The sequence below is a fragment of the Camelus ferus genome, chromosome 15, assembly GCF_009834535.1.
Source record: "Camelus ferus isolate YT-003-E chromosome 15, BCGSAC_Cfer_1.0, whole genome shotgun sequence".
Classification (NCBI taxonomy): Eukaryota; Metazoa; Chordata; class Mammalia; order Artiodactyla; family Camelidae; genus Camelus; species Camelus ferus.
In genome coordinates this window covers 49,855,386-50,342,248 of record NC_045710.1, presented here as the reverse complement: position 1 = coordinate 50,342,248, position 486,863 = coordinate 49,855,386, and the positions used below count along the sequence as shown (strand labels likewise).

The 486,863-nt window shown below is 43.1% G+C and overlaps 7 protein-coding genes, 1 long non-coding RNA gene and 2 pseudogenes across 12 annotated transcripts; 3 read left to right on the top strand and 7 right to left on the bottom strand.

Annotated features, from left to right (window-relative positions):
• Positions 1 to 39,085: 39,085 nt before the first annotated feature.
• LOC116669091 lies at positions 39,086 to 39,181 on the bottom strand (annotated as a pseudogene).
• A 3,340-nt stretch (positions 39,182 to 42,521) lies between these two features.
• ANTXR1 (ANTXR cell adhesion molecule 1) lies at positions 42,522 to 260,948 on the bottom strand. The gene is made up of 18 exons (XM_032497718.1): positions 260,448 to 260,948; positions 236,845 to 236,916; positions 232,247 to 232,318; positions 208,898 to 208,979; positions 208,285 to 208,318; positions 206,884 to 206,963; positions 204,311 to 204,379; positions 202,721 to 202,801; positions 188,754 to 188,814; positions 178,276 to 178,374; positions 157,490 to 157,559; positions 155,697 to 155,775; positions 128,362 to 128,457; positions 111,898 to 111,939; positions 104,640 to 104,735; positions 103,777 to 103,944; positions 95,199 to 95,279; positions 42,522 to 46,500 (listed from the first exon to the last, which is right to left on the bottom strand). The coding sequence occupies exons 1-18, from the start codon at positions 260,597 to 260,599 to the stop codon at positions 46,240 to 46,242; spliced, it is 1,695 nt and encodes a 564-aa protein (XP_032353609.1). The 5' UTR covers positions 260,600 to 260,948; the 3' UTR covers positions 42,522 to 46,239.
• LOC116669023 lies at positions 93,822 to 95,191 on the bottom strand. The gene is made up of 2 exons (XR_004326393.1): positions 95,004 to 95,191; positions 93,822 to 94,578 (listed from the first exon to the last, which is right to left on the bottom strand). It is a non-coding gene; the product is annotated as an uncharacterized LOC116669023 (long non-coding RNA).
• A 20,938-nt stretch (positions 260,949 to 281,886) lies between the features above and the next one.
• On the bottom strand, positions 281,887 to 286,271 carry GKN1 (gastrokine 1). The gene is made up of 6 exons (XM_032496917.1): positions 286,180 to 286,271; positions 285,699 to 285,752; positions 285,473 to 285,610; positions 284,401 to 284,511; positions 283,341 to 283,482; positions 281,887 to 282,653 (listed from the first exon to the last, which is right to left on the bottom strand). Exons 1-6 carry the CDS (start codon positions 286,189 to 286,191, stop codon positions 282,559 to 282,561), a joined length of 552 nt encoding a protein of 183 aa, XP_032352808.1. The 5' UTR covers positions 286,192 to 286,271; the 3' UTR covers positions 281,887 to 282,558.
• Positions 286,272 to 301,574: 15,303 nt separating this feature from the next.
• On the top strand, positions 301,575 to 308,367 carry GKN2 (gastrokine 2). Its single transcript, XM_006192781.3, has 6 exons — positions 301,575 to 301,676; positions 303,613 to 303,660; positions 304,117 to 304,254; positions 306,094 to 306,204; positions 306,867 to 307,023; positions 308,149 to 308,367. The coding sequence occupies exons 1-6, from the start codon at positions 301,665 to 301,667 to the stop codon at positions 308,229 to 308,231; spliced, it is 549 nt and encodes a 182-aa protein (XP_006192843.1). The 5' UTR covers positions 301,575 to 301,664; the 3' UTR covers positions 308,232 to 308,367.
• A 1,947-nt stretch (positions 308,368 to 310,314) lies between these two features.
• Positions 310,315 to 316,317, bottom strand: LOC102519689 (gastrokine-3). The gene is made up of 6 exons (XM_032497717.1): positions 316,216 to 316,317; positions 314,864 to 314,917; positions 314,542 to 314,676; positions 312,544 to 312,651; positions 311,426 to 311,567; positions 310,315 to 310,641 (listed from the first exon to the last, which is right to left on the bottom strand). Exons 1-6 carry the CDS (start codon positions 316,225 to 316,227, stop codon positions 310,547 to 310,549), a joined length of 546 nt encoding a protein of 181 aa, XP_032353608.1. The 5' UTR covers positions 316,228 to 316,317; the 3' UTR covers positions 310,315 to 310,546.
• A 37,922-nt stretch (positions 316,318 to 354,239) lies between these two features.
• On the top strand, positions 354,240 to 362,456 carry BMP10 (bone morphogenetic protein 10). The gene is made up of 2 exons (XM_006192782.2): positions 354,240 to 354,624; positions 359,208 to 362,456. Exons 1-2 carry the CDS (start codon positions 354,291 to 354,293, stop codon positions 360,146 to 360,148), a joined length of 1,275 nt encoding a protein of 424 aa, XP_006192844.1. The 5' UTR covers positions 354,240 to 354,290; the 3' UTR covers positions 360,149 to 362,456.
• Positions 362,457 to 381,949: 19,493 nt separating this feature from the next.
• On the bottom strand, positions 381,950 to 382,356 carry LOC102519922 (annotated as a pseudogene).
• Positions 382,357 to 395,428: 13,072 nt separating this feature from the next.
• Positions 395,429 to 482,233, bottom strand: ARHGAP25 (Rho GTPase activating protein 25). 5 transcript variants are annotated; one of them, XM_014566068.2, is made up of 11 exons: positions 481,479 to 481,652; positions 440,298 to 440,497; positions 432,990 to 433,077; positions 428,716 to 428,832; positions 415,582 to 415,789; positions 410,559 to 410,691; positions 407,598 to 407,671; positions 405,963 to 406,084; positions 404,958 to 405,154; positions 400,988 to 401,520; positions 395,429 to 397,390 (listed from the first exon to the last, which is right to left on the bottom strand). In XM_014566068.2, exons 1-11 carry the CDS (start codon positions 481,609 to 481,611, stop codon positions 397,183 to 397,185), a joined length of 2,013 nt encoding a protein of 670 aa, XP_014421554.2. In that variant the 5' UTR covers positions 481,612 to 481,652; the 3' UTR covers positions 395,429 to 397,182. The 5 variants fall into 5 exon arrangements, with proteins under 5 accessions (XP_014421554.2, XP_014421556.1, XP_032353607.1 ...); XM_014566066.2 differs by lacking the exon at positions 481,479 to 481,652 and adding an exon at positions 481,746 to 482,233 and having other exon boundaries at positions 396,543 to 397,390; XM_014566069.2 differs by lacking the exon at positions 481,479 to 481,652 and adding an exon at positions 441,045 to 441,062 and having other exon boundaries at positions 396,543 to 397,390.
• LOC106730697 (ATPase ASNA1) lies at positions 462,425 to 464,193 on the top strand. Its single transcript, XM_032497937.1, is given in 2 exon segments — positions 462,425 to 462,533; positions 463,283 to 464,193. Coding segments are annotated over 2 exon segments (1,020 nt in total).
• Positions 482,234 to 486,863: the final 4,630 nt, after the last annotated feature.

The window sequence follows — 486,863 nt, the reverse complement described above, 5'->3', positions numbered from 1 at the left end:
AATATAAAAAAACTTAGGAAGGATGTAGTCTCAAGTAAAAGTCAACCTTTAAACTGAATACGTTTAAATGTAAAAACCAACCTTTAGTTTATTTACACATGGCCTTATTAACTTGTAGCCTGATGGCTTTTCAGCATTGCTGTTCAAGCTCCCATCCGTATTAGATCAGCTGGGCTGCTATAACAAAGAGTCCTGAATACAGTGGGTTTTTTTTTTTTTTTTACATTTTTTTGTTGAGTGATAGTCATTTTACAATGTTGTGTCAAATTCTAGTGTAGAGCACAATTTTTCAGTTATACATGAACATACATATATTCATTGTCACATTTTTTTCGCTGTAAGCTGCCACAAGATCTTGTATACATTTCCCTGTACTATACAGTATAATCTTGTTTATCTATTCTGCATTTTAAAATCCCAGCCTGTCCCTTCCCATCCCCTGCCCCCTTGGCAACCACAAGATTGTATTCTATGTCTATGAGTCTGTTTCTGTTTTGTATTTATGTTTTGTTTTGTTTTGTTTTTTTTTTAGATTCCTCATATGAGTGATCTCATATGGTATTTTTCTTTGTCTTTCTGGCTTACTTCACTTAGAAGGACATTCTCCAGGAGCATCCATGTTGCTGCAGACAGCGTTATGTTGTCGGTTTTCATGGCTGAATAGTATTCCACTGAATACAGTGGTTTAAATAGGAGTTTTTACTCCCTCACATCCTGTTCCAAAGGTAGGTAGGCAGTCGGGACAGGAAGAGGGCTCCCCTTTACAGGGTCATCCAGGAACCCAGACTAGTGAGCCGATTCCGCCAGCCTCTGAAAGTGATGTCCTTCTCTGGGTCCAAAGTAGCTGCTGCAGTTTCCCAGCAAATAGGAAGAGCGTGTGTCCACAGTAAACATCTTCAAGGAAATAACCCAGAAGTTTCACACCTAACTTTTGCTAATATAGCATCAGCTCAAATTCATCAAATGACCAAACCTGTGGGATATGGGAGGCAGGGAAACACAGACTGTGCTGGGTAACCAAATGCCCAGTTAAGAGCGCGAGGATTCTCTTACTAACCAAAAGAAGGAGCCAGCGTTATGCCCTGTTTTTAAATTGTCAAGCTCTGCCTCTCTTCTGGTTCCAACTGTCAGCATTTCCAGGGTTTCTCATCTTTAAAAATGGACCCCGTATGCCGCTGTCTCCTTGTTGGCGCCCTGTCTCCTCGCCTGTCCTCACACTCTCTTTCTCCGTCCTGACTCCTATTCTCTCCTCAGCCAGGGCACTGTGGCTCTCCCGCAACTCGTGTCTAAGACCCTGGTCTTGTTTTTGTTGAATTCGTGCTTCCTAGTGCTTTCTTATTGGATGCTTCTTCAGCCCCTAACATGTTGACATCTTCTCTTGACCGCTCTCTTTCCTTCATTCATTTACTACCATAACCTTGTGTTTCCTACATTCATGTAGTCACTCTTAGTTAGTCCTGCTCTGAATGACTCCCTCGCTGCCTTCTGTGCCCTCTCAGCATTTCCAAGGACATGGCTCTCTTTTACCTTTTTCTCTGCACACTCACCTGAGCAGATCCGCTCCTGCCGTAAGTCAGTAAGGATTGTGTTTGGCTGCAGGTAACAGAAACCCAACAAATGGTGGCTGATACAAGCAAGAGGATCATCTTTCTCATTTAAGAGGGAGTTTTGGGGCAGGCTGTCTGTCCAGGGCTGTCTGTGCACCTTGTGTAGCCCTGCTTTGCCAGCCTCAGCATGGGGTTGTTCCCCCCTGGTGCAAGATGTGGCCACACCGCCAGGCATCACAGCTACATTCTGGGCAGGAGGAAGGAGGAGGCAAAAGGCAAAAGGCAAAAGGAGGATGCTGACCAAGCCCACATTTCGTGAAGGCTATCTCAGGAGTGCCCCCAGCACTCCTGTTTCAGAACCAGGTCCCATGGCCTCTTGTAGCGATAGGAGTGCCACGGGAAGTGAGGGATCTAGCTGGGTACAATGCGGACATGAACAAAGCTGGGAGTATTAAGAAAGAAGGAGAAGATGAATACTGGATGGGAAAGCAGTGGGGGGCACCCATGGCTTTAGCATCTATCTGCTGACAATTTCAAAAATCTGTATCTTTGGGGGTGAGGGTATAGCTCAATGGTAGAGCATGTGCTTAGCATGCACAAAGTCCTGGCTTCAATCCCCAGTGCTTTCATTAAAATAATAATAAATGAGCCTAACTACCTACCCCCCCCCCCAAATAAACCCCCAGTAAACAAACAAAAAATTTTTCAAAAACTAAAAAAAAAATCTATATTTTCTGTACAAATGGCCAATCTGCACATGGAACGATTCTAAACATCAGTAATGATTAGGGAAATGCAAATCTAAATGACATTGAGATACTGCCTTGCACACATCAGAATGGCTACCATGAAAAACAAACAAACAAACAAACAACAGAAAACAAGTGTTGGTGAGGACGTGAAGAAGTTGGAAGCCTTGTGCATTGCGGCTGGGAAGGCAAAATGGTACAGCTGTTGTGGAAAACAGAATGTCAGTTCCTTAAAAAATTAAATATAGTATTACCATATGATCCAGCAACTCCATGCCGAGGTATACACCCAAAGGAATTGAAAATAGGGGTGCAGATAGACATTTGTACACCCATGTCCACCGCAGGATTATTCACAATAGCCAAAAGGTGGAAGTAACCCAAATGTCCATTGACAGGTGACAGATGGATGGATAAACACAACATGGTATTCCTGTGCAACAGAAGAGGAGCACATATCAGAAAGGGATGAAGTTCTTATCATGCTGCAACATGACTAAACCGCGAAGACGCGATGCTAAGTGAAATAAGCCAGACACAAAAGGACAAATGTTGTATGATCCCACTTCACATGAGGCTCCTAGAATAGGCGAATTCACACAGGCAGAAAGTCGAACAGAGGTTACCAAGGGCTGGAGGGGAGGGAAGAGTGGGAAGTTATTGCTTAATGGGTACAGAATTTCAGTTTTGCAAGATGAAAAGAATTCTGGAGATGGGTGATGATGGTGGTTGCACAACAGTGTGAATGTGATTAATGCTACTGACCACTGAAAAGTGGTTGAAGTGGTCAATTTTATGTTTTATATATATATATATATATATATATATATATATATATATATATATATATATATATATATCTTACCACAATTAAAAAAACCCATATCTTCAGTTTTGAACTCCTATGAAAAGACTTGTTTGTTTAGATGCTAGACATTTTAATTTGGATATCTCATCTCCAACACTCTATGCTCGGAACCGAATTCATGAAGTCCCACCCGGGGCTCTAAGTTTTAGCTCACAAGTGGCTGGGCTCTCCTTTGGCACACAGCGCTGCCTTTTTCCAGAATGCTGCCCATCAGGGGAAGTCAGAGAGGGGAATGCCTTCTCAAGCCTCCCAGAGATCTGGACCACCCTTTCCTCAAGACCAGGGGCTTACATGGGACATGGCGGTTTAGCCAGCATCCATCCTGGTCAGCTCTTGTGCCCAGATCTGTTGTTAAATAAGTTGACCCTTGCTCCAGCCTAAGGCTGTGGGGGCCTACCCTCTACAAACGGGCTGTGCACTGACTTCTCTGAGAAGAAAGATTTTCTCCAAGGGGACTTGCAGTGTCTGCTGCCACATGAGAGAGTCTAGCATAATGTAAGGATTTCTGCTTCACCCAGCATTTCTACACACACAAATTAAAGTAATTCTCAACTTGAACGATCTGAAAACCGTGTACTAAACTTACTGGGAGACATGCTAATTAACAGTGAGGATGGGGGAAGATCAGACACAGGTGTCAGCTCAGGCACACATATGATCTCATTTTTTACCCCCGGAAGCCTGACTGGAGAGTGTATTTGTTACCTGTTGCTGAGTAGCAAATAGCCCCAAACTTAGTGGCTCAAAGCAACAGTGTTTATGGTCTCACGGTTCCTGTGGGTCAGGTTGTGGCTTGGCTGGGTCCTTAGGCTCAGGATCTCACAAGTCCAAGTTCTCAGCTGGGGCCATGGTCATTCCAGGCTCCCCTGGGCAGGATCCTCTCCCAAGTGCACTCATGTTACAGAAACCTGAACCCCTTCAAGAGAACAAGCAACACTCAGAGGGTTGGAGAACTCAGGTTTATTATGCTGGCGGGCCCAGAGGAGTTAACACTCCAAGCTCTGGACCCCATCTGTAGGTTTACACAGACTTTTATAGGGTTTTAGGTTTTGATTAAGTTCGTGCCATATACAAATGAGGTGTTAGAAATGGACCAATCAGGAGTGAGCTTTGGGGAACCAATGGAATTTTAGGGGTAGGTTTCGTTTTCCTAGAAGCAAGCCATTTTACAGAAGCACAAAAGTGGGAAGGCAATGGCCCTGCCTGGGAGGTCTTGCTGGTCCCTTTGTGGGTTTTGCCCCTTCGCTCAGCGTTGTTGGCAGGAGCCAGCTGCTCGAAGGCTGTTGGCCAGAGGCCACCCTCAGTTCCTGGCCATGTGGGCCTCTCTGAAGGGCAGCTCCCAACACGGCAGCTGGTCCTTCAGGGTGCGCAAACTGGAGGAGCCAGGATGGAGAGGGTGAGCAAGACGGAAGCCGCTGTCCTGGAATCTAATCTCAGAAGTGACATCCCATTCCTTTTGACTATATTCTCCTAATCAGAAGTCTGTCACGAGGTCCAGCCCACATCCAAAGGGAGGGGGCTACACCAGGGGGATGGGGGTGGTCACCAGGAGCCATCTTGGAAGCTGCTCACCACAGAGTTCTTTCCCCTCAGTATAATTCATCTTGCAGGCAACTTCGATCAACCAGTGGGATCAACCAAAATCTAGGAGGTGGATTAATCAGCTGACAGATCTCTGAGCAGTTCTGGCCACTGCTGCAGCGATCTTTGCTACTGGTGTCAATTTCAGTGTTTTTCAGCCCAGACGGTGAAGTTGCAGACAGGGCGGAAGGACCAGGTTTCCTCTCTGGGCTTTGAAGGAGGAGAGAGCACTAGTTCCCAAGGCTGCTACTTCTCTCCTTGTCTGACTAGCTCCCCGTGGTTTGGCTTTGCTCTGTGGTTTGTTTACATGACTGGGCCAGGAAGATGACTTAACCCATCCAGGCTGAACTCAGGGCTGATTTCAAAGTGAACCATCAGTCAAAATAAGCCAGAACCAACATGACGAGCAGAAATCCATGTCTTTGCTACAGATGCACCATGACAAATCATACTCTGGGCCTTTGCACATGCTGTTGCCCATCTGAAATGCCCTCCTTACCTGGCCTGTCCATCCTTCCGAACCTTCCTGACGATTCCTGTCCACACAGCTCTTTCCCTGTCTTCTCTGAAGAGCAGCTAACCTACGTGCCACCCAGTTTAGCTCCTGGGTACATCCTGCCTCACGGGTTCTTTATTTCCTGTGTGTGGGGTTTATGCTCTGGCTCCAACAAAATGGAAGCTTCTCCAGGGCAAGGACTGTGGTCCAAGCCCTGCACACCCACCGTGGTACCCAGACCACTATCAGCAGAATTCACTGATACTTGAGGGCAGAGACTGCTCAGGTCTTATACTTTGAGCTCTGTGCACAGTGCCCGTTCGTGGCAGGATTTCCCTAAATGAATCTAAGTTTGACGCTGATGTCTATAGCATTTGCAAAGATGGACCTGTTATGGAGGAAGGGGAGAGAGAGGACTGCAGCCTCTTCCTACAGGGAGTGGTGAAGGGGCGAGGAACCCGCTTTCACTCAGTTCCCTCTCTGCTCACGTCACACGTCCTTGTCCATTTCACTCTCAGCATCTCAGTCAGACCTGCTTTCCCAGGGCGGCGGGGTGTGCTGCCTGTGCAGTGATGTCCAGTCTCGAGAAATCCTTCTGACTCGGGAAAGAGAATCTGGATCTTTATTTCTGGGCAAGAAACCCTCTCCTTCCCAGCACTCCTGTCTTTTGGAAAAAGCAGTTGTTTTTCTGCTTTGAACGAAGCATTAGGAAAATATGTGTGAAAACCGCGGGGAGGGGCTTGGCGGTTGTTCAGCAGCCTCCCTGCGCAGGCGTAGTCCAGGAGCCGGACCAGGCGTCTGGGTCGGGCAGCTGCAGACACGGTGGTTGGCCTCTTGCAAGGGTCACCTTGTGGATTCTGTCGTCAGCTCTGCTGTTCCAACTCAAGGGACATCGCCTAAAGTATCCTGGTGCCTTGGTTTGCCCCTGGGAACAGGAGGCAGTGTGGTCCCTCTTGTGGAACTCGTGTCTCTTGTGACTGCAAATGACTCTGGGAGTGCGCGGGGGCAGGCAGCCCTCCTCACCGTCTCCTGCAACCAGCATTTGTAACCAGCGTCTCCTGGGCACCCACTGTGCTCCAGGCTTTGCGGGTGGTGAACTGTAAACACATTGTTACGTGTGGTGCGTGCTGGCATGTAGAGGTGCGTGTTTGTGCAGGTGTGTGGGGACTAGGAGAGGGAGTGATGGATGGGAACCCACTTTTGGTGAACTTGCTACTATAGCCTTCATTTTACATTTGAGTAAACTGAGGCTCTGAGATGTTAATAGCTTCCTTTCTTCATTCAATGAGTATCGAACTCTCCATTTGGAGGGCATATTTCACATACTTTGCCACTTTTAATCCTTAAGGAAACATTATAAAGGAGTTACTGTTATCTCCCCATTTTATAGATGAAGAAACTGAGGCTCAGAGGGATAAAAATCCTGACAAAAATGGAACTGGGTGTCATTCTATGTGGTATGTGTGGCACATGTCAGCTGGGACTTTTCCACATAGGTGGGATTCTCATTTTGAATACCCAAATATTCTCTTTCTCCCCCCCCTGCCCACCTCCCCCCCCCATTATTGAAGGAAGGCAAATTCATGTGCCGGGTATACCATGAGGCCAAACAAATTGAAACGTCAGAGTTTGAAGCACAGAAAGGTTTATTGCACGGCCGAGCAAGGAGGAAGGGGTGGCTCATGCCTAAGTAAACCCCGAACTCCCCTAAAGGGTTTCAGCAAAGCCTATTTAAAGGCCAAGTAAGGGAGGGGGTCTCGGGGTATGTGATCAGCTTGTGCCAGATTCTCTGATTGGTTGTTGTAGAGGTAACTGGGCGGTCAACACTATCAACCCCCGGGCGCCATGTCTGGGGGCCACATGCTCTCCATCAAGTAGTTAATTTCTTCCCTTTGGCGGTGATTTTCAGCACCTGAAAAACTCAGGAAATATACGTGAGATACTGTTATCTGCGTATTCAGAGAGGAGCTACAGCGGAGGTTACAGGGAGAGGTCTGACCTTGGAAGACCCCACATGGTCATATGCTCTGTTACGCTCTCTCTCTCTTTCCTCGCCCCTCCTTTTTTTTTTTTTTTTTTTTTGACAGAAAGGGTGATCTGAGTGCCTTTCACATTCCTCCAAGGATACAGGCAAGAAGGACTGAGGGAACAGGTAAGAATTTCTTAAAAAAATAAGAAATCTATACTTGCACCATCCTCCTTAGGGCAACTTCCTCTAAGACAAAGTCCAAAGCAGTGAATGGGAGATGGGGTGGGGGTGGAGGTTCTACCTGGTTGCCGTTTGCTGCAGAGTTTCCTTTCTTCTATTTTATTGTCAAGTCACCAAGCCTGGTATATGTTGACACCATGTTTACTGGAAAGAGGAATGGTTGTGATACATGCTGCAAACCAGCACTTCCAAATTTTACTCGGTATACAGGCCACCTGGGGACCTGGTTGAAACAGATTCTGACTCAGTGTGGGTCTGGGTGGGGCCTGAGGTTCTGCGTTTGCAATGCGCTCCCAGGGATGTCCATCCATCCCCACGGCAGGGCTTGGATCACCCTTTGAGGAACAAGAGTGTAAAGGAAACAAGAAAGTCAGGGGTACCCGTGGTTAACGAAGAGGGGAACATGGACAGGAGCCTGAGGGAGGAGAGAATGAGTTTTGCTTTGTGTGGGTTGTGTCTGAGGCACTCAGGATTTGCCTGGGGGAAACGGTGTGGGGATGACCTGTGGGGTTAGCATTCAGTTCGCGTCAGCAGAGGTCAGAGTTGAAGACGCAGGTCATCGCCATCTTGGCGGTTGGAGTGGACTCCTTGGGGGATTTGAAGTTGTTAAAGGAGAGAGAGAGAAAGTTTGTGAAGAGAAAAAAAATAGGGCGGAGGGTCTAGGACAAGACATTGGAGGTGTTGGTGGAAGAAGAGAGGTCGGTGAAGAGACTAAGTGTGGCTGAAGAGTTAGAAGAACGAGCAGAAGGGTCGGGTGATAGAAACCAGGAGAGAATACAACCAGGAGGATGAGGAGCAGGTCTGAATCTTTCTGTCCCCCCAGGCCCCCCGACCCCCGCTCTTCTCCCTGTACCCTGAGTCCTGGGAGGAGCACCTGTTACCCCGTAGCCACGCGCTCTCTCGACTTCTGACTCTGGTTGGATTTGACGGGTGGGGAGCAAGGGCAGGGGGTGGAGGGAAGGAGGCAGGCAAGTTGGGTGTGTATCCCCCCCAGCTTTCACCCCCCACCACAGGCCCCGCTCCTGCAGCTCTTCTTTCTGTTACCGGCCCCGGTATTCTGCGCCGCTCCTTGTAAATAAACGGCGCCGTGTGGGATGCTTTGGGATAACACTCAAGCTTGTGTGTGCCATTATTGGGCCACGACCAATAGAGAGGGGACGGGTGGCAGTGCTAGGCATTGTAAGAGGAAAATGAGAACCAGGACAGAGCATTTGGCAGTTGAGAGCTCTCCTCGCTTCCCCAGAGCCACGTCCCGAAGATGAAGGGCATAGTGAGTGGAGGATGGGAAGAGACTGGAGGAAGTGGTACAGGAAAAATGGGAGCGAGAGGATGGTCGTGTTCCAGGTCCAGGACGAGTCCCCGGGATACGCCCTGCCAAGTGAGGGTCCTTGGCTTCTCCCAGGAAAGAATTCAAGAGCCAAGCTATAGCTGAGTGAAGGTAGCTTTATTCAGAGAGATCCACACTCCACAGAGAGTTGAGGGCTGTCTTACTCAGAAGGGAGGGCGGACTCAAGGTGCTGCGGGGTTGTTAGTTTTTATGGGCTTGGTAACTTCATACGCTAACAAGTGGCAGGATTAGTCCAACTACTTTGGGGAAGGGGCTGGGGTTCCCAGGAATTGCCACTTTTTGACCTTTTATGGTCAGCCTCGAAACTGTCACGGTTCCTGTGGGAGTGCCAGTTAGCGCATCATTGTCGTTCAATGAAAGTACGGTGAAGCTCAAGGTCTCCTGGGAGTTGAATCTTCCACCTTCCTGGTGCTAACTACCGTGCTGTTGTTTCAGTGGTTGTGCCCTGCCCCTCCCCTCCTGTCTCAGAAGCACAGACTGCTCCTTCCCAGAGCTTGGCTGTGAAGGGAGTGAAGGAAGCAGGGCAGTAGCCGGAGGGAGGACTGAGGTTGAGGAAGGGGCTCGTAGGGTTGGAGATCCTGGAGCAGGTTCACAGGCAGACCGGGAGGAGCTGTCAGAGAGGGGAGGCTGAAGATACAGAGGAGAGAGTGGATGGTGGATGGAGGGACCGCAGGGGCCTGAGGCCTCGGGATCAGCCCAGCACGTGGGAGACTCAGCTTTGGAAAGGAGGAGGCGTGCTTCCTTTGTAACAGATAAGGAAGAACGGATGGGTGGGTGATGAAACGGGGAGTTTGTGGAGGAGTGAGGGGCGTGGACAGAACTCCCCTTGGATGCTTCTATGGGCTCCCTGACAGAGGAGGCAGAGCTCCGCCTGAAAGAGGAAAGGCGAGGGGTGGGGAGAGAAGTTTAGGTAAGGAAGGAAACCAGAACCATCCGGAGAAAAATGAATGGAGAGGGTATCAGCCAGGCACCCCTCTGTTCCTTCTCCACCTTCTGCGCGCCCCGATTTCTCTCACCACGTGGGCCACCCTTTATGCCTTTGTCCGCTCTCTGCCCTCACAATGGCTTCTGCCACAGCATCCGCCACTAAATGCACTGTACTTGTGAGGTCTCTTGCGTTTGTGGGGTGATTACTTGTCTTTCGGGCTTCTCCCCCTTTCCCCGTCTGTTCCAGCGTGGCGTCTGAGTGCGGGAGGAAGCAACGTGAGTCCTCTTCGGGTTTGCTTGCTGGCTCTGCTGATCTTAGGTTGAGGGTGCAGCCCCCCTTCTCAGGTCTGTGGGCACCTTGCCCTGGGCTCTGCTCACCATGGCAAAGGTCCTGCCTGGTGTGGAATGACAGATCCAATGCCGGCCTGCCTCCTACCCGCCGGGCCTCTCTTTTTAAAGGGAGAATCTGATTGGCTCAGCCCGACCCATGGGTTGATTTCTCCTGGGTTAGGTCTCCAGCCGCGTTTCAGTCCAGCTCTGTCCAGGGTGTGAGGCCATGTGGTACAAACCCTGGACAAAAATTGTGATTGGTGTCCAAGCAACTTTCTATAAGGAGCTCTTAATGATGTTAACAACCTTGAAAGAGTTTAGCGTGTTGGGCTTTGGATCGAAGTGAATGAAACTGTTTCAGGAATGTTCCTTTGGTTATTTTTTCTGGGATGATGAAATCTCCCTAAAGGATAACAAGGAATTAGCTAATGGCTCCCCAAAGATACTTCACCATGAGGTGGAACTCCCGGAGAGAAAAAGAGTGAGATTTCTCATCATCATTATTATTTTTAGGACCCCAGCAGGCAGAGCTGACTGGTGGGGTTGTCTGTTCAGAGGCTGAGATGGTAGAAATTGAATCTCTTCTTCCTCAGGCACAGGGGTGAAGTTTGGAAAGAGCTTGGGATTCCGAGATGAAGTGTCTTGTTTGAGTCCTCACTCTGAATCGTACAATTTCAGACAGATCTTGATCTCACTGAGACTGTAATTTTCAAGAAACACACATCCCTGGATGGATAAGACACTGAGTTAAACTCACACTGAGGTGTGGCTGACAGATGGCTCAAACTTTTCCTTGGAGCCAGTTCTGACTCTAAGAAGGACAGGAGTGAGGGAAATACTGCAGAAGGAAGACGTTAGTAAGTCTAAAGTCCAGAAATTCTATTAAGGAGCTTTCTACACACTTAACCTTGGGCTGATTATTCCCAAGCCTGGCTGCATAGGCGTGGTGCCCACTGGGCTTGCAACATGCAGAAGAAAGCCACCACGAGGGACGTTTGCAACGGGCTGGTCTCTGTCGTGGACTTGAAAATTTGGGCGCTCTTTTCCCTGACTCTCCTTTCCTGAGACACTTGCTGCCTTTCCTCTTGATTTCCCACATCCAGCCTGTCTGAAAGAGGCAATTTTGAACACTGTCAGAGCGCTCCGCTGTGACCCTTCAGCCTGCTGACCCGTGAAGGCATGTGTTCTCTCCATAAAGGGCCAGGCACCCTGGCTCATTGCTGTTTTTCTTTAAAAAATAAAACCCCAAACCTGGGAAGCCTCCTTCCCCGAGCGACAATAACCACCACCACAACACAGAGACCCTACTAGGTCTGTTTCTCAAGGAGACGAGCCTTCATCAAGTCCCACTGCCATTTCTTTTGTAAAAGATTCCTGACTTCACGTCTCCCCGAGGACTTTGTCGGGATGATCTCACCCTCTGAAACTGGCAGAGAGGCAGCATTCTGACTTCGTTCCAGCCCAAGAACAGAGAGGTGGCTGTTAAGCAGAAACTGTCTAGTCAGAAATCAGACAAGCCCTTCTTCCCAGAGAGATCCTGGCCAAATCCGGAGATGCTTTCTGCAGGTAGGGTTGACCTTGAGCCCACAGGCATCTGCTTCTGGCTCCTATAAGCCCTGGTGGCTTTTGAGGGCCTCTGGGAAGGAAAAGGGGATTCGGGAAGAGTGGACCAATGTGGAATCCTTCCTACTACAGCACAAAGAAATGTGGGATAAAATGAAAACCGAGTCAGTGTAGTTGCTGGAGCTGAATAGGTAATGGAAAAACATAGCCGGAAGTGGTGAGTGGCGCCACAGCGAGCCAGGGGTGTGGGTGTGTCTGTCTGTGCTCTTATTAGCCTGGGGTCGGGCCCAGGCAGAGATGAGAGTTACGGCCCTGGGCCAGTGCCAGGCAGAGGCCTAAACAAGAAAGCAAAAAGGTGGGGCAATTGCAGGGCTGAACTCTCCATAAAAAAAAAAAAGAAAAGAAAAAAGAAAAAGAAAAAAAATCCAGTGCTTGTATCTGGAAGATGCCAAGAAAGTTTGCCTCTGCCTGGAATCTGGGTGGGGGGGGGGGTGGGGAAGCCTTTTGTGAAAAAATGAAATCCAAGCTTATGCTTTGAGAGGTTCTGGAGACAGCGTATGCTGTCCATGAATTGGGGACATCCTAAATTAAGAAACACACACAAGAGCGGTCCTGGTTATGTGGCTGTTAGGACACATGCAGAAGCAGGAGAAAAATCAGTCTGGTCCTAGGAGTTTTCCATTGAAAAAACTCAAGCTCAGTTGAAGATGAGCTTTCAGTAAAAGATTACAAAACCCCTGATGGGAAGAGCCACCGTGAACAAAGGATTTGCAGATGCAGCAAGCAGGAGTGTCAGCGTCCCCCACCTTGAGATCATAGAAAAACAGTCTGAAAGAGACAATACATACAGGGGAGTTTAAACGATTGAGATAAAAAGAAAAAATAGAAGTCACAATGAAAGAATAACCATTACGGAAAAGAATGGGGGGAACACTGAAAAAGAAACATATTTGTGTTCATGTTCAGATTTTGAAATAAGGAAATTTAAACTGAGGAAAATGGATTGCCACCAACCAGCCAGCCAGCCAACAAGCAAACAAAATAACAAAACCCAACATCTCCCCTCCCCTCCACCCCTCAAAAAAAACCCAAAGTACAAAACACACAAACACACACACACACACACACACACACACACACACACACTCTCCAAAAGCTAGACCTTGGAAAGAGAAAATGGGAGGCCTTGCATATTTCAGCCCACTGAAGCTTAGCATGGTTTATACGGTCTTGTAAACTGCATCAGTGAAACATTAGGTTTGTCATGAGGCTAAGAATGCAGACACTAAACTTGGTTGCCAAGGACACCAAAATAATCTTTCTGTTTTAATGGCGTGATAATGGAAAGAACTGGAAATACTGGGGCAGTAGAGTTTCTGTGAGCAGCCCCACAAGATCATTCAGAGGGAGAGAATGAATGGGAATCTAAGTGGAGTCAAGAGATGGAAAAAGGAAATTAACAAATTGTATAATTGTATTATTCAAGTGTACATGGTAGGGAACTTGGGCACTGGACATACCTGATGATCTCACACCATCAGTGTAGTCAATCAGCCTTAGCTTTGCCTCCTGCACCTGCTCATGCTCCATCCCAGTATTGCTACAGATACAGTAGAGTCTACTCTCTTGTTGGTACCTGGATCTGGGTTGCAATTGCTCTGGTTGTAGGAAAAAGAAGGGGAAGTTTAGAAAGGGAAAAAGAAAACTCCCATTGTTTGAGATTATATGATGGCCAACGTGGAACGTCTGTGAAAATCTACAGGCGAAATATTTGACATAATGAGAGTTTAGAAAGGTTACTGGAAATGATCAATGTGTAAAATCATCAGTAACAAAATTAAGAAAATTTAGTTAAAATGTACTATTTACAATACTATTTACAATAACAACAGCAACAAAAAAGTCTAAAAGCTTACAAATAGATATAATAAAAGAGTACAAGACCATTATGGAAAAAAAATCAAAATTTATTGAAAATATAAAATAAGACCTAAGTAGTTGGAGACAAAATACTTTATTCATGGATAGAAAAACTTGATATCTTCAAAGATGTTAATTTTTGTCCAAATTAAAGTTAATTCAATTTCAATAAAAATTCTTAAGAGAATTTTTCACAGATCTTGACAAAACAGGTCCAAATATTAAAAAAAGAGGGAAGTCCAAAAATATTTTAAACAATCTTAATTCATTGTTATAATGATGATGTTGAAAGATTAGCCCTACTAAATTTCAAAAATTTATACAAACTTTTGGCATAGGATATTGGCATAGGCTAATGAAATATTGAAATGAAATCTACCACTGAAACAGAATAGAGAGTGTAGAAACAGGCTTACATATATTAGGAAGTTGGCTCATGACAAAGGCAACATCACAGGCAGCAGGGGTAGAGCAGGCTGTTTAACAAATTGGTCTTGGACAATAAACCATGGGGGAAAAAATAGAATTCCTGCCTCACCACAGACATACACTTCTAGCCGGATAAGCTATAAATGTAGAATGTAAAACTTGAAGATTTTTTTTTAATTAAAAAATTATTTATTTATTTATTTATATTCATGTATGGTCAGTTACAATGTGTCAATTTCTGGTGTACAGCACAATGTTTCAGTCCTACATATACATCCGTATGTTCATTTTCATATTCTTTTTCATTAAAGGTTACTACAAGATATTGACTATAGTTCCCTGTGCTATACAGAAGAAATTTGTTTTATTAATCTGTTTTTATATATAGTAGTGAATATTTGCAAACCTCGAACTCCTAATTTATCCCTTACCACCCTCTTTCCCCCTGGTAACTATAAGCTTGTTTACTATGTCTGTGAGTCTGCTTCTGTTTTGTAGATGAGTTCATTAGTGTCTTAAAACTTTAAGGTTTTAAGAAGAAAATATAGAACAATATCTTCGTAACTTCAGAGTATGAAAAATAGTTTTAAACAGAGTTAAAGAGGAAAGTTTGATAAATTTAAGTATGTGAAAGTGAGAATCTATTTGCAACATACATAGCTGATAGAGAATTGTGTGCAGAATATACAGAAAGTCCTGAAAATTAATAAGGATATAGGCAATGTAATTGGTGATTTATAGAACAGATAACTGAGCAGGTGAGGATGACATGAGGAGAAGCTTGCTTTGTTAGTAACGAGGGGAATGCAAAATAAAATAAGAAATCATTTCACACCACCAGACTGACAAAAATGCAGTCTGGTAACACTAAGTGGTGGTTAGGATGTGGGGAAATAGAAATTTTAATAGTGCTGATGGCAATGTGAATTCATACATCAATTTCTAGGCAAATCTAACAGGATTTATCAAAATTAAAGAGATGTAGGCTTTGACTCAAGCAGTTTCACCTCTACTTATGAATCCCAGAGAAACTTGTATTTATGTGTAAGAAACTTCACTGCAGGACACTTTGCAATAGTGAAAACAGAGACTCAACTGTAAATAGAATAGATACAATTTTGAATAACATGCCTAGGTAAAAATGAATAAACCAGATCTCCTTGTGTCAAAATGGTGAACTCTCAAAAAATGTTAGAAGTGAAAATGTAAGCTATAGGATGATATTACAGTGCAATGCTAATTTTTTTTCAAACTATTGGTCATGACTCATCTGTAAGTTGTAAAATCAGTTTAGTGGATCACCGCCAGCATGACAAAATGAAATCAGAATAGAAAGAACATATCAGAAGCTACTGAAAGTAATGAAACAGTGTTTTCTTGAAAGTGTTGTTTCAGTTATGTGCACACACACACAGGTATATATGCACACATTCCCATGTATGTGCGTGTGCATATTTACAGAGTCAAAATGTTGAAATGCATATTTTGCACTGAATGTGAGAGAAGAGTCTAAAGCCTCTGTTTTATATGCAGTAAAAATGCAAAACAATATTATATATTTACAGATCCCATAGGACGCATGGGGGTAATAAATACAGTGTGAGGGGAGTGGTCATCACTGGAGGAGGAGGGAGGAAGAAGATGTGGGGTCAGGGTGTGAAGACGTCACTCCATCTATGTTGATATATTACAAAATACATCTGAACCAAAAATAAAAATAATGTTAATATCTATTAAGTCTAGAATAACCATAGATGTCCATGACAGTATTATCTGTACTTTTCCATATGTTTGAAATGTCTCACAATTAAAAAAAAAACTTAAGCAACAATAAAATTGTTTAAATTTAAAAATTTCAGCAACAATAAAAGGTAGGATGTGGGTGAGGAGGGAAGAAGGACTCAGACGTTTGCAAGAGGCTTGCGGCAAAGGGCAAGTTGTGTTCATTTCTCTGGGGCCAAAAGTCCTAGGAGGCTCCGGGCCCCTGGGCCAGTTGTCTGGGGCACCAGCTGCCGTGTGTGATGTGACCTCACTGCTGTCATTTCACTCCAGCCTGGGTTGGCCACTGATTTTATTCTTCTCCATTAGATCACAAGCCATTTCCATCACCCTCTTCAGCGCCCCGCACTGGGCAGGGCAGCCCTGATATAGGAAACTTAATGCTCTGCTGTTTACTTAACATTCTTCTCTCCAGCCTTACTGAGATATTTGACATACAACATTGTGTAAGTTTAAGGTATAAAACATGCTGAGTGATGACCACAGTAGGGCTAGTTAACATCTCCATTACTTCATACAATTACCATTTCTTTTTTTGTGGTGAGAACATTAAGATCTACTCTCTTAGCAACTTTCAAGTATATAATACAGTATCGTTAAAACTGTAGTCACCATGCTGTACATTAGACCCCAGAATTTACTCATAACTGGAAGTGTGTACCTTTCCACGGACATCTTCCCATTCCCCAGCCCCTGTACTCTGTGTTCCTATGAGTTCAGTTTTTTAAGATTCCACGTAAACTTCAATAGAAAGATATGTTTTAAAACCACTTGGAAAGCCATCTCTATGAAGTGATTTTCCCAGGACCTTACACCAGATGACACCGTCTTAACTGGCAGAGGTTCCAGAAGCTGGAGCTGTGTGTCCTTCCCCCACAGCAAGTTTTCCCTAAGGGTTGTTATAATTCAAACTCCATAAGGAAAAGAACTTCAGTATTATTCCCTCTGCATAGAGAAGAATTCAACCCAGTTATGAGACCAAACACACACGAAAAAGCTGCACCAACAGTACTAGTAACAGATGGTGCTGTTGTGAATAACTTGTTATAAGTAAAACTCCGTTAGCCTTTGCATTATCAGCTGGAGTGTTAGTTACCGTGGTAGAATGAGGACTTACGCAAGGTACAATGCACAAAGCAGTTCACTACCATGAAAAGAAGTGTAGTCTGGTTAGGAGAAAACCAACTGGATTTTATACAGGCTTTGTCTTTCTCTGTCTGACTTATTTTATTTAGCATAATGCCCTCAAGTTCCAGCTATATTTTTGCAAATGGTGGGATTTCCTTCTTTCTTATTCTCCCTTGAATAACATTCCATGTATGTATGTAGCACGTGTTCTTTATCCATTTGTTTGTAGGTGGACACTTAGATTGTTTCCACATCTCTGCTGTTGTGAAAAATGCTGCAGTGAACATGGGGGTGCAGATACCTCTCTGAGAGTCTGATTTCACTTCCTTTAGGTATATACCTGGAAGTGGGATTGCTGGATCATATGGTAGTTCTATTTTTAATTTTTTGAGGAACCTCCATACGCCTCCATTTCCATAGTGGCTGCACCAATTTACATCCCCACCAGCAGTGCAGAAGGGTTCCCTTTACTCCACATCCTCACCAACACATGTTGTCTCTTGTCTTTATGATAATAGCCACCCTAGCAGGTGTGTGGTGATACCTTGTTGTGGTTTTGACTTGCATTTCCCTGGTGACTAGTGATGTGGCATATCTTTTCATGTATGTACTTGTTGGCTCTCTGTACGTCTTCTTTGGAAAAAAAAATCTATTCGGTTCCTTGGAGCATTTTTAATCAGATTGTTGGTTGGTTTGTTTGCTATGAGTTGTATGGGTTCCTTATATATTTTGGTATTACTCTTCATCAGATAGATGATTTACAGATACTTTCTTTTATTCTGTAGGTTGTTTTTTCATTTTGTGATTGTTTCTTTTGCTGTGCAGAAGCTTTTTAGTTTGATAGAGTTCTACTTCTTTTTACTTTTATTGCTTGTGCTTTTGATGTCATATCCAAAAAATTGTTTCTTAGTCCAATGTCAAGGTTTTCCTCAATGTTTTAAGAGTTTAATGGTTTCGGGTCTTATATTTAACTTTAATTCATTTAGAGTTAATTTTTGTGAGTGGTATAAGATAGGGGTCCAATTTCATTTTTCTGCATGTGATTATTCCGTGTTCCCAGCACCATTCATTGAAGAAACTAGCCTTTCCCCTTTGACTTTTCTTGACTCCCTTGCCAAATATTTGTTGACCTTGTAGGCAAGGATTTATTTCTGGGGTTCAGTTCTATTCTGTTTTCTGTGCCTATTTTTTTTTAATTAAAATTTTTTTTCCTTTTTCTTTTTTTTTAACATTTATTGAGTTATAGTCATTTTACAATGTTGTGCCAAATTCTAGTGTAGAGCACAATTTTTCAGTTATACATGAACATACATATATTCGTTGTCACATTTTTTTTCGCTGTGAGCTACCACAAAATCTTGTATATATTTCCCTGTGCTATACAGTATAATCTTGTTTATCTATTCTACATTTTGAGATCCCAGTCTGTCCCTTCCCACCCCCTGCACCCTTGGCAACCATAAGTTTGTATTTTATGTCTATGAGTCTGTTTCTGTTTAGTATTTTTTTTTTTAGATTCCACATATAAGCGATCTCATATGGTATTTTTCTTTCTCTTTCTGGCTTACTTCACTTAGAAGGACATTCTCCAGGAACATCCATGTTGCTGCAAATGGCGTTATGTTGTCAGTTTTTATGGCTGAATAGTATTCCATTGTATAAATATACCACTTCTTTATCCAGTCATCTGTCGATGGACATTTAGGCTGTTTCCATGTCTTGGCTATTGTAAATAGTGCCACTATGAACATTGGGGTGCAGGTGTCTTTTTGAAGTAGGGTTCCTTCTGGATATATGCCCAGGAGCGGGATTCCTGGGTCATGTGGTAAGTCTATACCTAGTCTTTTGAGGAATCTCCATACTGTTTTCCACAGTGGCTGCACCAAACTGCATTCCCACCAGCAGTGTAGGAGGGTTCCCTTTTCTCCACAGCCTTTCCAGCATTTGTCATTTGTGGACTTTTGAATGATGGCCATTCTGACTGGTGTGAGGTGATACCTCATTGTAGTTTTGATTTTCATTTCTCTGATAATTAGTGATACTGAGCATTTTTTCATGTGCCTATTGATCATTTGTATTTCTTCCTTGGAGAATTGCTTGTTTAGGTCTTCTGCCCATTTTTGGATTGGGTTGTTTGTTTTTTTCTTATTAAGTCATATGGGCTGCTTATCTATTCTGGAGATCAAGCCTTTGTCGGTTTCATCATTTGGAAAAATTTTCTCCCAATCTGTAGGTTGCCATTTTGTTTTACTTATGGTTTCCTTTGCTGTGCAGAAGCTTGTAAGTTTCATTAGGTCCCATTTGTTTATTCTTGCTTTTATTTCTATTGCTTGAGTAGACTGTTCTAGGAGAACATTTTTGAGATGTATGTCAGATAATGTTTTGCCTATATTTTCTTCTAGGAGGTTTACTGTATCTTGTCTTATGCTTAAGTCTTTGATCCATTTTGAGTTTATTTTTGTGTATGGTATAAGGGAGTGTTCTAGCTTCATTGCTTTACATGCTGCTGTCCAGTTTTCCCAACACCATTTGCTGAAGAAACTGTCTTTATTCCAGTGTATATTCTTGCCTCCTTAGTTGACCAAAAGTTTGTGGGTTCATTTCTGGGCTCTCTATTCTGTTCCATTGGTCCATATGTCTGTTTTTGTACCAGTACCATGCTGTCTTGATGACTGTAGCTCTATAGAATTGTCTGAAGTCTGGGAGAGTTATTCCTCCAGCCTCTTTCTTTTTCTTCAGTAATGTTTTGGCAATTCTAGGTCTTTTGTGGTTCCATGTAAATTTTATTATGATTTGCTCTTGTTCTGTGAAATCTGTCCTGGGTAATTTGATAGGGATTGCATTAAATCTGTAGATTGCCTTGGGCAGTGTAACCATTTGAACAATATTGATTCTTCCAATCCAGGAGCATGGGATATCTTTCCATTTTTTAAAGTCTTCTTTAATTTCCTTAATCAGTGTTTTATAGTTTTTCGTGTGTAAGTCTTTCACCTCCTTGGTTAGATTTATTCCTAAATATTTTATTACTTTGGGTGCTCTTTTAAAGGGGATTGTTTCTTTACTTTCTTTTTCTGTTGATTCATCATTAGTGTAAAGAAACGCAACTGATTTTTGAACATTAATCTTGTAACCTGCTACCTTGCTGAATTCTTCAATTATTTCTAGCAGTTTTTGTGTGGACCTTTTAGGGTTTTCTATATATAATATCATGTCATCTGCATATAATGACACTTTTACCTCTTCTTTTCCAACTTGGATCCCTTTTATTTCTCTCTCTTGCCTGATTGCTGTGGCTAGGACTTCCAAGACTATGTTGAATAGGAGTGGTGATAGTGGGCAGCCTTGTCTTGTCCCAGATTTTAGTGGGAAGCTTTTGAGTTTCTCACCGTTGAGTACTATGCTGGCTGTAGGTTTGTTATATATAGCTTTTATTATGTTGAGATATGTTCCCTCAATACCCACTTTGGTGAGAGTTTTTAATCATAAATGGGTGTTGAATTTTATCAAATGCTTTTTCTGCATCTATTGAGATGATCATATGGGTTTTGTCCTTTCTATTGTTGATGTGATGTATTACATTGATTGATTTGCATATGTTGAAACACCCTTGTGTCTTTGGGATGAATCCCACTTGATCATGACGTATAATCTTTTTTACAGGTTGTTGCATTCTGTTTGCTAATATTTTGGTAAGGACTTTTGCATCTATGTTCATCAGTGATATTGGTCTATAATTCTCTTCTTTTGGTGGTGTCTTTGCCTGGTTTTGGTATGGTCTGTGTCTATTTTTAATGTCAGTACCATACTTCTTTGATTACTATAGCTTTGTAATATGGTTTGAAATCAGGAAGTGTGATGGACCCAGCTTTGTTCTTCTTTCTCAAGACTGCTTTGGCTGTTCAGGGTCGTTTGTGGCTTCTTATAAATTTCAGGATTTGTTTCTATTTCTGTGAAAAATGCCATTGGAATTTTGATAAGGATTGTACTGAATCTATATATGGCTTTGGGTACTATGGCCATTTAATCAATATTAATTCATCTAATCCATGAACATAGAATATCTTTCTAGGTATTTTGTGTCTTCTCCAATTTCTCTCATCCCAGTCTTATAGTTTTCATTCTATAGATCTTTCACCTCCTTGGGTAAATTTATTCCTTGGTGTTTTATTGTTCTTGATGCTATTGTGAATGGTATTATTTTCTTAATTTCTTTTTCAGGTATTTCATTGTTAGCGTATAGAAATGCAAAATTGACTTCATATGCTGATTTTGTATCCTGCAACTTTACTGAATGTGTTGATTAGTTCTAACACATTTTTGGTGGTGTCTTTGTGATTTTCTATGTATAATATTATGTCATCTGCAGAAACAATTTTACTTCTTCCTTTTTCATTTGAATGGCTTTAATTTTTCTCTTCACTAATTGCCCTGGCTAGTATTTTCCAGTTCTGTGATGAATACAAGTGGTGAAAGGAGGCACCCTTATCTTCTTCCTGATCTTAAAGGAAAGCTTTCAACTTTTCACTGTTAAGTATGATGTCGGCTGTGGGCTTGTCATATATGGCCTTTATGGTGTTGAGATACGTTCCTTTTATACCCAATTCATTGGGAGTTTTTATTGTGAAAATATATTTTGACAAACTTTTTTCTGCATGTATTAAGACGATCATGTGCTTTTTATCCTTCATTCTTTTAATGTGATGTATCACATTTATTGATCTGCATATGTTGAACCATCCTTGCATCACAGGGATAAATCCAACCTAATTATAGTGTTTAATCCTTTTAATGTGTTGTTGAATTCAGTTTCCTAGTATTTTGTTAAGAATTTTTGTATCTATATTCATCAGAGCTAATAGCCTGTGGTTTTCTTTTCTTGTAGTGTCCTTGCCTGACTTTGGTTTCAGGGTAATGCTGACTTTGTAAAATGAGTTTGGGAGTGTTTTCTCCCCTTCAGTTTTTGGGAAGAGTTTGAGAAGAACTGGCATTAATTTTTCTTTAAATGTTTAGTAGAATTCACTGGGAAACCATCTGGTCCTGGGCTTTTCTTTGTTGGGAGGTTGTTGATTACTGATTCAATCTCCTTAGTCACTATTGGTCTGTTCAGATTTTCTATTTCTTCATAATTCATTTTTGGACACTGTATGTTTCTAGGAATGTATCCATTTCTTCTAGGTTGTTCAATTTGTTGGTGTATAATAATTTATGGTAGTTTCTTATGATCCTTTGTATTTCTGTGGTATCAGTTGTAATGTCTCTTCTTTCATTTCTGATTTTATTTATTTGAGTCTTCTCTTTTTTTCTTAGTTAGGCAAGCTACAGGTTTGTCAGTTTTTTAATCATCTGAAAAAAACTAGCTTTTATTTCTGCTGATCTTTTCTATTATTTTTCTGGTCTCTATTTCATTTATTTTTGCTTTGATCTTTGTTGTTTCCTTCCTTCTGTTAACTTTGAGCTTAGTCTGTTTTTTCTAGTTCCTTGAAGTGTACAGTTAGAGTATTTATTTGATATCTTTCTTTTCTTACTAATGTAGGTGTCAAATACTATAAACTCCCTCTAGAGCTACTTTTGCTATATCCCCTAGGTTTTTCTATGTGACTGTTTCATTTGTGTCTAGATTTTTTCCTGGATTTTATTAAAATGTGTTTTATTAATACAATTGAACCATTTGTGAAAAAAGCATCAATGGATTTTTTTTTGGTAAATATATCATAATTGCACTAGATTCATTCTCTCTTCATAGGAGCCCTGTGTTAAACCTATAAATTCATTATCCCTTAATGTATTTTGATATACAGTATCTGTTCATAATAATGCTGCTTAGGGAATACAGATCACAGTATAGAGCAACTGGGTATGGCCAGGATCTATTTATTAAATCAAGGGATCACTGCTCAGATTTTGTTTGCTTGTTGGAGACAGTGTTACCCAAAAACTGGGTTCTTGGTGGAGGTCCAGCCAACATTCACAACTAAGCCAAAGAGTTGGAGAAGGAAGGATTCATTACTTACAGCAAGTAAGGAGAACACCCAGGAACTTTCCCAAACTAGTGTCTCTTGTTTCAAGGTACTTTTTGATTTTTATTTTGATTCTTTCTTTGATCCATTGGTTGTTCAGGAGTGTGTTGTTTAATTTCCACATGTGTTGAATTTTCCAATTTTTCTCTTGTTTATTAATTTCCAGTTTCATAATATTTTGGCCAGGCTTTTTGACTACATACCATGCTTGGAATGATCTCAACCGTCTTAAATTTGCTAAGACTAATTTTGTGATCTATCATGTGATCTATTCTGGAGAATGTTTCTTGGTTGGCAGTTTTTTTTTTTTTTTCAAGCACTTTGAATATATCATCCTATTCCCTCCTGACCCGTCTCCCCCTGACAGCCTGGGAACGGGGGCAGTGGGGTTTACACTTAGGGACAAGTGAGAGGTGGTCATGACTGGGACAGGCTTGGTGACCTTTAGGACATTTATCACCTCTTGCCTCAAGATCAAGAATTCAAATTCCCCATAGTTTCCAGGATGGCTAGTTTCATCTCTCCATCGAGGTCCGGCATCAGGGGTCCTCACCCATGATATTCGGGGCCATCAGGCACTGAGGAATTAGGATTTCATTTTCCTTTTTCCCAAGTGTGGTTCATGGTGCAGCTAATTCTCCCTGATTATGCTGAGGCGAAGATTCTTTGGGATTTTGGAAGGAAGTTCCCTCACATTTTCCATTCCTTTCTTCCCAGAGACAGCTTGCTGGCAGAATAATGGCCACTTCTCTTGGCAGTTGGAGGAGAAATAGAGCTTAAGGCAGAGGCGAGAACAACTCTTATGTGGCCAGTTCTATCCCTTGGCATTTAAAAAAAATCCAACTCGGTGTCTTTTTTTTTTTTTTTTTTTTTTTTTGAAAAGTGAAGGAAACAAAGGAAAACGCAAAACTTAAAAAAGAGAGAAGATGGTGGCTGGAATGACAGATGCCACATTTCCCTTTGCTCCCTGGTCAGCCACACTCACCCTTCTGTCACCAGCCCTGGCTTGGGTCTCTGATGGTGGAGGCACACGTAGGCTCGGAGACCTGGTCCTCCGCCTCCTCCTCATCAAAGGCTGACTCTCCAGGCCCCGTGCCCAGGCCAGCCCTCCCACAGGTGTTAGGCTGCCATGCAAGGCCCTCAGTCCCTCACTGGATGCCATCCCTTGAGCCATGTTTTTCAAGAGGTTGTGATGCCAGAAGACCATTCTCACTTTCAAGGCTTCCAAAGGGCTTTTATAAACCTTGCCTCATATTCAGCCTCTCACTTTCCATTCAGTTTGTGCTTCAGGAATTGCTCTCACTTATAAAGAAAGTGATACAATAGAAACCACAGTGTGCGTGGTTCAAATAACAAAAGCAGACAACTTACAGAAGGGCCAACAGGAAAATTTTGCCACCTCTCCCACCATCGCTGCCCACCCCCAGTCTTGCTTCCTAGAGGAAACCACTCTTAATTGTTGCTTCCTTTGTTTTTTAAAATTGAGTCTTTATTTCATTTATCATGGTTTAACAAGTGAAATAATTCTACACGGCTTGTTATTAAAACAGCAGTACAAGTTTCTTCGGGGGATGAGGACAATAATCTAAAATTAGATTGTGGTGAAGGTTGCACAACCCTGTAAATATATTAAAGCCATTGAATTGCACACTTTAAATGGAAGAATATAATATAGATTATATCTCAATAAAGCTGTTGTAGAAAGGGGAGGATAATAAACATTTCTAAGAAAAATCTTCTGAACCCTTGTGCCCCCTTCCCAGGGGCAGCAGCTTTCAGTCAGTGTGATGTTTTCCTCCACATGTCTAACTAGTTTGCTTACACTGCTATTTTTGATTATTCAGTTTTAGGCATTCACTATTGATTCCTATTTTAAAAAGATGAGGCTTTAATTTTCTTTCATATCGCTTACCCTGGCCCCCCGCATACCTAATGCACACTTCCCACCCCCCCACCCCCCTGCTTCTGGTAAACTGTTATTAATATTCTGGGTTGGCTCAGTGTACTGGGTTGTCATTATGACAAAAATCCTTGTTGGCAGCTGTCCAGTCATGTGGCATGGAGGAGGGCATCCAAGTGTTTAAGTGATTTTTTGAAAAATCTATTTTTATTTTACTTTTTCTAATGGAGGTACTGGGGATTGAACCCAGGACCTCAGGCGGGATAAGCAGGCACTCTATCACTGAGCTATACCCCTACCCAGTTTAACTGATTCTTACTTGTCAACCTCTTATTTTTCCCCCTCCTTCTCTCCCACTTCCAGAGGTACCTGCTGTGGTTGATTCCCAAATATTTTGAGGCAGCAATAGTTTAAATCATTTTCTCCAGCCTTCCTCACTGTGGTCTTGGAATACAATTTGTTTTTGAAGGGGTCCCTAGGTTATTTATTGCTCATCCATCTTCTGTCTGATTTCTGAAATTTTGTCACTATTTTCTCATCTCCCATTCTCTTCTTTTAAAATCAAGTTTATTGAGATATAAGTTGTATACCATACAGTTCACTCATTTATAGTGTACAGTTCAATGGCTTTAGTATATTCACAGACTTGTGCATCCATCACCACAATCAATTTTAGAACACTTAAATTCTTTTTTGTTTTTTGAGGATCCTTGGTGACATTTAATTCAAAATTTTAAATTAAAGTATAGTTGATTTACAATGTTGTGTTAGTTTCTGGTGTATAGCATAGTTATTCAGTTATACATATATATATTCTTTTTCATTATAGGTTATTACAAGCTATGAATATAGTTCCCTGTGCTATACAATAGAACCTTGTTGTTTATCTATTTTATATATAGTAGTTTGTGTCTACTAATCCCAAACTCCTAATTTATTCCTCCCCCTATCTTTCCCCTTTAGTAGCCATAAGTTTGTTTTCTGTCTGTGTTTCTAGTTTGTAAACAAGTTCATTTGTACCATTATTTAGATTCCACATATAAATGATATATGATATTTGTTTTTCTCTGTCTGACTTTCTGCACTTAGTATGATAATCCCTAGGTCTATCCATGTTGTGCAAATGGTATTATCTGATTCTTTTTTTATGGCTGAGTAATATTCCATTGTGTACATATACCACATCTTCTTCATTCAGTCATCTGTCTATGGACATTTAGGTTGCTTCCATGTCTTGGCTATTGTATATAGTGCTGCTTATGAACATTGGGGTGCAGGTGTCTTTTCAAATTAGAGTTTCCACTGGATATGTGCCCAGGAGAACATTTAAATTTGTCTCTGTGAGTTTATGCCTTAAAACTTCCTTTTCTGCCTCTGTAGTGGGATTTCAGGAAGAAGTGGAGGCTTATACATGTACTAAATCTGTCATGTTTTACCAGAGCTTCTATTTAATATCTTTTTAGAACTTCTTGATTTATTAAATCTAGACATTGTTTAATGGCTTCTTGGTAAAACAGATGAAGGCTGAACTCAGTTAACTCTCCCACTATAGTTATAGCACAATTTTTAGTTCTTTCATTAACTATCTTTATAACTTCAAATACTCTCATCACCTCTTTATTTTTTGTTCTATCAATGATAGATAGAATTTTTAACACTATTTACACATATATTTACTTCCCTTCTTTTTCATTTTCATCTTTTGTTTACCTATACCTCTCAGCTTGCCATCTGTAATTTTTCCTTTGCATTTTTAAGACCAATACAGTAATAACTATAACCAAAACTAATGTTCATGCTTTGTCTATATGTTGATGCATAAGTTAAAAATTAATGATAAAAATTTTAAAGATTATGAATATGTAAATATTTGCATTGCATAGCCACCTAGAGCATTCTGATTATATATTATTTTTTATTCAGTTTTAATTTTTCCTGGAATTTTAAATTGCTTTTCTTTTCCACTTGGATTGTTTGCCTGAATTACAAGCGTAATTTCTTCTAACTAAGAATAGAATATATATAGAATCGACTCTTTTTTTGAATTTTATTCTCTGAGGGTCTCTTGCTGCAGTCCGGACTGATTCCTCTCTCACTGTGCTGGACAGCCTTTATCCTGGACCCCTGACCTCCTGGTTTGAATCTGTTGTTTCCAGGATCCTCTGTCTTCCTCTTTCTTGTTTTCCTCTCTTATTTTGCTGGAGAACATCCTCAAGTATAGTCATAAAAAAGGTAGTAAGTTTGTCTTTTCTTGAAGGGCTGAAAATGTCTTCGTCTTAATTTTGTACTTGATTGATAGTTCGGCAGGGTGTATAATTCAATGTTGGAACTACAGTTTTCTCAGGAATTTGAAAGCTCTATCTTTGTCGTAATCCCTTTCTGTCAGGTATTTGGGAATGGAGGTTGAATAGAAACAAAAGAATAAGATTTTATGGTGAGTGCTGTGATAGGGATATGTAACAGGTGATTGTATCAGAATAGAGGAAGTTAAAATCATGGAAGGTTCCACAGAGGAAGTAATATTTAAGTTTAAATAAGAGTTCTCCAGATTGACGTGGAGAGGCAGGCATTCCAGGCAGAGAGGTGAGCATGCATTTCAGCATGGCGTCGTGACAGAGCTTGGTGTTTTCAGGGAACATTCCTGAATAATAATAACTCCAGTATTAATTTCAAATAACTGGATAGAACATAGGTACTTTTGGAAGAATGATGAAAAGTGAGACTAGAAAGTTAACAATGGCACCAAACACATCTTATATGTGCAATTACTTTGCACATTTACAGATGAGGAAACTGAGGCACAGACTCACATGACCTTAAGGTCCCTGGTTAGTACGTGGAGGAGCTGGGATTTGATCCCTGGCAGTCTGGCTCTAGAGCTCATTCTTTTTGTTCAGGGGTTAGACAACCAAGGGTTTTATTAAGGAGTTTGGGCTTGTTCCTTCAGATAGACTTTAAGGTAAGGGAGTGATGTGATCAGTGTGTTTTAGAGACATAATTCTGGAGCCATTGTTTGGAAGGCTGTTAGGCCAGAGTCAGGGAGCCTAGAAAGCAAGTTAGGGAATGAAGTACCCCTGGGTTAGGCCATGGATGAGGGCTCCTGAATTTAGAAGGGAAATGGGGCTGCAATGGGGCTGTCCAATTATCCAGGTGGTCAAATCCAGAAGTGGTTGGAAAGTTGAATCTGGATTGCTTGGGGGGACATCTGTGTTGGACTTACAGATCTGGGAGTCACAGGCTTGGAAGGAAACTGAAGTCATGGGAGTGGATACGAAGACAGAGCCAAGGTCAGAGTCCTGGGAAGCAGCAGAATTCATGCAGACCATGCCTGGTGTGTTGGTTGAGGACATCCTTGAGAAGAAGTGGTGGGCAGTGGGAGATGTTAAGGATATTCTAGTACTGCTGCTGAGCCATGTGGGGCCAAGGGCTGTAAGGGAGGTGGCCTCAGGGGAGATCCAACTCTCTGAGAGGATGCTTGACCGTGAGCTGAGTGCCCAAGGGCACCATAGAGGCTGGGTGAGGGAGGGACAGGAGCCATGCCAAACTGGCTTCTCTTCTCTCTGCTATTTCCAGTCTCTGGTCTGCCCCGGGGGGCTGCCTGCCCAGGCAGGTGGTGTTCAGCCCTTATAGATCTGCAGGGTTGAATCTGGGTTCCTGAAATGCTGACATGCAGGAACCACTGTGTGCCTTTGCCACCACATATTTGGCTTCCCCTGACCTGAGGACAGATAGGGAAATGGTAAGCGTGGCCAGCTGAAGTCAGCAGCGAGGCTTACAGACCCAAACCTTCCTTCTGTTTTAATTGGAACGTCAGGACCCAGCTTCATTCCTCCAATCTGCTCCGGTCCAGAGGAAAATGGGTCATCTCTGGGCTCACATTTCAGAGCAGAGCATGATGACTGCCTGCCACCTGTCCCATGGGCTGGTCTGGACCACCGCACCTCCTTGTCCCCTGCCACTCCTGAGGCCTCCTTCCAGACTCCTTGCAGGTGTCTTGATTGGTTTCTGACTGTCTCCTGAACTTGGCACAACAGCCCATCCAGTAGGTATAATATTGGTCTTGTTTGCAACTAGAACAAAGGGAGGCTGGAGATCACACAAATATAAGTGGGAGAGGTAGCATTTATTTTATTAAACTTTTCTTTTTTATGAAATACTTCAAACAAACAGAAACATTCCAAAAATAACATATTTTTAATGTTATAATAATAACAACTGTACCCACTGATAGCTCTATAAGACTCTAGTGTTAAGCCATCCTTGCACCAAAATTTTCAAAAAAAATATTAATATATCCGGTTGAAGCTCTCTGTCTCCCTTCCTGATGTCTTCTCCTCCCTGTCTCTTTAGGGATAACCACAATTTGAAGTGGGCATTTATCATTATCATGCAAGTGTTTATATTTTTGTTGCAGATACTGTATTAAAAACAATCTTTGGTATAATTTTGCATGCTTTCAAGTGTTGCATAAATGGTATCAAACTCTGCATTTCTTTGTTGTTTTTTGGATTCCATTTGAGTGTACTGCAGACATCCATTGGCGATTGTAGATGATGTTAACTTCAGCTTGCAGTGAGCAATCAAGTTTGTCAGCTCTGACCTGAAGTGATCATAGACGCGAAGTTTAGTGTCTCACAGTTCCCTTCCAGTCCTAGGAATTCAGAGCTCTAACTCCTTAGCTCTTAATTTGTATGTTTAGGTCTATTTCCTTACTTCCTTGGATAAAATTTCATGCGTTATTATTGGAAGTTTGTCTTGGTCAAGCCTTTCTTGCCAAACCATTCTGTATAATGAACGAAACATGAACAGTATTTTCCATGGTGCAGAGGTGGGGTGGAAAATGGAGGTGGGGAGGGGGGAATGTGGGTCAACCAAGAAGTCAGAGGACACAGGAATATCAGAATCTTCTCGAAGTTTGCAACAGTCTCAGGTTCTTTATACTCCTATTTCTTCTTCTTCTTCTTCTTTTTTTGGACAGTCTTTTTTTTTTATTGAATTACAGTGGGTTTACAATGTTGTGTCCTTATTTCTTCTTGATGAGTCTCTCCCCTTTTGGCAAAAAGAACTCTCCTGGTACTGAATTCAACAGGAAGTGGAATGTTTGGGCTTTATTGAAGGTATTTCTCATGTTTTTCTTATTTTCCATGAGTCAGAGACAATGAAATAAAAACCCACAGCTATCTTCATCAGTGAGGAGCTTTTCAGCTTCTAGAACAGTAAGTTACAGTGTTTTCTGCAGAATTACTGAACGTCCAGAATTTTCTGTAATGATGGAAATGTTCTATAGATATATTATGCAGTATAGTAACTATTAGCCAGTAGCCACATGTGGCTATTAAGTACTTGAAATGTGGCTAATGTAATTAAAGAATACAATTTTAATTTTATTAGTTTAAAAAATAATTTAAATTGAAATAGCCTCACAGACCATGTGACTACTGCTGCATTAGCACAGATCTAGAGAATTTAGAACAATATGTGTTGAGAGAGTTTCAACAAGTCTTAATAAATCAAATGTGTTCACATTAAATTGCAGTGGATTTTTTTTTTGTTCTTTCTTTTCCCAAATCTGAAGTTAACATAAGAAACTGGTTAGCTTGGAAACTATTGTAGAGTCTTGTTTCTCCAAGAGCTTCTGCTAATCTGTTGTGTGTGGTCCGCAAATTCTTGTAACTGTGTTGGTGTTGATGAGTGTTAGGTATGGGTGGCACATCACTGGCACCCCATCATCATCCCTTGCCTCATAGCTCACTCAGTCCACAGCATCACTCCCGAGCTCCGTTGAGTCTCATTCCTTTCAATTTCAGGTTGTCCTCAGCCTCCCTCTGCTCCAGCCTCCCTCTGGGTGATGGGCAAGAGCGGAGATCCGGACCTATTCAGGTTCTGATTACAGTCCAGGTTCTGGACTCTATCTGAATCAGCTTTCATTTCTTTAAAATTTTTTATTTTGAAATAATTTTAAACTTACAGAAATGTTCCAAACAGTACAGTGGTATAAAAAGTCTTAGGGTTTATTCTTCACTCAGATCTCCCATATATTCATGTGGTTAGTATCTTACCACCTTTGCTTTATTCTTCCCACCCCTCCCCCGTATCTATGTCAATATCTGTATCAGTATGTGTGTATCTCTATTTTCTCTCTTCTCCCCTCCTCCTCCTCTCTCCATGTATATATATATATTTGCTCTATAAACAGAGACATTCTCTTAGATAACTACAACACAATCATCAAAATCTTAAGATTAACATGAATACAATATCATTATCTAATCTATAGATCTCATTTGAATTTTTCCAGTTGTCCCAATAATGTCCTTTATTAACAATAACAACAGAATCTTCTGCATCCAACCCATGATCACAGGCTGCATTGGTTTTTGTTTTGTCTTGTTTCATTAGTCTTCTTTAATCTAGAACAGTTCTACAGTTTTTATCTTTCCACGGTCTTGACATTTCTGAAGAACATAGGTCAGCTATTTTGTAACATTTCCCTCTATCTGTGTTTGTCTGATGTTTCCCCATGATTGGCTTTAGCTTATACATTTTTTGGCAAGAATGTTACAGAAGTGATGTTATGTTCTTGGTGCATTATATACAGAAGCACAGGATATCAATTTTTTTTTTCATTTGTGATTACTTGCCTGAGGTGGTATCTGCCAAGTTTCTCCATTATAAAGTTGCTGTTTTTCCTTTTTTAATTAGTAAATATCTCTGGTGAAATATTTTGAGACTTTCTAAATATCTTGTTTCTCGTTATGTTTTTGCCCATTAGTTTTAATATCTATTTGTTATTCTTGATTGAAACAATTGTACTACTTTTGTTGCCAAATGGTGATGTAATTATGTCATTCTTTCTGTAGCTGGCATTTATTTGTCGACATTCTATTGTAAGGAAGGTTTTTAATTTTTTATCTCTATCTATTATCTATCTATCTATCTATCTATCTATCTATCTATCTATCTATCTATCTATCTATCTATCTATCATCTATCACCTATCTATCTATCTATCTACCTACCTACCTACCTATCTATCTAATCATATAACTGTCATATATAGTTCACTATGAACTCATGGATTCTTATTTATTTCCATGAATTTTATTTTATTCCTATCATTATTTACTATGTAGCTAAAATTTCCCCAGTGGGAGCAGTAAGAACACCCTCATTCTGATTCCTTTTTTATTTTATTTTGATATCTCTCCATCTTTTTTGGAGCAATTTCTTACTTTCTAATATAACAAAATGTTCCAGTCTCATCTTATAATGTTTTTGTGTACTAACCCAAGAATCAGTCATTTCTTTAAGGACCTGTTTTCAGTTTGATGAACATATGTTGTAGAGCAAAAGCCAAAGGAAGGAGCTGGGACACTAAGAGGCAACATAGTGTATGAATGAGCTAGACAAGTACTCTGCCTTGCAGCTAGAAGTAACAAGGAAGCTTGCCTGTCAGTGCTGGGTTAAGGGAGAAAATTTTCTCTTGAGACTTCTTAACCATAAACTGGCACTCATTCGAGTTTGTAGACCAAATTTACACTACCTGCATGATTTTAAATACTTTTAGGTCAGAATTTATTTTAAAATAGTTTTGGATTGGTAATGATTCCAGAAATTTGGAAGAAGCAAAAATAAATCTTTGGAGAAATGCAATCACAACAGAAACCTCAAAGTTTTCCATGAATAAAGTTCAGAGGAATGTGGGCTCAGAGTCAAAATCAGAATGCATTTAAGGAGACAAAGCACTCTGAGCAAAAGCCAGCAGGAACAACAAACCACAGAATAAGGCCAGCAAAGTTTTTAGTTATGGGAATTGTCAAATACAAAATACAAATGGAGCATGTTTAAAATACTTAGGCAAAGAAAAGGAGTGATTAAAAAAAGGTACAAGTTATTATGAAACATAAGCAGGCATATTTGAAAAACAACCAGATGGAATTTTTATGAAAGAAAAATATGAAAGTTGAAATAAGGAAACTCAAATGATGGTTTAAATTTAAAAAGAAAATTAGATATAGGTGATAAAAACATGAACAGGAAAATAGATCTGAAGAAATTGTCCAGAATGTGTAACAGAGAGACAAGGTGGTAGAAATGATGAAAGACAGGTTAAGAGGCAGGAAGAACAGAGTAAGGAGGTCTAATTTATGTCTAATTGGAGTTCTGGGAGGAAGGAGAGAATGAAAGAGAAGAAATTTTTGAAGAGCTGATGACTGAAAATTTTCAGAATTGATGAAACATACATTCGTACTTCAGATTTATGAAACTCCATGAATTTATAGCAATATAAGAAAAATTTTCCTTAGACAAATAGTGAAACTGAAGAATATCAAAGACTATGGAGAGGTCTGAAAATTAGCCAGAAAGTAAGGACAGATGAACATAAAGGAACTGCAGCATGCACAACTGATGTCTCCGAAGCACAGTGGTATCCGGAAGATAATGCAACAGTATCTTCTATATTCTGAGAGACAATAGCTGTCAACCTAGAACTGTGTCCACAGTGAAACGATTCAAGAGGGAAAGGGGGAAGAACAAAAATATTGCTTGGTCAAGTGAAAAAATGAGATCCTTTGTAATGAACAGATTTTACACTGAAGGGAATTCTAAAGATGAACTTAAGGCACACAAAAGTATTTGGTGGAAAGTCCACTGCAAGAATATCTTACAGTAACCTATGATGAAAAAGAATATGAGAGAGAGAGAGTGCTAAATCCTAACCACTAGACCACCAGGGAGCGTCAAAATATGAAAAGGGTTTTATGTATGTATATGCATGACTGAAATGTGCTGTACACCAGAAATTGACACATTGTAAATTGACTATACTACAATTGAAAAAAAAGAATAATGAATAAGTAAATCATTGAATACATGGATAGCTGAACAGTGATTGGGTTAAACAATAGTTAGTCTAACTTGTATAAAATCACTTGTATTAAACAAGTAAACTAATATATTGAACAAAAATAAAGTGTAAGTTTGGTGAACGAACGCTAATGTAAACCGTGGACATTACTATTGATTTATCAATTGTTACAAATGTACTAAGATATTAGTAACAGGAAAAACTGTGTGCGGGTAAGAAGTGTATATGGAAACTCCGCACTATCTGCTCATTTAAAAAAAAAAAGAAAGAAAAAGAAGAAAATAAACATTAGTTTTTGTAATTTACTAGAGACAACAACATTAGAAGTAGTTGAGACTGAATTTAACAGAGGACATGTTAGCAAGAAGGGGTGAGGAGATCTACAATCGTGGACTGAACAAAGCTCAGGGAGATATCAGATACATAAATTGTGAGATATCCAATATCTTGTGAGATATCAGAACATAAATCTACAAATAAACAGCTGCTTTGTTTACGAATGCCTTAATGGGTATCACGACAGCTTGACTCCTCGTTCTGGATTCTTGCTGTTTCCTCCATGAACCATGACACCACTGTTGAGTCTTGTTGCTCTGTGCATTCATAGAATAGCTGGGAGTCTGATCCTGTGGATCAAATTGGAGCTGATTCTTCTGGTGACTGCCAGAGCTGGCACCTTTTTCCCCTTCTGGCACATACCCTAATACCCTGGCATCTGCTCTTATTTTTCCTCCCAGGCCAATTGCAAAAGGGACTTGACCTCAACTCACATGGAATGTGCAAGAATGTGTAGACATTGAAAAGTAATTCAGGCAGCCGATGAACTTAATGAATTTTCATAGGCATTTATTCAATACCACCCAGTGAGAGTCTGCACTCTGAATATTTGCTCAAAGGCAACGGGGAAGTAAGAACTTGCTTATCACTTCTGGTTCTTGAAAGTAGACATTGTCTCAGATATAACTTCCATTTCTATTGTTGACTTGCTTAAAACTTGGACACGTTGACAGTCTGTATTTATATATGTATTCACTCAACTAGCATTAACTACTGTGTGACAGGCACCATATGCATGAATTGTTACTGGAGGGGCTACACCAGTACATTTTCTACTCTGGGATCAGCAGGTAGGGGGTGGGAGGACCCTTTTACTCTTCTCGGCTTCTTCTCGCCTTGACTGTAGAGAGACAACTCTCTCCTGCCCTTCCATTCTTCTCACCTTTTTCTTGCTTTACCCTAAGAGTTGAGACCTGTCTGGTTAAGATTATAAGAACCTTCCATTCATGGGCAGCACTACCAATGGACACAGGTCCTATTAAGCAGAAGCAAGAAAACGTCTCTTGCCTTCTCTTTTCTTTAATCCCCCTGGAATCTCTTTTCTATGTAGTGGAGATCTGACACCTTTTCAGTATTAAGTTTTCCCATTCAGAAATTTAGTACATCTCTCAGTTTATTAAAAATAGTCCATAAAGTTTCATAGCTGTCTTCCTATATGTTTTGCACATTTTTGGGTTAGGTTTCTTTCTAGTTACTTTAGATGTATATTTATATATAATTGAAAAATATAAATATTTATAACTTATATTCTTTTCTATTATGAATGGGCAGTTTTCTAATTGGATATCATCATTGATTGTGTTGGTCATGTCTCTGGCTAGTTCAACTGGCTTCTTTTATTAGCCCTAGTAAATTTTTAAGTTGATTCTTGCAGAATTTTCAGGCAGTCAATTATGTTGTCTGCAAGTAAGGATACTTTGTTCCTTCCTGATTTTTATAATTATTTAAAATTTTTTGTTTGTGGCATGGTACTGGCTAGGACAAAATGGTGATGGTTAGAACACTTGCTTGTTTATTATTTTTTTAATTAAGTTTTTTAAAATGGAGGCACTGGGGATTGAACCCAGGACCTCATGCACGCTAAGCACACACTCTACCACTAAGCTATACCCTCCTCTTTGTTTTTCATTTTAGAGGAAATTCCCCTAATACTTCAACATTAAGTACAATGTTTGTGTAGTTTATTGGTGGATGCCTTTTATCAGGTTAAGAAGCTTTTCTTTCTTCTTTTCTATTCCTAACATGTTAAGGAAATTAAAAAAAAATTAAAAATCAATTACCAGTTACTATTAATTAGAAGCAAGAAAATGGTCTAGGACATAATGCTGAATGGGATCTCTTTGCTTTTACTAATGGTTCAAGATTAAAGAATATCCTAAAAGCAAATATTGAAAAAAACCTATACAAAGGCTAATCTAAACATCATAGTGCAATGAGAACCAATAGGCTTGGTGAATAGTGTGCGTAGTGGCCAGAGCTTGTTGGGAGTGAGTGTTTGCTTTGACAGCTTCGATGGGGCAAATGGAAATGTCTGACAAAGGTAGGATGGGGAATCGAATTCTTCTGGAGCGCTGCAGGTCTGTTCCTCAGAGCCGTGATTACATCATCAGAACGAATACAAATGTGAATGAGTCTGAGAGTCTGATCAGCACCAGGGAAACAAACGGCGCTAAACCACGGAAACCGTACACGTGTTGCACAGACACTGACAATGTGTCTGTGTTAGCACCAAGAGGTGCTCATTACATCCAATTCTGCGCAGAGTGGAGAAGACAGCCAGATGTGGCAGTAGAAAGGAGTTATTTGTAGCAAATACTTACATGCCTGTTTGAAGCAGGAAAAAAAATGTCTTTTCCTGGAGAGATGGCTGGGAGCCACACTATTCCTCTTAAGGCTGAGTTTACTCATGCGACGTTTGAGGTCCACCATTTTTGCCACCATTTAGAATGAGAGGAATTGAACAGGATCTGTCTGGACTTTCCCTCAGCTCAACCGCATCATCTGTCTACTGTGCTCAGTGAAGTCGTGCCCAACTGTACAGTTAGTGCCATCAGAAGTTAAGTAATCCCGTGGTTATTTGCTACATCCTAGTGACTATATTATCATGCCTGAGCCAAGTTCATTGGCATTGTCCTTAATTCCAGATGTTGGATTATCAGAAAGTATGTAGCCTGGTTTGACACCTCTTCCTTTCTTGCCCTTCTTGCCTGGAATCCCTCCTCTTACGGTCTTGTCTGAGGATCTCTCATTGTCTTCTTTCCCAACTTTTGGAGCCTGCTTTTTGAAACCCCAGGCCACCTCTGCAGAGACGGAGGCTGCTTCCCATTCACTTGGAATCCACCCCATCTGGGGAGGCGCCTGATCCTTCGATTTCAGATAAATGTGAATACTTCTGCATCACCTTTATCTATGAATTACTCTGCATCACATGGAATATTATCTATTTCCACAAGAGCTTGGATGGAAATGCATATTACTATTAATGTCAAGCTAGTCTTTTACAAAAGGAGTCCTGTAAGTAATTTTAAGAGTAAAACTAAGCAAAAAGAAATGCACTCTGTGTGCTGTAAAGTTTGGGGTGGAGCTCACAGGGAGAGAAATGTCAAAGTCCTTGTATTTCATTTATTTATTTGCTTTCTCACAACTAACATTTATCATTATTATTTTAATTGAAGTGTAATTGACCTACAACACTGTTAATTCCGGTTGCACAAAATAGTGAGTGATTTGATATTTTTATACATTACAAAATGATCGCCACAAATTGAGTGGTGGTCTGTTACCATGCAAAGTTTATTACAATATTACCGACTATATTCCCCCTGCTGTATATTCCATCCCTGTGATTCATTTATTTTGTAACTGGAAGTTTGCACCTCTTAATTCCCTCATCTACTTCATCTGTCCCACCACACCGCCCACCTCTGGCAACTACCTGTTTGTTCTCTGTTATCTATAAGTCTTTTTCTGTTTTGTTATATTAGTTCAATTGTATTTTTTTTTCAGATTCCACGTATAAGTGAAATCATACAGTGTTTGTCTTTCTCTGACATTTCACTAAGTTTAATATTCTCCAAGTCCAACCATGTTGTTGCCAATAACAGAATTTCGTTTTTTATGACTAATATTCCATTGTATGTGTACACACACACACATGCGCGTGCACACACACACACACTGTATATATACACCACATGTCTTTATCCATCTGTCTGTTGTTGGACACTTAGGTTGCTTCCGTATCTTGGCTATTGTAAATAGTGCTGCTAGAAACATTGGGGTGAATGTATCTTTTTGAATTAGTGTGTTCATTTTTTTTTTCTGGATATATACACAGGAGAGGAATTTCTGGATCATATGGTAGTCCTATTTTTAGTTTTTTGAGGAAACTCCACACTGTTTTCCATAGTGGCTGCACCAGTTTGCATTCCCACCAACAGTGTACAGGGGTCCCCTTTTCTCCATAGCTTCTCCAACGTTTGTAATTTATAGACTTTTTGATGATGGTCATTCTGATAGGTGTGATAGGTCATTCTCATTGTTGTTTTGATTTGCATTTCTCCAAAATTTTGTGATGTTGAGAATCTTTTCATGTGCCTGTTAGCCATCTGTATGTCTTCTTTAAAGAAATGTGTTTAAATCTTCTGCCCATTTTTTGATTGGGTTGTTTGTTTCTTTGATATTAATTGTATGAGCTGTTATATGTTTATGATATTAACCCCTTATCAGTTATATTATTTGCAAATATTTTCTCCCATTCAGTAGATTGTCTTTTCATTTTGTCAATGGTTTCCTTTGCTGTACAAAACTTTTTAAGTTTGATTAGGTCCCATTTGTTTAATTTTGCTTTTAGTTTTTTGCTTTAGAAGATAGATCGAAAAAACTATTACTATGATTTATGTCAAGTAATGTTCTGCCTATGTTCTCTTCTAGGAGTTTAATGGTTTCTTTTCCCTTTATGTCTGTTAATATTTGCTTTATATATTTAGGTGCTCCTGTATTAGGTGCAAATACGTTAACTAGTCTAGCAACTTCTTCTTGTATTGATCCCTTTATTATTATATAATACCCTTCTTTCTTCTTTGTTGTAGACTTTGTTTCAACGTCTCTTTGGTCTAATAGAAGTATTGCTACCCTTGCTTTCTTGTCATTCCCATGTGCATGAAATACCTTTCCTACCCCCTTGCTTTCAGTCTGTGTGTGTCTTTAGCTCCGAAGTGAGCCTCTCTTAAGCAGCACGTGTCTTTTGATTGGGGCACTTAGTCCATTGACGTTTAAAGTGATCATTGGTAGGTCTGTACTTATTGCCATTTTGTTACTTGTTTTCTGATTGTTCTGTAGTTCTTCTCTGTCCTTTTCTTCTTTTAGTTTCTTCCCTTGTGGTCTGATGATTTTCTTTGACGATATGCTTATGTTCCTTTCTCTCTAGTTTTTGTGTGTCTATTGCATTTGTGGTTACTATGGAGTTTATGTTGACCTATAACTGTTTCTACTTTTAGCTGGTAGTCAGTTAAGATCAAACACATTCTAAAAGGTCTACTTTTTTTTTTTTACTACCCTCCCTCACATTTTGTGTTTTTGATCTCATGTGAAAATGGAACCCTTGATGAATTTGCGTGTCATCCTTGCGCAGGGGCCATGCTAATCTTCTTTTCAACTGTCATTACTTCAAATACGTTATCTGCCCCTTTCTTTTTCTTTTCCACTGGGAGTCCCTGTAATGTGACTGTTACAATGCTTCATGTTGTCTCAGAGGTTTCTTAAACTATACTCATGTCTTAAACTTCTTTCTTCTTTTCAGCTTTGGTGATTTCCTCTACTCTGTCTTCGGGTTTGCTGATCTGTTCCTCTGTGTCATCTGTTCTGCTATGGATTCCTTCTAGTGTATTTTTATTTCCGTTATTGTATTCTTCAGCTCTGTTTAGTTCTTCTTTGTATTTTCTAACTCTCTGTTAAACTTCTCACCATGTTCATTCATTTTCTCCTGAGTTCACTAAGCATCTTTATGATCATTACCTTGAACTCCTTATCAAGTAGATTGCTTATCTCTACTTTGCTAAGTTCTTCTTCTGGAATTTTATCTTGTTGCTCCATTTGAAACATATTACTCTGTTGACTCATCTTGCCTAGTTCTCTGTTTATTTCTTTGTATTAGCTACATCAGTTATGCTTCCTTATCTTGGAGATGTGGCCTTACGTAGGAGATGTCCCATAGCACCCAGTAGTGTACTCTTCTCTGGTTACCAGAGCTACATGCTGTGGGGGTGACCCTATATGAGCTGCTGGGCTCTTCTGTTGGGATGGGGCTGACTATCGTAGGCAGTTGGTAGGTGATGCTGGCCCTCAGCTTGGTTTGCTGCCAGGCACTGCCTTTGCAAGGGCTTCCAACCTACTGGTGGGTGGGGATAGGTCTCAATATGGCTGGCTTCATGGCCAAGGGTGTCTGGGGCTGGTGCCTGGCCTGCTAAGTCCCTGTGCTGCTGGCCTTTCAGCCTGGGGGATCCTGAGACTGGTGCTGATCTGCCCTGGATAAGCCTTTGGCACTAGTAGGCTAGAGGAAGTCTCCAAAATGGTGCTCGCCAGCCCCAGTGTCATCATGTACAACGTGCCCTCAAAAATGAGTGCTGCCAGCATCTGTGTCCCCAGGAGATGTCCCATTTGCCTCTTGCCTCTCTGGGAGCCTTTCCAAGATCAGCAAGTGGGTCTGACCCATGCTCCTTCTATGTTACCGACTCTGCTCTGGGTCTTGGAGCGTGTGAGATTTTGCTTGCGCCCTTTAAGTGCAGATTCTTTGTTTCATACAAATCTCTGGCTCTCCCTTAAGCAAGTCCTACTGGACTTCAAAGCCAGACATACTAGGTGCTCACCTTCCTGGTGCAGGACCTCCAGGCTTCAGAGCCTGCTGTTGGGCTTGGAGCCCTCCCTCCTTGGGGGGAACCCCTGCCATCGTGATTAAGCTCCCATTTGTGGTCACCTCCCCAGGGGTATGGGTCTTGATTATCGTGCATCCTTGCGCCTCCCACCAATACCACTGTGGTTCCTTCTTTGTATCTTTAGTTGTGGAAAATATTTTCTGCTAGTGTTCTGGTTATTCTCATTAACAGCTGCTCTGTAAATAGTTGTAATTTTGGTGTGCCCCTGGGAGGAGGTGAGCTCAGGGTCTTCCTACTCCACTATTTTGGCCATCCATCTAAGTGCTTATATTTTAAAACAATGTGAAGATGGGAGGCTGTAAATCTTCCATGGCTAACTTCGGAGGGGTGCACATTTTTGAAAAATGTCAGCGAAGGGTGGCTGACAAGTCTCCTGACTTACGACTTCTCCTTCAGAAGAAAATGAAATGTTTTCTGCACTTTGAGCACCAACATTTCTTGTACTTTTAAAATCCTTTGCAAGAATTCAAGCCACTTTACCACACAAAGAAAAATGTCTTTTATGAGTTGCATCCACTTCTAATGTTTACAAGAACCTCTCAATTAAAGATGCCAGCAGAAAAGTACTGAATGTGCACAGTTAATTGAACATCTTTTAACAGAGCTTTGCTCTGAGCTCTCAAGTGACTTAGGCATTTTGTTAACTGCTGCTGTTGCTTTATAAGTACATTGTGAAATGACAGTTAAAGCTAAATAAAGGAGATGTTGCACAGTTTTGACTCCAAATATTAAAACTGTTCCAACTTAGGCAGAGAAGGAAAAATTTATATAACTAAGTGGTCATTTGAAAGTGGAGTGAAAAGGAGAGGAATTAAAAATTACACCCAGTGGAATCATAAGTCTTCTTTAGGTTTGATAACTTCAGGATGGTGGTGCGATGGTTCAAGTCAATACAGTAGAGTTGTGATCAGAATAACAACATTTGTTTTGCCTATGCCAGCTCTATGGCTTGGTACCAAGTGTTTGATAATTTTAAGTAACATTGACCTTGCTTACAATGTAGTTAGATGGACAAAGTGTTATACTGTTGGTTCTGTACCTAAGTGAGACTCCAGAGAAACATGTATTTATCTGAAGACAGAAAATTGGATTTAGTGATGACTAGTTGTGGCTCTCCCACTCAAGTCTGCCGTCAGCACTTGATCAATGATTTTACTCCTGTTGGTTTCTTTGTTTATTTGACTTAACGCATTGGAGCACCACTCAGGGTAGTTGAAGTAACTTCATAAGAAAGGTGGGTGGCAATACAAGCAATGTATGAGATTGAAGAATTCTTCATACCATACAGTAAACATTTTTTCTACTTCTAGTACTTTCCTGGTTTTACTTGTTACACTTAAATTAAATACAGCTGGAATTTATTTTGGTATAAGGAGTGAGGTAGGACTCCAACTTCTCTTTTTCCTTCCAAATTGCTGGTCAGTTATCGCAAAATGATTTAGTGAGGAATATAATTTTAAAATGTGCATGTGCTCAAAAGGCTATTCATCTGGGAAAGAGATTGTGGCATGGTTTTCTGTTTGCGGATGATTTTATTCCAACTTTATTCCAATTAAGGTAAATTCAAGGCTTAATGACAACTTGTAAAGAAACAGATTCAGGAACTAGTAAGAGACACTCTTTTACCTTCCAAAAATATTAGTGGAGGAGCTGAATCGAAGCTGCTAAGAAGAACAAAGTGCAGAAGTAAGCACCATATTTTGAGGTGTCTGTAGATAGAATTTATTGCAGCACTGTTTATGACACTTTCTGGTTTCTTAAACAGATGTAAACCTCTGCGGTCCTTGCTCTGTGAGCCAAGTCAATCACAGCCACGTTTCCGTGACAGACAGTCAAACACAATCCTAATCGATACAGTACATTTTTTTTTTCTGTGCGCTTCTCTATCTCTCCTTTTTATTTCATTTTTTTTCCATGGGTCACTTTTTAAAATCTAAAACTGTTACTAGCAATAAAGAATATGTTGGATGTTGGACAGACAAAGCAGAAATGCAAATAATCAGGACAGTAAAGCGTTTAGCAGAAAGCACCAAACCATTTGAGAACTGTAATTTAATCTGCAGAATGATAACCATTTTATGACCAGAATGGTAAGCACTTGAACAATCTATACTTTATTTTTTATAACAAGGAGACAATGAGGAAAAGAGTTGATCTGAAACATTTATTATTTTTTAAAAAAAAAAGCAACTTCCAGGGTTTGTCATTGTCCACATTTAGCCGAGCAGGTACAGCATAACTGATTTTTATAACAATGACTCAGAGGCGCTGATGATCCATCCTGTCTTCTGAATTATCACAGATAGAAGAAAGAATTAGAAGAGTTTAATGTTAAGTGCATTTAAAAAAATCATATTCTAATTCTTTTAAATTGGTTATCCACGTATGATAATATAATAGAGCTCAGATAACTAGAAAAGGCGATTGACTAGAATACCCCGTTCCCATCTGGTGTGCATTAATAGGCTTTTTATTACTGCGTGTATCTTTATATAGTTTGCAAACTAATTCAACCCACTTTACACAGCATTAATTGTTCTGTATTGAGTTGGCTCTGGGCTGAACCTGTTGTTCATTATCTCATTGTTATTTATTTTTTTTTCTAGTTCTTGGATGGAGTTCCCTCATCTGAGACAGTATTCGGACCTTCGTGTACATGAGACTTAGAGATCATCTCTGCCCACTCTGCTGATATTTACAATGAGGTTACCCACGGCCAGATTAATATGTCCACCAGCTCTGGTCTTGACCTTCGTAAAAGAAAGATCTTGTGCCTTCCCGGAGTACGTGCCAAGCTCCAGGCCAGAAACTGTTTGTGAGCTGGTCGTCAACAGAGGTAACCGCTCCAGGTTCTTATTAATGCTGTGCAAACAAGGGTCTCGTCATTTCAGTAACTATTTGTACATTTATAAAAGCAATACAGTCATGGGAAAAACCAACAAGCACAGCTTGGTAGAATAACCTGCCATGAAATATCATTGGCCTTATAATAATTTACTACAACTGTTCTTTTTATTCACACTGGGTAGGAAATGCTTCCATCTAACACATGGAATAGGAATATATACAACAAAAAGTTGACTTTTATTAAAAAAAAAAAAACAACTTCGCGAGGACCGTAACCTGGGGGTTGAAGAAATAATTTTGTGCAGTTTCCGGATCACAATCATATGTCTGCTACCTTTTACAGGGAATGACACAAGTACTGATAGATTTTATAAACCAGTTAAAGAGTTTTCCTGCCTGTAATAACCTACTATTGAAACATTGCCTTGTTCATACAGCGTAGAAGTTTCTCCTTCTCCACTGTAATTCTGTAAGTGACTAGGGATGACGTGATGAACCCCTTTTAAGGACAAACCCTGCTAATCCTCTTCCAAGTCATCATATATATGCAGTTTCCCATTTTATCAAAAAGTTCATCAAAACAACATCTTGGAAACTGCACAGGGCTTCTGACTGACGTGCGGTTGAGATCCTGAACATGGCATTCTCACCTGATGCCTGCCATCTTGTTACACAACAATGTCAACACCTTGTCTCAAACGTTCTTATGGCCTCAGCGAGCCATGTGGCAGTGGTGTGGGGTGAACTGTTTTGTACCGCCAGCAGTCAAAACAGTGGCCAGGGGCTCAACGTCTCTACGCCGTGAGCCTGGGGAACCCATCCTCCTATGGAATGGTTTTCTGGAGTCCAGCAATGTCCCTGCAGGTGGCTGAGACATTCTGACCCCTGCTTCAAAGACCCCTGCTTCCTGGGGGGACTTTGCTAGAGAAGAAGCCTAATGTCCTAAAAATAGACAATATGGGCCAGGTTGGGGGGGGCAAGGGAGGGAGGTTGCTTTCGTAAGTCATGAAAACCATCTCTGATTTTAGCTCTGTGAGAAAGCCTGGAAGTTCTCTGAAAGTGGCAGGCTGGGAGAAGGGCTGGGTCTGAAGTACACTTGGAGAAATGTCAGTTTGCCTTTGGCACTGTAGATTTAGTGCCTGGGCACCTCCCCCCCGCCCATCCACTAAGGCACTCTGCCTAGATCTGTTTTCCCCTGACTGTACCTTTTATGCCCAAAGGTTTCCCCACTCCCTCACACAATCCCTGCTTGCTTTTGCTTTCTAAAGTTGGGATGGCAATTAGGGTTCTTTTATTTCTCAATTGTGACTGATGAGTGGTGAGTCTGTGGAACTGTGACTTGAAGATTGTAAAGGAATCATTGGGCTCCATGGAAAATAGTGCTGTGATTGATTAGCAATGTCTGCCATGGCTACCAGCATTGGTGTGCATGGAATGCCTGCCAGGTCCTATGTATCTGTTCTAAGTAAGGCGAAAGAATGAGGCTGGCTTGATGGGTTTTGGAAGGATCTTTGGCAACCACAGCCCAAAGCACTAAGTTTGTGTTTATTTTATATTCTGCTTTGTTCCTGAAAAGATTTAAGGGTTTTGGCAGTGGAATTTTAAGAGCTGTGGAAAGGTGGAGGGGGAGGTAATTTTGAACAGGCTGGTGCAGGAGGCCCTAAATGATGGCTTCTGATTTTATCCTCGGGTGTTGAAGCCCAATGTTTAGAAAGTGATTATAAGGCTTACTGATGACAACAGATTCAGAAAGACTTGAAGGAGTGGAATGGTTCCCAGACATAGTGGGAATTTTAGGCAGCTAATAATATTTGTGAGTATGTTGAAAAGCCAAGGAGAAATATATTTGCATCCACACACATGCTTTTTGGGGGATAGATTCCTTATGATATCTCTCAGCTCTGCCTAGAAGTCTCTGGTGCACAACTTCACGAAGAAAGAAAAACAGAATCAGTGAAATTGTGTGGTAGGTGCTAATGATGACGTTTTGGGATGATCAACTCATGTCTGTTTCTGGAAAGTAGGATCAATCAACTTCATTTTGCAAATGATTTAAATCCAAGCCAAATCTTGATTTTTTAACATGAATTATTAACAAGTTGCTCTTCGACAATGCTGTTGTCTGCTGATTTAGGGGCCATGTTGGGCCAGAGCCAGCCATCTCTAGCTGCTCACAGCCTGTGGGTTTTAGAAACTGTCAGATGCTCCCATCAATACTTTCCCATCAATGCACACACTTGATTCACTTACACAGCAACATAACAACATACCTTTTCCATCGGTAAACAACTGCCCTCTTCCTCGCTTGGAAATTGGAAGAATTTGGAAAGGTAAATAAGGTGGGTGTTTTTACTCCTCTGCAAATTCCAGAGCATGCTTTTGGATACCTGTCTGATGTCGAGATTCTTGCCACAACGGGGACCCCCAACCTCCCCCCAAAGTTGTAGGCAAAGGGTTTCTACCTTCCTGGATGGCACGCAGGGGTGAGGATTCTTTGGTTCCTAGGCCAAGGGTCCAGGATCAGGGGATGGAGGTGACGTGGAGGAGGGCAGGCAGCGTTTAGAAACCCAGCAGTGTTATTTCTTATCTGACTCCGCATTTCACCCTCAGAGAAAGGAATTTCTTCTGGGTGTCCATGAGACACAGTCCCATTTAGAGCATCTCCGCAGTTTCACCGTCTCTGGAACCTTCTAGAGGTGATGGCTGGCTGGCTGTAACTGACTGTCGTGGCCTCAGCATTTGTTTTCAAGCAATTCAAAATTTCGATTTCTTTCCGCTGATCACAAATGTCGGTGCAGTGGTGTCACAAACCAATTTTTAAAGTGTGTGAACGTCCGTGGGCTTTGTCACCACTCATTTCCAAAGTGGAGGCCTCCTGTAACTGGAAAGACATTGTTCTAACACCACAGAGGAGCCTCCTCCCCAGAGTTTCTGAGAGAACCCAGAGCACAAACTGTGGGTTCTAGACAGAAGGCCTAGGGGGAGGCCGGGAGGGGGGCGGGGCCCTGTTGGGAGGGGGAGCCTGAGGAGGAGGGGGGAGGATGGAAGGGGGGGATGGGATAGGAGGGGTGGGAGCGCTGGGGGGCGGGGGAGGGCAGTGGGGAGCAGGGGGTGGCGGGGTGTAGATGGGGGCAGGGGGCGGCGAGGTGGTGTGGTAGGCGTTGTTGAGGGGGTACTTGGCAGGCTGGTTGTTCTTGACTCTGGTGAAGTTGATACAGCGTCCCTGGAAGAGAGTCAGAGAGAAGAAAATGTCAGCGGATGCTTGCTGCGGGCTCGCAACCCGGCAGGCGCGAAGTGCAGGGGCTGGGGGAGCCTGAAAGAATCAGGTAGAAGGCAGACATGATGTTTACGTCAGCGCTCTGCTGGCATGCAGTAGAACTTGACAATGGATAAGCCCCCCATTTCCTTTCTCGGGGCTTACTGTGTTGCAAGATTATTTGTCTGATTTCATTTTTCCTGGAGTCTCCCTCTCCAGGACGCAGAAGGGAAGAGGACTGACCTTAACCAGATGCACAGGGTCAAGGCGAATACGGAGGTCATTGAACTTAATCTCAGCAAGCCTTGCCAGACATGTATTATTACCAGTTGTTCCATTTTATAGATGAGGAAACCGAGGCTTAAAAAAGTTAAGTCACTATCTCAGGCCACACAGCTAGGAAGAGGTGGGGTTGGTGTCACCAGCAGATATAACCTCCCCCTCCGAGCCCCTGCCCTCCCCAGGGCTGTCAGGAACAGTTTCTCCTGCCTTTGCTTTGTTTGGGGAGTTCCCTCTTCTTCCAGATGCCGCTGCACCTGCCCAGGTACCCTTAGGTTCTTAAGAAATACAACCTGGGGACGTTTTATTGCAAAGCAGGCATCGACCCTGAATTCTGCTTTTTCCCCACCCTTCCTGGGCACCCAGCTGGTCAAGGAAGAATAAACGCCTGGCATCCTCTTGAAAGTCCAGAATCCAAAGCCAGCTCTGGGTAGTCTTCTTGCCCCTGTGGCATCTCCTTTCTGTGCTCCAGAGTCACAGGCCCAACATCCGTGTCCCCCAACAGATACTTCTAGTCTCAACAGGCACCTGGGAACCTTCCACCCAATGCTCGGCTCTGCAGGGGACAGGCGCACAGGGGCTCTCCCACTCACGACTATCTCCTTCTGGTGTCTGGACCCTCCCCTGCTTGCCTGGGCAGGGTAATGACCACTCTTGTGGGACCCTGGCCTTTTCTGAAACTTCCCACACCTCTGGGGGCGTCTTCTTCTTTTAAAAAAATTACTTACCGAACTATGGTCAATTTACAATGTTGTGTCAATTTCTGGTGTACAGGATAATGTTTCAGTCATACACAAACATACATATGTTCATTTTCCTATTCTTTTCTATTATAGGTCACTATATGATACTGAATATAGTTTCCCTGTGCTATACAGAAGAAGCTTGTTATTTTATATGTAGTAGTTAGTATCTGTAAATTTTGAACTCCCAATTTTCCCCCTCCCACCCCCTTCCCCCCTGGTAACCATAAGTTTGTTTTCTGTGTTTGTGAGTCTGTTTCTGTTTTGTAAATAAGTTCACTTGTGTCTTTTTTTTTTTAGATTCCACATATAAGTGATATCATATAATATTTTTCTTCCTCTTTCTGGCTTACTTCACTTAGAATGACGATCTCCAGGTCCATCCATGTTGCTGCAAATGGCATGATTTTATTCTTTTTCATGGCTGAGTAGTATTCCATTGTATAAATAGACCACAACTTCTTTATCCAGTCATCTGTCGATGGACATTTAGGTTGCTTCCATGTCTTGCCTATTGTATATAGTGCTGCTGTGAACACTGGGGTGCATGTGTCTTTTAGAATTAGAGTTTGGGGGCATCTTTTTCTCTCTACTGTGCATCCTAGAGGTTGGCAGAATCCCTCCCCAAGGAGGCTGAGGTGGGACGACCCCCCCGACACTGCCCTGTCCCTTTCTCCTCTCTTGCTCATTTTAACCTGATTTTACCCCAATATGGGCATTCCCCTGGTGCTGGGGAGGGAGTGCTGGATTTTTCCTGGCTTCATTCTTCAGGATGGATGCCCATCCTGTGGTGTCCAAGCTGAATGGGATACATCTGGACAAGTCATGGTTTCCCTTTCTAGGCTTTTTGAGGATGGTGAGGGTGAGGCTGTGGAATTTAAGGATCAATTACCCGAAGGACAAGAGGGAAATACAAGTGTGTGATCTGAGGTTTGGCTTAGGGAAGGGGGCAGCAGGGGCACGAGGCATCTTGGTGGGAGCCAGTGGCAGTGGGGCAAAACTTTCCTCCCTCACATGTGTGCACCTCACTCATCCTTCTGGTCCCGAGTCAAGTCCCTTTCCCTTCACACATCTTTCCTGGACAGATCCAGTTTATACTCCTGCCATACATCCCTCCCTCAGTTCTTGAGTTACGGTCCACACCACACACCAAAGCCTGCATACAACAACAGTTCTATCTATAAATGCCTTGGCTCCCCGCTAGATGAGAAACTTCTGGAAGGCTGTGGCCTGGTTTTTACTTTGCTGTTCCACTGCTGATTTAGGGGTGACAACGCCATAGTTAGGTGCCAGAACCCCATTGTCTCTGGGCTTGCATTTCATGAGATTAACTGGGACCTAACCTTCTTAGGTTCTGACTGGGGTCCTCCAACTGAGGGAAGCGGCCACCATTTTCTTGCTACATTGCCCAGAACTCCCAGATCACGGACCAGCTTTCCCCAGTTGCCTCAGTTCTGTGTCCCCCTTGTCCAGGCAGCCCTCTTTTACAGCTTTATGAATCTAAGCCTTGGTTACAGGTTATTTACGATTCTGGAAAAAGCTCTTTCCTTTAAGATGTGAAAATCCTAACGATTACCATCTGCGATAAACCCCCGCAGTGGAACGTCAGAGTTGAGATTTACTGCAGATTCTGCCCTTCGTTCCTACATAAGCCCAGTCAGACCAAGAGACTCAAGAGATGCATTTCCTTTAAAGATGAAGAATTCCAATCCCGGGGAAGGAGCTACTGGTGCCTGGGGTCGAGTCCCCACGTGGCTTCAGATTTGCTTTAGGGCTGGCCATCCCACTGCTCTCTTCCTTGCTTCAGGGATCAGTGATGATGAGATGGGGCAAGAGAGGAGGTGAATTCACCCAGAGACCCATTTAATTATTTCACACAATGGTAACTAAATATTTTTACCAGAGACAAAATCAGGAGCTTCCAGGATGCTTCTGCCAATACTTCTGTTCCTGCCCTAGATTCGGATTCCTAAATGTCTTCAAAAAGATTGGAAAGGATCCAGTGAACAGAAAAGGATCTCTCACACGTCTTAGCTAAAGATGGAGTAAAAGGGGGCAGAGGAGGGTGGGAGTGGGAGTGATGTGGGAGCAAGACCTTCCTAGGTCGGCTCCAGCCATCACAGCCTCTCGGCCATGGCAGCTAAAGGACAGGGGTGGGGCGGGGTCGGGGAGAGGGACAGCACCCCTTCCTATAGTCAGTAACACCCCAGGGGTGCCCCACAGTCACTGCTCGGAGCACAGATCCCAGCACATTAGAGTTGAACACAGCAGCTCAGAGCCAGACCGGGGGTGGGGAGGGGGAAGCTCACCGCCTCGGCCACCCCGACTAGTGACACCCCACCGCAAGACGAGGAGGGCAGGGATAACACACCACCTGCCACTTACAGCCATGAAGAGGATTAACTTAATCAGTGCCGGTGCAGGGCTTGGGACAGTGCCTGGCATGTTGTGTCTGGCTAATGAAGTTGAATCTAGATGGGGAAACATGCTCAGACGCAATAATGACCTTGTCTGGTTGGAAGCAGCAGCAGATTTTCTGACTCCTAGTTTAGTGCCTTCTAGGTGAGCTGCAGGCTAGAACCTCTACACGCCTCACTTGGCTTCTAGTATAAAACTGGTGTATGGGGGAAAATATGCAGCACTGGACATGTGACCAGAGCCGGTCCCAAGGCCCGCTGTTTTATGCACCCTCCTCTCCCTTCCCGTTGCTGCGTCACTCCTGTAACTTATTCTTACAGGACCTCCCTCAGTGCTTTGCACACACAGTTGACAGATGATGCTTTTACAAGTACCTGTCCCGAAAAGAAGATGCAGACATTGCATAAACAAATCCCTGGGGTCAGTTACAGTAAGACGCAATCAGGACTTCAGGGAGGGGTGTGGCTACCAATTAAGTTCTTAAAACCTGGAACCAAAGGAGCCAAACAAACACTGTAGCACTTAGACCGTATAATTGGCCTATAGATCAGTTTACACGATTTCATTTTTTGCTTGCGAGAGGATAATAGACAGGCCAGATGTTCCCAGTGTCATATATCCCAGCAAATCTGCACCAGTGTTTGCTTAAAAGGTTGCTAGGACAATCGGAGAGCTTAGTTCGTATGCTGATCTTTGTAACCAGTTTAATTCTTTGCGAGATTGTTTTTGGGTGGTTTGATTCAGATCCAGTATTCGGCTTTGACCTCAGTTTCCCTCTGCTGGCTCATTTACAAAATATAAATGCTGATTATTTTCACACATTAGCAACAAAATGTTCTGATTAAATTTTAAGAAGAAAATGCAACAATATTTCCAGCAAAGTGGTGGCTAAGCAGGATGTTAAGTGGTACTCCTCCTGGGCTGAAAAATGCCGTTGGGTTTTGGTTGGCTCTAATAGCGTTGGGAAGATTATTAGAAACATCCAGATGTATCATTCATTTTATTTATTATCAAAACTCCATTAGCTAAGTATTATTATCATCATTGTACAGGAGACTGAAGGCTCAGACCTATGTAAAAATTTTTTTTTAATATTTTTTTATTGAAGTATAGTATAGTGGTTTACAATGTTGCTACAGCAAAGTGATTCAATTACACATATACATGTGTGTAATATTTTTTCATGTGTACATATTCTTTTTCAGATTCTTTTCCATTATAGGTATTACAAGCTATTGAATATAGTTCCCTGTGCCGTAGAGTAGGTCCTTGTTGTTTATCTACTTTATATACAGTAGTGTGTATATATGTTAATCTCAAACTCCTAATTTATCCCCTGCCCCACTCCTTTTCTGTTGGTAACCATAGTTTGTTTACTATGTCTGTGAGTCTGTTTCTGTTTGGTGAACAAGTTCATTTGTCTCATTTTTTTTTTAGAGCCCTCATATAAGTGATATCATATGTTATTAGTCTTTCTCTTCAGACCTTTTTAAGTAATGTGCCCAGGACTATACAGCTGGTAAATCACAGAAGTGTGATTAAAACTTAACTCTACTGCCCTAGTCTCTTATTCCCCTTTCACTGTATTATCCTGAATATAGACTAAAACTGCAAATATTGCCTTGAAGAACTTGCAGATGGTATCACACAGTGTAGCACCTGGCCACGCTCCATCAGCGCCTGACACAGCTGTCGAGAGATCTTTCCAGAACAGCAGTCTGGTCAATTCACTCCCCAGGTCAGGGTCTTTCAAGACTCCAAATCATCTTTAAAATAAAATCCAAATGCCTTCCTCTGATGGCATGTGCAGCCCTTTGCCATCTGGTCTTTGCTTACATCTTTCAATTAAATTTTTGCTCTTTTATTGCACAATGGTCAGCCTAGCCCATCCCAAGCTCTCCACAAATATTTGTTTGCTGAGGACTTTACTGTGCCACTCAGTGCTCTTGTCAGTACCATGCTCCCCAGCTGGTGGATGAGTGTCTTTGAGGCACCATGTAGGTCTACTCCTTTTGAGATCTTCATAGCAGCCCCAGGTTCAATTTTAAGTTGTCACTCAACAAATACCGCTCGCACCTCCGACGGTCTCTGAGGTGGAGCAGGCCTTCCTAGAAAGCTCCAAGTTTTCCCTGTACGTTTAAATTCTCAGAGGATCTAAGGTCGTGAACTCATGGCTGTGGGTTTACATCTCCTCATTCTCCCCCTGATGGTCCCTTTGGACATGTTCTAGACTCCTAGGGTAGGGGTGGTAAGAATCCTGTGTGTTCCCCCCCTTAACTTCCATACTTGAAATGTTGACATGTTACCTCTCAAATTACTTTTGGTTATTATTATTATTATTTTTATTGATTTATCCAGAGAAGTTGTTCCTCGACAAAAGTCTACCTAAATTGGAGGTAACACACTCTGAAAAAAATCATGGCAGAGTCAGGATGAAAGATCTTGTTGACCAGGTTCTGGCTTCTTCCTGCCTTTGAACTGCAGACACTGATGGTCCAAGAAGAACAGACAGGAAACCGGGGGTGTGGGGCTGTGGTCTGTCTGCCCCGCGGGTCTGGGCTGGGAGCAGAGTTCTACTTCCGGTTCTGCCACCAGCACATTCATGGTGAAACCCCGAGTGCCTTTCTCTCCAGGGGCCTTAGCCTCTTTGTCTGTGACATGGAATTGTGTAGCTGGATGACGTCCAAGGACCCTTCAGCCCTAATATTTTAAAATGCCATCAAAAGTCAAATTGCTTTGGATCCCTTCAACTTGGTTACTTTAACCTGAATTCTTTTGGGGGCAGACAGTTTGCCCATCTTTTTATACTACTTAGTTTGGCTAACTCTTCATATTGCATGTTTCCAATTGGTCATCTGATTGACAAAACATTAATACACTGAAAATTCCAAACTGGATCCTCCATGTTCCTCTCCTTTGTTACCGTGGTAAGGATTCCAGCTTGCCTGTGAGTTCTGAATTTGGGTTTGTGGGATGACAGCGGAGATGCGGGAAGAGCTGTGGGCTGATGGTGTGGGAAAGACTTGCCAGTGGTGAGCTCATGTGTGCTGAGTGTTATAAAACATCTGTTTGGGCATCAGGCTCACTCAATGGAGAGGGAGCTGGCCTTCAGAGATGGTTAAAAATACGCCGTGGCTTCCACAGATTAAACCAAATAGTTTCCTATGAACAGAGGTCACTTAAGGAAATTGAATTTCACAGAAAGAATATTAAAATAATCGGATGGAAAAAGTATAACATGCCTGCCAAGTTTCTTCTGACAAATACCTTTATCCCCTGGCCTCGTTCTCCCATTGATTGTCTTGTTTGGAGGTATTTCTCAAGTTACAAGTGGATTTGGTTTCCAAACTGTGTTTTATGTCAGTTGTTTAGAATTAGGAGAATAATTTCTAACTTAAATCACTCTTGTAAGTGGGGGTTGGTTCCTAAGCAAGACCACAAAATCTCACTGGCGTGTTGAAGCAATTGACGTAATCCTGCTGAAGTCGGGGCTCCAGTGATAGATGAGACCCAAGCACAGTGACTGGATGCAGGGCTGGACTGGATGACTTAATCATGCCTTTTTCTTGGTCTGATTCTCTTCGTTTGTTATTTGTGTATCCATCCTTCTGACAAATGGTCTTTGAGTGCCAACTATTTCCTGGACACGTTATAAGGGGCTGCAGACGGTGCTGAGGCAACCAGACACAGTCCCTGCCCTCGTGAAGAATACAGTCCAGAGGAGGAGGCAGACAGCAGTCAAATGATAAATTGGGATAAATTGGGAGTATGGGATTAGCAGATACAAACTACTGTATCTAAAATAGATAAACAACAAGGTCTTACTGTTTAACACAGGGAACTATAGTCAATAAGTTGTAATAATCTATAATAAAAATATGAAAAAGAATATATATAAATGTGTAACTGAATCACTATGCTGTATGCTGGAAACTAACACAACATTGTACGTTAACTATACTGCAATAAAAAAAAAATAGAAAAGAAGCCCATAATACATACTTTTTACTACATAAAACATTTGAGTAGTACCACAAATTAACTTCCCATTAACAATTAAAAAGGGATTCAATGGACCCCAGCAACCATATTTGGGCTCAGTGATAGTGGCCTTGGCCATAGTTGGCTGGACCGGGAGTGGACACCTAATCTGCGATAAACCAGTCAATTTCTCTCTTCTGTGCATTCGGAATTATGACTAAGTTTACAGGCAGTTGCCCAGGTGGGGTTGATCTCCTGAAGAGGGGGTGTAAGTGGGAACTGGGGGTGGCCATCTTCTGCGTCTGTCAGGGAGAAGCAAGTTCTGATTCTTCCTCTTAAAGATCTTTGATATCCATTCATGCCTCCATGCCCTCACTGCTGCTCATCTTCTGTAGAACTTGGGCCACTAAATAAGCCAGTTGTCCTGCCTTCAGGCTTTCTCTTCCAGTGATATTTTGGCTTCCATATAAAATTTAGATACATATAAATAAAAATGTGTGCATATAAACATACACATGCACATGGTACCCAGAGGTATATATATAAGGTGTATACGTGCCTGCATATATAAAAAAAATTTGTCTATTTCTATACGTACATATACACACACACGTAGACACATATTCAATATTGTCTTCCTGCTTAAACTCTTCAATGTCTCTCCACCTTCTATAGGAAAATATCCAAGTTCCTCAGCATGAATTGGCCCTGCTCCCTTGGTATTTCTTTCCACTATTCCACATCCTTTCCTTTTTTTGAGCTCTGGATCTTTGGTCCATCATTGGAAATGAGGACACCGTACTCTGGCTTTTTGTTTAACAGCGTTCATTTACGGGCTCAAGTCTAGGACAGGGACAGAGTGGCTGCAGAGACAGCTGTCTTGCTTTCCTCTTCTTTCCCAAAGAGAAGGGTGTGTCAGTGAGTGGTGATAGCACTCACTTGACTCCCTTTTCTCCACCTGCACGCTTGCCCGGTCAATAAATCTCACATAATAGCCTGCCTTTTATGTGCTGTTCACGGAAAAGGATCCAAGGTCAATTTCTTTAGTTATTTGATTCATTTTGCTGACACACACGCTGGCATGCTCTCCATAATAACTTCTTTGGATGCCAAAACTGAGTGTGAGATGAAAGCACGGAGGAAATATTTGGTAACAAGAGGGAACTAGAAAAATGAAAGGGTAGAAATAAAAATGGCGAATCTTTAGTGGGACGTGTGTAAACATGGGGTTTGTTAAGAAATACTACTGAGATATGACTTACTGAAGAACAAAAGCCCTTCTTCTAAACTGATTACAAAGTTCTACACCTCCTTTGTGGAAAATTTGGGGGCAAAATAGCACAAAGGAAGGAGGAAGAAGGCAAGGAGGGAAGAATTTCAGTGATAACAATCAGACAGTTAATATTTTGTGCTTATCCGTTCAGATCACATACACACACACACAGAGTGGTGCACATATTTACAAAAATGGAATCATCCTGTATCAAAGTTTTTCAATAAAATGCTGTGACCATTTCTCCCCTGCCATTTTCAATAACATTTTCAGTGCTTGCATAATCTTCTGTCACATGGAAGTAACAAATGCAGTTATTGAATTCTTTCCTGGGCAAAATTAAGAGTCTATTTAATTTCTAACTATTCTCATCTTTCTAAAATAAGCTTCTGAAAAATTCTAGAATCAGTTAATCTTTGATTTACGGATTTTTGCATCCAATTTCATATGTGAGATTGGCTATTTTTCTTTGGTTTTGTGCTATTTTTATCATCAAGTTTGTGTTAATTTTCCTAAAAGAAATTGGGAAAATTTTCATTTTTTTATGTGTTCTATATTTGTGAAATAGGCTAAGAATGATCAGTTTCTTAAAAGTATGAGAAAATCCTCTCAAAATCTTCCTGGATGTGCTCTTTTTCTTGAGCGCAGCTCTTTGATGACTTTAAAAGATTTAGCCACAGATATTGACCTATCCAGGTTTTGTACTTTTTCTTGAGTCTACAGTCCAGTTCCATAATTTATCCTTTTTTCAGAAAATTGTTCATTTCCTCAAGATTTTAAAATCATTTGCATATCTGTACTTTGTACACAGGGAATTCTTGCAATTAAACAAGTCTCTGTATTGATGATGATTTCCTTTTTGTCATTATTGGTATTATACAAATTTACATGTCCTGGTTTTTTTCCACTTTCAAAAATTTGTCAAAGATACTGGTGTTTCCAAAGAAATTTTTAAAGACTTATTTCTCCCTTTTACTCTTTTTGCTTGGTTTTCATTAATTTGTTCTTATATTCATAGAGTCCATGCTTCTCTTGTAGATTTGTTTCATTTTTTTTCCTAAGTTTTAACTGAAAGCTTAGTTTCTCTTTTTTCATTTTTTTTCTTTTTAATAATGAAAAAAATTAAGGCTATTCTTTTTTTCCAATTCATTAAGTTTTTAATTGTGGTGTTACGTGATTGTAAGCCACTGTTTTAGAGTGGTTTGTCACAGCACAGTACTGAAATAAGTGGCAGCTCATCTCTTTGCCTAATAGAATGGAGCTGAGTATAGCAATTGTTGTGGGTTTCACTTTTTTTTGTTTGACTCTGAACTTGGCACCCTTCCCAAAGGTGTTGGTAAGGACTCCAGTCTGTGCTCTACTCATTGCCTGACTGGCTAGGACCTCACATGGCTAGAATCCAGGAGAAAGATAAGCTCACTGGATGAGAGAAAGCTATAATCTCAAAGGAAACCATCACACATCTCCTTTTTTGTTCTCTTGATATTCCCTTGACTATTCATTATGAAATGTAGGCTATCATGGTGATGAGAAAAGGTTGAACTGGGAGAGGACTGGGAAAGATGTTGCAATATGGAAAGGATTTTGCCTTTATGCAAAAGTTTGTACACATGTGCGAGCTTCCTTATGTGAGCCGGGCCTGAGACATCCTAGCCCCTATTCTCATGTGGCCAGCGAGCAGCTCAAGGTTGAAAGGTCTCCCCTGCGTCGGCAGTCAAGTGAAACACATAAGCCCCAATCGCCATTTTAAAAATATTTTAATAAATACCCTGACAGAGAGGAAACACAGTAAGTTAAAGCAATCTTGCCACCCCAATGCAGATGAATAAACTCTGTCCTAAGGTTACCTGAAAGGCTGCCAAGTGCCCATGTCTAACCTATGCCTAAAGTGACAGTTACTTGTCATACAAATAAATGAGTGAGTTACGTCCAGGTAGAGAAGGACTCACTCTGATGGCTCCTGAAGAGACAACATACACAGTGACACAAGGAATTGCTTTACAAACAAAACTTCCCCATTTGATGCTTAAATCTCTTCCTTAAAGTCTCATCATTATATAAAACATCATTATATATATATATATATTATTTCTGCACCTGTCTAGTTCTAACTGACAAATCTTAAAAAAAAAAAAAAAGGGGGGGGATTGGAGAAAGGCGATCCAGGAAAAGTGATCAGGTGGTCAGAGTGCTGTCAGTAGGGACCGGCTCTAAAAAGTTAGAACTCTCGGGGTAGTAGGACAAAGACATATGCAGGGATTGCATGGGTCATATATTTTAGAGGTGGAATTAAGTGCAAACATTTATTAGGGGGAGGGTAGAGCTCAGTGGTGGAGCTCGTGCTTAGCAGGCATGAAGTCCTGGGTTCAAACCCCAGTACCTTCATTAAAAACAAAGCATGCAAACCAACAAACACCATAAAAATTTCTTTGTTGGCTCAAGAGGAAGCAAATGGTGCTGAGCTGGTGGAGCATGCCCTAAATATTGTTCCTTTGCTTTTTTAAAAACTAGCCATTTGGTACTAACCATCCTCTCTTCATTGGTGGCAACAAGTTTAATATACTCTCCATGGGTCCTGTTGAGCAGAGCAGCAATTATTTCTCCATAAAGCCTGGTATTAATTGACATTTTGGATGGGTTTCAGTAATAATGTTGCTTTATGCACTTTTCTAAGATTTAAAAAAACACCGTGGCGTGGTCATGCCAAGTGAGTGGAAGTCTGACTCAGGATGAACTAATTTTTCTGGAGCCTTCCTTCTCTCCCTTTCTGTCTCTTCCAGTTAACAATCTTAAGAATTTCTTCCCTGTCCTTCTCTGTGATCCCAGTTAAATGACTCTGACTACTTAGAACTGTCATTAATATAGCCTTTCTATTTATTATTTTATTTATGTTGAGATATCTGCCTTAAAAAATTGGTGCCAGAACATAAACTGAGATTGCTTAGCCAAGAGCATTATTTAGCTTGGATGTGAAGTGCAAAATTATGAGATGACTTATTCTTCTGGTGCATAGCTCTGACCTCACCCTGCCCCACGTATACAAGCTCATGGATGAAGGTTTGTTTTCTTCTTCTGCACAGTGGGAGGAATCCCATCTTATGGATGGGTTCTTTTCCCAGGCCTGTAGCTATCACAGTGTTTTCCCCAAGTGGAGAGAATATTAATTAAAAAATAAAGAACATTGTCCATTGTGTTGTTTGCAAATATTTTCTCAAGGGCTTAATTTCCAAAATATACAAACAGCTCAATAACAAAAATAACATAAAACTCAATAACAACAACAAAAAAACCCCCCAAACAACCCAATCAAAAAATGGGCAGAAAACCTAAACAGACATTTCTCCAAAGAAGACATACAGATGGCCAATAGGCACATGGGAAGAAGCTCAATGTCACTAATTATCAGACAAATGTAAATCAAAACTAAAGTGAGGTGTCACCTCACACTGGTCAAAATGGTCATCATTAAAAAGTCCACAAATGATAAATGCTGGAGAGAAGTGTGGAGAAAAGGGAACCCTCCTACACTGTTGGTGGGAAAGGAAATTGGGGCAGCCACTATGGAGGACAGTATACAGATTCCTTAAGAAATTAAAAGTAGTGTTACCATATGATCTAGCAATCCCACTCCTGGGCACATATCCTCCAGAAAACTCTAATTCAAAAAGATACTTGCACCCCAATGTTCATAGCAGCATCATTTACAATACCCAAGACATAGATGGAAGCAATCTAAATGTCTATTGACAGATGAATGGATAAAGAAGATGTGATGTATATATACAATGGAATACTACTCAGGCAGAAAAAAGAATGAAATAATGCCATTTGCAGTAACATGGATGGACTTAGAGATTATCATACTAAGTGCAGTAAGTCAGACAGAGAAAGACAAATATCATATAATATCATTTATATGTGGAACCTAAAAAAAAATGATACAAATGAACTTACTTTACAAAACAAACAGATTCACAGACATAGAAAACAAATCTATGGTTAACAAAGAAGAAAGTGGGTAGGGGAGGGATAAATTACCAGTTTGAAATTAATGGATACAAACTACTATATATAAAATAGACAACAGGGTCCTACTCTATAGCCCAGGGAGCTATATTCAATATCCTGTAATAGCATTATGGAAAATAATATGAAAAAGAATATATACATATGTATAGCTGAATCACTTACTGTATGCCAGAAACTAACACAACATTGTAAATCGACTATACTTCAATAAAAAAGAGCATTTTGCTCTTGTGGTTACTATTGTATGGCCAGTGAGTGGCACCTATGAGGGAATGTTTTCTTTAGGTTCTAAGAGCCTGTTGTAATGGCTAAACTTCCTATCTGAGGGACCAGTCACTTGTTACAAAGTTAAAAGTTGCATACTAATCACCCCTACCATTCCCGGAGCCAGGCTTGGTGCTACATCTACATCACCTACATCATCTCGTTTTGTGCTCCTAATAGCACTGTTGGTTAATATTATTACCATCATTCAAAAGTGCAGAAATGGGCTCAGAAAAACTATGTAATTTGTCCAGGGTCTCTCTGCAAGTAAATGATGGAGCGGAGATTTAAAACCAGGTTTGTTTAATGCTGAACTCTTTCTTTTGAACAACATGTGCTTTTAGATTGGAATGCATCTAGCACAGAAAGAATCAAGAAGTATGTCTACTTAAAAGAGTTGGCCAGCAGTAACATTATACACTTGAGCGTTTACTTTGGGTCCCAATACCTCCCCGTTCCACCATTCTCTTCCAGCTTTCCATGGCTCTGTGTTTAACTTCCTCAGAATTTTGGTGCCCTCCAGCCGCCCTTCCTGGAGAAGTGCTCCATTTCTCTCTTCTTTCTAATCAAAATTTGCTAGTCCTGTGTGTCTTTCCCTTTCAGTCTTTCTCTGGGCTTTGTATGTGACAAAGCTCTAATCTGAACCATGATTTGGGTCCACCGTGAAGGTTTATTCCTTAATGGGCACTTTCTTTCCATGCCCACAAATAAATATTGTAACAGAGATGGCTAATTGCCTCCCATATCCGTTTTGACTTTCTTCCTTTAGCAGTAGAAACCCGGAGTTTCAATGGGCACAAGATCATATGGTAATGATTACATTTCCCAGCGTCCCTTGTGTAACTTGGTTCAAGAGGCGATGAGTGATGCTGAAAGGGTTGACCTGGTATGATGCATGAATTTGCAGGTGGGATTGGCTTCCTTTGCAAGGAGGTGTGGCCATATAACCTGTCTTCTCACCAGTTGGATGTAAGCAGAAGTGATATGTACAAATTCTAGGCTGTGCCTTAAAAGGAAGGGGCATACCCTTCCCTCTTCCTGTCTTGGACTATGCAGCAGAGAGCACACTCTTGGGATAGAGGAGAAACAAGACAGAAGGAACCTGGTCCCCTGACAGCATGGAGCCACCATATCGACCCTGGATGGCTTATCCTCAGCAGGTTACATGTGAGGAAAAAAGTTCTATCCTGTATAAGCCTATATTATTTTGGGATTTTGCTAGATCAGCTGAAACTGTAACCTTAATAATAGAACTCCTAAAGGGAACCTCCTGAGACAGTGTTTTACACTAAAGAGTAGCCCCTAATTCTGAGCATTTGGGGTGCTGTGGCAGGCAGTTGTGGCAGACTAGGCTTTGGGATGCCTCTTAAATTTTGACCATGCAGTTGGCTGCCCACCCCAAATTTACACAGGCTGATCCCTGCCCAGCTGGCTCTGAGGAGCCTCTGACATTTTCCTGGACTCGTCTGCTTTTCAGGTAAGGGCTACTATAATCCTGCCAGAGGGCCTCTCAAATTGAAACCAAAGGAAGACAGTAGTCAAAGCCCTGAAAGGTCATGGCTGATACTTGTGATTGGCCAGACATAGAAATGGAAAATTTATAGCACTCAAAATCTGGGATTCATTTAGGAGTAAAAAGCATTATTTAAGTCATCCAACCTCAAAATTGGTTTCAGGCCTCCACTGGGCCCCAGTGCTCTTCCTAATTACAGGACCATGTAGAGTTGGATCTGAACTGAGACCATGACCCACTATCAACAGGCCTCCTCTCCATGGGGCAGGAAACACCTCACTAATTCGGGCTCGCTAATTAAATATTTGTGATAATTCTTCCCAGGCTGGGCTGAGCTTATGTTCTGTGGGTTTGTTAGGCTGATATTTAGAGAGAATATAAAGCAGGAATTTTTCAGAGGAAAAAAATGCATCTTAAATCCTTTGGAAAGAGGCAGGATATAAAATACAGAACGCTTTTGTGGATTTCAGCAACTTCACTGTAAACAGAGGATGTTGCTAATGACCAACGAATTTTATTTGTTCAGTGAAAGTGGACTCAGTAGGGACCTTCATTTGGAGAGACTGTGAGTGGCATCGCCTGATTCTTTTCTGTCCGTTTACACGGTCCCTCCTGTTGCATGAACTCTGACCAGGACAGCAACAATTCATCCAGGTGCCTGCATCCTTCTTGGCTTGAAATCCTTCTTGGCTTCCTCGTGCTGGTTATGTTGCTGCTCCTGGCTTTCTGCATTTACTTCCTGAACTCTCTTCTGGTCCCAGGCTCTCCCATTCCTATGGGTTGATGCGACCTTTGGAACTACCTTGACCTTTGTCTCCTTTGGCTGCATGGCCTGCTCTGTGTCTTCCCCAAATGGCCAGTCTGTTACCAGGCCTCCCTCGACACGGGGCAGGGAGTGGACTGGAGCAGGTGATTACGTTTACCTGACAGGGATGAGGCTTCCACTGAGGAACTGACAAGTTAGGCTTTTTGTTAATTTGCTTTGTGCTCCCTCTTCCCCTGCCTCAATTTAGCTCCAACTCAGTAAGTCTATCCTGTGTAAGTAACTCTATTTGCTGGTTTGGCTAGGGCAGCCGGGGAATGTTAGCTGCCTTCTTCCTGCTTGCTTGCTTTGGAAGGACTGAGAGCTTAGGGCCAGGAGGGTCCCTGGACCACAGGGAAGAGCACATTCTGGGAGAGCCTTCATCTCTTGGCTCAGTAGGAGGCGAGGATGTGAAGACCTCCAAGATACTGCCCTTACACACGACCCCAAATTCTTTACTTCCAAGGACTGCAAAGAAGGCAAATTTTCCAAGGAACTCTGATCCACACTGGACATGAGCAAAAGGCAAAGATCCTCTTCCTCCAGGTAGTCCATCCCACCGTCTTCTGCCTCCCAACTAGTTTCTCTGAGACCCCGCTTGCCCCTTTTCCCAATCCACCTCGTTGCTAAGATCCAAAATGCTGACGTGGCCAACAAGGTAGGTCCTGAATGGCCAGCCTCCTCTCCTGCTCCCCTGCTCTCCCCACCCTCTAGTCCTGCAGCATCCTTTCAACTCCATGATCATCTCTACTTCATGGCCTTTGCACGTGTTCTGCCTGGAACATGCTTCCCCCCCTGAACTTTGCTTGGCTAAATTCTGCTCATGCCTCATGTCCCAGCTCAGTGCCTTCCTCGGAGGGGTTTTCCTGCCCACGTCCCATCTCAATGAGGCCCACCTGGGACTCTCTTTCACGGTCTCCTGCCCTCTTCCTCTTCCACCTTTGTCATTATTTATTTGTGCTTTTGTCTCTCTCTTTGCTACTATACTGAGAGCCCTCTGCTGACCACTGTATTTCCTTCACCACCCGGGGCCTGGCCCACAGAAGGGCTGCCAGAGTGTTTGTAAAATAAAGCAGCAAAGAAGCAGACCCTGCTTCCCAGGAACATGGTGGAACACCTGTCAGGTACCACATGAAGCCCCATGAACATTATAATCCTACTGGTATCCTGTGAGTGAGCTTAAAAGTCCATCTAATGGGCACAGGGTGGTCATTGTTCTAATAGCCATGGCTTATCCAGGTCTTCATATGTTATCCTAAAACCTCACCACAACCTTGTAAGGTAGGTGTCATTACCCCCATTTCAAAGATAAAGAGTTGGATGCTCTTGAAGGCTAAGTCCCTTCTCCAAGGCTGTCCACACAGGGTCAGGATTCAAACCTAGACTGATCGGACTCTGAAGCTGGTGTGCTCTCCCCTCAAGGCTGCTGCCCTTGGTATTTCTCTGGCCTCCAAGCATTGTAGACTATGGGAGGTGGAGATACACAGAGGGGCTTCTCCCCGTGTGGTCCCAGAACTAGAGCAAATTCAGGCAGAGAACCTAAATAAGCCCTGGGCGTCCAGACAGTCTGAAGACAAGAAAGGTAATTTATGCTTAGTAAGAGCGATCTTTGCTCAATCTCTGAAGACCCTGCTGTGGGTGGGGGGCTAGAAGTTTGGCCCATTCCCCCTCAGCCTCCATAGTCACCAGCACCCTCCCAGTTCACCAAGGAAGAGAAGTCTTGAGGCTGAGAGAGGTGGCTGGGAGCCAGGCAGAGGAATGCCACTGTGCGGCAGTGCAGGGCATGTGGAAAATCGGAGCAGCTCACTCTGCTCTTCTGGGCCTTTAGCTGTAAGCTGGTACAGGAACAGATAAGCAAAAAGCTCAACAGTAATAGCAATGATCCTTGTCCTCTTTTTGGCCATCACAATTTCCACCTGGTCTTTCCATGTTTCCCAGCCTTCTTTCTTTGAGGGCAGAGACATTATCATATTATTTGGTCTAAAAGAAGCTTCTGGGATAGCATCAGACCCTTGCCAGGTGTTCAAGAGATAAGCTGTCCGAAGGGGTTGAAGAACCACATTGTGAAGTTATTCTTTCTCAGCTCAACTCTCTCCTCCTTTGTTTCTCCCCCACCCATGAGGTTAATGCCTCCGGGAGTGTGCTGAGCTGAACTCCAGAACTTCTTTGCACTGAGACATCCTCTTCCTGTGCCTCCGCTTGGGGCATGTTCGGCCCACCACTGGGTCTGGTATTCTCCACTTTTGGAGTCCTCCGTAAACATCTTGTGCAAATCCCACTTCAGATGGATCCAGGAGAATCCAGGAGAGAAATTCCCTAGATATTGGCACCCAGCAACTCAGCATTCTTATCTATCCTTTTGAGGTCAGGGAAAAGAGCTCTTAGGATTGTTAAATTTGGGGAAGGGGACACAGGAAGGTCAAATTTTGATGGGAATCCAGGAGGCAAAAGGATAAAAGTGCCTACTGCACTAAAGAGAAGGGATGGGAGGGGCCCTGACCTCGGCTGGGAGAATCCCAGAAAAATGAGGAAAAGTGGTACCAAAGATATGTCCACGCATCTTTTGACCTAGGGCTTCCCTTTCCAAATTTGTGCAAATTGCCCAGGAAAAACTGGTTTGATCTCCAAGAAGCTCTCTGTTCATACGTTAGTCACCCAGTATAGTGTGGATTCATCACAAAGTGTTGAATACTTTAGGAATACTTTCATAGAAGGGAGTGGAATTGAACTCCTCTCTCCCATGTGTCATTTTCAGAGGAAAAGGACATTTTCAAAGCTGTCTGATTTACATGCTTTGGGAAGGAAGAGCAGGATCTGAATCAAGAGATGCACGGGTCTGAGGATTGCTGTGCAGGATGGGGTGATAATCCTTAATGTTCTCATGAAGAACATTAGCCTGAGCTCATGGTGGGGCATTGAGGAACTCTGTAGAGGAAGGGGACACAAGGCTATTTTCTGAAGCTTTGAAGTAGGACATTTTCTGGCTGAGGTAGGATTTGGGGGCAAGGGAGAGATCCAGGGAGGGAAAAAGGTGGTAGAACTAAAATGAAGAACAGCAAGAGGGCATGGTTCCTTGCAAGAACAAAATGGTTCTATGAGGAGCTGTAGCCTAAATCAGAGGCCAGTTACCATCTCGATTACCATCAGCCCATTTTCAAAGCATGTCGACACAATCCAGTCAATAAAAGCAAACAAACGAAGAAACAGCAGGGTGGAATCAACCTAAATGTCCATCGACAGATGACTGGATAAAGAAGATGTGGTATATTTATACAATGGAATACTACTCAGCCATGAAAATAATAAAATAATGTCATTTGCAGCAACACAGATGGACCTGGAGATCATCATTCTAAGTGAAGTAAGCCAGAAGAAGAAAAGAAAAACACCATATGATATCACTTCTATGTGGAATCTAAAAAAAGACACAAATGAGCCTATTTATAAAACAAAAACAGACTCACAGACATAAAAAACAAACTTATGGTTACCAGGGGGGAGAGGGGGTGTGGGAAGGGCTAAATTGGGAGTTTGAGATTTGCAGATACTGGGGAGAGGGTATAGCTCAAGTGGTAGAGCACATGTTTAGCATGCACGAGGTCCTGGGTTCAATCCCCAGTCCCTCTTCTATGAATGAATGAATGAATGAATGAATAAATAAATAAATAAATAAATAAATAAATAAGCCTAATTACCTCCCACCCCCCCAGAAAGATTTGCAGATACTAACTACTATATATAAAATAGATAAACAAGAAGCTTATACTGTGTAGCATGGGGTACTATATTCAAAATCTTGTAGTAACCTATAATGAAAAGGAATATATTATGTATATATGTATGACTGAAAGATTATGTTATACATCAGAAATTGGTACCGCATTGTAAACTGACTATACTTCAAGTAAAAAAAAGAACACACACACACAACAGTGATTTCAACCTACTGCTTTCAAGAAGGTTGTCAGTCATGTAAACCTGACTTCTTTGAGATTCAGGTATAATATTCATACACAACCTGACCAAAAGGGCAATATCTTTTATTTTAATTCTTATTTTTTTATTGAAGTGTAGTCGATTTACAATGTTAGTTTCAGGTATACAGCAAAGTGATTCAGTTATACATACATACATATATATGTAATATATGTATTTTTTCAGATTATTTTCCATTACAGCTCATTACAAGAAATTGAATATAGTTCCCTGTGCTTTTCAGTAGGTTCCTGTTGTTTATCTGTTTTACATACAGTAATGTGTATCTGTTAATCAAAAGGGCAATGTCTTTTATCAGAATGAAAGGAAAATTTCCAAAGTTCATATGCCTTGGAAAAGGAAATCCTATTTGCTTCTTAGACTTGCTCATGCCAGAGAGAACCTGGAAGCAGTATTGATACAGGTCATCTTTCAAAGGCTATTGACACAGCTTGTTTTTAAAGTTACCTTAGGTGCTATCCAGAAGCAGGGGCCCTGGCCATATTGTTACCATGGACAGCATCCAACCTGCCTGTTGGCAGGACAACGTGGAGATAGGAGCATAGTTTATGCAACAGAGTTTAAAACTCAAAGGGGAAGAGTGGAGGTATGGCTTCTGCTCACCTGCAGTAACCCAAAGGCTAACTGAAATTTGGCATGTATTTGGTATACATCTACATTTGAGATTAAACAAATAATCTGTAATGCTGTAGTTTTTAGCCATTTTCTCCTGTAGGTAATTCATCTCTCTTTTCCTAGTTTTCCGATACTCTTTGACATCTGTTTGATTTATGCTGACTAAATGGACCCAACACACAATGAAAATAAGGAAAATTATTTCATTTTAGCAAACCTCCTAAAAAATTAAAACATTACTTTTGGTCATGATGATGATGATTCTTGAAGCGTTGGCCCTTGTTCGAACTAAGTTACAATGAGGCCCTCCCAGTTTGGATCAGCCTTACTGGCACTTAAAGGAGACAGCTCTGAGTTACTTTGCTCATGCAGAGGGCTGTCCTTCCGAGGAGAACACTTCTTTATAGTTCCACTGTGTAATGAAGTAAGAAAACTCAGAACCGCCATCTCTCCAGGTTGGTAAATTAGTAGGAGGGAAAACTCCCCAATCCAAAAAGAGTAAACAGTGAGAAGGGAAGGGAAACTGTAGGGAGCTTAGAAAGGGAGATGCTTCCTGAAGAGTCACAGGTAGCATCTGGGTGACGTTGACAGAAAAGGTTGCTTCTAGTGTTATTTACAAAGAGGGGCTGGCTGAGTAAGACATGGCCCTTCCTCTGGTCTGTCAATGTCCAAGTTGATGGCCATTGAGTCAGTCTTGTCTTTACAACTTTCCTTCCTATCCATGCATCCTTGACGTGATCTCAAGGTATAGATCACTGTCCCACCAGCACAGCCCCCCCAGGGGCCTTCTGAATAGAGGTGACCCGATGCCAGCTCAGAGCTGCTCTGGGCTGGAAGAGACCCCTTTCCTTGCTTCTTTAGGACCCACAGGGACCCCCAAAATATGGAACATGAGGGACAAACGTATGCATTCTTTAAATAAATGAAAAGATGCCACTTCCCCTTATATCTGAAAGCGCATTTAAGAGTGAAAAAGGAGCAGTTTTAGAAAGTGATTATAAAATTGTAATTTATGCAAGACAAAACCTCAGAGAAGGTTCTGGGCTGTGCGAAAGTGGTTTACAGACCACAGATGTCGGGGTCCCCACCACTTCAGAACACATCCCTCTTTGTGAAGGAGAAGAATCCTTTAAAAAGATGATATGCCGGGGCCGGGATGATGGGGCTGCCCTGCCCTAGTCTGAGGAAACCTACAAAGGACGCCACCTCCTCCACCTCGGAAACTAGACAAGGTGCGTCCAACACCATTTCGCTCCTCGGCCCCCTTCTCACCATCCAGCACGTCTGAGGTCATTCCCCACCCCATCTCTGGCCTGCTGTCCTTCTGACTGATTCTAGAGTAGCCTCTGAAATAGTCTCTGGGGGAAAAGACAGTTTCCTTGGGTTGTTTTTATTCCTAGAGTTCATTACTGTTATAGAGAATAACTAATATATTTATAGTTTTGCAGTAGGGACAGATGGGTACAATGAAAAGCTCTGTCAGTCTGGAAACTGACACTAGGAACCCATCACTGTCTACGCAAGTCCACTGAAAGAATATTGCATATTGGCTTTTTAAGCTCTCAATGTTTTTCACTTTTAAGGGTTCAAATCTCAGGTCAGCCTGCCAGAAAACATTACCTCAGCATCCTCTGTCACTGGGTAAAGAAAAAAATTCTGAACTAAATGAAGATTGAATTTCATACCAAAGCTCTCATAGTCTAAAAGCTTTCATACCAAAGCCAGAGTCTAAAACCCTTGGGGGAATCACTAGACAAAAAGAATGACAAGACCAGAAAATGATATTTAGTGATGTGACCTTGCAAATGAGTGTCTTGGGAGACGTGGGCCACAGAAGTGAAGGTTGTGCTGGATGTAACGTAAGCAGAGGTGGCCACGGCGGAGAGCCGTCATGTTCCCGTGTGACCAGCCACTCACACCTCCTCCTTTGGGCTTTGATGTAATGCGCTGGAACATTTCCCTACCCACCAGGAAGTCTAGCTGGGACATCACCACCCCAGTTTTACAATCACCCCTTAAAGCATACATCTGCTTCTCTCTCTTTTCTTAAATCACCCCTTTTTCGTTAAGTAAAAGCAATTAAGGGCATTACAAACTTTATGGAAAAAAGATAAAAGAAAGCCTTAGGTACCCCATCCCAACATGGCCACCGTTAATATTTATTTTATTATAAATATAAGCTATATGTTTATTTCCACATTTCACCATTTTCACATTTCAATGGATCCCTTTTTTGAGTGGTGCAATAAGAACCAGTGATCTTTTTCTCCTTTTTTTTTTTTTTTCCTAGAGGGGAAAACTGAATCCAGGCCAACTTTAATCAACTTACTGACAGTCTCTCCTTGATGAGCTGTCCCATGATTCGAACTAAGACCCCACTAAATGCCTTTTACTTTATTTCTTGGTGCCCCTTTTTGCTCTTACTTACATTAAAAGTTGAATTGTGATACAGGGACAAGATGGGGCTTTATCTGGAGAATATAAAAGAAATAATCTTTCATTTTGGAAGAAGGGCTAATAAAACCCTCAAACTCTGAAATCTTATAAGATTTTACTGTATTTTAGGTGCATAAAATTTGTATAGATACTTTTGGAAAGGTACCTTTAAGTCAGTTTCAATGGGACACGACTATTTTGGGGAATAGGGGCCACCGAGTTCTGGTCCTCTGTAATTGGAGGGTCTCTTTACAGCCCCTGAGCAACAGGCAGCTGTTACATATATATATGTATAGTGTCATTTAAAAGCTCCATGCCATTGGAAAAAAAGCCCCAAGAAAACAAAGAATGCCTTCCCATATGTTTCCACTTAGCGTATAACTGAATATTGCTGAAGTCTTTTCTGTAGAATTCCATCCACCTCCTCTGTTCGGCACATGATGTTTTATTTAATACATCTTCAATTTATTAAGATGGTTCATATGAGCTGTATTCCCAGGACATGCCACATAAAATCACCCTTTGTATCTGAGGTAACGATGATCTCTTTAAGAGTCTCAGAACAAATTTGATACAGACGTAAGGAATCATGGGAGCGCAGGGACCTCCAGGGGTCAAATGCTCCATCTTTTAATTTCATGCTGAATTAGGCCTGGCACCCAGCACTCTCCGCTCAGGGAGAAGGTGATGGATCCTGTCTTTATAATCCACTGGAAGACAGCCAACAACTTGCTACACAAATCCATTCCAAGAAGTACATGGAACTGAAGCTAAGACATGGAATACATGTTTTGAAAAATTGTTTTAAAGAAATAAACAACAATACACACACCTGCTTTCAGAGCAATTATTATAACTTATGATGATTATATGGTACAAAGAAGGCTTTTATATTCTAGATACAAGCTGTGATTTTCCTTGTGTCTCAGACTCAGAGATTTCAAAGCAATGACTTGTGGTTCCTCAACACTATGTGGGAAAAAGCCTTAGTGATCTATTTACCTACATTTAAGCATTTCTCATCATTTCAGGCACCACTGGGAACGTTTGGTGGATGAGGAAACCTAGTTTCAGAGAATGATACTTCAACTGTAACTGTTTAATTTTGCTCCAGAAACTCAAAGTCCGGCACAGCCTTGTCCGGTGGACTCTCTCAGTAGTTCTGTGGGAAGAGAAGGTGGCAGGAAACATCGCCCCCTTATATGTTTGGAAAAACTAAGCCACAAAGAGGAAAGTTTGGGCCCTGCTCCAAAGTTTCTTGGCCTCCCTATGTGAGACTGTCCTGGCTTCCTATGTGGATATGTCTGTTGAATATTTTTGCCTCTTCAATAAGTGTAACCATCAACAACATGAATGTTAACCAAAAGAAACTTCGAGTTAGCTGGCCTCTTATGTCTTTAAATCATGGCTCTAACTCTGAGACTTTAATAAATGCAAAAAAGTTACTGTCCTCAGGACAGAGAGACGGTTTCTCTCCAATAACAATTTCCTGACAGGGTACTGCGTTGGTTTTCAATAGCTAAAAATCTTGTTCAAAAAATACACAGGAAGGATGGAGATGATTCTGGAAGAGCTCAGCATAACAGGAGAGGGGAACTCCCTGGTGGTGGAGGAGGCTGTGGCCAAGCTCAGAGTCGCTCAGCTGCTGCCTCGGATGGACAACAGGGTACACGGGCATTTCCCACCACAGGTAGTAAGGATGCCTGATGGATGAGACAGTGGAGTCAGGATGCTAAAGAGAACTGGACAAGCTGGAACAATAAGCTAAATTAAATCATTTAGGTATTTAGGATTAAAAGCCAGGTCTAGCACCTAAGCAAGAAAATTGATTCTGGTGTGGGGGGCCCCTAGCCCAGTCACAGCTGGGGTGAAAAGGATCTGGGGGTTTCAGACTATCTGGTCCAATCAAGGCAGTGGTGTGACTGCCCATAGAAAGCTAATGGGCTCTCAGGCCACCTTGGGAAGCCAGCGCCCCTCCCTCGGGTGACCAGTCTGTTCCATTCTGCTCTGTGGTGATGAGATCCCAGCTGCTGGGCAATTGGGGGCACCTCAGTCAGGAGACTGTGGACCGACTGGGAAGCCTCCTAGGAAAGTTATTTGATCATAAGCATCGACTGAGCTCCTTGTTAAAAACACAGAGGCCAAACCCTTGGACCTACTGAATCACAATTACCAAGGGGATCATTTCAATTACACTGAAAGTTCTGTGATACATGAAGATGATGAATTTGTTCAGAATATAGCACAGTGCCTGGCTCATGGTAAAGCACCCAATTATTAGCCATACAAAAAGTGGTGAATAAATAAAGATCTACTCTTTGCCAGTTGACTAAGGAAAACTGATACCATTTTCATCAGTGACGTGTGTGTATGTTTCTCACGCTGGTGGCCATTGGGATATTATCTAGCTTCAAGGTCCTTAAAGCAGAGAGATTACTCTTTCTTCTTTTGGAGAACTTCTGGTAGGAAGGTTGGGGAGGTAGATTTGCACAGGGAAGTTTTCTAATCACAGCAGGGGTTTATGGCCCATTTTGCTTATGAACTGGCTTGGACTAAGCCCCCAGTATCATGGTAGGACTAACAGAACTCTGAGAAGGAATCTGGCTCTAGGAAAAGCTGTCCATCAGTGGTGGATGGGGCAGTTGTGATCTTTGGTTTCACTGGTTTAAATCTTTTAAGCATCGATTAAGTCAATAAAATAAAAACAGTAACAGTCTGAGCATTGCAGCTCTTAGCAGAACTAGGAATGGGTTTCCTGATGTCAACACAGGGCTTCCGCCTTGTCTTCATCGGATCCGGGCTTTTCAGACCAAGGTCTCTCCATCCTTTGGGACCATTTATGTTCTTTCTCCCTTGAGGGACCCTCCGCCCCAGTTAAGCGGTGATCTAGGTGGGGCAGGGATATTTAACAGGCCTTTGGTTTTCTGTTAGCCTTTTATTAATGCTGTAAGTTACAGAGGCCAGATGTTCTCGGCTGGGTTCCACCTTCTATGCTGGGTTCCTGGCTGTCGTGGTTTTGTTCCCTCTATGATTTCTGACTCCTGCTGAAAGCTGGTCGAAGTCGAGGCCGGAAGTACTCCCCCGAGTCCCCACCAGGCTGCCGCAGACAGACTGGAGTAGGTGCTCAGTGAAGAAGTGACCAGGCAGGCCCCGGCCCCCTTGCAGGGGATTTTCCCAGCAGCTTTCTGCTCTTAACCTGTTCCTTGTCACTTTCCGAGGAGGCCTTTTTCTAAGCAGTCTGAATCCGTGACTATGACACGTTGAATTGATTACTTTTAGATTGTCAAGCACAATGGAACTCCCTATTGACTTATCCTTAGTGTGAAAAGATAAAAGGATACCCAACTCCCTAATTTGACAGCTGCAAAAAAACCTTAAAATTCCCAGCTGTCAATTATTACTATTGCCTTTAGCTCAAGTATTTTGAAAATAAATTCACTTTAGAAATTGACCCAGGACTTTTAAACTCTACTGTGGCTGAATCCTGCCAGCTTAATTTTAATCAACAAAGGCGTGGGGGTGGTTTGGAGCAATATTCCCACGAGGGCTGGGAGCACGGGCTGTGCTAGCCTTTGCCTCCTGGGTGGACACTGTTCTATCGAGGGATCTCTCCCCCAGTTCCTCTGCGTCTTCTTAAGGGCGCGCAAGGAGATGGAATCTTCTGTACTGGATTCGCAGGGGATTAGGAGTCACCCTGAAAAAACCTGCCCATGAGATAACCCGGGGACCCTTCCAAAAATTAGCTCCAGGAACCAGCCGGGGGTCAGTTCTCTAGGCGCTCAGCCTGGCCTGAGGACAGCAGATTCACAAGTCATGTGACTGAAAGGGGACAGACATTTTTAATGATTTTTTTCTCTATGAGAATGCAAGCTTTATAGGGAAGATTGTCGTTTCTGCATATCCCCTAATGCCTAGAAAAGTAAGCGAATTGTCTAAGAATATGCCCGCCACACGCAGACCCTCCCCCAGGTCTGTTCCTTGTCCTGGCCAACCGTTGACCTGTTGATCAATAAGGTCATTTCTCACAATGACAGTCATGAAAGGCGTCACCACCGTGCTAAGCACTTCATGTACAATATGGTGTTTAACCCTCAGAACTTCCCACCATTTGGCGGGTTCAGAGAGGGTAGTGAACCAACCCCACACAGTGAGTCGGAGAGCTGGGCTGCAAACCTAGCTGTCCAACTCTGTGAAGTCTTTGCTCCTCTGCACTCAGCTAAGCGATTCAGCTGAGCCCCAAATTGGTGTTGTCCATACAGAAATAATCACGTGAACTTGAACTCTCCGCGCCTCACACTGTACCCCTGTAACAGACAAGAGGATGCTGGATGCATCTCTGTGACCTGGACTTCGGCCAGTGGCAGGGATGGGAGGCCCTGAGGCCCTAAGCATTTCTGGTGGGAACTGCTGACTGGCGAGATGGACGTCAATCCTTGGCAGGAAGTTAGAACAGGTCATTACACAGATGGTTTGTGAGTTCCAAGGACAGGAAACAGTGGTCGTCCCTTCGAGCCAAGGTTTGCAGAAAGCGGATCGGAGCCAAGCCTCATTTTTTTTTTGCAAGTCTTACTAGATTCATAGATGGGGGCTGACAGATGTAGTTTATCTGCATTTCAGCAAATCATTTCACACAGTGTTTCACAGCGCATTTAGAGAAAAGATCGACAGATGTGGGCTGGATGTTTAGCTGCAGTTGAGACGGTTTAGAGGAGGTTGAACAAACAGCATCTGAAGGGTGCTAACGAATGCGGCCATGACAGTGCCCATTTGTTCTGTGCCATACACAGGGTCAAAGGTGTAGCTAGCACTAAGTAAATATTTGTTGGTCATATTAAACTCAGGGGGGTTTTAGTGGCCCCGTGAAAGGGATCTTTCTTTGACTTAGTAAACATTTACAGAACAGATGGGGAGTCCAGGGAGTGGACGGAGCAAGGTCGGTGGATGGAGGGAGGGAGAAGTCAGGTCCAGTGCTGCCCATTTTCTTAGACCTCGGGAGCTCAGCCTCACACACGGTGATGACAGAGGACAGCTATGGGGCTTTTGCTGTGTCTGGACGCACTGTTTCACAAGCATCTAGGAATTCTGAGGTGGAGACTACTGTGGGAAAATTGTGTGTGTGTGTGAGCTTGGTTTTCTGGCTCACTGGCCACCTAGAACCAGATCATCTCCACTTATCTGTTTTCCATATTGGGCTTCTGGTAAGCATTTCATTTAAAGAAGGAGTTCTGCTTTTGGCTGAAGAATGCTTGAAAACCACAGACTCTGATGGTATCTAAGATTCCTTCTAGCTCTAAAAATTAAGTGGTTCTTAAAAACTCCATGGGAGGAGGGAGTGCTAAAGGCAAACTCTAAAACACATCAGCCTTGTTTCCCATTTCCCAGGTTCCAGGTGAACCTCCCGGTCTGCGCTCAGTCTCCTTGGCAGATCTCTAGGAGTGTCCCCACCGCGAAGCCTGCCATCTTGTTTTTCGTCAGTGCTCCTCCTGGTACCCTCTCAGCCCCCGAACAGCTAGTCTTCCTGTAAGTTTCCCGGATCAAATTGCCTTCTTAAGCATCAGTGGACTGACAGTTCCATTTACCCAGTGCAGATATGTGCATTGTTAAAGACCCAGACTGAGCGAGAAGACCTCTAATTGGTAGTTTTAAGCAGCGTGGCCCAGTGAAGACTTGGACGGAGGGAGGGAGGGAGGGAGGGAGAGATGTTTTGGGTTAGTGGAGCCTCATGGATCTATCTAGAGAGGTGTGGCCTTTTGCCCAGGCTCATTAGTTCATTCAAAACTATTAAAAACAAAAAAGTCTACACTCCCAGCCAATAATGACTGGGCTCCTTGCTCCCCTCAATCTCCCGATGTGGTTTGTTGTCAACTTTGGCTTCTCTGTTATTTTAGTAGGTGAAGGTGATACTGCAGTGCAATCCAATTTTCATTTCTCCTATTACAACAGAATATATGTCACATTTATACAAATAAAATAGTTTTTGTTTAAGATAAACTATTTTTAAAGCAAGGGCTAGAATTCCACTAGGCACTAGAGGTAAATATTGAGTAAAAGCAATCTCAATTTCTATGCTCTCTATAAAGCTTACAGTCTGGGGAGAGGCCGTGACTTTACTTAAAAATTAATTCATTAACTCAACAATTATTCACTGAGTGCCTATTATATGCTGGGATATAGCAGTGAATAACCAGATGAAGTTCATGCCACCTGGGGCTTATATTTCAATGTCCATGATTAAAATCTAAGGCAAGTATGTGATGAATGTTAAAATGGAAGGTTTTTTTTTTGATTGAAGTATAGTTGATTTACAATGTTGTGTTAGTTTCTGGTGTACAGCATAGTGATTCAGTCATATATATATATTCTTTTTCATATTCTTTCTCATTATGGGCTATTACAAAGTAATGAATAGAGTTCCCTGTGCTGTACAGTAGGACCTTGTTGCTTATCTATATTATATATAGTAGTCAGTATCTGCAAATCCTGAACTCCCAATTTATCCCTCCAAACCCCCTTGCATACTCTTTTTTGTTCTAGGCTATTACAAGATAAAGTGTGTTTTGGATTACAGATCTGCCTATAACCCAAGAGTGAGCCGAGGAATTATGGGGCCTGCCAAGTTCACATCTGGTGGCAGGAGAAAATTATCCCAACAGTAAAGTTTACAAGGGGTGGAGGGAAATACAAACCAACGTTTTATTTTGATCATGCGCAAGTCATCTTGTGCCACGTGCCAGGTGCCACTGCTCAGAAAGAGTGGGACCCAGTTGTGCAGGGGCCGGTAACAAGGAGCTAACTCAGCCTGAAGGGCAGGGAATGGTTTGATCTCCCTGACCCTGGGGACTCCTGCATCATTTTCTCTTCTCCCTCCTCTCAGGACCCAGAAATGCTCTCCGGGATGGGGCTCTTCCATGCACTCAGTTCTGTACACACGTCCAGCTCTTTTTCTCCTACAGGCGGGCTGTGACCTGGTAGGGACTGCTCTCGCTCTGGCCTCGGTCCTGCCTGGCTCAGCCCTGCTGACTGTGGGTCCTCGGGGGCTGGTGGAGGGACCGCATCGGCCCATCCAGCTCGGGGTCTGTGCCCCTGCCCACGTCCCGAGGCTGCTGGCACCTCGCGCCGGGTCATCTGCTTGCAACTTGTAAAAGTCAGAGGAAACGCTGAGTGGAACCCGGGCCTCTTGGCATTCAGGTTCTTTCCACAACCGCTTTCAGGAGACGGATTGAGGTGTTGCCCTGACACTGAAATGGAATTTATGCACCGGCATGAAAGAAATACATCTGGGCATTTAACAGAGTGTTAGGGACGGGGTCTGGCAAACCGGCCAAGATGTGTATTTCGATAGGATGAGCTTTTCCAGGGTGGAACCTGGCAAGGCCCCTGGTCTTTGCAGAAGGTAACTGAGGCAATGGAATGGACCGACATTCTTACCAAGGATGGGCTCTTCTGCAAGGTGTCTGTTTAACCTATTTACAGCACACACCATTTGGTTTGGGATTTTTAAAATGTATAGGGGGGTAAAAAAGGAAGGTCTGGTCCCATCAGGGAAGCAGGATTGTTAAACGAAGTGGCCATTTTTCGTGTGAGTTAGAAGCATGAAGCAGATGTAGGAATGTTTCTTGTGCCTCTCAGGCAGTTGGCCATTTGGCCGAGACAGAGATCACAGACCACCTTGTCAGGGAAGCAGGGCTTCTGCGGTCCAGGAAGTGAGTGCCCAAGGCTACAAGTTCAAGGTTGAAGCCCAAGTTCAAGTCTAGGGGTTTCAGGCCCCTCCTGTGTAAGAGGAAGGCACTGGCTGTAGCGAAAGGGCTCTTAGGGGAGTGGTTTTGGGGTTAGTTTGTACTTCGTAGGTTATTTATTGTGTTTAATATTTAGTACTTGTTGTATGTTGTATTATGTTGTTTATTAAAAACAACAAAGGAATGGATACTGTTTTCTTAACAGTGTAATGATATACCTAATTTTTATATTAAATATTATATAATTTAATTATAGTTAATATAATTAAATATTATTATAATAAGTCACAAGTAGGTTAAGGGGTCACATTTGGGGCCGTTCTCAGATATGTCAGCTCCAGTTAGAGCTGATGCCCTATAGTTGGGGACTGGCTTTCACCAAAGTGGTTCTGGGGCCAGGTCCCCCCTCCCTGGGGGTTGCTGGTCATATAAGGAGAATCTAATGGATCTTCTTTTCTGCAGAGTAGTCGAGGTGGCTTCCCTGGTTTTGCTGCCCTCCCCTCCCCCCATAAAAGCACCATGTCTAAGATCTTGGGGGATTCTCTCTTCCTCTGTCGCCGCTCCCTCAGCCTCTGTCTCCCTGGCCTCCCTTCTGCTTGCTTCCTTCTTTCCTGCCTTCCTGCTTCTCTTCTCGAGTGCCTACCACCGGCGAGGTATTCGAGGCAGAAAGGGGGTGACACCAGCAACGAAATGCTAAATGAGTGGGACACAGCAACACAATGACAGTCCAGAGGCAGAAGGCATCGTCGTGTCTTGGAAGGGACCGGCCAAGCTTTCTAGAGGACAGAGGATTGGGTCGAGTTACAATGAGAGGAGAGGAAAGTCCGGGATAACCTGGGCCAGGGCATGGTGTGAGCAGAGGGCCACATGCGGGAATGCATAAGACCCGTGGGCTGAAACAACGCCTCAAAGGGCAGGCTGCTTTGTGCAGGACTCGTGGAGAGGCAGGCAGAGTCTGACCGACTGTGGAGGGCGATGAGGGGCGTGCCGTTTGGCCCAGCATTTCCCAAAGTGCCTTCCACAGGGTGCTGGCCCCCAGGGATGCTCTACAAAAACAGAGCTGTCATTTACAAGTGTGGGAAAGGCTGCATGATACATCCCTCCCCTTTGGAGATTCCCACTGCAACTGATTCATACAAGCGTCTTTGAAGTCTTGCAGAGAAAAAGAACCTTTTAAACACTGTTAAGTGTGGCATTTTCCAAATGCATTGGACGCCTAGGAGCAGCTGGGGAGTAAGGGTCCACAGGACACGCCTCGTGTGGGCAGGCAGCAGGAGCTGGTGAAGGTTTCGGAGGGGGCGTAGTTTGTTGCTGTCAGGGAGTCAGAACTCCCTCACATCAGAGAGCGGGGTGTGGAGCGTACGCAGACGTGCCAAACACCTGCTGCTGCGGTTCATCCCCCTCTGTTTTCCTGGGAAGAGACTGGCTGGCTGGTAGGTGAAGAAGGGCGAGGTCTCATTCCTTAGCACTGAGAGCATTAGTGAAGGCTCAATGCCCATGCCAAGAAAATGTTTTCCCTGGCGGGAGAGGAGCTGCATATCCATACGCATGCGCATGTAAACTTGCTGACTGGCGACCCTGTTGGTCTCCGTGCTTTTCTTTGTCTAGCCAAAGCCTGAGCATCCTTGGAGGAAGAGGTGAAATCACACCTTCTCTCTGCCATCCTTTCAGACCAAGCCTGGCCTCCAGCTTGCCCCCGCCACCCATGATCGCTCTCTTGCTGTCAGCAGCACACAATTGCTTTACGACCCACAACCTGGTTTCTTCTCCATCCTCTTTGTCCCCTACTCAGGAGTGCCTACCCCACCCTGTGCCCCAGCGTGCATGATGTATTGGCAGATGATTGGCATATAGGACATCGCCTTCTGCTTTTTCAGCCTCCAACTGGTAGCAGGGCAAATGAAGGTGCAAACAACTCATCTTCCTGCTAGCCCCAAAATGAGATCGGAAGAATAGAATCACTTCCCTTTCATTTTCATTGAAGCGATTCCAGAATATAGCGAGGCCTCATTGTTTATCATGGATGTGTTTCTAAAGGTCACCACGAACAATTAAGAGGCTAACAGGTGGGACAGTGAGCACAGAGCAAAACAATGGGGTGAAACTGGCATTCTGCTGGAGGTTCATTCTGCTTCCTGGGCAATACTGAGAGGCCACTGCTGGGTGAACAGGATTCGATTTCCCAGAGCAGAATGTTGGGAAGGAGGCTGTGGGATGTGGAGGGGCAGTCAGGTCAAAAGAGGGCTAAGGTGTCCATCAGCAAGTCTCATCAGCTGTATCTCCACAACACTTCCAGAATCCATCCACTCTCCATTTCCACTGCATCCTCCCCGGGCCACCACCACTGCCTCTCACCCAGGGCTGTTGCTACAAGGTCCTCACTGATCTCCCAGCTTCCTCTCCGGCCCTCTGCAATCCATTCTCCCACCACATCAAGGGTGGTCCCGGTAGGATGTGAGTTACATCACATCCCTCCTCTGTGAACCCTCCACTCTGTGCGGCCTTCCATTACACACAGAGTCAAATCCAATCTCTACTTTACACGCCCTGCCTGCCTTGGCCCCTGCCTTCCTCCCTGGCCGCGCCACCCTCCCATCTCCCACTGCTTTTGCCTCTGACTTCCTCCAACATGCTGCACCCTCTCCAGCCGCCCAAGCTTTGCACTGTTGTTCCTCTCCTGACCTTGACATGGTCAGATCCTTCTTGTCATTCTGATCTCACCTTCAGTGTCACCTTTTCAATGTCAGCCTCTCCAAAGAGAGGGCTTTTTGGACCATGCAGGCTAGATACCTGTTCTCTTTCCATCCCACCACCTACTTTAATTCTTGGTGGAGCACTTAGCACTTGAGTGCTGGGGATCCTGGGGTGCAGACCCCTTGGAGGGGGACCATGGCCTCCTGGTCCACCAGGGCTTAGCCCAACAAATAACATATATTGAATGAATAAATGCTAGTCTTCTCATTCATCAGCCACAGAGCCTCTGCTATTGAGTCTTCTGTAAAGTGAATTTCCTCATCTATAAAATGGGGATGAGAACACCCACATCAGAGGGTTATCAGAGGAAATATATTCAAAAGAATTACAAACTGCGAGGCTCTTGGCAAATACTAGCTACTATTGCTCAAGTCAAGTCAGTTTCCTTTTTGGTAAAATGGGGATAACAGTTGCTTTCCAGGAATTTTTCAGAGATGAAGTAGAACAGACAATGCGATAAATGTACAAATATTTAGAACAAAAATTTGAATATCAGCAAGCCCTGTCTTCCCTGTGATGACAGCAGAGGGAAGCTTAAAAACAGAACCTGACATGCTGGTTTGGAGCAATGCAGGAGTTCTGGCTGCGAACGAGAAATCTGGCACAAGAACTGGCCCAGAAAGACGAAGTCACAGGTGACCTTAACAGAAGACCAGGAAGGGCAGACAGTGACCTATTACCCTGAAATTCTCCTTGTGTCCACAAAATAGAGACAGTTGGAGGACTCAGGACCTATATGAAATCATGGTGTCTCCCTTTTTCCGCAAGTGTCTTCTAGGCTAGTCCTCTAGACCAGCTCATTCCTTTAGAAATATCACACAAACCACATGTGATGTTCAGTTTTCTAGTAGCCACATTTGTAAAAAGTAAAGAGAAACAGTGGAGATTAATTTTAATAATCTATCTTATTGAACCCGATAGATCCAGAATGTTATCATTTCAACATGTAATCAATATAAAAATGACTAAAGAACTATTTCATGTTCTTCTTTTTTATACTCCATCTTTGAAAACCCAGAGTGTATTTCACACGCACAGCACGTGTCATTACTGAACTGTCACATTTCAAGTGTTCAATCGTCACAGATGGCTAGGGGCTGTCTTATGGGACAGCGTGGCTCTAGACTTTACTTTTGAGGTGTTCAGGACCTAAAAACATCTTTTGCTACTTTGAGGGAGTGAAAGGGGAGGTCACAAATAATTTTGTCAAACATGACTCCATTTGTAATCCCGCTAAGTTACCTACTATTATTCCACACCTGGAGGAAAGCTCTACTGGACTCTTCCACTGGCTGGTGAAGAGCCTAAAAGAAAACCACTTCCAGACTTCAGTAGGAGACGGTGTGGAGACACTGCTGTGGGAATGTACTTTGGTGCAGCTACTATGGAAAACAGTATGGGGATTCCTTAAAAAACTAAAAATAGGGTTTTTTTTACCATATGACTCAGCAATTCCACTCCTGGGCATACATCTGGAGGGAACTCTAATTCAAAAAGATACATGCACCCTAATGTTCACAGCAGCACTATTTACAATAGCCAAGACATGGAAGCAACCTAAGTGTCCATCAACAGATGACTGGATAAAGAAATTGCAGTACACACACACACACACACACACACACACTACTCAGCCATAAAAAAAAAGGTCATTTGCGGCAACATGGATGGACCTGGAGAGTGTCATACTAAGTGAAATAAGCCAGAAAGAGAAAGAAAAATACCATATGATACCACTTATACGTAGAATCTAAAAGGTTGAGGCAAATGAATTTATTTACAGAACAGAAACACACTCACAGACACAGAAAAGAAACTTGTGGTTACCAGGGGCAAAGGGGGAGATGTAGAGATAAACTGGGAGTTTGGGATTTGCAGATACTAGCTACTACATATAAAATAGATAAACAGCAAGGTCCTACTATATGGCACAGGGAACTATATTCAATACCTTGTAATAGCCTATAATGAAAAAGAATGTGAAAAGGAATATATCTATCTATCTATCTATCTATCTATCTATCTATCTATCTATCTATCTATATAACTGAATCACTAAGTTGTACACCAGAAACTAACACAACATTGCGAATTGACTATACTTCAATTAAAACAAACAAACAAAACAAAACAAAACAAAAGACCTTAATTTAAATTCCTGTCATGGAAATACTTTTATCTTTTGATCTCTACAGATGCTTTAAGACATGTAAAACTATTTGAGACTATGTTTATCTGTCTTTCCTTCTGTCTGTCTGTCTATATGTATGTACGTATCTGCCTACCCATCTTCTGGAAGTGATAGGAAGATTACTCATTTAAAATCAAATCACTTCCCTCTCCTCTAACCCTGGTGTTTCTGGGAAAGCGTTATGAGAAGCTGTGTCTCTTCAGGGTGGGACAGTTCATTCCATGGTTTACAAAGCTAGAGAATTTCAATAATCAAATTGTTGCCATTTGAAAAAAAAATCAAACTTGGAAATGGATTAGAACTAAACACATTGTCAATGGAATGAGCTTAAGAGAACACGAAAATTATTATGGAGTAAAGTTATCCCCAAATTATTGTTCTCCTTGGACTCATAAACCTATTATATAGTCTTGGACAGTTTGGGCACAGATCGGTGAGTTTTACAAAGGACAGGCATCAGAGTCTGGCTGTGGATGACACTCTGAGGACCAGAACAGTCGTTCCTGGCATTGGCATCTACAGCAGTTTGAAAGAACAGTCACATTGCTGGATGAAACTGGAATTTTCACATGGGCAGGGTAAATCTTTTCGATGTTTCCATCCATGTTGCTTATCAGTGACCTGGTGTGGGATGTAGTCATGGGGCTTGTTGGCATGACGCTAATTACTTGGAAGGTCTACATTTTGCTGGGAAATTCTGTTTTGATCTGTCAGCAAACACATTTTCAACTTCAGGCCTCCAGCAGAGGATCTGGTGCAGAACAAGCTTGTGTAGTTGATGGGGTCTAGTGGGAACCACGGGCTCTGGGCAGTTCTCATGTACTGATTCCTGGTTTGGAGGGATGCTGACTGTTTATAAGCATGGAAGTTGGCCTCAGTTCTGCAGCTGCCTTGGCCATCTCTGAAGGACCACATGGCATCCGCTGGTAGATGTGGTGGGGCATTGAGCCCATGGCTTTATAAACTCTGGTAAATCACCAATGGGAAAACACTCTCTGTCCATTTCTCTCTACCTCCATGCCTAAGAAACCCAGCCTTGCTTGGTCACAACTACTTCCCTTGCTAGAAAGAGAAAGAGTGAGCACCCCCGAAGTGAATCCTGCCATCACTGTGGATTCTGAACATAACTCTGCTCTCGGTGGTATTAGCCAAGAGAAAAAATGGAAAAACACTAAAACATGAAACGAACATCACAAGAATGAATTTATGATGTGAGACTAGTAAAGTCAGAGAATTGTTCTTCTATGAAACTTTCTATTTTCAAACAATTTAAAGGAAAAGTTAGTTACTAATAAATGCAATGACATACACAAGAAACTGACACAACACTGTCAACTGACTGCACTTCAATAAAAGAGAATGCAAATGAAAAAAAGGCAATGACAAACAGTATGAATAGCAATTCTAAGGAAAATTTAATGTTTTAATAACCCTTAATCAGCTTCATTTTACCTGAAGATGCCCCTAGGAGACACCGGAAGAGAGAGGGTTCCTCTGTCTTTACTAAAGGCAGGGATTTTTTTTTTTTTTTTTTGAGACACCTTTGCCCACTACTGAAATGCAGCTGCCTATGAAGGGAACATTACAAAAGTTTAGAAACAGCTGCGACCACCTGGGGGTAGTAAAAAAAAAAGTCATAATCCCCAGGTCAAGAAAATTGAACCATGTCCTCAGTGCTGTGAGGGAAAGCAAAAAGAAGGAAAAAAAAAAGAGCTATGGTCCCTTTCCTCAGATCACTTAGCGCTTACCGCAGGAGTGAGAAGTCAGTCCTGGCTTAAAATTAAAATGGTGCTACAGACAGAAAACAAACTTGTGGTTACCAGAGGTGGAAAGGGGTGGGAAGGGATAAATTGGGAGTTCGAGATTTGCAGATACTAATTACCATCTATAAAACAGGTAACGAAGCTTATATTGTACAGCACAGGGAACTGTATTCAATATCTCATGGTAACCTATAATGAAAAAGAATATGAAAAAGAATATATGCATGTTTATGTATGACTGAAACTTTATGCTGTCTACCAGAAATGGACACAACATTGTAAACTGACTCTACTTCAATGTAAAAAATGGGAAAACAAACAAACAAACAAACAAAAACTAAAATGGTGCTAAATTTTGTGGCGGTAGTTATGAGCCCAGGAGGAAGGAGGGGTCAAAAAATGAGCAGGAATTGGGAGAGAGCCTTGAGGGGCAGAGGGCTGGGTACCTGGAGGGTGGGGAGGGCGAAGCCAGGAGGTGGGGGTGTGACTGTTCTCCCCTTCCCTGCTCCAGTGTCAGCCTCCTCTTCCATCTGGGCCTTCACACATGCGGTTCCTTCCAACCAGAAGGCCTTTCCCTCACTTCATCAGGAGAGTGATCCTTCTGGGTCTCAGCCCAACAGTCTTCTTCTTGGATGTCTTCTCTGATCCCCTAGTCTGGGCTAAATGTCCTTGCTCTATGCTTCCATGGGACCCCAAATTCTCCCCACACTTCCATAACACTTACCACTTCAAGTTCTAACTTAGTGCTTTTCTGACCACGCTGTTGTACACCCGACAGGGGCAGGGGTCTTGCCTTCTTCATGCTAAATCCCCACTACCTAGCTTGGCGTGTGCTATAGGGTAGGATGTCAAATGGGTGGGTGTCCTCTGTCTTAGACACGATGTCGGGGATAAATGGGGAGGCAGGCAGAGGTGGAATGAGGGGGAGAAAATCTGAGGTTCCTCGGGAATGCAGCACACTGCGGGGGAGGGCAGGTCACCGTGAGAGGATAAGCAGTGGTTATGTCAGGGTATAAAATGGTAAGGTGTTGGGAGGTGGGAGAAGGTAGGCGGACAGAAAAGGAGGTGACTGAGGGCAAGGGATCAACTCTACCTTCCAAATAGGCCTGGTTTATCTTTTCTTCAAGAGGTTAAGCCCAGTGGTGACTCCCACCCTCTTCTCCTGGTCTGGGGTGAGGACTCAGGAGAGGCAGGCAGTGGCGGGCTGGTGGGTGCTTGCCTTGCCACTTCCACTAATTCCCTTGGTGACCTTGAATGGAGCAAGGGTCTTATTATGTGAACATTATCTTCCTAACAGGTGAAAAGGAAGGAAGTAAGGTGGTGACAGGGGAGTGTTTGGAGGTCTCTCCACCACCTCTCAGGACCTCAGTTCCCTTACCTGGAAAATGAAGGGACTGGGATCATGAGGAATCCCCAATCCGTTCCTGAGACTGAGGGTCAGACTGAGGTGCGGTGGTCACGGGAATGCTGGGAGAAGACGGGTGTCCCTGTGGATGCTCTGCGGCAGGCTGACTCCTCCCTGCCCTGTGGATTCTGGAAGTCTACCTCCTAGGTCAGAGTCTGCTATCTATGATCCAGCCCAACACTGTGGGGCCAGAACAGAACTCCCCCCCCAGCCTGGATCAGGATGGTTCTTGACCGAGACCTGCTGCTGGGTTGTAGACTCTCCCTAGTGATGACCCTTGAACCGAGCCCGCCCTCCCTCTATCCTGATTCTGTTTGGAAGGAAAAAAAATGAGGTCAGAGAATCTGAAGAGGGATGTCAGGGGTACAGCCCTGCCTTGTTCAGCCTCCAGGATTTAATTCTGCTTTGTTTGCTATTTGCAACTTGATATCAGGGCTTGACCTTCTGTGGCCACAGCTGTTTGGGAGATGAGGCAATTCAAAGGTAAAAGTCATCAGCTAAGCTATAAAATGGTGATGATGATGAGTGTGTAACGGGATATGGGTGTGGAGAAAGAGGGGTGAGATGACTGGGGGATTCAACCACATCAGTTACCTTCAGGTCTGTTTACTTAGAGACCTCCTACTGGGGGCAGGAAGTTGGTGCAAAAAAAAAAAAAAAAAAAGAAACAACCCTCAAGATGGTATATTTCGCAGCATCAACTTTGGGTTTGACGTCTCTGAAAAAAGTTGACTTTGCAGGTTTTGGGTACAGTTTGGTTTCTGCTGTGGACAGAGGATCTCTTGAACTTTTTCTTTTGTAAATTCAGGAAAGGAAGCCAAGAATTCTGAGTACTCATGTTCCTCTCCAATGAGACAGTGAAGGAAAGATTTCCAAGGGTGAGAACTGAATAAATCCTACTGAGAATTCAAACATCCAAGGAAGGGCCTCTGCCAAAATAAATCACACCCTCTAGGAACATTTCCTATAATTTGCTTTTTTTTTTTTTTTTTTCTTAAATGATCTACTCTCACAAAAGTTCGTAAAAGGTCAGAAGTCAATGGCTAGCAAATCGGACTTTCTTTCCAGATCTGTTGGGAACTTACAGCCTGGGGTCAGACACTGATACAAATTCCGAAGATCCCTGTTTACTCAAAGTAAAAAACCAATCTATTCCATGCAAACCTTTCCCCCCTACTCTTCCTAGATAGAAATGTGTACTTTTTTGGCAGTTTCCTGAATTGAATTATAGAGCAGAGTGACTTAAAAAAAAAAGCCAATATAAAGTTTATGGCAAGAAAAATTGACCTTCATACAAAGACTTTAATACAATAACTTGTTTCTTTTAGTCATTGCTGACTTAAATATGAGACTAGTTTTGAGAAGCTGTTTTTCAGACGTGCTGAGAGCTAACTGAACGTCTCTGAAATCAATGGTAGTTTTAAGGGGGAAGGAAGGGAAGAAATGAATTCCCATCTATTTGAATTCTTTATACTTGTCATTTTATTTAATTAAAAGTAGGGATTATTGGATCATTTTTACGCATTAGAAAACTGAAGCTCAGTGAGGCTGATTAACATGACCACGAGGCAGCGCTGGGATTTAACTTGGGTCTCTCAGAGATGAAGTGATGGCCTCTTTCTCTATGCCACTGCTGCAGTGAATTTCAGCTACTGCCATCTTGATTTATGTCTTTTCACACTGTGTTGCTATTAAATTCAAGCCTGACAACCCATGCCTGGACCGTTACAATGGCTTATTAATGATTTACCAGCACATTAGATCCATTGAGTTCTTTGAGAGAATGATTTTAATCTGGCTGTTCTGCAAGACAAGACATCTATGGCCAAGTTTGACGTATCAATGAAAAACAATTAAGAACTCTATGAATATCTAGTCAAACCAGAGCTTTGCAAAACTTTTTGAGAAACTTTGTGTTAGATTAAATTTCTTAAAATATAATATAATTTGACCCGTTGAATATTTACCCCAGATGAAGATCAGCTCAAAATGGCTTTGGAACTAAGTCCAGATTTTTGAGTCTGATCATCAGGGTGGTGAGATTGCATCCTTGTGCCCTGTCCAGCCCTGTGAGGTACCAGGTGTCCCCGGCACTCCATCCTGAGAGGTTTCTCCTCATTCTGCAGGTTGGCCATGGGCACTTACGGGCTGCAAGCTGGTTCTGGAAACCTGCTACTTGGCCCTTCTACAAACTGACTGCTTGTTGAAGTCCCGACTTCCCTCCAAAGCTCAATTCAAGCCCTACCAGCCCTGGAGGAGGCCTCCCATCCCCTCAGGCTGCCTGCGACTGCCTCCCTCTGCGGCTGGCATTCCCTTCAGCTCTCTGGGTCTGCCTGGGAGCTACCCTGACCGCCATCCTTTCCGTCTCCTCAACCAGTTGTCCCTTCTTTGATGTCTCCTGCTTGTCTGCCTCTTGCACGGAGCCCTTCTGGGCACCTCAGCGGTCATTCACTGATAACGGTCACACTTAGCAAGTTGAGCAAACATTTCCTGCTCTTGGGTTTGCTCTGTTCCTTTGATTTTCCACAATCAGTGTTGTCAGAACAGAGGAGTTTGCTAGAGAGGCAGTGAAGCAAGTTCAGAGGAAAGCTCAAGTTAGGAGTTTCCAATGAAAAGGTTTTCCTGTGAGAGGAAAATGACCAATGAGAGCTGCAGGGTCAGGCGAACTTCCCACAGAAGGTCACCCAACCAACCGTGTGTGTTCTGGACACTGGGACTTGCCCAAGTCATCCATTTTCACCACGTCGTTCGGGTGTGTCAGAAACCTGATGTGCTGGTGTTTACACAGTTGGATCTGTTGTTTCACCGACAAGCAGTTCAAATGGGAATGTTCACGTCTTTACACAGACACACGTGTGCTTTAAAATCACCAATATTCGGGAAGGGATGTCTTATCAGCACACGTAAAAACAGTGGTCTTAATGATTTTAATGGCCTAGTAAACAAAATGACTTTAAACTCAAAGGGATAAAGTTAAATGAAAGAACTAGACACTAAATTATATAAATCTAGGATCACAACTGAAGAAACAAGAGAATATAGGGTAAAAACTATGTTACTAAGTAAATGCTTTCTTGGGGAGTACAAAGAATGGTAAAAAGGATGTTACAGGGAATAAAAAACATGGAAGAACCCACTGGACTGAGCAATATTTTCAAAGGTATCTAAAGCAGTCCTTGAGGGAGTTAACTGCTTTCTATTTTCAAATGATGGGGACCATCGCTAGCCCACCTGGTGTCTATGTGTGAATCAGGAGAGGGCACCCCTTTCTGAGGTGAGATGCATGCCTATCTCAGGGAGCTTGAGCCATCCAGTGATGTTCGGGGTGGACCTGTGGACCTATACGTCTAGGTGTCTGCACGCCCTGCAAACAATTCCTTGGAAAAGGGAGGTGATATTGAAGAGTAAAGTAACAAGGTCCTACTGTATTACTGTTTGGCACAAGGAACTATATTCAATATCTTGTAATAACCTATAATGAAAAAAAAAATCTGTAAAAGAATATATATGTATAACTGAATCACTGTGCTGTACACCAGAAACTAACACAACATTGTAAATCAACTATACACTTCAATGAAAAAAACAAAAAGTAAAGTGAGCCGAAAAGGTCACCTGGCTAGTAGATGACAGAGCACGGGATTTACTCCAGAATTGTCGCTTTAACCTAATCCTGATCAAGAACATTTATTGATGACCTCGTCTGTGAAACCCAGGGCTGCTCCACAATACTTACTATATGACAAGGAGCCACCTCTTAAGTAGCCAGTTACAACTGGGTATAAAACTAGTTGATTTGTGGTGGTTAGATATTATGGCATTAACTTCTTGGAGAAGTGAGAGACTTCCATTAACCAAACCAAACGAAACAAAACAAGCAAAACAAAAAGCCCCAAAGCAGCTGGCGCTGCTCTTTAGGTGTCATGGGTAGAGAAGAGCATGATTTCCATTCTGTCACGGAGAAATGAAACATAAAGCAATATATTTAAGGGACTCAATGGCGGGTTCTCTCGGGGGTGGAATTTGGAAGTGAATTGCTTGTTAACACTGCAGCCCAGAATACCATGTCTCTCGCGTGAAGTGAAGACATCCACCTGGAACTGAAGAAAAGTGCTGACACATGGGAGGGATGGGGTTCCAAAGGTGGGGCTGGCTACCTCCTCATCCTCTCCTCAGAAACTCCACCTCCACCTGCCCTGCTCTGCTAGCCTCATCGCAGGGTCACTAAGCAGGACTGGCATTTCCTGGTGTCTAGGTCTCCTAAGTCCTTCTAGGGACCCTTGTAATCCATCAATGAGGTCTTCAGCCTCTTCCTCTCCTGGGCCTCTGTCATGAGCAGTTAATCACACTCAAGTCCTCCATCTTTATCAAACAAAGAGCCCTTTTCAGCTCCAGCTCTCCTCCAGCTACTGCCTTGGCTCTCTCCTCCCATTCTCCACTAAGCCTCACTCCCGCCTCCATCACTGCACTGAATCTAGGTTACCAAGGCCACCATGACCTTCTTAAGTTAACCTAATTGAAGGGCTGTGGTCAGCTTGCATGTAAATTTCCCATTGGTGCTGTTGACCCCACCCTCTTCTGTGATGTATCATCTTCCTTTGGCTTCCTGTTTTTCAAAAGCAGGCACGCCATTGCACAGCATTACTAGTAATGTATGAGGGTTCCAATTTCTCCATATCCTCACCAGCACTGGCTATTTGTCGGCACCCTAGTAGACATGAAGTGGCATGTCCCTGTTGGTGTGATTTGCATACCCCTAATGGCTAATGATGTTGAGCATCTCTTCATTTGCTTTCAGCCACATGTATATTTTCTTGGTGGGAGGAGAAAAGTCTATTCAAATCTTTGCCCAATTTAAAACTGAGTTACTTGTCTGATGGAAGAATGTTTGAGGGGAGGCAGCCAAGGTAAAGAAGAAAGGAAGGAAGAAGAAGGTCATGCAGGGAACATGAAGGAGGGAGAAAAGAGAGAGAAACAGAGTGTAGACACTTGCCCTGAGGCTCATTTGCTTTCGAAGGACTGGGCTGAGGATGCTCTCTCCCCTCGGAGATAATCTGCCCAGATCACTCTCGCCTCTGTCACAGTAGGGAGGCACGGTGACCCATGCGACCGACCAGCCCAGCTCCCTTATTGGAAACAGCTGTGCAGATAGCAGCCCCGGGGCTGAAGCTTGGGGAGAGGATTTCACAACCTCTAGGGCTGTGTTTCAGTTGAGTTTCAAACACTGTCTGTGTATGTTTATGTGTGTGTGTTTCCTGGGTCTTGTCGGATTGCAAGGAGACCCAGCCTTGCAAAACAAGCTCAGAGTGTGCCTTGTATTTTGCTTTTGCTGATAGTAATGGAATGTACCAGTCTCCCAACGCCAGATCTGGGAGAAACCAAGGAGCAGGAAACAGAGAAGACATCTAACCCTAACGGGTTCCTCCCAGAGCACGTGAAGTGGGTGGGAGGTTGAAGCTGGGATAAAAAAAGACTGGGGAGGGTTTAGACGGGTTAATATTTTGATTGAATCCCATCCAGAAAAGACATATGAAACAGAGTTATATTTTCTCTTTTCCATCCTCTTTACCAAGAAGCAGGCAGAATCTACGTTAACCATCTTCCAGACAGGGAAGGGACAGCTGAGAGCACAGAAGGGTTGTAATCATCTGTTTTCCTTCTGCCTATGAGACACTTCTAAAGGAGTGGGGAGAATTGCCTTTATTTATTTTTTAAAACTAAAATTTAATTTTTTTTTGATGGGGGAGACATCTATGTATTTTATTTATTTATTTATTTATTTATTTATTTATTTATTTATTTATTTATTTATTTAGCGGAAGTCCTGGGGATTGAAACCAGGACCTCGTGCGTGCTAAGCAGGCACTTTACCACTGAGCTCTACCCTCCCCCTGAGAATTGCCTTCAGATCATTCCAAGAAGGAAAGAGAAGATGCTGTCCTGGATGAGAAGTAGGGACTTGGACCAGATCACTGATTCTCATCCATTAGAATGACCTGGGGAGCTTTTAAAATCTCAACATCTGGACTTCATCCCGGACTGATTAAATAGGACCTTTGGGGGTTGGACCCTGATGTCAGGGCTTTAAAGGTCCCCAGGTGATCACCATGTGTAACCAGAGTGAAATCACTTAATTCTATGAATCCTGATTTCTGAAGCTCCCTTACATTTCTGTATTTGAAATTAGTGATCTAGGAACAAAACTGTCTGTGGCTGGGAAGATTTCTCTACACTTAGTCAGGACAGTATTTAGATTTTAGCTAGCAGTAGTTATCCCCCAATTAATGTTAATAAGTGTTCAGTGGAGAAATGTGGTAAAGTAGTGGCTTGGTGGTCAAATAAGGATGGAAATGTTGACTCAGCATCACAGGCTGTCGGGGTTAAAGGGATCCTGGAAGGACACCTAGGAATCTCACTGGTTCCAAAGTGTGGCCCTCAGACCAGAAGCAGCAGCGTCACCTGGGAGCTTGTTAGAAGTCACAGTTCCCAGGCCCCACCCCTGACCTGCTGAGTCAGGAACTCGGAGTGGGGTTCGGCAATCTGTGTTTGAATGAAACTTCCAGGGGAATCTGTGCTCAAGCTGGAGAACCACTGATCTGCTACAGGAATCCGAGTGAAAAAGCTCTCAGGGTCCCTTTCAGTCTTCTTTCTCAGGCTGCACATTCTCAATTCCTTCTGCCATTTGTCCTTGAAAGGTAAGCAAATTTTCTGAAATCAGAGAGGCTCCGGTATGTCGGAAGCCTTTAGGACCATCTTGGAAAATGTACAAGGGACACAGGTTCTAATTTCCATACTTTCTTGTTAAGTCTCTGTGCATGAGCTCTGCTTTGGCAACGCCCCGTTAAAAGCCCGGGTCGCGACAGCTACCACGGGGACAATGGGCAATCTTCCCAAGGTGATAGTTCACTCGGTAGAGATGATGGGAGAGATATGCCAAGCAGAGAAACCAGACTAGGCAAAGGCACAGTGACACAAAAGATTCTGGCATGTTCAGGGAATGGTGAGCAATTCCAGGTGGCTGGAGCCTATTGGGAGTGATGAAGGAAACTGGGGCGGGGGTGGGTAGCAGACGTAATGAAAAGGGAAGCCTTTCTACATCAAGCTAAGAATTTGGGGCTTTGTCCTAGTCTTTGCAAGTCTGGAAGCCTTGGAATGGCAGGCAGAGACCCGTGTTTTAGGAAGAGCGCAGTGGCGGGGACACACTGGAAGCAGAGGGATGGCTTAAGCAAAGGATGCCATATGCTTAGCGAACTCCTTACATTTTAGGATCAGATGTGTTTCTGGTTTGCTATTTAAGTGGCTTCTTCTGGCATTTTCTCTTTTACGTTGGCTCAGGATTTCTTGGTGGGCTCCAAAAAACAAGAGGACTGTGAGCCCACCCCAGGCAGAAAGAGGCAGATGAGTGGTGGCCGACAGAAGACATTCATGTCTCCTGCTGTTGTCCCATTCATGTCTTCCCTGACCTGGGGCTTGGACAGCGCCCAGCAGGTGGGCACCAATCCCACGGAAGGATGTGGCTCTGGGCTCAGGCTTCCCCCAGCCCTTTGCTCTGCCCAGCTTTCCCAGTAGCCTCAAAGGCTCTGCTGGTGAGTCCGTGTCTGTCTCTGGAGTGCTGAGTGGGGTTCACTAGGGGAAGGATGGATCAGACAGGAACTGAGAAGGAAGAATCACCAGGTTTCTGTGAGGTCAACACAGAACAACTATTTCAACAGTGTTTGAAACAATTCAGAATGTCACTGAGAATGTAATTCGGTGATTTTTGTTTTTGTTTTTGTTTTAAAGGAAAAATTCAGAACCTGTGACTCTTGTTCACGAGCACATGCCTGGACGTAGTCATTTTGAGTTTATGGAAAATGTGGTCATCCCATAAATCAGTGCTGAGGAATTCTTACACAGAGTCATCACCATGCAAGGAAGGCAGGTCTGTAGTGAGTCTCCAAAGGTTTTGCAAAACAAAACACTAGGCACGTAGACAAAGCTACAGGATAGTCCTCCCTTCCCCTGGAATTTGTTCCTGAGTTGCCATAAGGCAGCTCTGAATTCCCTTTCCTACCTAAACTGTGACCTTTCTTGTGTCTCTCCATGTGTACGTCTAGGTGTCTGCGGCTGTCACCATGACTACAAGGATACAGTTCTCTGCATTGATTTCTTTCATGTGTCTTAAAATTCTGGCAGGATTTCTATACAGAAAGCCCATTTTAAAGTAGGCTCTACATTGTCATTTGTGACACTGCTGAGAATGTGGTCAAGTTATCCTAATTCTCAGACCTCCTGTCCTTCAACTATTATTTGGCTGGAGAATGAAAATTCAAGGTGGCACTGTACTCCTCAGAAGCACAGGGAACATCTTCAAATGTTAAATACAAACTCTCATTCAGAATCAGTAAAGAAGAGATTCAATTTAGCTGTGATTCATCAGAAGAAATTCCATCCATTTTCATTCCATTGTTGTTGGATTCATCCAATCAGCCTTTTGCCCTCAAACAATTTTGGTTCTTCTGTCTGATCTATGATAATATTTCTCTCTAACCTTCCTCTTTCCTACACTCCCTTCTCTGTCTGCTCCAGTTTATAAATCTATTTCTGCCAAACTGGTCAGTGAAGAATGGAATTTTTTTTCCCCCGGAAACAAAAAATGTTTATTATTTTTATTTTAATTATCAATACCACACATAAAGATATATTTTTCCTCAAGGAGACTGAAGAATAGGTTGTTTCTATTTCTTATAAATATATACAAAGAATGGAATGTTGACAAATTTTAATGGAGCTATTTTTCAGTGGCTCTGAAAAAAAATGGGCTTGTAACACTGGGCTGGGATGTTCTGTCACAAAAAATTGTACTGCTCAACCTGAGTTTGGGTATCTTATTGTTTTTTCCCCTAATTTGTTAGATGAGTCTCAATCATGCTAAAAAAATTCTTAATTTTCCAAAGAAACCAGATGTATGACTTTCAAGGCCAAACAGAAGGCCTGAGTACAAACCTCCTGGCGTAGGCTCACTTCTGTTACCTGAAGAGTTTGTAACTTTAAAATCTGCTCTAGCGATGGGCTCTTGTTGACTTTCACAGACAAAGTACAAATTCCTTATGTCACGAGGGCCAAGTTGGTCCAGCATTTATATGCTGTTTTTTTTTTTTTTTTTTTTTTTTAACATCATACTTGCCTGCTGTCCCTGCAGGGACAGCTAAGGGGGCAGCAGCCTGCGAAGCTCTGAAACTTTAGACCCCAAATCCCCTCAGCCACAAGCCACCCATTCATTGTCATGAGGCACCAGGGAGGGGGCCCTGCCTAACTGAGCCGTCTCTCGTGTTGTGCCATGTCGCAGAGTGGGCGGGGGAAAGATGTGGGTATGGCTGGTACACATCACTTGCAAGACGGTTGGGATTTTTTGCGTCAACCTTTCCAGACAGGAAAAGAGCATAAAGTGAATACTCCTAATAATATCTGCCATTGACCGAGCATTACTAAGTGTTCAACAGTGGGCCAAATGCGTTGCCAACGTTACCTTCTCCAACCAGCCACACTATGAAATAGATATTTATCAACAGCTTTTCAAAGAGGAAGGTCAGAGAGGTTACGTGACTTGCCTAGTTAGGAAGTGAGATTCAAACCCAACTCTTCCTGATTAGAAAAGAGCTCTAAATGAGACACCTTTATTTTGCTTTTGGGCTCACACGCCTGATTCCCAGAGAAGTGGAAGGAAGATGCAGGTCGCCGGGACTTGAGGGAGAAATTGGTTCCAAGCTTTGCCCTGGAGAATTTATGAGAGAGAGCCTAGCTCTTGTAGGAAGACACAGCAGGGGTCTGGTTTCAGCAGAACTGAGGTTTGTTTCCAGTGTTGTTACTATCGGAACGGAACAAATGATTCAGTTTCTCTTGTCTTCTGTTTCCTTGTTTACAAAATGAGGGTTTGGGGTAGATGGTTTCTACCATCTCTGCTGCCCCGTCCTTTTCTGTCTCCTCCTAGTTGGGGACACTCTGAGCTTGGCCCTGACAATTTCAGGGCAGATCCTCACCAGGGTGGAAGGCCCCCCTGTGGTCCTGGACCAGTTGGACCCAACACCTGCTGGAAGATGGGGGAGATATCTGTGGCCCCTATTCCCTTGCTCCGTCTTGTGGCCCTGGCGTCCTGCTCGTCACCACCGGCCAGTGTGGCCAAGGAGTGGCAGGCTTCTCCCTGGGAGCTGCCGAGGTAAGAACCAGCCTCACTTTATTCACTTCCTGTACCTATAAATTCAGAAGCTCAAGTCCCAGGAAGTTAAACCTCACCTGTTGCTGTCAAATCCTCTTCAGAAAAGCCAGTCGAAACTCAAGGTCTTGTAAAAACCAGAATTTTGAAACTTAGTATCTGATTTGTCACAACAAGAAATAATAGCAGGGTTCGTATATCTGGAGTTACTCCAGCTCAACAACCAGAGAGAGAAAAAGAATGCACAGGTGCGCGACACCGATAATGAATCCTACCGTGTCTCCTGGCTGTGGACGCATCACGGACACACGGTCATATCCTTTCCTCAGCAGGACCCACAAGGCATCAAGTTTTCCCTGAAAGAAAACAAAGGCACCAAGATTACACCCGAAACCTGACCGGGGTCACCACAGGCATGCAGAACTTTCCATGGCTTCTTCCATCACGTGAACCATTCATCACTAGCGATGCAGTTGTGACAGGCTGACTCTCCAGTCCCTTAGTTCAAAATGTGGGCCCCAGGAACACAGGAGGAGCAGACACACATCCCAGAGAAACCTGATGATCACGCGGGAGCCACCGAAGATCTTAGCGCAGCCCCAGATTTGCAAACAGGGAGAATTCATTCAGGCTCTCGGCTTTTTCCTTTATCACATTTCTGGATGTAGCCTCACACCACAAGTCAGTCTTTTCAACGTGCACTCAAGTTTTTTCTTCCCAAGACCAGTGAGAGATCCCTGGGGTGCAGATCCCTGACTGCCCCTAAAACTTACTCTGGAACCCCAGGCTCGAGGGACAAATTACCAAAGATCACAGGTTACCACAAACCACAACTCCTTTGGATTCATAGGAAACTGGTTGACTCTGGGTAGAGTGAGTCCGCAAGTGCTAACGTGTTCACAGTATGTGACTTACGGGAGTCTGACATCCTAGTGCCCCAGAAATGCTGAGTGGAGGCTGGTTTCTGCCACTACAAACACTGACAGAAAAAAGTGATGTTTATTTATTAGCTTTGCCCTTCATATTAACCTGGGTTGGTGACTCCATCCACAGGCAGAACTTGCCTTTCCTTTGTCTGTTTTTCCCTTCATCGCTCTTACAGGGAGCAGGACAAGTTTCTACTGTACAGCACAGGGAACTATATTCAATATCTTGTAGTAACTTATAATGAAAAAGAATATGAAAATGAATATATGTATGTATATGTATGACTGCAACATTATGCTGTACACCAGAAACTGACACAACACTGTAAACTGACTATATTTCAATAAAAAACAAAAACAAGGTATCTAAACTGTGGGTTGCAACTCATCAAGCCTTCATGAAACACTTTTGTGTATTAGGACCAGAATTTTTAAGAAATAAAATAGAATAGGAAAGAAAATATTTGAGTTATCTGCATACGGTGGGGACAAGTATTATCTTGTGAAATATGTGTATCAGCTAAATGTGTATGGGTGTGTGTATGTGTGTGTGAAGTGTGTTCACACATAAGCTTATCCTGGGCCAAAATGTATTTCCTACTGGGTCTCAGTCAGGCATGTTTGAAACCACTGATCCGGAAGAGATCTTCGAAGGATGGGGTTGAAAGGCTGGGGGAGTCTAGAGATGTCAAGTTCATTGCCACAAAGCTGTTGTAGTGGCAGGGTCAATTTAAGAATGCCACCTCGAGACTGGGTGTTCTGAAATCATTTTCTGGTGGGTTTTATTTAGATACCAAAAATATGCTCTTGAACTTTTAGCAACTCTTGCTTGAGTTCTTGTGGGTTAAACTTTGTCTGGCTAAGTGTAATGTTTCTCATCTCTCTTGGCCAAGTATTTACAAAAGCCTCTGAAAATATTTTGAAATGACTTTAGAATGCTGGAAAGGACTGCTGCTGTGTGCAGCATGGTTTTCTGCATTAAACCGTTTCAATCATCAGTCAAATGCTTTCCTTTAAGGTTCTGTAGGGTAAGCATTTATATTTCAGGATATAACCAGGTGGATTTCCTGGAAGATTGCCTCTTTGATTTTCCTGCCCTTTTTTGGAAGGGACTCTAGGAATCTGGCTTTGTGAATCCTGCCCCCTGCAACTGTTCTGTGCATTAATCACTCAACTCCTTGACGAATGAGGAGCCATGAGATGGGGCTGAAAGAAAATGTGGCTGTTGAAGTGTATTAACTCAGCAGAAATCTAAAGCTTCAGGCAGAGCAAAGCGGCAGAAACCACCAAGATGTGTAACACCAGGAGGATGGGTTGTGTTTCTTTGTGGCAACAGATCATAGGGTGATGTTTAAGCAAAAAAACTAACTGGATTCAGACAGTTTATATTCTGGGGTTACCCCTCACCAGCTCTGCTGCAGCCTCGGACAAGCTGTTTCATGTCCTTAAGCCTTACTTTTCTCATCTTTAAAACGGAGATAATAATATTGTCTACGCTATAGATTTGTTATAAGGCTTACAATGAGATATTTTAAAAATTGATGTACATAGTCAGTTTACGATGTGTCAATTATTTCTGGTGTACAGCACAGTGATTCAGTCATACACATACATAAATACATTCCTTCTCATATTCTTTTTCAGCCTTTTTCATAGGTTACCACAAGATATTGAATATAATTCCCTGTGCTATACAGAAGAAACTTGTTGTTTAATCTATTTTATAGATAGTAGTTAGTATCTGGAAATCTTGAACAACCAATTTATTCTTTCCCACCATCCCCCCACCACCAGTAACCATGAGATTGTTTACTATGTCTATGAGTCTGCTTCTGTTTTGTAGATGAGTTCATTAGTGTCTTTTTTCTTTTTTTAGATTCCACATATAAATGATATCATATGGTGTTTTTCTTTCTCTTTCTGGCTTACTTCGCTACAATTAGATATTGAAGATACTTGTCTCATAGAAAGCATTCATTAAATCTTATCAATGATCATGATAAAGTCATTAAAGTGATACTAAAGTGAGGCTCTGTAGAAAGGTGGAGATGAATGTAAGGCAGAGGAAGAATCCAATCATCTGAACTTGACAAGCATGGATCTACCATCTTCCATTCTGTGCTCCTCCAGCCTCACTTCCCCCTTTCCCTCTGGCTTCTGTGTTTGATGGTCCAACACTCCACCGAAGCTGCTTCGCTAAGGCCGCCCACAGCACCCCGAGTGCCAGACGCCTTGGTCCCCTGTGGGCCTCAATGCACCTGATGCTTCTGAGTGGCAGATGGGCTGGTCCTCTCCCTTCGGCACGACCTTTGGCTCCCCCCGCTCCTTCCTACCTCTCTGATGAGTCCTTTCCAGCCTCTTCTGCTCCCCTCTCTGCCTCCACTTGACACAGCAGATTCCCCCCTCTTCCAGTCTCACCCCTCAGGCTGAGGGCTCACCCTGACTACTCTCACCTGGTCCCACGGGTCAGGTTTCCCACCAACCTGGGAACCCGCCGCCAGACTTCATCAGCTGATACTTACAGACAGCTTTTTTTTCACATGAAATTGACACATTTTGACCATAACATGAGACATGTACCAACTCCAGGCTCCCAAACTGTACCACAGCCTCAGACAATCAATATCTTCCAATCCACAAAGGCTGGCGAACTGGGAGCTCTATGTAAATGCCCACTTTTGATTCTTCCTAAACAAGAAGACTGTGCCAGGAGGGTTTTTGAGGTCATCATTCTAAGCACCTTGGAGCATGGGCTTTGTGGCTGTTTTTTTGCAGGGGTTGGGGGCAGAGAGCAGCTGTGTCTTCTCTTCTGGTTTGTCTGCCTCAGCCACTTGGCAGTTAGTCAGAGGTTGAGAATTTTGAGGGTAGTTCCACTTATAGGGCTGTTAGAGACTAACACTAATGTTTTATACAGTAAAATACATGGTAAATATTGTGACCCACGCTTCCCCTCAAATGAAATAAACTAATGCATAACTTGGAAATTTTCCCTACACAGACACACAGTGAATTTTTTTTCCTCCTTTTTCTTTTGGTCTTTGTTTAAAAAATGTGTGGAACCATTCTAAAAAGTAGCCAAACAGGGACAAAAAAAGTCTGTTCAACATCAAGGGTACATTTGACAATACTTAAGCCTTCGGTATCTTAACGAGGCTACAGCCAGCTCTATCCAGCACAGTTTCACGACTGAATGCTGTTTGATTACAAGGTCAAGGTGCTTAAGGCCAAGGATGACAGGTTGGCCCAACAGAAAATGAACAGGAGACCATCCCCCACCCCAGCCCGACCGGAGCGCTGTAAACAATGCAGGCCGGGCTGGCTCTCTTGCAGAGAACAGCGGTCTGCCGGGCCAGCTGGGGTCTGGCTTTTGTCCTTTGGCTGTCATTTCTGTCATTGCCAGTCACATGGAGGAGCTACTGGAAAAGGAGAAAAATCATTTCTCTGAAGGCTGCAAACCTTCCAGCAAGCCTGAAAACAGCCCTGGTTTTAATCTTTCTGGTGGCCATCCATCGGGGCATTACTTAACTTGCCTAAAATGGTCGGCCCCAATTTAATGAGAAGCACGGGATGGCTGTAAACCCAGGGGGGTGAAAACCAAGCAAAGAAAAATTCAGGCCAAATATCGGAAAATGTCCTGATCATGAGACTGGAATGAGGAAAGGGTGAAGTGTGGTCAGTGTGGCCAGTGCTTTAAATTAGCCTGGGCGATGGCTGGGAGCAGCCCGCTGCGGACTCCTTCCCCCGATGGGCTCCCGCGGGGTGTGCTTAGGCAACGCGCTCTCCCGCTTCCCTGCTTCTCAAATCTATTTCCTGGGATGCATGAAAAAGTGAGTCCAATGCAACACATTTAAAGGTGTGTGTGATTCTGATCACCTTCACTGGGGGACCAGAACTCCTCCCAGTACCTCCTGAAAGTTTTTCACTGAGCAGAGGTGTCTTCCCTGTTGATAGCAGGAATCAAGGTGGGCAGAGAGTGGGAGGGTTACTTTCCATGAGCTGCCTGCCCCGATCCACTCTCTGTGTTTCTCTGCTTTCCTGGCTCTCTGCCTTGGAAGCCTGACCTCTGCACATGGCATCATCTCACTTCCTTTTGGTTTGGCCAACAGGTGGTCCCAGAAGGCGATGAGAAGGGGAGATGGGGGAGAGGCTGGTCCCTCCCTGACCCCCATCTCCAACAGCAGCTGCGTTCTTGTAGGGTAGGCAGAGTGTATATATTTTAGGCTTTGTAAGTCAAGAGACAAACTCAAGGATATTATGTAAGTGCTTATATAACGATTTAAAAATATAAAATCCATCCTTAGCTTGTGGGTCATATCAAAACAGGGGGCAGGGAAGATTTAGATTGCTGAATCCCTCTCTATGGCCACAGCTCCCACTGGGTGGCCTCTGCTTAGGGTGCAGCTCTCACTGGTTCCAGTAATGCCCTCTCCCCTCCTCGCCCTACAGGTCTAGGAATGGAGCAGCTCGCACTGTGACGAGTCCCCGGATGCCTCACCATTGCTGAGGGTTCTCTGAACCCTGCCCACACCGGTGTTAGTTCAACCCTTTTGAGTGTGCCTTCTGCTTCCCACCAGGACCATGACAAATCCAGTGAGAGGGTTCAGGAAAGGGAAGCAGAGTTTATGGTACAGTGTGAGGCTGAAGGCTTTGCCCAAGGTCTAGCGGATGTGTGTAGACACTGCGGCCAGAATGAGGTTTATCATGGACCATGCATTGGGTTCAACAGTACAGAAACTGTTCATTATTAGACATAGTACATTTGTGGACCAAGGTATACATCATGACTTTTCAATTCCTTTCTGTGATTCCAGTCTGAAACTGTCTTTGTTCCTGCCCTTCCCTCACCCTCCTGGCCTTTTTCTCTCCTCTTCTCAAAGAGATGGCAAGAAGAATGTCACCTTCCTTGGCCCGAGAGTACCAAAGTGACCTGTGTAGGTCACAGGAGAAAGTCTCCCCAGCCTGACGCTCCAGGAGTGGTTTCATAATTACACCCCACGCCTCAGCTCTTTAACAAGAGATGGCGGAATCACTCCTCCGCGCCAGGTGCAATGCTGTTTACTGGTGAGTCAAAGATGACTTAAACATAGCTGGTGCCTCCAGGGGGTCAAATCTGGTGGAGGGAAGACTCATAAACAGGAGTCACCACACCAAGAGCCCTGGTACATCTCCTCCCTGGGGGAGCGCACGGAGACTTGGCGCGAGCTGCTCCACCAGCAAACCACCGAGAGAGGCATTCACGTTTTCTCATGTCCTAATGGGGCGTCCTGCTGAGGCGCCGAGCGAGCCCACTGGCACCACAGGTGCTTTTTTTCCCACCTGGCTTTTTTTGGTGATTCCTTGACACTCGGGTGTCCGACCACTTAGCACTATTCCAGCAGCCGTGTTTGGGGGGACGATGGACTCATGCGAAGCCTAACCACGTGGTCTCCTTGCTGAGACTCCTCTGGAAGCCTGGCTGGAACTTTTGGTGACAACTTCTTAAACGGGTTGGCTAAAACCCAGGTCGCTGCGCCTCACCCCCAAAGTTGCTAGACCTGGGTTGAAGCCTGAGAATGTGCGTGTCTAAGAAGTTTCTGGGGGATACAGATGCTGCCGGTCCAGGGACCACAGTTGGAGAACCGGGGCACGCACACACACACACGCAACACGCACACACACACGCAGAACGAGGCTGAGGAGCAGGGGCTGCAAAGGGAGCAGTAACTGGGGCAACCGAGGGGTATCACTTAGGAAGTCTGGATGTGAAATTTGAAAAGGGAGGCATTTGGGAAAATAGGAGTTTCACTTGGTGAGAAAAAGAGGGCAGGTTCTGAGGGCCAGGGAGTCTTTGAAAGCCTTTGTATGACTGAATCATAAGGTTTTGGGAATTCGCATTTTTAATTTTTTTATGTTTTGGAAAGGTGACTTGTTATCTACCACATCTTTTTTTTTTTTTTTTTTTGGAGGGTGGAGGGTGGGGCTAGGTTTTTATTTATTTATGTTTTAACAGAGGTACTGGGGATTGAACCCAGGACCTCGTGCATGCTAAGCATGCGCTCCACTGCTGAGCTCTACCCTCCCCCTGGGAATTTGTAGTTTTAAAGCCCTCCCAGGTGATTCTGATTCTCAGTCAAGTCTGAGAACCTCCACAGATTCAAGATCTGGCAGTACCCGGTGCACAGTAGGTGCACAGCCAACACTCATCACACTGATACTAATTCCAAGTGGGTGTTGAGAGTGTTTTCCGATTTCTTAATCTAGTTGTTTCATATCCTCACTTATTTCATAAAAGTCGGTCCCAAACCGCCAGTTAATGGACAAATAACACGCTCTCCAGCAGAAACTGGCTTCTTCCAATAGCATGAGTGCTTTCTCAATGTCCATGATGACAGAAACGAAAACCTGGCTTGAACCAAATATGTTGTTTGTATTAGTCACAAGGTACAGATTCCTGAATGTGACACAATAGAAAATTCCCTTCTTCAGCCTGGAGATTCAGTTCGGCTCCTTCCTGTCTGCGCATGCATGCACGCCACTGCATGGTCCACATTAGAAAAGAATTAGGAGCAGACAGCTGTTCTGCTACATTTTGCCCACATCTTCCCAGAGTTCAACCCGTTGCCCTGGGGAGGGAGGGCTTATCTTAAAAAAGAATCTCACCGCTGTAAACAAGACAAACCCAAATGAAAACGCACTGAAATTAGTATGAACATGAGCTGGCTCTGCTAAGCAGAGAACAACCAACAAAGTTTGCGTTCTGCTGTTTCAAAGGGTTACTTCTTTTGATTTCATAGGAGAAGGGCTGCTCTAAAATTAGCAAATGACTCAGAGAGTGATGAGCATTATTTTTGTTGTCATTGGAAGAAGAGGAAGGCCATATGTGTGTGTAATGTGGGGTGGTGACGAGAGCTGGCTTTTATTTATTTATTGGAGGCACTGGGGATTGAACCCAGGACCTTGGTGCATGCTTAGTGCATGCTAAGCATGCACTCTATCACTGAGCTATACTCTCTCCTCTAAGAGAGTCAGCTCTTATACTGAGCCTTTCACCTGAGGCCTTGGAGACGCCACAATTCTGTTCACAGCACCAAAAGAGAGGCTGGAGACCCGAGCTGGAGCCTTGGGTTCCAGACCTGGGCAGAGCAAGGACTCTCCCTTGCTCCGTTTTTCCTGGTAGTAAGTGAGGAAGTGGGGACAGATTCTGTCAAGTCTTTTCAGCTATGATTTCCTCATGCTCTCTGACAATTGGCACAGTACAGGTGCTTATGGGCAAGACCAAAGAGCAAGGGTGTTGAATGAATCACGTGGATTCAAAGACATCTGCATCCAAGAGAAAGAGAAAAGAGGCCTTCAAGATGCATGAACTGCCTCTTATGCCTTAAATTTCCCAATAAGCCAAAGAGGGCTTTCATCAAGCTCTGAGTCTGTGTTGGGAAGAGAGGTGCTAGAGAAATAAGGGGTTTTGCTCACAGCCAGGAAGAGTAAGTCCTAGATCCATGGCCATCGCAATCCAGTGGCATGTCCTGATTCATCAGCGTACGGCTTGAACAGAGGCGAAGGGGCTTATGACCAGGAAGAGAGATCAGGCACTGAGGAGGATCCTGCCACTGCTGTTAGACTGTGGAACTGCCCACCATTGAAGTTATCAGATGTTTTTGAAATTTGTACCCATCCTCTGGGGTTACTGCCCGAGCTGCTTTCTCCTGGTCCACCCTCATTCCGCCACTTTGCCACGGTGACTTCAAAAAGCCCAGCTCTCACTCTCATGCTGTGGAAACTGACAAAGCACACACATGCTTCCAAGTCCATGATTTTAGACATTCATGTCTTTGCGATAAGCTGGAGTTTGGTTTGATACTTTATCATCTCAAAAGATTGTGATTCTTAGCACGTGACGTGAGTGTTTTATCGGGAGCGAGGATGGATTTTTGAGTAGGAAGAGGCTCACCTTGATAGGAGAGTACCACTTCCGGGGGGAGGACGGCCGGCGCATGTTGTTGTTGAGATTTCGGGGTTCAGGGAATTCGTACTCCTGCTCCGGCATCTTGACTCTTGCATTCTTTGCCTTCTCCAACTTAGCACCCTCTTCAGTGGAGCCCTTTTCTCCCCAGCGAACCTAAAATACATAACATACAAAACCCCCAATGACAAAATTAAATAGGATGCCCCTGGAGCATGGGGTCACAGAGACCTGTACGATGCACAAGGTGAGGGCCACCCAGTCCTCAGTTCATTTGTTTTTGGGGTTTTTTAAAGTTTATCTACTTATTTAATTTAATTTTTTTGAGGGGTGGTAATTAGGTTTATTTATTAATTTTTAGAGGAGGTACTGGGGATTGAACCCAGGACCTCATGCATGCTAAGCATGCGCTCTACCACTTGAGCTAAACCCTCCCCCCTCCCTTGGGTTTTGAGGGACAGGGAAGAGGGGGAGGTGCAGAAAAAGGGGAAGGGGCGGGCTGAAGGAGCAGAGACAGCAAGCCAGGGGCATGGGTATTTGGGGAAGAATTGTCCAAGCTGTGGGGACAGCAAATGTGAAGGCTTTGGAGGCCCCGGCAAGAATTTTGGGTTTTATTCTCGTGAGAGAAGAAACCACTGGGGGGTTTGAGCCGATGAGCAAACTGCTCTGACTCACGGTGGGCAGGACATGGGGGTGCACAGGTAAATGGCCGGACCTGCCATCTCCCCATCTGATGCTTCACAATTCACATCCCCGTTAGACCTCACGTGCCAATGTTCACCAATCTGCCTTGCTTTTCGGTGACTGAGTAGTCAGCACGCAGTGATGAGTGCACAAAGCTGTCCTCTTACCTCCATTCTTTTAATGCCTCCGACACCTCGCCCGCCATAATAAGAGGCATCCACTGTCGGCCACTTTTTCTTAGGCAGACCGTCATCATCTTCTTCCTGCAGAGAGATTGTGACACATGAAGGAAGCAAAGCAGCATTGCTGGTTGGATGTGTCCACCACGGCAAAGTGGACGGGAGTAGACCGCCTGGGTTAACTCCCCGCGCTCCTGCTTCCTGAACCCATCAAAGCTGATTTTCCTTCCCTGTGAAGTGGGAGTAAAAGCAGTACTACCTGGCTAGTTGTGGCGCGATCCTGGGGCCCGTTTTCTTCTGCAGCTCTGCTCCTTTACAGGGGATCTCGTCTAATCCCATCTACGTGCTGATGATTTGCGAATTTATATCTTCATCCCTGACCCCTCTGCACTCTGCTCACTAGACACCAACATCTCCTCCTGGGGAACCGATCAGCATCTCCACGATACCTTGTCAAAAGGAAGTCCCGATTTCCCCACCTCAGACCTGCTCCCCCTCAAATAATGTGTCTCGGGACCTGTGCACAAGCCGTCCCCTTGTTCAGGAGTGACTTTTCCCCCGGTCTTCTCATGGCTGGACCCTTCTTATCGCTCCTCAGAGAGGCCTTCCCTAGACGTCCTTCTCAGGCAGCCCCAGTCTCTTCATCCCATCAATCTGTTGTAGTTTCAGTTACAGCTCTTTTAACATGGCTGGATATTTATTTATTGCCTCTCTCTCTCCACACTGGGGTGAAAGTCCCAAGGAAGCTTCTGTTCACTTGTCACTTGTATTCTCAGCTTTTGGACTAGCACCTAATACATGGTAGATGCCCAAGAATTCTCCGCTGAATTTACAAATGAATGAGATGATTCAAATAAAGCATTTAACTCAGTGTCTGCAACTTAGCTCAGTGATAGGAAGTTAGCACTTTTTCTATTTTTTAAGATGGAGGGAGGAAACAAGAGGATGGAAAAGGGAAGGATAATTAGCAATTCTGCTCTTCTTCTTGGCATTATAATTAGTTCTTATTGGGGGTAGAAAAAAACTCAGCTATCTACAGTCATGGACAGGCTACAGAGGGGTGGCATAATTCCCCTCCTGGGGAGAGGAAGGAAGCTGAAAAAGGGGTCTGCAAAGCAGAAGGCTGCATCCTACAGCATTGTATTGGAGGCATTTGGGGAAGCAGCGTGGAGTCCCATGTGGGGCAAACTGGACAGAAAGGGATATCCTGTGCCTGGAGCAGGGTACAAAGCAAGGGCCGGCAAAGGAGAGATCAGAGCCAGAGGTGACGAAACAAAATAGTAACACATAACACATTAAGATGCCCAGGATGACCTGGTGTGCTTGCAATAAGCAGGCTTCTATATGAAAATTAAAAAAATTAATGTATCTTAAAGGACAGTGATCACAGCTGACCAGAGGACTCGTAACACCCTGGCAGCTGGCCAGAATGGGTCAGTCTCTCTTTGTGTGTGTGTCTCTCTCTTCTTGAATGTGTGGCTGTGAGCCCCGAAGCAGTGGATTCTGTTGTCCTTTGTATTCTGTCTTGCACAGAGCCCGGTGCACAGTAGGTGCTCAATAATTGTAAATGTTGAATTGGTGAGAACCACAGCTGGATTTATGTAGCCTTTACCATGTATGTGCTGGTCACTCTGCTGAGCTCTTGACATGCATCAACCCAGTCACCTCACAAACAGCCAGTGAGGTAGGTGGTGCTGTTCTGCCCATTTCAGAGAGGAGGACTAGAGAGGTTAAGTGACTTAGTCACCCAGCTTGTGTGTAGCTGGATTTGAGCCCAGGCCACTGCACTCTTGTTTGTTTTTCAGTGTCGACAAAGTTCTGGGTTTTGTCCTTTCGTGCTTTGCTCTTCCAATCATTTGATGCTTTCAAATAAATGCTACTTTTCTATTTCTCATCCCTTGTAGCTGCTAATTTTGAAGACTTATGACTACAAAACATGTCAAAAGAATAAAAAACAAGCAAAAAAAAAAAAGCAAGGAAATACTACAATTCACAGTATTTCACCTTCTGATATAAATTCAGAAACTTAGGATGTCAACAAGGAAGCTTAGATATCTTCCATCTGTGGTTAAACTTTACCACCACAGTGTGTCATATATGAAAAAAGCCCGAGCTCCCCATCTAGTGCAGATTTCAAAGGACTTAACGGAAAGTGAGTCACCCTAAACTCCAACACAGCAGCACCGAGAATGTAAGGAACTCCAAGAACAAAGCTGCTCTATTCAACAGGGGGCTGAAATAGTCCCGTAAGTCTTCTGGTTTTTTAAATGACAGGAGCAACAAACGTTAGAGACCCTGAGCCTTTTCCTTGCACAGAAGAGGACACTGGGACCCGGAGGAACGAGGAGATGAGCGCAGCGAGGTTCTGATCTGGCTTGCTGACGCCTTGTCCGGGGTTCTCTCCAGACTCGCGTCGCGGAGGTGCCCTGCCTCCCATCTCTTCCCCGACGCCGTCCCCGCTCCCCGCCTGTGTCTCCGCGGTACCCCGGGTCCCGCCCGGCCAGCCTCCTGCACATGTGCGGGGCCTGCATCCCACACGGGAAATGCCGAGGCCGGAACCCGCTCCACGCGCTCCTGAGCCTCCAAGCCTGCCTTTAATCCCCTGACCCGAGCTCGCCTGCCAAACTCAAACAACAGCAGCACAAGGCAACACAAAGGCCCAGGGTTTGACCAAAGGGAGAGTCAGAATTTCCCTGCAGTTACCATGGCTCTGTTTACACATTCTAGAGGGTTTTGCAATCTTCAGAAGAGAAGGGAATCTTTGATGTGTGTGTGTGTGTTTCATCTGGTCAAAAACTGATGGGGTAAAAATCACAGTCCCCAGCAACTCCACTCACAGTATTGGTAGCACGTGAATCTCGACCTCTAACTAAGCAGACGGGCTTTGGGGGAAGTCCCCCTCAGACGCCCCTCTAAGGATGTACCAGGGAGCCGAAGACCCCAGGACAGAAATCCTCTGTGATAAATGCAGGACAGACTGGATGAGCTGAGCTGCTTTGTGTGGGACTCAGGGGCTGGTGGCCAGTCGGTAGAAGCTGAGCAGAAGAGTGTAACTGAGCTCCAGGAAACTGCCAGGGCCCACCTGCGGAGACGGCCAGGAGAACCTTCCAGAAGGTGGAATGACAAGGATGGTAAAGAGGGCGCTGTTTAATATTCTGTAGGAAGTAATTAATTGGCTGCCCTGTGCTGTGACCCACTGGTACTTTGAAGCCTTCAGTAAAGCTCCCTGCACGGATGGCTTTGTGCCACTGGTGCCTTTGGGGGAGTGGAGGAATCTGGTTTGTTCGATGGTATCTACAAAGCAGAGAAGATAATGCAGAAGAAGCCAGAAGTAGGAGTCAGTGATGCCTGGAGAAACCGCAGAGATTACGGAGGGAGGCTGGTTTCCCATCAGGGGAAGTTATGTTTAAATCTTAGAGGATGTGGTGGCCCCAGCTATCCAGTTGGCCGATGTCTGGGTCACACAAGTGGCAGCACATTACTCAGACAGTAGAGGTCCATACAGACCCGTGATGTGAATAGCGCCCCTGGGAGTTGTGCAAATGGCGACCTTCTGAGATTCAGTCTACAAGTTCTTTAACATTCCTGCTTCTCTGATACCCATTTGGCCAGTTTGACCTAAATAGGCTCTTAACCCCCAGTTCACTGCGGGTACCAGTGGGACCTCTCAAGGGAAAGGAGAATGTAATTGAAAAAGAATCGAGCCCGAGGAAATAGTTTTAAATCAGCCTTTGAATGCATTGAGAATTTCATTGAATTGTAACACATCATAAACCCTATGAGAAACCCTCCATAGTCCCAGACAAGGGCCATTTAAATTTACAGGGGAGTAAGTTTTGTGAGGGCGGTGACACGAACTGAAGGACTAAGGCCACAGAAACTTCCAGGCCTGAGAGGCTCTGGAAGGCAGACCTCAAGCAGAACTGGCTGTACCATCTCATCTGAAGTCTTTGGGGACAAGCCAGAGAGGTCACCTTCAGTGTCAGTCTTGGAGAGGAATTCCTAGGAGTGAATTGGCAAGTCAGAAAAACCCAGCCACAAAATACAAAAAATTCCCACTGACTTAACTGACATGTCAGGGCACCATTATATTTGTTCACAAACACACAGTGATTAAAGACAAGGCAATGATTGCCTTGTGTTCTTCAATAAAGAATTGTGTGTGTGTGTGTGTGTGTGTGTGTGTGTGTTTAAGCAATGTTCTTTTTTAAACTACTGAATATAGGAGACTGAATTCTGGACTTGTTCTAGGACTTGCGTTTGGAGCATACGTGTGTGTGTGCAAAAGTGTGCAGTATGTGTGAGTGTGTCTGCAGTGTGTCAGATGTCCATCGGGAAAAAGATGCCTGGCAGTAGCTTGGCCCTTCTTCCCTGCGGAGTGGGAGGCTGGTCTGGCTGGCTGTGTAGACACAGCTGTGAGAGGTACCAGGCCTGGGGGTCTTAGGGAATTCCATCCTCACTCTGTTGCCAGTTAGAGAAGAACCTTAACCCCGGAAATGCCCGTCTGACTTGTTAAAACTGAGCTTCCTTGCTTCTGTTGGGAGCTTGAAATTTCTTTCTTCTCTCTCTCTCTCTCTTTTTTTCTTTAAATAGTTGATTTACAATGTTGTGTTAGTTTCTGGTGTACAGCACAGTGATTCAGTTATATATATATATATATATATATATATATACTTTTATTTATTTATTCTTTTCCATTATAGGTTATTACAAGATATTGACTATAGTTCCCTGTGCTAGACAGTAGATCCTTGTTGTTCATCTGTTTTATACATAGTAGTGTGTATCTGAGAATCCCAACTCCTAATTTCGCCCTCCTCTCCTCTTCCCCTTTGGTAAGTTTGTTTTCTATGTCTGTGAGTCTGTTTCTGTTTTCTACGTAAGTTCATTTATGTCACTGTTTTGGATTCCACATATAAGTGATATCATATGATATTTGTCTTTTTGTCTTTTCTTTATACAGAGATATCGCTGTTGGTTACATGGACTCTCAAAAAGTCATGCTATTTTGTATTATGCATTTTGATATTCCCTGTAAATGAGGATCACTGAGAGCTCATTAGAAAATTGTGTTCATTCTGCAATTTAGTTATTTAAATAGCAGATTTACCTCCCTTGGATGTGATGCTGAGAGAAATGATGAAAGTTGGGGTAACTGATACTTGTTCATCTACGTGGCAGCGTGTTTGACCGCATACTGTTATTAACTGAATTAACAGAGACCGTATTAAGCTCTCTGGGGTAAGTCAAAGATTAACTAGATGTAGATCTTGACCTTCGGGAATAGCTAATGGTCTTCAACATTGATGCAGAAGGAAAAGTGAATAAATACCCTGGGTATGCAGAGAAGGGAGAGATTACTCTGATGGAAGGAGTTACAGAGGAGCTGTGGTTCAGGGGCTGGCAGGATTTGAACACAGGGAGCTGGAGTGGAAAAGGTTACCTAGGTTCAGGCTTTGATTTTCAGGGCATTGTGTATGGGCTGAGTTATGCTATCTGTTTCTGTGGGATTCCTTTTTAAAATTTAAAAAATTTATTGCCAAAACACATTAGGAAGGAAATTAAGCTGCTTGATTTACAGGGCCAAGGAGCGCTCAGGGTCAACACACACGCCCAGGTCCTTGGCACAGGCTGCAGCTCCTTTAGGTCTAAGACTGCCCCTTAGATCTCCCGTCCCCAGATTGCCATTCTGTCTCAGAAACCATGTCTGCCTTCTTCAGGTGCCAGTACAACTTCCATAAAAATATTAGATGAGACTGGAAAAACTCAGCGACTTCTTTTCTCTTGGTTTTAGCTACTCTTTCTCGGTGCTTCCTGAGCTTGCTGTGTGTGTGGAGTCCTTTGCGAGACGCTGGGGTCTGGGCTAAACCACACCCCACAGTCTTGGACCTAAGTCCCCTGGCGTATTTGGGGCCGTGGTGGCTGCCACGTCATCTTCCAAAGGCAAATGCCGAACCGGCACCAGAAGCAAGGCCAATAACTCCACTAATTGAACTTGATGAGTGAAGGGAACATTCTTCACCTCAGGGCAAACAGAGCAGCCTCATCGAGAGCTTCTTGTTCTATTTTTCTTTAGGAGGATGAGAGACAGCTGCACAGAACAGAACCAGAGCCAAACTGGAACCCGTGGAGCGGTGCTTTCTCTTGCAGGATTAAGCAAAGGCTTTTGTGGATGTCAAGAGGGTTTTTTTTTCCCTCCCTCCTCTGTGCACAGCGATGCAATTTCCTCCCCTGATTTCTGGGCAGAAAGCTAGCATTCCAACAAGATGTGCTTTAATTGATTGCAGCTATTAAATCCCTTAGCTTACATGCTTATAGTTCAGGATATAAGAGCCACATGGAGTTTTAAATTTAATCATTATTTTATTTTTTTTTTTTTTTCTGTATGTAGGAAACTTGACAAAGGCATTAAGAAGAGGAATGGTGAGGGGCTGGTGCTCACTTTGAATGCAACAGACCTTAGGATTAAGGACAGTGAACTTGGAACCTCATCAATCTCCTGATCTCACTAAGTTTTTAGACCTGTACTCTGGCTTTTAAATTGCTGAGTGTCGCATTGAGGGAGGTCAGCTATCCCAGGAGTAATCTGAGGATCAGGAAAAGCACTGGGCAGGCACTCCTGGCCAGGGAGCCTCCTTCTCGTCACTGGCCTTTAGTGCCTCCACTGACTTCCACCCCAGGCCACATGTGCACCAGGACAATTTATGGTGGAGTCTAGTATTTTTTTTCCTTCAGACAATGAGGATCTAATACCCTGTGCAAAGCCAAGATATTAGGCATATCCCCCTCTGGTAGATTTTCATTACTGCCTGGCAAATCTTTAGGCAACATTGTTTTAAACGAAAGAAAAATGTAATACTCCAGCAGCATCTGTCTGTTCCTAAAACCATTAATTGTTTGGAGAATGTGGCCAATTTACCCTGATCTACACACATAAAGCAGAAATCTCTGCAGGGAGAGGAGAGATCCATGAAGTGTCTGTTGTAGAGGAAAAATCAGTACCTTAGGAATCCAAATAATTGTCTTGATAATACCACTTAGTTTTTGCATCTCAAATTTTATCCTTGTAAGGAGAAAACCTTCTAAAAGCCATTCTATCTATGGCTACCTGTTCATCCTTGGTTAAGAAAGAGCCAAAGGCAGGCTTTACTGCTTCATAGAGTGTGGGAGCCTGGGGTCAGCCCAGTCAGCTCCCTGTTCCACTCGCCACCCTGTCACCTGGCCAGACCCTGCCTTGGTCACTCACCTCGCTTTCCTCAGCAGGGGGCGGAGGGACCTCCTTGATAATCTGAAAAGAAAAAAAAAAACAAAAAACCAAGAACAAGTTAGTGGAAATCTCCAGTCACCTGCTTTCTAAGAGGCCTATTCTCAAGAGATGCCTCAGGAGTGAGGCCATAGTTACCATGGTAATGGGCCCAGGCGAGGCAGGTGTCTGGGCAGAAGAGCTCAGTTAGTTAGAGCATGATCCAGGCTGAGGGTTCCACACTGTGTCTGTTGTCATTTTGTATACAGAAAAAAATGTTCCACAGATGACAGTTTCATCTCTTCCCCCAGGAAGCTATCTTGCAAATGTATTCACTCATTTATTCCTCCAGTCATTCCTGCATCAGATCATTCACCCATCCACCCAAACATCTGCACATTTAACAAAGAATTGTGCACACCAGAAGTTAACAGAGTGCTGCAGAGAAAGTCAGGTATGGACTGCACTCAAACTGTTGGCAATCCCATTAAATGTCACTGGCCTCAAACGATACCCATTGGAGGTAGGGCGTGACAGTAGGGCAGGCTGAGTGCCAAGAGAGGGCAAAGAAGGTGTAACCAGGGGTTCCTTTCAGGGCCCTGAAATTTTAGAGGAACAAAGATTTACATAACAATAGTATAAGACAGGGCTCTGCAAATGCCCCATCATGAGGGTTAAAGAGAGACAGGTGGACACTCTCGGCAGGCAAGCAGTTGGGAGCCCCTTCTAACCAATGAGAGGATGGGTGACACAGAGGGGGAGGACAGGGAAGGAGGACAGAAGGGATGGCAGTCAGCAGCCCGTCCTCACTTTTGCCTCCAACTTGCACACGCCCATTCATAAAAGGAAAGCCACTGTGGTTAATTCACTTGGAGTCATTTACAAGGCAGTTCGGCCATGATCCACTCTGACTCCATCATGTCCCTGAAAGGCTCCCTCCTCTCACGCCTCAAGCTTATTAGAATGTGGGGTCCTCTCCATGCAGTCCTTTTCCTTGGAGAATTCTGGTAAACACAAAAACCATCACAAAAGTGATGTCTTAGCATTGGGGCTGACCTGGACCACTTTGTGGATCGGTGCCTCAGGCACTGCCCAGGGGACCAATTCCTTAATCTGGTTGGAGAGCTGCAGGGCAGGCAGCGCTTCCTCACCTCTTCCTCCTACTAAGCACATGTCCCCTCTGATTTGATGATGATTCTGGGATCTCATTTGGGCTCTGGTCCCCACTGCTGTCACCCACACTCCCACTATCTGTAGTGTCATCTCTGTATGTTGAGACAGGTTCCTGACCTGAGGCCCTGCCAATACCAGCCAGGGGACTGAATCTCTGGTCCTCTAGAAGTATGGCAAGTAAGAGGCAGAGGCCAAAGCCTCCTCAAACTATCATTTCATCTGCCTCCACTTCCTGGCCTGTCGTGGGAAGCCTGCTGATGGTCTTTGTAAAGCTTGAAGCCATGATTTTGCTCATCCACTCAACACTGGCTTCAAGTTCATTAAAAAAAAAAAAATCTCTGGGGAGGGCCATGAATGCCCAATGCCTACTTCCCATCGTCCCAGAGGCAGTGATGATTTTAAAACAGGAAATGTCTAGGAACTGGAGGGAGTGGTGAGGGGCTGGGGATAGCAATGGGGAATGCATCTCTTCTCTCAGGGCTGGGTCAGGGAGGGGAGTGAGAGGAGAGCAGGACATGTGGGAACACAGACAGATGCTGACAAGGGCTGTGGGCAGGGTGTGTGCTAAGTACCCTGGGGAGACAGAGGTTCGGTGTAGAGTGACTGGGCTTTTGTCTTCAGGGTGCTGCCAGCATCCTCCCTCGCTGTGCGGAGGCACAGCGTAGTTGTCAAATGTGAACCCTAGATCTGCCTGTTTCTGATTGTGAGGATTTTTTCTTACTTGAAGAATAGTTAGTTTACACTGTTGTGTTAATTTCTAGTGTACAGTACAGTGTTTCAGATAAATGTATATACATTCCCCTTTGTATTCTTTTTCACGACAGGCTATTACTAGGTATTGAATAGAGTTCCCTGTACTATATAGTAGGACCTTGCTGTTTATGTATTTTATGTATATAGTAGTGTGTATCTGCAAATCCCAAACTCCCACTTTATCCCGCCACCCCTCCACCCTTTTCCCCCTTGGTAACCATAAGATGGTTTTCTATGTCTATGAGTCCGTTTCTGCTTTGTAAGTAAGTTCCTTTGACTGTGAGAATTGGATAATCCCCTGAACCTCCCCAAGCCCCACTGTCCTCATCTGTTAAATGGGAGCAATAGCATGAGCCTTGCAGGAATTGGGTCATGATGAGCCATAATGTCGTAAAACATCCAGAACTGAGTGGGAACTCAGTCGATGGGGCGTACCATTCTTATTCCCCTTGCCCTTTCTCGTAGTCCCTGTTTCTTGCTTTTCTTTTGTCTTTCACAAAGGTTTCACTTAGCCCCCCACCCCACCTCCCCACATACACTAAGTGACTATGGATGGTGGTTTCCAGATGGGGTAGCGTCGAAGCCAGAGCTTCATACAATGAGTGACCCAGGAGGCTGGTGTTCAGACAGTGGCCAGGGGCTTCCAAGGGGGTAGCAGCAGTTAAGTTTCACCATCACTGAGGATCACATTCTAGCAATGGGGCTGACGTTTATAGTTTTGGTTGCCCTCCACATCTAAAAGATTTATTTTTTTTATATACTTACAAGAAATGAGGAGCCTTGCCTTTGGGGTAATTTCCTTCTTGACCTGCACCTTAGCTGTTTTACTTATTCCTTAAGATAAACCCTTTTATTTCTCTATAATTCCGAATACTTAACATCTTCATATCGGTCATTAAGCTCAACGAGTGACTTCTTGTATGTGATATTATGACAGGTCTCTTAAATTTTTTTCTTAATTCTGTGTATGAGTCTGGGAATTTGTTACTGAGTAGCTTCTCTTGGGTCTTTGGTTGCCCCAAAGTGCTTAGATTTGTTGACAGATTATAAACTATGTTTATTTACATTGATGAGTGGCTGTCAGGTAATAATGATTGCAACGCACCATGAAAGGCTGACATCAGCCAAGTGGCATGCCCCAGACCAACCCAAATGTGGGTTGCTGTTCAATGTAACTTACTGGATATTTATTGAATTCTACATCCAGCAATGTCCCAAGGGGAACCCCAAAGACAATGCCAAAGCACATGATTTATTAAATAGTGATCAAAGGCGGACTAATGTGTACTCCAGATTCCACACTGACATGCTTGTAAACTGGGCACCTGGGCTTCTGGAAAAATGTCATCGTGTTCAGGTGAGCAGGATTTAGGCACCTCCAACCTGGCCTCACTGGTTGGGTGTCTGGCTATATTCAGCAGGAATGCGGAAGGAGCCTTTCTACTGCTTTAAGCATCCCCCTCGCCCCCTCCCCTTGTGTTCCCCTGCGGGCAGGGAGCAGCTCTCCCAGGGGATGACGGGAGAGCGCCTCAAACTGCAATCCAGGCAGGCGAAATTGAAGTCATGAGATGATTGTTTCAAACTTGAAACTCGATAAAGGGCTGTCTGCAAGTAAGCCAACCTCTTGTGCCAAGAACAGCACCTGAGCCACCCTTCGGCGTGCTCTGAGCACAGGGACATGTCGGCCCTCTCCACCTCACCCCCTTCACCCACCCCTTCACTTTCTGCACTGCAGCCTCCTGTCACTTCCCTATCCCTTCCATGCACCCTGCTGCTCCTCACTTTTGCCTAAAGGCTTGCTAGCCCTCCCTGCTTCGTCTGCACACTCATGCCTACCCTGGTTAACACCTATGCATCAGATCGATCACCAGGAAATACACTTCCCTGGGGAAGTTGCCCAGGACCTCACAGAATAAGCAAGGTCTCCTTCATGGGGTCTTACATAACCCAGTGTTTTCTGTGGCCCTTTTCATTGCAATTAAATGTTGCTTGCACAATTCTTTGCATCCAACTAGTATGACTGGAAGGCCTTTATTTCCAACAAGAATGCAAGCTAGAATCAGCAGAGCCCTACCACGCTAAGGCTTGCTCTGGCCCCCTTCCCTTCTTAGGAGGTTCTGGGAGCTTCCCCTTGGTTGTGGGTGGGCTTGTCCGTTTCTTCCTCATTAGGAGGGACAAACAGCAGATGGGTAAGTTTGGAGAGATCCTTAATAAAATGTTTAAAAGGAAAACCCCTCAACAAACATTTATAAGCATAACATTGCAGAAGTAAATGGCAGTACTGGGGATAATCTGGGGACATTTTTCATATTTCTTCTCCAGAGGCCAACACCACTTCTCCACTGACTACCATCTTCAAGTTGCGTATGTGGGATGAGTAGAGTGTGACCATTTGCCTCGTTGGGATAGCTGCCCTGGGAGTCCCTTCTGCATTCATGTTTGGACGGGCGAGGTAAAATGGGGATCAGAAACATGAGATGCACTACGGAAATTCTGAATTCTATTAGAGTTTCTTTGCTCCCTGAGTATTTCTTGAAACTCCCTGGTGTGAACTGAGAACTGTGCCTCCTCTCCCCTCTTTATCAGTGACTTTAACTATGATTTAGTCCATGTCTGTTGAGGTAGATGTGAGACAGGGCCAGATTTGAACAAGACTGTTGTATGGGTAGAGGAAAGAAAGCCAGAAAAGACCAGGTGGAATCTTATTAAATTGAAATCTTACTGGCAACTTCTCGTTGAGTCAAAACAAATTCAAGTTTGTATGCACACCTCTTCGTTTGGCTGTTGGAAATGAAACGATGGAAGACGCAGAGATGGAGTTAGCATAGTAAAAGTATTATGATTATATATGCCCAGGTCCTGTTTGACACCTGGGAGCTTTACTCTGTTTTATGAGTCAGGGTCAACTGTTTAGGTCTCTGTAAAGCTCTCTCTTAAAATTTATTTTATAAAATGTTATGGTGAAATAAAGCACCTGGTGAGTTTATTTGGCTTGTTTTCTTTTTCCTCCAGAAGTATTCAAGATTTGTTCCTAATTTATGTTTGATCCTTGCACTCTGTTGCCCTTGCTTACTCTATTGCTGTGGTCCTGGGTGATGGAAGGCAGAAGGCAATCTACCCGATCTTTGACACCAGCACCTCTTCCTTCTCCCGGGTGACAGCCACACTGGCTCACTGGACGTTCTGTTTAATGTTGTGAGTCTGGTCAGTGTGCTGCAGGAGGAGCGGGAGCATGCTAGACCTGGCTGTTCCCCCACGGTGCCCTGCTGTGTCTCCATCACAGCTTCCCATGTCTCCTCCTTACGGTTCTTGTCTCTTCACCTTGCTCAGCTAACATGAGCTCATGTTACTTGCTCATCTTATGGCATGAGAAATCAGATAAAACAGGGGACTTCTTTTGGCACCCCCTTTCTTTTTAAATTGTCTTCAGTGTCTCAGTGCCCTTTTTGTATGAGCTGCATAAGGAGCATCCCTTGAAACATCCTTTACACCAGCAGCATGGTTTTCTTAGGGCCAAGGAGACACTTCTGTGACACATAACCAATTCTGTTGTCCAGACAAAGTCCAAGAGAATGGCTTAAGATAACTACTCTATTAACAAAATTAAGCACCTGCCCTCTAGTTTGAATTAGTTCGGTAGTTTTAAACTTTCTCGAGTACCAGAGTTGCCTGGAGGGCTTCTTAAAACAAAGACTTCTGGGCTGCATCCCTGAGTTTATTATTAGTAGGTCTGGAGTGGGGTCTTTGCATTTCTAACAAGTTCCCAAATGGTGTTTATGCTGCTGCTGGTCCAAGAACTACACTTTGTGAACAATGAATTAGCTTATTTCTAACAAGTAGATATGTGGGGGTATGTTTTGCTTCAAGTCAGACATTCCTGTGAGTGTGTTGAGAGCTGCTCATGGCTGATTTGAAGTATCAGCTTTGAAAATCTTTCAGTCTAAAAGTTATGGTATCCCTGCTCTAATGTAAGGAAATATGAGGTCTCCATGGCTCATGTGTCCCCATCTGGGGGAAGATAAAAACCGTCTTTGGAGAGAACGCTCTTGCTTCCCCTGGTGAGCATTTGTGCTCCTCTGTGTGCAGAGCTGGCATGGCCTGAATTCCTGGACCCAGCCCTGAAGCAGTTCCAGCCAGATGGCTGCCTGGGAGTTAGGGATACAGATCACTGCATCATTGAACTCACTGTACTGCATCTGTATCTCTTTCTTCTGCACTGGACTCTAAGCCTCTAGAAGACATGGGTGTACTTGGTCAGATTTTATCTCTTGACACATAGTCAGTGTTTGTTACTCAGTCACTATTTCTGGAATGAATGAGTACATTAGAAAGAGAAAGATAAAGAAAGCATTTCTGATTGTTCTAAACTTCTTTGCCTCTCAAATGAGCACCTCGGTGATACAAGATGCAAATCTGGCCTCTCAACCATCCACATAAATGTTTCTTTAGTACTTAATACAGTAACAGTCCCAACTGCCAAGAGTGGATTGTGACACACGGATGCATCATGAGGTTCTCATTAGAGTTACGGGTTTGACTCATGGTTAATTTATGATACTTTACTGACACCATCTCTACCCGATTCTATCTCCTAACCCCAGCCTCCAAGTAAACTCACTTGCTCCGTGGTTTAAGAATTCACTTTCCACATTTGTGTCTCACATTAAATTTCTAAGAAGGCTTCCTGAAAATTTGAAAGTGACATGGACAGTCTCTTTTGTTACAATACAGGTATGTAACGTGAATTTATTCATCGGTGGTAAGAAAACTGGACAAAAAAAAAATCACTAAACTGTGAAATCATATGAGCTCAAAATAGGATTTTTCACGATGTAAAGGAGAAGGTCATATCCAGGCAGACCTTGCTTTATTGTGCTTTGCAAATAATGCATTTTATTTTACAAATTGATGGTTTGTGGCAGCCTTAAGTTGAGCAAGTCTTTTGGCACCATTTTTTTCCAACAATATTTACTCACGTCATGTCTCTGTGTCACATTTTGGTAATTCTCTCAATATTTCAAACGTTTTCTTCTTAGTATGTTTGTTATGGTGATCAGTGAGCTTTGATGTTACTGTTGCAAAATGATTATGACTCACTGAAGGCTCAGATGATTAGCATATTTTAGCAATAAAGTATTTTAAAAATTAAGATATGTACACTGTTTTTTTAAGGCATAATGCTATTGCACACTCACTAGGTACATAGTGTGAACATAACTTTTATATACATTGGGAAACCAAAAAATTCACGTGACTCAGTTTATTGCCATGTCTGCCTTATTGTGATGGTCTGGAACACACCTACACTATGTCAGAAGTATGCCTGTAAATATTTCAGTTTTTTTGATTGTGGTAAAATTCACATTAGCATAACATTCACCATTTTCAAGTGTGAGCTGATTATACTGGGTGCCACCAAGTACTATCAGGTAGAATGTGAAGATGCTGTCCCGCCGTCAGGAGTGACCTGGGAGAAACACACAAAACTCACACACACTCTATCTGCTTTCTCACTTCCGTTTACCCTCGTGCAATTCAAATATATATCACACTCTTGAGCTTGTATATTTTTCCTTATGAAAGCATTAAATGTAGCATCCTCAACATGAGTGTATCTCCTGGTTCTGAGAATCCAAGATTCAGGGAAGGAGGAAAGCCTTAAGCTTGTGAAGGAGAAGCTTGTGAAGACGAGAGACAGGGAATGCCGTGAGAGCAAAGCGAGTAGAGGAACCCACGTTGAGATGCATCCAAGACCACATTGAAGAACCGAAAGAAAGGGGAATGGAACGCATGAGACCCATCATTCACTTTCAAAGGGGTTAAAAGCCTGTGCCATGATTGAGGAAAAGGCTGTAATGCTGAAAACAGTAGAAGACCACTTTTGTGGCATTTGATCTTATTTGGAACCACACAAATAGCTGTTTTTTTTTTTTTTTCTGTTATGAAAAGAGGGCCCTGGCAAAAACAACAAAAGCTGGATTTCTATTTTAAGCTGGTGCAGAAGGAATAACAAGACAATGAGTCATGGCCATCCACCTCTGTTGTTGTGATACTTCATCCTAAGAATGTCCTTCCTTCCGTCCCGTAACTCAAAGGCACAGTGCGACATCACACTCCCACCCACCATGAAACCTCATGTATTATTTTTAAAAAATCAGTGTATAGTGCTATATATGCTGGAGCATTATTTTAGTTAAGAATTTTAGATGCTTAAAATGGAGGAATTTTTTTAGTTTATTAGTAATTTTTAAAAGCATATTATTTTATAAGATTGCACAGTTTTGAATGTTCTGTTCTGAACCTATTTCCCCAGGGCTCTGTTATTTTCATAGAGCTAAAATACCACATGCAGTGATGTTTTTAGGAACACCTTTCATGTTATAGGAGAAATGATGGTATATAGAGAATTTTTGATGTATCTGCTATTTAAACATTCTCTGACATAAATCTTAGCAATGTTTTCCTAGGACAGTCTACCCAGGCAATAGAAATAAGAGCAAAAATAAACAAATGGGACCTAAGTAAACTTATAAGCTTTTGCACAGTGATGGCAACCATAAGCAAAACAAAATGACAACCTATGGAATGGGAGTTAATATTTGCAAGTGATGTATCTGCTTCTTAACTATGGTTAACTTTGGAGAGAGCAAAGGAAAGACCACTGACAGGGCCTGGCTTCCTCATCTGACCTTGTCTTTTGTGCTTTCCATATGTAGTAAATCCCCAAGGAGTCTAAATAATAATGTTCCTTGGATTTTGATAATTTTGGATTGTGAACTCATGCATAGCTCACATTTATGTATGGGAATCTTAGGAGGACTGAGCTGAGGGATCAACCTGCCAGAGAGGATTCAAGTTTCCTTCTACAGATTCCTAAGCACTTTCAAATTGTGACCCCTTTTTCTCAGTTTGTAATGTATAGAAGAACCCCAAGTAGTATATGTTTGAATTCTAAAACTGAGAGGTTATGGTTATTAATTCTTAGGGGGACACACACACACACACACATTAAACTCATAGTCCATCCTTTTACTCAAGGTCCAGCTTTAGGCAGCAGACTCAGTTTCAACTCCCAAACTTTTATGGACCTATGTAAGGTTATTAAGCCAAATGTCTAGGCTATTAAGATCAGAAAATCTCCCCTAGGACTGCTTTAGGGTCAGCTAACAAGCTGATTTCCAGACCCTTTTTCATTTTGGTCCTGGAAATGTCTGTCTTCTTGTAAGTCTCACTATGTGTTTAAAACAACTTAAAAAAATTGAAGAATAGTTGATTTACAATGTTGTGTTAGTTTCTGGTGCACAGCATATTGATTCAGTTACAATATATATTCTTTTTCATATTCTTTTCCTTTACAGCTTATTCCAGGATATTGAATATAGCTCCCTGTGCTATACAGTAGGACCCTGCTGTTTATCTATTTTGTATATAGTAGCTAGTATCTGCAAATCCTAAACTCTTAATTTATCCCTCCCCCATCCTTTCTCTGTCTGACTTACTTCATTTAGTATGATAATCTCTAGGTGCATCCATGTTGCTGCAAATGGCATTATTTCATTCTTTTTTTTAATGATTGAGTATAAAACATCTTTTATTAATATTTTTTTCCAGGAGTTTTGTTTGTTTGTTTGTTTGTTTTGTTTTGCTATGAAGTCCAATGTATCACCAGTCAAGATAATTGATTTTTTTGCAAATGATTACCTCTTGCATGCACAGAGAGATTAGCTCAAATCAATGTCGTATTTAGAAGCTTAAAGTTATTTGGAGCCTTTGATTTAAAACATCATATATCCTGGGACTTCTTGGCTGATCTCTTAACTCCTCTGCCACCTTCCTGGCCTCATAGGTTCTATATGAGAAGAAGCCATCCTAAGAGAGCTGTGTATGAAAGAAATGCCAGTCAAGATCTGGAAAGCCATCTAACAAAGCCCAACAAAGGCTTTAATCTCAGAGGCGGAGGGGTGCTGGCTCTCACGCTTTTATAGACTTCCATTCTGATTCCCCAACCTTAGAATAAATATCTTTCTAATTAAAGTCTAGAAACCAAGGAAAACTAGGCAACACAATGTGGAAAATGTCCAGGAAGTATGAGATGTGAGCTGATGACAGATAAACGAAGCTTACCGTACAAACAGTATAAATTTGATAGAAACCTCACAGCTGATTAGATGAGGTTCCTATGGCCAGGTACTGCCTGAATCCAGGAATTTTACACTATAAAAGTTTAGAAAAGGTTAGTGCCAAGGGTATTGATCTAGAACGTAGTACAAGAAATTTCCAAAGAAATGGGCTCTATTTTTTTTTTTTTCGCTTTTTGCATTTGGAACTCAAATTTCAAATACTTTTTGGCCTCGCAGCTTATCTCCCTTAAGGGGATTATTTAAAAAGCCAAATTCATCCATAATTCAAGTGGGAGTAGAGGCAGGAATTTTAACATTAGCTGATAAGGCCTAAATGATTTATATGGTAATTTAAAAGATTATGTGTAGTCTGCATTAGATGATGTGTCGGTCAGTGCAAAACTCAAGTGAGACAGTTAAAAAAAAATCCATGCATTCAGAGGCTTGGAGGAGGAGCACCTGGTCTGCCTGGGTTATGGGCAAGGCGGTTCCAGCCACTGGCCATGTCCGTGGGATCTGAGCAGGACACATGGGGAACAGGGATGTGAGATCATGTTCACAGCGTGTTCAAGCTGGTTGGCGCTGACACAGCCTTTGAGGAGGGCAGGAAAGAGGCCACATGTAGGGACCCAGAAATGTACTATTTCAGCCAGTTCAGCATTCTCTTGGATTTTGTTTCCCAGTCTTTGGCAGAATATTAGTGTCCTTCCAGCTGTCGGTGTGTCAGCAGGTGTTTGGAAAGGACTGGTGACCTTCTAGAAGTTAGTGTGTTAATGGGTGGGGGTAGGAAAGGCCAAGGAAGGGTTTCAGGGTCAAAGTAAGTTTAGACGGACATCGTTTGGAAATGCTATTCCGATTGCTTGCATCAGCCAGGTTTGAGGACCACAGGCCAGGAAATGTTAAGGGGAGGGGTAGATTCGCTTAGAGATGGTAAGAACATAAGGAAGCAACCTTAGAGACAATACGGTGCCAGTTCTCTAATTTTTCACAGGGGGAAATGAAGGTTAAAAGATCTGCCTTTAACTGATGGAGGAGCCCAGTTTTCTTTAATGACAGCTCGCCCCTTTCCGGCCCACCCAGAGGCAGGGGGATGGTGGTGGGCAGGTTCTGAGGCAAGTGGCAAGGGCAGCCCAGCAGGGATGAGGGAAGCTATGAGGACAAGGTGGAGATGAGAAGAGACTGGGGTCCGGGGCATGCGGTGCAGAGCTCAGGTGAGGGCATAGCTCTGCGGGCTAGTGGGAAGTAATCTTGTAAGCTGCAGGGTGAGGCGTGTCCACATGGGAATGGGCGGAGGCTGGAAAGGGATCCAGAAAGCACGATGGGTCTAGGCCCGAGAAGCTTGGCTAAGGAGCTGCGTGTATTTTTCAGATTTCTACTAAATTAACTGTAAATCCCTTTGGTTCTGTTAGGTTTGGTTGTCTGGCCTCCCAAATTACATGCTATGCTTAAAGGCATGGAGGGCACCATATAAGACTTTATTTTTATTTCAATTTCAGGTATATCAATTTTCTGATTAATTTTTGTCCATTGCAGTTTGTAACTGGAGATGTACAAGGGGCTTATTTGTCGAACTACCCTGGAAATTCAACAGAAATTCAATAAAGTGGATTAAACACAATCCTTTAAATAATTCTTTAAAAACTATTCATAAGACACCTACAAGGCCATTTAAAACAAAAGGGAACAGAATTTTGTTTCTCCTGGGAGAAATTCTCAGTGCATGCACATGATCCTCTCCCAACAAACTGAATAAAAAATTTGCCATTAATGTGAACAGAAATATAACAATTTGATTTCGCCCAAATAGCATGGTTTCGTCTGCTGGCTTGCAGAAGAATTGCACCTCTATAGCGGGATCTCATTTTTTCTTTCTAGTTGTGGTGAAAAACACACAACCTAACCTTAACCATTTTTAAGTGTACAGTTCAGTAGTGTTAAGGATATTGCTATGCAATCAACCTCCAGAAATTTGTCATCTGGCAAAATATGACAAGATTTTTTTTTTAATGTTCCAAATGTGATAGGTTTATTTTAGCATAGCGTGATCTTTTGACTTGGGGTTCCTGATTTACCATTAACCTCCCAGTAAAATGGGCACATTTCTAGGATTTCTGTTAAGAAACTGATATAAATGTCTTTTGTTATGTAATATTTGATACATATAAAACATTTGCATGTAACATACATGCAATTTATGAAACATAATAATAATAACCCAAACACCCGTGTAACTAACAGGCCACACAGTTCCATCAGTTTTGGGTTCCTTTTGTATCCATTCCCCTTCCTGCAAGACGGTTCAGCTCTTTAGTTTAGTTTGGAAAACATACAAATTACATACTAGGCACTGTATTCCTTTTGGAGGTTATATTCTGTGACCAGTTTCTCCCTGCTCTGGAGGAGTTCAATAGTGAGAGAAACATATATGTGAATAAATCCTGGTGAAAAATTCCCCCATAGATGCATGAAAAAAAGTGCTATGAAAACTAAGGGAGGTTGGAGCTAATTCTCTGCAGGTGGGGAAAAGGTCTGTAGAAAACCACTGAGATGGAGTGATCAGTGAGCCGGGCTTTGAGGAAAGAGGAATAGTTGACAGAGTAGATGAAGAAGATGAAACTATTTCTGTAAGTGGAAACAATTTAAGCAAAGAGAACATACATGGTATGTTCAAGGAGCCCCAAAGAACAGAGCGTGCCTGGAGATGGCGCTCCTTCCATTTAGCTACTGAACGAACTTTGAGATTTACTAACGGTTTTGAGCCAGGCACTGTGTTATGCTCTGGAGACCTAGAGCTCTGGCTTCCAACAGGGGGAGATTGACAAGCAAACAGTCCATTATAACAGCATGATCAGTGCTGTGAAGGAAGCCGGCATGGGGTGTCGAGGGAGTCCACGCACAGGGAGGAGGAGGTGAGAGGTGGGGCTGGAGGGGCGGGTTGTAACCAGGTTGAGAAAGGTCTGCACATGCCATGTCCAGGAATTTAAAGTCTATCCTGGAGACACTGAACAGTCAAGAGGATCTGGGACAGGGAAGTGAGTGGGACAGTAACTGGATAACGTTTTCTAAGGAAAAAAACCTAGCGAAGCGTTCAGGATCGTCTTTTACAAGGATGCCCTCTGCTTGTCCCGGACAGTGGTGAGGAATGCTGTCACACGGGGGAGAGAAACCTCCTGCCTTCTCTGAACAGGATCCTGGGGTGGCGGGGGGTGTGGGGGTGTGGCATGTGCCCTCTTTCCTGCGTACTCCCTTCAGAAAACACGTAAATTTATCCTGTCTCCTTCCAAACATCATCACTCATGAAGGGAGCCAGTGATCAGCAAGTAATCTGGGAGGCACACCAAGAATCAAAGCCCCAGCTGGCTTTCCAGAAATAGGTGTGAGGGCAGTTTTTACAGACTTCAGAAACAAGACAATCAATCTCCAAGATCTTCTCTTATAAAGAAATCCCCTGGGACTTACAAAATCAGACCCCATTAAGACATTCTGTCTGCTTTCCAAAGCAACATAGACTTAACCAGATAAAATCATTGAAAAATATTTTGAATGTTGCAAAACAATCTGGCTTGTGTGATCTTGCTTTCAATAATGAAAGATACTAAGACACATTTTCCTGGAAATTAAAACCACAATGAGGTATCACTTCATGCCTGTTAGAATGGCTATCATCAAAAAGACAAGGACTAACAAGTGTTGATGAGAATCCTTGTGCACCATTGATGGGACTGTAAACTGGTGCAGCCACTGTGGAAAACAGTAAGGAGGTTCCTCAAAAAATTAAAACTAGAACTACCATATCATCCAGCACTTCCACTCCTGGGTATATATTCAAAGGAAACAAAATCACTATCCTGAAGAGACATCAGTACCTTCATGTTCATTGCAACATTATTTACAAGAGCCAAGACATGGAAACAACCTAAGGGTCCAGAGACAGATGAATGGATAAAGAAGATGGATACATGTACGATGGAGTACTATTCAGCCATAAAAAAGAAGGAAGTTCTGCCCTTTGCAACAACATGGATATAGACCTTGAGGGCATATGCTAAGTGAAATAAGTTAGGCAGAAAAAGACAAATACTGTATGACCTCACTTACATGTGGAATCTAAAAGAACCAAATTCATAGAAACAGAGATCAGATTTGTGGTTGCCAGAAAGAATGGGGGATGGGGTACAGGGTTGGGGGGTAGGGGAATTGGGTGAAGGTGGTCAAAATGTACAAACTTCCAGTCATAAATGAGTTTGGGGGTGTAATGTACAGCAGGATAACTATAGTTAAGAATACTCTATTGTACATTTGATAGTTGCAAAGAAAGTAAATCTTAAAAGTTCTCATCATAAGGAAAAAATTTTGTAACTATGTGGGGTGATGGATGTTAACTAAATTTATTATGATAAACTTTTTGCAATATATACGTGCATCAAATATTTAAGTTGTATACCTTAAATTTATAAAATGTTATATATAAATCATATCTCTGTAAAACTGGAAAAAAAGACATTTCCCACCAATATAAATTGAATGCCACACAATACAGTTATTTATATATTCCCATGATAGTAAATATTGAAAAATATTAATAATACAAGGAAAACTGTTCTAAGTTCCAAATATAAATATATATTTTCCTTTAATTTTCGCCATCTACTCATGAGGTCAGAGCTCTTATTGTTCGGGGCACAGAGAGGTTAAGTAACTTGCCCAAGATCACACAGGTAGGGAGTGGTAGAGTACTTCTTGGCTGTTCTAGTGTTCCTAGCTGTCCCCACTCGGAGGTAACTATTTTTTAATAATCAAAGGGACTAAGTGAACAAAGGGTAGAAGCCTTGGTGTTCATTTCAGGCTGCCACCATCACCACTCCCAGCCACCCCCTTCTTTAAGAGCTCACTGCAAGATTTTCTCCCCCCAGAACTCCAGACTTGAAAATATGCTTGCTGTTAAAATCACCATAGAAAGCACTCTGGCTGACTCATAGTTTTCTAGTTTTTTTGTTTTTGTTTTTTACCTTCAAAATAAAATGGTTGTGCAGGCCTATTTAACATTTAACTCTTGGGGCTGCCATGGTTAAGACACTGCTTAATATTTTGGTGAAATTATTCCAGCCTGGATTGCAGTAATTAACCCGAGACTTGCACCTGCCCAGGCTCCCTCCTGCACACAAATCCTTACGTACTACAGGTCATCTCTTTCTCGTGATATCAGAGGCTTCTGTTGGTGCAAAAACCTCTTTCTTTCTGGAAACCCTTACCCCATGAATCTACATCCTGGCTGAGTTTCTCATTTCATTCATTTACAATCTCTTTGAAATGTCATTTGAAGCCACTTCCCCCAAGTCTAGTGCCCTAGGGGTCTCTGGTTTCCGTTCAGCTCAGTTTCAGGCACAGATGTGAGTCCAATTGCACTGTGTCCTAAATGCTGGAGTCCCAGAGATAGAGTGAAGACAAGCTCTGGCCTGAAGAGGGTCACCATCTATTCTGCCCTGCTGGGCCTGCCGTGGAAGAACTGAGATGCAGGGAGTGGAAGATGCCGTGGCCAGGGAGCAGCGCTCAGCTCAAATGCGCCTGGCTTTACAGTGCATGCTCTGATTGTGCGTGAAGGCAGGACATGTGCTAGAATGAGACGTGTGAGAGCTAATGCTTTTTCTTCGTTTGGATATTACTTTGGGCTTTACCTGGCCCAGGGGCTAGGGAATAGAAACTGAGAGACGGCCACATATCCTTTGGATGAGACAGGTGATGGCGGGTTATTCCAGGCCCTGCTCTATTTGGGAAAACACTGGCCAGAGCTATGTGCTGGCTCCAGGTGACAGTGATGGGGAGGAGGTTCTTACTGATCTTGTGCTGGGCACTCATAGGTGCATCCTTTGGATGTTAACTAAAAAGTAATAGCATAAAGGTAGGTGCCACTCTTTATTGTTAAAAAGAGGCTCAAGGCACCTTCTCTGACAGGCTAACTAGTGGCTAAGACCAAGGTGGCTTGCGAAGAGTATCGGCTGGTGCAACTCAACAAGTGTGTGTGTGTGTGTGTGCGCGTGCGTGTGTGCGTGCGTGAGCATGTGCCAAACACACATACATGCGTATTTATTACATGTCAAGTCATACTCATCATTTACAGAACTCTGCTGATTGCTCCTAAGCACTGAGCCCAGAGCTGTCTCTCCGTGGCTCTGCCCAAAGGGTGTGCCACTGGCAATGTCTCTCCCTCACCCATACTGACTCTTAATGACTCATGGTTTTCTTGATCATGTTAGTTTGGGCCAATTTTGCATAAATCGTAAAAAAAAATGCTAGATTTATTCTTAATTATTTACCCAGTTCCTTGTCGCCCTCTCCCTACACGGTCCTGTTAACCTTGTGACGCTCTTGGCTTTGAGCAGCCAGAGGCCAGAGGTGAGGAGGAGGAGCTTGGGGCACTTACCACGGTGCAGCAGAGGGGCCAGAACCACCAGAGGAGAGCCAGGGCCAGGAGCAGGAACAGGATCAGCAGGGCGATTGCCAGGATGGAGCCATCGGACTGCGGGGCCAAGAGAGAGGGTGGTCAGCAGTGGGGCCGGCCACGTGTGCAACCGGCAGGCGAGCTTGGGTGGGGCAAGGCAACACCCGTGGTCTCCCCATCCCGCCACTCCCATCTCCAACATGCAGACTGAAGGCCTGGAGGAGAGCACGGTTGGCCAAGCAATGGCTGAAACTCTGCCCAGCCTTCTGGGCAACAGGCTGTATGCTGCCAATTTTCATAAGAAATGGATTCGTCTTTTCAGTGAGGCCCTGCTCCTCTCTTTGAATGACACTCTGAAGGACAGAGCAGGCGGCTGCCCATGCATCTGGGCATTGGGATGGCCTACCACTGCCCATCTGCCTCCGGGCCATCACCCTCTGCCTGGGAACAGCCTCCTGCTCCTTGGATCTGCTGTTCCTGCCACCACCTGGGTGGACTCAGGACAATTCTCAAACTTCAGCCTGCTCCTCCGAAACCTGTTCACACAGGCGTAGGTCACAGATTCGAGAGGCAAAGTCTAAAGTCCACTGATAGGATGTGAAAAGGCAGAGGGATTCCAGGCAGGGGAGGGCGGAGCAGCTGCTGCTGAACCCGGGAGGGGAGGGTGCGGTGGCTGAGTCAGCCCCACTGTCAGGTCAAGGGAGGCGAGTGACCAGGACCAGGGATGCCCACTTCCAAACGTGCCTCGGCCAGTCCCGAAAACAGACAATGTTGCCTGCAGCCTGAGATGCTTGTTAACTGTTAGCATCAGAGATCCCACTCGGTGTCGGTATTCTGGGGCTGCTGGTCCAAGGGAGCAGATTTAAGGCTCCATCAGCACCCCTCCTTCCCAGCTACTGAGGGTGCAGATGGGTTCAACCTTTGGAGATGGGGCAAGGGGCAAGTTGTCACAGACATTAATTGAAATAGGTACCCCTTCTGAATAAAGCTGGCAATTCCACTTTTATCCACCCCCCCAAAATCAGGTATGTTTGAACGGATGGTGATGATGATGACAATAATAATTAATAATGGAAAACAACCTAAATGTTTAGCAATTAGAGAATGTCTAATAATATAGAGCTACCACGCAGTCAATTATTCTGGAGACATGTTTTCAAATACTATTTAAATGATCTGAGAAAACATCCCTGATATGAGTGGACTTACGTATGTATGTCAAGAGTGAAAGACTGAGGGATATTTACTAAAATATTAGTGGTGGTTTTGTTGGTAGTGGGTTGATGGTCATTTTAAATTTCTCCTTGTCTTTTCTTTTTCTTTGCCTGACATTGCATAATGAGAAAATAAACTACTGAAGTTGTATTTTAAAAATCTGCACACAGACATAGAATACAAACTTGTGGTCGCCAAGGGGGCGCAGGAAGGGAAGGGATAGACTGGGATTTCAAAATTGTAGAACAGATAAACAAGATTATACTGTATAGCACAGGGAAATATACACAAGATCTCATGGTAGCTCACAGAGAAAAAAATGTGACAATGAATATATATATGTTCACATATAACTGAAAAATTGTGCTCTACACTGGAATTTGACACAACATTGTAAAATGATTATAAATCAATAAAAAATGTTAAAAAAAAACCCCTGCAGATACTAACTACTATATGTAAAGCAGATAAACAACATGGTCCTCCTGTATAGCACAGGGAACTCTATTTGATGGCTTGTAATGAAAAAACATGAAAAGGAATATATATACGTAAAAATGAATCACTGTGCTCTGCAACACTGTAAATTGACTATACTTCAATAAAAAATAAATCTGCACTTGGGGCTCCTCCCTGTGGTGTCAGAGCTCACATGGTCCTGGGGTTCTTGCCCAGGGGATCAGTGGACCTTTGGGATACACACATGGGCTCAAGTGGATGGAAGGTGTGAACCTGTTGAAATGACACTCACCATCTTCAGGGGAGACTGTTCACAGCATGATCAGATGCTCAAAGCTGCTCCCTCCCCTCCCTTTACAGAGCGGGGAGTTTGGATGGCCTGTCCAGGCTTACAGAGCAGGCTAATGGCAGGGCTGGGATGTGACTCACTCCCACTCTGAGTGCTCAGCGGGAGCTACTGGAAGCTGTTGAAAGGCAACTCTTACTCCCTGGAATGTCTTTGACCCAAAAGCCAGGGAGCTAAATACCCAGCCCCCACCCAGCCAAGGCTTGGGAATGCTGGATTGCCCCCCCAGGGAGCTGTAGCCTCACAAGTGCAGGTGCAGGGCTGGGCAGTGGGTGGGGAGAGGGCACAGGGGCCAGAGGATGGACGTGGCCGTGGCAGAGAGGATGCTTTCAGACCCATGACACTTACGCATGAGCTATGTCAGAGAGTGATGCTCTCAGTGAAAACACAAAGAAAGCACGTGTGTTTTCCAAACCTCCTGTTAGTGAGGGACAACCCTCTTGATCTTTCAGTCTCTACGTTTCATGCCCATAAAATGGAGATACTAAACCTCAGGCGCCTCATTGCATGGATATGAGGAGAAAATGATCTGTAAGTCGTAAGCAGACATGGCTGGGCCACTGGGATGGAAGCTACCACGTCAGATGCCAAGCTGCAACTCACCCTCCTTCTGTTTCCACACGACAGAAGTCACAGTGGCTGTTTCAGATCATAAATCTGTTTGCACTTGGAATAATAGGTGGTTTGCAAGGCTTATAAAACAGTGGTCTCTCAGTATTAAGTGATAATTTAGTAAAGACTACAGACTACCTTTCTCCACGTTACACACCATCTCCCCTTTCACTTTAGAGAGAGAGGAACTGAAGCAGAATAGCTGATAAATTGTGGGGAAATTTTTAAATTTCCTTCTGGAAAAAAGAAAAGGTTTCCTGTGAAGCAGAGGAAGAAGGACCTGACCCACAAGGGGAGAGCGGAGGCCCTGGGAGAAGATTTCCTGGATTCAGACAAAGCTACGTCTGGCCTTTCTGTGGCCAGGCGTGGTCTGCCCTCCCAGTCCTCCCCGTCACGGTGGAGGGCAGCGTGGGACTCAGGCAGGTGCAGGGGGGTGGGGAGGGCGTTGCAGGGGTGGAAACGCGGCAGGGCAGGAGGTCTTAGAGGAGCTAACTCCTATTCTGGAGACAGCCCCCAATAAAGCCCCCAAATCCACGGGCTGGTTTTCAAGATCTTCCAGCAACTATTACATACCATGACCCAGGGCAGAGGAGTCACTGTCAAAGAGCATGACTTCTGATGAACTTAGACCTGAAACTAATGTTTTACTAGGAGGTAACACGTGCTGCCACCTTGGAGGTTCCTTCATGGATTCATTCAGCAGAAGCTTACCGAGGGTCTGTCCTGTGCCCGCCGAGCCGACCTCAGGGATGAGGACGGATCAGGCAGAACCCAGGTGCTCACGGTCGGCTGAGGGAGATGTTTCAACCATTACCCACACACGGGGGGCTGTGCATTATTCAACAGCTGTATACACAGCACCTTTTAATTCATTACTTTATTTTTTGGATGGCTTTACTTTTATTTTATTTAAAATTTAAAATAATTTTTATAGTTTTTTAAAGGTTACTTTCCATTTACAGTTATTACAAAATATTGGCTATATTCCCCGTGTTGTATAAGACATCCTTGAGCCTGTCTTGCACCCCACATTTGGTACCCCACACTCCGCCATCCTTATATCCCCCCATCCCTCCTCTGTAACCACTAGTTTGTTCTCTGTACCTGTGAGTCTCATGCAGCACCTTTCATGTGCCAGACAGTAAACAAAATAGTTTCGATTCTTAAAGAGCTTAGTTTCTGGTGCGATGATGATAATGGTAATGATGATAATAATATTTGTTATTACTAGCTGATGCTGACTGAGTGCTTACTATGTTAACGTGCTTTCCCTCTGTTAGTTCACTTAATTCTCGTTAACATCTGTATGAATTTAACACTATTTCCACCCCCATCTTACAGAGAAAACTACCGAGGGAGGCAAGGACAGGGGAAGAAACTTGCCCAAGGTCACAGGGAGAAACCAGAATTGAAACCTGGCCCGTTTGGTTCCAGAGGTCACAGGTTCAACCAGCAGGACACTGCTTTCAGCTAAGAACCCAGTGCCTGGAGCTAGCACGTCAGAGAGGAGGGGACAGCGGGACGGACACCTCATGTGAGGACGGCGCTGTGGCACCTGCTGAAGCTGTATCAGTGTGGAGCAGAGAAGTGCATCACACCCACTCGGTTTAGCAAACAGTATTCGCGTCATTCACGAAATGAGTTCAGTTACTCTAAACGAATCCTCTTGCATCTTCATCAAGCCGCAAGATGCAGAGCCCCCTTGAGTGCCAAGCCTCTGCCACTGGCTGGGAGGCATGTGGAATGTTCCAGAGCCCACACTGTGTAGCCTGGCGGCCCAGAACCCGGCTCCATCCTCCTGCTCTGGCGCAAATTGCCTTGGCCCCCACCCGTCCTCCTGTGCACCATCTCGCAGGCTGCCGGCCCACCCTGTGCTGCCCGCTGCCTGTTTCCAGAAGCTTCTTCCTGGAATGAAGCCCAGAAAGGCCATGGGCTGACCACTGCTCTCAGCCTGACCCAAGACAAGTGTGTGGGCTTGGCCTCTGCTCCCCCCTTGGCTAGGGCAAAGGGTGGCCAGGACAGGAAGGGCTCCTGGGCCCACATGGCCACCACCATGGCGCCGAATGGGGCCACTGAAGTCAGTGACTAAATGTGCCTGGCCAGCCCCTGTCTTGGGTGGCCAGCTGGCAGGGGGCAAGGTGGCTTCTGAGAACTCACAAGTTCAGCTGGAGCCAGCTTCCAGGCCTCTTACGGTCCTCACAGGGGAGGGGGAGCCTGAAGTGGGGACCTGCTGGGACCTGATTTTATGACACATAGTGAGAGCAAATGCAGACTGGCCCAGCAAACTCTGCCTCTGACACCTGCCCTTGCTGGGCAGCCCCTGCAGGTAATTCTCCAGAACTTCGAAAGAGACTTCAGAGACGTGGGGGGAAAAACAAAGCAAAAAAAAAAAAGCAGATCCACAGTCAAAGATTGAGTCCAAAGATAGTTATTTTCCTGACAGCCCAAATACCAAGGCAAGTTAAATTCTCATTTTATTTAAAAAGTAAAAACAAAGTTTAAAAAATCAACATGGCCCTTTCATTTAAAATATTTTTGGCAGGAGGTGGGGAGCTCTGGGGTGTATCTGAAAGGAATCAACCCAAGGTGGGTGCATCTTCCTGCTGGGGGGTGGGGACCAACCATTTTCTTCAATGAGTAGTTTTATGCCTTTTCTCCTGTGAACGCTGAGGTGTAATCTGCTCACAGACCCCCCACCCCCAGCCCGGGGAGCACGCAGACAGGGAGCATTAATTACGAGGGCAGTAGGCTCGGCCTGCTCCTTTCTCCGGGAATTCCTTGTTAGGATAAACGTCCCTGAAGGCTGCCTGGCTTGAAAGGCAAATCCCTGCATCACGGGTTTTTAAAAATTCCTTTGTTCCCAGCTCATCCAATGAGGGCAACTCTTTTAAGACAAGGAGACATTGTTTTGAAGGGTATAGACTTGGAAACTTGCATAATGAAAGCATCTCTTCCATGGTAGGTTTCTAGGTAATTTTGGATTTCGGACACCCGGCAGTGGGGTGAGGGATCTTGTGTGACTGGAGGGAGGCAGGCCTCCCTCTGGGAAAACAGAGCATCAGGGATCATTGCTCCTTTCTCTCTTGTTTTGAGGGTTGTCAGGGACAAAGGAGGAGGGGAACGTTGAAAGGAATTAGTGGGAGACTGAGGGAAGCTTAACTTACAGCAACTTGGTGTGTGGGGGGTGGTAGGGATTGCTCAGAGGTAGAGCGCACGCTTAGCATACACGAGGTCTTGGGTTCAAGCCCCAGTATTGCCATTAAAGAAAACAAAACAAACAACCAAAACAAAAAACACCAATTCAGTGGAATCCCCCATATCCAAGCTGGGTTTGGACTGGGATTCTGCCTGACCCCCAGGCATGGGGTTATTATGTAGCCGATGAAGTGTCTTGAGTTTGCCTGGAAAACTGTCTCAGCTAAAGAGGGCGCGTTCTTCCCCACTCCTGCGCATCTTTCCATGTTGAGGGCACCCTGCGTACAGCTCTGGGCCTTATTCCCCCTTTACCCATGCAGTAAACAGGACCAGGGCACAGCAAACGCGGGCCTCTGCCCTCCCCTTCCTCTCCGAGAGCCTGCTGCCCTCCGGGAGCACAGCCTATCCTCTACTGCTCCATGCAGGCTGGCTTCGTGGGGGGGGAGGGGGTCTGATGCTTGTACAATCTGGGGAGGCTTCTTTAAGAAAAAAAAAATGAACTGATGTACAAAAAAGAAGCAGACTCACAGACACAGAAAACAGACTTACGCTTCCCAAAGGAGAAAGGGGGTGGGGAGGGATAAATTAGGAGTTTGGGATTAGCAGATACAAACTACTGTATTTAAAATAGATACACAACGAGGTCCCACTGTACAGCACAGGGAACCAGAGTCAATACCTTGTAATAATCTACGATGAAAAAAGAATATGAAAAAAAAATATGTCTAATGGCATCATTATGCTGTGTGCCAGAAACTAGCAACACTCTGTAAATCAACTAGACTTCAACTAAAAAAATACAAATGCAAAATTATAAGCGCCCCTCCCAGAGCCTTAGAAACGCTAGAAAGGACCCATTCGAATGCGGGTCCCTGAAACTTAAAGTCCATCAGCTTCGCAGTAATTCTACCCCCGGCCGTGCGTCCTCCCTGGACAGGCTCCATGCCCAGGACGAGGCTGGCAAATCTACTTAAATCTGGGCTTCAGTTTCCAGCCCATTTACTGCCACACTCAGCCTCGGTCTCCAGTCCACAGCAACAAAGGCAACCCTGAGGTTTTCATATATTGTTCTGAAGTGGGGGGCGGTCCTCATTTCTGTTTGTTTACATGCTTAATCGCCTCCAGGACAGTGACCCCTCCAATGTCTCTTATTTTAACTTAGCCCCAGAGGGGCCCTGGCAATTGGAACAAACATGTTTTGACAAGTGTCCACGAATTATTAACCCAGGAGTAATGAGAGCCCTCACTGACGGGTGGTGGGTTTGCTGCAGTTCTGTGACCTGGTAGGTGTCACAGACTGAGTATTACTTCTGAAGTTGAAGATACTGAGATCCTTTCACGTGGCTAGACGAGGCTGTCTTTTCAACGTTTAACATGCAAGAATGAATTAGCAGGTTTATTCTGCCACATTGAAGGGCTATGAGCCAAACTCTGTCAAAAATAGGACAGGAAAATAGCTGCTGATGATTAGATCTTCTTAAAAGCTGGCAAAGCCATTTCCCTGGAATCGGCTGGTAAATAGTGATGCCACAGGGCACTCCGGGATATGGCAAGGCCGACTTGCTAGGGTGTGAGGCTACCCAGGGGTCCCTCCGCCTCCTCTCCCTCCATCTGAGGCCCCATCCTTCTCTCTCTGGTTGTCTTTGAAGCATGTCAGAAAGAGCTCAAGGGAAAGGGGCCCTTCCACGAGGGGCAGCTCTGGTCTGTGATCTCACGGTAACTTGCTTCTTCTAAATACCAACGCGGCCATCCGGGTGAGAGGGAGATGAGTGGGGATAAAGGGGCCAGAGACATGCTGACCTGTCCTGCTCAGGTGCGGGAGGCCCTGTGAGCAGTCAGAGGAGTGTCAGCCCCTGAGAGGGAGGCTGGAGGGCTCTGCGCCCCCCGCTGCGCCCCCTGCCCTCCAGGTTCCTCTGCTCCCTCCCAGGACGAGAGGCTGGCGCTTGGGAGGTGTCACATTCCAGTGCTCTGAAGTGGAATTTCAGAAGCATCCTCAGCAGCTGGTCTGAGCTCTGTTTCCTGCCCAGACAAAACTGGCAGAGTCCGGGCAAGTTTTATTTTGCAAGATGAAATTTAAGTCATTTTATTGCTGCTGAGAAGTTCTGGATGGGCAAGCCCAGAGACCAAAATCTCTCTCTTTCTCTCACAGATCTTATATATTCGAACTGTTATTTCTGGACGTAACTTTAGCCATTATCTAACTTCCCTGCCTATCCTGCCCTGCATTTTATTGGAATACTATTACCTGGCATCTGCAGCGGGGCTCTCCTCAGCCTCCGTCCTCCCATCTCTGATTATTCCTTGCCCATCTCCTCTTGGGTTCTTGTGCATGCATTTCCTTAAACGTCAGCATGCCCCATGGATCCATTGTTTTTGTTTTTGCATTTTTTTAGAAATGTATATACTTTTGATTGTGTCTAAAGTGAGAGTCTACTTTTTTTTTTACCTTAAAAAATTAGGGTAAAGATATATATATATGTATAACACATAAAATTTACCATTGCAACCATTTGTAAGTGTCCAATTCAGTGGCATTCGGTACGCTTACAATGTTGTGCAACCCACAGACACACTCTTGGTCCCTTGATGTTTTTCTAAAACTCTCCATGGACCGTCTCATTGCCTTTCGTAGTTTACACTCTCATCTAGATGCTGATGACTTAAATCTTTATCTCTAACCTAGATCTCTCCTCATGCTTCAGGGTCATAGTCGGGGTCACTCCACTGTCTGGTGGGCCCTACTGACACTTCAAAGTCAACAGGTCAAACTGAGCTCTGTGTTTTCCACCTGGAACCTGCTGGTTCCCCTCCCCTCATTCAGTGGTACCACCTCTCAATCCAGGCTGGAACTCTGGAAGTCAATCTCACTTTTCTATTTCTCCCTCTCTCCCCTCCTGATGTCACACCCTCTTATCAGTACATCTGCTCCTTTGACCACTTGAGTGCATCTTGAATCCGCCCTTGTCTGTCTACACCTTCTCCAGGACAATTAATTAGGTTCAGAGTCTTATGAGTTCTTCCCTGGCCAGTTGCAAGCTGCCTCTTCGTTAGTCTCTCCACCACCATTCGGGCCGCCCCCCAGTTCCATCTTCTACAACCGCATCGACAGTCATCGACCTCAAATGTTACTTGGACAGCTCTGCCCACCCGTGAACTCTCGTGAACTCTCGAGCAGCTCTTCATTGGCTGCAAGACTTCCTAACATCGGAAAATCTGATGAAAGTGTTACACCTCTTTACTCAGAAAAGTACGCGTTCACATTTATACTCATTAATTTTGATTACAATTTCAAGGGGTCCATCAAGTCCCCAGCATCCATTTACAGGTCCCTCCGTACAAGACTTTTTAGTTCAAGGCCCTTCACAACTACGCCTCTCTTTTTTTCCCCGACCTCCTCTCTCATCACCTCCCTCCTTAGACTTTGTGCTTTGACAAAACTCAACCACAGGCAGCCCCCTGAATACATCTCACCGTTCTCTTTGGTTCTTCTTCTTCCTGAAACACCGTTTCTTTCTTTAATTGCTTAGGTAGCTGTTTTTCATCTTTCAAGTCTTAGCACACTCATGCCCCGATTCACTCATACCGTACACGTTTATTGAACACCTACTATGTGCGACGCCCTCTACAAGTGCTGGGCATAAATGATGGACACGGTCTCTAGTCACAGACCTTGCAGTTGAGTGGGGAACACAGACAAGTAAACACTCCCACTGAACTCCACGTTTGGGCTCTCGGTTTATATTGTATCTCAGCACCTACTGTATATTACAGATATTACATCATTATGTGCTTGTTTCATTCACTGAACTATCAAGTCCTTAGGGGAGCTTTGTCTGACTCCACTCATCTTTGTGCCTTTGAGACGAAATACAGTGTTTCAAACATAAAAGGACTTGTCACTCAAGTACTTATTAGACCGAAGGAAATGAGAATTTCGCAGACTAACACCTTCTACAGCTAGTGGGTGGCAGAAAGGGCGCAGAAGCCAATATTGCCCCAAGCTGCTCACCTCTCCCTCCGTGGCCGCATCCCTAGAAACAGCTCTCCAACCTCACTTGCAAAGAGCTCAAGGCTAGGAATCAGCAAAATTTAAATTTAAACCCTCATTCTTCCACTTATTAATATGTGGACTTTAGGTGAGTTACCTAACCTCTCTTAAACTTAATTTTCTCGGTGTGTATGGAATTGAGACAATTCCTGCTTCGCAGGATTGATCTGCTATTATGTGGGATAAGGTACGTAAATTCGGCCATCCTGCAAGAAATGTGACTTCCCTTTCCATTCTCCCCTTGGCAGAGGCTCCGCTCAGGCAACAGAGTTTCATTCTTGTGAATGGCCTCCTGCGACTGTGACTGAGCTGTGATGCTGGTGGGTGGTCCTAGGTTACATATTTGGGAAACCACAGGCCCTCACCTTGCCACCCTAGTGTCAAGAAAGGGGAAATCCACGTGGGTTTTTCCAGTGGTAAATTTAATAGCTCTCATTCAAGTTGATTAAACATTAATGAGGGAAAAACATAATTAAATATTATGATTTATTCTTGCCACCCGAGAGGTAATCTGGGCGAGAAATGGCAATAAAATTGATAGGCACTGAAGATATTGGATTCCTCAGCCTATGAAGTGGCTGTATAGAAAAAATATTAGGTGAGAATTACCTAAGCCCTTGTGGAACTCTTTTTAAAAAGCATGGTTGTAAAGTAATGAGGCTGTTCATGTAGTGAACACAGTAGAACTCCCACACCCAGATGCATCTAATTGCCTCCAAACTAGTGGCTTTGGATGCTGGGGACTCTCCAATGATCCAGCCAGTGCTCGAAGCAATTCTGGAACACCATCTGTGGAACGGTTTCTGAAATCAATTTATAGGCCCCCAAATGAAAATCTTACACCTTCTAAGTCATGCTCTGTTTTTTATCAAGGAGGTCCCCAGCCGGGTAGCCCACCATGCACCAGACCCGGTTCCCACAACTTCTGGGGCTGTTTTGATATCAAATGATGATATCAACCCCTAATTCCTAATTCCTCTATTGAGGATATTCAACTATTGCACCTTCAAGGTTATGGCAATTTCAGAGCAGGAGGGCAGATGATAACTGAAATTGTGACAGCATTGTTGGAAAAAATATACGGCTTCCCAAGGTAAATGTTTTTAATTTAATTTTTGGGAGGGGGAGGTAATTAGGTTTTTAATTAATTTATTTATTTTAATGGAGGTACTGGGGCTTGAACCCAGGACCTAGTGCTTGCTAAGCATGTGCTCTTCCACTTGAGCTATTCCTGCACAAGGTAAATATTTTGAAGGAGTAGTATAATCTGAATGTGTAAATTCTGGTTTGCTATACATCTTATTACTTTTTGCCTTATATAAATAATACCAGAAAAACTTAGATAAGCCATCATTAGTATGCAATGAAGGGGAAGATTGATGCCACTGTCCTACAAACCCAAGCTTTGCGGTCCTTATCATGGAAGGACTCTCTGTACCAAGATTTTCCAGCATCATCTTGGTTCTCTTGTCACCCTGACCCAGCAGAGGCATTTCAAGTCACTCACAATGGTGAGGGTGATGCTAAGCAGATCTTGGAGTGATTCAGCACTCTCCTTCCATAAAATGGATACAGCTTGTTAATCAAAACCAAATTTTTAGAGAATAATGCAGACAAGATGTAGCTCATTAGTACTCAGAATGCCTTAGTTCCTGTGAGTGGGCTGCTGAAATAGGATTACAAAGAAAGCTACTCAGCAATGTCCAAATGCTGTGACATTGGATGAGAAAGACTAATTTCTCATTTCCCTTTTTTGTTCCATTAGATACAGGAACTTCCCTTTCCTTTAAGGTAACTATTTATTTAATGTATGTGCTCCACTAGTCTTATCGATCATACTTCATATATTAGCAGCATTATGTATTATCAATAAGCAAGCAGACCTTCTGTATACTGTTAGCTGTTGCTTTAGATTATGAACTTGGGAAGGTGGAAACCGCGTTTATGATTTGAGTGACAGACGCTTACGAGAGGTGACCACGGTGATCTAGTCCATAAAACAATGCCTCTAAACTGCATCAAAGGGTATCAGGAAACCAACAACTCATTTTCTACACATGTGCAGCAGCAGGAGACACAGAAAGATGATCAAAGGCAGCCTACCATCCTGGAAGGTGTTATTTCTGTTCATTTAGAAAGCCAGGACTGTTCTACAGAGCTCGCTCAAAGAGCAGCATGGGTTATGTGCAGTTAATCTCTAAATGATGCTACAAACAACAGTGCTTGAGCTCAGAGGGAGTGTGGGAGGCCTGCCAAGGTCAGCGAGGCATCCTGGGGCAGGTCCAGGCAGTACATGGCAGGACTTGCAGGGTTGGTGAAATCTGGGTAGATGGAGAGAAGGAGAGGGCATTCCAGAAGAAAAGGGAAATGTGATCAAAGGCCCAGAGTAGGGACAGACATAACTCTATAGAGTGAGGAAGTATGAAATACAAATATTTGACCATCATCAAACATCATTATGTTAGGGATCACAAAGTTTAAGGCCAGCAGCTAAAGGTCAATGAAGGTTGCCAGATTGGACTCGATCATGAACAGCCTTTGTTAGATACTTATTTTGGTGAGTTTGTCCCTTGTAGATACAATCTCAAAAACCTTGAGCTTTTTAGATACCTTTTCTGAGTCCTTGAATTAAGGCAAGGCAGATAGAATAAAATTGCCTTAGCTGCACCTTTCATCCCTGCAAATGAAACATTCTCCCTGATGCTGGATGGTATATGAAAGAAACCTGGGAATATTTCAGTTGTCATTTATTCAATTTAGTTGTCAATTTATTCAAAAATTTTTTTTGGGGGGAAGGGAGGTAATTAGGTTTATTTATTCACTTATTTTTAGAGGAGGTACTGGGGATTGAACCTAGGACCTCGTGCATGCTAAGCATGTGCTTTACCACTTGAGCTACACCCTCCCCCTGATTTTTTTAAATTAAAAAAATTTTTTTTAAATTGAAGTATAGTTGGTTTACAATGTTGTGTTAATTTCTGGTGTACAGCATAGTGATTCAGTTATACATATATATTCTTTTTCATATTCTTTTTCATTATAGGTTATTACAAGGTATTGAATATAGTTGCCTGTGCTAGACAGTAGGACCTTGTTATTTATCTCAACTGCTTTTTAATTTTTTTTTTTAAATGAAACAAAGCATGAAAGCCACTGCTTTGGGTGCTGGCGAAACTAACATCTGTTGTAGCAACCACAGTGTGAGCACAGGGATGCTGGTTCTGTATGGCTTATGTCACAGACTCTTCTTTTTGGGAGCTATACAATGAATCACTGACCTTTGAATTTCCTTGGTGGCCTAATGAACAGGTGAGAAGTTGGTTGCTTTGCAAAAGGAAAGGTGCCTATATATCCTTGTGGGACGTTGTCATTCTGTAGGGAGCAGAGGGAAGAGTCGGCTCGCTCTTTGGGGGCATGCAAACAACACAAATCATGTCAGTCTCAAGTAACACCCTGACTAGAAGATGCATGTAAGGACCTGGGGCAGCTTGTGATTTGGTGCATTGTATCTGTGAACTCCCGACTGGGACAGTATGGCCTGGGGTGGCTGCTGTCTCCTCTAGTTCTGTGACAGTCTAGTCCACTGATTTGTGCCAATTTTGGACCATTTAAAGAGTTGGCATTATTTTAGTGTTGGCAGACAGGAGATTCTCTCAGGCTTTCTGTGCATTTTAATCGTATTTCCAAAACTATTTATCTGTCCTCCCTCCCTCTCTCCCTTCCTCACCCCATCCCCTTCTTTTCTCTCTCTCTCCACACGCATATACTTTTTGGACCCTCTTTAAATTGTGCACATCTTCCTACAACTGTGCCTCTCATGACTGGATTTGCTAATCCAGAATGCTTGACCCCAAAGCCTCAACGCTTTGGAATAGCCCCAGTGACCCAGGAGGACGCATAAACGCACACACTGGTCATTCACTAAAGCTGGCGTACTTCGGGCACAGACTTTCAGGCTTTTATTCAGAGACTGGGAATTCTTATTTTATATACAGATGATAGAGGCTTGGTTGTCTGATCTCTGAGCACCCAGGAGATCAAAAAAAGGGTAGGGTATCTAGAACAGAAGACATATACATCATACAAAGAACTGAGCAGCCAGGAAAAGCAGAACTATAAACTTCAAAAAACACAGTGATCGGAAGACCTCTCTAGGGGGCAAACAGCCTTGGAAATCAATGGTTTCATGGTAGTGATATAGGCAGATTTTAGTTCATAATAAGAACAGTGGAGAGTAAAATGTAAACACTCCATAATATTTTATAACATCCATTTTTGTGCACAAAGGCTTCCGTAGGAAGGAAGACCTAGGAGGAGGTGAAGGATGAACTCAGTGGGCTCACCCCTCACCTAAACGGGGTGTTGGCTCCCTTGGCTGACGATCTCACTCCAGCCCTGCCTGACCTTGTGACGGCAGTGAGAGTGGCCCATCCCCCATCCAGAACTGACCAGCGAAAACACAGTTCTTTGGAGACACGTCTATTTTTCCTTTTCACCTCCCCTCCCCGAAACGAATAGCTTTCTTTGTTATCTCTCTATCTTGTTTTCTATTCTGCCCTTACTTGACTATTTTTGCCCTCCTATTTTTTTTGGAGAGGCTTACTCCATTGCTCTTCCCTAACATCTCAAGTTCAACACTGGGCTAATTGACTTACGGCTTTCTGCATTTCTAATGTAAACATTTAAGGCTAGAAATTGCCCTCTCAGACTCACTTGAGCTGTATTCCACAAGTTCTGTTCTGTGGCATCTTCACAACGATCTCGTTTTAAGTATTTCCTAATCTCCATTATGATTTTATTTTGGCTTATAAAAAACTGACGTGGTCTGTTTGAAATTTACAAGCACGTGAGACTGTCCTACATACAGTAAGCCCTGCAGCCACATGAAGTTGGCTGTAAGGTGGTTGGTGATCGGCTCTTTCTCTCTGCCTAGACCCCACGCTCCAGAGGGGAAAGTCTATAGTTCTTATCTCCACTGAGGATGGGGGCGAGAGGTGGAGAGGAAGCGACAAGTCAGTTCCGTGCAGTGTATATTTCATTATCTTTACTTTTGGCATTGCACCAACAGATGGGAAACATTTCACTGAATTTAAGCTGCATATGCCTTAGGATGACTCCCACTATTTTATGAGCCATTAGGGAAAAACACTGGAAATTGAATTATGGTACATTATTATCAGAAAATTTCCAATTTCAGAGATGGTAAAACGTGAAAAAAGTGTATCAGAATTTATGGAATAACGGTAGTTTTTCATTCTTCTTATAACTGTATAACCCCCATTTTATGCAACCAAAAATTTTTTGGGACCCTACTTAGAATGTTTTGCTGCAGTCTTGTTGTGTGTCCACTAGATCATGTTTAATTGCATGATTCAAATCACTTGTATTTTATTAATTCTTTTGCTGCTTGATCTAATCAGTACTGAGAGAACGGTATTAAAATCTTCTTTTGCGACGGTGGATCTGTCAATTTCTCTTTGTAATTTTGTCAGTTTTTGCTCTATATATGCTGAGGTTATGTCATTAAGTACAGAATAGAATTATTCCTTCTAGGTTAAGTGTTCCTTTTAACATTATGTAATGGTCCTCTTAATACCAATAATGTTTTTTAGCCATACAGTTTAGTTTATTTAATATTATAGCTACATCTGCTTTCTTTTGGTATTCTCCCTATATAACTTTTCTCATATTCTCGTATTTTTATTTTCAATCTTTCGGTGTCCTTATATTTTATTGAATGCTGTTTTATTGTAAATAGCATACAGCAGGATATTTTTTAAACACAATCCCTCAGTCTGTGTTTTTTAACTGCTGAGTTTGGTCCTTTTTATTTATCTTGGTTATGGATTAGTATTTGGATTTAACTTTTATTTCTAAGAAGAAATATTACCATCTTACGATGTGCTTATCTCAGAGTTTCCTGAAGCACAGATTCAGAAAAATCCTTTTTTTCCCTCCTCATTTACTCTCAAAACAAGGACATTTCAAACTTAGGGCAAACATTCCTTAAAATGCTTTGAGATTAAAAATATTGAAAGTCAATTACTCAAACATCCAAGAAAAACAAATCAGCTCAATCCTCCAAAACATATTGGAAAAGATTTTTACGCATACAAGGGTTATCAAAATAGAGATGCTGGCAAACTAGTTTTAGTTCAGTTCATAAGCAACATTTGACACCTGAGTTTTGCATCCTGGTATTTGTGTGGTCTTCTGCCCTTTCTAATGACAGTACTAGAAACTATAGGTCATCTTGTTAAAATAATAATAATAATAAATACTAGGATATTGTTTTAAAAAAAAGACCTTGAATTTTGTATGGCAATACCTGCACTAGTTAATAAATAGGTGAGAATAACTTGTGACTAGTGTGTCAATTGTTTGTAAATGAAAGGGTGTGTTTTGAGGTTCTTTGAAAACAAATTGTTCTTAGGAGGAGTTTTAAGCACACTTTGGTCTGAAATATAATCTCATGTGTTATTAGGTGGAGGTTGGCCAATTTGAGTTGCACTAAGGGAGACCGTCTCCAGTGTCACCAACAAAAGGTTCTCATATTTATTTTCCAAGTATAAAAGCCAAGCTCATTTGTTATACTGTAAAGGACTGATACTGTTTGCCTTACTCTCGCACTAGCTTACTGTTAGTTCTGGAATTACAGAGTCTCAGTGTTGGAAAGAATCTGAAAGCTTTTCTCGTCCAGTTGCCTCAGATCTGACGCATGAATGGCCTTAACACAGTTCTGCCAACCCGTCTGCTTGCCTGCACTTGAATACAACCAAGACGGGGAGCTCACTCCCACCTATATGTAGCAGCCAGTTAGAAAGACCTTTTTTAAAAACTGAGCCACAGACTGTAGACCAGCCTATTTATTCTATTCCTTAAATCTACACAATAAGGGCAGATGCACCTTCGGACAGCCCTTCCAATACTGAAAACGGCCATCAAGTCTTTCTTTGTGTCTTCAGGCTAATGAGTCTCAATTTCATAGCTTATTCTACATAATCTACCACATTTGGTAATTTTCCCCCACATATCCAGTTTTTCTAGGCTTTCCCTTGAAATGTCTTTACCATTTAACACAATACTTGAAAGGAGATTTTTACCTTCACCAAGCTGAGATGTTCCATCACTTCTTCTGTCTCAGATACCACACTTCCGTTAACTCACCAGAAAGTCAGAGTCTCTTTGGAAACCTATCCCTGCGCTGATTCTTATAAAGCCTAAAACATCAGTGCAGGAAACTAACACGGGGTATCTACTGTGTACCTGGACTTCTGCCAGCTATTTAAGGACCAGGATTTTAGCCACATTGATCTGATCCCAAAGCCCATGTCTGCTCGCACTTTCCTTTTCCAGCTAAGTCTCTCTCCTGTGTTTTGCTAAGCCACATCTTCCCAAGGGCATATCGCCTACAATTACAACATTATTATTGTTGTGCAACTATTCTTTGTCAAAGGCTGATTATGAGACGCTAATGTATCACTTGTAGTGCCAGGGCCGTGGTTGGTGACTCCTGGAACAAAGTTCCCTTCAACCCAAATAATGGAAAAGCAAACTGGAGTCTGTTCCCTTTCCAAAGGACCAAATTATAAATTAGGGGCATTCAAATTAATGCCATTTTGTTAATACACTTGGAACATAAAAAGGCTGGATTCATTTTCCAAAGATATTGCTTTGTGCTTCCTTTGAATGGCCTCCCACTGCCCAGACTCCATCTTCTGCCACTCAAATCCCCTGCAAGGTCAGTCTCCTGTTTTCCCTCCAATCCAGTCTCCCCTTGTTCTTCCAGGATAATTCTTTACTGTCTGTGAAGAGATGGTGGCTAAATGGCTAAGGAGAGAGATGGGTGTGGGAGTGAGCTGGACAGGGAGCGGAGTGATGGTAGGATGAAGAAATCTACAAGGAAAGTCAGTGTGTGAGCCTGGCCCCACCCACCTTGATGGGTGGTTTGGAAGGGACTTGGTGTCCTCCAGGGGTTGTTTCCTAGAACTGAGAAACAGTTTAGGGAAGGTCTTGTTGGGGAAAGGACACTCAAGGGACAGAGTATTGGGGCTGAGGTAATCATGAGCTGCCTACGTGTTATCTTTGAGTTTCCAGAATGATTTGTCCAGCTCCCTTTTGCAGGAAGGTCTGAACGCCTTGTTGGGTAACCGGGAAGTAATCCACCAGCCTGTTGAATGGACACGCCTACAAGTGTGCAGTGCTTGTATCAATTTACTCATCCAAAGGCCGGTGAGCAGGCTCATGAGTCTTTGGAACAGATGAAGAATTTCTGGGGACCTGTATGATACTTACCTTTTGCATCCCAAAATGTAACATTTATATCTTGGAGTATATATCCTGCCACGGCAACTACGCGTGGGCTTCTGGAGGGCAAGGATGGGCTATTCTGCTCTGAGTCCCTAACACTCTGCTTACAATAGAATTTCACTGCATTTTGGTCCTGATCTTTGGCCCCATTCACCACCGGTAACCGCTTCGCTACATTTCTTTCCTAAATGAAGAAGAGGTCCACATGCTTATAGCTGCTGGTATGAATTATCTACCCCCAAGAGAGCTACCTATTTTGATTGATGGACTGTTTTGCTTACTTTGGAAAAGAAATAGAAGAAAAAAGTCCTCTCCGATTTCTACTTTTTCTGAAGAGTGAGCAGTAATTTTTTTACTATGTTGGAAGGTGAGATTGCCACTCAGCACAGGCTACTGGTTTCATTCCCCACCAGGCTGATGAAATTCAAGATGTTTTGGCAAGGGCAGTCATGCCAATTGCCTGTTTACCTAGATAGCCACCTGACTACAAAGCTGGGCTGGATTTGTATTTTCCCAAGTCACTTCAAAGCCACCCGGAACAGAACTGAACTGACTTACAAAATGGACCCAGGAAGTTGCCTAGAATAGAATTCTGCAGACGGTGCTGGAAGGTGGGCCCTGTCCTCCATCTGCGGCCTCTCTTAGCCACAGCCTCTGCAGCATCCATCTGGGCTCCAGCACATTCCATCCTGAGCGAGCCCCAACCAAGGCCATCTGTGCAGCCTCAACCTTGGCTGGCAGCATCCAGATTATCTGAGCTGCCGTAGCCTCGGTTTCTGGTATTCCGGGGTGAACCCAGGCCACGCCAGTGTTCCCCAAGTCACAGCTTTTCTCTACTTCCCTAAATTCTTGTTCTTTGAAGATGAAAGATGTTTATTTCCTGACTGAGGAGATACTGGGATTCAACATCGAAACTGAACCCTGGATTATGTATAAATTAAAGAAACTCCAAATGTGGGCAACTGGGGTTCACTTCTGAACACAACAACTTGCTTGATAACAACCCCTTTATTGGACCATTTCTTCATCCCTTTTCTCACTTCTGTCATCCCTTATCCCCGCTTCCTGGGATCTCCTCCTCCTAAATAAACTACTTACATTAAAAAAAAAAAAGTTTTTTAAGGGTTCAGTTCCAGCTGATTCACAGTTCCATGCTGTGAAAAAGACTGAATCATTTGGTTCTCCTAAGGGTGTGATGGCCGAAGAATTATTATCACAAAATGTGGACACATAAAAATCATTGTTTTTCATAGTAAATTTTACCCGTATATACACCAGAAATTGACACAATGTAATTGACTGTGCTTCGGTAAAAACAAAACAAAACAAAACAAAAACCCCACAGTTGAATTGAAGCTTAGCTGTTATGACAATACAACCATTGTGTTTGGCTTTTGAAAATGGACGTTTTCAATGTATAAATGTAAAGTTGCAGCTTGTAGCTGTTGTCACTTCTTAATGTGTTATAACTGACCTTGCATGGTATGAGATAGAAGTTTAAACACTGGTGTTAAAAAAAAAAGTTTCCAGCTGAAACTCCAAAATATGGAAGGCTTTTCCAACTGGTCCCAATTGTCTTGTCTCTGCCTTCTCTCCTAAAAACCCACCACAACCAATCACAGCCACACTGCCCCAAAACATGCCTTTACCCAGGGCTCTTACCCTGAGAAGGTGTCAATTCTTCCTTCCTGGCCCAGTTCACTTATATCTCTCCTGCGAATCCTTCTTTGATTCCTCAGACACTCCTCTACATGTTATCACTGGGTGTTGTTCTTGGTTAAAGCACTTATCACGGTAAATTGCAAACCCTTGGAGTACTTGTCTGATTCCCTTGCATTATATTTTTGTGTTCCTTAGACTTTGTAAATGTAGTTACTTAGATTCATATCAGTGTCTATGGTTCCGCCTGCCTTCCAGCCTTGTGCTGTAGACCCTCATGGGCCAGGGGCCTGCCCTGAATCTTGATCCAGTTGAGTGGATTATTTCTAGATCCTTTTTCAGATCCGCACCTCCGGCAAGAATCTGCTCCTGGTGAAGCTAGTGCTGCTCTAGGGAGATCTTGGACTATTGCTCGGCCTGGGATCACTGGTTGTGGTCCTTCTGCTGGAGAATCTGTCCCTCTTAAATCATGTTCAAACTCCCCATGTTCCTTGAAGGTGCATATTGGATGGTTGGCCATCCTCTTTGGAGGCCTACCCTCCAACCAGCTCAGTGCCCCCTAGTCTAACCCTACCTCATTCTGGCCCCCTTCTTCTCCTTCCAGCAGGTGCCATCATGGGCTCAGCATGACCCTGGTTTGGGTTCATTCATTCATTCAATCACTCATTCAATCACCAGCTATCTACTGGGTAACAGCAACGTGCAGGCATCGTCCCAGGGGCTGGTGGCAGCAGTGAAAGAGACACAGTCCTTTTTTTCCCACAGGAGCATCTGGGCTACCCCGTGCCTGAGAGACAGTGGCTTTTTCCAATATCTGTGCTTTCTTTTTGCCAAGTTTCCATTAGTTTCCAGACTTTTAACCTATCTCTGTATAGCAGCCGGAGGCCCACTTTCTTGTGAGACACTGGGAGGCATGAAGTGTTACAAAAATACTTCTGTGAACCCTCTTCCTGAAATAAAGAGTGGCCAAGGGGAGGGTACAGCTCAAGTCGTAGAGCGCATGCTTAGCATGCATGACGTCCTAGGTTCAATCCTCAGTACCACCACTTAAAGGAAAAAAAAATTAAATAAATAAACCGAATTACTAGCGCCCCACCAAAAAAAACCACTTAAAAAAAAAAACAAAAAAAAAGAGTGGCCAGTCTTTGGCTCAGCAGGCCTTAGTGTGAGAGGGAGAAACCCAGAGACAACTTGGAATGTGGAAAAAGGGCATTTGGAGAGAGTTTTGCAGTCTTTAACTAGCAACACAAAAGGGAGAAAGTCCTCAGAATGGTTCTATTGGACTAAAATAATTATTTCAGGCAAATTCCTGAATTTGAATCAGGCAAAGTCTTTCAGGCAAATTCTGGTAAAATTTTATACTAGAAGATAAGGTCCAGAAAGAAGAAATGGAAAAGAGAGGGGTCTGATTTTAAAATCTTGGGATTCTGAAATGAATGGGATTGGGAGTGAATCAAGAGAATAAATCATTTGCCCTAAATCAATTTTAATGACTTTAGTTTTTAAACTTCGGAGGAAAATTAATGTCAGGTGAGTGTAACAATAAGACTCCTGTGGGTCTAACATTTACCTGCCAAGCTTATTAAAGTGCAGAATGGTGGGCTCCTCCCTAAGAATTTCTGATTCTTTAGGGCTCCTCCCCGCCTTGGCACTGCTGAGGGGAGAATTCCTTGCAGTTGGGGGGGACGGTTTCCTGTGCATTGTAGTGACAGCACTCAGCTTTCCCTCTCCAAACAAATACCTTTGGAAAAATACCACTACTTTGGGAAAAGAAAAGTCTCAATTCATGAAAATCTGAAGGATAAAGTAATGAAAAATCCTTGGGAAACAAACTGGCACCATGTTCATCCCCATAGAGATCAAACCACACTCCCAAACCCCAGTGAGTCGTGGCTTGGACACCAGAGGGTCCAAGCCTATCAGAAAAATCTTTCTGAGGCTGCAGATCTCATCTGCATGAGATGGTACCTGCCTCCAAACATGTTGGGTGTGATAGAAGATTTTACATAATAATAGGAGTTTTCTATGTGGTAAAAATACATCAACTTTAGTAAATACTTGTTTCAATTTACTCTTCTAAATAGTCTAAACATTTCCCTTATGTTACTCCTTACTTGATTTGTTTACTGAGAAAATATATTTTCCCCCCCCCGAAACAGTAGAGAAACTGCAGTCTAACCCAGTCTGACTTATCACCAGATCTAATTTCCTGGTGTTGGTTTCCTAGTTATCATGCGGGCAACATCTTCAAAGCTTTTCCCAGCCTGGTCCTAAAATACAGGCTTATCACGGACTCAAAAAGATGCATATTTCTTCATCAGGGGAAAAAAGCCTGTTTATAATGAACAGCACATCTTTTAACGAGACATTCCTTTAGACTTTCGGCATGGAAAGAGAAATGTCAGTAAACTAATAATATCCAGCCGTCACTCTTTGACAGACTACCCCGTACCCCAAGGACCTCCACACTTTACAACAACCTTTAATCTTTACAACAACCGTGCAAGACAGGTGTTAAGACAGGCTCAGGTTATCTTGCCCAGGATCATCCTAGAAAGCAGAAGGGCTAGGTTTTGAAATTAGGATTTTTGACTCCGTATCCTATATTCTTAATTCTTCCATTACACTGCAGTCATAGAGCAGTCACTCCTGTTTTGATGTCACAGCGCTGAGTTTGCTGCATTTTATATTCATTCAAAAAGAATTTCTCTGACTTGATGTGGGTCGTCTCAAATTTACTCAACCTCGGTACTGTTTGTAGCCGGGCTGGTCTTTGTGTAAACTAGGGGGAAAGAGAGGCTCTCCGCTGAGTTAGCGTGGACTTTAGACCCTTCTTCCTAACTTTAGATCCCTTTCTTTCCTTCAAAGATTGTGACTCTCCAACCTGGAAACCACTACAAATCGAATCCTGACCAGAGTCAATACAGAAGAGCATCACCTGGGCATCCCTGTTACACAGCTGATTGATGATCAAGGATGTGGAACGTACATCCTAGGAGAGTAGCTGCCAACCTGAGAAGCAGCCCCAATCAGGAGGCACCAGAAATTGATACAAAAAGAAAGGGGGAAAAAAAAAGAATCATGGTTCCTGGGAGGGACCATGAATAAATGATGCTCATGGCCATATCCAGTCCTTGCTCAGGGTGGCTTCTCTTTAGGGGAGGACCGCTTTCCACGTCTCACCTGTAATTATCATTTTTCAAATCACCACTTGGGTTTTATATCCTCCACAAAGCGCTCATGACTCTTTCTGGATTCACTCCTTCTTTCTGTCCCTGAAATCCTACAGCATTGACAAACCTGGCTCCCACAGTCTTATACTCGGTTACAGATTCTTTTAAGTGCTTGCTGGACTCATTTTTCCAATTGGATTTTAAGCTTTTTAAGGACAGAGACTTGTAAAATGTAAATGGAGCACCAGAGACACAGTAAGAGTTTGAGAAATACTTGTAGAAAGACTCTCTGATTTTTGTACACTCTGGGTAAAAAATTATAGAATTTTAAGATACTTATCTAAAAGAAGATAACGTTCCATGAAAAGTCCCTTAAGGCCCTAAATTTGGTCGCTTTATTTTCAAAAGGGCAAACTTCTTTTTAATATTTCTCTCAAAGCAGCATCATATTAGTGATTTTTCTCAAACTGTTGCTGGAGTTGGAGAAGGAAAGAGAGGCCAGTTAAGACTCTAGAGATGGGATGTATTTAAACATGCTGAGAAGAGAGGGCTTTGGATGTTTGACCATTTTCTATAGTCATGGAGCTCAACAAAGTTTACCATTTGTATAGGAATCTTTTAGCTCTTGGAAGGAAAAAAATCCCTTTCCTGTAAAACTTCACGGAATTTCTGCTTCCTGGCAAGGGCAACAGTTATTCGTGGCGGATCTTGAAAATCTGTGACATGGTTGTCCAAATGGGCACCAAATAAAGCGAGAAAAGAAAAGGCTGAGAACTACATATTTTGAAATTAGATTTGGTTCCAGGTGATGGGCTGGGCAGGCTGTGACTGGCACTGACGAGACCAACCCTTTACTCAGACCCAGGAGACCATTTTTGATCTAAAAACCTTATTATCCTCCAAACCAGCTGCCCAAGAAACAAAGGCACATCCAAGACCTTACTTCACATCCTGGATGACCACACACTCCACCTGCATCTCTATTTTGCCCAGCAATGGCTTTAGTCTTTTTCATCTGAGCTTCTGTGTAGGGCCTTATTGGGGATGGGGATTGTATGTTTGAATCGAGGTCCTTTTTCTCTGGATGATTTTGGCCATCTTGTCTGCTCCCTTTTAATCACCTGGACTTGGTCTAGTGACCAACATGTGCTCCTAGGAATGCATCTTGTATTGGAAGGGTCCTTTTGTTACAACAGGACTCCGAAGTGAGGCACCAACTCTGTGGGAAGAGTCTCCAATTATTTTGACTCAATAACTTAACTAAGCTTCCATGATCGTAACAACTAACATTTATTGAGCACTTACTACCCGCCAGGCCTTCTTCAAGCACATAACAGAATCGTTTCATTTGATACTCACAATGCTGCTAAGAGATATAAATTATTATTATTCTACTTTTGCAGATGAGGAAATTGGGCACCGCGGGGTTCGATAAATTGGTCAAGGCCACACAACCAGCCCACAGCGAAACCGATCTGGTTTCCCTCTGCCCCAGATCTCCCCTTCTTCAGTCTTCTCCTGTCAACTGAGAGCACCTTCATTCCCTTCTGTTACTTAGGCTAAAGCCCTTGGGGCCATTCTTGATGACTCTCTTCTCAAACCCTACTACAGAAGTTTTGGAAAAATCCATTAACTTTGCCTTCAGGATATATCTGACTCTGACCCTGACCTCTTCTCTCATCTCCATTGCTTCCTCCTGAGTCAAGCCACCATCATCACTTTAGCCTGAAATAGTGCCATGCGCCTCCTAACTAGTCACAGTCCTTCCATCCTTGTCTCCCCATGGGCTGTTCTTGCAGCCAGAGGAGTGATCTTTCAAAGGGAAGTCACACTGGGTTGCACCACTGCAAAAGCCAAAGTTCTCACAAGACCCCGCACTCTCCATTACGTACTGCCAACTGCTCGCGACCGACCACCAGCCCTCTGGCTTCTCCTTAAACACACCAGGTGTCCCTGGCCATGAGCTCTAAGAACCAGGCCTCCCTGTTTGGCATGTGCTTCCCCGAGTCGCCCCACAGTGGATTTCAGATCCTCTATTCAAATGCCGCCCTCTCAGTGTGTCTCTATTTACAGTTCAAACCCACTCACTCACGCAGTACCAAATCCTCTTCCTCTGCTCTATTTTTTTCTATAGCACATATTACTTCTTAACATAGTGTCTAATTCATTAATGTTAATTGTTCCCTGTCTCCCTTCTCTCCCCGCATCCCCACGAGATAGAGATTTTCGTCTGTTGTGTCCTCTGATGTCTCCCGAGCACCCGGGACAGGGCCGATCTAGCACATTGTGTGTGATCAGTGAATACTTGTTGAATAAATGAATGAATGGGCTTGGATCTCAAGTCTTAGGGTGCTTGTAATTTTGTGGGAGACATGCAGCATTCTCCAGCGAGAGGGGAATAATGCAGAAGACGTTATGAGGTGGTGCTGAAGGGTCTGCTGAACAGAAAACTTAGTGACGTGCCCTCAGATGAAGGAGATGTGAGATGTAAGTGCAGGCTGGAGTGAGCCGGGAAGATACAGAGAAACTTTACCGGGAGTTCTTCTCCCTGTGCGGTATATTAGTAAGGGCATCGTTTCTTCTCGACTTAGAGGCCCAGGACTTGAGTGTGTGGTCCTGCCTCTGCCACACCACACGCTTGGTCCCTAGATGGTTCCCCTTCCCACCTCCCTGCCCTTGCGGCCTCAGGGCATGGCTGTTTCTCTGGTACCGTCAGGTCAGACATAATGAGAAATACAGCCCCACATTGTTGGATCATTCAAAAGCAGGGAGGAATCTGGAAGGGAGTTGTTAGATCTGGGGTATTTTAAACATTTCCTGCAGGTTGGCAGGTTCCAAAAAGGGTAAGTTTCTAAAAGAATCAGGCAGGGTACGCTTGGAGAAATGTCCCTGCTCTCGCATACAGTATTCATATCTGTCCCCACTGGGGGATGCCTGAGACGTGAACATTTCTCAGCGGTGACACTCCTCTGTGACAACCTTAGTCTCTTGGTTTGGTCAAGTAGAACTTTCCCATTGTCTGTACCCACGTCACTGGCTTACCCAGCTTTTATAAGAAAACCGGCTTGCTCCTTACATAGGATGGAAAGTGTGTGTGTGTGTGTGGGGGGTAAGACAGGGGAGCTGGGGGGGCGGGGGTCTGTTGTCCACCTTGAGGCCTGGCCTCCTGCTCTTTTGAGGGACAACTCATTTTTATCTTGTCTGGCCTCCGTGCATGCCTGCCTTCTCCATTCACCGGGATGCTGTTAAGGACACAAACCTCAATTCCTGGGGGGTTTTTAACAACATACACTCCAAATGCCAGTCAGGAAGTGGCCATGGTATTGGTCTAAGCTGACCATCAGGCCAAAAAAAAAAAAAAACCCCATTAGTCTCGAGAGTGATGTCATGGGTAAAAGTGCATTTGGTTATAGAAAGTGAGTATTCAGTCAAAGGTTATTCTGGAAATGCTCATAGTAGGGGTGGAGGTCTGTACATGAGCTACCCAAGCCCTGAGGCCCTGTGACGGGCTGGGATCCGAGACACTGACAGGGGATGGGAGCAATTACATGGGCGGAAGGCTTCCCGGCCACGCTGCACATGAGAACCTTCCAGGGGAGCCTGGGAGCCTCCAAAGCTAGGGCCACTCGAGAGACTTCATTTAATGGTCTGGCATGAGGTCAGAGCATCCATATTCTTTAAAAGCTCTCCAGGTGATCTTATTACACAGAAATGAATACGGCCTGACACGAAGGCTCCAGGGACAAGGAGTGGCTGGTAGAGAGGACCAGTCGGCGCCCTGCCTCACAACCCCGATGGCATAGGGCCCCTTCCCCCTCCTCTCCTGCTTCCATTTTCTCCTGGATTATTTCCACAATCATATAAACAAGCTGCAACTTCTCCCATTTAGAATAAAAAGAGGTTTAGACTTCACATCTTCCTTCAGTTACTATTCCATTTCCCTGCTTCCTTTTGGAGGAAAAACTACCCAAGATGTGCTTTCTGGACAGGCTGTACAATTTCTTTCAGTGTATTTTCTCCTAAATGCATTCTACCCAGGCATTGCCCCTCAATACAGCACGGACTCTGGCCCCATCTTACCATCTGGGCATGCCAGCGTGTCCAGGTCTCACCCCCAGTAACGAAAATGGGGAACCCGCAGAAGCACAGGCATCCCTGATACACTCCGGGGGACAGCTCCCCGGACCCAGCCCGCGGCTGGCCTAGCAGAGCCAAGGTCAAAGCTCAGTGAACTGGAAAACCTCCCAGGGAGACGACAATGCCAATGAAGTTCTCAGTCAAGGGAAAGGCGATGACTTACGCAGTGTGTGGTGGTGATGATGACAGAACTGGAGATGAAGGAGAGGCCGTCGTTCATGCTGACCTGAAGCGCCGCTTTCCTGCAATGACACGGGAACCAGGAGTGCTGAGCTTGGTGTGCGAGGAGCAAGGGGCCGATGGCCCGACACACAGGTCCCCCAATGGCTCTGCCCTTAACTACCCTTGGGACTGTAGTCTCTCCCTCTGGGACCTGAGCTGTCTCCTTTGTAAAATGTGCAGCATGGTGTCTTGGGCCCATCCACTTCTAATAACATTCCAGAGAGATGTTAGCATATGCCTGGCTGGTGTATCAAGGCCCTGGATCCAGCCCTCCTTACTCTGTGGTGAGTTGCACTGAATGGGCAGAGCCTGCTCCCATTGACCTGTCACATTGTAGTAGGAAGAAGATACCTTTTTTTATTTTTAACTGAACTATAGTTGACTTATAATGTACAGGTGCACAGCAAAGTGATTCAGTTATACAAACATACAGTATATATTCTTTTTCAGATTCTTTTCCATTATAGGTTATTGTAAGATATTAAATGTAGTTCCCTATTCTATACAGTAGGCTATTGTTTATCTGTTTTATATATAGTAGTGAGTATCTGTCAATCCCAAACTCCTAATTTATCTTCAAAAATGGTCCAAATCAGTGGGGATAAACTGATCAAGCTGTAAACTCTATTGTGGTTGACAGGACTCTCTGCAATTGGATTCCGATGGGGGTAGCTTTGTCACTACCCAGCTAGCTCACAGAGGGACAGCAGCAGATGACCTCATTTGCTGTCTACCTCCTCCTTCTATAAGACAAACACTGAAACACAAGCTTGCATTCTGCAGCCCAGACACAGGGCTAGTTTGTGGCATCCGTGGTATCACAGGATGATGTTAGGTGACCAGAGTTGGAGGCTTTATGATTTGAACAAATGATTGAAAGCAGAATTCAGATGAACAAGTTTAGCATTTTTTCTTAAAGCCACCATGCTCTCTTCAGCCTGTCATAGACATATTTACAGAGAGGCTAGGGTGCGTTCTGTCACAAACATGGCTTCTCTGCTTCCCCGCATCTTTCTTTTCCTGCTCAGGGTGCTAATTCTCTTCCTTCTCTTGAATATTTTGATCACTTCTCATTAGCACTTATTGTAACTGCACCACCATGAGGTCTTCACCAGAAATTAGTTCTGGGCGCCTCGAGCAGTCTGGGTGGACTTGATGCTCTGCAGAGACAATAAGGAGGGAACACTGAGCTTGGCCTCAGAGCGTCTGAATCTGGGGTCGTGAACCAGCTGTTGACCCACTTAGCCTTTCTGAGCTTCCTTTCTGAGTTTCCCTATCTCTAAGAAAGGAGATCACCCTCTAGAAGGGCAATTATGATGCCAGGGTGAAGTAACATGTGTGAGAGCACTTTGGGAAGCTTGAGCGCTTTCTAGGCACGTAGCTGTGATGAAGCCAGACAGACCTTGGTTTAAACCCATACTCTTCCACTTGCTGCTGTGTGACCTTGGGCAAGCTACTTAAATTCTCTCAGCCACAGATTTCCCAGCTGTAAAATTGGGATGGTGTGTAATCTGCTTCACTGGGATCTTGGGAGGTTAAAGTCAGGTACCCTCTGTGAAACATTTATCCTCATGCCTGGCTCACTGTAAGCATCGGCGCCTTCCTCATTATCTGGAGGAGTCTAGAGAAAGGCTCTGTAATGACAATGAAGAGAGACTCTTTCTTCTCCTTTTGTCCCCCTCTACCTCCTCTCTCCTCCCTGGCTGTGAGGTTTCACTGCAGGTAGAAACTTACATGCCAACTTCCTTTAAAATAGGCGCTGGACACAGCAAATAGGTATCTTCCACAGCGAAGGGCTTCTCATCTGTAAAAAGGAAGTCACTGGATTAAGACGAGTGAGGCAAATTTATAATTTCATATTCAGGGACTCCTAGAGACCATCAACCAAGTCCTGGGAGGCACTAGAAAAGTAGGAACTTTTTGAAATAGAAACCAGTCTTGAGCTGTAAAATCCATTAGCGTGCACTCAAGGTCTCCTGCCTGAATATCAGTCCTTGACCCTATATTCCAGTTGAGTCAATCAGTGAGCAAATAGAGTGAGCTCTTACCACAGACCAGGCATTACTGAGAGGAAATGCAAAGATGTTAGACTGGTCCTCAGGGAGCTCCGGGTCTAAGTCTAATTTGAGAGAGAAGCCATAGTCATGGAAAAAGTTTGCTGATGCAGCATTATTTACAATACAAGACACGAAGCAACCTAAATGTCCATCTACAGATAAATGTGGTATACATAGGTACAATGGAATACCTTTCCACCATAAAAAGTGGAAATCTTGCCATTTGCAGTAACATGGATGGATCTTGAGGGCGTTATGCTAAGTGAAATAAGTCAGACAAAGACAAATATTATGACAAATATTATACAATCTTACCTATATGTGGACTCGAAAAAAGAAAAACAGCTCACAGATACAGAGAACAGATTGTTAGTTGTCAGAGGCAGGTGGAAGACAGGGGAAATGGGCATTGCGGCCAAAAGGTACAAACTTCCAGGTATAAAGTAAGTCCCAGAGATGTAGTGCACAGCATGGTGATTATAGTTAATAATATTGTATTGCATATTTGAAAATTGTTAAAAGAGTAAATCTTAAAAGTTCTTACTACAAGAAAAAAACATAACCATGTGTGGTTATGGATATTAACTAGATTTATGATGGTGCTCATATATACAAATATCGAACCATTATGTTATACATCTGAAACTAATATAACGTTGTATGTCATTATATCTCAATTAAAAAAAGAAAAAAGTTTGTTGGCAGATATGAGAAGTGGCTAAGTCAAAACATCATTTGGCTTCAGAAGACAGAGAGCTCCTTTTAGGTGGGTGATGTGATGAGGTCACAGGGAATAGAAAACTTCAGCTGTGCTGTGTCAGAGAGGCAGGGAAGAAGCTTTCCTGGTGGGAGGAATGGCATCAGCAAAGACAAAGCAGACACGAGGTACATTCCAGGGTAGGATGTAAGTAGGATTTGACAAGATCAGTATAGGAAAAAGTTTGGTCCAAGTTCTTTCAGCAAGACTGAGGGATTTGGACATAGGTCTATTATAAACTATGATAAGAACTTTGGAGGCTTTTGGAGAATAACTTGAAGTGATGATTTTGGAAGTTTTAGCAAATGTAGCTGTGAAAGATGGATTAGATTAAGGGGAATCTGAAGGTGGAGGAGTTCTTTCTCTTATCCCAATGCATGAGCAGGAGAAACTTAAGCAGCTTTAATCTTGAACTCCTTAAAACCTTCATTGTTTCCAGATTCTGAAAGTCGGAAGCAAGGCTGAGAATTTATTATATTCAGCATATTGTAGTCATTCCTTCACGACTCAAAATTGATTGGGTGCATGCTCTGTACAAAAGATTGTGGTAGGACTTGTAGGTGATATCAAGATGAATAATATTTAATAACAAGCTGTGATTACAGATAGTTGTACTGGAAGACAGGAATCCCACGTAATAGAAGGATGCTGTGCTGCTGTTGGCACTTGTTGCGAAACCGATGTCTCTAATGACATTTGAATGACACTAAACATTTGCCTGAGTGGAGATTAGGAAGCCTTATGCACTCCATGCCTGGATATAAGATGGCAGAGCCACATGGGATGGGAGCTGGGGGACACATCTGAGTTCTAAGCGCTGAGTCTCCATGGAAGGAGGAGGAAGAGGACAGTCAACTACAGTCTCCCCCGATGTCTAGAGAGATCATCAAGTGGGGAAAGGTTACGGAAGTTATTCCGAGTCATTCATTCATTCGCTCAACAAATATTTATTGAAGGCTTACTATGAGCTAGAGACACAGGCTTTGAGAAGAGAAACAGTCTGTGCTTTCGTGAATTTTAAAGGAGTTTCAGGAGAGATAGTTATTAAACACATTCATTTTTCTTGAAGCAGTAAAAATATTACACTTATTTAATCTTAGCCCTTTAGCACAAGTCTTTTTAAATTGAAATAAAGTGAATTTACAATATTATCTTAGTTTCAGGTGTACAACAGTGATTCAATATGTTCATAGATTATACTCCATTTAAAGTTATTACAAAATGATGGCTGTATTTCCCTGTGCTGTACAATAAATCCTTGTTGCTTATTTAAATACATTCATTTTTTATTAATATATTCTCTTGAATGCTTACCACACGCCAGGCATGGTACTAGGGCTGGTGGTCAACACAACAGGTGAAGCCCCTCACTTTTTTTTTTTTTTTAATGGCTACTATTTTATTTATCTATTGGATTTAGGGCTGTGGGCAAGACTTATGCCCTGGGGACATCAGACACTGACCGAGCTAATAAGAAGCGGCCTTTCCCCCACTGTTATTCCTTGGATTTTTAGTTTAAGGATAAGGGTGCATAGTTTAATTAGCAGAACAAAATGCAGGCACTTCTAGGCCCTCTAGTCAAATGCCACTTAATGAACACTTCATTTAGAATTCTAATAAGAATGACTAACCCTTCCTAGGTGAGGTGAACAGAGAGAATGAGGGAGCGCTTCACATAGGAAATGACACCAACACTGGGTTTTGATGGGTGAATAGGATTTCTTAAGGGAGAGGAATAATGAGGAAAGCACAAAAAAGCAGAAAAAAGATGCTGCTAATTACACAAGTTACTATTTAATTAGACTGTGGTGAGCACAAAGAAGAATACGCAGGGGGCTGACTCATCTGGAAGGTCAGGAAAAAATCTCTGTGAGCTGAGATCTGAAAGCCAGGTGGAAGGAACGGAATGGGAAAGAATCAGTGCCACACAGATCCTAAGGCAGGAAGGAGCCCGGATCTCTGGAGAGCTAACAGAAGGGTGACAAAGCTTTGAATTTCAGTGAGACAGTGGCTCAAAATGAGGCTAGAAAAGGCATCAGGACCAGATGACCAAGGCCTTTTAGGAATTTTTTCTAAATGTAACAGGAAGCTAGTGGAGGCTCCCTTTCATATTTAGAACAAGCACTGGCAGATTATGGAATGTTGCCGGAATAGTGAGGGTGTGTTGAGTACAATTATGAAGCTTATGAGGACAGCGGCGGAGCACACACCGCCTGAACTGGGCATTGTTATCTTCAGGGTGCTTTCCCATCCATGGTGGCAGTAATGACAGTGCCCCCTGCAGGGGCATGCTGCAGCGTAGGTGCCCTCTGAGCGCTCTGTACACATCACAGTGGAATTTAATCTTCTAGCAGTGCTATCATGGAACGATGTTAGTCCCTTCATTTTAAAGCAAGGAACAGACATAGACAGATGAAGGCACTTGCCCAGCGTCACGCAGGGGACCTCCGATCTGCACCCGGGCAGTCTGGCTGCCACCTCTTGAAAAGAGCCACGCTTGGTCTCCTCTCACTATTACCCTGTGAACCAAGGCAAGGCAGGAATCATTGGGCTCATTTTTCAAATGCAAAATGGAGTCTCAGAGGGGCCGCAGCAACCCGTGGTTGCATAGCAAGTCAGAAGCAAAGACGAGACTAGAACTGAATTCTCCAGCATCCTCGCCAGGAGCCTCTCCATTTCCGGAAAGGCTCGTATTAGAGAATAAACCGAACTTGGGACAGACATGGCTGAATACAACCTATATTTATTTTCTCTTGGCCATGATTTATCCTGCCGCACAGGCACTGGTAATACCTGGGAGCGCAGATCCCTTCCCACAGAGCCAGCCCGCAGAGCCACCAGGCCAGCCACAGAGCGACCACAGGAGGCCTCGTGACTCCGGGCTGCATCCTGCCTGGAGGAGCTGGGCGGGGCGCCTGGCGGCCACGCCCCCGGGCACAGGCTCCTGCCCCGGCTTCCCACGAACAGCTCCTCTCCTTCCCTCCATCCCAACCCGAAAGGACCGAGTGCATGAGGTGTCCTCCTCTCCCGCCTGGGAGACCACTGATTTCTGGAGCAAAGCAGAGGGGAACCTCTCTAGGAGGAGCGGGGAGACGTGGCCTCCCATCACTTCATCAGCCTCCGAGGCTGTGGGCCTGCGCTGGGGAGCTGGCATTTTCTGCTCTGAGAGAGACTGTTTGGTTTGGAGCCTGGTTTCACTTCACCACAAAAATGAGTGACTCCCCCCCCCCTCCCCTTTCTCTCTAAACAAAGGAGGCTCATTTGGTTTCCATAACTCAGATCATCTGACTCCTTCCTGGAACGCCCACGGGGAAGCAGGGCACAAAGCCGTCCTCCTCAGCTGGGCCACCTTTGGCTCAGGGGCCATGCCAACCTCGACGTCCCCTCTGCCAAGGCCGGTGGCGGTATGATGTTTATGGGGCCATCATCCACCCCGGGGACGCCTGAGGGCCCAGCTCCTCGGTCCACCCGCGGCCATTTCACCCCTTAACATCCGGCAGGCAGGGAGATGGAGGCCTGGAGCTGGGAGGAAATTAGGGAGGGGCGGGGGCTGGAAACCAGACCTTAAGGGAATTTTTAGGTGATCTATAAATAGAAATTTCCTTGCCTTTTACCAGGCTATTTCAGAATTCAGTGCATACCCATGACATAGACTGATCTAGAGCATTTGTTTTACAAGAGTCTGATAATCGAACAGAGGCTTGATTTAAATCAGGATCTGGAGATCAATGAATGTCATTACGAGAAACTGACAAACGCCCCAGTCCTGGGAGCCGAGCATCCCTGAGAATGAGTACAGAGGCACAGAGCAGGGCCAGTTGACTTCAGTCAAACTGATCCAGGTTCAAATCCCAGGACCTCTTACTAGTGTGGGATGGGGCAAGTTCCTCATCTGTGAACAGTGATGGTGACATCATTGCATGAGGTTGTGTGGGGAACGAATGACAATGCGCAAAAGTACATTACTCAGCACTTAATGAACATTATTCCACATTATCCTACGAGTATCCAAGCCTTTAAAATAGACATTGAATGTGTGGTTTAAAATCAGAATAGAAAATTAAAATTTTCAGAATGTCTAATTGTTTAACTAGATTGTTCTATCCAACATCTTTTTAGGCATTAGGAATTCTGAGGAAAATGAAAAGTTTTAGTGAATCTCTGTATGTATACATATGCATATATATCTACAGACACACACACACACATACATCTTTACACATACATCTATATGTATCTCTATATCCATACTGATTTTGTGTAACACTATATACCCATGGTTTCATTTGACATTATTATTATTTTTTTTATAGTTTTCTCTGGATATATGCCCAGGAGTGGGATTGCTGGATCATATAGCATTATTATTATTATTTATTTACAATTTGGGAAACCAAGGCTCAGAGAAGTTGGTTAATTGAGTTAGTGTTGTACTACAAATGAAAGTCAGAGCTGGAATTCAAACCCAGGTTTTGTTGAAATGACTTGCCCATGGTCAACCCAGCTAGTTTTTTGTTTTTTTTTTACAAGTGTAACTTAAACTAGTTAGCCATTTATTTTTATTTTTTATTTTATTTTTACCACTTTAACTATTTAAAATTTTTTTATTTTTTTAATTAAAAATTTTAATTTACCTATTTGGGTAATATTTATTTATTTTCATTACTTTTTAATTTAAAATAAATAAATAATTATTTTTTTCATTGATACCTTTTATTTAACAGAGGTACTGGGGATTGAACCCATGACCTTGTGCATGCTGAGCATGCACTCTACCACTGAGCCATACCCTCCCCTCATAGTTAGATTGGTTGTAACAAACCCATGTTCTAGAACCAGACATTCAGAAGTGCACATTCCCAGGTTTTGATTTTGAATCAATGTAATTCTTTAAGAAGTTTCCAGAATTCTCCCCTGCAGTTGGTGACTGTCTAATGGATCTGGGATAAAACCAGGATTAAAATTTATTAGTCAATACAAACACCAATCACAGTGAATCCTTTTATAGGGCTGATTAAATACTTGAAATATTTTTCCAAGTCTTGGCAATCCTTTCTTGATATAAATATTTACTTCTGGCCAAAAGGACAAGAAAAATAACCCTTAGTCTTATCTGAGGGAGCTTGCTGAAACCCTCCAAAAGCTGATGTAAGCTCCAAAGTAGAGTTTACATTCCTGTTGTGACAAAATAGCAGAGGTTAGGGACTGAATGAGCTCACCCTGCTTTCTCCTAATCTCGCCTGGGTCTAGGGAGCATTTCTGTGGCATCTCTGAGCCAAGTGTAACTGCTTAGCACCAAATTATCAACTAGTTTGGAAATGTGTCTCTGAAAGAAGAGAGAAGAGACAACCTAGAGTTAGACTGGATGTTTCTACCTTTTTTACTGACTTGAAAAGTAACCAGCTTTTTAACAAGTGAGACTTTTAAAATACTGTGCAAAAACCTGACATAAAATGATACTTAGCAGGACTCCAAGTTGATGAAATTCAAAGCATCTGGCTTGAGCTTTCTGGGGTCCTGGCCAGAAAGGAGGTGGCTGATGGCCCTGCTGGGACTCCTGCAATGCAATTCACAAACATGGGGGTCTTATTGCAATGCTAAATGGAAACCACGGCTTAGGGTAGAAAGAAACTAACAATTTGTTAGGCTTGTACTATGTGTCCAGTCCCCGGGCTGAAAGGTTTTCATAGACGGCTTAGGTCACAAGCCTATGGATTCCTTTAAAAAGAAGACATTAAACTCTACATAAAGGGACCACACAGAGATTCTGCAAGTGGAGAGGATGGCTTCTACCTGCAAAGGCTGAACAATGGCTCTGAGGTCAGAGCAATGAGAAGTAAGAGTCATGACAGAGCGGGAGGAGATGGTAGTGCCGCAGAGGGGGGTGGGGCCAAGTGGGGCATAATTCCCAGAACATACAAGTCCGCTGAAGTGTTGTCTCATGCCCAACTGAAGCCAGAGGGGAGACTTTCACTTGGCAGAACCAAGCTGGCCACCATCCTGTCCCCGAGACATGACCCACACCTCTCCACCCCTTTCCTGGCCTGGAGTTGTTGCAAGGTTTCTTTGGAAGCCCACCCTGGCTGGTTACTACAAGATCAGGCAATGAGCTTGGCCAGTAGGTTCCCGGGAGTTGCCTGGGCCTACACACGACTACTTCACCAGTTCCTGTGTCCAGGATATGCCTTTTGCTTTCCCTCCCTGTTCTCGGGGGCAGGTGAGAGCAGAATAGAGAACAGTGAGCACACTCAGAGCCAGGTCTCTGAGTCCCATGGCAGCTTGCCCCCACAGGCTGTGTCACCCCACCCATAACCCAGAGTGTTCACCTGTAAGATGGAATAATATTCATTTCATATTCATTTAATAAGATGATATGATTAAATGTTCAACTCATAATAAGCACTTGACCTATGTCAACTGGTAATACTAAAGTGGGGTGCTGCTGGGCTCATTGACTGAGGCACCTGCAAAAAACAAGATGTGAACGTGTGTACAAACTGAGGGGGTCTTGAAACTCATCCACTGGATTGCCGTCAGCAGGTGTGTAGGTGTGACAAGAAGAGGCTCATTAATTCAAACAAGATCTCTGGACATGGATGTGGTGCAGTGGCCCTCAAATGGGGGCGATTTTTGTCCGCCAGGAGATAATGTCAATGTTTGAGACAATTTTGATTGTTAAACTGGGGGAAGAGAGCTATGGGATCTAGTGAGCAGAGATCAGGGGTGATGCCAAGTACCCTACAGTGCACAGGGCATCTCTCTGCACCTCAACAGGAAATTATCTGGTCCAAATTGTCAAAAGGGCTAAGGTGAGAAATCCTGGCATCATGTCTACCATGGCTTCATACCTTCCTTGGGCCCATTGTAGAGAGTCCTACAGATATTACTAGGTGGTTTGCAGCCCCCCCCCCCACCGCCCACCCAGGGTACTGGTAAAATGTCCAGAAAAGTTCAGAGGTTTTATAAGATTATAGGTAGAGGAGGCAGAGGGCCATTGGAAGACACCAGTGGAGCTGGTCAGTTGGGGTAAAGAAGAGAGTGCTTCCTGGCAAATTCTCCCATGCAGGCTTTGATGGGTCCAGGTTTTCCTAGCGGTAGGTGGCCTATCACCTGAGCCACTTTGCTGGGCAGAGCTTTATAGCTGAAATGGGGACCCTCCAGGGGCGGGGCTTAGATGGCTCCCGAGGCTCTGAGCGGACGTGGGTAGGAAGGCTGTGGAGGTACAACATCTTTCCTGTAAATAGCAGTGGAGGACGCTGGGCTGAGAGCAGTCTTGGAGAAAAATGAAGCGGGCTATCTGAAACACTGTACACGAGGTCAAGATTACATCATAGCCCCAGAAGGAGAGGGAGGAAAAGGTGAGGGACCATGCGTGCATTCTCAGAGGAGCACAGGGCTGGGATCCAGGAGCCCTGCTGGTCTCTGGATTGTTGTTTTTGGGCTTACATACTCTCCAGTCCCACACAAGGCTGGGACCCCTGTGGTTCTGGACTTGCCAGCTTTTAGAGCTGGTCCTCAGCACAGCTAGCCTGGCTTCTCAAGATGTAAATTATTTTCTGCTTATATTTATACTGTTATTTTTATTAATTATAAAAGTGGAAGGGGAAGGTAATAGCTCAGTGGTAGAGCACATGCTTAGCATGCATAAGGTTCTGGGTTCCCCAGTACCTCCATTAAATATCAATCAATCAATCAATCAAATTACCCTCCCCTGCCAATACACTACGTAGTGGGGAGGGTATAGCTCAGTGCTAGAATGGATGCTTAGCATGCACAAGGTCCTGGGTACCTCCATTAAAAAAATAATAAAGTAAATAGATAAACCTAATTACCCACCCCCCTAAACCAAACAAAAACACTCTATATAAAGGGGTGGGTATAGCTTAGTGGTAGAAAACATGCTTAGCATGCACGAGGCCCTGGGTTCAATCCCCAGTACTGCCATTAAAAAAAAAAAAAGACATAAAAATAATACAATGTTGGTGTGAGAAGTCTGAGAAATACAGAGGAATATATTTAGAAAAATGAAAATCCTTGATAATCCTAACTTCCAGGGATAAACATTGTTAATGCTTTGAGGAACACTATTTCAGAATTTTTTCTATGCATATTAGCTTTTACATGATTGGAAACATACTACACGTAACGTTGCGGTGTTTGGCACTCATCTCTATCCGAAGTTAATAGGGACAGATGTAGGTACTGCAAGAAAACTAAATGAAGGTAATGGGGCTCAGAGCTCTTGCAAAATATTTTCTCCTCTCAATAAATCTAGACCAAAAAATTCTTGTCTGTTGACATAAAACTTCGAAATTATCTTCTAAGCAAAGCATCAACCTTTTAAAAATTCATAAGCTTGAGGTCAGCAAAGTGGTGCTCTTGAGACAGCTGTAATTTGCTAAGAATAAATATATTTTTTACGGATTTGTTTTCACTTAGTTGAAGACAATTCAGGATTCACGCACAAGGTATGTGTCTCCAGACACACAGACTCTTTTAGCTGTACACAATTAAGTTTGGAAGGTTTTACCTTTGGAATTGTGATCGAGGGGAAAGTCTACTAAAGTAGCTAAAGAATTCCACATGATCACGGCCATGAACTGTGGCAAATGCTGACTGCGCTTAAAGAACACAAACCTATATGGAAACTCAGGACAGAGGTGGGGAGGAGACCTCGGGTACATACTTGAGTAACTGTGGATGCAGATTAGGGGCCAGAGCTTAACTGCAAGAAGGAGAGATATCTCAGTAGCTCACTTTCTTCCTTTTCCTCAGTAGCAGCTAACTTTTCCTCTAAATGAATGTTGAGCAAATATTTAAAGAATGTCAGTTTGAAGGGGGCATAGATTATTGGCCTGCCTGGGGGTCCAGTGGGCCTGGTCCATCTCTGTGTTAACCACTTTTTCTCCCATCATCCCACTGAAGTGACAAAGGAGCAGTATTACATGGGGAAAAGCACCGTCTACTGAAGTCCAGCCGTCTGTACAGAAGAGAAGAGGTGCCAGCTTCTCCTATCAGGACAACAGGGCTGGGGTAACAGCAGTTTCAGGGAAGTTCATAATCAAATCTCTCCTCCAACCATGCCTCAAAGAAGCCCACTGTATGCCAGAGTCCACAGGCAGCTTATCAGTTTTATTTGGAGGCAACTGCGTACTTGGTAGAACAGGGTCAATGTCAAGGTTGACTGTCTACCAGGAGCTGCTGCAGATAACTTTGGACCAACTTTGGAAGAACCTCATTTGCCCTCAAATGAAAATCTTCACCACTTAGTTACGTCTGGTGGCAGCTTCGCTTCGATCCCCACCCCGTTCCACATTACTGGGGCTTCTGTCTGACCAAACAAAACTGCAGTGAATTTCCACTTATCTCTATTTCTGTCTGGATCTGAAAGATAGAAACCTGGACTAACACAGCCTTGGCAGGAGCCCCTTCAGAAACAGGTGGGAGAAATCCAACCCCCCTCTGAAAGCCGGGGCAAAGGGGAAACAGATACACAAAAAGCCCCTGAAGTTCAAGAAAGAGGGGCCACCTGGGGAACCAGAAGAGGTGCCTTATGTGTGATCACACAGTCAGCTGCACACTCTGACATTCTAAAGCCTGCATTCTTCCTTCCCTGGTCCTGGGCATTTTTTTCTTGAACCAGCGTTCAAGGCTTGGCTCTCTAACGTGCTCTGTGACATTGGGCAAGTAGCTAAATCTCTCCGAGCTGAGGTTTCCTGTCTATAAAGTGAAGGGGAGCAGCAGGAATCAGTGCCACCAAGTCAGACACATACTAGAGTGATGTAGGCATTCGGGGTCAGGGGACCCGGAGATCTGAGGGGATCCCTATTTTGGAAGCAATGTAGAGACGTGGGCAAAAGCCTCTGGTGTAGACCACTTGGGGTCCAAACTGCCTTCATCTCTGGCCATCTGGGTGACCCTGAGCACTTTATCTCTGAGTTTCTGTCCCCCTGTCAGCAGCATGGGGCTACAAATAACTCCTTGCTCTCTGGGCTGCTGTGAGGATGAAATGAGCTAGGAAGGGCACAGGGCAGGTGTCTGGCCATCAGTAGCTGCCATCACTTGGATGAAGCTCCCGGGTGATCCTGACGTGGAGCCTGATGAAGAACCACCAGATGAGATGCTCCTTTCTATCTCTTCATTCTGAGTTGCAGAAAGTGACATTCTGTCATCTTCATGTGACATCAAACCGCCAAGGATGCAACCAAATTGCACTCAGTACCTCTGACCAACAGATGCAACACTCTAACCAGTGAGAAAGGGAACAGCAGGCTTTTGTTCTGGAAGTTTCTGCTCCCCTCTCTCTGCCCTCCTCCTCATCTGAACACCGTAGGTGCAATTCAATGATATCCTTAAGGGGCCCAGAGCAGCCCTGAGGGCCAGGTGTTTTCTAAGATAAAGTACAGCTTTTGGGTAATTGGACAGATTTTTAAAAACAAACACACCAGAACGTCTACATTCGAGTGAGTGTTGTCTCTGATCCTCTTGGGAAGTAGAGCCCCTCTCTGGGACTCTTAGAACTGCTTTCGTGACTAATGTTTGGTTTGAAAAAAAAATAATCTTCAAAGGAGGCAAAGTTTTATCCTTTGAGAGTGAACAAAAAGTAAACCAGAGCCATGCCCAGGGAATCAGATTGAAGATCAAGCAGGGAAATAAAATTTTGCTTCAAAAAAGAAATGTGCCTATAAAACCAGGAAACAGATTTCTCACGTGGCTTTTCAACTGAATTTTAGTAAGTTTGTTAAGAATCACTTGCTTTTGTTTATAGTCCTTCCTCATGTTTCCACCCACCACCACGATGGTCTAGCATATTTTTCATTACTGTATTAGTAAAAATGTTTATTTTTTATTTACTGTTCGTTAAAATGGATCATTTCTCAGCTCACACCCCAGTATCTCCTTTTTAGTCTAATCTCTCTGCAAATGGATTTCCAATTGAAAGCGGATCTTTTCTTGGCAAGATACACTGAATACTGGAGTAGGAAAAAGTGTGGCCAGCATAAATAGAATTTGTGTGAAGATTTCTAAGATATTTTCTTGGCCAGGAGTGAGCTCAGCCTGGTGATTGGAGGACCAACAAAATGCTAAACTTAAGATGCACGCTAGGCCTAAATAACTCACAAGAACTTTAAAATTAAAATGGAAATAACTGTTGTGGGTTTTTTTCCTTATTACATAAAGGACATATGATTGTAGAAAACCTTGGTAACAGAAAGAAGAAAGTGAAAATTAACAGTGGTCTCCTTCAGAGGTAACTACTGTTAACATTTTGACGTGTGTTTTTCAAGTCTTCCTCTTCTTACAAATGTATGTGCTTAAAACAGAAATATCATCAAGGCACTGTTTTGTAACTTATTTTTAACACAGGAAGCTGTATCGTTAACATTTTCCTAAATCAGTCATTATTCTTCTTTCTCACAATATTAATTATTTGAGGGTGAAATATACTTTATATAACAAGTTCTCCATTGTTAAGCATTTAGGTTGTTACAATTCAGATGTTTTGATTTGTTTCCTTTCTTTCCCCTCCCTCCTTCCAGCCCAAATTCCTTCCTTCTTGTTTAAGACATCTCTGGGAGAACATGAAGAGCCCTAATATTTGCATTATAGGGGTCCCAGAAAGAGAGAGAGAGAGAGAGAGAGAGAAAGGACCTGAGAAAATATCAGAAGATATAATAGCTGAAAATTTTTCTAACTTGGTAAAGGAAACAGTCACCCAAGTCCAGGAGGCACAGAGTCCCACACAGGATCAACCCAAAGGGGAACAGGCCAAGCACATAGTAACCAAATTCCTCCCTCCCTCCCTTCCTGCTCTGTCTCTCTGTCTCCTTTTCTTTTCGCTATTATAAGCAATATTACGATGAACGTCTTATAGCTGAGTCTTTGTTAACATTCTCAAAAATCTCCTTTTGATGAAGTTGAAATGTAAAATTCTGGGTCAAAAATGTGTAAAAGCAGTTGATTCATTTTTAAGCACTGCCCTCCAAAAGCTTCAATGGTGTTTCACCAAATAATGAATGGAAACATTCGTCCCTTTATATCTTTGCTGATACTGGGCCTTGTATTTTTGTTAATCTTTGCTGTTTTGACAGAGTATTTCAATTTGCGCTTCCTTGATTACAGCGAGCCTTTTCCATGTGTTTATTTACCATTATTACAAGACAGTAAATTTCCTTTTCGTATCTTTCACCTATTGATGTGTTCACCTTTTCTACCGCTATTAAGAGTTGTCTATATATTAAGGTTATTGACCCTTTGATATCTGTCTTATAAATAATTTTGCCTGTTCTCTGTTTCCCCTGAAATTTTTTGGAGGGGGAGGAAGTTTATAGAAGAATTAAAAAATATGTACTCAAATGCTCCAAATTTTCCTTCACAGTATCTCCTTGCAGAATTATGCTTAAAAAAGTCCTTCCTTACTGGAAAATTATGTAAATCTTTCTTTTTATTTCCTTCCAGAGCTTCTATAGTTTCATGTTCACATTTAAATTTTTTCATCTGGAATTTGTTTAGCTGTAAGGTGTGAGATAAAAATCGAACTTAATTGTTTTTCCAAGTGGTTAGCCAATTGTCTCAGCACCATTTGGGAATAATCTACTCTTTCCCCACCAATGAGAAAGGTCACTTTATTTTATACTAAATTCACATAACTGTTGGCTCTGTTTATACACTTTGTTTTTCCTGTTCCAACACTCAGTTTGCCTTTTGGGGCACCAGTCATCCTTGTTTCAATTACTGCAGCTTTTTTATACATCTCAGAATTGGCGAGGGCAAGTTTCCACATTTTTCTTGGCTATTCTTAAGTGTTTATTCTTCCATATAAACTTTAGAATTATTTTGTTAGCTTCAAAAGTCCCATGGGAATTTTTGTGGGGATTGTAATAAAAGTAAATATTAATTTGCAAGCAGTTGATGTCTTTATAATTCTCAATTGCTGCTCCGCTGAATAGCAGTGATAATGGTAATAATAAATTAACACTAGCAGCCAACATTCATCGACTACTTATTGTGTGCCTGGCTCTGTTCTGAGTCCTATTTCTCACATTTAAACATCATAACGAGCCACCACAGAGGTGCTGTTCTTGCCAGACTCATTTCACAGATAGAGAAACTGAGGCTTGGAGATGTTAAGTAACTTGCCGCGGTCACACAGCTTTAAGACAGAGAAAGGGTAATTTTCCTTTGGAGGCTTGGTTCCAGCGCACATGCTATGCCATGAGTCAATACTCCTTCCCCATTTATTTACAGTTCCTTCATTTCCCTCACAAAATTGTGTAACTTTCTTCCTCTATGTCTTTACAATTTTGGTTACATTAGCTCTTACTAGATTTTATATGTTGCTGCTCTATTTTTCTTGTGATGTTTTCTAATTGGTCAGTGCTGGACTCTGGCTAAGCTATTTATTATTGTAAGGGAGGCATTTATTTTGAAATCATCCCATTTAATAACCTTCTTGTTAGTACAGTGTCTGTTGATTCTCTTTGGTTTTCCAGGATGACACGACTATCATTTTAAAGTAATGATGTCTGGCCCCCTTTCCTGTACTTGAATCTCTCATTACTTTTCTTGCATTATTGTAATACCTATGGCATTATCCAACACAGTAGTCCTTATCCATATGTGGCTATTGACATTCAGGTCAATTAAAATTTAATGAATTAAAAAATTCAGTTCCTCAGTTGCTCTAGTTACACATCAAGTCCTCAATAAGTCACATGTGGCTTGTGGCTACCACACTGGTTACCATTTTAGAATACTTTCATCATCACAGAAAGTTCTATTGAACAGTGATGCTAGAACTTTCAGATTAATGCTAAATAATAATGGTGAAATGGGCTGCCCTGCCTTTTTCTTCCTAACTGTAACGTGAGTACGTCTATTTACCATGAAATGATGTTGAGTTTTGAATTCAAATATCCATATGTATTTTTAAATTATGTTACAGAAGTCTTAACCCATCCTTAGTTTTCTAAAAGTACTTATTTTAAAAATTTGGAATGGATAATGAATTTTTAAACCTCTTGGCATCAAAAAATTTTGCTATGTGAGAGGCAAATTCCCCCTCATTCTTTAAAATTGTCCTACCCATCCTGGTCCTTTTTAAATACATTGCTGGATTTTGTTTACCAATATTTTATTTATATGTTTGTCATGAAAGAAATTGATTTCAAATCAATTTTCAAATTCTCTCTACTTCTAGTGTCTTGTCCAGGTTCTAAAAAAAATCAAGATTATATAATTTCCATAAAATAAATTAAAACGCTTTTTCTCTATTTCTTTTCTGAGGAAAAGTATGTATCAGATATGAGTCATCTGTCCCTCAAAGTCTGGTAAAACTTAGGTGAAAAAAAGTCTGGTTCTGATGTTTCGGTTGAAGGGTAGGATTTCTTCCCATCTCTCTTCTAGCTCATGCATTACATCTTCATCTGTATCTAATCACACTGCTTAGTCTATCCATTAAGTTGAATTTCACTGAATAAACTTTTTCCATTCTAAAATTTGCACTAGGTTTTTCTGCAGATATGCCTTTGTGGAATGTTCTTCCCCTCTGGTCTACTTGATTTCTTAACACATTTTGTTTCGTTTTTTAAATCTAAATGTAGTTGATGTCGAATATTATGTTAGTTTCAGGTGTGCTACATCGTGATTTGATATTTGCATACATCGTGAAACACTTACCAAGGTAAGTCTAGAAACCACCTGTCTCCATACAAAGTCATTACAACTCATTGATCACATTCCTTATGCTGTGTATTACATCCCTGTAGCTTATTTATTTTATAACTGGAGGTTTCCCCTTCACTGATTTCACCAGCAACACCCCTCCTCTCTGGCAACCATCCATTTGTTCTCTGTATCTAGGAATCTGTTTTGGTTGCTTGTTTTAATTTTTAGATTCCACATTTAAGTATGATATGGTATTTGTCTTTTTCTATCAGACTTATATTTCACTTGGCATAATACCATTAGATCATCCATGTTGTCAGAGATGGCACGATTTCATTTTTTTTACGGCTGAGAATTATTCATATATATGTATTTATATGTCACACGTTCTTTATTCCATTGTCTATGGATGGTCACTTAAGTTGCTTCCACAGCTTGGCTATCGTAAATAATGCTGCAGTGAACATTGGTGTACATATCTTTTCAAATTAGTGTTTTGTTTTCTTGAGATAAATACACAGAAGTGAAATTGCTAGATCATATAGCAGTTCTATTTTTAATTTTTTGAGGAACATCCATACTGTTTTCCATAGCGGCTGCACCAATTTACATTCCCACCAACAGTGCACAAAGGATCGCTTTTCTCCACATTCTTGCCAACGCTTTGTAATCCCTTGATGATACCATTCTGACAGGTGTGAGGTGCTATCGGATTGTGGTTTTGATTTGCATTTCTCTGATGATTAGTGATGTTTGGCATCTTTTCATATGCCTGTTGGCCACCTGTATGTCTTCTCTGATTATGATGTTGGCTGTGGGTGTGTCATACATGGCCTTTATTATGTTGACATATGTTCCCTCTATGCTCACTTTCTGGAGAGTTTTTTTATTGTAAATGGATGTTGAATTTTATCGAAAGCTTTTTCTACAACTATTGAGATGATCATATGGTTTTTATTCTTCAGTTTGTTAATGTGGTGTATTATGGCAACTGATTTGTGTATACTAAACTATCCTCGTGTTCCTGGCATAAATCCTACTTGACTATGGTGTATGATCCTTTTAATGTAGTGTTGAATTCAGCTTGCTAATATTTTGTTGAGGATTTTTGCATTTATGTTCCTTTAGTTTTTAATTTCACAAAAGCCTTCATATAATTGAAAATATTTTCTTGAAGAAATCCATCAGTGATATTGACTTGTAATTTTCTTTTTTTGTTGTATCTTTGGTTTTGGTACTAGGGTGATGTTGGCCTTGTAGAATGACTTCAGAAGTATTTCTTCCTCTTCAATTTTTTTGGAATAGTTTGAGAAGAATAGATGTTAACTCTTCTTTGGTAGAATTCCTCTGTGGAACTGTCTGGTTCGGGACTTTTTTGTTGGAAGTGTTTTAAAGTAATGATTCAGTTTCATTACTGGTAATCAGTCTGTTCATATTTTTTATTTTTTCTTGACTCACTCTTGGGAGATTGTACACTTCTAGGAATTTGTCCACTTCTTCTAGGTTGTCCATTTTATTGGTGTATAATTGTTTGTAGTAATCTCTTACGATCCTTAGCATTTCTATGGTGTCAGTTATAACTTCTCCTCTTTCATTTCTGATGTTATTTATTTGGGTCCTCTCTCTTCTTTTCTTGATAAGTCTGGCTAAAGGTTTATCAATTTTGTCTATCTTTTCAAAGAATCAGCTCTTAGTTTCTTCGATCTTTTTTTTTTTAATTCTTTATTTCACTTATTTCCACTCTGATCTTTGTTTCTTTCCTTCTAATAACTTTGGGCTTTGCTTGTTCCTATATTTCTAGTTCCTTTAGGTATATGGTTAGATTATTTATTTGAGATCTCTTCTTGTTTTTACACAATTTAAATGTTTCTTTTACTTTCTCTTTCAAATTGTTTTCTAGTCTTCTTGCTTGTTCTCCTGTTTCTTTCACCTGTCACCATGTGACATCATTTGGTGCTGTGAGCCCATGTTCAGAGGGGGTTATTGGCTTCAGCAGTGCTGTAGGTTTCACCGGAGGCATACTGCCTCAGCCAGGGGCACAGGGAACAGGATGGCCAGGGACACATGAGGGGGTTACTTTCCTGACTTGGTGCTTCTGTATTACGTAGTTAGTAAAAAATCTAATCCTTTATTCTCCTGCCCACTTCCTTGAATCACTGAGCAGCTTTTCCAGTCTCCATTTAATGTGTGGAACAGCCCTCTGGAGCCTGACTTCTACGGGGGACTCAGCTTTTGCCTGCTTGCCTTGTTGGTGTCCTGTATCTACATCACTGTTAGGATCGCAGCCTGCAGACCCCCGGGCCTGGAGCCCCCACAGCTTTGCTTACTGCTTAGATTTTGCATTCCCTTTTTGTTTCCTGTACCTGGGGCTTTCCTTCTCATTCCTTTGAGCCAGGCCACATATTACAATTTTTAAAATCATATTTTATGCAGAATTTTGGATCCATTATATTGACCATAAGTCCAAGAATTATTTTAGGTTTCTAAGTGATTGATTTGTTTATTTTATTTTTAAGCAATGGCAAGGAAAGCAGGAGAGAACTACATGTTGGCATCTGCTTTTTGTTTTCTGCTTATATTTATCATCTAAGAATATATTTAAACAATTTCTACATTTTTGGTATTAATATGTTGGTGTTTTCTTTGTGTCTTAGTGCAATAAATGTTTAAGGGTATTCATAGTCACTTAAAAAAGGTATATGTATCTGCTCTATAGCTTTAATTTTTTTATTATTCATCCAAAGACTTGGAAAGTCATGTTACTGTATCCCATTATAAATGCAAATTTTCAATATGTTCTTTTTTGTTTAGCAGTTTTTCTTTATATAATCTGCTACAAATAATACATTATTTATTGAAGACTCCAAGGCCTGAATCATGTTTCAAGTGGCTGGAGCCACAACAGCCTCAGCCTCATCACTGAGCCTTCAGTTAGTCTTTTTCTGATTAATAATGGCACTTCTCTTTTTTGTCATAAAATGTAATGCTGCATTTGGGGAAAAAAATCTTGAAAGAGGAAATATATACTATAAAAATGAAAATAGATAACGCTTTAAAACTTGGATATAGTGGTGAAAAAGGAGAATAGGAAAAGTAAAAGAGTCCACATTTATTTTATTTAACAGGGACAACTCAGTGGAGACACATTCATAAGATTGATAGAGAAATGCAGATTTTAAAATGTTGCATTTTAAAATTGGTCTCTTCTGTCCTCCATAGTTTCTTGTTTGTATCATTTACTTAATGAAAATGAACAGATGAACTAATAAATGAAGGACAAGTGTTTTTTTTCCCCCCAAATTCTAATATTTCCCCTTTAGTTAGGATATTTTAAATAACCATTTGTCTGAGTTCAGGAGTGTTGCCTGCAGCCTATAATAAGGCTTAGTCACTGCCTTCCTCTTCTCCGATCTGTCAGCCCTTGTGCCGGCAGCACAGTTAGGTCCGTGGTTTAAGCTGAATCCCTACTCCTTTGTTTATTTATTTATTTTGAATATGAATCAGGTGGAGCGCCTGTGCAGGTGTCTGCAAGTTTATATCAGGAAAGGAAGAGAAGCTAGTTTCCCAAGAAATAAAATTTCATGGAGAAGTTGGAAAACATGGCTTCAAAATGTCACTCTATGAATCCAGGGCACATTTGCATTTCTTGTTATCTTACTATAGGATGTCTGCATAACCTTTCAAGAAACTGGCAACACTCCACCCCAAGTCCACTGATAATTCAGAGAGGGGCTGGGTCTGAAGGCTTGCTTGTCTGGGAGACCTTCTTCAGAAGGTGTCGATGTCTTTGGGTTTAACCCTCAGGAGTTTCTGCTTTTAGACTTGAGATTTTGGTTAAGGAGAGAGAAAGGGAAGGCAGACTTAGGCGACATCACACATGAAAAGGGGGAAAAAAAGGAGAACTCTGTAGAGGGCGCACGTCCAACTTTCGCACTGTGAATGCTTGGGGATATTTCAAAATGTTTTCAAATGGCATGTACTTTTTGGATACGTGAGGGCATTTCCAAGTATCAAGAAAAAAATAACTGAATATTTCAAATGTTTGGAATTACTCCCAATTCAAGAAATCCAGATGTTTGTAATGAAGCCATTGCGTATCTCTGTTTAAATATTCAAGTGGGTTTTAAGATGATACAGAGGGAAAAAGGCATACTCCTCAATTCTTCCTTTCGAAAAATAGGGTAGTATGTACTCCACAAGGCTATCAGGAGGACAAAACTTGTGGAAATGGTCAGTCGATAGACCTGAGTACCCTCTCCATCCTCCTTGCCCTTTCTGCCTCTCAGGGCTGTTGTGGGAAAAAGATGGGAGGTATTTAAAGTGACATGGCACTATAGAAAATGCAATATATTATTATTGTTTATTGCTGCACATACTGAACCAATAATTATGTGTGTGATGGATACCAGATGTAAATAATAACCAGGGCTCCTGGCCATCTGTCTTCCCATAATCCGTCTTCCCCATCTTTCCTGGACAGCTAGCTGAATCACACGTCTTTAAATTAGGAACTTGCCTGCTACAAATGTCTTGTGAAAGTGCCAATGTTATGAGAATTCATTTTTCCCATGAGATGCACCAAGTTTTACTTCCATTTTCTTGTATTTCAGGTCAAGACGACAGTATTCCCCATGACGAGGGGTTTTTTGGCTGCTCCAAGCTAGAATCATCCAGATTCAAACAAATTCCAGACTCTACACCCGCAAACCTAACAAGCTTTTGGTTTATCCAGAATTAATCCATTTAAACCACCTCTTTCTCCCTCTTGTGTTTGATAGTCCCTAATATTTTGTTAAGGAACCTCACGCTGCCTAAGCCATAACCAGCCAGTCTGAAAGGTACACACGTCGCTGAACTGGGAGACAAGTGCCTTCCCTGATGGGAGCAAGGGCACCGCAGGGACCAGTTATGCCTCTGCTGGACCGCTTTCCAGCAGAGAAGACACTTCTCTGCCCTTTCCTGGGTGTGATAGGAAGACTGGGCTGGGGATCCCCTTCCCGGAGGCAGGCATAAGAACCCCGCAAATGATGAGAACTTACTGAGCGTGAGAGACTCGTTGATCTTGAAGCTGCAGAGGACCCTGTCCACGTTGCGGGCGTGGCGGAAGCCGTTCCCTCTCACCACTACTTGAAATGATTCTGAAATGACAATGACAAGACACCGTGTTTGACTGCAGACCAGTCAGCCTTGAGTTTTCCATCTGCCCTGATATAGGGCATTTGTTAACTGCCTCACCAGGCTTAAAAGATTTGAGTTTCAAATAATTCCAAAAAACTGGGAAATAAGGGCATCTGTGTGGGAGCCTTTTACCACTGATTCACCACCCCCTTAATCGGCGTCCATGAAGATGGCACAGCACTTCCTACTCTGAAGCCCCACCTTCCTGCTTTAGCTGGTGATGCTCCTCCCACCTGGAAGGCATGCCTCCCCCATCTCTGTCCTGCAGACCGTACCCATCTCTCAAGTCCTGCCAGTTTTAAAAACTGTGATCTCTGACACCAGAGGGCCACAGGGAGGGGCTTCTCCTCCTCTTGAATCAACTCAACCCCTCTTAGGTCTCTTAACACACTGGATGCCTGGGACAGGATTTCTTTAGAACTCGAGGTGCCTAACGTTTTTGAAAATCACTGCCTTGTGGCATTCACAGTCTGTCCTGAACAGTGTAGCATGTGGTTAGTTACCATCTGGTGTTATTCTTCTGTCTCTTCTTGCACAACTAGAAAAGCATTTCTTTAGGTTAGAAACTGATGAAGCTTCAGCTCTCCTGTGTCTGCAGGGCACACAGCAGGAGCACCTAGTGTTATGTGGCCGTAGCTGTACTCAGTAGGGAAGCAAAGTCTTGCTTATTGGTGGCCAGTTGTCAAGCATTGCCCATTTGAACTGACACTGGCCCCTGGTGCAGTCAGAATTAAATTCTTTCTGAATAGAAAAGAGAATCCATCTTGCGGGTCGCTAGCCCTGCATGTTAATTTCACATTGACATAATGCATGTCGAATTAACACATATTAATAAAATCTTTATAAAATAAAAATTATGAGCCTTTATAATAGCCTTATGAAGGGGAAAAAAAAACCCCCAGCTAAGCTAAGTCATTAAATGTTTAGGAATATTTGCTTAAGTTTGATGGTAACTAATGGCCAATATTCCACTTTCTTTGATTTTTGTCATCCTTTTGCGTATAAAAACTGGAGCTTGAGATAATGCTTTGTGGCACATAAAAAAAAAAAGACTAAAAGTCAGAGGAAAAAAATGCAGTATTTGTAAAAGTTGATCTTGAAGTGTACAAGGCTATCAAAATGGAGATCTTCATTGGAGGAAGAATGGAATTAAAGGACTAGCATATGGGACTCTTCCAAACTCTAATAAATGTCATGGATGTATGTCACCACCATTCCCAGGAAATTGAGAGATCATGTTTGCCAAGAGAATAATAACTGACATCAATTTCTCCCTTTTTGTGTGCCCTGTGCTAAACATTGTCTACGTTTGATGGCATTTAAGCCTCACCACCGCCGACAGCGGTACAGATGAGAAAACCAGGTTGGTGAGGTTAAGTAATTCATTCAAGATCACACGGCTGCTGGTAGCTGACAGAGTCAGAACTGGAATCCAGGTTTGCCAGGTAACAAATGCCATGCCCTGAGAACTCAGCCAGCGTGCTCTTTACCGTGATGCTAAAATGGATCCTTGAGGTCGTGTGACTTTATGATTCACTTAGAGGTTGACATTGTGATTTTTCAAGAAGCCTATTTAATTTTTATTTTAGACAGGTTTGTCTGTTTTGCAGACAAGTGGTGCTGGCCTGGATGGGAGGCAAGAAACTAAAACCGAACTAAAAGAGCCCGGAGGCACTGAATGTGCTGCAAAGAGAACAAGTCAGAACAGAGCGGTGTTTCCAACGGCGAAGGACCTTCCCAGTAAGGAAACTGAGATTCTGACATTTTCAGTGACTCGCCGGAGGTCATGTGATTTGTAACTAGTAAGTAGCAAAATTGAGACCTGTATCCAAGTGTTCACTGCCTTAGTTTTGAACTATATTAAGGTCAGTGGCAAATGCTGTTTCAGGACCATAAGTCTTATGAGTATTAAGGATTTAGATATGCACACTGAAGCATACATACGATTGCTAAGTTTAGAAGGATTTGAGGCAGGAGGGAAGGGGGCAGGGTGTAATCATTAAAAGAATGACGCAGCCATTAGCACCAAGAGGGAGGAAGATTCAATTCCTGCAGACCTTGAGCTCATTATAATACAATAGCATGCTGAATAGCAGTCCCCCAGGCTCCTCGACAGCTTCCAGGCTGACCATAAAAGTTTAAAAAGTGGATGCTAGCTCATTTCCTGGGAATTCCAGCCCTTCCCCCAAAGTAGTTGGAATAATTCTCCCACTTGTTAGCATGTGAAGTTACCGAGCCCATAAAGACTAACAGCCCCGCTCCTAGTGGCCTTTCTCTTGCCCTTTGAGATGACCCACACTCTGTCTATGGAGTGACTATCTACTTTTACTTTAAACTAAACACCCGCCCCCATGCCTCGTGGCCTCTCCGGCCTTCTGAGATGGGCTGCGTTCGAGCTACGGAGTGTGCATCTCTCTGAATAAATCTGCTTTTACTCAACTATGGTCTGCTCTTGAATTATTTCCTGTGTGAAGCCAAGGACCCTCACTTGGCGGGGCGCGCCCCTGGACACGCCCATCCTCTTGCGGTCCATTTCCCTGTATCAGATGGGCTGAGGTTTTCTTTAGAGGTCTGCCTGCCGCGTGACTGATGATGCAGCTGCTCCAACAAGCATTCTATTAAGTGTCGAGCATGGTGGGAGAATCTTATTGTATCTTAAATTAAGCCTTTAGAAACCTATTCCTGTCTTTAGTCTAATTGCTAGACACCCAGAAATCTGCCCTTGGATGCTTTTGCCGATTAAAAATGTTCTCTGCCTCATTGCTGTGCCTCCTTCTCTTGTTTCCGCAAAGATCAGTGGAGGGAGGGAAGACTCTGGAAACGCAGACTGTGTGCCAAGCTCTCTTCTCTAACCTCATGTTCTAGCATTACCCGCCCTGCCGCTGAGTCCTCTGTAGCAGAGGATGCCTGCATGGCTGCTTGGCCCGCCCTCGGGGTGTTAGGAAGAGAGACAGCAGGAATCCATGAGCAGCCCTGGTGGAAACCAAACAACTTAACCCCCTAGGCCTGGGGAGCAGTTGGAGGAAACGATGCTGGCTCCGGGAAGCGCACCAGAGCAGAGGCGAGCTTCCACCCTGCCTGGTAGATTTCTGTGTTAGGACACACATTTGGCTTCTAGAAGAGCCCAGATAGCTGACCGCGCAGCCTGACTGGAACATCAACGCGTCACACACAGAAGTTATGTAACAAACCCCTGTCAAATGAATTAGCAAGCGAGAACCAGGACACACCAGAATCAGGACATATTGCTCTAATTCCATTTATCCACAAAGCTACCTTTCACAATATGTACAGCAAGTGTTTTTAGGCCACATGCACGTTCTTTTTAGATGATGAAAACATTCTGGAGTTTGACAGTGGTTATGGCTGTATAACTTTTTGAGTATATTAAACATTACTGAATGGTACTCTTTGAAAGGGTGAATTTTAGGGTATGTGACTATAGCTCAATTTTAACAAAGAAGATTAAGGTCAGTGAATAGTTTGCTAAACTTATTCCATTATGTTCCCTCCTTTTCTTTTTCGCTTTTCTTTTCTCTCTCTCTCTCTTTTTTGAAATGTGGAGCACTCAGTTTTGAGATGACTTCAGTAAAGATCGCCTATCAATCATTGTGGCTGAAAATGAGACATCTCTATAGTCACCATTTGCTCCGGTTGCCCAAAACTTTTCATGCAAAATTATTGTTAGTATATTTCCATCTCGTGGGTTAGTTTGAATTTGCTCTCCTGTTAGATGCTTATTGTGACACGTAACATCTAAAATAGAACACAGACACTGGTGTGTATTAAGTGCTTTCTGATGCCTAAATTCCTCTAGAAGTTTTCTTACTTATAGCTATTTACTAATACGAGCTTTAGTGAGGTATAACTAACGTACAACAACTTGGATGTAAAGTGTATAATTTGACAGGTTTTGACACATGTATACAGTCATGGGGCAATGCCACAATCAAGATAGCGAACACCTCCGTCACCCTCAGAAGTTCCCGTGTGCTCCTTTGTGATCTCTTCCTCCTGCCTCCTCCCACACCATGCAACCACTCAGCTGCTCTTTGTAGTCACAGATTAGTTTGCATTCTCCAGAATTTTATGTAAATGGAATCACATAGTAAGTATGCTTTTTTTTTTTTTTTTGGTCTAGCTTCTTTTACTCAGCCTCACTACTGAAAGACGCACCCATAATTATTCTGAGGTTTATGTATGGCCTATTCCTTTTTATTGCTGAGTATTATTCCTTGTATGAAAATCGCAATTTGTTTATCCATTCACCTCTTGAGGAATATTTGAGTTGTTCAGTTTTTGGCTATTAAAAATAGAGCTGTGATAAACATTTGTGTGCAGGTCTCTGTCAGGACACAGAGTTCCTTTTTTCTTGGGTAAATATAAACACCTAGGTACTAGTAGAATGGCTAGGTCATGTGGTAGGTGTATGTTTACCTTTTTGAGAAACAGTCAGAAATGTTTTCCAAAGTGTTTGTGCCATTTTACATTTCCACCAACAGGGTACCAGGGTCCTTCTTCCCAATAGAAATATCTTTAAATAAAAAGGAAGCCCAATCGGAGCATTAAGCAGTCAATTCAGAAGAGATGCCTATGGGCCAGGCGTCTTTGAAAAACAATGAAAAATGAGAGAAATGAAACCCCTGTTTGATGTTGCTTAAACGTGTCATGTTACCAAATGGTAAACACACAGCCTAAAACGACCTTCCTTTGCACTCATTCATCCAGTTTTGTGACAAACGATGGGAAACAACAGAGTAGGAATGAGACAGTTGCTTCTGAAATGACAATGTGGGGAACTAGTGACAGATAACCTCCGTCCATTTCTGGAGTACAAAAACTTCAAATGTCGAGCCGTTGGCAGGCTGCACACTTAATTCCAATTAGTTCCTTCCTGGAGCACTTGCTTATGTAGAACACTGGGAGCTATTCAAGTCTGAGGCCGACTGAGTGGGACCAGAGGAAAATTGTACTCAGGCAGAGGGTGCATTTCCTCGAGAGGAGCAGAACCATGAGGGGCCGATCTAACAATGGGTCAATTCTCCTAATTACACAGCAATAATATTTAATTAGGAACTTTAAAAAAGAGTCTGTATTGGGCAGGGAAGCAGAATTAATTAAATACAGGTAATGTCAAAGGTGCAGGTGACTTCCTACATGTTTTAGAACAGAAACTATGAATACAGTGACATAAGCACCATCTTAAATGGCAACCATATGCTTGGCCTGGGTATTGGGGTTACAATGGGGAGTGGTGGGGAGTATGGTGAACTGGAAAGAGTACACACTTCTTTTAAAGCGAAGTTATTCAGTCTCCAATAATCATTATCTTGCAATAAATGAAGGCCTAAATGTGATTTTTCAACACAAGATGAAACTCTGCATTTTTAGGTAAAATCAGACTTTTAAATGTTAGCAATAAATTTAAGTTGTTTTTTTAAACATTGCAGTGTGAATCAAAAAGAACATATACGCATACCAGATGGGGCTTGTTAGCTGCCAGTTTATAACCTTTGGCAGTGGAGGAGTTTTGGGAAGGCTCTTTCGCCGAAGAGGTTCACCCATGACATTGAACGAAATTCTTTTTGATCAGAGCAGATAAGATACTTTCCCCACCTCCTCTTCCCGTTAAGACATCCCGTTAAAATGCAAAATAGTTCCAAGTATACTGGTTTCTTCAGCCATTAAAGAACAATCAGCCATTAATACCTTGGCTGAAACTGGATTAAGTCCTTAGAAACTTAAAGTTAGAAAGGAGACCCAAAGGAGGACTTTTCTGGAAAGCGTACGGTTACAGATGGCCATTCTGTCATCACTCACATAATTCTAAGGGTGGAAAGTTCAGACCATCCACTCCACTGTTGGAAAGCTTTAGCTGTAAAAGTTGCAGGCATCAAGCCAAAATGTGCCCCTCTGAATTCCTCCCCAACCTCTTCATGGTGGTCTTCTGAAGCTTTGTATAATAAGTCGAGTAATTCCTTTCTGCAGAGGAATTTTCCAAATATCTGAAGATGCCCTTGTGAGTGTCTCAGTTCTTTGTCTGCATCTCTGTGGGGTACTTCAGTCCTTCCTCATTCCACAAGCATCTCATTAGTGCCCCCACTGCTCTTTGAGTAGATCTCTGCTATAGCGCTTCATGCATGGTTTTACAATTTATCTGAACGTATGACTATCTCCCAGAGCGGACTGTGAGTTTCATGGGAGGTTGGGAGCAAGCATGCATTTTGGTACTCAAATCTTTTCACATTGCTTGGTACACAGAAGACACTAAGAACTGATGGAGAGAAGGAAGGAAGGAAGGGAAGGAAAAGATTCAGTGACTAGAGTCTTGGAAGCTTGACTATCCTATGTTCTCTTGTAAATGGACCTTGAGAGCTTGTTTGGAGGTTGCAGCAGGGAAGAACAGATACTTGTACACCCCTGACCAAAGAATGGACCCTATTAAGGAATATCTTCCTCTTCCACTGAGCATGCAGCTTCAGGAGGGATACACATGGGAGGGAGGAAGGGGACACCTGCCTAGCCGGCCAGATCAGCTGAACGATCCCGGGCTATCAGTGGGGTGATAGATGTCGCAGCCAGGCTGCCCCCACATCCTGAATGAATTACTAATATGGTTCCCAATTCCATCACCTCTTCTATTATGCCCTTTGTCAATACCACTTTTAAAATACAGGACTCGGAACCATGGTCTGAACCTGGAATAGTAGAACATGGAATTAGCCCTCTTGACCCAGACACTGGATGGCTATTGATGAACCCTAAGACTGCATCAGCCTCATTTTTGTCAGAGGCATTCTCGGTGGTTCTCAAGACAGCTATGCTTCTCCTTGCTTTAGTCTTTTCCCCTTTGTGAACTCTTACTAAGTCCCGGTTTCTCTAAACCTGTTGCATGTGAAACTGACCATTTGTGAGCTCAGCATTTTGTATTTGTCCCATTAAATTCCACCCTGTTGTTTGCAGTCCAACACAGAAAGATCGGTGTTGGAGCTCGGTTTTGTGGTCCGCCCAGTGCATTATCTCGCTGCCTCTCTCAGAGCTCAGTTTGCTGTCAGAACCATGGCTCTTGCTAAGCTGCTGGTGAGAGCCAGCTGAGATCATTGTCTTGGGGGAATGCAACTGTCAGCCTCGAGTGTCTTGAGTAGACAGGCCTAGGTGGGGATCCACAGCTGGGGCTGCTCTCGGGGCCAAGGAAGGGAGGTAATTCAGAGAGTGAGGGGAGGGGCTGAGAGGAAGGTTTTTGATGAGAGCAAATTCTACCTTCTTCATAGGCCTGTCTAGGGTTTAGTCTCACTATCGGCGATTTCCTTGTTTACTTTCTCCTCCAGGACATATTGAGTTAATCGCTTTGCAGGTCCTCTGAACTCAATCAAGGTTTCCCCAATTTTCTTTCAGTAGAGAAACATACAGGAATGTTTTCCTCATCTAGGTATGATGTTATCAACACCATGATTCTCCCATGGACTTTCAATCCTTATTAAAATGATACTGATAATAATGTCACCTTGTTTTGCATAACAATTTATGCTTTTTAAAGTACGTTCACATACACCCCTGGGTCCTCACAGTAGCCTAATGGAAATCACAGCCGGGGTATGCCTGGCAGGACTTCATAGCCATGGACAATTAAATGGTCTCCAATGCTTCCTGACAGCCACACTTACTCCAGAGAATGACCAGCACCAGAGCTTTAAGGAATCTGTGGAGGAACTTTTGGTGTAATGATATATTTTGAAAGCTTCATTTTCTTCTTAGTAACTTTATTCTCTAATCAACATGTTTTAACCCTCATGATTCTAATTCGAGAGAGGTAGGAGCTTGCCTTTTCAAAATCTGGGGCTAGCTTCCATCACTGTGTCTTGTATTAATTTTTTCTTTATAAGAAACAAAAGAAACAGAATTGGATCATTTATGCTGATGCAGGAGACTATTGTTTGTCTATAAAATATGCAATATTGCATTCAAGCCAGAGACTTAAAAAATATTTAAAGGAAGATTCCTTGGGATGGATCCACCAGAGGTTTGTCCATTTTATTTGTTCTACCAGAGAAACAGCTTTTGGGATAATTTATCCACTGAATTGTTTTAATTTGTTTAAATTTATTAACGCATTTTAATTTTTTTCTTTGTATTTTCCTTAGCTTAAGAAGATTTTACTTAATTTTTTATTTTTCTTTTCCATTTAATAAGAAACATATTAAAAGCTACGCACTTGCTACAATCAGATTTTGTGGAATCTGGTATTTCTGTGTCATATTCATTAAGTTTATATGTGTGATCTTTTTATTGTCTTGAGTACCTCAATGGTGAGTAAAGGAGAGTCTGGTTTACTGATCTTTGATTCAAGAATTATTTAGGAGGATATTTTTCTGTTGTCCAAGTGGTTGAGATTCTGTGGGGTTTTTTTTGGCCTTGTTCTATCTTTGGCTAGTTCTAATTTTGTTTCATTTTAATTAGACAGTTCAAAAGTCTGATAACCTCTTGAGATCAGGTGAAAGTAGTTAATAAGGGTTAAGTAAGCAAAAATTGGGACATTGTTGAGGGACTATATGAAGCAAGACATTCAGTCAATATTTATTGACAGCTTATTAAGTACCACGTCCTCTGTTAGGCAGTGGGAAGTGGAGAGACATAAGGTTCCTTCTCTGTCCCAGGAGCCCTACAGGAGGGGAATTGATTACGATAGTGAATTCACAGAAGTTGTATTCATTGTCTTTAGACGTTGTGATTCACTACAAGGTTGCACCACACTCAGTAGGATTGCAAATCTGGGTTTTTTTTTTTTTTTCATGAATGAGATAATTGCACAAATAAGGAACTCCCCTATTTTCTAATTGCTTTAAAATAAAGGGATTATAAAAATTGTGGAGGCAGATTTACCTTGACGCTACTGAACCCTAGTTAAGGCTCCTCACGGCACAGACCCCTTACAAGGCCTTGGCCCTGGGTTCATGTGGTCATATGACTTTGTCAATTTGCAAAGGTAAGATTTTTCATTTCTTTTTCTTAAGAAGGTTCTCCTGGACCTGTCGTTGTGGCAATGACATTTGTCCCCACCATGTGGCAATGACACTTGTCCCCACCATGTGTGTTACCAGGTAGCAGTGTTAAAGGTCAGTAGATGGTCTTTGTTGATTGCTTTTCTTTGGGAAATTTACACTTATCTCTGAATAGTCAGTCACCGAGTATTGTTAATAACTTTACACGTTTACAAGTACACTTAGTGTTTTGTTGTTGGTATGGGCTATTCAGTGCATCTAACTCCTTGAAAGTTTTTCAGCTATTCTAAAATAATAGCTGAGAAACTAAAATGAAATCCTTAAGAAATTATCTCATTTATACCAATAAAATGTGCAATATCGAGAACAAAACTGTAGCGCGTTTGAAAAAGCCCTGAAAGTTCTTTCCTCACTTCTTACAGGGTTGCATGATATATTTTCTATGACACATTGATAATTGGCACTTGGTATTTTAGTTGAATGGAAAGGCAACATTAACAGTGAACTCTCAACAGGGAAAGACTCCAGGTCCTGGAGCACACAAACTCATGGAGAGAGAGTTTATCCTTTTTGTATCTCCAGCACCAACCACAGTGCCTGGCATTCAGAAGGTGCCTAAAATACTTTTTAAATAAAGAAAAGAAGAGTACTGGGAAATCCGTCAAGAATTGTACAGAAAGCTAGCACGGTGGAAGTTACAGGCAGTTCATTACAGTACAAAACAACAGCAAGACCCCAGTTGTGATCAGTTACAGAAAATATTGTGGCTCAGAGAAGGCTGACTCTGAATAAGAGGAGGCTTCCTGTATTAAATACAATATTATAATGGCCCTTTACTGGGACAATTGAAATTGCCTATCAACATTTTGTGATGACTACTAGATCAAGCAATTAATTAAGGTCACTATAATAATTATGGAGAGAGGGCCAGCACCAATTAAATAGTTAACTATGTCAACATTTCAGAGATGGCCTATGATCACTGTGATGGCTCTGTAGGACTGTCATGAGGGTGAAGAGTTAGACTCCACTTGTATCCAGAGAGGGGTACGAGTGGTGATGTACGGGAACCCAGTATTTCTGTAAGGCTCCCATAGTTCCCATGGAAGGAGAGAATGTGGATAGACTTTTCCAAACTTTCAAACAACTGACATGTTGCTTCTTTATTCTCTTTTTTTTCCTCTGGAAGCAAATTTATTGAGCATTTAATTTCTACTCCTTTTTCTCCCCTCCCCTTTCCTGCCCTGCCTCCCTTCTTCTCTCCCGATGAAGTAAACATCTGACTTGAACTCAAAATCTCAGCATTTGTGTGATAGCAATTGGCACTAAGTTCAATTTACCTCCTGCACATATGGTGGATGGTTCAGCTGCCAGGATTTCAATGCAGGACTTCTTCAAAATCTGGAAGGAGAAGAAAGCAAAAAGTCAAAACACAGCTTATTTTCTTAAAACAGAAAAGTGGCATTTGTTTTTAGCTCCCAAGACAGGCAAGTTCAAGGACATTACGTGGCTGTGGTTGGGTGAGTCGAGGGTGACATCTTTACTGGTATCATTGATGTCAAACATTTAATGATCCAGCACTGTGCTAGATGCTTCTGAGTGTCCCCACAACCAAAGGAATTATTCATTCATTTGGCTTTTTTTTTTTTTTTCGGCAGATATTTACTGAGTCAATATGCCAGCCCTCATTACGGAGAGGTTTACTATCTGGTTGGGGAAATGGCACCCCACACTTGAAAAGTTAAGTAACAATCACTATGTGGTAGGTGCCAGGGTTGAAGGGCAAACAGTAGGAGCTACAGAGTTCATGGGGGAGGTCACTGAGGGCTAGTAGATTGGGAAGGGCTTCCTGGAGGAGGTGGATACTGAGGGTAGGACTCGGTCAAGCGGGGAGGAGTAAGTTAGGGGAAGGTTAGGGTCCAGGAAGGGAGTGGCATTTGTAAAGGTGAGAAACTAGAAATACACAGACCACTTTAGCTGGAACAACAGGAGCTTGAAAAGTAGACAAAAAAGTGATGAGAGATAAAGCTGGAGAGGTGGGATGGAGATGGCCAACGCTCCAGAGGAGACTGCACATTCAGATTACCCCGAGCTCCCTCTTTGTTAGAGAAGTGAAAACAGGTCGCGGGAGAGGAAGGGCTTTGCAGGCTGTTTGCTGTGCCTCACCCTTCAGGAGGACCCCCTAAGCCTTATTTAAATGGAAATGTAGTCTTCCCCCCCAAATGAGTCTTGCAGGGTTGAGTGGAGAGTCTAGTGGACCCCATAACTGCACAGAGAATTAATAATGAAGGCTTCTTCTGGGAAAAGCAGAGTAGCTGACTGATGGAGTTTCAGCTTTTCTCCACCCTTGATGAATACCGCCTCTGACTGCATCATGATTCTAAAATTTCGACCAAGCATTTTAAACCAGTATAGGACACTGAGTTAATTTACCAAGCCAAATGCAGTATCTTTATTTGGGCCTGACTTAATTTGGAAGTTGAGAAGGTTCAAAGGGCTGAAGGGAGCCATTTCTCTATTTATGAAAGGGACATTTGTTAGCGGAATTAATAGTGAAGTAAAATGTAAAGTCCATAAAAGAAAAAGGCATCTTTGAGCATGGGGAAGCACCCATTTGTCTGCATGGATGTATTTATTGGTATTTGCCTCTTTGTTCCAGCTTAAGTGATACACACACTACAAGATGCAATCAACTAAAAGAGACAATCAGTTACAAAAAGGGGAGGAACTGGATCAAAGGGAAAACAAGGGGAAGATGAAGTAAAGAGGGAAACTAGCATAGAAAAAAATACACCAAGGAGCTTATTCCCCTGTTAGGCGAGGCCCCTGTATTTAGTTCTGAGCTTTCTGGTAGCAAATGAAGAGGACAGACAATATTTATGAGATTCTTAATCTGAAGAATGAAAACAAACCAGTTTCTCAGAAGAGATAATATTTACCCATTCCAGAGAGAAATCTGGGCGTCCTCGTGGAGAAGCATTGTGAAAGGAAATGAACAATGTGCTTCAGAAAATTGTTCTCTGATGTACAGATGACCGAATATTCAAATGTATTCCTTGAAGCAGGCTCCCCCCCAACCACGTGTTTTAGGTAACTCTGTACACCTAAGAGTCATAAGAAGCAGCACGGTCCCCTCTCAGTATGGCGGAAGGATTGGTTCCAGGACCCCTGAGGGTACCGAAATCCAAGGATGCTCAAATCCCTTGTGCAAAATGACACAGTATTTGCATATAATCTCTGCACATTCTTCTGTATACTTTAAATCATCCCTTGATTATTTATAATACATAATACTGTGTAAATGCTAAGTAAATAGTTGCTAGCACACGGTAAATTCAAGTTTTCCTTTTTGGAACTTTCTGGAATTTTTTTCCAAATTTTTTTGATCCCCAGTTGGTTGAATCTGCAGATGTGGAACCCCCAGATCCAGAGGGGCAACTTTCTTTCTTTTCCTTGACAATTCTAAAATTCAGATTTCCAGCTTCTTTTTCTGCCGTTCTTTCTGACTCTTGTACAATTGAAAGGCATTTTTGTACTTTGATTCCTTGATCTGTGTTCAGCTTCCACCTGACTGCACAGTCGGAAGCCATTTGCTCCTTTTCTTCAGTTTTGCCCTTACTTCCTCTCCCTCTGGCTTATCCAGCGCCTCCACCCGCCTCAAACGCAGGTGCAGCCTCAGATTCCGGCTAGTCCCAAGCCTGTTTTGTCTACAGCAGGGTAAGCAGGCACCAAACTCCCCACATCCGTGTCCATCTCTGTTAGAGGCAGTGGTCCTCACCCACCTGGCTCTGGGGACCTGACATCGCCTCTGAGCCCTTCACTGACATTCCGACTTGGGATCAGGGACCTCAGGGATACATCCTAGGCATCCATGTTTCCCTTTCAGCTCTACTATCCTCCCCTTTCCAATGGTCAATCTGGTCTTTTAGATGCAGCAGCATCCTAGGACTGGGGTTTGGCAGGATCCTCATTCAGATCCTTGCCAGTGACTCATATCCCAGATAACAACTGTCCCCCCTGAACTGTGATGACAGTCCACCCCCTCCCCACCCCACCAATTTGCTGCCTGAAGGGCCACCTCAGCTAGTCGGCAGCCACCCCCTTCAACATGTCTTCATGCACAAGTCTCCAAACAGGTGACACTGGAAGGGACAGAATTAACCCATATGGAGAAATTTATTAAACAGTGGCATTAGAAGAGCACAAAGCTATTTTTTATGTTATAAATAAAATTCCTCTGTCTCCTTTTACAAGTCATTTTATCATCCACAACTAACGGTTTCAACAGTCCAAGCATAAAAATTGAGCTACTGGATCTATCCTGTCCCCATCCCCCAAACTCCATCAAAGCACAAGTGAAATTTTCCCCCACGTATGCTCCTGACTTTGAACTGATGTTTTTGAACCAACTCTAATACCTAACCAGGGGTCAGTAAAGGAAACACATCTTTGCCCACAAAGACACACTAGCAGGTTTTGTCATAATAAACTCATGCTGTATTATTCTCTCAAAGTGTCTGCAATTAGTTGATAAATCTAAGGAGCGTATAAAGGGCCGAAAAATATCAGCCAAGTGCTGTGATTCAATCCAGTAAAAACACCGCTTTCCCAATCTTAACTTAAAACATCTGGAAGGGATGCACTACAGCCAAAAGAGTAAAATTTATCGGTGAGGGGGGATGGGTGAGCTTTGTCTGGGACTGGTGGATTCTTTTAGTTAGAAATGTCTGGTTTCAAAAGGTAGGAAGTCACAATGGCACTGGGTGGATTTGGGGGGTTCCCTTGGTGATTAGCAGCCCAGACTTAACAGTAATCAGTCTGTCTGAACTTCAGCAGACAGCAGATCAGCTTAGGGACTGGAGACTGGATGGGGGTGGGGAGGCAGCAAGTCCCTCTCCGACCTGGGCAGTGGTAGCGATGCAGGAGGTGTAGACACAACATTGGGAAATGGTTGAAGGGAAATCACTAGATGGAATGGAAAGAACTCACACAGGGTCGGGGTGGATGTCAGAGGTGAGAGTGCGACTGAGGTCTAACGGAGACTGGGTTAAGACGACCACGTGCTTTAAGCATAATCCATTGCGAGAAGCTGGGTCCTGCTCTTGGCCTGGTCCTGTACTTCGCTGACCTATGGTCCCTGGTAAATCCTTTAACTTGTCTGAACCCCAATTTGGGGAAACAGTTTAACATAATCACTAGTAGTTTAGAATCTGGAACCAAATTGCTTGGGTCAACTTGCTCATGAGCAATGTGACCTTGCGCAAGTTCCCCAACCTCTCTGAGTCTCTGTTTCCCCATCTGTAATAGTGGGGTAAGAACAATACCCACTGCATAAGGTTACTGAGTTGGGAAGATTAAGTGAGATAATACAGGCAAAGTCCATAGCACAGTGCCTGAAATTCCTCACCTAAATGGTAGCTCTTATTCTTAAGAACTTGGGCTCTGGAGACAGAAAAAATAGATTTGGGCTCTAAATAGATTTATGTGCATCTCCAAGCCCCACCACTTTCTGGCCATGAGGATTTGGACAAGTTATGAAACTTCTGAATCTCAGCTTCCTTTTCTGGAAAATGAGAATAAGAAAAACACTGACCTCAAAGTGTTGTCTGATGGTAAGATGAATAATAAATATGAATGCAGAGATATTTAGTTTGTCAAACCAACTGGACATAGGAGGTAAAATTCATATTGGATTAGAGAGCGAGGAAGAGAGAGGGATCAAGGAAGACTGACCAGGTGTTTTGTTTTATAGACAGAACCAGACAGATGTGATTGGCCAATAGACAGTTAACAATCCAGGGGCCACCAGCCAACAAGTGCCCTCCATGAAAATACGGTACCAAGAAATGAACTCAGAACAACCCTCGCAGTAAAGCACTTAGCAGAGTGACTGACACGTATTTGGTTCTCAGACAATGGTGGCTGTTACTGTTACTTTTATTATCACTGCTACGACTGCTGCAGTGCTTGGGCAAAGCTCATGCATGCTGTTCGTATACGATGCTGCTCCCATCACCCACCGCTGGTCTCTTGCTTAATCCCATTTGTTAAAAACTGAAAGACTGGCAAATAATATGTTGCTGCTACTTTTTGGATAGATTTCAAAAAGAAGATAAATGTTTGAAATCCATAAAGAACTTATAGAAATGCATGTTGTTACTGGTGGCGATCCTCTCGCACAGCTCATTACGTGGGCGGGGGGAGTAAGAGGGGCAGCAGACGTAGAGCTAAGCCAAGTAATAAGAGCTATTTAATATGTTTCAAGTGAAATCCATTGTGGGTCAGTCCAGGTTGTATATATGACTTTTCCTTTCTTTTCTTTTCTTTTTTTGTTGGATTCTAAAAATCTAAAGGACTTTTTCATAGTTTCTAAAACTAAATGAAATGAAAAAGTTTATGCTGAGTTTATGCTGAGATTTCTCAAGAATTCTTAAAGAATTGTGAATATTAGCATAGTTATTCAGAATTCCTCCCTTGCCATAGGCATACCTAATTTTTTTTTAATTTATTTTTTGGCGGGGGGGGGGCAGGTAATTAGGGTTTTATTTATGATGGAGGTGCTGGGGATTGAACCCAGGACCTTGTGAATGCTAGGCATGCACTCTACCACTGAGCTATACCCTCCCACCTGGAATTCTTTTTTCTAATTGCTCTGCCTCCTTCCTCAATAAACAACCAATCTTTATTTACTTGGCCACTTCCTGTTGCAGGATTTTGTGTGTGTGTGTTAATAAAAGACTAGTCTCCTTTATCCACTGATGGTATAGGCGACCCTTTGCTTTCACATATCCAGAGAGCATGTTCCTTGGTGTCTCATTTGTTGTGATGGACACAATCTGCTTTTAAGATGTTTGGGGCTTGAAGTAGGCTGGCCCACGGGTGGTTAAGTATCTATTAAACTTAGACTATAAACTCTACAAAGGCAAGGGCTAGATTTGTTTTTGCCTACCACTATATCCACAATGCCTAACCTTGCACATAGTAGGCACTAAATAAATATTTATTGAATAAATAAATGGCACACTTTCTGGATGGCTTATTAACTGGCATTATAGCGTATTATGAATTGGTCTTTCTTTTTCCTTATAAATACAATTTTTGTTACATGACTCTTTAAGGTCTTTTACATTAAATTCAATTTTCAATCTTTTAAATTAATCCTGTACGATCTTTTGAATACAAGGCTGTGTTCAGCATCGTGTAACACCCTCCTCTTCTTACTAAGCACGACTATCTTTGGGAACTGCCTTCCCAGGAGGCCTATTTCAACACCTCTGTCTCTTTTTTTTTTTTTTAATTTTTATTGAAGTGTAGTTGATTTACAATATTAGTTTCAAGTGTACAGCAAAGTGATTCAGTTATACATATGCATACATATATTTTTTTTTCAGGTTCTTTTCCATTATATGTTATTATAAGAACTAGAACAGAGTTCCCTGTGCTATACAAGAGGTCCTTGTTTATCTGTTTTATACATAGTAATAACATGTCCATCTTTTTAAATGGCTTATCTTTTTAAACAAAAACATAGGTGTATCATGTCCCCACATCTATGATCCAGACGGGCCTGCTTTATAAAAGGCCTTGACCCCTTACCTGGGAAAGATGTAAAAGTCTGTGTTTGGGGGTGGGGCTCAGGTGCCCACAGAAGGGCCATTATATTATAGCTGATGGCAGAACACACATTGGGTAAACCTGAAGATCACTGCTTTTAGAAATGGCCAGGCACTTTGGGACACACAACCAGCTCATCTGTGCCTTCAGGACTGCCCATGAATTTTGAAACTATTCGATCTCTAAGAAAATTTTGAAAAAAGAAAAGCTAGTCACCTTTCCTAACTAAATTGCAGTCCACACTTAAAACCAGGAGACGGTACCTACTGTTAACTACGGACGCCATCCTGGGTCCACGTGTATTCTACAGAATCTGAATTTGAAATAAAAATTCACTATTACAGATCTCTCCGGGATTCACATATGATTTTATGTATACTCATATATTATACCAAAGAAATACTCTACCAGGCAAGAAGCACATTTTTAAGGGAGTTTAGTGAACTTTAGCCAATAAAGCTTACCCTCAAAACATGCAAGTTTTTGTCTGGGTTGGGGGCACGCAGATCACTTAAACAAAGGCTTTTCTTGTCTCGGTTAGTGTCACACTCAGTGAGAGTCTGGTGTGAAGGAGAACAGGGCAAACAAGGCTCCGAAGCAGAGGAAATTCCTTTTTTTCGATGACACCGCTTTCCTCCCCTGTTTTCTGAAGGAAAGCTCAGATAACTGTGAACTCCAAGACGTGGTTTATTTAGTAAGATGAACTTGCTGATCTCCTGAATATTGGCGAAGTCAGCAGCCCTCCTTGGGAGCTGAACCCTGCAGTGTTTCATCGGATTTTGTTCTAACTTCTGCGATTGCTTTTACAATGAACCTTAACAAATTCCTGGATACAGAAGGAGGAGCTGGAGGGGTGTGGGAGGTAATGGGAGGATTAACTGAACATGCCCCCCTGCAATCTTCATAGCCTCTTCGAGCAATGGGAATTTTTATTACATTTGGAGTCTTTAATAAGCCAAACAGAAATAATAGCTTGGTTGAACTGCCTAGCCTGGGTGTCTGCAAAGTCTGAGTCTAATTAATGACTGCTGAGGCAAATGATTTTTTTAAAAAGCTTTTCTGCTTGCTACAGACACTACAATTGATTCTATTTCTGTTTCCAGGCCTGCTGATGTGAATGGTGCTCAGAATGCCATCTTTTATAGATTCAGTCCTAGAAAAGAGGGTGGGGGAAAAACTAAGGGGGTTTTACAAGAAACAGAGCCACAAAACTGCCCACTTGTCATGCAATGTAGGTCACAAGGCTCTGCATTCCCGGGCGCTGTTTTACAACGAATGCATCTGCACAGCATGGCACGGGACACCATGGGAAACGTGACAAAGGGGGCGGTCTCTGTGACTGCACAATTCAGCATAGAGCCTTTTGAAAAAGACCCCCAGGTCAACAAGTCATTCCAACAATTAGTGCCACTGGAGTTCCCAGCAGGGAGAGTTGAAGGTGCAGGAGAGAACAGGGCAGGCTCCACAGAGAAGAGAGGACTGGAGCAGAGCCTTGAGGTTGAGAGAGAACCTGAGACAGAATTCAGATGGGACAAAGGAGGAGAGGGCGGTTTCCTTCGGATCAGAGACAACCTGATTTAAGAGAAGGGCTACTGTTGAAATACTCTCCCCCCCACCCCTCCACCCCCTCTAGCCCTGGAAAGAGAGTTAGTTCAGTAAAGTCAGGTACTTCCCAGAACTATGGGAAGGTGGTGCAGGCTTTGATTGGATGAAAACCTCGTGGGGTTTTGGAAAAGCAGGTGGGAGGGAAACCAGGAAGACGGGCTCTGGTCAAAGCTTCACTAAGGCCTGGGCCAGATCAGGGGCTCAATTTCTTTCACCTTCGCATGCATAGGAGGGAGAAATCAGCACAGGATTTGGTTTTCATAAATAAAATAAATATGTATACATCATAGAAAAGATTAATTCCTCAATTTCAGGGATCTTACAGCTTCCTTGATAACAAGGATGTTCGTGCCAAAACTTGTAAGAAATCCTTGCAAATATAGTTGTGTTTGCTCAAAACTTGTTTATTGTGAATCAAACATGCAGAAAGTCCTAGGCACTGACTCACCCTCGCATTTTAATAGGAAGCCCAACGCAGGCTTAAATATTTATCCCAGGGAAATTGTCCTAGATGGGGATGGTTGGTGCCGGTGACAGGGTTCTCCTTCTCAGAGGCAGGGTGCTTGGTTCCAAGCACCGCCCTCGATGGCACATGAAGTGAGGATGGGGGGGGGGCGCAGGGGGCATCACGGTAACCAGGCCAAGTGCTGGGATTCAAAGCTGCAGACCCATTTCATTGTTAATCTGAACACAGCTTTCATGCAGGTTCCCATTTCACCGCCTGCAGCACTTTTGAAAAAGCAAACAAAGACCCAGGAGCCTCGCTGGCCCTCGGCTTCATATTTTCACTTGAGGGCTGGCACGACACTCACCAGTTGTGGTCAGTGGAAATTCCCCGAGGAAGCCACATTAAGAAAAGGCAAAGCAATAGTTTCTTCCTTTACAGTTTTACTGGCTTAAAGGGCTACAATCTTCCAACCACCCAAATTTTGCCTTAGAATTTTATCAACTGTATTCTGCAAAAACAAGTAGGAATTCTGTCCTGAGCAAGTGTGGAAGGGAAGATGTTCCTTTCAGCCTGGGTCACGAGGCCAGCTCCTCCTCATGGAATTTCACCCACTGAGCAGAAACTGAGATTTTCAGAGGCGCTCTCTATCTAACAGGCAACAGCAAAGAGCTCTCCTGCCCACCCATGGTGCACACAGATCAGAGCACCCACCTGGGTTCGGGTCCTGCCTTTGTTATAACTGTGTGACTATATCAAGTTATTTCACAATTTTTGGTGCTCAGGGTCCCCTTCTCTGAAATACAGAGGGCTGCTTTCTGGCCTACCCATATTATTCAGTAGAGCACTGTAGTCATCTCATCAGGGGTGTTAGAGACAGAACGGAGTCAATACTGGATCACCACCCACTGCTGAGTGGCCTTGGACAAGGTAACTAATTTCTCTGACTTTGTAGTATCTGCGTCTCTGGAAGGAATACCGACATCTACCTTAAATGGTAGTCGTGAGAATTTGATGAGATGCCTACATGAAATAATTTGCAGAGTCTAGCACCCAAGAACTCACTAAATGAAGAATTTTCTTACTTGTACCTTCCTAAGGAAATAGAAGTGGGAGAAATCCTGGGCTCATGGAACTTGATCCCAAGCCTGCTCTCCCTCTTAGAGCTGTGTGCTCTTGGGCAGTTATCTGAGTCCTCAATTTGTTCATCTGTAAAATGAGGATATATCCTTCACAGGGTTGTTAGGACTTCTACATGGGATAATATTAATGGAGATAAAGGAACAATGCTTGGCCCCCGAATAAATTGCCTACAGCTTTTGGTTTCATTCTTCCTTCTCCCTGTGTCCAACTGGTGGGAAATTAAAACAGAAAACACATGAGGACACTTTGAAAAATAACACGTTATGAAATCTGACACTTAAGTACTTCTTCCTTAAAGTAGAGAGGACTGAGGAGCAATGAAAAGACCAAAACACAGGAGTCAGATTAAGGAAGCAGAGAATCCAGGGACTTGGTGAACCCATGCCTTGGATAATCAGCTCCTGCTAATCCAGTGGTGATTTTCCATTTCCTCACATTCATGGCCTAGAATTGTGGAAAGAGCAGGCTCTCTGGACCTGGACATGGGTTCAAATTCCCTGCTCCATCATTATGAGTGGGCAGACTTGGGGCAGTTTATCTAACTTCCTGCACCTCAGTTTCTTCACTTGTAAAATGGGGATAAGCCAGATTAGATGTGGAAGCGCTTAGCAGAGGATCTGGTAGAGAGACATGCTCAGTAAATCATAGAAATTCTTCTTCATCTTCACAGGCCTCTTTATTAATGGTCCTGAGTGTTCATTTATTCGTCATCCAAAGGGGATATGGATAAAGCACCATGTTCTCTGGATTCCGAGAGTCTTGATTTCAGGCATGATTGTTCCAGTCCTGGGCTCTGTATCTGGCTATGGTTTCCCATTTCCCTGACAGTAAAATACCATGGCTTTCAAGGCTCCGTGTGATTTAGCCATCGCTTGCTTCTTCACTTCATTGTCTGCAATTCTCCACCTTAAGCACTTAAGCACTGCTCTTCTTTCATTCTGTTGTACAGCGTCGTAGGATTCTGCTCCACCAAGAATGTTCTAGCCATGCTCTTTCGATGAACAGCTCCATCTCATCTTTCAGGTTATCTCTTCAAAGGAGCCTGAGTTCTTTGTCAACCCCTTTACCCTTAATCTTCGTAGTACGTTAACTTCCTATATACCATGTATCACAACTTTAATTGTGCATATTTATTTGTTGACTTGTTTTCATGTGTCCTCCCTCACTAAATAGTAAAGTCCACCAGGACAGGGTCTCTACCTGCTTACTTGTAACTGAATGGCCAGAGTCTACCACAAAAGGTTTGCAATTAGTATTAGAGGAATGCATTAATATTAGCCCCTGAATCTTGATTTGGGATTTAAAAATAAGGTCACAATTAAGAGGTACAAATGACTATGTATAAAGCAAATAAACTACAAGGATATAGTGTACAGCACAGGGAATATAGCCAATATTTTATAATAACTTTGAATGGAATGTAATCTATAAAACTATTGAATCATTATGCTGTACACCTGAAACTAATATTGCACATCAATTAGACTTCAATAAAAAAATAAGGTCGTTATGGGTTGAGAACTTCATGAACCCTCTGGACTTACTGAAAGCTGCTCTGCACTCTTATTTTGGATAATTAGGCCCAGTCTATTTTATTATGAGAAAAATAAGCAGCCACAAAGCAACATTCATGGGAACACACAGGAATAGATGCTTCAGATGGAGGGGAGGGGGAATAAGAGCTTTCTTTTCGGTATCCAGAAGGAGAAATGAACCTACTTCTTAAAAACAGCCAACATTCAGGCCATAATTATTTCTGTCTGACTTAAGAAAGATGAGCCGTGCTGTGCTTGTCCCGTTTTTTCTGTCCAAGCAAACGAATTAACAACTGCAATAAACATGGGTTTCAAGTATGGGAAGGATGGAAACCACCAGCATGACTCCCAGATAAAAGCTCACAAGAATGTTATCATTCAGCTAAAAGTTTGGAGTCTCAAATTTTTTTTCCCCCATTTTGGAAGACCTTTTCACTAAAATTTCTTAAACAGCTTTGGAGTTATTTCCATCTGGGGGTAGTAGGGAGAACTTCACAAACACCGGGGCTCCGATTGAGCTGGGGTGAGTTGCTGAGGTTGAACTATTCAAGGACAACAGCAATTTATGCAGATAAAAATGCTCAGATGATTTGGGTAGGAGCCAGCTCTTGAAAGATGTGGCACATGGCTCATAAGAACAGGTAAGAGTTGTCCCTGTTCAGAACCCAGCCATCTGAAGACAGGGCTCCCGCAGTGACCTCATGATTTGGCTCCTGCCTCTGGGCCTCCCCAGTCCCCCTTCTATACACACGAACACTGCCATCAGATTTTCTTCTTAACTATCTTTTGTTAGATGTTCAGAATGTTGCCGTGATGACAGAACATTGTAGTAAAAACTCCTTCAAGGCTCTTGTCAATCTGCTTCCAATCCAATGTCAGCCTGTTTCCCATTACTCCTGACTCCTTTACCCAAACTCTCCCATCAGACAGATAGATATTATTATTATTGTCTTTGAAATATGCTTCGCTGTTTTCCAGACTTTGGGTTGAGATCATGTCATTACTTCTCTGGTGCTACCCATCACGCATCCTTGGTCTCTCAGGAATTCAGGTCTGCCCTAGCTTCTCTCTCCAGACTAGCCCCACTCTGAGCTTCCACAGGACTCATGACCAGGCCCAAATCCTGCCATTAATCATCTATTTAAATCACTATTTGGCTGTTTTATATGGTTATACTTCTATAGTTCTTATTGCTTATGTTGTCAAGTATGCCACCCTGACTCCAGAAATTATTTACAGCAGGGGTCCCTCACCTGGGGAATCCATAATTGGGGCTGATATTCCTCTATCCTTTCAATAATTTTCACTTTCTGGTGAAGGTAGTTTGAGTGGGTTTTTGTTCCTTGCAAACACGTCTTAAAGAAGAAGATTGTCATATGTACACATTTAAGATAGAAATTCCCAACCTGGGGTGGAATTACTTTTCACAGTTCTCCAAGCTTAAGGTCACATATATCAATGTTCTGAAATTACACCTGGGGCACTAATTAAAAAGTGCAGATTTAAAAGATGCAAATTCCTAGGTCCCGCCCAAACTGACTGTGACAGAAGTTCTTGGGGATAGGGCCTGGGAAAGGGTCTTGTAAACAAGATTCCATGGGTGATCTTTATGCATATCCAAGAACATCTAGAGGATCAGGAAGAAGCTGCCATTGATGTTTCTCATATGATGGTGAAGGGACTTGGAAGAGGAAAAAATTCATATGCTTTGAGGACCAATTATATGCCTGGAAAAATATTATGTATTTTCACTAGCATTATCTCTTGTAATCCTCAAACAAGCCAGTGATATGTGTCTTATTATTAATTCCTTATACAGATAAGGAAATAAGTGAAATAACTCATCCAAGGATCTATAAATGATAAGTTGTTGGGCCAGCCTTTAAACTCTGCGCTAGCCAGCTCTTAAGTTCTTGCTTCTCACACCGCTGGGGTTACTCTCCACTCTGCTGCGGTTCTGAGCTAAAACTGGAGGGAAGGAGAGCGAGCACATCCATGTAGAAGGTTTCCTAGGTCATTGCAGGGGAGCTGGGCAGATCCTGAGTCCCTGGTTGGTAGCCCCTAGATCAAGACGCCGTTGACATTTTAAGGGGACAGCGATCCTCTGAGCTCTGAATTTGCATCCTGGACCCCAAGTCTAGAGCCTGGTGAGCTCCAACCAGAGAAACCACTGGCTGTCTATCTGGTCCCCCAGCCTAAAGGTCGAGGCTGTGGCCCTTGCAGACTTTATAACAGGAGCAGCACACATACAGGCCTTCTGGCCGAGGCTTCAAAGACTAGCATCCTCCAATGTTCCAGCTGGACCAAGGGCCGAGCCTGGGTATGGAAGGTGGGAAACAGAGGTCCTGGAAGCCAGTGTCCTGTTCACTGATCGGGATGGGGAGATAAAAAAACAAGGCTGGGTTGGAAAAAAGGGCTGTGGACTGTGCAAACCCTGGGGAACATTGAAACACTCATATCTGGGGATTATAGGTTGAAAATCATCTGGGAAGATTTAAAAACTCCTGTTGCAGATAATTATCAGTGGGCAGCCAAGGCAGAAAACCGCTGGTGCAAAGTGCCCCTGATGGCCGAGCGATACAGGCTGAGCCGAGTGATGCAGGCTGCCTGCAGATATGCTCTGAAGGCAGCGTGCATCGGATGGCTGGGATGCTGAGGTCTGTCAAGGGCACAGTCCTTCCGGTATGAGAAGAGCCTGGAGTCTGGCTTGCTGCCAGAACAGGGTTCCCTTGCATTTTAAAATTTCCATTGCAGGGTAAAGAACTGGCACAGTAGAATGAAAAATGGAACACGTGTGAAAGGCCAGAGGGCCAAGTGGAACAGGACAGATACAAAGATCCACAAAAGAGTGTTGTCTCAAGCAGAAGAACACCAGCCTTAGAGAGATGGAATGGGGGGTATTTACAGCAGGTCAGGGGGCAGAAGGGGCCCGAGTATCCCGTCTCAGAGGAAGTGCTCTACTCACTGAGTGGATGATGCCTTGCAGGGCCTGAAAGCCATCATTTACAGGAAACACATGATCCTTACTGTCTGCGATCCGCGCCAGCTGAGAACACAGCAAACACACACGGAGACGGGTCAGGCTTGGATGCGGAGAACTGAGGAAAGCCACTGGGTCCGGGGGGTCTCTATCTACTTTTAGATCCCAGAGGAACTTGAGGGCTTGACTGAGCTCAGGGGCTTCAGTGAAATACCTTCAGTGATGATGAGCTTACCAGTGGCCTCTCTGGAACAGGTCCGCAGGGTCGGTTCCAGCTTTTACATTTGTTTTAATACTTGTCTCCTTGGGAGCAGAGGTAAGAATGCCCAGCTAGATGAACATTTGGCTTGGGTTGATATATTTATGGATTTGGGGGCGGGCCATTGGCTCATTTTTCTCTCATTCAACCACATTTCTATTGGCAACTGTGTTTGAATCAAACAGAGTCAAGTTTCCTTTCAGAGCAACTTTAAAAATAAATTCAAGCTTTGGTGTTGGGTGAGGCCAATGAGTAACTTTAAAGATAAATTCGAGCTTCGGTGTTGGGTGAGGCCAGCAAATGGCGACCCTCATCTTTCACTCGAACGCTCTTTGAGGAAAAGGACCCTTGCGATATGTTTGGCTGTTCCTGCTTTATGGAGCAGAGGACTGGAGAGAGGAGATGCTGATATGTGAGCTTTTCCACTCCCAAGTCTTTGTCTAGTTCTGTGATTGCCACAGTTATGGTCACAGTTGTGGTCAGTGCCAGGATTTTTACTGATTACAAAAGTAACACATAGTCATTGGGAAATTTAAAAAAACCAACAGTGTTGGAAAAAAGAAAAAAAGTTATTCCTAATTCATCTATCTATCTATTTATCTATCTATCTATTATCTATCTATCTATCCATCCATCCGTCAACCTTCTATTATTGTTAATTTGATATATATATAGTCTTTCATACTTCTTCTATACAAATATACACACTTTATTTAAAAAGTGGACGTCTACTATTCCCACAGTTCTGTAACCCTATTTTACTCATTTAACAACATATCATGAGGATTGTCCATGTTAGTAAAACAAAAAGAAATTATGAAGAACATCTAGTTAGGTTGGTAACAAATTTTCAGTTTGTTTATATATACTTGTACATACATTTTTGCCAACTTGCCAATTGTTTCCATTTTTTTTTTTTTTGGTGTTGAAAATGCGCTGCATTTTTAATGGGGGGAAAGGAATGTTTGCCATTTAAGTAAGGACATCAGATTGGCCAAATTAAGTTTAAAACAAACAAGTTTTACAAGTTAGTTTAGTCTGTTGTGACATCTTGGCAATTTAACGTCTACTAAGAAAGATCAACCAAAAAAGATGCTGCCGGGATGGTCTGTGTTAAAGACCCTCAAGTGCGTTAGCAAATGGGTTCACGTCACTCACACATTCAATAATTCCTTTCCCGCTTAGTATTTCTGGAAAAATAATCTATCTAAAGGGTATTCATGCTGCTGACGCAGCCTCTGCACTGAGAAAGCACGCACTTTCTATCATTTACAAGCTTAGTCTGCTCCCAAACCTGAGGAAGTCCATAATCGTACCTGTGTCTCATTGAAATCCTTCACGCCGACACAGTAAACGATTGCACCGAGATCTCGAGATCTGTTGGCCTGGGCCAATGAAAGAAAGGACGTTACAGAGCAGCAGCGGCGAACATACTCCTTTTGGGTCAGGTATTTACTGAGCACCTACTGTGTGCCAAGGGACCACGAGGGAGAGAGTAATCCTCGTCCCCAGAGAGCCAGTACTCCAGCGAACGTCACCTTTAGTGTAATATGGTGGACGTGAGGAGAGGGATCAGTCTAACGGGACGCGTTGAGAAGGAGCCACAGAAGTGGAGTCTCAATGAAGGGTCTGAACAACGAGGGGAAGAGAAGGGAGCTGCAGGCCAAGAAAAGTCATATTGATTATTCCGAGGAAACGATGGCTTTTTCTATTCCTCTGATGGGTTTTTATTGGCACACTTTCTCCCTTTGTAATGGCAGCGTGCTCTAATGGAAAGGATGTGACATTTGGAACCCGAGATACCTGGGTTTGATGCTTGGCTCTGCTCTGTAACTTGTGTTGGGGATTCAGTGAGATAATATACGCAGAGCTCCTCACAGGAGGCCTAGAACAATGCAGATGCTCACGGATGTCAGCATCCTCTGTGAATAAATAAAAGCCTTTTTTACTTCCATAGAAGACACTGGGTTAACGGTATGGAAGTATGGCCCTTATTTGAGTAGATGAACCCATGACCTTCTCTACTATTAAGTATTGAGAGGGCAACATAAGGAATAACATCCAACTTTGGGCTCGATTTTAACACTTTAATGGCTCTGGTATCTGATTTCCAGCTTCTTTGTTTCAGAAGAGAAAACAAAAATGGAAATCCTTGGTATATACAGTAGGTACTTAATAAATAATTAACAGTAAACATATAGTAGGTGCTCAATATATGCATATTAATTTGAATTGTGTCCTCCCCCCCACCTTAGTACTCAAACCCATTTGTGTCTAACATTGAATTTTAGAAGAAACAGAAACATACATCTTTTTTCTTTCGTGTTAGAAATATTTCTTGCTGCTTTCAGGATAAAATCAACTTTTAGATGGAGTCTAGCCCCAGCCTTATCTGCAACAACTTCTATGTCTCTTCTCCTCTAGTTGGACTTTATATAGAATGATCAAAACTGGCACAGTTTATTTTCTTTATATGTCTTGAGCTTTTCTTTTCTTTTTCAGATCTCCTCTTGCTATTAGCATTGGCATTCTCAATATTTTTCCAAGTTTGTATGTGTCATACCTAAAATTCTTTTCCACTAACCTCTATTTTAAGCCTCTGACACCTATCATTTATTTTGTATTCTGTTATTTCCTTATTAGGGTCTTTTCTTTATTTGACTGTTTTTGGGCACCCGAATAAGCTGTCGTGCATTCCCATTATATAGTTAGTTTCGACTTAAGAACATAGAAATGTATTATTTTCCAAATGCTCAGGGGGTCCCTGTCACATTCCCATGTGTGTTTCTCCATTGTGAATTTTGTATGGTTAGGGGTAGAGGGGCAGTAAGGCGTTAATTAATTAATTAACTTAATTTCCTCATGCCCTTTGCCAACAGAGGCTTCAGAAAGCTGAACATCATCACATGGGAAAGCCCATGAGGGCAGCAGCTATGTCTGACTCACCAGTGTGTCTCTAGTGTCCAGCCAAGTGCCCACACAGACCGAGCTCTTAGTTAACACTGAATGAATGAATGCGTGTACACTTGTGGCTTGTCGAGGAAGAGCTTGAGGGCTGAGTGATGATCGGATTGACTCCTCCCCCAGAGACCATTATCTCCTTCCCTCCCAGCCTGTCTTTTTCCTTATTATGTTTCTTCCTGACTTGGCCTGAATGGCCTCTGTGATTCATGAAGCTTCAAAACATTCCCTTGGTCAACAATTTTCTTGGGCCACTTATATAGAGAGCTTAGATCTGAAACTTGAAAGAATTTCCTAAATATAAACCTCACTTTTCAATTCTTGGATAAACTTCTTTTTCGGAATCTCTTTATACAAACTGACAGCTTTATTTAGAAAGAATTCCTTTACTTGCTTTGAAGAGTGCTTTTTAAGAGCATAAAGAAAGGAAAGAAATATTGATGGAGAGATGACAACTTACTTTGCCACTAATTAATGTTCATGTTGGTTTTTAGTGTAAGAATCTCAATGATTAGTAACATTTTGACAGAACTGGTTCTTCCCTATTTCAAGTAATTCTTTCCCCTCCAATGTTTAGTAGAAATTGAGAGAAAAATCATACCAGTGGATTTGCTGAAAAGTGACATACAGTGCTTCAAAACTGCTTTCCATGAAGGCATGGCAGATATATTTTATTACTCAAAACACAGAGTGATATGCAGATATTTTGAAAAGGGAAAAATACCCACCATGTATGAGACATGAAAATTCACCTTAAAAAATGAGTCATTATTATTATTTTTCGCATATGAGACAGTATTTTATCCAAGGATTTTACAAGGAACACCTGTCCTTTTGCCCGAGGGGAAAGACAGCAGCCCATTTCCGAAGGAAGGAGCCCTGTTTCCACGTCTCCGTTTGGACAGACACAGGCCAGGCTGCCACTCACCTCCCTCTCTGAGTAGAAGAAGAGGTCCTCGTGAAGCTCTCCGTCGGTCAGAGCGATGATGACGCTGGCTGTCCTGTATCCTGCTCAGGCAACAAAGACCCGCTCAGTCCCTCCCGCCCCGCTGGACGGAACCCCCTCTCTGCCCGGGGAGTCCGTCTCTCACAAGCTCAGTCATCCGTGGTCAGCACTGTGAGAACCAGCAACTTTTCTCTGGGGACTGGAGGTAACGCCGGCATGAATAAGAAGAGCGTGGGTGAGACGCTAAAGGAATAAGTTTTATTCCGGGGGTTTCCAAATCTTATCCCCCCAACAAAAGGTCAATCCTGGTGAAATGGTCACCAGACAGAGTAGCCCCAGTGACTCCAACTGGACTATCTGCGTGACAGTCTACGTGACTCTTGCCAAGGTCCGAGGGCAAACTCTACCACCTCGGCCATTCATGTTGTTCTTAATTATGTGCAAGGCTCCTTGAAGAGTTTGGCAAAGAGTGACAGTCATCATGATTTACAAGCTGACTAGAAGTGTTACAGCAGTTGGCAAAACCTACTAGAATTCTTGCAGTGCTTTTTAACCTTCTACTAACACTGCTGATGGCTGACTTACAGTAACAAGGGTTGGTGTTCAGACAGGGTCTGTCCTATTTGTTGAAGTTTGGAGTGAAATAGGAGATTTTTTTTTTTTTCTTTCTTAAAGCCTTTACTTTTGAGAGATGACAGAAAAATCTTGCAGGTACACAGGGAAAACTAATACACCTCTACAGACCTAGAAGAAAAATCCTCACTGTAACACTGACTCTCTTTTAAGAGATTTGTCTCAGATAAAGAAATGCTATCATGAAAGATAGGGTACTAATGGTAATAATAGCTTAAATGGTAATAATAATAAGCATTATTTCTATGTGCTAAGGACTCTATTAAGTACATTTTATGCTTTTTTTTCATTTAAATGAAAGAAAGTTTAAGTCAAACTGATATCTTAATCTAAAATCATATCCACTCATAGTAATGAAGAGGCTTGGAGCTCAGAGGACAAAAAAATTAAATTTGACATAAAAATCTAAGACTTTAAGAAAAAATCCAAGAATTTCTTAACCCATCCAAGTATTTATTAACCTAATGAATTCAACATGCAAAACTGTTCATGGACATTACAGACTGTGGTCCATAATGAGATCTTAATTACTTTTATATAACATTTTTTGGGAATCATCAGAGCAGTAGAATTTGACCTGGTACCTGCCGTTTTTCTATGCATTCCTTCTCTGGAATAAAGAGTGTGCCCAAGGGTTACAGGCAATATCATATGTGTCATTTGGAACATTAAATTACTAAGGCATTTTCAGAAGCAAACACTGGAAAAAAACTAAATAATTCATAACGGTGATTCAAAACATAGTCTTACCTTGACTGTTTTCATAATAAATCTGCTCACTGGCCTGAAAAACACATGGAAGACCCATTAGACACATAGTCACTGTTCACTACTACAAATGCCATATTGGGCAGTGGGCTGTTGGATACACAGCCTGGGGTCTTGATTTTTCTATGTAATTCACCCAAGTTTCACTCAGATAGCAATGGGTGACATTCATCTAACGTTACCCTGACCTTTAACTCATATACTTAGAACAGGGATCAATATCTTACTTCTCATAGACTGGGCCTTGTATTCCTTAAGATTGAAGTCATTGGAATTGTCCCATATCCTGAAGAAACATACAGTAAAGGGTACCTTGGGAACAGAGAAGGCCTGTGTGTGGCATGATTCATGAGTGTCAGCCAAGCATTAGCTAAGAGACCCTTCATCAGTGTCAGGGAAGGAGGAAAGAATTTCATTTCTTCAGCTTTCCTGGATGGAGTTATCGTGTACACGCTTATGGGAAAATTTTTTCACTCTTGCCGTTGGGTGTTTCTCAGCACCCTTAATATGTGTGCCTTATCTCATCAGGCATTCCTGTGTTGATGTTTCCATTATCACATGCTATATTTGGAATTTAAAACTTTTTTAAAATTACCCTTTCAAATCCTTCATGCATGTAAGTGTCTCCTCCTGGCAGAACCTTCTGGAGTTCTTCTAGGCCTTGACGGATCTGTTCTCTGAAATCCAAAGATACCCTGTTAGTCTTGTTAGAGCATTATTTACTTTGCTGTTGGTAGTCACATGCGTTAATCTTTTCTTATCTCTATAATGCCCCAATCGTCCCCCAAAAGCTTATCAGCGGGAAAGTCTTTGTGGTAAGTTACCCATTTAGAGTCAGCCACAGGGTAGAATGAGTGTGATTTCAAAGACTGAGGGAAAGGACCTTTCTTTAGGAATCTGCATCTGCTCGAGGAAGTTTTCCATTTCCCGAACAGGACAAAGTTTTCATTCTACACTGGAAATGAGTCTTAAGACAGAACTGCTCCTGAGAGGACACAGAGCAACTTAGGCAATTTTACATCAAGACACGAAGGGCTCATGTGAATGAGAAAGACTCAAGGACCAAGAACACAGGGCAAGGCCACCACGGGGACCGCAGGCGGGAGGGGCAGGCGTCCGCAGAGCCACCTCTGCCACCAGCATGGTTGTGCCAAAGGAAACATGTAGTCAGCTTGAAAATAAAGACCCAAGCAATCTGCGCTTTCCAGGACAACCAAGAGTGTGGGCTGGTGCCCATGTTTTCTTACTTTGGTTGCTCAAGGTGGTGGTGGGGCAGGAAGAGGAAGTGGCTTATGGTATTGGGACACGGTCCGACGGCAGTGGAAAATGGGAATGGTTTGGGGACCAATAGGAATCTTTGTGGACCATTCCCTCTGGGATGGATGATGTCCACATTCATGTTCCTGTCTTTTAAATTGCTCCATACTGTGCTGGAAAGGGCAAGAAAGTTTAGTTTCCGAAAAAAATATTAACATTATTGATGAGCAACAAGCCCACAAAGGATTTGAAATTGCCTTTCTCCCACCGGGGTTTCTTTAAGGGCAGAGGGTGGAGATGCACAATTTAAATTAGGTGGAGAAATTCCTTCAGAGGAGGGAGAAGGCCTCATTGAACATCCACTATGCACAAGGCTCTGCTCAAAAATTTCCGACTTCATCCTCACATTAAAGGTGAGAAAACTTGGGTGCAGAGAGGTTAAGTAGAAGAGCAGGGACTTGAGGTCAAATCAGCCTGACTCAAGAAAAAAAGCAAACAAAAAACCCTCCTGGCTTTTTACTTTTCCAAGCAGCCTCCCAGCATAGAATGGTGCTGGAGAAGTGGGAAGTTTTCAATAACAGCTGAATTAGTGAACAGCACTGGCAATTTCTAACGCCGTCTGAGTACTTACACTGTGCCAAGCTTTGTTCAAATAATATATGTAATTAATTCACTTATGCCTTACAATAGCTCTTTGAGGTGGATACTAGTGTAATATCCTTTTTACAGATAAGGAAACTGAGTCACAGAGAGGCTAAGGAAGTTTTCCAAAGCCCCTCAAATACTAGGTGGCAGAAATGGGATTTGAACTCAGGAGGCCTTGCTCTCAGTCACTATGATAAATTGTTTCTCCCTTGAATAAATGAAGGACAGAAAAGGAAAGGAAGGAGGGAGGGAGGAAGGAAGGAAGGAGATTTATTACTGGTCTATTCTGACAATTGCTTAAAGAGGAAGTCCAGTGTAAAATTAACCTTTCATAAAACACGATATAACGGGGTGGCCATCGGTACAGCTGAATCACCAGGTTGTCAGAGGTTTTACAAGACAAACTGAAAAGGGTTCAGCCCGAGCTTGTCCCGGGCCCGGGCTGCTGACGCGTCTTAGGTGGCGTATTTAAGGCCAAGGAACTCAGACGTTGGGAAATATTCTGAGTGTTGTCTGCCTGTCTTGTCAGTGCCCAGATATCAGATCCCCTGCCCTGCTGCCCAGATCAGAAACTGGAAGCCTTCTTTGACCCCCTCTATTTTGACTCCCCTCTCTCCTCCTGCTCCCCTCCATAATCCAGTGGCTGTACTCCAAACATATCTTGAAACTGACACCTCTTTATCTCTTCGGCCAACCTCATGGTCTGGGCCACCATCGTTTCTCACTTAGACCACTGGCTCTCTTTGAACTGCTTTCTTGCGTCTCTTCCATTCCATCTCCACATGGCTGCTGGAGTGTTCTTAAAATATGGATCAAAACACTGCTCCCCTGCTCAAACCCTTCATAGCAGTTGATTAGACTTGGGATAAAATCTCATATCCTTGCCATGACCTTCAAGTGCCTGCGTGGGATGGTTCCTCTGCTTCCCGACAGCCTCATCTTGCACCGCTCTGCCCCCATTCCCTTCACTCGAGTCCCATTGGTCTTCCCAAGCTCCTTTCTCCAACAGGTGCTTCCCGCCAGCAATCCCTGCTGCCTAGGGGCTGGGGATGCTTACTGCCCAGCTCTTCACCGGGCTAATTCTTACCCAGCCTTCAATCCCAACCTAGATACCAATTGTTCAAAGTAGCCTTCCTTGACTTCTCCAATTCAAATTAGCTCCCTCAGTCAGGTTTTCACGTGGTACCCCACAATTTTTGCTTTATAGCACTTAGGATATTTTATAACAACTAACCTTGGTTATGTAATTATTTGCTCAGTTTAGTTTAGTTAGTCTATTTCAACTCTAGACTTTAAGCTCCACGAGGGCTGGGCCGTGTCTGTTTTGGTCTCCACTCTATCTTCTGTGTCTATCATAGTCCCCGAAACGTTATAGACATTCAACAAATATTTGCTAAAGAGGTGAGAGGAGGGAATAAGCTTCACTTGGCCACGTGGACGGAGGCCAGGCAGGAGCTGACCTAGTAGTAATCGACGGTAGGCACGTCTGGGTCCTTGTGGTTACAAGTCATTCTCTGTCTTGTTCCTCTTTACATAACCCCCAATATTTTAATAAATCCCATTAAAAGGCATAGCTTGCAGGGAGGGTATGGCTCAAATGGTAGAGCACACGCTTAGCATGCATGAGGTCCTGGGTTCAATCCCCGGTACCGCCTCTAAAAATAAATAAATAAATAGACCTAATTACCTCCCCCCACAAAAAATAAATTGAAAAATAACTTTAAAAAGGCATAGCTTAATTTCAACTCAATCATTTGGTAACAAGAAAGAGCATATATCTGTGCATCAGAAGGAGGGTTAAAGATGAGTGCAGAGTCCCCCACGGAGGCCATGATTGGGAGGGGGTCGCTTTGCCCTGCAGGTCGGAAGTTCCATGAGAGGGACAGCAATGACAAGGTGGCATGAGGGTGAGGCTGGGATAGGAAAACTGGGGTTTGCTCCTGAACACACAGAGGTGGCACCCTGTAACCATTCAGTATAGCTAGGGGGGCACTATCGGGGAGGGGACTAATTTCTGACCATCAGGTGGGTGGAGATTGGGCATTAAAAGTAAATGTGAACAACGACAAAAAAGGAAATGTGGCCTTATCCTTGGTCATTGACTAGGGAGGTTTGGGACATTTTGGTAACACTAAAATTGGAATACTGTGCTAAGCCTACAACTTAAAAAAGATGACTTGAAAAAAGGCATACCGGGGGTGTGGAAAAGGCTCCTTGGCTTGTCTGTGTTTCTCTCCTGCCAAAAAAGTCTGGGAACTGGGGTGTTTTCTCTAAGCCGACTTCCTTTCCTTTACAAGTATTTTCTTGAGCTTTCTATTTTTTGGTACCAGAACAAGCAAAGGCTGTTTTGGAAACTGCCCTTATCCTTGGTGCTTTGTGTCTGACAAGATACGAGCTCACTAGTCCCACGCGGTGGCCACCCGCTCCCCGTATAGCACCCCGGCTTGGTGAAAGACCAGATGACTTGTGGCCCCACCTCCCTATTCCATGCGCCTTCTCTCAGCACCCACCACGTCGACGCAAACCAAATAGACGTTTTCATGGAAACTGTGGGTCCGTTTTAATTCCGGAACAATAGAACTATTAATGAGGGTCTATTTTTTTTATGCTCTCTTAGAAATGAAAGAAAACTGGGATAAAGATCTTTTAAAGAGGTGATAAGAACTTCTCCTCTCTGAGGACTTGGTTATTACCCAATGAAATGTTATCTTCCTGGGAAACGAGAGAGTCTGGGGATCCTATGAAAAGAGGCTGCTATTAAGTCTCTCTTCCTTGGTGATTTCACATGTCTGCCCGTGTTTCTACTCAGAAGTTAAGGGTTTCCAGGCCACATGTCTTGTTTTCCTTTTGCAACCTCTGCAACACTTAATGATGGACACAGAGTGGGTGATTTGTTCTTGAATGAATGACTCCAGTTTGGATGCATGCATGCATGCATCCATCCATTCATTTTCAAAACTATTTATTAAGCGTGTGCTGTGCACCAAGCACTACAGGGTAGTGCTGGGGGTAGGGGTAGGGGTAGGGGGTGGGGGGAGTCGGTTACAGTGCCTGTTGGGCTTTCTGTTGCCCTGGAAATTTTTCTACACTTCTTGAAGATTACTTTCTGGGATTCCAGTTGTACTGTGACATTTTAATATTTGCTGATGAAGACATTAAAGATGAATGCACATAAACACGTCAAGAGGCACTTCCACAAGGTTTTTCCCCAAGTATCCAAGCGATGTTCCTACTGCAAAATCCTCCTCGAGGTTATGCAATGTCTACCACATTTTCGGTCTATAAAAACAGACTCCACCACCACCCCCCCAAAACTGAACATCGGCTCTTCATTGTCGACATCTTGCCTCCTAGTAAAAGAGTTTCTGTGGAACTGACTTTTCTCAAATGTCCTCCAGTTGTTGGCTTCAGAGTCCTCAACTTGTATAGTAAACACACAGCACTCTTAACCACTAATGCTACACTCACAACATTTCCAGATGTCTTAGGGCTCCCGTGTTGGCTACAAACACATGGCGTGAACAGAAGAGCAAAGGTTAATTAAAGACATTTTGCTGCCACTTTTGGAGTCGTGAAGTCCCACTACCAACTCCAATCATTTACTTATAATGTGTAAAAATCATGTCCTTTTTGGGACTTTACCCTAAGGATAGGCCACTACGATTAATGACATTGAGATGCATGTGGAACCAAAGCTTCTTTGCTATATTTTTTTAACTGAGGAATAATTTAGATACAGTAACATGTGTAATTAATTTCCTTTATAATTGTCAAATTTACTTCTATAAAGTTGTTCATAACATTCCTTCATTATCTTTTAATATCTGTAAGATCTATAATAATATTTCCCTTTTGTTCACATTTTAGCAGTTGCTGCATGGGTTATGATATTCATCTTTATTTTATAACAGCTGATAATATTAACCATATGTTAATATTAACGTATTCGGCCACTTCTCAAATAATGGCAGAACCCTTTAATGTTACACTTCCATGTAATTCCCTCTCATCCTTTGTGCTATTGTGGTCGTGTCTTCTACTTCTGTATATGTCATACACTCCACAATAGGGTGTTAATTGTTTCTGTCTTAAACAATCATCTTTGTATGAAATTAAGAAAATATTTATCATTTTAGTACTCTCCCTTCCTTTTTATGTAGCTTTAGTTTACACCTGGTGTCATTTTCCCTCTGAAGAATTCCTTTAGTACGTACGTACGTATGTATGTACGTATTCATGTATGTATGTATGTATTCATGTATGTATATATTCATGTATGTATGTATTTATTTATTGGTAGTGCAAATTTGCTGATCATGATTCTCTTAGTTCTTTCTAGAAATGTTTTAATTGTGCCTTCAATTGGATATTTTCACTGGATACAGAATTCTAAATTGACTGTGTTTCCTTTCATCTCTTTAAAGAGCTCGATCCTTTGTCTTCTAGATTGCATGTGGTTTTTCCTGATGAAAAGTAAGTGATTTTCATTGCCATTTCACTGTAACATGTCTTTCCCCTTCCCTCTTAGATTGCTTTCAAGGGTATCCCTTTATCCTGTTTTTCAAGAATTTGGCTACAGTGTGCTTAGGTGACTTAAAGAAAATTTTTTTTTTTTTTTTGGTATTTGTCCTGCTTGGGGTTTTTTCAAGCTTCTTGAGTCTGTGTGTGGAATAGCATGCTTGGTACTCCAATTACACATACATTAGACCATGTGACATTATCCCACAAATCATAGGATCTGGTTCATAGCCCACCCCCCATCTTTTCCCATTTTCTCCTTCAGTTTAGATAATTTCTCTTAACTTGTTTGTAAGTTCATTAATCCCTTTTCTGCAGATATCATATGTTTCAGTCCACAGTTTTCACTTGGTTTTTCCTTTGAGTTTTCTTTTTTCTCTTTTTCCTGATATCCCATGTCTTCCTCCATTATATTCACCTTTCCCTATAGATTCTTATATGTTTGTAATAGTTGTTTGAAAGTCCATGTCTACTAATTCTAATAATTGAGTCACCTGTGGTTGCTTCCATTATTGTGTTTTTCCCTTGATTAAGGGTTACATTTTCCTGCCTCTTTCCATGTCTCATAATCTTTTAACTTGTATTTCACACATTGTGTATAAAAAAAGCAGTGGAAACTTAGGTATAATATTGATTTGTTTTGTCTACTCACTACAGAGGATAAGCCTTTCATCTTTGTGAGCTCAGGTTGGGGGCCGAATACTTAGATTCCCCCTTGAGTTAGGCTGACCTTGGGCTGGGCTACAGCTTTAGTTAAAGTGTGTTCCCTGTTATTAGCCCAACTCCCAGCCTTATACCTTGCCCTGCCTTTGTGATCTTTTCTGTATTCGAGGTGGGAAGGAGTTAGGTACAGCTTCAGGTATTTTGGCTTGACCTTGGACTCAGCCCTGGTAGGACTCCAGACTCCAAGCATCGTAAGTATCCATCAAATGATGTGATTTCTCTCTACTTCTCAACAGCTCCTCTACTGCTACTTTCTTGGGAAAAATGCAGAGGGGTGGGTGAGGAGGAAGAGCTGAGAAATTTCTTTTTTTAATAGAGGATCTTTCAGATAATGCATCCCTCTGGCATATATCATTGTCTAAGGTTCAGCAGACTTTTCCTCATCCCTGCAAAGTCTCTGTCCATGGCTGATCTACATTTCCAGTTTCCCATACCCAGACCAGACATCCAACTCCCAGTATAGAAGCTTTTGCAGATCTCTGCTCAGCTATCCAGGGCTTATTTCTCTCTAATTCAGTTCATCAGTGCTTCCTGTGTGCCTTCTAGCCCCATAGAAACATATGAATTTTATTTTGTCTGGACTTTTCTGGTTGACCATGGAAATGAAGATTTTTCACATCCCTCTACATCCTAACTAGAAGCAGACATACTGTAAAGGGTTTTTCTAAACATTTGTGACTACACATTTGTTTCAAGTCAGGAAGAAAAATACTGGAGATGATTACCAGCATATAAATATACTTTAGTATCCTTTTTAATATTCTAAAAAAAAATCCTCTGTGACCCTTCATCTCCCTCAAGCTATTGACCAATTCATTTGCCTTTCTCTTCAAAATACAGCATCTTTAAAGAGTACTCACTTCCTTACTTCCCTAGTTTTCCTGGTGAAGACTTCAAATGTGAAGTGATCTTTGACTATCTATCTGTTTATAATGAATGAGTGAGGACTAAGATTTGCTGGATGCTCTGTGTGCATGGTGGGGCATGCCAATTGGTGAATGACCCCCCTTTAGTCGACAGGATTTTTTGGTTGAGGACCCTCAAATATCATTGTATGTCCATTTTCCTGCTCTGAGATATTTATTTCTATAGAGAAGTACTTTTTAAACTCTTTCCTTAAGTGTTAGTTCTGGAATTGACAAGGGGCAGGGTTGGAAGTAGCAACATTTGTTATGCACATATTACCGTAATCTCCCATGTCTGGTGTCTGTCCATGAAACCATTCTTGTTTAATTTTGCCAAAGAATGTGCTTCTCTTTTCTGGTGGAGCTGGAAAAAGGGTAATTTTCAAAGTGTAGTGGAAGTAAGTGGTTCTAAAGGTTGATAAGCTCCTTGGATAAACTTTTAAACAATATTCCAGTCTTCACCCTGTAGCCTTTCCTTGACTCCGGCAGTATCTGACAGTTCCAGGTTCTGAGCTCCAGGATTCTGCAAGGCTAGAAGGCTTATTACCCTTCAGCATCATTTCTGCAGGATTATATTTGACTTTTTTCCACAGTGCTTATGTCATTTGCCACTCCCCATCTTCTTTCTGTCTTCATCTATAGCGTGCTTATGGTTTAAATATTTCTTAATTTCCTCAAAGATGGGCTTTGTGGTTTTGTTTCACCTTCTCCTGATTTTGGGTGGTTTTTTTTTTTTTTTTCTTTGCAAGAAAAGGGGCCAAGAATGTCTTTATCCCTCACTTTAAAATTGGAAGCCCTCACCTTTTAGCCCATTGTGCTGTGACTTTGGTCTCCACGATTCTGCTAAAACTGCCTTTGTCAAGGTCCTCAGTGATCTCCACATGGCCAATCCATTGGTCACTTCTCTGGTTTCTCCTGACTCAACTTCTTACAGCATCAGACACAGTTAACCTCTCCTTCAATTCATTTTTAAAAATATTTATTTATTTATTTATTTATTTTTTGAGGTGGGTAAGCACTTAGGTTTGTTTGTTTGTTTTAATGGAAGTACTGGGAATTGAACCCAGGACCTCATGCATGCTAAGTATGCACTTTACCACTGAGCTGTCCCCCCCCCCCCAAACTCTCCTTCAATTTAAAGTGCTTTCTTCCCTTGACTTCCATTGTAGCATCCTCTCTGATCTCCCTCATCAGATGTTCTTTCTCATATTTTTGTATAGGCTTTTCATTCTCTTCTGAAACTTTAAAGATTGGAGCGTCCCAGAACCCAGATCCCTTATTCTTACACTTTTACTGTCTTACAAAGGCAGTCTCATTCTTCCCGTGGCTTCAGTGCCATTCACAGGAGCATGGAATTTGGAGGAAGACAGACGGGGCACTGAATCTTAGTTCTGCTGCTTCTGACACATGTCAGCTGTAGATTTCTCAAAAGTAGGATGAAGGTGTGGAATTATAAGATCTACCAGCTTCCTTCCAGCTCAGTCTTGCATCTGATTTTCTGTGGGGACCAAAGGTTGAGCAGAAACGGAACCCGGGAACCTCCTGGGAACTGGCCACACTGGGCAGGTAGGAGTAGTCCACAATGTGACACAGGGGCAAGTGCAGACCAGTGGCGGGAGCCCATCAAAGAATTCCCAGATTCCTACACTGCTCTAAGCTGGCGCAAAGGACAGGACTGATGGTTAAATCACAGGGGAACCTGACTTTACACAAACCCCTCTTTACACAACTCTATTTTGGTTGGTTGCTCATTTGTGCAGTGGTTTTCACCATGCAATTTCCTACGGCACTGCTTGGCTTTTGAAACAAATCCTGTTAAGACCTTCTCCATCACCTTCCCCTCCATTGAATCATATTTTTTTTTGCAGGAGATGGAAGTGGTGGAGAGTAGGCTCTATATTCAGGGTTGCCCGAGTAGGTAGCTTCATCTAAGAGAACCTTCAGTTCTATGTTCCTCTTAGTTCAATAGGAACTGGGTCCCACCTGGTGCTGGTGGCATCTAAAATGGTCAGGGTGATAAACTCGAGCTTAGCACTACTGACCACAGCGAGTGTTCGGAGGGGCATAGGCAGAGCGGCAGCCTGCCAAGTTCTGTGCGACTGACACTGCGGAGTCCAGAGCCACCTTCTTGAATGGAAGCTGAGAGTGGATAGCCCTAGGGTAGATGACAGACAAGAGTCTGCTGCTTTGGTCAAACCATATCTCTTTAGTATAGGCTGGAGAAGGCTACAGTTTTCTCCAAAGACAGGACTTCCTTGCCACACTTTGGAGTCATATTGGGCGGGAGGTGGGAGTAGGTAGGAACATACTAGGTCCACAGCAGATAATCCAACCCACAAGTCATACGTGGGTACGACTGTTTGAGAAGAGTTGGGGGAACATGCAAGATGTTGGTAGGACATGGGGCAATGAAACCTCTTACAAATCACTATTGGGAGGGTAAACTGGAGCAGCCCCTTGGGAGAACAATGAAATCAGGCCAAGTGAAGTTACATATTCACATACCACAAGACCTAGCAATTCAATCCCTCGTTACATATCACGATATAAGAGAAATCTTGCTTCCCACCTTCCGAGAGACTGGTACAAAGATGTTCTTTGCAACTTTGTTTATAACAGCAAAAAGTTAGAAATGAGCAAATTGTCCATTAATAAGAGAATAGATCAGTACATGATGGTACATTATTACAATAGAATGCAATGCAATAGAAAGGAGACATTAGTTAAAACGAACCAAGCATAGCTATATATATCTACATGGAAAAAGTCTCAAAAACATTATGCTAAGTGTAAAAAACAAGCTCGAGAAAAACACATACAATAACTTTCTATAAAGTTTAATATAAAAAATGTAATATATTGTTCATGTGTACGTAAAAATATACAGCAGCCATTAGAATGATAACCTCCAAGTTTAGGATAGTAGTATCTCTGGTAAGGAAAGAGGAATAGGGTGTCAATACCTGTAACATTTTACTTTGTAAGCTTGGTGGTGGAAAATGAAAGTTTATTATCCCTTTTTGGTGTACTTTTGTTATACTCAAAATATTTAATAATTAGAAAAACTTGTTGAGGGTGAGTAGTAAATGCTGAACCACACAGTTCATGAGGAGGGATTCTGAACCTATTAAGGGCAACACTAACTCTAAGGCTCAAGTCCCCACCTGGAGGCCAGCAGGCTAAGAGATGATGGACAGGTCTGATGTTGATCAACGGTGGGGTGTTTTTTTGGTAGGACCACAGAAGATCTGTTGGTGTTGGTTCTCTAGCTTCGGATGAGAACTCTATCATTGATTCTGAAGTTTGCCTTGCTGGCTCCATCCAGACAAGAACATTTCTGTGTTGTCTCTACTACAACAGTGGTACCCAGACTTGGTATAAGACAGTGTACGGTACACAAAGACACAGAGGATATAGTTTTTTTCTAAAATTTTTGAAAGAACTCAGCATGCTTTATATATAAAATCAAACACCTGTATATTATGAAATAAGGTACAAATGCACATGCATTTTTAAAATGAAAGGATGTTGGAAAATTTCTTGCTTTCAGTGAGCCTCTGCAAACTCTGTCCTAGGATCTTTGGATATGCCTTTATTTTTTATTACTAACAGGGGATCCTCCAGAGGGAGAGTGTGGGAGGCAATGGACCACACTACTCTCACAAATTAGCCTGTTCCCAGGTCTACTGAATTAACCATCCTTGAGACTCGGTACAAGAAGCCCTTAGATCAGCTTTCTCTACAGACACTGCCTGTGTGAGCCTGTCTGCAGGCAGTCTCGCTAGAACAACAGACAAAGAAAAGAGTAACTTTTACCTGGCTTCATGCTGAAGCAGTATTTTCTACCCATATCCCTCTACACAGGGATGGACCAGTCAAAGGTTAAAAACTTCAGAGGAGGATGCGAGTCAGGGAGAGCTGGGGACTCACTTTTTGAATTATTCTTGGATATGCTGTGATGATCTGAGTGGGCTGTCTCCAAGGGGATTTGGGGTGATTCCTTAGCTGTTTGTTAAAACCCCAACAACAACCACAATAGCAGCTACACTATTTACTTTGTGCCTGGAATTGCTAGTCCTGCCAACAGTTCTATGACGTAGGGACTGTCATTATATTCACATGACAGCTGAAGAAACAGGCACAGAGCGGTACGGACCTTTCCAATGGACTCAGACCCCATGATATTATCTTTCAGTCAACAGGACAAGAGAATAAATCAACACTCCCCTCTTTTTCTCTTAATCTTTGCCATCAATTCTTCTTGTACTTAAATGAAAAGCACTTTAAGAGGGAACGAATCCAGGCGCTTTCAAGCACAAAGTATCTAAGACTCTGTCTCTCTCTTGTTATTTTTAAATTTAGAAAAAGAAAAAGCATTTAGAACTATGTCTCTTGGTAATGATAGCCTGTAATCATTATGCTCCAGGAATCAAGCGATGTGTTCAGAATATGTCATTTTCCCCTGTGATACTAATAGCAAAACCACACTCCCGACCAAAGCAGAGGATGACCGAGAGGGATAGAGCAGTGTGGTCTCTTGGTTTCTGCTCAGCAGTCTGAGCCAAGCATTCTTGGCTTTCACTCCAACTCCTTAAGCAATAAGCAAGACGCTCAACCCCTTCACCGCATCTGAAAATGCTGATCCTACCTCTGTGCCCCTTCATGAGGAGTATTTCCAAGCTGATGCTGTTAAGAGGCCATGAAGATAAAGTGTGTAAAGGGCACATGCTTTCAGGGAACTGCTTTCTGGAAGAAGTCAGAGGGTTTGGGGTGGTGAATTGCGTATGCTTAAGTCTGTTTTCATCTAAAACTGTATATAATAGTAAAATTGTGGGAAACCCTACAGTATAGTGATTAAGAGTATGGACATTGGGGCCATGATGCTGGGGCTTAAATCCAGGTCCCTACACTTTCATGACAAAGTGGCTTGAGCCTTCTCTGACTCAGTATGCCCATCTGTAGAAAACATATAATAAATATAATTCCCATAGCAACCTTACAAGGTAGGTATTATCATTTTCTCTTATTATAGCAGAAAAAAAGTATTCTAGGTCATTGGAACATGATCAACCATTAATAAAAGAGTATATATAAACACATACAAACACATATGTATTTATGCATTTGCACATAAACATAGTGGTTGCTACCGTTTAAGTAATCCACAGATGAGAAACAAGACAGTGGCATGCATACAGATGCAGTGAATTAGGTGGGCTATGTAATGCACTAGGAAAAAAAAACTGGATTTAAAAATTCTAATTTTGTGAGTTTAAAAAAGTTCCACTGACTTCTTACATGAATTTAGGCAAATAATTCAATCTCTCTGAGGATGATTTTCCTAGCAATGAAGTGATGCCAGTGGGTTGGATAAGGCATGGCAATTCTTTGACACACAGATGTTTTGTTCTGCTTTGTTTTTCAATCTTGCAAAGTTTAGAAGAAAGGTGAAATTTAAAGTTAAAAATAGTGATCTGGGTCTACACACTTTAACTCCTCTTTTTCTTTCCAAAATGCTGTAGAAACAGCTAAACTGGTATAACAGGGGAAAATGTTTATCACTGCTGGGAAATTGGTAAGGGTGCCACACACACCCCAGACACTTGGAAGAATTCCTGTATGAAATAGAGCCACCGAGATCAGGATGATGGAAGGACCTAAAAGCCTGGAATTCCAGGAAAGGAGAAAAGTCTGGTTGTTGGTGGGATAAGTTCTGAACACAGTGATTCATCATCTACACCTGACACCAGATGTGCCAATAAGCACATGAAAAGATGCCCAACATCACTAATCATTAAAGAAATATGTCAAAACCACAATGAGATGCCATTTCAGATCCATTACGATGGCTGAGAAGAAAGAAGAACAGATTAAATGGATTAATGACTTGAATATAAACTACTATAGAAACTACTAGAAGAAAACACAGGCAGTATGCTCTCGTAAGACTGTACACATCAGTCTTAGCAATATCTTTCTGGATATGTCCCCTCAGGAGAGGGAAACAAAAGCAAAAATAAACAAATGGGACTACATCAAACTAAAAGGCCTCTGCACAGCAAAGGAAAACAACAAACAAAACAACAACAACAACAACAAAAACCTACCGAATGGAGAACATATTTGCAAATCATATATATGATAAGGATTCAATACCCAAAATATATAAAGAACTCATACAACTCAACAACAACAAAAAACAACAACTCAATTAAAAAATGGATGGAGACCTAAACAGACATTTTCCCAAAGAAGACATATAGATGGTCAACACGTGCATGAAGAGATGTTCAACATCACTAATTATTAGGGAAATTAAAATCAAAACCACAGTGAGATATTACTTCACACTTGTTAGAATGGCTACTAACAAAAAGGCAAGAAATACTAAGTGTTGGAAAGGATGTGAAGGAAAGGGAACAGTTTGGTGGTTCCTCAAAAAATTAAGACTAGACCTGCCATATGATCCAGCTATTCTACTTCTGAATATTTATCCAAAGAATATGAAAATGCTAATTAGAAAAGGTGTATTTCACCACAGCATTATTTACAACAGCCAAGATATGGAAACAACCTAAGTGCCAAACAACAGATGAGTGGATAAAGAAGATGTGTTGTGTATATACAATGGAACACCACTCAGCTATAAAAAAAATGAAACCTTGCCATTTGTGACAACATGGATGAACCCTGAGGGTATCATGCTAAGTGAAATAGGTCAGATGGAGAAGACAAATACCATATGATACATAAAATCGTATCAAATGTGGAATATAAAAAACAAACAAAGAAACAAAAACCAAAATAAATGAGCAAATCAAACCAAACAAAAACGAACAGATACAGAGAACAGAGTAGTGGTTACCAAAAAAGGTGTGTATGAGGGGAGGGTGAAATGAGTAAAGGGGGTCAACTGCATGGTGATGAATGGAAACAATTTTTGGTGAGCATGCTGTTGTGTACAGAAGGAGCAATGTACACTGTACACATGACACTTATACAATATTATAAACCAATGTTACCACAATAAAAAAAAAAACAGCAGAAAATAAAAAGTGTCAGCAAGGATGTGGTGAAATTGGAATCCTTGTGTGCTGTTGGCAGGAAAACAAAATGGTGCAGCCACTGTGGAAAATAGTATGGCAGTTCCTCAAAAAATTAAACAGAATTACTACATGATCCAGCAATTCCACTTCTAGGTATATGCCCCAAAGAACTGAAAGCAGAGACTTGAATAGATATTTATGTGCTAATGTTCATAGCAGCATTATTTACAACAGCCAAAAGATGGAAACAATCCAAATGCCCACAGAGTGATGAATGGATAAACAAAATGTGATATATATATATATCATAAATCACATATATAAAATGGAATATTATTCTTTCTTAAAAATGAATAAAATTCTGACACATGCTGCAACATGGATGGACCTTGAAAACATGTTCAGTGAAATAAGCCAGATACAAAAGACAAAAATTATGATCCCATTTACATGAGGTTCCTAGAATTGGCAAATCCATAGAGACGGAACATAGGATAGAGATTACCAGGGGCTGGTGAGAGTTTCAGTTTGGGATGATGAAAGATTCTGGAAATGGATAGTGGTGATGGCTGCACAACTTAATGCCACCAAATTGTATGCTTAAAAATGGTTAAAATGGTAAGTTTTATGGTATATATATTTTACCACAATAAAAAATAATGCAATGGAAGCAGTTAAGAGTAAGTTCAATTCTTACTGCGAAGACAAAATCAAAACAACTTAAATTGGTGAATTCCAGGACAGGACTGAATCCATTCCCCAAGAACACAAAAATGGTAGAGATTTGAAAATTGTACTTAGAATATAAAAGTGATGTTGGATAGATTCAAGAATCCAAAGGACAGACAGGAGAAAATTAATAATATAAGAAATAATAGAAAAAATTCTCAAGGCAAAGATGTTTATTAGGTTGTTAGATGGGGAGGCTCAAGTCCTTTACAAAGATTCAAAATTAATTGAGTGGACCCTCAGCAAGATATACTTTCTTGACTTTTTTTTCCATTCCAAAAGCAAAGAAAAACATTTTTACAAGCATCCAGAAGGAGAAATGTGCTAAATTGGCATCTCCCCTTTTTCTATATGCAATATAGGATAGAATATATGCAAATTGATGTTGGGTAACTGTCTCTAGCAAATTTAGGGGAAAAGATATTCAGAATATAAGAACTTTATATTCAATTAAAATATTTATCTGGAGGTGAATAACGACTTTCAAATAGATTGAGACCTAAAAAGTTTAATATTCATATACCCTTCAGGAAAAATTCACCTGAAAAAAATATTAGCTAACTGAGAAATTGAAAAAATAAATAAAATAAAAACTTCAAATACTGGAAAGGAAATATATATATGTGTACGTGTATTTAAGAGACATAATGCAAATATTTCTTAAGAATTGAATGAGAAGAACAAATAGATATTACTTAATTCTTACCATTATAAAGACAAGCATTCATTGGGAATTGTTACTAGAATAAAAATTAAATTATACCCTTTCAAATTATACTTTTCAAGTCAGTGGTGGAATGTTAAGATATAAAAGAGGGGTAAAAGATAAACGGGCAGGCAAAAGTATAGTAGGAAAATACAAAAAATTATAATATTTTGGGACAAAGGACTTGAAAAGCATTAAAGGTGCTAAAAAGTTTGTTTTATGTTGATTAGAAATATATTCCACAATAAAAACATGTGTAAGCTAAATAATAAGGTATAAATTATAAGGCAATGTGTTGGGAGTTCAAATAGTCATGGTGGAAAGTTTTAAAATAATCTATGTCTTCACAAATCAAGTAAATAAAAATACAAAATACTTAATAAATTTAATCAGTATATTTCTTATATAAAAGTTTATTCATCAAAGTAAGATTTTCTTTAGTATCCATGAATGATTAATAAAATTAATTAATATACTAGTCCACAAACAAAAATTAATAAATTTAAAAAGGAGAAATTATATAATCACATTTTCTGAAAAATGCAATGACTCTAGAAATTGAGAAAAATGTAAAAAACAAAAATCATGTGGAAATTGTGAAATACTTTATAAATAATTAAAAATCAAATCTAAAATTATTATAACTATAAACTATTTAGAAATTGACAATTATGAGAACAGTACATATCAGAATATGTGAGATTCAATAAGGAAGAGATTTAGAGAATAATTTATATTCATAATAGCTTTTATTATTAAACAAGAAATAATAAAATATAATGGATAAACTTTTAATTCAGGAAAAAAGATGAAATAAAAGATAAGCCAAAGGAATGGATTAATAATAGTGAAAGAATAAAATAATAAATCATAAAACAAAACAAATATACAAAAGAGAATTAATGAATACATTTAAGAGAGAACCCATTGAGTAATTTGAATGGGGAAAAGTGAAACAAAAATACCTTTACATGAATGTTGGAAAAGGGATATAATCACAGATACAGAAGAGATTTTGAAAATTGAAAAGGTATGTTATAAAATAAAAATATCAATACACTGGTAATTTCTACCACGTCTCAAGGTGGAAAATATGATAATAATGGTAAGTCATATAAGAATTTGAGATAACTGTCAAAGAACTTCTTCAGTAATGATTTAGCCTTAGATGGTTTTCCTCTGAGTTCTAGCAAACTTTGAACAGACATATACTTTCTATGTTAGTTAATATATTTCACAGCGTATGGAAACACTGCCAGTTCATTTTTCTCAACTTATATAATCCTTTTATTCCAAGCCTGACAAAGGTAGTATAAAATGCAAAACTCCTAAATACGCTTAATATCAAATATTAATAAGCAATATCTTGAGGTTTATATTAAATCAAATCCAGAAATATAATAAAAGAGCAAACCATGATGAATAAAAGTTATTTCAGGAATGCAAGGTTAGTTTCTTATCAAGGCAATCTTTTGATTTAGAATTTTCACATAGACAGGGCAAAGAAAAAAATAAAAGAAGAAAAATATAGTTTTTTGTCATGACAAAAGGGCATTTAATAAAGCAACATTTATTTCAGATAAAAATGTTTTAGTACACTTGCAATTGAAGAATCATTCCTTAGTATAGTAGATAAAAAAACTCTATGAAGTCAACGTCTAATAAAGTACATAACTGTGAAACACAAGTCCATTAAGTTTTGAAAATTTTAGTCAATATAATAAGATACACAAGAAAATGTAATAGCTATAAATATGAGAAAAGAGAACAGAAGTTACCATTAATTATAAATAATACAACCATCTTACTAGAAACCACTCTAAAATTAACTGGCAAAGTATGAGAACTAACAAAATGTTTCAGATGGGATAAGAAATAAACCTATAAAACAGATTTCCCCCAAACCAATGTTCCTTAACTCTTCTGGGGCCATAGGCCTTCTTCTGTTGCAAACTACAATCTCTCTGACTTGCAATTTTTAAAAAATCATTTTGTGGAGTTCATTAAAAGCCCATGGACCCCAAATTATAGGTTACCTGCTCTGCAGTGAAGAATAATTTCAAAAATAAAACAGAAAAAAAAATTCACTCACAATGAAAGCAAAACTTCATAATGTCTAAGAATAACCTTAACAAACCCAGCATGAGATTGATCTAAAGAAAATATCAAAACCTCGCTGGGGGAAATAAAAAAGTAAAACAGTCTTAAATAAGAAAATCAGTACAGTAAAAAGGCCATGCCATTTTTGTCAAGATTATTCTGTACTCTTCATGTAATTCAAGTGAAAAACTCAGGAATATTTTAGAACATAAAAAAATTATTTACAATGCATGTGGTAGCAAAAAACCCACTAAAGACCAGGAAGATTTTCACTCAGGATTAGAAGTAAGGAAGGATTTTGTCTTACAGGTGTTAAAACTAATTAAAATAATGTGGCCCTAGCATAAGAACAGACAGAAATGCAGTGCATCAGAATAGAAAATTCAGCAGTGGCCCCAAGTCTATGAAAGAGTTTAACTTTTCCAATTGGTAGTAGAAGATTATTCAGTAAATGGTGTTGGAAAAACCGGCTAAACACTTGAAGAAAAAAGATGATCTTGACCTCATACCTTACATTAGAATACATTCTAGAACAAATAATGATCCAAATGTAAAAAAATACATGTGTAAAATACTATAAATAAAGGTAGTCATAAAAAGGACAGCAGCAGCCCAGTCACAAGTATGAATATTGATACTAAATTTCTGAATGAAATACAGAAAATAGAATTCAACTCTACATTAAAATAATAATACATCACAACGAAGTGTAACCAGAAATGAAAGAATGACCCAATATTAAAAGAATCTATTTAATGCATTTTGCTGTATTCATAGGTCAAAGAAAATATATGAGCTCAATAGATGCCCAAAATGCATCTGATTAAATTGAGTATCTGTTCCTGGTTTCTTTTAAAGGAAGAGTTGGACTTCCTTGGCATGATGTCATTTCCAAATGATGAAACATTTCAAGTATTTCAATTAAGATCAGGAAAAAGACTACCCAGGGAGTTTTTAGGGAATCATGTGCAGTCGTTAACACTAAAATAATTTATTTTAATGGTACTTAAATTAACACTGATCCTTCATTATGCTAAGGAAGAAATCTAAAAAATGTGTTACAGTTTGTCAATTGTTTTGCAAACTGATGAAGCTAAGAAATCTTGAAAGAGCAACATGATATAATACAAAGCACATGAGTTGGACTGAATCCAAAATCAGAATACCAGACCTGACATTTTAATTATTTGATTTTAGCAAGTTATGTAAGCTCTCTGAATCTCGGTGTCCTTATCTGTAAAACTGAATCCACAGAAGCAAAATGGAGTAAACTTGCTCTAGGCTCTTTGTTCTGTTGATTATAACAACTCAGGACAAAATTTAAAAACCAAGCATAATGAAACTCTGAAAAGCAAAAACAGCAGGTGGATTGGAGAGTTAAAACCTGGAGAGGTAACCCACACAAAGATAAATTCCTAATTTTCTTTCCTCATAGCTTTAATCTGAAGGTGGACCTCAATCACAGGGCAGTAGGTTGAGATGTTACCTAAAAGGCCAAGAAAGCCCTCGTATTTCTGGCCCCTGGAAAAAGGGGCTCCTGTGGTTCAAAGAATGTGGAGGGAATCCCATCTCTAATTTTCTTCTGTTACTCCTAGCTTTGCCCCAAGGGGGGCCTCAGTACAGAACTGCATATAGCAATGTGGTGACCAAAACTCCAAGAGAAACTCCATTTTTCTTGCTAGAGAACTTGAAAAGGGGGGGGGGCATCAGTGGGAAAAGCAGTCTGTGGGGAGTGCTGGAGAGGAGAGAGCTGGAGAAGGGGATCCCTCTATTCTATGTAGGAAGCTGTATAGGTCCCAGGCTCATCTCTGAGCTACACATGTGCAGGACAGACCGAAAGCAGCTTAACAAAGTCTTTGAAAACCTGAAACAAAATGAAAACTACCACCCACAGAAGAAGAGATAGAACTTGTGGTCTGAACCTAGCTAGGGTGATTACCTACTAAAGCAAAGAAAAAAAAAAAATCAACATTCTTTAAAGGATCTGAACATGACTCAGAGTCCCAACAACATAATATTAAAAATTTTTAGAAGACAATCTAAAATTGCTTAACACACAAAATCATCTAGAAATTGTGACCCATTCTTAAGGGAGAAGATAATTAAGATGCCTGTCCTGAGCTATTAGAATTTTCAGTTATAATAACTGCAATTATTATATAACAGGAGTTATAATAACTATGCTCCATGAGGTAAAGGTAAATATACTTGAAATGAATGGAAAGACAGAAGGTCTCAGCAGAGAAAAATTTTAAAAAGACCAAGTAGATATTTTAGGCCTGAAAAACACAATATATGTAATAAGAAATTCAGTAGATGAACTCAACAGCAGAAAAGAGATGACAGAGGAAAGAGTCGATCAACATGAAGACAGAACAACAGAAATAATTTTGTCTAAAGAACAGAGAGATGGAAGATGGCAAAAAAATTGAAGAAAGCTTCAGGAACATGTGGAGTAATATCAAAAGGTCTAACGTGTGTCACTGGGATCATAGAAGGAGAGGAGAAAATGACTGGTACAGAAAAATTATTTGAAAAATAAAAGCTACAAATTTGCCAAATTTGGTGAAAGACATAAATTTATAGATTCAAGAAATTCAGCAAAGTCAAAATAGGATAAACTCAAAATGAACAAACAAAAAAACCCTGCAGCCATGCCAGACATATCATAATCAAATTGCTGAGAACTAAAGATAAAGAAAAAAATCTTGAAAGCTGTTAGTGAAAAATGACACCTTAATACTAAACAATAAATCCAATGACCACAGAGACCACATCAGAAATGAAAGTAATAATGGTTTACGGGGATAAATAAAGGATATGTAAAGTCCTTAGCAGATAAAAAACACAAATGATAGGTATTGTTAGTCTAATTGTAATTTCTTTACTACGTCTCAGCGCAACATATTTATTTTCCATTCTATTTCTTCAACCTTCTCATGGTCTCCTCTGTGTGGAGTTGATCCCAATAACTGAATGCAAGTGTATCCTTTAATATTATTTCTTTTAATTTACCCAAAATCTTTTGTTGCTCTTGTTGAAATGAGAGTCTCTGCTAATTCTGTCTTGTTTTTGAACAAGTTTTTTAAAAATTCTGTACATTTCCTCAATTATTACATAACTGGTATAATAATGCATTTCTTAGTATCTTATAATAAGACATAATATCCCATATTATGAAGATCAAGTGAGAAATAGAAAAAGTATACAAATTCCTGTGACCAACTGAAACACTGAGAGTCATTGTATTGCAGAAATAGTACCAGCTTGGGAGTTCGGAAAGCCTATCTCTTATAGTCAATCTCAGAAGAAAGTATTTTAGAGACAGATGGCTTGCCCACGTCCTTCCATAGGCTGACGAAGTTGGGGACGTGTCAGTGAGCCACATCCTGCTTTGCCAGCTGGCCAGTAGGTTAAGCCAAGCTGTCGCCACATGAAACCCAGAAAGCCTTAGCAAGGTATTTCTGGCTGTTGTTTGATGCATAAGCAGCCCTTAAATATTAAATGCTGCTTCCAGCCAAGTGGAGATGTTAACCTCAGTCTTCTCCTTGGCTCGGGTTATAAAGAGTAGTGAAGTTAAGGCACAAACAGATTCAAAGTAACGTTCAGATGACTACTTCGAACTAGCATAACCAAATGGGTCTGAGAGCCTAGACGTTCTAATAGTGTTTATCAATCTGTGCCCTCCCTCCACCTCTCCACCTTCCCAGAGGCTGTGAGTGGCAGCACACAAAATAGCCACAAGGGAGGTGTCCGCTTGGTCTCTTGGCCAAACTCTCAGGCATGGAGCGAGTGGGGCCAGCGTAAGCGGCACTAGGCAGCCTCAGGTTGTAGGAGGATGTGAAGGATGGGGGAGAGGGGCGTTTTCTCCAAAGAAAAGACATGTTTGCAGAATTAAGACTGAGATATTACTGCATAAAGATGGCGAGATCACATGGTCCATAGGCGAGAGACAATGCCTCAGCTTCTTAAAATCTCTGGCCAATATTGAAGGAAAGTCACACAGGCTTCTTTGTTTGTTTGTTTGTTTGAGTTTTTTGGTGGGGGGAGGTGGCAGTAATTAGGTTTATTTATTTATTTATTTAATGGCGGTACTGGGGATTGAACCCAGGACCTCATGCCTGCTAGGTATACACTCTACCACTGAGCTATATACCCTCCCCCCTTCACATAGGCTTATGAGTCTCTGTTTAACAGAAGGCAGCAGGTGGAGGTGAAGGACCGTGCAGCCAGCATCTAGTGTGGGTTCTCCTCTGTACCCTTAGGAACATGATGAAGCCTCGATTTCTCCTTCCATTAATACGGAATAAGAAAACCATTATTAAAATGGAGTTTCTGTGCGTATCAGATGGCAGGCGTGCTTCTAACAGACACCGCTGAAGGGGTAACAGGATTTGAAAACTTCCCCATGGTACAGAGAGCTCTTTTTGTTACAGATGGAAACAAAGACACGGAGAAGGATGAGGACTAGCTTGGATGTGCTCTGCAAAATCCAGAAAAGCTTACTGCATCCTGTTAATCCTATTCTCATTTCTAGAAGAATGTCACAGAATAAAGTCTCCCTGCCCCGCCCCCCGTGTTTACCATTCCTCCCTTCCTTTCTCCAACGTGTCCACACATCAGTCTCCCAATAGTCCCACCCTGGGGCTTCTCTCATGTGGACCATTCCACTTTTTAAAAAATGGACAAAGTGTCATTAACTCCAGAAAAGTGTCATCTCCAACACATCTTCCTAGCTAGGAATAAATGACATGTCTCTGTTTTTGCTAGTTTTCACCTGCAAATGGGAAAACCCCAAATAATGTTTTTGTTAAGCTAGGTCTAATTGATCCTTTTATGTCAACAATATTTTGCCACATTTGACTCAAATTTTCTTTTATTTTGTGGGATCGTAACCCTCCCCTTTTATTCCCTGTCTGAGTAATTACGTATGATAATATTTCAAGTTCTTACTTCTCTCACAGCATGCTTATTATATCTCTGAACTCTTTATCCACAAAATAAATCTAATTTAAATAAAAGAAAATATAGACACCCTTACCAAGAATTTGGTTTGCTCCAAGTTCGCAGACTGAGTCACCAATCAAAAGTGTGATTTAGTCATTTGTAAAATTTCACCCACATCAGGAAATTCCATCAAAGTCACCACAGAGTAAACCAGCAGATGGGTCAACGTGCAAAGTTCAAGGCATAAGTGAAAAGAGAGAACTATTCGATTAAAGTGACTGACAGATGAAGGCTGGCACTGGGCACAAAAATCAGAAGGACCCAAGAAAGATGGGTTTTGTGGTGACAGGGATGGGGCCCATCCTTACCTGTCTTCTGTGAGCTTCATTAGGGTTGTTCCTCGAGTAGAGAAGACAATAAAGGACATTCTTAGCTGTGGGCTGGAAAGGAAAAGAAATTATTTTAAGGCAGAAAGAAAGACTGCGGAATGCCGTTCCCTTCTTGGCTCCCTCACATTCTTCCCTCTCCATCACAGTGGCTGCCTAGCTACAACCCAGAGGGCATCTCCACAGCTGGTGTTGCATTTAGCCTGCAGCAGATTCAAAGCTGGGGACCAAAGAGAGGACCGGCTTTGTCTTCCTGGAGGCTGCTTCTGATTTGACACCGCCCCTTGACAAGTAAGAAAGCGAAAACTCATCACTGTCCTCTGCTCTGTCTGAAGTGTGTCCCTAGAAGACTGGTTTGCCTGCTGCCTTTACAAAGGGAGAGACCAAGAAATATTTGAGAGTGTCTCTACCACAGCTGGGTGTATCCTATAGTGAACAGAATGTCTCAGGCTGTTACAGCTTGATGCCATCAGACACCAAGATCATACAATTCCTTTTGCTCTGAAACTAGTATCATCATCAATTTTAATTTCTACTGGGCTTCCCAAGGAGGGTGCCGTAGAAGGTTGGCCTGTGCTGATGGGCCACAAGAATACCTAGTCCACTTGGTAGTTAAACTTATTATTAATGAATACATGGGCATGGTTTTTCTGTGGCACTGCTTGGGAACTTCGTCAATGCAAAATCCACACTTGGGGAGATAGAAGAACTCTCAGCTGAGGACAGACATGTTTTTCTGTCCACAAGATGCGCTGGCAGACTGCAGTGGGTTCACCACTGGAGTGCCATCCTGTGGGGCTCTCTCTGGGCAGCCAACTGGCTCATCCTTCATGGTACCAACCTATTTCTTCCCAATGCAATAATCTCTCTTACCTGATCAGGCCCCAAATCTGATAGTTCCCCCTTCCTAAAATGTTTCTCAGACCTGCCCCCCTTTTCATAACAATTGAATTGTGTCCTTGCTGGTGACCTTGCCCATCATTCCTTCCTCCAATTCACTTTTCACACTGCTTCCAGTGTTTTCTCCTAAGATGTAAGTCAGATCTTGGCACTCATCTGCTATAAAACCGCCAATGGCTCATACTGCCTCCAAGATAAAGTCTACATCCATTACCATATGTCCTGTATGGTACCACTCGTCTTTGGAAACCCTTAGCATGGTGCTGAGTATTTGGTAGGGACCCCAGCAACACCTGGTAAATTGGATGTTGGCCTCTTGAACCAGACCTGGGTTCTCTGTCCACGGCGTCATGGCGGCATTTACCACCTCCCTAGTGCTGGGCCAGTAGGACACCATGTCCTAAATGATAATAATAACAATCATAATTATCATGATAATATAATAAAATAATGGCCCACCCTATGCTTGCTATGTGCCAGGCACTATCATAAGTGATTTGCATGTATTATCTCATTAAACTTATAACAGCTTTATGAAATCAGTACTCTTATTATTCCTATTTGCCACAAAAGGAAATTGAGACCCTGAAAGAATAATTTTCCCAAGGTCACACATGGGAGAGTGGTCACACAACCTAGGGCTGAAGACCAAGCATTCTGATTCTAGAATGTGTGCTTTTAGCTCCTGTGTTATATTACTTCCCTTCTGTTGAGTTAAGTTCTGGAAAGAATGAATCTGAAATGCGGGGAATGTAGGTCTCCAAGTGGCATTGGGATATGAGTTTGGGCTGGAGACGTAGTTTGGGAGTCCTCAGCATACTTATGTGAATCAAATTGCTCAAAGAGTATCATCCGGGAGAGGAGAAGGGAGCCCGACCTAGAACCAACACCAAGATTTAAAGGCCTGGCTCCAGTCAGTGAGATGAAAAGAGAGCCCATGCTGGGGAGAATTTCAAGGAGAGATAATTGGAATCCAATGAAGCTCCTCTGTCCAGCAGGGCAAGCACTGCATGGCACTCAATGGATTTGTCCTCTAGGGCATCACTTCCGGACTTTGCCAAGAGCAAGCAGGTGGAGGGTGGGGGTGAAGTCCAGATAGTGGTGGGTTAAGGAATGAATGAGATGCAAATATATGGAGGCCACAAAGTCTTTAAAGATATTTGAGTGAGAAACCAGTAAAGAATTAGGTTAGCATGTATAGGAAGACGTGATGAGGAGATTCATTGTCTTTTGTTTTTGTCTTTTCAGACATGGAGCAGGAGAGATTAGTTTATGTCTATGGACAGTGGAAATGAAGCCAGAAGAAAGGTAGAGACAAATACAACAGAGAAACAAAGGCCTGGATGAGACTGCAGACAATGGGCTAAAATGGAGGGACTGGCTTTAAATAAGGAGGACACTTGAATCCCAGAGATGATGGGACAGGCACACATGCATCTTTTAAGAGGAAGACTGGGACTTGAGGTAATCACTTGTCTGCTCTTCTCTGGGCTCTTGGTGAGAGTGGTGAGTGTGAGTTGTAATTTGAAGGTTTAAAGAAAATGGTGACAAGTTATGCGACTGATTGAGCATGCTGTGTGTCAGGCACTGTTCCAAGGCATTGGGGGCTACAGCAATCAACAAAAGACAATCCCTGCCTCTTGGAGTTTGCGTGGCAGTGGTGTCTTGGTGCCATGCTTTGAGGGGGTCCAGAGCCAAAGAGGGCCCAAGGAGACAGCCAGAGGAACGTGCCTCATGGTCTGGATTAAGCCATGCCAATTACTCTGATCCTCAGTTTCTTCCTCTATAAAATGACAGGATTGGATTAAGTGGTCTCTTAGTTCCTCCCACCCCTACCTCTAACTCCTTTGAAACTAAAATAGCCAAGTGTCTGGAGTTGCTGAAGGAACTGGGAGAGAGAAGCGTTGAGTGCCTACTCTAAGCCAGATGTGGGGCCAGTTGGTTTGCATGTGTTTTCTCTTATAATTTTCACAGGCAAACTAGGGTTCAACCAAGGTAAACAAATTGCTATGGTTGCCCAGGGGAGCTTGGATTCAAATCCGCATCTGCTTAACTTGAAAGCCTTTTCCAAAAGACTTCTCTGCTTTAGAGGGAACAGAGAACCATGAGAGCAAATAGAGACATAGCCGATACTGTAAGTGGCTGCAGGCAGATTTGTTTTATATCTCTCCAGATGGATGAGACATTGTGGGTCGATGACAGAAAGATCTGCATGGAAACTGGAATTGTCCAACAATTGGCTTGTTTGCCTCAAAAGGAAGCAGTTTCTCACCAGAGCTATTCAAGTTGGGGGTTAGTGACAGCCCCTTAGGATAGCTTGAAAAATGCTCCTTTCAACCCTAAGCTTCTAAGAGTCTCTTAAATATTTTGTTTATAATACCACCTATGCATTTACTTTTCTCCTTTCCATCTACTTCCTGCTCCCCCACTCCTCCTCACATCTCTTTCCTCCATTCATCTGGATTTAGGGACTTCCTGCTGCAGGTCCCAACTTTTGGCATCACCGAGAAGACACCTCCTAATGCTTTCCCTCCAATCAGGCAGGCGGGCACATGCTGAGACCAGTAACTGACTTGGCAAGGAACACATTTGTCATTACCCTGGTCTCAGAGGAAAACCTGTCTTGAGACAAAGAAACTGATTGAAAGAAGAAGTGTATGATTACTCACATTGGCTGGAAGACTCTACAGAGGCCACCAAGGAGAAGTGGAGCTGCTTTAGAATTTACAATGATCAGAAGAACAATTTTGCCAAAGGCTTTGACAACTGGTTTCAAGCATTTCCAGGAACGCTATCACAGTTGTGTTATCTCTTGGAGGCTGCACCCGAGGAGGGTGAAATGGCCTCCTTTCTTACACAAGTGGGTGTCTACACACTGAAAAATAGGACCTCCGAGGCCCCTGTGATGTGTATAGTGATCATGTTCAAAACTGCATCATTCTCCCTTGGAAAGCAGTGTTGACAATGCTCAGAGAATTCTACCTGGTAGGGTACATAGCGAGGCTGATGGACCATCGTGGTTTGCCCAGGACTGAGAACTCCCAGGAAGTGCAACTTTCAGTTGCTAAAACCAGGGAAGTTTTGGGCAAATTGGGACGAGTTGGTCACTTTACACACCATGGCCTCTACACGGGGGTCCAGCAAGAACGAGCCGATTGCCCCAGCATGATGTGTGGTGAAAGAAAATGTTAATGATCCTTCTAGGAGGATATTATTCACTAAGACAGGGAGAAAGTGAAAATTTTGGTCTTATAACCAAATTGCGGTCCTCTTGAAAACATGAAGCCAAAAGTTATTCTAACATGTGGCAAAGATTAAAACAAAGTCAACTACTGTACAGCACAGGGAACTATATTCAATATCTTGTGATAACTTATAATGGAAAAGAATCTGAAAAAGAACATATATAAACTGAACCACTTGGCTGTACACTGGAAACTAGCATTATAAATCAACTATACTTCAGCTTTTTTTTTTTTAAAAAAGAGAAGAATGGAAATAAAAGCAAAGAGGAAAAATAGCAACAAAGTCAAGTCTCTGTTCCAAGATCTCAGCATCAAATTCCAAGATCTCATCACCTTTGGCATCAAAAAGCATCCCCAAGGTTGTTAGTAATTAGTAAAATAGCAAACACAGGCTGGTTTTACTCACGGATGAGAACTATACATTATGTTTCTCACCTGATGAATTTATGAGCCAATTGTTCCACGAAGTAATAGATTTCATTCCAGTGGTGCAGCACACTTCCCGATCTAGGAAAATAAAGCAGGTGTGACTTAATCAGGTGTTCATTTGTTTTTACCTTGTGTCATTTCTCTTCCTATTCTATTATTTGACATTTGATCTATCCTCTATGGGGCTCATTATCTGAAAGTTCCATAACTATGGAAATTATTTGAAAGGGCACTTAGGCTTAATGTTGGAGTTCTGAGAATCTTATTAAAGAACTCCCTTCACTCCACCTTCACTGCTTTCCACCCCGACTCCACACACTCGGATGCTGGAAAAAAACCTCTGGGCCCAACCAGATTCACAGGTTAGTTTCAAAGCTTTAAGAAATAGTTATTTTTGTGCTATTTAAATTATTCCTCCGATTAGGGAAGAAAAACAATTCCAATTTTTTGAAATTAAATTAACACAAACTAGATGCCCAAACAGATAAAGATGAATTCCCCTCCTCCAAAGAGTCCAAATTCATTTGTAAAAACAGATTGAAAAATCTCTTAAATAAAATACCACAAAACTAATTCAGCAGTAATCCAAAAGAATACTAATTAATTAATTGGTGGAGTTTATTTCAGGAAGGTATTGACAGTTCAACATTTAAGTGTATCTAATGTAACTAGTCGTACTAATACATAAAGGAAGAAAAATGAGACAGCCTTTCATTATTAAAAAGGAATCCTTTTACTAAAAAAAGAGGCAAACCTTCTCTAAGACATATGGAATCACAGAATTTTAGATTTGGAAGGGGCCTTATTTATTTCCCAAGGCTCACTTCTGTTTCATTGATACCACTTACTACAGTTTTAATTCATCTTATAAGTATTGTTCACAGTGCTCGTACTCAATCTGTTAGTGACATCGTAGTAAGTTTTTCTGTTCTAACTCACTCTTCTGTCGCCTTGATGCCTCTTTCCTTTCACTTAAGGATCTGTTTCAGCTGAGCTCTGCATTTCTGCCTGTCATTCTAGTAATTGTTAGGGTTACAGTTTGCTTCTTGTACTCTGACATTTTGTACTAAATGCTAACACATTTTCCACTGGTCTCAGGTTACTTTTATTTTTTTATCTTAATTTTAACTTCCAGAGCATTATTACTATTTGTCTTTGTTTCAGACTGTTTTATAGATCTTTAAGATGAATCTGTGCAAAGTAGATTTTATGCCTTCCTTTTCATGGTGCAATCTCTCTAGGAATTCTCATTCTGGTTGAATGTATTCCATCTCTATGAGGAGAATTTATTTTTCTCTGCCTTATATCTAGAAATGATATGTCTTATCTGAACAAAAGTGATACAATATGTTATGGTCATACACTGAAAGACTCTCTATCGTAAGTCTATCTCATGTTCCCCAAGTTCGTCTATAAGTTCAATTTTGGGAAAAATTCTGAAAGGATGTTTTGTGAAACTCAAAAACTAACCTGAAAAATGAAATGAAGATTAAAGTTCTAAAAGTACTCAAGGCAATAATGTAAAAGAATGATGTTGGAAAGCTTGCCCTGTCACATGTAATGACTCCAGATGCATGATACATGGTATACCAGTAGAGCCAACGGAGTAAAAGAGAACCCACACCTCAGTGCATGTGAGGTCATGCTATATAGTGGAAGAGGTGATTCAGACTGGGGAAGGAGAATAAACCCTTCAATACATGATGCTGTGACAATGGACAAAGGCAATTAGCTCACTATCTCATACCAAATGGAACCCTAGATGTATTAAAACCTAATAGGTAATACAAAACTTTCAGTCCATTGGGTGAATTATAAGAGATTTTAATGTCATCCGGTGAGTGAAGGATTTCTTCACCAGACACAGAAAGTAGGAATTGCTTTTTAAGAATAATTTTGACTACCCGAAGTGTCTAAAATTCTGGATGACAACAAGATGCCATAAACAAGTTCAAAGACAAGGAGAGAGTGAGAGATGTCATCAACCAATATAAAAGGGAAAAGATTAGTGTCTAGGATAGGTAAAAATTAACAAGACAAACAATAGAAAAATAGACAGAGCATCAGAACAGGCAATCCCCTGAAGGATGGTAAATCAGTAACTGAAAAAACATTCAACTCTTCTAGTAAATATAGAAATGCCTATTTAAACAGTCCTTTGGGGACAAGCAAGCAGTCTCGGGCGGCAGCAGCATAGAGCCCACAGGATAGCGGGGTGAGGAGTTGGGGAGATGGGGAAAGAGATCAGGGAAAGGAGGGGACAGGGGCTCTTCTTGTCAAAAATAAACTTTTTCCAATTAACCTCCTCTGTTCCAGTTTCCCAGCTTTTTTATATTCCACTGGCTCAGGACACTCAAGGTCCACACTGGCAAACTCCTACTCATTCTTCAAGACCCAACTCAGTAGTCCTGTCACCTTTGACCGACACAGATGGGGCTCAGTGCCCCCATCCCATGCTCTCTGAGAACCAGGTCAGTGTCGGTCATCATCCTCCTTTGATACTGGGTTGGGTTGCAGTCACTTTTTTTTTCAAGCTCCCCTTGTGAGGGTCTTAAGGCGATTTGGCTATCCAGCATTTAACTTGTTTATTGGCTGGAAGAGAGAGTAGCCTGGGGAGGAGAAACCTCGATTGCTCACAGACGCCTCCTGATCTTTTGCCAGCTGGACAGCACCTCTTCTGCCCTAGTCTGGATGAATAACCTTGGCTCCAGCCAATTCCTGTGACCCTATGTGAACCCGAGGCGCCTTCCCAGATGGATCAAAGGTTCTAGAGCACAGCTCCTTGGAGATCGGGACTACTTAATCATCAACGGTAGACCTCTAAGCTTAGTGTAAGCTGGGAGTCTCCTAAAAGCTCACCAGAATAGTGCATCCTAGCCCTGGGCTTTTAAAGCTTTAGAAACCCTTTCATTAGAATTCCAGCCATCCTCCTAGACAAGGTTCAGTTGTATATTTCAGGTCTTCAAGACTGGTCCTGGCTGCTCTTTGTTAGCTATGGAGTGGATGCTCTGGTTCTGGGGGTCCTACTGAAGGTTTGATAGATATGGCCCAATGCAGTGTATGTGCTTCCAAAGAGGCACCACCTGTCTGATTATAAGCCATGATCCAATCCAGAATTCTACAACTCCTTTCCACTGGAATCAAGAGATTTCCTTGACTATTGCTCATCTGTGTGCATTTCTGAAATGCAATGTTATGGTTTGGTCCATAGGACCTGGACAAGTGCTATCTGAGATTTTGGTTACTGAGGGGTAGGGTAAGACACCTAATGATGAGAGAGGACTCCCCACAGTTCCTCTATCCCATATTTGATTTTCTCTTCTGTAGAGAAGTCCTGCAGTGAGGGAATTAAACTGGGAGGGGAGGCAAAGGGTTGTTGAAATAGGATCTCGTAACTAGAATTGGGGGCCTATTCTTGGCTCTCTGCTTAAGGCGCAGGGGTTTGGAGTAAATCCTTTTGGATTACTATTTCTTTGTTCTCAAGGATTGGCCCTATTTCACAGCCTCAAATCAATTTACATCCTTTTACTTATGAAACAGGGTCACCCAATGATAATTCAGACATTCTTCTGTCTTAAAACATGTCATTTTCACTATTCTTCTGACTGAGACCGACATGTAGGATTTAGACAATTTTGGTATTCATCTGATATTTTGATGCAAGATATAGGGAAAGATCCGAGAAATATCCTGGAGTGTGGGGAAAAGTCTAAATCTATCTGGAAAGCTTTCTTGCTAATGGGCAATGGCTGTATTTTCTCAAGAAGAAAGTAAAATGAGACTCAAGATAAAACTGGTGGTGAGAAGGTATTGACATGCTGACTTCTCCCATCCCAACTCTACTAATAATGGCCCTATTAAGGTTTGTTGTTTTGTATGTACACATGATCAGTCCTTCCGTAATTATATAAGCCTTAGCCAAAACATACCCACTTTAGCACACAGTTGAGATGTACAAAGCCTATTCTTTCAAGCACTGAGGGGAAACATAGCCTTCTAAGATTCTGGGACCAAATTAGTTTTGTCTTCTCTGGGTTACCGTGGGATGCCAAGGGGCCTCGGCTTCTAGGCAGAGGAATATAGGGTTATGTATATCTGCATCTTGGAATCCTTCTAGTCCTAATTACTGAGCTCCCTAACCCCCACATGCATGCTCTATCCTACCCCAAGATCAAATCACCCCTTAGAGAAGGAAAGAGCCTCGTGCCTGCTGCTATGATTTTAGCATGGAGGTGAGCTTACCGGAGGTGCAGCTCATTTCTTTGTAACCCAGATCCCCAGGAGCAAGGGGCTTGCCTGCCTTGGTGCCACTGTCCTCTCTCCTGTCTCAGCACCACCCACTGGCCACTGCTGGACTCCTAACTCTGAACTCTAACTACTTCATCCATGGGCCTCTGGAAACTACCCACTGGGATCTCAACCCAATGTCTGTCCTTCTCTCATAGGGACAGATCTGCTGGGTCTTCAATTCTGTTTGGACTTACTGTCAAAACATGCAAGTCTCACTTGCACTTTGCTTTGTAAACTGATTTACTGATTTGGGATCTGACCTAGTAGCTACTCCCAGAAAAATCAACGGCTCAACCAGAAGGAGGGTGTAAGTTGGGGAAGTGGCAGAGAGTGACTCCAGAGCCAGCTTCTCTCCACCCTCCATCCTTCTTTATCATGCTGACTTGTTTAAGAATTAATGATCTTGCATGGAAGCAACCAAAATGTCCATTGACAGATAACTGGATAAAGAAGATATGATATATGTACACAATGGAATGCTACTCAGCCATAAAAAAGAATAAAATAATGCCATTTGCAGCAACATGGATGGACCTAGAGATTATCATACTAAATAAAGTATATCAGAAAGAGAAAGACAAATACCATATGCTATCATTTATATGTGGAATCTAAGAAAATGACACAAATGAACTTGTTTACAAAACAGAAACAGACTCACAGACATAGAAAACAAACTTATGGTTACTAGGGGGGACAAAGGGGATAGGGATAAACTAGGAGTTTGGGATTAGCAGATACACTCTACTATATATAAAATACCTAAACAACAAGGTCTTATTGTATATAGCACAGGGAACTGTATTCAATAACTTATAATAGCCTATAATGAAAAAGAATATGAAAAGGAAAATACGTATGTATAACTGAATCACTGTGCTGTACACCAGAAATTAACACATTGTAAATCGACTATACTTCAATTAAAATTAAAAAAAATTTTTTTAAAGAAATAATGATCCTAACGTCCCAGCTATGGAGCACTGATGTTCTCTTCAGGCAGTAATGGCTCACACAGCCATTGTTACCAAAGCCCCAAGCTAGAAATAAAAACTCCTTCTTGGCCCAAATATAAGTAGTACTGGGAGAGTTTTCACTGAACTCTGTTGTGGATTGTTTTTTATTTTTATTTTTTAGAATTGCTTTTAACACACAACTGCTGGCGAACTCTGGTCAAAGAGAGCTGAAATATCCATGTTGTGTAAGTCAGTGGATGTGAAAGGTCCCAGATATTTGACTCACTTCAGTCCTAACACAAATGCCATTCTAGCCCCTGAAGATTTCCATGAGCCAACTGGGTATCAGGATGGTGTGGAGGATTCAGGCTCCTTCTTGGGATTTCGTGCCTGGGTTCCACAAGTGTAAGTCTCAGCAAAATTTGGAATTCAAGTAGCCTCCTAGGAATTCTGCTTGAACACAGCCCTACAGAGTTCTGTGTCCAAAGATTCCTTCAATATACCTGGATCCACTCAAAATCAGAGTCACACCTCCTCACACTGTAACCAAGCAGGAACCTACTGTCATCGGTGAACATCTGATATCTGTAATGGTGTTTGTATCTGCTTAACTGTATAATGTTTTAAAGGGTTTTTCTCATACTCTTGCTGACTCGGGTTAGGCTGGAGAGGAGGGAGGCTTGGGTGGTTGCCCAACCCCCTCCTGGTGCTCAGAGCCCTGGTTTTGACCCCAGTGCCCTCCTCTTGTGTTTTGTGCATCTTGTTGCTCATAATTCACCCCAATTGCACATGTCTGCAGTTACTTTTAGCCCCTTATGGTTTCCTTGTATTCTGTTGTTCCAAGTGCAGGTCTCTGCCTACAGCAAGAGGTCCTAAGCCTCAGCCTGCCTAAAATGCTAGAAGCATTTATCAACTGCACAAGTTTTTCTCTAGAGCATTTTCCCATGGACCCCCTTCATATGCATCCTTTGTTCTAGGTACAAGAATATTAAAAGAGTCCCAAAGCCTGAGGTGAACTTCATGCCCAGCAGAGGGAAGGAGACCACTGCATCTGCAAAAATAAGAACAACTTTGCAACAATTTGTTACCCTGTATAGGATCTCTATGGAAACTAGCTCCACCTCTGAACTCTTGAGCTTTTACTGTAAACCCTCCTGCCCTCTTTCCCCAGCAGGCTCACAGTGTTGGAGGCATTAGCCCACTGTAACCTCCTTTGCCTGGCAAAGAAATAAAGCTGTCTTTTCTACTTCATCCAAAACCCTGTCCTCAAGTCTCAGTTCACTAAGCAGTTATGGAGGCTATGTTTCAGCAAAGACACCATCTTCTGACTTGACTTTGAGAAGGGTTGCCCAGACCATCAGGACACCAAGCCACCAGTTCTCACTCCTAGTTCCACAAGAAAGTAACCACTGGTGGCAGCTCCAGGGTTTCTTAATAATTTTTGTTTTCCCATGCCCTTTTTGGTGCTTGGAACATGGTAAGAAGTCAATATATTTTGTGACACCACATTCACTGTGTATCCCCAATGAGGGATTTTGCATGGAGTTTGGCATTGCCCTCAGATGACCACTTAGTTACTTCCAAAGGTCTGATATACAAAGAGCAGGAGCAAAAGAAGAACCCTGAGTCTCATTCTGATTGGTTTCCGAAATACATTCTCCTTGTGTTTCTGTGAGTTTCACCTCCCTGTGGTTAAGCTCCTTAGAAAACACATGCTCTTTCCATTAGCCACAGACAGAACCAGAGTCAGAAAAAAATCCAGTGGGCCAAATTGGGTTTAAATTGTCTGCATCCCTCTCCTCTTTGCACACGGATTAGAGTCAAACGAAAAGGGGAAAAAGAGAGCTCACAGTTGGAACCATCACCCAGGAGTCTTTCAATCCTGGAAGAGCAGAGTCGCTGTCAGGATGGAAATTATAAAACCATCAGTTCCTGCTTTTCCTTAGCCCCACCCGGCTGAAGTCACCAACGTCCTCAGTGACCCACCCAAGTCCCTAGCTAAATCCTGGAAGGGTACAGCAGCCTCAGGCACCACTAAGCGGGGCCAGCAATCAGTTCTGACATCACAGGCCCCATGTTCACTTGTCCCCCTTCTCCCTGCACCCCTACTACCCCACTTCTTCCTTGGCCCTCCTCTCCTTCCTCCTGGCCTCACACTGCACCCTCACTGGCTGGAGGTCTAAACCCAGCCCAAGTCTTTAGCCCTTGTCCTCCTATGACTGACTGGGGTCACGGCCAAGCCTCCCTTCTGCTCTAAAAGCTTGACCTTCACTCTTGCCTTCACTCCAATTTCTTCAGATACCAGTGCAGCCCCAAACCAGGCCACTGAGCACTGTACTTTGAGTAGGAGGCTACCCACCCTGCTCCTATCTGTGTCCAGAGACCCCAGCCCAGATGCCCCGCCCCACCTATTTACTGACTTGCGAGGAATCTAACTGATGACTATGATAACAATGACTTGTTAGCTGTGGAATGCAACCTATTAGTGATTTGGCAAATCAGTTAGGTGGGATGTGGCCAACATTTAATAAAAATGAAACAGAATAGAATAGAAACATCAGGATATATTACATACTGTAACAGAAAGTATTGCTATGTGAAACTTTAGGTCAACTATGCGTAAATAATGCATATATACTGTGTCAAGATGGAAACTGTTTTTTCTTCTTGTGAATGATCAAAAAGATATTATATCAAAATATGTACTCCTTTCATCTCCACCAATTTGTCTTTTCCAACACACACACACACACCAGGAAAAGCCTAAAAACATTTTCTGATAATCAGGTATTGGTACTTTTGGTGCAAATTCAACACAAAATTGTTCTTGTTGCTATTGCTAAGAAATCAGAAGACTGGTTAGCTGTCCACAAGGTATTTCTCATAACTGAAATGCACACAAAGATGTGATAAATGAGAACCAAGGGCCACCAGTCAAAGCCACCAATGTGATCTGTGGATGATCACCAGGTGACCACGACAAGATAAGAGATGGTACTGTGGCTACCAGAAAAGTCAGAGGTCCCCTTCGCTTAGAAGCAATAAAGAAACAATAGGCCCCTCTCGAACACACAGCCCTATGAGTGAGAGAAGTAGGGGTGGGGCAAAATTTAAAAGACTTAAATTTACTGAGTGTTTAAATTCTTGCACTGGGCTAGGTTTTCTAGTTTGGGAGAAAGTTGCCTCTCCTCACTAACACCTGTCCCTGGCAGGAGGGTCTTTCGAAGACAAGTGAAACAGCTTTGAGGTATTTTCTCTATATGAGTATAGTGAGAATAAATTATTTCTACCCTGAGACAGTGGCCACTGCATTTCACTTGCCACTGTTGTGATCATTCAGCTCCCAGGAGCAAGATACAAAGTGCTCATTTTCTTACCCACACTCAGGATTAGCTCTTGCCGAAATACCTGTATGTTTTTATAAATGAAACGAATTTTCATCATGTTCTTTTGGGATATATTTAATAATAGGCCCTAGATTTTTTTTTCATATTTATAATTTATTTCACTTTCTTTGTTTTAAAAGCATGGTGGATCAATTAGGACCAGCCATATAATTTGTAGGATCCACTGCAAAATAAAAACGCAGGTCTTCTTGTTCAAAAACTATTAAGAATGTCAAGATGGTGATAGCAGAGTATTAAACTAGGTGCAGGGCCTTTCTGAGTGTGGGTCCCTGGGCAACTACACAGGTCCCATGCCCTTGAAGCTGACCTTGGTGTCAGTATCCTTTGCCCACTTTCTATTGGGGTGCAAATGTCCAGGGGTCAGCCTACTTATTCTGGAGAGGTCTAGGTGGCAAGTACTGAGGGCTTGGTGGTCTCCATGGCAACTACCCAACTCTGCTGTCATAGCACAGAAACAGCCAGTGACAGGACGTAAACTAAATACATGTAGTGATGCTACAATACAATTTTATTTACAAAAACAGGCTGCAGGCCCGTTTGCTAACCTCTGGTATAGACAGTCACTTTCTTTCATGCTCCTTATGACAAGATAATATAAAAATCTATATTTTCCTCCTGGTAACTGAAGCTTTTGTCTACTTTCACTATTCATTTCCTGTTATTTAGTGCTGAGAATGTGGACTGGAAAAATTGTGCCTTGGGATATATATATATGGAGGGATTTGTTTGTTACCTAATAAATATTTCATGGGTATTTGAAAGGAAAGTTTATTCTCTGTGGGGTAATAGGGTTCAAAATATCTTTATTAAATCAACCCCATTAATTATTATTCATATTCTCCATATCCTTTGGCCACTTAAGTATTCAGACATGTCTTTTCAGACTCTGCTAAGAAAATAATTTGGTTTTCATCTTTGGCATTCAAAGTAAATGTGAGTTATCTTAATACATTTCCTAAATATTGAAGTACCCTTGCATTCCTGGGATAAATTTTTTCTTGGTCTTGTTATATTATTCCTTTACTCTCCTTTTAGTTGTTTTAATGATGTTTGATTTCAGAATTAAAGTTTCTATTCTCATTTGGGCAGAAGTTTTACATATGTGTTATCTTTGGTAGATATTGATATCAGAAAAATGTTAGCTTCCTAAAATAAATTGGGAAACTCCATCTTTTTCTATTTTCTAGAAGAGTTTAACTTATACTGAAATTTTCTTTTCCTTGAAGATGTGGTAGAACTTTCCATGGAACTAACTTGGTCTAAAACCAAAGGACCTACTCCCAAGGGCAAATCAGACCTTCTCCAGTGTCCAGATCCTATTGAGTAGGGTGGGGGCGGGGTGGGCAAAAGCATAAATAACCAAGAATTTCACCTAAAGGGATTTTTAAAAAACCACCACGTTGAACTGTTATTATCACTTTGGTTCAAAATTTAGGGATTTCCAGCCCTCCTGCTACCCAGTAGGTAGACTTGAGAGCAAGAAGAAGAGTTTGGGAGCTAGAAAAAAAGTAAACTACACTTTTTTTTGTACATGCGATTGTAGTATGAGTAATTTTTCCTGTTCTGCATAAAAAAATTATGCTTTTTACTTTCTTTTTTGAGAATCCATTCTTTAAGTTTCATATTTTGCCGTATAACCTCACTGATTACATTACTGGACTTTTTAACTTTTCTGGAACTTTCTCTTCTATTAAATCTTCAAATGTTTCTTCTGCACTATTCTTTAGCAACCCAAGTTATCTGGTATATTGGATATCTATTTTTGTCACTCATTACTTATCAACTCTCTCATCACTTTCATGCCACTCATTTCCTGTTCACATTAGGAGAATTTCTCAAACACGCCTTCATCATTTATTTCATTTCCTGCATTGTCAGTTCTGCTCTTTGCCGCTTCTCAGGTGATGTTACATTTTCCCATATGTTTTATATTTCCTTTCCTGTTCTAGGTCCCTGTTCTTCTCTTCTCACGTCTTATCTCCTGTTCCACAAATTTCTTATTTTATGAACTTCATTGAAATCATAAAATATTTGGTGCTAAAACTGACCTCTTTTGCTGTTGAAAATTCCTTCCATTAATGTGTTTTTCTTCCACTTCAGGAGTTTTTTTCTCACCATTTATTTTCAGTGGCTAAAATCTTGTATTTTCATCTTTCAAAATGGGAAGATGTGACTGGGTTTAGTATTTGCTTCTCAAATATCATATATATTATATTTATGGCATTGTCTCTGCACTTTGAAGCTTCTCTAAGAACTTAATCTGGGGGAAGGAAGTTGGTCTTAATAGCTAAAGTAAGCTTATGTTATTGTTCCCTCAATTAGTGGGGAGCTGGGAGTGGAATAACTTCTCATCATTTCTCACAAAGGAACTTCATCCTTGCAAGGTTTGTGTGTTTGTTTGGAGCCCAGTTTCCCCAGTTCCAACTTGCCATATGTAGGGTTTTCTGTCCTGGCATCTACTCCAGGTTCACATTGTACTGGACCAACCTCATTCCTGATCCCTACTGCATCCACGTAATAAGAGAAAGAACTCTGCCATTTCCCTGGAGGCCCAGGATCTACGGGGGCAGAATCAGCAACGCTGGACAGAATCACTGTCACGAAGATGCCTGGCACTCATGCGCTCTCTCTCGGCTTAATTTCCCCTTGGACAGTCCAGCGCAGCTGCCTCTGCGTGGAGCTGATGCACAGTGGCAGCAGGGCCCTAAGGAGATGCTGCTCATCCCCTTACGTCCCACTCTTTACTTCTGACTCACTTCCAGATTTGGGATTGCTCTTGGGGCTCCTCCAGAATCTCCCTCTACATGTTTTTTTAACTTGGCAACAGAGTTGAAAGTAGACCCTGGCTGACCTCCTTCCAACACAGCCCATCTGTTTGCTCTGTTTCTGCTGGAATTTCTTGCAAGTGTGTTACAAGTCCTTGTCGCTGTCCTTAGTGGTTGGACCTGATGCAGGCTTCCCCCAGATGCCTCCTTCAGACTTCCTCTTTTGAGAGTGGGGCAGTTTTAGATGATAGCGGGGGAGGCAGTGAACAGCTCACTGCCCGTGCTCAGCTTCTTTTTCAGAAGTCATAAACAAACTTTCCTCCCTTTCTTATCTCAAACGAAGCCCCTCAGTTGGTTCCATTTTAGTTCCTGCATTTATGATGCCCTGAAAGAGCACTTCCAAAAGTCACCAGGGCCTTTATTTCTGCTAAAGCGTGTGAGCGTTCTCAGTTCTTTCTTGCTGGATGTATTTATAGGCTGCATAAATGCAACAGAGGCTATTTCTTGATTCAGCGAACTGACTTTTGAAGCTCCTTTTGAATCTATAAAGAGTAATATTACACTACAACATATATTGAGTGCTTACTAAGCAGAGGCATTGTACTGAGACTTTACGTTCATTGTCACGTAATAATAACAGCTCGCACTTAATGAGCACTTCCTGTGTGCGCATGGGATTCTGTTGGGAGCCCGACAGCCCTATGTGGTAATACAATTAGCTCCCTTTGACAGATGAGGAAACTGAGTTCACAAAGAGATTAAGTAACTTGCTCAAGGACACACAGCCCATAAGTGGTAGGGTTGGGATTCAAACTCTAGCTCTAAAGGCCATGCATACTCTTAGTCCAAACACCACTCTCTTACAGTCTCCTTTCTGGTGTTTAAACCTGGGTTCTTAACATCTATGTGACACTGCCTCCCCATGGAGGGGTCGGGAAAGGCACAATTACACTTTATGGTGTTAGCAGCCAAGACAGTGACAAAGTACTAGCGAGGTTTCACAAATAGTGATGGGAGTTTGGGAGTGGGGATGCCAGGAAAAGCTTAAGACTGGGACGCTCAAATGGAATCAGGAGTTGAACTGGTTGCCCATTTTAATGGAATAAGGTGTCCACGGGGAGTCACCTGTTTGGCCTGAAGGCTGGAAGTCCCCTCCTCTTTTGTTCCCTTGATACTGTCTTTTCTAAGAGTAAATAATCAGGATGACCATATAATTTAAAATCCAAACTGAAACACTTTCAAGAGTCAAATAGTAAGCCATGCATAATTATACTGGGACAAGCACAAGTCAGGAGTGGACTGGGCCATCTGTTTATCTGCGGTGGGATTAAGGCTGTCCAGTGGCATCCTGTTTCCTTTTACCTTGTATTGTTTATTACTGTGGTTGGAGTCTAGTTACAGTCATGATACTTCACTCTTCTCCTATTTGCTATACAACTTCCATAAGCCTGGTATTTGCGTTATCTTTTACGTAAGGAATGATGGCTATGGTTCTGACCACAATCTTTTTGCCAAAAGATATTGGGAAGCCTGTTCAGGTGGTTCCCGCAGGAAGGAGCTCTATATGGTTGAGCAGCAGAGTTTGAAAAGAAAGAAAAAAGAAGCCAAAGCTCCTGAATGAGACGTCAGAGAACAAACACTAAAGCTTGCTCTTCTCCATCTCTTGACAATGGACCCCTCTGCTGCTCATCATGAGATACGAGTTGTTACGAGGTTGACGGGTTCTGAAGAGGAATGGGTTTGGAATGAAGATGTGATGTAGACAGGTGATTGTTCTGAATTTTTTGTACCACAGGGAGCCCACGACTAGTGAGGGGAGGGGGCCAAGTCCCAGTAACCATCTCCAAGGGTAAGAGGGCATCACCTATTTAAGGATGGAAATGGTGATGAAGGGCATTATAGCTAAAGGTGAGGAAGAACATGGGTTAGCTCAGGGAACTGCGCAGCGCAGTTTTGTTGGAAATTGCTAGGGGGTGTGGCGTGGTAAGAGATGAAGCTAAGGGAAACACGCTGAGCCTGAGCAATAAGGCTCTTGGATACTTTACTAAGGAGTTTATATTTTATACAGAAAGGACTTTGGAAGTGTTTAGAGGTTTAAGGGTTGGGGAAGAGTATGTCAAGATCAGATTTGTGTTCTAAAAAGATCCATTTGGTACCAGTGTTGAGAACACAGGGTTGGGGGGGGGGAAAGGAATTAAAAAGGAGGTAAAGAGACCAATATAGATAATGTTTCAGTGAACAGGATGAGGAATTGCCTGAACTTGTCAGGCCTTGGAGTTTGAGGAAGAGGATGACTACCAGATCCTTGGCTTAAGTGGCTGGATTTATGGTGATGCTGTTCACTAAGACGAGGAACAGAGAAGATGATTTTAGGGGGAAAACATCTAGTTGATCCCCTGCCTCCACTGAAATTCTCTCTCTCCTTGCCTCAGCGTTAACAATGCTTTGCTGGTTCTCTTCCGACTGTTCTGGCAACTTCTTCTCAGCTCTGTTCAGTGGAGTTTCTTCTTTGGCCAAGACATTCCTGTTGGCAATTCCTCTAGGTTGGAGCCTGGCCATCTTCCTCATTAAACTCCACCTCTTCTTGACATTTTTCATCCTGATATTATCTTGATATTATCTCCATGTGATTTTTTTATCCACATTCATATTTTCAACTACTACCCTTGGGCTAACCACACTCAAGTCTTTATTTTCAGTTCCAGAGTATAAATCCATCTGCCTACTCAACGTCTCCACCCAAATGTCCCACGTGTTCAGACTCAGCATGTCCACACCAAACTCCTCTTTCCTTCTGAAGCTTGCTTCTTGCCCTCACAACTCTTCCCTCTGCTACTCATTCACCAGTTGCTGTCAAGCCCTATGCTACAAGAGCGCTCAATTTCACTTGTTCTTTTTGTCTCATTCCTACAACATAATTTCATAACCTCCTGCTGATATGAAAAAATCCACTCTTTCCAGATTCTTTCCCTGTCACTCTCACTGTCATGCTTATTATATCACAAAGAGTATGTGTTATTTTGCTTTCTTGTATTCCCCCTTTGTCATCAATTTTTTGCTTTGCTTTGTCACCTGGCAAAATCCTGCTCATAGTTCAAATTCTGGATCCAAAGTTACCTTCACTATAAAGTCTCCTAAGCTTCTCTTATCTCAACCAAAATTAATTATTTCATCAGTTGTTTTCCTAGCCCTTTGTCTCTTCTACTAAATTGTGAAATCGTTGAGAGTTGGGGACATGCTGTAGGCATTTTGTAATCGATGACTTTAGCACAGTTTGATCAATGCTAAATTGAATTGATGTATTTCTTACCCTGGCTAGCCAGTCCTGCCTAAAATCTAGGGAGATGCCTTTGGTAGAGGACTACATCTTACCTCTTTTTTTAGGAGTAATTACCACCGTTACCACCACTATGACCATCATATAGTCACCACCGACACCACCACCACCACCATCATCATAATCACCATCATCACCACCACCACCATCATCACCACAGCCACTACCATCACCACCACCACCATCACCATCATCACCACTAACACGACCATCACCATCACCACTACCATTACCACCACCATCACACCACCACCACCATCATCATCACAATCACCATTACCATTGCTATCTATCATCTTGGTCACTCACATACCAAATGCTTCATTAAAGGTTTTAACCTAATATTATTTAATCTTTTGGACACTTCTGCAAGACAGAAATTTTAATGCCTGTTTTATTAAGAAGACTGAGGTTTGGAGAGGCTAAATAATTTGCTCAGGGTTGTACAGCTTGGTGAAAGGCTGAGCTGGTATCTGAAGCCAGAGATGCCCAACTCCAGAGTCGGCTCTCTTAACCCTTCTGCTGAGCCTAGCTCCTTCACATGAGGCAATGGGGTACACTTCATGCCTGCAGTCTTGACAGAAAGGGACACAGAACTGTCCTAGCAAACACCATGGCTTATATGTGTATGCACACACGATAGGACCTGGCAACACTGAAGGGCAAAGCCTGGCCTATCTGTGCACAACCTCCATATCACATTGAGCTTCTCCGACTTCCATCTAAAATAAGAGCTCTGCTTAGCACCCAATCTCCAATGTCCGCTGCCTCGGCTACATCCTCCCCATAGAGGGAAAAAGCCATCATCATGGGACAGCTTTTCTTGTCTTCCTGTTCACTCTCACAGTTTCTTCTGGGAGGGACAGACCCACATCACAATCACCTGGGAAGCTTTTCCAAGATACACATGTCTGCCCCAGCCCCCGGACATTCTGATCTGGCCCCTGGTTGAGAACCACTGGTTTAGCATATTCATTTGCAAGGTCTGCAGTTTCCACTGACCCTCTTATCACCAGAGCCCCCCGAGTTCTTCCTCCAGATAAATGCTCTTCCTGCTCAGATGCCGTCCTCAGAATCAGCATCACTGGATGCCTTCCTCTACCCTGCTTTCTTTCAGTTAGGGGTTCTCAACCAGGGTGATGCCATCTCACAGGGAGGCATTTAGAAAGAAAGGCAGGGGCATTTATTTATTGGGCTAGGAAGGCTAATGGCATTTACAAAAGAAGGATCAGAAATGCTAAGCATCCTACAGTTCCTCACAGTGAAAAACTGTCCCACTGAAAATGGCAACAGCGCCCCTACTGAGAAGCATGTTTGATTAAAACTCACACTCTGGACTCAAGGTCTGAATCAGCCTCTGCAGTAGATAGCATCGTCTCGGCCAGGCTGCCGCAAGTGTTCCAGGGGCTGCTCTCCCCTCCCAGCCTTTCAGATTCCCTCATTCCCACAAACCAAGGACAAAGGGAATCTTAGCTTTCAAGTATATTCATGTAATACTTAGCTATCAGGGAAGCACTTCTCAGCCCCATTTCGACTTTCCATTTAATCTCGTTTAATCCACTGCCTGCTGCACTGAATGTTTGTTTCACCTAAAGAAGGAGAGGAATGGGAATGGGAGGGAAAGAATGGGAGCCCTCACTGTCTCGTGGGCGGATTTGAACTGTCATGTCTGATCATAATTCCAGGTCGGTGAATATATCTAAGACACAGCTCAACGCTCGCCCTTTTCCAGAAGTCTTATCTCTTTAAACTCTCCCGATGACTACTCCTTTCTTGCTTACTCAGGCAAAAGCCATGTATAATTATAGGCTTGTAGAAGAGGCTTTTAATGCTCACTCACATCTGGCTTTCCTTTCCTTTTAGACGCACAGGAGGATGACATTTTTTCACCCTCTTTAGGTGAAGGCACGTGACTAGTTCTGACCAATGTGCTATGAGTGGAAGGATGTGTGTCAATTCCAGCTGGAGTGTTGCCAGCCAGAGACTCTCCAGCATTTTCTTCCCTTGGAGCCGTGATGGTGGAAGCTGGTATTAAGAAGTCTCCACCAGCCTGGCTCCCAGAAGGACTACCATGAGCAGAGCCCCTGCTGACCCTCACCAGATGTGTAGCAGAGGCAGAGATTATGAAGGTTTATATCTTTGTTGTTTTGTGTCACTGAGATTTGGGGGATTGTTTGTTACACAGCATAACCTAAACTACTCTGACTGAGCCAATGTTCTCCTGTATGTTTACAGTCTTTTCATCTTTGTGGGTAGATCATGAGTCACAGAGGCCTGGGTTTGAGGCTGAGTTTCACCACTTACAGTGACTTTGGCTCACTCACCTCCATTAACCTGTTTCCTCGTGTGTCAAAATGGTGATTGTGACTGTGCCGGCCTTACGTGGTTATAAAGACTAAAAGGGATCATTCAGACAAAACACTTATACAGTAGCAAGGGCTCAGTGAATGCTATTTATTATTTCTTCTCCTTATTGATCTAAAATTGACTCTACCTGCCCCCTGTCCCAAATCCTCATTAAAGCCTTTAACTGTGGCAGTCTTTCTAATGTCCTTCTGCCTAAAAACACAAATAGTCTGGGACTGCTTCCTGCTTCTCTTACATCCTCGCAGCATCCAGAACAGGACACTGTTTGCAATAGGCATTGTCATCTGTGCTTTCAATGGAGCACATGCTTGTGATTGGAACTGAGAACGTATTTTATGCCCAAAGAATGAAAGAATCAGCTCATCCAAATTGAAGAACCCTCATGACTATTTTCAGTGCAAACCTGGCATGCCTGGAAAACATGTCAGGAAACATCCAAAAACCCACTTTGTCTTTTGTTGCCAAGTAATCACTGGGAGATTCGAAATCCAGTCTCTTGGCCACACACCAAAACTAGACACACGTTCTAAATTAGCATAAAGCCAATCCTATTTGCATTTATGTGACAGCCAAGTCTCTCTAAGGGATGCCAGAGTTTGTTACTGGACCACTGGGAGTCCTGCAGCATTTTGAAGATGATTGCAGGTTATCTTAGGAAGGAAGCCTTCCTCCAACACTCCTGGATTCTATTCTCAGCTTGACACTGAGTTTTACCAGGTCTCCGCAGCTAAGGAAACTAGAGGTAATTACTTGGCTGACCCAGACAGAAACATGAAACCAAACAAAATAGTTTTGCCTTGTTTGTTTTTATTTTGAACCATAAGCCAAACCTTCCAATTTGCAGCCAATTCTATCAACTATTACCTGGCCTGATAAGTCCTCTCCAAATCTGGACCCTAATTGGGGTTCTTCCCAATTGGAGGAACATTTAAAAGCAACCACAGAGTCCATCTCAATGCATAAAAACAAACAAACAAACAAAAAAACATGCCTGGCTCTGAAAAACTTTTTTTTTTTTTTTTTGCCTGATGTCTCCTAGAATGATTATTATAGTATTTTTAAGGTACCATCTAATGGACTCTTTTTCTTATTCGGAGTCAATTTTGCATTTTCATTACTGGAAGCCCACTTCCAAAGCATTTATAAAAACAAGCTACATCTGTGTGTTTGAACATGTCTACAGAGTTGAATTTCCCTTTTCTATCAGATTCAATCTGCAGGAATTACTAATTTATTGGATCTTTAAGTGCATCATCATCAGCTGTTCTTAGAGTCCTAGCCATCAGTTAACCCTCAGACCTCTGAAGCATCTCTGTGAGATGCAGGGGGCTTGAGTCCCTGAAACTTTCAATCAACTATAGTTGATTGAATAGAAGAGCAGTAGCTTCTCAATGAAGTAACCTCGAGTACCCTATGCACTGTCATTTCCTGAAACTCTGATGCAGGGATTTTTAATTCCTGGAATCTACCCAGTTCCTCTAGTTGTATTGCCATGTGCTTCTCATTATGACCCAACTGGACAGGGCAGTGATGACTGGAAAAAGCTGGGCTGGGAGTTAGAAGCAGACACTGTCCCAGCTCCATCATGATCTAATCCTAGGTCCTTCGGCAGGTCACTTCACCCAGCGGGTTGACAAAGGTTGAGCAGTTGTCTCATCCATAAATTAGAGACAGTAACCCTTGCCCTGGCCATCAATGAGATGCTGTAAGTGACATGGCGCAAGTGTTGGGAGACTTAAGTTCTGACTCTAAAGATTTCTTTTGTAAGTTAGTAGTAGTTGGGACCCCAGAAGGTGGTGAGGTTCTTGGTCTAATGGTATAGAAATCTGTTTAATGATCATGTCCCTGGAATATAACACATAGGGGTGGTTCTGTAGATCATCACCACCATGGACGCTGGCGTAGGACCTGGGTGAGTGGCAAGATGGGGTCTCCTGGTATGGGAAAAAGAGAAGGAGAAAGTTGGTGTTGAATAAAAAGGAAGTCGTAGAGGGAGGAGTTGGTTCTAATGGGGAAGAAGTCTATGGTGAACCTGCAGAGAGCCTTCACAAATGTAAGGAGTTACGGGGTGACAGGCTGTGGCTTTGGGACACCCTATAAATAAACTATTCAGTGCTCACCGTCACCCTCCAGCCCACCATCTCCTCCACTCCTCCTGCTCCACCCCACCATTCTGTTTTTGAAGTCTGTAAGGCACGCATAAATATGGCCAACAATTCCCAAGACTCATGATAGAGAATCCACTTTTTCCACTGAAGTGCCGAACAGCTCTCTATAAAATAGAGCAAGATGTGACACATAAATATACCATGTAATAACAGAAGAGCCCTGCGAGAGAGGAAAGGAATATTCCTGTCTGTGGGTTGGTCAACTGAGTGTATTCATCTTAGAGGACCCCCTGGAGGACTTAAAGAAGGTAAGCTGCTCCTTGACTGTTTTCAAATCCGACTTTTAAAATCCCTGGTTGAATTCCCAGCAATCTACTTTTCCTGACGGTAACCATTAAAGCATGTTTAAGTGAACACGAAATTCCATCAGGATAAAGCCCCGTGAAGCCCAGTCCACTGGCCCCATCGCCAAAGCCGCTAATAAGGCCCTATTGTGTTACTGTGGTAGTCTGGGTTATCATTATGAAGTCTTTGCTTCTGGTTGAGAAAACATGACATTCCATTAAATGTATAATCTGGGTTTTTTTTCCAGGCCAGAGATGCATCCTGCTTAAAGCCGAAATGAGCTGAGATTTAATGTCATGGAGAAGAAGAGAACCATTCGCTGGGGGAAAAAAAAAGGGAGGGGAGTCAAGGGGTGGAGAGAAGAATGGTGAATTTCGTGCCTCGTGACCCACTGGTTTCAGCCTGTAGACAGTGTCTTGCCGGCCAGAGGATCTTAGAAGCCCAAGGAAAAAATGTGTCAGCATTCTTTCCCTTTGCACTCTGCAGTGGTTGGGTGCTGGACAGCACTGTTTGGGAGGTTCTTTCTAGGACAGAAGATGGTGTCTTTAGGGACCACCCAGGGGACAGTTTGCTATCACTGCTTTTGACTCATCCCCCAGCTCTGGGCTCAACAATCCCATAAATGAGCCCGGATGGAGGTGGCCTGCTGAAGGTGTGCACGCTTATCATACCACGTTCTAGCAAGGTTCTCATTCACCACAAAACAATACCTCTCTTCAAGCAATAGGACAACTAAAGGAAGTCACAGGAGTAAAGGTAGGTACTTGGAAAGGTCTCCCCACCATTTTTTTTTCCTGGAGCCTTTTTTGGGTTCCCAGTGTGCTGCAGAGAATCCTATGGTGCATTTACAAACGTACTCCAGGATTAAATATAAAAGCAGCAGCCTCCATAGATGCAGGGGGGGGCACTGGAGCTCAGCACCCTGGTGAGAGACCCCCCTTACACTTGAAATGAGTTTTTAAAAACTCAAGAGTAACTTATTTTTGCTAACTAGAAGATGTAGAAAAGTTGGAAAATTTAGAAAGTGGAAAAACAACTTAAGAATCCCACCTTTTAGGCAGAAATACTAGTACCCATAGGGTGAATCAATTCATATAAATGCATGTGCTTAGAAATTTTACAAAAGTAGCATCATAGTGAATACTGTTTTGTAATTTTATTTTCGCCTAAAAGTATAGTATGAGCATTAGGTGTTTATTCTAAATTATCTTACAAGCATGCATAACATACATACTCAAAATTATACCTACATCATGCCTTACTTACTAAATTCCCTGTTGTTGAGCATTTAGGTAATTTTCAGCTTTATTATTATAAATAGCACTGCCATGAACACACAGATGGGTGCTTCTTTCTGACTGCCTTGGATTTTTCCTTTGATAAATGTTATGAAATTATTGAAATTATTGTCCTGTCCATGCTATTCAATACAGTAGGTACGGTGGCTATTTAAATTTAAATGAATGAAGCTTCAATAAAATAGAAAGTTCATTTCCTCACTCCCACTAAACACATTTTAATTGTCAAGAGCCACATATGGCTGGTAGCTGCCATCTTGGACAGCACAAACGTAGACCATTTCCATCATCACAGGAAGTTCTATTGGACCACACAAGTCTAGAAAGACCATGGGACCATATACATTCCTATACAACAATACCTCTGTCTCCCATATGTTGGCTGATACTGAATGTCATAATTCCTTAAAAATCTTTGTCAACTTAATAAAAATTACGTCTCATTTGATTTTTCCACTTCTTTGATTATTAGTGAAGTTGAACTTTTTTGTTTGCTTATTGACTTTCATATGTTTTTTGTGAATTATTTATATAGAAGACCTGTTTTCTACTGGGATGATCTTTTTAAAACTGCTTATCATCTATTAAGGTTACTCTAAGGGGTGAATAAATGTTGCAAAAGTTTTTATAAGTAGTTATCTCTTATTTATGGCCTATTTTCAGTTATAGAAGCATAAGATTAAATATATGTAAATCTTTTTGTAGTTTTCCATATTGCTTCTACCCTGTTTCAAAAGCTCTAAATCTAAGATTACAGTAATATTCATCCAAGTTTTCATCATCTCATTTTAAACATTTAAATTTTCAGTCCTCTTGGAATTTATTTTGGTGTGGGGGATAATGTATAAATCTATTTTTTTCTCCTTTTCCCATGTGACTATGCATTTGTCCAAGAATCATTTTTTAAAATAATGAACTCATTCCCCACTGATTTGAACTTCCATCAAATGCTTACATGTCCTCGAATCTATGTCTAGAGTTTCTATTCTGTCCACCTATTCTTTGGCCTTTTCCATCCCATTTTTATGAATTTGTCTTACAATACATTTTAATATTTGGAGGTATAAGAATTTATTCATTATTCTTTTCCCAAAATGTTTTAGCTCATTTTACCCATTTTCCCCCCAAGTTCAACCTAGAATAATTTTGTTAAGTTCCTTTACCACCAGCAAAATAAATTCTTTCAGAACTATGACTTTAAAGTTTAATACAATTTATAAGTTAATTTGGAAAGAATTGCTATCTCTACAGTGGAGAGTCATTCCATTGAGTGATGTGATGATTCTGTCCATTTTTTTTTTCAAGTCTTTCTGTATGTCCCTCTGAACTGGCTTAAAAAATTTTTTTTTTAAGCATAGTGATGGGTATCTCTATTTTCTGACACGGTCTCTGAATCTGTGAGCTGGTGCGCCCAGCCCCTAGCAGTAACAAAAGAAATTCCATTTCTTAGCTCTGGAGTATATTTTCAGTATCCACCTTCTCATAAATCTGCAAGAAAAAGATCTCACTTTTCATCCAAAGAATCTGGAGTTCAAAACAGCCTTTACGGAAAAAATCAAACTCCAGGGGCAACTGCAAAGCACATTTGGTGTCTAGCTGGCCAGCTTACTTTGCAGGACTCTTTTTCCAACTCCCAAATACTTTCCAGTCTGTGAAATTCATCTCCCCACCACTGTACCAGCAAGCGCCTGTCCCAGCCGTGGGGAGCTTGCACAGTTTCAGTAAGCAAGGATCTTTCTGAGGGGCTTTTTATTGTTAAAAGTGGTTTTTAGTAGATGGCATGGAACTTCCTTGAATGCCCCTGGCTTCCCAGATCGAAGGGGGATTTGGGAAGAGTTTAATGGGTCAGAGTTCAGCTTTCCCTTGAACACAGTCCTGATGCCGAATGCATTTTCGGAAGGAAACCAGGGCTCCTGCACCTCCCTGGTAGCCCACCAGTCAAATCTCCAAGAGCTGGAATTCGCCTACAGCAGGGCTTCTCCAGCGGAGACGGAGGAGGGATATAAAACCGCAGGGGACTTTTGGCACTGTCTGGAGACATTTTTGGTTGTCACCAGGGAGAGACTGGTGGAGGGGTGGGCTATGGAGGGGGGTAGTACTGGCAATAGTGGGCAGAGGCCAGGGATGCTGCTGAACACCCTACAACGCACAGGGCACCCCCACAACAAAGAATTCCCCAGCCTGAAACTCAGTGGTGCCCAGTTCGAGAAATCCGCCTTACAGTTTCACTAACTGCCCAGATAGACTTCATTATACTATTAGGAGCAAAGGTAAAGCATTATATAGGATCGCATTTTTAAAAAAGAGACGATTGGCTTTTAAAAGCCGCGCGCCTCTTGAGACGTGCCTGAAAAGTTCTGCCTCTCGTAAGTAAGTAAGCTTTTCTCACCGAGGTTTCTAAAGCAAACGGAAAGGGTTCACAGAAACGTAGTAGGTCAACAGCATCCTCACACTGCCACCCTCAATCACACGCGCCTCGGTCACAGAAAGCAAGGCAGACATGAAGCTGTCCCGCGAACGAACAGCGACGCCGGCCCTGCGGGCTCGGGCAGCGGAGAAGGATGGGGAGGCGCGCTCTGTCCACAAAGGCGCAGCGCTGGGGCCAACGCCACCTCCCGCGGCCTCTCTTGGTCCCTGGAGATGCGTGCCTGTCCCAAAGCGACCCTGCCGAGGAGCGCAGCCCAGGGAGAATGCATAATCAGTTTAGCCTAGGGTGGAGCAACTCGGGGCACTTACTTGTCCAGAATGAAGTACAGGTCAAATCCCCCGTAGCAGGCTGGACCCCCTTCCTCCCTGCGTCCCCCTTGCCCGGCGCAGATGAGCACAAAAGTGGCCAAAGAGAGACACTTGAAGCCAATGCCCAGGGCTTTCTGCTCCACGGTGGCCATGACCTGCAGCCCAGGGAGAGGGTAGGGTCCTCTCCTTCCCACGCTCCTCGAACTCGCCAGGACCCTCAGGGGCGCGCCATCCGAGGGGCCCTCCTCTCCGGCTCTTTATTCCCCCTCGCTCTCCCGAAACTCCCCGGAAGCAATTGTCTGGGGGAGTTCACGGTTTTCCTTCTGGTTTCCGCTTCGATTCTGCGTCTAGGTTTCAGGTTTCAAGAATCCCAATACTGTACTCCGCTTTTTTAAAGGGGCTGCTCCTGACTCGGGCCGGCCGGCCGCTCCGGAGGCTGCGCTGAGATTTTTGCAATTGAAGCAGTTCCGTCCTGACGGTTCTTTGTCCCAGTTTTTAAATATTATGGGGTGGGTTTTCAAATTGTTCTTGGTTGGGGGAGTGCTTTGCCTTTACTCCCTCCTCTCTATCCCCTTTCTTACTTTGATGGGGGAAGAAAGTTCAAAGGGTGCCACCTTGTGGCCAAGGACGGCGAAAGCACCCTTCGGAGTTCGCAGGGCAGTGGCTGTGCAAGTTTCCTTATTCCATCCTTTTTCCCACGCATCTTCCCCTTCGTTTTCCATTACTTCTCCCCATTCCTAGTTATTTCGCGCTAGCTAGCTTTATTATCCCTGTGCTTTCCTTTCCTGTCCTACGTCCGCTGATTAGGCCTCTGTAAACATTTGACGAGAACTTACTCCAAGCACTGTGGCTCCGACCCCAGGCTGGGACCTTTGCAAACAAGCCATTATGCAAATGCGCGGAGAAGAACGGGCACTTTGTGATCTGAATCATCCAAGTGACCTTACTGTACTCTCAGCGCAGATCATAAAAGAGACTGTTGGGGTGCGGTCGTTGGCTGAAAACGGCATAAATAGTCCCACAGGGAAAGCTGTTCCTTGCCATGGAATAGCTGAGCCTTCTAGATTGTCTCCATCTCCAGATTTTAGAGATTCTGTGATAAGTTCTTTTCAGCCTATGAACTTTGACTTTTTCCCCTCCAATCTTTGATTTTAGGACAGAGGCAGTAAACAGCTTACAAGAGGGTGAAACTTCCAAACAGTTTGGGACTGGCAGGGGAGTCCTGAGCTAGCCTTTCTAAAGTGAGGAATTCTCTTTAGAGCTGGCTCAGCGCCTCAGTTCTCAGCTGGAACTCAGTTTTAGCTTCTTATGTCTTCCACTCTGGGAGTCCTCAATCCACACTCATACTCAGTTTTCTGGGATTATTTCTCCAGGCAGGCATCTTCCCTTCCACTTGAGTCTCTGAATTTTGGATCCATAATGCATTGCGCTAGCTGCCTCCAACATGATCTGTAGTATTTCTTATTTCCTGGTATTTACACCTCCTCTCCTGCACTGAATGAGACTTGCAGATGCGTAATTAACAAGATACTGCAGAAATGACAGTGTATGACTTCTGAGGCTAGGCTCATAAAAGATATCGTGGTTTCCTTTTTGCTTTCCTGAATCACTTGCTCTGGGGAGCCCAGTGCCGTGTCATGAGGTCTCAGTGCTTTGGAGGAGTCTAGGTTGTAAGAAACTGAGATCCCCTACTGACAGCCAGCATCAATTTGCCAACCATGTGAGTGACCCGTCTTGGAGGCAGATCTTCCAGCTTCAGTCAGACCTTCAGATGACCACAGCCCTGGTTGACATTTAACTGTAACCTTATAAGGGACCCCAAGCCAGAACTACTCAACCAAGCCAATCTCAGAGTCCTGACCCACAGAAATTAGGAGAGAATGAATGTATATTTGTGTTTTAAGCCTCTAATTTTAAGGGCAATTTGGTATGCAATAATAGACAACCAATAAACGCCTATTACCATGTTAAAATTTTGAGACTATCATTAGGGAAAAAATCATCTAACTGTATTTCCCAGGCTTACTTGACAATGACTTTCTTTAAACAATTTTTTTTTCTTTTAAAAAATTCATTAAAAAATACCTCTTGACATCCATACTTTGGGAATAACTGCTCTCAGAAAAAAAAAAATGGGGAGAGATTAAGATACTCTAACTTGTCCAAGTCTTCTTTTTTCATACCTTCTCCCTCCCCAAAGGATTGCAAACCCATTGTGGTCCCATTGCAGCTCTATGATGAAAAAAAGGTGGGGAGAATCTGTAGAAATTAAGTGGGAAGATGAAAGCAAGAAAACCAGAGGAAACTGACCAGGAAAGGAAAGGAATATGAGACAGAAAAACATAATGGGGAGAATATTTGTGGATGACAGGATTGGCAAAAATAGGAATGGGCTTGAATTGGAAAGGGATTTGGAGGAAAGGGGGAGTTAGAAAAGAATAAGAATGTCTCCTTGCATCCTCATGCTCTAGGAACCTCTTAGGTCCTTTAGAGTTTGGGTAACAGAAGAATGTCTTGAGAGCTTTACAGTTTAGCAGGCTAGTCTGGAAGGGAATCAGAGGTGTCTTGATAGAGCTCTTCAAAGTTAGAGACACTATTATTAAAAATAGGTCAGGGCACAGCAACCAGAGGGGAAGGAAATTCAGTGTGAAACAAAGTAATGGGAAAGGGGAGAGAGTGGAAGAGGCTCCCCTGGGACAAAGATGATGATGGAGGGATTCAGATGCTTGACTGCTTCAGGTGCCTCTGCCTTTCTTTCAGTATTCTTGATAGAGATCTGTTAATACATATTGACCATCTCTAGATCTTAAACTGTCTCTATCCTTCTCTCTCTGGCCCAGAGAATTTCATTCCAGGTGCTTCTTCCAATTAGAGGATTTCATGCCAGCCTTACTCATTATGGGGAGGTGTCCTCCAGATATGCCCATGAAGTGAACTTGATATTGACCTATGGTTATTCTCAGGGAATAATGAAGTAGCCCAGAGATGTCCAGAGTCTGAAACAGTAAATGAAACCCCTCATATGATACCAATATGGTGGCTCAGCAGGTCTGCAAGGGGAGATATTTTCAGTTCTTCAGATTGGCAGCATTTTCCTTTGGCTGTGAGGATGTAACAGTTACTGCGTGTAGGGAAATGGGAGAAATGGATCAGTCACTTGAGGTTGAAGGAGAACTTGGGAAGAGTATCTGACGCATTCCTGCTAGCATTTCCAAGGTTAATTTCATGGCTCAGAGATATTCAAATATCAAGATCCCTTTATGGAAGTTGAATGCTCTAATTGGGCGGAAGATGTCCAGGGTCCTAATCTCTTCCAAGGATTCCCATGTTCTGGAGGAGATTTGTTGGCCTTCCCAAGGTCCACAGAGATAGCCATATGGGGTTTGGAAGGAACTCCTCTGCCTCTCAACCTCAAGCCAATGGAAGAATGAGATAAAGAGGATGTCTGGGCTATGGGTAGATATTTCTGAGGTTGAAGAAGCACAAGGACAAATTAACCATATGCATGGAAATGTTTGAGTGATAACCTGGAAGTCAAGGTAGGGATGAGCTTCCAGGAGGAAGAAGCAGTCAACATTGCTGCATCCCATGAAAGTCAAGAGCATAAGACCTAAGAAAACCCCACTGATTTGACACATGTCACTGCATCACCAAGGAGCCTTCCAGTGGAGTTGTGCAGGGGCACATTAGACTGCACTGGGTTGGTAGGAAGGGAACATTTCTATTTCAGGAAAAGCAGGATAGAAGGCTAACTTGTGAATTTTTCCATGTTTTATGCCACAAAAGAGGACCCCAAGATACTCAAGAATACCAAGAATTTAAGGTTCTGTGCTTTCCAGAACACTGGAGAGTTTGTCCTACTAGACTGACCATTTTAAGGCTTTAGTCCTGAACTATAATCACCATTCTGTCTGAATTTTCCAGGCTTCCTTCTTTGAGATAGACATTGTTAAATATGACCTGCCTGTCTACCAGCCTCCAGTGACTCATTCCCCTTTACTTGTCCCCTGCTCTCCAACACATATGACTGAGGCCCTTTTGTCAAGCTCTCAAACACAAAGTTTGCTGTCCTGATAACATTGCCGTTCAATCTTCCAAGAATCTCACTGGGCACTAAAATACCATTTGTCTAGGATGTTGGCAAAAGTTTTGATAGCTGCTCCAGATAACAGAAACTACCCAAGAAAACTTGGGAAATTTTTTCCTTGGAAATACTTGTCCACGATATAGACATATCTGGCACTGTCCACCAAATTTTGTGCTAATCAAATAGGTCCAATGTTTGCCAAGGTCTTGGAGGTCCCACTGGTTCTTGGGCATTGGGACACCCAACAGCTTTCTAACGCAAAACATCATGTAGTAAAAATAGTATCTTTTTCATTGTTATGAGATTTCCTTCATGTTTGTCCTCCAGAGGACCGCCATTTGCAAAAAGCCAAGAGAGCATTCCCAGAAGCAATTTTTAATTCAGAATAACAACATTTGTAAAGAATCTGAGTCAGCTGAGTGATGGCTTTGGTCATAGGAAAAGAAATTGTATCAGTAATAACTTTAAACCCAGAGGCAGAACCATAGTCTATAGCAAGATAATTTGGTGGCATCCTGTAGACAGGTCATCCACAACCTCAGCCTAGAAACAATCAAAGCCTCATTAAACTCAGCCTCTCGTTAATAACCTTACCCAAAACCCAACCCACTCTAGCTTGAAAATCAATTCAGTTCAGTACATCCCTTGACTCAATTTAGGGCAATCCCAAACCCATCCCAAAGTCCTGTTCACAGCCACCCAGATGCAGAGATAGAACTCATTCAACGCAGTCCCAACCTGACTCTGATCAATCCAGAGCCATGAAAAAAAATGAGCCAATTTCATGTATCAGTCAATGTCAGCCCAGAGACAGATCCTGTTAAATATGGTTCACAGCCCAGCTTAGCTAAGTCCACAGACCACCCAAGTCCATCCTAAACCACACCCAAGCCCAGCCTGACGTTTAATCACCAATCTCCTTTAGCCTAATCTAGCTGGAGTCTAGCTAAAGCTCAAAGCGTAGCACAGCAAGCCTTATGAAGACAATTCCTACAAGGACTCAGCCAAGAGAATAATCCATAATTCGTACAAATATATCCTTAAAAAATCCATCTCAGATCCTCACAAGATTCAAAACCTTGCAAACAAAATGTTTATTTCATTTTGAGCAGAGACTATGCTAATCCAACACAGAACCCAGAAGAGGGATGAAATAGACCAGTACACACAGTCCAGGGTACTGACAAGACCAGAGTTTACAAATGCCCAATGGAAGATTATATCAGATAACTCAAGACCAGCACAAAGCTAAATATAAAACCAATTCAGCCCTTTACAACCCAGTTCTGCTCAACCCTGGCATATTTAAGTCCAAAGTCTTACTCAGAGACCCCAGACAAGTTTATAACTTAAGATGCCACAAGAAATCTACCTAGACCTGTCAAGTCCATAACTACAACACTTCTGTTCTTCCTAATGGCCATGATCCAAGTCCCAAGTCAGAAAGAGCAGTGGTTCTCAAAGTGTGTGAACACGAGTGTGGACGTGGATGTGTGGAAGAGGTACTGTGAGGTGGGAGTAAAGATGTTGATCACCCTAGAATAACCAAGGGTGCTTTTTCAAGATATATATACATGTAAAATATCAGAAATGGATATGGGGTTTCAGGGACACATATATGTCAATACAGCCGTACAGTGACCAATTTCTTTTCCATTTATGCCTTATACCATTTTCTTCTCTGATAAGAGCTATAGAAATAGGTTGAATTAATGGTGATTCCCATAAACTGTCTGAGCACTAGGCAGGACAGCACACTAATTAATAGTGTAATTGCACAACAGGCTATTTGGGGCAAGGTGCAGCTCTGCTGTAACTAACTGGCTGACTGTGCAAGTTAAATGATCTATTTGTAACAGCTTCCCATCTGCAAAATGGGGATGTTATTCCCTACCTCATTGGGTTGTTGTGTGGTTTTAATGAGATAATGTATGTCATGTGTGGCCCTCAGGAAGCACACAGTAGATTTTGGCTTTTCTTGCTATTGGAAGATTCTGGGAAATTGCATGTGAATTTCTTCCAGAAATGAGAAGAATAAGTTTAGAAGAACCACATTCAGAGTGTTTGATTTTTTTTTTCTACCACCAGTGAAACAAAGCTGTTTCTGTACCACAGGCATTCACATTATCAATTGTGAGAAATGCCAAGATAAAGATTCTAGCTCATCCACCATCTACTGGGAATTGATGGTTTCCTAGGGTGCATACCGAAAACAAATGGAAAACATGCTTCGGGGCTATTAATAATCTATTGGCAGCAATGCTGTTTCTGCTAGACAAGAATGCTAGATAGCTAATCTCTAAAGCAGTGTCTGAGTAAGCAGTTATAATCAGTGATGCTTCTTTCTGATATTGGTGTTTTAAGAGCTAATGATCCACAGAAAACAATCTTTATTATTTCCTCCTTGTAACTCATTCATTTATACAAAACCAGTTTTTAGATATCTGCTATAAGGTAGGCCCATGTACCTACGTTGAAGACAGAGAGATGAAAACAACATGGAACTTGCAGGCTTTAGTTGGGAGATATAAATGCATAAATAGGTCCAACAGTGTGGTTAACCTATCTTCTAGAGGAAACTCAACTTGTCTCCTCCATCCCACCAAGACAATTTCAAAGAGAAGTAAAGCTAACTTAATGGAATCCTCAGTGATATATTATTGGACCAGAACTTCTCGGGATGACCTGTTCCAAGATGTGAATGGGTTGACATGACACATATCTCTTCCTATTAGTAATGAGATCACTTTTAGTAATAAGTTCCCTAAGAGGACCCAAAAGTGATCAGGAAGAAGCCCATGGCAAAGGGACCAAGATCTGGGCTACTGAAGGTACCTCCAGGCTGAGTGAAAGGAATCACTAGGATCCTTGTCATGGATGATGAGAGCACGGAAGAGGTTGGAGGCAGAGCAGTAGCTGATAACACAGTGTGCATTTACCTGATAAGTTTGCCTCTGAGAACTGACTCCTTAGAGAACTGCTTGGGCAGTAGTCAGAGCTGGGTTTGCCTTCTAGCATAGGTTTTTCAGGTTCAAATGAGCGTGGGTCCAAGATGGATGTCGAAGAAGCAGGCTCATTCTGGAACCTCAGACACAAAAGCATTTGCCCTTACTGTAGCCGAAGTAACAGTGAGGAAGTCATATATCATTAATTGTGAGAGGGCCTCCGTGTCCCCTGGAATAGGGATTGATTCCTAAAACCAGAGCCAACTTCTCTCCAAATAGGTCGAGCTCAAGGCATGGCTGGTACTACTACCCAGGTTTTGTTTTCCTCTCCATCATATTTCTCATCAAAAGTTGAGGATTGGAAAACAGTATGGAGATTCCTCGAAAGACTAGAAATAAACTTACCGTATGACCCAGGAATCCTGCTCCTGGGCTTATATCCAGAAGGAACCCTACTTCAGGATGACACCTGCACCCCAATGTTCATAGCAGCACTATTTACAATAGCCAAGACATGGAGACAGCCTAAATGTCCATCAACGGATGACTGGATAAAGAAGATGTGGTATATTTATACAATGGAATACTATTCAGCCATAAAAACAGACAACATAATGCCATTTGCAGCAATATGGATGCTCCTGGAGAATGTCATTCTAAGCGAAGTAAGCCAGAAAGAGAAAGAAAAATACCATATGAGATCACTCATATGTGGAATCTAAAAAACAAAAACAAAAACAAAAAAACAAAGCATAAATACAAAACAGAAATAGACTTGTAGACATAGAATACAAACTTGTGGTTGCCAAGGGGGCTGTGTGTGGGAAGGGATAGATGGGATTTCAAAATGTAGAATAGATAAACAAGATTATACTGTATAGCACAGGGAACTATACACAAGATCTTGTGGTAGCTCACAGAGAAAAAAATGGGACAATGAATATATATATGTTAATGTATGATTGAAAAATTGTGCTCTACATTGGAATTTGACACAACATTGTAAAATGATTATAAATCAATAAAAAATGTTAAAAAAAAGTTGAGAATTAACTTGACTTGCAATCTTCCTCATAGTCATAAATTTAGGCATTAAAGTGTGAGTTTATTCCACAGAATAGTGGAGTCAATCAATAAACACATAAAGAAGACTCAAGACCCTTACGGCATAGGGGAGTTTTCATCTTGGGCTGAAATGGAGGGAAAACCCAATGGGAATGTTAGAAACCTAGGCGCCAACATGGAAGAAATAGAGACCCATGCCCAGAACACAGTCCTCTGGAAATCAGATTTACTCAGAGGGAGAAGGAAAACCTCAGGTGATAGACAAGAAGTCTTTAGAATTTGATGTCTGAAGACAGAAACTACAAAGCTAAAGAATGAAAGTAGTTCATCACAAAACTAGTGAGTAATGGAACCAGCTTAAAATATAGTTCTTATTCATGCAGTTAATTCAGGGACTGTGGGAAAGAGAAAAAAAGGAAAGTAAAACATTCAAATCCAGCAAACTCTATTCATAACTTTTCAGCATATTCCAGTTTTTGGAATACTTTTTCCACATATGGATAGTTCCCCATTAATCATGTTCTCCTAATATAAAGTTAAAACCTTTCTAGTCTTCCTTGCTGCTGTAGTTCAGATACATACGGGTGGTCCTACTATATATTTTCAGTTGAATTACTTTCTCCCTCTCTAAGATGTCTCTTTATAGCCTTTTTTCCCCAAAATTTCCAACACATCTTTCTTTACTCTTAATTGATACTGCTGCTTCATATTTAATTGGAAAATTGGAATGCAGAAAACACTTGTCTATGTGAATCTTATGCTCAGGAATGATGACTGGGGTGAAAAGCTTTGGAAGTCATGAGTGTAAAAGCTGAAGCTATGAGTGTGCTTACATAATATTCTGGCTAAATAAAGAGAGTAATATGATGAAGGTCGAAGAATGGAGCCCAGGTAGACATCAGCATTTTTACAGAGCTTGGCAGAGGAAGAGGAATTGAGAAGGGAAACAATACATTTCTAGGAAAGAACAGTCATGAGCATTCATCAAGGTAGAGAGGGTGAGAAGGCAAGAACTTAAAACTCTTCACTAGTTCTTTGTTCACTTTTATGAAAGGAGCTTAATAGAAAGGGTACCAGGAAAAAAAGAAATGCTAAGAAAGAAAAAAAAAACCTCTTAGAAATTGAAACACAATAGTACAAATGAAAAACTCAGCAGAATAAATGGAAAATAAGCTTGAAAGCTTTTTTTTTAGGAAGTGGAGTAAAAAACATAATAAGATGAAAAAGATGAATAGAGAACGTACACTAAGGAGGACACGTGCAGGGGGTCCAACATCAGAATAACAGGATTACAGAAGGTGAGAGCAAAGAAAATGTTCATGACAAGGAACATTTCTTCAACTGAAGGACATGAGTTCCTAGCTTATAAGGACCCTCTGAGTCTCCAAAACAAGGGACAAAAATAGACCTACCTTAAACTCGTTATTAAATGTCAGAACATTTGGGATAGAGAGATGTTTTCATAGAGCTCTAAGAAGAAAAATCAGGTCACATAGAGAGAAAAAGTTATCAGAATGGCCTTGGATTCCTCAACAGCAGAATTTGCCCTCAGTAGATAATGAAGCCTCTGAACTTCTAAAGGAAAACCCAGAATTCTACACAGAAACTGTCACTGATATGTCAGGATACAGTAAGGTATGTTCAGAAATTCATGGTCTTCAGAAAGTCACCTGCCACGCATAGTTTCTCAAGATGGTGCTAGAGGACCATCCACCAAAATGAAAGAGTAGACCAACACAGAAAGGCAAAATACAGAAGAAAAAGAGAACCCATTGTGATGGTTAATTTTATGTGTTAAATTGTCTAGGCTATGGTGGTTAGTTTTTCGGTCAAACACCACTCTAGATGTGGCTGTGAAGATATTTTTTTAGATGTGATTAACATTTAGATCAGTAGACTTTGAGTAAAGCAAATTACCTTTCATAATGTGGGTAAGACTCATTTAATCAGTTAAAAGTATTAAAAAGAAAAGACTGAGGTCTGCAGAAGAAGGAATTCTTCCTCCAGACTGCCTTGGGACTCAAGACCACAACATTGACTCTTCCCAGGGTCTCCAGCCTTCTGGCTTGTTCTATAGACTTCAGACTTGCCAAGCACTACCATCGCATAAGCCAATTCCCTAAAATTAATCTCTTTCTCTTGGCCTCTCTTTCTATACATTGCATTTGATTCAATTTCTCTGGAGAACTCTGACTAATACAACAGCTCAGAATAAAGGCGAAGAGAACTCTTAGGGTGACAGCAAAGGAATGTCCCAGATTATGTAACGGAGCAGGAGTTTATGGGGCCTTCCCAGAACAGACCCCCCCACCCACCGACTGTGTCCTTCCCCTGACTCTTGTTTGTAGAAAAACTTTAGCCTCCTGGGCCTCCCCTGAGTTCCAAAGAATAATTTTAATCAGGGAAGTGAGAAAATGCAAAAACAAAGCAAAACAGTCAAGCAAGATAAAATGATAGTTTAGCCATTAAATAAACTTAAGGACCTTTAGCTCTTCCTCAAGGGCTATATAGATAATATCCTGAGCCATGTCTTTGAGCTGTTTTTCATATACTGAAACCCCCAGCAGGTGGAAGGAGTTAACTGTATGATGATCACAAGCACATACACTCCAGACCAGTTGGATCCAGAAGGCTGACAAAGCCGACTCCCAATTAGCTGACCACCAAACCCGTCAGAAGAATGTCCACAAGCTGATCATGCACCCCACAGCCTTTTCCCTCACCCTGTCTTTAAAAACCTTTCCTTGAAAGCCATCGGGAAGTCTGGACGTTTTGAACATTAGGTGCCCATTCTCCTTGCTTGGCACCCTACAATAAACGCTGCACTTTCCTTCACCACAACCTGCTGTCAGTAGGATGGCTTTACTGCATGTGGGCTAGCAGACCCAAGTTTTTTTGGCACCAATAACAGGTGTGCAGTGGCCTGGAGGGCAGCCAGTCCTGACAGAGGAAAATGAAAGTCTCCTAAAAGGATACTGCCAAGGAAGAAAAGAGAGATTGATAACTACCTTGATGTGGCTGATACAGGAGAGGTAAATCTCATCTCTAAAATAGAAAGTCAGTGGATAATGTCTGAGGCTGAAGAATTAAAATATGTCAGTGTGTGCATATCATTTAGAAACATGACCATGTGTAAATGGCAGAAAAATTAGCTAAAATAGTTGAAAGAGAATGAGGACTGGGAGCCATGGAGAATGGAGGCCAGGAAAGTGAAACATTTTACTATAAAACTTTTAGACAATTTGACTTTTAAACTATGTAGCTTCATTATTTTGAGTAAAAATTCACAAAAATTAAAAAAAATGGGAGCCTTTAGATTTTGCTAAAGATTCTACTAAAAAGGAATTCTGCTAAGTTTGTTAAATTCTATCAGGCTATTAGCAAAATGGAATGCTATGTTGTCTTTAAGAGTGACCATCACATGGACTAGATATAAATACATGAAAATATTTATAAAATAAGGCTGAATAAAATAGAAAAAATTGAAAAATTAATAGAGCACAGAGTAATTTATAAACTTTGAAGGCAATACCAAATTAGTATACCTGTATATACACACATTTTGTATGTATACACAGTCTATCTATAATGATATACCTATATGGTTTAATATACACACACACAAAAGTGTACACATAGTTACCATTAAAATATTAATAATACCTAACATTAGGGGAATGATTTTAAAAGTGTTGGGTCATTAACAAAATGGTCCATTATATGGTCATTGAAAATAAAACCCAGGAAACTGTGAAACATGAGAAACAGTTCATAGTGCACTATTACATGAAAAAGGTAGAATATATGTAGGCAATGATGGCAACTATGAAAGATATTCATATGGATAAAGGCTCAAAAGTAACGTTTACAAATCAAATAGTGTTAGAAATGAAAGAGTCCATTTAAGGAGACAAACGGACACAGTTAGTGTAAAAAATTAACTTTGGAGATGTTGAAAAGGCAATATCTGAGCTAAGGGAGTTGGAGGTGGGGAAGAAATGGACAAGGTTAAAGGATATTTTTGTGTTTGCTGGTTTGTGTGATTTTTTTTTTTTAAATTTGGAAGATGTTGAAGTTGGTATCCATGACTGGGGAGGGGACGGAGGGACCCTAGAGGCTGACAATGTGAGAGAAAGGGAGAGATAGAGAGGGAGGGAGAGAGAGAGAGACAGAGAGAGAAAGAATAAGGAGGAGGAGGAGGAAGAGAAGGAGGAGGGAAGGAGAGGGGTGATGGCACTGGGGGGAGGAGGCAGGAAGTGGGGGTCTGAGCACAGAGGGAGAGGTCAGCATTGGCCAAGGAAATGAGCTCTCTGTGGCAGGAAGGATACTAGGGGCTGACCGATGCTGCATTTCATTCAATACAACTACTGTGATTTCAGTATTACCATCCTCATGTCATGAATGAAAACCTGAGGCTTGGAGAGGTCAAATAGCTTTCTTTAAAAAACTGTGCACCTGTGAGAGGTGGAGCTGGGCTGCTGGCCTGTGCTCATTTGCCTTGGCTCTTCCCATCATGTGACCCTTCAAGACAGTGAGAAGGATGCTGACAGTGTGTAAGTGGGGAGAGAAGGAGTTGAAGCTTTGAAAGATTAAGTTTAAACACAAAAATCCTTTTTGTGCCATTTTCTTCCGCTGCTAGTTTCTGGGAACTAGATTTTCTGGTTTCTGTTTATAAATAATTACTTAACTTTGATGTTTCTTTGTTCTACTGTCAGGACGTTGGTTTTTGTATCATCAACTTGCAATCTATCTAAATGTTTTCTAATCATTTAAATGACTAGATCTTGTTTGGTGAGTGGGTGATGAGGCCTCTGCCTCTGACTTACGTAGGGGCCGAGGATCCTTGAATTCAAACACAGGGTTTCTGCTTTCTATACGGGAAAATTACTTCTGCAGAGCTGATGTAAAAAGTAAGCAAACAGGGAAGAATCACTTGAAGTTTTATGATCATATTTAGTTTCCAAAAATATTGATGGGTTCCTGCGAACATCTGCCCTGCTCTAAACAGGAAGGCCTCATGGGGAGCTCTGATGCTACCAGACCCACCACGGTCTTGTTAGGGCTGTCAGGCACATTGTCCAGCTGCCCACAGGACTTTGATCCTCAGAGCCTGTGAAATAAGAGGTCAGTGCAGAATTCTGGAGAATCAGAATCTCAGAGTGCTTCTTCACGTTAAGTATGTTTGGGAGCAAAGACAAAGGTCGTCCACTAGTCAAAAACCGAAGGGTCAGTTCAGTCCATTTGAGCCTGAGTCTTCCTGAAGGAGGGGAGGCATGGACATGTTCATCCCTGCAGAGCTGGGACAGCCATCTCCTTCCAGCCCCAGGAGAACTTAAGCCAGTGGGTCTGTTACCGAGTCCAAAGGCCAATAAATCGGGAGATAAGGTGTTGAGGCAAGGAATAATGATTTTATTCGGATAGCCAGCAGCCCGAGAAGACAGAGGACTAACGTCCTGGAGAACCATCTTCCCCAAGTCAGCATTCAGGCTCCTTTTATACTAAAAAGGGGAGGGGGTGTGGTTGATTGCTGCAAACTTCTTGGTGGCAGAATCCTTTGTTCTCGCAGCCGTACGCATAGGTCAGGTCATGATGCTCCTGTAAACCTTCAAAGAGACAAATGCTATTCTCTGTTCTGCAACTTTTAATCTCTTTACGAATGGAAAAGTGTTACACCCTTAAAGGTCAGAGCCTTGAGGATGGGCCCTCCTGTCTATTTCAGGCTGTAGGCAACATTTTTGGAAGGTGTAGAAGCAACGTGACTAAGCACAGGCAACAGAGCACAGGGTTAGAGCCAAAGGGACAGATCTGATACGGAGATGCTTTCACTTCTCAAGTTGCTGCCAATGTCTCACACCGTGGACCTGTGAAGTAAAACGAGCTGGAGAGGGAACTGAAAAGATGCTAAAACCTTCGCAAAGGGCTTTGACAGCTGGGCAGAGGAGGCAGTACCAGCACCAGGGGCTGTGATGAGTTTGGGGGTGAAAGAGAAGATGGTAGAGTGGCAGATTCTCTGCCCAGCAGGGTGCTGTGTGGTTTCAGTGGCCGGTCGAGATATTAGCATTGGCTCACATTCTGGCCGCCTACCGCTACAAAATAAAGCACCCCAAAATGTAATGACTTAAAACAATAATTTATCATTATTGCTCATGGTTCTGTGGATTGACTGGGGCTCACCTAGCACCTCTCATGGGGGATCTCCCAGGTGGTTGCAGCAAGGCATCACTGAGGAGCCTACTTAAGGACCAGCTTTTGAATTGAGCTCTGCTCAGTCCAGCACCCCACACCATTTGCTACCCTGCACTACAGAAGATGACCAAGTTCCTACGCTGGGCCTGGGGTAAGGAGTTGGAGGAGGCTTGTTTCTAAGGATCTAAGTGGGAAGGCTCCCCCCCATATAATTGCCCCAGGGAAGTTCTTAGAGATTCCGAGAATTTGGATCTTGGGAGATGTGTGGGTAGAGAGCTGGGGTGGCTATGCCTAATTTCACTGTTTACTGAGCAATTTCCACTGAAGAGATGAACAACTGGGGAGGGAGGGTGCATCCACAGAGCTCACGCATGAAAAACAGCACTGTTGATTTGGCTGCCTTGTGAGGTTAGCTAAAGAGCTCAAAAGATCCTGGGAGGGAGTTGGTCTTAGATGAACTCTGCGTGCGTGCGTGTGTGTGTGCGTGTGCGTGTGTGTGTGTGTGTGTGAGGGGGGTTGGGACTCTGTACCCTGAAGCTCTACCCTTTGATATTCTGCACAATAAGAACAAACAGAGGACTTGGCACTCAAATAAGTCTTAGCTTTTGATATTTATGCAGATAAAAGCCCTTTTCCATATCCTCTGCTTGCTTTCTCAATGAATGATGTTATGTGAATAAAATGTGCAAGAGAGAAAACTGGACTCAGGACCAAACTGAGACCCAGTCCTGGTCCTCCAGCATTTACTAGCTGCATGAGTCTGCATGAATTGTTCACCTGGCTAAGCCTCAGCTTCCACGTGGGCATCGCGATGTCTGCCCTACCTACCTCACACCTGCGGAGCCAGATGAGAGCTTGGAATGGAGAAACACACACCTTCCTCAAACAGGTGGTAGATGAGCAAATCCACAGATTTCTGGAACAAAAATTCTTAATGCAGATCAAGAACATGGAAAGATAATTTTCAATGTTCTTATTTTTGCATTTGTGAAAAAAAAATGCATGTGGGACCTGCCTCTGTTATTATCTGGCTGTAGTGCCCAGGTCAATGCTAATATGGCCACTTGCCCCTGAAGCCATGTGGACATCAGCAGCTCAACAGTTTTCCATCCCATCCCTTAGCTCCAAAGTCACCACATCCCTGTCATGGGCGCACGGGCCACTCCTGAGACCCACAAAACCCCTTGACAAAGCCCTGGTGGGATCTGGCATCAGCTCAAGTTTCTCTCCAGTCCCTGGTCCAAGGGGGCATTAAAAGTCTATATATTAACCCCCCTCTCTTCTATATTTCCTTTGAATGAACAAATAATAAACATACAGTAAAATTTTGTTTTAGCAGTAGAAATGGAAGGATGCCATTGAAAGACCAGAAGTGGAGATGTTTTTGTTCCCTGCACTGTGACAAAAGACCAGACAGAGGGACGTGCTGACCAGCTCATGAGTCAAGCAAGGGAAAGAAAACATTGCTGGAACAGCACATTCATGGGACCAAGAGCAAAGCCCCCGGGGGGCTGGAAGTGAGGGTGGGATGAGGGGCACTTAGGTGCATTCCAAACCCTAATGTCCAAATATCTCAGCCCGAGAGCAACTGACTGCAGTCACAATCCCAGTTTCCATTTTGCTCAGATGGGCTGGAAAAGACATTTCAACAACAGAATTGTAATGAGAACTGCCCTTCCAGGCAGGGAAGGGGCCAGTGCCCAAGGTAACTTCAGTAACATCACCAAAGCCCAGGAAAGAAAACATTTGACACAGTGGACATTCCCAGTACTGAGGCTCCCTCTGATCAGACCCTGTTTCCTGATGCAAATACTGCCACGTTCAGGATGGCAGAGGGTGCAGTGGAGGTCAGTTGCCATGGGGCAAAACCTGACTGTCAGCCCCTTCAGAATTTTCAAGAGTAAAAGGTAGAGAGTGTGATGGGCTTTCACAGTCATTCTAACCAAGTAGAGCATGATAAAAAAAAAGGGGGGGGGTTGTCAATTGCTTCAATGGTCCGCTAACTGGAGAATTTTATCAAGTAGAAGAGCCAGCTAACTTTGGGGAATAAAACATAAGGAAAACTTGTGCCCATTTGAGGCATCCCAAACATGCTAGGGCTCTGTTTTGGGGCTCTCTCCTTACTATTCACAGGTAACACATGCCAAACAAAGTAAAAGATTTTAAGAAAATTGTATGAGAATTTTAGTTATCAAAATTAACTGTGTGTGGGGCTCACACTAAGGTCATTCGGAGGGACCCTCTGCTAACCTTGTTCAGCTGTGCTTATGTCACATGATGTAACCGAGCAGGACCCTGGGGGGCCTTCCGGGGACACACCCCTCCCCCATGTCCTCTGCTGCAGCTCCTCTCCGAGGTACCCAGATAACTGTATCTCATGTATATTTCCTGAGTTTTACAGATACTAAAAACCACCACCAACGGGAAGAAATTAATGACTTGATGATTGAGGGCACGTACCCCCCCCATCTCATGACCTGGCACCTAAGGGTTGATGGTGTTGACTGCCCTGTTCCCTCAACATCAACCAGTCAGAGGATTGTGCACGAGCTGATCACGGACCCTGTGACCCTGCTCCCTCACTTGGCCTTTAAATAGGCTTTGCTGAAACCCTTCAGGGGGCTCGGGGTTTTCTCGGGCATGAGCCACCCAGTCCTCCTTGCTCAACTCCAGCAATAAGCCTTTCTCTGCTCCAAATTCCAGCATTTCCATTTGTTTGGCCTCATGGAGTGGTGGGAACATGAACTCGGGTACATGAACTTGCCTTGGGTAACAATTCTGGTGAGCCAGCGGAGGAGTCTGTACTGGTGGAGGGTCGACCCCAGCCAAGGGCAGCTCCTTCCCTGGGTCCCAGCAGCTGCCAAGCTCACTTTGCTCCGGGGTGTAACAGGGAGGGGCTCTCCCTGACAGGCACCGGCCGCCTGGTGGCAGGAGGCTATTTGGAGGTGAGAAACATCCAGGGCTACGGTCCACATCTGGTGTTGCCTGAGGGTGAGTCATTCCAGCTCCCATGGGCTGGTAATTCTCTCCACTCCATCTGGACTCATTCCCACTGGGAAGTGAGCATCTCTGGGCTCATAGTGAGCCCCTCTGGGTCCGTTCTCTGGGCCCATCTGTTTGGAGGCCTCCGTTTGGAAGTGCAAGTGAAATCTGGGGGCCACACCTCATCTGATCTTTTGTTTGTGGGACAATGTTTGTTGTCCATATGTGCATGTCAGAACTTGCATTGTTCAGTTGGGACATCTTTGAGTGACAGGGCTCATGTGTGACGACACCAGGGTGTCCTCCCCTATTGCGTTGGCCTCGCCTGTGGTGGAGCGTTGGTCAGGATGTTCCCTTTCTAGCCTTGGTCTTTCATTCATCTTCATCTCTGATGGGGCACCAGTTGGGTTCTCCCCTTTTCAATTAAAGGGGCATTGGTTAGGAATCTCCCTTTTGGGGCTAGGGAACTGCGACCCTGCGAATTGTTGTTTGCTTGATATTTGATAACATTGGCCGTGACACGTGTGGGCTCTAGTTCCATGCAGAAGCAAGAGTAATCAGGAGAGGTCTTTAGACATGCGTATACTCCAACCAGTTTTGAGTGTCATGCTTTCAAGGAGCATTATTTGCACCTTCACTATAAAGCAGGACAATCCAATTAGGTAAGAACAATTCTTTAGAAGGTGTAGCCCATTTCGGATTAAGTTTGATGTTTTCTTTTGCATTGTAAAACCGACCTTTTAATAATGCTGAAATCATAGCTGCATTATCTTGTCTGACCAAGGTTTCTCTTCCTACTTCATTTAAAATAATACCTTCCAAAGATAAATATTTTAAAGATCATCTTACTAATTTCTTTCTCTTTTTCTAAATTAAGGCAATCCAACAAATATTAGATAATTTAGGCAAAACATATCTTCTAATCTATCCTTGACAAACTGATTGTTGGCATACTGTTTAATGGTGAAAAAAATGGAAGTATAAGCTGAGTATATCTGCTATCACCTTTATATTTCACATTGCTCTCAATGTTCTAACCAAAGCAATTAGGCAAGAAAAATTTAAAAAGAGAGGTTGTAGTAAAGGAAGCAATATGATCAAATTTGTAGACATTATTGTCTCCACAAAACTGCCTTCACTTCGGAAATTAGCTACAGGGTCTGGAGTCATCAGGCCACCCTCACCTCTGACCAGCTGGCTAAAAATTCAGGGGTTCTCACCTCCCTCTCAGGTTCAATTATTCACTTAAGTGACTCAGAACTCAGTTTTACTATAGCAGTAGGACACATACCAGAACTAGCTGAAGAGAGATGTATAGGACAAGGTCTGGGAGGGTCCCTATCATGAATCTTCCTTTGTCCCCTCTCTGTAGAGTCAGGATTGTCACCCTCCTGACACACTGATATGGAGTATTGCCAACCAGGGAAGCTCACCCAAGCTTGGGGGTCCCTAGTTTTTCTTGGTTAGTCTTTCTTCATTAGGTTCACTATTGATTGAATCATGGGTCCTGTGACGCAATCTCCAGCCTTCACCCCTCTCCTGAGGTCAGGCTGATACAATGCAGCTCAAAGCCCAAACCCTCTCATCACATGGTTGGTCTTTCCGGCATGATCCGCCCCTATCCTGAGTCATCTCATTAGCATAAACTATCAGGTGTGGTGTGAATGACAACATTCCTATCACTTGGGAAATTACAAACATTTGGAGACTACATCCTAGGAAGCTGGGAGACAGGCCACCCATGTTCTTTATTACACACCAGCCTGTCTAATATAAAACAGCAACCTCTTCCCCGCCCAACCTTCTACTGATGGTTCACCGACTTCCTTCATGTTATTCTGTTCCCTCCTTAACAGTTATCATCATTATTCATATTGTATATATATTTATTTATTGCCTTTTCCCACCACTGGAATGTAAACTTCACGAAGACACTGTTTTTTTCCCCCATTTTTTCGCCAGTCCCTAGAAAACTCTATAACATAGGAGGTGCTTAATGGTGTATGTTAAATACACACACACATAAATAGCATAAATATAGAGTTGCAAATAGGATGTGCTATTGGTGAAGTTCTTAGTTAAGGGGACTGAGCTGTGATTTTGTTGTCTGATTTGAACCCTGTGGATCAAGATAATACTAGGAAAGATGATGTTTTAAAACAGACCCCATCTAATCTGAATATCTGGGTAGGAGTGATTTAATGGTAAAGTCTGACATACTTTCTCTTATGCTTGAATTTGGCTGTACTTCCCAGTACTGTTGATTGGTTATTTCTAACTTTTGAATGTTTGGGAAGTTTAAAACTCAGTGAATATACATAGGTACCTATCAATATGAAAGTACCTTGGGAAAATTGGCTTCAGGTTAAAATTTATTAGTGGATGTTCTGGAAGGATTCAACCAGTGAGGATTTTGTTTAAGCCATATAATTATGTCAGAAGAGCAACTGGGAGGACACCAGACAAATATTCTAACAGTGGGAAAGAACTTATCTAAAATATTTTGTGTTAACCTTTCCCTCTAAGGGTCAGGCTTGTAACAGGATAGTATCTGCTCCCCTCCGGTGCCTCTTGGGGTGATGAAATCACTAGATAATCGAGGTTATCCACAGACCAAACAAAACTGCCAGTGGCCAGCTGCACAGCTGGCTTCCAAGCAGTGATTTAGGGTCTGGAGAGCAGGGCTTGGCACTGGCACAGCTCGGGAACAGTGGCTTCTCTCTGCAGACCTCTCGACATTCTGGTGCTGAATGAAGTCATTTTCACTTACCGCTCTTCTAGGGGCTTGGGTCAAAGGCTGAGTGTTTGGAACCACCAGCCTCAGACTTGAGCAAGAAATGAGAGTCCCCTGCCCTGTGTTGGAATGAAAGAGCAGTTGCTTTCCATCCTCGTGGGTCTTACCCTCCTATCATCTTCATAACATTAACTTACTTATTGTGCTTTTAACTTTTAAAATTTATAATTAATGATGGCCATTCTGACTGGTGTGAGGTGATACCTCATCATAGTTTTGATTTGCATTTCTCTGATGATTAGTGATATTGAGCATATTTTCATGTGCCTATTGAACATTTGTATTTCTTCCTTGGAGAATTGCTTGTTTGGGTCTTCTGCCCATTTTTGGATTGGGTTGTTTGTTTTTTTCTTATTATGTTGTGTGAGCTGCTTATATATTCTGGATATCAAGCCTTTGTCGGTTTCATCATTTGCAAAAATTTTCTCCCATTGCGTAGGTTGTTGTTTTGTTTTACCTAAGTATTGAGTAAGTGCAAAAGACTTCAAAAAAAATCTGTAAAGTGTAAAGACTAATGATACAACACACACTCATGGAGTTCCCTCGCCTTAATCTAAATTGAGAAAGAGAGAGAGCATCACCACTGCCTTGAAAGTCATCCATTTGCCCCTCTAAGAACCCTTCTCTGCATCTCAGGACTATACGATTATATCAAATTTTGTGTTATCATTCCTTTGTTTTTGGTCCTACTATTACCACATACGAATGTATTTCTAAAATATGTATTGTTTAGTTTTGCCTGTTTTTGAACTTTATATAAATACAATGCAGTTTCTTCTGCAATTTGCTTTTCAGAATCAATGCTATTTTTCAGAACCATTTATGTTGTTGCCTGAGGCAATTTCATTGCTGTTCATAAGATGTACACTACCAGCATCGTAGACCTTCCAAAATGTCCTGAAGCCATGAGATGTGGAAACTTATTAAAGAAGAGGGAAGCAGAATTTAAGAGGAGCTAATATGTGGTTTTGAGGTGGGAAGCCCCATAAAAAGACCAGCAGGACCCCCAGGCAGGGCCACTACTCTCCTGCCAGCACCATCTGGTTCCCTGGCCCAACAGTTCTATCTCAGTTTTTAACTCTGAAACGGCTTACTTCTAGGAAAGTGGAACTTACCCCTAAAATTCTATTGGTTCCCTGAGCTCACTCCTGATTGGTTATTTCCTTCACTCCTGATGGTCCATTTCCCTCACTCCTAATTGGTTATTTCTCTCCCTCCTGATTGGTCCATTTCTACAAAGCTTGTTCCTAATTAGTTAACTTTTGTTATACTTTATTTGCTTTATACTTTAAAGTGTAAACTGGCAGCCTATAAAAGCCTGTGTAAAGGGAGTCCAGAGCTTAACTCCTCTGGGCCCGCTGGCGTAATAAACCTGAGTTCTCCAGCTCTCCGAGTGCTGCTTGGTCTCCCGCCTGGATCCAGGTTGCTGTCACAACTGAGCTGTAACACTGAGCTGTAACACGTTTTTCTGCAACAGTTACAAGGAGAAAGAAGGAGACTTGGGTCTTGGTCTTGATATAGTTCCTGGTTCCAGTGTTTTTTGATACCAGCTGCTTTTCTTGCCCCAAGAGTATCTTAGATACTCCAGTACCTTGCAATAACCACCCCTGCCCCTTTTTCTGGCTTAAGCTACTCTGAGTGGATTTCTGCCCTTGCTGATCTGAAATGTTGCTGTTCACATCAACTATAGAGCAGTCTTCAGAGCAGTTCGATGGTCTTGGAACCATTTCCAGAGCTGTGGTTGGTAGCATCAGAAGCAGCTGAAGCGGTTCTTTATAAGGGGTAGGTCCTGAATACAGGCTAATTGTTGGGTCTAGTGCAATTTGACAGCTTGCTACCACCGCATTGCACTTCTGATCCTGTGCATCCCAAATGGAAATCATAAAGAGTTTTAGTGTAAACTGAACCCAGTGCTAAAATAGGTTAATTGACACTTGAAGAAACCAAACACAATTAGGAGAAAGCATTTCAGAATGACATGATAAAACCATTAGAACTCATATTTTTCTGTATAGAATATTCTGATGACTAAATCCACAGCAACTTTGTTTTTTAGTACTCCACTGTTTCTCCACAGAAGGAAATGTTCAGAATCCAGAGTATATTAGTAATGAAGCACTTTTCTGAGTACAAGATCAGGCTTGCCCCTGATAAAAAGGAAAGAAGAAACCAGTATCAATGCCTTTTCAAGTACTTTTTTTGGGAGGGCAGGGGGATAGGAGAGGAATGTCACAGTTTCAAAACTAACTCTGCAGTATTTCAAGATCTAGCTAGCTTGCTGTCAAGATTAAATCAATCAATTCAGGGGTCTGGAAAGTTGCTATTATGTTAGATTCCTAGGTGAACACTTTGTTTTTGTGTAAGTTATTCTTTGAATGCCCAGAATTAGTGATTGTTTGAGCTATTAAAAGTCAGTAGATTTTATTGGCATTCTCTTTTCACTTAGCAATTCATGCATTGTTTTTAAAAATATGTCTTGAGTTTTCTCTAGATTCACTCTTGAGAGGAAGAGTTTCAGAATGCTTAAAAGCACAGAGTCCAGAGCCAAAATGCTTATGATTGACCCCGGCAAGGGATCTGTCGCCTCTCTCTGTGCCTGTTTCCTCATCCAGAAAGTGAGGAAAACAATAAAACCTAGCACGTAAGATTGCTGTCGGCCTCAAGTGAGTTATTTAAAGCACGCAGAATAGAGCGCAGCACAGGGCAAGCGCTGCGTGAGTGTCCGCCTTGATTACCATCTCCTGAGTACCTGGTGCCCTCTGTGGGCGTGCCCGAGAATCGCCTGCCAATCCCACCAGCGCTAACTTATAGCACACAGTAGGGAGGCTACTCACCTTGAATCTCTTCAGCCATGTATGTTGGAACCCCCCTGCACATGGTCACGATGGATTTCCCAAACTTGTCCAGGTCATTGACTTTGTTATGGCTGACGGAGTACATCAGGCCCTTGGGAGGTGGTCCCCCTGGTCCTTTGCCCTGAAGCGGAGTGTGGAGAAGACAGGTGGAAAGGAGGACAGAGAGTGAGTGCTACACCCAGTGGTTTGTTGAATTAGGGGCTGGGTACAAGACCAACAGCCAGTATTGCTTGGCTATAATTCTTCCATAACCAAAATGAAGAAGGACCAATGGTAACCCTGTATGTCTCAGAATTTCTAAGTATCCCAAGGGGTTTAGCTGGTTGGAAACCTTCATAAAAGCAGATGTCTGAAGATAAATCTGTTCTGAAGCCTGGACCTCATCTGGTTATTTGATATTTCTTGGATTCAGCTATATTATAAATCAGCTTCTGAGAAGGGGGTCTATTTAATTTCTCTACACTGTCAATGAGTGGTACCCATTTATCAGTTATAGGAATAGGAGCAATTTGGAAATTGATGGCTCCCCTCTCCTCACCCACCCCAACTAGAGTTGCCAGATAAAATACAGGACACTCAGTTAAATTTTAATTTCAGATAAACAATAAGCCATTTGTAAGTATAAGCATGTCCCCAGTATTGCACAGGGTATACTTATGCTAAAAGTATTACCCATTATTTATCTGAAATTCAAACTCAGCTGGGTATCTTCTAATTTTCATTTACTAAATCTAACAACCCTAACCCAAATCTTGCAGAAAAATGTCCTTGGAAAGTGTTGAGGGCTCCCCTTGCCGTGAACGAAGCTTAATTCCTCTGACAGTAAAGGTGAGGAGTTCTGCTCGGCCTCTGTGGAGGCCGATGTGAGTCACAGCATTTGAGTGTGGTGGTAGCTGCCCCTCCGCAGGCAATCACCAACTCCCCCCCTTCAGTGCTGCACACTACAACACACTGTGGTTACGAAGGAACATTTGTGACCTTGTTATTTATTGGAAATCATAAGACCTCCCCCAAGCAAAAATAAAAAGACTATTTTTACCTTCTTTTCCTTGACGAGTGCATCAAGGGCTTGAAGAGAGGGCATGACTTCCTTGTTCATTTTGTGCACAATGCACACCTTCTTGTGAAAGAGCCTGGTCACAGCGAAGCCCTGTTAAAGAAGATGGCATGTTCTCCAAGGTGCTTTGCTCATCAGAAACCAGTTTCGGCAGCAGAAGGGAATGGAACTCTGAGATCACGATGAACTGGAATAAGAGCGCTGGATGTGACCCTGCTTTGCAGCCGTATTTATTACTAACATTTGTCGGGACAGACCACAAACTCTTTGAAGGAGAGACTGAGTGTGGAATTCATTGCTTTCTCTTCAGGTGCTAGCCCCATCAGAGTCCCTCTCCATATGTCTGTTTTGCAGAAATAAATTCATAAATTCTATCATAGTTTGATCTCCTTTGATCCTCATAGAATTTCAAGGAGGCAAGTAAGACAGGAATTTGTTTTCTAACTGACCAGATGATAAAACTGAAACTGTAAAGAACCAACTTTTTTCAAGTACAAAATTTGTTAAACACAGAGTTGCTAATTGCAGAATTGAGCATCTTAACTAGAGCCAAGTGGTTTTTTGTTTTTGTTTTGTTTTTTTGTTTGTTTGTTTTTACTTCCCTTACTAGTTAATATTATCATTCACATTTCCTTTGGTCCTTTTGCGTTACAGATGAAATGTCAATTTCTGTCTTTTTAGAAGGAGATTGAAGATAGAATGAGATAGACTATGCAGTCATATTATGAGGGTTTTTCACCTTTACTGAGGGTTTCTGCAGGTAAAGCAAAAGGATGTCCTATTTGACTTAGAGCCTCACAGCATAGTGGATCCTAATTACTATTCACTGGCTTGAATTTTAACTTATTGTGAGAAACTTAATAACAACATTTGTATCTAGGGAGTGAAAATGGATGAACAAAACAGGCACTTTTACTTGTAACTCTGTGCTTATGTGCAGTTAGAATTTATATTATTTTTAACTTTTTAATGGTTAGCAGGCAAATTTAAATTGTTGTTAGAAAAAAAAAATACCGTATTTGTGAAGAACAGAAACTGCATGTTGACTACCTACAGTTTCGTAGTCCCAGAGGGAATTCCAGGAGCCCCATCCATTGTTATTGTCAACGTTGGCCACGTTGTGCTCATTGTTGATGCTCACTGACTGCTGCCCACTTCCACCACTGTTGTCTTCATCACTGACGTTGATATTCTGGAATTTACAAGAAATTGACAGTGATTTAATACCGCATTTCTTTGCAAATGCATTTTGGTAACACACTTTAAAAAGAGAGACTTACATAGTCAGCAAAGGCAGGCGTCAGGAAGGCACCAAGAAGTCCAGCAAAGACAATCTGAAATCACAAATGACATTGGTCTACCATCGCCAGTCAAAGCAATATCTTCTTCTTCTTTCTTTCTCTCTCTAAGCTTATAAAAATATTTGCTAATTATTTTACAACTCTGTAGAGTGGTCTGTCTTTTCTTCTTCTGTACCCAGACCTGAATCAGGAGATCTAGAAAGATCTGGAAAGTAAGTTTTAAAAGACATCATAATATAAGATTCTTAGACAGCTGTCTAATCCCAGTATAACTATCCTTCTCTATAGAGACGCTTATAAATGCTATGGTTTCATGAAAAGAAAAGAGCGATTATTACTATTATTTTTACGTATTTTTCCATCACAGTGATATTGTCATAAGAAGCAGGCCCCCTCAGTTCAGAATAGTAACATTCCCCAGTTCTAAGGTAATAAATTCAAAAGGAAAAAATCTACTCACTGTGAACTTCATCTTGGCTTCACCAAAGCAATGGAGCAGAGGAGAAGGCAGGCATGGACTCAAATAACGTCTTCTTATATTTGTACTTGACCCATTTTACTCAGGCTAGGTGAGAACAGGTGAGGTCCGAGACTTATCTTTCTCCATTTTCGGTATCTGTGCCACGACCTGGCATACCAGGAAGCCTTTTGGAATATCTGCCTGATTAGCAAGGCGTTTTGACAGGGAGTTGATCTGACTCACCCTTTCTTGAAGTTGAAGATATCAAACCAAACTCAGTATGATTTATGACACCTTCAGGTCCAGTTGAAGCCGTGGGTGTGGGTATTTTACATATTGATAGTATTCAGATTCAGAAAAAGAAAAATCCCTAAAACCAAACAAGACCACAGATGAGAAACTGCGGGCACCCTGGGCTTTGAGATAGCAGCTCCTGTAAGAATGTGGAAAGGTTTCCTCTTTGTACCTTTCCCTAAGCCACTGGAATGGTTTTTATTTTATTATTATATTTTTTGAGGCTAAATCGGTGCTATTAGCTACTCCCACCAAACCTGTACCCTTTTCTGCAATCCTGAGCTCTCTCAATGATGGAACCATATACCTGGTTAGAAAACCCAGGGCTCTCTTTAGCCCTTTCTTCTTACCACCACATCCAGTTAGCTTCTGAACCTCATCATTGCATCTCAGAATTGACTCTCAGCTCTGGCCTTGCCTGCAGCTTCTTTCCCCTGGACTTTATGACGGTTGTGTGATTGATCACCCTGGTTACCAGTCTCTCATAGTTGAATGTGTTTTTCCCATTTTCCCTAAGGTTGTCTTTCTAAAGTACCTATGAAGTAAACTGACTCTACCATGCTTAGAAACTTTCACTGGCAGCCTGCAAGATAAACTTCAAACTCATAGGAATGGCGCAAAGGGTCCTTAATAATAAAGCTTCCAAAGCCGCTCCAGCTGTATCTCTCACTCTCTGCTACAAACCTACGTTCCAGCCACCCCAGAGTTCCCCCTCTGGTGGGGATATTCAGGATGTTTCATGCCTCTGTCTTCACACATCTGTTTTCTCGCCCTGCAGTTTCAGCCCCTTGCTATTCATTTTTCAAGGCTCAGATACCACTGTCTCTATCACATCTTCATAGCCTAGGGGGAAATGTCTTTCTTTCTTCTTGGAGCCATATAAGGAATCTCTGGCCTTTTATTTGCTTCTAGATAATTTAATTTTCAGAAATTATGTTAAAATAATTTTTAAAATATTCTCATCAGAAGCCAAGAGTAGATACTGTCACTCAGGCAAACAAGTAAATGCTCAAAACAATCTTGGAGGCTTATTAAAAGTTTTCATTTTTTCCCCCTGCTTTCTCCCACAAATGGGAGCTAGTAAATCAAATTACTGAAGAGAAAAATCATTGTCTCATTAACCACTGATCTATAGATTGGCCCTGGGGAAACTTTCCTGAGCCCATGATTGTCCTTTTAAGTGTGGATTGGGCTCAGAGGACCGGGTTACATGATTATAAAGCTTGATTCACTATGAACATGGCTTTCAAAATGTTGGTCTGGGTGGATTAGCGCAGCTGTGGTTAAAACTTTGTAATGTGTCCACGAATTTCTTCCAGATTTATTCTGTAGCTGCAAAAGATCAATAAACCAGGGATGGTGGGCAGACATGTGTGAAGAGGTCTTCATCTGCCTTAAGAACTGTCACATCACTGCAGAGTCAGGGTGGACGGCATGACGCCTTTACTTTCAGCCGTGGGTAGTCGCTTTGGTACACGGGTGCATTGCCTACAGGGCTTTTTGCATGTTCCATCTTACCAAGGACTTGAGATTGACGTATTTTCCACTGGTCTATGAAATGCTGGTCTGGAAGATGCTCATGACAAATAAAAGATACAGAGCTAGCTAGCTAGCTAGAGTTCAGGGTCCAGTAATCTCCCTCATAGAGATTGACGATTCACGTTCATGTAGCAAACGTTCTAAGGAATCTGTAAAGAAGTCTATGTCATGTTGTTTCAGCCATATTCTCCTAAACTTAATTGACTGTAGAACCCAGCTGTCTGTCCTTTTTCTTTTATTGATTTATTTTTCCTGACACCTATTCACATCCCTGGGGAGGGGACACCTTCCTTAGGGAAACAACTGTGCTGCCTCTGAGGATGCATCTCAGATTGGAAAAAAATTCTTCCTTTATATAGTGTTATTTCAATGGCTCCAAAAATCAGAAGAAACTCTTCCTCTGTTCTTTGTGTGGTCTGTATGATTATGTTTATATGTGTGTATGGAAGGGTCAACCCTGACTGCAACCCTAGTCTCATTTGAGGCCAAAATTCATAAGGAAATATGAGCAAGTCACTTGCTTCCTCCCACCCTGAGAGCTATGTTTTATATATTTCTTGTCCTTTGAGATAAAGACAGGACATGCCAATGTGTTTTTGACACTTCCGTAGAACCTAGACTATGCTGGCACATATATCATGCTCCATAGGCCCATTTTAAAAATTAGAATTGTCAAAATTACAATGAGGTATCACCTCACACTAGTCAGAGTGGCCATAATTCAAAAGTCCACAAATCATAAATGCTGGAGAAGGTGGAGAAAAAGGAATCCTCCTACACTGTTGGTGGGAATGTGAATTGGTGCAGCCGCCATGGAAAACAGCATAGAGGTTCCTCAAAAAACTAACAATAGACTTACCATATAATCCATCAATCCCACTCCTGGGCATATACCTGGCGAACACTCCAATTTGAAAAGATACATGCACCCCAATGTTTGTAGAAGCACTATTTACAATAGCATAAAATTGGAAGCAACCTAACTTTCCATCTACAGATGATTGGATAAAGAACTTGTGGTATATGTGGACAATGGAATATTACTCAGCCATAAAAAAGAATAAAATAATGCCAATTGCAGCAACATGGACGGACCTAGAGATTATTATACTAAGTGAAATTAGTCAGAAAGAGAAAGATAAATACCATATGATATCACTTATATGTGGAATTAAAAAAAAAACACAAATGAACTTATTTACAAAACAGAAACAGACTCACAGACATAGAAAACAAACTTATAGTTACCAAAGGGGGAATGTGGGAGAGGGATAAATTAGGAGTTTGGTACTGGCAGACATAAACTACTAAACACAGAATCGATAAACAACAAGGCCCTATTGTATAGCACAGGGAACTATATTCAATGTCTTATAATAGCCTATTATGAAAAATAACATGAAAAAGAATATATATATATGTATAACTGAATCATTATGTTGTACCCCAGAAACTAACATAACATTGTAAATTAATAACACTTCAATAAAAAAATTAGGATTGCATAAAGGAGATGTTCAAGCTGGAAGATAAAAAAAATTTTTCAATATTTATTCATTTCCAGTTTTTGGAGCCAGCTGGAGACGTGTTGCCCTACACTGGCCATAGTGACACGCCAAGGGAGTCCCAGGAGTTGGTGAGACTCCGGTGCCCAGTGCTAGTGCGGAAGAAATCAGCCCCTGAGTAAACAGGGCCTGCTCTGCCCACAGCACTCGATGCCAGCCCATGCCAAGAACCAGGCCTTATTTTATCTCACGACCCACAAACACCCAGGACCTCACCTCACCCCACGCCCTGCATATCCAGCTGGGTGGGAGCTCTCTTTGCGTGGAACAAACAGGGGATGCAGTCTGAGTGCCATATGCTCATACCACAGATCTAGAGGGCCTTTTAGAGCTTTCCCGCATAAATCAGGCTTTGTTTTCCTTCTACTCTGAGTGGAAGCGGGGTCTGACTTACAGGGCACTTTTTCATCATTAGGTGTCCTCATTCAAGAGTCCCCCTCTTGTGTAGACATGTTAACGGGCTGCCCTCGCAGTCAGCATCTGTAAAGTCCTTAGGAATCTTGTCTTCCCTTTAATTCTGGCCCCATTTTCTGATATTTAGGACTCAGCTGGCCTTACGCTGCCCCTTTGACCTCACACTGTAATTTATCTGCTTGCGTGTGGAAGCCCCTTCACACAGAGACTCTGTCTTGGTCTCTCTGCCTACATTGTTTTGCTGAGCACCAGTGAGATGATCCTTGTGAGGGTCCCAAGTCAGGTGGTTCTTTGGGGGTTCTGAACCCACTTCATCCCCTGGAGATGGGGGATGGAGGGGAACTTCTGCCTGCTCCCACGATCTTGGTTTACCAGCCTGCAGCTAAGACCCTCGTTACTGTTCCCGTAGCTACAGCTCCCAGCCCTGTGGCAGTGGTGTACACCCATCAAATCTTCCATATGGAATTGCGGCCAGGAATGACACATCTGAAAAAATAGCAATCAGAACGTGTAGAATAACTTTTTAATCATGATTGCTAGAAAGCTTCTAATTCCAGAAAATCCATGCTTATTACATCGTTGTTTTTGTATAGGAGAGAAATTCTTTTCGAATTATAGCAACATGGTGGAAGCTCTTTCTTACGGCATCACAGATCCCTCTCTTTTTGTTATTTCCCATGGGACCGTTGCCTTCCAAAATATACATAATGCTGGCTTTCTGTTATTGCTTGTATGTCTGTCCAACTGCATCCGCCAAACCTTCTGAATCCCCTCAGAGGCAACCAGTGATATATGATGCCTCACATCTGTTATTAACCTTGAGTTGCTCAAGCGTTGTAAACAGGGTTTGGAAACATCTTGCTACAAGAAGGTCTCTTGAGTGGTGACATCATTCTATAGAATATATGAAAGTAGAGATAAAGAGAGTAGTGACTAATAACTTCATTTTTCATCACTATGAAGAATAATCAAACCTGGCTGAGCACTTTCCTCCTGAGAAGGAGTTGGAGAAAATATACTCACATGAGGAATGGAAATCACAAAGTGATATGTTGCTTTGTGATTATCTTATAGGTAATTCAGAAATAATAACACATTCCTTGTTTCTTGTTCATATTGCAGCAGTTTAGAGAAAATGATGCAAAGGGTTATGCTGACGGTGTGTCCCTTAAACCCCAGCAACCAGGCCTGGAAAGGACCGAACTGAACGCTGGAAGGTGAAAATCAGATTCTAAATGGTGAGGACCAACGTGCTAACGCTGTGAGAGCTGCACCTGGAGCCCCGGTCCTGTGAGGACCTCGTGGCACCCCCCCCCCCCAACGCTGAACTATCCCCCCAGCATCTCTGGCAGAAGAGGCCGAAGCAAAGGACTAAAACTAAGTCCTAAGACTGAACAATGAAGCATGATTTTGTGAATCACCGAGTTTCCTGCAGGGTGACTGATCTGAACTGGTTTCCTTTTCTACATCCCAGATAGAAAGTAATATACATGTGTGTAATCTTTTCACTTCTGGAAGAACACATTCTCAGATGAAGATGGTGGATCCTCAGGGAATTTTGAGCATCCATGTTTATTTGATTATGTACTCTTCCTACCCACACCCCCTGTCTCCAATTCCTGGAAATGCTTAATAAAATGTATCCACTGGGACTTATTCTGGAGTGTGCTTTTTCTTCAGAGGTCCCACTGGGTTTAAATAAAGAAGCAGCCCCCCCCTTACCCAGGCCAGGAAAGTTTTTTTCATTTGTTGCTCAGCAATGGGTCACCAGGTCTACAATTCTTAACTCATTTTTTTCGTATTGAAAAATAACCAGTTGACAGAAATTCACCATACTCCAGCTAATGCAGTGGCCTCGCTAAGCACAAGTGTTACAGAAGATTGAAAGATGTAAAACAACAAGTGTTCAGACTCCAAGATCCTGAAAAATGTAGGAGAGGCATGACTGGCTTTACGGACGTGTGACCACGCAGTCACACAGGACTCAGGTGCAGAAGAGACCCCTAGGGGTTTAATGCTCTGGAGTTGCCAAATTGAATTCTTATTAATTCTATTTTTGAATTTGTGTTTTGTAAGTAAAGTCAGATGAGATAATGCAGCGTGCACTGGGGGTTTATAGTCTCGGCTTGTGTGTAGTCCCACCTCCTGCTTCTCCCCACCTCCCTGGATGGGCTCCCCACCACCCACTCCTCTACCTGCATTGGTAGGGCCTGGGTGCAGGTGCAGGAAGGGTCAAGGTCGGACACATACACCTGCGTGCTGAGACACAGTGAGGGGCCCTGGATGGCTTTGAGGATTTGCAATTACTTTGTTAATACCCTTATGCCCAAGGGAGTGTGCCATTAAATAGTAAATCAAAAACACCATCACAGGTTGAGAGAAGGAGAGAAACTATGGAAGAAAGAAAAAAGCTTTTTTTTTTTCCTGTTTTTGTTTTGATTTTGTTTTTTTTTTTTAACAAGTGTGTCCCCTATTTTCATTTTGCCCTGGGCTTTGCAGATTAGGCTGTGATGGGAGATAAGCCCCGCACATAGCATGGATATACCAACGAAAGGTAAGAGGTGAGGTTGGAAGGTGCACCTTCTCCAAGGTCACATGGCAGTTAAGAACAGAATAATGTTTTCATGTAATCCAAGAGTCTGTACTCTTTCTCTTATGCTTTGCAGCTTCTCCAAATGAACAGTAGAGACAAAACATTCAGAGGTGTGTGAGCTCCTTCAACTGGAGTGGTTACAGAGGCTTGATGCAGAAAATAGAACTTTGGTTGAGTCTTGTGGGGCAGCCTGGTTGTAGACCCCCAGGGGTAAAGCAACAGCCTAGGGGAGTGGCAGAGCCAGAAGGTATGAACTAGGGGGTTCAGTGGCTTGAGGACCGCCTTATAATGTTCTACTTTTTTAATTTTTAAAAATTATTTCTTTGTGTTTTGAAGTATAGGCTCTTATAATGTTCTTAACACTCTCAGATTCACCTTTATGGTTATGAAATACCCCATTCAATCATAAATAGATAGGGAAAAGTTGAGTCAGAATTATTCCACTTATCAAGAACCTACAGTTTGCTACCCAGGAAGCTCGAGATATTATAGGAATTTAATCTGCACAAACAGCCATGTGGAACTGCCTTTTTTCCCTGGCCTCTGAGCTCAGGTATATTAATTCTACACTTCCCTGAATGGGTGAAGGCTCTTTTCACTTTCTAGCACCTGTATGTTCTGACATCCTTGAGTTCCTCCCAGTAAAAAAATATTTTAGTTGGTGGCCACGGGTATTTCTCCCCAAAAGCAATCACTTATTTTAATTTTTTGTAATTGACACACCTTTTTTTGTTTTGTTTGTTCTCTTCTTAAAGGCACTTATTCAAGAAGGTATCTAAACAAGTATGTATATTTTAGAAATGTAGATACTCTTTACTGTTTAGAATTTCGTGATTCACCCAAAAATAGACTGAATGTGTACATAGATGATGTGTGCTGGGTGTCCTGGGTCCCGGACGTCTGTTAGGTTATTAGTCTCCCGCGACAGAACTCATGTGCCTTGTGTCTAGTGTAGTTCCTGCCACGTGGTTAGGGCTCAGTCCAGGATGATTTCCATGTAAATTGACACGCAAAATAAATTCTACATTTTGGCTCCTTTCCTCAAATCTAGAGGCAGCCAAACAATTTACTCTGTCTTCTCGGATGGGAGGTAGAAAAAGAAAAGAATTTAAACTAAATAGTAATTCTCCTTGGCCTGTACTAGTATCACTGGAACTCAGCTTTTCTTACCTGAAGACGACTTCTCCCGTCTTCCTCTCAGCAAGTGTTCAAAATGTTTGCCAGCCTATCTGAGTCCTCTATGTCCCCTACCTAGCCCTTCATGCCAGGAAAATAAAAGGTATCGGCTTCTTGATCTGCCGTCTCTTCGTTAACCAATCACTGTCTACACCCATTCTTCATTCTCTCTCATCTTGGAGAGATGTGTCCTTAACAGTTCCCAAGACCACTATCTCCACCTCCAATGCCCATTTTCCTCCATCAGTTAGCTGTCCTTTTATTCAAACTTCAATATCTTCCTGTTGGTTTGCTACTTATTTTTTTTTTAAGTTTTTAAATTTTTTGTTTTGATTTGATGTAGTCAAATTTATTTATCTTTTATCACGCCTAGTTTTGAGTCAAGATGGGGAATCCTTTACCTACACTTGTGTTAAAGAGTCATTCACTCATTTTTATTTATTTTTTTAATGGAGATACTGGGGATTGAACCGAGGACCTCACGGCTCTACCACTGAACTATACCTGCCTTCCTTGTTAATTCTTTTTGTTTGTATGGGCAATTCTCCCCAATACTTAAAAAAAAGGAAAATAAACATTAAAAACTTCCCTTAAGTCTACCTTCCTCATAAACAGAGACCTTCTATCTTCCTTTCCCTCTACACATAGAGAATGTAGTTGTGTAAGTTTTTAACCTCATGTATTTTGGTGCTCTTGTTAGGTGCATGCATGTTCATGATTGTTATATCTTCCTGAAGAATTGACTCCATTATTATGACATTTTGCCCCTTTTTATCTCTGATAATTTTTTTTGTTCTGAAGTCTGCTTTATCTAAAATTAATATAGATGCTCCAGCTTTTAAGAATTACTGTTAGATAATATACCTTTCCTCACTCCTTTACATTAACCTACTTTTTTTGTATAATCTGTGCCTTTGTATTTAAAGTGGGTTTCTTGAATATAACATATAGCTGGGTCTTGTTTTTCTGATCCACTCTGACAATCTCTTTTTTACTTGGTGTATTTAGATCAGTCTTATTTAAAGTAATTATTAATAAAAGTTGGATAAATATCTAACATATTTTCAATTATTTTCTGTTTGTTATATTTTTTCTTTCCTTCTTTTTGCTTTTTTTTTTAAGTTTTTTAAAGAGAAGTTTTAGGTTAACATCAAAATTGAGTGGGAGGTACAGATTTCCTATACACTCCCTGCCTCAAACATGCATAGCCTCCCTTGTCAACATCAATACCAGAAGTGGTACCTTAGTTACAATTGATGAACTTACATTGACACATTATCACCCTGAATCAATAGTTTATATTATATTTGAACAAATATTTAGCTGTTCAATCAATTAAGAATAAGAAAAAATTTTTTGTTTCATCCTTATTTATTCCTTCTCTGATTGTCCGTAGGCATTCAGACTGCTGTAACAAAATAGCAGACTTGGAGGTTTATAAACAATAGATATTTGTGTCTCATAGTTCTGGAGGCTCAGAAGCCCAAGACCATGGTGCCAACAGATTTAGTGTAGGTGAGATGTTGCTTCCTCTTTGATGGCCATTTTCTTACTATAACCTCACATGGGGAAGGATGCAAGGGAGCTTTCTTGGGGGCTTTATAAGGGCACTAATCCCATTTATGATAGCTCTATCCTCATGACAAAATCACCTTCCAAAGGTCTCAGCTCTGGATATCGTCACCATGGAGGTTATAATTTCAGCATATAAATTTTAGGTGGACATAACCATTCAGTCTACTGCGTTGATGTTTTCTCTTTCTTTATATAGATCTGAGTTTTTGATCTATATCATATTCTTTCAATTTGAAGAACTTTAAAAATTTCTTGCAGGGCTGGTTTGATGGTGATGAATTCCCTCAGTTTTTGTTTGAGAAAGTCTTTATTATTCCTTTGTTTTTGAGGTCTAATTTTGCTAGACATAGAATTCTAAGTTGGTGGGTTTTTTCTTTTAACACTTTAAATATCTTACTCCACTGTTGTTTTGCTTGTCTGATTTTTGAAGGGAAGTTCACTCAAATTCTTACCATTTTTCCTCTAGTGCAAAGGTTTTTCTGCAGTTTGAATATGATATACTTAGCTGAAGATTTTTTTGGTGTTTATCTTGCTTGGTTTCTAAGCTCTTTACATTCTGGAAATGAAACCAGAAGTTGCATATTTCTTTTTAATCTGATTTTTAGTATGTGCATACTTATGTGTATATGTGACACTCTTTGATAGAATTAAAACTGTACCTTATACACAGTTTTATAGTTTTTCACTTAACATTGTATCATGAACATTTTAATATCCTTAAATATTCTTCACAAGTAGAATTTTAATGTCTGCAACATTGTTAAACATTTATGCTAGTTACAATTCTCTCTTAAAAATAATACTGCTCTAGACATCTTGGTGTATAAAATATGGTATATATTTATGTTTATGTATTTTTGATATATTTGTAAAACTAAAATTACTTGGTCAAGAGATTAAGCATTATTATGGTTTTTTATGTATTGATAAATTACCCTCCTGAAAGTTTTTAAAAAAAATTTAGTTTCTATTCCACCAAAAGAATAATTCTTTTTTCGCCTTACACTCACTAAAAGAAATAAAAGATTTCCTATTAAATTGTTGATTTGCAATTTCTAAATAATTAATAAAATCAAGCATGTTTTATGTATAATAAATAGTGAACATAACATTAAGTAACATTTATTGAGAACCTACTATGTCATCTACTCTTCTAAGTGTTTTATATGTATGTCCTCATTTAAGCTTCACAGAAATCCTATGAAGAGACATTTTATTACTCTTTCTTTACAAATGAGGATATTGAGGCACAGAGAGGTTAAATAATTAGCTAAAAATTACACAGTGAGTAACTAGAAAACCTAGACAATTCAAATCCAGGCAGGATGGGTCAGACGACATACCTCATAACCATCTCCCGTTATTTTCTTTGTGGAATAATTTTTAACTACACATTCAGTTTCTTTCATTGATATAAAAGCCATCCAAGGTACGTATTTCTTCTGGAGCAGTTTGTGTTTTTTAGGATTTTTATCCCCCATTTTATTTACATTGTTGAATTTTAGGACATAGAGGCATTTGTAATATTTCCTTTTTTTTTTTTTAATGGGTGTAAAATTGGTGGTGATGTCCTCTTTTTATTGGTGATGATAATAACTCATCTTTTTTATCCCCTTGAACAGTTTGGCTAGAGATTTATCAATTTGATTGGTCCTCTAAATAAACCACTGGTACTTTTAATTGTTTTTTCTATGTTCAGTTGCATTGTTTTTTGCTCTTATCTTTGTTATTTCTTGCCTTGTGCTTTCTTTGGGTTTAATTTGATACTTTCTTTCAGGTTCCTTAAGTTAGACACTTGGATCACTTATCTGAAATCTTCCTTTTTTTCTAATATGAGTAATTAATGCTATAAGTTTCTCTCTACGCACTGTTTAAGCTGCATCCCACAAGTTTTGAAATGTTGCATTTTCACTTCCATTCAACTAAAAATATTTTCTAATTTCCTTGTGACTTCTTTAACCTTTATTTAGAAGTGTTTTTTTAAATATTTAAATAATTAGAGATTTTCCAGATATCTTAGTTCCATTTAAATTTAATTGAATAATGCTATTTGAATTTATAATTCTCTAATAATTTATGTGGTTGAAATATTTTATTTATAATAAATAGTAATAATAATATCATTTTCCTGTGGATTTGTAAAAACTTTTTATAAGTTCAAAATATTACCGTCTGGAGATTTTTAATAAATCATTTGACTTTTTATTAATAATAAAAATAGAAAATGCTATTCACTGATAAAGAAAAAAAGAAAATATCACCCTTTGCCTCTTATATGTATTAAAAGTATTTTTCCTGAGTTTTAAATTTGCTTTTAGAAAATTTGCTTTAAAAGATTTATCTTTTACATTTTATAAAGTTTGGCTTATGTATCTTTCCTCTGTGATTTATTCTAATAGTTTTATGCTTAGAAAATCTTTTTTCTTTTGCATTGACAAAGATCAGATCAAAGTTTATCATGTTTTCTCCTATTTTTTCTTTGTTTCGTTTACATCATGTACATTGTTTACATGTATTTTAAAAATTAATTTGGAATTATTTTTTTTATTGTTCAATTCTGTAGTAGCTTACCCAGAAAAACTATACCCTCATCCCAGGGCCACTTAGAGTTGAATCCTCTTTTTTTCTTTCTAAAAACCATTTTGAGCCCTTTCTTGGCTATGGCATGGTAATGAATCCACAGGCTGGTTGCACTCTATCACAATGGAAGCTTGTGTGATTGGGGCAGCAGGGGCAGGGCCATATTATGGCAAATGCAAATTTAGGGTCATTAAAGGAAAGACTTTGGGTGTTCATGTCATGTAGAAACAATGAAGAAGATAAATATGTTTTTGCTTGTTATTGATAGATTATGGCCAATACAACTTGTATTTTGAATTATTGTTTCATTCTACCTGTGACCCTCTTCTGATGCTTGACATCTACTATGTCTTAATAATTATTTTTTATTAAGAAAACAAACTGAGAGCAAATACTCATTGGGTCTAGTTCATTCTTATATTCATTTCAGAATAGTTCTTGGGTGATTTTCGTAAAATAGATTGTCATTAAGAATGGAAGAAGGGAGATAAAGGAGGGGAGGAGAGGAGAAGAAAGGGAAGAAAGACAAAATGGATAAAGGTAATATGAAAGGAGAATAACATGATGAAAGGTGGGGAGTGTGGGGTATGGAGGGAAAGGACAGGAAAGTATAGTCTAATGATCTGAGGGTCTTTTGTGGCAATTGAGTACACGAACCTCTTTCTACTTCTACAAACACTTCTCCTTTCCTTCATTTAGAATATTTCCCACTCATACCATCAGGGAGGTTAGTTTAGAACAAGACTATAAAAGTAAGTTAAACACCAAGAAAGAGCCTTCAACTTCATCTTACAGTTGATGGAGAATTTTAAAAAGTCTTTGAACACAAGAGCAATTTAAGCAAAATGGTACTTTTAGGTCTTGAATCAACTGGTTTTGAGGATGGAACAATGGAAAGCCTAGAAACAGGAAGACAATTTTGGCAAACAAGACTGGCTTCCTCTTTTTGGCACAGAGTTAAGCTTTGTTTCCCTCACATCTGGACAGGGCATCGTGACTGGTCCTTACCAATGCGTAATGAATAGATGTGGTCTTTTTCACTCTGAAGAAGTTAAAAGCAGATGTGTTTTCTTCATGCTGTTGATCTAAGCTCTCATCTGCCAGTTTGTTGATGCCAAGATAACCATTAAGCTCCGAGTTGAAGATGGGGAAGCTACATAAGGAAGATGCTGGAAGCCACAAGTTATTGCTTGGAGAAGAGCCACCCACCAGGAAGTCATCTGTATTGGACTTCATGTGAGTGAGAAATAAAAGTTTATTTTGTCAAATCACTGAGATTTAGGGGCTGCTTGTTACAGCAGTTAGTGTCACAATTCTGACTGATTAAAATCATTGTGAAAGAGACATTGCCTGGTGGTGAAGACGAGGAAGGGAGTTGGAGCTCATGGATTGGAAAGAAAGAAACAAACAAGAGAGGCATTGCAGAGGAAAAATGATAGGTGAATCAAGGATGACTTCAAGGCAAGCCTGAACAGCTGGGGGAAACTGTCAGCAGAAGTAACAATGTCCAGAAAAAAAAAAGACTGCTTTGGGGGAAAGAATACAGTGACTTTTATTTTAGACATATTGAGTCTGAATTACTATAATACATCCAAATGTGAATGCCTGGCCAGAAAAAAAGAGTTGCAGGAGTAAACTGTGTGCACATGTGTATGTGCACGTGGGTGAGAAGGGGAGAGTGGAGAGAGAAATATTGCAAAAATAGGAGATGTAGGTCTCATAATAAAAAAATTAAGTTATTTAAAATGGGTTCAAGCATATGTCAAGAAAAGGCAACTAAGAAAATCAGTAACTGGGAGTGGAGTTTCTATTTAGTTTGATAGGAGCTTTGCCAAGTTTCTTACCCTGTCTGCATCTCGGTTTCCTCGTGAGGGGTTTCGATAAGACTCGAAATGGCTCTGTCAATTAGAAGTGAGCATGGAAGGTTACCAGTCCACATGGCTGCACCCCTTCTCACACCTACTGAACCAGTGTCCAAGACCCAGGTAAAGCCAGCAGGAGGCCCTTCCATGTCAGCGACTCTACACGCTCCGTGGGGAGCTGGCAGCTTAGTCATGAACTTGATTTCTAACAACTTTCCCAAGCAGAGTATCTCATCCCCCCTATTTAGAATTCCCCACCTTGAGTTATGGGTGGGCCTGTTTCCAAGTCTTACCTCTTGGTCAAGAAACATTCTGGACCCAGAAGGCTCCTTGCTAATGCCCCCATCTCAGTGAGGCAAGAAGTCACACTTAGCAACTAATCGGGGAGGACGTGCAGTGCCTGGAGTTACCAGCGTGGACTCTGGAGTCAGAGTGGGTGCAGATCCCGGCTCCTGCCCTCAGAAGTTGTATAATATCGAAATGCGACTTACTGTCCCTGCACCTTAGTCTGCCTATCTGTAAAAAGAAACTTGGCTAGAAGATAACCTGTAGGATTGTCAGGAGGATCAAATGAATCAATATAGGCAAAGTGCTTAGTGCTGGAACACATTAAGTGCTCATCAATGCTAACGATTTTTATAGGCTTATAAACTGAGAATTCCTGGGGGCAGGAGTTCCCAGTAGAGGGCGGGGTATAATGTCTCTGCCTGTCATAATATCCGTAAGTGTGAATTTGGGGGGACTTTGGAGCCAGATATGGGGGAAAATTTGCAGATGTACTACAAAACTGTCACCCTTATTCTTGTTGCTATCTTAGGAAGATTTAATAAAACAGCACATTTTACATCCACCCCAGCTGAACAGCCAGGGTTGGGAAATTCCAGCGAAGTAGGTAACTCCCAAACTGCCCACCAATGTCTGCTTTTTTAAAGCTCTATTTTTCAAAAGCTGCTAGTTAGGAAGTCACTCCAACTGTAGAACAAGGATGTCATTTATGTTGTTTCTTTGCTTACTATAGTGATTTTCCATAGTGAACAATTCTGCAATTTGTAGGTACTGTTTGTTTTTGTATTTCCCCGCTTTCTAAGTTCATGATCCCACCCTAGCCATTTCTGATGGTGACGTTACACAAATTAGTCAAATGAAACTTTATTCTCTTCATTTCTTTTTAATCCGAGAATTTCTCAATGCACCTAAAGATAACTAGAAATACACAACTCATAGTTTTGATGCAGTTTTAGGCAAGGTGTAATATAAAAAACAGCAGTGAGCCCTGGTAATTGGGCAGAGAGATTTCTGAGCCTCGTTCCTCCTGAATCTCTGGAAACTGGCACCAGTTCTAAAGTGGGGGAGATAGAAAGTCATACGGCTGCTTTTTCTCAAAGCAGGTCCCCAGCCTCTGTCCTGGCCTCTAGTCTTATTTCCATTCCGTGGGTGGAAGGATTCAACAAGCAGGGCAGGGATGAAAAAGCACTGAGTGGGTGCCCAACTCAGGTCCTTAGGGTGGACTTTACCATCAGGGGAGGTTTAGGAATTTTAGATACTGATGACCACAAGCCGTTTGTGCAGAACAAGCATCATGCAATATTTTTAAGGGGTGGAAATTGAAATCTCAAGAGTGACATAGAGCAAATAAGAGGGAATATTTACAGAGTGGCCAAGTGGCAAATTTTCACTACTGAGTAATGAACTTTACTGATACCAGGTTATGTGGTTGGGTCTCAGCCTCGATAAAGGAGTTTGCTGGGGTGTGTCAACACTCTGGACATGGCCTTTTCCAAAGCGATCATTCTGGAAAGAGATTTCCACACCTTAAAGCCAGTATAAAGGGGAGAAGTTGCACTGGGCAGCCTCACTCGCTCCAGATGCTTCTTCCTTTCAGGCAAAATGAAAATCCTTGTGAGTATTTCTTTTTGCTTCTTTATACTCTTAGGGTGGCTGCTTGCAGAGAACACTCATATCCCATATGCCTCGGCTCTGAGGGGTCTCAGACGAACTTTGTGCTTCCAAGCTTTGGGGATGGAATTAATGATGTTGCCGGCAGAAATAGTGTGGACTATTAAGTCTTTATTTATTTGTCCATTGTCTGTTTTTTTTTTTTTGAGATATTTACTAAAAAGTACAAAGAAAAAAATTGGAAATATCTAGAGAATTTTAATCTGTAATATTTTAATAATAATAATTCCTTACCATGAACTTTGGAGGGAATGTAGGCATTTTAGGACAACAACATTTACTATTTAAAAGAGAAGTGGTATTTTTAAAATAATAATAGTAATGTCAATAATAATAATAGCAGCTGTTGTTTCCCAAGTGTGTCCTAGGCCTTATGCTAAACATTGTACATGAATCACTTCATCCATTCACTTCAAGTACGCTATGAGCTGAGTAGTAATTGCCCCATTCTACAGGCAAAGAGACTGAGGAACAAAGGAATGTGATTTCCCCAAGCCTGCAAATGTGGGATTTAGGCTTGAAATGTACTCATCTTAGACTCCACTCATGGGAGCAATCATGGCAAAGCAATCTGGCCTTGACCACTCCAGCTCAGCCCGGCCAGGATCCCAGTCTCCCGGAGTTCCACATCACAGTGCTCCATGGACAGAGGACCATGTGCTGATCCAGAAAGGACTCCTTCCCGCCTCCCTTACTCTCACTGAGCTGTTGAGGGAGAAAGCAAAATAGGGACCTCCCATGAGGTGTTAAAAGACTGTTAGCTTAAGGAGCTCCCTCTCCCAGGGTCTCTTGATCTTCCAAGAGGATACCTAACCCTGAAACACAAACCTGTAACCAGAGTGTTTAATCATGGTGTGTGTGGGGGGGGGTTATTTAGGGGCAGGGGACACTTCTGAGTTCTAATTGTACTGCTATGGTGGGCAGCCCTCCCTGTTCACCTACCTGTTCAAATCTCTGTACTAGGCTCATTAAGTAGAATACATAGGCGTGTGAGAGATTACCAGAGCCGTCTGGGAGTCTGGGTTGTCCCTGCGAGAGTAGGCAGGTTGGATATCTGCACACAGGTCCTGCTTAGATGCTCCACAGACACCAGGAGAGAAATATTATCGGCAAGATGGAAAGTAAGTAAGAAAGTCCCACTGACAGAGCCTAAAGCTATCTGTCTTCTGCAGACCTCCCCCGTCAGCAGTTTCAGTGAGCGTGCAGTGTACTGTGATGTCCAGACAACAGAGCACAGAACCGAGTAAGACTCACATAACTGCGGTGTCAGAAGTGCCACAGTGTCAGTCTTACAATCTGCTGGCCTGACACTGATCTGACAGTGTCACGGAGGAGAATGTGGAGGTTTTCCTTGATGTCAGCTTCAAAAGTTAGTCATGCCCTGAAGCACCTGCTTTTCATAGTTTTCTCTAGGACTTTTCCCGTTGTGTCTCGATCACCCATGAATCCACCTTAAATCAGTTTTACTCTCTCAAATGTTTTAAAATCAGAAAACACAACTTGACTCCTGTAATCCAAAGCCAGTGTGAATAACACCAGGGTATTTCCCATAGTTAAAGGAGTCCTTGCCCACTGCTCACCTCCCCCAGCTTTGTTTCTGGCATAAGAACACATGCTTTCTAGAAGGTTATAATGTTGGGAAGGGTTGGGAATTGGGTAACAAAGGTAGAATCTGTGTCTGAAAAAATAGCATGTCAAAGGAATGCATGTGTGTTTCATAAGTTGGAGATGGACAGTTGATCATCCGTGACTTCCCATCAGTGGCTCTAAGTATATGTTTTCTGAGATACTTGTGCTTGTCCTGTCCAGCGTGACCCCTCACATCCCCACCCTCAATGGCAGCCCCATTGGGAATGGATGTGACCAGTCTGTTTTTCAGGTGATATTTCTGGTGGTGTTGGCCATCTTTGGGACACATGGAAATGAGGTGAGCTGGTTCATTATGGACTTTCTGTCTTGGAGATACTGGGAGAGGAACAAGAAGATCCAAGATAATCTGCAGGACAGTAGGGAGTCCACATGTCCTATTTGGGATGGAATCCCCAGAAATAACCAAGAACAGAAACAATGAAGTTGATTATTTCTTTCTAATCACAATATCTTTAAAAAATGCACTGCTTTAAAATGGGGTCAATCTCATTTCTTGTGTGATGTCTTTGCTTCTCCCGTATGTAGTATAGTGAACTATGAGGAAGACCTTTGCATTCTTATTTTAGCATGGGTTTTTGGTCTTAGATGCCAGTGGAGAGGTTTCAGAGTTCAATTGGAGAGGTTTCAGAGTTCAATCTCATGTTGAAAGCAGTGAAAGTCTTTATTTGCTGGGAAGGTGGTCGTTCAAATGCACATGATTTATGAAAAAAACATTATGTCTTTGTCAATCTAGGTTTATAACATCATCAGCCCAACCAATGATGGTGGCCAAGTTCAGGAGACAATGACAATTGACAACGAAAAAAATACCGCCATCATTAACATCCATGAAGGATCATTGTCCTCTACCACGATTTTTGACTATAAACATGTAAGCAGCAATATTTTATATTCCTTAAGAACGGACTTTTAAAGAGTGGAGGGGTAGTTATTTATTATGCATTTGAATTCCAAGATCAACCCTCACAATTTTTCCAGAATTTCCTTCCTTCTTCTTTTCCCTTTAAATAGTCAAGCAATTGATTAAAAAACAAACAAACAAAACTATTTCTAGTAAACAATGTGATGAGAGACTGGAAACATACAAATTTGCTTGCCCTTTCCATGTAGAAAATGTAATATTGTGTCACTGCAGTTGCAGAAGGTGCCTAGAAGGATGACCAAAACCTAAGGCAAGGTTTGGCACATAGGCTCTCGAAAATATTTGTCAAATAAATGAATGAATGAAGTAGGGATTTTAATACAAAAATTATGCAGAAAAAGAACAATCATGAAACAAGCAGTCACAAAATAGCAGAAATCCAGAACAACGATATGCATTTAACCACGCACACAGGATATGCAGAAAATCATACTTCTTCTGTAAGAATGGAAGTATGTTAACTAAAAACATTAAACCAAGTTTCAGTTACCGGTATTAACAATAAGTGTCAGATTATGCTGTATGCCAGAAACTGACACAACATTGTAAACTGATTATACTTCAATAAAAAACAAATGTCTCAGAAAGCTGATTCTGTCCTTTATCACTTATTCATTTGTTAGTTCCCCCTAATGGTGAGCCTGATTTTATCTGTGGGTAGAAGTGGGCTGTAGTCCATCTCACTGGACATTTGAACAGATTTTTCTCCTTTTCTTGTAGAAACCTCCTCCCATGCCTCCACCACGTTGGTGCTGGGAGTTCCACGACACATGTGAAAACACAGAGCCTTAGAAAGACACAATCTTAAAGGAAATTTTGCTGAAATTGTTTTGCAGCAGATGTCAGTTCAGGGAAACCTCAAAAATATCTTTAAATAAAACAAAACTGCACGGTGAGGATTTGATTTAAGCTTCTTCCACCATCTTCAGGCTTGGCCTCAGTCAATTTTTGAATTTTAGCAACTGGCAATTTGTGAGAACTGAAAAACAGGAACTAGAAGGGTTTGTATTATATACAACCTTATAGGCTGTATAATTATTTGGAACTATGTAGAGAAAATGCCACTCTGGATGAAGATTAGATGGCCTTAGGTGCCTTTTGGCTCCAAGGTGCTCACCCATCCATTGCTCTTCCAATTCCCTGCTCCCTACAACCCATCCTCATCCAGCCAGCATCAGTTTGAGGTGGAGAAAGGATGGGGAGACGATGGTAAAGGAGGGGAATATCCATGAAACAGGTATGTATAGGGGGGAGCATAGGCGTGTTGAGGTGAGTGTCTAAACAGAACTTTCTGCAATGATGGAAAAATGGTTCTATGTCTGTGTTGTCCAATAGGGAACTCACTAGCCATTTGCTGCTCCTGAGCACTTAAAACGTGTGACAGAGGAAGTACATTTAACATTTTATTTAATTTGAACTTAAATTTAAAATCACCCCATGTGGCTAGTAACTAACATATTGGGAAGCACAGTTCTACAAAATACTGTATTTACTCCAAATTGTGGAAGAGGCAGAAAATGCAATTCGTAGAGACGGAGAGCTGCTGCTTCTTAATCTTTCAACCCCCCAAACAAGAACAGTGGAGCGCAAACCATGCGTTTGCTCAAATTCAGAGACAGAAATGACAAGTGACGAAGTAAAAAATACCGTGGAAAGGGAGCCGAACGGGCACGAGGGAGGCAGACGGACAGCCGGCCCAGGCGCTCAGTGCGCATGCTCGCGGCTCCCCGCGGCGGCTCCGCGCCCCGAGAACCCGGAGGGGCGGTAACCGCGCTCTTGCTGCTTTAGGGCTACATCGCGACCAGGGTACTCTGCCGAAGGGCCTGCTACATCCTGAAGATGAACCATCAAGCCATCCCTGCTCTGGACCAACTCAAACGGTACATCTTCGAGAGGCAGGTAATTCTGGGGGGACCTTAAGTGTTCCCTGTTTGTGAGCCAGGGAATCGTGGTTTCCACGGAGAAGTGAAGAGGGCAAGGGGGAAGCCCCTCGAATCGTGCCTTACCGTGGATGCGGTACTCGCCACTTACTAAAGCGTTTTCACCTTTACTGGTTTTGAGAGCAGGAATACATCTCTTAGCTTGGTTCTACCGTACAGCCCCCAATAGGAACTTATCAAAAATTGCAGTGTCTTTGTAGAAAGGACTGAATGGCTTCTCTTCTTAGAGCAGGGCTCTGAGAAATAGTGATGGGCAGAAAAATGAGTGAAGTTATGCTAGCTAATGACACAGAGGTGCAAAGAAACATCCGGGTTAGTGAGAAGACCCAAACGCTGCTTGAAACTAGGAACCCGGGGTTGAATTCTTCCTCCGTATCTTCTCATTCGTGTCGCCTTTGGCACCAGACTCAGCCTCTTTGGGTTTCATGGCCACCAGTTGTAAAATAATATTGCTAATACTGAGACTCCTTTACAGACCAAGTGGTCAGAAAGAGATGATGTCTTGAGATCCCTGGCCACCTTTTGTTTAATAATCTGAAAGAGAAAATGTCAGTTTAGAATAAGGTGCACCAGACTATGTCAGGTGATTTCATCCTATCCCACTCTATCGTCCTGATCTAGACTCTGAACAACATGCTCTCCAGCAAATACATCTGGGTCAGGTACAACCCACTGCAGTCTCTGATCACAGATGTGAGCTGGTTCCTGTTTGGCTCGCCCATCAAGCACCTCTGTGAACATGTCCCCTTGTATAAGGGAGAAGTGGTTGAAAAGACACGTGAGTACCAATGAACCATTCCTTCACCAAGTATTTTCCGAAAGCTCCAATGTGCCAGGCACTAGGTGTTGTGCGAGGTACAAATAAACATGACACAGGACTCGATGTGGTTTTAACTTTGGGAATTAAATACCTACCATGTGTGGAAATAGTGCTAAATGTTAGAGTGATACAGAAATTAATAAAACTTTGCTCCCAAAGAGCAAATAGTTTAGAGGAGAGATTGATGAGTTCACATAGAGGATGGAATAAAAAAAGATTCCTGGGTACCAAGGGAAAATCTATTGGATTCTCTCATGTACAGAATGGTAACTCTAGCTGATAACGTGGTCTTGCGTACTTGAAAGCTGCGGAGAGTAGATAGTAAGCATTCTTAGCAAATACACACATAAAAGAGTTACTGATGCTAACTATGTGAGATGATGGATGTGTTACCCTGATCTTTTACAATGTATATGTGTATCAAACCATCCCATCGAACACTTTGAATATATACAAATATATTTGTCCATTATTTCCTCAAAAAATTAAAAAAAATATACTCAGAATCTAGGATAAAACTAGTCCAAGAAAGAGCAGGCAAATGGACTGGCAGATGGGGAATAAAAACCCTGATTCATACAGGTAACATATGTCACTGAGGTCATTACTGGTATTTTTACTCAAAATTTATAAATAGGGCAATGTGGCCAGAGTGAAAGAGAGGCTGGGTCACAGATGGTGAAGACAACAAGAGAAACTCCCCCAGAGTTGTGGGAAGTAGATAAAGAAGAAAAGAATTAGCATGGAATACCTTTCTATTGCCCAGAAAAAAAAATTAGGACATTTTTCTTTTAATAAGGTCATTAATATTTATAAGTAAAGTCACACAGGCATGCATGCCATCAATGCAAATTGTCATGACATCAATCAACTTGAGCCAGACAGCACTCGCAGGAATTGTCAGTCTCATTTAATTCAATTTAATGTATTATTCTTCTTTACAATAAAAGTATAACTAAAATCTTGGGTAACATGAAATTACATGTACAACCCTTAGTCAAGACATTTACAGAAAGGCACTGGTTTGCTTTATTCTAATATGTTTCTTAATTCCCTTTCTTTAAAAAATTTCCCCCTTTTCAGATTATGACAGTGCTAAAGGCTGTGCCAAGGCTGGGCTCCGGAACATCTTTGACATTTCCATCTGCGCAGACCTTCACATTTAAGGCATCAGCCCATGGTCTCATCTTTTCAAAGAAATACGCCGTTGATTTCTAGTCCACAGCCAACTTCATTTCTTTCTCAATTCCCCAACTCACTTTGAGATTCAGTGGTAAAACATAAATACTCTATTTATACATATCTGGGTATTTGCTTTTTTTTTTTTGTAAACAGCAAAAGGAAGCCAAATAATGTTTACGTCAATATATAAAGGGGAAGAAATTTCCAGGACTTCAAGTACACAAGTAGTGTGAAAATTCCCTGGTAATATAGGTGAGTCACATTTAGACTGGTCAGCTGTGTACAAGTCTCTATTTTTGCATTTGACTACTTAGACCAGCTGTCCATCTGTCCGTCCAGCACACTGGGGCAGTGTAGGTAGAGCAGGGGCTCAGGCGGCAGTGACCTCCACTAGTGACGGGAGATGGGTTAGCTACACCCTTATCAGACAACTCAGATGCTCAGATGAAGGGAACTATCCCTTCCAACTATTTGAGGGCCATTCTCGTGCCTTTTAGCTCATGAAAGCAGTAGATTCAACTTAATAAACACTATCCTGATATATTTTGTCCCAGAGTGAGGAGAGAGAGGGAGGAACACCCGTCACCCAGGAGTGAGAACCTAACTGGGAATGGCAGGTCAATACATAGAAGGAAACCAATTTCTAATATTTCAAATAAATTGCATAATGTGGGCAAATTCCCAGATCACAGAGTTGGTTCCCATGTGCACCGGTCAGCAAGTGCAAGTTCAGAACAAAGAGGAACTCCTTTAACAAGAATTTCTATTTGCCATCAACTGCTCCTGTTCCTGACACTAACATCTGCTCCTTAACAACCACTGATGAACATACATAAAGCCCGTGGCATGTGTTCAGCGCTGGGATCGATGTGCTGGCATCGTGCTGACTTAGTAAAGAAAGTGATTTGCTTGTAAAGAAGTGAGTCATTTATATGAGAACATTTGATAGCAACAGTAAAGAGGGTCTAATCAAGTGACAAACTAGATGGTGAAGTGTACTAGCTGGAACCCTAGTGTTCGCAAGTGATGGAACCCAAATCCAGATAACTGGCCGAGGCGAGGCGGAGGCGGGGCTGGAGGTTACGGTCTCATCTCAGCACAGAAGGGTAACTCTGGTCTCGGCTGGGGAGCTAGAGCGAGGCCTGTCTCGTCTGATACTCCCCTGAGTGCGCCGTGCACCTGCCTCATCCCTGACACGCTGCATGTGACCAAATCCACAGTTTCAGAGCCTCTGGCTGGTCCAGCTATAACCTATTTAAGCCCAGTTAGAGGTTTATCTTGGGCCTTTCACCTTTCCGTTCGTGACCGTAGGCAGTCACACCGCATCACGGCTCTGCGGGACTTGCGCTCAGCTTGGTCTTGGGCATCCTGGTGCTGAGACCACCCCGAGCCCCCCGACTCCACCCAGATGCATTGCTCAACACTCCCACCCCCATCCCGCCCCCGTCGCACACTATTTACCCCAAACTCCAACACGACCTTCAGTGGACACCTGTGTCTGTATTTCCAATACTTCCTCCTCGTTTATTCTTCTGTCTAAGGTGACGGACCCAGGGATGCTCTGTGTGCTGTGGGCAGGGCTGGCTCTGTGTCCTCCCAGCTACAGGAGTGGACAGTTAAATAACCAGTGCAAAGAGGGCAGGTCCCCTTATTCATTTGTAACAGAGAGGAACGCCTGGGGGCTACGGCAAAGGAGTTTAGACCAGTTCCACAGAGAGGTCTGGGAAGCCTCCTTCCACTTGGCTGTCTCTCAGGGACTCTCACAGTGCAGGCCAGGCCACCCCAGTGAGCAGGCTTCTGTAGAACTCAGCACTCATTTGCAGAAGACAGAGATGCTGGCCTTGGACCTGAAAGCTTGTCTGTGCTTTGACTAGTGTCTTTTTGTTATTCACTTCTTTATTTTTGGCCCAGATTCTCGAGGGATTCTTCAAAGGACACCCCAAAGAGAAGCCCTTAGAAATGAGATGCTCTGGGACCTCCTCCTTTGCACCAGCTGGTGTGCAGTGGCATGGACTGTGCGTGGGTGGGGATCTGCAAACTCGAGAGAGGACAAGGCAGGCAGTGGGGTTCATCTGCTGGGCCAGGGAGGCAAAAAAACTTTATTGTTCTAAGCCACAAGGAGAAAGGGTACCCAATTTTTAGATCACAAAGCTGGCTCTTTGGTCAAAGGTAGAAGGTAGAGGACCGAAATGAGCATCTTCCCATCAGTAGACAGTGGGCTGGGTGGCCCCTGAGCAATGGTTTTGGGCCAGTGGCCCCATCCATGCAGGTCCTCTCTCCACATGGCCAACCTGGAGCTTCAGAGCCCAGGGATCTCCCCACAGATGGAGAGTCCCAGGAAGGACAGAAGTTGGACTTCAGAACAGGAATCAGGGTTGATAGCCAGTGCAGAACCTTTAAGAAGAACGAGAAGCATTTTATTAAAAAGATCCCCCAAAGAGAGTGGGTATATTATGAGTTGCACCTGATATGATGGTCAGGCCCTCTCTACTAGCAAGGGATCTGGGAACAAAATGGAAGATCTCTCCTCTTCCTCTGCAATAATTGGCCCAACATCCCCCTCACCTCTTTTTTTTTTTTTTTTTTTTTTTTTCTGTATCTTTGACTGACCTTTAACCATCCTCTTTAACCTCCCAAGCCCCTCAAGTTCTCCCTGCTGGAAGTTGCTGTTATGTAAAAGCCTTGTTCATTGGGTTAATTTATACTAAGGTGTGAGTGACTGGCAACAGCCTAATGGGAAGTGGTTACTGACTCTATCTGAAACAGCAGGCTGATTTTGAAATCTTATCTTGTAGCTTTCTAAGCTGGTCACCACTGATCCCCCACCATACTCCCAACAGGCACTGTGCTGCTTGGGCCGGAACTGGGGATGAGGGCCCAAGGATGAAGCTTTTGGTCAGGTGAGGGTATCCACCAGCTGTCAAATCCCATTGGTGAAATGACGGTCCTCGGTCCTCAACCTTCTGGTAAGCTAACTCTGCTTCCCGTTCTTAATGAGCCCCGGTGTCAAGAAATCATCTCTGCCACTAGGGGGCAGTACCGCTCAGGCTTCATTATTTTTATAACCAGAAGAAATGGAATAGACCTGAAAACTGTCATCAAATCTTGCCAATAACCTAAAAATCATCCTGCACCTTTTGCCTCGCCCATGGTCTTGGGTTTCTAGTTATTGACACACCTTCTTTTTGCTGCTGGACAAAGTAGGTGGGGACGTCTCGGCACATCTCCTTGATGGACATTCCATACTGGGCCAAGTTCTTGACCCGGTCGGGTAGAACAGTGTAGGTCAGGCCGTGAGTGGATGGATAATGCTTTAAAGGCTGGAAGAGGTGGCATTTCAAAACAGTGAGACAGTAATAGAGGAGGTGCAGCAAAGAAGAAGAGGCGAGAAACCTATTCCAGTGCCCCGCGGGCCATTCAATTTACAGAAAGAGCCGAGAACCCAGACTTGGCTTTGAGTTTCGTCTCTAGCAGTAATATCCTATCTGGCCACAAGATGGCGAAAGTACTCCAGAAAAATCTGTGTGTGAGCCTGCGTGGCCCTGTGACTCTGCCTGAACTCCATTCCCTTAAGTTCTCAAAGCGTCCAGCCTCCAGTGTTTTTCTCATCTCTAATGATAATATAGAATAGACTTAAACTTATGTGTTTCATTTATATTATATTTTTACTTGTTATAAATCAGAGGAATGGGGTACTTTCTACCTGCCTTTTAAAAAATGGACAATTTGTTTTATTTTTCGTGACCCAAAGTGCATTCTTTTCCCCCAAGAGTCAGTGACCCTCCTGCCACAGGCAGTGTTGCTCAAATGTGCTGGGCAAGTTGCTTTAGCAAATGATACAGATTTCAATGACTTGCCAAAGATGTCTGCTGATTTTTAATTTATTTGACAGCGCTTGTCATTTAAGAGGCTGAGCGAAAGAGTGTTTCAGCCCAAAGATAATATGTGCATATGAGTTTAGAAGGTGGGTAGGGGAGGAGAGAAGGCGTGAGGATGAAAATGCTCTTTTAGTTCACACTAATACTTATATTCACCTATGTTAGTGAATATAAATGGTCGAACATAAATTGTGTCATCGCCTGGAATTTTAATCGATCTATTTTCATTCATATGATTTGACTTAATTGGGCTGTGGACTGGACTCAGGGTCTTTTGCATGATGGTGGGACCTCGTGGATATTAAGAAGAAGCATGAACTGAGCTCCCCCGTGTGGACAGCATCATCCTAGGATGTCAGGATGCGGAGTTGGAAAACATCAAACGAGGAGGGGACCACAGTAAGTTGGTCTCACTTACCTTGTGGTCCAGAGCCTTAATAATGTCATCCAGAGTTGGGAAGGCAGATGGGTCCATCTTGGCCAGGACACAGGCCATCTTGCTAAACAGCTTAGCAGCCAAGAGGGCCTTAAAGCAACACAGCAGAATCAGGTCATTCATTCAATCAAACATAGTGGACTCCTACTTGCCATCAGTTGGGGCACATGGCTGTTCTTCAGACTGTGGTGTGGAGCACCCTGGCAGAGACCAGCAAGCGACGTGCAGCATACAGGGCCCTGCTGTGCCCAAGGGCTCCCGGCACTGTCACTGCTGCAGGTAGGGGAAGGAATCCCCCAGGGGCACTCTGCACACCACTAACACATTGGTGGGACTGGAGGGGGAGGGGGTCGGCCCCAGTAGCAAAGCTGAATTTAAGGTGCTGTCCATGGTCCTCAGCCACCTCCACGACCCTCAGCTTCCTCATCGGTAAAGCAGGAACAGTGAGCTCTCCCCCACGGGGCTGCCACGAGAATGGGACAAGATACCTACAGCTCAGCACGTCATCGCGAGAGTGCTCTCTGGACGTTCGGGGTGAGGAGGGGCCTTGGTCCAAACCCCTAGACTCGGATTCCAGTCCTGAGTCTGCCACTGACCACTCCCCTGCCCACACACCCCCTTACGTGGCCGTGGGCCTGTCATGTGGCCTCTCTCAGCTTCGCAATAGATCAGCGGTTCTCCAGCTAAGCCTGACTGAGCCCCTCTCCCTCCTCCAGCCAGAGCAGTGCTGACTTCTGTTTCACATAGTGGAATTCCATGGAACAGTTTATTTGAAGAAAAGTCCCTCTGCTGAAAACAGAGCTGGACATCCCTAGGCTGCCTGCCCTCTAAGAGGGCTCAGGAGATGCTCCTTGTGGAAACTGGGAGCGGTTGGGTGAAGTGTAAGGGAGACGGTGCTTGGGGAGGAGAGCGTGGGCTGTCCCGGCAGGTGCAGAGAGAAAGCCTGTGTTCCAGGTGTCTATCCTGAGATGTCTGGTGTGGAGGTAGGAGAGGGGCTTCCAAACAGCAGGGGCTGGATAGCAGAGGGCCTTCTGGGCCCCAGTCAGGAGTGTGGGCTTTCCCTTCATTTAATCCTCTCAGAATCCTATTGGGTAGGAAAGGTGGTCATTGATGCTGCTTTGCAGATGAGGACACCCAGGCACACAGAGGCTGAGTGATGTCTCTGTGGTCATAGAGCGTTTCTATCCAGGACCAGGCTGAGGACATGGGCCGTCGCATCCCAGTCCTGCATCCTCCTGCCTGGTCAGAGTACCTAACCACACAGGCAAGTCGAGGCAAGGTTTCTCAAGGTGACAATTCATGTATTCTTCTGCTCTGTAAATAAACTGCTTAAGATTTGAGATCAAGACAAAATAACCTCTTATTTACAAACTAGAAATAGACTCACTGACATAGAGAACAAACTATGGTTGCCAAAGGGGAAAGGTGGGGGAGGATAAATTAGGAGTTTGGGATTAACAGACACACACTACCATATATAAAACAGGTAAACAACAAGGGCCAGCTGTATAGCACAGGGAACTACATTCAAGTTCTTGTAATGATCTGTAATGAAAATAATACGAAAATATACATATATATGTATGTATATGTAGAACTGAATTTCTTTGCTGTCCACCTGAAACTAACATTGTAAATCAGTTACACAAAATAACCTCTAGAGCACAGACCAGTGATAGGAAATAAGGGTCCTTTAAATGGCTCTCTCATTTCAGAGGCCTTCAGGAGCCCTGTGACGTGAACACCGCACAGGAACACAGAGACCACAGAAGGTCCTCCTACAGTCGATGGCTTGAAAAGAAGTCACTTCAGCAGCTGGAAAGCTGGTCCCTTGTCTAGAGAGATGTGTTCCCTCACGAGTCTAAACCTAGAGAAAGCCTACGGAGACGGGGTCCTCTCCGCCCTGGGAGAGCATACGGCTAGATTTTGGAGCAGACAAGGCTTTCTTGGGCATTGTAACGAAAGTGTTCCACATCTTACATTCTTGTAGTCCAAGATTCCATCCCATTCACTCAAAACATTGTTGTCTCGGATGCTGACCATACCTCGAAAGGCATTGATACGGATGCTCTGGGTCCCAACAGATCCATCCAGAGGATGGCTGTCACTGATGTCCTGGAGAAAACCAAGCAACAGGGGGAATAGTTGAAAGTCCAGAGTTCCTGCATTGCCCATATCTTGTAAAGATATCCCTTTAAATGTCCCAAGAAATTTGAGGGAGGCTGCCCTGGGATAGTCACCCTCAAAACACTTCTGCTGAAGGAGTACCAGGCAGGTTGGACCCTCTCCACCCTTCACTTACCAGCAGGGCCAGAGATGGAGTTAGGAAGAAGGCCACAAGGATGGAAGGCACAATCTGAAATGGAGACAAATATCAGTGCACCTGCTCCCGTAGCCTCAGACAAGCCCAGAGCCTGGAACCCATCAGACCCCCAAGGTCAGAGCCCTTTTGAAAGATCCAACACTTTCACAGTGTTTCTTGGAGACCTCAGTACGTATTAGGAGACTGTCATTCAGTGTGGTTGAGAAGGGATGTGCTGGCTACTCAAGAAGCAAAGCGTTACTGCTCATTCAAGGATGCTTTTTGCTTTGTTCTACATCTACTGTCAATCCCTGGGTGGAGCATTAGGCAATCTGACCAACCACCTGATCTGCACATAGTGCAGGACCATCGTCAATCATATTGCAAAATGAGTGATCGTTCGGGTCCCTAGTCTTTCCTTCTGTACCTTCCTCTTTCTTCCCAACCAATGGGGACCCCCTTTCTGTACCCTCTGAAATCTGGTCTCCCCCTTGCTTTCCTTTCCTCCAGAATCTCCCACTTTGCCTGAGCATAAAAAACCATGCACCACTTATATGCACCTTATTTTGCAAGAGATTTTACTCAAATGTTACTAGTTCTTGAGACCTACGCGGTGAATCATTTGCTCTTGCCTTCCTTGCCTGTTGAAGGAGTTTTGGGCATCAGAGATTAACTGAAAGAGAATTAGACGGGCAGAAACAGGCTAGAATGAGGTTGGCAGCAAATCTTTCCCTGCACCTCATTGTTCATTATCTGGTCTATTTCAGGCTTGCTTAGCTCAAGTTCACTTACAACATAAGCTGAAATCGATGGAAAACTCCCTTCTCTTCCATCCCTGCAACAGCCTATGCAATATTCCACGTGCAGGACAACATGAAGGTGAGATACACCCTCAAAGGAAGAGAAAACGGCTCCTCTCTGAACAATTACCACGATGCAGTGAGGCTAACCAAGGAGAAATATGAGATGCAGACAGCAATAATATTTCATTAAACTATTCTGAGAGTTGTTGCCTTATATTTAATACACCTGAAACTCCCTTCATTGGAAATTTGTAAATAAGATGAATCTAGGGAGAGAAGACCCTAAAATATGAATATCCTCTCAACCTTCCAAGATCCTTGAACTTTAAAGAAATTAGTTATTAGTTCTTTTGGGAAAGACTTACCATTCTGATGTTTAAAATGGAGAGGATTACCAAAAGGGAGGTTATGTGCCAAATTAATATTTGGAAATTCTATATTTAGGATTAATTTGAAGAATCCATGGAAAGAAAAAAAAACCCTACTCCCTCACTATTCTGGGCTCTGAAAACCTCATCACTTATATTCAAAATCAGAAAATATACTTACAAGGTGTTTCATATTGCTTCCCTCTCAGACTCCAGGCAGCTGCATGCAGAAAAAAATGTTCATGCCCCATTTATTTTCTAAGTCTGATTTATATAGTCTTGAGCCTTTCAACTATCACCCTGATGTGGAATTAATTGTAATCTGGATACCATTCAGAGGGAAAACAGGCAAGTTTATGTAAACACTCTTATCATTTTGCTTTAACTACTTCTGAATATTTTCCCTTTTCCCAGATACCTCCACTGGTTCCAAGGCAAACACGGTAAATGAACAGGGCTTTGTGGGTTGGCATGCCCATGACATTAACCACTAACGTAAGGATGGCAAACAGCAGCTCTCACAAGGCAGTCCTGATACAAAGTCAATGAGTTCATTGTTTTTACTTCTCAATTCCTGACAAGTGCTTTACTAACACTGGAGGTGGTTGAGAAAAATCTTATGGAGATGAAAGGCGCAGATTGGAAGTCCAAGATTAGATTGGAAAGCAATCTGATCCAGGTCTTCACGCAAACCTGAAATCACATGGTTGGTTCTGAAATGCCCTCTGCCCACCTACCACCCTGATTTCATTTTACTTCTTCAAACACCTACCTCTGGTTGACTTGCCTGATATTCTGACATTTTGCTTCTATTACAATGTGTTGTCCCTCCTCCCAGTTTGCATTTCACGGGGCTTTTTTATTTTCTCCCATAAAGGACCGTTTGACCAACCCTGGAACTCCTGAGACAAAGGGAACACCTTTCTACGACCAGTCAACACTAACTCAGACTTTTTGATACATTTTCTTCTTTTTGTTCCAGCCCTTGGCTGGTAGTGACCCAACTACCTGGACTAAATTCCAAAAGACCAGAATCAAATAGATATTTCTTTCAAGAGAAGATGAAGAAGATTGATGAGATTGGGCACTGGAATGGTTAAAGTGGGAAGACAGACAGCTCAGTCCTTACACTGCTTACTGCGAACTGGCAATGGGAACATGAAATAGGAGGGCCTGGGGGTCCGTTAGGTCATGCAGGGCTCAGATAAGATCATACTCAAATCTCTACTGCTGTCAGTACTTTGAAAACACCATGCACAGAGCATATACTCAATAGTTATTGACTGAATAAGTCAAATGTATTAAAAGAATGACTTTCACTTTTGTGCATGAAGATATCCATTTTCCCCAACACCATTTGTTAAAGAGATCATCCTTTTCTTAGTTTTGATTATTATAGCTTTGTAATATAGTTTGAAATCAGAAAGTGTGATGCCTCCAGCTGTGTTCCTCTTTCTCAAGATTGCTTTGCCTGTTTGGGACCAAAGACTTAAATATATAAGACCTGAAATTGTAGAACTCCTAGAAGAAAACATACGGGGAAAATCCTTGATATTGGTTTCAGCAATTTCTTGGATGCCACACCAAAAGCACAGGCCAAAAAAAAAAAAAAAAAGCTAAAATAAATAAGACTATACCAAACTAAAGATCTTTTGCACAGCAAACTATCAGTAAATTGAAAAGATGACCTGTAGAATGAGTCAAAATATTTGCAAACCATTTATCTGATAAGGGGTTATTATTCAAAATATATAAAGGACTCATACAACTCAATAGCAAGAAAAGGAAATAATCTGGTTAAAAATGGGCAAAGGATCTGAATAGACATTTTTTAAAGAAGACATACAAATGGCCAAAAGGTAAATGAAAAGTGCTCAGCATTACTAATCATCAGAAAAAACGCAAATTAAAACCACCGTAATATATCACCTCATACCTGTTAGGATAGCCCTTATCAAAAAGACAAGACGTAACAAATGTTGGCAAGGATGTGGAGAAAAGGGAACCCTCATACACTGTTGGTGGGAATGTAAATTGGTACCACCTATGGAAAACAGCATGATGGTGACTCCAAGACTAAAAATTGAACTACCAGATAATTCACCAGTCCTACCCCTGGGTATGTAGCCAAAGGACCTGAAATCAGTATCCTGAAGAGATACCTGCACACCCACATTTTTTGCATCTTTATTCACAACAGCCAGGATATGGAAACAACCTTAGTGTCATTTGACTGATGAATGAATAAGGAAATGATCCATATATCACATATAGATGGGTATGAATATTATTCAGCCATTAAAATACGATACGTATGTTTGTTAATAAATAAATATTCGGCCACATAGTCAAATCTGCACTATTTCTGCAAAGGCCAACAGCCACGTGCACAAAAGAAAAATCGATAATATTCAAGCCATGGAGTCTCATTAACGAATGAAATTTGGCCAAAAGAGTGTTTGGAAAGCTCTTCTTTCTTGCCCTACATTCTCTCTTCCACCTTCCAGTCCATCTCACGGACTCTTCCAAGTCTTGCTACTTCCCTTTTCCGAAGTCATCTGAGGGTTTGCATGATTTGGCCCCCACTAACCTTTGCAGCCCCGTCTCCCATTTCTCTCCAACCTATGCCAAGACAGCGGCTCTCCACTGGTCCCCAGATGGAGCCCTTGCTAACCAAACTCCAATCCTTGGTTCATGCCAGGAGATCCCTTGCTCTCTTTTTTCCCCTGTTATCCATTCCTCAAGGCCGATTTGAACAGCACCACCCTCCCCAGCCTCCCATCACTCCCAGACAAATGTGATCTCATCTTCTTATTCACAGCATCACGGTTCCCTGCTTGCGCCTTACTTTGCTACTTGCAGTCTTCATTGTGCTGCATTTACTTGTATAGTTGTCTGATCAGGCCATGAAATCGCACATTTATGTCAGTAGACTGTAGACCTCATAAGGTTAAAGACTCTGTTATTCTCAGCTGCAGCTCTCATCTCTAATATTTAGAGCAGTACCTGGCAGAGTAGCTTCTAAAATATATAGACATTAAATAAATGAATGAAGGGATGGCACCAATGGCATATTACCCATCTCTCTACCTCCTGGAGTACTTAGCAGTGTTCAGCACAGAGTGGGTGCAAAGTAAATAATTGTTGAATTTAATGGCAAGTCATGGAATTAAGTGGTTAATAATCATGTGAATGAGGAAGACAATTAAAATCTGAACTGCATAGCATGTACAGCGAGAAAAAAACGGCCCTCTTTGTAAACTCCAATCATAGTGCAATTACAAGGTTAGCCGAGACCGTTAATGTTTCTGCCCCTGGATTTGAGGGCAGAGGGTGAAGAAAAAGGAAAATGAAAGCCAAGTGTCTGCAAAATTGTTTTCTTTTTATCTTGCATCCTGGAACCTCTGGCAAGAGCAAGACTCATTTGCCCGGATCCCTTGTTCTGCTTGGTGTTTGCTAAACACCTTTTGATTTCCTCTGCAATGTACCCACGACCTGCTATAAACCAGAAACTTCCTCACCCTCATTTTACATTTGCTAGCTTCGTCCTAGTATGCAGCCTTCTCTGTAATCACCCTGTCATGTGACTGATATTTAACTAATCTTTCCAGCTGTGCAGAATTCAGCCAACATCACTACTGAGATATTTTTTTTTAATTAGCGAAGCTTTGCTCCTGCCCTCCATCCTTATATTTCTTCCCTGAAGCCAATGAAAAATATGTCAATAATCAATCATGTCATGTTGGTCTACAAACCAGTGCTCCTTCTGAGATTCTTGGTTTGTTTGATTGTGTTTAATGAGTTCTTTCCAGAGTCTGATACCCAGTGTATCTGGACTTGTCCGTCCTTGTGCCACTAGATTCACATGCCTAGATTTAGTTACGGTTACATTCATACGCTTTCTGTGGCTGTTTTCAAGGCCCGCTCCCGCCCTTCTTTTTCTTCCCTTCGGATTTCCCTCCTCTGACCTTTACCTTCTGAATGCCTCCATATATCCTGGAACCAGGGGTCTGGCCTTCCAGAACGCTGCCCACCTCAGCCCCATCTGCTCCAGTTTTTTTTTTCCCTGTCTGACTCAGTTTCCCTGAATGTTCCTTTTGTCCTCCCTGGACCCCAGACCCAAGTATTTTCTCAAAAGCAGCCGCTGTCTGAGCCTGCGTTTCATGAGCGGATACAACCTCCTAGCAAACATTACCTCGCTGCATCTCAGGTCTGCTCCGAGCTGCTCGTCTTATCTCGGGTGTCTCCCCACCTGCAATCGTTTGATCGCTCCCGCTTCTTCCTGAAGTTCTTTCCAGGTAAGTTAACAGCTAGGACCCAGTGTACCCTCTCCTGTCATGATGTCATCTTTTACAAAGTTAATTTTTCCAGCAGAGTTTTTCTTAAAGCAAGGCTTCTCCTCTAGGGCCATGACTTGGGGATGGTTCTAAACCAGCCTCCTGAAATTGCACGTAAAACTTTATTTGTGGCTGCACACGAGGTTTGTTCCTCCTGGGAGAAGAGTCATAGAACAGGGCCTGGGTCGTGCAGAGATCGCAAGGATGACTAAAGACGATGCTTTTTTTCCTCCAAAGAGCCCTCTGTCAGTTGGGGGAAATGAGATGTTTAATTTGTTGTCTGTTCCGACTGCAAGCTGTTTTGAAGGGGACATTTGACACCATTGAGACCCCTCTCTCCACTCAGTGGGTCTCCAGGACACACACTTGCCCGGTTTTGTTCCTGCCACTCTGATCATCTCTTCTCCCTTGCAATTCTCCAACGTCAAAATATGGGCAGTCCTAGACCTTAGTCCTTAGACCTTTCCTCTTTGGGGTCTACATTTAGCTCAGTTAGTGATTTCACTGTTCTTTGCTCAGGCCTTTGCATGTTCTGTTTTGTCTGTCTGGAACATTTACCCCCAGGAACCCTCGTTTTGCTTCCTCATCTTTTGAGATCAACATGTAACCTCCCTTAGACCTTCCCTGAGCCCCTGAGACTGTAGAATCCACCCCTGACATCCTCTCTCCCCTCTTGCTTTGTTTCCCTCGAGCACATTGACCCTGCTATATAGTTTACCTATAAAACCATACCCGTTTCTTCCACTAGGATGTAAGCTCTTTGAAGTCAGGGACTTCCATCTGCTTTTTTGACTGCTCTATCCCCAGCCCATACACAATGAGCAGCACCCAGGTCCTGCGTAAATGATTGTGAATGAAGCAGTAAATAATTACTGTAAGTGCCCTCAACCAGAAAGGCTGTCCTGAGAGAGGAGAGCCACGAGGACCCAATTTAGAGGCAGGGGAGTAGCTGGGGAGGAGTCAGGCCTCTCTGAGAAGGGACGTTTGGGCTAAGACCTTCCAGAAACATAGGTTTGGCCAGTTAGGAGTGTGGGGTTGAGTGGGGAAGCAGTCTGGTCAACTGTTTTGGTTTGCTGGGGACTGAGAGTCCTCCTCAATGCTAAAAGGAAAGCGTCAGGCAAACCAGGGTACGTGGGTCACTCTAGAGGAGGGAGGAGAGCGTGCTCCCAGCAGAGGCTGGGCCCAGGGCGAGTGTTCTGTGGGAAGGTGGCAAGGTCTTGGCTTGGTGGGACGTGGAGCTGGGTCTGTGTTGTTTTCTATTGTCTGTGATTGGAAGCCACCGGAGGTTCTTTTTAAAACCTCTCTTAGCTTTCTGTGGACAATGAGCTGGAAGCTGGTGAGAGTTATTGTCATGTCTGGATTTGTTCTGCTCGCCACACGACAAGTCAACAAATCGGGTGACGAGGTGTTGGGGCAAGGAATGTCCACTTTACTCCGAAAGCCAGCAGACTGAGAAGATGGGAGACTATGTCCTGGAGAACCATGTTACCCAAATCAGCATTCAGGCTCCTTTTGTACTAAAAAGGGGAGGGGGTGTAGTTTGTTGTTGCAAACTTCTTGGTGGCAGAATCCTTTGATCTTGCAGCCGTCCGCATAGGTCAGATCATGATGTTCCTGTAAACCTCCAACAAGACAAATGCTATTCTCTGTTCTCTGCAACTCTTTGTCTCTATATGAATGGAAATGTGTTATACCCTTAAAGGTCAGAGCCTTGAGGATGGGCCATCGTATTTCAGGCTATAAGCAACATTCTTTTACAAAAGGTGCAGAACCATTGTGACTAAGCACAGGCAACAGAGCACAGGGTTGGAGCTAAAGGAACAGATCTAACATGGAGTCAGATTGGTTCTTCCCTGTTACAGAGTGAGTGTGGCGAATTGTTATCTCTTGGTAACAAGGGTTCTGAAAGGGAGTCTGGGTTTTATGAGCTTCATTCCAGGCCCTTGGGGTGGCGGGTAGGGGACAGACTTGAGCTATTACTACCTCGTCTCTTGGAGTTGGACAGAGTGGGCAGATTGGGACCTAATTTCAGTTAATAGAGGCACTTACTGTGAATTGCTAAGTGGGTGAGATCGGAGTGAGAGAGAGCTTGTCAAGGGGGATTTCTGGGCCATTTTCTACATCAAATCAATGGAGGTGTTAATCCCCAATCTAGACAAGAGAATGATGCAATTGCAGATTTTGGCTGGAAACCCCACTGCAGATTAACCAGCTGTCAAGGGCCCCAGCTGCCAGCAGACAGGCCTCGATGGTGGAGAATGCCGGACATTCCGGGCTGACTCCCCGCCCTGGGCACAGCAGCAGCGCCCATGTGCCGGGCGCCCTGGTGCTTTCCTGCCTGCCGTCACCACACCCCAGGGGTGGGGAGGCCTGTTCAGTTCCAGACTGTAGGGTGGGATCTCCTGGCCCAGACTCTTTAAGGCAAAAACTACCCTCTAGGAAAGGGATTGGCAGACAAATGAGCATCATCACAGGTTTTGTCCTCTTGAAAAGAACTCTTTCCAGCAATCTCACTCCTGGGCATATATCTGGGGAAAACTCCAATTCAAAAAGATACATGCACCCCAATGTTCATAGCAGTGCTATTTACAATAGCCAAGACATGGAAACAACCCAAATGCCCATCAACAGATGACTTGCTAAAGAAGATGTGGTGTATATATACAGTGGAATACTACTCAGCCATAAAAATGAAAGAAATAATGCCATTTGTAGCAACATGGATGGACCTAGAGATTATTATATGAAGTAAGTCTGGTAGAGAAAGACACATACATGCTATCACTTATATGTGGAATCTAAAAAAATGACACAAATTAACTTATTTAAAAAACAGAAACAGACCCACAGACATACATAGAAAACAAACTTATGGTTACCAAAGAGGAAAGAGTGCAGGGAAGGATAAATTGGGAGTTTGGGATAAACAGATAGAAACTGCTATATACAAAACAGATAAACAGAAAGGTCCTTCTGTATAACCCAGGGAACTTTATTTGATGTCTTGTAATAACCTATAATGAAAAAGAATATGAAAAAGAATATATATGTGTAACTGAATCACTATGCTGTACACCAGAAACTAACACAACATTGTAAATCAACTATACTTCAATGAAAAAAAAATTTAAAAATACATGTTTAAACAGGATGAGACCGTTATTAAACATCTTGAAAGTAAAGTTGATCCCAACACCCTCACCAAGCTATGATTATTCTTGCATAACCTCTCCTGGTTATTTTCTCATGGGAATTTATCTATTAACATAATTTTCATAAATAAATGTGGTGTCCTAGTTTTTTAATAATTATATATTTCAATTAATCATTCAAAGACATTAAAAAAAAGTGGGGGGAATTGGAGGATATACCAATCTAGGATAAACAGTAAGTTTTTTTAACTGTATGCATAAAATTGCAATGAATGTCTTTGTGTGAAAACATTTTTATTCTTTTGTAGTATTTCTATAAGACGAGCTCTCAGAAGTAGATTGAAATCAAAATATTTGAGACACATTCTAATTCATAATACACACTGCCAAACTGCTTTTGAAGTATTATATTAATTTGTAAATCCACCCATAATGGATGGGTATACAAATTTTATGGCAATAAATATTATATTATTCTTTTAAAAGCTTTTAATCGTGTAAGTATGACATCATATCTTATCGTTGTTTTAATATTATTTCCTCGATTATGGATGAGATGGTTGAATATTTTTCCATAAGATTTCTTTCCTTCCTTCTTTCTCTCTCTTTTTCTCTCTCTTTTTTACTAGTTCTTTTAGTTCTTTGCTATTTGTAATTCCAGGATGAGCCTCAGTTTCCTCTTCTGTAAAATGGGGATAGCAGCTGTATTACCTTATAGGATTGTTGGGAGGGTTAATTAGTCAGAGCAGTGTTGGATAGTGGTCACAGGCTTGGCTTGGATGTCATCAGACTATCTGGCTTTGGATGCCAGCTCTGATATTTGGAAGCTGATGGCGGGGTGGCAAGGTCACATTGCGAAGAGCAGGGGGGACTGGACAGGTTGTTGCAGCATCTTTGGAAAATACCATCTGTCACATTAATCATTTTCTTCCTTAAGAAAAGTCTCTACTTACACAAATAATGCGTCCTATTAAAACATGAACGTTAAGGCTAATTGCTTTTTCAAAATTGAAATACAGTTGATTCGCAATGTTGTATTAGTTTCTGGTGTAGAGAATACCGATTCAGTTATGCATTTATATATTCTTTCTCATTATAGGTTATTACAAGTTATTGAACATAGTTCCCTGCGGCTAAAGTCCCTTTTGACCAGCACCTCAATCCTAATGTCCTCTCCAAAGGTAACCACCACAGTCTATTTGGCGAACATCTGACAAAGCTTTTTGCATGTTCATACTAACACGCACAGACACACATGCGCACAGACATCCACAGAAATTCTAGTGTTTCTGTGTTTCACGTCACTAGTGCCGTACTGTATGTATCTCATTTCAGCATGGTTTTCATTCAACACGTCTGGAGACTTCACTCTGTCGTGCGCTGAGATCTGCTTTATCCTTTTCCAGTTGTGTGCACTGTAGATATAACATAGTTTATTGACTAATTCCCCTACTTACTAGCAGGAAATGAATGTCCTATTCTGACAGTTATAGACAATGTCTTTAATTTTTGCCAAATTGGTGAAAATGACATGATCGTTGTTTTACTTTGCATTTCTCGAATTATTGAGTGAATATTTACATCTCTTCCTAAGTTTATTGACCATTTGCCTTTCTTTTGTGACTTGCTTATTTTTATACTTTGCTCCTTTTCAATTGAGTTGTTTAAAAATTCATTTATAGGAGCTTCTTTATATATGATTCATTTGTTGCAAAATTCTTCCCTCAGAGTTTCACTTATCTTTTTAACTTTGTCCTTTTTTACTGAACAAAATTTTAAAAATTCTGATGCAATCAATTTTATGACTCACTTAGGCTATGACTTTGTTTTGTGGGCTTTTAAATGTTTGTTTAGAAGGCTTTCTTACTCCCCAGTATTTCTTTTAATACTATATAATTGCATTTTGTAAGTTTAGGTCTACAGTTCATTAAGGATTGAGTTTTATGAATGTGAGTTTGGTTTTACTGGACAGTCGGTTGTTCCAACCCCATTTATCGAATTCTTTTCCCATTGATTTGAGATAGTATCTTGATTGTATGCTAAATTCCTGTATCTGCAGAGCTGTTTCTGGATTTTCCATTGCGTTACACTGATCCATCCGCTTACCCCTGGGACAATATCACAGGTTGTGTAACTATAGCTTTTCAACACATCCCCCCCCCCCCATTCTTATTTTTCAAATTGTCCCGAGTATTCTTCCCTATTCAGAATTCCCTGGGAATTTAGAATCAACTTATCAAGAGCCTTTGATTGCCAATGCATTGAATTTATTAACTAATTTGGAAAGCCTTCACAAATACTTTTCTGTTCGTAAATACGTCAGTTTTTTCTTTTTGCTTATCGTTCCTTGACTGTAGCATGTAACTCACAAAGAAGCCACAAGGTGGCGGTAGGAGCAAAGAGGGTGAAAGAGGCGCATCATGAGCGACCCAGTAAGAGGTTAGGAGACGAGTGCGGCGGAGAGCGAGCTTGCAGTTACCTAGGGATAACGCCTTAAACTTATTTCCCTTGGTTAACAAACATTCACTTACATTATTTCCCTTGGAATGGGTGAAGAAGGTGACCTTTCCCCATTTTATAGATGAAAAATGAAGCCCGAAGAGGTTGAGTGGCTTCTCCAAGACGTGCAGCCAGTCTGGGAGGATGCAGGGCCCCCTTCATCCCATGCTCAGAATCTTGGCGTCACTTCTGTGTGTCTCCATCTCCATTCGTAGGTCCCTAAAGCTGTGCATTTTTCCTTGTTGATGTGTCTCACACCTACCTTTTCTCTCCTCCCAACAGTCTTATCTTCCTCTCACTTCTGATGGTATCCCTGACCCCCGGTTTCCCCTTCAATTCATCCCCTTCACCAAGGTAACAGTTTTTTCCAGTTAGAGACGGGGAAACTGGGACAAACAAGGTTACTATTTCAAGGATGGGGTGTCTGGGGTTGAACGGGACGTTCGTGGGGCTTCTGAAGCAGGCAGGACCTTCCAGAAACATTTGGGTGGGTTGATGCCCAAGGTCCCGAGGGCATGAGAGGCTGAGACATGGTTCAAGTGATCATCGCTCTCTGATTACCTAGTAGGGCTTCAGGAGGGCAGATGCAGTGGGAGGCAGGTGCGGGGCTATTCAAAGTTAGGCAGGCATGGACTGTACGGTTTTCTCAGAGATAAGTTCATACCCTGGGGTGGGGTGGGTAGGACCACAACCACGCTGAACCATGACCTGGGTTTTAGAACTAATTGTGCTCCAGGCCATGCTCATTCCGGCTTTCTTGGGCCAGTGGCTTCGTGGCTCAGGAGCTGTGCTGCTTTGGCTCTGTTTCCTGGTTCTGATGACTGAGCCCTTGTCACATTCCTCACAATGGGGGCTTTATTTTACATCCAGGCCCAATAATGGTCTTGTACTTCACCAGCTGCCTTGGCTCTGAGCTCAGCTCCCTGGTTCTCCCCGCTCCGGAGTCCTACCTCATGGTCTGAGGGCCTGGTCCTAGCTCAGCCTCCAAGGTCCCCCTGACCATGGATGTCCACCTCCCAGGCACTCTGTCTCTTTTCTGTCCCCAGACTCCTTGCCATCTGACTCTGCTCACAGGCCGGGACACCTCCCACTATGACCCTTACCGGGACTTCCTGCCACTGGACCTACCAGGCTCTCCAGCCTGCCTCCCAGAAGCCCTGCACCTGCTGTGGCCCCACCCAGAGCATCTCCCTTGGTTCCTACTGTGTCACCCACAAGGAGCCTCTTAAAGTGCCTCCAAGGACCAGGGACCTGAGGGAATGGGACAAGCATCAGGCAGCCCCTCATCCCCTGTCACCGAGAGGCGGCTGGAAAAGAGCACCCTCCTGGGGACCTGTTTTCCGCTAAGACTCACTGAGTCACTGTGGAGATGGGACCCTGGGCCACGCCTCTCAGCACCTGCTGGTTCCACTTCCTATAGCTTTAAGAAGAGAAATTAGAAATCTCAGTTTTGCCTTATAAGGCAAATTGGGGCAATTCTATGGGGAGGCAGGTCTGTGACTCAGCGAGGCCTGAGAGAAGGTTTCTGTGCGATTGTAACTCAGATGTTTATACACACACAGCACCCTGGCTTCGCTGTGAGGCCTGGGAAAGAGGACAGGCTTCCTTCCCCACCACACACACACAGACCAGCCTTCTAGCTCCTCTTTGTCTTTTTTAAAAAAATTTTTAATTGAAGTATAGTTGATTTGCAATGTTGTGTTAATTTCTGGTGTACAGCATAGTGATTCAGTCACACACACACACACACACACACACACATATATGTATATTCTTTTTCAGTATAGGTTGTTATAAGGTATTGAATATAGTTCCCTGTGCTCTACAGTAGGCCCTTGTTGTTTATCTATTCTGTATATGGTAGTTTGTATCTGCCCATCCCAAACTCCCAATTTATCCCTCCCTGCCCCTTCTCCCCTTTGGTAACCATGAATTTATTTACTATGTCTGAGTCTCCCTGTGTTTTGCAGATAAATTCATTTGTGTCATTTTTTTTTTTAAGATTCCTCATATAAGTGATATCATGGGATATTTGTCTTTCTCTGTCTGACTTACTTCACTTAGTAGGATAATTTGTCTTTGTCTTTGGTGAATTCCTTCCCTCTGAACTCACAGAGCCTGGGTTCATTCCTGCAGGTATGGGCATGGGCGGGTGGTTATTTCCATCATCTAGGAAGCAGGTCTACATGAACTGTGCCTCTAAAAGGAAACAGCCGATGGGAGGACCCAGTAAGGGTCAGGGGCAGGAAAAAGCCAGAAATCCTTAGCCCATGTGGGGAACAGAATCAGAAATTGAGTTAGATTTTTAAAAAAGATTTCACCAGGCAACAAACATTTCTTAAGCAAGCATTGTTAAATCCACAAACTTAAGAAAAAACCCACTTTATCTGAAAGGTCTTAAATGCAAAAGCATCTTCGCTCCATTCTTCTCAAACGCCATCCTGCACCCCAAGTGGATGCTAGGAGAACCTTAAGTAAGTGGAAGAAGATGAGGAGAATTGAGAAGACCTTTTCCCTCTCTTTTGGATGCCAATTTACCCTGTGGCCTGGCAACAGAAGGTGCTAGATAATTTGTTGAGTGAATTGGGGAGTGGTCTTGTACCTGGAGAAGGACAAGGAGGTTTGGAGTTATGAGGGCAGGTTGCGGAAGACCAAACCCAGGTGTGATGACTGGGTCCAATCACCTCCCTGCACATACCACTGCCCGTTCAAACCACTGCATGTGGCCTACGGAGATTTTTGATGGCTGTGACCAGTACACCTCCACCTGTGCTCCTACTTAAAGGTCAAGGACCATCTCAGGCACCCTGGACAACATCTGCAAGCCTTGCCCATCGTTAAGCCTCCGAGATGCCTTCACATCATGTCTTGTTTCCAACTTAGCCACCCAGCATTCAACCGCAGCCTGTTACTGTCCTCATCAAGGGAAGACCCATTGCATCTTTTGGACCAAGCCCCAACTACAATGCCTCCTCGTTAGTGGGCTGTCCCTCTGCCTCTTTCTTCCACCCCCAGGATTCCCGAGGTACCTGATATCCCACCTTTGTTGCTAGTGGGAGTCCTGGTTTTGGAAATGGCTGTTCAAGGCCCTTTACAATGACCTGTCTGTCCCCAGTGACCTGCAAACTAATTACCCAGCAGAGCAGTTCATAAAGAATCAAGTCTGCTTTCCACCAGCCATTTACCAGGGACCATAGAACTTGTCCACCTTCCTTATCAGAGCAGAATTTGTTTGTGCCAACTCACTGCACTTGCCCGGCCAGATCTCCCCTTTTCTCAGTGGAAGGAGGTGTAGGAGACTGTATTAGGGTTCCAAATATTCGGGTGCCCCTCCCTGACATGGAGGAAAGCATTTTATCTCCCTGCCTCATTGACATCAGACTGGCCAATGCGAGTTGGTTTGGCCAATGAATGTGAAGGGCTGTGTCACTTCTGGGCAGAAATTTTAGAGCCAACATTTGTAGCACCGTGTTCCCTTTTCTTCTGCCACCAGCAACAATGATGTTGCCAGTAGAGGCTTCCTCAAGTCCCAGAGTGAAGACCACAAGGGATGGGTTTGTAGCTGTTCTATGATAGACATGTACTGTTAGCTGTTGGGAGCCATTCCCTTAGAAAATCCATTTGAATCACTTGCCTTCCTCTGAAGAACTAACCCTGGAAGACTGGGGGGGGGGGGGAGGGGGCAACGGGAGTGATGGTAGAAACAGAACAGTCCCTGGCATCCTTGACCCCAGGCTTCTCAAGCTGTCGGGTCAGCCTGCTCCATCATGGCTTTCGATAGAGGATTAAATATGTGTTTCATGTAGAAAAATGAGAATCAGAGAGGTTATGTGGCTTGTTGGTGCCACACAGCTGTTGTTTTTGTGCCTCCTTTCAAACTAAATAATCATGATAGTGACGGCCCATCGACTGTTTCCTGCGGGTCCAACCCCATCCTAACCTCTGGCTGTATATCGGTTTATTTAATTTTCACACTAGCTAAGTGAGGTGAGTCATTATTATTATTATTAATTTAAAGACGACTGAAACTGAGACTCAGATCATTTTTGTTAACTTGCCCCAGATCTGACTCCAAAATTAATTCTATTACCCATTCTGTACTGTTGTCTAATAAAAATTAGTATCTTAAAACTCAGAAGTGGAGCCTGAGAGCTACTCTGTATTTTGCATCAGGGAATTCAGATTCTACACGTCCAGAAAGAGACTTGGAGAATGTTAGAATGTTAGAACTGGGGGCATATCAAACGCCTGGTGTTTCTGGGCATCCTCCACCACTGCCTTTCCTGGGCACATGCACACATACTCTCTTTCACACACACACACACACACACACACACACACACACACACACACACACACACAGAGCAGATTTTTCCATGTTAATTGCCATAGAGAAAAAGGTTCCCAGGAGGCCAGCTCCAGCTCCACCCTGTTCCCACACGGATCAATACACCCAGGCCAAGAGATCTATTCCAATTTATTTACTGCGTTGAGACAAAAACCAAGCACCAAAACTAATTAGTTTGCATTGGGATTTTTAAAATATTTTATTTATGTTTTATTGAAATATAGTTGATTTGCAATGTTGTGCTAATTTCTGGTGTACCACATAGTGATTTAGTTTTATATATATATTCCTTTTCATATTCTTTTTCATGATAGGCCATTACAAGGTGTAATATAATTCCCTGTGCTATACAGTAGGACCTTGTTTATTTTTTTATGTACAGTAGTTGGTATCTGCAAATCCTGAGCTCCCAATTTATCCCTCTCCGGAGTATTTAATTTTAAAAATTAAAGTGTGCTGGTCAACTGAATGTCACTTCTCGTGCCTTGCTGAAATGCTCACCACCTAGGGGCTTCTACTGTTCAAGGTAACACTAGAGATCTGCCTAATAAATTAACATCCCATGTGGATAGTCTCATCTGGTGGGAGCCAGGTGTTCACAGGCTAATGTAAATAAGGAAGAATGGGCAGAGGGGAACGCGTCCATCACCCAAGTGATGCGGTATCCTTCTCTCTGCATTCCATCAGGCGGTGCTTGGTTTTTTGGTTCTGCTACTAACAACACTCACTTTGATCCCTTGGTTGGAGTGGCTTCTGCCAAGTTTTTTCATCATAGTCAGTTACTCCTTTTCCCTTTATGCTTAATGAGACTTTTGTTGAGAGATGCTTGGAGACCATGTGACTATTCAATTTCTCATTGAACATTCAATTTATTCCTTCATTTATGTATATCTGTGGGTGCCTGGTTTGCTATTTTATTCAATGGGTTGTAATCCATTACTATCATTATTCATTTGATGCTCAAATTGTCCTCCATTTGGACAGAAGGAGGGCTTCACACTGGCTTCTGTGTCCTTTAGAATGGCCCTCATCACACCTTATTGTCTTCTGAGCACAACACGTGTTCCAGGTCCATCTTGGAGTTTCCCTGCCCCAGTCCTGGAATCAGCCATTTCTACAGGGAGCGCTGGTCACTTTTACTGGTGAGTGGTGCTCAGAGTCAGGATCTGGGCTCTCGCTGTGCTCATCGCTCTTACGGCATCTCTGCCCTCAGGTCTTCTCAGGGGCCAGAGCTGGCGAGGATGTGTATGTACATACGTATTTAGAAATAGCTGAAGATGATCATATTTCATACCTATTGATACTGATAAGGTATCAATTTATCATTCATATCAATCATATATCATTTACATCTGTTTCTATTTAAAATCATAGCTCACATCAAGACCTCTAATTTATTTATTTACTTTTGGTGTTTACTTAATTAATTTATTTACTTTTATTGAGATGTAGTTGATTTACAATACTGTGTTAATTCTGGTGCACAGCAAAGTGATTCGGTTATAGACATATCTATTTATATATTCCTTTTCACATGTTTAGTTATTTGATCAGTCATCCTGCAGTGACCCATTCCTCCAGAGCCAACAGCGCCCCGTCCCCATGTGGAAGCCCAGCTCACCATACTCGGGTTCTGCCGACGGCGCCGACCGTTACCCTCTCTCCATCATGTGGACGCCCTCCTCACCCCACTTGGACCCTGACCCCCTGTTCTGGACTGCTATGGTTCCTATTCTCCATCTTTTTGACATGGACACCCACCTAATGAATTTGGGAAGAAAGAATTAGGAAGGGAAGGAAAAAAAGATCAGAAAGAGCATTTATTTACTTACTTTGCAAGATAAAGGAGAGATGAGAGCTTCCACCCTAGCACTGTATTATTTGACTGTTCTTCATGGTGAGTATCTGAACTGGTTTAGACTTGAAGAGAATAAATCTAGGAATGATATACTGAAAGTTTTACACCGAAAGGTGTTCCTGAGTAGATAATCTTTGTTTAAAGACAGCCTCAACGAGCTGCAGTGACCCAACCGAGAAATGACAGGAGCAGCTGGTGAATAAAGCCCCTGTGAACATCTCTCTTTATGATTTGTGCTAGAGACTCCCAGGAGAGGGGGCGGGGGAGGGGTGTGCTGAGCCGGGAGCCAGCTGTGGGTTCTAATCTCGACTGCACAACCCATTCAAAGAGGCCTTGTGACAGATGTTAACCCGCTGAGTGCCCGTCTTCTTGGGAACTCTGCACATCTACCACGTTGTCCACGCACCCTCCTGGAGGGCAAAGACCGGGCCTCACTCGTCACCCCCACTGCGCCCAGCCCGGGTCTGGCAACCGTAGGCATTGGGCTGGCCTTTGTGGGAGAGTGGGAGCATGCCTGGTGGCCCCCGGCTGGCCGGTCTCCCCCTCCTGGGAGCATCCTCCGGTGGCGCAGCTCAGAGCGCCCTCCCGGCCCGCCTCGCGCGCAGTCACGCTCGTCGGGGCCGCTGGTGCGCGGCGGGGGCTGCCGCCCACCCCACCCCTCGTAAAAGCCCCGACGCCCCGATGAGCGGAGGAAGTGACTGCCGCAGGAATTTGATCTGCGATAGCCCGTGCCGTCACTCCGGGTGCACTGTGTGGGGTGCGGCCGCCGGTCTCAGGAGGCGGCCGCAGCCTCTAAAAGAATGTGCGTCCAGCATTTGGTGCTGAAAGGCTGGAAGGGGAAGCAGAGCCTGGGACGTGTCGGGGCGGATGATTCCCGTGATGGGACGCGCGGGATCTCCATGTGGGCAGCAAGCGGAGGTTTGAGGTCGTGGGGAAGAATTTAGAGGGTTAGATGGTCTTGCTTCCCTGGGCATTTTTTTTTTTTAATAACAAATATGAAATTTTTTTACCATTCATATCTGCTTCCCTTTCATCTTTCAACCAGGCCTCCACTAAAACCGAGCTTTAAATAAGCTTAAAGTTAGCAGGCCCTCTTGTGCTCCATCACGAACTCTACAAAGAGAACCATCCCTTTGGAGATGAAAAAATAGTCTATCACCTTAGTCTGTAAGACAGCAGGTGAAGGTTTGGTTGTGTAGTGGGGTGGGGTGGGGTGCAGAAGCAAATTTTCACAAGTGAAGAGCCAGGTGGTCGACTCCCATTCTTGGGGGAGAAAGGAAAACACTGCTCTGCTCCAGATTACGCTGACACACATCCATCCATTCACCCAGGATCAGTTGTTAGTGGAAAGAGCCCTGGGTTCAGTGACCCATTCATCTGGGTGTCCACCCTAGCGTTGCCACCTAGGGTTTCTGTCCAGAGAAAGGAAAACTCGCCCCTGAACCTTAGCTTTCTCCATCTGGACAATAAATATCCTAGTATGGCATTGTGCAGCTCTGAGATGAAAATGCTCTGTAAAAGGCAAAGGGCTACAAACACACAGAGAGTGCTCTGGTGCTGATGACCTCTTTTGAAACACATGCATTCCCTGGAGGAGTAACCTATCGCCGCTTATGTCTCAGTGTTCATTGCATTGGCAGATGGCGTGCTCTCAATTCTTAACTATAATTGGCTGTGAATAAAAAAGAATTTTGTTTCAGATCAAGCTGTTGCTCTCACACCATGAGTTGACGGGAGAAGGGGTTTTAGAGCTGGGCATTGCTGGGAAGGTATTTTAGAGAGGGGATTGGCTGCGGATGCCGGCGTGAAATGTGGCAATGTTCCGGATTCACAGGGAGTTGGGTTCCCATCTTAGTTCCGTTAGATACTAAGTAACCTGGGAAAAGTCATCAAGCATCTTCAGGCCTAACATTTCACATCTACTATATAATGATGTAGGGTTTCAAGAGGTGATCTTCCAGGCACTAACTTTATTGGATTCTATGGTTTAGGTTGTGAAAGCAAAACACACCTTAGAGAATGACCTACACTCTGGTATACGATATGCTATTACCTTGAATTATTTTCCTAAAAAGAATTAGGAATATTGCCTGTAAAGTGGTAATTCAGACCTGAATTAAGGACAGATAATTGCTGTTATCTGTAGATTCTCTAGCACAAAGCACAGTGTGGGCACAGAGACAGATTCATACAATGTAAGCCTGCATTTTAATGCAAGGAAAAAGTTAATTTCTCTGCTTGTACCACTGACAGTGTTATGAGTTCTTCTAGTCTTTTATCAAAAATGCTCCCTGTTCATTTTTTGTTTTTACGTACAAAGAAGTATTTACGTAGTTAAAAAAAAAAAAAGAAAGAAACCATCTGAATATTTAATAATAAGAGACGGGGTAAGGAATTGTGGGTGTTTGAAAATAAATGGAGTGTTATGTAACCATTTGATAAAGATTATATAAATGTGCATGAATATAAGAAGATATTCAGGTTACATTGTTAAGTTTAAAAAAGGTAGGTTACTACCAAGCTCTCACAGCATGGAAAAATATTTAGAAGATTTTCAAGCCAAAGTTCTTACAGAGTTTATGTATCTTCACGATAAGATTACAGATTTGTAAAATAATTTTTTTCCTTTTTTCTTTTTTTATTTGTTCTTTCAAAAAGCTTAAATGAGATATAATTTACATGCCATATAGCTCACCCATTTAAAGTGTATCACTTGATGATTTTTAGTATATTCACAGAATTGTGCAACCACATGACCACAGCCAATTTTAGAACTTTTTCAACACCACAAAAAGAAACCTTGCACCTCTTAGCCATCACCCTTGAGTCCCACCCACCCACCATCCATCCCCTTGTAACCACTAATCTACTTTTTTGTCTCTATAGATTTACCAAAACCCTCTGGATTTATATTTTAAATTTACATTTATATGTCTTAAATTGATTTTTCAGTAGAACTTACCTGAGAGGCATCCAATGATCATGCATCAAAACAACCATCACTTAATTGTTTCCTCTGGACCAAAACTAGGGACCAAAGCTGCATCTACAATTGTGGGTGGTATTTAGATCCGGCGATATTGAGTCGGTTAGTGTGTGGGTGGAGGTGCGAAGATCCCAAACTGTCTTTGAATTCTCCTGGTGCTCTCATCCCTGGCTGAAAAGAAAGAAGAAGAAGGAGGAGGAAGAGGAGGAAGAAAGAGAGAGAGAGAGCGTGAGAGAGAGAGTGAGGCTTTCTGTAACTTTCTGTAACTTTTAGCTCCTTTTATTCCTGATCTGGGATCTCTTTTCATTTTTTGGAGAGGGGCAGAGATATTACTAAAACTCTCACCCTTAATACCCCTTTTCATGCTCTGGTTTTGCAAAGCCTTGTTTTTCATCAAGAATCACTGGTTTGAAGTTGTTTTTATATGAAAGATCTAGTTCAAAAATTCAACCAGGTCAACTCAAACCATACACATTTGCTATTCAAGTTTTTGAAATGATGTGTCAACTTGATCTTAGGTATCAGAAATGGAATTTTATAACTAAGGAATGTAATGTGATTTTTAAAAAATAGTTTCCTACTTCTTAAAGTTCAGATATTTTGTATGTATGGATTACTCACTCTAATATTTACTAATCATCTATGTGGAAAGCCCTGAGTTAATGCTCAACTATACAAAGAAGTATAATCTGAATGAAATAAATTTAAAATTTATCAGCCTGAAGTCAGTCTTTGGATACCATAATTTTTCTCTTATTTATACTATTAAGGAGATCAGTGTCCTTAACTCTGATGGTAGCCAACATAAGCCCTTCTAGAAAACACGACATACGAGAAGTTGAATCATATGAAGTCGCCAATGTTCTCCATTTAGACATACAAAAATGGCAATCGCAAATGGCCTAATCTAATAGAAAAAGAAAACTCACTTAGTTTTAGTGAATGCTTCCATTTACCAGTAGCGGGCTTAAAATATTTTATAGGTTTTATCTCCTTTAGTCTTACAACAATTCTGTGAGGTAAGTAGGATTTTGATCTCCATTTTATTTTAATTTTCATTTCTTTTTTATTGAAGTATAGTTGATTTACAATATTCTATTAATTTTAGGTGTATAGCATAGTGATTCAATAGTTTTGTAGATTATACTCCATTTAAAGTTATCATAAAATATTGAATATCTTCCCTATGCTATGCAATATATCTTTGCGACATATTTATTTTAGACACAGCAATTTATAAATGAGAAAAAAGAATCTCAGAAAGATTCAGTAATCAACTCAAGTTTATATGGTCAATAAGTGGTCTTATTGTATGATACACAGAAAGGTCTACATACCACAAAAAGACTATGTTCTTAAATATTGTATTATGGAAAACATTAAAGGAATTGTAGAAAAAGTAATGGCCATGGAGAAGTTCTTATCCAAGTGTTTAGCACATAGCGGGTTCTTAATAAAATTAGAGGGCAGAGAAGGGAATTATTCATGCTAATAAAAGTGCCAAAGCATGAAATTCTTTTCATGTCTTTCGTTTATATTCCAAAGGGTACAGAACAATGTCCCCTCATATTGTGGCATCTATCCTTGAGCTCAGTCCCCATCTGATTTTGTTTCTAGAGGCTTTGGGAAAGTGAAGGCGCCACTCAATTCCCCTTGAGTCAGTAATCCGTGACCACTATCAAGAATCTTCAACCCACTGGACCAAAATTTTATTTCCACATTAAGTTCTTCTTTTTCCAGTGAGCCCCAAACAAACCCAATTTCCAAACATAAACTAGTTAATAGAAAAGATATATACTCATGGACGTTGAATGGCAACACAAAACATCAGAAGAGATACATGGAATATAAATGGGTCCTGTCCTGAGTTAAACATTCCCGTCAGAATTCTGTTGCATCTATGATTCAGACAGCCTTTGGGCAGGGGCAATCTGCCGGGTAGGACGCCTCTGAGTTTACTAACAACAATCACCAACTGATAAAACACCAATGTGTGAACCACTTGACTCCATCTTGTGACGTCTACTCTTTCCCAAAGTTCTGTCATTGGAATCCGCCACTCTTAAGTTTGCTTTGCAAAATGTGTTCTGGCAACCGCGTCTGCAGTTATTTCAGAATCCTGACATCTATCAATGCTTTGGGGGCAGCAGAATGATATGGGTCATTCTCATAAGTCATCGGTACCAAAGGGCAATGCTAAATTCTTCCAAAGCATTCTGGGAAGAGCATCACAAAGATGCCCATAATTGCTATCAGGCACTGCCTGCCACATGAGCAGAATATTTGGTGAGAGGAGAGATACAGAGGAGTGTGATGGGGGGGTGAGCATGTGCAGGATAACTAAAATTAGTTTCCAATCTGACATCCTCATTTCTGCCTTCTTTGGAATGGCTTTCATTTCCACAGTTTTCTCCATACATGGTCCATTCTGAGATGGTCCCCATTCAGAGGTCTAAATGTCAACTGCTCTGAAAAAGCTACTGAAATTCTGATGCTAAATGAATGTGTAACCTTTCAAACGGGTACTCTGGCATCTTCTCGCTCTGCCAGAAAAGCAACCAGGGAGAGAACCATAGTTATGCATTGATGCAAGTCCCTTCTGGCCTTGTAAAAAGATGTCTCAAATACACAGGAGCAGAGTTTCAGGCTGATACCTCATCCTATTGATAAATTTCCATCTTGACCTAGAGTTCTTTGGCTCCCCCAGTGTTGCATGTAGGCAGCCCCGTTCCCCAAGGAAGTCAGAGACTGGACTGTTAAAAGGCAAATGGAAAAACTCTTTCCCAGAATCACAGCATAACTGAGCCCTTCAGACCAACTGCTGTAGAGGCTCAAGTAAAGGCAAGGATTTCCCCCAAAGTCCTCCCTCAGAGAATCACCTTATATTTGAGGCTTTACAAAGTCTCATGCTACAATTACTATCTCAGTCACTTTCTTTTGACCAGTGAGGCACTGCTTAAAGAAAGCATCACCCTAGTAACTTTAGTTGGATATTTATCGAGGTCTGTCTGATTGAACTGATAAAATAAAGGAGAAGCAACAAAATTTAACCCATATTTCATGATTATTTCTGGAAGTCTGCTTCCCAATTCCAACCATCTGATGGTGCAAAGGGGAAAAAAGCCTTTTAAAGACCAGCTTAAAAAGCAATAAAATACATAGTCCTTGGACAGGTCCTAAATATATCTCTCAGGACAATTGAAAAGCTGACAGCTAATGTTATCCAAATGCATGCTTGTGCTTGGGTCAGTTTTCTAGTGAAAGGCTGATGTTATAGAGGTCTTAAAAGCAGACATGACGATGTCTAGAAGACGTGATAAGTGACTTAAAAAATGGCTCAAGGGGTGACACCGATGTTGAGGGTTTATGTTAAAAGGTTTGAATGCAATCTTTTAAAAATGCGAAAATGGAAACAATTTAAAATTCATATCTTATTTTATATAACACTATTCTGAGTATATGTACTAACATTATTAAATGAAATAATAAAAGATTTGACTACTTCCTCTACATTTCTAAAAGGTATATATTTAAAATTCAACCCTCCTTCTCCCCTAATCTATCTCTTTTCTTCATCTTTCTTTGGGAAAAATGGGAGGAATTACCTTGCATTTGGATGTATATGAAACATAAGAAATATTTGTGGATTAATATAGGGAAAATGTCACATGTCATATATATATATCTGAGAGAGAGATTAGATGTGATTGTGCCTGGCTTTGCCTGATTTATTGATTCCATTTTTAAAATACTGTCAGAAAACATTCTGTAGAATATTACCATCTGTATTAAGTGTCTGAACTTGCTAAAACCATTAACCAACCTATAAATTCATTGTTCACATACTATCCAGCATATCTTCTATTAAAAATAAAACCCTGCCTATTTCCTAATTCACTTTAGCTTAGACCTAGTTTAACTGTTAGACCTCAGTCCTGACTTCCGTGATCACTGTAAGGGGTCGTTGTCAAAAGTCTGGGAAGAGTCATTTCCCCTGTTGGCATTTTGGTTTCCCTGTTTATGTAAAAAGGGTGATGTGGTATGCCCTGATTACTGCGAGGGTCTGATGCCCTGCAAGTGAACCGAGAGGATGGCACTTGGTCAAGTTTTCTTTCCTCACATGTGTGTATATATATATATATATATATATATATACACACACACACTCACACACATACATTAAAAAAAATTAACCTGAAGCATACAAAGCACGTATTTAGGAAGGGAGGGAGGGGAGACAGAAGAAGGAAGGAGAAACGGGAGGGAGGAAAGGAAGAAAGGAGGGAGAGAAGACACAGTTAAGAAATTATTCTGAAACCTGTAGTATAAAGGCTGTGGATTTCTCAGACCCTTTGTCCCTCACTTTATCTCTGTTGACTTTGGTTGCTTCATTCATGGCCGCATAGCTGGGAGAGGATGGGCTGGAGGATTCCTCATATTTCTCCTGGGTTTACAGACCTCAGTTTTCCATGAATCTTATATTCCTTTTTCAGACACTGCTCATGGAAACTTCGTTGGAGGTCAGGGTCTGACCTTCTCTTGGATGGAGTCCTGTAATGGCTACGTGAGCCACCATAGAAAAAATGGGTCATCCAGTGAATGAAACCTTCTCGTTAAATGACATAACTGTGTACTCATTTAGTCATTAAAAAAAAATTTCTATGTAGTTTTCAAAAGAGTTTGAGTCACAGCTTAGGGCATAATAAAAGATAGAGAAGAGTGCCAATTTTAAAACAATATTTTATCTACAAAGGGAGAATAACTAGGTTTAAAGCCCGGTGCTGAATGGGTCTCTGCGTTCATCCTAACGATGATTGGAACTCAGCCTGATGCCAAGCACTATTATCCATGCATCATAGAAGGCAAAAGTAAGACGTTGAGGGGTTGAGAATATTGTCTAGTTAGAGCAAGGATCAAGTGTTTCCGACCACGGGGTCACACTCTAAACCACAAGAAGTCCTAGGCTAAATAGACTATGTCTGATTCTGAACATTTAAAATTATATTTTCAAGCCACAAAGGTGGAAAAAAACAATCTAAGTTCAAAAAATTTTTCTAGGAATAAAAAGAATAGAAATTTACCCCCAGATTCAGTTCCTAACTGACATGGGAATACCACCTCGGTGTTGGGGTAATGAAAATTAAAGATGCCATAAAGAGGAGCCTCCAAATGTTGACTGCTTGGTGGGAACCCTGTGGACAAAGATCCTGCAGAAGTTTCCCTCCGCAGAGCATGGAAACAAGTGTGCCACGTGTGTGCAGAACAGGAGAGTTTGCGGACGTGGCCGAGAGTGATGGGGAAGAGTTGATTGAGGATCGTGGGGAGGAACGGATGGAAAAAGTCTGAGGAACTTTGGTGATACTGGTTAAAAAAAAAAAAGGTGAAGATTGTGTTAAAGAATTTTACCAAGTTTACCTGAGACATCTGTTAATTTAATAAAACACTTGAATGAGTGACACCAGAGCCTGGCATTTTTCATCCGCAACCATTCATCAATGGAAGAACGTCTTTCTATGGAGAAGCTGACTTCTCATTGGCTCTGTACCAAGTAAAGAACAGCGAGTCGCAAAGGAAATAAAGCAATCTTTATCTTCTCCCTGGAAAGCCCCCTGTTTCCCCTCGGGCCTCTCCCTCTGGTCCTTGGCAGACTCCTTCAGAGCTGGTCCTTCCTCTTCTCACTGTGGAGCTCACTAGCTCTTTCCACCGAGGCCCTCACCATGTTGCAACGTGACCGCTTCAGGTGTATAGACCATTTAATCTCTTTCCTCCACCTGGCCTCTCAGTTTGTGTTCTGTTTCAGGGCAGCCCACGGTCTCTGCCATCATTCTGGTGGCCCTGGGGTCCCAGCCGCTTTCCTCCTGAAACTTACAATACTGCCTCATTATTACTGAGATTCAGAGTAGAGTTGACTTTTGTAACCATGTACTCCTACCTGTATAGATGGGTTGAGGTTCTATAAGGGTTGCTGAAAACTAATGTTATGTTATACTAAACTTTAAGGGGGGGGGAATACGTTTTACTGACATTCATAAATGTTGGACTCTATAAATGTGTTGAACTGTAGCTGTAAGACAAAATTCTGGAGCCTCTAACATACCATACGTAGATGATATATTGTCACTGTGAAAATTCTACACTTAACTTTCTCTCTCGAACTTCTGTTTCAGCATCTCTAACTGCCTCCTCAGCATGTTGACTTGGCTGTCCCATTTTTCTGTTTAAGCATACTTAGCTAAAAATTTCCCCCACAAACCACCGCTCAGATCACCCGTTCTCCAATGTTTATCTTTTAAATGAAAAGTAGGTTAGGAGTCATCTTTTCACATGTCCCGAGCAATCTTCTCACTTTCCCCTCAGTAGTTTGGGCTCTGGGGTCACCCTTCCTGGATTAAAACCCCAGCTTGACTACTTAGTGCCTATCCTACAACAGGCTTTCCATTTTACTTCTTTGAGTTTCAGTTTCCTGGAGTCCAAAATAGTGCCCATCTCACGGAGTTGTGAGAATTAAAAGGGGTCACTCATGTAAATACCTTAGTGCATGCTTAGCATGTGGTGAACTCAGTATTTGCCACCATTATTATTATTATCTTCATCAGCATCACCATCATCATCACTACCCCTGCCCCATCCTTGCACTCATTGTACTCACTGGATAATTTTTGCCTCTTACTTCCCAGAGGAAATTGAGGCTATCAGGTATGAAATTCCTCAACTCTTCCTACCACCTCAAATGTGGCTGCATCCCCACCCATTTTCCCTCTCTTCTTTTGTTACGGACAAAGGTGTTCCCCTTTCCATGGCTTATCCTCCTTCTCTTGGCCATGTGCTCTTTGCTACCCTCCTCAGGCCATCAAATCAGCCCCTCTTAGAGATGGAGGGCAGTGTGGAAGTGAATGACTGGGCTTTGGAATCGAACAGAGCTGGTGTCAATTTTGGCTATCCTTTTCCTGGCTCTCTGACCAGCTTCTTCATCGGTAAAACAGAGATGATGACTCCATGACTCTGTGACTCTAGGTCATGGAGTCTGGGGGAAAATTCGATGAGACGATGACCATAAAGCCTGGGGATCAGTGTCTGGCACAGAGTAGGACCTGAATAAATGGCAGCTTTTTATTTTCATTGTTAACATCTGTTAGTGCTGCCAGCCCAGTGCCTCTCCTTGCCAGCCTCATGCCACTGTGCGTTACATGGTGTAGGTGCTTGAGAAACATTTGTTCTAGTGGTGGTGGTGAATGATGAATTATTAGCCATGATAAGTTGGCTCTGGCTGGGACTCAAGACTGCTGACTCCCCAGAGAGCTGCCTGATATCACCATCACAGCACCGGAAACCAGCGTCCATGCAGCAGGGGGATGCTCCAGGCAAAATCATTATAATTCTGCTAGGATTTGGCCCCAAACCTAAGGTAGCCTCCTGTTGAACTATACTGGACCAGTCAGAGGAACACTTTTTCTCTGGCTACATGCAAGCGCAAAGCTTAGAACCCAAGGACAGCAGCAATCTCCTTGTTTCTTTCCCTGAGGACCACACTTCAATCCACTTGAGAGAAAAACAACCTTATAGAAACCCAGTTAAGAAAAAGAAAGGGTCCAGAGACCTTCCTCCTGAAGGCCCACGGAAGGCTGTATTGGGTTGGGAAGAATGTCTTCTCCTAATTAGAGGATGCCCAGATCTTTCTTGTCTCATCAGTCACGTGGAGGAAGGAATCCCATGAGTCAAGCCCTGGATGGTATTCCCAGAACACTTAATGCATAGAAAAATTATTTTTAAAAAGCCTCAGTATTTTCAAAGGAGACCCCAAGGAGGGAAAGTAGGCAGAGGTGGTGTGGGACTGAAGATTGTTGGCAAGAGGCAAGAGAGGCAGGGTCTTTAGGGATGTGATGCGGCAGCAGTTCTGAGGAAGACTGGGACTCTTAGGAAGGTCAATATCCTTAGCATAAATGTAGATTTCTTTGAATATCTTTAAACTTAATTCTCCGTACGGTCCTATAGAAATTCCCAAGCAGATACATATGTGATGGTGTCACATCAAAATGTGTCCATCTGTTTATTGATTTATTGAGCTTGTACTATGTGCCAAGCTTCATACTAGGTTCCAGGGATAAATGAATGGAATACGGCCTCTGCTCTCAAGTTGTCCGACAAGACAGGCATTCTAAACTTATCTTAGGAAAGCTGATACAGCTCACAAGTATGTCAACCACGTAACAGAAAATGACCGTTCTTGTGCCTGGAGTAACAGCTGGGAGATGCATATTTTGGATTTCTTTTTATCCCAAATTTGGTCATTTGACTTTATTACAGAACTCACTTGGCTGTTTCATTTTTGCTAAGCCAATGATGGCTGTGTGGTGAGAGTGGCAGGATCAGGTGACTGTAGAAATCTCCTTACACCAAGCCCACGTGTTCCTAGTCTTCGGCTAGCCAAACTCCACTGAGCTGTTTGGCTATTTAAAGAATTCTGAAGTTATTCCTCCCTAAAATTTCTCTTAGGTGCTGTTTTCAATCCCAACTGCACAAAATCCCGGAGGTAATTAATCAACGAGTCCTAAACACAAAAGCTTAATGGAGAATTCACTAACAATCATTTTGGAGGGTATATGAGTGACCATATAAATGGCTTTGGTCCCCTGGACTTCCACATCAGAACAAGCTGGATTGAAGGTGCTTATCAAAAATCCACTTTGTCATCTTCCAGTAATATATTTTGTAAGGATTGCTTAAGCTAAATTACTGTCTTATGACATCATATGATTAGATTGGAACTTGACTCTGTAAACCTGACCTTCTTCCATTGAAGGGAAGAAAGAAAAAGAGATTTTCTTGGGGCGGGGAGTCACTAAGCCTTTTAAGGCAAAAGTGACCATCCCTTTCTGTTTAGAAATCAGAAATTTGACTCTATAATTGGATTTGCTATTCCAATATTACCTAAAACAAATGCTTATCCATGGCTTCAAGTTTCTTTTTCTCTTTGTTCTATGCATGGCATTTAATGAAGGTGGTCACATGCAGACTCTGATTTCACAAAGAAATGCGCGATGCTCAGCAACAGCCCTGTCACAACACACTCAGGCTGTCACCCTGATACAGAAGACCTTCTCCAAGAAGCCCTTCTGGCATGCAACCTTCTGAACTTGTCAAGTGAAAGTAGTCAGAAGAGTGGCTGCCCGCTGATAAGGCAGGTCTCAGCTATTTCTCCTTCCTCCTCTCTTCCCGCAGAGTGTCTGAGGCCAGCCGGGCTGACATCTGGCGTCCCTTCCAACTATGAGGGTCAATGATTCTGTTACAGGATTTGCCTCCATGGTTCATGCAACTGGGGAGCAAGGGGTTACTTTTGTGACATTCTCTGTGGCTAGAAAGTCTCAAACTGACACTGAGATTCATAGACTGATCTGGCTGAGACGAAATCTTTCTTATAAAACCACATCCGTGCTCACAACCCCGCCCAGGTATTCATCATCTTGTAATAGTCACTTTCCAAGTTCAATACTATCATGAGTGGTTTACTTTGACCCTGCAGCTCTCCAGGGAAGCTTCTGGTGGTGGTCACTCAGAAAGGGAATGTGCGTTGCTCCTTCAAAATTGATGGACGCTGTATTCTACAGATAAGGTGACTATATTTTCTTAATGAAAAAAAAGGAGACATGTTTTGCCTGTCCTTAGGAAAAGGACAGAACATTTGAGATTGGAACCATCCTAGGAAATCTAAAAATATTAGAGGATTCATGCAACGTTTAAGGAAAACACAGAATAGTCAGAGTACAGACTAGTCCACTAGTACAGAGCAGTCCACCACTCTATGCTTGAATTATGTGTATAATTGTACAGTCAAGGTTTTATACAGGCATACCTTGGAGATATTGCAGGTTTGGTTCCAGACCACCACAATAAAGCAAATGTTGTGATAAACATCGCAGTGCATGTAAAATTTATGTTTACTCTATACTGTAGTCTGCTTAGACATAAAGGCGTTATGTCTTTAAAAAAAAATGAACACACCTTAATTTAAAAATACTTTATTTCTAGGGGAAGGGTATAACTCAGTGGTAGAGCGCATGCTTTAACATACAGGAGATCCTGGGTTCAATCCCCAGGACCTCCATTAAAAATAAATAAATATTATGCTGTACACCAGAAATTGACACATTGTAACTGACTATATACTTCAATTATAAATAAATAAACCTAATTACTTCCCCCACAACAATTTTTTTTTAAAAAATTGTAGATAAAAATACTTTATTTCCCCAAAATGCTAGCCATCATCTGAGCTTTCAGCAAGTCATAATCTTTTTGCAATGGTAACATCACTATATAATATAATAACAATGAAAAAGTTTAAAGTATTGTGAGAATTACCAAAATGTGACACTGAGACATGAAGTGGTCAAATGTTATTGGAAAAATGGTGCTGATAGACTTGACCCATGCAGGGTTGCCACAAACCTCCAATATGTGTAAAAAAAAAAAAAAAAGCAATAAAGCAAAGTGTAATAAAAAGAGGTTTGTCCTATCCTATCCACCATCTCAGCATCCAACTACATGGAGTCTCAGCTGTTTCGACAAATCAGAGGTAGTAATGGCAAGAGAGTGAGTTTGAATCCAAGTTTCCCCAGTGCATGAAGTCAGGGCAATTTATATAGCCTTTCCAACCTCAACTTTATCCGTCAAATGGGGAAATGAATGCCACCTTTCAGAGGGAGGTTCAGCTTAAGTGCAAAATGGCAGACACCGAGAGGTGACACTGAGAGGGACTCGGGGTCCTGAGGTTACTCCTCAGCCCATATGAACATGTGTGCAGAGTCCCAGAGACGTGCTTCATGGCTCCTCGGGGAGCTGAAGTCAAAGCAACTTGAAATCTACTCATTTTCTTCATTGAAATAATTGCACCTCTTTGAGTATCTTCGTTTTCCCTCTGAGCTGCTTTCCAGATCTGGGTGTCTTGTGAGGCGTGAATGGCAGCTTATCTTGCTGAGAGTGTGGAATAAAACCTTAGCAGCCTCTGGTGTTAAAGGGCTTGACTTATCTCAGTGTGGTGGCAGAGCGCCCTGGCTGGGTTTGATTCTTTCTCTTCGCACTCTGAACGGTTGCTTAGTGCAGCTGTCAGACACCTCTAGGGACCCTAAGAGCACGCTGGTGGACAGTCTATACCACTCCCAGGACATCCTAGGTCAGTGGGCATTTTCATTTTTAGCATTTATGCCTTAAGAAGCACATGCCGAAAAAGATTTGTTTAGCTTTAAAGAACGATGAACATGTGAATTAAGATGCAGATAACGTAATCTTCTGTGACACGGAAAACTTGTCTCACTCCATGAAGAATTGTGTTTCGGAAAGGGGCTTAAGTGTAACAGACTCGATTTAAAGTGTAATCGGGAGCTCTCTGCTCCAAGGAACCCTGCGTGAAACTTTTTTCTAAAGCTAATAATAATGATACTATTTTGCTTCTTTGGAATTTGATAATGTCAATTTACACACTTAAAAAAAATACGAGCTGTCTTTGTCTGGTCTTTTGAGCAAAGGGGGTTAGGATAATCATTTATCTCCTTGTTATCCTCTAGGGTTGGCGACAGCACAGGAGGCACCAGTTCTCAGGACGAAGGAAGCCCTCCTCCCAGGACTTCTTTCTCCAAAGAGCCTCTCTATCACCAAGACAAAAGTTCAAAATTGTTCTTTCATAGTAAGCCTTTAATCTGTCTGGATTTGATTTTTGCATAACGAGTGAAGTAGACAACATTCCAGCAGATACTCGCAGCACCATTTATCAAATCATCTATCTTTTCCTGTTCATCCATGATCCAGCTCGTATATGTCAATGTTTTATGTTTGTGTGAGGCTTCCCCCAGATTCTTTTCTGCTTTATTGATCTCTTCCTACAACACAACACTGTCTTGATTATTACTGATTTTTAATAAGTCTTGATATTTGGTAAGAAAAGTCTCATCTAACTCTCCAAGGATATCCTAGCTATTCTTAACCCTTTGCCTCTGCATAAAAGTTTCAGGATCACCTTTTCAAGTTCAGTTAAAAGTCTTCTAAGGATTAAGATTGAGATTTTATAGAATCTATATATTGATCTGGGGATTATTGACATCTTTGTTATATTGTCTTTTTATTCATGGACTTAGAACGTTGCTGCATTTATGTATATATCTCCTTTCCTGTCTTTCAATAAGGTTTTTTTTTCTTTTTGCTCGTGGGTACCGTGCTTTACATGGGTTGAATCATTTATTATAGAGTTGTGGGAGCCGACATAATACTTTAAAACAGAGTTTGATTTCCAGCCTAAACTATGACTCTTGTCTAGAAGACTGTCTCCTGCTCTGTTGCAGATCCTGGGAACGAATGGGGACAGCAGCACAAGGGAGAGCCTTCAAGCCTCAAGCAGTTTCCATAGTTAACCAGCACAAGTGTTGGCAAGGAGATAGAACAAGTACTCCTGCTGGGACGAACAGAATTGGGAAAAACCATTTGGGGAGGCAATTTGGCAATACGATCATTCATAGTAACACTGTACATAATGAGGAAAAAAATAATCCAAGTGTCTCTCAACAGTATAATGGACAAATAAATCTTTATTTATTTGTAAGGCTGGTAACTATGCAGTAATAAAAGCAATGGACTACAGCTATATGCATTGACATGTGTGCATCCAGAACCTTCTTTTGAGTACAAAAAAGCAAGTCATACAAGAAAGCATGTAGCATGATTCAATTTATATGTAAATTAATATAAGCAAAACTATCTATTTTTAGGGAGTAGTTCATGTGTAGTAAAATCATAAAAAATCTAACAGACTGGTAAGCAGAAAATTTAGTCTGGTTGTTACCTCTTTTGGGGAGAAGGAGATGAATTGGGAAGAGTTACACTGGAAGTTATAAAGGTACTGGTCTTTTCTACTTTTTAAACTGGATGGTGCGTAGATGGGTGTCTCTGTTTTATAATTGTCTTCAAACTTTTTATATATATTATATGAACACTTTGTGTGGTGGTACACTGCATAGTAAAATTTTAGAAGAATGATAAATTAATTCTTTGAAAACTTCTTTATTGAATGGTATATAATAGTATACAAACAAATCTCGATGTCTATGGTAGATGTCTCAAGAAAATCCATGCCTATTTAAATAATGGTTATTTATTTTAAAGGGCATTTATGCTTTTATGATATTACTATAAGTAATCTCAGGAAGAAGATAATTTGAATGTTTGCTCTCATTTTTCCTTGCATGACATTTTATTAACTACTATGTAGCAAGTAAGCTCTAGGCACTAAATAATATATCTTGGAACAAAACTAGGATCCCCAGCATCCTGGAACACATGTTCTAGCTAGGGAGTGAAGACTGGATGGCAGAGAGACAGGTCAAAAACAATGAGCAAACTACACTAGTAAGTTGTACCTTCTGTTGGGCGGTGATAAGTAACCACTGGAACAGGGCAGGTAGGTTCAGGATTGCTTGATGGGCTGCAGTTTTGACCAGCGTGGTCGGGGTAGGCTTCATTGAGGTTACCTCTGAGCAAAGACTTGAAAGAGGTGAGAGAATGACCGTATGGATTATCGGGGGAAGGCTGTTTCAGGTGGAAGGAACAAACAACTGAAGCAAAGACCCTAAGATGGGAACACGCATGGGGTGTTTAAGGATTAGCAGGGAGGCTACTGGAGCTGGAGTGGACTTAGCAAGTGGCAGTGACGTCAGAGAGGCATTGGAGGGTCTCGGGGGCTTTCACGAGACTTCATCCTTTACTCTGAGTGAGGAAAGGAGTGATGATCCAGTGTGGGATCAAATCTGGCTTCCATGTTGAGAACAGACTGTTAGGAGGTGAAGGCAGAATCGTTTAGTAGCCCTGTCACTACAATCCAGGAAAGAGGTGATGCGACCCAGTCGCCACGTATTTCCGAGACTGGTGGTATTCCGTGGGGAACAAGTGTTGTTGGAGCATCCTGCATTCTTCTTGAACCCGCATTTCAAGTCATCACGTATATGAACAGGTGCTGTCAAGCTTAGAATACCTTGGCAGTTGCATTTGAAATCTAAATATTCAGTGTCTTTACATTTCAATAGAATTGTTGAGTTTTCCTTTACTACTTTAAAAACTAGTGATTCCATTCTGCCCAACGGAATTAGGCAATTCTATTATTAATTAATGGTTGTAAAGACTATGTGGCAACATGAAAAACCCTTAAGATGGAATGTTCAGTGAACAAAACCAAGAGGCAAATTCTGCATTTGTATAGTATGAGTGTTAAAATAAAAAGATCTATGACCTTCTAATTGGTCCAGACCACCAACTCTTTTTTTTTTTTCAATTGAAGTATAGTTGATATACAATGTTGTGTTAGTTTCTGGTGTACAGCATAGTGATTCAGTTTTATATATATATATACATATATATATATATGTATGTATTTATTTATATTCATATTCATATTTTCTTTTCATATTCTTTTTCATTATAGGTTATTACAAGATATTGAATATAGTTCCCTGTGCTACACAGTAGGACTTTTTTGTTTATCTATTTTATATATAGTAGTTAGGATCTGCTAATCCTAAACTTCTAACTTATCCTTCCCTCCTTTCCCCTTTGGTAACAACAAATTTGTTTTCTATGTCTACAACTCTCTTTCTGTGTTGTCAAGAAGTTCATTTGTATCACTTTTTTTAGATTCCATATGTAAGTGATATTATATGATATTTACCTTTCTCTGTCTGACTTACTCCACTTAGTATGATCATCTCTAGGTGCCCCCATGTTGCCGAATATGGCATTATTTCATTCTTTTTATGGCTGAGTAGTATTCCATTGTGTATATGTACTGTCACTTCTTTATCCAGTCATCTGTTGATGGACACTTAGATTGTTTCCACGTCTCGTCTATTGTAAATGGTGCTGCTATGAACATTGGGGTGCATGTACCTTTTCAAATTAGAGTTTTCTCCAGATACATGTCCAGGAGTGGGATTGCTGGATCATATAGTAACTATTTTTAGTTTTTTAAGAACTCTCATACTGTTTCCCATAGAAGCTGCACCAATTTACATCCCCACCTGCAGTGTAGGAGGGCTCCCTTTTCTCCACACCCTCTGCAGCATTTATCACTTGTGGACTTTTTAATGATGACCGTTCTGACTGGTGTGAGCTGATACCTCATGGTACTTCTGATTTGCATTTCTCTGATGATTAGTGATATTGAGCGTCTTTCCACGTGCCTATTGGCCGTCTGTAGGTCTTGGAGAAATATCTGTTTAGGTCTTCTGCCCATTTTTTGATTGGGTTGTCTGCTTTTTGTTCAGCCCACTTACTCTTGGACCTCATCTTCTATAGCTCTCCCCCTTGCTTGTCTGTAACCACCCTGACCTTCTCACTGATGCTCATGCCTCCCCAGCTTGCTGTCACTTTAGAGTCTCTGCATGGACTGCTCCCTCTGCCTGCGGGGCTTTTTCTCCAGGGGCCTCCACGGGCCTGCACGGTGGACTCACCCACCTCCGCCAGCGAGGCCTTGACAGTGAAACAGGACCCCGCCCACTTCGCCCTTCCCATCCCTTTGCTTCAGTCTGTTTTTCCTGCTGCACTCATCACCACCCAGTAGAGACTTAGCTTTATTTGTGTATTTGTTTACTGTCTCTCTCCCTCCATCTGAGACGTAATCTCCACACCGTCAGGGATTTGGTCCGTATTCTTCCGGTTTTTTGTGTACCTGGCATAGAGCGGCGACACACAAGAAATCTGGTTGAATGAATGACTGTTACAAAGGCCTGAATCTTTTTAAATAGCTGACAATTATTGATGGTGATTCACGTGCCAGGCCTTACTGGTGAGTGAGGGGACCACGTGGAAGGTTACTGAAGGAGTGGAGCTAAGGGACTCTTTAAATCAGCATCAGAGGAGCTGAGATGAGGAGATGGCCTTTGTGTGTTAAGCCCATGAGAAGCGCTAAGCAGACGGGTAAGCCTCAGGTCAGCAGCAACCTAAATGCTGAGAGGTAGCAGAGGCAAGGGAACACTTCTCACACTGAGAATGTGGACTGGACGACGGAGTGAATGAGAACTGTCAAGGCAACTTCTATTCCTAGAGGGCGGTGCCGGGTCCACTGCATCAGAGGAGGAGAGTGGGAGCTCTCTGACCCACCCCAGGGACAAAGGCACCCCAGAGGGCTTCCTCAGTCTCGGTAAAGTGGGCAAGGTCTGGACTGGAGAAAGAGGGCCTCCAGGAACAGATTTTGTAGCAGGCAAGGAAATTTCGAGCTAGCATCTAGCCTCACACTGAGCTTACAAATTCTAACAGCACGTAGCTTGTAGAACTCTGGCTTCAGAATCTTCAGCAGAACTTTTACTTGCCTGTTATACATTGTATAACAGTACTACACCATGCTAAAGTATCAGAATATTCCCATACGGTTGATAAACCGCTGCTGCCCAAGCCCCTCCCCCAGCATCCCACCCCAACCTCCCCAGGATCCAGAGCTTAAGAGGTGAAGCCAGGGGACCCTGGGTTCTCGCTTTGGCACCACAGCTAGTGTCTGTTTTGGTTGGCTAGGACCTATCATACAGCTTGCTAAGTATTTTTTTTTATCATCCCACCTGCCAGTTTAGAAGAAGAGATTGTGTCCACGAAAAACAAGATGGCAAAGGAATGTGGTGATATTTGGACTGTTTAGAGTCAGATGAGAGTTATCAGAAAAAACTAGAGAAATCTGGGGATAACGAGATTCTGCAGCTAAAATGTGAGGCATTTTTTTGTCCACTCAGGAGTCTAATCTCCCGCCTTGTCCACCCAGCACAGGTGAGGAACTTAAGGACCTTGCGTTTCAAGAGGACATTGGCACTGAGATGTAGTTATAGATGTTTTTCTAGTCCATCTTTAAATCAGCCCGAAAGAGAAACATTTGTGATGGGGAAACTGGTCCAGATATGCAACCCCATTGCTCCTCTGACACTGATACAGGGAAGCCAGTGAAATCACGGTTGCACGTCTTACCCCTGAGGATGGGCAGAGCGAGGACTCTGCAGGGGGGCGTGCCCAGCTCTCCTCCTGACCTCTGAAACCAGCGCGCCCGGGCTACAAGGACCTCCACTTACTCAGCTGTCCTGTGGCAGTTACGCGCACATGCCTGCCGTTCAGGGTTTTGGAGCGTGCGTTGACATCTGTGTGTGTGTGTGAAGATAAACGGGAGCTTGTTTTGATGCTGGGTGTGATACAGGGGCCCTGCTGGTATGCTGTCAGGAGCCTCACGGCAAAGCCCGTGGGATGGGTTACAGCCCTTGGACTCACTCACTTGTGGGTCTGTTCAGGGTAAAATCTATTATCACTTTACAATGGTCTTTTTAATGCAGGAGCAGAAGCTTTAACTGAAATAGAACACTGAATCAAATCAACATTTATGAAACAAATGAGCAATTTTTGGAGAGATTTTTTTCCTGAAAATATAGCTCATTCTCTGGTAGTTCAAAAAATGCTGTAAAATGTGCATATTCAGAGGGTGAAAAATCAGAAGTTTATTTATGATGATAATAAACCTCAAGGAGCCTAGAGAGAAAAAGGAAAGTAACTGTAATTATCCTATCGGGGTGAATGTAGGAAAATTCAGCTCAGAAGCTGGGTGTTTCTTTCCAGGTGCATCAAATGTATAGACACAGCCCTCTGGACACAGCACCAGGGCGTGCACTGAACAAGTCAGGGAGACACCAGTCCCAGTGCCTCAGAGGGAAAAACACCCCCTGGAGTTGTCCACAGGACCGTCCTGGCCACACCGTGTTACCACTGCCACTAATCATGGTTGGAAAGTAAAATGACCTTGATTTGTCTTTCCCTACACCAGACACACAATCAATTAATTCTACCATTGTTTTTCAGACCAAGGCATTTGGCATCTTTTCACTTGCCTAATATGTTGTTTGCCAGGCTCTTACTGGAACCATTCGACGATCAATTTGATTTAACCATCAAGATGGATTTGGCAGATTTGGGTTGTCTTAGTAACTCATCACACAGGTGAAGGACCTGAGCTCCACATCCAGTTGCAAAGTGTTGCCCGGCCTCTCCTGGCTGTGCACGCCCTCCCTGGGGCAGGGCTGGGCTGGGCTGGGGCTTAGTTAGTGACTGCTGGTGACCCAGCCCAGGGGAACACTGTTTAAAAGGTCTGATTGTTTTCTTGTTTCATAAAAGTCAGACTGCCTGGATTCAAATCCTGGCTCTGTCACTTTGTAGCTTTGTGACCTCTGGCAACTAATTGAAACTAAGTGACCCATATATGCCACGCGGATAATAAAAGGATTATTCTAGGAAGGACATTCGGTGATATACGCAAAGCACTTAGCACAATGCCTGCTCGTAGGAAAGCACCTAATAAATTGTAGTTGCTGTCATATGAAGTACTTGCCCTATTTTTCAAAAGCCATTTTGGCCAGATCAAATTTGTACAGAAAAGGCTATTGACCATAAAGTTTATACTTTCCTGTTTCTAACAATACCAGCTTCTAAAGATGTATATAGGTTCATTTATACCTATTCAGTTGGAGACGTCGGCTATTTGGTCTTTCTTCAGAGATGTTTCTGTGAGGATGAAAGTCCCATCGCTCGCGTTAATGACATGTTGCCATTGATGTGCTGTGTTGATTGCTAATGTCGATTACATGCGTGTGTGAAACGGAACTGCCTCAGAGCAGAATTTAGGCATCCCTGCCAAAAGGAAGTGAATTAAAAGGAGGAGAAGCAGAGCCTTTGCAAGGAGAAAATTGTCCTATCTCTCAGCCAGTGTCAGAATGTGGAAATGTTTACAAAATGCTCATTAAAAGAAAAAAGGATTGCGAGATAGAAACAAAATCTGGTGTGCGAGTTTACACTAGGGAGATAAGAAAGGCTAGGCCCCTGTGGGGGATTTTGTTATCCAATTACTGCAACCTGACTTTTTGGGATGGGGAGAGGAAGAGTGGTAGGGGGAGGGAGAGAGGGGAAGTTTCCAAACTTGTCTCCAGTGACACGAGACATTTACGCTCCGCCAGATAAAACTGCCACTTGGAGTCCAGGAGCGCTAAACCTTCCCGGGTTGGCCTGGGGGCTCGAGCAGAGCCATGGGTGCCCTGGCCCTGCAGCTGTGCGCTGTCTCCTGCCTGGTGGTTCACTGGGTTTCTGGCAGCCCCATCTTGAGCTTGGAGCAGTCGCCTCTGGAAGAAGACATGCCCCTCTTTGATGATGTCTTCTCAGAGCAAGACGGTGTCGACTTTAACACACTGCTACAGAGCATGAAACACGAGTTCCTCAAGACGTTAAATCTGTCTGACATCCCGATGCAGGATTCAGCCAAGATTGACCCACCAGAGTACATGTTGGAACTCTACAACAAATTTGCCACAGATCGGACCTCCATGCCTTCTGCCAACATCATTAGGAGTTTCAAGAATGAAGGTAAGTGGACATTTTCCTGATGAAATGTGGCTTTGAGTTTTCAGAAGCAGTAAGTCAGTTTACAATGCAGGGGAATGATACAGATAAGGGTGAATCCATCTGTATAGGGGTGTGTGTACACAGATACACAAAAACAATGCACATTTGGTCTATACCATTTTTATGGTCATTTTCCAAGTTGTATGAAAAGATACTAAAGTATACCTTTTAATCCAAAGCCATGAAGTGCCTACCATTTTGACATCGTAATTGGGTCTTTAAAAGTTTTCCACCTGGCCAGCAGGTAATAGAAAATGTTACTGCTAGTCTACCAGTATACCTTTGTCTGTCATTTTCCAGATGGGCCTCATCCCATTTGGCTTTTAATTGACTACGAAATTTGTCAACTTCTACTTAGAATGAAAATAGACAAAATACAGAAAGCTGCCATATGTGTGTCCCTCAAACTTTGGGTGAGTTTCCATTTTGTGACTTTATTTCAGAAATGTTCAAACAGGATGGAAACTTAACCTTTTAGAGATTCTTCCTAAAGTTTTGTTTTGCTTGATGTGACGTGTATATCCTTGAAGCGCTGTTTATAATTTCCAGGAAATGTGCATGATGCAGTTAATGATCCAGCTTCCTCTGTGCCTTTATAAAGAGCAATGCACAAGCTTTAATTATCAGTGGGAAAAGTGTGTTTTCTCCATCCCCTCCCCAGATCTTTATTCAGTACTAAATCTAATGACCTAACAAGTTAATTCTTTGTTTAATAATGTGCAAGGGAGCAAAAAAATTTTTTTTGTAATATTTATGGTAAAAGTTGTGGGTCCAAAGAAACTAATTCTTTGTTATTTACCAATTATGCTTTTGTGGTCCTTAACCAGGTGCAGAAGAGGGTTTGGATAGGTGTTGGCCAACTGTTCTTGAAAGCAAAAAGGTGGTGTCAAGACAACAGCTCAGTGGTGGCAATTTGAAATTTGTGCCTCTTGGGGAGGGATGGAAATGTTAGCTATCCTGATTGTGGCGGTTTTTTCACTGGTGTATAAAGTTATCAAAATTCATCTAATTGTACATCTGAAATATGTGTAGTTTACTGTACAGGAATCATGCCACAACAAAGGTGTTAAAAAACGAAACAAAAACGAAACCTCAATAGCTCAGGATTTGGGTTTTTGAGACAGAGTTGACTTAGCTGGTGTGGATAATTAGCTTATTTCTCCCAGCCTCGATTTCCTTATCTGTAAATTGGGAATAAAATACCCAATTTCAAAGAGGTTACCTGTAAGAAAGTTGTCTGATTGCTACGAAGTGTTCAACAAATGAACAAATGTTAGTTATTACTAATGAAGTCTTTAAATTCTAGGCATTGGAGGAATGTTGAGTAGGTATGGCTCAGTCCTGGAGACACTTTTTGCCTTTAAAATTTAGGTGACAGCCCAAATTTCAAATATTTAGTAACGTGTTGGAAAGTTACTTAAGAACTTTTAGCAACATAATGGAAACAGAAAGCTGAAATTACAGATGTCTTTTGGAGGCGAGTCTGAATTGAAAATAAACAACCTCCTTCCGTGGGAAGCCTTCCTAATGTTTCTGAGTGCTGAGCCCTGGGTGGCTGGCTCAGGGTGTGGGTGGGGAAAATGTTTGCATCTCTGGGGAAAAATAGGAGTTTTTCAGTTTTCACTTCTCCTGTGGAGAATTTGGATGGTCCAGGTCAGGAAGTGGGGTTTTCAGAGCTTCTTATTTCTGAAGATCAGCGGAGGCAGGAGCAGACCTCTTTGTGGACAACCTAGCTGGCTGCACCTCCGCCAGTCCGTGGCTGGAAATGCGGGCTCACCCCGTTGGTTGTTAGTGGGCCCTTTCATTGTTTGCTTTTGCTCCGTGCAGCTTCCTAGGAGGCAAAGACCAACCAAACAGAAAAAGCCTCCTCAAATCTAACTAATCAGGGGAAATCAAGTGCCACCTCCAAGGTGGAAAAAGCATGACTTCATTTCCTACCACTGCTTTGACCTCACTTCGTCTTCCTGGGAAAGTCAGTTCTCTGCATTGAGGCTCGATTTTTTTTTTTTTTTGGAATAAGATGAACAGAAGAAGTGATATCTGCATTGTAGGGTCATTGGAAGAGCCTAAATAAAACAATGTTTGCAAAGCACCTCGAACATGAAATTTGCTCAACAGATACTCGTTCCAATTCCTGAAATGGAACACCTCCATCTATTATTATATTTGTACATACACAGTGAACTTTTTTTATCAGTGTTATTGAGGTCTAACTTGACATACAACAAACTGCACAGATTTAAGTGCATAATCTGATAGATTTTGACACACGTGAACATCCATTAAAACCATCACCCCAATCAAGATAGTGAATATATTCATCACCACCAAAAGTTTCCTTGTGCTGTTTTATAAACTCATTCTCCCACCGTAGTGCACTTTCATTGTGCGTTTTTTTCTAATGGATGGACCAACCAGTCTACTCCTTTATTTTTGGTCTTCTCATGTTTCCTGTCCATGGAGAGTCAAGCTTCTTCCATCCCTATAAGGAGGGACAACTACCAAATTACTTGCTGTACAAAGGACATATGTCATGCCCATAAATCAACTTGGTCTAGATGCTCAGAATCTTCAACTAATCAATATTTTTAAAGCACTACCTCTGTTTAAAGCACCGTGGTAGATTGGAGGCATAGAAGGGAGTTTAAGCTGTGGTGCAGGATGACAGTCTAGTTGGGAAGATCCATTCATAAAAGGACAACTGAAAGAGGACAGAAATGGCAAGGCCTTGGGAGAGATGTAGAGACTAAGTACTCAAGTTACCCAGAAGGGAGTAAACCTCCAGGTAGAGTGGTGAGGAAGGGAGGGTCTCCTAGGGAAGGGTCACAGCTAGATAGATCGAGATGAGGGGGTAGGACTTTCCAAGGGTCAGAAGAACATACCCAAGGGTGCTCTATACAGTAAACCAAAGGAGTGCTTGGCAAGTGGGGAAGGTGGCGGTCTACTTTAAATAGGACACTACGTTTAATCTCTGTTTAAAAGATTTGCTTAACCTTTCCACAAATATTAATTGACCAATTGCAATGTTCCCACACTGTAAGGGGTGAATGGGGGCTATGACACGATCAAGAGGTTAAGACTTGGTTTATAGCTAGTTTTGAGAGCCACGCTAGAGAGCTTAAATTCATGCCATTGACCTGTGTTTCTCACTGGCAGTGTGTGAGATGATTTTAGGTGGTGCTCAGAGGAAACTATGAATCATGTGACATCACTATATATTTTTGTTAATGTGGATTGAAGAAAAAGTCACATAACTAGCACCTCAAACTCCTTGTTTCATGGACACTGTTGCTTAGGACAATCCTAAAAGAGGTCGTAAGTATTAAAATAATCGGGTCAAGTTCAAGGAAAATATTAAAGAGTACAGTTTGGAACATAGACCCCATGATATCATGAATTGGGTATACAGCGGAGAAAACGTTGCTAAAGATGTTGCAGAGCGCCTCAACTGGTGGTCCCTAGCATATCTCTGGTGTCGTGGAACCCTCTGATTGATGACAAATGCCTTCAGGGATTCCTTGTTGACACGTGTTACCTGGGGCAAGTGTACAGGAACTTTGCATGCCTAAAAATTCTTAAACGGGGAGCCAACACAATAATATTTGGAAGTGTGCTTCTAAGACAAAGGACCTTTAAATTTGTATGTCATAAACATTCTGAGTGATTCCTATACACCACACTTCCATATACATGCTCAGGGTACATGACTCAGGCACCCGATCTAGCCACAAAATTCATTTTCCCCATTTCCCCTTATGGAGGACCACTCACCCCCAAATTCAACTGCTGCGAGCCCCTTAGTTCCATGGCTATCTTGTTGACCTTGTCGGGCTTTGGTGTCTAGAGCAGGGGTCAGCAAGCTTTTTCTGTAAAAGGCCAGAGAGAGAGAGAAAGTATTTTAGGTTTTGTGGTCCGTATGATCCCCGTTGAGACTATCAAACCCCACCATTGTAGTAACCACAGACACAATGCAGTTACACTTCATTTCCCAAAATGGGTGGCAGGCCTGATATGGCCCATGGGCTATAGTTTGCTAACCTGTGGTCCAGATGCCTGTTTTCCAGGAAGTCCCCAACTGTGTGAGGATCTCCATCCATTACAAATGCTAATATGAAAAGCCATGAAATCCTCATCCCTGAAAAGCTTCAAGAAAAGAATCACCATCACATGCTTCATTTGATAGCTCCTTATTGGTTAGGAAGATTGGGGGCTTGCCTGCACAATCTCCAAGGTCCGTCCCAGCTTTCCAATTCTGTGGCCGATAAGTTACGCAAGCAAGGCTGGGTGTGTTTCCTCTCACTCGTTAGGCGGCCATTTTCCATCTTAGTCTTGGCAGCTTAACTCCGTCTGGTGTTCCACCATTGACCTTCAGTATTTTCTGTTAGAGAGTGCTAGCCCTGTGTTTGTTTTCATTGATCTAACCTCATTCCCTCTGTATCAAGCCTCCTGTATGAACAGAACTTTTTATTGCATAAATATGCATCTGTTTTTCTCTGCCACATCTTGCAAATCTGATTTCTGTCTTTTATTATTATTTTTTCCAGATCTGTTTTCCCAACCAGCTAGTTTTAATGGGCTCCGAAAATACCCTCTCTTCTTCAATGTGTCCATCCCGCACCATGAAGAGGTCATCATGGCCGAACTCAGGTTGTACACCCTGGTGCAAAGAGATCGCATGATATATGATGGAGTGGACCGGAAAATTACCATTTTTGAAGTACTAGAGAGCAAACGGGAAAATGAGGGTGAACGAAGCATGCTGGTCTTGGTGTCAGGGGAGATCTATGGAACCAACAGTGAGTGGGAGACTTTTGACGTCACCGATGCCATCAGACGCTGGCAAAAGTCAGGCTCATCCCTCCACCAGCTGGAGGTCCACATCGAGAGCAGGCATGATGAAATGGAGGATGCCGGCAGGGGACAACTGGAAATAGACACCAGTGCCCGGAATAAGCACGTCCCTTTGCTTGTCGTGTTTTCCGACGATCAGAGCAGCGAGAAGGAGCGGAAGGAGGAACTGAGTGAAATGATCGCCCACGAGCAACTCCCGGAGCTGGACCACCTGGGCCTGGATGGCTATTCCAGTGGACCCGGGGAAGAGGCTCTGCTGCAGATGAGGTCCAACATCATCTACGACTCCACTGCCCGCATCAGGAGGAACGCTAAGGGAAACTACTGCAAGAGGACCCCGCTCTACATCGACTTCAAGGAGATTGGCTGGGACTCTTGGATCATCGCCCCGCCTGGATACGAAGCCTACGAATGCCGTGGTGTTTGCAACTACCCCCTGGCAGAACATCTCACCCCCACAAAGCACGCGATTATCCAGGCCTTGGTCCACCTCAAGAATTCCCAGAAGGCTTCCAAAGCCTGCTGTGTGCCCACCAAGCTGGAGCCCATCTCCATCCTCTATCTAGACAAAGGCGTCGTCACTTACAAGTTTAAGTATGAAGGCATGGCCGTCTCTGAGTGTGGCTGTAGATAGAAGAGGAATCCTGTGGCTTATTTAATAACTGTAAATGTGTATATTTTGTGTTCCTATTTAATGAGATTATTTAATAAGGGTGTACAGATCATAGGGGCTTGCTGCCTTAGGGAATTTTGACAGATCGGTTTGTTGCAAGAAATCACATAATTCACAGTCTAGTCCCTTCCAGTCTGTTTTTCTTTGGACTTGCCATCTCCTGGCAACACCATCTCTAACAGCGAGCGGCAAGCCCACACTCCTTGTTCTCTATGTCAGTTTGAAAGCAACACCCCTAAGCAGAAATACAATGTCAAGAGGCAGATAATGTGTATGTATATGTGTACAGAGATAAACTTATAAAACCCTTTCGTTTCCAGAGAGGCAGATTCTACTCACACACATGCATGACTGAATCAAATGTGCATGTGTTAAAAGCCAGTGGTATGTTCTCGGTCCGCTCTTCTCTGAGTAGGAGTTCCGTCAAGGTAACTGGTGCCAGGAAGTTCACCATTCCAGGAAGCCCTCCATTTCCTAAATACTATTGGAAACATAGGTGTCACTTTTGTAGGTTGGGTTTTGCCATCACTCACGGCAGCAGGGCCTGGGGAAAGCAGGCTGCATGTTCGAGGGGAGGGGTTATTTGATACAGAAACCAAATGGCTTCAAGAGGCCGTGACCTTAAGGGACAACAGCAAAAGGATGAACCCACAGGGGACCCATGTGCTGTGGAGGGCCGTGCCTGGTCAAGGAAGGAAAAGAGAAGGGACTTCAGGGTGACATCTGTTTCTGAAGCGATAGGAAAGCAAGGCCACGTGTGTTGGCCTTTATGGCTGCCGAGGGTACAAGCAGTGGGAGGGGGCTCGTAGGGACAGAGGGGCAAAGGGTAGAGATGCTATCCTAGGATATGTTTTGCAAAATAATAAGCAGTTCTAGGTGGAGAGTTAAATATCTTGGACAAAATAAAGTTATCAAAGACCAAGAAGAGGAAAATCAGAAGGGACCTGTTTGTTGGACAATTCATTTCTTATATTTTTCTTCAATTCCTCATATGTCTCCCTTGCCTCTGAACCTCTGCTCCTGTTTATTTCCACCTTTTCCCTCCTTCTCTCTTTTTTGCCGCAGGGCCTTATGCCCTTCTCCCATTCCTGTGTCCCCTGCCTTCCCTGGCCTTCGTGGCCCCTGCTGTGAGCCGGAAGGGGACAACTGACAGCATTTTCTCTTAGGATCAAAGGAGCTAGTGCTCTAATTTCTGGATTTCCCCCTAATATTTTATTTAGCTTATTTGCTAATATCCTTTAGAAAGTGTTTCGTTCCTGAAGAATACTTAAATGTAAGAGAAAGAAAGCCGGCGCCAAAATGAATCTACTCAAATGAATTAATAAATAGACACACAAGCAAATGACCGGAAAGCTAAGCCTGAATTTTGAAATCAGGTTGGCGCCGTGGTAGAAATCCTGTAGCCTTCCCGTCCTTCCCACTCTGCAGTCCTTCCAGTTGGGAAGTGGCCAGGACTAAGGGACTGGGATGTGTTCCTGATGGGAGTGGTCCAGGGCGCCTGCCCGGCAGTTGGCCCATTGGAAGGACTCTGGCTCCGGTCGGTCTCGGTAGCCCCCACGCAGGATCACAGGCGTGGTGGGGGGAGCACCAGAGCAGAGCAGTTCTCAGACTGTCCTGACAGACGACATGAATGGTCCAAGCCAGAACCAGGAATGTGGTTTCCCGTACATTGTGTCCTCCTTATTCCCATTGAAAGTTTCTTTAAGAAGCCTTGCACTTTTTTTCCCCCTCTGGGAAACCATCAGCTTTCCTTTCACAAAGCTCTTGGGGTCACGCACTCATAATGCACTAAAAAACAGAGGCAAGGAAAACTATTTTGAAGGACATTTTGCCCAATTTGGACCACAGCCCTAGACATCCATTGTCTGCTGGTGTCCAGAGGGCGAGTCTTGGAGAATTCATTGCCCCTAGAAGAGTGGTATTTTGGCCATCAGTGGGTATCGAGTGATTGACAATTCGAGCTAGCCATGCAACTCAGAATCATTCAGCTATGGAATAACCACCATAGAAAAGGATGTGCTTGTGTGTACGTGTGTGAATGTAACTGGCTTTATATAGCACTCTCAGCAGGATGGGGTGCAGCCTTCACATCCGTGGTGCATACTGTTCACTCATGTGCACTACGGTACCTCTTATCCTTTCTATAGGACACTGTGACAGACACACAGTAAAACCTTGGTTGAAGGGAATTGTTCTAGTTAGATAAAGATCAAGCAAAAATTTCTTTGTATGTAAAATACATAAAACAGTGGTACGCTGGTAAAGGTTTTGTAACCAGCAATGGAGGCGGGGAGGGGGTGGGAGGGCAGGGAATAGCTCTGATTTGTGGATTTCAATGGTGTAAATACTTCCTCCATAGCCCATTTCCAGTTACCGATATGATGTCAACTGGCTTGTGAAATTCCTGAAAACTTAACAGTGGGCTCTGTGGGACCATGCGTGCCGGCTCTTGCGTTCCGCTGCCGTTCGTTCAGATGCTGATAGAACACTGGACAGTGTGATGCACCAGGCCCTGCCTTCCTCATGCCCTCTGCCGGCTCTGCCAGGCTCCTGGAGAAGCCGTGTGGTGAGCGCTTAGAATCACTCTTCTGTTAAAGAGATGTGACAATCTAGGCTGTTGGCGATCAGGCTGCATATTCCAGATGCTTCTCCTTTTACTGCAGGGCAGATGTAAACACGCTCCTCTACGATTTCCTTCAGCCCTATGGAAAGAGAGTGCAGAAAGCCGCATACTGGTTATTCCAATGTGGCTTGTTGCATTTTTTTTTCTTTCTTCCCATCAAAAAATGAAAACACACAAACCGTTAAGTAAAAGAGTTCTGGCAGCTCCCCCCAGGCCTCCTGAAGCCTGCTTACAAGTCCTCTGCATCCTGCATCAATAGAAGGCAGGAAGGCATCAGATCCTTAAGAAGGTAGAACTCCCTAATGTCTTTTCTGGCCATAGACCTTTGCTGTTATCCCACGCCAGTCTTTTCCCCACTTTTATGGCAGATTTATCATCCCTGAAGTTGATAAACCTCAATGACTCTCGAGGAGAAAGATAGCAGAGGGACTTCGGCAGCCAACAACCAAAAGATTCATGGAAAACTTTCTAGGCTTCCTACTATTTATTGATGGATATATTTATTTTTGTAATATAGTGTAGATTACCAAATATTTTATTTTTATGTTTGTGATTCCCTCTTGGAGCACATAGTTTTCTGTGCTTTTCAAATAGTGCCTCCTCCTGAGCTTGGCTCCTTTACAATGGATGGCCTGTGTTTTCATCTCTCTCTTTTTGGCAGCAAAATTGCCTGTTATTCGGAGGAGCCTTGCCAAAAGCTTGCCATAACTTTGTATATTTGTATCTGGTAGGCATGCTGTGAGCCCCTTGACATATTTTCTGATTTGTAAATAGGACAGTTTTAACCGAAGTGTAGGTGTTGCAGAAAATATTTAACCAATACATTGCCATGTTGTTCTAATGAGCGGACACTGCCATTTTGCTGCAAGAGGAAAATTTCAGGCTGTAAGGGACTCCGATTGCTGCTCAGTGAATGGAGACGGTATTTAATTAGGGCCTCCCATCCCCCAAATGGGGTGTTTCCCCTCTGTATCCATCGCCTTCACCGACCCACCAATTCAGAGATCCGATTGGACAAATTCATTTGTAATTGGACCAGTTACTCTATAAATGTAAAAATATTAATTTAGTGATGTCGCAAAAGAATCAGGCTCATGGTGCCTAATTCTCTCCCTGTGTATGGTTTTTTTTGCCTGTGAAATCAATGGCAAATACTTTTCTCAGAACTGTTAGTAAATATTTTGAGATTCTGTGGAATCTGTATTCTTTAAGTAAAAGATATTTTCACAGAAAGGAATTTTGCATATGACATCTTACTGGACTCATCAACAGACCACAGAGTCCAACAGTGTCTTAGTAAAACCATTTGCAATTTGTCTGTAACACTGAGGGGACGTTGCCCCTTTGAAAGACTGTGAATCTTTCCACAGAGTCACCACGGGTCCTATGTAGCCCTTTTCAGTTCTGCTAAGAGAGCAATGCTTCTGTGACCCTGTGCATTTTCTTGAACTCCAGCAAGACATTTGATGTCACACATTAGATAGGAAGAGAATAGATAACATTGTATAATAGCAGTGTAAAAGGTGGTTTCTAGGTGTGGACGTGTATTTGTAAGTTAATAGCCCCATCAAGGAGTGACCGTTTGTCGTGATCAGCGTGTTATTTCTATCACACACGAGCACTTGTTTTGTGAGTGTCTGTCCTGATTGCAGCGAAGACGTGGACGCACTGTGCTCGTGGCCACCTAACGAGCCTCCACAAATACAGGAAGTCAGCTAATTCCACAGTTACACTGAATCAGATCAAGTGTGTCCGTGTTCTCCTGTAACACCTGTTCATTACCTATGTCCAAATTTACATAGTAATTGTTAGACGGAAATGAAGATGGACATGAATATTTCGCACTGTGTTCAGAAGCAACCTGTGTACATGCAGACTCATCCTGTTCAATAAAATGGGAAAATTATTTTGACAACAATTCTGTGCTGCTTATTTTTCCTTGAGGTAAAATCTTTTCTGCATTCCCTGCCTCCCTTCCCCCCGACCCCATTTCTGTTTCATAGTATATCCAGATGGAATAAAACTTTCTGCTCTCTTAAAAGAGCGTGGCCTCTAAGTGGTCTCAGCAGAGAGTGACTCTATGGTTCTTCCATTTCCCACAGCTTTCTGTAAATCCCAGGAATGCCAGAGACACACCCAGAAAATGGAAATTGGCTCCTTTTTGTCAATAATTGAGAAATATTTCCTCTTTGAATTTGGAACCAGGCAGCTTTTTAAAAAATTACTTTGGGTAGACTGTTCAGGCTAAATTTCACTGAAATTTGATTATTGAGCCTATAGAGATGTTCAGGCTTGGGAAGAGACAGGCTTTGAAGAGAATTTTAAAGTTATCTGAGGGCCATTCAATCCCGCAGCCCACCAAAGCACCTTTTATCTTTTCTGCAACTATTACTGGTGAGAAGTGAACATACTACCTTCTTAAGAGCACCTGGTGTATTTTTAGAGGTGCTGCCTTGATTGAACTCATTTCCTTGAATAGCTTTAAGTCGCTAACCCATTTGCACAAAACTCACTGCAGGAGAGATGAACATAAGCTCAAAGTTGTTCCTTAGATGGAACTGAAGTCTCTCCTGTGTACTTCGTAACTTCCCAGTTCCCAGCTCTTGCAAATATCTAATCCATTTTCATGTCAATCCCTCCAAATTGCAAATAACTCTCCTGTCTTTCTGAATCCACGGTTCCCCCTTTCCCTGCAATAGGATGTGTTTGAACACGTGGCCCCGAAACAGTGGACTCCCTCAGCCGGATGGAAACACGAGGAAAGCCTGCACTTGGGCGGGACCTGGGCCTGAGGGGCTAATAGACCTGGTGGCCAAACAGAGGCTGCCGCCTGTCCTGGAAGGAAGTGCATTCTTATGTCACAACGTGGGATATGAAGGACAGAGAGGAAGTTGCGGGGTGGGGGTGGGGCTGAAATTCCTTTCGTCAGACTGTCATCCTGCACCTCTTTGGGAGGGAATCCTCCCACGTGCAGACTATATCTGGCAAGTGCCTCCGCAGAGAGCACGGCCTTTGTCCCTCAGTGTCAGAACAGGGAAGAGCGAGACAAGGAGTTTGAGTCATGGAGGAAAGAGAGCTGAGAAACAAGATGGGGCTCTGGTCAGGGCTGGAATGAAAAAGCTTGAAAAGCCCTTCTTATGACTTGATTTTGAATTCTTTAGCAGCGCAGTCCTTCTCTTCTGTGAATAATTCCATCTGACCTGAGCTGGGCAGCAGGAGACCAGCCACCAGGGTTGTAGGAGTTTCTCATCTACTGATACAGCCCGAGGTCGTGTTGGGCAGATGGGGCAGCAAGTGATTTGGGGGGTGGTTTGTTTACCAAGCAAGAGAAAAAAATTATTTCCAAAGCTTAGATTATACACTGACTAATACTCACAGGTTTGGCTAGTGCTCCCATTGCAAATGGATCTTTGTGGTGTTGGGGGAAAACCATGCCACGAGACCGTCCGCGTGTGACTCCAGTCACGTGGGTGAGAGCCCACTTTCGTGCAGAAGTGACTATTTGTAAATAAGGGGCCTATTTGGAGAAGGTGAGAGCTTGTTAACTTGGGTGGTTATAAATGGATTATGAGATTATCTCCAACTCACTCTCCCGAACTGTCAGTTTACAAGAACCAGTTCCAGCCCTCTCTTAACCTTCCTCGGACCATTCACACAGACCCAGAGTAGCTCCTGGCGTCCCGAGAAGCAAGCCCAGAAACACGCAGACACCCCAATCCATTTTTATTCTTAAATGTGATTCTGAGAACCTTAGAAAAAAATTCAGGTCACTTAGTTCAAATTAAGATTCTTTGGTGGGACTCCAGGAGAAAATTTTCACTCACAGGACACAAGGTCAGCCTTCTGGTACAGCATGGAAATGGTGTTAGAAAACACAGTTCTAACCCCTCATTAGTATTTTTGCCTAAAATGCGTAACATCACTTGACCGATTATGAGGGACTATCAGATGAACACATTTGAAGGACATTCTACAAAATAACCAGGCTGTACTCCCTAAAATCCTCAATGAAAGGCAAAGAGAAACTGAGGAACTGTTAGAGGTTAAAAGAGGCTAAAAAGACAGGACAGCTAAATGCAACGTGTGACCCTGGATTGGACCCCAGATGTCCCTCCCGCCCAAAATGGGCAAAAGGACATCATATTTTTGTTATGTTCACTCCTGCCCAGCATGACTGCTCAGCTCAACTCCTTCAATTGTACACCCTCAAATGACAGTCATTTTAGAACATCTTCTGCGTGATTATGGCTCTTTTTCTGAAGCTGTGGGAAATTGTGAGCAATCAGGCTTCTGCCCGATGTAATCTCTAAAAATCAAGCAGGCAGCATTCAAAACATGACCTTGGCCTGGGAGGTGAACTCAACAGAAGGAACAGAGCCGAGGGGAAACTGTTCCTCAGCGTGGCAACGTGATGTCAGTGCGTGAGCTGGAGCCAAACTTTTCCTGAAATAACCAAGCTCAACGCACCATTCCCTGAAAAGAAGCACGCTTTTTAGGCAGTAAACCATCTGCTTCAAGTGTTTAGAAAACGGATCTCCAATCACGGGTAATTTAAACTTCCTTATACCCCAGTTCAATGTTTGATAAGGGAAGAGTGCTAACAGGATGGGAACTGAGTTACTATATTAAGAAACCCAGCCAGAACGAAAACCAGCCCCCTGCAGTTATTTTGTTTATGCTCCAGATCCATCTGTTTTAATTAACATGATATTTAACACGGGACCAGCTCCTGTTACATCTTTTGCTGCAACTGTCACATGTTTTGTTCTTTGAGGTTTTTTTTTTTTTAAATTTTGAGATTTTGTTGTTGTTTTTGCCTTTCTTTCTTTCTTTTTTTTTTTTTTTTCAAATTCCTACAAAAGCACAACACAGTGAAGTCACATCATCACATCCTAGCTCCCCAAAACCAGGCCCTCTTGCTTGGTATCGTTTGGGGTCAGGTGTCAGCTGTCAGGTTGCTAGATGAGATAAAGGATGTCCAGTGAAATCTGAATCTAAGATAAACAATGAAAAATTTGTTTAGTATGCCTCAAATATTGCATAGCACATCCTTATCCTTAAAAAGTGTATTTGTTGTTTATCTGAAATTCAAATTTAATTGAGCATCTTGTATTTTATTTGCTAAGTTTGGCAGCCTTCATGGGCTACTGCTCAGAAGTTCACATGAGTGGAAGGAGCCAGGGGAAATGAAATCCTACTCCCACTGACTCCCAGAAGGACTACTCAGAGGGTCACAGGTCAAGTCTACTAGGGTTCATTGTTGAAGAACAGCTTTAAGATTTCAGGTTGGAATCCACTTAACCGTGATACTGCCTAACACTAAAAACAGTAGCAATCCTGAAAACACCCTCCTCATTTCCCTGGAAATCTTACCTACAGATTTTCTATGTTTCATGATGGCTTTGCCTCTTTTGGATTTTGTTATATTCATAAGAGTGAAATTGCTAGAGAAAAAGGCAGTGCACATTTAGACCATCTGAATCTGAGAGATACTGCCGAGTTACTCCCCAAAACAGTCAGTCCACATCATACCGCATCAGCTGTGCACAAGAGGTCTGTTCCCATTGAGTTTCCAATATCCAATACTATTGCTTTCCTTAGCATATGTGGCTTTGATCAAAATGTGCCCCCCTCAAAGTACATGTTAAAGCCCTAACCCCCAGTACCGCAGCATGGGACCTTATTTTAAAACTGGGTCTTCAAAGAGGTAATCAGGTTAAAATAAGGTCATTAGGATGGTCCCTAACCCAGAATGACTGATGTCCTTATAGAAAGGGCAAATCTGGACACAGACACAGAGCTGCACACAGGGAGCAGACCATGTAAAGATGAAGCAGAGTTCAGGGGGATGCATCGCCAAGATCAGGAAGGTCAAAAATTGTCAGTAGAGCACCAGAAGCTAGGGAGGCGCATAGAATGGATACTCCGTCACAGCCCTCAGATGGAACCAACTTTGCAGGCACCGTCATCTTAGACTTAGCTTCCAGCATTGCGAGGCTACACGTTTGTGTTGTTTAAGCCACTCAGTGTTTGTACTTTGTTACAGCAGCCCTGAGAAACTAGTACAGATGCCAAGTAAAATCAATTTAATTAAATACATTGAAATTTATTTCTTTTACGATTGGTAAGTATGATTTGAATATATTTGAATATATTTACATATTTCTTGATTAATCCTCTTTATTCCCTCAATAGACTTAGCCTACCTTTTACCCATTGTTCATATTCTTCTAATTGATTTGTTTGAATCTGTGTATGATGTGAAATGAATCCTTTGTTTTATGCTGCCGATAGGTTCCCCAGTTTGTTGTTTGTCTCTGACTTTTCAAAAATATTGTATTTTGCTGTTCAAAACTCCTGCATTTTTATTCAGTCAAATCTGTTAGTCTTTTCCTTTGGAGTTCTTGGCTTTGTGGGTCATGCTTAGAAATGGTTTCTTCGTCTCAAAATTATTAAAATGTTTTGTTGGCAGAGTAATGTTTGGCCTGGGTTAAGGAAACAGTCAAGGGAAGGAGAAGAGGTAGAGAGACTAGGAAAGTCTTTTCCTGACTAGGACTATCGTAAGCCAATTTCACACTGAGCCTGGAACAGATTTAAAGCTTCATTTTCTCCTGTGAGTTCTTTAAAAAACTCCAATTGTGCAATTGCCTTTGAATCTACAGTTCCTAAGGGCTGGTTACTGGCTCCTACAACACCCAGGGAACCAGGAGCACACCCTGGGTTCTTTGTGCTAGTGTCTCACCATGTCTTTAGGCAACCTTATTGGATGGGGTTGTGATGCTGTATCACTGTATAATGAACCCTACCCAAATGATGCTTTGAACAATAACAGTCATTTATTTCGCTCATGAATCTGAAGGATTGATTGGGCCCAAGGAGTAGATTCTTCCTTGACATCCTAGGGCAGTCAGATGGTGGCTGGGGCTTCATCGTCTCAAAGGCTTCCTCCCTTACACGTGTGACACCTGGCCTGGGACCCCTTAGGTCTCTCTCTGTTCTCTCCATGTGGTCTCTCCACGTGGCTACCTCAAGGTAACCAGACTCCTTATAAGCTGGCAGAAGGTTTCCAGGGTACGTGTCTAGCCTTGAGAGACATGCAACATCACTTCTGCCATATTCCATTTGCGGCCAGCAAGCTCATAACCAATGGATAGGAATTAGACTCCACCTTCCAGAGGAAGATGTACTGATAAAATTTCAAACATCTTTTAAAACCCCCATAGCTAATATCTAAGAAGTCTCTAAGGTAATTCTCTCTTTTGTGCACTGCCCGCCCTGGGACCACAGGAAACACATGCATTCCTCGCTCTCCCTAACCCAGCTCAGCAGTAACTGTTCATTACTCCGCCATCAGAGGGGACACTGGTTCATCTCTTGAGCTTAGATTGGATGGGGCTCAGACTTGAGTCATTCATGCTCTTCCTTCAAACACAGGAAACATATCAGGCTCTCAGGAGGATACAATCTGATGTAACTCTTACTACACCTGACGTAACGGGCAAGCATTCTTTCCCTTCCCCTTCAATCCAACAATAAGAGCTAGTCACAGTTAATAAAGAGACATTCAAAATGAATTAATAATCACTAAAATCAAGTTTTGAAGAATACGTATAGGCATGGCAAATACTTTCTTAAAAGGAAATTTTTTTCTTAAATTAAGTCGAAATCATAATTTTTTTTTTGGAAAGTTCCCTAGTGTTTTATTTATTTATTTATTTATTTATTTATTTATTTATTTATTATTTATTTATTTATTTATTTATTTATTTATTATTTATAAATTTAATTTTATTGAGTTATAGTCAGTTTACAATGTTGTGTCAATTTCCAGTGTACAGCACAATTTTTCAGTTATACATGAACATACATACATTCATTGTCGCATTCTTTTTCACCGTGAGCTACCACAAGATCCTGTACATATTTCCCTGTGCTATACAGTATAATCTTGTTTATCTGTTCTATATATGCCTGTCAGTATCTACAAATTTTGAACTCCCAGTCTGTCCCTTCCCACCCCCTCCCCCCCGCCCCCGGCAACCACAAGTTTGTATTCTAGGCCTATGGGTCTGTTTCTGTTTTGTATTTATGTTCATTTGTCTCTCTCTCTTTTTGTTTTTTTAGATTTGTTTAAGCCAGAGCTTAGAGGTCTCTTTCAGTTCTCTTGGTTTATTAGATTTTAAAGCTCCGTGTGGAATTCTTGACCTTTGGACAAAGGAGTCATAGAAAAATTAAGTAACTTCACTACAGTCATCTAAGCAGTCAGTGGAAGACTTAATCACAAGACCTGGATATATAGCAACCTCGGGTGACCAAGATGTTTTTAGTGAAGCTATCGCCTGAGATTTGCCTCAATACTTGTTTGTTTTAATGGGCAGAAAACAAACAAAACACTCCAGATCCTACTAGACTCTCTTCTGCATTTTCCAAACTTTCATGGACGTATTGGATCAAAAGCCAGATTTGAACAAATAAATATCCCCAAGCAATATTATTTAGCCAGTAGGGATCTACGTAACGTGGTTGAATGCCATTGGCTTGAGGAGTTGCAAAGTGAGAAGCAAAGTGCTTTTGAGAGAACCCAGGACATGTGTTGAAAAGCTACATGTGGCGTTAAGTAAAAGTTGAAGGGAGGGTGGATTCACACGGCAAGTACGGTAACCAAGTCCCATGACCCATCACCTTTGGGTTTGTTGTGTTTTGCCATGACAACTGCTTATCTTTGGTAGATGTTTTTGGATCCACAGCTGACACATGAGGAAGAGGTTTTTCTTAACAGGTTTGACAAACAAAGACTGAAAATTCAGCAACACAGCAAGAGCTTTTCACGAGGAGGATACTAAGGGGTTTATTATAACTGCCCTTTTCATCAACATATAAGCGATGTCAAAAAGACACTGAATGGAGAGTACTGGTCACTCTGAGTTCTGATATTCACCAATAAGACACAGTTAATCAATCATGTACAGCTAAATTGAGCTGTTTAGATCAATTACTAGTGCTCTTACTAGCAAAATAACTTAAAATCAACAACAGAAAGATCAGAATATTTGCCTCTAACTCTTGTACCAGCTTGAGGTCCCAATGCCAGGCTTCAGACTTTGCCGTTGTCATTCTGAGCCTGCATGGACATCTTGTGTACTGGTACAGCCCTACTCTCTGTCTTCTTCTTAGACCATCAAAGGACCCCACCGTTCTCGTGAGCTATCTAGACCTGGGATGGTAACCCCAGAGGCCCGGCAAGTGACATAAACAAGTGAGGGGGCTGGAGGCCATGGACCGCTGGAGAGCTCAGGCCCCCACTGATGGCAATAGCAGCTCCCAACCACTGTTACCACAGTAGAGTTTGGGCCCACATGTACCAGATCTTCCAATTTTTAAGATAAACTTGAAATCTGGAATTTTAAATTTTTTGAATTCTTCCATCCAATTCCAGAAAGTGTCTCCATTCTGAGAAGTACACAAAATACATCTGCAAGACTAATTTGGCCCATAAGATAATTCTCTGCCCTCTCTGGCCTTGAGGTTCATTGGGACACTGGGATCGCATTCCTCCTGACTGGGACCCTGACTCTTTCCACTGAACCTAGTAATCGTGTCTGGAACTGGAAGTGTGTCTCTCGAGGCTCATTCTCTCTGTTCGACTCCCAGCTGCTTCTCTTGGTCAAAGTGGATCAGGAGTTGGGTCAGGAGCTTCCTTGTCCCGCAGTTCTGGGGAAATGACCTCTGCTCTTACTGATGCAAAGCCAACAGCATCCCGACTGTTGATCCTGGCTTTGTTTCTACAGCTCACCATTAGAGTGAGACTTTATTTAATAAAGAGACAATCTGCTTCAATGGTCCTCAAGCTAGTTTTGTGCATTGGAATCATGTCATGAATAATTTTTAAAACAGGGTCCCTGGTCTTAGCTAAGAAAGTCACATTGAGTCAAATGGTTATAACTTCAGGCAGCAGTTCTCAAATATTTTATTCTCAGGACCCCTTTACTTCCTTAAAAATTGCTAAAGGCCCCAACAGCTTGTGTTTGGGTCGGTTAGAGCTCTTGATATTTACTATATTACAAATTCAAACTGGAAGGTTAAAACCCCTATTTATCAATTCATTTTAAAATTAATAAAGTCATTGTACATTAATAGAAATAACATATTTTTGTGCCTAATATATTATCCAGGACAAAGCTGATGTCATGAGAAGATTAGCATTGCTTTACAATTTTGCAAAAATCTTCCATGTCTGGCTTACTAGAAGGCAGCTGGATTCTCATACTTGCTGCTGCATTTAATTTATTACAATATTTTATTTTGATTGAAGTAGATGAAGGAAATGTGACCTCCTACATATTTGTAATTGAAAAAGGGAGACATATTTTCACAGCTTGTTCAGATGATTATGGATAGTCTTCTTTGATGCAGTATTAAAATATATACAAGATCTTGTGGTAGCTCACGGAGAAAAAAAAGTGACAATGAATATATGTATGTTCATGTATAACTGAAAAATTGTGCTCAACACTGGAATTTGATACAACATTGTAAAATGATTATAAATCAATAAAAAATGTTTTAAAAAAACAAACAGTGATAGTTTCTTAAATGTTAAGTGCAAGGTAAATTTTTTGGCATAGTGATTCAGTTATACACATATATATATATATTCTGTTCCATTATAGGTTATTATAAGATACAGATTATAGTTCCCTGTGCTATACAGTAGGACCTTGTCTTTTTAGCTACTTTATATGTAGTATCTTGTATCTGCTAATCCCAGATTCCTAAGTTATGCCCTCCCTTCCTCTCTGGTAACCATAGTTTGTTTTCTTTGTCTATGAGTCTGTTTCTGTTTTGTAAATAAGTTCATTTGTATCTTTTTTTCAAGATTCCGCATATGAGTGATATCATATGATATTTGTCTTTCTCTGTCTGACGTCCTTCACTTAGTATGATAATCTCCAGGTCCATCCATGTTGCTGCAAATGGCATTATTTTATTATTTTTTATGGCTGAGTAATATATATATATATATATATATATATATATATATATATATACCACCACTTCTTTATCCAGTCCTCTGTCAATGGACACTTAGGTTGCTTCCCTGTCATGGCTATTGTAAATAGTGCTAAGAACACTGGGGTACATATATTTTTTGGAAATGGAGTTTTCTCTGGATGTATGCCCAGGAATTAGGTTGCTGGATCATATTTTTTAGTTTTTTAAGGAATCTCTATACTGTTTTCCATAATGGCTGCACCAAATCACACTCTCACCAGCAGTGTAGGAGGGTTCCTTTTTCTCCGCACCCTCTGCAGCATTTATTATTTGTGGATTTTTTTAATGATGGCCATTCTGACCCATGTGAGCTGATACCTCATTGTTGTTTTGATTTACATTTCTCTGATAATTAGTTATATTGAGCATCTTTTCATGTGCCTGTTGGCCATCTGTAGATCTTCATTGGAGAAATGTCTGTTTAGGTCTTCTGCCCATTTCTTTTTAATTGAGTTTGTTTTTCTGTTATTGAGTTATGTGAGCTCTTTGTATATTTTGGAAATTAAGCCCTTGTCAGCACATTGTTTGCAAATATTTTCCCCCAGTCCATAGGTTGTCTTTTATGTTTGCTATGGTTTCCTTTGCTGTGCAAAAACTTTTCAGTTTAATTAGGTCCCATTTGTTTCTTTTTGCTTTTATTTCTATTGCCTTGGGAGACTGACTTGAGAAAACATTACTACAATTCATGTCAGAGAATGTTGTGCCTATGTTCTCTTCTAGGAGTTTTATGATGTCCTGTCTTATGTTTAAGTCTTTAAGACATTTTGAGTTTACTTTTGTGTATAATATGAGGAAGTGTCTTAATTTCCTTGGTTAAATGCAGCTGTCCAGTTTTCCCAAAACCACTTGCTGAAGAGACTATCTTTACTTCATTGTATATTCTTGCTTCCTTTGTCGAAGATTAATTGACCATGAGTCTGTGGACTTATTTCTGGGCTCTCTATTCTGTTCCATTGATCCACATGTCTGTTTTTGTGCCACTACCACACTGTTCTGTATATTGTAGCTTTATAATATTGTCTGCAGTCTGGGTTGGGGGTTATGCCTCTAGCTTCATTGCCAGGTAAAATCTGAAATCATATCAGTGAACTCTTTGTATTTTAGTTACCTTAAAATCCATTGATCTTCTTGTACTTTTAATGGATCTTTGAGCTAAGAGTGATTCTATAATACCATGCATTTGTTATTTGGAAAGTATTTGTTCACAGATCTGCATGTTGACACGTTTCATGTTCAGTATCAACATATACCTGTAGCCTCTGGAAACTCCACTGAATGAGAGTGCTAAAAGCAAATAATGCCTTCAAATACTATTATAAAAATAGCTTGGACCTCTCGGGACCCTCTGGTGTAGCAAAAACAGCCCTTTCCTAAAAATACATAGATCCGGGTTTTACCACAGGCTGTGTTCCTTACTAGCTAAGAAAGTTCCCTCATCTTCTTATGGCTCAGTGTGTCAACTGCAAAATGGAAGTTTGGAACTCAAGTCAATGTTTATCAGTGGGGCCCCACTGGCATTCAAGGCAGAAAAATCTGTTGTTATGAAGGACTGTCCCTCATGCTATAGGACATTTGCCATCCCTGACTCCTCAACTAAAAACAAGTAGTACCACACCCCACCCTCGATCATTGTAACACGCCCAGAGCCTCAAAGGAATCCTTTGGAGGGTGTTACTGTCTCCAGCGGAGACCTGTTGGACTAAATGAACCTACATTTCCTTCAATTCTGAAGTGAATTCTATTAAAAAGTGGGAGAATGACATAACATAATTTAACATATTTTAAATTTCTCTTTTGCTCTGTGTGTGTGTGTGTACACATCTACTTAGGTGCTGTAGACATTCTTGAATATACTTGATTTGAACAAATGTTTGTAACCACTCTGGTCTAGAGATACGGAAATTAACAAAATTAAAAACACTAAAGGAAGGGGAAAATAGAAATAGGAAAAAACAAAACAAAATCTCACGTTCTCCAGGCCACATTTTTACAAACTGAGGATTTGTGGAATCTTTAATAGTGGCCAGTGCTTTGAGCAGAGGTGTGGACAGGAAAAGCTCAGTTCTCCCTAGATAACTAAGCTTCAGGAAGCCTGTAGATAGCCGTGCAATCATCCCTCAGCCAGGCCTGCCTCCTTTCTGCTCCTGATGGACCAGCATGGCCAAGTGACTAAAAGCTTTGAGTGCTGGAGCCAGCCTGCCTGTTACTTAACCTCTCTGTGCCTTCGTTCCCTCACTTGCCAAGTGAATAGAAGCACCTACCTTAGAGACACACTGTGAGGATTAAATGTGCTAATGCATGCAAAGTACTTGGAGCAGCGCGTGCCAATGGGTAAGGAAGCGGGAAATGTCAACTCCTAGTGCAGTAAGTAAAGGCAGGGAGCCCCGACCCCCTCCACTGACAACCTTGGGCCACCTTTGAAGTTTTGTTCACCTTTTCCCATTGCTTTCTCGCATTCTCTCCCCGTAAGGCTGAACATAAAGCTAATGTTTATCACACTTTTATGTATACACGTGCGTGGTTGGTTATAACAGAGGGAAGCGTTGTCGGAGAATAACTTCTTGCCTCCTGCAGGAAAGAATTCAAGAGCAAGGCATGGTAAAGTGAAAGTAAGTTTATTTAGAGAGATACACACTCCATGGACAGAGTGCAGTCTGTCCCACTCAGAAGGGAAAGAGGCTTAGGAGATGCAAACTCCATAGGCAGAGTGTGGGCCATCTCAGACGGCAAGAGAGAGAGTGACCACGAGGAATGGAGCTGTCAGTTTTTATGGGCTTGGTAATTTCATACTGCTAATAAGTAGGATTATTCCAACTACTTTGGGGAAGGGAAGAGGATTTCCAGAAAATGCACCCCCCCCTCACTTTTGGACATTTTTTGTCAGCTTAGGAGCTGTCATGGCACCTGTGGGTGCACCATGAGGCTCAAAGTCTACTGGAAGTTGAATATTCCTCCATCTTGGTTCTAACCAGTGTGTCCGGTCCTCAGTTGCTGTATCACTCCTTCAATGGTTGTGCCCTGCCCTCTTCCCTCATGTCTCAGAAGCACCATCTTATAACCCTGGAAGGCTTCAGCGCAGAGCTCTCAGGGAGACCACCCAATGTCCACTCTAAGGGCAGGCAAAGAAATGTCCCAAAGCCCAATAAAAACTGGTGCACCGGAATCTGGGGGGATCAAAACACACATTTTAAAAATAAAGCTCATCTGAAATGGTCTCTGTTGGCAATGAAAGTCCCACAGAGACAGGCCAAAATGGAATTCCCAAGATTTTCAGTTTTGCAATGACCACTGAGAAGAAAATCCCAGATGAAAAAAAAAAAAAAAAAAAAAAGAGAGAGAGAGAGAGAGAGAAAGAGGGAGGGAGAGAGAGAGAGAGCACCCCTTGCCGGGACTTTTCCACAGGGAGCATTTGAAAGGGTTGGGAGGCGAATTTTGGAGGGGTGCTACCTCTCTAGACTTGGCAGCTCACACGGAGATGGAAGGTTGTGTCTTCTTCCTCATCCTTCTCCGGAAGGCAAGAGACTGATTTGCATTTATGCATTCTGTTTCTTGCAGAACCTTCCACTAGGCTGCAGAGAATTTTCACTTTCACGTCACCAGAGAAATGAGGGTGGTGGGGAGATAAGAAAGCAGAGGCACCTAGCTCTTGGGTTAATTGTGGACCTTTCTGTGACTTGGCTTCCGGCTGACTCATGGAGCTCTGGCAGGAGAATTCTGACAGATGTGTATATTCCATCAGCATCGCAGAGATAAGGGGAAGGTGACCTCATGGCAAAGCTTCTGTATGTTTGTGTGTCTCTGGATAAACTCTCCAGTGGAGCTCCTTGGTCTGTGTTTCTTGTTTCTGTTCTGAAGTGGCCCGGACAATTGGCCACTCTTTCCCCAAGATTCTACTAATGACCAATTTAAGTACCTGAAGGGCAAGATGAGTTTAGGGTCTCTTCCAACTCCATGAGTATATAAATTCACTTGTTTGCAGAGCTGAAAATGGCTTCAGATTTCATCTTGTTGAACTGTTTTTCAACACAGAAGCAGAAACCAGAGAGGCTCAATCAACTTCTGGGATCAGAACTCACTTTCATAGTAGGACTGGGTCAAGAACTCCCAAACCACAACTTTTTCTCCTACTCTCCAGGGTTCTTGAAATTGGGGTCCATGTGCTCCCCTGGAGGTGTGTAGCTGGGTGGACAAAAAACACAGAATTGATGAGAGACTACTTAGGGTATTTTCCTAGAGCTCCAGTTTTATCCTAAGGCCAACACTTAAAACACATTTCATATCACATATACCTCCATTCAGATCACACGTACCACGTGTTCCCCAGCACCCGGAACAGGGCCTGATATAGTGGGTAATCTACAAATATTTGTTGAGTGAATTAATAAATGAATGCTAAAAATAAGACATGATATTTCATCCAAAATTTTTGCTTACAATGACAGTAGGCGTATGTCAGTGGTAACATTTGAGGAAATTATAGTAGTACTAACATTAGCTGTCTTAAAGAAGCAGCTACATTGTGGCCACGTGCCTCATTTGAAAAATCTTTCTATGCCTTACCAAAGTTTCGTGTTTTTGAAACTGGAGAAATAAGGCAGTTGCCTCCTTTGTCCATTTCTAGTGGGACACAATTTCTCCCTTTTCCACCTACCTGCATAATCTTATCTTTTCTAATCACTTCCCCGAGTTAAGGCTTAAATCCTTCGGTTTTATGGTCCACCGGATCCTGCCGATCTCCTTTGTAACATTTAACACACTTGACGATATCTCAAAAAGGCTCATGCTGATCTCACTCATTGCCTGAGAGCCCTCTTGCCTTGCCCAGGACCTTGAACATAGTAGGCATTCAATAAATAATGTTTCATCAAGACAGAACTGAATTTCCTGAGTTCATCATAGTAGTGATTGCCTGACTTATCCTGCTCCAATCCAGAAACCATGGTGCTTGGCTGGCCAGTGTATCAGCCACTACTCACTTCAGACCCGATACTAGACAGTGCCTCCTGCTGCCCCGAAGTTTCAGGAGCTGACACAGTTGCAGGTCACTGATTCTTCAGACCCAGAGGCCACTCACTGTGACTCAGGCTGTTTGTCTGTCCCGTTCCACCAGAATCACTGTTCCCAGGGTGGCTCTATTTCCTAACTGAGAGCTATTGACTGTAGGGAGTCCAGCAAGGAAGTTGATTAAAAAAGCCCAGTCTGAGGCAGTGTAAATGCTTGAGGTGGGGAGAGGATGGAGTCACGAGATATTTTCAGAAATAGAATTACTGAGCTTGGAGGGGGTGGGAACAGAGAGCAGGGCGTGGAGAACCCCAGTGATTCAGCTTGGATGACTAGTTGAAAGGTGACACTCTAGATGATGGACAGGAGGGTGCCTGAAGGGGAAAACAAGAGTTCCAGTTTGAACATACTCAGTGTGAGATGCCTACCCCTGCCAGTGGACGTGTCCAGCAGTTAGAAATACAAATGTGGAGATGGGGAAAAGTTCAGGGCTGGAGACCCATGATGAGAAACTAGACCATGGTCTTGGTCTGCAATCACCACCAGGTGATGTTCTGATCATAGTCAACTACTGTCTCTCTATCCAAGACCCTGGGGTAGGGACCCCCTACTGGATGCATCCTCTCTCTCAGTAAGTGACTGCCATGCCTGGGGCCTTTGGGTCAGTGTGACAAAGGTGGGCTGTGGTGGCCTCAGTTGGAGACACAGGTCAAAGGTACTGGACTTAGCTCAGCCCCTGTTAGAGATTCATCCCTGGGTATCACCAGGAGGAGGCCGTGGTTGCAACACTGTCTGTCTTCACTCTGCTGGTGATGCATTGGGAGGTGGAACACATCAATGAAAATGTAATAGAGATACAGCTAGGAGCTTATATAGCTTGATAGAAAAATGAAAACTTGTAAACAATTTTATAGAAACACATATGCCAAATGAGGTCCACCTGTGGTGTGTGCCTCAAGTAGACGGGAGTAGGTTTATTCAGTCCTTATTTTGTAAGGGACACTGCTTGGCTTGCCTCAGCTAGACACTCAGCCAGGCGTCTGCTCTCCCAACTCTTTCTCACTCTCACTGACTGTACCTCTTCTTGGACTTACAAAGACCCCAGATTCCTTGATGCCCACCCCACCCCTGCCCTTATCCACCTTATCCTAATTGATCAGCCTCTTCAAGTTTCACTTCCATGTCTGTGTCATGGGTCCACTGACCATCAGTCCATCCACCCTTGGGCTTACATCCTCAAGTCACCTCGTCTCCTTATCCTTTAAGCTCATCCACTAGGCAAAGCTCCAAGCCTGGCTTTAGATGACTCTCTGCCTTCTTCACTCCAGCTCTTGGGCTGTTTTGAGGAAACCATGCAGCCGGGAGATGGAGGCAGACTTGCTACAGCCTCAGAGTCTCCGACCACATGACTGTCCAACACTCTTGCCAAGGGTCATCAGTCATCTCCATCTTCCACTTGTTAAGTGTTCCAAACCCTTAACTGTCTTTTCACGCTCTGGGTCCCTTGCGCCTCCTGTGGATCACATCTTCCGCTGCAGCTTCACCTGTAAAAATCAGTCCCTTCATCCGTGTCGCAGAGAGCACAGGTGTGCGCTGCTAAGAGCGAGCGTGAACTGACTATGCGTGAGACACTGGGTTGCTACAGCCAGCGGGTGATGAGACAGGACTAAAAACGATTAAGATAGAAATAAACATTTATTTAAAGCTCGTGTTTATTATGCTCTTACTAAATGTCAGTGTTCCAAGAGCATCACCTTATTTAATGCTCATGGCAGGTAAAAAACAGATCCCTTGCTTACTCCTACTGCTTTGCTAAGAGAACTCCAATTTAGCTCACACCATGGTGTGGCTCATCACTGGTCTGAACAAACCAAGGGGTCCTGCCCACTTGGCCAGAGCGCACTTTCCCCCCTTTACAGGGATGGGCGGCCACTTGGCTCCGCTCTGAGCAATGGGAAGTCAGGGCACATCTTCTGGGGGTGTTTCTTTTTCCAGATGAAAGGACAGCAGAGCAAAAAGAGAAGGGCTTTTGTCTTCTGCTCTGACTTTGGATGTGATCAAGCCGCCTGGCGCTGAAACGGCCACTTTGGAAACACGAGGTGACCAGCACGAGCCAAGCCCAAAGTCTGAGGCTGGCGAGGGCAGGGGTAGCCTGGGAGAGCCTGAGCTCCTGAGACACTGTGGAACTGCCCTCCCGGACCTGCCTCTAGAGCCCTCACAGGGAGAGACAATACATACCTTCAATTGCCTAAGTAATTTCTCCGTCTAGTAACCAGGTTTTCCCCTTACAGTTTCTTGTATTTTGCCAGCCTGATTAGCAGCAGCCCAGACTGAATTCAAAACCTGATTTCACTGGCAACAGCAGTGAGATGCTGGGCTTGTCCAGTCACTTTGCCAACCGCCCTTCATTTGTGTGCTTATGATAATTATTTATTTAGTGAAACAGGAGTCATCATTTTAACAGTACCTCCTTCCTGGGACTTTATTATCATGAAAGCGACTGATCCGTGTAAACTGCTTACACAATACCTAGCACATTGCTAAAGCTCAAATTTTAGAGAGAGTAATAAAGGAGTAAATAGCTAAAGTTATAGTGAACCATGATAAATTATCTAAAGTTATCATTGTCATCATCATCATGATTATTAAGAGAATGAGTGATAATATAAAGCAAATCTGCTTTTGGATCTTTTATTAACCATTTACCCTCTTTGGGTTGCTCTCCTCCTGTGTAGATGTGAGCAGCGATCTCCCTCATCAGATTGCTGGGAGGATTTAGTGAGGTTGTGTTAAAAAACGAATAAATAGAAGCTTGGGGCCGGGTAACGGTAAGTGTACAGTAAACAATAAATACTCAGAATGAGAATTCAGGAGCAGAACTTTTCTCTGTGTGGAAAAGCACCAGCTTAGTTCAGTTTTCTCCAAGTGTGCGCTTCCCCCCCCCCTTTTTTTTGTTTTTGTTTTTTTTGGGGGGGGTTGGTTTAACCATTTATTTATATATTTTTACTTAGAAATGTTTCTGTCAGTAGAGTGAAACTAAATTTTAGAGACACTGGGTGTCATTAGTTTGGATATCAGGTGGTTGGTTATAAAAGAGAGACGTGGAAATTATTTCCCTGATGAGAAGATTTCAGAACTTCCGTGGACTGGACAGCTTCACGTGATGCCATTTCAACAGTGACATTTCTGTCTACGTATTTTCCAAGGGTGTCACCATCTCTAAATAAGAAATAAATCTTGTCATCTACAACTACTTTCGGTGACTCTGTATTCTGGGAGAAGAACTTTATCTCCAAAGTTCTCTCTCATTGGTTGAATCTCTCCACTCTTTCCTTTAGAGCCCAATCCAACAGCTACTCCTGTTGCTTGCAATATTTCTCCTTGAGATTTTTCTGGAAGCATAATGCCTCCTTTGGGTAGTTTCAGCTGCACTCCTTGCAACTAATACTCGGTCCAAGAGAGAAAGAAATCTTCTAAATGCCTGTCCTGCCATGACTCTGGATGCTACAGTTCGTACTTTATTTCCTCTCTCTCTCTTTTTTTTCATTTTGTAGCACTTTGTAGGTAAAGTGATGAGATGCAGAATTACAGCTCTGAGGCCGTCAGTCAGTCAATCAACAAATATTGAATAAGCCAGAGGTTCCCAAACCTTCACAGTTCATGGTGCCCGTGGTCTCTCTGTAAGTGGTACATGGTGTCCCTGGGCCAAAAGAAATACCTAATGGCATCATTTACTAAGTAGTTGGGTTCAAACAATTTAGTTAAAATTTGTGTCTTCAAAATTTAGTAGTTGTGTGAAAAAAAAATACACATCCATGGAAAGGAAAATGATACTGTTTTTTATTTCACTTTTAAACAACATAGAATCAACATCTCCAAGATGAGAATGTTAGTGTGAGAGTTTCTCCCGAGTGGCCTCCCTTTCCAATGATGTACATAGTGAAGCGTGTACTTTACTTAAAAAACCATCGATAATTACAGTTATTCATGGGACATGTGCTCGTGTCGGGGACTGCATGATTTCCCACACCTTGGAATCAGACTGGACCCCATCTCTCTCGTTTCCAGTTCCATGTTGATTTTTGTGCAGCCCTCACATTTTATTACAGCAATAACCAAACTTCCGGCTCCAAAATGTTTGATGTCATTGAAAGGAATGCCGATGATCTAATGTCGAAGCTATAAACTACCTCAAGCCGGTAGTTGGTCCAGGTCCCACAAAGGTTGAGGGTCACTATCTTTCCCTTGAGAATGTAAAATATCGTGGTGCCCTTGTGAGTTTGCTGCAGCTCCTACGGTGAGTACCTCCGCACACAGTTTGGGCACCCCCTGACTAGTCAGTTACCTGGGGACCAGGAACACTGCTGAGCACTGAGGCCCGTGCATGAACCAGATGGACACTGTCTGTGCCCCACGGATCTACAGGTTAGTGGATGAGACCAACATTAATCGAATTATCTTACCCAACATGCATTACTACAAACTCCGATAAGTGCAGTGGAGTGAAACCAGCCAGCATGATGCCAGCGGGACCTTGTTCTCGGTATTGAGGGAAGACTCTATCCACATTTGATTCTCAGCAGCCGTTTCCATTGGTAGCCACAAATCTACAGCTGTACTCAGCACCATCCTTCCTAGAACAATGACTTGGATGGAGGAGAAAACTGGTACGATCAAAATTGGGGAATTAAAAATAACAATGTTAATTTTTTATTGAAGTATAGTCAGCTTACAGTGTTGTATCAATTTCTGGTGTACAGCACAGTGCTTCAGTCATACATGAACATATATATATGCGTTTTCATATTCTTTTCATTATAGATTACTATAAGATATTGAATATAGTTCCCTGTGCTGTACAGTAAAAACTTGTTTATCTGTTTTATATATAGTAGCTCATATCCGAAAATCTCGAACTCCCAAATTATCCCTTCCCACCCCCTTTCCTCCCTGGTAACCATAAGTTTGTTTTCTATGTCTGTGAGTCTGTTTCTGTTTTACAAATAAGTTCATTTGTGTATTTTTTTTAAGATTCTACAAATAAGTGGTATCATATGGTAATTTTTTTCTCTTTCTGGCTTACTTCACTTAGAATGACAATCTCCAGGTCCATTCATGTGGCTGCAAATGGCATTATTTTATTCTTCTTTATGGCTGAATAATATTCCATTGTATAAATATACCACGACTTCTTTATCCAGTCATCTGTTGATGGACATTTGGGTTGTTTCCATGACTTGGCTATTATAAATAGTGAAGAATGTGAATCTTAATGAGGATGTATCCAGATGGGGTTGATGATGCCAGTACCCACCTCATCATCTTCTTATTACCCCTGGTTTTTAGGGACAATGTACAGAGGGGGCTCTCCAAGAAAGACCACTTTATTTCAATAAGGCTTTTGCTGTAAATTCTAGAGGCTGGGCCAGGGTGAATGTCTGGGGCTTTTAAGATGAACGCTTTCTGTCTAGTTTCTGGGCAAGCTGAAGCTGACACCCTGGAAGCAGGTGGTCTGGCCTCCGGGGCCTCTGTACCCTGGGCCCTCTCCTTCATCTCTTCATCTCACAGTGTGCAAGGCACTGAAGAGGTGGCCTCTCTCGCCAAACTATGTGGAGTAGTAAGACTCTCAGAAGATAAGACCATAGGGGAGAGTTTTGACCTCAGTCTCTCATCTCCTGGTCCAAAAGCCCCATCAAAATCTCCTCACCCGGTATTCTAACGTGGCCTCTGGTTGATGGAGGCGCGAGCTGAGAGCTCCCACTAGTGGCAGGAGTGGGTCACCAACACTTCTTGACTTTCCAGTGGCTTCTTCCCTCATTCACACTGGGTTTAACAGAAAGGCCTATAGTCCACGGGAGGCATTCAGAAATGCCATCTTCACCTTTATGGGGACGTTTCTCCAAATGCTAGCAGTGTTCCGTGAACCTGCAGGGAATGGATACTCCAAACCTTCACGGAGGTCTCCTTATTGTTAACCCCAAAGCCTCAGCTACGGGGTGGGTAGGGTACAGTCACGGCATTGCTGCCACCACCTCCCCGTCCCTGATTATTTTCTTTTGGGGACTGTTTAGAATCAAGAGATGTGAATTTTACACACACACACACACACACACACACACACACACACACGATTACGTTGTCCTGCCTTCTGCCAGCTGGGACACAGGTAGGGGCGGAGTCTGGAGTGAGCGGCTTAGAAAAGCTCTCCATGAGGATTAAGGAAAGTACTCTCCTCCCCTCCTTTCCTTGAAGATGCTTCTGCCTAGGTCTGCCTTTTCTCACTGTCGGGGTGGGGGTGCCCAGCACACAGGGGCGGAGGCGGCAGCTCAGTCCAAGAGCAGGCAGCAAACTCACCTCTCTCCCAGGTACCAAGGGCCCCTGTGCTGCCACGAGGTCCAGCCCACATCACTGAGGGATTAAACTGTAGTTCCGGGCAAAAATCTTTATAGTAATAAAGAGCATGCAATTGTCTGGCATATCCCCACAGTAATAGCTGAGTGAGTACAGGTTGGGGCGTTCAGGGTTCCTGGGTCAAGTTCAATAGTGCCTCATCACACCTTCCTAATATTATTATTACTATTATTATTATTATTATTATTATTAGTTTAATAAAGGATATAATTATAATACTGTGTATTACAAGTAAAAGCTAGATTTCCTAGCCCTCACCCAATGCCCTTTTCAGCATCCATGGGTCAACAACATTTTAGAGTTCTGATCTTCTTCATCTCTTATGATAGAAAATTTAAGAGAAAATAAAACAATAGCCCCTGGCTTCTGGTTATGAAGATATTAGAACTTTTACTGATGAGCAGAAGGAATTCTGAAAGGTCGAGATCTGTCTTCACGGGAGATGGAAGTGACGATACTGAAAAGGTGACCAGGTGTTATGGGCTGAAATGTGTCTGCCTCCAAAATTTATCTGTTGAAGCCCTAACCCTGCACTACCTGAAAATGTGACCGTATTTGGAGAGATTTTCGTAATGAAGGAGGTAATTAGGTAGAATGAGGTCATTAGGATGGGCTCTCCTCCAGTGACTGGGGTCCTTATGAGAAAAGGAGGTCAGGGCAGATGCACACGGAGGAAAGAGCTCGTGAAGATACAGGCAGATGGCGGCCATCCACAAGCCAGGGAGAGAGACCGCAGATGGAGCCACCCCCGCCCACACCTTGATCATGGACTTCTAGCCTCCAGAACCATGAGAGTAAATTTCTGTTGTTTATGGAAGCCCTAGAAAGCTAACACACCAAAGCTGGGAGTTTTTCTAATGATTTTAATGGTGATGCAGAATTCAAATGGTATTATTGAATAGAACAGAACTGGGATTCAAATTCAGGTAACCCTCACTCCGGAGTCGATATAAATGGCAAATGTTCATTGTTCACCACCTTGAACTGTTTTGGCTCTCAAAAGGGTATTAAAGAACATTCTGGGATTTTGTTTTTTAGAAAGATGGCTTTCTTGGTGTCGTGGAGGGGTGAGCAGGAAGCTTCTACGTTTATCCATCTCTTTATCCTTCTGTCTTAGCACCCAAGGCTTTGGCTGAAGGCACAAGCCTGGCTTCTGTTTCTCTTCCCGGTGTTTCCTCCAAACCAAGTGCTCCTGGAGGGCAAAGTGGAGGAGCCGGGTCCCCAGGGCTCTGCGAGCTGCATAAGCACATTCTTGTGTGGGAAGCTCCCTGTGTGCACACTGGGTCGAGGACTTGAAACTTCCTGTTGTGACTTTGTGTGTAATAACAGCCCATTTTCCCGGGCTGCACCCAGAGACCTAGATGCGCTTCCAGCAGGCAAGGCCTCTCATCCAGGCAGTCAGAGGGGGCTGGGGAGAATCCGTGCCCTGCTCAAGGAGCCAGAGTGCAGACAGGGAAATAGGGTGCAAAGCCTGCTTTAAGGAGGATTCCTTATTTCGGGAGTCTTGAAGGGCAGAGTACCTTAATCCTCAGGCCAACGGCTCATGTTTGTATATAAACTTTTTACAAGCATCATCCTATTTGGTCCTATTAGATCTGCCCGTTACCCCAGTTTATGGGTGAGGGAAGTGATGTCTCATGGGGACACCTGCACTGCCAGTCACATGAATGATGTGACGATGCATACTGAGCAGACACCTTAAAGCAGCAGCATACAGGTTCCTGTGACAGCCTTGTCTCGGCATTTGTCTTGGGCCCCAGAGCCAGACAGCCAAGCTGGGCTGAGGAGCGTGTTCAGCTGACACAGCGGTTCCTGGGGTCACCCAGGGACCAGGGCTGTGTGCACGCATGAAGGGTGGGACGGGGCGCAGGTCCTCCAAAAGGGCGCTGGCCTGGCAGTTCTCTACATTTGATCCTGTACTCTTGGCAGGCAAAGATAAATGCGGCAGAATGGTCCGATGATGCGATTAGATGCGTAGTGCACCTCGACGTAGACTTAATAATTCCAGACTTGGTACAGGTCTCCCAAGGTAATACCCCTGTTTACAGTTACCCGGTGCCACCCACCACCTAGACTAGAGAAAGGAAGTAATTTTAGAATGGAAATCTGGGCTACTGTTACTAAATTTGTAGCCTACTGAGTCTCTCCATTTCTAAATTTTTTCACTATTGATTTAGTTTTTTTTTTTATCTACAAGAGAGCTTTCCATCTGCCATAAGGTAATAAGAATGGCTTCAGTTAGGAATAAAGAGCCATCTTAAGATGAACTTCTTGGCAAATCTGTTGAGATCTCAGAATCCTCTTCTCCCTTCTGTCTCTGAGGTTTTACCAAGTTACTTGTAACAAGTGTGGCAGACCCGAACTTCCTCATTTTTAATGGGCTTCGCTGCCATTTCTGCTCCACCCAGATCCCTGTTGGAAAGTCATCGGCAGCCCGTATGGCTCCTTGGTGTCAGCTAAACACCATGTCCACTGTGGGCTGGTGCATCCCTGCAGGCTCTGGGCTTAGCGAGCTGAGTGTGCCTCTGTGCGGAGGAAAAGGTGCCCTTCCCTGGGGTGAGCAGTCAGGTGGAGTCTTGGAGGGCAAGGTGCAGCTGGAAGACAGCAGAGTGAGGGAGCTGTGTTCACCCCTTCAGCGGTCCAGCTGCTCAGGCAGCCCGGAGACAGGAGGCACTCACCCCCCGGGGTTCCAAATGGAGAGCTTTCTCTGCCCCTTCTGATCCTCTCTGCAGGGTCTCTAACCATTGCCCCACCCCACCTCGCCCCCAGCCCCTGTCGTCAGTTCGGTGGTCCAGGAAGCACCCTCTGCCTTGCCTTGTACCCACTAACTCTTTTCCTATCCGATGTGAATTCACTCACGCTTGTTCCCTCCTCACTCCACTCCGGTTTCCAGTAATTCTCTATTTCCAATTGGCCAAGCTTGGCTATTAGTATGTGAAGCAGACACATTTGCCGAAAGTCAATTTGTCAGATGAACGAGTCACCCAATTACTGAAGATTGTTGGAAGTGTTAGCATTGCCCTAATGTGCCCCAACTCCATCTCTACCCCCAGAAACTGTCAGAAAAATGATTTCCTTGGACGCGAGACAGTTTGCAGAGTCACAGTAAAAGGCAGGAGCAAAAGCAGAAGCAAGTTACTTTGCTGTAAAAAGGGAAGAATGCTATCTCGTTCTGGGGGCTTTGTTAGGATTAACTCCTTTAATACAAAAAAGCACTTAGAACAGCCTGGCCGGCGATATTCAGCATCCAATAAATGCTAGTGATTGTAACCACTCTGATCATTACTATTCTTAATTTCACACACACATTTAAATAATATAAAGTAAACCATACATTAGATGAAAAATTAAAATAACAATTTAAACAAGAATGCCAGGAAAAGAAGAAGATAAGATTCAGAGGTCCATACCCTTGGTTTCGTCATTTACTCGGGGAGGCAAGAGGGGCTGGAGACTGAGTTCAGTCACCAATGGCCACTGATTTAATCAACTGTGGTTATGAAATGAAGCCTCCATAAAAGCCAAAAGAACGAGGCTCAGAGAGCTTCCGGTTGGTGAACACATGGAGGTGTTGGAGCTGGGGGAACGTGGAAATTCCCCGTCTCTTCCCATGTATCTTGCCCAATGTAGCTCTTCCACCTGGATGTTGCTGAGTTGTATCCTTTTCTAATAAACCGATGATCTAGTAAGTTAAATGTTTCCCTGGATTCTGTGAGCTACTCTAGCAAATTAATCAAATCCAAGGAGAAGGTGATGGGGACCTCTGATCTATAGCCAGTCGGTCAGAGACACAGGTGACAACCTGCACTTGGAATTGGCATCTGAAGTGGTGGAGGAGGGAGCAGTCTTGTGGGACTGAGCCCTGAACATGGAGTTCTGATGCTGTCTCCCAGTAGAGTGTCAGAATTAACTGCTCTGTGGTGTTAAGAAAAACACACATTGGACATTCTAATTTCAGGTGTTCAAATGAAAAAAAAAAAAGTTGCCTCTTAGAGGTAGAATACTAATCGTGAGCCTAAGCAAATGACTTAACCTTGTGGAGCCTCAGTTTCCTCATCTGTAAAATGGAGATAATACCAGTAACTACCTTATAGTTTATTGTGAAACTTAATTGACATATTGCTGGTAAAGCAGTCTATCATGCTTAGGAAATAGAAAGCACTCGATAAATGAATTATGTTTTTAAAAATGTCCCTTACAAATGTAGCTCTTCTAAAACACTCAGCAGCAGGAGGAAGAATCAGCATTGTAACATTTTGCTATGTCTTGGGTGCAATTCACTTGTGCTAAGTAACGGTATATTGACAACATAACTACCCAGCTGCTGGATGCCGTATGATTTCTATGTATTTTATTTTGTCAGTAACCCTCAAATGCTCTGGGGGATGAGTTCCAATATTCTCAGAAGAGCAAGGAAAACACGCAGTAACAACTGTCAAGGATTAAATAAGCAGCACGGATAGAAAGCCAAACAATTGATGTGCATATAATTGAGTCCAATACTGTGAAGTCTTACATGAGAAACTTGGAGATGGTAGCTGGATTCTTAAGGTATTAGTTTTGCTTCATAACCAGTATTTCCACGGGTGAGTAAACTCAGTATTAAAGAGAATGGTAGTGGCTTTTTCTGACTAGGGTTTTTTTTTTTTTTTCATTGAAGGTCATATCCAGCCCTAAAATAGACACTATAATTAATCCAGACCACCTGCTTCCTGGTGGTCAAGCTCCAATTCCCGCTGAATGTGTTTGGTGTCAGCCCCAGGCTAGCTGACAGGCAAAAGGCTGCTCTGTTTTGCAGCCACGAAGGAGTGACTTCTAAGAGAAATAAGGGCTTTGCATCCTCGTCGAAAGGCAGTAATGATAAAAAGGTAAGAAGCAGAGGTACAGGTAAATGCATCATTAGTCAAGCCTCGGTTTAGAGCAGTCACATGGCAACATTTCCTCTGCTGGCTGATCTACCAGGAGTATTTTGGAAACAGACCATGTGATACAGGCTGAAGACGTTCCAGTGCCTGACACTCAGAAGCTGCAAGCTTCCAGCTAGAATGGGCAGTTTTATGCTAACGTTCCACAGGGCAGAGCATACATTTAAGTAAGATGAAAGGATGGGGAATGCGTGACCCTATGACCTTCCCCCCATTCACATAGAGACCCCTACATGGAACAGGAGGAGGTTTTTCTCTCAACAATCTCACCGGCAGTACATCCTTCAAACGTATCCAATATGCCCACTGAGGGACCTTCTAGTCTCTTAGGAAGAGAAAAGGATTTTCTAAATAGAAAGGAGAGTTAAAAATAAGTGAGGAAATTCAGACTAAGGAGATTCACTCCTTAACACACTGGAACTGGAGACTCTTAGGAGACCCCAGTCCCAAAGTTACTCCCAAGAGATCTTTTACGTGTTGGGTTGATGACAGAGGACCCTGAATTCACTCCAGGCAAAGACCAGGTGATGTGTGACCTCCAGGCGTCCTCAGGGCAAGCAGGTGGGGTGCGACTCAGGGTTGTGGGGGAGGCATCTACCTGCAGATATTTCTCCACTTTGACACTGAATCAGAAAAGGCAAAATTGGTGATTTTTTTCCTTGGAAATTTTATTTTAATCCACCATTATTTAGAGATCACTTTCTTCATTTCAGTCCTTCTCTACACGAGGGCAAGGCCAATACAGCACTGAGCAGATTGGACAGACTTGCTTTAGTTCCCAGCCCTGCTGCATCGAAACTTTGATTTCCTCATCTGTAAAATCAATAGAATAGTACTTAATCCAAGAGCCGATTTAAGATTTAAAGGAGATCACAGGTACAAAATGCTTGGCACAGTGCCTGACAGAATAAATAGTATTTGTTGCTCATTAATGGTGGTTACTGTTATGATGTTAATAATGACACTGATCAAGGATCCAGGATGATGGTTGAATGTGATGGCCTGGGCGGCCCGGGAGGACACCAATCAGTAAATCGGAGATAAAAGCAGAAATGGAAGTCAAAGGGCCAACTTTGATCAGTTGTCAGGTTTGCCTGACAGCAAATGTCTATCCTGCTACCGGAGTCTCCCTGCCCCCTTTTAAGGCTCTGCCTCCTCACCCATCCCAGACCTGTACTCTCAGGTGACCAGGGCCCCTCACTGTACTATTCTGCAGTGACATCCCCTACTCGGTCCATCCCTCCACCCACAGCACGGCTTATCCGGCCAGGATCCCATTCCTTCATTACACAGCTCCCTGCTGGGAATCAGATACCTATATGCTATAAAGACGGTGTTACTGATGGTGGGAGGCTTCATGGATGTCTCTCAGTAGGGTCACACTTGTGGTTCATATCCCAAAGGCTCCTGGTGGACATTCCTCAATCTTCTATGAGTCTGAAAGGGAGTTTTTTAAAAAAAATTTTATTAAAGTATAGTCAGTTACAATGGTTTTAATCAGAGATGTTCTCAGGACTCTTTAAATCAAGCCCTCAAGTGCTTACCTTCTTTGCCTGTGTATAGAGTCCGCCCTTAAAGTAGGCTGAGAGTGACCCCATAGATTAAGGAAGTCTTAAACTCTTCAGATTTGTTCATGACTAAGCCACTGTTGTATTGAGATTTTTTTTTTTGGTAATATCTTCAGGCTGAGTTTTCCCCATCTGAAAGATGGGTTTAGAACATAAATCCAGTTTCTATCTCTTGGGCATCTCTTATCCTAAATGAGTGAATACCTGATCAACCAGGAAGTAGGGAGGACAGACAGTGCAGTGGTGTTGACTGGAGACAGGAGAGAGGAGAAGGTAGACTTAATATTATCCTTAGTCATGACTTGAGCCAAACTTAGCAGATTTAGAACCATGTTTAATAATCCTGTCTACATATTAGAATTAACTGGAAAGTTTTTTTAAGGAAAAAAAAATCTCAGGCTCCACCCTCTGAGATTCTGATTCAGTTGGTATGGGGTAGGATTTGAGCACCAGAATTTTTAAAGAAGATCCTGGAAGAGATTCTGTTGTGTAGCCAAGACAGAGAACCACTGTCTTGGGACAGCACTGGTAATACAAAGTAGGTGGAAAATGGTACCATATTAGGCAGGTCTTAGTTGTGACCAATAGCTGGGCCCAGCTCCATATTATGGAAGCATTTAGTAACTGGTGTTCATAGCATGGTCATGGTCTAGGGGGGAGAACTCTTAAAAGCCAAGGCTCACAAGAACCACTGAACAGTGGATCAGAGAAGCCCTCAAAAATCATCTAACTTTAATCCTCTTCCTTATCGCTGTGTGAACACTGGCAGTTCAGTTTGTCTCTGAGCCTTGGTTTCACTATCCATTAAATGAACAGGTTAGTTCTACACTGTTGGTGGGAATGTAGTTTGGTGAAGCCATTATGGAAAACAGTATGGAGATTCCTTTAAAAACCAAAAATAGACTTGCCGTATGATCCAGCAGTCCCACTCCTGGGCATATATCCAAAAAAAAACTATAATTCAAAAAGATACGTGCACCCCAATATTCATAGCAGTGCTATTTACAATAGTCAAGGCATGGAAGCAACCTAAATGTCCACAGACAGATGACTGGATAAAGAAGATGCAGTAAATTTATACAATGGAATACTACTCAGCCATAAAGAAGAATAAAAGGCCATTTGCAGCAATGTGGATGGTCCTGGAGATTGTCATTCTAAGTGAAGTAAGCCAGAAAGAGAAAGAAAAATATACGATAGCACTTGTATGTGGAATCTAAAAAAATGAGACAAATGAATTTATTTACAAAACAGAAGTAGACTCACAAACATAGAAAACAAACTTGTGGTTACCAGGGGTGGAAAGCGAGGGGTAGAGGAATAAATTGGGAGTTTGGGATTTGCAGATACTAACTACTATATACAAAATGGATAAACAGCAAGGTCCTACTGTATAGCACAGGGAACTATATTCTATACCTTGTAATAGCGTATAATGAAAAAGAATATTAAAAGGAATATATATATATATATATATGTATGTATGTATTACTATGCTGTACACCAGAAATTTACACAACATTATAAACTAATTATACTTCAATAAAAAAATTAAAAATAAAATAAACAGGATAGATTAGACAAGTTCAAGGGTGTCTTCCTGTGCTATTGTTCTGTGACCCTAAGATAGTTTTCAGGCATCGGAGGAAAGAGGTTGATGTTGCAGTTGGGTGTGTGCTCTGCTCACTCCTCGTCTGAAGTCAGTCAGTGACTCTCCCTGTTGCTGACGAAATGCCAGCCTTGAGCAACAGCTGAATCTCCATCCTTGGGGCCGCCCTTCACCCAGCCTTCTCCGTCGGGATGAAAGCTTTCATTTAATTCTTGTAAAGGCAGCCCGTGCGAATTGCAGACACAGCCTCTAAGTGATCTCTCTGCTCCCCGGCAAGCAGACGGCCTGACCGCTGATGGCATCTGCAGAGGAAGTGGTGGAATGTGGAAGTTTACATGACATCAGTGCACACACATCCTCCTGTCTCGAGCCGGGAACCCAGCCATCAGCTACTGTCATGGGGCTCCTTGTCCTCCCTTTCTCCAGAGCCCTAGGCTGCCTGGGAGTCTCCTGCCCCATGCTGGTCTGAGAGGATGGGCCTCTAAGCAGAACTGAAAAGAATTGGTTGAAATGACAATAACAAAAACGTTTATTGCTTACATCCTCTGCAGCAGGCTCTGTACCAGAGATGCACTCCATTCCTCCAGTCCTCAGATGCACCCAGATCCATTCGAAGGGAATTGCTCTGGTCTGAACATGTGTGCTCTGCCCTCCTTCCAAATTTGTATGTGAAAGTCCTACCCCCCGACAAAGATGATGGTGTTAAGAGATGTGCCTTTGGGAGGTAAGTCAGTCATAAAGGTGTCTTACAAAAAAGGCCCCACAGAGCTCCTTACCCGCTTCTGCCACATGTGGATAGACAGAGAAGTGTGCAACTCGTAAGAGGATCTTTGCCCCACCTCTCATCTCAGACTCCAGCCTCCAGAACTGAGACAAATAAATAGCACCCAGGCTGTGGTATTTTGTTAGAGCTGCCCAAACAGGAAGGCAGGACTCATCTCAGCCAGCCCCCTAATACAAAGTGTCCTGTCCAGTGCACGGACATGGAAAACCATCCGATCTGCCTCATACTTAGGAGAAAATGCTCTGACATGTGCCAGCCCATGAGGAAATGGAGAATGCTGGTAGAAAGAGGGCCAGGAGTTTTAAAGTGCATGTTGTAGACATTTTCAGGTTCTTGGTACCTGTGCAGGCAGAAGAGAGAGTGAGGTGAAGGCGGTGGGTGGCTGGGAAAAGGCAGGTTCCGCAGATCCTGCCCTTGGAAGGGCTTTGAAAGTAACAGTGGGAACTCCAGGGTCCAACAGAGCTCCAGTGGCATAGGTCAGTCTGGTTCTGCCTTCCAGAAACTGGCTCCCAGGTCCAGGTGAGGCCAGGAGCTATGCTCCAAGCACCTCTTAGGTGGCCTTTTAGGGCACTGAGGACAGTGACATCAGACCCCAGATTTTCTTTCCTAAACTTTCCTTGGATTCATGAGGACCTGGAGTCCTGGAAAAACTCTTTCTTATGTTCTTTATTTTTTAACACCTTTTTTTAAATGGTATGATTCCTGTACAGTAAACTACACATATTTCAGATGTACAATTTGATGAATTTTGATAGATGTCTACACCCATGAAAACCATCACCACAATCAAGGTGTGTTCTTCTTATACGGAGGGTGGCACAGGAGAGGGCAGTGGTGGCTTAGGCAAGCCAGGTCCCCTCTGGATTGGGATGATGAGTTGACACTCTGGCGGCTCTGTTACCTCGCGATACTGGTGGAAGGCGTAGTACGAGAAGCATCACCTGACCAGCAAGGGCTTGGGATTCAATCGTGGGACTTCCGCTCAGCCTGTGCTCTCGCTCCCAGCCCCAGCAAGGTCTCACGACGTGGACCCCTCAACAAACAGGCTTCGGGGCCTTTCCTTTGCACCTTCAAACAAATGTTCCCTTTGGAACTGTGAAGCTGGCTACTTCCATCCTCAAGTCTGTATTAGCATCCGAAGAGTCAATGTGAGGAACCCTCGGGAGAACCTGGAACACCAGCCTGCGGAACTGGAGGCATTCATCAGTGTACGCTAGGTGTTCCAGAAGTGTTTCTGTGTTATTCTGTAATCGAAAAAAAAAGCAAACTCCAGAAAATCAAATACTTTATTGCTTTACTTAGTAACGTTCCCAATCAGTCTCCCGGCACCCTAATCTTTTGTAAGCAAGTCTCTAAGGAAAAGCTCCAGGTGTCATCCTTGTCCTTGTCCGTCTGGTCCTCAGGAAGCTGGGGGTGGGTGGTGCGGGGCCTGGGTGGCAGGACTGAGAGCCACTGACCACCACCCACCCCCACCCCGTCCATCCCTTTCACTCTGAATAGCGCATCACGGCCACGGGCAGCGGGGATTAACCAGAGAGAAGAAACACAGAGAAAATAAGAAAACAAAGGGTGAAAAAGGAATAATGGAGGAGACATAGATGCTGGGGAAGGCACATTTCTTTTTGTGGTAACTGGAGATTCCAAATCACCAATTCAGCCACGTGACTTCAAGAGTTCCAGTAAATTTGTGGGAGCAATGGGATGAAATATGTTACATTAATACAGGTGCTACCTGCTGAGAATTTGGTCAGCAGTGGTCTCCAGAGCTGAAAGCACATTTGAAAACTTATATTTGTTTTTATCTCATCATCATTCAGTTTCTTCCCTGTGTACGTTTTATGATATCTGTGATCTAGCGATACAGTAGCACACGTATATAAGTCATAAATAAATAAATATACCTATATGGGAGAGGGTGTGCACAAATATTTTCAAATGGCCAAAAGAGCTTGGAGACTGCCTGTCAATGACAAAAACCGTTAAAGATCCACCATCCCATCTAGCAAGGCCTGGGGGCCTCACCAGGGACCTCTGCCAAGCTGGCTTTATGTAGAAAGAAAAGTCAGCTGTCAGCTAAGGAAGCCCCTCTCCCAGCTATTTTTTTAAGTGCCTCAGGTCCCTTTAAAAGGTAAAATCACCTGCATTTTGGGACCATCACTATCTAAACCCCCAACCAGCCTCTAAGGAAGTCGTATCATTTGGGCCCGCCCTATGCGGTCGTGGCCACTGGAAAGGCAAGTGGAATTGGAAAGCGGCCCGTGCCCTGCTCATCAGGTCCTGTGCCCAGAGCTGGGTGCACCTGCCCCAGGCAGGAGAGCCCTCTGCTGTCAGAGAGGCATTGTACAGATTCACAGCAGCCCTGTTTCTTCTTTTTTTTTTCCTCCTTTATTCGAATATAATTTTCTAATTGATTCTGCATTCATAAATACAGTTTATTGCTTGTTTTGTCCTTGTGTGATACTAATTCTGAGTCTCCAAGCCTGGAGAGTGTGCATCACAGTGGGGGTGGCAGAATGGGGTCCTGACTTCAGCAGGTGCAGCCCCTCAAAACATGGCCCACCCCTGCACCCCACTCGAAAGCTGAGTATCATTTGCTGCCCCTGTGTCTCAGAGGCCAGTCTTTCTAGATGAGTTGTTCCACACAGGAAACAAAGAACTAACGCCTCCATCCAGCCTCTGTTGGGGGCAGTCTGTGGCCTGGGTCCTGGGATGTGGCCTGCTTCAAAGTCTCGATTGGACACAGCCATCCTGCCCTGGAGGGTCCCTTCCACTTGGCCTGAGACCACCATCATGCAAGCCTTTGAAATACAGCCTCAGGGGCTCAGAGGTGTCCACACGAGTCCCTGCTCACCCTCATCCTCCTGCAAACTCCACTGGTTCATTCACTGGGAAGTGGGACGCTCTCCCCACAAACGTCCTCTCCCTCCTGGGGAGCAATTATGTCTCCTGGTCATCAGCGGGCACCAAGAAAGTGCGCCGTGCGGGGTCCCCGCAGGCTGTCTCTGTGGTGCTGCTGGGACCCTCAAGCGTCTGCCTTGGGCTCCTTCATCGATTTGACAAACTCCTTGACTTCTTCTTCCAAGGCCTTGTTCCGCCTCTCCACGTCCTCCCGGGAGCGCTCCACATTGCGGAGGCTGATTTCCAGGGCTGCCGACTTCTTCTTCTCCGTCTCCAGTTCTTCATTGAGCCTCACCACCTTGGCCCAGACGTCATAGTTCTCCTTCTCGAGGCTACAGGAAGGAAAGGAAAGAATGAGAGGACAGGGCGTAACCGCTAGACTCTCCCTCCGGCCTGGCCCACAACCTCCTTTGTCTGTTTCACTTTCCACATCACAAGACCCATCGCCAGCCAGTATCTCTTGGTTATACGGCCAGGAGGTCTGCCCGCTAAACCTGAATTCCCAGAGCCTGTCTGAACCCCTTTTGTCATGGAACGTCCGTCTCATGACATCTCTTGTGCTGTTTTTCAGGTCATTTTCTGTTTTGTAGACTCCACCACAAGAAAGTCTTTGAACGAAGAGACCGCCCCTGCTATTTGCACCCCCACGGCCCTTGCACCTGTCCTGCTCAGTGGAAACTGAGGGCCTGCTGAACCCCATCCAGATTCCAAATTCCCAGCACCTGTGCACTCACGAGTGCCTTCTCATCCTGCTTCAATGGGGAGCACAGATTGACTCGTCTCTACTTCAGGCTCTTGGGGATCAAGATTTAGAGGACAGGGAACTGCCCGTTGGGGGCAATGGTCCTGCCTGTCTCATCCTCACTTCTGAATACCACTCCCAGTGAAGGATCTGTTGGATTCCTGAATTCCCAGGATTTTCACTGTTACTGGCCCAAATCCTAGCCTAGTCCCAGGTGCCCAGGTGCCCCAAGGTGGTGCTGGATTAACCCTCAGGAATGAGAGTGCATATGCCATTTTTTAAGCCAAAGGAGGGAATTCCAGGCCTGTGAGGATGTTGTGTTTGGAAAGTTGCTTCAGAATTTCACTCTGTGAGATGCTGCCTCCCTGCTACCCAACAGCCTGTTCATTTGTCTACGAAGACTTGAGCTCCAGCTTGAGCCCAGCCCTGCCTTCTATCTTCACCGGCCTTGGCCCATTCTGCACATAACGACCTTTCCCTAAAGCCTCACCTACCCTAGCCTATGTCTTCTTTTCTTTAAATTTTTTTATTGAAGTATAATCAGTTTACAATGTTGTGTTAATTTCTGGTGTACAGCATAGTGATTCAGTTTTATGTATATGTTCCTTTTTCATTATAGGCTATTCCAAGGTATTGAATATAGTTCCCTGTGCTATTTCTTCTTCAAGCCAAATTAGTCGCAGTCCTTCTGGCCCACCCATTACAAATCTAATTTTCTTCTCGGAGATCCCCCTATCCCTCTTGCTTTGGAGGAAATCTCCAAAGAGACACTGAGCTAGACCTTGTCAGTGGCCTCAAGTGGAGTGGTTGAATCTGGGTGGGCTTGGGAGGCTGGCCAGCCCTGGTTCAAATCCCAGCCCCACCGGTGACCAGTTGTGCAACCTTCAGGAACCTTTTTATATTTCTCAAGCCCCTATTTCTTCTGTAAAGTGGGGGCATTACCCGTTCTACAGGATTATTGAGAGGACTGTATGAGAAGGTGTGTGTGAAACATGAAGCTTAGAGCAGGCATGGCAGACTGTTCATTCTCCCCACTCTCCTGAGGATGGGATGGGAGGCCCCCGATGGTGGATTCAAGAGACTCTGTACCCTTCAGCAGGAGAGGGCACCCTCATGGGCCCCCCCTCTGTCAATGACACCCAAGTTAGAAACTAGAAGTCTTCTCAAGCTGCTGTGGTCACCGCCAAGACATCACCCACGTTTCGGAGACTACAAACCATTGATTTCAGGTTCTTAGACAAAGGAGCTACGTGTGGCTTCTAGATGGCCACCTTCTGTAGGGAACAAAGTATCAGGACTCATCAAAGTCTTCCTTCTGTTAGAGCAGGCAGATAGCTAGATATGAGCAGAGAAAGGGGGACACAGACCAAATGGCAGGAATTGGGCAGAAAGGAGGGGCACAGGCCAAATGCAGGAAACCACACATCATGTAAGCAGCAGGGGCCCCTGGGCAGAGAAAGAAAAGAAAGAACCTTTGGGCTGATAAGGGATCATGCTTTTGGGAATGACAAGTGGCCTGGAGAAGAACAAAGAAAGGTAAGAAAAGGCAGGAATTTCCAGTGTCCGAATGTAACCTTTTACTCATTATGCCCTCATTTCAATAAAATCAGCCTTGCAGATCAGAAGTACCCATCATGCACTGACACCATGACACTTCTGATCCAGACTAAATAAGGACAAAAGTCCCTCCTCCCTTTGGGAAGGTGGAGCTGGGATGATAATCAGGGAATACGATCCCAAACCCTTCCCTCCCCAGTGAATATTCCACCCATTCATTTTTACACCCTATGTAGCTAACTTGCCAAAGAAACTCAGGGCAGCCGCTCACCTGAGCCTGCCCGCTCTCCCCTTGAGAGTGTCCTATCCATCCTTTAATAAGTCCTCACTTTACTTTTTTTAAACACTACATCTTGTCTCTGAATTCTTTCTGGGACAGGACAAGAAGCTGGAACACCGGTTGCATCTATCAGCAACACTTCCACGTACCTGAGTCTCCATGGACCGAACAGTCCCCTTAATTTGAAAATCCCATTGGGTTCACATTTCACTGCCTTTCGAATAGCGTGAACATGGGCAAATCTGGATTGAGGTTTCCTCTCATGTAAGATGAGTGGTGTGGAAAAGATTTCAAGAAAATTGATCTACTCAAGCGAGTAAATTGCGTCAGAGCATCTTAGGGGTTTGTCTGAAATTGTGGCAACAGCTGAGTCACCGGCCCCTGCGTCTTGTTTGTCCCCGGCAACCTGAGCTTGAGGGACGTCAGTGATGTGATCTGATGAAGCATCAGGCAGGTGGGGGGCCCAGAAGCGATGCCTCACTCGGGCCTTCAGGTGGCTCACCGGACCCTCCCTCCGTGCTCGGGCCTCCCGCATTCTCCGCATTCTCCGCCCTCTCCCGGCAGCTCCTCCCTGGGTCCGCCCACCACCGCCCTTCCTCAGCATCAACACTCAGGACCAGGTCCCTTACCGTGGCCTCTGCGCTTTGGTCCCCTCTCCCTGGCCTGCTCCTCCATCCCCATCCCCACCCCCAACCCCCGTGTGGACCTCCCTTGTTCCCTCCTCTCCTTCAGGCACCTCTCAGTGCAGCCCTCCCCAGCCGCCCTATTTAACACTGGAACCCCCTTCGTGAGCCCCCTAACCTCCTGCCCTGCTTTACGGCTCTCCATAACACTTCCCACCATCCGTCATAGCACAGATTTTAATTACCCATTCATACGATCTATCTATCCCCGCTAGAAGGAATGCTCTGTAAGCAAAGGGACTTCTGTCTGTTTTGTTCAGTGCTGTTCTCCAAAAGCTGGGATGGAATGGTGCCTGGCACACAGTAGGTGCTCAGTAAATATTTGCATAATTGATGAATGACATTAATATCAAAAAAAGTTTTAAAGTTCCTCTTAATTCATTTAGACAGGTTGATGCTTAAAGAGCCACTATTTGGAAAGAGCTGATTAAGCTACTTAAGCTGCATCCTTAACTTTTCATGAATTTAATCTAAAGCCTAGAGTTTTTACTAATTTAGTCATCGCCTCTCTCTTTTACCCTGTTCCTTATTAGGCCCAAATGCTATAGATACTGTCTTCCATAAATTGGAGCTTTAGAATGTCACTTCTTTGGCAAAGCAGAACAATCCTTACTGCTTTTAAGATGGAAGCTGAGTGGTGGCCCAGGCTCCACTGTCTGTGACTTACTTTTCAATCTGTTCCTCATACATGTGCTTCTGCGTTTCTATTTCCTTCTGCAGCTCCTGGACCATCCTCTGCAAAGATTCAAGTTCCTCTTCTCCAGAGTTCTTTTTCCCAGGCCCGGTTTCAGAGTTTGGGCTGGCAAGAGCATCTCTCTTGGAGTCATCAGCCAGAGACAACGGTGCAGCTGCTGCATCCCCAGGGGACCTGGGCTGGGAGGGGACGTTATCGTAGGTGGAAGTCCTCTGGGAGTCAAAACACTGCGGCACACCTTGAGACATCGTTCTCCTGTGCCCTTCCCCTGCCGCCCCCTCCAAAGAAGGGGACCAGAACTCATTTTTAAAGATCTCCGCTTTGCAGCTGTTGGCACCTTGAAAAGCCGACGTCAAGAAGCATTTCCGGTTAGGGAGTGTCTGAGTCCTTTTCCGGGATTGTGTCTTCCAGTCTCCTGGCTTTTCCCTGGATGCTTTGCTGCTGTCTCCCAGACACCCATCACCTGGCTGCTGTCCAGTGGGGCTGGTTGTCTCTGAGTCGCTCGCCTAGAGAAAAATGGCCATGAATGTTACATGAGTTTTTCCCACATGTGTCACATTACCCAAGATAAGGATTAGAGACTTGAAAGAAGTGTCTCCTGGCTGCACACCTATGAAACTCTATAAGACCATCTCTCTCTCTTTTTTTAATTGAAGTATACTTAGTTTACAATGTTGTGTCAATTTCTGGTGTACAGGATAATTTCTCAGTCATACGTATATATACACAGACATTCCTTTTTATATTCTATATTCAATATCTTGTAGCAATCTATAACTTAGCAGAAGACCATCTCTTAATTTGTCATATTACTTGAATATCTGCATGGCATTTTTTAAAAAAGGATATTGTACTTGAAGGAACTCTTGCTCTAGAGAAGTACTGACTGAAATAAATTGTTTCCTTGTGGTAAGGAGCCCTTAACTGGGATTCTCTTATAACCTTAGAATGGAGATGTTTTCCTATGACCAAAATCCAGAAGCCATAAAAGAAAAGTTTGATAAATTCAACCCACACGGGTTTCCATGACTCCCTCCCCCAAGTTAAAAATAAAACAAAGAAATTACTGCATGCTAAATCACACAAGAAATGACAAACTGGCAGAATTATTTGCAGTGTGTATCACAGACAACAGGCTTCTCTCCCTAGTCTATGAAGTTCATGAAAATTGAGAAGAAGAAGACCAATAACCAATACAAATATGGGCAAAGAACAAGATCAGATACTTGATGGAGAAAAAATGCAACTGGCCCTTACAGCCAAGGAAAAATGTGTGCACTCTCTTGTAACAGGAAAGACTCAAATTAAAATTACTGAAATAACCGTTCTCATCTATCAGATGGGCAACCCCCCAAAATCTGACAACACACTGTGTGTGCGAAACTGGAGGGAAACAGGTTATTTCATGCATTGCTGGTGGAAGGACAAAATGGCACAGCTTCTATTTAACAATTTTAATCAGAATTACAGATTACAATCCCTCTGACTCAGCAATCCCACTTCTGGGAATTTATCCCAGACATATATCTGCCTGAGCACAAAATGAAGCACAGTCGAGTTATTCACTGCATCCTTGTTTAGGAAAACCACCTTTTCATCCATAGGGGCTGGCTGAGTAGATGATGGTACATGCGCAGAATGCAACACCGTACACACCTCCCAAAACACGAAGTCCTATGATGTAGCTGTCTACGTATTGACATGAAAATTTCTCCAGGGTAAACTGCTACATAGAAAAATTCAAGATACAGAGTAGTGTGTGTTTGAGTGAGTGAGTGTGTGTGTGTGTGTGTGTGTGTGTGTGTGTTTAGAGAGAGAGGGATCCAGAGATTGTGTTACATTTTGTATAAAAAGGGAGGTAAATAATTTACATTCATATACTCTTTTATTTGCATAAAGGCACACTTGGAAGGATAAATAAGAAACTAATAAAGGCAGGGAGGACTAAGGTTGGTGGAGAGAGCAGAGGGAGTAGAAGTTCTCAATGTATATCTCTTTCCAACTTCCTGATTTTTTAAAAATCACGCATACATATTAAATATTTTTAGATTAAAATAAAAAGAGAAAGAAAAAGATTGAGCCCTAAGTGTAAAATCAGGAAATCAGGGCTCAAACTGTCCGTCCAATGCTTCTAGCTACTCACCTGTTTCAGCAACCACACCTGGAGTCAGAAGGACCTGGGCCCTGAGGTGAGAACTAAGTCTAAGTCCCACTCTCCACCGCTCTAGTGCTGTCATCTTGGGCCATCTGGGCAACCTCCCTGAGCTACAGGTCCTCAGCTGTAAAATGTGGATGATAAATTAAATTCTGTCCTACAGTTATGGTGAGGACTCCAGACGTGATCTATTTAAGTTCCCCAGCACAGTGCCTGCCCATTGCTACCCATACTGTCACAATAAATAGTAGAAACCTGTCAAATGAGCATAACAATGGCTACTCTCAAGAATAGTTAGGATGGGAGAAAACTCTAACTTGAAAACATACATGCACCCCAGTGTTCACAGCAGAATAATTTACAATAGCCAAGACATGGAAGCAACCTAAATGTCCATCAACAGATGACTGGATAAAGAAGATATGGTATATTTATACAATGGAATACTACTCAACCATAAAAAGGAATGAAATAATGCCATTTGCAGCAACATGGATAGACCTAGAGATTATCAAACTAAGTGAAGTAAGTCAGACAGAGAAAGACAAATATCATATATCACTTATATGTGAAATCTAAAAACATGACACAAATTAACTTATTTACAAAACAGAAACAGACTCACAGACATAGAAAACAAACTTGTGGTTACTATAAGGGAAGAAGGGGGAGGGATAAATCAGGAGTTTGGGATTTGCAGATACTAACTACTACATATAAAATAGCTAAGTAGCAAGTCCTACTGTATAGCACAAGGAACTATATTCAATACCTTATAATAACTTATAATGAAAAAGAATATGGAAAAGGATATTTATGTATATATATAACTGAATCACTATGCTGTACACCAGAAACCAACACAACATTGTAAACCGACTATACTTCAATTTTTAAAAAATGGTAGGATGATTTCATTATATGAAGTATGAGCATTTCTAAATATTGATTTAATTTTAGAGTATTAGTAAAATGCATTGTGTCCAGATAGGCATCACTCCAGAAAAACCACAACCGTCACCACTACCTACTTTTTTTTCCAATGTTTTCTTAATCGTCCTCAGGATGAACAGTACTGTAGGCAACTGACATTACCTGGCCAACCAGAAATTTTAAATTCATTTCTTGGTCACATGTAAAGAATCAAGCTGCTATATAAAGTTCACATATCCTTTTAAAAAATATTTGTCTTTACAAATATGTCAAAATATTTGAGCTTTGCAAATGATTGCCCTTAAATAGTCTAAATTTGAGAGTCTGGAGAGTTTTTGGACATTGGGAACGTGAGACCCAGCCCTTCAGTACAAATGAGGGGGTTGACGATGCTTGAGACGGCTTATCAGGGAATGAGAAATATTACACAAACATACCACATACTCTGAGAAAGGAATCACGTTCCATGGCTTAGCAGGAAACCAGTTCTTTCTGGGCGTTCACCCGGAATTTTCAACAGCTCTCACTAGAACATTTACACTGTGGTCTAAAATTTGCTCATTGAACTTCCCTGGACTGTGTTTGAAAGGGTTTCCCTTTCAGAGTAGGCTTCAGCGGAGGACTCCCATTGCTTAGCCACTGGGGGACTGGCACACATCACTAACCCCACCTCCACGATGCCCATGGAAAGTAGATTTTGGAAGAGGCCAGGCTTTCAAGTTGCATTCCAATGGGTCTGTACTGGCTGTGGCCATGGCCACAGCATCGTTCAAGACACCCCAGAGAAGCTCTCACATGGAATGACCTGGACTAAAGAGGAGTCAAATGGAAGGAGGAAGGCTCTCTGCCCCTTACCATGTTACTGACGCTGTCTGTTCTAGAAATTAGAGTGTCCTCAGTAGCATCCCAGCCCACAGAACTTCGTGCCACTGGAGGTTTCTTGGGGTCATTTTTTTGGGCAGGAGGTGATAAGGGTGCATCTTTAGACTTGGGGAAGAGGACTTCATGGTCTCTGATCATCATGGTCATCACTCTTTGGATCTGAGGAGTCCCTGAAAAGAAAGAAGGAAGAGATTTATAGTGCTGGACCATGAAGCAGGGGGCAGGCATTCCTCAAGGGTCTCTACCCATGGAATGTCTCTAAACTTGACTCTAAAGCTACATGGTTCCAAAAGACCTTATTTTGCTCCTCACAGGACCCTTCTTAATTGCTTGGGGTAGGAGATTATGATGGAAGGGATGGAATAGATGAAGGATATGGGAGTGGGCTGAAAGAGGGCTATTTTCAGCCTACAGTCCTCTGAATCGGTCTTTGATCAGGAAACAGGCAATATGACAGGAAAGAAAATGAAGACATCTTTCTCTCCTGATGTGTCCTCGGTATGACATCTGATTTCTTATTGCACACAGAGCGAACGTGTGCTGGGCATCCTGCCTCCCCAAAACCATGGCAGACATCAGTACTCTGTGTCAGGACTCTTGTTCATTGAGCCAAGACACAGCCTCAGGAACCTTTTTAGCACAGCTTAACAAGTAGCCTTTTTATGAGCTGCCTCATAAAACCACACTTGTTTGCTCTCTCTGGTTAAGGGTATTAAAAAGCAATAAAAGACTAAGAAACATTAGCTGTGTTTGTGCCAGCCTATTGCACTGTGTGACAATTGGTAAATCTTTTAACTTCTCTGTCCCGCTGTGACCTGGAGAATGGACACAATGCCTGCTCGCTTATTTCACAGGGCTCTTTTACAACTCACATGAGCTAATCAACCGAAAATGCTTGGCCAATTACAGAGCGATTTGGTAGTGATGCCACTGTTGTTATTTCCTCTGCGCCTGCCTCTACCACGGGACCAGCCTTACCTCTCATGATCACAGCAGGGTCTTCCACCTTTGACCTGATGAGGTTCACGCCAATCACAGTAGCCAGATTGTCCACACTCATCTTGTTAACACCACAGTTCAGCTGGATTTCATGCAGGAACCTGTGAGCAGCCAGGAAATCCCACAGTAGGAAACAGGAAGTTATCAGAAGGGAGCACTTCCTGGGACCAACAAGATCTCAGAGGTGGGTCCCAACTCTTTCCTCCTGGTCTCAGGAGTGGGACCAGTCTGCTCAAACTACAAGAATTTAGCTCTGCCCTGAAAGATTCAAGATCAGGGAAGAAGAGAAACAAGCAGCCCAGCCTCTGATGGTGGCACTGGGGCCAGGGGTGGGGTGGAGAGTCACACTGGCAGGAGACAGGGTCCAGTTCTGGGAGCTAAGAGGAGATGAGAAGGACTAAAATGGTTGTTTTACTACCCTCGGTCCTGACTATAGGCTTCTTTCTCAGATGCTCAGCACCTGTCCCAGCTGAGTCTCTAGACAAGAAAATTTAATCATGAGAAGATCTCAGAAATGGGAATTCACGGTGCCTCCTTGCTCTCATCCTCCGATTACAGCATCAAGCATCTCAGATTTTCAGCAGGTGCTCAAAAACTAACAATGAGTTTTTGCTGTAATTCCACCCACTTGAGGCATGAAACTCTCAGATATGCTATTTTAAAAAAACAAACTAAAAAGTTCAATAAAGGAATTTCTAAATACTCTCTCCAAAAACCATTTTTAAATAAGCAGGCTGCAGCAACATAAAATTCCAAATACAGAGAAATTATTAAATAAGTGATGGGTTGTCCAAATGAGGAAATATTACAGAATATTATGGAGTCATTTATAATCCTATTATATGACATAAGAAAATGCTCATAAAGTAGCATTTAGCCAAAGGAAGCAGATACAAATATATACTTCATTTCTAATTTGGTGTAAAAATTGTTTCCTATATTTATATTGATGCATGTAAAGCTCTCTCATAGAGACAAAAACATTCAGAGGGAAACACACTCAAACATTAGTAGTGATTTTTACTGGGTGAGAGAATTTGGGGTAATTTTTATCTATGTACAGTATTTTGTATTTTCCTGGTTTCCAAATCTGGAAACTACAGAAAGTTTTGTTTTTAAAAAAAAAAGATAAATTTCAGCTATATCCAGCATGGAGATTCGGGCTTCCTGCTTCAGCCAGATCTGGGTCAATCACAGACTACATGTTGCCACAGAGACAGCACAAAGCAGGTCCTCAGAAAGGGATGAGAAAATTGACGTGGAACAAATGTCCCTGGGCTGCTAAGTTATGGTCCAGAGTCAGTAAGATGGGAGATAATTCTAAAAACATCAGAAGAATTCTGGGTTCCACTGCATGTCCCAGGACTCTGGGCAGCCCTGGGGCAGGTTTTATTGGGGGCGGGGGGGAATGTTCAATTTTTGTGCCAATCAGATTTTCAGGAGATCTTTTCAGTTATCTATGGACTCAGGAAACTGCCTCATTGCTATGTGAGCAGTGTTGACCTTCCAAAGGTCTGGACCAGAATCTCCTGAGTTCACAAAGACACTCCTCTAACAGGGAGTATTTTTCTGATGTGGCTGAAAATTGTGACGCTGATACCAGGGGACTCTTACCTGCAGAGGTAGCTCATGAGGTTGTAGTTGTCTCGAGGAAGGATGGAGAGCTGCTTCATCAGCTCCTGCTGAGCCTGGAAAGAGATGTTCAACACCAGTAAATGAGCCTGCTTATTTGTCAGCAGTGGGGACCCTGCGACATAATTGGTGCAACTCTGCAGAAGCAACACTTTGGCAGTCTCTCCTGTTCCCATAGTATTGTATGTTTTTTAAAAAAACCTTTTTATTTTGAAATAACTATATTTATTTGAAATAACTATAACAGGAAGTTGCAAAAATAGCACGGAGAGGCTCATTGTTTTTTGGACAGTGTATTTTTTTTTTTTTGGTGTGTTCTAAGATTTCCGATACATTTTACTTTTTTTTTTAAGTTAAATACTCTATTTATTTTTTTAACATTTTTTTTATTGAATTATCTTCATTTTACAATGTTGTGTCAAATTCCAGTGTAGAGCACAATTTTTCAGTTATACATGAACATACATACATGGACAGTGTATTTTTTTTATTTGTCTGTAATTATGCCCTCCTCCCCGACTCAGAGCTACTCCGAGCCAGAACTATTTGATAACCATACTCACAATAATTGTTTGCTTAAGAAATGCTTGAGATGGAAGCTCCAATAAAGAACTGGGCCAGAAGCAAATACCCACAAGTCACTTTAAAAGTATTGAGAGAAGGAGGCTGTTTCTGTGAACTTGGGTTTCAAGCAACCTGGTCTTGCTAGAACCCGCGAGGACCCAGGGACAGGCTGACCAACCAGGAGGGCAGGTGAGAGGCCCGAATGTTCTAGCTCCACGATGACCATGAATGTCAGACACAGGCATACAAAGAACACACGTGCCAGGAAGAGGAAGCGCAGCGAGCTTTCTTTGTTCTTTTCACCCACAGCTGCGTGCAGGGTCTGCAGTCACTGTCTGCAGAGTCATGATTATAAAAGTGCACCGGGCACGTGAGACACGCTGTCCCGCCTCAGACCAGATACTGACTCCTTCCTCTTCAGTATAGTCATGCAAATTCTTTGCAAAAGTTGCTATAGACTCGCTCCTCCCAGCTACCACCCCTGCCGCATTTTCACCAGTGAGAGAGGCTCTGATCCCCCTGCCCTGTCCAGATGTGCATTACCACAGATTAGAAACTCTCAAATGTGTTGAGATTGAAACCAATTGTGAGAAGCGGGTCTAAAACGAGGAAGTTCAGGGGCAGGAGTCTGATTGCCAGTGTGGGGATCCATGGACCTCCTTTCCTTTCCCTGAAGCTGGGAGGAGGGGAGGTGAGATGCCACCTGTAACATTCATCTTTTTTAGCCAATTTTTAAACCTCATTCCAAAAAATCACCTACTTTTGCCAAGGTGAACTGATACACCTGGATAAACGAAGACTTTCCTTATTCTCTTAACCCCCCTCAAAATTTATAAACCATATACAAAATATCCCGTAGCAGATCGTGCAACCTAATCTGTGTGTTGGAAAGTAGCTACAGTGGCCATAGCGCACTAGCTGCCTCTTCCTCGTGCTTCTTCCTTTCCTGATGTTGAAATATGAAATTGTCTTTTTTCTTGTGCCTGGATCTGCTTAAATCCTGAGGCTCCTTACTTTCAGGGTGCAAGTTCTCACAGCTGGGCTTTCTTCCAGGGCAAGGGCAAAAACTCTTCAATAATTTATTTAAAAAAGAAAAATATATATATACACTTTTTCTGGGAGCATACTATATAACAAAATCTGAAGTAGAGCAGACAATAAACCTCCCTTCGAATCAGCAATTTAAAATTGTGACATGTATCCCTTAGTCCTCAAAACGACCCTGTTATTCTGAAATTTGTCTAAGTTTGTGCTGTCTCATACAACAGCCACTTGCCATAGTGGCTATTTGAATAAAGTAAAGTAAAGTAAAGTAAAGTAAAATAAAATAAAATAAATAAAATAAAATAAAATAAAATAAAGTAAGAAATTTGGTTCCTCGGTTGCATCAGCCACATTTCAAGTGCCTAGTGGCCACATGTGGCTAGTGGTCACCACACTGGACAGTGCAGATGCGTTAGAGTTCCATCACTGTAGCAAGCTCTCTCAGCCTAAGTAAATAAACTGAGTCTCACAGAAGATACATCATTGGCTTAATGGCAAAAATCAAAATTAAGTTCGGGTCTTCATTGTTCAGTTTTTCTGTGCACGACTTTGCCAGAGAAAGCTTTTAACACAGTAGCGCTAAACACTTACTTCCCCAAAATGGGGAGTTAGACTCTTACGTTAGCAATGTGACACAGATGCATTCAGGGGCCATTTAGTTTTGCAAATCTTGGTTAAAAACCATAAAGCTTTTACTGTTGTCAGTTGAGTTTTATTGGTTTCTTTTGCTGGTTGGTTAGTGTGTTTAACATGACCCCAGTGTGGTGGCTGTTGACTCTAAGACCTTCAAAGAAACAACTAATTTAAGGATCAAAACTCCTCCTTGTGAGCCGGTGCACTCTAACAAGCATGATGCCGCAGCCCTGCAGCAGCCACGGCTGATAGGAACAAAGAAAAGCTCCTGTCTTTCCTCTCCCTGGTACGTGTGTTCCCTGTATAGCCACGCCTGACACCCATGGTCACCACAGAGCTAGAACATTCAGACCTCTCACCTGCCCTCCAGGTTAGTCACTCTGTCTTTCTGTCCCAGCAGGACTCAGCAGGGCCATATTGCTTGAAACCCTTCTCAGACACATCCTCCTTCCCTTACTGATTTTAAAGTGACCTGAGGGTATTTGATGATAGTCCAATTCTTTGTTGGAGTGCTACATCCCATGAGGGCCGTCATCATGACTGGCATCGTTGGCCTCTTGTTGCTGAGAAAGTTCCAGTTTGACAAAGTATCTCATAGAAAGATGCGGGTCCCTAACCCACTGCTGCTTGCCTACTAGAATAGTGTTCAGTAACCATCACCTTATTCTGAGGCAGGACAACTAACCCTATTAAGATACAAACCTTTGCCTCATCTGCATTCATGAGCTGCCCGCATAGCAGGAACCCCTCATACTGGTTCCAGGGAACCACTGGTTCCGGGAGGTCTCGGAGGTAGAGCTTCAGCAGTGAGGCCACCGTGTGCACATCTGTATCTCTGGAAGAAAATAAGCAATGCGCTTTGAAAACTGAACTTCAGAACCCTCCTCACCTCCTCATTGGTGATTTACTGAATATAATCCCAGTTTCCAAATGGGGTTTTATAGAGGAGTAGATTCCGATACAGATGTAACAATCAATAGATTTTTGCTACTCCCCCTTCTGGAATCATAACCCCTAATACCTTTTCCTTTATCTCTTCTAACTGCCTCAAAGATAAGTTCAGGGTCTACTTTTTCCATTAAACCTATTAAACTATTCTAGTCTTCATTGCTTTCTTCTTTCTCCTAGCCACTCAGTACATCACAATTTAGCATTCTCTACTTAGTCTCTAATTTTTCATGTGATAACTCCTTTATATCTATGGTCCACTGATTCCTCTCTAATCTCTCAGAGAGCTTAAAATAGTTCTGGGATTCATTCATGTATTTACACAATCATTTATTCAACTAACAAGGGTTGAGAGAACCTATTAGGTGCGAGATACTATGTCAGGCACTGGAATTGCACCAGGGAACCTGAGGGACACACAGGACTCCTGTCCTTATGGAGTGACAGAGCTGTGCAGACTCATGATTTCAAGTCATCGCAATTCCATCTGGTTACTGTGATGACAAGGGAAGTCCAAGACCTGGGACCGCATGGAAATGCAGAAAAAGGGACACTTGATGCAGAATTGGGGAGGTCGAGGAGACTCTTCAGACAAGATCTGAAGAATGACAAGGAGTCACAGCCTGAGGCTGGCACCATGTGACTGCCTGGAGGACAGAGGAAAGACTGGGTAAGTCATGGTCCACTGCCTTTAGTCGTACAGCCTGTGAGCCAAGAATGGATTTTACATTTTTGAACGGTTGGGGAAAAAAACTCAAAAGAATATTGCATGGCATGTGAAAATCATCTGAAATTCAAATTTCTGCATCCATAAATAAAGTGCTGTGGGAACACTGCCATGCTTCATTCGTTCTTTTATATTGTCTTTGGCTGATTTCTTGCTATATGAGCTGAGTCGAGCAGATGCAGCAGAGATTGTCTGCCCACAAAGCGTAAATATTTCATACGTGGGCTTTTAAGAAAAGTCTGCTGACCCCTGGCTGATGGAGCTATTGCATTTATTCTGTAGCTCCATAAGAGAAAATGAGTCTGAATATACCATGTACTGGAAGCTCAGTGAAGAAATATTTGTTTATTTCATATCAAGAAAAACTGGTCTTTGATAAGAGACAGACGCAGTAATATTTTGAAACACTGTGATGTCGTAAGAAGTTCAGATGATCTGAGTGTCTTCTGGGCTCCAGTGTTGGGAGATACAGAAGCAGCTGGCAGGAGGATTACCTCCTGGAGCGGGACTGGGCAAGGGAGGAGAGGGTAAGCATCTGAGGCAGCAGAAACCAGAACGGCAAGGCTTGACTGTGGAGTTCTGTCTTGATGTTCCATGTAAATGTTTTCTTTTTGGTTGTTTTTGACAGCGAGTGATCAGAGCTGTCTTCTGAAAAGGCTCCCCCTTTGCAGCCTGTGAACTCTCTCTCTAGCAGGCACAGAAGGCTGCCTCTGCTCCACTGCTGCCCTCAGAAATCAGAGATGGGGACCATTCACTTGAGGTGGCATTCTGGAAAAGTCTTCTCTGCTGAATCACTGCCTAAAAATACCCCCAGCAAAGCCCCCTTATCAAAATGCAAGAGAAGTTCCCAGAAAATGGCAGGATGACAACCAGCTGACACTTTGCAGGAGCCGCATCCTCCTCATGTCCTAAAATCTCCTTTGTCCTGGTGCCCCTGCATCGCGGTCCACCCAGTGAGCTTAATCGGAATCCAGGGTCTTGATTTGATTGAAGCTCCTCCCTTACCCATATCTGAGTACGCAAATCCCCTCATCCTGCTATGAAAACGTCCCTTAAACCCTCTAAGCCCCACCCCTCCTTTCACTGCCCTGTTTCACAAGGGCCATCATCTTTTGCCAGGATTCTGCCCCAGCCCCATCTGACCTCCCGCCTCCACTCTCTGACTCACTGTCCCCGACCTGGCACGGCGCCCTATACTCAAAACATAGCCACAGAACCGAGGTAGAAAATAGAGAACTCAAAATGAGAAAAACAGTAGAGATGATTCGTCAAGAATCGGAAACTTTCCAAGAGAAACAACAACAACAACAAAAAAGACAAATGCTAAAGAAAGTTCAATCAGGAGAAACTAAGCCAACATTAGAAAAGAGAAAAAAGAAAAGAAAAGAGAAAAAAGAAAGGAAAAGAGAAAAGGGTTATAACCACAGATATAGTATAGATATTTCAAAATTATCATCAAAAAAAAAAAAAAAAAAGGCCAATTAGCCATCTTGGAATTTTACAGCCACGGAAAGCTTCCCCGTTCATTTTGCCAGGGGGACGATGACACCGGTTGGCCCGACTAACTCCTCATGCTAGTGTTTTGTGTCTCAGTCTACATGATATATTTTGAGGGGAGACCTGCTAAAAGCCCCTATTCTAAGTTCTTATAGTGCCATTCGCTTTTTCACACTTGTTTATTTAGCACTTAGCACAACAGAAACTATACGGTGATTTCTTTAAATTTCCCGTTTAATGTCTGTGCCCCCACTATACACAGGCTGACTCAGATGTCATGGTTACAGTCCAAATTTCCAGTATGATTTTTCCTGAGTTTGCTTTACCTCTAACCTAATGGAACATCGTTAAATGATTTTTTTTTTTTTTTAACCAAGGACAACGAGCAAGTAGGGAGCCAGGTGGCTTCTGAGTTCAACGCCTGCCCCATCAATTAGCCAAGGTCCCTCACGTGGCCCTGCCGACCCTCCCTTGTAGCACTGACCTGAACATGTGGCGGGTCCGTGTCCTTTTCCACAGAAATATACGTATCGGAAGTGTATGCGCTTTGTGTAGTGGCAGTATCCTGCCCAGTAGAAACTCAATTCAACTCCAATTTTTAAATTCATATTTATATATTTAATGAGAGCCAGGTACACCTGCTCTAGCGTCTACCAAGTAAGGGCATCTTTGTCTTGATTCGTTCTGATCAGGCAGTTGAGGTGCTCTCCTACTGGTACTGCACACATGACCAGGATAGAGGATCGAGATGGATAATCCCAGGGGCCACGTGGACCCAAGAGTCGGCCCTGGGAGGACCCTGAAGAGCCCCAGGTGACCCTTTCTACTTCTGGATGTGTAAACCCTTCCCTTCGGTTCTGGGAGTGGAGCTTTCTTGACAAAGCGTGGTCCCTTTCCTCCCTCCAGCCCCAAATATTTCACAGGAATCAAAGACTTCAACTCCACCACCCAGGTTGACTTTACAGGTGCATAAGCTCAGCCTTCGGGCAGGTGTTCAGCAAACCTGTCAATCACTTCTTTTCCTCCTGGCTGACTATTCTCATTGCTTTAGCAACCACCCATCTGTATCTTTTGATCAACGCAAAGCTAATTAAAAACATAAGAAGAAAAGTGAGTGTGAAGATGGTAGGCTTGATGGAACAGGTGCCCGATAATGAAATGTGATTTCTGGTGCCGCTGAATGTTCTGTCAGTTTGATGCTCGTAACCTGCATCAGTTCCAGTAACAATTGCCCCTGGTGCTCTCCTGTCCAAATACCTGGGTAAATTAACCTATTGCATGCCAAGGACAGCAAAGACAGACATACAGTGCTCCAAACTAAGACAGCGGCTGTGAGAATGGAGAGAAACAGACGGGTCTCAGTGATGCTTGGATGCTTTGCAGGAAGGGACAGCAGGCATCCGTGGTGATTGCAGTGGGAGGTGAGGGAGATGGTGGGTGAGACCGTCCACACAGCATGACGCTTAGCGATTCACGATTCTCCCAGGATCAGCCCTACTCCTCGGTCCTAAATAAGCTCTTGTGGGATTTCAATCCTTGGAAACTGGATAGATTTCAGGCCCTAACTAAATCTTGGTTTACGGGCTGCTGATTTGGAAAGAACAATGGCTCTTTCTTGCCACCAAGACAAGCATATGCAGGCCACCAGGGCAAGCATTGCACAACAGGCAGAGAGTGTCCAATATCGGGTTTTGGTGGGGGCGGAGCTAGCATGGCAGAGCAGAATACCTTGTCTGGGTGGCTGCAGGAGGTGGGGCGGGAGGGGGATGGTGGAAGAAATGTCACTGCCCCTGAAAAGCCCCAAACAGGGCTGGGCAACCTCTTCAGAGGGGCACTGGGGGAACGCCAGGCTGCCAAGATGTCAGTATGTACCCCCTGGGCTTAGAACCAAATTCAAAATTGCACAGGACTGTGGTCTCCCAAACTAACCAAAAGTTCTGGTTCTGGCCATTTCTGTGAGTGCTTTTTGTTTTTATTTTCTGTGGGGGGAGGTAATTAGGTTTATTTATTTATTTGTTTATTCATTCATTCATTCCGTTTTTTTAATGGAGGTACTGGGATTGAACCCAGGACCTCATGCATACTAAGCCTGCACCCTGCCACTGAGCTACACCCTCCCTGCTGATTCTGGCCATTTCTGGAAAGCTGAGGAAGACTATCGGAGCCCTCAGATACAGACGTGGTGCGGTATCTCCCACACCCAGTCTGTTTAGCCAGCTTGGCGATTCCCCATCCCGCACCTGCTCCCAAGCTCAGCCCTGATCTAAGTCCCATCTTTCTCCCTTACTCCCCTTCCCCCCATATCCAAAACACCTCTTGGCCACCCAGCAAGGCTCAAGTTCTAGTTCACATCACCTCTCACATAAATGATCAGCACACTCCTCGGACTGAGCTCCAGGCTCCCAAACACTGAATTCTGAGCAAAACAAAAGGCCCTTTCTGTTGCCAGCCAGGGCGTTTGGAAGCGTCTGTGCGAGTCCCACAGCTCAACTGGTAGAGAGAGGTCCTCTCTGCCAAGCCAGGCCCAGGGGAGGTGAGGCGAGGACAGCATACCTGTCAAAGGAGGGCCGCTCCCCCGCGTCAAAAGCATCTCTCAGCTGCTTCACCAGGTTGTCCTGCCCAGGCAGTCGGAAGATGCCCTCTTCGTTCAGGCCGTGCTCCAGGATGAACTCTGCACACTTCTCCACCAGGATGGGCACCAGGTGGGGGCCAAATTTCTGCTCATAGGCCACTGTCTCATCCAAGCGCTGGCCGAACACCGCTGGGAAGAGGAAAAAGCAGACCATCACTCTAACCCCCCCTTGGAAGAACTCATAGATCAACGTGCTTTATCCATTTCTCGATTTTCTTTGTGGCCTGAGACTTCAGGGGTTTTACTGCAGGGATTCTAAACAAAATACAGGGGACAAATCACACATAATATTTCCTGGAGCTATAAATTGGGGGCTGTACACTCGTAGCAGTCTGTCAGTCTTTTTCTGTTTATCCACATTTACTGTGTTTAAAATAACAACTCTAGTAACTTACGGTGAAAAAGAATATGAAAACGAATATATGTATGTTCATGTATGACTGAAGCATTGTGCCGTACACCAGAAGTTTACACAGCATTGTAAACTGACTACACTTCAATAAATATATACACATAAAATTAAATTAAATTAAATTAAATTAAATTAAAAAGTAGCAGCTCCCTTTTACGGAGTGCTTGTGTGCTAGGAATTATGCTAAGTACTTTGCACACTTTTTCTCATTTAACCTTGACCGCAGCACCTGAGGGCGTGGTGTTGTCATATCCACCATACTATTAAAGACATCGAGCCTTAGAGGTGCTAATGAACTTGCTAAGGTCAGGGGCACGGCACAGTCAGAACTCAAGCCCAGGCCGCAAACTCAGGAGAATGCGCTCTTAGCCATGGGTCATTCTGAATGCTGCTTGAGTTTTGTAGCATTAAGGCATAATGATCCACTGCATGGATGTCTCATACTGTGTGAAACCACCGCAGTACTGTAAAAAATTTACACTGTTTTCTACACTCTATTATTATTACCATTGCCCCGGTGAGAACGTGGTCACTCGCTAGCCGAGTTCCTGGAATGTATATCGTGCGATGTACAATGCCTGATTAAGTGCTTAATTAATTCATTAACATTTGGATGGATGAAGACAGGCTTTTCCTTCTTTCGAACTATTTCCTGAGGGCCAATTCCCACGTGGAAAATTACGAGGTCAAGTGGTTTGAACGTTTGGATGACTACGGTATGCAAATTGCTTTCCAAAACTATTTTGCCAGATGACACTGCCTCCAGCGAAGCGTGCGTGGACCAGCTCCACCCAGCCCTGCCAGCACCTGGCTGGACAATTTCCCCACCCCCGCGGCGTGCCCGCTGGACTGTTGTCTGCTTTACCTACAGCACTCCAGTGAGACTGTTTGGTTAAATATGTCTGTGGTTGAAATGTGAGAACCAGGGCCAGCATTCCTTAAGGGGGCATTCGGCCTGGCCCCCACCTACCTTTCTGGCCTGACTTCCGGCCATGCCCCCAAAGGCATCTTGGCCTGATGTTCTGAAAGCCCACAGTGCTCTCGGGTTTTCGTGCCCTCAGTCTGTTCATCCGTCCCTTCCCCGTCTAAGGTTCTATGTCTTCCTTGGCCGGACTCACTATCATCACCTCTGCCAAGTCTTCCCTGACCCACCCTGAAGGACTCCATCCCCACTCTGTGCATCCGTATCCCTTCGGTAATATCCCAATTCCTTTCGTGTTCCACACTTTTCTTTCCCACTGTGCTATTATTATCTATATGTGCTGTGTTCTCTGCAAGACTGTAGGCTCCCCCGCCCTCCCTGCTTCTGCTTCTCCCCTCATCAGTCACGTGACCTCTCAACCATCTCAGTCTGGTTCTATCCCCGCGTTTAGCATGGAGCTTGGCCCAAGGCAGACAGTCAACCAATTTTGCTGAATTACTTAACGAATTATGCCATCTTTAAGCAAGTGCTTTCCATGCTTAATGACAATCCTGTCACTTCTTTCATTTAAACACTAGTAGGGACCCCTTCAGGAAATGAATTCAACTTCACGCTTATTATCTATCGAGTGCCCTGTATGTGCCAGCAGCCGGCCAGGCGGGATGGCTATACAGACAGAGGACCGTAAGACTGAAACAGAGCAGGACCCTATGGGGCCTTCCCAGGGCGGATCCCCACTCCTCCTCGTCCTCTGCCTGCCTCTTGTCTGTAGAAAAACTTTAGTCAAAGAATAAGTTTAATCTGAGAAATAAGAAAATACAGAAACAAAGGGAAATTGTCAAGCAAAACAAAATAATAATAGTTTGGCCATTAAACAGAGTCAAGGACCCGTAGTTCCTCCTCAAGGGCTATAAATAATATTTTGAACCATATCCTTTGAGCTGGTAAAACCCCCACCAGACAGAAGAAGCTAACTGTGTGGTAACTAGATTGTAGCTGTGGCATAAGCTGCCACAATTTTGAGAACTGGCCTCAAAGAAATGAGAACAGACCAACCCTGGAACTGAAGATTAACTGTACTTGCAAGAATCACGATGCTGCGGATCAGACCATCAGCATGACTAACTTTGAGATGACTGTCAGAGCTGACTGCGCTCCTCTGCATGTAGCCCCCTCCCTCCACCTCCTGTACACCCTGAGACTCTTTAAGAGCTCTTGCCCATTGATTGTCAGGGTAGGGAGCTGGTCTTTGGACAGGAGCCCTCCTCTTCCCCACCTCCAGATGCCAGTCTCCAGAATAAAGCCAGATTTCCTTTCTACCCACACGTGCCTCTCTTTGTATTGGCTTTTGATCGGCAAGCAGTCGGACCTGCGTTTTGCTAACAAGATGTGGCTCTGGCTTTCAACAAGCTTATTATCAAGTTATGAACATGAAATGACCTCATGCAAGAGAATGAGAAACAATTAGAGCATGTCAGTAACGATGTAGAATTGGGTTTCTATTTGTCTGTGAAAGAGTTCAATAGCTATTCTCCCCAAATTGGAGGGAAATGATTGAAATGATCTAACTATAAACATAGACAATAGGATATTTGTAAAATGTCCTGAGAGGCAGATGTGTTTCAGGGCAGCTGAAACTTGGGCTCAAGGGGCCTTCCGGATCCCAATAGGGAACGATGTCCCAAACATGATGGAATGGTGTTCTCAGAGACGGCAGAGCCATGAAACCGAACGTGAGCTCCATCTCTGAGGCCCCCAGGCAGATGATCTGGAATCAAGCTCCTCCTTACACCCCGCTGCACAGTGAGTCCTCCAACTTTTCTCCTCTTCCAAGTCTATCAACCTCATCCTGTGCTCATCACCTCTTTCTTCCATGGCCCACAGTCAGGCATTTCAACGTCATTCGCCCCAGGACACTCATTGCCCAACATTCCTTTTCCTTCCAGCATCTCCACTCTGCTCATTGCCGCTACCCTCTCCATGCCGTCTTCAAGCCACTGAGGAACAGTGCAGCCCAATGTCCATGAGATCTTGGGTCAAAAATTTCACCACTCCCTTGAGCTCACCACCCATTCCCTCCTCTCTGTCTCAGCGAGTGACCCCATCTCCTCTTTCCCTTACTTCCCCAAATGGAAGACATCATGAGAGAACCCCATCATCTCCAGTCCCTGCTCCTCCTGTCCCTTCTCTGTCTGTCTGCCTGTCCTCTCTTGGAGGAAGAAAAGTGCCCTGTGCTTTCCTCTAAGCTGATGCTTTCTTGAACTGTGTGTTCCATCCCTTTCCACCTCTTCCAGGACTTCACTCCTCTTTTCCATCTTAAATTGAAGGAGCATGTGAGTCTAAGTTTTTACCAATTTATTAAAGAATAATCTCCCACCCCAGCTCTCATGCAATCAACCAACACTCACCTTTCTTCTCTTCACCTATAGACTCATAGAAAAACATGTCTACTTGTAAAAAGGGTTCTCCACCCTCACAGGCTCTACTTCTTCCTCATCATTTACTTAACCTCGCAACCCAGCTTACTCTGGTTTCATCAGCTGCATCTTCCCACCCAACCTGCCCACTAGGATTTCTTGTGCCCTCCTAATGGCCGAATCTGGTCTGAGTTCATTCCACACTATACCCATCTTCTCTGAAGACTCTGATGGTGTCAATTCTCATTCTTCTGCAAGACTTTCTCCCTGCATGACTATGAAACCATCCACTCTCATGCTGGTCTCATCTCCCTCCTGGCTCCTCTACAGGCTCCTGTACTTGCCCCTTCCTCCACCTGCTCCTTCAGTGTGTCGTTTCCCAGCCATCCACCTCAGGCTTCCTCTCACTCTAGACATTGTCCTTGGGAAAGTTCACACAACTCCATGCATTTAGATAGCGCCCATAACATCATGACTTGGAAATCTGCGTGTCTGGTCCAATCTTGATTTCTCTTTCTATCTCTATGTCTATCTCCATCATTTCTTTCTCTCTCTCCTCTATTCCCTTAGGTCCAGCATCCAATGACAGTTCCCCCAGGGTCTTCTCCAACCTCACTCGCATCCCACCCTACTGCCCCAGGATTCCCAAATCACTGCTTCTCTTGTAGACTTCCTCCCCGTCCCTTCTCTCCTGAATGTACCCCAGTCAGCACTTCTCCAAACTTGCACGTGTCAAGGAGATCGATGGCCTTTACATTTTTAAAATCCAGGGATCAAATTCTCGGTCTTGATCTTAACTGATCCATCAGCCATATGCGACGTGGCCAATCACCCCTCCTTCCTTAGACAATTTCTTCCGTGGCTTTCGCTTCTCCGTTTATCTCATTGGCCTCTCATTCTCAGCCCCCTCAGATGATTCCTCCTTACAACCTGTCATCCAAAGGCTGGAGTGTCCCAGACTTACCCTTCGTCATCTGCATGTACTTCATAACCTCAAGGCTTTAAATATCACCCACATGATGAAGACTCTGAACTTTCCATCTCCAGCCTAGAAACCAGGCAGAGCTATTCCCACCAACAAGAAATGACCACAGCCTGCTCTGAAGACATAGGACCTACAGGTTCCTTCTTCCATGAGGGACAGGGCATTCTCTTTCTTTAGTTTGTCTAGATTAGGCTTTGTCATTCTTCATCTCACATCACACACGAGGAATTTGGAATCCAAAACATCCCTGGAACTCCAAAGATCCAGTCCTGAGTTCTACCCTCCTCTGACATCTGGGTCCTAACTGCTACCCTTTGATCGTGGATGGACATGAAATAGCCTAGATATCAGGGAATAGATGACCAGAGGAGTCCCAGGAAACCAGGGAAAGGACCAGTGAAGGAGGGAGACAGCAGACAGTGAGTGGGAGGTACTCATTTTCCACCCCAAGGGTACCAAGAGGCAAAACCCAGGCTCTACTTTCTGTGCGCTGCCCTCCTAGCCTGCACTCAGTCCTTTAGGGAACCCATGCCTAACTGCTCCTTCCACCTTCTGCCAGCACCCCCCCAATTCATTCATAACTACTCATCACTTTGGACCTGTCACCATCAACAGATGCTTTTCCATCTACACAGATACAGTCCTAATTAATTATAATATATGATATGATTATAATTATTAATATATTTAATTAATTAAGCTAATTATATGACAAACTCCCTACTCTAAAAGCTTTCAGGCATGCTCTCTTTTAGTTCTCATAAGAACCCTACAAAGTAGATATGATTGTTCCATTTGACAGAGGAGAAAACCAAGACTCAGATGAGGCATTTGTCCAAGTTCGTATTTGCTCTGAGATTCTAAAATCAGTGCTTTAATCTTTCATGTTTAAAGTCAGTGGAATAAAATTGTCCAGGTGAAGTTTCAGACATCTTCAAGGCTCGAGGGGAGGGAGAAAGGGGGTAGCTGCCCGGTCTCTGCTCAGAAGACATCCTCCACCCTTAACTTCTCAAGTCCCCTCTTCAGACTGGCTGGAACACCCCAGGACATGGTGCTGGTTCGGGTGAGTGAAAGGAGAAGGATTAGCTGTCCCCTCCTTTCTAACCTGGCTCTTCCTCCATCGTCACTCAAGCACTCCTGGATTCAGGACAAGGGCCCCTCCCACCAGCCTCCAGTCCAGCCCAGGTCGCCGAGAACCCACCCCCTGCCCCTCCCCCTCCACACTGACCTTGTCCCCAGAGACTCAGTCCCAAGAGCATCCCCAGCCCAGACAGGAGAGGGAACCGGAGCTGGGTGAAGTGTCTTGTTGGGGGAGAATGGACTCACAGAAGAGAAAAGAAATACCTTTCTTTTGGAGCTTGGGGGTTTTCCTCCTGAAATTCCAGCAAAAGAGCAGTGCCAGGGCAGGAAACCCGCAGCCCAGTTCCCACCGCGGCATCCTGGGAATATGAGGCATGGCGGGGGCCAGCGGATCGTAGTTTCTGCTGGGCCAGCCTCAGGCCTTCCCTCCTCCCCGGGCTGGAAGATCCATCCTCTCTTGCTTCCGGATCAGCACATGCTTGTGAATACTGCTCAGGTTCTGACTCGGGCACTGAAACCGTGGGATCTGTCGGCACCTGCCCCGGCCCTCCCTTCCTCCTTCCCACACTACTTCTCCTCCCCACTCACCTTTGCACACATGACTCTTGGCTTTTAAAGAGTGAACATAAAGCTGTCAAGGCTTGCAATAAAAATAAGTGCCTCCTTTTACTTAGCAGCTAATTGTCAACTGCCATTCAAGGAATACCATGGAGGTGGGTTTAAAAAAAAAACCCCACACACAGCCCTTACCAGCATTGCTCCATATATCAAAGCATCTGGCAGGAACACAGGATTTCACTTAGCGTTGATGAAGCCAGCCCACCCTTCTCTGGAAATTACTAAATTGCACATGGCTGAGCCGAGCCTTCAGAGCCTTCTTGGAGGTGGGTTGCTGGGGGAAAAAAGGAGATGATTTCCCCCTCTCTTTGAGAAGGTTTAGCAAAGAGTACTGCAAGCCAACTAGACACGCCCAGGAGACTTGAAATGGATTCTCAGCATCGTGGGGGGAGAAGGCAGGAGCAGGGACAGACGGCCAGGAAAAGTCCTGGGTAGTGTGATGCTGCCAGCTAAGCGTTCATCCCTCCATGCTCTCATAGGCCAGGAGTGGAGGACTCATCTTTGTCACCACATTCTCCTTCCCTGTCAAATTCATTCCCATGTCCTGGCAATGTTACCACTGAAACGTTGTGCAAACCTATTTACTTCTCCATCTCCACCACCCCTACCATGGTCCAAGCCACCTTAGGGATGAAGGCTCACATCTTTAACAAGGCTATCTCTATTGTTCTCATCTTCCTCACACCTCAGAGCCTGTTCTCCTTACTGCCCCAGGACCTTTGCATATGCTACTCCTCTGACTGAGACACTATTCCTCTTCCCTCTTCTTTGCCTAGTTGGCCTCTACTGGTCCTTCAGATTGAAGCTTAATCATCACTAGTTTAAGCCCTGAACATCTTGACAAAGACATTTTTTTCCCCACTTGACACCACGAGTCTTTTCTTCATGGTGTTTTTCAATTCTATAATTTTATGGTCTTCCTTGGGGGTGGGTTTTGCTTCCTTTCTGCATCTTCTACTAGACTGTGAGCTCCTTGAGAGCAGAGGCTTTGTCTTTTCTTTTTCTCTCTCTTTTCTCTCTCACTGTTGTTAACCCCCAGAGCTGGCACATGACACCTGCTCGAGGAATATTTGTTGAGTAAATGAATAAATAAGTAGCTGGCTGATGTTAGGATCTCAGGGGAAGGGTGGTGAGGGAATTAATGAAAATAAGTCAAAAGTCATCCCCCCCGGGGTGGGGAAGAATTATAGCTCAAGTGGTAGAGCGCATGTACAGCATACACAAGGTCCTGGGTTCAATCCCCAGTACCTCCTCTAAAAATACATAGGTAAACTTAATGACCTGCCCCCACCACAATGTTCTGTTTAGCTAGAGAGAAAGAACTGGACACATGGAATAACAATGAGTCACAGAGACAGCGCACTCCCACAGGCTACACTGAGCTGGGGGTTGTGAAATCACGCCCTGAAGGCTGCAGAGGCTTAAGAAATGATCACAAAAAAAGGAACCCGAGGCACAGAACAATTCAGTATTCATACACTCCAAGCCTAGTGCTGGCAAACACACAAAGGCGCTTAAAAGTGGGACCTGCCCCAGGGACTTACAACCTGGTAGGGTGGAGCGGAACCATTTGAAATTTAGTCCTGTGTTTCTGTGCCCAGCAACGGCCTGAGGAAAACCTCACAGGCCAGTCCCTCCAGAGGGAGAGGGCAAAACAGGTCCCGACTGAGTCACAATTTGCAAAGTGGCTGCCGGCTCCCTAGGGATGGGCCAGAGACCAGGTTTCAACGTGGAGATCCAGGGAAGGCAGAGCCCGTGGACGGAAAGGAGGGGGTGGTCTGGAGAATGTGGGCATCTGTGAGCCTGGAAACAAGTCACCCGAAGTTGGGATGTGACCGCCTTCCTTCTCTTTCTCCAACTTAAATCAGGGAAACCTAGACATGCATCCGGAACTTCCAGGGAAAAATTTAATCTAACCTTTCCAGCTAGGCCCTTAGGAAAAGGTAGTTAAAAACAAAACAAAACAAAAACAAAAACCAAGAGATCAATTAGCTGTCTAGGAAGGAAAAGTCTGGAACAAACACCAAGGGGCACCAAAGTGCTTCTCCCCAAGGTGCACCACCGAGACTTAGCATCAGCCCTATATGTTTGGTCTTCCACCCATTTCCTGGCACGGAGTTCCTAAAACTCTTGGAATTTCCTGTGCCGAGAGCGATAAAGTGTCTTTTGTTATGTTAAAGAGGTAATTGTTGGATCCCACCTAAGGATGGAGGCTGGTTGCCAGTGCAATCAACCACATGATTATTGGTTTGGAACTTTCAGTCCCACCCACCAGGGAGGCGAGAGGGGCTGGCGATTGAGTTCAGTAGTCAATGGCCAGTGATTTAATCCATCATGCCTATGTGATGAAGCCTTCAGAGAGACCCAAAAGGCTGCATTCTGAGAGTTTCCGGGTTGGTGAACACAAGGAGATGCAGGTAGGAAGGCAGTGGGAGAAGACATGGCTCTCTCTTGCCCTGTGTATCTCTTCCACCTGGAGGTTCCTGAGTTATGTCCTTTATAATAAACCAGTAATCTAGTAAGTAAACTGGTTTCCTCTGTTCTGTGAGCTGCTTTAGCAAATTATTTGAACTCAAGGAAGGGGTCATCAGAACATCCAGTCTAGAGCTGGTTGGTCAGACACACAGGTGATAATCAAGACTTGCCAGAGGCACACGGAGTGTGTGTGTGGTTGGAGGCAGTCCTGTGGGGCTGAGCCCTTAACCTGTGAAATCTGAAGCTATCTCTGGGTGGACAGCGTCAGAACTGAGTCAAATTGTAGAACACCTAGCTGGTGTCTGAGAATTGCTTGGATGTATGAGAAGTCCTCACCACCTCCTCCCGCCTCCGCGACACCCCAGAGTCAGACAAGGTGCAAGGACTGTTCCGAGCCAGCTACGGGGCAGGAGGAGCCAAGGGGAGAGAGCTGGGTGTGTCGTGGGAACCCTGCAGGCCATCTTTCCTGTCGAGAAAGAAAGGGCACCGGGAAAGAAACTGGGGCAGGAAGAGGCCTCAGCCCTGCAGAACAGTCGTGAGAATCATTTCGAAAACTTAAAGTGGGGGTTCATTACCTGGGGCATACAGACGGACTGCAGTTGAATGCAAAATTGTTTGTCTAGATAGTTTTCTGGGGGCAGTTCCCATAGCTTTTTTGGATTCTCTAAGGGGTTTACGAACCATGAAGAGCTTCACCAAAACTCACCACTGACAGGCTTGGAGGGAGATAATTCTAGAGGAAGCAACCCACTTCTGAAATGACTTCCCAGAGAAGCTCATCTTCATTTAAGAGAGAGGAGAGCCTAGGGGAGTAGGACATAGCACTGCTATGGGAGGAGGAGGCCATTTCCCCCCACATTCATTTAATAAATATTTCTTGAGCATCTTCTACATCAGGCACTGCTTAGATCCTGGGATACAACACTGAAGAAAACAGAGGCAAAAAGAATCCTGATGAGGAGATTGAAGCTTTCATGCTAGTCAGGGGAGACCAACTATGAACAAAACAAATGAGCCAAGTATTTAGCATGTTAGATGTGGGTAAGTGCTAAAAAGAAAAATGGAGAGGAAAGAAGGGATAGGATGGGAAAGGGGTTCAATGTTAAGTGGGATGATCAGAGGAAGGCTCACTGAGGTGATATTTGAGCAAAGACCAAGGAAAGCAAGGGACCAAGCCATACAGCTACCTAAGAAAGGACGATTCTAAACAGAGGAAGCAGCAAGTGCAAAGGCCCTGTGGCAGGAATGTATCAAGGGTATTTGGAGATGAACAAGGAGGCTGGTGAAGCTGGAGTGAAATGAGCACTGGAGAGGGTTCTAGAAAACAAAGTCAGAGGGGTCTTAGGGGTGGGGGCAGATTGTGCGCTTAGTCACTGTTAAGGCTTCTGACTATTCCTCTGAGAGAGAAAGGAGGTCATTGGACAGTGATGAGCAGAGAAGGGTCTTGATATGACAGGTTTAACAGATCTACTCTTCTGCTCCATTGAAAACAGACTGTAAGAAGGCAAGGCTGAATGTGTGGAGATGTATTTGGAGACCACTGCTGCAATTTGGAACAGACAGTCTGGCACATCAACCAGGATGGCAGTAGCGATAGTGATGAGAACTGGGTGGGTTCTCGGTGTAAAAAGTCATAGAAAATTTACAAAGGGCTGGAGAAAGACAGCAGAGCAACATATCTCAGGTGACTTTCCAACGTTTGCAGGGGCATGCCCTGCTGATTTTGTAGACCCAGATTAGAGGCACTTTACAAGTGGAATATGATACCTTGGCACAGGAGGGCCACCTACAGAGGCACCTACTTCTTTAGAGCTGAGGTTTCTTTACAAACAGGAAAGACAAATGTCTGACTTGTCTCGTGGCCTCAGGTTGGACTCTGCTGTCTTAAAATGCCTTCTCCTTCTGAGATCTATCATTTTAGTTCTATGAGAGGCTTTAAAAGCATCTGAAATGCCACATCAGATCCAAACCTTGCTCTTTGAATACATAAATAGTGTTTTGTTCTTATTTCTCCTCCCTCGGACTTTCCTCTGCCGACAGGACTTATGCTTGACTTGCTTCTGACGGTGGTGGCCTCCAGGTGGGGTGAGGGAGGGAGAAATCCCCTTGTGGATTATGACTGATGCAGCAGCTCACCGTGACAAGGCTGAGCCGAGCATCACACAGGGCACAGATGCTGGTCACAGCGCATCCACAGCGTTTTGACTCAGAGCAGGTACGTAATGAGACAACATCAACCACCCTTGTCCACACAGACAGCCTAAAGCACTGGACCAGGGAAGACGGAAACCATCAATTTCACAATCTCGAGCGACAAGGGAAATCACAGATCCGCCTCTCCAGGCTGAGCAGCCCATCCAGGAGCTTTCATTAAAAAAATACCTCATCTCAGCCTGATTAGCACCATAAAAATACTGTGCTTAGGAACTGGGGAAGGGTTAATGAAACTATGTAACTCTTCTTTGTAATTGTTTGCCACTGTGTGTAAGAGGCAGGCGCTCTTGAGTCTGGCCGTCCCATCCAGGTCACTTCTTTTCCCGCAGCCCCCCCACCCCCACCCTGGGCAGGTCACAGGCCACAGGACCGCCTCCCAGCCCCAGATCTGGGTCTGTAGGTGACCCCAGCTGAGCCAGGAGTTTGGAATGGGGTGGCGGGGGAGGATGAATTCTGCCTCCGCTGGCAATCAAGGGAGAAACAGAGGAAAGCTGGGGCTGGCACAGCTGTATTTGGGACAGGCGTGAGTACAAGAGGGCTGCTAACTGACAGAAACAGGCAGGCAGGCAGAGAAAGCAGAGGGAGAAAGAGAAGCCACGTGGCCCCAGGAAAACTGACAGGATAAGCTCATGCTGGTTAGTTCTTGGTCCCAGTCCCTCAAATCCTCCTGGAAATTCCTGCCCTTGGTTTCCTTGAGTAGCTCCTGCTCCTGCCCAATAAATCCCTCTTTGTTGCTTAACATCATTGGGATGAAATTTATCAACTAAGATTATACAGTCGTTTGGGAAAATTAAGCTATAAAGTAAAAAATATTAAATTGCATATATCTTATGTTTGTCATCCTGGGGAAAAAAAGTGTGTGTGTGTATGTGTGTGTGTGTGTGTGTGTGTGTGTGTGTGTGTCTGTATAAACACCAGCTGGAGGGAAGATATAAAAATGCCTCTGATAGTTTTAGAAGTGATTATTTTCCATATTTTTTCAAATGTCCACAAAATTGTTAAGGTACTCATAATTTTTGATAGAAACTACTGGGCAATCAAAGAAATATTTAAAAGCTCCCCTAAATGATTTCCTAAATAACAGGCAGCTTGGCTGATCAATAATCATATTTATCCTGGAGTTGACACAAATAAGTGTGTTCCTAAAATGTTGAAGGAAAATGGTCACTTGAAATCTCATCCACATCAGTCCTTTCCTGTTTTTAGGAAAGGGAAAAACACATACTAGATTGACCTGTTCATTAATTTCATTTTTTTTTCACATCAGTTATTTATAGGTGAAGCCCTCCTGTAGTGTGGACACGACACCAGTGTTTTCAAAGAGCTCAAACACTTGAGAACTTGTAACCTCAAACTTGAGCTTGTAAGCTCAAACGCTTGTAACCCAGAAAAGCGTTCAACTGAGCATTCGTTGCAGACCTGCAGGGCTCCAGACACAGTTCCTGAACCTCTCCCCAGGCAGACTGCCTGATTCCGGACGGCAGCTTTGGTGTCCCGTGCTCATCAGCCTAACTTGTGCTTCCAGCGCAGATCTTGCCATTAACCCTCTTAGGTTCCACACCCTGCATCACCGGGCGGGCTCTTGGTACTGCTGAAGGTTACTGCTGCCAGGAACCAGGATCAGCTGGTCCGACCGTTCATTTTACAGATGAGAGCACTGTGTCCAGAGAGGAGAAAGGACCACTTCAGGGCATCACACACATTTGCTGGTGAGGGCAAAGGGCTTGCAGTCCTTCCAGCTAATCTAGGATCAGCTCTTTGTGATTCCCCAGGGAGGGAAGTTAGAGCCTTGGCAATGAGCGTGGCCTCAGAGTCGTCCCCTGGTGGTCTTCTTTGAACGCTACTCGAGGAAAGATCATGTCTGGAACTACATCCTTCCCATCCCTGAGATGTCACCGACACCTGCCCAGGAAAGCCTGCAGGGGTCCTTACCTCCAGAGGGTGTGCCAGCGACTCTCCTAAGGAATTTAACCCACTCCTCCATTTCCGCTTGGGAGCTGGCCATGAGGACATAGGAGTCCTGTCCCGTGCGACTCTGGTCACATGACGCTGGAGGAAAAAGTAACACTAATGAAGGTCTGCCAGTGGTCTGGGGCCAGAGCAAGGGGAAGCGAAGGGAAGCCAAACCTGGATTGCTTCTTTGGTCCATTTAAACAACCAGTCAAATAACACAAAAGCATCATCTACTCATCCTCAGCAGAACTGAGTATCTACGCACTTTTACTGTTTTTGCCAAAGCTCTAATTAATTCTATAGACAAATCATTGAACTCAGTGGTTTGCAATTGGGATGATTTAGGCTGAGATCTACTCCCATGGAGGACGAAAGCCACTTCCTACAGAAAAGTAAGAGGAAGTTTCAGGGGCAGTGTCAGTACCAGAGAAGACAGGCTCAGCCTGTATAAGTTTGAAACTTCAGTCCATCACATCAGCCATGGAGCTACCCCTGAGCTCAGCTGTGGGGGTGAGGAAGGGACCAGCAACTCAGGAGGGAGGGACAGTGAGCACACGTGTACCTTTCTCACGAAATGGCACCTCCTGTTCAAGATGACTGCTCTCCTGCCTGCACAAGACGTTGCAAATGGCAGGCACAGTTGATGGACAAATGAAGTGTTAGGACTGTTTTTTTTTTTACCATTTGCACTTTAAACCCGAGATTACAGACAGACATCTGTAGTGCCTCCTGGCTCGATGTTATCAAGTGGACAAAAGGGTGGAGGAAATGACAAGGCAGCAGAGTGGAGAGAGGAGACTAAGAAAGAATGAGAGAAAGTGACAAATAGAGAAAAATTGGAAGAGAGAAGGAGAAGGGAGGGAGAAAGAGAGCATCAAACATAAGTCTTAGCACAAATGAACTTATTTACAAAACAGAGATGGGCTCGCAGACATAGAAAACAAACTTATGGTTACCAAAGGGAAAGGGGGTGGGAGGGGTAAATTGGGAGTTTGGGATTTGCAGATACTACCTACTATATGTAAAATAGATAAACAAGGTCCTACTGTATAGCACAGGGAACTATATTCAATACTTTGTAATGGCCTATAATGGAAAAGAATGTGAAAAGGAATATATATACATGTATGTGTAACTGAATCACTATGCTGTCCACCAGAAATTAACACAGCATTGTAAATCAACTATAATTCAATTTTTAAAAATATTGGCAATGATGTAATATGATGGAGATGTTACCTGACTCTGTAGCAATTATCATTTTCATTATATAAGTATATCAAATTAACATGTCATACAACTTAAACTTATAAAAATGGGGCATGTCAATTATATCTCAATAAAACTGCAAGAAAAGAAAAAAAAGAATTTCAAGTGGGAAAAAACACAGATCTTAGGAAGGACAAGAAATTAATAGCAATCCCTTTCAATTACAGGATGCTATTAAACTTCAAATTCCTTTAGGAGACATCAACCCCATTCTTCTCACAATAACAGGATAATTCCTTCAAAGAGCCTGTTCTAATACCATATGACCCAGCAATTCCACTCCTGAGTATGTATCCAAAGAAAAACAAAAACACTAATTCAAAAAGATATACACACCCTATTGTTCATAGCAGCACTATTTACAATAGCCAAGACATGGAAGACACCTACGTATCCAACAGTGGATGAATGGACAAAGAAGACGTAGTATATAACATAATGGAATACTACTCAGCCATGAAAAAGAATGAAAATTTGCCATTTGCAGCAACATGGATGGACTTGGAGGGTATTATGCTAAATGAAATAAGTCAGACAGAGAAGGACAAATACTAATGATATCACTTATATGTGGAACTTAAATAATACAACAAATTAGTGAATATAATGCAAAAGAAGCAGACTCATAGACATAGAGAACAAGCTAGTGGTTGCCAGTGGGGAGAGGAAAAGAGGGAAGAGGCAATATAAGGGTAGGGGATTAGGGGTACTAGGTATAAAATAAGCTACAAGGATATATTGTACACATGGGGAATACAGCCAATATTTTATAATAACTAAATGCAGTACAACCTTTAATAATTGTGAATCATGGTATTGTACACCTATAATTTACATAATATTGTACATCAACTATACTTTAATTTTAAAAAGCTAAAAAAAAAGAGTCTGTTCTAGCTGCCCAGTTGTGCCCAAACCTGTATTTTCTTGCATAGCAACAACATATTTTCAAATTTCCTTTGTTTCTAGTCTCTTGATCCTATCTTATGATCACCCAGCCTTAGCTTCTTTAATGCTTTGGGACAACTTGCTTCTGAATCCATCTTATCATTGGGTCATCAGCTCCTCTTGCCAGAAGGTTCAGTCCATCAAAGCCCTGGCCATTCAGGAACATTCTGACAGCTGGGTATTTCCAGAAGTAAAATGGGCAGTGAAGCGTGCTCAGGGCAAAACAAAAGAATCTCATAGGAATCACAACATCCCTCTGAAACAGAATAGGGCTCTCGCATCCTTTCTGCTCCACAGATAAACGAAGACAGCATTAGTCCCTGAGAACCTTCTTGCACGAGAGGATGACAAAAAGAGGAACTGGAAATTCTCAACACTGTAACATAAAGGGCTGTCTCATTTTAAGTTGAGTGGAGCCTCAGGAACGATGGCGTCTTTAGGAAAATGGTTCCCTACCTTACTGCAGCTTTAGAATTGTTGTTTGTCCTTAATGAGATGAGTGTGGGTGCGTACACTCGCACATTTGTGAATCTGTTCAAGAATTCCCCCGGCAGCCTGGGACACAGCTGCAAGTGTGAGTGATAATCAGAGGATAAATCTTCATCCTACCCTAGCCTAGCAACCTTCAAGGGTACCAGACTTTTGGTGCAAAGCCCACAGTGAATTTGCCATGGGTGCTCTCAGTAGGTTCAGGCTTTGGGACATGTGCTATCATGGATGGTTGCATCCCACGAGTTGTGCTGGGGAAGGGATCCTAGGAATAGAAGAAGGAAGGGGGTGGGGATGTCTCCAAACAAAGAGGCTGGGAAAGTAGGCTTTTCCTCTAAAGAGGATAAGAGATGGGTAGACCTTCAGATAAAAAGCAAGGGGGTGTTCATAAGGGGGCCATTGAGGAAGAGCTGAACTTAAAAAAAATGTTTTTCTTTGTTTTGTATAAATGGCATAGCCAGTTTTAGAATTGGGTTCTACATAATTTCCTATAGTTATTCTCAAAATATTAAACAATTACATGGCACTAAATACATACCAGGCACTGTACCAAGTGTTTCATGTATATGTCATCACTTAGTCCTTACTATGATCATCATTGTCCGCATTTCACAGGTGAAGAAACAGAGGCAGAGAGAAATTAAATAACTTGATCACAGTGACACACGTAGTAAGTGGCAGGGCCAGGACGTGGACCCGGGCAGGCTGGCTCCAGACTGGGCAGTCTGCCTCTCTGCTGTACTGTCTTCTCCACCAGGTTTCTTATGCACATAGCTGCCTTGTGTGAGTGGTAAGAAGGGAGTTAAAGGAAGGGGACACCGAGGGGACTTGTGGCCTCCCCTGCTGTGTCAGCAGCCTGGTGGCACAGCCAGGCCAGCAGTCCCAGGGGACTGGTGAAGGAGCAAGAGACAGGGAGAAGCAGCCTCAGTGTGATAGACTTACACAAACATGAGCCAACTCTCCTTGAGACAAACTGAGACAAACCTCCCCCTTCCCCCAAAACGCATTCAAGGAAGGGAACCCCCGATTAGGAAAAGGCACCCTCCCGTGTGCTGCTAACCTGTGTGACTGGTGAATTATGGCACCTGACACGTGGTAAGTGCTCAGTAAGTTGGAGGTGTCATTTCTTATTAGGTCTCGTTGAGCCATTTATGACTGTTGACTGTCAACCATTTGTGACTCAACAACATGGTGATTTCACACGGTTCCATTTATACTGTTAATTTCTTTGTTCCACTCAACTTCAAAGCGGAGCTCCTTGCAGTGAGCAGGGATGATGGACTTTCAGATCAGTGTCCCAGTGCCTGGTGGATACCTGGCTCCAAGCAGGCGCTTGTGAAATGCTTATAAGGTGGAACTGGATGCACATCCACTTAGATCATATGCTAGATAATGAACTTGTATAAGTTCATCAACTCTATACAGAACTAGTGTGCGTTCTTACTAGGTTGGTTGGCTAGTTGGTTGACAGACTCACGGAACTTGACTTCTGGGATCAGAAGTAAAATGGGATGGAAGGCACGTCTACCCCGCCTTTCGTCACTTACCTGGAATGACCTCAAAGACAAACTTCCCCGCTTCTTCTGGGTTTGTGGCGATCTCCTTGACTGTACATCCGGGCAGATACATGCAGCCCTGAAAGATCAAAAGTGAAGCCTTTAAGATAAGGAGAAATGTGATCACTTATGAACTGAAATCAGGTTGGAGGACAGACAGGACCACGATGGGACAGGGGAGGGGGCAGATGGAAAGCTAGCATCACAGTCTCGAATTCAGACCTTGGTCAAATTCAGTGGCAGCTACCTGAGAGCAAGCCAGGTGCCCAGAGAGACAAGAACGAGGTCCTGACCTGAGAATGAGCTGAGAGGGTGCCGTCATCATCACCTGCCCCTTCCTACTTCTCCAAGGACCTGACTTCCTGGCTGAACCAGACACCTGATCTTTGTGGCGGCAATGCCAAGACCCGGGAAGACCATACCACTGGCCCGGCTGCCAGAGAGGGGCACTGAGGACTGATCCAAAGATTCATCAAGGGGATATGGTCTTGGTAGCAGCAAGAGCTTCTGAGAAGCACACTCCAGGTGTCTGTCCCTTTGCTAAGCACCTTGAATGCATATTATTCCCTTAGTCCTTTCAGTAATCCTCCAAGTGAGGTATCGTGACACACATTTACAAGGGAAGAAACTGGGGATCAGAATGGCTCTGTAACTTGCCCAACATCACACAGCAAGTAAAGCGGCAGAATGGTAATTCACCCCAGAAGTGCGTTCAAAGCCTGTGCTCGTCACCATCACAGCAGAGGTGCTGGGACCCGTCAGCTTAATGTCCCCGGTAGTGGGGAGGAGGATCATGCATTCACGGCAGGGAGGGAGCGGGAGGGTGGAATCTGTAACCTGACACAAGAATATGTTATCAGAAGAGCAGGCCACCTGCACCGTGGGTATGCTCAGTGCTTCACCGCTGTCAGGGCACTGTCACATGCCATGTCGCCTGAGCGCTCACACAGCCCCGTATCAGAAGCCTGGCAAGACGGCCACTCCCACTTTGCAGATGAGAAAACCAGCACTTTGAAAGTCTAAATGACACAGTCAATTCGTCCTGGAGTTAGTTACTCATAATTTACATCTCACTGGCTGTCGGAGCTAGTGTGCCTGATTCTGGGCTGAGGAAACACGCATGTCTTAATTCTAGAACAAACAATCAACAGAGAAGCTATGAAGGCGAGAGTCTTAAGGAACTCTCAGATCAGCTTAGAAGCCTGAAAGAATAAAAGTTTCTGGAGGGTCTGGAAATGAAAATGTCGAAGACTGAGTAAGAAAATGAGCAGAAGAAAAAGAAGAAGAGGAAGAGGTGGGGGAGAAAGGGGAAGAGGAGGAGGGGGAGGAGGACAAGAGAAACAAAAAAATATCCATCTACACTTCTCTAATTTTATTACTTAAAAGTAACCTCTACTTACGTGGTCCTATCTTTAGATAATATCAATAGCCTCTTAAAAAAAGAGACCCTGAGATTTGCTGCTGGATAGCATATTGAGGACATTTAGCACAGAGCCTGGCACCTAGTAACTGTTCGGTAAAGGGTATTTACATATTTTGTATTTTATTTTTACTATTTTGGGATGAAACTATCAAATAATAGTTTAGAGATGTACCTAGGAGAGGCACGTACCTCTGAGATTACACTTTCTTTCTCTTCCTACCAGGTAACGCTCCCTCCTGTCTAAAAAACAACATGGCGTTTTATTCTGGTGCCATAACTCAAAGCTATTATTAACTGTTATAGAAACTTACAATGAAATATTTTATATTAAAAATAAAGGTAGTAATACTTAGACTTCTTCACTTTCAAATTATTTTTCCTTTTTATTCTTGCAGTCCCCCTGAAATACAATTGACATACTGCCTTGTCCAAGTTAAAGATCCCCAGTAGAGAATGCAGTTTGGTGCAGCCATTATGGAAAACAGTATGGAGATTCCTCAAAAAACTAAAAATAGACTGACCATATGATCCAGCAATCCCACTCCTGGGCATGTATCTGGAGGGAACTCTAATTCAAAAAGATATATGCACCCCAACGTTCATAGCAGCAGTATATACGATAGCAAAGACATGGAAACAACCTAAATGTCCATCGACAGATGACTGGATGAAAGAAGCTGTGGTATATTTATACAGTAGAATACTACTCAGCCATAAAAAAGAATAAAATAATGCCATTTGCAGCAATGTGGATGGACCTGGAGAATGTCATTCTAAGTGAAGTAAGCCAGAAAGAGAAAGAAAAATACCATATGATATCACTCATATGTGGAATCTAAAAAAATTTAAAAGAAGATACTAATGAACTCATCTAAAAACAGAAACAGACTGGCAGACATAGTAAACAATCTTATGGTTACTGGGGGGAAAGGGAGTGGGAAGGAGTAAATTGGGAATTTGAGATTTGCAAAGGTTAACCACTGTATATAAAAATAGATTAAAAGAACAAATTTCTTCTGAATAGCACAGGAACTATATTCAATATCTTATAGTAACATAACCTTTAATGGAAAGAATATGAAAATAAATCTATGTATGTATATGTATGACTGAAACATTATGCTGTGCACCAGAAATTGACACACTGTAACTGACTATACTTCAGTTAAACACACACACACACACACACACACACACACAAGCAGAGATGCCCAGTACAACAATTTGACCCACATCCGTCATGAAATGAGCACCACAATAAGTTTGGTGAACATCTGCCATCTCATATAGCTATAAAAGAAAAGAAAAGTATCAGCTCGCCTACCAGAGGGCCATTTGTGAAATATTTCCCTGCATGCCCCTGGGAGACAACCATCCTGTGGTAATTTCACAGAAAGCAGATGAGACAATGGGACAATTGGAATGAGTTACATAGAAAGCGAGGTCACTGGACTTACAGGGCATTATGCTGTTAGAGCTGGACAGACCTTTCTGAGAACTCAGAGAGAAAAATGCACAGACTGCCTTCTATCAAACCCCAAGCTTCCCTAGAAGGGCATATTACAAGCATCTATAACTTATTTAATCATCCTCCTCTGTCAGACATTTGGTCCAAAATTTCTCATTACACATAGCACTGCATATATCTTATTCTTTGGGAGAGTTTCTTAAAACCAAAACGATCTTTTCTGACTCTTAGAAATCTGACTAAATTGCTCTCTAGAAAGGCTGCAGCAAATGCACACACCATCAGTAGATACGAAGGTTTTTTTCATCTGATTGCTGCAAGATTATTGGGGTATTTTTTTTTTTTTGAGTTGTTTAGGGATCAGGGTGTATTTGTGTTCTCTTTAAATTTGCACCTAATTTATCGTTTAGTCATAGAGAAAGAGGAAAATTAAAAGTTGTATGTAACTCCGGTCCTCAGAAATAAATACAGTTAACCCTTCTGTGTGTTTCTTTCCACGTCTTTTCCCGTAGATTACACATTCAGGATTTTTTTTCCCTCAAGAATGGAATTAGTATATACGTCATCCTCTGTTGTTAACTGCTTCTTTTTTTCCAAACAAGTATATTATGGATATCTTTCAGTTTCAAAAACTACTAACTTAGGGCATCAACAGCTGAATTGTATGCTAATGTACAGACATATAAAATTTCCTTGGCGTAACTTAGTCATATCACCAGGCATTTTTCCACAAGACTGTTGTAAACCTTTCAAATAGAAATACAAGGTCAAAAAATTTGCATTTTTAAGAGACATATTATCCTCCTGGAAGGTTGTACAGCTTTTCCTTTCCACCAGCTGCACATGAGGATTCCTGTTCCCTAGTCTTTACCCACATGGGAATTTCTGAAAAAAATCTTCACCAATTTGATAAGGAGACAGCAGTAATCTCATTAGCTTCCATTGCATGTCTTTAATTATGACTGATTGAACTTTTTTTACATATGCTTTTTGGGCCATGGCATTTCTTTGGGAAATTGCCCAGTTATGTCATTTGTTCATTTTTTTTAATTGCTGTTTCTTACAGATTTGAGACTACTTTATATTACGAATATTTGTTTACCATTTGTATATGAACATACGTTTTCCTGCTTATTATTTGCCTTTTTCCTTTATTTTGTTGGTTATTAAGGTACAGACATTGTTATTAATGCAATTAAATTCATCTTTTCTTTGTGCTGTCTTTGTTTCTACACTTAAGAAACACCTGCTTCCCAAAGATCATGCTGATAATTACACTTCCTTCTAGGATTTTAATGAACTTGTTTTCATACATAAATCTTTAATCCATCCAGAATCATGAATGGTGTGAAACAAAGCATGGAAATAGACCTTTATTTTTTCCCAAGAATTTAGTTCATGTCTTTCATTTCACTTCTAGATATTTGCAATCTCTATGAATCCCAGCATAATTTTAAATGACAGCATTAAAAAAGTACTTCAGTTTGAATAGACTTTTCTTTATCTTAATGAAATAATGATGGATATATAAAAAGTCTACATCCACTTAATTCCTGTTTGTTATGATAATATAGGAACATCAGCCCAAATTCTCAACTAATTTCTAGGAGAAAATTGGCTTAATAAATTATAGGCTGTCCATACAATAAATTTTGCCACCATTAAGAATTATATTGTGGAAGAATATTTAATCATAAGGGACAATATTCATGACATATTGTTAACTTTATTTAATGGACGTGCGGGTGATTGAACCCGGGACCTTGCACATGCTAAGCACATGCTGTACCACTGAGCTATACCCACCACACTGTAATTTTTAATTAAAGAATATTATTATACTAATTTTGCATTTAGAATAGACAAGTTTTTAAATGTGTATGTCTAGAGAAACTGGAAGAAGTGAGGATTTAGGTGGCTATTTCTTACTGCTGGGATAATTTTTATTTTCTACCTTGTGATTTTTCTGCACCCTCCAAATTTCTTACCATGCACACATACAGCTTTTGTAACCAAAATATTCATATCTATATAAAGTAAAATATTCTAAGAAATTATCATTTGATTACTTAAAGCTTTTTTTAAAGGAGTCTTTACACTGAAATGAGTTTTGGATTTGGTCAAGTGCTTTTTTTCAGCCATCTATTTAGGGGTTGTGTGGTTTTTCTCATTTGCTTCTTGATTTTGACTTCTTGATCTGATATATTAATAGGTTTCCTAAAAAATAAACCAAGCTTGTCATCTTAGAAGAAGCTTCACCTAATTATCCCAGACTAACTTAATCCTGAGAGGCCTCTGAGTTTCCTCCTCCAGAAGTAAGGGAGAAAGCCACGACCTCCAATAATTTATTTTATCCTTTGACATCAGTTTATGCTTTTACCAATGGTTTTTTTTAACATGTGTTTCATATCACTTAATCCTGTGACAAATGTAGGCCAGGTAAGATAATCTTATTTAACGAAAGAAGAAAGAGGGGTCCAGGAAGAATTAAATAATTACATGGCCAGATGGTAGAAGAACCAGGAAAAGAACACGAGGTCACCTGCTACCCCTCGCGGAAGTGAGCCTCGCTGAGCTCCCCTTTCTGCTGACTTGGGAAGGCCAATACGCTATAGCCGTCGTCCTCACTCTCTGCAGATGGGAAGATTTCCTGCCTTGGCTATGAATGCACCAGGACCCCCAGCTGAGCCAGTAACTGCTTGGTTCTGATAGAGTCCAGGTTGTTCACAAAGCGAAGGAAGTCTGGCTGCCATGCACAGGACGCTGGGCTAGAACAGTCAGTGGTGGGGTCTCTGGCCCCTCTCAGCCTCTGCAGGGACGGACGCTCACAGCCCTCGGGTGGAGGGTCTGGTTAATGCTGCTGATGCGTCACAGAGCCTTGAGGCTGCCCTTACTGAGAACTGTCTTCTCCCACCGTGACCTTCTCATTGCTTTACAGACCCTGCCATCCACCTCTAATATCCCTACCCTTCTGGGGGCTTTCTTTCTGGCTCCAGAAGATTCTAGAATCTGCCTTCCCTAACAAGTTCCTTCTGGCCAAGCCCACACTTTCACCTCCAAGGATGTGAGCTCTAGAGAGGGTTTCCAGTCAACCTGGTTGCCTTGAGACATACAGGTTCCACCTGGGGTCTCAGGGTAACTGTTAATAGCACCCTGTTTCACTCTCAGGCACCGTGATGGCCATGAGCAATCAACGAGGCAGGAAGAAAGGAGCCAGGCCCCAGATTTAGGATCAAAGCCCTCTCTAGCCCCATCTACTGCATCAGGAAATCCTGTTTACTGTACTTTCAAAGTCTGTCAGGAAACTAATCATTTTCCTTCAGCCCACAACTCCCACTGAGATTCTAAACATTATAACCTCTCATCTAAATTACCTTTATGCCTCTTCCCTGGATTTATTTTTGAGCATGGTAGCCAGAGCCATCTTTTTTACAACATAACCTAAGAATGTCCGCTTTCTGCTGAAAACATTGTAGTGCCTCCCATCTCTCTCAATGTAAACACTCAAGTCCTTACAATGGCCTGCAATGTCCTTTGCAGTTTGCATCCTGATCCCCTGCTCTCCCCTCTCTGACCTTATCCCCTCTGATTCTCTCATTCCCTAACTCTGCTGCCCCCATAGTGACTTCCTTGCTATTTCTCACATGTCAGACATGCTCTGCCTCAGGGCCTTTGCACTGGCTGTCCCATCTGCTTGGTGTGCCCTTTCCCCAGAGATCCACCTGGCTAATTGCTTCCCCCCTTTCATCTTTGCTCAAATGTCACCCTCTTCATGAGGTCATTCTGATCGCCCTTCTTGAAGTTGTACCAACTCCCCCCACAAACACTTGACCCCCCCAGCCCATTCTATGTTTTTTCCTCATAGAACTAGTCATTTTCTACCACATCACATACCTTTCTTATTTACTATGTTTATTTTCTGTCTCCCCCCACCCCTCAACATCTTTTAAATTGCACATGGCAGGGACTTTTAATCTGTTTTACTCACTGGGTTATTTCAAGGACCCAGAACAGTGTCTGGCACAGAGTAGATGCTCAATAAATACTGACTGAACAGACAAAGATATGAAAGCCCCAAATCAATTTCCTTGAACCCGAATCCACTCTCCCTGAGCCCATAGGCTCGGAATCCCCATCAAGACCATGTTACCAGCCTTGACTTAGAGCTGCTTTTGGGAAACACCACAGGGCCCATCTTGGGGCTCCGGGGAGGGGGACTTCCCTGTCATCTCTGCAACTCGGTGTCTAGGAAATGGCGAGAAGGAGACAGCCAAGTTCTCTCAGAAGGACAGGGGTCTGGTCCTAGTAGGAAAGCCCCTGTGAGTTTACAGCGATCTCCGGGGCTCCACCTCCTCCCGAACCTGGGAGGGTTCAGCCCTGGAAAGGGGGCAAATGGCCGGGCAGGTACCTGATGCTTCACGTCCTCTTCGTCCTTGTAGTAGTAGAGCTGCTGCGCCCTCAGCACGAAGTACCTCTGCTGCCAGTTCTTGACGATGGACCTCTGCTTCTTCAGCCAGCCCATCTTGAGGGGTCTTTCCAGCGGGTTGGGGGTGGACGTGGGGTGAAAGGCCGCCATCTGCTCGCCGGTCATCACGCTCCTTGACCGAGCTGTGGAGAGGGACAGACAGGCGGGCTGACCGGCCGGGGACGCGAGCCGTGTGCGGGGAGGGGCCGAGAAGCGCTGGGCCCCAGCCAGGCCGGGCTCGGGGGTCCCGATGTGCGGCGGGGGGGGGGGGGGGGATGCCGCGGGACCCGGCGGGCCGGCCGAGGGAGCTGCTCGCAACAGCGCCGGCCCAGGGGCCCAACACCCCCGCAGTCGGCCCGGCGGCTGGAGTCGGCCCCCTCGTTCTGCAAAGCCCGAGATTGGCTGGAGCCTTCTGAAGAGGAAGTGGCCGCAGCATCTGACAAAAGGTGCTTCCTTTTTCCTGCGTGGGAGTCAATATCTGACAAGAGGGGAGAAAAGAATGCCTCTGCCCTCAGGGTTCAGGCGGAGCCCCACGCAGCTGCAGAAGCTGCCGGGCTTGCTCCTCAGAAGGGCGGCTGCTGTCCACCCCCCCACCCCCGCCTCGCTGTCCCATACAGCCCTGCCCCCGCAGAGCCGCCCCCCCGAGTCCCCGGCCCCTGTCCACGCAGCCAGCGCGCAGGATGTTGGCACCTCCTGAATCTTCCTGCCCAGCGTCATCAGGCGCTCTCTGTCCCCCGCCCCCTGAGAGTGTTTACAGCCCTTTCTGCTGGACCAAAAGCCTTCCTGTAGCTGCCTTCCTATGACCTTTACAGTCAGACTGTCCCTCCTTTGAGGCTGACAGCACTGAAGCATTTGAAGGGCAAACAAATCTGCCAATGGGACACAGAAGCAGAATTTGAATCCAGACCCGTCAACCCACTGCATGGAAGAGGTGGCTTTTGTTTTCACACAAGAGCTCTGCCTGTCATCGGATTAGGTCCAGGTGTCTGCAGCTTGTCTCCATGGAGACTCCCACCGAGAACAACTCTCTCCTTTTCTCCCCTCCACTCTCTAGTCTCATCTCACCCAGGAGAGGCCGGTTCTTTCTTTCCTGACTCTTTGACCCTGGGTACGTTACGCAACTTCTCCGAGCCTCCGTTTCCTCACTTGTGAAACTGGGAGAATCACAGCCCCCATTCTACAGAACTGTAGTGGAGTAAACAAAGTAGCATGTATAAACCACTGAGCACAGTCCCTGCTCCAAGGGCAGCAAATGTGACTCATTGTTTTATCAGCAGATGACTTGACTTCCTGCTGCGAGGATAGCGATCATCTCTGAGAACCTCCTAAACTTCCCTCTTGGTTTCAAAATGCTGCTCCGGCAGCAGGCTTTCTCTCTTCCTTCATCCCAGGCACCAGTGCCTTGAATCAACAACTTCTCCCATTGCTTTTGCTTCCATCCTTTCTATCTCCTTCTGGATCTGTGGTTTTCAAGCCTTACTTACGTTCACGATACGGTTACAAAACCCAGAATTTTATTGAGCATTACAAAGTCTTTCTTCCACTGACTCTGATTGTATCCAGAGTTATCACCCTATTTACATGCGTCGTCCTGTATTGCTGGAGAGGACTGTGCCCTAACGAGACTCCCTTGATCCTCACAGACCCTCATTCCCAGGTGCCAGCTTGCAGTCACCCCTCACCTCTCACCAGGGACTGGAGAAGTCATAGATTGTACCCCAGGGCACAAGACATACTTAATTCAACCTCCTATTGGACAGACATGCTAAGAGTGAAAAGTAACTTGACATTTTGATGATGATTTAGCAGTGAGCTTGCAAAGGGTTTGCTTTATATCAACTGGCACGCCGGTTAAGAATGTTATCTTTGATCTCGCTCCTCGGTTCACTGCTATCTTCAAGGTTGTCCATCTGTCACTCAAAGAACAGCCACTATGGGGGCTGATCACTGACTCTCAGACTGCTTACATGATCTGAAGGAACCATAGGAGGGTTTGGGCAGGAAGACAGTGGGGAGGAAGGAATTGGAATAAGTGTATACATCTCTGGGTCTCTCTAGGTCAGGGATTGTAACATGGAAGAAGGGCTCGGATTTGTACTAGAAAGAGGGTAAACAGTAGGCAGAGATGAGAAGAATGGGTCACACGCAGAAGTTTTGAAGAAGACAGAAGAGTGAGGGATGCTGGCAGCTGCAGGAGCATCTCCCCCATCTCGGTAGCCTCTGCGTAGCCCAGCCCAGTGGGACTTCTGTGAGCATCCAGGTGAAGCAGCATCAGACTTGGGAGGGAGGACCCCCCTCCTAGCAAGTGCATGGTGAGGAGGCTTCACACGGTTCCTAGGGTGATGCCACCAAAGGCAGCCAGGACAGGAGACGGGGAGAGCAGGCAGGTGTCACAGGGTGACTATAAGGACTCAGCGCCCCCTGCCCCCAACCCAGGCTTCCCCCAGAGACCCACAGAAACCGTAGACTGAAGAGAAGTAGCTCAGCACAGAAGAACTGAGCAGCTGGGACGCTAGTCTGTGGTCAGCTCTGGCAAAATTTGTTATGCTCTGTAGTGGCAAAACAACAATGACAGAAAGAAACATGCAAACCCCCAAAACTCCCCCTAGAAGAATCTGGGCACTGCAGAATGGCCTGGCAGAGGTGGGAGCAGATCTGAGAATCAGATGCTCTCAGCCTGGACCAAGAGGGGTCTTGATGTCCCTGTGACGAGGCAATCCCTTTGTCTGTACGCATACGGTCGAGGCCTTGGCTAAGCATCTTGTATGTTTCAGAAAGGACCCCATTTCCCCACGCAGCCACTGTATGCATGATGTGACTATGGGCACTGGGCCATGCGTGCGGAGGGCTCCGTACAAACTCCGCACTGCTGGAACCCGGCCCCAGCACTGGGGCGACGACAGCTGAGCTGGGGCTCAGATGAGACAGGGGAGCCACCTCCCACTTCAGTCTTGCCCATCAGCCAGCTCTGTCATAAGATGATTCAGGTCTCAGGGAAGAGAGTCTGAGTTGGACCCTGAGTTGGACTTGGTTTCGACTAACTTTCCTGCTGAGTTCCTTGGAATGGTCTCTCTTCCCTGTGGGTGTGACTCGTTCCCGGATAAAGTAAACAAAGAAATCTGTTGCTATTAATGGAGCTGTTTCTCCTACTGAAATCACGACGGTAAGCCTGGCCTCTGAGCCAGCCAGCGCACACCGGGTGCGCACGCTCCCAGCCCTCGGGAAGGCGGTCGGAGCCAGGCTGCGGGCTGCAGAGGGGGCTGCGGGCAGACCGGGGAGGCCAAGCGGGAGGTCGGAGGACAGTGGCTCAGAGTTCGTAGCACACTCTGGGGAAGTGGGAGACTCACGCTCATTCCAGCAGACAGAGGAAGGACGAACCCCTAGCACTGCACTGTCCAAAATAGCAGCCACCTGCCATGAGTGGCTTTGTCTGTGACAATGAATTACAATAAGTCAATTTCAGTGCCTCCGTCCCACCAGCCACCTTTCAAGTGCTCGGCAGCCCACGTGGCTCATGGCCACAGTAATGGACAACATGGAAAGAGAGTATTTCCATCATCACAGAAAGTTCTAGTGGGCAGCACTTCCCGGAACCTGAGTGTTATCTTCACGAAGCACGAGACGCAATGGGTCACAAAGGTGGGCGCAGCATTTCGTCAGAGAAATCAAGTTGGAGGACCCAGATTAAAAGTAGCTTCAGAGAAGTTAGACTTTGATCTGAGAGGTAATAGGGAGCCATCTCATGTACCTAAGCAAGGAAGGTCCACGAGAAAATACAGACAAGTGAAGTGACTGAACTGCACTGGCTGCGTCTTAGTCTGCAGGTGAGGGAAGTCACTGGAAAGAAAAGGAGAGACGTGGAAGATGGGCCACGTTCACAGGGATGCTGTTTCTGCAGCAGAAGTTAGCAAGTGAGAGCAAGAAACAATTGAAGGAGGAAGTAATGAACAGAGAAGTCAGCAGGGCAGGTGTCATCACTTCCTTCTCCTCATCTTCTTATCTTCTGACCCCTCAACCCCCCAAATAATTAATCACAAAATCTTCTGAGATATTTCTTCCCTCTGCTCTCAACTCTGCATCAGTTTAGATTCGATTTTAGACGCTCTGCCTGTGTGGGTAAGATGGGGACAGTTGATTCAAACCGAACAGCTACTGCAGACATCTTCTCGCCATGTTTATCTGAGCAGTGCGTTAGTCTGGGAACCGTGTTTAAACAGATTTGAAAAGGGAGCAGAATTTACACGGCTTCACCCCCAGAAACCCTCTCCTGAGCTACACACCCTTCTCTCCAACTGTCTGCGTCTACCTCCGTGGGAATCTCACGTGTTGCTAGCTAAACTTACCACCTTCCTCCTCCTCACATCCCACCGTTCCCCAGCCTTGTACAACATACACACCCAAGCCTGCTCTAGTCCACTCATCCCCACGGAGTGCTGTGTGTGACCTCCTCCGAGCCGACTAGCGAAGCCAGAAAGCTGCCCCATTCCCACAGTCATCACAGTCAAAGTCTTTTTCTCTCTGATCCAGCCCTCCTCGCTACCCCAACATGGTCTGGGGGGCCCTTCTGTCCTCTCCCTGGCTTCCTGCCATATTTCCCTGTCTCCCTCCACCAGTCTCACTTCTAGCCCATTGATGGCTTATTGGCTTGGTCCTTTCGAAACACAAATCCGATCGTGTTACTTACCTCCTAAAAGCCTTCAATGACCCTCCAACATCTTCGTCCTAAAAGATGAAGGCTAAGCTCCCTCCCACGGGGTTTAGGGTCCTTTGGGAGTTTTCCACTACATTTCCTGCTCTTTCTCTGTCCCCACCCTGCACTTCATCCAAGACAACATGCTCTTCCCTCCGCTGGAATATTCTCCCCACCAACCCCAGTCCACCCCCAGTTCAACCTCTTTGAAAGTTCTTGTTCGTCCTTCAAGACTTCAGGCCACATCTTCCATGACAAGCCTTCTCAGTCCAGCCGGACTGAGTCACTCCCTGGGCTCTGTTCCCTCTTAACCAGGACCACATGTCCTTCAAGCCACTTGTCATCCTGTCTGGTCCTTTTTCCTACCCTGTCTTCCCTCTCCACTTAAACGCTAAGAAGACAGCGGCTGTGCCTTCCTGCTTGGCCTTGTTTGTCCACGTACCCCCAGCCCCGAACACAGGGCCTGATGGAGAGAAGGCGGGGTGAGGTAGCGGAGGGCCCAGGCTTCTCATGCGCACCCTGGGGGAGTCATGTCGGTCCCTGGGGGTCAGTCTCCTCCTCTGTGAAACTGATAATAACACATACCTTGTGGGGAGGCCGGACCATGAGGATGAATAGTGGTCAGTGGACAGGCCCCAGGCAACGTTTGCTTCTTAAAACATGGGCGTTAAATGGAGGCTGTTATTATTAGCGTCGTTATCATAGTATGGATATGGTTATAGCTCACAGACTGGGGAAACCGTTCACAAAGCATGGAAGGGAGTCAGAAAACATGGTGGGTTGGGACAGGCAGGGAAGCCCTGTTCTGGGCGTGATGAGAAGATGAGGGTGGGGTGAGAACTTTCGAGGTCCCCAGAGTTCTGGTTTTGACAGGTAAGGACTGTGGGTTAAGAAAGAGGTTATGGGAAGAGAAGAGGCACAAATGAAAGCCAGGACATGAGACTCTCAGACCCGGAAAGTAACGAAATAGATGTTTGGAAACCAGAGACAAGCCGGAGCCCAGAGGAGACCAGCACTGAGAAACATTTTTAACTCAAGGCACTGGAGAACATCTCAGATACAAGAGCATCTCAGTTCCCTTGGGACTCCACAGAGAACTTGCACTAGGTGTAAGCATGGGAGAAAGGAAATGCAAGAAATTCTATTATCCTCAAGAATTTGGCGATGGAGCAGGGGCTGCTGCCTGAAAGGGAAATGAAAGGAGAGAGGCTGTCATCTTGTGCTAAGCGAAGGTCCAGGGCCAGTTCTGGCCCGTCTCACAGCCTCAGAACAGGAACTGTCCTCTGGGAGCAGACCGCACTCTGGGATGGATGGATACAGCCACTCACCATGGTAACAGCTTCATGAGAGGAGCACCGGCTGGGTTTCAGCCCTACTCACCCTTTCTGCCAAAACTTAACCAGTGCACACTTACACAAACTTAGGTGTTCTGTCAAAGGGTTTAGGGATCTAAAGCACCATTCAAAAGCAAGAGGTCCTTTTTAGGAAATGCAAGTCAAAACCACAATGAGATATCACCTCACACCTCTCAGAATGGCTATCATCAGAAAGACCATAAATAACAAATGTTGGTGAGGACACGGAGAAAAGGGAATCCTTGTACATCGTTGGTGGGAGTGTAAATTGTTTCAGCCCCTATAGAAAACAGTATGGAGGTTTCTCTAAGACACTAAAAATAAAACTACCATATGATCCAGCAATTCCACCCCGGATATATATCGAAATACAAAAACAAAAGCAAAAACAAAAACCTCAAAACACTGATTCAAAAAGATACATGCACTCCAATGTTCACAGCAGCACTATTTACAATAGCCAAGACATGGAAACAACCTAAATGTCCATCAACAGAGGACTAGATAAAGAAGATGTGGTGTAAATATACCATGGAATATTACTCAGCCATAAAAAATAATGAAATAATGCCATTTGCAGCAACATGGATGGACTTGGAGGGCACTATGCTAAGTGAAATAAATCAGACAAAGACAAATACTGTATGATGTCACTTTTACGTGAAATCTGAAAAATACAACAAACCAGTGAATTTAACAGAAGAGAAGCAGACTCACAGATACAGAGAACAAACTAGTGGTTACCTGGTAGGGAGAGAGAAGGGGAGAGGGGTAATATAGGGGTGGGGGGGGTGGGAGGTACACACTGTTGGGTGTAAGACAGGCTCAAGGATGTCTTGTACAACACAAGGAACACAGCCAATATTTTGTAATAACTGTAAATGGAGTGTAACCTTTAATACTTGTACAAATTTTTTTAAATTTAAAAAATAAAATAAATCCTTTTTCAAGAAGTGTTTGAGTTTCTGACCTCAGTATTCTCTCCCAGAAAGGGATATTTGGCTACGTAGATGAGCAGAAGTCCCACGGCCTCAGGAATAAATATCTTTGTGTTTTTATTGCATGTCAGCGGGTTATAAGATGCTGGAGCCATGGAGAGGTTCTTGAGGGCAAGGACCATGCCTTACTCATTTCAGTACCTTGAGGACCCTTACCGTGTCTGCCTCAGAAAAGTTAATTGGAAGGAACAAAGAGAAAGAAAATGTATGTGTGTGTTGTGTGTGTGTGTGTATGATATGGATAGAAAATAATGCTGAATAAAGTTCAAACAGAAGACTCCTAGGATGGGTTCTTTTTAACAAAGAACCTTAACAAACTCTCAGCTTTCCCTTATATTCTTTTTAAAAAATTATTTATTTTTTTTAACTGAAGTATCACCAGTTTACAATGTTGTGTCAATTTCTGGTGTACAGCATAATGTTTCAGTCATATCTGTACATACATATATTCCTTTTTATATTCTTTTTTATAATGGGTTACTATAAGATATCGAATATAGTTCCCTGTGCTGTACAGAAGAAACTTGTTGTTTATCTATTTTATGTATAGTAGTCACTATCTGCAAATCCCAAACTCCCAATTTATCTCTCCCCTCCTTTCTCCCACCTGGTAACCATAAGTGTGTTTTCTATGTCTGTGAGTCTGGTTCTGTTTTGTAAATAAGTTCATTTATACCTTTTAAAAAATGTTCCACATCTAAGTGATCTCATATGGTATTTTTCTTTCTCTGTCTGGCTTACTTCACTTAGAATGACATTCTCCAGTTCCATCCATGTTGCTGCAAATTGCATTATTTTAATATTTTTATGGCTGAGTAGTATTTCATTGTGTAAATATACCACACTTCTTTATCCAGTCATTTGTCGATGGACATTCAGGTAGTTTCCATGTCTTGGCCGTTGTAAATAGTGCTGCTGTGAACATTGGGGTGCATGTATCTTTTTGAATTAGAGTTCCTTCTAGATATATGCCCAGGAGCGGGACTGCTGGATCATATGGTAAGTCTGTTTTTAGTTTTTTAAGGAATCTCCATACTGTTTTCCATAATGGTTGTATACATTTTTTTCACCAATCTAACCACACCTCCTAGAAGTTCATTTGGCCAATTGAAGGTCCTCAATAAATGTTTCTTAACTGAGTAAAATAAATAGTTTAGCGAGATATGTGAGTCACCATCAGGCATCTGATATTCACAGCAAACGGTGGATTTACCCCTTGGTGGCATTTCTAGATACGTTCACTCGTGCCCACTCACGCGGAGCGGCCAGGGAAGGGAGAGTCCCCGCTGTAGGATGACCCACACCCACGGCGATCTATCTGGTGAACACTTCCCTGCACCAGCCGCCAGGCGCGCACGCTGTCAGTCCTGTCTGGCTGAGTACTCACGCTAACTCTTCCCGGGGAGCTCCACACTGTCATCTATTTTACAGACCAGGAACTGGAGCTCAGGGACGTGAAGTGATCTGCCCAGTGACACAGAGAGAATTCTAATTTCCAAGCCCAGTGTCCATACCTAGGCCCTGGGCCCCCAGAAAGGCACTGACCCTGGTGGTAAAGCGAGGGGCCTAGATGGGGAACGGGGTGTAAGACTTCACAGGGTTAGACAGTAAGAGTGAGTGAAGGAGAGACAGGCCACCACTCGCAGCCCATCACAGGAGACACCTGCCTCGGCCTCCACCCACTTCGCCTTATGTGTAAACCACTGCGTGCTAATTTTTCCATCCAGCATAAGCTCTGAAGGGCTTGGCAGGCCTCGAGAAAAGACTGGCAGAGAGGTTGTACTGAAACCTCCAGCCCCCACCGAGGCTGTGCTGACACCCCGACAGGAAAGTGGACATCTTAGGTGGTCCTGCCACATGTCAACGCCTCTCTGTCCAAGCTCCTTAGAAGAGACCTGAGGATCCTGACCAAAGCCCGGTGTGGCCGAGGCGTGGGAGGGAGGAGCATGGAGCCAACCCAGCCCCCGGCCCACAGTGGGCCCCGCACCCTGGAGCCTGGGAAACAGCAGGCCCGTTATGGCTGCCTCCCCAGAAACGGCGAGCAAAGATATGTACACCGTTGTCTACACCCTGCACGCCCATCCCCAACACACACAACATAACCACCCACACACATACACACATACCCTGATGCACCCAGACACACCCACACCCCCCCACACAGCTCTACACACATCCCTCCCCTCCACACACCCACACACACACACCCCCTACATACACTGACACACATACACCACCCGCCCCACACGTGCAGACCCTCAGCCTGTCCAGCTCTCAGACTGTGGGAAGATGGTCTTCCCAGAAGAAAATGCACTCTTTTAACTTCAGAACCTCCACGCCCACTATCTCTACCGTTTTTCTCTTTTCCTTCTCCAAGGCAAACTCCCCTCTATTTTAAAGCACCCACCCTTTAGCGGGGTGGGGAACTTGAAAAATCTTTCAAAACCTGGTATTTGGACTTTAGGATATATTTATCCTGTGATTATTAACCTGAACTTTTTTTTAATTCTAAGGTTTATCTTTAACTTTGGCTTGAGAAAATTTGCCCCCCACAAAAGTCAACAAGATGTAAGACTGAGGACAGCACGGGGCACACTCTGTGCACCCAGAGTTAAGTCACAGGCAAAAGTCCCGGGACACCATCCATGAAACAAATTCAAAGAAACTCATTCAAAGAAGTATCAAAAGTTACCCTTTGAATACCTGCCTCCATACCCAGGAATGGAGCAGGTTTAATTTTGCCTTGTTCTGTATACGTAGAAATTCATTGTTGGGCAAGTGAGCCTTTCAACCTAAAAGAGCAAATGCTGCGTTGCAAAGGGACTTGGCACATGTAGCTATGTCTTTTGCAGGAAGAAGTAAAAATGTGGTCTCTGGAGCATATGAAGTGGGGGTGGTGCTGGCTTTTTGTTTCTCCTTCAAGCTTGCAGGGTCTACAGTCTATGAATTTGCTGCACCCAGCCTGCCTCTCCAGGGCCACCCCGCCGGTGTTCACAATCTGGAGCTTGCGTGTTTCTTAGGAACTTTGACAGCAGTTCCTTCTGTGGGTGTGTGTCTCCATCAGTTGCAGCACTTCACTGGCCCCTCTCCGCCTCTCTTTGCATAACAGGAAGCCAAGCACAAAAACAAGAAGCTCGCAGAACTGTGAGTGCTTCCTACCGAGCACTCTTGGGCTGCCTCTTCCCCACACACAGTGAAGTGAAGATTCGGCAATCGGCGGCCTGTGGACCCTTGGGGTCGATGCTCTGGCTGCTTAGCTGTACAAAGCTAACTGGCTTCCTAGACATGGATGTCAGGACGGGCTGTGCATCATAGAGGATGGTGGGACATTAGCACAGTGAGCTCCACTCCCTGCTCACATGGGGGGCTAAAGCCAGACGGCATTGGAAGAAGTGTTGACCCTTCTGTTGTCAAAGCCAATCATTTGTTCTTGGTGAAGGGCTTCTGCTTAATCACTAGTATTTATAAATAAGCAGTGCCTTAGAATGCTCGAAGTATTTGTATTTATAAGCCCAGGTACATTCTGTGGCTCCAGGATCTCACAGCAGTGACCCAGCCAGTGCTCCGGGGCTGGCACTAGTGACCCAGCACTGGGCTTTGATGCAGCTACAAACCGTTACCCAGCTGACAGATGTCACTCCAGCCTGTTCCCAGGGCCTTCTCTGGTCCTCGGGAAGAGTGATTGTTAACCTTACAATTCTATCAAGAGTGTGAACACATAGCAGCACTATTCACAATAGCCAAGACATGGAAACAACCTAAATGTCCATCGACAGATGACTGGATAAAGGAGTTGTGTATTTATACAATGGAATACTACTCAGCCATAAAAAATGATAAAATAACGACATGTGCAGCAACATGGATGGCCCTGGAGAGTGTCATTCTAAGTGAAGTAAGCCAGAAAGAGAAAGAAAAATGCCGTATGATATCACTCATATGTGGAATTAAAAAAAAAAAAAGACAAAGAACTTATATCTAAAACAGAAACAGACTCAGACTTAGAATACAGACTTGTGGTTACTGGAGGGAGCGGGGTGGGAAGGGGTAAACTGGGAGTTCAAGATTTGCAGATACTGACAGGTACACATAAAATAGAAAAACACTGTATGGCGCAGGGAAATATATTCAATATCTAGTGGTGGCTTATGGTGAAAAAGAATATGAAAATGAATACATGTACATTCATGTATGACTGAAGCATTGGGCTGTACACCAGAAATTGACACAATATTGTAAACTGTATATTTCAATAAAGAAAAAGAGTGTGAACAATGAATCATTCTTGAAGAGGGATGAGCCCCGTGTATAAGTCATAATATGCTTCTCTTACTCTACAACCTGATAAAAAGATTCTATTAAAAATTGAGACAGCAGCTGCTCACCTGAGTCTGCCGGCTCTCCCCTTGAAAGTGTACTATTGTTTAATAAATCTCACTTTGCTTTTTTGAAAAAAAAATTGAGGCAATTAGATTATGGATAGAGGATACCAATAAATTATTAATTAGTTTCATTTAGGTGTGATCAGGCTATGTGGTTAGAAAATAAAATGTCCATATTTCTAAAGATGTATAGTTAAGTATGCAGAATAAAATTACATAGCATCTGGGATTTGCTCTAAAATATTTTAGCAACGGAAAGAAAAGAAAAAAAAAGGAAGGGATCGATAAAGCAAATGTGAAAAAAACCTTGATAATTTTGCATTTCAGTAATGGATATACATGGTGGTTCATTACACTCATTCTCCATGTTGGTGTTTGAAATATATGTGTAATAAAAAAATACATTTTTCAGAATTCTACTTGGCTTTAAAAAATAAGTTCTATTAGGCTTAATTTTTTTTTTTCACACATCAGCTCTTGCCCTGAACTTCAACTTGCTCATTTTCCCAGGCCTGCATTTCCAGACCTGTTAGTTATTCCTCTGAGCCCAGCGGAATGATGTTCCACAGATGCTTTACCACACACGTACACAGTCCCTCCCGGACAGAGCCTGCCCTTCCATTTCCCCAGCGCTGTCACTTTATCAGTTAATGAAGGGGAGGAACTGGGGGACTCCTGACACTTCCAGTTACGGATAATATTTCCTGTAAAGTCAGCTTTTACTCCAACTGTTAGTGGTGGCGATGGTCTGTGTGTGTATGTGTGTGTGTACATGTCCAGACACACATACACACACACACACACACACACACACACACACACAATATAGTCCCCCCCAGGGACGGAAAAGGAGCAGTGGACAGCCCCATCTTGAAAAAACAGCTGCTGCTAGGAAGGCAAAGAGGCTTCATCTTGTGTGGCAATTCTTTCTGACCGGAAATAATGTATGGCTGAAGCCTAGTTCAAGCTCAATGGAAAGAACAGAGTGACAGATGATCAACGTTTACGATGATAAAAGTTGGAGGAAGTGCTAGTCTGTGGTCTGCTGGACCCTGGTAGATGGCCGACACCTGATGGTAGCCCCCCAGCCCTGCATTACGTAGGCAGGCAGGCAGGCGGCCTGGAGCAGTGGAAGCTGTATCTGCATGGACATCAAGAGATGGGTCAAATTCCAGCTCAGACACAAACCAGCTGTGTAATCCTCTTGGCCTTTCTAAGCCTTCATTTCCTCATTTGTAAAATAAAAGAATGGAAATAAATCATCTTGAATGCATTTCCAACACTAAGTTCTTTTGAAAGACCTATTGAACATCTTTCGGCCAACCACTTGTGTGTTATCCTGTTGGGGTGTGACACATCTAACGTAATTTGCCAAGCTCACGTGGGACTTCAGTTCTATACCAAGACCACAGGTCTCTAGTGATGTGTTTACTTAACTGATAAAGAAAAATGAATTTGGCAAAAGACGTAATCAGGGTGCTTTTAATCAAACACGGATGGTTTGGCACACCCTGGTTAGATTGTGAATTCAATATTAGGCTAGAGAAGATCCCCTGAGAAGTCCCAGATAATACGGGGTTGGAGGTGTTGCCAGAGAATAGGTTCTTGTCTCTCGCAGAGGGGCAAGGATTTTCAGGAACTGGGCCCTGCTCACTTTTTGGCCTTTTATGGTCAGCCTGGGAACAGTCATGGCCTCTGTGGGTGTGTCATTTAGGAAGCTGATGTGTTACAATGAGCCTAGCAAGAGGCTCAAGGTCTACTGGAAGTCGAATCTTCCACCATCTTGGGCAGGGTCGGTTCTAACTAGTTAGGTCCTATCCTCAATTACTATGTCATTCTTTGAATGGTTGCACCCTGCGCCCCTTCCCTCCCATCTCGGAGGTAGGCAAAAGCCACTATGACTCTTACTCAAGGGCTGACAGTTCAACTGGCTGCATGGTCAATTTATTCTGAATGATACCTTAGCTCCCGGACATGACAGACCCATCATCTTTCTGGATATATCTCTCTAACTCTAAACCAGGCTTTATACATCAACATCTGCAAACACATCCATGCCCTTTTGACCAAGAAGCCTTCTACTAATTTAGTTAAGGAGATAATAAGGTATGTATCTTAAGTTTATTTACAAGGATATTCACTGCAGCATATTGCTTCAAAAATAGAAACAAATAAATGTCCAACAACATGGAATTGGTTGAATGAAGTATGGTATGCCCATAAAGTCAAAACTTACGTAGCCTTGAAGATGTTGCTTTACTGGGTTACAATGACATGGCGAAACACTGAATTTATGTATTTAGGTTAAAAACTGTTTATTCTAAAATCATATATACAGGGTGACTCCATTTTGTTTTAAAAAAAAAAAAAGTGCACATGCATATGTATCCACACATATTCCAGCGTAGGAAAATCATGTGTGGTGTTGCAAAGAAAAATATAATGTCAAAATTCACGCCAGACTGGTGTAGGGTTATAGGTCATTCTCCTGAGAGGTGGGATTCTGGGTAATTTTTATGTCTTCGACCTGCTTTTTCTCATAAAGAAAACAAAAGTTATTTATAAAAGCTCTATGTCAGCTTTTTCTTCAAGGATCTGCAGGCTGAGTCTCCCAATTTAAAGTTTTTAAGACTTAAGTCAATCAAGAAAGAAATGACAGAGGGGAACCTGTTAGGAACAATGTAAGGAAGAATTTCCATAATCTACACCCAAGTGAATTCCGGACGTTTTGAAATCGAGCATTTCCAAAGCTAGCTATGTCATCTTGGGCAAATCGCCCTTCCCTATCTGATGGGATCACAATGTTCTTTATGAAACATAAAGCAGGTATAGATAATATTATTGTCATTAACAAGAATAACTTCGACAGGTCTTAGTTTCTACATACATAAAATAAGATGGTTGAACAAGATGCATGCTGAGGTCCTTCTCAGCCCCCAAATTTTTCTACTTTCTGCAGTTGGATAGTTTCTACTAATGCATGAGGTACGCATAGGTATACAATTAGGGTAAGGGGGAGCAGAAATGAGGGACTCATTATTTGGGAAACAAAATGAGAGAGCAAGTGCTCAGGGAAGTGGGAGTGATCAGTATGGTTTGGAGCTATCAGCCAAGACATCACAGAAACCATAGAACCTGAATGAGCCCTTTGGGATGAAGAAGAGGCAGACGGAGGAGAGAGAGGAGGCAGCGGGAATGCCTGAGGGAGCCTGAGAAGGAAAGAGCCCCTGGAATTCTGGTTGGTTTGATCCCATGATGTAACAGCCCCATTTCCAAATTTCCATGGACATGATCAAAGAATTACTCTAGTAATAATAGGAGGAAATGTAAAATGAAAGCGAAAGTAAAGAAGGATGCTATGTACATGCTATTTGTGGGGCGGAGGATTTCTATAAGCTGGAGGCTGCGCAGGGCTAAACTGAGAGTAGAGCCGACCAAACCTCAGTTCCGTGTATGTGGAGAAGCAGTCATCCATGGTGGGAGACTGAAAGCCAAAAGAACCTGGACCAACTCCTACAGAAGAACAGCAGCATTGGGGGTCGTGGGGGGACAGAGGGAGGCGCCCAGAGTGCTCCCAGGACAGAGGCCTGGCTGGGCACCACCTCCACCCTTCTCCAGGGGCTGGAAGTCCCACGGGAAGATCAGTCGGTGTCCAGTCTTGCTGGCTCCTAACCTGGGCCACCGAACCAATGAGAGCAGGGGGCACTTTCCCAGCTGACCTGGGGCTGCCCTGAGGAGAAAAAAAGAGACTCCCCATAACAGAAGGGGATCTGTGCTCCATAAATTGAATGCTTCTTTAAAAGTTAGGTGTAAGCTCACTGTGCCACCCAGCAACCCCAGTTCTAGGAATGTACTCCTGGGAAACGAAAGCATATGTCCACAGATTTTTGTAAGCAAGCGTTCCCAGCAGCGTTCTTCATAATGGTCAAACTGGAAACGATCCAGAGTCCACCAGCCGCTGGATGGATGGACACAATGCGGCAAAGCCGTACAACACAACACTGCCCCCAAATAAGAAGGAACGGAGTACTGATGCTGCAGCATGGTGACCCTCAAGGACGTTACGCTAAGTGAAAGATGCTGAATGCAAAAGACAGCCTATTGCAAATCCATTTATAAGAAGCACCCAGAAAGGGCAACATAACAGAGACAGAAAGCAGATCAGCGGTTGCTTGGAGCTGAGGATGAGGACAGGGGTTGACTGCAAATGGGCAGAAGGGAACTTTCTGGAAAGATGAAATTGTTCTAAAACCAAATGGTGTTGATCGCTGTGCAAGGAACAAATCCTAACTCATCTTATAAAGATCATTTTAAATAGATCATAAACTCCACAAAGTTAGAGATTTTCCTGTTTTGTCACTCAGGTAGCTCAAGTGTCTAGAATACTCCAGAAATGTCAAGGATACTTCCGTATTAGGGAAACTATTAAATGGTTTATTACAGCAATGGGTGAAAGAATTGAAAAGCCATACGTTTTCAAAGGATTTACGTTTGATAAGTTTCAGTATCGATTTATACCACAAAATTAATTATCAAGGACAGACTACTTTCTTAGGTGGTGAAGAATGTCTGTTTCAAACCAAAGGGCGGGAACTGAGAAAATGCTCTATGTTGCTGAAAATTCAACTATTGAAAACTTCAAGAAAGAAGTTCTTAGGAGCAAGGTCAAGTGTTTGGTGTTCTCACTGTGTAAAGAAAAGTGATGGAGTACGGGTGAGACGCTGCAAAAAAAAAACCAGAAAATGATGCGGCAGAAAATTTCTGACACTTCTACTGTGTGATAAAATTGAGGGCTGAGGAACGTGTGAGAATTTCCATTGCTGTGACATTTTGCAATTCAGTGAAACATATTTTGAGGACTGACAGAAGAAAACATTCCAAAATTCATGAAACAATTGGAAATGCAAAATGAGCTGGGGACTTTCCATTCCCACAGGACATTTTTACTAATGTAGTGAAATGAAAGTCTAAGAAGTATTTGGCCTTGGTGTTCCCTTCAGAGGTTGATTTTGGAGATCTTAAGTGTGTTCTTATGGCTGGGTTTGTGATGTATGTAGCATATTAGAATGTATTATGATATTCAGATACACCACCCGAACAGTATAGAAAAATTTGCTGTCTGTATTTTTCTCACCCAGCAAATATTCCTTGAGTGCTTTTTACATGGATAAAACTGAATTTTACATTCCCATTGCATAATGTGACTTATCAACTCCTTTCAGTATGTGTGAGCCTGAGGTTTGGTGAACACAAATCATAACCAAAAGTTTGATGAACATCTGTCTTCCATGGATCTATGATCCATAAAAAAAGAACATAATTAGGGGAGGGTATAGCTCAAGCGGTAGAGTGCATGCTTAGCATGCACGAGGTCCAGGGTTCGATCCCCAGTACTCCTTCCAAATATAAATAAATAAACCAAATTACCTTCCTCTCATCAAAAAAAAAAAAAAAAAAAAAAAAAAACAAGATTAGAAAAAAGAACATAATTAGTTTTACAACTGGAGCTACATTTTTAGAGTGAAATACATCATTTTATATCACAGTGGAATTGCATCTTTGCTGGCAAGAAAAAATACTATTCCTTTCTACTTGTTCATAAGGAAAAAGTATAAACATAAGATCAAAATAAATTTTGAAATACCAAAAATAAAAAATTAAAATAAAATTCATGAAACATAAATCAATAGAAAAAAAAAAGTCTTGCTCAGAGCTACTGATGGGGGAAATCACTGAGATTTTATTTTTTCATAAAATAGTGTTATTTACCACATTTCTACTCATTTCAGGCTACTGCTTCATGGTACTCGAGTGAGGCTTTGCAGAAGGCAGCATTTCCCCTGTGACTCTGCCACTGACATCCTGCAGGTCTGTTTGCTCTTCAAAGCTGTCAAACTTTATCAGCTATCTGAAAAAAAATGCTCTAGGGGGTTTCCCTATTATCGCCCAAGGTCGTCGCAAAAATGTTAGGATTTCTTTTGGAAGCATCTGTGAGCAGCGCGGTGCCTCTGTCTGAAGGGGGCTGTCTCGGCGGGCGGACACAGACCTCTGCCTGACACCTCTCTTTGTGGCCGGCCACCCCTGGCAGCCTCTGCACGGAGTCTCCTGTTGCTCATAGAAGAATGAGAAGAATCATTCTTCTTTCCTGGGTCTTTATCCACCTGTTTGCTTTGAGCCGATGGCTGCTGAAGGACAAACGAAGGCTTGAAGTCGTCGGTGCAGAAGTTGAAGCGGCAGGAAGCACGGCACGGACAAACAGGATGCGGAAGAAGGGGAACTACGCGTGGGCGACTTGGTGACCGATACCCTGACATGCAGGATTTGCTCCTGGTTCCGAGTCCCTGCGGTCTGGCACATCTTATAGCATAAAAGACCTTTTTAAGATGAAAAATCACTAATAATATTTGTGTTGGGTTTTATCGAAAGGAAATAATTCCCCTAAACTCAACATATGCACTAAATGGACATAAAATCACTGACATGTTTAATGAACAAGCATGGGCCACACTCAGAAAAGAAACAGTAAACATTTTAATATGGAATTTAAAAATTGGAAGACAGGATTTACTGCATATGCTCAAGAACTGATCATATATATATTTTTTTCTCCTTCAAATCTTTCACACCACCCTTCCCCTCTCCTTCACTTTTCTGGCATGTCTTTAATTGCAACGACTGCGAAACGGGAGGGCTTCAAATCAGACCTAAGAGAAGTGGGAGGAAGTCATACCCAGACTTAAGAACAGCCCCGGGAAACGTCTGTTCCTTTTTATATATGGAGAGATGTTTCAAAGTGCAAATGGATAAACATCGCTAATTAATTCACTTGAACGTTAGAAATCCATTGATAAATAGCATGAGTTTTGTCGTATGAGGGATGGATGTGTTTGAGGGGGATGAGTTTCCAGAGCACCACTTCTACTCACAAAATTTTGAGAGCGAGCCTCCACAATGACATTCCAGAGTGTTTGACCATAAAAATAGCACTGACCGTTCCAATGTTGCAGCACATTCCCCCTCATGATACAAAATACTTTGGAAAATGTGACTTCCGTGATCTCTGGGAGGAGGCCTGGAGAGGGAGGGCTGAGGGTTCAGGGTGACACAGGAAATCTGTGTTTGTAAGGCTTCGGTGTGTGGGTGTGTTCACAGTGGGCAGCACTGCAGAGGAAATATGAAAGACAATGTGTGCGAAGCACGGCGGGCAGGAGCTGAATGGGAGACTCAGAGAGTCTCCAAAACTTACAAAACATATTTGAGATCCAGGGACTCTCCTGGGTTGGGATTATCAAAAACTACTCTTACACCAAAAGCACAGTCTATAAGAGAAGAAACCGATACTAGCTTTTGTCAAAATTAAACCTTTTTGCTCTTTGAAAGGCACTCAGAGAATGAAAAGCAAGCCACAGATTGGAAGAAAATCATTGAAAATCACTATCTGACAAAGGAATTGTACCCAGACCATAAAAAAAAAAAAAAAAAAAAAAAAAAAAAACCAAAAAAAAAAACCTCTGAAAACTCAGCTACAAATAGACAAACAAATCAATTTTTTTTTAAATGGGCAAAATACTGAACAGCAACTTCGCCAAGTGAATAGATGCCAAACATCATCAACCCTTAGGAAAACGTACAATAAAACCACAATGAGGTACCTCTACAAACGTATTAGAAGGACTGAAAGTAAAACTTAAAAGCCAACTGATAGTATCCAGGACTGGTAAGGATGAGAAGCAACGAGAACTTTAGAACATGGCAGATGGGAATACAAAATGGTGCAGCTACTTTGGAAAACAATTTGGCAGTTTCTTACAAAGTTAAATGTACCCTTACCCTTGCCTACTCAAAATTTATCCAAGAGAAGTAAGATATTATATCCACACCAAAACCTGTAAGCACATATTTAGAGCAGCTGATTCATGATCTCCCAAAATCAGAAGCAGCCCCAGTCTCTTTCGACTGATGAATGGCTAATCCATACAATGGAATACTACTCAGCAAAAGAAAAGGACATAACTGTTGACACAGGCAGTAACAAGGATGAATCTCAAATGTATTCTGCTGCATAAAATAAATCAGACTCCAACCCGACAGGTTTCATACTGTACAATTCCATTTATATGACATTTTGGAATAAGCAAAACTGTATGGACAGAGAACAGATGAGGGGTTGCCCAGGGTTAGGGTTGGCAAAAACAGACGATGATGAAGTAGATAAACAAGTTTATACTGTATAGCACAGGGAAGTATATCCGTTATCTTGTAGTAGCTTATGGTGAAAAAGAACATGAAAATGAATATATATGTATATTCACGTAGGATGGAAGCATTGTGCTGTACACCAGAAATTGACACAACATTGTAAACTGACTGTACCTCAATAAAAATAAATAAATAGATAAATAAAAGAAATTGGGAGCCCCACCATACGCCAAAAAAAAAGAATCCCACTTTGGTGAAGATACTGATAATGGGGTAGGCCATGCATGAGTAGGGGCATGGAGTATATGGGAAATCTTCTACATTTTGCTGTGAACCCAAAACTGCTCTTAAACATGAAACTCAAAAAAAAAAAAAAAGACGACGATGGACTTGTTGTCTATCTTGAGTGTTGTGGTTATCACGTGACTCTCAGCATTTGCCAAAACTCATATAACTGAAGACCAAAGCAAATACATTTTACTAGACATCAATTTCAAAATAATTTTTTCATCTGCTCACATGTGTTGCACGTTTGTTACACAGAACCATCTGACATCCTCACTTCCTCCTGACCTTCGAAATTTTCCATAGCTAATGTAAGTTCTAAGTGGAAATAAAAGTGACTTCTGCCACCCCACAGTGACTTGGGCGAGGTGAGTGCCCTCAGAAAACATGGGAATGTAAGGAAGATGAAAACACCTCGCTAAATCTCCCCCCGATGGCAGGGGACCAGGGTCCCAGAGTGGGCGGTGGCGCCCCTTCCAAAGCCTGTCTTCCTCGTGGCACGCCATCCGCAGCAACAGGCCCACACGCCTATGAAAAAAGTCTGGCCATGACCCCCACCCAGATGATTCAGTTTGGAGTCCCAGACTAATAAGAGGATGTCGCCAGGGTGTTTCCTTCCATCAGCGCAACGTCCTCCTTCCGATGGTACTGGGTTTTAGCACAAGGGAGAGGGCAATGACAGGCAAGCTGATGGGGTTAGAGACCCCGAAAAGGAATTCTCCTGTGGCAAGTAGTACAAAGCCAACTGGGTGGTGTCCAGGAGACCTAATTACCCCGGCCTGATTCTGCTGTTAACTTGCTGTGTTCATATTTGAGCAATTTACATAACGCATCCATGTTTTCTCATTGTCTTAGTCGAATGGGGGCAGCTGCAGAAAGCAGATTCTGGATCAAGCTGGTTTAATATAGATAGAAAACAGATAGATAGATAGATAGACAGACACATAGACAGATAGACCAATAGGTACGTCAATCAATGGTTCTTAACCCCTTCGGGGATATTCACAAATATCTAAAGATATTTCGGTTGTTACAGCTAGGAGGGCTGCTATGGCCATGAGGTGGAGGAGTCCAGGGTCATGGCTAAATGCCCTACGGTGCACAGGGCAGCGCCCACAGCACAGTTTTCTGGCCCAAAACTGCAATTGTGCAGAGGCTGAGAAACCCTGCTATAAATATAGACACACACGTACCTATGTAAAAATAATGCGCATATGTGCATGAGTGTGTAATTCTTAAGGCTAACATGTTATTTCAAAAAACTAAGGAAATCTAGGGGAAACTTATCATGGCTCGGGACAATTCGAAATCCAGGTCGATTTTGCAAGTTTTGAGCTCTTGACGAAGTTCAAGGGCCTCCCTCTTAGTGCCCTACGATTTGCAGGGCTCAGTTCCAGGTGCCCGTTCTCTGTGAACCTCAGGCTGAGAGAAAACCAGCGAGCTGTAGCTCGAGTCTGCTGTTCACCCTGCCCCAGGCAACTCTGTCCAGGGGCAGGCTTTCAGAGGCCAGGCCTGTGGCCACCCATGGAGATGGACTGGAAGCCCTCTGAGGCGGGGAGCTGGGAAAACTGCTCCCAAAGAGGGTCATAAACGTACCTGTAAAGTGATGACCATTAAATAAATGACCATGGGCCTCAAGTCCCTTGGAGGTGGAAATAATGGCAGGTGTCTCCTCAGAATGGAATTCTCTTCTTCCCTTTTTAGCTTGAAGAGTCTGTGGGGATTTTTATTTGTTTTTGTTTTGGGGGGTGGGGGGAGGTAATTAGGCTTATTTGCTTATTTTATTTTTAGAGGAGGTACTGGGGATTGAACCCAGGGCCCCATGCATGCTAAGCATGTCTCTACCTCTTGAGCTGTACCCTCCCCAGAGTTTGAGGCTCTTATACGACTACAGAACAAATGGAACCATAACATACAGGCTACGGTTTGCACTATTGATTCCACGAACTGTAATGAGTTTTGCGGACTTAGGTTGGTCCTACGTTTTACCCCCTTAGAGCTGGCAGGATGTGCAAGGGAATTCGGCTCCCTGAACTTGATGATATCAGGCCCAAGTGAGATAAAAAAAAAAAGGGCAGTAAATTCTTAACCCGGATGCAGTAAGTGGGGGCCCAAATCAAGCATCTCCAGCACAAGCTCATGTTATTTTGAAGCTAATGAAATGGCCTCCCCAGGGCACCTGCTCAGCCTCTGGCGAAGCATCAGAGGTCTGGCGGGGCCCGCTGACCCATCCCGGCGGCAGCTGAGTGTGCTGCCCTCTGGTGGCCGCAGTCAGCTTCCACATCAACGACCGGACTGCCGTCCGGTGCCTGGCCGGGGCCTGGGGGTCAGCAACAAGAAGCAATTCCAGGAATTTCCCACTTAATCGTCTCCTTGTTCACCCTCACATTGTCCCAGGAACACTGGACCAGGAAAAAGCTGTGGACTAAGGGGCCTTGGGAGTGTTTTTCGCTCCATTCAGCCTCCTCTGACGCCACCTCTCTGTACACACGACACCCAGAAAACACGTTTGGGCAGGACCGATGACGGGAGCCTTGTGCCCACCCGTTGTGTCTAATGATCACAGGCTCCTTATTGAGGGTTCCTTTGTGCTTCGAAACATAAAGCAGCGGTTGGCGCCTTTGTACGATTACAGACCCCTTTGAGAATCTGCACGTACACATACAGTTTTTCATACAATTTTGGGAGGGTATTGGGCTTCTGGAAGCCATCCCAGGACGAGACACAAAGGGAAGGACACGGAATAAAAGCCTGACAAACATGTTTGTTGGGTAACACAGGTATAGCCCTGAGCCACTCTGAAGCCATTTGGAACAGGAAGGAAAAATATCAAGCCCACGTGGGCAAGAGACAAGGAAGAGGAAATCTATGCCAATTCGAGGATCATAAGTCCCTGACTGTCCTCCCGGAGGCGCCAAATGCCCGGATGTCTCCTTACTCATAGTTATTCATGCTGTGTATTTTTTTTTTTTTTTGAACTTTTTTGCAGTTTAATCTTCAACACTTTGATGGCAGTGAGAGTACCCTGTGGCTATACCTCCCTGCTGCAGCCTAGCAGTCCAGCTGTCCAAGGGGCGGGAGAGTGTTCTGATCATCTCCACCGACCCAGCCCACAACATCTCCGATGCATTTGACCAGAAGTTCTCCAAGGTGCCTACCAAGGTCAAAGGCTATGACAACCTCTTTGCCATGGAGATTGACCCCAGCCTGGGCGTGGCAGAGCTGACAGACGAGTTCTTTGAGGAGGACAACATGCTGAGCATGGGCAAGAAGATGATGCAGGAAGCGATGAGCGCCTTCCCAGGCATCGACGAGGCCATGAGCTATGCAGAGGTCATGAGGCTGGTGAAGGGCATGAACTTCTCAGTGGTGGTGTTTGACACGGCGCCCACAGGCCACACGCTAAGGCTGCTCAACTTCCCCACCATTGTTGAGCGGGGACTCGGCCGCCTCATGCAGATCAAGAACCAGATCAGCCCATTCATCTCACAGATGTGCAACATGCTGGGCCTGGGAGACGTGAACGCAGACCAGCTGGCCTCCAAGCTGGAGGAGACGCTGCCTGTCATCCGTTCCGTCAGCGAGCAGTTCAAGGACCCTGAGCAGACAACCTTCATCTGTGTGTGTATCGCCGAGTTCCTCTCCCTGTATGAGACGGAGCGGCTGATCCAGGAGCTGGCCAAGTGCAAGATTGACACACACAACATCATCGTCAACCAGCTCGTCTTCCCTGATCCCAAGAAACCCTGCAAGATGTGTGAGGCTCGCCACAAGATCCAGGCCAAGTACCTGGACCAGATGGAGGACCTGTACGAAGACTTCCACATTGTGAAGCTGCCATTGCTGCCCCATGAGGTTCGGGGGGCAGACAAGGTCAACACCTTCTCTGCTCTCCTCCTGGAGCCCTACTAGCCCCCCAGTGCCCAGTAGCACCAACACCAGCCCCAGCTGCTGCCAATTCACACCCACCCTTTACCCTCCCGGGGCAGAGTTTGCACAGAGTTCCCCCGTAGTACAGGGGGAGCCATTTGGGGGGTGGGAGGCGGGGAGGGGGTCTTTTCCCCCTGGTGGGGCTGGGGGAGCTCCCCCCCCACCTCTCCCCTGCCTCTCCCTTCTCAATAAAATGATCTTAAACTAAAAAAAAAAAAAAAATTAATAAGGAGGGAAAATACAAAATAATTTGTCCTTGCTTCACAACCATCCTTTCTAATTGTCTATTTTTATGCTGTATCTGGGCTACACCTGGGTACGGATGGCTACTTTGGATAAAGAAGACAGTGAGGATCACTTTATGCTATGCACCTTTCGTCTTCTCTTTTCACCCTTAGCACTGGGTCCCTGAGAGTTTCCCGTTCCCCTCTGGTTTCCATCCAGAGTCGCTGGCAGACCAGCCAAGAGGCTTGAGTTGGGAGTGAGGAGAAGATGGGATGGGACAAGGTCAGCAGCCCCACCTCACCCAGTGAACGTGCAAATCCTACCTGTCTCTGGGCTCTCACTGGCAATGAGCTTTCCTTAATCCCTTTGGGGATGAAATGGACAATGTGAACAGGTAAAACACATGGAAAGAGACGTGGTCTTCAAATTCAGGAGTCTACAGACTTATTCCAAAAGTAAGCCCTTCTAGGACACCCCAAACCTTTAAAACCTTTAAAAATTCCAAGTTGAGAACCAATGATTTGGAAGAGGGGTAGGGACGTTTCAGCTCAAGAACCTAATGCCACCTTCCTGGGATTCCCTGGAGCTCTGGGGTGATCTCCTGATCGATGAAACTACCAACACGTGCAAGCACTGGGGACAGTAAGTTACAGACAGTGAGAACTGGAGGCTGGACAGTGGTGAGGAGGTTCCCAGTAACCTGAGCATGAAATGGAGGTAAGACCAGTAGGAGGACTTGAGAGGACAAGTAGAAGAGAGAGCGGACAGGACTCATGTGCTCTGCTCGGGGGAGGAAGAGGTCCTGGTCAACAGGTCAAGGTCTGGCTCAACAACGACCCCAGTCCTGGGGCACAAGATGGAAGAACACGAGAGTCAACTATATAATTTGTGGCCCCCAGTACGGCATTAAAATGTGGTGTCCTTGTTCTAAAGTAATTAAGAATTTCAAGATGGCGACAGCAGAGGGTTTAACCAAGTGCAGGACCCTTCTGAGCTGAGGGCCCTGAGTGGCTGCCCAGGCCACACACCCATGCAGCCAACCCTGGGTAGAGGATCTTGGCCACTCGGTAGAGCAGGGAGGGGCGTGGACAATGGCGGGAGTGAACGGAGAGAGACATCTAGAAATGGAAGGCCACTGGATGGTGACCCTCTCTCCCCGAAGGACCCACAGAAGTGCTAGCTGGGTATACTGCAGGTGATTTTCCTACTGGTCGGTGAACCTCTTGTAACTTTTTGAATGGCAGGAGTGTCCCGAGGGCTATAGTTTGCTCAGGCACTAATTAGCTGCTGGGAAGTCAATGGCACTGGGGACTGGGGAGATGTATTTGGTAGAAGAGTCTATAAAATGGGCATTTCTGGGTGGATAAGATGATAAGAGTTCTGTGCAAACCACAGTGGTGACACACGACAATGTATCCATCAGCGTGCAGTGTGCAAAGTAGGAACGGCCGTATTAGGATTCAGGTGCTTACATAGTATTTGGAGGAACTGGCTCCAGGCCCCGGAGCAAACCAGACCTGATTCCCTCAGAGACTTACCATCTCTGGGGAAATTCCACATGTAAGGTCCCTCCCCCTGCCTTTGTGCCCAAGACGCTGGAGAGCGGGCCCTGGAGATCTGCCCACAAGCCTCATGTGATCCTATCTTGGTTGCCAGTAACAGCCGGGAGGGAGCCACAGAGAGACGCCCCTCACTTGACTTCCATCTTCCAGATCTCCGAGTGAATCCATCAGGCAGAATGTAATCGATTTGTAGAATCCTGGCTACAAGGGAGTCTGAGAAATCTTGGCTTGGGCTTTTCAGTCTCTCCAAAGAGAGGGAAGGCTGAATAACGTTTCAGTGCAACAGTCCACAGTAGCCATCACAGCCTGTTTTGTTATCAGGAATTGCCTGACAGCGTAATTACTTTCCGAAGTTGTGGCTGATAAGCTCAGTCTGGCTGCTGGTTGGTGGCCGGTGAAAGGCAGCTTGAGGGGCTTTGCAGAGCATCCTCCCCCACAGCCTCCACTCACCTCACATTCCCCAGTTTCCCCTCCTGCTCCTCCCTCCACCTGCCTTTATGGGGTGGCTCCCAATCTCTGTCCTCCTTTCTCCTCTCCCCTGCTCTCTCTCATCCCTCATCTCAGCTGCCTACCTGTACTCACTGACCTTGTGACAACACGAATGTGCAATCTTCATGTTTCCATTTCCTGAGAAAAACTGCTTTGCATCTGAGTTAGGAGCTCCCCGGATGCTGAAGAAGGGACTGGTGTCCAGCTTAAAGAGAGGAGGTGAATGGAGTGGGGCTGGTGAACACGGCTCCCCAGTCCCTGAGTCTGACGTGGAGGAATTAATTTCTTGGCCACAGGTTAGTCTCAGACATCAGGAAGACCCTGGGAATTAAGAGGTGCAAACGGCTAGGTATAAAATAAGTTACAAGGAAATATTGTACAACATGGGAAATGTAGCCAGTGCTTCATAGTCACTGTAAATGGAGTATAAACTTTTAAAATTGTGAATCATTATACTGTACACTGGCGATGTATGTCATATTGTACATCAACTATAATTCAGTTTTTTTAAAGACTCTGATTATAGGGGCAAGAAGCCATCCTTATCACCCTGTTCAGCAGCCTCAGCCCTGTGACTTAAATCCTGACCTTTCCCCGAGAACAGCTAACCCTCGGTCACCTACATGCTGTCCCAAATTAGTTTCAGAAACCAAAAGTCCTACTTCCTGCTCCAAAAGAAAGTCAGCAGTGTCTCTCTGGATCAAACCATCGGCTCCACACCAGGAAGGGCAGCAGAGAAAAACAAGCATTGGTTTTATTTTAACTTACTGATTTCCCTGGGGTGGAGGAAAGTTTGCGGAGGCCACAGGGCAACCCCCAGCTAGTCCACAAAAATCTTGATCGCCAGCTGTATGCCAGCCCCTGTTCTTGGCAGCGCTGACCTAAAAGTGAAGGAGACAGACAAGCCCTGCCTTCAAGGAGCGTCCGGTCTGGGGTGGAGGTGGGGGTTGGAGGCCACAGACATGCAAGAAAATAAAATAAGGTCATGGGATAAAAGAAGACTGGGGTAGTGGGGGCTATTCTAGATACTGTGGTCAGGGAATACCTCTCTGAAGAGCTAATATTCGAACTGAAGCTGAATGGAGTGGTGAGACCTGGGGAAGGATGCGTCAGGGAGGTAACCGCAGCCGGGCCCTGAGGCAGCCTTGAGCACCAAGTGTTTACGGAACCAGGAGGTGGGAGTGGCTGAGGGGTGGTGTGAGAGGAGCGGGACCGGCAGACGGGCTGGGGACAAGGGCTGGGGTCAGACCCCATCGGCAGGGATCGCTAGCCTCGGAATCTCATTCTACACACACCGAAGGTTTTAAAAAAGACATGACATAACTTGATTTCTGCGTTTAAAAGATATCGAATCTGACCATGGTGCAGAGCATACATGGTTCAGGGCAAGCGTGGAGGCAGGAAGACTAGGTCTGCAAACAGTGGCAGAAGACTAGGCAAGAAATGATGGGGGGGGGGGGGTATAGCTCAAGTAACAGAGCACATACTTACTATGCACAGGGTCCTGGGTTCAATCCCCAACACCTCCTCTAAAAATAAATAAATAAACCTAATTACCCCCCCCAAAGAAATTTTTTTTTTAAAAGAAATAAATGATGGTGTTCACAACCTACTGTCAGACACTATGCTGAGTGACTTGTACACACAGTATTTGAGTCTTATAACAACTCTATAAAGTGAGCAGGATTAATGCTCCCATTTTTTTTAACTGAAGTATAGTTGATTTACAATGTTGTGTTAGTTTCTGGTGTACTGCATAATGATTCAGTTATATACATATATGTGTGTGTATATATTCTTTTTCATATTCTTTTCCATTATAGATTATTACAAGATATTGAATGTAGTTCCCTGTTCTCTGTATTAAGACATTATTGTTTATCTATTTTATATACAGTAGTTTTCATCTGCTAATCCCAGCTCCTAATTTATCCCTCCCCCTGCTTCCCCTTTGGTAACCAGAATTTGCTCTCTATGTCTGTGAGTCTCCTTCTGTTTTGTAAATAAGTTCATTTGTGTCATTTTTTAAGATTCCACATAAGTGATATCATATATTTGTCTTTCTCTTTCTGACTTATTTCACTTAGTATGATCATTTCTAGGGCCCATCCATATTGCTGCAAATGGCATCATTTCATTCTTTTTATGGCTGAGTAATATTCCATTGTATATTATATACCACGTCTTCTTTATCCACTCATCTGTTGATGGACATGCCCTCATTTTTCAGATGAGAAAACGGAGGCACAGAGAGAAAAAAGGTACTTGACCAAAGTCAAAGAGTCACCTTTGATAAAAGGCTGAGCTGGAAGTCAAACCCAAGCTTATCTGACTTCATGGACTGTGTTCTTAAAGACTCCACCACCACCTGCCCTTCTCCCCTACACTCAAGCTTGTTTTCTTAGTTAAGTGGAGACAGGTTTGTGTGTGTATTTTTCTCTCAAGAAACACTTTTTATCTGGAACCTCACTTTGTATCTGTAGACACAGAGGTGACTAAATCATCAGTCGCTTTCATTGTAATGCTGGGCATTTTAGGCCACAGAAGGATGAGATATGGGGATAACTTTGTGCTGATCAGAGTCTGGTTAAATCCAAAGCTTTCTGGAGAACAACAACGGAAACGCCCGTGTAGTGGTAAAAATTTAACTGCATTGTCTTCGAGCGCCCTCTATTGGCATTTAATCAGAATAGCAACCTGGGGTTGGAAGTATTTTGGCAAAGGGCAGGGGGGCGTTTAACGAGTAAGAACTTGTTCCTTGCAGATATTTAGGGGCTATGGTTCAAGGAAACTTTAGTTACAGAACAAACCCTACGTCAGCTCTTTTAAATGTCACAATCGCAGATACGTCACTTATGACCTTCTCTTTAGTGGGAGAACACTGCTTCCCCCTGAGTGTCATGAGATGGTGAGCTACTTGAAGTCAAGATCTTACTATTTTTATTTTCTTACTTCCTGAGCCTAGTACAGTGCTCCAAACATAGTAGGTGTCTGATAAATATGTGTCAATCAGAATAGAAGGAAAATGAGCAAAGTGGTACAATCTCACAGAAGACGGAAAGATTCATCCTATTTAGGCAATCCAAGAAGGCTTCCAGGAGGAAATAGGTGGTGGCCATGGTGATGGGGAGGAGGGGTGGAGTTGAAAAAAATCCGGAAAGTAGAGTGACAAACAAACCAAAACACCAATGGGTCAACAGTGAAATCAAAGAAGAAATTTTAAAATACCTTGAGACAAATGACAATGAAAACACAACCACATAAAATCTATGGGATTCAGCAAAAGCAGTCCTAAGGGGGAAGTTCATAACAATACAGGCCTTCCTCAAAAAAACCAGAAAAATCTCAAATAAAAAACCCTAACCTACCACCTAAAAAATGAGAAAAAGAAGAACAAATAAAACCTAAAATTAGCAGGAGGAAATAAATAATAAAGACCAGAGAGGAAATAAACAAAAATAGAGATTTAAAAAAAAACAACAGAAAAAAACCAATAAAACCAAGAGCTGGTTTTTTTGAAAGAGTAAAAAAAAAAAATAAATCAACAAACTTCTGGCCAAGCTCACCAAGAAGAAAGAAGAGAGGACCCAATAAAACCAAAATAAGAAATGAAAAAGGATAAATCACAATCAATGCCACAGAAATACAAAAAACCATAAGAGAATACTATGAACAATTAGATGTCGGCAAATTGGACAACCTAGAAGGAACAGAATGGCAAACCTAGGAGCCAGATATAGGTTCCACAAGAGCAGGGATTTTTGGGTGATTCTGGAAAGAAATATCCTGCCGTGTGACTGACAGATGTGGTTCCCAATCCTTCCACAGAATGTATGGGCAAGAATTTTAAATTTTTATAAAACCATTTGGAGGAAGTTAGCAGTAGAGCAGATTCAAGCTGGCTGAAGACAGATTTTGGAAGAACTTCTGACCATGAGTACTAAAAAAAAAAAAAAAAAGAACAACAACTCAAGATTTAAAGAAGTTTCCCCATAATTTTGTTCTTCCCCTAAATTGTGTGACCTCACTTGGAAATTCAAGTTAGTAGATATACAGAGCGTCTGCCACAATGATGGCATTCTTTTCTCAAAATACCTTGTTTTCTCATACACAGAATGCTGGGACCAGGGTGGCTTTCCTGGTTCCCATACTAAACACTTCATATCTCAGGAGCCCCCTGAGTCTGGGGCAAATCCAGACAGCTGGTCACCCTCACTGAGCGGGAGACCTCAGAATGGCTCAAATGGAGAAGACTGATGCCTTGGTCTCAGGACAGAGACGAGACTGGAGGTGATAACTACACTTTTTACCTGTGGTCATCATAACTCTGGGCTGTGGACACAGGGAGATTCCTCACCTTCCAGAAAAATGGGTTTCCGGGCTCTAAAGGCCAAGTGCACGGAGGGAAATACAGAAGGACAGTTGAGGAGGAAAGCACTAACAAGAGCCGTTGGATTGCAACAGCAGGATGGAGGCCAAGGAAGACCGGCATCTCATTTTGAAGGTCCTGCTGTTTCTTCACAATTATACCTAAAAATGGTGATCTGGAAATGAACAGTAGACCAGTTCTTACAGGACTGGAGAAACGAGTCTGCCGCTGCTGTAACTCACATGTAAGTGATCACAGACATTAAACACCGACCCCAGTGAGGTCCAAACAAATGACTCACAACTTCACCTCAGAAGCCAGGGGTGCCTGAGACAGTGGGATCCGCTGCAGCTCGGGAGGGAGTGGCTCTTCAGTTGTCGGGGAGGGTGTCCCAGGTGGTGCATGACCCAGAGCCACTCTTTTCCCACCCAGAGTAAGAGAAGGGTGAGGAACGGCCACTACCCCAACAACACGGAGACAGTGACCTTTCTACAGCAGGCATCCTGCAGGAGACTTACCTGAAGCTCTTCCTCATCCTTAAGGGAATGTCACAACTAGGGCACTTTACTGACGTGGGAAAGAAACAGCAAAGATAAACAAAATAAAAAAGAAAAGCAAGAAGAAGGGAAAAAGAAAAATGATGAAAACTGATCTAGCTGTGTAAACATAATAGATAAAATTTATATGCCTTAAGGAAGGGCTGCAGATGCAAAGACTGAAGGTGAAGGACTCAGAGACAAGGCGTGCCAGGCAACCCCAGAGCAGCAGGGGTGTGATGGGCCAGGGGTCGACACTGGGCAGGAAAGTGCATCAGCACATGTTGTAAAGCCCATTTGTCTAAAGAGAAGACAGAAGAACTAAACTGGACCAAGACAAACTAAACTGGACCCTAGCACTGCTGGCTGTGGCTCTGACCAATGACTTGCCCAGAAGGAGTTGATATTACATCTCCATTGTAGTAAAGCCCTTGGGCGATGGTGATGACAAGTGACATTTATGAAGCACGTGGCGATGCCTGCTATTACGCCAAGGGTTTTACAAAGACCGTCTCCTTTAATCATCAAAATAGCCATATGGGTTAGCACTGTGATTATGCCCATTTTACAGATAAAGAAACTGAGGACCAAGGTCACATGACTAGCAATTAGTGATGGTGGCATTTAAATTTAGACAGTGTGACTCCACAGTAACTTTCTAACTACCATACTGTACACAGTTGGCACTTTTCACTGTGGCTAGTTCAGACTTTCTTAGAAGTTTTTTGGTAAACTTTATAAAATTATTTTAACACATTAAAAAAAATTTCTATCAGTATCAGAAACTTCACACAGTACCACTTCCTCTTTCACTTTGAAACTCCCAAGCCAACAAGGAAGCATACAGATGGCTTCGAAGCCACAGGCCAGGGTTCTAGCAGTAACATATCTCCAGCCCCATCTGGAACTAAGATGCGTGTGGACACATTTTGGGGGTGAGTGGGTAGCATAGGGAGGAAACGAGGAAGTGAAGCAGCTGTGACCTGGGCTGTCACAGTCCTGGGTGGACACTTCATCTATCATTTACAGAGAGTAAGTGGTGGTATCAGAGTTGAAAGACACTTTTTTAAGAAAGATGAAGGTGTGGGTGAGGGGGGTGCTGTTGGTGTGAGAGGCACGACATTGAGAACGCTCCTTGAAAAGGATCTATCATATAGAGGTGAGAAAATAAACGTATAAATGAATGAAATGAAAATGACTGGCCTCTAGGTGCTAAAGATACCATCGTTTTACATAACCAGCAAAAAAATATGAGTGGTTATAGAGTTGTGTTTTCATTTATGAACTAAAAGAATTCTCAGCACCGATGTTCTTGGAACATTGCTTCTAGAAAAATTATAATACCCAGTAGTCATTTCTAAGTATGAAATCTACCCACAGGCTACCTGAGGAGTTGTGTACTGATATACTGCATATGCCTACACTCTCTTCTTAAAAGCTTTAATGGGTTTTTCCTACTCAAATAGAAAACTCATTTGCAGCGAGCACATAAATTTATAACAAAGACAAAGGAAAATATCAGTGTGCTAATTTAATGGGTGAAAGTAGTGACTGAGCTTCAGTTTAGCTCTGAGCTTCCTGGAAGCCAAGACAAAAAGAGAAATACAGTAAGTTTCACAACTGTCTTAGCAGAAAGGAGGCAGCGTGCCCGTCCCTCAAAGAAGACAAAGTGTGAGCAAATGTTCTCACACAGAGTTACACGTACGAGGCACCTGCGTTGTTCATCTCTTGTTCTCATTTTCACAATAATCGTCAAAAGCAGATTCATGAAATCATTACCCGGGTGATGATCAAAACTGACGGTATGACATTAAAGCACAAGGCCGTGAGCCCACCTGTGAGGGTGCCAAGGTAATGGAGCCCAAATACGTCCTCTAATTTGAGTTGAGGTTAGAAAGGAGAGTATCTATAAAGAAAGGAAACAGGTGTTTTCTGAACATGTAACGTGTTATGTGCATGAAATATTTTCTTCCTCTCAACATACATACTACTAATTCTGTTTAATAATGAAGTGAATGTTTTTAACCAGGTTTATTGAAAATCAGCAGAGGGGTTCCAAACCCATGTACTTTTTCCTGTGCCTCCCAACCTCCTGCCCTCATACACCCCTTTCAAGAAGAGCCAATGGGCCGTTCATCCCTTAGACAAACTTCTGTCAATGCCACTTTTTACAGGCAATTCGAGTTAATTCTCTCCAAGGAGAGCCTGGAGTGATGGGGTTGCATATTAGTGATTAAAGAGAAATTTCTTTGTTTAAAAACCCAGCAATCAGTTGGTAATTTGACTCATGCAAGTTTGGGAGCCTTCACTGAGCTCACCACAAAGGAAGTCCACAATTTCTAGAGTTGTAAGCCTCCCTGTTTAAATGGCCTGGGAAGGGATTCTATACCCTTCTTCCAGTGATTTGCAGACTCAGAGTCTCCCAGGGTACAAGTCTACACTTTGACTAAAGCATAATTGAGCTTCAGTTTAGCTCTGAGCTTCCTGGCAGCCAAGACAAAAAGAGAAATACAATAGGTTTCACAGCTTTCTTAATAGAAAGGAGGCAGCATAGCAGTCCCTCAAAAGAGACAAAGCATGAGCCTTAGCCTGGGCAGGAATCGGGTGGTATTAAGGGGCCCCCAAGTAGAGAAGGCTCCAGGCAGATGAGAAAGGGCAGAGAACTGAAAAGGATGTGGGTTGGGTCTACAGTGTGTGTGTTTGTGCACACGCATGGGCACACTTGGGTAAGTGGGTGTGGCAAGAGACAAGTGGGCAGGTGAGCAGGGTCAGATCGTCAGGGCTCCCAGTTTAATCCTTTCACAAGGAGGGGCTATACAAAATTATAGAGCTTTTTTCTTCTCCAAAGGAACCGAGACCACGTACAGGAGAATCAGTGTGAGAAGGATGGCAAATCTGGGACGCACTGAAGAGCATATGCTTCTACATCTTAAAGAAAAGGAACAGCCATGATGGGGAGAGAGGTGGCAGGACCAGAATGCTGACTGGGAGGTGCCCTCCTATGGTTCCCACAGCTACTCTCATCACAAGACTTGTCTTAATGCCAGTAATGGTTTCCTTATCTGTGCCCCACTAGCCTATGAGCCCTGCAGGGAGCAGAGAGCGGGACTGCCTTTATATTTGGCTGCCAGACCTATGGGTACTTTTTTTTTTTTTTTGTAAAGTGATTTTGGTTTTTCAGAACAGTTTTCAAAGGAAAAAAAAAAAAAGCCTTTCAGGGAGAAAAACAGTGATGAGTAAAGCATAAGACAAGAAATGTAAATTATTGTCTCTCTTTGTAACTTGCACATCTCAGTTCCCGTCTGGGGACTATGCAAAATTTACATACCAGCCCCAGCTGGAATCCCTCCACTTGGCCACTTGGCCTGAGCCTCACCCTGGCTCTTCCTGTGGTGTTTCCTTGAGTTTTTTTTTTTTTTTAAACCATTTAATTTTTTTTTATTGAAGCATAGTCAGTTTACAGTGTTGTATCAATTTCTGGTGTACAGCACAGTGCTTCTGTCATATATGAATATACATATATTCATTTTCATATTCTTTTTCACTGTAAGCTACTACAAACTATCAAATATAGTTCCCTGTGCTATACAGTATAAACTTGTTTATCTATTTTATATATACCAGTCAGTATCTGCAAATCTCAGACTCCCAATTTATCCTTTCTTCTCCCCTTCCCCCCAGTAACCATAAATTTGTTTTCTATGTCTGTGAGTCTGTTTCTGTTTTATATATAAGTTCATTTGTCATTTTTTTTAGATTCCACATATGAGTGATATCATATGGTATTTTTCTTTCTCTTTCTGGCTTATTTCACTTAGAATGACATTCTCCAGAGCCATCCGTGTTGCTGCAAATGGCATTATTTTATTATTTTTATGGCTGAGTAGTATTCCATTGTATAAATATACCACAGCTTCTTTATCCAATTATCTGTCAATGGACATTTAAATTGTTTCCATGTCTTGGCTACTGTAAATAGTGCTGCCATGAACACTTGGGTGCAGGTTCTCTTTGAATTAAGGATCCCTCTAGACATATGCCCAAGAGTGGGATTGCTGGATCATATGGTAAGTTTATTTTTAGTCTTTTGAGAAATCTCCATACTGTTTTCCACAATGGCTGCACTAAACTGCATTCCCACTAACAGTGTAGGAGGGTTCCCTTTTCTCCACACCATCTCCAGCATTTATCATTTGTGGACTTTTGAGTGATGGCCATTTTGACTGGTGTGAGGTGACGCCTCATTGTAGTTTTGTGGAAAGATCCAATGTGCAGCCCCAGCTGAGGCCACAGCATTGAACCCAAACAGCACCCTTAAAGACTCAGGGATCTATCAGGGAAACGCATTTGCAAACACTCAAGGATTTGCATTTCTCTGCACATTAGCTTTTTCCACACTCTCTTCTCTTGGATCCAATCAATCAACCACAGCTGCCTCATGAGAGGTTACACCTTTTTTTCCTTTCAAGCTGTCTTGTGTGTGATGGGACCATCATCACCAACTTATTCTTCTCAGTCAGTCCCAGGATCGTTCCACACACGCCCCTCAGTGGGCATCCTCTACTCAAAGGACCACGCGTCAGCTCTGAAGAGGACAAGCGGAGTCTCCCTAGAGCGCTCCCATTGGATGCCCCCTGCAGCTGCTTTATAAACAGCAGTCGGAGACGGCAGCACCCCTGAAAGGTACCTATGGTTATCACCATGCTGGGACCCTGGCACATCTCACCCTAGACCCATTTTCAGAGACACGTGCACCAAAAGCCACTGAGCCCACCTCTGCCAATCCAAGTGCACTTGGCTCCCGATCTAACAAAAGTACAGAGCCTTAGTCAACCTTGCCTAGCGTCTGCAGGGAGCACTTTGTCCATGAGCGAGCAGAAGACAAGATTTTGACTTCCCGTCACCTCTCAAGCCTCTCAAGTTGGTCCTCACTTTGCTCCTGTTTCGGATGATGTCAGTCCCTGTTCCCTCAGGTAGCCAGGAGGCGGCTCAGGGTGTGCAAAGGCATCAGCCACAGCAAATAGCCTTGTACCTTTGAGCCAGAACCCAGGCTGGTCCGGATTAGCGCCTTGGAAGTTTGGCAATGAATTGTAAAGAAAGTGTTCACCAGAGCTGAACGGCACAAACACAGATCTGCGTGGTCTGGGAGTCCCCATCTGGGGAGCCAGCGTTTCCAGGTTCAGATTCAGCAAGAAATATGCTTCGGCAGGCTGGCCTGGTCATGTGCGGCTGTGTAGCTCTTCCAAGAAAACCCTGCGTCCCGGATCTAGAGGTCCTGAAAGTCTGCAGATGACTACCCGTGGGTCCCGGCTTGTTCCAGCCTCTGCAGCTGGAAGGAGGGCTTTGCAAGTTGACTGCCAGTCACCAAGGAGGACGTGCCGCCTGTGAGACCTGCGCCAACATGCCTGGCCAAGCGCTCTGGAAGTGGTTTTAGCTGTGAGTGTCCTTAATAGCATAGCTAATACCTGTTCACTATAGAAACTCTGGGAAATACTTATAAAGTAATAATACAAACGTGTGTGGGTGTATCTCACCCATAAATCCTTCTCCCGTTGTTAACTACTGCATTTGGCCCTTGCATAACACAGGTTTGAACTGCACAGGTCTACTTATTAAGTAGGGTTTGGTTTTTTTGAGAACTACAGTACCTGTATTTTCATGGTACAGATGTGTAAATTAACTAGGCGCGGGGGAAAGTTTGTGTTCAACTGGGGATTCTTTTGCTATTTCAACATCCTGCCCTTGGGTGAGTCATTTAACAATTCCTTTGTTTTGGAGGCGGAGAGAGAGTCGTGCTCAGATTTCCAGCTGCACAGACTGGGGAGGGCGGAGGGGCCCTGACCCTGACACCGTTCAAGGATCACCTGTATTAACAAACCATGTGCCTCCTTCCAGATCCTTCCGAATTTCTGAGGGTTTATTTACATATTCATTTCTTCGTTCACTTTACATACAATAATACAACAAACTCTCATGGACCCACAACTAAGGTTGTTGGTCAGAACCTTCGGCCCTTCCCAAATGCATTTCTTTTGCTTTCCCCTCCAGATGTCACAGCTGCCTTGGATTTTATATTCGTCAGCTCCTTGCTTGGCTTTACAGTTTGGCCACGTACAAATACGATTTTCACCCTTAATATAAGTGAAGCCCATTCTGCTCTTCTGGGACTTCCCTTTTCTGGCCAATTGTCAGTTTTCTCTATTCAATCTCATTTGAATGGGTAACTAAAATTAATTACTTCTCGCTTCTTGAGTAGCGTTTTGTTTTACGAAGATACCAGTTCATTTTTCCATTCTGTTAGGGATGGGCATTTGGGTTATTTCAAGCAACCCTGCTATGGAACTTGTGTACATCTGTTCTGGTTCATACACACAATAGCTTCTCCACGGGACAGTTTCCAGAGCGAAACGGCTGCTTCGAAAGATTTATGCCAACTGAGCAATGCCAAACTGTTTTCCAAAATGGGTATATTCTTCATGGCTGAGAGTTCCTATTGCTCCATGACCTAGACAACACTTGGTATTGTCAGAGTTTTGGGAATTTTTTTTTTCATTTTAGCTAATTTTGCTTTTGCTTTACATTTCCTGATTATTGTGATTAAGCGTATTTCCATCTGTTTATTGGCATTATTATTCCTAACCTGTAAAATGCCTATTCGTGTTGTTTGTTCATTTTTTAATCATGTTTATGGATTTATAGGACTTTTTTATAGATCCAATTCTCTCTCTCTATGTATCTCTGTATCTATGCAACTAAGTATCTAAAACTATGCTTTCAAATCTGACTTCTTTTAACAAGAATAATAATCTACATTGCATAAAGCCTTATGGTTTTATAAATTGGACCAATTGCAAGGGTCTTAAGTCACAAATATTTTTATCCCGTTTACTCTGATTTTATAAAGGACAAAACTATACCCCATATCAGACAAATAATGATTTATCACGTGGAAAAGAAACTCTCCACCATTGTCGTTATTCACGTTACTACTTGGGAGATTAGAACGATGAATTTTGCTTCTGGATAATTTTTTTTCCATCATTACATTTCAGAGGGGAAAGAAAAGTTGAAAACAATCCCCCCTCCATGGTCACTTTTTAAATGTATCTCAGAGTCATATGCTCTCTAGGGCGCATTCTCCCCTCGTTTGGCTTAGGAAAACTGAGAAAAACATAAGATGAGCCTGCGGCTGGATGCAGTATGGGTAAGTCCTGAAATTCACTCAGCATCTTTTAACTAAGCTCGTGCTGACCACCGGGCCGAAGGGGCTTTCCCAGGATGGTCCATATCCTCTCCGTAGAGCACCTGTGTGCCGGGCACCAGACCCCAACAGTAAACGAGAAATGTCACTGCATCCTAGCACCTGCCCTCCAGGACTTGCTGTTCAGTTAGAAAGACAAATACGGTGAAGAGTGAAAGATGTGAGCAACGCTGCTTGAAAGCAATGGGAGGTTGCCACGATTTTAATTGTTGGACTGAAACTGAAGATGACGGAGGATCAAAGGAAGAAATGTGTGCTCTGCTCTTGGCTCCACCTGAAGGTAAGCCTGTTTGCTCTGCATTTCCCTTTCCCCGAAACTCTGTTCCCACCAGGCCCCCCGGGTCAGATGCAGGGTGGCCTGGGTCACGCTCTCCCATCACTTCCAGGCACATGGTGTGGTCTCGGTTGGCCCACGGTCCACTGGGGCCCTCCCCAGCTCTCTGCAGTGGATGAACAGAGGCGAGGCGCCCACCATCTCTCTCAGAGACTTCCACTTTCGCTCAGCCCCAGCTCAGCACTCACAAGATTTAGAAGGAACTGGAAATGTCACTCACCAGAAAAAACACTGGGGCCCCTTCCTGGACCACATCATGGGTCAGTGTCTTCCTATTTCTCTAAGCAAGGGCTGCCCACCCCCTGAAGTTGCATCTTAATAAAAGCCTCCTGAAAATCGATCTAGGCAATCAGTCATGAGGAAATACTTGGGTTCCAGTCCCAAGTGACCTTGTCATTCACACCCTTTCCGTGATGACCTACTCTAGTGGTTCTCAACTAGGAAAGATGTCTCTTCCCAGACATTCGGTAACGTCTAGAGATATTTTTGGTTATCACAACTGGTGTTGGGAGGTGGGGTACTACCATCACCTAGTGGACAGAGTCTGAAGATGCTGCTAACATCCTGTAATGCGCAGGGGGCCCCATCACTAAGGATTAACCGGCCCAGAATATCCATAGCGTCCAGGCTGAGAAACCCTGACCTACTCCTCATGAGCCCAGGCTGGAAGAACCACAAGGCATTGATTCCCTGACAGGACTCCTAGGTCCGTACATCTTCTTCCTAGATGTGAGCTTCTTTGGTTATTGTTCAGCCAGTTCCTACAGTCACACCTGGAGGCAGGATGCCGGAGAGGGGACCAGAGGTCCCATGGCTGAGGCAGTCACAATCTGCCCTCAGAGGACTCGGCTTGTGATCTGAATTCAACATGACACTCATGAAAGGTGTTCTGTCTGCAGACCAACCTCTTGGGGTGACAAACTTGTAAATGGTGTGGGTAACGACGAGGGTTCCTCTACATTTTATTATGTAATTATGAGTTTTTCATGAAATAATGCTAAATAATATCATCTACTTGTAGTCAGTCATTCATTTGGGCAACACATATCTGTGGTGTGCCCACGAGGACCGAGCACCATGCTCTACACTGGATGAATGGTAAGCAGCTCTCCGAGTCTGCTAACTTAGACCGCAGTCCCTACAGCGCGACTTCCTCATCAGGTGGGTGGAGGGCTGGGGGCTTATGAAACTGCAGGTGCCTGGGTCTCCCTCCGGAGAGTCTGACTTCACAAGCCAGGGTGATGCCCAGAAATCTGCGTTTTTCACAAGCACTTGAGGTGACTCTGAGACAAGCTAACCATGGGATCATGGTTTGAGAAACGCTGGCAGAAACCATGAAATCGATCCCAGGCCTGAGAATATGAAGGCCGGCGCTCTCATGTGGTAATGTCCTATACCCCTGAAAAAAAGTCATTTGACCATTTCATCAATTAAGCATTTTGCCATTAATTGTCTCAGGCTTCCCTTTTGTAAACCGAAGGAGGGTAAGAGCTATTCAAACAGATGATGAGAGGGTAGAATGACCCCACATGAACAGAAGCAAGACACTTTCAGAGGAACAGAACGACAGAAGTTTTACTTGTGAAAACAAATTTGTATGACATACAACGGAATGAGCATTAGCCACGTTCGCCGGTATCAACAGTAGCTCGGAGGAAAATCTCTGCTTATGTAAGAGGTATCAACACTCCTTACTCTCTGAACCGACCTCAGCCTGCGATGATTTCCGACTTGATTCAGGACCGCTAATCCTCCCCCGGTTACCAAGATAAATGGCTTCTCTGATTACTCAGTTCTGTTTCAAATCCTTTCTCAGACCTACATCATTAATACTCAGTTATTCGACTTTGCAATGGACGCCTTAGTTTAGTAGCACAGTAACCACTGTCAGAAGCCCAAGTCTAAACCTTGTTCCAAGCAAAACTTTCCCCAGTCATTAGAAACACTTTCACACTTCCTTTCCCTATGTCAAATATCAAGGAAGTTACCTCACTATTACAGGTATAATCATTTTCAGCCCAACTGCTCAACTATTACTGCGATCAATTGAAAAGAAACTCATAGCAACAGTTATAAAACAGATTAAAATCAGTATATCAGCATCATCATTCATGAGAAAAGGAATGGATAAAGGGCCAGAATATCTCAGAAAACATGCCAGAGTCCCTTAAGATATTTAACCTCAAATGCATCTCTTTTTTTTTAAACTCGTCTGAGTTTAAAAAACTTCCATTCTGTTCCTGATGAAAAGTATCTTCATTATATCTTCAAATGTCTCTATGTTCCTGTCTTGTCCACGTTGTTTACCTTTTGCTATAAGTAACATCCTTTCAGCCCTGAGTCCACAAATAGGGTCTGGAGACCCAGTGGGCTCATTAAGACAGAACACCCTGCATTCGCTTACAGATCAAGCACTTCCAAAGACTACGGTCGGCGCTCCTATCAAAACCACTCAAAACGTGGACAAGTGTCCAAAGACTCGTTCCGTGATAAACAGAGAAAAACTCACAGTGTTTCATGTGATCTGTAGCTTTAGTCCATCCGAAGTACCCCGGATACCACACAGCAGGGAGCTCCATTCTGTGCCACCTCCCAGTAAAAGAGAGCCCCTCCCCCGGCGTTTGGGAACTTTGAACCAACATGTCAATTTGAATGCAAATTCGACCCCAAACCCAGCTTGGCCCCAGAGATTCACTTTTAAGTCGCAGAGCAACATGCAAATGGTGGGGACTTATGTAGTAGAACCACAAAGGCAACAGAAAGACATTGACCTTACCGATTTTGCTGGCCTCGCCTCGCAGGTTGAAATCCCAGTTTCTTGGCAGCTTCAGGGACATTTTGCTTCTGGTTCCTGTGAGTAAGCTACAGGAGTGAGGAGTCGGTCACAGTTCGCGCCCTTCTTGGTCTTTTGATCTCCTTGCCTCCCGAGCTTGTGTGTGTGTGTGTGTGTGTGTGTGTGTTTTCCCCTTTCTGATTGCTTCACAAGCAATCTTGGGTTTGAGGTTGATCTGCTGGCATATCTTCTCCTTTCTCGCAGATGAAAGGTCCATCCATCTGTCACTGGGGATCGCGCCCAAATCCTCCCACAGTCCCCTGAGGGGCTGGTGCCTCGTGAACCGTGCCCCCTGCTTTTCTTGCTTTCAGTCTTACCAGAAATATCCCAGCTGACACTTCGCTCTGCGTCATGGGAAGCAGAGCTCCTGTTCGAGAGAATCTCAGGCCTCACTGAGGTGAGGTCGTGATAAACAACGACTGCCTCTTGGCTTTTTTTTTTTTTAACTGTCTGCTTCCTTGCATTTGAGGAAGTGGGTGGCTATTCAGTGCAGATGATACATTATGAGCTCTTTCTTGAGAAAATGCTTTTTTGGAAGTGCTTATATAGGAGAGTGGGTGCTCTTGTGATATAAGCCTATAGCTTTGATTAAAAGAAAAAAGAAAATTCCAAGGCTTCGGCCATACACCTCTAATCTCCCTTCTCGCTGAATGGATCAGGCTTCCAAAAATGGTCAGTCAGACAAACAGCATTCCCCCCAAGTTACCTTCTTTCAATTCTTCCGGCTCTAAGGCTCAATGGTAAGTTGTGCACCTGCTCAGGATAACGGTTCCACGTGATCTCAGCCTGACGTCAGGAGGGTTCCGATGTCCTGAGCTAGTAAGGCAGCTTTCACTGCGTAGAGCCACTCACGGGTTATGATGGTTCTCTGGCCTTGTGAACAGGACGTGGGCTTGGAGCCAAAACTCAATTCTTCCATTTCGTAGCTCTGCAGCTGTTAACGAGCAACTGAATCTCTCTGGGCCTCAGTCTCCTCGGCAGTGAAATGTGTGGATAATAACCATGATTGCACAGAGTTGTGAAGGCATCCAATACAGAGCTTGGCACCTAGTGGTTGTACCACAAACATTCATTCAACCCTTATTCCATTTAGTTCGGTTCTGTGACAGGCTTCCGTATGTTCCGCTGGGCTGGACTAACCTAGTGATTGAGTGTTTGGGCCTCAGAGCCAGCCTGCCTGTGTTCAAACCCTGGCTCTACCACCTTTTCGCTGCGTGACTTTGGACAAGTTTCTTTTTTTAAATTTTTTAAAAATTGAAGTGTAGTTGATTTGCAATGTTAGTTTCAGGTGTATATCAAAACAATTCAGTCACACATATACCTACATATATATTTTTTCTTTTCAGATTCTTTTCCATTATAGGTTATTACAAGATGATGAATTCCCTGTGCTTTACAGTAGGCCCATGCTGTTTATCTATTTTATATACAGTCGTGTGTATCTGTTAATCCCCAACTCCTAATTTATTCCTCCCCGGCCCTTTCCCCTTTGGTAACCATAGTTTATTTTTCATGTCTGTGTATCTGGTTTGGGTTTGTAAATAGAATTTGTATCATTTTTTTAGATTCCACATATAAGTGATATCATATGACATTTGTCTTTCTCTGTCTAACTTACTTCACTTAGTATGATGATCTCCAGGTCCATCCATGTTGCTGCAAAGGACATTATTTCATTCTTTTCTGTGGCTGAGTAATATTTCATTGGGTATGTATACCACATCTTTCTCCAGTCATCTGTAGATGGGCATCTAGTTGTTTCCATGTCTTGGCTATTGTAAACAGTGCTGCTATGAACATGGGGTTGCATGTGTCTTTCTCAAATGGTAGTTTTCTCCAGACATGTGCCCATGAGTAGGATTGCTGGATCAGATGGTAAGTCTATTTTTAGTTTTCTAAGGAACCTCCATACTGTCCTCCATAGTGGCTGCATCAATTTACATTCCTACCAACAGTGTAGGAGGATGCTCAAGTTTCTTGACTGCCCTGTGTTTTAATATCCTGATCCATAAATGAGGCAAATAATAGGCCCTAATTTAGAGGGCTGTCATGAGGCTTAATAAAGATTGTAAGTAATGAGGCTATAAGGTAACGAGGCCAGTAAGAGAGTCGGTAAGAGTGCTCACAAGAGTCAGTGCTGGCTGGCATACAAGCTGCCCATCCTTGGTCCATTCATCCTTCAACTCTCCTGGATGACTCTGTCATACTTTCTTCTTTGCCTCCCACATGCTCACTCTGTTGATGACCTGGCTTCCTGTTTCATTGAGAAAGTCGGTGCAACTGCAGGAGAATGTCTGCAAGCTCCCACCGCTGCCTCTGCTCACCTCCACGCATGTAACACACAACCTTCTCCCAGTTACAATGAATGAACCATGTCATCACTCCTCCATCTTTACTGCAGCCTCCATGTCTTCCCTCTCCTGGATCATTCCCACAAGTACTCAGACTTACTATTTTTTATCCCATAGTTTAAAAAAAAAAAATCTCTCTTGATGCCACTTCCTCCTTTGGCTACAGCTCCATCTCTCTCTTTCATTTTTCTGAGCCAAGCTTTCATAAGAATTACCTACACTTGCAAATGCCCATCCTGTAATTCTCTCCCAAGTCTCTTCTGTTGATTTTTTGCTGCCATGACCCCACTGAATATATTCTTATCGAGGACACTGACAGCATCCCTGTCACGAAACGCACTGGTTAATTATGCATCTCCTCTAACGTTGGACACGTTTGATTACTTTCTCCAACTCCAAACCCTGTCTCCTCTTGGCTCTCAGGACCCCCTCACTGGCCTGATTGTCTACCTGCCTTCCTGTCCCATCTCCATTTCCTCGCTGATTCTGTGTCTCCCTGACCTCTAAACACTGGAGGAAACCAGGACTCGCTCAGTGGACGTCTTTTCCATCGATACCCACACCTTGGTGAGCTCAGCTGTTTCAAGCTTTCAATGCCATGCATCTGCTGATCCCTCCAATGGAGATTTCCAGCCCAGACTGTCCCCTGAGCCCCAAATCATACACATCTCTGCTTATATAACAAATAGCCATCTCAAACTAAATACAGCCAAAACTTATAATCAGAGGACCAGGCTGTGGGAGCAGTGGTGCCCTGGGGCATATTCTTCTCATTGTGAGCGAGAAGGGCATTAGAGAGAAGAACCACACAAGTATATTTAAAGCCTCTGCTCTTATTTTATCCGCTCCCACTCCAGTGGCCAACACATACCACGTGACCACGTCCAAAGTCAGCGAGACAGGAAGTACACACAACCCTGAGGGGGAGGGGGAAGGGAGAAGGGAGTGAATGTTTGCTGAGCAAGACAGATACTAACTACCATATAAAAAAATAGATGAACAACCGGGTCCTACTGTATAGCACAGGGAACTATATTCAATAGCTTGTAATGAAAAGGAATAGGGAAAAGATATATATATATATATACACACACACACACACATATGTATGATTCACTATGCTGTACACCAGAAATTAACACAACACTGTAAACTGACCATGCTCTAGGAGAAAAAAGGAAAATTATAAAATAAAAACCTGATTCATCATAGGCTCAAAAAAAAAAAAAGACTCCAGCCCATCACACCAACCCAATTTGCCCGGCCATCCTCCAACTTCCCCAAGGGGTGCTGGATTCCTCTGAACTTGACTCAGCCAGTTGAAGACTTTGGAGCCCCCATTCTGCATTTCTCCCTTCCCAACCCAAACGGATGACTCTTTTTTCTCTCCTGACTTGGGGGCAAGGGGTGGGTAGCCATCTCGGACCCCAGCCCAGCAGCATCTCTTGACATCATCTAAAGTTTCAGTTCTGGGACCTTTACTCAAGAACTCTGAAAACATCTTGAAGGTAGCCTTTATCAACATACAGAGAACTTCCTTTACTCTTTAGAGTAGGTTCCTGTAAGTCTTGGAAAAACTCATGACTGATGGGGAAGTTGCTTGTGAATACTTGGAAAGGCAGTCAGAAGAAAAGCACCCCTGGAAAGGCCCAGCACAGCTGCCTTCCCCCCGACGAGCTGCTCGGGGGCAGCCAGCAGCCTGGGAAGGGGCAGTGTCACTGCAGGGCTGCTCCCCTCTTCCTGAGCTTCAGAAATTGAAGAACTAGATGTCTGCTCTGGTTCCAGAGTTTGAATCGGCATCTTCCATGGCAAAAGGAAAAGCAAAAATTCACTTGTCTATTTGCTTATTGAATGCTAACCATTTATTGAGCAAGGACTTAATTTTTTTACTGGACATTGGAGGGATGTTCCTGAACAAGCTGACTTTGTTTCCGTCCCCATTTAACTTACAGGCTGTTGAAACAGAACAGTTAAGTAACTGATTAAATATGACACAAGAAGGGGACTGCTGGGAGAAGTTTGGGGAGCTATGGGACTTTATATTGGAGGGGACTAACTGGGACGTGGAGGGGGGGTGACAGAAGGCTTCCTGGAGGAAGTGTCTCTTAAATTAAGGCTTCATGAGTGAATTAAGGAAGGGAAAGGATTGGAAAAACTTTCCAGATGAAACAAGCAACCTGCAGAAGGCACAGAGCCACGAAAGAACTCACCAGGTTGCTCCTGAAAAAGATGTTGTGGGAGGGTATGGAGGAGAGTTAAAGCTGGAGAGAGAGACGAGGGCTGGATCAGGGCTGGATCCCTGGGAAGCCTTGGTAAAGCATTTTGACTTTACCCTGGAGGAAACAGAAGCCATTGAGGGGTTTTTCTTGGGCTTGGGATGAGGCTGTGACAGGCATCCAGGTAAGAGTAGGGGAGTGGTCAGCCACAGTGCTCCGGGGAAGAAGGCACACAATGCAAGAACCACCGGCTAGTAGGATTGATGGCCCCAGGGAGCTGTTATGCAAGGAAAAGATACTCTTGGTCCTGGACCTAGTCCTTGCGGAGGTGGAGGCTCCAATCACAGAGATGGGGAGGGGACAGCAGGAGTGAGGGTTGTTGATGAGTTGGGGAAGTCGAGGTACCCCAGGGAGAAGATGGTGGGCTCCGCCCCACCTGGGGAGGTTGCATTTAGAAACCTACGGGGCACTCAGCGCAGACGTCCTGCAGGTGT

What these genes read in the sequence shown, in the direction of transcription:
- ANTXR1 (XM_032497718.1), bottom strand. Translation starts at nt 260,599, where the DNA reads ATGGCCACCGTGGAGCAGAAAGCCCTGGGCATTGGCTTCAAGTGTCTC. An exon ending in ATCCACCATATGTGCAGGAG is followed by an intron (nt 178,375 to 188,753) that starts GTAAATTGAACT and finishes TTGTCATTTCAG; the next exon opens with AATCATTTCAAGTAGTGGTG. An exon ending in TCATCACCACCACACACTGC is followed by an intron (nt 128,458 to 155,696) that starts GTAAGTCATCGC and finishes TTGGCCCCGCAG; the next exon opens with TCCGATGGCTCCATCCTGGC.
- GKN1 (XM_032496917.1), bottom strand. An exon ending in CCCTCTGGGACTACGAAACT is followed by an intron (nt 284,512 to 285,472) that starts GTAGGTAGTCAA and finishes CTTCTTTAACAG; the next exon opens with GGCTTCGCTGTGACCAGGCT. An exon ending in CACTCGTCAAGGAAAAGAAG is followed by an intron (nt 283,483 to 284,400) that starts GTAAAAATAGTC and finishes ACTCCGCTTCAG; the next exon opens with GGCAAAGGACCAGGGGGACC.
- GKN2 (XM_006192781.3), top strand. An exon ending in TTGGGACACATGGAAATGAG is followed by an intron (nt 303,661 to 304,116) that starts GTGAGCTGGTTC and finishes TTGTCAATCTAG; the next exon opens with GTTTATAACATCATCAGCCC. An exon ending in CGATTTTTGACTATAAACAT is followed by an intron (nt 304,255 to 306,093) that starts GTAAGCAGCAAT and finishes TTGCTGCTTTAG; the next exon opens with GGCTACATCGCGACCAGGGT.
- LOC102519689 (XM_032497717.1), bottom strand. An exon ending in CTCCATCTCTGGCCCTGCTG is followed by an intron (nt 314,677 to 314,863) that starts GTAAGTGAAGGG and finishes GGTTTTCTCCAG; the next exon opens with GACATCAGTGACAGCCATCC. An exon ending in TGTCCAGCAGCAAAAAGAAG is followed by an intron (nt 310,642 to 311,425) that starts GTGTGTCAATAA and finishes TTCTTCTTAAAG; the next exon opens with GTTCTGCACTGGCTATCAAC.
- BMP10 (XM_006192782.2), top strand. Translation starts at nt 354,291, where the DNA reads ATGGGTGCCCTGGCCCTGCAGCTGTGCGCTGTCTCCTGCCTGGTGGTT. An exon ending in TAGGAGTTTCAAGAATGAAG is followed by an intron (nt 354,625 to 359,207) that starts GTAAGTGGACAT and finishes TATTTTTTCCAG; the next exon opens with ATCTGTTTTCCCAACCAGCT.
- ARHGAP25 (XM_014566068.2), bottom strand. Translation starts at nt 481,611, where the DNA reads ATGTTGGTTCAAAGTTCCCAAACGCCGGGGGAGGGGCTCTCTTTTACT. An exon ending in GAGCGGCCCTCCTTTGACAG is followed by an intron (nt 410,692 to 415,581) that starts GTATGCTGTCCT and finishes ATTTTCTTCCAG; the next exon opens with AGATACAGATGTGCACACGG. An exon ending in TGAATGCAGATGAGGCAAAG is followed by an intron (nt 407,672 to 410,558) that starts GTTTGTATCTTA and finishes ATCTCTTTCCAG; the next exon opens with GCTCAGCAGGAGCTGATGAA.